The following is a 404,925-nucleotide window of genomic DNA, read 5'->3' on the forward strand; positions in this document are numbered from 1 at the left end:
CAATCACTGCTATCTGCTTTTTCTACTCTGAACCGCAGTTCTAAAACCCACAGAACTTTACACTCTCGCGCGCCTGTAGCGTTGTTACTGCCCGTTACTGATGCATGCCGAACAGAGCAGCTTTTCACCTCGCGTGTTCACGAGAAGACATAGAAATTAGAGTAATTCCGTCCATTTCCTCATTTCTTACGGTTTTTATTACCAGCCGTGAGCATTTAAACCAACGGATCAACAAACCGACGCATAACGTCTGACCAAAGAGCCGCAAGCTTTTGCCCCCTTCTCTTCACAAGATTTGGGGGGGGGGTGGCCCGGGGACCCTCCGGAATGGAGCCCCCGGACAGAGACCACCCGGCCCCGGCGGGGCCGAGACGCCTCCGGGCCCGGCCGCAGCACGGCGGGGCGGGGCGGGGCGCGCCGCGGGAACCGACGGGAGGTGTAGTTTCCCCCGCGCGGACTACATTTCCCGTGGAGCCGCGCGGCAGCGCGCCCGCCGCCGGTGCGCGTCAGCGGGCGCGGGCAGCCAATTGCGGGGCGGCCGGAGCGAGCGCCGTCAGCCGCCAATGTTGTTTTCGCTGAGTCGAGGCGCTGGTGTTGTTGGCGGCGGCGCCATATTGGAAGGGACGAGCCCCCCGTTAGCGAGAAGCCCCTTGGCGCTGGCCCGGCCGCCGCCATGCTGTATCTGGAGGACTATCTGGAGAGTGAGTGTGTGCGGGACGGGGGCGCCGGGCGGCCGGGCACTGCCGGCGGAGGGGAGCCGGGGAGGGGGGGGAGCCGCGGCGAAGAGGCGGCGCCCCCCTCCCCCACGGCAGTGACTGACTTCCTCCCCCCTTTCCCCCCCCCCCCCCCTCTCTCCCCGCTCCCCCGCCCCTCCCTGTGCCCGCAGTGATCGAGCAGCTTCCCATGGATCTGCGCGACAGGTTCACCGAGATGCGCGAGATGGACCTGCAGGTGCAGAGTACGTGAGTCCCCGCCCCTTGCGCCTCCGCCCGCCCCCTCCCTCCCTCCCTCCCCGCGCGCCGCCCCGCCCCGCCCCGCCAGCGGGGGGCGGCCGCGGCCACCCGCCCGCCCGCGCTGTGGGGAGGCGAAGGAGCGGGGCCGAGCGGCGCCGGGGCGCCCCGGCCTCTGTGGGCAGCTCCGCTCCCCGCCGCCCTCCACCGCGCTTTGGCCCCGCGGGCCTTCGCGCCCCTTCCCCACCCTGCGCTCCGGCTCTCCGGGGCGGGGGGAAGGGCATGGATGGATGGATGGAAGGACGGACGGACGCGTCTCGTCGGTACCGGGCGCCTGGCATCGTCTCCGGCGGGCGTGGGGAGGCGGCGCTGCGGAGGCCCGGCGCCGCGGCGGGAGGGGCGGGGCGCGCTGGCCTGGCGCTGTGGCGGCGAGCGGCGACGGGCAGCGGCCCCGCAGAGTCGCCCCCGCTCGCCCGCCGAGCCTCGGCGCAAGTAGGATCTTACAGGAGTTTCCCTCCTGGGCTTGTGCTGCTCCCAAAGGCATTTTTGGCGGCACGTCCCAAACTCTTTAGATTTTTGATCCCTAAGAGCAGTGATGGTGGTTTGGAACGTGAGTTATGTCCCGCTCCTTGAGCAGGTAGCGGCATGCTGTCTCTGAAACTTTCCAGCCAGCTCCCCTCATAATAGCATGTGTGAAGGTGCTTTTTGCTTAGCCTCTTGTGCCCTAGTTGACACTTAACCAAGCATACACGGTGCTTGAGTTTTCCTTGTGGATCACTTTGTGTATCTCTGCATATATCCTGATACAATACACTGTCTTACACTGTTGTCAGGATGTATTGCCTTTTCATCTTTTCTAAGGCAGTCTGATATGGGACTTAGGTGTCTTGTGATACCTGGTTAGGTGTTGCTGTCATTTAATGCACAATTAATATGTTCATCCCTAACTGTGATGCAAAGGTCTTTGTTGATGCAACTCTTCCTGTACAAAGGATGAAAGGTATCTTCAATACAGAAGGGTTGAACTACTGTAAAGAAGAGTGAGAGAAAGAGCAAGGGTTGGAATAACGGGTGAATGCCATACAGAAATACAAAATGTGGCAGTATGTGGGAACACAGTTCTTGAAGACAATAGTTTAACCTATAATACTGTGAAGTGTGATCTCAGGCTTTCCCCTGGATATTTACTTTAGTGGACCCAGCAGGCCTGTTTAGCAGACTTTATGGGCACATGCTGAACTGGTTGCAGGATTTTCTTGGATACTATGGCCTAAGTGTTGTCTGAGGTTCAGTGCTTAAAGTTGTGGGAACAGAGCAATGGCTCCTTATGGGAGATAACACCTCTGAAGTAACTATCGCTAGGGAAGAGCTCACTGACTCTGGTAGTTCTGAGTAAATTCACAGATTTTATTTCTGTTCACTAAGGAGGAGAAAAAGCAAGTAGGGTTTGGTTTGGTTGTTTTTTTTTTTTTGTTTTTGTTTTTTTTTTTTTTAAGTGTGTTTCAGAACTGAGCCAGCTAGCACTGCCAAGGTTGCAGTAATGTAATTTCCTCTACTTTAACTGGAAGTGGCAAATAACACTCTATATTATATACTGAGACCAACCTTAGGCTCAGAGAAAAAATTCTCTTGGACCTTGGTTCTTCTTGTAATTCTTGCACAACGAGTGACAAAACATCCAAAGACATTTACGAAACTTCTGGACTACCATCTCTTCAACATCAGTTGCCAAACTGTCAGCTGAATACTACAGGCCAACCTGGAGATTGTTCTCATGCTGCGACGTAGTGACCTGCTGTGAAGATTAAGTGTCTCTGAAGTACTTGAAAACAGTACTTTGAGTGATGCTGTCCCAGAAACCTCCCTGAGTTGTAATTCAGAGATAACTGTGATGCTGTGTTTTAGAGTCAGTGTTAACTTTATATTCTGTCCTGTTTGGACCAACATGGGCTATTAATGAAGCAGGTTCTGCTGTTGTCAGAAAAAATGATAAACCAGCTGTACCTACTGTATGTCCTGATAAGGCTACTGTGGGAAAGGTGAAGACCCTCTGAGTTGTGACTTGATTCTTGAGCTTTAACTGAGCTTCACGTGAAGTATAAAATATGTTTCTCTATTTAAATCACGGATTATCAGGTCTCCATGGTAAAACATCAAGCTCTGGAAAAAGACCTCTCGTAAAATAGAATTTCTGGCAACGCTAAGAAATTAGTATCTCAGAATATAGTATAGTAGTTGGATGAAAAAGGGGTAGTGGGGGGGAGTAAAGGTGAAGGAAATTCAGTGTACCAGAGAGAACTTTTCATATAATTTGATAGATCTGACTTGCATTCCCTTCTGCCATTTCTGCCCTTTCAGGAGAGACAAAGTCTCTGTGGAAGTTTTCTCTCATGCAATTTCACATAGACTGATACATGTCCTCCGTAAAGAGGGAAGATTTTACTTTTTTTTTCCTTCTCATGTCTATAGAGCCATTAGAATAATTATCACCTAGCTGTTTGCACTCTGAGAATAGGAGGTAGAAAATTTAGTCTGTTGGCTTTATGAACCAAATTACAGTAATTTGGTCAATGAAGAAAGCTTTTAGAAGCTTTCACGTAAAGTGTGTGTTTCTTGCTTGCTGCTCAGATTTCTTAATCTTCTCCCTGAATAACGCTGTGCAAGCAGAAAATGTTCATTGTACAGATTCTCTCATCTTTAAACTGTTTTGCACCAAGATTGTTTGACTATTTTCTTTGTCTGGGTCTAAATAAAGTTGATGTGAGTCTATGTCACAGCTCTTCTGGCTTGGGATTAATTGCTCTTTGTCCAGTCAGTTGTTAGGTTCGTGTTGGTTTTGATGCTGGACGTTCATAGCATAGGGAAAATTGATAAATGTTTTTGATCATTTAGTAATAAGTGATTTTTGGTTATTTATGTGAACAGTTAGTTCTAGTTGTGAATTTTCAGAGTGAGAAAACCTTTGGGCTCCATTGGATTGAAAAGTTAATCATACTTGGGGGATTCATGAGTTTCTTGAATTAGTTAACTTTTTTTTTTTTTTTTTAATAAGAGATGATGACCATCATGTGATCCAGTTTTAATGGTGGTTTCTGGAAAGTGCTGGAAGTGTTTTACATCCAGAGTTGGTGCATAGCCACATTTAATTTGAAACTGCTATCTGGACAGTATCGCTGAGAGTGCTGTGAAAAAATTTTCAGTATTATTATCTATCCTGAGACTAGCAAGGATGTCAAAGCTAGTTTGACTGAGGCAGCTGCATGGTTTTGTAAATATGCAAGCTGTTGCATGCACAAGTGTCCAGCTGTTGAAATAGTAAAATCTCTGCTTTTTTTTTTTTTTTTTTTTTTTTGAAGGAGGGTGAAGGGAAAGGGAAGGGAATCCCTGTTCCTATCTCAATAAACAACAAAGCAATTAACCTATAGCTGACATTCTCCTTTCTTACAATAGTTAATGGTTGAGAATTGGTAGCTTTATTTTTCCCTCACAATATATCTCAACTTCATGTAAGTGAGAATCCTATCCAAATAGTATTTCATCAGTGCATTTACCCTTTAGTGCTACCCTGTGGGGGTGGGGGAAGTAACTCTGTGAGGGCTTTCAATTTGCCCTCACCCTTCCTAGCATACAGTGGAGAGGGCCTTGACTTAAAGGCAGTGACTTGACTCTTCAGTTGCTCTACCTTTTTGAGGCACTAATTTTTTCAATTATTTGGTTTTGTATTTGACTGTTTCTCTTAGGAGAACATTTTGTTTCCTGCTCTGTTTGTAACTGGCTAGAATGTTCCAAAGTCAGCAGTCTAGAGCCCTGGGTGAGGAGTTTGGGTCGTGCTTTAAGTCACTACCACTGCTCTTAGGGACAAAAAACCTTTAGAACTTGGAGTCCTGCCTGTCCCATGCTGGAGAGCACAAGAACCTTGATGAGAATCCTACCAGAATTCAATTCTGCCTCTTGGAAATTAAGGTAAATATTTCCCTCCTCTGTCCACTGTCACTTGGTTGTTTTGGTTTTTTCAGTTTTTTCCTCTCTAATAGTTTGCACCTCAGTCCTGTCAACTTTGTTTAAGAAAAAAATTCCGCCTTATTTCATAATGTTTATGTACACGAGAAGATAACATTTATCTTACTCTTTTCCTGTGCTACAGATGCAATGGATCAACTTGAACAGAGGGTAAATGAATTTTTTATGAATGCAAAGAAAAACAAACCTGAATGGAGAGAAGAACAAATGACATCAATCAAAAAAGTAAGGATATCACAGGAGTGGGTCACATTTTTCTTTTGCAAATGAAGATAACATTAGGAAAAAACAGCTTATAATTGATGGAGACTTGAGCGTTCAGAACTGTGACTTCCCATGGGCTTTCACAGAGATGGATAAAACTACCCAGGAGGAGAAAAATGGCTGAAAGATTTCTTCAGTCAAGCATTTCTCTCAAGTTTTACTCAGTATTTGATAGCATTTTAAAAACTGTGATACTGAAATGGTGAGGAAACCAGGTACTAAATTTTCAGCTCAGACTTTTTGTTTCTGCTTGTGTGACATGAAATTGCGCAAGTTAATTGGCTTTCTTTGAGAGGATATTTTTCAAGCTTAGCTTCAGCATCTCCTGTGATTCTGCCTGTGCTCTTGTATGTTACACCTATGGTATATGTAGTTTTAGGGAGGGAGGAATAAGAAGATGGATGTGTTCCGTTTTATCCTTCAACACTCAGGCATTGGTAGTGGTATTGTTAGCAAGGTAGTCCATCATTTTGTCAGGAGAAACTCCTTTGTAGTCTCCTACACTTGCTACTTCAGCCCCTTATTTGGCCAAGGGTTTTTTTTTCCATGATACAAATAGATTTCTATATTTAAAAAAGAAAAAGTCAACGCTGACTTCACTAGAGTAAATGAAAAATTTGCTTTTGACTTCAGTTGAACCAAAACTTCAATTAGTTTTTGCCTAAGCAAGATACTGTTTAGTGAAAATAGAGAATAAAAAGGCATTTAAACCTGTTCAAGTCTGGAGTGAAAACATGTGTAAACATACTTTCTTTTTTTTCAAAAAAATTTGTCTGTGGATTTTCATTAGAGCAGATTTTAAAATTGGTTTGCTTTAGTCAAATTATTTTATAATACACTTACGGGTTACAGAAATCTATTTTAAAATAATTTAAACTATGAACTATAGACACCATGAACTGTATTTAACTGCAGTGCTGGAAAGGCCTCACCTCACAGCACTGTTTAGCATAATTTCGAAGGGTAGTAGTATCTGCAGTGGTTCTAAAGATCCATATGAAATAAAAGACATCATCTCATTTTGAGTCCGTAACCTCATGCAGTGTATAATAAAAATAAATCTCTTCTCTGGCAGCATTTCTTGCAGAAATCTAAATACCACTTTAGGAAGAAGTGTTCACATCTTGTAGTTTGACTTTTCCTAAGGCACAAACAGTAAATTAATATGTATTATACCTCTCATCTAAAATTTAGCGGATTTTTTTTTACAGTAGATTTTCACAGTCTTTCTGAAGACTGACTTTAATTTTTCCTTTTAACTTACATTTTGTACTGGATAACAGTAGCTTAAAATGACTGAAATTAATTAAGCTGCAGTCATAATTTTAAAAAAATTCTCTTTATAACAGGATTATTATAAGGCTTTGGAAGATGCAGATGAAAAAGTGCAACTTGCTAATCAGATATATGATTTGGTAAGTGGACAGAGGGCTTGTGGTGAGTTATCTAGATTTATGGCATAAGGAGTTCTAAACACTTTGGTAAGCACTACAATTGCGCTAACTGTACTGTTATGTCAGCTACATACAGTTATTTTTGCTGGCAAAACAAACATTTAATATTTTATTGACTTTTAAGAATTTTGTTGCTTTGGGTAGTGTCACATAAATACAGCATACAGAAATAATTTCAGAAGTATTAAGGTTCTCATGTATGTTGATTTTGGTTTATTTATTTTTTTTCTGAAAAGAGACCACAAGCAAGTTACTCTTCCTTATAGCTTATGAATTTTAAGGATATTTGTTTTAAATTTTCTCAGAACAGAAGCTGCAAGTCAGAGTGCACTAAAATATAGTAGACCTAAACCAAATATTTCTTGTCTGTTATAGTTTCACTTCATCTAACCAAAAGTTAGTTCCAAAAGTTGGAACTTAACCCCTCTCTCTTTGTTAGCTGGTAACTTCAAAAACCTGTTCAATTTTTAATAGTTTAGAGAAAGGTACATTCTGCTATATGACTACAGACGAAGAAAGCATTTGGAACAAAGTGTTTCTTTCAATGATACTAAGTTCAGGTGGGGTGTTTTGGTTAATTTTCAGCACCCAAGAGCATGTTATAGTTTACTCAAATGCACAGGAGTCTTTACAGTTTCAATTTAGAGACCCTTTTACTCAATACTTAAGTTTACTGATGTGTATAGTGACATACAAATTGCAATTCAGTAAACTTACAATTTCCCCAATGCAGCTCAACGTCTTCTAAAGTGCATGTCAGGTACTGTTCTTTCTCTTCCCCTTTCTATAGGCATACCCACAACACACCCCAAGTACTCTTAATCTTTTTTTCTCAAAAGAAACACTTAATGCTGTGTCTTGGAACATTGCCTGCAGTCAGAGGAGGGCTTCCAGCTGCTGAGCCATTACACAGCCTTACTGTATCCTGTGACTGACTGCACAGCTTAGGAGCAACAGCACTATTTTGGTGTGAGCTCTAGTATCTCTGCTGAGTTAGGGAAATGTAGGTGACCAAGAAGTTATGCTTCTGTGTGGTTTTATACGTCTTTAGTGCTGCATGGGAGAGAATTGCTGGAAGGGAAATATTTAGCAAGCCTAAGATTAAGGATGTAGATATTGATGTTCCAGAACTGGATGCTATTGTTGCTTTGCCTCAAAAACAGGTAGACCGTCATTTGAGAAAATTGGACCAGGAACTCGCTAAATTTAAAATGGAACTTGAGGCAGATAATGCTGGAATTACAGAAATATTAGAGAGACGTAAGTATGTGTGATTTTTTTTTTAATAACTTGGCAGATTTTGTCAATTTGCAAAATTAGAATATCATACACTTGTTAGTGGCTGGCAGTATTTGTGTTTTAAGCCGCATACTTTTCATCAGTCTGATTCTCAGATTTTAGTTCCAATCTCAATTTTTACCAGTGAAGTCAAAATATAGGTGAGTGATTAGAATATTTTTTTTCACACAACTCTTGCACTTGTGAATTGCTACGGTAAGGTCTGGAATTCTTTAAACCTGTTTTTAGTGACTGTGGATGTTCAGACATGTACTTCAGCCTAAGCTTGCCGCCTACCCAGTTGGAAGTGTACCATTTCTTACTCAGATTGATTGCCACCCAATTGAGGAGGGTCATTATTTTAGTTACAGATGTGGCATGTTGAGTAAAGTTAAGTACTTGGTGATTTTCTTTTTTTAAAGGGGGGAGAATGGATTGTTTTGTAATGGGCTAGCAAGGGAGAAGCATTTTGGGCAGGAAACCTGCATGCTTAATAAATCTAGCAATGCTGGTATTTAGAATGTGAACAAAAATGTGATGTGACAGCTTTTTGGTCAGTTTGGTATAGAAGAATCTGGTCTTTCTGTACAAATCAGCATTTAGACATCAGGTTCCGATGTGATTATGATAAATTTCCAAGTTGATTTAATTGCTGTGATTATGGAGCTAAGGAGCAGTGACTGTTCTCGTACCCAAGGATAGTGAAAAGTAACTGCAATCATTTGAGTAGATTAGGAGTAAATATTATTTCTTTGAACTTTGTGTAGCTGTCTCGTTAAAACTGGGAGGTTTTGGATATTTTGTTTGTAAGTGCTTTCAATGAACTAGCAAATATAGAAAATGACTTATTTTAGTTGGAATCCCAGCTGCAGTTTTAAGATGTGAAGCTACCGTCAGTTGAGCTCTGTGTTTGGTTAGGGAGGTAGGTAGAATGTCAAGAACTCAGAATCAGACTGCACGTTGCATCTCTAAGGTTGATGTTTTTGTTTTGTTTTGTTTTTTTTTTTTAATAAAGTGAAAAGTAGAAGCCTCTTAACACTTTTAGTTTTAAGAGTAGGTACATATTATTGAGGTTCCGCCAGAGGGCAGCCTTTGGACTCATTCATAACATGATTAATGTTCGCTCAGCCAAAATATCTCCTTATGCTTTGAACCATTTCTAGAATAATTTTCTTTAAACTTTTGTAATATACTCGTGTACTTTTTGAAAGCACTGACAAAGAGGTAAAGAAATTTTGAAGCTACGGATTTGGAAAAATGAATGTGAATTATTTTCTTGAATTGTCTTCTGTATAAATGTAAATTGGTAGGTATTGCAGCTAGTTCAAAATCTTTTTGCCAAAGATTGATACACAACCTGTTTTATTTTGTTCTAATAGAAATCTGGTCAAAGTCTCTCCTATACTGCGATCATTTAGCCTCATGGCTAATATTATAAGAAATGTTTTCTTAGATATAGATGATATAGATTTGCATTTGTGCCCACCCCCCACTTCTTTTCTTCTTTCTTTTTTTTTTTTTTTTTTTTTCTTCTTTGGATTGTTGCTCTGTATTTTGAATGTTAAGAAAATTTGGATACTGATTTGAAGCCCTTGCTGTGGAACGTTAGGTCATCTTGAAAGATGTTGCTAGTGGTTGTGCATTTTGACTCAGTGTGACAAGATGGACTCAGTAGGACAAGATGCCCTGTTAATACAGTTTAACTGTTACAATCTTCTTTTCAATTCATACTGGTGTAGATTGTCAGTACTTTTGGTGCAGCTTACTCCAACTGTCACAGTCTTGTGCGCAACTCATTTGAATAAGTGGCATGTTGGGAGTAATGTTGTTGTTTGTTCTCCTTACTGGCCTTGATTTTAACTTCTTGATTTCAGAAGTTGAACAGCAGTCACCAATTTTTATTTTAAAACTGTTCTTCTCACTGGCTCCTGGTTGTATGACAGGAAGGGTTTCAACTAGCAAAAATCCTTCTGATTAAAATAAATACAGCTGCATAGCAATGTGGTTAATATTATGAAGATTCATTTAGTACCTAAAAGTCAAAACCATGCCAGTGATATCTCTGAAATTTTCCTATCCTTTTTACTTCCCTCTTTAGGGTCTTTGGAGCTAGATACGCCATCACAGCCTGTGAATAACCATCATGCCCATTCTCACACTCCAGTAGAGAGTAAGTATCTGAGACTTAAAAACATGTCCACTTTTTATGTTTCTTTATTTTTTGTTGGGTATTATTAGGGAAAAAAATGTTAAGAACTTTTGATATGATAATAGGGTCTATTCAGAAGAAGTGCAAGAATGAAATAAATAAGGATTTGTTGATGGGAATTAGTTGAAAGTGCTGTTTTATTATGTCTAGTTATAGTTTGACATTCAAGCTGAGAAGGTTTTATGTTTAAGTTCCCTTTATTTGTTTCATTTAGAAAGGAAACACAATCCATCTTCTCACCATAGTACAACAGATCATGTTCCTGAAAAGAAGTTTAAATCTGAAGCTCTTCTATCTACCCTGACTTCAGATGCTTCTAAAGAAAATACACCAGGTAATCTTAATTGTCCTGCATTTTACTGCTTTTTTATTGGAAGAAGAGGAGCCCGGTTATATTTGTGAGTGTACTGTCTTTTGAAATCAGAGGCTCATATCCTTTCCTCTGGGATTTTCAGTCATTTGAAACATGAGAAATTGCAGGCATTGCTACTCATCTGTGTTGTCCATGAAGTGCATCAGCTTTGTTGTCATTTGACAGCTGCATGTGGGCTGTTTCTTTTTATTTACACTGCTTGGAAGAAGATAACCGTGCGGTTTCATTCAGCCAGTTGTAGAAATATGAGAGATCAATACATTGTTATTTTGGGAAAAAGAAACGCATGCAACAGTTTCCAAATTAAGGGAAAAGAATTTTCACTCTTTTTTTATTTAAAGGTTGGTCTGGCATGGCATTCGGCTACAATAAAATAAAATTCTTTCGCGTGTTGCCTGTTTCAAAAGAGGTGAGAAGTCTTTTTCAGTAGTGAATAAAAAACCCTCCACAACTTTCTGCCCATTTTGACAATCAGGGTGTTTCATAATTTCTTTTCTGAAAAGAAAAGGTTGTGAGAGGTTACAGTAAGTAAATGACCTTACATTTTGGAATTTATTGGTGTTCATGAGATTTAAGTAGTCTCCCTCGTATCCATTTTACTTCTCTTTTGAAGGAACTTCACATGAGATTGCAAATAAAATGTTTTGAGCAGCTGTCAATCTGTCGATGGCCGTAGAAATCTGTGTTGCATTAAAACTGTGATTCGTAGTTTTTAGAATTAAGATTGTTAAAAGTTTTACTTCAGAAACAGAATAGATGTACAGTCAAATTCTTACCCTCTTCTTGATGGTTACAATAGTCAGCACCATTTCAACAGAGATTGGTTTATATAGGCACAGCAGCTGCGTCTCTTCTTTGATAGCTGAATACGATAGTGTGGACTGTCTTTCTAAAAGGACTACTTGCACATGACGATAGGTGGGGAACAATTTTTTTTTTTTTTTTTGAAGCCAATACTGGCTGTGTCAAATGACGACTTAAACTTTTTTTCCAAATGGTCACAGTGGCCTGATGCATAAACAGAGTTCCTACTCTTTCACTGGTTGTCATATGTAACTCTTCTTAAAATGCAAAGGAATTTAGTTTCATTTTGAATTTCATAAATGTGTTCTGTTCATCAAGGGTGTCGAAACAGTAATTCATCATCCTCTTCAAACAATGCATACAATACAAACTCTTCTCAACCATTGGCATCATATAACCTGGGCTCATTATCTTCAGGATCTGGGGCCGGTGCAATTACCATGGCAGCAGCTCAAGCAGTGCAAGCCACGGCACAGGTAATGTCAAAACATTCTTGTCATTCTGCCATCTGCTATTAAGAAAGACTGGTGATATTTTTTTTTTTTTTAATCTGAATTCCCATGATCACTTTCAGCTGATGTGATTCAGTTCTCATATTACCATTTTTGTTTATATGCTACAGTTTTATCCTGTAAAACTTTCCTAAAGGGATAGCTTGTTTTTTAGGTTTTTCTGTACGATATTCTTACACCTTTCTACCACTTACTATACATCATTTTGTTAATAGGGTAACTAATGAACCTGTGCAAATCATTAGCAGTTAACAGTCTGGTGTATGTCTTCTGTAAGAGCTCTACTGTGTAATCTGATACAATATCAGTATTCCTTTCAGATGAAGGAAGGCAGGCGAACATCCAGTCTAAAAGCCAGCTACGAAGCATTTAAGAACAATGATTTTCAGCTTGGAAGAGAATTTTCATTATCCAGAGATTCAACCGGATATTCATCATCGGCTCTGGCATCTACATTAACACAGACATTAAATTCATCAACCACAGATTCACGAAGTGGCAGAAAAAGCAAGTAGGTTTTCTTACTTGTTGACTGCAATTATAGTTTTTAAGACATCTAAGCTTTCTTTTAAAGGGCATGGGCCATATTAGAAATAATTCATATTTAATATTGGGGAGGGAGGGATCAGCAGAAGGTAGGTATTGTCTCCTGGCCTTCTTTTGTTCAGGGCTTTCTTCTTTTGTTCTCTTCCTTTTCTTTAGGCAAACTTACTCCAAGATTTTAAATAAATGTCTTGATTTGCTTTTTCATCTGAGATATAGTCTGGTTTCTTCCCTCATTTTTCTTGTGTTCTGGAGAGAAGATTTGGCCTAATAGCAAATGTTGGGAATTGCTATGCAATGCTTTGTAGATGGTTTTGAAATATTCTGGAGATCTGCTTCATGCCACTTCTTCACAAATAATCACAATGCTTTCTGATGGCTGACTGTCTGTGACAGGAAACAGATTTAATCTTATTTCTGATTAAAAGGAAATTTAATAACATTTAAACACCACAATGTCACAACACAGTGACAAAAATCACAAGTTGTACTTGAAAGAGTTTGTCTCAAAATGCTCATCCCTTTAAACTGACTTATGTTTTTTTCTTCATACAAACTTCTGTGTGTTCACAGCTCAGTTATTAATTTTGTCTTGGAATCATTTTTCATCTATGGATATCTTGGGTGTCAGGTCTGACCTATAAGCAAAAGCATAGAATTTGTATTCTGGCACTGTTCCTGTGGAGTGATTGGTGATGCTTGAGTGGAGATTAACACTGAATCAGTCATCTTCAAACACAGTTATCTATTGTACATGACATATGATATTATTTATATGTAAATTCTTGTTTTATTGGTAACATAATTTTTATGGGGACTTTATGCCAAGACTGTTGATGGAAAATTTTGTGAAGAAAAACATTCATTAAAGCCGTTTGGCAGTTTAAAACTGTTAAGTTCCATTGATTAGAACAGCATGTCTTGCATTTGTAAGCTGGAGAGACTTGGTTCCTTTTCCAAAGAGCATTCAAGATGTCCATTTCAGTTCTTGCATTTGTTCAGTGAAACCTGTTAGGGAATGGTGCTTTGGGATGTACATACTGCAGTACTTGTTTTGTGATCCTTTCACTTGGCAGGAAATTAATTTAAAATATGATATACTGTTTTTTTCTCATTTTTTTTTCCTTTTCTTCTTTTCCTTTTTTTTTTTTTCTTCCCCAGAAGCAACAACAAATCCTCAAGTCAGCAGTCCTCATCATCTTCCTCTTCTTCATCTCTGTCATCATGTTCTTCTTCATCTGCACTGGCACAAGAACTGTCTCAGCAAACAGCAGTAATACCAGAGTCTGATTCTAATAGCCAGGTTGACTGGACCTATGATCCAAATGAACCACGATACTGCATTTGTAATCAGGTAAGGATGGCTTCCAACCTGAAATATAACTAGAGCTGCTCTTTCACTGTAGTTGAACTGCCTTCTCTGATTGCTAATTCAAAAATATTCTATTTGCATTCTTTTGAAATTTGGATCTGTTTTTATTTAATTACCGGTGATATGAATAATGAACTCAACTGTTGAAGATAGAAACAAGCAAGTTTTCCAGTGATGTGACACATCTGGAGAGTTTCAAATCTTTTAATGAAGACTTCAGGAATAATTAAATTAAAAATTGAACAGGTTCACAGTGAATTTAGTTAAAATTTTAAGTTAGTAAGGAATTAGACTGGTTTCTCTTACTTTCCTTTTGAAAAAAAAACAAAGCAAACAAAACAAAAGCCAAAAAACTCCACACCAAAAAAACAAAACAAAACAAAACCACCAAAAAAAACAGGAAAACAAAAACCTAGTTTTGTAAAAGCCACCTGGAAACCTGAGAGACTGGATGACAACATGAGAAACTTGGATTTAAAAACACCTGTTCTTACTTTAAACACTTTTAAGTGTGTTGACTTTTTTTAGAGTTTATAGAACTCTGTAATTCTCATGAAAGTATTTGATTGTTTCAAATATAATGCTTGAAATTGTCATGTATGCAAGGGAGATGCCAGACAACATAATTTTGAAAACTGGACTGATAATGCACTGAACACTTGTTTAGACCAAAATGTGCTTTCTTCAGATTTTGAATGCTGACCTTTTTTATCCAACCCGAAGTATGCAGAAATACCTTTTTTTTGCATAAAAGATTTTTGAAAATCATTTTGCTGTGAACATGTGCTTTGGGTTGCACAACAAAAGAAAAATCAAAATACTGTTGCTGCTGTTAATGGAAAAACTCAAAGGAAGAAACCTAACCTTTAGCCTTTTGAAAACATTGATTGCTTTTAATTAATAATATAATTAATAAGTGTTTTTTTTCCTTATTTACTAGGTATCCTATGGTGAAATGGTAGGCTGTGATAACCAAGATGTAAGTAAAAAAGTTCCAAAAGTTCATGAGAGGCTTGTGCATGTAACTGTGGCTTGCAGAAGTTACTTTTCTGTAGAGTTGAGGTTTTTTTAGAGTAATGTGCAGATGAGTTGAACCATTCTTCAGGAAACTTCTCGTCTGTCTCCACAGTTCAGGTTCTTTTAGAAGGCTTCACCCTTAACTGGGAAGTTTGACATCTTTAAAATACCATTTACTTCTAGGAACCTTTAGCTGTGTCACTACCAATATAAGTTGTCTCCTTCAAAGAAAAAGGTTTTAAAAGAACAGGTGAATGTAATCATGCATTTATTGAGATACTACATTTAAACAAAATTGAGTGATAAGATTACTGTTGTGTCACTTAGTGTTGTCAAACTAAGTATTTTGAAGCACAGCATACTACTTTTGCTCAGTTATGTGAGTCCATGTATGAATCCTAGAATTTTTACTGCTTTCCTTAATCTGTTGAGTGTATATTAGGGGCTGAGATCCTCCTCCCTTCTCATTTTGTCCCATGACTTTGTGTGAAGAGCAGAATCCATGCTTTTTATTCATGCTTCATTTGCATAGAATTGTTTTTGTGATAGACATTTCGAAAAGTGAAAAAAAAAAAAAAATCTCAAACCCTCTCTTTAACTCTGTTTTCATAGTGCCCTATTGAGTGGTTCCACTATGGATGTGTTGGACTGACAGAAGCACCAAAAGGGAAATGGTACTGTCCACAGTGTACGGCTGCAATGAAGAGAAGAGGCAGTAGACATAAATAAGTTTCTTCATCTGGAAAACACATTACATACTAAAGGTTTTTTAGAGAACTTGGGAGGGGGAGGAACCCCTGCTACCTTTCCTTGCAACCACTTAAGGGTTAACATAGCAGTCATAAGATCTTGAACAATTGATTTTGCTAGTTGTGTTTTAATATTGTAAGTAAATTATTTATGCACATTGATGTGCTACAGATACTATTCCAATGAGCCTTGGATTGTTCCAGTGGCCAACATATGCAGACATTTGTACTATAAAACCATTTTCTCTAAGCAGTGGGCATTCTACAATTACTCAATCTTCAAAAAATTCCAGTAAGTCAAGATTTTAAATGTATGTTTTATATTCAACAGATATATTCTGCTGCATGTACTGTACTCAAGAGCTGTTATGTAACACTATGTATATAAATGGTGCAAAAAGTCAGTGCTTCTGGAAAAAAAAATAATGAGACAATGGTTTTTAAAATGCCTTTATAGCTTTGGTTCTTTATGAAACTTATTTCAGCAGGCTGAAGAAAATGGTTCTTGTATACAGCGGGCTGTTGTCCTCTAGGGTACTTGAGTATGTAAAAACAAAAAAAAAAAGCTGTAGAATAAAACAAACTTGTGCCATTAGTCTTTATATGTTTCTGCTCCAGAGAAGGTGCAGGCCATAAGAGGAAAAAAAGGTGTTAAAGTGATGATAAATTTTTATACCAAATGTGTTTATTTTTTTGTGCAAGTAATCCTTTAAATTTGAATTGTATTAGGTGTTAAAATAAAACAACCTCAACTCCTCAAATTAATGTTTTCTGTACGTTTGTTAAAAAAAGGGTTGTCCCCGAACTGGTTTCAGAAGAATATAGCTAAGTTTGCATAAGAAATTGCTACACATGACCCATGTGAAGGATTGTTGTACAGGAGGACATTTTTCTGGGGGGTGGATAACTCATGCATATACAGGCAAATGTTGAAATATCATTTGCCTTGTTGTCTCTGTCTCCAGGTGATAAGTGGCACCTACCTAAATGGGCGTAAAAGTTCTGTTTTTCATGAGGTTGGGAAAAAAAAAAAAATCCTTGCCATGTCAAGAGATACTTACAGGCAGGATTGCCTTCCTGTTTCCATGGCATGGATGGAAATAGGAAGGGAAGAAGAAAACCATGGTGTGTTCTGCAGCTGCCATATTCTTTCCTGGACAGTGGTTTTCATGTAAAAACCAACTCATGGTCCAGGAAAGAGGAAAGGGAGAAATAGTCATCCTACTGTAGAAGCCCTAGGGTAACAGGAATGATCGTGTTGGGAAACCCAAATGCAGGCCCATAAATGGTTGGATCTGTTAGTTGTACATGTAGCACAGGATCAGAAAACCGATCTTTAGAACCTTGACCATGAATATAATGGAAAGATTTTCTATATTCGTTCCTCACATGCTAATTTTGGAAATTCTTTGTAGATTTCGTTTCACTGGCGATCTCCTTTTGTTGTTTTTTGTATGGCTTTTTCATGTAGAAGCACTGAACAGAAACAAGATCATTACTCCCTTTTTCTTCCTCCTTCCACTACTGAAAAAATACATTTTCCCTTTGGAATAAAGATTTTAGTTTAGCACTGGCTTGCTTTTTGGGCTGTCAGGCTGGAAGATCATGACCATGGTAGCTTTCTAAACCCATAGAGAGGGGGAGCAGAGGCAGAGAGAAGCAGGGTTTCAAAGCATGACTCTGCAGATAGTGTCAAGGAAATAAAAGGGGTTAGGCTCATTACTAATAGGAGTCCGTGCAGAAAATTCAGGCTTTACTTAAACTAAAATGAAACCAGACTTGTGTCACAATGTTTATTTAAAAGGGAAAAAAGTAGGCGTTTTAAAACCATGAACTGGGTAAAAGTAGACATGTAAGGAAAATGTGATTATGGATGATAAATAGACTTTGGTAAAAGAATAGGAAAGAAGTTGGTGAAAATAAACAGCAAAGAGCAGTGTAACTAAGGTTCCATTAAAACAGGCAACTCAACTCACTGTGTATTTCTGTGGAAATCTCAGTCTAAAAAAACACTCAAGGAGTAGAATATCTGGTTTTAAGTGAGGCTATTGAGACAATAGAGATAACAGAAACTATTTGTTCTGTTGGAAACTGGTGCCATGCTATGAACTGAAGTTAAATAAACAACAGGTAATCTAGACTCCCCTTGGATTGAATATTTGTCTCCAGGACTAAGAAGTAAATCCATTAAGAATTAAGACCATATAGAGCAAAATCCTTCACTGGTGGTAACCATACCTAAGACAGTGCAGAGTCTGCAAATCCAAATAAAAATTTAAGTTTTTAGTGTGAGCATTGATTTGCTGTTTCATTGGGCAACGTCAATTATTTTTTCATGGAGGAGCTAGTTAAAGAACTCACAAGACGAAAAAAACCTTTGTGCTCATTAGTATTTTGTGTCTAAATTAAGAAAAGAGAAATGGACAAATGCAAAGAATGTGGAAAAAATGCAATACATGTCAAAGGCAAAGAACAATAAAACCTGTACATGCTTTTGTTTTGTTCTAAACAAGAAGCCTGTTAGAGATCCTTAAGGGTCATCACATTATTATGGTGCAAAAGCCACTGAAAACTTAAAAAACAAGCAAAATTATTTCTTGACTATGCAAGAAGTTAGATTTGAATACCAGGGTGCCTTCTGGAGGTTTCTTGAGGATTGCTCTCAAAGTACGGCACCTGTAGAAATGTGTCTGCAACAAATTGGTGGGACCAAACCTGCCTGAGAGCAGCCCTGTGGAGAAGGACTTGGGGTATTAGTGGATGGAAAACTGACTGTGAGCCAGCAATGTGGGCTCACAGCCCAGAAAGCCAACTGTCTGGAGCTGCATCAAGAGAAGTGTGGCCAGCAGGCCGAGGGAGGGGATTGTCCCGCTCTGCTCCGCTCTTGTGAGACCTGACCTGGAGCGCTGTGTCCAGCTCTGGGGCCCCCAGCATAAGGAGGACATGGAGCTGTTGGAGCAGTTCCAGAGGCGGCCACGAAGATGGTCAGGGGGCTGGAGCACCTCCCTTATGAGGGCAGGCTGAGAGAGTTGGGGTTGTTCAGCCTAGAGAAGAGAAGGCTCCGGGGAGACCTTTTATAGTGGCCTTCTAGTACCTGAAGGGGACATATGGGAAAGATGGGGAGAGACTCTTTATCAGCAAGTGTAGCGATAGGATGAGGGGTAATGATTTTAAACTGACAGAAAGAAGATTTAGATTAGATATAAGGAAGAAATTGTTCACTGTGAGGGCGGTGAGGCACTGGCACAGGTTGCCCAGAGAAGCTGTGGCTGCCCCCTCCCTGGAAGGGTTCAAGGCCAGGTTGGATGGGGCTTTGAGCAACCTGGTCTGGTGGAAGGTGTCCCTACTCAAGACTGGGGGTTTGGAAAGATTCTATATATGATATATAAAATAATGCTTAATTCTCAATTTACCTACATCTGGGGACTCTGAAGTAGCATTTGCTGTGTAGTAATGTGATTTTGGAGTTATCTAGGTAATTCTATGGAAACATCAGCTCATTGCCCAGCAGCAGGTCAGACAAGTGCTAAGAATGACTCAGGAGATAAAGAATAAAACAGAAAACAGTTTTACATTGTGTAAATGTATGTGCACTTGGGTCTTAATGTAGTATAAAATTATGGTCCAGTCCTCTGCAAAAATGTAGCAAAACTAGGAAAGGCACAAATAGGAGGAGCAAAGTAGTCAAAGCCATGTAATGACAACACATTTGAGAAGGAGCTGAATTGTCTGGGACTCTTCTGAATGGGAAAGAGGCAGCTCAGTGAGGATGTAACAGGGATCTGTAAGTTAAAGAACTCTGTGAAAAAGGTGTGTCTTTTTACAGAAGTAGTAATAGGGAGGTAGCCAAAATGAAAAAAAAAGAGCGGCATTTTTTCACATATGGCATGAATCATTTGTAAAACTGTCCATATAGGTTACGTGGGTGTAGAAAGTCACTGAGACATCAGTGGAAGAAAAGCCCATGGAGGCATAAAATGCAAAAACTCGCTGATGACTTATCACTAGAAATTAAGAGTTCATAACCAGGGAAGTGTTCCTGGATGCCTGTGACAGTCCTACAGTCCTCTGGCATACACCACTGAGCGCTGAGTGCTACAAGACACTAGGTTAGGTGACCCTTTAGCATTATGCAGTGCAGCTGGTTTTAGTTTCATCTCAGTGCTCCAGCATTTGGGTGAATTTTTGAGAAGAGGATGTATTTGTAGTACCACAAGCTAAGAAGCAATGTGCTAAGCACTGTAACAGAACAAAAAGTTGTCTTTGCACTGTAAACTGTATTGCCAGTTTGCATTGTGAAGAAGTAACATTTTTTTCTCAGCTGTAGGTTTTATTTATTCTAGGTCTGAAATGAAAAAGGAAATACACTTGCGCTTTCTGCTTTGAAAATCCTGCTAGGTTGTTTCTCTGTATAGCACAGAATAATCTGCATTCTTGTCTTCTTTATTGAACTTTGCAAAATGTTGTTCAACCACACACACTAAAGATTAGAAATTCTGACATTTGTTCTCCCCCTTCTGTTCCACCTCACCAGGGAAGTACTTTCCACAGTGAGTTGGCTTTTCTTGGCAAGTTTTTTCATCTCCCACTTGATCCTGTTGGAATGTTTGGATCATGCACTTTTTGTGCTTAATAGATGTGACAGGTGACAGAAAGAGGACCCAGGTGGCCTTCACCTTCAGAGCAGTGTTTTGCACTTACACTAAAAATCTCTGAGAAGCAGAATTGCAAGAGGGATAAGAGTCTGGCTTTTTACACTCTCTTAAGGGTATATTCATATACATGAATAACTAAAGTTAGGCCACACTGTATGAACACTGTCTCTGCAGTTCTGTTACTCTTGCCAGGATTGCCTAAAATGTTCTGAGAATAATGTAACTAAACCAAGAAAAACGCCACACTTCAGTATATCTACACCAACTGACTGTAATATTCCTCTAGCAGTTTCAAATAGATATCTTGCTTTTACACTCGCGTGATACTCAGCAGCTTTTCTCTCTAGATACATCTTATATTTAGGAGATATTTGATCATGCAAAGGTTGTCAACAAGTTGCATGATTACTTACAGACTTGTCCTTGCATACATCATGTCTTATATTTTAGAAAAAACAACAGTTTCCTACATTAGTTCATAATAGATGTAAAGTCTTAGAAAAAGTCAAGAAAATGAAAAATAATATTAGGATGCACAGCTACTTTAACATTTTTAAAGCCCTAATAGTTATTTGTACCTTGTACCTTATATTATGAAAACTTCTGAGTGTTTTAACTGCTCTGTTCCTTTCTTAATACTTATTCAGCAGTGCCATATACGTTGAATCAAATCTGTATGTCCGTATTTATGAAACTAGCTACTTCCAGTTAAGAAAAGTTTTACTGAAGTTTAAGAGTACAGTGAGAGGATTCTTAAATTAAATTAAGTAGATTCAGTTGTTTGGCTACATTTTGTATATTTTTTCATAAAAGTAACAAATTTTTTGGTAATCCTATGTATAGTTTTGTTGCTGAACACAGATTTATTTATTAGGTTGACAGTTAACGTGATTTTGCTAATTAGGATTATACTAAACCTTTCTTTATAGAAGAATAAATAAAATACACTGGATTTGCACACATGAGAATTGGTGAAACAGAAATAGGAGAGCGATGGAAAGATAATTTCATATTGTTTCCACCTGCGAAATTGTGTCCCTATAACTTCAAAGCAAGTTTTACTATTTCTTTTCAGGAAAAGCTGTGTGGGATAGATGCTTGGATAAACTTTGCAAGCATGAATATAGTTAAGTGCTAAAAGGGGTCAGTCAGGGAAGTGCTATTGAATTAAGGAATCCTTTCTTGTCAGAAGTACAAGAATATTTTTCCCTGTCTTCATAGAGTAAATGCTTTTTCACAGCTCTGTTTTCTTTTATTTTGGTGAGACTAAAATTACATTGTTGCTGTGTGTGGGTAACAATAAGTGCTCATCATATTTAAAAATTGTTTTAATAAATGTTCAATTACACAGTTTGCTTGAGAAGGTGACAAGTTGGAGTGTTTCTGCTGTGATGAATTAATCTGGATATGGTATTAAATTATTTTAAAATGTGTTTAATTTCTCTGTTGTGTTATCTGGGGCTAAATTAATCTCAGGCTTTTAAAGAAAGCACATTCTATAGATAGATGGATTAATCAATAGTTGAATGAACTGACAATAAAAACATGTGTTCCTTAGTCAGATCTGGAAAATGAAATGGTTCAACAGTCAGTAGTATTGAACAATTCCTTATTTTAATTTAGGAAGGCATACCATACATTTCCCAGGGATCTTCCTGATAGCCTAATACACTTGGAAGGGCTAAGGAATTGAGTTAATCTAGGAATTATTTTTAAATTACCCCAAAAAAATAAAATTAGGTGTTAATCATTTTAATCCAGAGTAGAAATTTTCTTAGCCACTAATTTAAAGCATACTTTTGTGCACAGAAGTGCCGATTTCAGAAGTAATGATTATCTTTGAGAGTCACACCAGAATAGTTCTGCCTTCTTCTTCTTCTATAACATTGTTGGTTGCTTTTTTAAGACTAAATACCATCTAAAATATGCACTGGGAAAACATGTCAGTGAAGATTTAGCCCACGACAGAAAAACTAAAGATGATTTACCAAAAAAAAAAAGTCCAACTTTAAGGCGTTTTGGTTAGTATCTCCATTAATGTTCAAGATTTACCAACTCTAAAGTACTTTCCATTTTGAAAGTGCTTTCCAAACACTCACCTACAGCTATTTACTTAAACATGCCTGTTAAGAGGGTTAAAGGAATGCATGGGGAATGTCTCTCTATGGAGGCTGACCAGCCTTTTAATAGAAAATATTCTAAGTTTTCCTTTTCCCTATTGTTTAAATCTTAAGCAGTAATATTTAAAATCATGGAGGAAGGAATAATCTAAATATATTCTTCATAGTTACATCAGCACATTATAAAACTGTAACCTGATTTCATATTTGGCTAATGATGGCATGATTTTAAATCAACCCCAAATATTCTCTGTAACTCTCTTTCTAAAGTCTTTTTTTAAAACAAGCAAATTATCTATCAGACTTATATGTATTTTATTAATTTTCTGTGTTGGCACTACCTGGTTTTACATAATTTTCCAAAACAAATAGTCTCTTCAATATGCTTTGATTTTAAAAGTGCATCAAAACATAGTTCTATGGAAATAGTGATTGTTTTAAAATTTTTAATAAGAGCTTATTCAGCTACTTCATACTGTATTTCAGAGGGATTCTGATTTGGTTATATTTTTGTTATATTTTAATTTTTGCAAAATCAAACCCTAAGAACATCTACATCTGCCTCCAGTCATAGAACATACTTCCATAATTAAAAAATATAACAAAACAACCCACAGAAGAGACAACCCCCCCCAACAACCCAGTAATCAGACAATAACCAAAAATGCTTCTATTCATTTTTCAGCCCCTCTGGATAATTCAAACTGGGTGTGAAGTGTAGAAAATGGCAGCAAAACTTTTTAGAACTCTCAGACCTGAGGAATAGCTTCCTTAAACCTTGCCTTTTCAACAGAGCCTTGCCTGGAATGCCAGTTTTACCCATGACCTGTTTAATCAAACGGTTAAGCTCACCCACTGACAGGATGATGCTCAGCTTCCCCCCAGCCGCATCCCAGCGGTTCAGCATGACGTCCCTCCCTCAGTTTCGGCTTTCAAGCCAGTTCCTCCCAGCACCCCGCCGTTGCCATCAGGAGTGTTCTGAGCAAGCTGTGCAGGCCGGCAGACCGGAGCTGAGAGGCAGCGTCGTGACTCTGCGTGGGGCAGGACACAGAGCACTCACCAGACCTCACGCCAGCTCCGACAGCGACTTTCTGTGTGGCCTCCTCCACTGTGTTTATTTCGGCCACCTTGGGTTTGTTAGCTGTAAAAATGGTTCAACTTAATTTTCAGCTTTACTTTTAGAAATGCCATGTGGATTAGGTTGTCAAAAGTCGGTGCTTAAAGGATGCAATGTACCTGAGGGTATTTCTAAAGTAACTTCTGTGCCACAGTGGTTGCTGTCATCTTGTTCTGCAGCAATCATGCCACAGCAGCTGGACTCGTGAGAGAAGATGTATAGTTATAATCAGATCAGTAAATTCAGAAGTATACTGTTATCTTTTTCTGCTTGTCCACAAGAACAACAAAACAGCACATCTTGCATCTCCACATATTTGCTTGTACAATAATTTCTCATATATGTGCACAATATGTGACATGCCCCACGTGACACATTTCTGTACTGGCTTATTGTATATTCTGACAGCACCATGAGAATGCAACAAACTGGAATAAACTGTTATATATTCTACTATATTTAATAATGGGTGGTCTTGAAGGGGCTGGTTAAACGTATGGGTGCTTAGAGAGGCACAGGTAGCATTTAGTCTACCTTTCTGTGAGATGTTGTTGTCTTAAAACTCTCCTTGCTAACAAATGAGCTCTGTTAAACAAATAGGACCAGTACAAAGTACATCAGTATCAAATATCCATCAGTACATAGCTTTTTGATATGAAAAAATCAGGTTCTTGTTCCTTTGTCTCTAAAACACCCACACACATGAACTCATCCACTGAAGTCAGTGGAGTCCATGATGTGGTTTAAGCTGTACATTTGCATGAATATTTTCTGTACCAGGGCTAGCCAAAATTTAATGACCAAAATGTCTGAAATGATTGGCACCTGGAAAACTTGGTCCAAAATTACAGAGCTTTTTTGCCCGGTGTGGCAGGCACACCATCTGCAGCTGCTCAGACTAAATCATTTAAAGGAAAATGTCTAGAGACAGCTGTAGGTACCTGAGAGCACTGCACCCTTGTTTTATGTGCATACGATAGAGGTGACAATATTTTCTTGTTTTAGGAGACTTCCATTTGTTTCCTTGCTGCCAAAGAGCATCAGAGCACTGCTGAACCTAAGAGACCACTGGGATAGTCATTCAAAAGTCTGTGAGTGGTCTCAGCAAAGCAACTGCTCTACTGAAGAAAGAGAGGATGTTCCTGATCATATAAGCAGTGGAGAAGAAGAAAGGCAGACAAAGGTAATGGGGTAGAAGAAATGGAAGAATGGTGAATTGGAAGATGAGTGTTTATGGAAAGAAGAGTCTAGCTGTGTTTTTCCCTTTCAGCTTCTAAAAGTTGGTTTACTTGAAACGGATCTCGCTTCTGAACTTGAGGGAAACTACAGAAACCTGGTGCTTGAGGATGACTGTCATGAATTTTCCAGTTACCTTGACTTTTCTTTTTTTGGACTGTTTTGGGTCCACTTGTGGTGTAGAACAGGAGAAAATAATAAATGCTCTATTAGTCTTGGCTACCTACATACTGAAACCAGCCTAAAGTGAAAAGGGAACATGGCAATGAAATAATTTAGTTTACCCAAACAGATGACAGACATCATTACAAGGACTTGACTATCAATTCATTTAGAAATAACCTGTTTGAGTTAATTTTTCAGGTGAGCTCATTTATCACTGAAATGGTTTCTGGGGCTCTATGCTTTGTAACATGAAACTTGATCTAGAAAAGAGCACTTATGAACAGGTTTTTCATTGTGACAGGACCTGGAGCACTCTGACATTTCGATTCTGTATTTGGGATTTATTGGAAGAGAAATTAGAACAATTAACTTTAAAAACAAAAAACAATAACCAGAGAAAATGTAGAATGCTGAACGTTAGAAATAATAGATTTTGTAAATGCTTCTCTTCACCCTGCTAAGTGCCCTTACAGATTGGTCCTTTCCTTCACATTTGTTGCTCTCATTCCAGCAATTCTGCAACTGGCTTGCAAACTTCACACGTTCCCACTGTATAGGAGGCTTTTTAGGATACATCCTACTGTCACGCTGGAGGCCTGCCTGAAGGATCTCTGCAGTAGCCTCCAAACCAGTATTCTTACCACTCTCTGTCCCTCTCCAGCCCATCTCCTTCTTGTGGAAGCTTTCCTGAACTGGTGCTGGGGGTAGAGAGGAAGGGCCTGGTGTGGGGAGGGTGTCCCAGTACATGGAACAGTTGGTGAGCCACATGGATACCCTCCATTGCAAACATCATTTGAGTAGGCATGGAGTGGCCAGGATGGAGTCAGTGACGCTGGTATTCTCGTTTTTTTCCCACTCCCATCGGTCATTTTGATACACTTTCACCTGAATGTAAGCAGCTAGGAAGAACTGCAAGGAAAACACTACTACACAGCACATAAAGAGCATTCAGAGCCCTTCTGCAGGTACAAGGCAGCGAACAGCTCTGCCTGCAGCAGAAGTGCATGAGAAAATAGAAAAGCATTTGTGCAAATACCTTTCATATAATAAACCCAGAGAATGTAACTGAAAAAAAAAAAAAGACAATAAGAAGGATCTAGATCACCTAAAAGAAGAGATTATTCTGTAATAAAAGAAGAGAATGTTACAGTCAGAGCTGTCATTAGAAAAAGTTTGTAGGAAGAAAGAAGATCTGAGATTGGAAGTTCAAATGTTCTCATCTGAGATGTGAAGAAGAGGAGAACCAGAAAGATGCCAGAGAAAACATGTGGAGAATGACAAAATAAAATATTTACTTAAAATAAAAAGGAACAAAAATACTGTCAGAAGTCATGAGAGATTTCACTTTGTTCCTGTTCTGCATACCCGAAGATAAATGTTCATGTTCCTGCAGCCTATGTGGGCATTTTTTTTGATTATCACTGATCCTTATTCAGCTGTCAGCAGTAACCAATGAGTCTGAGCAATCAAAATGGCTACAAAGTCCATAAATCTCTGTGTAATCTCAGAATAACTGCTGCAGGGGGATTATGTAGAGTCAGAGAATAACTATAGACAGGAAGAAGCAAAGAATTTACTGATTTATTTCTTCCTCCTGACATGCAAATTTTCCTTTTAAGCAGGAACCAATGTCTTCATAAGACTTTGATCTTTTCCTTACCCTCACGCCAAGCAATTTTCTGTATTATTAACATATATAAATAAATAGATACCTGTGTTTCATTTTCAACCTTATGCCAAAAGATAATAGTGAAGAACATGGCTGAGATACAAATAGATGCCTCTGAACAAATAACTCAGTTGGCCCAGATCCTGCCTAAAACTTCAGGGAAGCTGGAGTAGGTTCAATAATCTGATGACCTCAGTATCAGTCTTTGCCACTGGCTAAAAGGTCCCGTTCCCTTCCTGTGTTTACATCCTCTCTCCCTTGTGTTCTCCTGCTGTTTAACTGGTACCAGCTCTAGGGTCCACTGATCCTCTTCAAGAGCCAATTCAACTCACTCACATGGCAGAAAACCAACGCAGCTGCATTTTTTTTTCTCATGAAGGGACCTAATGAGCACCACAGCAAGGTAGGAGGAGAGGAAGGGAAAGAGAAGGAGCAGAGGTAAAGAGGAAACGCTATAAGGCAGGGGAGAGGGGGGCAAGCAAGACCTTCCCTTTTCCATTACTAGAAATGGGAATTACTAGACCGGCTGATCTGCTCATGGAACTACAGGCCTAATGGCATCTTTCCTGGGGCAAAACATCAAGCAATCACAGCTCTTAACACACTGACAGAATTTATAGACTAAGGATCTAAAATGGACTATATATTGACTATAGATATATATATATGGACCGTAAATCATATGATAAGGGAAGTAATCACAGTTCTTGTGTAGTCCACATCATTTATTGCCTCTTATATAAAGAAAAAATATTAAATAAATCAAACAATAAGAAGAAGCAAAACCAAAAGGGGAGTCTCCCCTAAAACTCTTCTCCCATTAACATCAACTGTTTTGCTTTCCAAGAATTTACAGAATCTTCTCTGCTAGCCTGCCCTCACTGTGAGCCAAGATCAGAAAGCTGAGCCAAAGTGGGATTAAGTCGTGAATCTTTGTTCTCTGGAGTGCTCTGTGGAACAAAATCATAATATCATTAAGGCTTACAGTGTTCTATGAACAGGAAAAGGGGAGAAAGTCTGGGTTTTTACTGTGCTGGGATTAATTTAAACTTCAGTAGTATAAAATCTTCCAATGTGCAGCACAGTAATGACATATATTTCTCCTATTTTCTTCGCTCTGCGCCAGGCTTCCTCATTCACTGCTTATAATGGGACCACACGCAGGATTGAAGATACTGCAAATCTAATTGCAGTCTGGATTGAATTCAGGGTAGAGTAAAAAATTGTGGAGGGTGCAGCTGAGCAAGCTTTCTTCATCACAGTTTTAACTAGATGTTTTTCTTAAATATTTCCAATGCTATTGATGCCTATTGTTCATGAAGCTTTTATCCAGTATTTGAGGTTAGTGAGAATTTATGGCCCTTGGCACAGTTTTCAGTATTCTAGAAAATAAAAAAAGAAATTAAAGAGTTGACCATAAGCAATGAAAATTGCATATAGGTTTGCACTGTGAAGATGACAGACATTATTACAAGGACTTGACTGTCAGTTAATTTAGAAATGATCTGTTTGAGCTCATTTTTCATGTGAGCTCATTTAATCTCTGAAATGGTTGCTAGGATGCTATACTTTGTAATTTGAAACTTGCTCTAGAAAAGAGCAGTTGCGAAGAGGTTTTTAAACATATTTTCTTCTTGGCAGCCTCAATATGGTGAAATTTTTCATGCAAAATGGTTTTTATTATATCAAGTCCTGATCTTACAAGCACTTATATCTGGACTTAACTTTATTCAGAGTTGCAGTATGATTCATGTTAGATCTCTGAGTGAAGTTAAGCATGCATGAAATGGGTCTATTCAGCTGGCCTTAAATTCCTGCTAACTTTCTGTGCCTAATATTTTCTTCTTGGTTGGCTCCCAGCAAATGTCTGTCCAGGTCACTACTTAGACCATGGAAGGCATACTTCAGTGGTCACTAGCTTTCACCACTGAACAAACACAGAGACTTGTGTAAAATGGAAGATGTGTGAATATGAGTTGGATTGCTTAAAACCCCAGTGAGATGATGAATGGTGCACTTTACATGCCTGCATGGCGTATTGGCAAAGTCCTTTCAAATCCTACTCCCTGGCAGTTTTTAGTAAGTCTTGTGTCTTTCCTCTCACCTATTCTATGTCAGGGTGTCTTTAAACACTTACAGTCTATTCTAGAGGGTGCAAATGGAGCTGGGATTCCAGCTGCAAGCACTGGAGATCGCTCTTGACAGACATGGCTGGTTGGTTTTGGCAGAAGCAATCCCCGCAGGACCTTGCCTCATGCAGAGCAGGGTAGCAGCTGGCTGCTGCAGGAAGCACCCAGGAAAGCAGTCCTGAGTAAGGGGAAGGAGTAGGGAGAGGTAAGCAGGCTAGAGAGCCCTTAATCCATGCAGTGGAAGCAGCCACTGGAAGGAACTGGTCTGGGAATCCCAAATAGGGAATGAATACTAGATTTGGTTTGTATGTCAGAAAGAGGAGATTTGCAGCTTTCTGCTAAGATTTCTGAAATATGTACGTATACCTGCAAGTATAAATTCTTAGCTGGATATTTCTGATATGGCTAATAATTGTGTTCTGTGGTTATTTGAATATTATGCACTGAAGACTGACAAGTTTGCTACCCAAGAGGCCTGACTCTTTATCCACTTATATCTTTTTTGTAAGTGACTAGTTAATGCCAGGGGAATTAGTCCCCACTTGCAATAATCTTGGCTTAATTTCTGAAGTGTCAGAATGTGACCAGATAAGTAAGTAGACATGTAAGCTGAGAGACGTGGTGGAATCCTGATTCAAAAGATGACAGGAATTATGTTCATTGCACTCTAGCTGTGATTTAGAGAAGTATTTACAGCGTAAGAAATGTGTGTTACATGCTATTGTCATGAAAAGAAACCACAAAACACAGGGAAAAAAGTCAATTCCCTTTTTGGAACATCTGGGAAAGCAGATGAACAGAAGGCTGATCCTGAGGAGTACACAGGAGGCAGTGATCTGCCAGGCCTCTGCTGATATTCCTTCATCTCTGTTTTTGCAGTATCAGTCTTGGTACAGTAAATGAGTAACCGCTGTCAGCTTGTCCTGAAGACTTGGGGCCCATGAGTGATCTTGGGGCTGCAGGAACAATAAATTGCCTCTGAGAAACTGAGGAAAATGTGAGGATAAAGACACCACTTACGAGCTTGAAAGGGGAAAATGATGGGCTGGAGGGACAGCATGCTTACTGTCTGTTCTGAAGGTAACTGAGGGAGAAGGGGGTGAGGACAGAAAGGATTACTTTGTTCTAGTGTGGGACTCTAGAAAGGGATAATGATCTCCACATCCGGAAGCAACCATTAATCCAAATCTTTATAAACTGGTTTTAATCAATAAAATTCTTCTACCAATAGCACATAAAGCTCTGACTAAAATCCCCTCACTAGCAATCTGAGAGAAGTTGACAACCATGCAAATGCCACCCACACAGCTGGTGTTTGTGGGCCCAGAAATCAGGGCATGCCAAAAACCACAGGACAATCTCTTAAAACAATAAAGCAACTCTACTATTCCCTCCTCCTCTGCTGATGGGGTTATGGTGGCTCCCAGGCTGGCTGTAGTGTCTCTGCACTCCTCCTTTGAATGTTCCAGCTCCCTGGGTACCCCTCTCCTTTGTGTGGCATAGACCCACCCCGAAGCCAGCTGCAGGGAACCCAGGGTTTTTCGATGTCCTCTAGCCAGATCTGTTGGCTCTCCAGAGGCTTTGCAGCACAGACTGGCTGGAGCAGGGCCCGAGGATGTGAGCTGGTGCCCTGGGAAGAAGGGAACAAGAGCAACATGTCTCCAGGGAGCAGAGATGGAAGTTCCTGTGTGGTTGGCAAGTACCTATTACAGGAGGATAGAGGCAAGTTTTGTACTCCTTTCCTGCTCAGGATAACCCAGGAGTCTAATTTAGACAACTACAGCCTCAAACAGAAAACTAAAATGCGGTGCATGTGACGGCTGAGGTTCTGTGCGAGGTGTTGAATCACTTCCGTGTCATTCTTCTATATGTGCAAATTAATGGATTTAGTATGAAAAAAAAAAAAAAAAAAAATTTGAATGCTGAATAAATACCAGCACTTCAAATAAATATGTACTCTACTCTTCATTGCTCTATATAGGCCTCTAACTTGCTCACGATGCTGCCGCTGTTGTACTGTGTAGATTGGCTCAAAGTTATCATAACAATGCTCATTTCTTATATATAAGGCAGTGTAGGAAGAACTCTCTTTTAAAAAATACCTAAGGATGGAGGATAAAATAGACAACTTGTATACAGATATTTTTAGCTAAAATAACTTGATTATATGAGAAGGTTAGGTCTACAAAGATAACAGATTTCTTCAACTGTTCCCATCTGTCTTGTCCCTATCCTGTGTCAGCAGGGGGAAGTAGTAACTAAGATCTTCTATGGCTTAGATACTAAGTGCTTTCATTGGAGTATTTTTGTCCGCCCTCCTTTTTTTTTCCCTCTTTGACATCAGTAAGAAGTTTTATTTATACACTGCTATGAGATATTATATCTACTATGGAAAATTACTGACAACTGCTTTGTCAGTGGTGCTTATGTCCAAGTAAATCTGCTTCCTTTTACAACATTTTTGTTAATCTGGATTAAAATACTGCAGGTGCTACTCAGATTTCTACTGCCTGCAAGATAATATTGTTTCAATTAGGCTGATTGCTATAACAGCAGTTTTCTAAAAATTGCAGTGATGGTGGCTTCGAGGCATGCAGTGTGAGCAAGGACACCTCTTGTTCCCCATCCAGCTCCCAGACTGCGTCGTGCCTGCTCAGAGCGGAGCTGGTTTAGCCCCACCCTCTGAGCAGTCCAGCCTTTATTTATATGAAATCTGTGGTCCAACTGGCTTCAGATGGCGTGTGTATGTGCGTGTGCCTGCCTTCTGAGTGTGTGAGACGAGCTGGGATCATGAGCCAGGGTTGTTCCAAGTGGTTTTAATCAGCAGCCCATTAGAGGAGAACGGAAAACTTCTAACAGGATAAGAACTGAGTAAGTAAACCTAACTTTGAACTCGCAATCTGGACAAAACAAACACAAATGAAAATCTTCATAGTCTGTCAGTTTGCAGATAAATGATCACTTTTAGAGACAAAGCTGTGCATGCTGACAGGAAGGAGGCAATTTAAAAGGACTGGAATGAAGGAAACTGTAAAAACAAAGTGGGAATTGAAAATGCAAGAGAGAAAAAAACAGCAAACGATTGTTCACGAAGTTGGTACACTCTCTTACTCTTTTCAGCTGTGGACAGGATGTGTTAAGCTTTAACCTCTTGCTTTCTTGGATACTATGGTTGAGTAGTTCCTTCTGCAGAGGGGGTGAAGATTTCTGCTCCTCACCTGTCTGCCGGCAGCTCTGTTCTCCCAAGAGCTCAGCGTGGATGAGCTCGCTACGGCTCCTTGCGGAACGCCCCATGACACGCTGCTGTTTGCTGCGGCTCACTTGTTGTTTTTTCACAGGTTGTTCCCGTACCCCCATGGGAGGCTACTTCCCAAGCTTCTGCTCCTCTGGAACCCGTGACTTCTTGCCAGGCACCAGGAAAGAGCTCAGCAGCAGAAACGGGGGAGAGCTCTCCATAGTTTTGGGTAAAGCGTGCCTTTGACTTTCCTCACCCTGGCAAGACGTGGCTACTTGGACTGCATCTGCAATGTGGCAAAAGGCGAAGTGAGGACGGCAAAGAGGCCATGGTTTGTGGGCAAGTCCCCAGGTGCCGCAGGCTTTGTCGCCCTCGTCCCTTCCTTCTGGCCTTAGTGGTGGCCATCTGCTTGTTCTGCCAGACCCTGACTCCTCTCATGACCAGCAGCATCCTTTCGGCAGTTGTTAATGGGATTGCACCCAACAAACTGACTAAAACACAGCAAGGCAGATACAAGGAGGTCTCCCCAAGCAACACTCACTGCTTCCTCCCTGGCAGTAATTCACAGACAGTGAAAAAGGTAAGTCAGCTGGAGCAGAGTGCTGAGCAATAATTAGCAAAGCGAGGGATAGCGAATCTGGCAGGATCATCTGAGTCCAGCTAAAATTAGCCTAAGCTTGGAAGTCTGAGATCTGTATACAAACAAATGGGTGATCTAATGACAGCAGCATATGCGCAAGCACATCTCCATTACCAGCTCCTCAGTGTGGTGTTACTAACACAGGAATCCTGAAATCTTCAACTGAAACATGGCATAGCTCTGTGACTCCAGGGAGATTTCAGTTTGCTGCACAGACCGTATTTTATTTTGGCTTTAGGAATCGGGTCAGAGGCTTTACAATAGAGGCACATAAATGAGGAGCCGGGGGGGTTTCATGAGAGTGATTGAGGCTGTTAATTAGCACCGGGACTGCAGCTGCCCTGTGTTAAAGTTATCTGCTGGTCAGTTTTGAACTTTACTGGGATTCTGCTGAAAAGCTGAATTTAACTGCATTTGAGAAATAAAAAAAGGGCTTTTCACATTTTCAAATCATACTATTTACTTTGGAATCTTTGTCCCACAAATTTTACTTTGTCCTTAGGTTACCTAGCCTCATGTTTATTTTGTATAGGCTTCCTAGAATGGGTGTTAAACCTAACAAATGCAGACAGTGTTATTTTAGTTGGAAAATGTAGTTCGTTAAATGGTCCAGACTGAGGCAGTTATTTTTACTCTGGAATCTGTGATCAGCACTGGCACAAATGTTTCAGGTTTTCTTCAATCCTACAGAGAGCTGCTAATAGTGCAGCAGATATTGCACCGTGAAATTATCATTATGCTGGCATTTTATTTACAACTGTATCAGGACTATAAACATTAATCTGTGACTTCACAGATTATGGACAGCATCCACATAAAGCAGTTCAAATTAAAAAAAAAAAAATTAGAAGGCCGTTTCTTTGATTAGACAGGGTTCATGGTCTGAAAGGTCAGCAATATTGATTTCAGGAGAGCAGTTGTACAGTGCATCTTCTGCAACAATCAAAAACAGATATGTGAAATAACTTTGGCATGAACTCTTTAACCTTAAGTCTTAAAAAATGGATCCTTTTTCTTATGAAGGTCAGAGAGATTTATCTTATGAGTTGCAGAAATCTACTCCATGCTGCATTTGTCATAATTTTATATTTTAATGACCTTTTAGTACACTAGGTAACCAGATTTAGATTTGTTCAACATTGTGACATGAAGAATTAAAATTTAAAGGGAAATAAGCACAGCTGACAGATACGGGTCACATTGTGCTACATTTTTTGACACGTACAGTCCACTCCTTTTTACTCATTGCTATTACAATGGCAAAGAATATTCCATCTCTTATCTTGGACTACCTAAAGTCTCTAAGAACTGGTGAAATAATGGCAGAGTTTTGCTACTATGCTGTTTGGCTGAAAATATCTGTAATTTCTTCTTTCCCAATTTGCCTGAGAAAAATGCAGATTGACGTTGAACTTGGTGTTCTGGCTGTTTGAAATTAGAAGGAAGCTTGTGTTTTTACAACATGCTGTACTTACTGCCCTCCAGCATACATGGTCGGATGTGACTATCACACGCACATGCGGAACCTATAGTGCAGACGTAAATGCATATGTTAACCCTTATAGGTATGTTTTCCAGGGCTGTGCTACTCTAACACATTATTCTTCAAGTTCTGAAGACCACCCATAGCTGGCTCCCTATTTGTCTTGAAAGTTTCCTCTAGAGCATGATGAACAAAATGTCTTGCACATGTTGGGATGTTACTCTGAGTTGCTCTCTGTTCCCAGAGAATATTCTGCTGGTTGTGTGGGCCGAATAATAATCTTGGGGAACAGAAAAGACAAACAACTCCAAAAATCTCTACCACTTTGCTTTGAAAGTGTGTTCTTGAACTGCATGTTTTCACCCAGTGTTTATTCACATAGCTGAACTGTTATCTTACTTGATTTTATTGGGTACCCAGTAACATCTAAGACAGATGTCATGGTTGAAACTTTATGCTGTTTTATTTTACAGTCACGTGCTCACCCACAGTAGCTAGTTTGGAAACAAGTTTTCGTTAAAGCTCTGGTTTAAGTCTTCATGTATGAATCTGGAAAAACACTTTAAAATACAGTCCAATTTATTCACATTTTTAATTAAGTTACACATATATTATTAGTCTGTAAACAGTCCAACAAGCAAATTTATTAAAAAGAATCTATTGTACAGTTGAACACTGCACATGTTTTATGAAATCTAAGTTCATGAATAAATTTTAAGAAAAAGAAGACTCTGCTGGAGATAATATTCTTTAGATAACACCCAGTGTTTCTGGGGTTTGAGCCATAGCATCTGTCACACTGCAGAATCTCTTCTGACTGGGATGGGGCAGGTTTAATTCTTGCTTCCTTCAGAGAAATAATCAGTATTGTATTGAGCCTGCTGTGAGAATTTGTTTATGATTGTTATTGAATAAGCAAAATCCCCTTCCAAAGTCTGATAATTTCTCCATTCAGAGTATGCATAGCACTAAGTGCCTCAGAAAAGAAGAGCTGATACCTTTTATGAGATATTGGGGGAAGCAGAGGGGGAGATCTGAGGAAAAGTGCAGATTTGCCACTGCATCTCTGATCTCAAAATTCATCTAATCTTGGGAAGGAAAGTTCCAGACAAATGCAGAAAACGCATGGGGCTGGAAATTGCCAATTTGATCTGTAGATGTGCCTTACTACATACAAGATGCACTGGGATGGAGTCATTACTGCCAGGCACATAGTGCAATCTGTCTTTCTAAACTGCAAAAATGTAGATTTCATTAATTGTCTGTAAAATCTCACAGAGCTCATAGTATCTCTCTCCCAGGTATCACAGGTTACAGGAGTTCTAAAAGCTGCTGGAGAGCTGGCCCTGTAGCCTTATTTCCACATGAAGAGACAGCAACATTTCCTAGTATAAAATTAAATGTTAATATCTGTAGCATGAAAAATAGAAGGCTTATCTCTGAATCTTCAACAGTAAAGGCATTAGAGGGATATACCACACCCAGCAGCAGGCTGTCTTCAGGATCAGCCAGGCACATTTACCTCCTCCATGATGAAATATTTGCAAATATATATAGTAAGGAGAAGAGTTGGTGCTGTAGCATCAAAACTGAAATGGGTATCAGCAAAAAAAGCGACATACAAGCCCTCTGTGCAGGGTTCACTGGTATCGTATTGTGCCAGAAATACCTTTGGTACCAGCCAGATGTAAAACGATTACACTCATCTCAAGTAATTTAGTTCTGCTTCTCAGCCAGTTCTGAGAAGATCTAATTAGCTGGTTACGCTGAGTTTCCATTCTGAATTCATTCAGCCAAAGCTAATTTAGGTGTCTCTGCATAGCAGTGTTTTGCCCAGGTAGACATGGTACCTCTGCTATTGGAAGGACACAATGTTGTTCATTTGGTAGTCACTGTTTTGGCATACTAGCTCTCTAACCATGGCCAAGGTATAAAAAAATTAGATTTTTTAAATTTTAAGATGGCTCTTGAAGGAGATTATTTCATGGATACTCACAAGAGCCTTGCTTCACATCCCCTGGCCGTTTAAGGCCAGCTGAGAAAAAGAAAACAAATGAGATATGTAGCTGATTATATGATAATTTAATGAGTGGGTGAAGCTAGCATCTTAATAAATGAAATATAACAGATATGGTGAAAAAAAAGCTGTCCTTACTTTTAAGGCCCTCATATTGCTACCTATGTTTGGTGTAAAAGATATATCTCTAAGAGGGACTATAACGAGGTGAGCAAACAGGAAGAATAAGAAAAGTGTTTTTATGGCTTTATTCTGAACAAATAAACAAATAGGGTAGGATATCATTTACCGGGAGTGAACAGTGTGAAAGATAATGATAGCTTGATGTGACCATATTTCAGAGATACTGTGAAGAAAGAAAAAAAAAAAAAAAAAAAAAAAAAAAAAAAAAAAGAAAAAGGGAGAAAAATCTTGTTTCCATACTAATCAAGATCTAGAGGAAGATCCAGCTGAACACCTTGCACAGGTTACAGGCCCAGGTACATATATTTGAAAACTGGGAGTCAAATTACTGAAAAGCTGAGAAATTGTTCCTAGACCTTTAGGACTCTGGACATCCAGAGTGGATGTATCCTCTCTTTACTTGAGTGCTGTACTCTATCTTGTCAGAGCCAGAAAGCTGGGCTTCATAGTCAATGGAAATAACTGCCTCTAATGCAAAATTCATCATGACTTAATGCAGACATTTAAAACAGATTGGATGAACTTCACCCTCTGAATGCATGTGTCTGTTTTGTTGTTTGTTGTTTTTTGTTTGGTTGGTTGGTTGTTTTTTTTTTTTTTTTCCTATCAATTTTTTTGATGGAATATACGTGCTTCAGTCAGAATAAGTGGGAAACAAAGGGGTCAGGGGCGGACTGTCATGGAAGAAGGTGTGGGGAAAGGAGGCAGATGTGGGAGGCAGAGTAGGGAAATATGGCTACAAAGTAATAGTATCCTAATAGTACCCTCAGAAGGCACAGAAGAGATTGTGCACAGAGGGATCTAGATTTGTGCTGGAGAAGAGAAAGGGAGAAGGGAATGCAAATGGAAAGAAAAGAAGAAAAAGCTAATGGGAACTTTTGAAATGTAAATATGTGAAAAAAGAGAAATGAAGCTGGATGATAGAATGAGAAGGGGTGATTTTTGCTATTATGCAGAAATGGAGTGTGGTGAGAGCTCGGATAGAAAAGATTACATTATGCATAATAAGGCTTCATGCATTTTACAGTAAATTTAATCTTAAAAAGGCTACTTATTTTATAGAATACAGTAGGGGGATGAGAACTCTTTTCTCCTCACAAAAGAACAGAGGACTTCGCTAGTATGAAACCTCTGTTAATAGAAAGTAATCGCAGATGGTATGGTATCAGCAAGTAGTTTCCTTGGAATGATACCATATTCACATTGCACCCTATGAAATCTGGACATTTTTTTCCCTCTTTTCAATGCAAAATGCAAAAGGCACTGAGGAAACATCTATTTTTATTGTGCAGATAGCTAGAAATATTTTGGTGATAAAGGGCAAGGCTATTGTGGTAGCACTCAGGAAAGGGGGACAGGGTGGAGGCTCTTTGCAGGAAAAGAACTTTGAGAAGGATGCATCAGCAGCAAATGGGAAAAGCAGGCAGAATTTCACTCATGCACTTCATTGGAGCCCTTTCCTCAAAAGTAGCTGTTTTGATAAGATGGTAGGATTGGCTTATCGTCTGTTCTCAAGACATAGATAGCAGTTGGTACCATGAACTATGTACAATCATAAAGCAAAGGCATTTTGCTAAAATAGCTCTGTACCTCCAGCTCAGAGTGCTGGTGATGACTGTGCAAATAACTCCAGTTTTGCTCTTAGATTTATGAAGTCACCAGAAACCAGCCATCAAAGTAGTGCCAATAATCTAGTCGCTTGTTCTGTATTTATTCAGCAAACAATTGGAAGCAGAATTACATTCCAACCCTTTCATTCTACAACCCAGTCCTTTCTGATTAGGAAATCTAACAGAACATAAAGCCAACACGTCTAAATATCCTTCAGAAAGTGAAACAGGAAATTAACCTCTCTGTTAATTCTTGATACAGGATCTTTGTACACTTCAAATGTAACTGTAGTATGAACAACTTACTATTTCTATGAACTATTTCTATGCAAACATGAAAAAGAATTTAAAAGTCACACTTGGAATTAATAAAGGTCTGTGCAGTCCTGTAAATGAACCATTTGGGGCATTAGAACCACATGCTAAGTTTTTATTATCGCTCTTCTTATTAATGTGGTTTAATATTAGTTCAGTAATTTCTAGGAGTCCCACCCATGGATTTTTTTTTTTAATGTTGTTGTGCTAGGTGGTATTTAGCAGCAAAGGTAGATCTACAGTTCTTTTTCTGGCTAAGTGGGAGTTTAGTCAGTTTGCTGCCTGTGAATACTGCTAGTAGTGCCAGTGTTGTTTATATAAGGCTCGTTCTCTTTTGTGGTATTTCTGTTGCACTCCCCTTTCATACAGAGGCCTTTTGGTTTGCATAGTGACTCATATATCTCTTTTGCAGCAGCCCGGTACCTGCAGAAAGCAGTGGGTTAAAGTAAATTGCAGCCAAGTTGTTTGGGGCTGTTGGACAAGACTGAGAGTCTTGGCTAGCTTGGTGTAAAAGAGTGGCTGCCTGTAACCAACACAGGGACCAGCGCCACCAGAACTGGGTAGCTGAAAAGATGATTCACAGTTTTTGAGTTCTTTCCTGTGACAAGCTTAGGCAGACATGAGTTGGGCCATTATGTTAGGAAGAAGAATTTTGTTTCTGCAGTTGAAGTAATGGTCAATGAAATTCTATGGCAACAGTTCAAACTGTATATTTGCTTCCTTGCCAGGCAGAGACAATACATCAATATTTATGGAATTATGCAATCTTCTTGGAATCTGAAAAAACGCCAAAGAACTGTTTTTCTCTCCTCAACTTGAAATATCTTTGCTATTTTCTTCTTGGACAAAACAACAACAGTAATTATATTTTATAAGATTCAGTTACTGACCAAACTTCAGATTTTTGGAACAACCCAGAAATTCTGTACAATAAAGGAAAACTTCAGAGACTAATACAATCAATTATATCTTTATACATTCATCACCTATAACTGGATAAACTGGTTTCAAGTCAAATGTCAAAACATTTTCTCTTTAACAGAGAACTTCACAGCTATGTGGAACTTGCAGACAGACAGAACTAAGAATTGCAACTCAGATAATAGATGTCTATTTTCAGTTGGACAAGGATGGTTACGTAATTCTTGAGCTTTCGTATTATATAAACTGGTCTGTTTGTCTCATTTGTTAAGACCTCAGAGGAACATACATTTGATTTGATAATTTTTAAAAATCCATAATACATTTTATGGAGCTCACTTTGTTTTCTTATGTGTTTTTCATGTTATTCTATGAACTGAAAACAAAATTACAAAATTCATTTTTATGCATTTTTATTCCCTTTACACCCATTGTGGTTTGTTTAGACCAGTTGTTAAGGCTGTGGATCATCTGTGTGACAGCCTGTTGCACTAAAATGAGGTCAGTGACTCAGCTAAGTGCAATGGTTTGCGAGCTGTAAGAGCAGGTATGTCATGTCAAAGCTGACATAGGCCTCATCCTAAATCATGTGGGAAATCTAAGCTTTGCTGTAAAGCCTCATTAATTTCTGTGGAGACAGCCACACTATTCTCTAGGTAAGACATGGGCCACAGATGTTCTTTACCAATCCCTTTCACATAAGTTGTATTGAATCTGTATTAAACTGACCTGCTAACAAATAACCTGAGACTTCAAACTGAGGAAGAGCTAAAAAATGGTTGGAAATGAAAACAGCTGACCACTTAACAGTTATTCTCAAATATTCAAAATGTTATGGATCTTTTTCTTGGTCTAAGCCTGCAGCATATTAAACTTATAGGAATGCCAAAAAATCAACCATAAAACGTCAAGATATGTGAACAGCTTAATTTCATCTATTGCACTCTGTTGCTTTTATACCAGCTCTCTGCCCAGACTGCATTTTTATGATTGAGAAACATTTTATAAAAACCAGCAGACTCTATAAGTGTGTAAACATGTCTGCTATTGCTATAATACTGAAAATTTTGAAAAACATCCAATAGTAACTAGATCAGCGTGGCCAGTGATATAAGGCATTTTATATAGGGCTTTGGAAAAAATTATGGATTCACTTGCTACAAGCATGAAATTGGCCAATTTTTTTTTTTAAATTCTGTGTAGCTAACGGGTAGTTTAAAATAAAACAAAACAACAAAAAAAAAAAACACCGTACATTGCACTGGCTTGTCAAGAAAACAAGAGATTTCAACAGAGAAAACAAAACATTGCATCTTGTAACCTGGACTGCAAATAGCTCTGAAAGGAAAGGGCAGAGGAAATAAATTTGGCAACACTATGCATGGACCTCAAGCAAGCACCGTAAAAGGTGTTGAGCTGCTTCATATTATTTAATAGTACCAGATTAGAGATCAGGTCAAGCTGTTAAATTTAGGACCCTGAATTGTCTCAGAGTCCCAGAGATTTCGTCATGGCTTTTTGGGAAGCTAGTGGATGAAAGCACCTCGTGCCAAGCGCCTGGGCAGCGGGAGGGGAGGCTGGGTGTGCAGATGAGCATGTCCCCAGCCAGGCCTGCTCAGTCCCTCCCATCCCTGCAGCAGGAGGTTTTGGACACATTTTTACGTGTCTCTGGACTGGGTGCCCCAAGGAAAGCCCTCTGGAGCAGCTGGTGGTGTGTTCTGCGTGCGAGGGCCATCATGACCCTCTGAGCACCCATCAACGGCGCCTGATGGGAGCTGGCTGCTGCGTGGGCCCCGTGGAGCTGCTTGAAGCCGTTTGCCTTTGTGTTTTGTGGAAGTGACCTAGGTTAACACCAGTGCTTAAACTTCCTTTTTTTTTTTTTTTTTTTTTTTTTAATGCTATTATCAGCGTTCTCTTGAATATTTGCCATTGCCAAACCAGAGCGTTATAAACATTTCTGCTAATCCCCAGGGAAGTGGGGAAGAGGTTGTCTGCAGGCGGGAGGGAGAGCTCCCTTCCCTGATAGATCCTGCTGCAGGCAGGCTGCCATGGACCAAGGCCTCCGGCCCCCGGGCCCTCGGGACATCTCGGAGCCAGTTGGTTGCTGTCTCCCTGTGCCTCGCTGGCCAGGCAAAGGGAATGGCGGAGGGCACAGCTTGGCCCCCACGTCCAGCCAGCACTCGCAGCCACCAAGGTCTGTTGCACCAGGCGTGAGCTGCGAGGCAGCAGCCGGGCTGGGGTGAGCCTTGTGAGAGCTGTCCTTGAAGTGCTGCTCACAGGGGAAAATAAAGTCTTTGCTGGGTGCTTGAGGTAGAAGCTCTTAAAGTCTGTTTGAAGCAAAATGCTTAAGGAGTGACACTGCAGGAGGCTTTGCTTTTTTTGGAGAAAGGTGTCTTCTGTTTGCATGAAAAAAGCGCGATAACCATTAGCGAGCACACAAAGAGCTGCCAAGTCCAAGGCAGCACCCTGACACCATGCAGCAAACACCCTCAGCCGCACTGAGAGGGACGGGGAGTGGGACAAGCCATAATCGGCAGCTAAAGCTGAACAGGGATGTGTCCTGGGCTGCAGCCCCTCCGTACTCCTCACATGTCCTCAGTTCACCCCACAGTACTGGCCACTGCAGCACATGTGGGATGGAAAATGGGCTTTGCTTGCAAAATAAAGTGAGAGATGTCTCTCTCCTGATTTTCTTCCGCGATTCAAGTGAAATGGAAAGTGAGAAGTGTCTGGCTGGACTGCCCACAGGAGGAGGGAGAGGGAGCACAGGCGGGAGGCCAGGGCAAGGGCTGGATTTAGGAACAGGGAGGGAGGGAGGGAAATGGAGAGGAAGGGCTGCCAGCAGCTGCTGGCGCTGCAGGAGAGCAGGAAAGAGAGAAGATAAGAGGAGAGGAGGGAGGGGGAAAGTCATAATGGGAAAGAATAATAGGTGCTGTGGTGGGGAAGGGCAATCTGAGATGCTCTAACGCTCTCCTTGCCACCCGATTAATGTGTTTTAAAAATGCTGGGATGCCAGGGAGGACTTCTGACAGGTTACCTAACACCGTTCCTGTGACTTCACCCTGTGCTATTTGTTCTTCTTCCGGCCAGCATGTGATAACCTTAACTTGAATATCCTGGTGTATAACGTAGTTTTGGGTTGCACATTTAGCAAATGGACTTGGAAGACTCTGACAGCATTGTATCGAGATATTTTTCAGGATCCCCTCATTAACAATGCTAACCTTTTCCATGTGGCATGTCTGCTCTGGAACAAAAGCAGACATGGTGTTAGAGGCTCAGGGCTCTGAAATTGTTTGTGCCCCTCACTGCCACAGAGAAGCTTACATTTCAGCCAAGCATAATGTAAAACTGCATCCTGTAATTGGGGAACTGACTGCAGAGAAGAGTGACTTTATCGCTAGATCCCAGGCCTATAAACAACTGGACACATCTTGAATGACATTTGTTTACATCAAAGCATCTGTCTCTTTTCAGTGTGGTCCACTGTGCAAAAAATGGTGGTGCCTTGTTTGTGTAGCACTTCCTATCTCCAGAGATAAGCTTCCTAAAATTAGAAGTTATTGAATAACTTAGTTTTTAAAGGGCATACTGCTGACTGTTGCTAGGTTGAAATTCATGAACTTGACAAGAACTTATTTCATGTCCTGAGCTGAATCCCTTAAGTGCTGGTATGTTTCAATCCTAAAGACAAATATTTTTCACCAGAAGAAAATCTTATCTGTTAATGGTGTTTTTATTGCAAAGGAACAGCTAGACTATTTCAGATATTAGTGACCTGTTTGCCAGTTGGAGCATCCTATTTTTATGCCCTATGTAAGATATAAGATATCCCCCCTTTCCCAAAGAGCTGATGACAGTGGCCCTGTAATTCACTCTTTTCAGAACTTAATGTGCAGATCACACTATCTCTGTGCATTTGGGGAGGCTCTCTTCCATTATTCCTTGCAAGATGCTCATATTCCAGGCTATTATACAGAGGAAGGGTTTTCTCTAGATGCGATTGTCCTTAGGCACTACGTGGGAAGATTGTGAATGGTAGACAACCCCAGAGTTTCTTGGGATTCATTGGAGACATCATGCACCTTTCTACTTGCCCCTATATGCAAGTCTCTCTGCCAGACCTTCTGTGGGCTGGATCGTGTTGGACTAATAAGGCAATAAGGTACTGACAAGGTAACATTTAATTTTGTAGAGGCATAGCAATCGACGGTACTTTTTAGGATTCCTCTGAATGCTTTTACCTCAATACTCTTCTTACTTTTCTTAATCACACTGCACAGCAGAACTCAGACCCCTGCACTTATCTTCTGTGTAGGACCCACATTCCTTGGAACAGTTGACATGGGACTCATCAAGTCCTCCCTGCTAGGTGACCCACACATCAGCCTGAGGCCATGGTCAAAGTCATCCGGCAGTTACTGTAACCAGCTCAATTGAGCAGCCCAGATTTCAGCCAAAGGTGTTTCCATGAAGAGAAGACCACAGTTTGAAGATCCTCCATTGCTACTCTGAGCTTTCAAACCCTTGCAATATCAGTCCATAATGAGGGTAGAAAAAAATGGAAAGGCAGACAAAATGGAATTTGTGGTTAGAAGTCCATGATATAAAGACAATTCTTAATTATACCAGAAATATTTCCCAGATAGTCACAGTGACTTACTAGTTTCTTTTTGTGAAAAATAACTATATATTATACTGCTGTCCTATCTTATAACCATTGTCTTTGCATTGTGTTTGCTGTAGATCGATGACTCCATTCTCCAGAACTTTGGAAGCCGTACGAGAAGAGCAGTTCTGTACGTGCCTCCTGCCCACCGTGAAACAGACCGCCAGCTCTGTCAGCACATCCTGGCAAAACATGGATATACAGTCACAGTCCTTGAAAACAGGAGACTGATGGATGATCCCAGGCACGAGGGCCCTTATCACAGTAAGAATAATGAGACTTAGTTAATTCATTAGTTACTAAATGTTAGCTATTTATTCAGCATCCTTCCTCGGAGGTAAAGCTTATAAACCCTTCAATGTCAGTGAGGATAGAAGACAAATTCAAGCCCTTCTCAGTTGTGCAGCTAGTTTTCCACAACTAGATGATTCTTCTATTAGATAAATCATTTTGTAAAAAAATGCAGCAGAGTGATTCATCATAGTCTTGACAACCAAATCAGATCAGTTTGGTGCCTGATGACTTCTCCTACCAACTTCATCAATATAACTGAGTGATTTTCAGTAGAGCATTTCATAACAAACCAAATACCTGCTACATTTATTTCTTTCTCACTTTATCTCTTAAAGAAATGTTGTATGCATGAAGGTATGCTTTTTACTCCAGTAATGTTTGGATTGTTCTGTAAGCTTGTTAAAGAACACAATAGTTCCTGTTGAAATTTGTTCCACAGTCAAAGCAGGCTACTGAAGAAGCTTGATGTCTTGCACAAGGGACTGTAGTTTTGTTGTGTGGAGTTATACTGTGCTTGATAGGGGAGCTTTGGGCACCACCTATATATATATATATATATATATGCTGACCATGTTTAAGTGTTCTTAGATACCTAAGAGGTATGAACTGAAACTGTGATCTCAATTTGGTCTTCTGTTGGAAGTCAATTTCGGAACTGCAAGACTTTCAAACAATACACAGACCACCATTCTGTCTATAGAAAAATCATGTAGCTGGTTATTTCTCATGCTAAATGCAGTGCCGCTTGCATCATTCAGGCCTGCAATACATTCCTGGGGTTACCAGAGTGCTCAGTTTTGCTTTGTGCTTTAACAAATCAGAGTTGTTTCATAGGTGAAAAACATAATTACTTAGCATTCTTGAGGCTGCTCAGAATTCCACCACTGATTTCAAGTTTCTTTAAGAAACTTTAAAATGAAGTACATGCTGTTTTCTTGACAGGCTGTACCAAGAAATATTAAATTGCTTTCACCTCACTCTTTCATTTTAATCTGGTTCCATAGGCACCTTTCCAGCCTCTCCTTGCTTTGGGTACTTTCCATCTCTTCATCTTTCCATCCAGTGACAAGACACAGCATGTCTGCAGGCTTTTCTAATGTCACACGGGCCTTAGAGAAAAAGATGGCATCTCTGGGGAACATGTGCACCATCTCTGTGAAATACTTTTGTTTCAAATGGCCAAGGAAACGGATATGCCATATTCAGTTATGACCAAGGGGGAAAAAAAAAAAAAACAAAACAAAACAAAACAAATCTGTACTAGATTTTGCTACAATAATGAGCTCAGGTTTAAGTTCTCCAATACAGATTTTTACCCCCCAAACACTGCCTCTGCAGAAATCAACTTAAGTGTGGGTATTTATATTTTACAGGCTATCACCAGTATTTCCTGTAGCATTTTTCCAGTAATGAAAAAGATAATAAAAAGGTTTTAGGTATTTTCCAGGAACATCTTGCAGCTTCCAGCAAATGTTGGCGTATGAAAAAAAAGTCAAATGCTTGCCAATTTAAGGTAAAGAGTAAGACTCTGCTAATTCCATTTCATAACAACATAAGTCTGACTTTAACTATTCCCTGTGTTACATAAGTACCTATCTTTAAAGTTATGTTTTAAAAGCAAAAAGTACAAGAACATGTCTGCATACCAAACCAAAGATCTTTTCTTAGCACTTAACAAGTTATGCTCAAATTTACTTTTCTTTGCCAGTAGATGATGGAGTTTACTGTTCTGGATGGGATAGTACTCCTTATTTTGCAAAAGGGTATTTTGAGCTATGCTTTGTCATAATATTTTCCTAATAGGAGTGTTATAAATTATTTAAAAATATGTTCTTTGAAGCCTCTATTAAAAAGATATAGATAATGGAGTGAGAAACATAGATCATGAGTGTTGTGAAAAACCTGTAAAAAGAGTCATTCCTTCTTACTTGGTATTATTTAGCAGCTTTATCCGGTGCTTTTATTTTTGTGCAGTCTGTCTTTCTCATGTATCTTTCAAAGTTCACTCTAATTTTGAAAGGATTTTTTGTTTAGAATGGCTGAGAGCCAGGAGTCTAGCTGAAGTCATATATGGAAAAAAATTCACCACAAAACATTCCTCACTTTTATGTGCTGGCCCACTATTAATTTTGGGACTGGTTCTGCTCCTGTTTGAAACCCAAATGTGACAGCTCTGCACACTGATCTTCCAGAGAGATCCTCCACACCTGGGCTGCAGCACTGTGTTGAGTTCATTGCTGTCAGAGAGGAACACCAGAAGAATAGTTTTATTCAGTGGAAATTTTTCACTTGATACAGACCAACCAAAACATTTTGAGTTTTGGTAACTGGAAAATAGTTGGATAAAAAGGAGAAGCATACACTTTATTCTTACTTTCATGGCAAAGAGACTGTAGTTTATGGGTTTCCTATGAAAAATCCATACAGATGTGTTCTGCAGTAAAACATAAATTATTCAAGCCCCTAATTTTTCACTGAAAAATAGCTTTGTCAGTAAAAAGCAGCTTTGCTTGGACAAAAAGTAGCTGTGCTATCACCATTCCTTAGCAATTAAACCCATATGGAGGGAAAAGCCCATGGACTGATGATATCTGTGCCTGCTCTGAGCTCTTTGAGTTTTCCTTTTGCAGTAGCCCTGAACGAGCCGGTTTTGCTGTAGGGTTTAACATGTCTCTTAGTCTGCTGCTAGGATGGAGATAGAGAGAGGGTACTGTGTTAGTAGCAGATGATGGGATAATCAAGTTTTGTGGAGAGCTGGGATTGCGCCCTCGGGCATGCAGCTGCTGCTGGGGTAGATCCATTAAAGCATGGTCAGTATCCTCAGTGTCTGTAGTAAGTCCATCGTGAAGCAAGCAGTTCAAATGAAGTTGGATAACAGCTGATAGGAAAGATATCAGATTGTATTGGCCAGCACATCTATAAATGGTACGCTTGTTTTGTTTCCCAGCTAGGCAGAAGAAGGTGTGCTTGGTTTGTTGTTCCTTCTTTCCTCCTCCCTTTCTTAAAATGTGAGAATCTGTTCAGAGGCATAGCCTCTGGGACACGTCCTTCATTTCTTAATTCTTCACCTTTACTAATAGTTGGGCAAATCTCAGAAAACTGCAGCCTCCAAAAAACATGTGCAGTTTTATGCTACAAATCTGACCGGACAGTTTTAATTCATTCTGCAATAACCTGTAAAATTCTGTTGTTACCACTAGCTTTTGGAATGGAAAAGATTCTGCATAACCTTAATGATGGCCAGTCAGTTTGGCCATGGAAAAAAACACATCTGCTCAGGCTGTTGGCAAACTGAGCGTAGCATAACATTATACATTTTCTGCTGCCTTAGAATGTTAATTTTAATAATTTGGAGAAAGTTAGTGCAATTGCAATGGATGACTTTAGAAAAAAGAACCATAAACCATCTTCACAGTATTGATTTTACACAATCATTTCCTATTTTTAGAATACTACAGTTAAGTATTTAAACTTTACTATGGCTTCTGTTTGCAGTTTGAGTGACATCCACTGAAGATTAAATTTTAGCCATGCCATTAGAAAGATTGTTACAGTACATATATTGATTTTGGTTTTGTTTTCGTTTTTTTTTTTTGTGATTTATTGTTCCATAAGATAAGTATTGAACCCATTTTAGCTTTGGTCAATATTTACCTCTTGGGTCAATGAGTCTTGATATTTATTTCCGCTGAAATCAATACCAGCTTTATGTCCTATTCATTCACCTGAGATAGTTAAGTGGAGATCATATACTATATATATACCCTTAAATTTACATATACTGCAAAGAATATTAGATTTTAAGTTATTTCATCTTTTCCGACTTTATCAATATGCACTGAATTCTGTTCTGTTTTCTGCTATTTGAAGAGTGTGCTGTGTTCAAGTACTTGGCTGTGTAAATTAAGTCCTGGTTCCAGCAACTAACTGTGAGGAAGATCTGGCTTTTCGCAGATGTGGGAGTGGTGCTTGGGTGGAGCTGCTCCAAGAACAGGAAGGGATGAGTGAGACAACAGACCCGTGGGAGCAAATCCAAGCGAATCTTGGCCCTTGTCTTTATGTGCTGGGGTCAAGAGATCTGTCTGGCATTTAAGGTGGCATCTCATGGCATTACTTAGGGATTACAGCAAGGAGTGAATAACCCCTCATTGTTAAAGCATCCTAAATATATTCAGCCATAACTCATTTTGCTGTAAAACCATGATTTAAGCATTGTATTGTTACAGCAGGTGTGGCCTCTGCTGCCTCCCTCCTGGGCTCTCTATAGAGTGCCCTGTTGCTTCCTTGTGCCCAGTGGTCGCTCCCTGTAAAAGCTGCTGCGGAGGGAATGTCAGGACGCGTGAGCCTGCCGGAGCAAGCACAGGTGTTCAGCAGACGTGGAGCAATACTAGCTGCAGGTTTCTGTCTCTCTCTGGATGGTGCATGACTGAAGAAGTAGTTGGGGACAGATGAAAGAAAATCCTGCTTTGATTCTCTTAAAAAGCAATTTTCCAAGTCTTCGTTAATGTTTCATTTTGGTTTGTTGGGTGTCCTTTGGAAAACTGCTCTTTAAAGAAAATCTACATTTTCCATGGGAAGAAAATGTCTGCATCTGTTCACTTCTATTCACAGTAGAACTAGGAGGCAGAGAAATGTTGCCACGCCAGAGTCAGAGATGGAGAAACTTGGATAAAAACCATATGAGTCACTGGCAGAACTAGGATCAAATGCATGCTCCTTGCTGTATATCTTTATGTTATTCCTTTAGCATATTGTATTACCTCTAATACTCACTATTCATACTTTTGACCAGAGGCTAAATCAGCAAAAGAATCAGCTTAATTACTGACATCTGGTCAGCAGCAAGGTAGGAACTTGCAGAAGAGCTACTTCACAAGTGCAGCCAGTAATAATTTCCTCAGGGTTGCTAATTAGTCCAGAGAATAAACTACAGCCATGGGTTTTGGAGGCCCCAAGGGCCATGTCTGGTGACTATCAGACATTTGCCATACATGCCTACAGTAAATAGGACATGAAGTACTACAACAACAACCAAAAAGGTATGTTAGATATTGGGAAAGCTGTTTTGGGGTAAAGGCTAGTGAAGTAATCAAATGGATCCCCTGGAGCTGTGGAGCACTCAATCTTAGAGGTCTTGAAGTACTATGTAAAAAGATTTTATTGGGTGTATTGTGTCCGCTTGTGGGGTAACAAGATGGACTCACAGGCTTCTTGAAGTCTATGACCAGCCTTGAGAGAATGAGGCAGACAAGAAACTGAAGAGGGAAAACATAATGGTTTCTGAAGTAGATGGAGAGATTTCAGGCATGAAGCAGCTGTGGTGACTCAGAGCTCTAACTGAGCAACGAGGAATATGTAGTTTACAGCATCTTCTTAAAACGCAAAATATTCTCAAAAGCCCAAATCTATGAGAATATATTCCTGACAGGAGTGGGGAAAAGGGAAGGGAGCACAAAATCAGTCATGCTTGGAGTACAGCCAGCTAAAGTTTGAGAAGGTAGAAAGCAGATAATGTATTCTGAAATAGGGATAGTTTTCACTGGATAGCATGTAAAAATCAGTACTGAGAGAACCAAATGTCCTCACTTAGTGAGTGGCTTTCTATGGAGTTTGAAATACATTAACAGGAATAGGTAGCATTAGTTCTAACTTTACTTTTATTTCATTTTTTTTTTAATTATTTTAAATCATTCAGAGTACAGTTAGGAGGAGATTCTACTTACTATTTGTTACAGCCTCAGACAAGTTTCCATGAAATCCAACTAACTTTAGCAAACAATTATAAAGACTAAAGGCCTCAAGGAAAATTGCTGGTGTGTTCTGTAAACATCTGGTTGCCATTTTCAATTACAAGGACCAACCCACTGAAGGAAGCAGTTTAGTTTTTTTGGAACAGAAATGGGACACTGGGGTTTTTGTTCTTTTTCATAGTGGAGAGTAAAGGAAATGTCAGGAATAGAGAGGTCACTAGATGCTCAGCTTTTATAAATACAAAAGTCTCTGAGAAAATTAAAGTAAATTGAAATCAGGTTCTGAAAGTGTAAACAACCCTGTGGAGGTAGGGTTAAATAAGCAGGATTAGAGATCCTGGCATACCAGCAGAAGCACAAGATCATTCTATCATAAGTAAGTTATTTAAAGTATTGTGCAAAATAATAATGGCAAGGCTAGCCACAGAACTATTTTGTGGGTTACCATACAAATACATGTATATCTTCAAATCTAGCAGATGTAATTTCTCTTCCAAAAATCATTTTGGTTAACTGTTGGTACAAATACACAGCTGATAGTATACAAAACTGGTTGGTTTCCTAATGCAAAATATTTGTTATGTAAGTCCTGGGCAAAGTTTTGACAAGTAAAACCTACATTTCAGAAGCATTCTTTTTGTATTTTGTTAAGCAAAGAGCTTCCCCAACAAGTTAAATAGGTAGAAATGTGATCCTCAGAGCATACTGAGTTACAAGCATACTTAATGTTTGTTAAGTTTGTTCTACTTCCTTAAAATGAAAGTTCATATAGTTTTATGAAGAAAATGTAAACCAGAAACATAAACAGTCTTGATCACTTTTTAATTTTGCTTTTAGCAATTAAGGCTGGCTGTTTGCCAACTAGTTGACAGTGGATGCCTAATCTCATGGCACAGACATCATTGGTTTCCATACAAGACAGATCAGTTTCTGACATACCCAAATAAATTCTGCTCTCTAATGTGATGCTGTGGTTTCTTGTTATAAAATTCTAAATGCATCGTATATTTTCTGAACAATATGTAGTCTGCTTCCTAATTATTAGCAGAATATATCAATGTTTTCTAGCAAAAGAGCACACAAACTATTTCTTTGTATCACTAAAATCATTGTAGAATTGTACAAAGCCTACAGTTTCAAATGCACTCTTCTCCTTGAGAAAGGGAAATTCTTTATTTGTTCATAACAAAAGTATAAGGACATTGAACTTTGTCAAGTTAAAACGAAAATACAACATTTAGTCATAAAGTGTCCAAACATACCTTTCTTTGAATTTTCTTTTTAGTCATATAAACAGAACATACAGTCCAGTAAAAAGTGGTATTTGCTGGGCTTACTTAGAACTTACAATAATTAAAATATTACACACTGATTACACAGTGAGCTAAAATTAAAACTTTGCTGGAATAAATTATGTCATGTTAATAGAATCTGGAAAACACCAGTGTCCAGGCAGATACACGTCGGCCAAAGGGAAGAAACAATGTACGAGTCCACTGAAATAAAATAAATAAAAGAAATTAAGGTGTAAGTATACAAGCTTTGTAATGTGTTAGTAACATGCAAATCCTGTAGAAGAGTTCGAGGCAATGTTTTGTAAATGTAGCCTGTGGGATAAAAAGTAACATCAAATAATTGTTTATTCAAGTATTTTTAAAATGCTTCCCTTTAAGAAATGAATTCTGGGTCTGGTAGGGTTCAAGCAGAGACTCTGGTTTATAAATTCATATATGTCTGTTCTAAAATGTCAGATGATTGTCTACTAATATAGGTGCTGGGAGACTGACAGTTAGTCTAGCCAGAAGCCTGTAGCAGTCCTGCCAGAGCAGTCTCTAAGAGATCCTTGCGTTAGTGTTGCCCAGTGTTTTGGCTGCTGGAAGCTGTGCACCCTTTTTGATGCACTCACTGGCTCCGAGTGCTGGTCCGCTGTGAGAAGTGTGGTGTCTTTCATCATTGTGCTCCCATTTTAGACAGAGGCATTATATGCCACTGAAACCAAACCAATTTTCAATTTTTAATGTTTTTTTTTTTTTTTTTTTTTTTTTTCCCTACTTTAGCTACCATGATTTTTATTGGTTCAGATAGCAAAAAGCTTATACACTGTGTGGGCCTTCATTGTAATTTGCAGCCAGCCCACTCCATTCCTAGGTTCAGATTCCAAGTTTCTCCAGCTGCATCCACTTTCAGCTGACAGCTATTTTGAATGCTGCATCCCAAAAATGCCCCAGACATCAAAAGTGCAGTAGCCACCCACAGGTTAGAACATGTTTCTGAAAATTTCACACACCATATTGTTGTTATACTGGCTTATTTTACATAAAATGGGAACATTTCCTTCAGGAGAGGAGTGATTATTCTACCTTTCTGATGTTCATTATACTCCCTCAAAGTTGATTTTTCAGTGTAATACTGAATATTCTTTTATTTAGCCCCTGAGGTTGTCCATTTGGAGGTAATTATAGTTTGCACAGATGTTGAAGAGAAAGGAAGCTTCTCTGACGTACTCAGAAATCAGAGCTAACTATCCATCAGTTTCAAGCTGTTCATGAGAGCTTCCAGATTTCTGAAAAAAATTATTTCAAACAAAAAACTTTCACTAAAAGTGACACCTGCTTTTTGATCAGAAAGGGAAAAGCCCACATATAATTAATTTCTATATTTTTTGGCAGGCATGTTTCCTTACAGAATATTTTTCACAACAGAAGGGCAAAATATGGGAGGGATTTGGATGAAAAAGTAACAAAGGAATAGGATTTGAGGAACCTTAACTGGTAGCAAGATTAAAGAAATATAGTCTTAATGTATTTCTTCAATGGTGCCTCACATAAGTAAAATATATTCAGACTTCAATAGAGGGAAGGACAGAAGAGCTGAGTGGTATGCATTTTGGAAAGTTTGAAACAAATTATTCAAGGCATAAAGTGTTTCTATAACAAGCTCATTGTGGTAATGACTTTGTTTCTGACATTTGTGGTAATGCTTTCCAAAATAAATATTTAGCTATAAAAAGGAGTTTCATTTTTAATTTATAGCAACTACTAAAAGTGTGTATGTACACAGAATATACTGGGTTTTCTTCTGCATTGTGTAAATGCGAGCTGAATCTGGCAGAACCACAGTTATTTTAGATCTGACAGTTAGAATACAGCTCAAGTGATCAGTTTTTTGAAAAAGGACTTTTAGTGTAAAATGGAAAAAGAAGACAAAACCATTTTTTCTTTACTTGGAAGAAAACCACAGTTTGCAACAATTCATTATTTCTTTTTTTTTTTTTTTTTAGAAGAGATGACAGGACCTAGCTATACGTGAATTAAGCATCTAAATACTTTCCTCCTCCCCTTCCTCCCCCCCCCTCCCCCCCCCCCCCCCCCCCCCCCCCCCAATCTGGCTTCAGCAACTCTCTCTCAAAAAAAAAAAAAAAAAAACAACAAAAAAACAAAAGAACTTCACTTCAGTTTTCATAGCCACACTGAGGCAAAGTATCACCGGAGCCTGTCTAGGAGTCAGTCTTCAACAAAATATAATTGAGGTAATTTTCTGTGAAGAGTAGGCTGAAGAAGGACTTTAAATATACAGTCTGGCACACGTTAACCCCATTTTCACTTGGAATGAAGTGCTACGGCTTTAGAAAAAAAGGTTAGAGGACCTTTGGGGAAAGCTCTAAGAATAGAAAGAAAGAATTATTCAGGAAAGTACTAGCACAGAAGGTAACTATAGACTAGTTAGGTTGCCCTCTTTGACAGGATGATGTGTGAGGTAGGAGAAAGCAGAAGGGTTTTTTTCTTCTCTACCCAGTTCTATGACACATCTGATTTACATCCCACACATTACAGTACACATTTCACATTTTTTGCAAATCTAACAATGTGGGTGCATCTGTTGACCTTCAAAAGTGAGAGTCTGACCCTAAGTTTCTTTAAAATATTTAGAGATAATTGTAACCTCTACTTTAGAGTCCACGTTTCTTGGATGCTCTACATGGTAGTCATGATGATGTCTGTATCACTGACTCACTACCCCATGTCATGCGAGGTGAGTAGAATTGAAAAGCAGCATGGCTTACTACACAGAAAACAGTATCTGTAGGGTACAGCTGGAAATCTCCCTTACATTAGCTATGACAATTATTGCATCACTCTTTTTTCTGGTTTTGCCTAACTCATAAATAAAATGGGTCAATTCCCTAGTCCTGAGGACAAGTGGTACAGTATGGCTCATGTCCACGTATCTAAACTCTTTTCCCTTGACTGAGGGTGGCCTGTTTTTCACTGAGTTTTAAGAACTGTCAGTGGCTTGAGCTGTCTCATGGGGCATTGCATGGCCACCCAGGGAGAAGAAAACAAACACAGTGGATGACTGTAGGTCAGTAGTTGAGCCTGTGTCCTGACACTATTTAGTTTAGCCATTGCCTCTATTCTCAAGCTTGTATTTTTCAGTATTCTGATTATTTCCTGCCTCTTGGCCTTTAAGGAATCTGACACATTAATTAGGGTTGGCATAGGATGCCCAAGTGCTGTAAATGCAGTGATCAGGGGCTGCCATTTGGACTTTAAAATATGTCTCTTTCTGGCATAGGTGGTCAAATAACATACTTTTAATATTGTACTTGTTATTCTAATTCATTGTAATTAGAATGAGACAGGACATTAAGACAAATAAACACATCTATTTCTTAGCTGCTTATCCTGAGGCTCTTCCATATCCATCGAAGGGAAGAGGCTGTTTTCTCAGCTCTAGCAAAGTTTCTGCCCTTTAAAGTCAATGATGAGTTTTCATTAGTGCCATCATTCAGAGGGCTTCTTGGGTTCCTCGTGTCCTGTTGCAAAGAGTGGGAGTGGTAGAAAGGTTGGGGTGAAGGGCTGGATGGAAAGTATACCCAAGTTGGCAGTTTGGTTTCTTTGGTCAGAACTCCTCCTCCCCAGGTGCTACTTTACCATTGAATCTTCTTTCCAGCCTTCAGCTTGTTCCATTTGTTGCATGCACCTCTCTAAACACACAGACTCTTCCTTGTAAGAGTAGCAGAATCAGCAGGCTTGGTAATAGCCAAGTGAGGAGGATGCCTCAGTATCTCTTGTTTTTGCTGTAGCTCCTGTGAACACACTCATCCAAGTTAGAGATTGCCACAGCTGGCAGACCGACTGAGGTGAGGCTGATGCAGATCCATGCCCCCGTGTCCAGCCAGCAGTGTTCCCCGTTCCCAGCCGGCACATACACACGCCTATACACCACATACGTACACACACACGGCTGGCCATGCAGATCACACCGCTCCGCTCCTGCAAACACGAATATCACCCATGGCCTCATCCACTCGCCAGTGCTCACACGTGTGCACGTACCCCTGCTCCAGCTGCTGCCCCGTCATGGACACATGGGCCTCCGAGCCCTGGTCCCCTCCAGGGGCCACACTTAGAGCCCCAGACACACACACACACACACACGCAAGAATGCCCTGCTGCCAGGAAAGAGTTGTCAATGGAGTTTAATAAGAAGACAAGATAGACTGCCCTGAGCAGGTACAGAACATGGCCAGCCAAGAGTAGCAGTCAGCCCATTCCTTAGAGATGTGAAGCCCTTTTTATCCCTTTATTCCTCTTTTTCCCATGCTTGTTCCTCTTCAAACCACCTTGATACCTCCTTTTCCCCACTTTTGGTTCCTCCACTGAACAGCCCATGACAAGCAATTGGGAAATGCTCTTACTATGCATGTCATAATGGGTCTCAAACCCTTAGGCAATGCACCCATCTCCTTTCCCCAGGTCCACAAGGTGCTTTGGGGCTCCCATTCACTCATCATGATTGGCACTGAGGCTAAGTTTCCCCTGGGACAGGTCAGGGGGGACCAGGGCAGGAGCTTATGGCTCTCTGACAGCATTACTGGGGCTCCCCCACCCAGTGTCAAGCCTCTCTGCCCCTTCACGTGTGTGTGCATGTACATAAGGGAGAAGAGTGTTTTGTGGGCAGACCCCTCTCCTGCCATGTCCCTGGGAGCAGCTGGAGTAGGGTGCTATTTGGGTTCCACCACCTCCTGAGATTCCTCTGGGCTCCATGTGGCACATCTGTAGATGAACCTTTTATCGCAGAACCAATCATCACAGCACTCTTACTCTGCTTATTCAGTAATGAAGATGTGGGTCTGAAAACTGTAACCTGTGTTCCTCTGAGTTTCTCACAATAAAATACCAGAGATTTGGGCCTCTTTTTTTTTTTTTTTTTTTTTTTATTTTTTTCCCTGCAAAAAATAATTGGAATTTTGGTAAAAGTTTCTGTCATAGAGTTTTTGAATCCTAATGATTTTTCATCAGTTGACTCTGTTGAGTTTTGATCTTACATCTCTGCATCCAGCCAAGAGGAATATCTCCTGTCCTCAGTGTGTTCTTCATTGCTGCATGTGTTTGTTTCCCTTCTTCTGCCACTCTGAGTGACAGAGGTATCTACCTCACATATTTAAACTGCTACTTTTCTTTCTGTTATCTGAAGCTTAAATAAAGTAACTTTGTAATAAACAGTGGGAAATCTTGAAGAACCTTCTGAATATCAGACCAGAGCGGGAATATATACACACAGGGAGCACGCAGTTAGGAACTCAAAAGCTGTGACATGCATTCTTTTCAACTTTGATTTGACTCACTCACTCATCATACGTCCTTCCACTTCATGACTGTCTGCTGCTTTTTCACATGACTTTGTCTCAGGGTGCATAGAACAGAGATACAAAGTTCTTTCCTGGATATCATCCCAAGAGTTATCAGTTAGAATAACAGGGATCGTGTAGCAGTGGGGGTTGTCCAAAGGCAGTTGTGTCAGGCAGAGTCTTCTTCCTTGGCACAGAGCAATGTGGAGCTGTTCTTCCATCTCTGCTGAGGCCTGGAGAGCCAAGCGCCCTCTTCCTCGTTACATGAAGCAATGTGGTTTTCCTCCCTCAGCGGGATGCATGTGTGAAAATCTGGTAATATTTTGATTTATTTTCTTTGATCCACGCATGGTGCACTGCCACCTCTCATGCTCAGCCCCAAACCTTGCTACCAGGACAGGGGCATTATTGCAAAATTTCCAGTGCTTGTGACATGGGGCATTTGGACAATAACTTCGTTAACTATAGAGTTGCCTTCCCCATGAGCTTCTTCACCCCAATCTGACCCCTACATGTCTCAACTGCATGACCCTCCTCTTCCCTACATGCACATCTCTTTCCAGTTTGCACCTGGTTCTTCATCCCAGTTCACTGTCAGTAACCTGTGTCTGGTATCTCTATCTGTTAGTTTCATTCTCCACCTTCACAGCAGGTAAGGAAGCTTCTACACAGATGGATTAGCTGAGCTTTGGCAGATCTGTGACAGGTAAGTGCTTTAACTAGGTGCAAAGTACTTCCATCCAAGAGAAGGTTAGGTCTCAGTCCCACAATTCCTTCTTGTGCAACTGAGAAACTTATCTAGCAGCTTTGACTGGTAGCTTACCTGGTATATGAAGTATGTATAAAGCAAGAATTCCATAATTTGAGAGCAACTAGGGATGTAAACCTTTTTAGCTTGCATACAAGTAGAGTATACCATATTGGATTACTAGATGCTTTTGGTTTCACTGAGGCTTGCTATGCAGAAAGTACCCATGTGTGGAGAGCCCACCGGAGTAATCTGAATATTCATTCAAAGCACTATGTGTAAGTACAGAAGTGGAATAGCAGGCTTCGGTGTTTGAATTGCCCTGATGTGTTGGCCATAGGGTCACGACTACATATTTTCCTTTTGTATGTTATTGAACTCTACTGTAGCTCAGAAAGTATTTTGACAGCATATTTTCATAGTTTGAGTTGACAGACTATGCCATGATAAAAACTATAGGTTGTTAGAGTTACAATCTGTAATACAACTCAGTGGAGAATTATTCTTAGCCTGACACTGTCTCTCACCAATAAACTAGGAACCACCTAATGCACCTGTATCACATACTGCAGTACTCTTCTCCCCATGTCAGACTAATATAATTTTTGAATGTACTTTAGTTACTTTTATTTCCAGTATTTTACTCATTCTTTGGTTGCACAGAAAAATATATGGATATAGTTTAATATTATTGTAACATTTTGTACATTACCTTGTGTTGTCTTACAGACAGTTATCTGCAAATTGAAAAACATCGCTTTAAAGCATTTGTTGCAGATCTGCAAATTCTTTTGTGGTTTTCTCTTATAGTAGGGTGATTTGTTGATTGAAGAAAGGATTGTTAATCTACTGCATGACTGAATGTGATATAAGTGGAGAAAGGATGGTCCTGTCTCTTCTCCATTCTTGTATTTATGCCCACAGCAGATTTCTTTTGCTTCTTTTAGAGAAAGTCACCTTCCTTGTATTATCAATTAATCCAGTAAGGAAGATGGTAACTGGTTGACTTGGTAGGTAGGTCCAAGGCAGTTTTAGAGTCTGAGACCAGGTGGAAAAAGAAAAATATCTTGCCAAATTTGAGAAGAGTTCTAGGAGAAGCAGGTAGCTCTTGGCTTCTTGGCTTGTTACACAAATTTATGTTCGTACTTCTAAAATTCTGCTTTGGATTGAAAAGAAAAGCAGGCTTGCAGCCTGGCCCTTCCTGATATAAGGAAACAGTAATAAACTAAACAGTAATAAAACTCTCTCTCTTTTTTTTTTTTTTTTCTTTTTCAGACAAGAGTGAAAGCATTATGCTTCCCCCTTTGTAGTTACACCTAACATCTCTCCACAATATTTTCAGAAGATATACAGAATAGTCAAACATTACCCTGTTTTTATGGGTGAGGCACTGCAATAGGACTTTGAATGACTATTTCACTCCCCAAACACCGAACTTGGATGTGACTGTGCATTAATTCTTGAACACGGGGCAATGTTTTTTGCTAAGCTGTTCAGGGACGGATGAGCTGTCCTTGGAATTAGACTGGTTCCACTTGATTCACGCCAGCCTCTCCCACAAAGAATGTTTCCCTTGGCACTTCAGATCCTCTTAGTTAGGGGGTAGCTGAGCCAAAATAAAACCCTAATCATCCTCAAAGGGGGTAAATAGTGACTGTCCTCAGGATTCCTGCAGCCTTTCCCTGGCAGCCATACAGCAACTGTTGAAAGTGTTTTGTGAATGAATTGACTGCATCCAACAATCTCAGCCTTATACATAGGGTGGGATGGGGTTTTTTTAGACTTAGAATACTACACTGCAGTTAATGTGCCAAAAGATTTCAGCCTAATTTTCCTAGTTAAGCACATGGTTATTGGACTGGACTACGCATTATGGGAGAGTACAGTCAATCTCAACGGGTAGCATGCAGCGTGCTGTGTGAAACAGTAAAAGATTTACACATGGACAAGTGAACTGCTGCTTTCCAGAATAATTCAGAAAATATAAAAAACCTTGCCATATTTTCCTACAGTATTTTCACTCAGCAGAGTGATCATTTCTTCATTGTTGTCGCAGTGAGTTCAAATTGGTGATAGCTCATGACTACCAAAAGCCATGCTAAAAGAAAAATTAAAATATTTCCAATAACTGCTTCTTTAAGGGGAAAAGTCTTGCACACCTAGGTATGAGACATTCTTTTAGGGAAGGCCCTACAAATGAAACAGTGATAGCAAAAAATTTGTAAAAGGCTGTATCATTAACAAAGAGAGAGCCTTCAGTACAAGAAGCGGCATTCTGATCTTTGCACAAATGAGACAGCCAAGCTGCCATAACCAGAAATAGGCTTCAAAGGATATTATTCCCTGGAGTGTTATCAGTGAAGCTCTGAACTTCAGAGGTGTAGAATTCCCACGTTCCCAAACCCTGTCACGCAGCCTGCCTGATGCTTCTGCCCTCTGAGATGCTGAGGGGCATAAAACCCAGCCCAGAGTCCAGAGTGAGGCAGTAGTTCTCCTTCAGACATCTGGTAGTTCTTCCACTCTAAAATGTTGGCTAGCAAACTGTTGGCTCCTATAAATTGACTGCATTGCAGGGATGAAGCCTGTTTTGTAAAACATTTTCCTTTGTATTGTTTAAAGTTGTATTTGTGCACAAGCAGCTACTTCCATAAATATGTGCCTCCTCACCAAGCTCAGTTCAATCTGTGCTCACTCTATTACCCGGTAGGAGCAGAGGAATTTGACTTTTATTTTTCCCTGTAAGACTATGAGGACTCATGATTCATGAAGCTAAAACTTACATTCATCATATATTTTTTTTTACATATAGGATTACAACATGCCAAAAGTACATCTGAATACAGTTTAATGTGTCAGTACATAAACAATATCTTTTTCTGAGAAAATCTTCTCTTTACATCCATGCAGCTCATAGGTGCCTGGGAATGTGTTAAAAACCATCATGTACAAATCTCAGGATTTCCCTTGGCAATGATTCTGTAGCCTCCTTAAAGTAACATGTTCCAGTACTTCATACTTGTGGTTAGAAATTTTTCTTTATATAATCTTTGCTGCAAATTAAAAAGTTTGCTTTGTATCCTGCCTCCAGTGATTAAAGAGGACAATTGGTTTTGGATGGGTAAAAATTTATTCTATGGTGTTGTGGTTTAACCCCAGCTGGCAACTAAGCACCACCCATCTGAGCTGCTCACTCACTCCCCTCCCCAGTGGGATGGGAGAGAGAATCAGAAGGATAAAAGTGAGAAAACTCCTGGGTTGAGATATAGACAATTTAATAGGTAAAGCAAAAACTGCATGCGCAAGCAAAGCAAACCAAGGAATTCATTCCCCACTTCCCACCAGCAGGCAGGTTCAGCCATCTCCAGGTCAGCTGGGATCCATCACGCATAACGGTGACTTGGGAAGACAAACACCACCACTCTGAACATCCCCCCTTCCTTCTTATTCCCCCATCTTTATATGCTGTGCATGATATCATATGTTATGGGATATTCCGTTGGTCAGTTGGGGTCAGCTGTGCCCACTGTGCCCCCGCCCAGCCTCCTGCCCACCCCAGCCCACTCGCTGCTTGTTGGAGTGAGACACAGAGAAGATGCTGACACTGTGGAAGCACTGCTCAACCATAGATAAAACATTGGTACGCTATAAACACTGTTTTGGTAACAATTTGAAAAGTCAGCACTGTGTGGGTTGCTAGAAAGAGGATTAACTCCATCCCAGTCAGACCCAGTACAAGATCTTCCAAAACCTATCTCCTTCTTGTAGCCCTCTACTGAAACCCTGTTTCCCAAAACTGAGAAGCAGTCTTACTGGTGAGGTATGACCCAACAGCAACTGCAGCAGCAGGATTACCCCCTATTCCTTGTGGGTAACATTCATAAACAGGTTGGTTACAAATCTTAATGTCTGCAGGGTTATGATGATAATGAAATAGACCCTATTATTTAGAATTCTGTGGGGAATTGACATGGAATAAATTCAAACTGCAGTTCTAAAGTGGAGGGTTTAACTCTTTCAGCACCAATAAATCTTTGCCCACAACTCAAAGGTTATTTGTATTTGTGGGGGTGGGGAGTGTGTTGCAGCAGTATTATATTGTTAATTCATATGCAGTTTATGAATCTGGTCTTTTCTGCAGTAGTGCTCTCTGGTCAATTGTATCTGTCCATCTGATTTCTCCTTCTGAATTATGGCACTTTGTATTGGGTTTGCATGACAAGGTTTTGGTAGTGGAGGGGCAACAGGGGTGGCTTCTGTGAGAAGCTGCTGGAAGCTTCCCTCATGTCCAATAGAGCCAATGCCAGCTGGCTCCAAAATGGACCTGCCACTGGCCAAGGCCAAGCCCAAGCCCATCAGCGAGGGTCATAGCAACTCTAGGATAAGATATTTAAAAAGGGGGAAAATACCTGCTGCACAACAACAGCTGTGAGAGAGAAGTGAGAATATGTGGGAGAAATAGCTCTGCAGTCACCAAGGTCAGTGAAGAAGGAGGGGGAGGAGGTGCTCCAGGCACTGGAGCAAATTCCCCTGCAGCCCATGGTGAAGACGATGGTGAGGCAGGCTGTGCCCCTGCAGCCCATGGAGGTCCATGGTGGAGCAGATATCCACCTGCAGCCTGTGGAGGACCCCAGGCCAGAGCAGGTGGATGTGAATGAAGGAGACGGTGACCCCATGGAAAGCCCACACTGGAGCAGTTTTGCTGGAAGGAATTGTGACCCCATGGGGGGACTCATGCAGGAGCAGCCTGCTCCTGAGGGACTGCACCCCATGGGAGGGACCCACACTGGAGCAGTTCATAAAGAACTACAGCCCATGGAAAGGACTCACATTGGAGAAATTTGTGGAGAACAGTCTTCCGTGGGAGGGACCCTACACTGGAGCTAGGGAAGAATGTGAGGAGCACTTCCCCTGATGAGGATGGAGCAGCAGAGACAACAAGTGATAACCTGACTGCAACCTCCATTCCCTGCTCCCTGAGCCGCAGGTGGGGAGGAGGTAGAGAAATTGGGAGTGATGTTGAGTCCTAGAAGGGAGAGGTGGAGGAAAGGTGTTTTTAAGATTTAGTTTTCTCTCTCATTATCCTACTCCGATTTGACTGATAAGAAATTAATTTTTCCCCAAGTCAAGTTTGTTTTTTCTATGATGCCAACTGGTGAATGATCTCTCCCTGTCCTTATCTTGACCCACAAGCTTTTCATTATATTTTCTCTTTCCTGTCCAGCTGAGGAGGGGGGTGATAGAATGGCTTTGGTGGGCATCTACCATCCAGCTAAGGTAAACCCATTACACACTCCTAACTTGTTTTGACTTTCCTCAGGTTGAAGTTGGATCATTTATTAAAATTATTTTGAATTCTGATCATATCTTCCAAAGTGTTTATACTTCCCCTCAACTTGGCGTCATTTGCTATTTTTAAAAACACTTGCTATTCCATCATTCAATTTGTTATTGAAAAATTTGAACAGAACTGAATATATGGTGTGGTATCCTTTGATGTTCTGCTCCAAAAAAAATCTATTTTGATAGCATAGACTTAATTTTTTCAAATAGTTTTGCACTCACCTTATAGATATGTTATGTGGAAACAGTGTCTAAATACTTACTACAGTTAAACTGTTTCATTGCTACTATTCCCTTTGTTCACTAAATCAATTACTCTGTGAGAAGAAATTGAACTAGTTTTACATTATATGTTCTTGACAAAAAAAAAACTGGCTGTTTCTTGTCATCTTCTTATCCTCTAGTGCTTGTAAATTGATTAATTTTAGATTGATAGTGAGAGTGAGTGCAAAATTGCAAATTGACCAGAAATTAACATAAAAATAAAGCCAACCAGACTTTTCATTTCCCAGAATGAATGAAGTACAGGAAGATGAGCATAAAAGATGAAAACTGTATTTGATTTTCAAAGTTCTTTCATTTAAAATTCAGGATGGGGACCTTTACACTGAAGAATGAAATGTCAAGCTATGGTATTGAGATGAAACTTACTTATTTGGTTAAATCAAATGCTATTTTTCTGTGTATACACGAGAGATTAAAAACTTCATGGAGCTGCATGCATCTCAGAGTTTTCCTGCAAAATCCATCCTGCGATGCTGTAGCTCATGAAGAGAATGTGATAATTTCAAAGGCTGGAATAAGATCACTTCATTTTAGAAATCATCTTCAGAAATTCTTGAAGTTCATCTATAAAATGTATATGCTGTAAGCTTAAAACCCCACTAAATACTAAAGTTGTTGTTTTGCTTCTGTTCATTTTGATGCATGATATCAGAATAAAAAAAACTCTCTGCAGAGTATTTTTATAGAAAAAGTTCAATGTTTTTATTGGTCTTTGCATTGCTGTTTCCACTGCTGCTAAAAAACATGTTTGTTTTTCTCCCTAGATTATTATCTTCTAAATTATTTTTCCACATTCACCATTTTAATTTTTTTCAAGTGACAAGTCAGAGTGAAAGACAATGAAAACAGTAGTATTTTGTTGAAAACTATAATTTATACATTATATCAATTTTCAGTTGAAACCTATTGCTCATTGATTGAAATAGCATGTACTTTGACTCATTCAGAATAAGAGTAATTAAAGGTGGTCACAGGAGATTGGAATCAAAAAGTGTGCTGTAATACTGATTCTTGGATTAGTAACTCAGGTTGATATTCTCAGGTAAACATGAGATATACATCTCAGGTACACAAACGCTTTTTACACTGCAAGACGAGCTTACAAAGACCGGAGGAGAGGATCCACCTGACAAAAAAGATGGATAAATACATCCATGGATACATGGATTACATGGGTAAATAAAAATATCATGCTGTCAGCATAAGCCGTATGCACATTAAAGTCACTTTGCATAATAAAATGTAATTCCGCAGATGAACATTCCTTGTGTAGGCAAGGCCTTAGTTAACAGACTGAACTAAAAAATTTTGGCGTGAATAGCTGCTCAGAGAGGGGATTAACATACAATTGCATATTCTTATCTTAAGTTACCACTCTTCTGCTTATCCAAATGCAAAATAATACAAAGCAGTAGAGCCGATCTCCATGAGGTGGGATATCATACTGTTTAACTGGTCTATTGATCCTGCATGATGAGCTCCATTGGTTTGCTGAATAAAGCAAACAAGATTTCCATAACTATAGACAAAGCCCTTCACATGGCAAAAGCTTGATGCAAATTGATAGTAGCTGAATTGTTCAGATATGAAGTATCCATTTTAACCTTCCACTTCAAATGTCCTATCAAATCCTGCTTCAGGTGTGAAGCCCAGGAAACCAGTAAAACAGTGTGTACATTGAAGATGGAATTCTTAATGCTTCTTCATTAAACATCTCTAAAACTATTTTGAAACATGAGTTTTTCCATGAAGATGACTTGTGTTATTGTTGTCACTTTTGTTCTTCCTTTCTCTATTATTATAGAATGTTTTAGCTCACATGCTGTCTCTTGCCTTACTTTAGAAATAATTTCTGTGAAAGGGATCTTCTGTGTTAAAATACAGTGCCTGGCAGTTTGGGATCCTTTGCTTGGGCCATTTGGTATTACTGGAATATTAATAACACTAGCAATTTTTTGCTGAGATATAGTTTTATAATTATTACATTTGCAGGAGGGAGACAGACTCATGGTCTCATGATCATAGATGTTCATTTTCCACAAAAAGTTAAGCTGTTAGAGGAATGACATGGGCAATTTCTGGGCTATATCTATTCACAGAGGAGTCTGTTCCAAACCTAAATAGCCATTATAACACATGCCTCATTTTTGTTTTCTAAGAACATTTTTTCAGGTGTAGTTGATAGGGAATATATTGGTACATTTGAATAGAAATCATAGTGCTCTGTCAGCCTGATTCTGAGAGACAGTGCTAGGTGTATGCTGTTTTTCTAATAGGAAGTCTCCTGTTTTCTATAAATAGACATGTTTCAGTTCTGATTGTTCTGTACTGAAATAACTGGCTAGATGTCTAATTACTCTAAATAGAAAACACAAATAATGGCAGGCATTCAACCCCTCCTGAAAAATTGTTCCTAGCAGTTGACTGTTCTACTTCCTGGGCACTGGCTCAGAAACATGCTCGAAACATGCTAGGTCTGAGGACCCTTTTTCCTTTTCTTCTTTTCTCTTTTGTACATTCATATCAATCGTTCTGCTGTGTCCTAAAGGCAAATGATACACAGTGCAGCGTATCCTTTAGAGTCAGGGATCAAATTCATCCCTGGACAGGATATGTAACAATAAACAAGGGAAGGAAATGAACTGCTTCTGAGAAATTAAGTTCCCTCCAGCTCCCTTTCAATTTGCACACAGCTAGGCATTGTGCTTTATATGTAATTATAATGATTTATTCAAAGGTGTTTACTAGTCAAAGACATTAACATCTTGCTTGTCTGATAATTACGTAGCTGGTGAGGTCATTGAGTAGGTTGTTAACACTGTCAATCTTTTGCACTAAAATGAAGTATTTGCTTGTATGTTTCTTTAATGTTTCATTTATTTGCTATCTGTGCCATTTTTATCTATCTGCAGTTTTTTGTTTCTTTCACAAAGGAGCCCATAGTGAATCTGTCTTGCCTAAATTTCACATGCCTTAATTATTTTTATACCACAGTACGGGTTGTCGGAATGTGAAACTGAAGAATTCTTTACAGTAATGGATGCAGTGTACCTGAAAATTAATCTCTTCAGCTTTGTCACACTACTTATAAAAAAGGTGGTAGTTACTTTCATAGTCCTGGACCCGTTCTGCACAATCAGTTTATTATGGTACTTAACGTAAATTGAGTGTTAAATCTCCTTAAGTGAAATCTTCACCCTGCTTGGCATTTGTGATTGTGATTGTGATAAGAAAAAATTACATCTTGGAAAGGGAAATCAGCCAAAATAAATATCTCTGTGAGCCATTAGTGGAACCAAATTTAGGGGGTAATCTAATAAAATTAAGAAGGTGTCACAGATGGATAGCACAAAATAGAATAAAATGCATGTAATCTTCCCAACCTTGGGGAAAAGAACTAACCAACCAGCCACTGATATACCTGTCCCGCAGAGAGATTTGATCTAATGGTGTACTCTGCTTCGGATGCTGTACAGCTTCTCTGGATGCCCTTTCCATCTGGAAGTTCTTTATTTCTAATTGTCATCCTATCACTGAAACGGTTTACCTTTAATTGAACATATTCATGGTGTCCTCAACAGAATTAGTGATTCTGTTAATCTTTTGAAAGATGCCACTATCTCTCACTAGTCCAAATGACAAAGGCTGTATACAGAAGAAAACAAAAAACCACTTGAGGGAGCTGACCAAGCTCCTTTGAAGCTACACTGGCATTTCTATACCACACCACATGCTGTGATATGGACAAACTCCAAGACCTATTTGTATCTTCTAAACAAATTAAAGCAGCACCATATTATTGAAATTTTTAATTTTTGAATGCTAAACAGGTTAAACACCAGGGGACTGGACATCAGTAGGCACGTAAAACAGGAGGTGTCAACTGTGACATACCTAAATATAGTTCCAAAGGTTGAACTGTAGTAGTGAATATATCTTCTTCCCTTCTTCCACCTGTAACTGTTCATGTACTTAGCATTCCAACAGTTTGCTATGTTTCAGGATTTGGCTTTAAGTATTTTTTGTTCAAATAGGAATTACATGATATTTTCTTTCTTAATATACTTATTTTCTTTCCTGATAGGTGGTGTAAGCCCTTGGGATCTTTTGATCTGCTTGTCTTCCAGAAAAAATGATGGTACTCGCTGCATTGAAATGGGAGACTTGCATCATCTAGAGTTATTCCAGAAGGTACAAAGTTATTGTGTTAGCCTTTGTATGAATGAGAAGACAGGGCCAGCCCAAATTTTCAGCATTCACTCATAAAAAGAAAAGTATCTAATGCTTCTTTTATACTGCAGCAGCATGGTTTAACAGCAATAAAATAGTTTTTTCAAATTTCCTATCTACTAAGGAGTACTTATCAGATACCAACATTTCATTCTTCTTTATATCACACACAGTGTTCAAAAGCAATTTAGCAATTTCTCATTTGGACATATGTTATTTTAGATGTAAGTATTTTAGTGCAAATACTGAGAATTGTTACAACTGTGTCAGGTTTTCCTTTTCTCTTCTTTAGCCTGAACTTTTGTGTTCTTGGCCATCATCAACCAACATGTCAGGCAGCAAAATCATCTACAGAAATCAAGGGAAATTTAAGCATTTAATCCCATTGGAAAAGATAATTCAGAAATGTAGAGAAACAACTAGTAAAAGCATAGAGTATTTCAGAATAATAGTATAGGCAGAAGATAAAGCTGGACTAATTTAGGTGTCATATCTAATATCACTATTGAATTTCATCTAATTTAAGCACCTCTCCAAACAGTGGCAGTGCTCCTACAATTGATAATGTGCGAGCTGGAGCAGTGTCCTCCTTCAGGGCCTTCATGGGAATTCCTTGCTCTGGCATTGCAATCTGCTTACAGTCCAAAGCATCAGTGGTGTCAATATTTATTGGTATTTTCAGGATTTTTTTTTTTCACTTGAGTGTGTTGTGGGCACAATTTACCTTACTTAGCTATGCAAATGTCTAAATATGCACCTGGCCTGTTGGTAAAAATATGTAAGTCACTTAAGCTGAGATCTTTCTTTGAAAAAACATGTCCAAACTAATGTTTGGCTTGTATTTCAGGTAAAATGGCACAGATAATAATGGCAAGATGCAAAAGTATAGACTCTGACTTGAGGGACTGGGAGAAATAGAGCTGTTTTTAAAAGATATTTAGTTCAGGTATGAAGTTCAAGAAGATATAAAAAACCACTGCATGTCCACAGAAGTCAGAGCTAGGAGCATGTACCCTGGGGTTCCCTGGGACAGGATGCCTTATCTAAGTGTATCCAAAATTAAATTTTTATAACAGTTCCAATTTGCTGGAAATATACGTGCTTTGAGTTCAGGTCTCAGATCATCAAACACCCCTGGCTTCTGAAAACTGTTTTTTGCTCATTCTACCTGAATTAACAAATCTGAGCTTCTAATACTGTGCAGTATAACAATCCTTAAAACACTCTGCGATATCCAGAAGTTTCACACATGAATAACTGAGACACAAGGTGATCAAAGGAATTGTCCAAGTTCTCTGAGGAACGCTGCAGCACAGCAGGGACTTAAACCAGATGGCCCATATCTCCAAATAACTTTAAATATTGGGCTGACATTATTTGCTGCTGGCATGTCCATACCATGGTGCAACACAGTTCCTCGTTGCAGAACCTGGATGCAGCTTAGCTATGTTACCTTACCACTGTTCCCAAGCAGAGCAATTCAAGAGAGAAATAGGCTACTTCCACACAAAGAGAGACCGTGATTGATAACTGGCAGAGGACAGGGAAGCTGCAGAAGCTGAAAAGCGGGGCAAGGAAGGAGTGAAAACTCAGCAGCCAGGAGGAGAGCCGTAGGTCTAATATTTTGTTTTCTGATGGCCATGGAGGAAGAGCCCACACTTTAACTTCATTATCCCACATTGCAGAGATGGTAAAGTTGTCATTCCATTTGACACTGACAGGAGGTTTGCACATGAGGTGTCTCTGATAAATTAAACAGAAACCCATTGAAGGGTCCAGGAGAAAGAGAACTTTTCTGAATCAAATCATTAAAGCTTCTCTTTTTGCATACAGGTAAACATACTTCCAGAAATCCAGCATTTCCTTTGCAGAAAAGAAGGATTATGCCAGATAACAAAAGCCTTCTCAGGTAACGTAATTTCTTAAAATCTGCATATGTAATAGTGGTCTTTTAATAGTTGTCACAGGAAGTCTCTGAAATGAGACTGTCAGACTTATAACTCCTTTTGATTTTTAGTCATGAATGCAGAGGGGGAAAAAGATTAAACAAGAATGATAATTCCTTTCAGACACCACTTAAATACAGATTACAGTTATGCATTATCTTTACAGGTAAATTGCAAATATTGCATTGGTTAGCTATTGCATACTACAGAAATAATTTGGTTGCAAATGTCTTACTTTTGGACTGTTTTGTTTTAATATAGTGTATTAGTGTTTACACTTCAGAACCCTGGATTCAGTGTAATATGTTTGTTCAGCTTTACAATGTTGTGGCATGGAGAAGGAGTAGGAGTTGGAGATTGGTACCCATCCAGACATAGTTTACTGATAAAAGGTCTTTGTGTACTAAGATCATCAACCAGAAAAGTTTAAAGGTTATGGGAAATTTGCCAGAGAATTCTGGTTTATTATGGGTGAAATTTGGCTTTGAATATAAATTGGAAAAAACTGTTATGCACCGTATTAGGTCTATTTAAACTACAGAGGGACATATTATGATCTCAGTTACACTACTAAATATCCAGCAACAATGATATTTTGGATTTATTAGCTATCTTTACTATATAAACTCTGCTTATGAGAAATTTTGTCTTTTTTTTTTTTTTTTTTTAAATCCAGTAACAACCAACCCCACATTTATTCCATTAATATTTGGCCTTGTTTTCAGACAAATATACAAGATTGATCAGTCTGAATTTTTTTTCTCTTTTTTCCCTTCCCACCTTCCCCCTTCCCTCCCCTCCCCTCCTCTCCCTGATCCCTTCTCCTTTTTCTTCTCCTTCTCCTTCCCCCTTCCCCTTCAGTTTCCTCTTTTGCTTTTCCTTTATTTTCTCCACTCCTTTCCCTCTCCCTTTTCAGTTTTTATATATATGCTATATTTATTGCGTAAGGAAAGGATTCCTTACATCTCATTTAACCATTTAGAAGTTAGGTATCTTCTGCAGCAGTACTCTGGTCTTCCCCTTAAGTCAGTGGAGAGAGAGGGGCACCTACAAACACTATTTCATTTTGTCCTAAATTATGTGTTTAAAATAGGTGTGTTGAATTACCCTCTGCAGGTACTTAGTACCCAGCTGTCTCTCAACACTGACTGTAAATGAAGCCTAGACAAGTAGCTTAGATTAAATACCTGACATTTGGATGCTTGACTAAAGTTGAAGTTAGGTGATTCCTAACCTAAGCATACCATATTTTCCCGTCTATTTTTTGTACTGTTTCATTTAAACTGTTTGATCAATACTTAAAACCTATGCGAAACATTTCCCTTAAAGAACTGTATGTTGAGGGTCAGTTTAAATTGGACATTGTCAAACTGATCATAAGGAGCATGCAGTATAGTGAACGCCTATCCAGGTCCCACGAGAGTCCTTTATCATGAAGTCATACTATACCACATAAGTGATGTATTCTGTTTTGGCTGAATTTTAAGTACATCTCCAGTGATGCCTAGTGACTTGGTTCTCTTACACCAGAAAGTGAATTAGAAAGTATTCTGATAAAATACCAGTTTCAGAAAAAAACTGAGCAGATTTCTAAAAATTTCAAGAACTTCAGGAATTGGTAGGTCCTCTTCATGTCACAGACTTTCTTTAAAAAACACTGGTTTGCCCTGATACTTGGAGAAAGGCCAATTGCAGTGGTTTTATTATTTTGCTACCGCAAAACCACGAGCATAAGAGTCACTCACCACACACAGAGCTTTTGCCTTAAAATATGCATATTTCCACTGTTGTCCATAAACTGTGGTACAAACCACTTTGTGTATGTGGTCTGTTAAGATGTTTGGTGTTTTCTCCTGTATTGGGTTTGTGTGGCAAGGTTTTAGTAGAGGGGGGCCTACAAGGGAGGCTTCTGTGAGAAGCTGCTGGAAGCTTCCCCCATGTCCAATAGAGCCAATGCCAGCTGGCTCCAAGATGGACCTGCCACTGGCCAAGTCCGAGCCCATCAACGATGGTGGTAGCACCTCTGGGATAACATATTTAAGAAGGGGGAAAAATACTGTGCAACAGCAACTGTAGCTGAAAAGAGGAGTGAGAATATGTGAGAGAAACAACTCTGCAGACACCAAGGTCAGTGAAGGAGGGGGAGGAGGTGCTCCAGGTTCTGGAGCAGAGATTCCCCCACAGCCTGTGGGGAAGACCACGGTGAGGCAGGCTGTGCCCCTGCAGCCCATGGAGGCCCATGGTGGAACCGATATCCACCTGCAGCCCGTGGAGGACCTCATGCCGGAGCGAGTGGATGTGCCCAAAGGAGGCTGTGGCCCTGTGGGAAGCTCATGCTGCAGCAGGCTGCTGGCAGGACCTGTGGCCCTATGACAGTAGATGGCTGTGTGCAGATACGTGAATTTAACACTTGGTATCTAAGCTCCCAAGATTAACAAAAGTACAGTTTAGAGTGAGCAAGCCCAAAAGAGCATTTACTTTTAGAATAATTTATGGTTAGTTGAATTGCTCCACACTGACTATATAGACTACACTGACGTCCACTGACAGGAATGTGAATTTAGACCTTGGCACATAGGGAGTCATCTTTGTATAGACCAGATCTCAAAGCCTCTCAACCCAGAAATGAATCCCATTCAGTATGACTGGATATGTGACATCTAATTTACTACGAGTGGAATTTACCCATAGAAGGTGAAATTAGAATCAGAAGGGTAAATCATTTGGTTTTAGGTTAAGAGGACAAAAAGGCATAACTTAAAGCAAACTTCTAGACCCAAGATTTTAGATACTCTCCTCCCATTCATCTCATAAAGCCAGCTCTTCCCACTTCTTTCTTTTGCTTGCATCCTCTGACGGACCTTTCTTTCCAGTGGCAGCAAAGTTGTCAACTATTAGGATTTGTTTGATCCTCAAAATTATTCAGGGAAACCATGGTTTTCATCAGTATTTCCTCCACAGAAGAGTTTGTTCCCTTTCAAATCAGTCATGTACTTTCACTCTTGTGTGTTTGAATCAAAAGGGCTTCTCTGTAATTCCTGTTGAAGAGGATCAGTTGGTTTGTTATTACTGTGTTTGTCATTTAGTCAGCCTCCCAAGGAGCCAAGCAATTTCCTGTAAACGTGAAAACATAAAGTTGCTGCTCTGAGAATTATGTGATGTAATTAAAGGCCCACTAAGTCCTAGAAAGAAATATCAGGCAGCAAGGCTGAAAGGATAGGATTACTGGATTTACTGTAGGTATGACAGTGGTGATATTGGTAAGCAGTGGGTGCAAGGGTAAAGGTTATTTTTAAAAAAATGTTATTTGATTTGTTGTGCAACTCTTAAGCTGCTAGGTTTTGTATTTAAGAGAGCATACCTCTTCTCATACCCCTGTTGTATCTATACAGGAAATAAACTGTATTGTGGAAAATATCAGGTCAGTGATTGTTGCTTTGCTTTGTCTCTTTAATGGAAAAACTTTTTGTCAGTCTGAAAATTCAGATAGGTTCTATCTGTATGGGGGGGGAAAATTATGCATACACCAGTGATAACTGCTTTTTAGGAGACAGGAGAGAAGCTGTAAAGAGAAAAAAAAGGTTAGGAAAATCAGACTGGAAGAGTTTAGAGGAGCAAAAAGGTAAAAAATATGTGATGTATGTGAATAAGTTGGACTGAGTAAGAGGTGGAGTTTCTGGAGGATGGGCACATGCAGAAGTCGGTTTGTGATGAGGCATAAGAATGGTAATGGATCTTAAAATTCAGCATGAAAGACACTGATGAGTGATTGCTGCTCAGTCTGGGAAAATTTGTTTCACTCCTGCTTTGGTAGGTCATTTGGCCCAGTTTTTAATCAAGTGCCTGATACCTGCTCGCTATATGGGACTTGGGCCATGAAGAGGTTTTGGTGTGGCTATTGAGTGACCAAAGAAGGCTCCTGGAATTTAATGCTCAGGACTAAGATCCACAATGTGAGCAGAATTGCCCAGCCTCAGTTTAGGGCACAGGAAAGGCATCCTGGTGTATGCACAACAAATTCTTTGACAGGTGTTATCTGGGAAAATAGTGGAAATGCTTATAGCATTGCTTCTCTGATTTTCCAGTTCTGTAAGCAATCCAGACTAGTTTGTCTCCCCATATAAGCATTTGTCTTCCTTCATCACTTCCAGGGCCCAGCCTGTGCCATGCATATATGTTTTCTCTACCCATCCAGATCACCTATTCTTTTTACAGTAATACTTCTGCTGTGCTCCTTCCCTCTGTGTTTCTTTGTATTAGTGTCACCAGTTCAGAGTCTTTATGAGTGTCTACCAGCCTTGCATGCTCACTGGATCACCTGCGGGGCTGGCCAACAGCATTAATCACACAAAGGTCTTGGGATAGGCATGACCCTAATGGAATTGGGTGGGAGGGAGAGCCAAGATAGTCCAGCTGTGTGACTGTGCTCTCACTATGTGATGTGTTTACTGTCTGGTGCTAACCCCACACCAGCGTTCCTCTCCCCCTGCCTTGCAAATCTGCCCTGCCTGCCCCCAGCATCTCTGGGTTACTCTGAAGTCAGCAGGAAAGGTGATGAGGTGAGGAGAGGAAGCAAGGCTCAATGGGGCCACCTATGTAAGAGAGAAATTATAGATTAAATTTTATTTTCTTTTGGAATAATTCAACATCTCTGGTGCAGGAACATGCTTCTTTATAGAGCGATGCATTTCTTTTGCCAGCTGGCCCTTATAAATGTCTGCACTTCAGTTGTGATCAGTTCTGTATCTATTACCTTTCTGTTACTGAAATTGCTTAGAGCCTCAAGAATGACAAATAAAATCGTCATCTGATTTTTTTTTTAATTAATTTAATTATAAACAACACGGGGCAGGATTTTCTTTGTTTTACAATAGGCTCAGATCTCAACTAGAACAAAACCCATACTTTTGTAATGACAACGAATATGAGTACACTGAAAAAAAGTAAAGCAGCTAAATTAATTTAATTACTTGGCCTATACTAATCTATATTATACCCTGTTACTAGTATAGAATTGTAGATATGGCTCTAATAATGTAATAGTCATCCAGAATTTTCACTGAGTAGCTTCTTCCAGAGTTGTATAGTTTATCTGTAAATTTAAGTCCTAATATGAAGGGCACACATGGAAGAAGCAGCCCTTCCGGAAAATATGGGAAAAAAACCCCTCTATCTTTTAACTGTGAGGATGCTTTATGAATGAATAAGCAAACACTATATTTAATAGATACTGTTTTCTGTGCACCTGCCAAAATAGAGATGCAAAAAACATGGTAAATGATTAATCTAAACTGAAGCTGTATTTGAGTTTTTTGTTTGTTTGTTTTTGGGTTTTTTTTTGTTTTTTTTTTTTTTTTTTAGGGAAAATAAAAACCACATACATTTGTAAGGAACTGAAGAATTTAATGCCTCAAACATTCATCAACACAGAAAGCCTCAAGGACAAGTTGTGGCCTTTGTGATTAGCCCAAGGAAGTGCCGAGTGTATCAAAGGATGCACGGCTCTACTCCCTTGTGGAGTGTTGAGTATCAAGCAAGAATCTCCACAGGAGTGTTGAGTATCAAGCAAGAAATCATATTGAAATCAATGGAAGTTTTTCCAGAACTTCAGTAGGGGCCAGGATTGCCCCTAGTCTTCATAACTTCCTTCAAATACTCAGCATCTGCTTTGAGTTTCACAGCCACCCTTTTCTAAAGGCATAGGTTATAAAACTGATTGTTAAAGGTTGTCTCTCTTTCTTTAGCAACCTCAAGGCATAATGTATAAGCCATAGGAGAGTATTAATCTTTGTTTCAGAGTCCTTTCATCCAATAGGTCAAATGGATAACAGGAGGCAATTAAATGAAATAGGTCTGCTTTCTGTGACAAGCCTGAAATGACCTCAAGGCATGTATTGGCAGTAGTTCAACTGAAATCATCCATCCTCCAAAATCAACACTGAGAAATGAAAAAATGCACTTTTAATGCTCATAAATTTCATGGTTATGCAGTTTAGAGCAGGTCATTACACATGACTGAGCAAAAGGTACTGGATAGTAGGCTTTATTTTGATCAAAATCGCCTAGTCCTAGAGGTGCTCAGAAGTCTGACTAAAACTCTAGGAAAGGTTTTTAAGCATCTCCTGATGTGAAACAGTCTTTGCAGTGGTTTAACACTCCTTTCCAACCTACAAAGGCTGGAAAATTGCCCATCAGTAAATACTAGAAGAGGACCAGGTTGTAGCAATGCAGCTTGCCTGATCTGTATCAGAAATAAGCTCTTTGTGCTCCAGCAGCCCACACCGGTCAGGCAGATGGGCAATCCCAGCACAGGATGCAATCTGAAGTTCTTCTAACTCACTGAGATGCCCTGTCAGAGAGCAAACCTGCAAGGCTGAAAGAGAAGACCTGTTATCAGTCCTTCCTGTATATTATACTGCTGAGAAATGAAGTGAGGTGACTATCATTCTCCTTTTTTCTGTGTGAGAAAACTCAGGCTCCTGCTAGAGACAGACTACTGCTGTGAAAATCTAGAAAGAAGTTCAGAAGGCTTCTATGCAGATGGAAACTCTGCTATATACTTTCAGGATTAATGTACTTTCATGTTCTAAAGTCATGTTTTTCCTTCTAACAAGAAAAGCAATTGGATACTCTGCAAGTAGAAATGTGCTGTGCTTACAATGTACTTTATGAAATAAATGTACAATGTGCTGGGATCAGAACAATGCACAGCACCTTAGTTGAATTTCATCCCATCTCTAGCTTTGTGCTTCATTAAACAGCCGGGAGCTCCCAGGTTGACTTAATTGCTCTTGGAATGTTTTTAACAGATCTGACAGTTGATGGGTACTTTACAAACAAAATTACCTTTCTCTCACAGACAGTAGTCTTAATTGTTCCTTATTTCATGTTTAAAGTGTATAAAATATAGCCTATTTGATCTTGGACAAAGTTTTAAAAAATTAGCAAGCAAAACCATATTGTAACCCTACTTGTAACATTAAAGGATAGTATAAAAGGAAGCATAAAGAAGTGGACACATTCTCACTCATCTTCTGTTTTCTTTTCTTTTCTTTTCTTTCAGTTGAGTGTTACTCACTTAGTCAACCAGTAGGGTCTTCTCCCTCTGAATTCCTTACCTTTGCAGATCACCAGACGTTCATGTTAACCTAAATGTTCCATTTACCACCAGTCCACATGGCCACAGCCAGGTCAACACTGACCTGGCTCTGCTCCAGGAAGTCTTAATTTGTTCAAATGTACTTCTAGCTATTGGTAAACCTTTTGCTCAGCCACACGTCATAACTCTTAAATCAGCTTTTCTTTATTGTGTATACATTGAATCTCATGTTACACTTCAGAACTCTGAGCCAAAGACAAGTAAATAACTTGGGAGCCAGAGATGGGGGGAGAGGGAGCAAGAAGTCATAGCTGTATAAAGTACTTGAAAGGCCTCATTAGATGTCAGTGTAGCTGCTCCATTAGATATCAGTTGTCACTGTCAACTGATCTGTTTGACTCTGTGGTACTTTGAGAGATTGCAGTTGACAGAACAATTATCTACCACCAGTTCATGTGACAAAGAGGTGCTTAATTTTTTTGATCTAGAGGTGTTGACTTGCTTTGGTGGATCTTATACCTCCCTTTCACACGTGTGTCCCAGCTGTTCCTATGTCTCAGATCTATGCTTTACCCGTTGCTGTGGTTAGGGGGCTAATGTGTGAATTCAGCTGAGAACTTGTAGTGGCTTCCTTACCCACCAAATTGGCATAATGGAGAACACCCTAGGAAGAGGTAAAGTGCTGTTTGTCAGTGTTTTCAATGGTACCACTTCAGAGATATCAGCATAAGAAACCTTCAAGCCAGAATTCTGAGGAAGTGAAGCATTTTTTTTTTAAGTGAAAGCAGGTCTTCAGCCTTAGATCCTTTGCTTTACACTGGATCATCACAAGTGGCAGTGGCAAAAGGTACTTGTGGAAAAGCCTGCAGCTGCTCCTCAGTGAAAACAGCAGTTTGTCTAGCCTTTCAATTACTGCATAGTCACGTTAAAAGGGAAAATGTTCTTTTCTAGTTTACGTCCTTTTTTTAGTTTTGTTTCGTTTTTGTCTTTTGATCTTTAGAGTCTGCCACTAAAATTGCTGCTATTAAGATTTGGATTTTTGAAAGAGGATATGTAGTCTGGAAGTGATAGTAGGATGCTGGACCTCTTTCTAACTTGGTTTCCCAAGCTGCCTGACACATATCAACTGCTGAGCCTGCCTCACCTCTTCTATTATAAAATGTTGATGTTATTTACATACTTCAAAAGGACTGGTTAATTAACAACAGCTTTTAGAGTGATTGCAAGATGGAAAAACATGTCAATTACTGCAAACAGTAAAGGCACTGCAGGCTAATTTTCATTGATGATAATGTTGATTAACAAATTTACAGCTCTAATAAACACAGTTACTGCTTTTGAGTGCAGAAGCAGGTGAAGAGTTGCCATGAGAACTGATGCAGCTGAGTGTGCTGCAGTTCAGCACTACTGATGTCTCTTTATTATTATGATAATTGTATTCATTTATTACTGGGACTTGATTTACAAAAGTGAGGGAATTCCACTCCCTATTAACTCTGCCCCATGGTGTACATGCTGTGTGTCATCTCAAAGGAGCAAGCACCTTATGACAGTCTCATACCCCCTTCTCCTTCTTCCAGCCACCTTGTGATGGGCTCTCTCCCTGGTGGATGCTAACACAAAACCAACAGAGGTGTGTAAAGCACCATACAAACAGGATGCTGTACAGCATGAGGAATAATTTTTAAGTTCTCAGTGCTAGTCACCAACACCCTGAATTTGTTTAACCTTCTTTTCTTCAAGAGGTGTCAGGTTTCCATTTTTTCTATGTTGAGGCATTTTGCAATGACTTAGGGCAATACTAAGAATCTTCCACCCAGTAGTTTGAGAATTTCAGGACACTTCTGGTTTTCATATGTCCCTACCCATTTTATTTTTTTTTTTTTTAATATCCAGCTCCAGTAAATGGTCCACTGGGTAGTGACAAATGAATTAATGTCAAAGTAATCTTTTCTATTTCCGTAAAACAGCTAAAACTCTAATTTAAGAGGGGTAAATATAGGTACAAACCTCATCTCATTCTTTTCAAACTCTGTCTTGTGAGTTAATGCCATATTAGTTACTTGTTGCCTTAGCAACACAATTAATACCATATTTTAAAAAGGAAAATACTTTCTCTTGAGTGATGGGCTGAGCAGCCTTTCTGTGCTGCTCTGTTCTTATTTTCAGTGAAATATTGACTTTCTTTTAAATAAGAAAATTATGTTTTATGCATTTCCCTTTTGTCGACATTATGGTAATTTTAACCAAAGCAGTTGCTGAAAAATGTGCACTTTTGACATAATTTGGATTTCAGATGATCAGCTGAGAAGAGCTGTCATTCTTGTCCTTTGCATGTCACATAGCTATGGCTTAATGTAAAAGGTACATATGTTGTAGGGAGCTTGGTCTGGAAGAACAGTTCTGTCTCCTTTCAGCTGTGTGCTGTAGCCATCAAGGTAGGGCAAACTGCCTCTCTCTCTCCTGTCTGCCCACCTAGGGCAGCATTGGCAAGGGAGTAGCTTGGATTGCTGTCATGGGCTTCATTGGGGTTTGTGTGACTTTGGTCCCACTCATGGTCAACAGATCAGGATTTAGCTGTTTGAAGGTCTAGGCCATGAAATTTGAACTCCAGAGTCTGACAGTGCTGGGCTTTTCATAACAGATATGCTACAGTACCAAGACATGGGGGAACAAGGCTTGGCTCCAGAATCCCATAGGTAGTTGCAACAGCGGAGGGCTGTCTTGCCCTTTTACCAAGGATAAATCGGAAAAAGATCTCTAAAGTCATCTGTGCACTGTGGAGGGACATTATGTGTTTTAATAATTCTGGTTTTGCCTGAATACCAAAGCTGTATGATCAAACTTTATACCCTGGGAATTATTTGCAGCTGCAAATAAGTAGCTTAGTTTTCATGCGTAGTCAGTGAAAAAACAGACCCTTTCATAGAGCAGTTCAGAACCAGTACTTCCCTTAGTGCTCCAAGGACTGGTCTCTCCCTCTCTCCGTTGCCTAAAGACAAAGCCTACACATACTATTTTGCTAATAGAGGCACTTCAGTTATGTGACTAAAATGATGCATAGGAGTAGTTGCTGCAGGACCATTGCAAATTGTCATGGTGACATGCCATTGCCTCTTTACAAGGTGGAAATTGCCATAGTGAAATGACATTGTGTCTTTACAAGGCAGATATGGAAAGAACAGCACTTGATTTAGAAGATCTGCTCCCTGTGCATATTCAGAAACAAGTCTGCTAAATAAGTGACTTAATGGGAGTTTACTGTCTTATTCCTGTTATCACTGCACAACCAAGTAGGCAGACAGTAGCCTGGTTTGTCTCTACCATCAACAGGTAGTCAGTCACTTACAAAGTCCAAATCAGTTATAATACATAATGGCACAAAGATGCCAATGAGAGTATAATCTGAACACAAGGTGCTATATTAATAAGGGCCTGTTTTTGATTAGTAAAGCCTTTAATCCTGCGAAATGGTGCATCTAAGACGAAGGACCAGATTAATTTTAGACACCAGTTGAGCTTGGAAGGCTGAACTGAGCTGACCTGATGAACAGCTGATAAACATAGAAAATCACAATGTCATTTTAACAGGATTTGTATGAAAATGAATAGTTCTTTTCCTTGAATGGCTGCTCACAGCTCATTGGCAGAAATACAATTTCAGTTTTATTTTTCATTTCATGTACCAAAGTCAAGAGTGAGTGCTTTAAAAGAGAAGCTATACAAATGAATTCATAATATTAGCACAATGCAGTATGTCATTAACAAGATAAGTAATGAGGTTTGGGAATAATGTGAACAGCTTGACTTTTCCCTGACTATTACTTAAGAACTTGAAGTGTGAGGTGTGTTAGTTAATGAAAACCAACCTACATGAAATAATGACATAATGTAAGGCCTCTGTGCCTTTTTATCACCACAGTAAAAGCAGAAAATACATGCCACCCGTTGACTGATCTCACATCACAATATTTTGATTACTATTAATAGTCACATGCCTCAGTAATTTTGAGGAATCTGGTACATCAGTCCTTCTCCCACTGTGTTTGGTGGCAGAACTAAGCCTCCTATAGATTTCAGTAACTACAAAATGTAGCCTTAAACCATGAACCTAGAAACAAGAATATGTGCTTGACTGAGTTGTCTGTGTGTTATGATGGCAAAGTCCCTTGGTCCTTAGTCAAAAAAATTTCTTATTCCCATTAATTATAATTAGGGCTAGATGAGAAACAAAATTTTGGTATTCTATATTTTGAAATAAAGGATTTCTATTTAGAAGAAAGTGGAAGGGGATGCTTTTTGTATGCAGCACTCACCTAAAAAGTGGGAGTTGCAGCTAAGACGCTGAGCTTGCAGCTGGAAGCGTGTGCTTGGTGGGTGTAAATCTCTCTGCTAGCAGAGCCAGAAAGGATTATAGTCTCAGCATTTGTTATTTTACATTTTCAGCTGAAGCTGGTAGCTCCTCTCTACCTATTGTGTTTTACACATTTTATCCTTAACAGCAGGAGTCAACCACTGCTTTCAATACTCTGCTGACTTTCTTTCTCACCCCCTTGATACTTTTTCAGACCTACAGCTCCCAGTTGTCACCCCAGAGTGCTCTGGCCAGCCTGGGCTGTCAAGGGCCAACGCCACAAGGAATATGTCCCATGGCAGTGGAAGCACTGACAAGACCCATACTGCTCATCTGCGGTACCAGTGGAAGCAGAGCACGAGCACACGGCCGTAAGCTAATGCTACCCTACCCTCAGAAACCACAATTGCTTCATCGTGCAGTTAGTTGGGAGTCAGGGACGCAGAATGTAGAGACAGAGGAGACCACAGCAGACAGAGCCCTTGGATGTGTCGCATCTCTTATATTTGCGTGTTGGTTTTTTTCTGTGCTAGCCTGGCTTGCATGTGTTGTGTGTGAACAGCTAAGTCTTTACGTTAAGGGCACTGAAACACCTAGACAGATGAATACAGACCCAGAGACACCCCTAAATGTTTAGGTCTCATGGTGACTGAGCTATTTCCTGCTTCCATCCCTGCCTTGCCTCTACCACAGACACACATATGCAGTCCTTTGCACAGAGACACTCCCTCAGGTGAAGAACCAAGAAGTATTTGAGAACTGGCTGTTCAAGTGCTGTTTCCTGTATTACAGTATCTCACACATTTTATGTTCTGAGGACCTACCATTCCACAGAGGAGAGAAAAAGGTCTCTTTAAGATAGATATTATTAGGCTCCCTTAAGAAATAGCAAAATTGAGGTCTGGAAAGGCCACATATTGCCAAAGATTACACAGAAACGGGAGGAGAGCCCTGTGCCTTTTACCAGTAATCAGCCTTAGAGACCCATAATTTGTATAGTCATCTTCTCATTGCATTTGCTATGAGATAGATTGATACTCAGAGATTTTAACAGGCAGAATAATAATCACATTTGTGATTGTGCCCAAGTATAGCTCAGATTTCCCCAAGTAATGAGCTTTTAAATAACAGATTTTTCCCTTGAGTTTGTTTTTTTCTGTCCTGTTTCTATGGCTGATTCTTTTCATGTAGGCTATGGGAGCTGTAGGCCAGTATGTAGAGAGCCATGTCATTTCCTAGACTAAGTTAACTTGCATAGTTCTTTTATAATTCCTTTATGTTTAGCTGATGTATTGTAGGTTATTCCTAGGTGTCGTAGTCTTTCATAATATTTGGAATTATAGTTTATGGCTTTCATTAGGGAAAGCATGCCATACCACATGTATGTGTCCCTTTGTTACATTGAAGAAAGTGCTAACAGTAGTGCAGTCTTTCCATAGGGTTGTTTTGGGATTTTTTCTGAATTCACTACAAATCGGTGTTAAATCTGGGTATTCTGCCTATACTTCTGTTATTAAGGTGCTTGGAGTTTCTGAATTTTTTTACCTTCACTCTGAATGTCCTGGGTTTGCAACAATTACAGTATGCCCATAATGCTTTTGCCCATATGTAGTCTCAAACATAACTCCCTCCTAACATAGTTACTTTCTATGTATGGAAATCAAGATTTAAAAATTCTGAAAGCAATAAAGAATTGATGTAAATCTTTGTTCCAGCCTGCTTGGTTTCATCTACTGTGTTGCTTAGGCTGGGGGAAAAAAGGCTAATTTCCTATTTCTGCTAATTTCACTATTTCACTATTTTTCTTATAGCTCATTTTCCTCATTTGCAGAAGCATTTAATTAATGCTACGTATTTTTATTACTTTCCAGGAATCAAGTATCAGCCTCACTAGGCCACAAGGACATCCTAAAAGCTCAAGACCTTTCTGTCATCATCAAAGCATATGTGCTTGTGACATCCTTAACACCTCTGCGGGCATTCATTCATTCAACCACCACTGTCTGGCATCCACCCAAGAAGAAGCACTTTTCTGTAAAGGTAAAATGTTTAATTTCCTACTTTTTTCACCTTTCAGGCAAAGTTTGGAGACAGAAAACCAGATAATATCTTTCTTCTCTTTTGCCCCTTCTTTATTTGCTGTACACAGCTGACAGTGAATATTCTCCTAATGTACAACTTTCATTTCTCAGAATGAGTGAGGTTTGCTTCATGAAGCAGGGAAGAGTTGCCCTGTGCAGTGGGGATTATGAAGGGCCCTGGGAGCTGCTTTCCTCAGAGCCTATTTTTATTGGTAACATTTGACAGCAGTTGCAAGGTTGGAGTTTTCTCTAAAGCACAGCAGTGGGGGTGCTGTCATGCAGTAATGTCTTTTGCCATGATATTGACAGTGTTGTAAAAAAGAAAAGTAAATATTTAAAACAGTTTGTTTAGGTTTCTTTTTTAGGTGCAGTAAAACAGAATGGAGGAGGGTCAGGGCACTTCTAAATAAGGGGAAGGAAGTATACCATGGAGAGGGTGGGCCTCCCATGATCTCAGTATTATGAAGAAGGATGTTTCACAGTTGCCTTAATTGGACAAACTCTGGACATCTCCAAGTGTCTGGAGGGACCTCTCTTTCTCCACATCTAGTTTGCTCAGCAGTCCTATGGATTTCCAAACATGCCTTCCCATTCCTTTTTCTTTCAGCAAGGAACTGTGCTTGCAACATGGCAGCTCTTTGTGAGGCAACTACAATTCTGCTGCTGCTCCTTTCCTTTTGAAGGAATAAGGTCACACAGTAGCAGTTGTTTCTTGAGGTCACCTAGACCAGCTCCTGCAGCAGCCATCTGAGGATGAGTGTGCTTTTCACTCCTGGAGTAGGAGCAGGTCTTCGCTTTGGATCAGTCTGAGTGGTGTAGTGTCACTGTCAGGACTCTTGATGATGCCATCCATTTGGTATGTTCTACAATTTTAGCACTGCCAAATTTAAGTGCCTGATCTAAGCTCTGGTTATTGGAGAAACAGACATCTCTAGAGAAGAACTCATCCCACCCAATTTAGACACTAATTTTGGAATGAGTTGAGTTTCCTGATAAAAGTGTCTGCTTCCTTCCATGAGCTATGACATTCTTAGAGAAAATGCCAAAATCTAGATTGCCAAAATTAGGTGAGATGAACCCAATTTTCTTTCTCTTTTGTAATTCTCTTTCTTTCCTCCCTTGGAAGCTATGGAAGTCCATGGAGACATATTATTTTGCCATCTATTTTCCTCTATTTACATTTAGTAAGACTCATGGTCACTCGATTTCAAACCTTGGCATTCAATTTTGGTTTATGTTTATTAAAATAGCACAATGTCCAGCATCATCACTATCGCAGCTGAAGTAGGGACTACTTTAAAGGCTAGTAGTCATTAGTAATTGTGATATAGCTCTGTAAAATAATTCCCACTGAAGGAAGTCTTCTGAACAGGGTTCCAGCCACCATTTACAGAGCACTTTGGCAGCTGAAGAAGCAATAAAAATGATAGATAGAAGCAGCAGCACATATACAGTAGTTCAAATATGGTTATGGCCGCAGTGGTGTTATATCTTCCACAGCTTTAGGCAGACTTGTCAAAATGGCAAGAAATAAACAAAAAATAGACACCACAGAAAGCACATTTGTAGTGATGTATAGATTGAAATGCAAATTAACAAAACGATGGAAAGTGGGGTGTATAAGACAGTCTGTCAGCATAAACATTGTGCCCTATAAAGAAACTTGGAAGAGTCAGGGAGTCTCCAGGAGAAGTGAGACACTGGGAATTCATGGTGTGGCCAGAAAGCACTACTGGGAAAATCATAAAGAGCCTTCTGTTCTTGGTGTAGAGACATCAGGCAGAAGATCATCAGTCAGAAAACAATACTTAGGAGAAGGTTTGAATTCAACTGTTGATATCCTTTGGGATGAGATTACATAAAATTGCTCATAAACTTCATGGAGCCATCACTTGTTGCCAGTGGGACATACAATGCCAGCAGAGTGATCTCCACTCCCAAAGTAGGCAGGGGAGCTGCGCATGTTTGTATCAGGCAAGGAACTGAGTCCAGAAAGTTCCTAAACTTTCAGTTTCTGCCAATTCCATTGTGTAGGAAGGAAAATTGCTTGCTACCCTGTGAGGCTCCAATAAAGACAGAAAGGTTCTCTGAGACCTGTTCTTCTACTGATTGACAGAACTGATGTCACTGGGGACTGAGCAAGCCTATAGAGAAGAATTGGATCTGGAAAAATTTGCTAGTGTTTGATGTATTTTTCCCCAGGAGCAGCTGACTGAATTTTATTTTTTTTTAAATGAACAGATGAGAATAATTTTAATGTGCTGCATTGCTGTCATGGATGTGCATCTTTCAGTAATGTTGCACAATAATTTAGAGACATCATCAGTGTATAAAGGCCCCTGGTCAGCAAATTTTCTCATACCAGTATAATTAAACTATTATTGATGAGAAATTAATCCACAGGTGTGGTTAACTTGGTTACAACATTACTATCATAAACTCAGTATGTTAAGTTTAAAATTTTATCTCCTATGTACAACAACTCTTTATGGTTGCTGGAAGCAACCAGAATGTGGTATATATGAAGGAGAGACTTTTAAAAAGACTGGAGATGGAGTAGCAGGTGATATCAAATGATTAAGAGAAACTGTGGAAAGAAAAAGCAGGATTTTAATGAATTAAATAATACTGCATTACCCACTGCTTCTTTGTTAGTAAACTATTGTAAATGATTTTTACAACTCATATCTATTTAGCCTAATCACAGTGGCAAGACTTCAGAATGACTCCTTGAATAAGCATTGGCCAAATGGCAGTTCAGGAAGAGTTCAACTGTGTTTTACTCACCATCTGCCAGGTTTTCTCTAGATTATACATATTCTAGTATCTCAGTTCAGAAAGTAAAAGGGGGTAAATCCTGAGCTGGCATGAGAATTTTGTATGTTGTCAAGGGGTGACAGAAGTGCAACATTACATTTGGACCCTGGTTGGGAAGATGGGGGAGATGCAGGGGAGAGAATGGCGTTCTGCCACACAAATGTTTTAATACGATACTTGCGTGATAGCCTTATTTCCTTGAGGAAATTTGGAAACCCCTTATTTAGACCATCTGTGTGTTGAAAAATTAATAATAAAATAGAAGCATTCTATTTTGCATACGGTACCAATTAAGAGATGGGTCTCTGTCAATGTATGCAATAATTCCCTTTGTGGTAATTGACATTATGCGTGTGTATTGAGCAGAAGGCTGACCCTTGAATAATTTTCTGTTTTATGGAAGCTGGTGTGTGAAGCAGTCATTTATGTTTAATTATCTCAAGGTTTAACACACTGTGAAGTGCTTCATTTGCCCTGACATAAACCTTTCATAGCCTGGCCCCAGTTCTTAATGAAGGGATGCACTTTTGTAGACTGTAGCAGTGCCACATCCTGCATCACCTGGGAAGGCTCTTCTGTGCTGTCGGCAGCTTCCCACAGCCCCGGCTCTGGCCCTCTGGCCCTTCTCTCATCCAAAATAGACAGTCAGGTGCCTCCTGGATTTGAATTCCTTGACTGGTGCTCTTGCATAACCCTCGATACCCCCAGCTGAAACTATGCTCTTAAGTAATTTTCCAACTGTGCTGTGAAGTAAACATAATTTATTAAAGCAGTTTGCTGTTCAACTTGCTGTGGTGCAAGTCACTATAACTGTCGCTGAAATTCTCTCTCTGTGTATTGAGCATTTGGAAACTTGAGTAAAGAGTACTATTTTTTTATATTTAACATATATACAAATAAAACTGGACCCTCACGTCATCAGAAAATACATCTTTTAAGATGACGTGGAGGTCTGGCTTAGAGCCGAACACTGTGAGAATTAGGTTGCAGTATTGCCCTCAAGTGGCCTATTTTGATACTACTTCAAGTAATAGCCACAGATAACGTGAGGGAATGCAAACGCAGATAAAGAGAAAAATGCTTATAAAGAGCACAAAGGCTCAGGATTTTTTCTCTTTGTTTTATTTTTTAATTCCATATTATTTCCCTGCCACTTAGCAGGAGCAAATACAGAAGAAAATTATCATCAACTCTTAATCAATTAGATTGCAGGGTTATTTGGGAATAAAAATAAATTTTTAAAAATTGTTCATTAGTAAAAATTGTTCTTCTGTAAGAACTTAGCACACGAATTTCATTGTTCTTGCAAGTAGCCTCTGCAGAGAATCAAATGCTGTAATGCTCCTCTTCCTGGGCTACTGAGCATAACATAAATGCCATCTCTGTCTTCTGCCCTCATAGTGTCTAGAGCCCTATCATTTCTTTTTTTCACTGATATAAGAGCGAAAGTCTGTCTGAACTGGGGGAGATCAAAGACATGCTTAGTCTGACATTCTGTTTCTGTCAACAACCAGGCAAGAAAGCACCATGAAACTGTGTAACAGGACAGGCGTAAAGTGGTACTCGTCCCTAGGCGAACTATAGCTATTTCTGGTAACCTGAAAGGCTAGAAACACAAAACTGGAGGTGGAATATATCTCTTTATGTTTAATATGCTCCAGTGGACTTCCATGCCATGCAGTTCTCTACTAGAGTTTTTAATCTATTGATGCTTTTGGTCTTCCCAATGTCTTGTGACAATGAGACTCCACAGATTATTTATGTGTTGCTTAAGAAAGAATATTTGTTTGCTTTAAAACTTGAACCTGATTAATTAATTGCATATCCCTAATTCTTGTCCTAAGAGAAAGAATGAGTAATCTTTCCTTCTTTACCTACCATTGACATGCAGTGCACAAATAAAGTTTAAATTCTTCCTGGAGTTCTCTTCTGCTCTTCTCATTATGAACATCCTAGTGTAGCTAGTAAGAGGTCTAGACTGATTATTTTTTATAACATGTGGGTATGTCATAGTAAATCTTTACACCATTATCCAGGCCCTTACCTCTCTGCTTTTCTCCTGGCCCACAGATCCTCTTGCTCTGCCAGTTCAACCCAGGCAGCTCTGTAAGCATGTCCCTCTGTGGCTCCTAACTTTCACAGACCTACCTCCTGTTACCCTGATTCTTCTCACCTTTCCTTTTTTGCCTTCCAGCTTCTCTTAGTCAAGCTGATCCACTTTGCTTCTCACAGTGAACTGGGAAAAGCTGTTAGTAAATCACCTTTACTTTTCTGCTAAGAAGTCAATGCTAGTTTGGGAAACCATTCTTAGTTCAGTCTCAAAAGGCCTAATTTAGTGGCTGCTGAAGCTAGTGAGCAGTATTTTGTCTTTGGACTTGGTCTTAAGAGCAAGGATCTTTAGAGGAAGCATTCCTCAGATGGCCTTTTCTCCTCCATGTTAATAAGTTATAAAAGTGTTAAGAGACAAGAGGGTTTTTTGCCCTTAAGCATTAAATAACATCTCTTTTAAAAATCCTATGTAAAAAAAATAATATACATAAGTGGGAAATTTGCTGTAAAAAATAGCTGAATAATCATACGGTTTCCCCCTTCATCAAGTGCCATGTTAGACCTGCAGAGAAATGGCACATCATAACAATAAATCAGGATTGGAATAAACAGACCTACCTAAGGCTAGGACTATAAACTTATGATAAATTACTGCACTGTTTTCTCCATGATGTATTCCAGAACCACTGTTTTGATTATGGGTACATTTTTCTCCTGTCACATGTCTTACAAGTTTTTCTATCTACTTTGATCAGTGCAGAGGTCTGCCTGTGATAGCAGGCAATATAGGAAATAGTTTAATTGCAATATATGTTTTTTTCTGGCTTTCTATGTAGAATCAGTCTGTATTCTTGCAGATATCTTAGTTAAGTAGGTACCGCCATACATACAGTAAAAGACACTCTTGTTTGTGTGCAAAAGAGTGGTTTTGTATCCATGAATGACTACTCACACCCAGAACTATTTGGACTTGGTGAGGAAATGTTGCCAAATCTAGATCCAGTAAGAGGAATGAATATACAAAAATGAACTGAGAGTACGGAGCGTATACTGAAAGTTATCAGAGATTGACTGAATTGATTCAAGTGAAAACATCCTTAGCTGTTTTCAAGGAGAGGCAATTACCTTAAGTTTTATGAGACCCTGCAGATCCAACTGACCAGAAAGAGTGCAAGATCTCCAATGCATAGCAGAACAACCTGGAGAGAACACCCTTCATTACTTCAAAATGGGTGATTTCTTGAAACCAAAGGTCATGTTTTGGTTCCTCAGATGTAAACCTAGCTATCATATATGATCCTGATAACTTTGTCTGACATCTAGTTTTGGAGGCTGCAACTAAGAACAAGCAAGGTCCTTTCAAAATCTATTCATACAAATCCTGTAAAGTATGATGCACGAAATTCCAAAATGTAAACCTCAAAATTACACTCAATTACTCTGTAGCCCCAATGGCTTTTTATCTTCTATCTCCTTGCCTCTTGGGTAAGTTCAGAGCTCAGCTACACCTTCAAAGGTAAGATACTGTTGCAGGAAAAAATTTACAAGTTCACGTTGTTTAACTAAAACCAGGATAGAAGTGGCTAATTGATGATATGTAATTAACTGGCAACCAGTAATAATAATATTCACTATCAATTTAAATAACAGAACAGGTAAACCATGATACCAAACACTGCAAAAATGTTTCTCAACACTGCACATTTCTAAACATCCTTCTATAGATACCCTCTGAACTATAGTCACACCCACCCACCCACTCTTACCCAGACCCTATCTCACAGGCAGCATGGGTTACAAACACAGACCCATACTCCTGGGTGGCAGCTTCCCCTCCTGCACGCACCTCTGCTTGGAGAAGTGGGGGCTCCAGCTCTGCATGTGCCTGCTTCATGTGTACCCACATAGGACCCATACCCATACCCATCCTTACACCCTAATATTCCCTGCAGTCTAGGCAGAAGATGTGGTGCCAGCAGGCTGGCTTCTGGCAGTGCTTGACGAGGTTTTGACTGCTACTGTTTCCACGCCAAACTCTCTTCCCCTGCTGCAAATGTTCACACTGCTTTTATATTATTTCCCAAGCTGACTCCTTCCTTGTTTCAAAAGCCACTTTGTAATTACCTGGTTACTGTTTAACCTCGCTAATGGTTGTCTTCCTATTTATCATGATAAATCTGGGACAAATATCCTCCCAGACAGTTCTGTATATTCCTGGCACACAGGTTTTGTTGTCCAAGGGTGGGCTGTGTGAGAACTCCCATGGTATATTATAGAACCACAGAATGGTTTGGGTTAGAAGGGACCTGAAAGATCATCTGGCTCTAACCCCCCTGCCATGGGCAGGGGCACCTTCCACCAGACCAGGTTGCTCAAAGCCCCGTCCAACCTGGCCTTGAACCCTTCCAGGGAGGGGGCAGCCACAGCTTCTCTGGGCAACCTGTGCCAGTGTCTCACCTCCCTCACAGGAAAGAATTTCCTCCTTCTATCCAACCTAAGTCTACCCTCTGACAGTTTAAAACCATTATCCCCTTGTCCTATTGCTACATTCCCAGATGAAAAGTCCCTCCCCATCTTTCCTGTAGGCCCCCTTCAAGTACTGCAAGGCCTCTATAAAGTCTCCCCAGAGCCTTCTCTTCTTTAGGCTGAACAACCCCAACCCTCTCAACCTGTCCTCATAAAGGAGGTGCTCCAGACCCTTGATCATTTCATGGCCCTTCTCTGGACCTGCTCCAACAGGTCCTCCATGTCCTTCTTATGTTTGGGGCCCCAGAGCTGGACACAGCACTGCAGGTGGGGTCTCACAAGAGCAGAGTAGAGGGAGAGAATCTCCTCCCTCGACCTGTTAGCCACACTTCTCTTGATGCAGCCCAGGATACAGTTGGCTTTCTGGGCTGTGAGTGCATCTTGCTGGCTCATAATCAGTTTTTCATCCACTAATACCCCCAAGTCATTCTCTGCTGGGCTGCTCTTAATCCACTCCTCATCCAGCCTGTATTTGTGTTTAGGATTGCCTCAACCCATGTGCAGGAGCTTGCACTTGGCCTTGCTGAAAATCATGAGGTTTGCACAGGCCCACCTCTCAAGCCTGTCAAGATCCCTCTGGGTGGCATCCCTTCCCTCCAGCATGTTGACTGCACCACACAGCTTGGTGTCATTGGCAAACTTGCTGAGGGTGCACTCAATCCCACTGTCCAGAGTCACTGACAAAGATGTTAAACAGCGCTGGTCCCAATACCGACCCCTGAGGAACGCCACTCATCACTGCTCTCCAACTGGACATCGAGCCATTGACTGCAACTCTTTGAGTGTGACGATCCAGCCAATTCCTTATCCACTGAGCGGTCCATCCATCAAATCCATGTCTCTCCAATTTAGAGACAAGGGTGTCATGTGGGACAGCATCAAATGCTTTGCACATGTCCAGGTAGATGACATCAGTTTCTCTTCCCTTATCCACCAGTGCTATAACCCCATCATAGAAGGCAACCAAATTCATCAGTCACAATTTGCCCTTAGTGAAGCCATGCTGACTGTCACCAATCACCCTATTTTCTATGTGCCTTGGCATAGTTTCCAAGAGTATTTGCTCCATGATCTTGCTGGGCACAGAGTTGAGACTGACTAGCCTATAGTTCCCCACATCTTGCTTTTTTCCTTTTTTAAAAATGGGGGTTATTTTTCCCCTTTTCCAGTCAGTGGGAACTTCACCAGGCTGCCACAACTTCTCAAATATGATGGATAGTGGCTTAGTTAATTAATCTGCCATTTCCCTCAGGAGCTGCAGATGCATCTCATCATGGAATTGTGCACCTTTAGGTTCCTTAGATGTCTTGAACCTGATCTCCTACAGTGGGCAGTTCTTCATTCTCATAGTCCCTGCCTTTGCCTTCTGTGACTTGGGTGCTGTGGCTGGAGCACTTGCTGGTAAAGACTGAGGCAAAAAAGTTCTTGAGTACCTCAGTCTTCTCCATGTCCGATGTAACCAGGTCTCCTGTTTCCTTCCAGAGAGATCTCACGTTTTCCCTTACCTTCCTTTTATCACCAATGTACCTAGAGAAGCTTATTGCCATTGATGTCCCTGTCCAGGTTTAATTCTATAAGGGTTTTGGCTTTGGCTTTCCTAACCTGATCCGTGGCTCCTCAGAAAATTTATCTGAATTCCTCTCAGGCTATCTGTCTTTGCTTCCACCCTCTGTAGGCTTCCTTTTTGTGTCTGAGCTTGCCAAGGAGCTCCTTGTTCATCCATGAAGGTCTCCTGGTGTTTTTGCCTGACTTCTTCTTTGTCGGGATGCATCACTCCTGAGCTTGGAGGTGGTGATCCTGGAATATTAGCCAGCTTTCCTGGGCCCCTCTTCCCTATGTTATTCTATCAAGCAGATCCCTGAAGAGGCTGAAGTCTGCTCTCCTGAAGTCCAGGATAGTGAGCTTGCTCTGTGCCCTCCTCTAGTGCCCTAAGGATCTTGAATTCCACATTTTCATGGCCACTGCAACCAAGGCTGCCTTCGAGCTTCACATTCCCCACCAGCTCCTTCTTGTTGGTGAGAACAAGGTCCAGCATAGCACCTCTCTTTGTTGGCTCCTATATCACTTGGAGAGGGAAGTTATTGTCAATACATTCCAGGAAACTCCTGAATTACTTATGCCTTGCTGTGTTGTTTCTCCAAGAGATATCATGGTGGTTGAAGTCCCCCATGAGGACCAGGGCTTGTGAACATGAGGCTGCTCCTATCTGTCTATAGAGGGCTTCATCTACTAAGTCTTCCTGGTCAGGTGACCTGTGGCAGACCCCCACTATAACGTCACCTGTCCCTGCCCTCTCTTTAATCCTGACTCATAAGGTCTCAGTCAGGTCCTCATCCATCCCCAGGCACAACTCCAAGCACTCCATCTGGTCATTGACATAGAGGGTGACACCCACTCCTCTTCTCCCCTGCTTGCTTGTCTACCCTAAGGAGCCTGTATCCTTCCATTCCAACACTGCAGTCACTGGAGCCACCCCACCATGTCTCCATGATGCCAATGAGATCCCTGCAGACTCATGCACATCTCTAACTTCTCTTGTTTATTCCCTATACTATGTGCATTTTATAGCAGCATTTAAGTTGGGCCTGCATAAAGGTGACTTACTGGCTGGAGTGGCTGGAATTCCTCTGTGCTGCTCTTCAGGTGCTCTCCTGCTGACCTGTGATCCCTCTCCAGACTCTGTGCATCTATTGCTGGCCCTGGCATCAAACTGGTAGGAGTGGGATGGATTGAGGTTCCACTCTCCCGGCAACTTTGGTTTATCTCCTACCTGTCTTCAGTGTCTCAGAGATTCCCTGTACAATCACTGGAAGAACAGAGCAGTTTTAGATTGCAATTCATGTCTCTGTTTTCAGGCATCTACCTTAGGATGGCATAAATCATGCTCTTCAAGTGTCTGTGTTCTGCACTGATGTATAAAAGGAATCTAGACATTTAGCTTGTGCATAGACATAAGCCATGTAGTCTTGTAGGGTGGGATTCCTTTACAGATTTTGACAACTGAGTAAATTGTCTTCACATGACATGTGCCTCTGAATGCATATTACAATCAGTAGAAAGCTAATCAATGCAGTCATTGAAGGTAGGTGTTTTAATTTTGTATTTATTGCCATTCCTAAGGTTAGTTAAGGAAAATCTTTCTTGTTTGTCTCATCAGAAGGCAAGACTGTGCTAGGACTAAGCTAGAAGCAATTTCAGAAAGATCAGTACAGTTTGTTTTTATACTCTTTCTCAGGGCAATCCTCAGCTGATCATTCAGCTACCTGCCCTAGGCTGCCCCAGCACCTCTCCTAAGGAATTCATTTGCAGAAAAATTGCCAGAGGAAAATCCTCTCAAGGGAACTACTACAGTCAACATAACATCTAGCCCAGCGGGTGCCCCACTCTCCACTGTCCTTGAGTCTCCATGACTGTGCATGAAGCTTGCAAGTTGAAATTCCTTTGTCAACTAAATTGCATTTTTTCCGGTGTGTCAGGCCTTTAACTGATGGTTCAGTGTATTTTTGAGGAGCCAAATGGATCCATGTCATTGAGATCATAAACATTATTTTAATGACTGCAGATTTTAAAAAGTGGATGTCAAAGTGGGTAGGGAAAAACATTGTAAAATTAGTATTGATTTAGCCAAATTTATTTTTTCCCCCAGTGGCCTGTCCTAAAGCAAAAGGAGTTATCAGTGAGCAAAAGGTCAAAGAGTCAAAACTAATTTTAAGAATATTTCTAGTTCATTCTGCCTTGACAGAAAATGTGCGCTTGATCCATGTAATTTGACTGCATTTACACACTTCTGTAAGGCATTACATAAATATGTGGAACATACCTCCAACTGTATGCATCCAGCATGTGGATGAATATCCTCAGGCTCCTGAGAAGTCTTGCAATTCTGTATACAATAGTGTCATTGTACAAAATATAAGTCCATATCTGTGTTAAGTTTTACAACCTACTAAAATTTAATCCCTATTCCTCTACTTAAAAATTTGATAGCCAGAGATCAGCTTTCTCCCAGACTAAATTCCTGTGATTGCCACCAGTTTTTCCCATTCTGTCCTCTTTTTACTATTCAGTGCTGCTTTTAATCATGCTCAATCAATAACGAGAGTGAATCTTGCTGGGCAGGTAGTCTGTTTCCTCTGAAGGTGAGAGAACCAGCATCAGTGATGATCATCTGAAGAACCTTCAACTCAGGGACTTCAGTATTTTGCAGGTGAATACAGATATTTATATATCTTTGTTAAGCACACTCAGAAGAACCTGAGGTTGCTGCAGACTTTCACACCTTATCACCCCTAAATCCATACAGTTTACATTCTCCCTATCAGTTGCTGAGAAACCTGTTGAATCCACAGGAGTCAAACTTAACCTGAACTTTTTTAAATAGGATTTGTTTCCTTGATTGGAATTTAACGTGAAGTATTTGTCTCTTGTCTATGTTGGTCCTGAACTAGCCTGACTAAATACTTATTTTCAGTCACTGACCTAAAATAAACATTGTCCTAAAACCTGGTATCCCTAATGAGAACCTGTTGAGCAATGTTTCTTTTCTAGACTGGCTAAGGAGGTCTGTAACTAAAAAGCAGTTCCTTGGAGAGGCCAGTTTTATTTTAATGATTCTTGTGTTGTAAACAGTTGGCTGTTATAGCCAACAGCACACTCTGAGCACAAAGAGGGCAAATCATCCTGTCTTTCAGCAGTTTTTACTAGAAATATATGCACTGTGTATCCTTTGTGTTGAGATGCTTAGGAATTAATTTACAGTGAGGAGCAAATGAGCTAATGGGGCTTTTTCTGTCCCTCTTGCCCTTCCTTCCAGTAATCCCCATCTCTCCTTATAAAATTCTGCAACTCCTTTTCTTCCCTGTGCAGAAAAATAACACAGCTTCTCACTTAGCCCCCCAATACCCACAGAAGATTTAGGAAATAGAGACGTGCAAGCCAGAGTAGCAGGAATGTGAGTGATGTACAGGATCTGGCAGAGATGCTGGAAATAGTTGTCAAAGTCAGCTGAAGAACCACCACGTAGTCCTACCTTGGTGAGATGAGTCTTAATTTTAAATTTTTTATTTCACATGAACAGTTTAATTAACTGGTTTTGGACTGAATAAGAGACTGAAATGGGACACTATCACTCAGAGATGAATCTAAATCAGAACTGATTTGAAAAATATTCAGCTTCTTATTCTTAATCTTTGTACTACTCTGTGGAAGAAACACAGCTTTGGTGACCATAGACTTTAGGAAACACAGACTCCCTCTCAGCCTGTTGTGACAATGAAATGGAGTGTGATCTGAGAATCTGCATAATCTCTTTCTAAATAGCAGTTCCAGGGCTCTTTTTCCTTAGAGAGTCATGGAATTGCAGTACACATGGAAAACTTTCTACAGCATAAAAATACGGTGTGATGTAATTCAAGATTTCAACACGATGCGCATATCCAAAGGTCAGAGTTGAGGCTACATGTGCAACCTTTACTTTGCAATTTCCTGGCAGTCAGAGGTTTAATTTTTGTATCTTTAGTCATATATACTGTTGTCATTTTTTTCCTACTGGCATTTCAAATAGCTTTATCAGAAAGAGGAGAAAACATCCCAGGCACTGCAAACCTTCAGCCCAGATCTGTGCATGGGGGACATTTATTTTAGTCAGTAAAGCTTGGGAAGGCAACTACTTGTTAGAATAAAACCAGAGGTGATAAGAACAGGAAGACAGGCAGACCAAACAGCAAAAGAGGATTGATGTTATCTGTGTAGTCAAGTATTTCCCCTGGCTGGCTATAGGCAATGATACAGTATATTTTTGAAAAGAAAAGTGGAAAGTGCTTATTCCATTTAACTGCAATATGCTGCCTGAAGAAACTGAAAGCCATTCATCTGTGCCAATGCAGACCGGCGTGCTTGGCAGTATTCGTGCTCACAAGCGGAGGCTCTATCACTGTCTAGAAAATTCTGTGGCCTAGAGTACACAGAAGTATGTTGTAAGAACTGATGTCAGCACAGTGATTAATTCATAACACATCACCAGTAACTAGCAGTGTACCCCAGGGATCCCTACTAGGTCCATTCCTGTTCAACGTCTTTGTTAAATGTCTGGATGATGGGATAGAGTGTACCCACTAATGACACAGAACTAGGAGTGGTTGATACACCAGAGGGTTGTGCTGCCATCCAGAGGGACCTCAGCAGACTGGAGAAATGGGCTGACAGGAACATCATGAAGTTCAACAAGGGGAAGTGCAAAGTCCTGTACCTGGGAAGAAACAATCCCAGGCACCAGTACATGCTGGGGGGCAGCCAGCTGGAAAGCAGCTTTTCAGAAAAGGACCTAGGAGTCCTGGTGGACACCAAGTTGACCACCAGCCAGGAGTCTGCCCCTGTAGCACACCTGGAGTACTGTGTCCAGTTCTGGGCTCTCCAGTGCAAGAAGGATAAAGAGAGAGTCCAGTGAAGGGCCACTAAAATGACTAGGACTGAAGCATTTCTTATATGAGGAAAGGCTGAGAGGGCTGGGACTGTTTAGCCTGGAGAAGCTTCTCAGGGTCTCAGGGGGATCTCATCAATGTGTGTGAATACCTGAAGGGAGGCTGTAAAGAAGACAAAGCCAAGCTCTTTTCAGTGGTGTCCAGTGACAGGGCAAGAGGCAATAAGCACAAACAGAAACACAGCAGGCTCCTTCTGAACATCAGAAAATACAATTTTTCTTTTTTTTTTTTTTTTTTTTTTTTTACTTTGAGGTTTACTGAGCGCTGGCACAAGTTACTCAGGAAGGTTGTGGAGTCTTTATCCATGGAGGTATTCAAAAGCTATCTGGACACATTCCTGGACAAATGGCTGTAGATGACCCTGCTTGAGCAGGGGGGTTAAACAAGATCCTCCAGAGTTCCCTTCCAACCTCAACTGTTCTGTGATCATGCTTTAAAGCCAAAATAACACATTAAACCCCAGTGGGGTTGTCTACAGAAGCCTGCATGCTTCCATCATGTTACCCAATGGGACATGTATAAATGAGTGATAATGGAAAATATATAATGGCATTTCTAAGTCAATTTAGAAGAGAAATTACTGGAAATAATCAGATTTTTTTTCTTTTCTGCATATAAATACAATACATGGTCTATGTGTACTTTTTGTGCTTTATCTCTGAAGATAGTACTTTTTTACTATATGAATGTATCTGTTTGGTAATACAATATTACTAAATTATCTAATAGTTTTACCTACTTCAGACATTAATTGTGTTTGTGCCATTTGATAACTCTAATAGAAATGTGATTCAAAGGCAGCCCCTTTCTTAGCACAGAGGACTGATGCAACAAAACATGGCTGTGTCCCACTCTTCACTGGGGCTCTGCGCCCCTCCAGTTTTTTCCCTGAATCTCTATCTGAAGTGATGAGATGAGTGAATCTGCATGAGTGATGAGAGTGTTGTGCAGTGTGAATATGACACTGGGAGGATTCATGAGTCTAAAAACCTCAGAGTGTGCAAGAGTTCAGTCAAAACACAGGCTGCAGTGGCTGATCATTTTTTTCAACATCTTTCTTCTATATTCTATTTAAAGCTTGTTAACCTGGCATAAGGATTTGTAGTCAAATGGGATAGCCCTTGACACAGTATGTTAACAAGAGAAAAGGCTTTTACTTTGAGTTTGTTATTACGTATTGCTGAAAAAAATGTTTGTGGTTTTCATTGCCTAGAATCAGTTGACAGCAAAAAGTTTTATGAAAGTAAGCTTAGACTGTGAGCAATATTTTTAAAACCATTAATACAAAGTTTGTTTCTCATATACTTATTTGTAAACAGAAAGTCATTCTCTAGTAGCATGCTGCGTGGCGCTAGCTGTTCATGCCACTTTACCGTGCAAATGAATGAGGATTGAAGTTGACATTCTAAGGCAATTTTCACTCATACCAGCCTTTTAATTTATGATCTTAAGTACTGACTTACTGTAAGTGCTCAAAAATATATGTAATATCTTTCACAGCTGCAAAGGTTTTTTGAGATATTCTTCAAGAGCAGTTCTCCCCAACAAGCCTTCAACAACATGAAGGAAGCTATAAGCAAGCTTCTGCTTATAACTGAAGTCTTCAGTGAATCATCTGCCTCAGGACCAAATTCTTTCAATCAGTAAGTGTCTTGCAGTGGTCATTGCTATGCTTTTGTCAAGATAGCTCCCTAGAACAGAAAAAAAAAAAGGTAGAGGATACACACCTCCTAAAATTAAAAAATCCTCTCTATTTCATACTTCCCTATAAAGTGAGGACATGCTGCATTTAGGGAATAAAACTCTTCAATACTCACAGTGTTTCTAGTTTGTGAAAAGGTTATAATGAATACTTAGGACCAGATGCTATGTCCTGATGAAGTGTTTCAGGCAGAACAAATGAACAGAAATCGCTCAGAATTGGGCTAGTTCTAACATATATAAAGCTGTATTTCCCTTCAGTGAGCCTTCTGTCATATGTCAAATATTTAATGTTAGAGTAGCCCAGATGGTTCAGGGCTGGCTGAGGCAGGCAATCTGAAAAAGATACACTGCACAATACTTTATGACATGTACCTTATGAAATATACCTAGGCAGCAACAGTCACATTTCTGTGAGTGTTAAATCATTGTAATTGCTTCTATTAGAGTGTTGCAGTTCTTACACATAAATCAACCTTTATTATGTAATATTTGTATAAATAAAAATTAATATTTGTTCTATATATGTTATGTCACATCGCTGACATTTTTATGATAAATGCTAAATAAGTTACTATTTACTACGTTTGTATGTTTTATAAAGCTATTTGAGAACCCAGGTGTTTTAGTAACAGTAATATAAAGCTCATTATTTGACTTATACAAGTTGGGAATAAAGCTTACATTGTGAGTGGAGAGGGTACTGAAGAGGGGATGAGTGTAACAGGGTTGGAACTATTTTTGACAGTGGTCCAAACTCTAACATTTGTTACCAATGGGATGGCTATCTCTTGTTTATGTAACCCAAGACTTGCTTAGAGCTCTTGGCACATGCCTTCAAACATCCCAACTCTTAAGCCAACTCTTTGGCTTCAGTGAGCTCAGAGACTTTCACCATCTATTGCCCTCTAAATATCTTCAAAGCTTTTGCAGAACCTAATTCTCATCAAAAGACATTTCCTCCTCCAGTGTAGTTCACCTACCTCATTGCTTTAAAAGTCAACCATATTAACACACTTTACTATAGCACTGTTTTCATCATCTCACAATCAGACTCCATCTCTGTTTAGTGTTGCTGGGTCTTCTAAATTTTATTTAGTTTGTATGACATGCAGTCTCTTGACCTAGGCGTGTATGTCTTTGTGTGTGTTCTCTGGACCTGTTTGTGTATGTCATTGTAGCATATACAGGGACAGGATTTAGTGGTGGGCTTGGCAGTTTTAGGTTTATGATTGGATGCAATGATCTTAAAGATCTTTTTCAACCTAAATGACTCTATGATTCTATATTTCACAATAGTACCTAACCTCACTGAATCTGATTCCTGTTATATTGTATTTCAGATGCAGCCAATGTTTTCAAATGCTAACCTTTGACATTGGATTCGGCACCTCCACACACCCAGTAGTTCTTGAGGTGAGAAAATTACACAGATTATTTCTTGACCCAAAAAAACTAACACCAAAAAGAACGTAACAGGGAACCGTCTTTGGTAGGTACCCTCAAACCTCTGAGAAAAGTACAAATACATTAATATCAATTTTGCCTGATGGTGGAGAGTTGCCGTGGGAGAAACCAGTTTTTAATGGTCTGAGTTCCTGTGATGAAGTTCACCACACCATTGAAGTGTGTAAACTTCTTAGTTTTAGCATGAGAGGGCTATCACCCCAACCAAATATCAGTGAAACGAAATCCACAGGAAGCATCGCATGAAAGAAGAGTTAAGTAATAATTGTGCCAGAACAAAGATGAAGGGAGGAAGTTAAAATACCACAACTGGCTTTTAATACAAATTAAAGTTCTCCATGGACTGTACTGTATTTCTTCAGTTCATGACCTGCTTTGGCCTCCACTGTGCTGCCTTCTTCCTGGATGGTCCTTGAGGCTCTCAAAACCAGAGAAATGTGACCTGCAGCATAAACTCCCTGTGCCAGTTTTGTACCACTCCTGCCTCACAACAGCCTGGCCAGAAACAAAAATTTTGATACACAAAAAGAAAAAAAAAAAAAAGTAAATATAGTGTGGGAAATTACAGGTGAACACTTTCAAAATTCATCCTCAGTTAAAATCTGTTCAGATTTCTAGTAACCACAGACAATCTCTTCATCCTTCACAAAAGAAAATCCATTATACACAAAGGAAAAATGGACATATGAAAGAAAGTTTGCACAATTTTAAAAATCCATGAAGACAGTATCCTTAATTAATCTGACAAGACTTTTTAGCTAGCATAAGAAATGTGAAATAGCAATTAAATAATTGTATAAAAAGCTGTAAAAAAGTTCTACCAGGAGTTGTGTAAAAAACTAAACATAAAGCATAATGTTTACCTGCTTGTATAGTATTCTCAACCATCAGCCATACTCCATAAATGTACAGTAAATCAGTAGAGTTTAATAGTTTCTTATGAAAATACAAATTACTCTAAAAAAATAATGATTGATAATTATTATGACATGTGACTTTGAATAGTATCCCTTGGAAACCATAGTATGCACATACCCCGTGCAGCTTGAAGTTATATTTGTGTTTATGCTACAATATTAATTTATTTATGTTTTATAAATATGAGCTTATTCAATGTGTTTCTATATTGTAAAACTTATACTTTCATGTGTAGTAACTCCAAAATAACTGAGTTTTTCAAGAGTTATGTTAATATATAAGCTGACATTTTAAATCAAATTTCGAATCAAACACATGAAAAAAAGCTCTTACAAGAGAATGCAATATTGTAATTTATCCACTGGAGGTCAGCAAACATTGTGGTGTGTAGTTCTGACAGAAAAATGTGGTGCAGCATTTGTTGTATTATAATCCTATCTGGTTTATTAGTGTTATTATGACTTTTTATATATATAAATAGTTTCAGTTTTGTATATGTGGTTATGAGAAGACTGGACATGCTATTCAAACTATAAATTCTTGCACTATTTTCCAACAGGTGCATGAAAGCTTTGACTTTCAAGATGAGGATGAATCAAATATTCAGGACCAAACTTTCAAAGAATTTCTTTTTGAAGATACTTTTAAATTTCTTTTATCTAATGAATCCTCAACATCCAGTTTCTTAGAAGCTTTACAAAAAATATATGGATCAACTCTGAGCAAGGTAGTTCATTCCACCTTTTTCTTATTATTAACTATTAGAAAATATTTCATTCTAAACTGTATGCCTTCCTGAAACTGTTGGTGCCAATTTATAGAATGAAAACTATCAGAACTATCTGTTACAGAATACTGGGGAATAAAACTGTAATTACACTGAACAAGTGAATTTTCTTTTATAAAAAATTCCACTCCCAAATTATGCCCTTCCCCAAAGTACAGCTGTTTAAAGATATATTTAAAACTTTAACAAAGTAATTTCCCCATCATTTTTTTAAATGGTCTTTTCTAATATACAGGTTTGTGTGTTTTTGCAAACCTGGAATTGATTGACCCAGACAAGTAGATTCATGAGCATCAAAATTAAATTTTGTTTCCTACAACTTTGTGTCTTATTCTGAATGCCAGATCCAATTAAAATTTTTTGCATTTATAGGATCTGTATAGAGTTTGCATCACTAGTGAAAACTATTTCTGACAATCTGGGATCTCCTTTAGTAGTATTTCTCTCAGTCTGGGCACTTTTAAGGATGCATTTTTTAGGACCCCCCTGATTGTGAGACTTACAGGGACTAGATTATCCATGCTACTTCTGCCTCTCAGATAGGTGTGACTAAAACCAGGCCATGGGTTCTAAATTTATGACACGATAAAGTAGGAAGCTGCAGACATGCACATGTACGATATGATTACCTAAGTCTGTGTTCTGCAGGAGACCAGACCACATTTCAAACTATCCACTTCATTGTCTATACTTCATGTCATCTCTACCCATGGTAGTTTCTGTGGGCACATTTCTACACAAAGCTAATGCAGTCTACTTTATTCTAGACTGAGAAATGGAAAGATCTATAAAGAAGCTGGCTTGACTTTGGATGAGGTTACGACAAGTTGAGAGCTGCTGTAGCTTGTTCCTTTGATCACCAAAGGGATTGGGGTCTAATGAAAGCACTCTGCTTTCCATGTGATCTCACCAGAATATGCTGCCCTTTCCTTCATAGGATGGAATTTACCACAAAGAAGATGAGCAATGTTTGTCTTTAGAAGAGATAAATTCAATGATTACTTTCATAAAGGAGCTGAAGAGTCTTGGACAATTTGAGCTGGTAAAATACAGGGTTGTGGTGTATTGGATACATATTTTATGTAAATCTCTTAACATTTCTTCGTTACCATTCTTTGCTGCCTCTGGAACATGTATTAGGCTAGATGGACAGGGAAGCAGGGGGATAGAGGTTATACTGATTTTATTTTGGAGGATTTTTGGAATTTAAAAGAGATAAAGAAATAAAACAGATCTTTTGAGTAGGGGATTAATTGAAAAGGACATCTAAAGCAGAAACAGACCAGAAAATAGAATGAAAAGGAGGAAAATTATGTAAATGACTAATGAGTTGGTAAGAAAATAGAATGATAGTGAAGCAAAGCAGGTGTGAATGGAAGAACTGGAGACAGTACAATGCCAAGATCATGACCAGAGAATAAATATAGATGAAAAAGTGGCAAAAAAAAGCAGGTGGAATATGTAATACGTCTTCTTCACACTTCAAGTGAATTGATTTTAGGAGAAGAATAAAGATGGAGGAATAACAGTTAGTGTCTCTGAATAGGCATGGCAGTTAACGAGGGAAATGATGAGTATTGGCGAGGTAAAAGATCTGTAATTGGATCTGTTGTTCAGAAATTCTGTATGATATCAGGATTTCTTCTAGACTTTCTAGATGAGTATCAGTGTTGGAGACTGATGAGGCATTCTAAAGAGGGATTGAGTTGAATAGATGTGGAAGTTCAACCAGAGGCAAAGGATTTAGACTTCCACGTCAGTACTAGTAATCCTGATTTGTAAGACTGGACAAGACAGCCTTTTTCTACATGTGTGGGAAATAGCATTAATATACGTGCATCCATATGCTATATATACTGTCTTCTAATAATTTCTCACTTCTTTGCATTTTACAAATATTACAATGTGTAGTCTCTAATCAGTGTCTCTCTTCTCAGCTTTTCCCTTCTGCTGCACCCAAGACTCAAACTTTACTACGTGACCTTTATCACATGGTAGACCCAATGAGGAGGCTTGGTTCAGTCCTGACCGTGCATTGGTTGCTTTCCAGTTTACTTGAACAATTCCAGTTCATGACTAAAGAGGCACATACAAATCTTTCAGAATGGTAAGATAGCTATTATATGGCCTGGGAACAGAGGCACATTAGACAATGTGTGTGCTCCATTCCACTGAGTCTCAAGTTAAACATGTGAATGACATTATTCTGTGTATTTTGCTTGGAGAATGCTATAGTGACTATATAAGGCATCTGTAAGATTTCTAAAGTTTTAATTTTGTTCCTCATTGAGTTGGGTGTGGTTTTCATCAAGTCAATAGTTATCTCTATCTTTGTTTATCTATAAAGTGGAGCTTATTCTTTACCACCATGCTAGGTAACTGTTTATTAGTGTTTTGAAAATACATAGTTCCATGAATGTACTAAGCATTATTGTTATTAATGCTGGCCACTCCATGAAAAGTAACTCAAGGATGCAGCTGCCTGCATTCATGTATAAGCCCTTGCCCTTTTGCCAAAATATTTAGGTTTGCATATCAAAGCATACCAACCTTTAACAGCTTTCTATTCTAATCTAAGCTGTCCCACTCACTCACTTTGAGCAAGCCTCTTGGCCTCTTTTTTCTTCAAACTGAACATTATTGTATTTGTATAAATATGTAGAAGTACCATGACTTCTCTTCAGGGCATAGGCCAATATGATTCTTTGCACTGTATTTTTCTTCAATGGCTAAGCTAATAATACCATTCTCTTCATTCACTGCATGTGTTTTGACATTGCTAAGTCATAATCTTACCCTCCTATAGCTACATGCATGTGATGGTGATGCATGTGCCAGATATGCCTGTAATTATACTTAATTGCAAGGAAGAAAAAGTTTAGTAGAGCTTACTCCCCAAATAACTCAGGTATGCATTCTCTTTGAGCTCTGATTAATCTTCAAGATTCTCAGGTTTGATGAATTTGTATATTGAACACTTTTCCTGACTTTCTTCAGTTAAGGCCAGGTTGTTTATTTAACAGTTCTTATTTCTCTGACTATGCAAAACTGGTATTTCCATTTACAAAATCCAATGATTTGCATAGCTGATTGTCCAAATAGAGATATTTATGGGAAAAGTATTGACTTCTGATTTAGGTCCTGTGTAGTTATTCTATTCACTGATCATGAATCTATAGGATGGAGACAGGATTTAAATAAGTTTCCTGGTCTACTTTTCTTAACCCATTTCATCTACTTAATTCAGTGAACCAAATGCCCTCATGGAAATTGTGACTGAAGCCAAGCAAACACTCTACAAAACAGAGGGCTCACACTGCTGGTTAATCAAACAGAAAAAAATTGCTAGTGATCATGTATCACAAAATTACCTCCAGTGGCTCCTCATTTTCAAAAGAGACCTACAAAACATCATCTAAATAAATGAAATTCATAACTCTAATAAATACTGAAACATGGTCTCAATTTTTACTTTCTGACCTATTAAAAATTGCATCATCCATAACTAACACATCCACCAGAGGCCTCAGAAGTGACTGGAATTTTTCCTTTTTATATTTTAATCTTATGATAGATATTATCTATTTCTACACATCTTTCATTGCTTATGTCTCTGATTGCTGAGACCACCAGAGCTACAATGCTATTGCTGCTGTCAGTCCATTCACTTTATCATTTGCTGGATCAGAGATTTCTAAAGGACAGGTTGACTGTCAATATTTTGTGATGTACACAGCGGGGTTCTTCCAAAAAGTACATTCACAAGCATGCACTTACCTAAGGGTACCTGACCTGCTGACTGCAAGGAGCTTGGACAAAGGAAAACTTAATGGTGCTGATAATTCAAAAGTCCAGTCTGCTGCAGAGACAAATCATAGAAAGATAGAATCATAGAATGATTTAGGTTGGAAAAGACCTTTAAGATCATCAAGCTCAACCCTTAACCTAGCACTGCCAAGTCCACCACTAAACCAACCATGTCCCTAACCGCCACATCTTTTAAATACCTCTGGGGATGGTGACTTAATAACTACTTCCCTGGGCAGACTGTTCCAATGTTTGACAACCATTTTGCTGAAGACATTTTTCCTAATATCCAATTTAAACCTCACCTGGCACAACTTGAGGCTGTTTCCTCTTGTCCTATCTCTTGTTACTTTGGAGAAGAGATCAACACCCACCCCGCTACAACCTCCTTTCAGGTAGTTGTAGGGAGCGATAAGGTCTGTCCTCAACCTCCTTTTCTCCAGGATAAACAACCCCAGTTCCCTCAGCTGCTCCTCATAAGAGTCACTCTCTAGACCCTTCACCAGCATTGTTGCTCTTCTTCAGACATGCTCCAGCACCTCAATGTCTTTCTTGTAGTGAGGGGCCCAAAACCGAGCACAGTATTCGAGGTGTGGCCTCATCATTGTCGAGTACAGGGGGACAATCACTTTCCAAGTCCTGCTGGACACCCTGTAATTTGAGTATCTTTCTGTAATATAATTTCTAAATATTACATTTTGATACCCTGCTGTAACTAGATTTATTATGTCTCTTAATGTTGTCTGATGATAATTGCACTCTTTTTACAGAGTTGACACTCACAGGTCACACTGTTCCTTTGGGAGCTGGGGCCTTGCAGTGGTGGTGGTTGCCACATTCCCAAGGTGTCCTCTGGCTATAACAAAGTCTGGAATTTTGTAGAGTTAGGATATCTTGTTTTCACCTTACAATAGGGTTTGGTACTGGGCAGTCAAAATGGAACAGCAGAGAGAAAAAAATGTATTTGGCAGGTGTGTTAGCCGTTACCTCCTTGGCAAGCAAGAAGAGGGGTGCAGAACTACTTATAACTTGGAAAACAAACTCTCTAAGTGTTTGTTAAGTGCCTCCTTTGAAGGAGGTCATGAATATGCATGAAATTAAGGTGGTGTCTAGACACTGCAAGCTCAGAAATACATTTTCATGCACCCACAGAGGCACATGGATCTGCCAGCTGCTTCTTTCCTTATATCATTGAAATAATGCAGAAATCTCTGTTTTAGTATTGGACAGTTTACCTTTTACCATGATTGACCTCAATATTACTTCCAGCAGCTCCTGTTGAAACATTAGTGATGGCTGATTGCACAGAGCAATATTGCCACCTCCCTTCTTTGGCACAGTGATTTTGTGTCTTCCAAAATCCAAACTGAATGGGCAGCAGTGTCTGGGAAGAAGCTGCTTTATGAGAACTTCTGCAGAAAACACTGGGAGGAAAACATGTGAAAGCTTCAAGAAATGCTAATGAACCTCTGAAAAGGTCTTATCAGCCAGAGGTCTAGTACATGGATTAGAGAGAAACCTACTGCCTTTCTTCTACTATGCTCCCAAAATGGTAAATGAAAGAGAATATTTGCAGAGTTAGTAATATGGGCACCACTACAATGTCAATGAATTTTTGCAGTTGGCTTGTCTTTTTTCACCGAGGATTTATATATATACTCTGGATGTTGATCATGTGTTTTGTTTTGTATTAGCAAACAAATCAAAACACATAGATATTCCATTATATGAATTCATGCTAACGTCAGTACACATGTTCATCTTGACAGGGGCCTTCATTTAGATTTAATTCTTTTTGAACAAAGTCTAACTTTAACCTCAAATATATACAAACAAGCATCATACAAAGAGTTAAGAGATGAGGTTTGGGTTATTTTATCCACAGTTATAGTCACTCTTCCTTTTCCCAGCAATTCAACTATGTTTTGAAATTTATGTTTCTCTTTTCTTTTTTTTTTCATGTTATGTGCTACCATTTATTATGGAATGTGTGCTTTCTGTCACGTTCATTCAAGTAGTACTGCTAATGCTGGGAACCTGAATCCAGAAGGTTCATCTTTCCATGGAGAATATTAAAATGCCATGTGCACTAGTTTGTCATAGAGAAATTTTTGAAAAGCATTCTATAGTTTCTGTTTCATCCATTCATGTAGAAATATATCTGCTGTTGAATTGACAGGAATTCTTCTCAAGAAAATGAAAATCCTAAGCAGAATGTTCCTTCTGACTTCAGGAAGAATCACGAAGGTAAGGGATCACATAAGGTCTTTTATATATGGTATGTTTTTCCTATTTGTGCTACTTCTGATAACATGTATGATTCAGATTACATTGGTTTGCATCCAGATGGAAGGTCTTGGCTTACTACATATAAAAGACCAATTTCTTCCTTATCTGTGTAAATTGTTTTGCTGAGCCCATGAGCAGTGTTCATGAACCTAAAGCAAAGATCTTACACTGAAAAGTATAAAAGTACGCTATTAACACAGTGTGAGTTCCTTCTCCTATAGTATTGTGACTCAGGCTTAGAGCAGAAAATGGTTGATTGTTTCTGTTTATCTTTCAGGATTGCATTATTCCAGTAACACTAAAGAAAGACAATGCAGTTATGGTAAGTCAACGTCTTTCTAGACTACTGAGGGGAAAGAAGAGAGATTACTTGAACAAATTTATTGGGTTTTTCTTCATAACCTTTCAGTGAATGGAGTGCCTGTGGGCTGTCATGTTAAAAAAAAAAAAAAAAAAAAGGATTTTTACGTAGCAAGAATGTTTATGAATCACTCAATAATTGGGCTATTATGTGAAATAATCCTCAAGTTAAATGTTGCTATGCGTGCGTATTAATGTGAATATTCCAGCACTCAATGATCCTTTGCCACACTTCAATAGGCTTTTGCCCCTTATTTCCAAGAACTTTAGCATATATTTGTTCTTATGGAATAACCTTTAAACTTGTATGGTGTTTAATCAGCCTTGTTTAAAGCCAGTCTTCAGCTCCGTGGTGTAGTTTTAAAGAGCTTCTTAAAAGATTAAGAGTTATTCTAAAATATCTGCTTGTAGGAATATTTAATGTATATTTAAAGATATGTAAAGATTTAAAGTATATTTGTCTTTGGTGTGAGCAATGCTTTCTTCTGCCTTCCTCATTGGAACATTATCTGAGGAGTAGCTTTATAAACGTGAAACAATTGCTCTGTGGCAGAAAGGCTTTCCTACACATTGAGCCTCATTCCCCTCTGTTACTGATCTCATGGTGCCTCCAGGAATTCCTCTGTGTCAGTCAGAGGCCAGAAATACTCCTGTGCTGGCTGACTGGCACCATTCTAATTGCATGATATTTTGTTTTGAAAATACCTCAATTAATTTTATTTTGAAAAATCCTCCTCATTTTTAAGCTAGTAGTGAGATAACCTTTCCAGATAAGGCATACAGGACCTGGAGAAGTGTTTATACTCATCTGTAGATTTTTTAAAATACTTTCTCTGTGTCAATTGATAAGTCTCTATTCCCCTACAAATCTGGCCCACATTCTGCTCTTCCACTAGAATAACATCCTTTACATTTTAATCCATGCAAGATAGTGCTGAAATTGCCCTGTTTTGTTTCTCAAGTCAGATATTTTGAGATAAAAAAGGCTACATAGAACTGCTTGCATCTTTTACGACCCTGTTAAGCTATGCTTTAAGCCACAAGATTTTTCAGATATTATACTGGAAGAGTTTCCTGGCTGGAGTATTTTCTGAAGTACCCAGTGCTAAACACATACTAGAGAATATATATGGAAAGCAAGTTTTGAATGTGTAATTATACTGTAAATCTGAATCCAGTAGGTTGGATTAAAATATTTGTCATAAATGGGTTGCCAGCAAATAATTATTCTCATGAATCATTTGGCAAACACTACAAAAATAAAGGATACATTTGAGCAAATAGGATTTGACTGTGGAGTTTTCATACACAGAGAAGGAGCTGGAATTTGTTGATTTAGGAATTTTAATAAAACATTAATTCTTCCAGCTGTACTGCAAATGACCCCATGAGTCTAGATATCTGCATGTGACTTTTTCTTATGAACAATAAGAGTATGTCTAACTTATTTTGATTTTTATTGGCAATTACACATGTACATAAACCCTGTACACAGGCTGGTACCTAAGTAGGTTATGAATTTTGGCCTAACTTTTCTTTAAGTTTCAGTTAACCAGCTGGAGACAGGATCTCCTAGACCTAATCTGTGCATTTTCAAAGGCTTACTTGGACTTTGGGTTTTGTGACTCTGACTAAAGTAATTGGGCACTGAATGAGTAAAATCCCTCCAGGGTCTAAAAATTTCTCTCAAGTGCCAATACAAACTCCATTAAGACCTGGCAGCAGGATTATCAGTCTCAGAGTGATCAGGCATTAACAGTCTTGCCACTGTACATGTTATCAGTCTGCCAGAAGTTGCATGTTACTTAAAAATGTTCATACATTTCACAGTTTTTTCTTTGATGCCTTCTTGGAACAGATAAAGATACCCTATCTCATATCAGGCAGATCTTCACCAGTCCACAGCTGGATTTGAATCCTCAGTTTAACCCAAAGATCAAAGAATACTATGCAGAAGTCCCATTCGACATGGTGACAGTGAAGATAGGAGCAGAACCCTCTAACTGTCAATGCCAAGTACACCTTGATGAGAAGAAAGGGCCAAGGTATGAGTCACAAAATATAAGTGTAAAAACTAAAATGTCCTTAACTTTGGAAATACGTCAGAGTATTACAGAACTGTTTTGTGTTTCCAAAAGCACAGAATGTCTATAGATTAGTCACAGGGAAGTCAGAGGGAGTTCAACACCCAGAAATTTCTATTTATTTGTCAATGTCCTGAAGGCAATGGTAATATGTTCTCAAGCCATAATTAACACTAGCTTTACGGAGTGCCCAGTTGCTAGCATCTTCCACAGCTTCTTCAGTTACTGACAGCATCAAAGCTGGTTGGGAACAGACCATCATTACACTGCACACAGTAGACAGCAAAGAATTTGAGCTTTTGTAACCAGGCCTTGATTTTTCACTGTGGCTTAATCTGCTTCCCCTCTGGGCTTAGCCCCTCAGCCTGCAGTCTGTATATGTGGGTCAGAGTAGGGCAGCTGGGATGAAAAGTAGGAATAAATTCAAGTTTACTCATTTAGAATGGTCAAGTTTTGTTAAAAATATATTCTAGGGGATTGTCATAGAATCATAGAATGATTTAGGTTGGAAAAGACCTTTAAGATCATCAAGCTCAACCCTTAACCTAGCACTGCCAAGTCCACCACTAAACCAACCATGTCCCTAACCGCCACATCTTTTAAATACCTCTGGGGATGGTGACTTAATAACTACTTCCCTGGGCAGACTGTTCCAATGTTTGACAACCATTTTGCTGAAGACATTTTTCCTAATATCCAATTTAAACCTCACCTGGCACAACTTGAGGCTGTTTCCTCTTGTCCTATCTCTTGTTACTTTGGAGAAGAGATCAACACCCACCCCGCTACAACCTCCTTTCAGGTAGTTGTAGGGAGCGATAAGGTCTGTCCTCAACCTCCTTTTCTCCAGGATAAACAACCCCAGTTCCCTCAGCTGCTCCTCATAAGAGTCACTCTCTAGACCCTTCACCAGCATTGTTGCTCTTCTTCAGACATGCTCCAGCACCTCAATGTCTTTCTTGTAGTGAGGGGCCCAAAACCCAGCACAGTATTCGAGGTGTGGCCTCATCATTGTCGAGTACAGGGGGACAATCACTTCCCACGTCCTGCTGGCCACACTATTTCTGATACAAGCCAGGATGCTATTGGCCTTCTTGGCCACCTGGGCATACTGATGGCTCATATTCAGCTGGCTGTTGACCAACATCCCCAGCTCCTTTTCCACCAGGCAGCTTTCCAGCCACTCTTCCCCAAGCCTGTAGCATTGCATGGGGTTGTTGTGAGCCAAGTGCAGGACCTGGCACTGAGTCTTGTTGAACTTCATACAATTGGCCACAGCCCTTTGATCCAGCTTGTCCAGATCCCTCTGTGGATCCTTCTTTCCCTCAAGCCAATCAACACTCCTGCCCAACTTGGTGTCGTCTGCAAGCTTACTGAAGGTGCACTTAATCCCTTCATCCAGATCATGATCAAGATATTAAACAGATCTGGCCCCAATACTGAGCCCTGAGGAACACTACTTGTGACTGGCCACCAACTGGATTTAACTCCACTTACCACCACTCTTTGGGCCCAGCCATCCAGCCAGTTTTTGACCAAGCAAAGTGTTCACCTGGCCAAGTCATGAGGAGCCAGTTTCTCCAGGAGAGTGCTGTGGGAAACAGTGTCAAAGATTTTACTAAAGCCCGGGTAAATAATATCCACAGCCTTTCCTTCATCCACTAAGTGGGTCATCTTGTCATCAGCAAGAGTCCCAGCTTATCTGATCTTTTAGAGAAGTATAAAGCTGGAGAACAGGGGAGAGAACAAAGTCATCACTAAACATCAGGCTTTAGCACTGACCCACAATCATCTATGATGTTTAATTGCTGCTATAATCCCTGGCACAGTTTTGGCTTTCCCAGACAGGTCTCTCACAGACAGCAGCATGTGCCAGGGACAATCCCAGTAGGCATTTTTGGCATGACCTATTTTTGGATGTTGGGAAGGATAAAAAGTGTTTATTTATCCTGAGTCGGGTACCTCAGAACCAGAGAACTGGCCTATTTACATACTAGCCATTAGTGAGTGGATAGAAGGGAAAGTAGGGGCAATGATTCACTTGAGAGGAAGAATTCTTAACCATTACAGAGCTAGCTTTGCCTCATGGCGTCAAGTGCCTATGCAACACACCATCTTTTGACTGACTATGAAACAGATGCTTTGACCTAGAATGTCTGCTAATAATCAGTCTGTACAGTTGCTACTGATCCAGTGCCTGATATGCTTCACGTATTTTCAATAAGAAATTAGTCTTTATTTATCATTTCAAAAGAAGCTCCCATAAAATTCTTCCACCCAACATTTTAGTATTTTGACGTTAACTGCCTTGGAAGTCAACACAGATACGTGCGAAAAACTTAAGAGATTTCTTCCTTGTAAAAGGAAAACAGAATAACACTATGTCCTTTACATTGAAATGTAAAAGCCCTGGAAGTGTAGGTTCTGTGTCCTTCAGAATTTCTCATTTCCCTGACAAGGGAAGAAGAGCACAGTCCAGATCTGCTCTTATCTGTCACTCTGCATAGTTTGTCTGGGACTCCATCGCATTTGGCTAGTGAACAATTTCAATGGCTAGATGACACCTCTGATATTGTTTTCCTCCCTACTGACTTCACCATGAACTTGTACCTGCCAGGAATCATTGTCCCTAATGGCTTCACTCACAGATTTCATGTCAGAATTGTTGCCACTGCCACTGAAGCTGTTTTCACAAAGTTTCACTGTCAGCATTTTGTCTTCCTGAAAGAATTGTAAATTGCTAGAAATCTTGTTTTACACTGCTTTTTATTTAAAATCTTATGTATTTTATAAGGTAAAGAAAATATTAGAAATATGTCTCAAGGAGCAAGTAAAGTTTGGCTGCCGTAAATAAAGCAGTGTAAATCTTTGTTTCTTCAGTGTTTATTCCAGTTCTTTCCTGTTTTGCCTTACAGCATTGCTAACTACCCCCTTGGCCTTGGATTGAACAAAGTCATCATTATGGTGACAGATGATTCACAGCCCAGCCCTCAGGTTGTGAGCAGCTACAAAATCACAATTTATCGAGAGGACCGTCCTAGTCTGCCTTTGTTTGATGACTATATGTTGTGTGGGTTTGTGCAGGTATTCTATCTATATTCCTTTGCTATACAGCTTAATAGTGTATTTAACTGGTTTCTGTTCATCTAGTGGTATCAATTAAAGACCGTGGGGTACAGAGCTGGTGTAGAGTCAGTTTGGGTGAGGTTAGAATCTGAGTTCTAAATGCTATAATTTCATTAAATACAGCATTTACACAACATTTTGGGTATAAAAACTAAGTCTTGTGTAAGTACCTGTACAGTCACCACGTATGTGAGTGCTCCAGATTAATTAATCCTTACTTTGGTCATCCAAAAGCTTACCCATCAGAAAGCTATTGTTTGCTTGTGAGAAATCTGTCCCTCTGTGCCATGCAGTGGTCAAACTGCAATTTTTATATCTGTCTATGCCATTGGAGCTATGGAAATCCTTTTACCAGGAAAGATATTTATGATGATGGTGTGTTTATTATCAGTGTTCAAGACAAATGCTGCTAGATAGTTTATGAATGAAAAGTGTTTATTCTAGTGACCAGCAAACACAATGGAAACACTCACTGATGATTCTGAAGGAAGGGATGATTGTTGTTTACCATTTATCTGAATATAAGTTTGGGAATTCAAATAAATTACTCCTAACAAATAATAATCCTTAGGAAGCAGTGGTGCTCCTGAATAAAAAAAAAAAAAATGGTGAGACTCTGTCTGATAGGGCTAAAAAGGGGTTGGGGAAGGGGAGATCAGGCTGAATTAGACACAAAATTGAATAAAAAATCATGAGAGCAAAGAACAGTGAATCTTTCAGTTAGTGAAACTATGGTGATAAAGAAGTTCTTTATAAGATAGAAAACCTGGGACACAGGCTGGAGCAGAGTTGTTTGAATTCCAAAGTTTGAGGACCAAACGTTGGTACTTGATATGGTGGGGAAAAATAAGCCATTCAATTCAAAGAGGAAAGTGACATGAGAAATCACAATCAAGGGAAATGTTTTGTCTGTGGGATTTTAGGTAGATTGAAAGGTTTGGTGTGTTCATTCTAAATACTAGAGTGCCCAGGAGGAATATATTTCATCACAATTAATTCTACAACCATCAAGCAGGATTTTCAAAACCATAGTGTTGAAACTGTCATGTTCATGTCAAATGTTTACTCCTATCTTTATTTATCACCTTTATGAAGATCTTTATATATCAATATATCCTTTTCATAAAGCTTATTTCTCTTCTCCAGTTTCTTTCTATCTACTGCAGAAGAATTTGAGAGACCAAGATAGGAGAGGCAGAGCATTTTATGTGATGGGACAGATCAAGAGGGATTTTTTTTTTTTCTTGTAGAGAAATAAGCATTGGGGCTTAAAACAGGAGCCAAAGAGTTTATAAATGCTGATAACAAATTGTATGTTGACAATAATTATCTCAATCTGCAAATCAGAACTGTGAGAGAAAATGTATGTAGTAGTTGTAGCCTACCGACTGCTGATCTGAATACCTGATTATGGTGTTGTCTCACCCTCTACCTATTCTTTGTCTCTTCCCTTACACTTATCTTACAAGCTCAAAAGGTCAAAGACCACCTTCTTGCTCTTTATACTGGCTCAGCACTAGGTCTAGTAGTTGCTACAGTGAAACAAAAAACCCATATGTAATACCTAAGATTTCAGTTCAGGTGTGTATTCAAGTATGAAAAGGAGAGCAGCAATAGGTTGAGCTGGAGTTATATTATTAGGAGAACACACGGGCTGGAAGTATGTGAGGAAAGCTCCTCTCGTTGCCCAATTTCGGAACAAGAATTCAACCTCATACACATCCTCCCACATAGCGTTTACACTGTTGTTAATGTTTTATGATAGCATTTAGGAGACTGAGTATGAATCTTTGAAGAACTGTAAAGGCAAAGAGATCTAGAATGATAAAAATGAAAAGTGTTTTAGAAGTTTCTTTTGATTGGGCTCAGTTTTCTGCTCATCTATGAATAAATGCTCTTTAATTAATATAATTGTTCAGAGCTAGGGAGGACTTCAGGAATTTAGAGTAAAAATGAGATGAAAAGCATTCTTGTGGTATCTAATGAGGGCTGTGAAGATACAGTATGAGATTCTAAAACAACATTTTTTTTTAGATATGTTAAAGGCAAACTTATCAGAGAGTGCATTTAAAAAACAAATGAAGTCTGGAGCTGAAGATAAAAATGGCATTCTAAAACACTTAAAAGCCTGCATTTTTTCCCCTTTTCCCTATTTGATAGAACAGAATTTATTGTCTTTTGCTTAGAGGGATGTTTTTTATCAATACAAAACTCAGGTCTTAAATAGCATCATTACATTCTGCTTTTCATACCAGAGAAATTATGCACTCTTGCAGGGTGGGTTAATACACCCTGATCAACGGCATGAATGTTTGTTCTCTTAGTAACAAGACACCTGTTTTAGGAGCAAAAGGATAAATACAGTGTGAACTGATGGAGTCTCCATTGGACACTTGACTAGGCACAACTGGGATCACACTGGGAGAGAAAGGTCACTGACAGTGGTGTGGTCTTTCTCACAGAAGGCTTCAGTTAAAATTCTAATCCAGCAACTTTTTTCCTGATTTTCTTTTATGTTTAATCCCATTAGGATATTCAGGTTTCACTGCAAGATGATACTATAAGGAAGGTTACAATAAAAAGAAAGAGTGCAGGATGTTGTTTCCAGTCTTCTAACAATTTTCATGCAGTTGAATAATCCTGGATTAATTTCAAGGCTATTGAGTTAAGAAGTGTGTAGTTCCAAGCCTTGCAGCCCCTAAAAGGGGAAAAAATACTGTCCTCTTTACTTTTTGATAGCACCTATAATATCCTCATTAAAACCAAATTAGTAGGGGATAAACTGTGGCATCACCATAGCACCTTCATCAGATTTTGTTGCCTTTCATTGTGTGTTCTGCATTCTGATAGTATTGTTTGGACTGCAAATGGAGAGGTTATTGGTTTGTGCTTTAACTTAATTTTGTGCAATTGTTGACAGTATTCAAATTAAGTGTCCTTGAGAGAAGTGGTTTCATTTCATTATCATCTGTGAAGCTGTGATACCAAGATAGGCATAATACAAAGTAGGCAGCAAAAACAGTGAGCTCTTAAGACATGAGTATCAGCAACACCCTCAGTAAAAGATTCCAGACTATGTACATACTGTCATAAAGGACAAAATATTTTAGTCATTCTTGCAGTGCCCATTATCTTTAATATGCAAACAGGTTTATCTATGCCTCACTTGAAATGTGCGGATGCTACCTCTTTGATTGTTAAACTTTGCCAGGTTGCAATCATGGAAAGTAACTGGTGATGTGCTTAGGGAACCTTGTCTGACATTGTGAACTTTTGTACCTATAGTGTCCTGCTGCCACATGGGATTTTTCGTTTGTTTTGGTTGGTTGGTTGGTTTGGGTTTGTTTTTTTTTTTTTTATATTTTAGTAATACAGTTCTTTATTTGGTTTTGCATTTGCATGGTGAGTAATGGATAGCTAATGTTATATTTTATAGCCCTACTGTGTATCATTCTTTTTGTCTGTGCAGTTGCATAAGACGTGAAAAAGTACTTTCGAGAATCAGTGACAGCGCAGTGGGCTGATGCTCTGGGCGTCCTACAGCTTTTTCAGATTTGAGAGAACAGACTTATAGAACAGCCTTAAAAGCTTTCCTGAGTACTATTATCTCTTATATTTTGATGAAACCTCTTACCATATTAATTTCCTAGAGTCCAGACAGCATAAGAATTACAGCAAAGCTGATAATGAGTTACTGGTGTAGCATTGCTGACTGTGTAACAACAAATGGCTGCAGTGCAGCTGGTAGCAGGATGCCAGCAACAAGTTGTTGATTTCTCTTTCTGTCTACTAAACTTCCATTGATAAAAAGGCAATTAAGACCTAGGCCTTATATAATAGTTATATTTAACTTTATTACAGTCTTTGAGGTGTAGAGATGAGAAAACCCTTTAGAAAAGAAGGTGCCATTAAAAAAAAAAATCATTTTTTTGTTATGTAAGATATGAAAATAATTATATATTTTTCAGCTCAAGTTATAAATTTCCCAAGGAAAATAAAATGGTTTTACTTCATTTTAAACTGTGTGCTATTACAGTTGCAATGCCTTTCATACCATACTGCAAGTTAAAACTGTCAATTATAGAAACATGGATTAACTCTTTGCCTAGTTCTTTCATGCAGTGATATCAAAGAACCCTGCAAATATTAAGTAATGTCCATAAAATAAAAATAAAATCTTAGGAGAGAAACTAAGAACTTGTCCTGTAGTAAGACAGGCTTGAAGTACATTAGTCTCTTCTATATTTCCCATTAACAGCATTAAATTCACTGTGACCCCCATTACAAACCATCCAGCTCTTCTGTCCTTAGGACATTGCAGATGCCATGTTCAGACTTTTAGGTTTTACAGTGCTTGTTGTAGCAGTAGCTAAACTTCTTGGCAGTTCTTGCTTTGAGTGTCTTGCTTGAAAAAACACAGAAAGTGCATCTCCCGAACTGAATATGCAACCTAATTATATCAGCGACCAGACTGTATCTTATTTGCAAAGTTAGCTTACTTCCCTTTCAGAGAATAAAAGAATATTCATTATAGGAGCAATCATGCATTGCATTCTTTAGTATTCTCAGATCTAGAGCTGGTGAGAATTTTTTTCAGTGGTTTTGAATTTTTCAGAAAACAACAAAAATTGCACCAAACTTAAAAAATAAATAGTTTGAGTCCATTTTTTTCCCTGTTGTTTTAAAGCTTTCTGATTATTGAAAAAAAAAAAAAAAAAGAAAATGTTTTCTTCAAAAGAAGGTGTTTTGATTCAAAGAAGGTCATTTGATTAAAACAGAATAAAATTCAAAATTTATATTGGTATAGCTGTTAAGATGGAGATTTTAGCTATTGTGTAGTCTAGAATGATAACTCTGTTTTCAAGGAGGGAGTCGCTGGAACAAGCAAAAAGCCCACTCATTATTAGTTCTGAAATACTCAAGCCTATACTTTAAATTTTCTTCAGAAACACTGGTGAGAGCATAGTATGACAGTCATTTTTTCCAGGAGCAATGCCAACTTAAGCATCCCTTTCCTCGCCTGCAGCTACTCATGAACCAGATGGGAGAACTTTTTTGTTTTAAATGGACTAGTTTCTAGGATAAGGTTCCCAGTTTCTCTGTGTAGACACAAGGGAAGGGCTAGGTCCAGGGTAAGGCAGCTTTTGCTTTCTTCATGAAAGAAATTCACATTGAGATTGGGTTTAAAGCTCCTACAAGTAAATGGATAGAGCTGTGCAGAAAAAAATAGAGAAATGGTTTTAAATGAGTAGGAGCTTCATGTTCATAAATTGTGGAAGTGATTTATGGGTGAAAACACACAAAACACTAGAAGTACATTTGCATTGCTATTAATCTATTAAATGAAGCGTAAATTATTTTGGGGTTTGTATGCCTGCAACCCACTCACTAGGAAAGACAAAGCAGTGTTCACATAACCTTGAGGAGCAAATATGTAGCAAACTGAATACATAGTTAAATTGGAGGCATTTCAGATGAAAGCCGCAAAATGATTAGAGAGCTAGTACAGAGACTGCCATAAAAAAAAAAAAAAAAGGTGAGGGCTTATATCTTCAACTGCTGTATGTCAACATGGTTCAATTAATTTCAGGGGAGGAATTCCAAATCACACTGATGGAGTACCTGTCTCGACAGAAACATATGGCTAAATTCTCTTCTATTATATAGGCCAGACAATGTTACTGAATGAATTCACTTGCATAAAACTGCTGAAATTGTTAGTAATTTCCCTAATATTCATGGTCAAACAACAGTTCGGGAAAACCTAAAAACTATTTCAAGGGGTTTGAAAACATTTAAAGATCAAGGGACATATAATCACCATTCACTGTAAGTATAAAGTGAACAAGCACCTAAACCTAATAACACAGTTTAGTGCCTCTAAAAAGTATATTTACGAAGATATATAAGGTAGAACTGTAAATAATAAATACACTGAGCTAAGTTGCAAGTAGAGAGTTAATGTCTGTGTGTATCTCAGAACAAAGTGTTTTGTAGAGTCAGCATATTCTGGCTTTGTCAATGTCTGTACCATTGGGGAGAGAAGGCTTGCCATGTTTTCTTAATTACAATAAAGACTTCTGTGCTGATTTAAAGCATCATTTTATAGATGACTCAGAAGAACAGTTAACTGCTGAGATAGACCTTCTTTACATTTATGCTGTTCTGTGCTGAACTCCTTTTGGATCTCAGCATCAGAGTTGTAGCTGTTAGGCTGGTGTCTTGATCAGTGGCCAGTATCTGTTGCTTTAAGGAAAGGTCTCAAAAGCTCTATAGGGCATACATAGATCTCTCCTTGGGGGGGAATTAATGTAAAGCTCTGGGTTTTCTCTAGAAATCAAATACTCACTTTTTTCACCTACACCTTTGACTTCATATATAGTCAGAACTATCATCTGATAATCATGGGTTCCCATAATCACTGCTCACTGTCAGACATCTGCCAGGCTCTGAACAGGCCATAGAGAGAAAATGGGCACATCTAGAATATAAGATGGGAAGAACCAGAAAAAGAATGAGTTTGGATGTGCTTCTACTCATACATCTCTTTCTCTCAGCATGGAATTAAATTTGCTTTACACTTTTGTCCTGTATCTCCAGTAGGCTGTACCTGACTAGAACCATCATCATACTTTCCAACTTCTTGGGGATGTCACATTGCAGAGCCCTGACTTTGAGGCTCAAGTCCATGTTAGGTCCAGCTACTGGAAGAAAAACATAGAGTTCTGCAGTTTACTGCATTTTTCTTACACTCCTGATTTTATATTAGTTGTGCTTAGTCTCCCCTGTATAGCTAACTTTCTTATTTAACATGTGATGCAAGATTAATACCAGATACCCTCCAGGAAATGCCTTCAGAAGCATCAGGCAGAGATTGAAGAGAGCGGATGTTTCCATGCAGTAGCTACATTTGTCATTATTACAATGCATTGCACACGGGAAATGGTGAGTTACACAGATCACTGACAGATAACTTGCCACCAGTGCTTTGAGACAATCCATATGAATGCTGATTCAGTAATTCAATAGTTTTAAGCCAATGATGATTGAGATGACATCAAAAAACTAATTTTGTTTATGATCATTAGGTAGAGGAAGTACTAGGTTGCTGTAATAATTAGCCCTTGAAGAGATAGAATTTTTTAGGCAGCTTTCAGCCTTCATTTTTCCTGTGCTCCTTTTCCTTGGGCAGCACTCTTGTAGTTAAGAACTTCTTAAATCAGGAACGATACCGCTCTTCATCACCACTGAATTTATTGACACCAGCTAGTGTTTGTATCACCTCCTACCTCAGCAATGGAAAATTTTGTATCTCCTCCCCTTCCTTTCCCTCTTCTGTGTGTTTGCAGTTTAGCACAGTCTTACTAGGAACATCACACCATGCTAGACAGTCTGTTAGGTGACTCCTGACTTGAATGATTATTTTGCTATTATACTGCCATAAAAAAATGACATTAATCTATCATTATGTGAGGAGCAAAACTGTAAAAGATAAACCTCAACGACCAGACAGAGCAATTCCATTCCTTTGTATGTTCAGGCTGTTTTCCACCTTCATACAGTTACTGATGTCATCCCATGGGTGTGCATGACACATTAAAGATACAGATGATGAAGATCTGCCTGGGAACTAGCCAAGCAGAAATTCGAATGACTAAAAATGTTAGGGAGTCAAATTATGATCCATATGATTGCAACTAGTGAACAAAAACCCACTGGTACTGGTGGGGTGTATGATTGGACATTTCAGCCTGACAGATGCTTTGCAATACCTGGGGTGTTGCAGGCTGGGGAGATGCTGAGACAGATACGGTGCTGTGGATGCAGATTCCGTAGATACAGTGCTATCTCTGAACCCATCAAGGACAGCTAGTACAGACTGGACTAGACTCAAGTTTTTCTGATTCCTTGCCTTTAACCACAGGATTTAAATGTCTTTTTAAATAATAGCAGTGAACCATTGTGGGTGGCTGTGAAAGGAGACAGACAACAGTAAATGCTGGACAGGCAATTCAGCTCCTGGGAGAACACTGTTCTCTTCAAAAGTTTATCAGAAAAGCTGTTTTTATATAATTCATCTTAGCTATAGGGTTTTTGTTTGCACTAAGTTATCAGGCAATTATCCCACATATGAAGAATAGACTTTCACTTTTTTGCTCTTACTTTGGATGATTTCATTATAATACATGCCCAGTAACACCACTGGAATCAGTTACATTTTGCTAGAGAACTGCTAGCAGTAACTTCTGCAAAAGACTCCACGTAGCACAGACTTTTTGGGGCTTATTCTTGTTTCCTCTCCCTGCCATCTACAGTGGTTCCTCCATGCATTTTGGCATTGTGGCCCAGTTTGGGGAGGAGAGGTACAGCTTGATGGACTGAAGGTTGGAGACCTATTGGGAAAAAAGGGAGCCACCTACCTGAATCGCCTCAGCCTGAGACCAGCCTAGAAGCCGAGTGCCTGAGGGATCCTGACCCAGCCTGACTAACCACAGAAGGGTTGTTCCTTCTGACTGCTCCTGCTTACAGGAGGGCACCGCTGGCGCAGGACCCTGGTCAGGCAGAGGCAGCTCCTATCATCCAGTCCTGAGCCGAGTGCTGTTGAGATGTGCCCTGTGTACTGTACTAATGATATCACCTCGTGAAGGCACCTGAGATCTCTGGAGAGGAACAGATGATGTACTTGAGGTCTCTCAGTCACCTTCTAACAGCTGTTGATTTCAATTATTTCCACATGGAACCTAGTTCAGCCATCTCAATCACCGTGGTGGGCCAAGCTCTTGCTTTCAGGCTTTGCATTGCCTACGTGAACTGTACTAGATTAGGGAGTTAGAGTGTAGTCCATATTTTTTCCATGCTTCCATTTCTAACTGTTCAATATCAGGATATAAGCAATAACTCCCCAGTAAAGTCTGAAACCTTGCAAGTCTTTGGATGAGCCACATAAGAATGAGAACTGCAAAGAATGAGTTAATCAGTTCTTTATAAGCTTCAGGAAGTGCAATGACACATTTGAAAATACAATAATAGAAGAGGGTGGAGAAGAAGAAAAGGTCACACAGAGTTTCTGAAGCCTTGCTGGAATATTTAGTTTATGTTTCAGGTAAATAACTGGGTCAGTGTTTGTGTTCTGTCAATGTACCTTATTCATGGAGACAAAGTTCATTAATTAGAAATAACTTGCACTGTATGACAGTACACGAAGTGTTACAACCATGATCAGACTGCCAGTTTATAAGTTGCAGACAAATCAGTAGATGCATATGGGCAAAGTATTTGCAAAATGTATGTTGCGCATGCATCTGGTGTTTTTTATAAATGGTCATTGCAGTTTGTACTGGAGCAAAAGTTACTGTTACAAGATTAAACTTCAGTAGCTTGACTTTCTGTCATGGTCATAGACATATTGTGAAGGATGCATGATGAAACTGTCCAGAGCCAAGTTTAGGGGACGCAGAAGTTGCATGTTGCTTAGTGCACAGTTGTACAAGTAGACCTCAGTTTTTCCAGTTCAGAGACTCTCCAGGCAGACTGTAATCTGGATTTAGTAACAGATTCTATATCCATTTCTGTGATGTGTATAATAGTAAAAAAAGACAAAAGTATCCTTAATCTAAGATCTTTGAACAGGGAAAAAACTCCCATGGACTTCAATACACTTTGGGTCTGACCTAACTAGACTTATTTAGTTAGCATGAGTCTGCAGAGAAGAAAGTATGCCTACTATTGCATCTCCAGAAATAATAGCTGTGCTTTGATCATCTCAGCTTTTGATGCTAGTGGAAATTATTGGTGACATTTTGCCATTAGAAAGCTGTAATAAGAAGTAGAGGGTATAGTTGTTAAGATGATATAAGGGGAAGACTAATGAGTCGTAGTAATGATTCCATAACTCTTCATAGTAATTTGTCTAGTTTTTTAATGATAATCTTATAATTCTGATTTGGTAAAATAAAAGCAAAAAGAGTAGTTCTGCAAGTCATCCATATGGTACAATAGAACAATGGAGATTGAAGTGATTTATTGCTGCACTGTGTAAACCTCTTCCAGCTATATGGTCCTAGTGCATATTTGAAATTCAGATAATTTTCCCTGTGCATTATGTTGGTAAAAAGAGGATGTGACATGACTGAAATCCTGCTGTGGATTTCATGATCTGGCACAGAGGTTTGGCCATTTTTGTTCTCATTGAAAGATCCAAGGATACTGTGACACCAAGAGTGGGTAGTTTAGTCTGCTACATGAAATCTAGGAAATGGGATAATCCCATGTCCCACTGAATACTTGAAACAAAACTGTGACCTGAAGGTTTTATCACAATATGGGGCAGTCCTTGCATTCTGGGCCTGTCCCAGATAAAGTGGAATACTTGGTCCCCCTTGTTGAAGCTTGAGAAATGGCATGCTTCGTGGACTGCAAAATTATTCAAGTATTTAGCCTAATTCATGTCTCTAACATCAGTCAGAAGTAGTTGTACCTAGGTCACAGAGCCATAGACGTTTCATAGTTTCATCCATGAAAACATGTGGAAAGTTATAATCCAACTTCTTTTCTCAAAGTTCAAGAGGTAAATAAGGAAGTCAGTATTCTTGATTATTTTACTTTGTTTCCTCAGAAGTTTCTTCCTATAGAATGTTCTTAACTGAGATCCAAAATAGAAAGTTGTTTAACTTCTTAGTTGGTCAGTCAGATTCTTTTCTGTATAATTACCCAAAATGTTTTTACTGTTTTTAAACAGTGCTGGTATTGGTCTATGTTGTGCTTAAGTAAGACAGTGAAAGCTTACTGTGTGGCTAATCATAGTTTAATTGGTCTGCTTTTGTGTTTATTTAACAACTTGATAAAGAGCAGTAAAATGAATCACTCAGAAGTATTTACTATGCAATACAAGCCTAACACCTGAAGGACAAGCTTCTGCCAGAGTCAGGAAACCAGTCCTTCACTGCTTTTGCTCCTTTTAGAGTCAAGGTAAATACAAAACACAACCACCAATATAAGACAAAAAATAGACTCAGATTTGATACGTTTTGCTTTATAACTATGTTCACTGAGAAAATCAGGTTCACAGTACATATCCACTCCTATTTCTGTAGCTGCAAAATTGCCTGTATCCTACAGAGAACTGTTATTCTCTTTACCTAGCCTTCTAGAGTTTGTGTTTCAAAGCTGAAATCCAGGGCATTCACTATTGACAGTTCAATTACTGTATTCTTTTCAGTTCACCTCATACACTGCTCTCAAATTCATCAGAAAATGTGAAATAGCCTGTTGAATTTTCCCCTTGATGATACCACAATAGATGTGAAAGAAGAGCCTTCAGCATGAGGCTTCCTAAGTGTTAACAGATCATGAAAATTGGCAGCAACTGTTGTGCCGAGTATCATAATCTGCAAGAGGAGGGCCAGCAATTCCACAGTGATGAGAAGAGAGAGCTTGGTGTTTGAGCTGTGGTCACATTTGCCTTTCAAGTCATTTGGGCCTCCATAACACACTTTGTGGGAGAAGAAAGTTAATGCAGCTGCCTTTGCTAATCAGTCAGTATGGCCCAGCCCCTCGGGGAGGCAGGCAAAGGCAGATACGTACTGAGACACACAATCCTTGCTGATTAACAGTGAAAGCTGGTAAAGTTACTCTCTAAGCCTGTCTGGCCCATCAGCTCCAGAAATGTAATTTAGATGATTATCTACATGCCCATTAAACCTTGTGACCCATTGCTAGTCTGTTTGAAGTTTGCCTGCTTAAACTTGCTAATAGGAAGAATAGAAGAATTAACTCAGAGGTCATGAAATAAGAGAGCAGCAAAGAAGATGACAAAAGAGCAGAGGAAAACTTCCTACTGCATGCATTTGGCAAGGAGAAAGAACTAGAGTACCATGATCATCTCAGCAGATACTGTTACTTTATGGAGCAAGAGAGCCATTTAGAATTCAGGCCATTTAATAGGTTTTTTGTGTGTGCTTTCAACCTATTTTGTTTAGCTGGACAAATGAAATGTGCTACCTGTGTGATAAATGTTGTCAAGTTAGGTGTTTACAAAACATAATGCAACACATCGTAAAAGAGCATGGAATAAGTGATGTAGGATAAGTGTTTCTGATTTTGCTCAGGGTTACAGCATGTAGATATAAACAAGGAAGCACTTAATTTAAATCAGTCACATCAGAGTAGTCACAGTCAGATCAGAATGAAGGCCAGACTTGTTCCCTTTAGGGTAAGAACCTCTAGCCATTACAGGTGCTTGTGAATTTAAAGATTATCAATTAAAATCTTACCCAGTCAATCTGTTTTTTAATTAGTCAAACTGTAGTAAATATAAACATTTATAATGACAGGCATAAATTAGTCACAGTATGTTGCAATAAAAATGGTGACTGGTTAAAACTAAATTTGTAGAGAAAAGGTGGGATTAATTGCAGAAAATATAATGGAATACATAAGTACTTCAGTAAGGATGTCCTGGAGGTCTAACTAGTTACTAGAAGAAAATAAGCTTGAATTTTAAATGGAGTCTGAACGTCACTCACCTACTTCTGCATATACTACCACCTTTGGAATGAAACCTTGCCCTTTTGCTAAAGACACAGTCAACGTACTTGCTGAAAAACATTGGGGGCATATTTCACTGCATTTCAAAGAAGACAAAACTATTTCACTAATACTGAGTCTGGATCCCTAAGTTTTGCAGTTTGAGAGCTCTTTATAAAGAATTATTGTGGTCTGCTTTGCAATACTTTTGGTACATTTATTTTTGTGATTTTTTAAATATAGATATGATTAAATATAGTTATGTTTCTCATTTTATTGTGTTGATTCAAGCATATTTTCCAGATGGAGCCTCTGTACATCTCAGACTCCTTTCATTTACATTGACGAGTCTGTATGAGAGAGAGCAATATGCTAGCGGGGAAAAAATAAAACAGTATTCAGTGCTGGGGCAATTCATTCTAGAACTTGACACTTTTATTTTTCTCAGTGTTTTTAGTAATTTTTTTTTTTGTGGCTGATACTGGAAACTCAATTACTTGCTGCTCTGAAACTGATGCCTGTACTTTGTATTAAAGTACATCCATTTTCAGATTCCACTGCAAACATCACACTGAATCTGCCTTGCACCTTAATCTGGTTAAAAAAATCAACATAAGCATCAACCACAGTTGGGATCTTCAGTCTAAAACTGTTGGCCTTCATGTGTTGACCACACTGACAGTGGTTCTCACCTTGAAAAATATATTTTCCCAAAAGTTTTAGGAAGGAAACAAACTTCTGTTGCTGATCCCGAGCCTTCCATTGAGTGGCATGTGCTCAGCTGCTTGCAACCAGACTGCTTCAGAGGACAGAAGTTATTCATAAATCTCATTCCATTGGTGTCTGAAAAACATAGATGCCAATATCTGCTGGGAAGCCTTGTAGAAAACAGATCAAAGGCTTCGGGGGTTTATTTAAGAAGGACCAGTTGTGAGTGGCTTAATGTCTGAGCGTGGCATGAAAAATGAAACAGCCATGACAGTGAACCACCGTGCACAGAAGTCCTCTGGACTTCAGTAAAGTATTTGAGTAATATGTGGTACAGGTGAGCTGATGTCTCACCCTGTCATTCTGTTATTCCTTTGCCTCTAAATGAGCTTTGTCCCCTTTGTCTAGCACTCTGAAAAAGGAGAGAATTTATTCCCAAAGAGATTGAATAATAGAGCCTTCTTCACTTACACACAGTAAAGTGCCCACTGAAGATACGCTGTCTTCTCTAGGTCATTTAGATTAAAGAGCCTGTGAATCTGTGTAATTTACTTAATCTGTGGCCAGAGTTCTGGATAGCATTTTTACTTTGAGAATTTCTCAAAATTAATCACACCTTCTGGTGCATTCTTGTTCCATGTGTGAGAAATTGGCTTGTTTTTCATTAGAATTATCTGTTTGATTTATGACCACCCCTCCTATGTCCTGCAGGACGCCTTGATTTATAAAATACTTGGAGACAGCCGCAATATCCCTCCATTCTTACCGGTGATAGGTTGGAATACAAATAGTTCCCATGCTTTCTTATGGAACCATCACTCTTATGTTTTAGGGATTTATTTTCTGTTAATATTTGTCCCACTAGTTTCTTTTTCCTTCAGACATTCCCCATGTCACTGTTTTCATCATGGATGGCAAGTACAACAGAAAAAAAAAAAAAAAATCAATCTTAGAAGAACCCTGAAAGGGGTTAACATTTTAAAATCAGTGGCTATCCTGGTATCTCAATGTGAGCCCTACTCCTTAGTCAGCTCTCTGTTTATTGACCTCAACGGGAGACAAAGGCACAAGCCCTTCTCTGGCCATACCATGGTCTGCTGGGAGAAGGATTTAAGACTGCTTTCAGTCACTCAGACCTCTTAGCCTGAGTTCCTACAAGGAAAGGAGATGTTTCAGTGAGGAAGTTCCTGACCATTGCTTCTTTAGCAATTAAACCATTTTAAAAAAAGATCAGGGAACCTACTAAGAACTGCCATGTGAAAAGGCTCCATAGGGAAAGGAAACAGGGATCAGTTGCCTCAATATGTACTTCTTGTCACATCAGAAACTCAGTATCACATCTCACCCCAAACTGCTGATCTCAAAGAGACTGGGACTGTGCTTACTTGCCAGTTCTGTGTAAGTGCTTAGTATGCTGAATATGATTTTTACACCTTGATGAACCCAAGTGGCACTAGATACCTGTGTTTCAGTTCCTGTACCAAACCTTGAATGTTTTTGGCTGCTCACCTGATAGGTGAAGGTAATTCTCATGACCTGTTGTTGCTATATGAATTTCTTCTATGAAGTATGTTGTCACAACTCAAAAACCCTACTGATACTCCTTTTGATATCTGTCTCCACTGTGCTATGCCTTTCCTGGTCCAACTTCTTAGTGTTTTTCATGGTATTAAGCTACAGATGAAAATGAAAAAAGGGGACTGGAAAAAAATTGCTTGAGGTTTATCTTCGTTTAATTAAAATAAAAACATTCCTAAGTAAAATTACTATGTAGTTTGCCATAACAGTGTTATCAAGAGGTGCAATGCTTGACAGAAAGGTTGCACTATTTTTGTTTTCAGTGGTTGCTGCTGCTTTTTTTTTTTTTTTTTTTTTTTTTTTTTATTTTGGAGACAGACATTTGATGCTTCAGAATTTTATTGTGAGAAATGGTGGATGTGATGGATATTGGTTATGATGTTACCAAAAATCTCTAAGAGCTGCCAAGTAAATTCTAGGCAAAGGGAATGCTAATAGAATGCAGGAACTGAACAATACAGTGACAGCAAAAAGACACAGAAAATACTTGAGGAGACCTTTAATCCCCAAGGCTTGATGAGGTTTCAGAGGGAAAACATGAAGATTTAGTGCATTTTTCTGCAAAGAGGTATGCACGCTTAACTTCACACACTGTGGACATTTCCCCTGAAGTCAGTGGGATAACTTGTTCTGAGTAATACCATATGTCTCCATCTTTGCAGGCCCAAAGTCTTAAGCAGAATTTATGAAGTCTGGGATATATATAATTGTATCCATGTTCACATTTGTCCAGTGCTAAATCAGGACAGTTAGTATTTATTTATTCCTAAAACAGAAATGTATTTGTAGTGTTTATCAATGCTGATGACTTTTGTCTTTGTTTTGCTCTTTTTCAGAATGACATGCTTTGATATTTATAAGAAATGACCCTGTTCTTTGGATAGGAAAAAATAAATGCTCTGTTTCAATTTTATATTAATTATTACATTAGTAATTTAGAGAAGCAGATTCACTGATTACACAGAGCCATTGATAAATATCAAGGAGTTGCTTATGCATACATGGGGCCTGAATCCTCTCTTCTGGACTAGTTCTATACTGGGATTTCATGAAATCTTTACAAATTGATGGAACATAATAATCTGCTAGAACTAACAAAGAACTAACAAAGAAAGACTATACACTTTTATTGTCTCTTTCTTTCTGTCTTTATGTCTTTCTGTCTGTCTGTATGTCCATCAGTAACATTTGGTCACTTTGAGCAAATGTTTGTGGAAAACATCTGTTAGGTCCACCATTGATCTCCCTTTCACAATGAAAAAATGCTAGTCTCCATTGGCTGGTAAAGTAATAAAGTTTGAGCAAATATTTTGGGGGAAAACAGGTCAAAGACGTGTAATTTCAGAAAGTAACTCTAGTGGATTTACAGTGTGCATGTCCTTACTTCCCACCATACCAAAGTCTTGTTAGGTAGGACAAGTAATCAAAGGAGAGAGAGAAAATCGAATTTGTATGTTTTGTGCTGGAGTGACTGAGCTTTTATATTGTAAGCATAATACTTGGGTAACTCTTCAGACCTCAGGTTGTTAGTATCTTTTCCATTCATTTATGAACAGAGTAACAAAGTACTAAACTAGCTATAGTTACCTTGCATGTACCTTTAAAATTTCCCCCTTTACAATATTTTACCAGCAATATTAAGTGCTTTCAAGTATTCTGTAGCTGTTTTAGTCAAGACAAAAAAAGTATATTCAATGAAAGTTTTACCTGATCAAGTGATAATTGAAGCATTTTTTAATTTTAATAATAAAATGCCTTAAAACATTACACAGTGCACATTAGGTATTTTGGCAAATAAGAATTTATGTTCTTCCTTTCCTATGTTCATTGATCAACACAGAGCTTTAATTTGTCAGAAATCTGCAAGATACTAATTTTTGTTATCAAATCAAGCACTCCTCTTACTGTTCCTTTTTGTTTACAATTAAATACTTTGTTTTCCCTGTGCCAAACCTTTGTATTCTTTGCACCACATGAGTCGACAAAGCCTAATGTAGGAGTAAACACAACACTTGGAATCCTCTAGCTGATTGTGCAAGACCAGAGGCTAAACTGAGGTGTTCATGAGGATCTGGAAATCCCACAGTAGAATTTGAGAAAAAATATGCAGCAAGAATTCTGTATTTGTAGCTGATCTTAGGAAAACATAAAAAAAGTGCAGATACATGATGCAGGACTGTCTTTTAATCTTTGCATTAAATTTTAGGACATGAGTTTTCCATTCTTTAAAGGAAGGAGAACAATTTATAGGGTTTTTTTTTAAGCTAAAATTAAAATCTTGTGGCTGAAAACTTGAAATCTAAATGAAAGATATGTGCCAAGCTGGTCATGAGCAGAGTCCCTGCTTATGGATTTACAAGATAGGTCTCTGCAGTATGTATACTGTACACCGCTAAACAAATGGCAGGAACATATGACTGAAGAATTTATTTATGTTTCAGTAACCTTGAGATCAAAATACTCTACATGGGTTACACTGACAAAAGGAAAATACTACAGTTGTCTCTACAAGCAACAAACTCACTGAACAGAATAGCCGTGCAAGAACATCTACAGCAGTAGATCTCAGTCCCTGGCAGGTGCACTTACACTGGTATTTCAGTATTTTATTTCTGGTATTCAAAGCTCTTTGTCTGTGATAACCTCTGCCACTGCTGCTCCCTATTCATTTGTGTATTCACTCTTCCACTGTAATATTTTGACTGCTACAGAGGGTTGAAGAAACTGAAGCTCATGTGTAGAGCAAAACTAACAAAATAAAATTAATAACAGTACAAGATTATGTTACTTTGTTTCTCCTGTCTGAAGTTTTATAGGATGTAAATTTCCTTCTTTCTTTCTCCCATCTTTTTCCTTTCAACTTTCTCACTTTCCTTGTTTCCTTTGAGAATTCTACTGTATCTTGTTAGGAGGATGCATATAGGTTGAGGGAATGAGGTTGCAATTTGCTCTGAATGTGCTGATGCTCCCAGTCATCCACCTTCCCTTAGGGAGCAAGTACAACATTCATCAGCACAGTCACTGGCGAAGTTCACACACAGGTTTCACTCTCACAAACCATCCAGTTCCCCAGTTGTAAAAGGAAAGTAGGTGTCAGGAAAACTTTCAAACTTGCAGATAAATTGGGTAGGTCCTAAGCAGAACTGGAAGATGAGTACGAAAGACTGTAAGGTCACCTAGGTCAGATGGTGAAGCCCAGAACAGAGTGACTACCTGCGCTGATGTCCTTTCTCCCTGGTTTCAAACAGGGTTACTGCGCTCTTAAATATTGCACCAAATCACTGAGCACTATAGGGGCTGTTGGTGAACCTCATAGCAAGGACTTCGAGAGCCAGGATGCAAGGTCATGGTCTGTGAATCCCTGGCTGTTCAGATACATTAGTTGTCCAGTTCACTGGATGGTGCAGAAAGTACTGGGACAGAGGCAGCTGTTCTGCTCCCTTGCACTTGAGCTCAGGGAGGGCTTCTCCACGCTTTGTTTGGTGGGGTGCTAAGACTTGGCATTTTGTCCCAGGTCCACTCTCTCCTCACAAAGATAGCGAAAATGCACCATAAACATTTAGAAATAGACAATTCCCGGTATTGCTTACTTTCGCATACAGCCAGAGAGCAGCTGGTATCATAAGGCAATGCTACCTGCCAAAAAACCTTTAAGAGGAAAATGTAAAGATGTCCATATTGAAGACATCATCTAAACAGCAAGGAAAGGATTGTAGATCACAGTGGGAGAAACTTGTATTATATATAGTTATTAGCAGTTCTTAACTTGCAGTAGGCAGGATTAAATGCCCCATTTTTTTTTTGTTTGGAAAGAATTTGTACTGAGGGATGAGAGTGTGCTTGGCTCACAGAACCCCAACTCTCTTCAGTCCCTTTGAAAAATACACTTTTGCATGTACTGATTTAAATTCTGCACTCAGCTTTGTTCACACATTTCAGGGAGATTTGGGCACATGACCAGGATGCATTTTTAAAACCCATAATAAACATCCAGAAGTCTCTTGGAAATATGTGTGGTGACTAGCACATATTACAAATTACATGAACACAAATTCAGGCTGTGAGACATGGTGCCTTGAAACTTCCAGCAGAGAAGTTGACACTAAACTGCATTAAATTCTTGCATGTCAAAGAAGGGAAAGTGTTAAGAGGATGGCAACACAGGAGGGTCTTGTCACAGTTTATTGTCTGTATTTTACTTATATTCCTGCATTTCTTTTCACATATATTGCATACTTTATGTTGACATTATGAAGCAATTTACTGTAATCAGTAATAAACTTGACTTTTTTTTTTTTTCTTAAGCTGCTTTATATTTTTTATAGTTTTTTGTTGTAAATGAGGACTGAGCTTGCACTTAGCTGTTGCTATGCCAGTCTGGAGTAACGCCACGAAGTAACTGAAGCTATTGTAACAGAGTACAGACTGTAGGTTGTGCATTTTGCAAAGCATCTGGAAACTTTGGTGGATCAGAGCCAAAACCATAACTCATTGTTATTGCTCTGATTATGTGATGATTTTATGACATATAGTATCCCGTTTTCTTAACAGCAGTCTTTTATGCAAACCCCTGGGAACTGATATATTTCTGTCTCTAACTTTTGTTTGTTGCTGACTTGAGTAAAGGTGTTACAGTGAAGACCAGGTAAAATGTATTTGTTAGACGTTGAATCTAGTGCTTGAGTATGACCAACTTTTAACACATTACGTAAGCAGTTCAGGCATTCAAGTCAGCTTCCAAAACAGGACCGTGGGCATCATAACACACCTGACCTTAAATCAGAAAAAAACATGAAGAACTGATCCACTCATTCACTGTCTGGAAGACTGAGATACTCCCCTTGATAATATAATTTGCCTGGGAAACTCAGAATTCCCATTTGAAATGAGCACACCAGAAAAATTGAATGAAACAAATTGAATAACTTTTTTTATAACTCTGGCTGTCTTTGGGAGTATAAAACCCAGATATTTGCTGCTTTGAATGTTTGCAATGTTAACTCTAGGTCTGAGACAAGATAATCTATTTTTATTTGATATGTATTTTTTGGTATTTGTATTTTCAGAAATACACCACCAAATTTCACATTTGAATTACAGTATGTAACTAAATATTCTATTAAAATTAACATGGACTAAAGCAAAATAGGGATTCAATGGAAGGCATAAAATACTTTTATTATCACCTTGGCAAGTTCTACATAAAATGTGAATAATTCCTTTGGAAATTAGTTGATGCATGTGATAATTAAGTTCAGAAATACTGATTCACTGTCTGTTGAGGCTTTCAGATTTTCTACCCCTGCTTTGCCTATTAGATGTCCAAAGAGACTTTTTTTGAAGGCTGGTTCAGCAGATTGGTAGCTGAGGAAGTTGATGAGTTTTTTCATAAAATGAACCTTCAACCCAAAACTTCCCTCTACTTCCTTCAGTCTTACCCCAAAATAAAAATAATAGCAGCTCGCAGCTTCTTTGCTCACAGCACTGCTTCCAACCTAGTGGTTTCCCATCTTCCTCATTATGAATGACCTTTTCTAGTTGTTCCCAACCTGCTCCAGGTTATGCTCTCTATATATCAAAATAGAGATATGTTTCCCTAATAAAGCTCTTTTTTTTTCCTGATGGGAGAGAAGGATTGGCTCTCTGGCCTATAGTTTAGCTAATTTTTCATTAGTAAGGTGAGGTTCAGATGCCCTGAATGCATGATGAGTACTGCCACGTCCTCCTCCTGTCTCTTGCCCTTCATGAGAAGTGTGACACCACCTTAAACAATTCTAGTAACTCCTGCTGATGGCTTTAATGGTTCTTTTCAAATTATATTCTCTGTTACCTTAAATATCATGCAAACCTAAATTCCCAGTCAAGGAAAATTCCACTCATTTGGGATTTTATCCAGGACGAAATATTTGCAGTATCAAGTAGATGTTAGAATTTGTAATTATCTTTTGGACTAAACTGTCAGTGAAAGACTGTTCACCTTGCTCAGAGCTCAGCTTGGAGGGATTCCATGGGAAGCTTCCATGGAGGATAAAGGAGCTAGTGAGTGCTGGGAGTTTTTCAGGAATGCTCTTCTGGAAGCACCAGAGATAGTTCATGCCCTTTAAAGGCAAGAGAAGTAGGCAGAGCAAGAGACCCCCTTGGCTTAACTACAAGCTTCTGAGTTGGCTCAAAACCAAAAAAGAAGCATACCAGAGATGGAAAAGCAGATAAATATGCATTGAGAACTACAAGGGCATTTCCAGGGTATGCAGAGATGCAGTTAGAAAAGCAAAAGGTCAGCTCAAACTGAAATTGGTCAGAGATGTCAAAAACTACAAGAGTTCTTCAGGTATGTAAACAACAAGCAAAACCAAGGAAAATATTGTCCTGCTGTTAAACAGTCACCAACAATGCTGAAAAGGCAGAGGTTCTCAACACTTTATTCACCTCTGACTTTACCAACACTTTTGGGTCGCAAGGCTTAGGAAAAAAAAACCCATGGTTGATGCAGATACAGACTCACCATCAGTGAGGGAAGAATTGATATGTGAAATATTACAGGAGCTTGACACCTACAAGTCGATGGGTCTTGGCAGTATCCATCCTGCTCGGTTGATGTGGGGTGAACATTAGACATTGTCTATCTGGATTTCTACGAGGCTTCCTCGTCCGAGAGAAATTGATGTGTTACTGTCTAGACAAGTGGTCTGTGCGGTGGGTGGAGAACTGGCTGACAGGCCACACCCAGAGGGTGGTGGTAAATAGCTCCTTTTCAAACTGGCAACCTGTCACAAGTGGGGACCCCAGGGATTGATATTGGACCCAAGGCTGTTTAATATCTCCATAAGTGATCTGGATGATGGGATCAAGTGTACCCTGATGAAGTTTGACAATGATACCAGCTGAGTAAGGAAGCAGACACTTTGGAAGGGAGAGCCACCCTGCAGGGAGACCTGCATGGGCTGAAAGAGTGGGCTAACAAGAACCTTAAGAAGTTCAGCAAGGACAAGTGTAAGGTTTTTCACCTGGGAAAACATGATCCAGGAGTGCAGCACAGACTGGGATCTACCCGGCTGGGGAGCAGCTCTGTGGAAAGGGACCTGGGGGTCCTGGTGGACAACAGGCTCAATATGAGTGACCAGTGTGCTGCAGCTGCAAAGCAAGCCAATAGGATGCTGGATTACATCAACAAGGGCATCACTAGAAGAGATAAAGAAGTCATTATCCCACTCTACTCAGCACTTGTCAGGCCACCCCTGTAATACTGTGTTCAGTTTTGGTCACTGCTATACAAAAATTTGTGGAGAGCATCCAGAAAAGAGCCGCAAAGTTGATCAAGGGACTGGGAAGCCTGCCCTGTGAGGAAAGGCTGAGAGAACTGGGTTTGTTCAGCCTTGAGAAGGAAGGCTTAGGGGACCTTATCACCATGTTCCAGTATTTAAAGGATGGCTACAAAGAAAATGGAGACTCCCTTTTTACAAGGAGTCACAGGGAAAAGACAAGGGGTAATGAGTAGAAGTTATACCTCAGGAGATTCTGACTGAACACAGGAGGAAAATGTTTCACAATGACAACCTGGAATAACCTCCTCAGGAAAGTAGTGGATTCCCCAACATGGGACACTTTTAAGATTCAGCTGGACAGGGTGCTGGGCCATCTTTTCGAGACTGTGATTTTGCCAAGAAAGGTTGGAGCAGATGATCAGTAAGGTTCCTTCCAACCTGGGATTCTGTGATTCTGTGATTCTATGACCGGTCACAGATGGAGGCTCAAAGAAGGAATGTCAAACAAAACTGGTTTATTGAGAAGTTTCTGCAGTTTGTTCATTCCAGAAGAGGTTCAGGCGTTCCACTAGGACATCTTTGATTAGAGATGTATTAACCAAATGGCGGTATGCACCAGCTCTGAGCTATAATGGTTGCAGTTGCTGTGGTCAGCTGTTTGGTACTGGCTTCTCAGCAGAGGTGCAGTCACTTCTTGTATAAATGCTTGTAGACCATTTCAAAATAAAATTAGCCAGGTTTGCTAGATTGCAGTATCTGGAATTTAAGTTACTTAGGAGCCCTCCAAAAGTGAGTTATCACATCTCTGCCTGCTTTGAGACCTCCAAAGTCTGTTCCAACCTAGATTACTCTATTAGTCCTCAGGTCTAGAGTCCATGAAATTTAGTTGAGTGCAAAGCCTGTTGGGAATACCTCAGTTATATGGATCACTCCACAGTTCAGTGAAGGACACTGGACACTTTTCAAGGCAGAATCCATCCCATAATATAGTAGTTTTTCTGTTGTTCCCGTGAACACAGCTTCTCTCACCTCCTTTGTATGTGTGCCCTGCAGAACAGAGCAGGGAGTACTTCCACTGAATCTACCAGACTTTCACCTGTCTTTGAAGGTCTGTGTTGACCGTAGCAATTCCCCTTTGCTAAATACCACAAATATTACTTCGTGCCTGCCAGCTGGCAATCAGACATACAAGTGGATATAACCAATTAGGGGGGAGCCTAGTTCTAGTTGGGGATTGGACTCGCTATGTTGCTGTGTATGTAACCTACACATGACTGCAGCTAGGTTTCAAGCTCTGGACCTTTGGCACTGTAAAGCAGGAGCATCATCTGCTGAGCCAGGCTGCAACTCCTCACTCACCAAGCTAGAAGATGTGCCAAGTTTGCTTTAATGTGTAGCTAAATGTGAGACAAGATATATCCTGGTATTCTCACACAGGTTAGTTTAGCAGAGAGGAGGGAGCACATTCACTAATGTTATTTTTCTATTTTACATTTTATTTCTTTAATATTCTTTATTTTTTTAAGATCATATTTACAGTTTTGTAAACCACTGTTTATTTCCACCATTTTCAAATAAAAAACTCATTTTGTTTCTCTACCATTACTCTGATATTTTGAAGGAGAGATTTCATTAAGGTTCAAAGGATACCGTATACTCCTTCGTATCACATTTAATCAAAAACTCCACTCAGAAAAATTTGACTTTTAGTAATATTCATGTAAAAGTAACTGGGATTAGTAATCAGTATTTTATATTAATTCATATTTTTTAACATTTTTAATTGAAATGAGCATAAATTATCTGGAAGTTTTTGTTATCAGGTCTTTTAGTTAAATATCCTTTTTGGTTTAGAATTCTGGGTTCACTTTTTTTCTAAATCCTTCTTGTTCTTGAAGGAAAACTTATTCATGACAGTGTCTCCTCTCTATTGCACTGTTTTTAATTAACTTTATAGTTGCAGATCTGTAGAGAATTGCTTTTCGCCCTGTGAATTAGTTCCTTTCTAATAATGGTTAGTTATTGAACCATCTATGAAACAAAGGAAAGTCCTATAAAGAAGAAATAATAAATGGAAAACAGATATTTGGCAAAGAACATTATTGTTCGTTCCTTTCACCCATCTCTTAACATTTCATGATTTATAGATTATGTGGCTTCTCCCAGACTTTTTGAGCTATGTTGTGGAATGCCCTTCACTGGAAGACTTTAAGTGAGATTAGTAAAACTGCTGGTAAACTTAATCTTGCCTCAGTATGGGAGGATGAACTAGATGACCTCGTGGGTTTCTTTGCTTGTGGGTTTCTTCCCTGCTTTGCGTGTCTGTAATTCTCACAACTCATACTCTTTTCGTAAAAAGCTGTGCTGTGCTGCATTTAGTTTAACTAGAAATAAAACATAACTGCTAATGATTTGCTCTCTATATATTTCACATATCTGAGCTTAAGAACTTCTCTTTCCGTTCAATTTTAAAGCAGTGAAACAAGAGAGAAGTATAATTTAGAGACTTAATATTGCCAGAAATCATGCTCACAAATGCTTTGCTCTGCAAAGATAAAAGTCAAGAGTGTTTTAAACCAGGATGTTCCTTGCCATTTGAGCAATTTAGGAAGAAATTATTTGTAGCTAATATGGTTTGGGATGGATGTCACCACTAGAACAGTGAGACTTTTCCCTTGTTTTTGATCCAGTAAACATTTTGTTGTGGAGCTATGTAAGTGTACATATGGACATTAGGGAAACAAAGGCAGAATTTGAGAAAGGAAGTCACTGAATTGAAGACAAACTCACGATACTGATTTTAATTCAGAATGAAATTGGGCTCAAGAATAAAGGCTTCATTTATGGTTGCTGAAGAATTATTAGGTTGTTGGAGGTCAACAGAACTGTGGTGTTATCTATATAAAAGTATCAAAACAAAGCAATTACTTTAATCCATTGTTCAAAGCAAGCAGTTATGACTATCTAATTTAAATTAATTAATTGTGACCTAGTAGAAAACAAAGACATTTTCAGACAACATATTTTACTTGCTAGCAAAGTGATGTCAAGCTATATTTTGCTGCTCTAATGCTTTTCCAGAAATTCAGCTTAATCAATAAACAATAAATTTTCCAGAAAACTTTTTCTGTATGAGGTTCATAACACCAAATTGAGAAGATAGACAAAGCATTTTGGTTAAAATCCCCTTTTCTATATGAAGATAATTGTTGTGTACAAGTCTGAAAAGCTATATATTGTCACAAGAGGTAAAGTTCTAATATAAGTTAGTTTTTACAACACAGTCAAAAGAAGCATTTAACCCTTTTTCTGCATTTCTAGTTAGTTGTGCACAGTGAAAGCAAATTATTAATATTTTTCCAGTTCAGATAAAATCTTTCCTCTGATATTGGTGGTAATTCTAGCTGAAAGGAAGATACATACATTTACCGAACAAAATATCTTTTAGCCACACAGCTCCTATTGTATCTCAGTTAGAGTCCTATGTAATGGCCAGTGTCCAAGGACACAAAAAGAGGTAAAACACCTGTTCCAAAATAAATATGGAAAACTGCTTTACAGGACATTTATGTCTATTAACATCAGCTGTGTCACATATGTTAAACTTATACTAAGCTCTAGTGTGCCGAACAAAGCCAGAGTATGTAAAGCTCTGTTCTTTTGAAACAACAGAACAGAAATAGGACAGAAATGAAACAGTGAAAAAGCAGCTGCAAAAGAAGAGCCGTGATCACAAGCAAATACGGAGATGATGACTTTTTTTCAATTTTAATAATGCTACATGCCTCATCTCAGAAACATGTATTAACACATAGGTACCAGAAGAGCTGAACATATCTTGCCAAGATGTTTGTGAGTTTATTAGAAGCAAAATCTATCTGGTAGTTTCTGAAAATAAAATTTGGACTGTGGTTGCATACACAATTGTGCAGGAGTATGTTAGGCTGCCTTTTTTCTTCTAGTAACATGGTTATAGATTTTACCTACACACACTCCATACTGCATTACTGATGCTTTAATCCAGTGAAGAAAGGCTCAAGGCTTCCTTATTTGTAATAAGTACAAAGATAAAACAGTCTTAATTACTTAGACTATGTTTGGTCTAGACACCAAAAATGTTTATTTTAATGATAAAAAATATTGTGTATCATATTTTAAGCCTAGATGAGACTTCAAAAATAGCCATAGAAACCTAAAAATAACAACTCGGTCATTCTGTGTGGGAAGATCCTGCCTGCAAAAGATATGGAAGGCCAAATTAACAGTATACTTTATTATGCAACTTTGGTGTTTGGTCCAGATAGGTGAAATTACAATGTCCTTAGCCAAGGGACATTATCAGTGATGTCTTCCAGGCAGTGATGTCTTCCACCCAGAAAAGCAGAGTCAATACATCACCCACACCTTCTTTAATAATTCTTTCCACCAGGGCTTAGGTTGGGAAAGAAACTCTTTATTCCCTGTTCTGTATCGACAGAGTTTGAGTGCCTGACAGGCCAAATTAAGGTCAGGCATTGTAGAGCAGGCTCTGTCTGAAAGGTTCATTAATAAAGACAGAGAACTCTGCTAGAAAGAACAATGTTTCAGAAAAAGAAAATGGAGCATTGTGGTTGTTTTTTTCTACTTCAATAATTTTGTGTTTTGTGGCTGGTTTCAGCAAAGAGCAGATGAAAACTGTGTCATGGATTAAAGGTATACCACACTCAATAGGAATCTGATTATTTCTTTTCTGGTTTACAATAAGTTAAATGAATAATCATCAGCTTTAAACAGAAGCCCAGAAAAATATGTAAATTCACTGAAAAAGAAATATGAAAGAGTACCATCTTTTCAGAATGCATTTTGTTGTTCCCTTTGAAAGCGAGATATTGAAAATAATACAGTTTTCAGTTTAGCCTCAAAGCTCTGTTTTTCATTATTGTGGCTTATTGCACACTATTAACTGTTTCCAAATCCCATCCAAAGATCGTATGTTCTTTGATTGCTTCTGCTACAGACTGTGAAAGAAATTACTGTATATTATGGCCTGTTAATTTCTATATCTGATTTACTGTAGAAAAAATATTAACAGTACCTTCTGCTGCCTACTCTTGTGACAGTAGGAAAGATGAGGACAGCCGTGTGGATACCTTCTGTCCATTGTAGCAGGCTTAAAAGAAATTCATTTGACGATGAGTTGCCAGAGAGCTGACATGGTACCTGAGGAGCAACCGTGTGTGTTTCTAAAGCATGCTCTGGTAACTGACAGCTTATGCTGATCCTCTGCACCAAAGATTTTGCTCAGTCCCCACTCTCTGCAAAAAAGGAAAATATGGCAGTGGAATGGAAGAGAAAGTCATCTGTGTCCAGGGTAGTTTTCTCAGTCTGCACACTGTGGATGGGAACCATTTTACCTGACTTCTCTTTTCAGTAGTGTAGAGCTCTACAGGTGAGCTTGTTCCTTTGGATGCTTCATAATCAACTGGGAAAAATAATCAGTTTTAAGGCACAGTTCAGCTGATCCGTTTTGAATATCTGTTATAGTTGTCTGAATGGTTTAGCTATAAAGATGCTTTGCCTGTGTTTCTGCTGTTAATGTTTGATCAGATGAAACGTATCCTGTGTAACTGCTGTCCTGAGAAATCCTGATAAAATATGGCAACTCATGCATGCAAGGCTACATGACCCTCATTTTCAAATGAGATGGCGAATGTGGATGCAAACTCCTTTATCAGGATGTTGGTTGCACCTACTAGTACATGAGATACATGTAGTTCAAACCTGTCACTTCATGACTGCTGAGCATCTGAAGATGGGTATGATGTTCAGAAGTTAAAAGACTTGTGGGGTGCTGGATATTCTGTATACATATATTTTGGCAGAATGAAAGCATATGTTCCTAAATTATTTGACCTGTGTTGCATCTGACTCTTTACCCACTGAAAATACCTAAAAATCTTACCAATATAGGGTCAAGTCATTAGAAAGGTAATGTGATTTTTGCATAACTGTTTGTTTTGGAAAAGGAAGTGAAAGAAGAGAAAAGTAAAAAAAAAAAAAAAAAAAAAAAGAAGACTGGTGTTGAAAGAAATTGAACAGTGAACCCACTTTTCCCATAATAATTTTATTTGAAAATATAAATTTGTGGGTTTTTTTACTTTTTCTTTGTATGCCTTGAGGCTTTACCCTTCATCCAGGGTTTTATCATCTATTAGGAATGCAATTTATAATTTAAATAAACAATAGAGAAATAAACCCACTAGTGATAAGACTGAAGGCTCTGTCTTTAGTCTCTATGAAATAAAAATTCAGTGTTCACCCCTCACCTTTCGAAGTTATAAAGCCTTACTCCAGTCACAAACTTTTGGGACTGTTCCCTACCTTTAGGTGTGAAACACATTATAACTTGTTCAAAACCAGTTGAAATAGAAAAGCTGTACTGTAAATATTATTATTTGCTTTTATTATTTTGTAATAGAATAATATGAACAGTATAGCAGATTAACATACAGGATAGAGATTAAAAAATGATTTTTTTTTCATTTCATTTCATTCTTTTGAGTTCTCAAGTCCCAGCCTGCCAGTCTGAGCTCTTTCAAAAGTGTTCCTTAACCTATAAATGCCAAGCTTGAAAGGAGGTATGGAACATCTGGGAAAGTCAGCTTCCTGGAAAGAAGAAAGAAATTGATAAGTGTCTAGCTCTTAGGGATAGGTGTCTATCAAGATGGAAAGAGCACATCATAAACATAATTTTGGATGTGATTTTGACCCTCTCACTTGGTGAGCAAATGCTGGACTTTAGGAAGCTTGGAAACTTAATTTGTAATGATAAGAATCTGGATTAATTCCATTCCTCTTGATAGGAGCAGCATTGACTTTGCATTAACTCTTCATGGGAATGTCTGTGTTAGGGGGTACAGTAAGTTTCATCTGTGGCAAATGGGCACTATTCTGGTTCCTCCAGAAGGCTATTAACTTTGGCACAATCCAAATAATATTCTGGAGCTGCTACTCTCTATCCTTTCACTAAAGATAACTTCAGCTGCCACCTTATAACTTGCAGGACACTTTTAAACAGGAATATGAAATAAAATATCAATTTACATGCCAAGATATGAATGATACAATACTCTTGTGTCAATAACTATTCTCTGTCATGAAGTGCTACAGTTTAAAGATTTAGGACAACACTGGATTTCAGTCATCCAAAATACATCCATATTTATCTCACTTCCCTATGTCTGTAGTGTGTTTGAAGATTCCCTGAGCAAAATGGAGATAGATGTTCATCACTGTCCAAATCTGAGTATCTCTCTCAGATGCCTAATCTAGAGCATTAGTCCCTCAGAGTCCTCAGTAAAGTGAATGGAGAAAAGCAATCCTCCAGGGAGTGAGTTGGAGAACCTAACCCATGCCACCCAGACATTAAGGAAAACAGCTCTTCTTGAAGTCAATAGCAACCCTATTCTTCTTCTCAAGAATCAGAGATCAGGATCACTTTTAAAACCAGAAGTATAGTTTAGGTGATGATGAGAAAAAAAGACGTTTGCTGAGCTTCTTGTCTGTCTTTCCACAATTTCTGCAAACTGTCTTACAGCTTCAGAAAAGACCTGCAAGTTTCCAGGTTATTATCTATGAAAGGGGACTCTTACAATAAAGGTACTACAGAAAGAAGGCTCTGTGCCTCTAACACCAACAGTTGCAGGAACTGAAATGGTTGTTCCTGTGCAATGTTGAGTATTTTATTCTCAACCCAGCAAAGTACTGATATGAGTACTGATATGAAGTATTGGTATGAACCTAAAGCAGGAAGATGTGAATGGGAAGTATGCATGTACTTAGGGAGAACAGGCTGTCACTCTGCCTGCTGGCTCCACCTCCTGCCACAGAACTGGGAAATTTTACCACATCTCATTTCTCTGTCCTGCTAAGGGAATCACACTTGTTAAACCACAGAAATACTGTTATTTAGTCACTCCTTGTAAGAAAGAGATGATTGTCTGAAGCAAGCAGTTCTGGGGAGCAGAGACAGTCAAAGAGCCAACCCCTCTGTTATCTGCACAGCTTTTCTATCTAAGAGGAGGTTGTGAAGAAGAGGTAACCAAGCTCTTTATGAAAGAGGTGCACAACAGAACAAAAGGTGATGGTCATGAAGTGAAACAGGGCAGTTTCTGTCTGGGAACATGTAAGGGAACATTTCTCACTTTGAGAACAGTCAAGTGACGCAGATTGAGGAGGGGGGTTGTGCATCTTGGAGGTTTTCAAGACCAGAATAGGCAAAGCCTGGTCTGATTTCATAGCTGAGTCTGTGCAGAGCAAGAAGTTAGAGACCTCTTGAGGTTCTTTCCAACTGAAATGTTTAGTGACTCTGTGATTGTGTGGACTGTATGGAAGAAGATGCACATTTTTGAGAAGCATAAAACAAATCAGATGTGCTCTTTGTGGCAAATCATTACAATGTGAAAGATTCAAAGCTATATATGTTAGTTTATATTAATGATTAGAAGTTCCTTTTCATTTTGAAATTCTATCATTTGACATTTGAAGTAACTAATATAATTTACAAAATATGAAGAGCATTACAACTGTAACATATAAAACACAGATGAACATACCACAGTCTCAAGGTAACCCATTTCTTGCTTTATAAGCCAGAAATACTTGTGGGAGTATCATAATGTTCCAGAGCACTGTGCAAACAGATCTCTGCTCTTAGTTGACAGATGTGGAGCAAAACCATGTGGTCAGACAACCCCTTAAACGCTGCACATGTGGATGTTGCAAGCGTCAAGTTACTCCAGATAAAATCAGTATAAAGTTATGATCAACATACTTTCAGTCTATTTGTAATTTTTCTGACAGTAGATCATGATTAACATTGTACTTTTTGATACCATTACTGTCTGTGTGAGGAAAGCTTTGGGTAAGGAGCCTGTACTTCAGAAAAAAAAGGACGAGATCAGAAGAGTTGTTCTGTTGGAAAAAAAACTTATGTGAGCTGTATCTGGTAGGGTACAAAAATGAGTATTTGGCAACTTACACCTTGCACTACCTCCTGGCATTTGTGGTATTCACTACTAAGTATTGTGATAAGATAGAGATTGCTTTTGGAACTTGCTGTATTTGCTCTGAAGAAGTACTTGTTAGCCTTGTGGACCTTTGAGACAATTGCACTCAACAGCTGCCACTGAGATCAGTCAGAAGACAGGAAAAAAATATCTTGGGAAATGTCCAACTTCTTGTAAAAACTGGTTATGAACGGCACACTGCCAGTGAACCACCAGCATTCATAAATAATGACAGCACCTTTTTCATTTGGCTTTAACTCAGAACTAACTTCACAACTTCAGTCAGTTACTGAAGGATGAGAGAGGCAGAAGAGGACTGAGACAGCTTTTTTGCTTTACAAGAAATACCTTATAGCACATCTAAGTCTCATTTACATGAATCTTCACTTTTGCCCTCTGATACAGTGAAGGAGTTTATACGGTTTTACCAGGAGAAAGTGAAGTTATCTCCAAGCCATTGAACTTGGCAATGTGAAGGCCATTTAGAGCCTCTGTGTCTGGGTTTTCATAGCTGTGTTGAGGTCATTTGTTGGACCTGTGTGCCTTTTCATTCCCCAGTATGCTAGATGCTGAAGCTCATCAGCCTATAAGAAGGAGCTTATTTAATCACCATAATCTCTGTGTGGTGGTCTATTAAGATCAGTCTTTGAATGGACATTTTGCAGTGAAAAATGGTAAGCTAGAATCTCTCTACTGCATGTTTTCTTGAGTTGATTCTTCCTATGTTATTCTCTCAACACAATAGAAGGCAGGCTTAACATTCCAAAATAGAGGCATTTCAAAGTATTTACAAATATTTTATAGCAATTGCAAATGATTGTATAAGCAATTTTATTCAGTTGTCATAACATGGCACATCTAAATAACCATGAGACCTAAGAAAATAATTTACTGTTCATTTAACCCATATCTTTCTCTTTTCCCTTTCCCCTTTCTAACCTTCCCTCAAGCTTTCTTACTGTCTTTCTCATGTTGGTAATATGAAAAAAAAAATATAAAGAAATAAGAAGTTATCAAACATGAATACTTTTCTAGAAGTATCCTCCCCTGATTCAGTCATGCAGAACTGCCATTTTTAAGAGAAAAAGGGGCATTAGCAGCTGAAGAGTAAAGATCAATATGGTAGAATCAGCATAACAAGATTATTCCACGTCTGTGTATTTCTATAAAAAAAGAAACTAAAGTTTATACAATCTTTACTGTTGTCAAGTGATAAAAAGGCAGTTGAAAGGATATGGAAGGAGGGAATTAAAAAGAAGTAAAAGGAGGATGACAACATACTTGCACTAATAATTTAACCTTTGTTAAATTACTATTTTGTATCTAATATGGATTACAGTATATAAGGATATCAAATGTATGCTATATCATAATACAATATAATCTAATATTTTCTGGAATAGATCCTTTCCATTGTCTCAGTCCTTTTATCTATAGTACATCCTCTAAGTCTGATTTGAACTGGAAATGTTTTAGTTTTCTACAACAGTCTCTCAGTGTTCACAATGAGTTCTGGCAGCCCTTTGCCACATGGAAGAGAACTCATGATGGAAGGAATCTGGGCTGCGTGTTTAGTTCAAGATTAGTAGGGATTTTGCTGAGTTACTACTGGGAAAACAGTCCGAGTAAAATTTCTGTTGCAGGACGTCCAGTCTCTTACTGAGGAAGAGTAGGAAGATGAAAAATAGTTGGTTAACGACGAGGAGCATAGGCAGGTCAAGAGCAATCCATCAGCTAGACTGTTCATCTGTCTAGGTGAAATTATTGAAACAATGCAATAATATTCAAGAATATTCAATCCATGGCTCAAGGGGCATTGCCTGTAACCAAATAATCCTATCAGAAAAACAATGTGGGTTATAATGTGGAAGGGTTTGCTACAGGATGTAAATGTATCCATTCCTACTTTGCTGACGGAAAAACTTGTTCCACACCTCCAGAAACCTGAATTTACAGCAATTTATTTTATTAGTGGACACAAGAAAGTTAAACACAAAACACCTCATAGGCTGACTCAAAATACATATAAAAGGAAAAGGAGTCCTTAGCTCTATACAGAGTTATTTCTTTGAAGTACTGAATCTTGGCAAGTGTAGGTTGGGTCACCGCCTGGGCCTGGAACATTGCCCAGATCCAAATGCAGGCTCTGTCCTTGCAAGAAAAACAGTAGTTAACATGTTTCTGACATTTTGGGGGGTAACAACCTGCATTGCTTTGATTCAGTTGTGTTTGTAGTGCTGCGCTGCCTGCATTATCTGCCTCCTCATTGTTCCCCAGACTTGACGTGAATCACAGAAACCTTACAGACATCTGTCTATTAGGGCAAGTAAACTGCTGTACAAGATTATTTGTGTAGGTCAGGGTGGCTTACGTGATTAATAAACTGTATTTAACTGCCTTAATGCATTGTTGAGGGAGCCTATATTTCGATTTTTAAGTTTTTCTCTATTTCCACTGTGCTCCATCTCTGTGCTAATGTGATCTCAGTCTTGACCAAAACAAGGCTTCAACTCAGCATCACTCATCATGTCTTGTGTAATAGAATAATCATCACCACTAAGCATGTTATTCAGTTTTCAGAAGTAATTAGCTGTTTTTTGTGGGGGAGGCCTTATTCAACTAGTGGCTGCTTGATTACTTTAGCTGAATGAAAAGGACATGCAGTAGTAAATTACTGCAAGCAGGCTGTTGGAGATAGCAGGGCAAATTCTGACTTCAATCTGCTCATTTGGCACTAACTGCATGCAATCTGTTTCTGTCCATGTGTGAAAGCTACCTGCATGCAGTCTGCTGTTCAGTAAGGCATCAAGCTGTAAGGAGACTGCATTTTCAGTCTGCTATGCAGCAGAAGGCAAACCTTTAATCAGCATCTTTTGAAAAAGACCATGATTAATAAAATCCATGAAATTCACTTCTGTGATTATAGCAGCAAGTGTGCTGCAAATTCATTAGAGTCAATTTTGACCCCATTATAGTTTAGAAAATAAATTACTACATGGCCAGATTTGTAGGTGTTCTAGGAAAACAAATTTGCCTGTCTTACTCCTGTCTCCCAGCTGTGTATATTAAATGAGTATCTGGGGATATGTAAAAATTAGTGCTGGACATAGCTATTAGACAGCAAGGAAATATTCTAACTCACAAGTTCTTTTGAGTGAAATATGTATTGATTTTCAAAAGTAAATCAGTCCTTCACTACTTTATTCTTTTCATGGTAATCCACAAGGTGGTAAAAGGGAAGTATAAATGATAACCGGATACTGTATAAATACATTTATCTTTTCTCTTGCGATACAGTCTTCACTGTGTGCATTGTCCAAGAAACTTTAATTTCAAATGATGTTGACTGATTTCCTTTTAAATATTGTATTTTTACTGAAGCTTTTAACTGAAGAGGAAGAAAGGAGAAAAAAGCCTCACCACTTCTTAAATCTTCACATTCTCTCACTCTCTTTCATACATATAGAGTAAAAGTTAGTCTGCCCTTCTGCACTACTGTAGGCTCATATAGCACCTTCTGAATATATGTAGCTTCAATCTGAGTTATGGATAGTGTGGAATGACCTATCCATGCACAGTCCATCTGTCCTGGACATTTACGCAGAGACGTTCTCTAGTGTCATTTACACATTATTAGTTTTAGCCCTCACATTTCTTTGTATATGCAACAAGGATCTAAACTTTACATCAGTAATAGTTTTTTTCATAAAATATTTGCTGTTTACAGTTAAAAAGATTTGTGAAAATGCTCGCTTTCTAAAAATATGCTCTCTCACGACCTTTGAACCTGTCTCTGGACTCCCTTAAGCAGATTAATGTCTTAATAAGAGAAGGGTCTGATATTTGGCCAGAAAAGCCTGAGAGATGAACCCTTTATCAGAGATGAGCCCTTCCTCGAAAGCCATTTTAAAAATAGAGCCAAATACCAAAGAATCAGGTTGCTGCTTATGGGGCTGCCAGCCACTATGACCTGCCTTCTGCTAAGCTGCTGGGAACAGACAAGGTGTTGGGGATCATCCCTGCTCAGAATGGGGGCAGTGCAACTGGCACACATCTATTTTACATGGCTCTTTTCTTTTTTTGGCACCTTTCAGGAGAGGAGCAGCAGTGGCTGAGGTGGTTTTCCACAAAATGGACATCCTTAGGCTCAGGTCTAGCCCCATGGAACACCCCTGTGTCCCTCTGACCATCTATACCTGGGCAATATTTCAGTGCAGACTGGATATTGAGCAGACAAACCATTTGTACCACTCTGACTGGAGATCATGGCTAGGTCCTTTCACCAGGGGTATTGCTTTTTGAAGAGGAGGGTGTTTGTCTCTTGGGATTTGACTTGAATGGCTCAGGTGTTCAACACAACTGCTCTCAGGATCTGGCACTTTGTGCTCTCTGGGACACTATTAAAGACAGCCAACATCAAAGCGCATGGCTGCATGAAGCTGGCTGTGTGCTCAGGCTCTTCAAACATGTGCGTCAGTGCAGACCATAAATATGCAAATACCTCCTGTTGTCCACCACATACAAGCATGCTTTCCATTAGAGTGAAGCCTCCACACATATGTAGACTCTGTCTTTACATGAAAGGCAGGAACTCACTGGGGTTTTTGGAATTGCCTGGGAAAACAGTTTCAGAAGTCTTCCACTCAGTGTTTCTGAGCCTGTATTAGTAGCTTCCTCAATGTTCCCCAGACTGGGTTCTGGTGGATATTCCAAACCCAAGTATGCCACAGAGAGCAATTTCTGTATAAAACAGTGTGTGCACTAATTTCTTAAACAAAAAACATTTTACTTCAACCAACAGACAATATAAAATAAATAAAATAATAAAATTTTCTGAATTTTAAAATGAATATATTTAGTCCATGTGTTTATTATATCCTTAGCTTTGTTTTTGCCTACTTTCCCAAGGTAACAAAGCTCTTGAAATCTTGCTGTCACTCATGGCTCACTAATACCTTTTCAATGCTTTGGGCCAATTTAAACTCAATTTAGACTAAGAAAGGAAATCCCAACCTTCCAATGTTTGGGTTTTTTTAACGAGAAGAAGAAAAAAGAAGTGAAAATCATTGCTCCTATTGAAATGGACTTGCAGAACTTAGTTGTTTTACATCCTGTTTGGCAGTCACCAGCTTGTTAGTCATTATTAATGTTTTGCTGAAAAAAAAAAAATCAGTATTACATTCCTTGTCTCATGTTCAGGGGATGTGCAGGAGAATCCAGGGCAATCAGTTGGGAAGAGAGAGATTTAAGTATCCTGTGGCCTAGGAAAACACACCATATCCAAGCAGTGTAATTAGTAGGGAGGATTAGTGAGGTAAAGCTTGCAGAGAAAGGTTTAATAATTTTTTTAGTAGAACATCTGATACAACTGGGGGAAGAGACCACACACAAAAAAAAGTGTCTGGGTACAACCCATTTTAAAATTTTAAATAGAAGGGTTCAACTTGTAAAAATAAGATTCTACACGAGCTAGCACAGTGATTAGGGAGTCAGACGTATTGCCCTACACAAAATAATATGGAAAGGAATGTATCTTAAGTGTACCTTTCTCTGGGAGTTACACATCCAGAACTGGGTTACAGGGGAGCCCGTCCTCCACTTTGAATTGCCACGTGCTCTCTCGAGGAGTTAAGTACCTACTTCGGTCGGTCCTTTCTCACATAAGAGTTAACAGGGAGCCTGGTGGTGCTCCCTCCATCCAGTCTCACCCTCTGTTCTTTACACACATCTAGCCTTCGGGTGGAGCAGGTTCAAGGCTCTTTACAAGTCAGTATTTAACTGTATGTACAAAGCAAATACAAACAGCTTCCTTGGGAGAAACTGAGGCAGAACTGTCCAGAATAGCCTATAGCCCACTGATCAGAGGGAAAGCATTGGGAGTTTGAACTGAAATCTCTGCTGCAAATCAGTTAAAAGAAGGACTTTAAATTGTGTTAGCTATGTCACAGGGAAATGTTCTACCAGGGAAATACCAGTGAATGCTTTGTGCACTGCAAACTCCCAGTAGCATGTCTTGAGAACACCTACCAGATCAAGCACTGTTGGCAAAGGGATTTTTGAACTCTATTAGAGCTCAGGTGGCTAATAGCTCTGCTGAGCTCTGGATGAGTTTGCCTATGCCCACTAGAAGAAGCTTAGGCACTTAAAAGGATGGTTCCAACTGAGTGAGGGTTTTGAGATGATACATTACAAGTATGAGTAGTGTTGGATGGAGCTGCAAGTCATCTGCCCAAGTTGATACAGAAAATAAGAGGCAGAGTTCTGAATTGGACACAAACATCTTAAACCTCTCCATGGAATCTTAACCTTAGTATGTCCCAAGCCCTAAAAAATGTTAAGAGATATTCTTGCAAGGTCTACAGGATTTTGGGCTAAAAGTGAGGTATGGTACACCCTGAAACACTGAGTTCAAATCTGCAAGCCTTGCTTACTGTGAAAAGCAGCTTTAGCAATAGCTCTAGCAGATGTATAGCTCACTCAACCAAGTCCTTGGCTAATGTGTTTTTTCAATGCATTGCATTTATTGTCATAGTATTTCAATTTCAGAGTTCATGAATGAACAGTAATTATTTTCAGCTTGTTCTTTCTCTCATACCTTTTCATGCTTTCTGAATGTAGTAATAGCTGTTCAGTCTGAGAAGTTCTTCTGTGTTCATCATGGCTATGATATAAAGGAATTAGTCTAAAATCAAAGGGACAAGGCTAGAGCTCAAGCGCCTCTTGCACTTAGGAGGATATAGAGTATAGATCTCTCTGCAGTGTGAGCTGTGAATGCTATATACTCTGAGCATGGAAGGGTATAAAAGATTGCTCCTTAAAAATATCCACAAGGCTGTGGGATTTCCCAGCTAATATAGTACATTTTTTATCTAATTACCAAGGAAAACAGTCAGGGCCACATCAACACTTTATTGACAGAGAACCACAAATACCTGATAATTCTGGTTATCACATAAAATACTTCTTACACTGTCAAAGAACATGGCTGACTCAAGATAATTCTCATTTTTGGATAATGGACTTGGCAAAATTCAAGTCCATTCACATTCAGAGTTTGCACTGGGAAAAGATGGGATGAAAGGAGAGGACTAAGTGAGAATCCAAAACTGATGCAGCTCTTAAAGTCTCCAGGACAACTTTACCATCTCACTTTTTAAACTAAAAAAAAACAACCGAACCTAAAATACCAAAATGCCTCTTTATCTGCTATTCCTTGTTCCTGTTTTATCTTCTTTTTGAGGGAGGAAGAAACACTAAATTCTTTTAATTCCTTTTTTTCTTGCTTTGTGTTTTCAGTTTATAAAACATACAAGCTGGAAATCGTCACTGTTCTTTCTTGGGAAAAATATCATTAGTTACATTAGGAAAATGTATTTGCTAAGAAAGTAGTTGAAAAATCCATGCAGATGTTAGCTTAAAATAGTGAAAAAAAATATATAATTATCTTTAGGTACAGTTTGAAATATTTTCCAAAACTTATGTTTAGAATATTTTATTCTTAATGAAGTTGGATTTCACATTCAGCTGTCTTTCTTCAGCTAATTCTGCTACAACTCTGAGCTGTTCAGAATCAAAATTCACAAGTCTCTGCTAGATTAAGAGCCATGCTTTTTAGCCCTTGTGAATATTTTTGTTCTGTTGTTCACAAATGCAGAACTTTGAACTATTGACTATTTGGGAGCAGGAAGGCAGATAGAGAGTCCAGATGACATTGTGTGCAGTATTAAACATGATGTAAAATGGAATTAAATCAAAATCCTTCATATATTGAAAGGATTCTTTTATATTCTTCACACACATAAAAGATATCAAAATAGTGGCGTGAGAGTTGCAATATTTTCTCTGTGCTTATTTCTCAAAAGTGTTAGCTTTCTGTGAGGTTAGCATTCTCTGCGGTGGAAGCCACTTTGCATCTGCTCTACTGTCAGGATGAAATTTATTTGTCCATATTATCTGTATGTGCTTTGAGGCAATTATCTTTGTAGAGAGGCACCTACGGGGATTTTCAAAAGCTCTTTAACAGTTAGTAAAGATATTGTGTAGATACAACATTATTCTGACACTGGATAAACCGTGTGACATTATTCCCCAAAAAAACTTTTATGCAGAAGTTTGTGATTGAGAGAGAAAAATCCTGAAATTCATGGTATTCTTGTATTCTTAAAGCAAAATAAAAAGAATTATAACAACAACATTAATAGTACTAGTAAGAACTTGAAAGCAATTTAGACCGATGGCTGCACTTCGTCCATATTTCAAAATGTTCTCTGATGTCTCCACCATGCCTTGACAATATGGCCAGCATCTCAGCTTTTCATATCATTCCCAGTCTCCATACTGATGTCTGTGCACTGCATGTTCCAACCCAGTGTGTGCCCAGACTCCTTTTCTAAAGTGTTTTTATGACCCCTACCAAATCCCTGTGGAACTGAGCATCTCACAGTCTTTAATGTGTTTTTTGTGACAGTGCCTTTGGGGTCATTGGGGAAATATTATCCCATTTTTGCAGATGGAATTCATTATGTTCCTTGCAAAGCACAGTGGTGGCAGTTTCTTTCCTTTAAAACATAGCTGCAACACACGGACACATTACTCCATTAATCCTATACTCTCTGTTTAATGGATTTGTGTGTCTTTTGATGTAGGCGATGTCTTCATCTGTGTCTTAGACAGTGCTTGATGAATAATAATAGTCACTGTTTCCCAGCCAAAATCAGTAGTGAACTGAAATTTCTTGGGAGACTTCCTCACTCATTGTGAGAGTTTTCTAGAACTATTTTGTACACCCAGGAGTTTCGGTTCGATCCAGTTAATTTGGGTGTTGAACCTCTGAATCTTTAGAGATTCATCTATCACTGAATAATGCAGATGGACAGAAGGAGATGGTTGAATAGAAGTCAGTATGCCAACTGTTCCTTCATTTATTACTGCCATATTAATAAAGTTGATCGAGTGGAACTAATCCATCTGCTCACAATTTATTCCCTAGCAATAAGATACAATTTCACTATTTCATGAGCTCACTCTTTGACTAATTTTATTAGAATTCCTTCCATAGCATCATTTTTTATCACTTTTCATCCAGTTTTAGTTATGTGTAAAATAGTAGAAAAAGATGGACTAAGGAGACATAAAAGGATTTCATGAGAAACTTGGGTCAGCTTAAATAGAACCAGATCAAATAAAGTTAAGTCGGTGAGCCTACAAAAGCCAACAGAAAAGCATTCAAAATTACCTCTTTCACAGGAAGCTTTGTTCTGTCATGTCTAAAAGGTAAACAGTCAAGAGAAATAATGCAGCGCTGGCAGCATCCTAAGACGAGGCAGGGCTGTGGTGCCTTAGGGGAGGTGGCTGGGTGACATGCCAAGCTGATGGGCAGCGCTGGACAAAGGACTGCAGGATCAGAGCTTGATGTATGGAGTGGTGTCCTCCCTTCTTGACCAAGATTTAGTGAATGAGAATTATCTCATCCTCTAGTTCCCAGACACGTGTGGGCTCTGGATGTTAAAAAGATGCAGGATTTTGGCTACATGTTAGTTGCATGCAATGCGAAAATGAATTCCTGTGAGCTAAATTATATTTCTCATGTTTAGTTTAAGACATTCTGATATGCTGATCCTTTATTAATCTAGTAGAGGTAGTCTTCAGTGATTTGGGCTGGGTGCAATTTCAAACATGAGTACCTACGGAGAAATTACCTGGTTTTCAATGTGTTGAGCCCACCATGCCCATTGATCACTAGGTGTTTTAATACAAATGCAAGAAGGACTTTTACTGAGAAAGCTGAGTGCAGAGCCTAGATACAGGCATCCCAGGTGGGAGTTTCCAAAATCTAATTTCACTGAAAATGATAGTTTTAGCAACAGCTTTGAATGGACAGAGTTGGATTATTCCAGAAAAATTCTGAAAATCGTACCTTCCTATTTTAAAATGCCTTTTTGAGCTAAAAGGTAGCAGCAGCTGTAGATGCTAAAAGTAACTTTATTTTTGTTATGTGGTGCTCTGTCGCTGCTGGAGCACTGACCATTCAAATAAACACAGATGGACAATTTATCCCTATTAGATATGACTTTTCCCAAACAAGTCATGGGCTTCTTACCTTCTCTCCTTTTAACAGCTTCCAGTTTGGTGGAAGCTTATGGGGTTAAGCTGTAGTCAATTACTGAAGTGTCAGAATAATCATTCTTTCATTAGGGAGAAGGTGGTAAAAAGGTACAGCAGCAATTAAAAATCCATTCATAGTTAAGTTAGATCTCTTAATCTAAAACATAACAGCAACTACAATGGTATTATCTACATGACATTCATTCCATTATATTCGCTGTGTCTGGATCATCTTCATAATGTTTTGGTTATCTCTCTCACACACAATTATATGATTTAAAAACTGGCATTTTTTTTTTTAATAGTACACCTGAGTGAAACTATGTATGTATATATCTATAATTGAGAGGAAATACAGTGCAGTTATTGGAAGCTGAGCTAAACAAACAAAATACTTATTAATCAGGCACCTAGACTATAAATAAATTAAATCATATATGCATTAATAGCTCCACATTAATAATTTGAGAAAACTATAAAGTAGCATTCACAAAAACCTGAATGATCTCTTAAAGGCTAAAACTTTATGAAGCAACAAGTTCACTATAGTGTGGGATGAACGGAAACAGTTCTCATTTCACACAGCAGATGGACTCCAGAAATGTTCACTCTCTAAGTATCAATTGGTGTTGACTGAAAGCTATCTAGATGTACAGAGGAAAGCTTTATTCCTCTTTTATTTGCTAGTGTCCAGAAAATCTTCCATGAAGATAAAAGAATGTTTACTAGTAAAATGCCAAACCAGTCTTATAAAGAGTCGATTCTAACTGTGCACTGAAGTACGTAATGCAGGGGAATTTTTCTTTGATTCTAGTCCAGACATTTCAAGGGCCTATTTATGTCTGCCTTCTAAAAATGAAGGTTTGCAGGGAGAACAGACACAGAGGAAGAGCTATCATTTAAGTTTACATGTCTGGCTCTCATCTTTGCCATGAGTGATCTTTTGTAAACCCACTTAAGATCACAAGATACTTCATCTTTGGGCAAGGCAAGAAGGATGTCATGTCACTTCAGCACCTGAAGAAAACTTTAAAAAAATCTGCAAACAGTTAGAAAATCCCTTAATATGCCATACATTTGTGGACCTGTTGGAAATCTATAGCTGCCACAGATTAATTTTGCACATTATATTAAATATATCAATAATGATAAAGCATTGGTCTCCCACAAAAAGTAAAGATGAAATAAATAAGGTTTGTTCAGTGATTCACAATCTCTCATGAGTCTGTAGTTTTAGATGGGAATTACATATGAAAAATAAGCAATGTCCTTTAAAATTCATGGCTTGCATACTTTGAAAACACAACGAAGTCAAAGGGAATCAGTGACATGGTTTGACCTGCATATTGATTGTGATAGACTAGCCACATGAAACTGTTGTTAATGATATTGTCCAAGGAATGCAATTAAAATCAATTTTGTTTGTTTAAACACATACCCTGGGCAGAGGTATGAACAAGAAAATCCCTGTTAAGTTATTTTATGACACTATGTTGAGGGCAATAGCAGCACATTCAGGAATTTAGGGCTTTCATGTAAAGTCCTGTGCAAATTGTTTTACTGCAAAGTAGGAGCTTTCTGATGTTAATGTTAGTTGAAGTAATACTGTCAAATAGCTGTACGGTGTGTCCAGACCCAGAGGCTCCAAGACATCACAGTTTAATGCTAGACGATACCATGCCATTCATTTTGTCATAACAGCGTTCCCTAGTTATAGAGCATTAAACAGAGAACAGGACAACTGTACAAAAGAACCCACACATACCTACCATTTCTCTGACTTTTTGTGCACAAAAATTAACTTAGCCCTTTGAAGTCCGTGGGAAGCTTTTTTTTTACTTTTTTTTTTTTTTTTCCCCACCATGAAATTTAATGAGAGCAGAATAATAATGAAACAACTATTTCACTTTGATTTTTGATCCCATAATCAAGACCCACTAGTATTTACTAAATTCCAGGATGGATTAATTTCTCCATCTGTATCAGTGGTACATATCCTACTGTCAAATTTCACCTTGACAATATTAGGACATAATTGTCATTTACTCATTGGTCCGATTCAAGCATAACATCCTAGATGTAGCATAATTTAATGAACAATAAAATAATGAATGATATTACATGACAGTTACCAAAATAATTTTAGTATCATTTTAGAAAATAAAAATATAAATCAGCATATTTCAGTGAAGACCAAGTGAAATTATTTTTGGAGGGGAGAAATTACATTTTATTTTTCTTTTTGGTTTCAGAAATACTCCTTGAAAAGAACACACTCCAGTAAAAGTGTGTTTCCATTTCTGTAGTTTGTTTATAACTAATTAGTAGTACTAATCATATGCAATTCTTTCAAAAGGCAAATTTTTAATTACTGGACATTGCCATGACCAATAATCTGCTTAGCCAGAAAGAGACACAACTGCATTTTTCATACAGTATTTAAAAAGGAAAGCACATTAAGTAATGATTGCCATGGTTAATTTTTCATAATATTTTCTCCTTTGTCATAAAATGATCTTTTTCACTATTTTAAGTCCCAGTTTTATAGCTTTTTGATTTTGGTGAAAAAATAAAGTCCATTGTATTCTGGTGAGCTTACCACAATACAGAAATGAGGGTGAGAAAATGAAATATGGGATAGTAGACACTATTTCTTAAGATAACACCGACCCCAGAATGCTCTTATCTTCTGATGAAACAACTGGCAATAGCACCAGTTTGGGCAATGCAGTATGTAGGATGAGTATTTTTACAAAGTAATTTGAAGATAAATTCATCTGAACTAATGTAGATATATGCCTCTGAATTGTTCTAAACTCCTGTTATAATTCAGGAAGAAAGGCATTTTTAGGATATGATTCATTTTATTCTGAAATGCACATCTAAAGCAGATTAAAAATGTATCCTAAGAATGCTATTTCTCTGCTAGTAGCTCAATCATTTTCCCCTTGAAATTTTTCTTTTTTCTTTCGCTTTTCCTTTATGTGCCTGTATCTCCTGAAGCTAACTTGGGGCATTTCATCACAAAAATACATTCCATATGACTGCAGATATGCATACAATATTGCTAAGGGCAAATAGGTAGAGCTTATATGATACCTAGAGACAACATGACATTACATGACTGTCATATGTTTACTTTAATAATTTTTCTTATATCTTTAGCAAATACACTATCTTGTACATTTACTATGGATTGGGATAATTTATTACAAAACCATTGTATGAATGGAAAAAGGTTTCTAAATTTCTTATTAAAAATACATATTGAAGAGCAAAGGATTGATGAATTGCAGAACCAACCCCAAATAACTTCCTCTTTAAATGTCCTTGAAGAGGATTTCAGTCATATGAATGGGTGCAGTGCTGTCATGTTCACAGATTTCATTTTAATTCAGGACTGTGGTTGTCGAATTCATCCAGAGGAGTCCTGTGGCTTGCAGCCTCTGTCTCATGAATACCTCTCAGCAATTTCACAGACAGTGTTTAAGACCTGTGAAGCTGGAGACACAAAAGGTTTGTACTTAATCCTCTTTCTTCTGAAAATTAACTCATACATCCCATCAAAATAAAACTAGAAACAGTCTTTTCTACTAGCCTACACATAGTAAATTTGACCAATCACTTGTAATAGTTACAGATTTTTAAAATCAGGTTAATTAGTTTATATGACAATTTTTTGTTTAATACGTTTCTAATCAGTGATCCACCACTGCTTTTGTTATTGTCATGTAGCCTTTAAAAAGCATTGAAATATTTCCATCAAAACCTTAAGATAAAAACACTTTATTCTAAATGACAGGGATTATCTACTCAAAATAAAAATCAGCTTTAGAAAAGGAACAAGACATTTTGATCCATTTGAATTTTGCATTTCCAATTCTATATTGGAAACAGAAACACAAACACAAATCACAATTTCAAACAGTAAAGTAGATGGTTTTACATATATTGATATCTAAAAAACAAGATGGACAAATCAAACGTTATACAATAACCAATACAATCAAGGCATCTCTTCAGTTTAGTGAGAATCCAGATTACAACAGATTGTCAGACAGGTATTCGTGTTTAGGTCACAGCTATATGAAGATTTGTGCAAGCCTAATTTAACAAATTAGGTACTACTCAGGTATGCAGTTTTATTCATAGTTTAAATTGTTGCTGTATTAGACAATGAGTAATTTTGTTCAATTTTTTATTAGACAAATGTAAAACAACACAGTGCTCCTATATGGTCCACTAAGACAACTGTATTTCTTATCTTGCCTTAGATAGGAGCAGCTTCTCACAGCAGTAAATTTGTACATACTCATGGAATAATCAATACAAAGTAAAAGGAATGTGGGAACTGCCTGAATGCATCATTTTTTGTGAAAGAGGTATATATTAATTTTGCATTTTATGAAGGGGACACACAAAGGAGACACTGTTGTACCTCACAACATATTTTAATCACACAGCAAGTTGTGAAGCATAAAGAAGCACAACCTGTCCTATGCTACTATATCAGAACTTGAAGTTCCTGACTAGTGAGCCCAAACCAAATCCACAGAAGAGTCCTTCTGGGACAGACAGTCTGTTTCTCCTGATATATATAACATGCTTCTTTTGAATACTGCATCTAACTAAGTGAAGATGAATATAAAATACCTTTTACAGCCTTATTGAAAATAATATACACAATTAAAATGGAAACAAACTTGAGGAGATGTAGTCTGCTTGTAAAGTGAAGATTGCCAAGAGGTGTCTAATGAGCCTAGAACTGGGGTTTGCAGTATCTGGCAACAAGTGGCTCTATGGTTTTGATATACGTCACAACTTCCAACTGGAACTGGAAAGCATGGCTTTTTGTGGAAAATCATTCCAAATTTGTAACAACTGAACAATATCCCAATCCTGGCAGTGAACTATTTCCTAACACATATGGGAGCAATTGCAAATTCCCAACTAAAGCAGCACCATCTCTTTTACTTAAATAAGTTACATTTTTAGAGAAGCCAAACAATGTTATTTCCTCTCAGAAGAAAACTCAAAAGTTCTGCAGAAGTAACGCAGAATCATACACTGTTCTTACACTAGGGAACAGCTTAGTTGTGCAGGAGTACTGAGGTACCATCACAGCAAAATGTATCTATGTTGGCAAAAGCTTGTGTATGTGCACGGGCAGAGGCTGAGGCAGAGCAGCAAAGGTAGAGACGAAACCTTAGTTCCTCTGACATTAATGGTAAAACTTAAAAGTCTGATTTGCAGTTCAGTACATCCAGGATTTCATGCCTCATTTCTAGTACTTTGATGCAGTGTAGAGATAGTAGTTCAGGGACTAACCAAAGGCAGAACTGGCTTCCTCCCGTCCTAGTCACCACGGCACTATTCTTTGGAGGAAGATCAGCACCTTAGCAAATATGCACATAATTTACACCATTTATTTCTCTCTCTCTCTTTTTTTTTTTTTTTTTTTTTTTTTTTTTAATCAATAAATACAGATTGAAATATTCAACAAGGGAAGTTTCTCTCTTTCCATCTTGTTTAGATCTTGGAATAAAATTAATATTTTTATAGCAACAAAGGTCCTTTTTCCGTCAGAAACCCCTCTTTGATTCCATAGGATTTGGAGTGGATTATTATATGAAAATTAGCTCGTTGTCCAGTATTGCTGTTTTATCAATAATACTAAGTCAGCAACCACTAACTGTGTGTTTGACTCCTCAGAGAGAGAGACACTTGATAGAGACCATGAAAACCCCAACTTGAGCTAAATTCCCACAGGTGAATCAGGCTACTGCAGTCTGTGGAAATTTGATTTACAATTACAAAATCTGGTGGGTAAGAGATCACAGCTTCACTTCTAATGTTCTGTCTCACTGCTGTGACATCCACGTTTTAGTTGTGTCCTGCTTTCCACACATTCTACAACTATACTCAGTTTATTACAGTATGAGAGTTCTCTTTGCATTCAAGATCTATCTGGGTTTGAGTCCAACAGAAACATAAACTGATGTTCAACCAAATGAGTGTCTCCTTTGGTTACAAGGAGTAAATTTCAGTTTAGTCATAAGTCTGAAGGACTAAGGCCATTTATTCTGTAGCATCAAAATTGTGTCCTTTAAAAAAAGAATTTTAGTTTTGCTTTTCATAAATGCAGCTAAAAAAAAAAAAAAAAAATAAAAAATATTTCTATAGCCTATAGACTTATAGACTAAGTCTGTAGACTTATGGTGACAAATAGACACCAAATATAAAAGTAAACTAGTCATAAACGATCAAGCTATCTTTAGCATCAGCTCAGGTTAAATATTTAAATTTTGAGTTGCCAGTTTAGAACATTTTCTTCTTTTAATATGGATAATTGTTTGGCACTATAGAAAAATTTTTATTTTGATCTTGAAAGCAAAATATGTATATTTAGGCCTATGACAATGACAAAGGTCAAATAAAAATAAAAGGCTGAAAGAAGAAACTAAACTATCAAATTAAGTGTACAGCTTTTATTGGTTAAAACTTTTAACTTTAGTCTAGCATTTTTTAAACATGAGATAAACAGTCCTAATGATGTATTTTAAAAGTGTATTTCTTTTCATGCCATTTTAGGAAAGCAGTTTTGAGGCGAATTGGCAATGTTTAATCTCCTATTTTAAGCAGATTTATGTATGCAACTGATAAGCTTCTCTAATAAGCCAAAAATCCGGTTTACTTTTAGTCTTCCTATGTAAACCTCCTACTTACAGGAGGTTTTACCAAAATTTGATTTTGCCAGTTTTTAATTTGTGAATAAACAGCTGCTCTCTCTTTCCTGCTGTCTTTCATTGTATTGTAGGTAAACTTTCCCTTGTCTGGTAGAGCTGATGCTAACTTTTTTAGATGAAGCACCACAAAATGCAGGCTGATTGAAATGGTGCTGAAAGCTGCATTGTGTGCTGATACCTTATATAAATGGGGAAAAAGCAATTTATAATTGCAATAGCAAATAAGTTTGACTTCCAAACTAATATCGATTGTGACTTTTGACTGCTAACTGTTGTCTTCTTTTATATATGAGATTCATTTTATCTTTTAAAACACAATCATATTTTTGAAGGTTAAGAATGCATTGACTGTAATGCATTGTGGCATTACAGTAGGAAACTTTCATAATAATTGGATTAAAAATGCATAAATTTACACACGTAATTTTAAAAATCTATGTAAATATAAAACCTGCAATTATTCTGTTGGCACTAAATGTCAGTGCTTCCTATAAACATGGGTTTACCTCCATATACTCTTGTTCTCTAATTTTTTTATGTTTGCCACTAACCTTTAGCATATGCCTAGAAGTAATCTATTTTTTCTTAATATACCTAGAGAGCTATTGAATATAAAGCAACCAAACTATTTGAAATAAGCTTTTCAAAAAGTACTTATCACCTTCAGTTGCCAAAGTTTAAACTTTTATTGTTCAGATGTTTCAGATCCTCAATATTAATTTTATATAGTTCTACTTTTCTGGTTTATTACCTAAAACCAGATCAGCTCATAAATGTATGGGATGTTAAGAAGAAAATTCCATAAAATGAGGGATCTCAGATGTTGTAGACGTTGCCAGAACTTTTATGTATTTGGTTTGAAAGAAAAATTACAATGTCAGGGAAAAAACTGCCCAGTTTTCATATAATTTTTAAATATAAACCACTGCCCAAACCAGCTTTCAGAACATTTATGAAGAACTCTACAGTAGTGGTAGTCTGAGTCCAGACCTCAAACCAACCAACCATTCTATCCCTCCTCTGTTACATAAAAGGCACAAAGCGATAAAAGGTGTTTGCATGTCACCTATTTCTGTGTTATCCGAGACCTTGCACTTTTCAGTCTCCTCATGTGGCTGCTGTGAAGCTGGAAATGATCCTTTAGCCATGAATTGCAAAGGGGCGCAGAGGAAGATAAGGGCAAAATCCACAAGTGACGATAGAAAACTTGGAGGGTCAAAGCATGCCCGGCCCCAGTGGTGACCAGGAGGCCACAACCTGGAGCAAGGGACCTCAAAGCCAAGGAAGGACCGGTGTGTAGAAGGGATTCACAATGGCCAGCACTGAAGTCTGCAAAGATTTGGAATTCAGGCTTTGGTTTCTCAGCTGAGTAGGATATTCAACTAGAAAAGCGCTCCCTGCTCCAGAACCTGGTTATCCACTTTGTACCTTTAGATGAAGACTCATTTTAACTCAATAATAAGATCCTACATAGGATCTTGCCCAGGAACCAAAGTTCATGTCTCTTGTGTCCCCAAAATATTACCAGTTTACAACCATACTATTTTCCTGTCCTAATGAATTTTGAACTTTAAAGTGGTCCTCAGGTGATGAGATGAGTAGGGAATGTTGTCCTTAAGGATAAACAGCTAGGTGATTAGCACACAGACAATGCAAGTTTGAAACTCCTCTGAGCATGGTGTGCTGGGCAGCACTGTCTCCCTGCTTGCACCCCACCACCGTGGTCCTAAGTGTCCCTTCTTCCCCTCCTTCCTTCATTTTGAACTGGGCTGAGCTGGGCCGGGCCCAGCGCAGCCTTCGGGAGGCACTGGCATCCATGGGAGCCAGGGCAACTGGGTTATGCTCACTGACCAGCAGCCCAGTAAAGTCAGTGACAAGGCTTTTGTTTCAGTTCAGTCTGCCGTGATTTGCTCCACGTCATCTACAAGTGTAGCTGAGGGCGGGGCGAGCATCTTCTGCACTGGGCAGAAGTAGAGGCAGCTGTGCAGGCTGCACAGCAGCTGGAGCTGCACGGTCATAGCACTGCGGGATGTATTCTTCCCTTAGATGTACCAGTGCAGGCTCACATATGAACAATTCTTGATGCTTTTGTTTAGAAGGACTTCTTTATCTGCTAATACAACCCACTCTGCTACTTACCAAAACATATTCGCTTGAGACTTTTTCTCAGAGCAAGCGCTGGCTGACTCCCTGGAATTTCCCTTGCTCCTGAGATAGCAGCTGACTCTCCCAGGGCCGCTGGAATCCAGCAGCTTTGCTTCACTCAGTCTCCCAATCAGTCCCTGTCCTGCTAAATGTCGATAAGCAGCAGCCTTGGCTTTTTGCTGCGGCTTCCTGTGCAGCAGCAATCTATCACACCGAGCGAAGCACACCCAGCTGGCTGCTGAGCTGCTGTCCGGTAGTGGTGACGGTCACAAACTCTAAGGCCAGGTCTCTGCAAACATTTGCTTTTGGAGCCATTTGCTGGGCTGTGGTGAGAAACCTGGATGTGCTAGCAAGGCCTGACAGCACTAACATAAGGACCTGGGGGCCTCTGTGCTGTTCCTTGTGTAATGCCTTTAACCAGAGCAAAAGCAGGTTTTGCTGGCAGGGCTACGTAGACACTGGGAGATGTTATCAGGACAGTGCACTTGTATAGTCTAGAAAAAGTGTTTCTTGTGTTGATCTGAGTATAAAGGCAACTCAAAAGTTTTCTGTCTTCCTTCAGAAGTTAATCCCTCAGATTTCTAGTAGGATTTGGGAAATTAATAGCTTCAGAAAACCAAAATAACAAACCCATTCAACCTTAGGTAAGGGATGCCCTAAAACCCACTGATTTTTGGTAATCCCACTTTATGCTCCTAATCTGCAAAATCATTTTTGAAAGTAGGGATCAGGCTCTAATAAATCACATAGGTTATTCATCTCATCTTACTTTCACCTACTGAAATGTATATGTGTGGTCTGGGACAGTCTTCTGAATTTTCATAAATTAAAGAAATTAGTATTTTCTAAGGAAAGTCATCCTCTCCCTTGCTTTGTTTTTCTATCAAGGGGCTCTCAAAGTCTAGCTTCAACCAGACACCCAACTTTTAAATGCTTCTTTTCAGATGAGAATGAATTGTCTTTAGACAATTCTGAATGTGAATATTTTCTTTTTGCATACAGCCTCCTCACCCTCTTTCCCTTTTTTGTATCCCTTCTGTGGAGAAAGAAAAACTGCTATAAGAAAGGCAACGTGAACTGAGAAATGAACCCACAAACAACTGTCAAATTTGAGCCTTCACAGCTCTTTCAGGGAAAGGAAAAACTCCCACCCTAACTAAATGAAAAGGGCATAACACAGAGGAAGGAAATAGTCTCTTCAAAGGTTTGGGGGGGCATTTAATTTAGGGAAAACTCCTATGACAAAATTCTCAAAAATATTTTGCTTGCTGTATAATAAAGCTATTCATAAAAATACAGAAGAGGTGCTGACAACCTGTTGCTGTTTTCCAGGGCAGTGGATTGTCCCTTGCCTCAGTTGCTCGGACAACAGGACCTGCGACTGGAGAGAAATAACGTGGCAGCCCCATGGCTGCCAATACTCTGTGCTAGCCAAGCCTGAGCTCCAGCGCTGTGTGGAGGGAAGAAGGGTATGTAACAGATTTTACACCTTAATTCATTCTTACTTACCTGGATATTTAGTGTCCTGAAGCTTTACAAACAATTTTATGATTGATGTATAAGAAAAATCTCTTTTTATTATAACTGGAAAAAGATTCAGATGGAGCCACAGGGATGAAAACCAACCATTATCCATAATTTAGTCTCATATGCAGACACAGTTATCTGCTGCCATTTCACATAGGAATTTAGGTCACACCAGTGGAGTTTCAAGACCTACAGTGTACGTAGTTACCAGTTAGACCTGCAGTGAGTATATAAGGACTGTAAATGGAGGATGGATTTGCACTATTGTCACAGTTTGTCCCACACTTGACATGCAAGTTGGGTTTCTTCTGCTGCATACCTAATGCATGGCATTGCTTGTGCACACTAATCTTACCAAGTCTTCTCGCACATTCTTTTCTTGTAGTGAAGCTTCTAAGGTGATTGCTTGGAAATACAAGGTCTCCTTAATAAGCATGCTATGACTGTAAAACTGTTGAAAGAGAGCTCTGATCTGAGGCTCAGGTACCTTACTGAGGATACAAGTATCCAGAAAGTAAGTAATTAATTGTTATAAAGATTTTTATAGTGTATTGTCTAGGTAAGAAAATAGCAACTGAAAGTGGCACTTTAATAAAATCTGAGAGCATTTCTATTTAGACAAATACAAAAATAATAGTCTTTCTGTTAACATTTCCTCTTTCTTTTCTGATCATTTCTTGTCCTGCACAAAGTCCTTCATTGCAATTTGGCTTTATTTCTGCCTGTGGTTTCTCCATTACTATAGAGCTGTGGGTTTCTCCTAACATATTTTTCTAAAAAAAACATAGGTTTATAGGACAGAGGAGAAGCTTGATTTGCTCCTCATGTACAAAACAAGAACTTCTGTATTGACCACAGCAAAAAATATAGAAGAATTTGATAGCTTTGTTTTGGTCTTTAATTTCCATAGACATCAGACTGCTTCAATAAGCAAACATCCTTTGGTCAGACAATTGAAGGATAGCAGAGGAACAATATGCCACTATGGATGTGGATTGCCAGAGTATTGCTGGGAGGATTATTCTGACATTCCCATCTCCTGAATCTGACCACTCATGTTCAATGTCAAAAACAGGACAGCATTTGTTAAGGGTCCATTAAAACCAAGTATATGAAATGAATGTTTGTGAGCTTCATTTCTTACTTCAAATTTCACTATGTTCTGACTCTCTGAGGTCACTGATTCTAGTGTCAGATGAGAGCCAGATCCTGTGTGATCTACATTAACACCACATGAGAAAAATGTCTGTAAAACTAATTGTACTTGTTTCTCATTCTGCATCTTTTGCAAAAGTCTTCCCTCATTGTCTGATAACCTTCACTGCTCTGCAGAAATCTGCTGAATCATTCTTATTACCTTTACACAGATGTCCATTTAACTGGTTTATTCTTTTAAAGTCCTCATTCTAATGCATGTTCCCCTTCTGGTATATTTCTCCTATATCTTTCCCTCTGATGTTATTTTTGTCATCACTTTGTACTGTTTTTAACTTCGTGTGGCATTTTGCAATAACATTTCTTTTTCTTTCACCAAATAAATAAATTTAGAGCCTGGACCAACTCTCTCATGTCAGTAGGATTTACGGACTAAGAGAGACCTTCTTCATACCTAAGTCAGATGAGTAAAAATGGTCCTCTGCTTGGGTGGTAAGGTCCTGATTCTGCCTGTGGTTAAGGAAAACTTTAGAATTACTTTACATAGCCTAAGCAATGTAGCAGAAAAAGTATTTTTTTTCAGGTCCTCACTGAAAGAGGCTTTTGCCAGTCAGTTGTATTCTATACTATTATATATGTATAAGCAACCTGGATCTTTTATAAGGGAGCTATTGAGTAGCCAGAAAGATATAATTCTTGTGAACAAATACTTTTTTTATTACAGAAGACATTTTCATAACCATCTATAAATATTTGTATTTCCTAATTTCTGATACTATCTTCAAACCATTATATACCTTGTCTTTAAGTACTACAGAGATCACTGATTTCTCAAACTAACGACATCATAGTTTCCATAATAAAATAAGCAGAAGGTTCCAACGCTGGAAATGTAAGCAGACTGCGAAAAAAACATGAGTGCAAAACATAAGGAAAAAATCATCAACCCAAATGAGGACACAGATAATCTAGAATACTGTTTGATTTATATTGTAATTTTCTGAAGTTAGCTGAGAACAACAGAACTCACTCACGTGTCCACTTCTCAAAATTGGCTCAACTAACCTGTGTGCTTCTGTATTCTGGGGTTTTCTAGTATGCCACCACACTTTGAATATTCAGCTTGTGTAACTGGCCTCTGGAGTTCAAAATCCTTACAAAGGACTCATGTATCATGACCTTCATCTGAATTCTTACTCAAAGTTTATTCTGAACTAAGGCAATAAGACCTCCATACACCCCACATAACTGCCAATCCTTCCTCAGAAAAGCAGACACATGTATGTCTGTAGCATCTCTGGGACAAATGACATCATACCTTCCATCAAAACACTAACAGCCCTCTACGACTGAATTTCATTTCTGAATACCTTCATAAAAAATTCAGAGTCATGCAAGATTTCACCAGGAATGACAGGTAAAGCAAGTAGCAACATTTGTAATGTCTGAAGTCTCTGATTTTTGTCCTGGAAAAAATGTAATTTGATTTCAGGATTCTGATCCACTGCCTTCACTTCTTACAATTAAAACATCATGGTAAGACGTTATAAACAACATATGTGCCTGTGATTATGTCTTTTCTCTTAGATAGGAGGTGTTAACTTCTATGTCACTGTCAAATTACAACTATGATAACCGCAGACTGTTTTTTTTATGATCCCCTATTAGTTTTATAGGCAAAAAAAAAGGTCTATTTGTCTTTCTACTTTTAATGAATGTGAAAGGATGCATGCAATGAGTTAACCACTGCTGTGCTGTGTCCCTCATCTGGGTGCGCTTCAGCAACTGATGAAATAAGATGTAAAGTAAATGATCTTTTTGGCTGAAATGCAGCAAATGTGAAGTCAATTGTACATTTAGGTGCAATCATTCAGTTTTTCTCATGTTTCATATAACAACAGTAAAATGCAGCAGTCAGATATGTCTCTCGCTCATTAATTTCTTTTATGCATTTGTCTATGTTTCTGAAATATGTTTATGGTCACCCAAGCAGACCACTGCTTTCCTATCTGCATCATAAATAAGCCTTCAAAAATGCTTTCTAATTTGTTTTCTAACTCCAGGACGCTTTCGTGTCTTATATGAAAATTGATTTGTTTTTCAGAGCTCATCTCCAATATTATCATCTCCTTTCTCTATAATAGAAATTCATTTTCCCTGGCTATGAATTCCAATTGATTTCACGTCATCATTAACTGTTATTTTAGTTTTTGTGCATATAGAACTGTGTTGGAGCTAAGTTATTTCTGTTTCATAAAAATGTAAGACCACCTGTAGTGAAACTATAACACTCAGATTGGCCGAGACATGAGAAAGGATACACATCCACAAAAATAGTTCATGAGGCCTTATTTTGCTTTATGATGTATTAGCAAGACTAGTCAGTCATATGTTTGTGTTTCAGACACAGTAAACAGGAAAATTTTGAAGTGTTAAGGCTAAGGTTTTCTGGATGAGTAGATTTTCATTCAGTCTACTTTTAATATCTGCAGTCTTTTTTCTTCTCCATTTTAAACTCCAGCTAAGGGTAAGAAGATGCAGGCTATGTTGTTCTTGGGGAACTCCACATCTATGTCCTAATTGAATCAAAGAAATAAGCAATCATGATAAAAATATTTTATCTGCATTATATTGCCTCAACAAAATCCTCTGTAACTGTGCTTAATGAGCTTTTGCTGTAAGATTTATACAGTTCTATTAAGACATGATGCTTTGATTTTTGTACAAGAACTTTAAAAAATGGGTGAAGGAAAAGGGGTTCTAACAGGTAATTATTTATTCAATTAGCAGTGTATAGAAAGCTGGCCTCAATAGTAGGGGGAATATGTATTTTGTTTATCATTGAGAAAAACTACTGAGCTTAGTCTTATAATAAAGTACCATTGAGTCATGTGTAATTAAGAACAGGAAATATGAAAAGGCAATATTTGCTGAAGTACTTAAAATTCAGCTGTTAAAACAGGAATTTTAACTTATAATTTCTTAATAATATTTTAGAGCTAAGTAGTGTTTTGGACTTACAGGTGTTTAAATTTCCTAAGTGTGGTTAATTTATAATGATAGGTCTGGTTAAGAAGTGAATTCCACTATGCTTACACAATCCTTGAAAGCCTTTAAGCTATAATGGAATTTTTCACACAAAACGTTTGCAACAGAAGACACTGAAAACATCTGTCTGAGTGAAAGTGTTGTTCTTTGTCTGGTAAAATTATAACCTTATGTATGTCTGATCCTTTAGTCATCCTGCAGACAAATGCCCCTTTGACCTGAACAGTACATGACTAAGACTTGTGCCAGACTATAAGGAAAATGAGATATGGTATATTCTAAACACCTGAGGCATCATTTTGCTCATTATTGTCATAGAGCTAGATACAGAATCATCTCTAGATCACTTGGTCCAAATCATATTAAATACCACATGGGACATACAACTACAGTAAGTTCATGTAACTGTATAGAAATAAATGTGGCCACAGCTACCACATATTCAATTACACTGAATGATTATTCTAGTTCATTGAAGCTCTTGGTTTCATTGAAGGACATAAGTTTTCTTCCTCGATCTAAACACCACTTATTTTAGTCTTTGAGTCTTCCAAGCACTTGCTGAAAATGAAGCTGACTTGCAAAAGTTGGACTTTGAAAGATTCTTTCTGATGGCCTGCATGCCACAACAAAATGTGCTTGGCCAGCTCTGCACAAGGGCATTTTGAGAAGCAGGTGGGATTATCTACAAATGTCCTCTTCTTCCACTTTGATATTTTTTTAGGGAGAAGAAAAAGAAGAATTTGTTTATTTTTCCAGGATTTACACATCTTACAGCATGGTTGAACTAATAATTAGAAGCAGATTGTTGGATACAGACAAGGTCTTAATGAATGGATGCTCTGTGTGTGCAGATTTGCTGGTGATGTGCTATGCACTCACTAGCCTGGGATGCATTGGATTATAAGGAATACACACCTGTCTTTCTGTCTGAGATATTCTCTGGACTTACGGAAGAGCATTCCCTTCAAAATCCCAACACACACAGTCTACAGAGCAAGACTGCTGATACCCTTCCGTGATGACTGCAAACAGCCTTCAGAGCTCTCCATTAGGGCTAGAGGGCATGGACTATAAGTTTCACATGCTGAAGTCCTAGTTGTAATGACATATCTTTCAACAATGCTGTGATTTCACTGCAAAAGACGTAGCCAAAGCTAAACAGATTTGCTTGATTCCAGTTATACAGTCCTGATATAACTTATACCTATTTGAACTGTCAAAGACTTCTTGACTGAAAGCTAATATGGTTGCTATAATTGGATGACATCTTTGAAGGTGGCCTACACTTCTGATCTGGCTCTCTGTATAACCACAATTCCACTTTGGCTCATTCTCTCTTCCCCACTTACATCAAGTCTTGACTATTCTCTTAGCAGACCTGTTTCTGAGTGTTCAGGTTAATTTCTCTAGTGAAACAACCTGTATTCCTCAACAATGTGATGTTGCCATCTCTGTCATTCCTGACTCATCCTGCTCAGCCACACCTTCTCGTAGGAATAAGTATACATTCCCAGATGGACACTCAGATGCTCAATAGCATTAGCTGTCTGATCTAATTTCTTGACCTTCTGCTTTACCTCCTCATAACAAGCTCAAGGTGAGAATGGAGATGTTTTGAGACTCAGAACTTACTCCTTCAGAGATGGGCTATGTGCAATCTCATCAGTTTTGTAATAATATTTGAAAAAGTATGTCTAGGCCCTAGCAGTTATCTGCTTCATCCAGTTATACTGACTGCTCTAAAAGAGTCAGCTCTGACCCCAGTCACCCCCTTCACATTCTCAGAACATCAGGACAATAATACTGTTCTAAGGCCTACCTCATATTTTCATATGGTGCCCAGCATCATGGAATTTATGGATGAGAACTGCCACTTTAAGAAGTGATCATACCTAACTGTCTCTCCTGGTACTGGTTTTCTAAACAACTGCACAAAGTCCCCTCCCACCTGCAGCTGTGGCCAGCTAGGCACCCCAGGAAAGACTTGAAAACTCATTCATGGATCCACTGCTTATGTGTGTGTTCATATGTAGGTGTAGAAATTGTAAATCCCTACAATGTTAAAGTATTTAATACTGCAAACTGGGGAGGTGGGGTGGATGTTTTCCTCTAATTTTGACATAACAAAAAAAAATGGGAGACTGATGAGTCGATCTCAGTCTTTGGTTCTCTGCAATGTTTGAGACTTTGGAAATATCTAGAGTGACATTTCACACTTAAATTTCTAGAGAATGCACAATGTTGGCAAAACAAGACATCTGCACATCATGTTCATTGGCCTTGGTCATGGATCTTCTCTCTTTTTTTTTCCATGAAGTGTGTTGTTCTCTATTTGAAATCAGTGGTAGATGAGATTAGACCAAATACAGTTAGAAGGAGAAAATATCTATCAGAATCTTGGTCACAGTAGAATGAAGAGTGAGATAAAAATGCCACATCTCCCAAATGAGTATAATTAATATCTGAATATGCTCCGCTGCAATTAGAAATCCCCACGTGCAGTGATAACAAAATGGTATCATATGCTATTAGAAGAGAAACAATCTAGCATGTTCTACCAACAGCTCTATGTGTGCAACCTGGTAGAGCCTGTTTGTTATTCTGTTAATAATGTGTTGTATTTTTACAGAAATGTTCTCACCCACATTGCAAGTTAATAATATCCTTGCCTTTTAATATCTGAGAACTGCTTTTTAAATAGATATGCATCTAGATACTACAATGATGGATTTACGAAATAGAGATTAAAGAGACATGGATATAGACAGACTGGAGAGATTAAGAGATTTTGCAAGTTAAAAGAATTGTTGCTTAAAACCTCAAATTAACCTACTTTAGAATTAGGACATATTGTAAGCATGGACTGTCTTCCTAATTGTAAATAATTATGTGCATGTTTGAGTCTGTCAGAGAGGGAAAAAGAGAATATCCAACCAGTCCTTCCAAAGATCCAAGGATCCTTGATTTATGTGAGTCATGTTATGCTTAGTTTAAAGAGCTTTATTCTGACATGATGTAAAAAGTTGGAAATCCCCTTGCATGTAAGAGAAGTGCTTGTGCAGTACAAACATGAACAGCAGCTGTTTAAAAATTTACTCTATGAAGCAGCTTTGAGAGGTCCAGGACAGGAGGTGAAAGAGCCTCTGTGTGCTCAGTGCTCATTTTAATTTGTTTGCTACCAGACGTAATCTATCAAGAGCTTCTCTGCAGCCCATGATGGGCAAAGCAGGGGAAGTTCAAGTCATTGTCATGCCCATTGTTGCCCCTGCCACCAGATCAGGGTATGTTAATCTGAAATTGCTTCTGTTCTGTGGGAACCATCATTGGTGCACTGTTGTGTCTTACTTTTAATGACAATAGGTTCATAGCGGGAACTGAATCAGTTCCTAAAACTGTGACATTCCTGAAGGAAATAGAGATATATTAGATGAGAGAAGTCCAAGATGCTTTCACCACATAAAATCTCTAAGAGAAGCTTTGGAAATGTATTCTTAAACATATAAATTTGTACAGTCTGAATTTTTTTTTTGCATAACCAAACATTCAAGGTGGTAAAACATCAAATCTGAAATCAAATTAAAAACAAAAACAAAAACAACAAACAAACAAACAACAGAAACACAACTTACAGGGTGCCAACTACCCTGAGTGCCAGAGAAGGTAGAAGAAGTTGCATACTGCTGCACAGAGAACAGGGCTGTTATTGTGTTATGGCTCTATGAGGTTTCTGACTCCCAATTTTACATTTGTGCTCCTCTATGTGGATTCCTGGCTGAGGTGACTGTGGTAATAATTGATTACACACACAGTTTCATTGGCAAGCCACAGTGAATCTGGGTTCTCTTCCCTGCTAAACTCTTGTCGTCTACATGTTCCCTTCAGCAGGAGGAAATGCTAGACCTATCCACTAAAAATAGGGCAATTACATTTAAAAAACCCACACGTTAAGTTCTGGTCTCCACATACAGAGATGTTTTGTCAGGGGAGTCTAGAGAATGAGTAGGAGCAAGCCCAAATTTGACTTCTTCATTCATTTGCAAGTTCAGAGCATTCAGATTATCTTCCACCAAAATAACCCCCTTTTTTTTTCACCCTGTGAAACTGCAGAAAGACCGTCTCTCTACAAATAAGGCAGCAGCTGCATCCATTGATGTGTGTATATGTGTTACTTTGGTGTAAATTCTAATTAATCACATTTATGGAAGACAGACGTTAACCAGGATGTGCTGTGTAGGAACAAACCACATGAAAAACTGAAGGAACGAAAGCAGGAAGCTGCAAGCAATCACGAGAGACTCTGTACTAGCAATTGGAAGTAAATATAAACTTAAGCAAAAGAAATTATCAACAAAGATTAAAAATGGAGAGCTAATTGTGCAGCTATAGGCATCTATAACCTGTACTTTTCATCTTTGAAAAACATAATGTAGCTTTTGTTAATCCGACCACACAGATTTTGCTAAAGGAGAACTTTAGTGTTGAGATGCAAAGACTGGAGAACTAGCAGCTCACAGAGATATTTCTTGAACATTATGAGAAGGGTTCAAAAACTCCAGACCAGTTGTATTCTTTTCTTAGCTTTGGGGTTTTGGAGTGTACAACTTCTAAGTCAGTCACATCTTTTTTTCCATTCAAAGATTCTTTTTATAGGTGACTCAACTAACAGAGGGATGATGTACTACCTAATAGAAAGAGTGAATAAGACACTTCAGGAATGGCAAAAGACTCATGATGTTAAATGTTATCATAATATCAATGAGGGGAAAACATTTATCAGTTACTCCTACTACCCCCAGTTTTGGATGAAAACAAACCAGAGACCGACTTTTGAAAAAGCACTAGAACAACTGCTGCAGAGGTACCGTACAAACTCTATTGTGGCTTGTTTGTGTTCTCGTTCTATTTACAAATGTGTTGAACATATTTTACAATTAAAGTCAGTAAACAATTAAACATAATGTGTGCAGACTGTATTGTGCGGTTGGAAAATAGTAGAAAATGACATCAGGTCTCTGATCAAGATGACAGATACAGTTCACTGAAATGCAATGCAATGCAGTTCAAATGTTTGCCATCTGTTTTAAGGAAACATATGTTGTTTTTCTTTTCTGGGTTTCAGATCACGTCCCCTGGAAAACACAGACCAGACTGTATTAATTGTAGGTGGCGTTCAGTGGCTTAATTCCAATCACCTGCAAATTATCCATAAGGTGCTGAACAGGTAATATTATGTACTTGGTGTTATTCCAAGTCTTGATATGATAAATTATGAGGAACAACTTAACAAAAAAATTTTAATTGCAAACATTTCCTTTGTTTTCTCATGGGTGTGCACTTAAGTGACTGAAAAAATAAAAATACCGTGCCTTTTGATGTGTCTGTTAAGTAAGTTGTGTATCCTTTTTTTTTTATTTATTTATCAAACAGGGAAAATCTATCAAATATTCTGGTAATTATCAAGTCCATAGGTATGGGCTTTCACCTCCCAGTGGATGGAATACATTCACTATCACAGGTAAGCTACAGTACATTTAGAGTGCATTTTCATGGAAGACTTGTCATTTCAGCAACAATTTCGCTGTCTGGTCAAATATGTTGCAACCTCTGCTGAGCAAGCTTTAAGTGGATCAGAGAAAGATTAACGTTTGTATTTGCCCATGTTGCTTGCTAATACAGATTCAAACCAATTTGACTTATTTCATGGATTCTGCCACAATCAGAGCATCATGCGAGACATTGTGCTCAGTCAGCCTTCCCAAGAACCAGAAGAATCTCCAATATTAAGCCTGCTGCCAAAGTTGAGAAATTGAGCTGGGGATAGGCAGATTGCTCCTCATACCATGTAAGGCACGGGTCCTCCCCAGGCTTCCTCCATGGTTACTTCTAGATCAGATTCACTGATCTGGCTGCATTGCACAGCTCTCTATAAATCTATCTTAACCAACCTACGAAGCCAGAACATTACAGAGCAGCTGGAATGTACCAGTGAATCTAGCCTGTTATTTGTACGTTAATCAATGTTACAATCAGTTTAAATCATATCCAAGACTCTCAGAGTTAAAGATGGGCTCATTTCAATGTGCTGTGTAACTCATTCAATTCAATATTTTTATTTACAATTTGGACAGTGGTTCTCTTTTGGATGCATAAAATTTGTGAATGAGATGGTACTGAGAAGTGCTGGAGGGCAGAACGGAGTAAATGATGCCTACCAGCACTGTGTGTAACACTCCAGCTGTTTACAGGTGTTGAAAAGTAAAAATTATTAGCTTTCATAGTTTATGTACAGCACTCCTATCACACTGGGGACTGGTGCCCACATCTCCTTGAAAACATAACAGACTGCTGTATTCAGTTTGTAACTTACTTCTACTCTCACCCTTCATTTTGCTGCGGAGACTGCCCTGTCAGATTTTGCCTGTTCTTACTGTTTAAGTTAGTACTATCTGCCTTGTCTCTGCTCAATGTCTTTTTACTAATTTCAACCATTTCCTTAATTTATTTGGATGACCACATTAGGATATGGTAGCGAAATTGTTGGCATCGACTTGAAAAAAATGTTGTCATAGCTCCTGCCATAGCTTTCAGCAGAATTCGGTCCTAGGAGAAAGAAACAGAACTTTGGTCAAAGGTCAGTGAGGCAAGGATAGAAAGAAAGGCTTCACAGGACAACCCTTTTCTGTTTCTCATCCAGTAAATTTATAAAACTCCAGAAATCAACTACAGTGTGTAACCAACGTTCTTTTCCCATTCTATATTGGAATCATATGCTAAATTACTCATGTGGTTTGGGTGCTCTGGACTTCTGGATTAGCCCAGCTACTCTCAAAGCCCTTCTGTCTGCAGTGTCAAATCCACTGCCTTGCCAAATTTATGGCTAACCTTTTTTTTTCTATTCCTGGCCTTACTGCAGTATGTTGAGAAATAATAATCTGTTCTTCAGTATAAGCATTTCTAAAATACCCATGATCCTATACTCTTTTTTTTTTTAAGCAAAAGCCTCAATGACTTTGATGTGAAGCTGAATTATTCTTTACAGGACCAATTTCACCATTTGTTACAGGCAACTTTATAATAGGATTTTTTTCTGAATTACACCTCATATTAGCTAAATATATATTAAAAACAGTTACCCAGTAATTATATTTTAAACAACATTGAGGTCTTCCAATGAAGGAAGCTGCACAACTACTGAAAAGTAATAATTTCTGCAAAAATCTACAACAGTCCTGAAGTAATAGTTATTTTCAGGAGTGAACTTACAGTAATTCATGTCTGGAGTATAATTTCTTTATTGAAAATGCAGTTTTGCTATTAATTTCCATGGCAAAATACAATAACTTTTAAACAGTCCTTCTGACAAGACATTGCAATATTTTATCTGGAATGCAGGCAGAAGTGCAAAACTTGTGGAATGAAAACTTGATTATTCTGGATACAGCAAAAAATTTCGGCTATGAAGTTGTTGACACCTTTGTCATCACCATGGGACGTTACAAAGAATTCCTGCAAGGGAAGTGCGGCTGCCATTTCCATGAGGTAATTGTTTATGCTTATATTCTCAGGTATTTAAGAGAGATTTTAACTGTCAGGTGATTAGAAACAAAAAGGTATGCAACGAGGTTCACATCCATGACTCAAGGTTAGGCCTGAATAAAAACCACTCAGAGCTCCGTGCCGCCCAGGGATGGGCTGAACTGCTGCCATGGCGATTACCTGAAATAAAAACAAGCATGCTTTTCTGCAAAGGTAACCCATATAAAAGGATGTTGCATGGTTTCCATGTTCTTATTTTATTTGTGATGCGTTATATATCCCTACTGCTTCTGCATGGACTCAGTTTAACTTTGTGCCATACCTCGGTCTCACAGGTTTTTGTCTGAAGCCCTCCTAACCGAGCAGCTCAGCAGACTCCCATCAAACCATAGGTACATTTAAAAAGGAGCTTAAATTTGAAAGACCGTTCTTACTTCTATATATCTGTTTTCATATGTCTGAGAAAGAGTTATCTGGCACAGTTTAGTGACTGACTATACAAACAGAAGTATTAAGTCACTTGTTCTCACTCACACCCATAGTTCTGCTTTTTTTTTTTTTGACTGACTGAAATCTATAGAAATTCTGTCTTCTGTTTTATAACTCCTGGTCTGGTGAAACAGGGACATGGTAAAATATATGAGTAGGGCAATAGAGAACATACTCTTCTGTTCATTCAAATCTTGGCAAGGAATCTTCAAAATGTATTACAAACAACAGGAGTCCATGGATTAAATAAAAAATGAATAAGCAAACACATTATTATATCTAGGCACAAACTCAGCCCAGAGGCTGCCAAACCAGTGAAAGTAAAGTTTGAAAAACAAGATATTTAAAGTTTTTCTGGTTTCCTTTAAGATGTATTTTGAGTATGTGGCATGACTTTTTATAGTGAGTGCTCTTCCCCAACAGCAAAGGAGGGATCCGTTTTAGTTTTGGATTTCTTGTACCTTTTGTACAGCAAATGAAGAAGTGCACCCCTGGTTTAATTCAGACAAGCCTGAATGAAAACAGAAAATATAATTTTTGAGTAGTCAAATGAGCAGATACCCTCTGCCATAAGGCTGATGACAATAATTTTCCATATGATAGTTAAAGAACTGTCACCAAGGCCACCAGACTATTCCTGTAGCTTCCAAACAAGTCCTTCCTCATACCCATGACACCAACTTGTTGGTATAAAAGGCCAATTCCCAGGTTTCTGTTATGAGTGGTGAGACTGTTGAGAGTCCAAACACCTCATTCATTGCCCTAAATAAGACCCATAAATATTATATTATTCCCTTTGGGAACCAGAAAAAGCTTTGAGGAATAAAGGAGGCACATACATTTCCAGGTGTTTAGCTCCTGATTCCCAGTAAAAAATATTTCTTCAGTGAAAACTGGAATAGTGCACTCAGACATCATCAGTAAACCTATGCCTCAATTTGTTGCTGGATATAAGGAGAGAGAAACCTCTGGTACCTCTATAGATAAGGTTATGTATAGCACAGTAAGAAATTGCCTGTGATGCTACAAGGTTTTTCATTCTTACAAATGGAATCTGGGTTGTCTGTTTAACAAAATACTAGGAAACTACCACAATTAATTCCACTGAAATCTATTTAGGACCATAAAACTTGAACTGTTATATCTTTCAGGAAGATTGCATTTCCTCTAAGTGATCAAAAGATAGATGACAGGTACAAGTTCTTTCACAGAATGAAATACAGAATGAGAATAAATTGTTACTGAAAAGTTAAAACTGGAGGAAAAAAATAATGCCATGAAAGATGTCCCTTTGAAACCAAGAGTTAATGAATTTATGGTGTTTCACAGTCAGCTGGGGGCTTTGAGCCACTAAGAATCTACTAGTTGGAAGAAATCTCAGGCGTTTGGTTACTGACTAGAATAATGACATGAGTAATTTGATGTGTCATTTAGAAGACAGAACTCCACAAGTTAATTCTTACTGAGAAAATCCTAGACCTTTTTTTATTAGAGTTATCGAAAGTGCATAAATATTAAAAAGGACAATCACCTACACAAGTGAAATCCTAACATTTTTCCAACATGAATTGAAGAATTTGTCTTCTGTCAAAACAAATTACTTCAAATAAGAGAGACCACCAAATTTTTTCTGAATCTCTCAAGAGAAGGATAAACCATGTTTGCTTATTTTGCCAAGTCATGCTTATTTTTCTGTAAGCCTCGCTCTTGTCCGATCTTGTTCCCAGGACCTGGATGTATGTAGGGTTAGCACAGAAGCTCTGTAGAGCTTCACAGGTATAAAGGTGGGCTGTGACACCAGGAACGAGGTGGAAGCACTAGTTTTTGCTATGAAGAAATGTCAGGACACCTATGATATATTTTCCTTAAAGATCTAAAAAAAGCAAATATCTAAAAATAAGGTTTCCTTCATCAGACACACACGGTATACACTGGAAAACAAAATATACCATGGCTAATTAATCTTAGGAGTAGTTTAAACTAAACAAACTGAAATTCAGTGGTGATGATAGTAAAATTCAAGCACAGGCTCTGGAGTGTCCTTGTGGTGTCTGCTGTCCAAGGACTAGCATAGCAAGCCTAACTATTTTCTTATAACCAGTGGATTATATTTAATTCTCTCAGCCACAGCAGTCTCCTCTACATAAAGCAGAATAAAAATATTAATAACTACAGGGCTTTGATTTTTCTCCTTAAATATCACAGACAGAGATATAATATCAGAGACAGTCTACCAGACAACAAGTGCATTCCCAAAAGAGAGTGAGGAGACAATCAACTGCTACTGGTTGTGACTCTGCTCCAGTATAAGGCTCACTGGGACTGAGCACAGGTTTGGAAGCATTATCAGACCTCTCTGACCTCACATGCTGACTGTCAACCTCCCAGCTAGTTTCTACCTCAGGCTTCTCAACAGTTTACATGTTTCCAGCCCATTACTGTGGCCTCTGTCCTTCTTTGGGACCAAACACAGAAGGCGTGGTTAGTTAACCAATCCTTTAATCTACTCTGTTCAGCACATGAGAGAGGCACAAACACAGCTCAGTCCAGATGGAGCTGGAAAAGAGGGAGTAAGTCACAGAGCAGATATTTATGTGATGGATAAATAGTCCCATGGACTAAAGGGCTCCCTCCATTTCACCCAGACAGCTATATTGACCCTTTTTTGTCTAGAACACAGATGCTGGTGTCTTTGTGGGTCATTGCTGATGCTTGCCATTTCCACAGAGCTTTTGGGTGAAATGAAGAGCTTCAAAGTGAATTATTTAATGGAACTGGGTGGAAGGCAGCAGGGCGTGGTTGGTCATCAGCATTCTTCATGCACTCCTCCATCATTTTGTATGAGCTCATGTGCAGATTTGGCCTTGCCTCTTTGCCAGAGGAATCTCAACAGAGAGTATGTGTTTCTGGGGAGGATCAGGGGAGATTTTGGTTTGCAGAGCTGTTGTTTATGAGTCTTGAGAGGTTGCTGTGCCTGAAAGAAGCATAGATGTGCCCAGGAGAATCCAACAGCCACCAAAAACCAGACTTGATCCTTGAGGAAAGCAAAAAGAAAGTCCTTGAATGCTTTTGATACCTCATTAGTTTTAACAGTTTTGTCATCAGCTTATTTCTGCGTCCTGGCAAGTGGATTTTCATCAGGTGCTGAAGCAGTTTGTGCTAGGAAAATGGCATTTTGCCTCCAAGGTTGGAGCCAAGAACACTGTATAAAACCCCAGCACTTTTCATGTTTTATGAAACCAGATGAGATGGATTAAATCCACTGCTTTGTACTTTCACTTTCTTTCTCTTAAAAAATGACCTCCTAAACTCACAGAAGACAGCACTCCTCTGTAAATGCCATCTGAGCTAAAGGACAGCCATACGGGAACAGAGGGCTGGCCCTTCTGTGCAGTCAGAAACGAACTAAAATGCATTCAGCAGTTCTCATTTAGTTCTCACTAGCTGGCCAAAGAGAAATCCATTTCCCTTGATTGTCCTGATAAATTATTTGAGTTCCCACCAACCCACTTCAGAGGGCCTCAGGTCACTGATAGCACAGAAGTCCACAGTTCCGTAGACCCTACAATCTTTGCTCAGATTGCCAAGGGATCTGGACTCACAAAGGGATTATATCACTCTGGGACAAAAAATCTTGCATAACTCTGGGACTTTCTGCCCAAACATACTTCTAGTTCTATTCGCACATGTAAACCTGATTTTTTAATTATCTTATTGGTCACAACTGTTTGGGGAGAAGTAGATTGACCAGAAGTTATAAAGACCTTTAGGGAACCTATTTTTTTTATTCAGATTTATTTCCTAATTTAGTGGAAATGAAATCATGATCACAACATAAAAAGTAGAAACCTAGGGAGTTTGGGATCTTAATCAGTGGCTGACTGCTGGATGAACATTAGATTGCATTCCTGGGAGATTATACCTAACAGGATTGTGGTTTGGGTGACTGGTTCAAGGTGGCGTCGTTTTGAAATAGTCGTAAGATCTAAGGTACTAATTTAGAAAAATGAACCTGTAGTAATTGCATGAAAACAAATAGCAGCCCTTGTCTTAGCTGTATCAAATTGATCAGAGGATATATTAATTTTCTACATGGATAATTCCTGGTCTTTTTTTAGTTCAGCCAGCTCCCTCATAGCCTCTCTGCCCAGTCTTTCAAGCCTTTGCACATGTTATTGCTTCACTCACGTTTAATTTAGTATGAGTTGTTTAATTTATTACGAGCTTCACTACATCTGAACATCGTTTCTGATTGTTTAGTGACAGCAAAAATACATTACATTTTTAAAAAGCTATTTATTTATGCTTCTGCATAAATATATGCATTAATAAATGAAGTCTACTTTTTCAAGTGTCTGCTGCGATTGATAAAGCAGGAAAATTGATGTGCATTGGGGCTATCGAGTCATCATATATTTACTCCTTTAAAAATAAGCTAACCACTTGGCCCATTTTCTTTCTCTGGATTTGCCAAATCCTAGGTCAGGGTCCTCCGTCCTGCACCTGTGCAAGGTTCTGAAGTTTCATCCCTCTTGAAGTTGCTTCATTATTCATCAGTGACTGTGTGTTCACTAAGACAAGACCTTCAGCATCTCACAGGAGACCGCTGCCCCGCCTCCCAATTTATTTGGTTCCTGACAATCACTCCTCTCTCATTAGTCCCATGGGTATTTGCTTATTTCAGACAAATTGAGCAAAATAACCCCAGAGCTCTATACATATTTGGGGGGCCAAGGTGGAGCATTCTCCTGCACTAAGTTACTGAACCATTTTGTGGTTATGTTAGTGTCGTGCCCTGGGGAAAGAGATGTTAAATTACACCGTAACTCCCTTCTTGGAGAAACATGACACATGAGTGTTTTCATCTCAACATGGAGCTGGGCCAGGTTTGCATCAAGACCTGAGAGTGAGACATTCTCACAGGGCTCACAGCTGAGACACAGCATATGTTCCTCAAGTGCTTGGGATCAGAGCAGGATTTAACCTTCCTGCAAGTCAGGGCTGTCCTGAGTTTAGCTTTTCCCATGGTAAATATACTGACAAGCTGTTAATGAATTTTGTTGTTCAGATAAATTGTTCCTGATGAAGAGAACAGAGTCTAATATACAAAGGCATTACAGAATCAACCAACTGAATATAATGGGCCTATACATTTAGATTTCAAGGCTTAAGTGAATAAGATCTTGCACTTTAATTAGGATGAGCATAACAAATTGGCCCACTAAAATACTGCTTGTGAGCAACTTGCAGCTGAAGGCAAGAGTATCAGGACCTGCTTTGTGGAGAACTGTCTCAGCATTTCTGTACACACAGCTGTGTATTCTTCTAGGTGCAGGCAGAAAGCACTCACATATGTCACTTATTTTGCAGGTGGTGAAATCCAATCCCTCTGAAGAAAATCCACACATAACAATGACGTTATCAAGGCACTATACACTGGGGAAGTATTTTGGCAGTCAAAGAAAGCCATCACAACTGCAGGACTATGCAACAAATTCTCAGTCTCCGTATCATGTCCGAGGTCCAATAAATCAAGTTTATTCTGAAATCCTTCTCAGCAGGCTCTGTGCAAGTAAGAGGGAGCTTGTCAGCACATAGCCTCTCTTGGATATAGCGCTGGGACTACAGATGTGCCACTACCTGAGTGACAATTGAAGGACCATGGTGTATTCATGACATGCTTCCTTGATTGGCTGCACACACACCAACAGAGTTTGGGACATGTGACATTTTTCCTAAAACTTGATGAAATCAAGATATGCCCTGGCAACTCTGCAGTGGCAAAATGGAAGACGGAGAACTGTAAAGGACAGAAGAGGGGAAGTTACTTGAACTGTTGCCAAAGGCTAGAACAGCTGTAGCTCAAGCAACTGTGTATTAATGATAGTAAAGAGAGAGAAATATATACACTTGAATGGTTTGGAAAGGACTGCTTTAGCTCTTCAGCACTATCTAGTTTTCTATTTATAGAGACACTGTATTATTTGAATGTATTTAGAAACTGGCTACATTCCATTTGAAAGAGTTATTTTATGTGGATGAGTTCCCCTTCAATATTAAACCTTTTCTATTTAAACATTTGGTTTATACAATTTGAAAAAGTCTATTAGCATTTTACTGATGATGCCAAGTTTTGAACTTTAGTGTTTTTAGTAAAAACACATCCCTTCTTTCTATCTTAGATGGAACAGATGTCTACTCTATTTTTTTGCATGTTCTAGAGCTAATATAGAGATAGATTACTTAGACTTTAGACTAATTGTAACTCTCTCAATGTAGCATGTAAATATAGTAAATATGTTAACATAACCTTATTTATGGTCCCAGTTTAGGAGCGTGGCCATATGCAGGAAGACTGCTTACATATGTGCTTCAGTGTCTACCTTGCCCTGTAAGCCAAGCAAGTATTCTCCCTGCATGGAAGTGCCATTTCTTTTATGTTTTTGAATAAAATATTTGCCAATGTGTGAAGCCAGTACCACAAGCAGAAGGAAAAATCCCATTTCCTAGAACACATAAGAACTTTGGGATCTGCTTTTTAATCTGTCAGAAGAAGTGTGTGACGTGGTGGGAGGAGAATATCCTGCCCGCATCTAAAGCCTGGCAGGTACCAGACCTTCTCTGAACGCTAGCTTCCTGCTGTAGCCCGACTACATGGCTGATGTTTGCAGAGCTGCTCTGGGTGAAACCCCAGGCAGAGGCTTTACCACCACAGGGTGGAACAGCCTTCTGAGCCCCTGCCACAGCATTAGCAGCACACTCATTGACAGTTGTGGTGCCCTGATGGGACACCAAGCATGGTCCAGGCTTAGCAGCTGGGTGAGGGGATTAATGGCACCCCATAAAACTGTTCTCCCTACAAATTATCCAGTTATGGATTTTTCTGAATCCAGTCATGGAGCAGGCAATCAAGACACCACTCTTTTCCACCATGCACTAGCGAAGGGAGTCAGAACCAGGTAAGTACAAGTCTAACAAAGGATCTGCTGAGCTCCATGGCGTACTTCCCTCTTCACAATGTTATATATAATCTTCCACTAGTTTCTACTACCTTTGGGAAGGGAAGTCACAAGCAATATCAGGGTATAAACAAATAAGCACACAGAGAGGCTGTCCTATATAAAAGTAGAGCTAGAAATTTATGACACCACATTTAGGATTTGCCAGAGATCCTTAAACTCAACACAGTCTGTATACCCAGCTAAAGTTTTGTGAATTCTTGCTCCTTCCGATAAGATGTGTAGATATATGATGGGAAATTGTCATGCAATATGGAGTTTGGCTTCCCTATATGATAAGACAATCCTCAAAAAGAGGATCTGGCATATCTAATTTAGAGGACCTTCCACTATATTGACAAAGCTCCTAATTTAGACAATGATGTTACATTTAGTGAGACAGTGTGATTATCTCTATTTCTGTATAATATGCTGCTTCTGTGCTCACAGTAAATGTCCCTGTATTTCTATGCAAGGTTTTCCCCAGCATGGAGCTTTACATGAAAGGCGGGTCAGGAGCTGTGCATAAATACTGAAAATGTCAGAGTTTGGTTTTAAGCAATATGATTATCTAAGGAATATAGTTGTATGCAAATGATATAATATATACTCTTGGGTCTGGAACTCCAGGGCTGCACAACCTTAAAGCTTAAGGATATAATATCATGTCATTAGTATTAGTAGAATCAAAATGCAGCCAGCTGTCTTTGGTATTAAGATGATCCATGATAGGTGTGTTACAGTTCTGCTTCTGTTAAGATATTTTTTGTAGCTCATTTAAATCCACATGCTGTTAATGTTATCGTTCTGTACACAAATGTTTTTAAGGCATGAACTGGGTTTTTATGTTTGTTTTTTCTTTTTTTTTAATCAAAGCCTATTGCTCAAGCATCAGCTATAATGATGAAAAGGAAAGAGCTGACTGTTATACTCTAGCTGATATCAGTGAATGTGCAATTCATCACTTCTTGTTTCACCACAAAATGGTTTACATGTGCTGTGCACCCAGATGTCTTAATGTTTTCAAAATCTAAATATTTTTTCAAATGTATCAATTGAAATTTTCGTCTGCGTTTTCTATTTTTTACATGTCTCTGTACATATGTATGTCTGTACAAAGTCATTGGTACAATTCGCAAATTGATCTTTATTTGAGTCCTTTGATAATTTTTTTCCAACACTACATATGATCCATGTAATCTTAGGAATAAACAAAGGGAATGCAGACTGAAAAAGGTACCAAGGTACATTTTTCATTATTTAACTTTAAAATGTATCTAGCATCTCTAGGTATGTGAAAGAAGATTGACATGGAAACATCGCTTACTCATACACATTAAAATTTATGGATTAAGACAATAAAAGAATTGCCATGTTTGATTTTCAGTGAAAACACATGTGTTGCTATCAATGGTTTACTCTAGAATTATCGCATCTGCTGTAATATTTTGCCTGAATAATCATTAAAGTTTTCCTACTGTATTAAGAATGATTCATAATGTAGGAATTTTTCCCTCATATATTCACCTTAGTTCCATTACTTACCATTTAAATAGCAAAGGACCTAATTGTCAAGGTGAGTTCCACAGACATGAATGGCCCTGGAATTGGTGGTAGGAACAAGTACACTGGAAAGTGTTTTTTTCCTGCTCACCATCTGCCTAGCAGAACATGGAGTTTAGGGTGGAATGAGGGTATACTCTAAGCTACAGCTAGAGATAATGGAACTGTGCTGCAAAAAAATAAATACTCTGACATACAGAGCAGTAATCTCAACTAGTATTGCTTCCCTTTAAACTTTAGCTGGAGCTGCAGTATGATGTACCAGTGTCCAATGAATTGTAACTCCTTGTTTCTATAACTCCATAGATGTTGTTTGAGTTTAATCACTGTAGCATAGATGGCCACCATGATCAAGTCCATCTCAGTAGGTATCTTTGGAATAACTGGCTACAATAAAAAAGATATCATTATTTGTACGGAAATGCCTTTACAGGTCGGCTCTGTCATCAGAGATGTTATATTTCAAATATAGCAAGGCACTGAAAGAATGGACTGCAAATACCTGGTATTCGTTTGAAAATGTTAATCTTTAGAATAATCTCTTTCACACCGCTAAATATAAGGCCTTTATTTTTCTCTTCTGTGACATATTAAAGGGACATCAAAGTCAATTTATTTGCTTAGTGGGTGGGGTAGCGGGGCATCCAATTACCTCAAGGTTGAAATAACCACTAATAATTATGCTTATGTTGCTATGCTGAGCCAAAGAGAATGCTTTGAAGATGCAGATATGTGTGATATTAAGTTGACTGCAGTCCAGGGATCTTTCAGATTACTTTTTTAGAGTAAAGCAATTTTTTAGAGGTGCAGTGAGCTATTTGGCATAGAGTCAAACTGCTAAACAAACCTCTGTAGGCTCACATGAAAAATACAGTTTTACCTTTTTGTTTGCCTGCTAGCCTTGCAGCTGGCTTGTTTTACCTCACTGTTATGACTATCTGTACCTGCTCTATTCCACATCAGCCTTTCTTTCAAATGACCTGAGAAATTTCTGTTTCATTGTAGAAACAACTTTTGAAAATCTGAAATATGATTGTTGCAAATTCAGGCTGAATCTTCAAAATGTCAAGGTTATTATCTTAATGTTTTTGTTGATTCCAACAGCAAAAGATCTACTGAGTGCAGCAGGGTTAGAGCAAGCCTCTTCTCTAGGGCAGTGATTTTCTCTGATGAATTAAAACACATGTATTGTGGTAAGTATTTAGTGTGCACTAGCTCTTGACAGAGCTTGGCTTTGCCAAGCCAAATTCTATCTTTCAAACTCCACTGGCATCTTTACCTGTGTAAATCTTCAAAACACCAGAACAATCAGTGTATAATGTAGGCATACCTATGCATTGGTGCAGTATTTGCTGGTACCTTCACACTATCCATTGAATGGAAAAGCCCTGACTACACAGTAAAACGTTATGCATTTTAGTTTTACTCACCTGTGGTTTGGTGGTACTAAAAGTCATGTTAAATGTGTCAGCCTAGGCCAGTATCTAGAGCCAAGTGTCTTAGAAAACTACTCTGATCATTCACTTGAATGGGCAAGATGGGCTCGTAGGGTCACGACAGGGGCTCCTGCAGCACCACTTTCTATTGCAATGAATTTCTCCCTTTTCAAGGTTCATTCATCTGGCTGCTTGGCCAGCTCCTCTGCAGCCCTTCTTGCAATCCCTCAAACACTTTCAACAGCTGTGTCAAGGTACACCATGTTAAGTAGCCCTGAACTGAAGATAAAGCGTATGTTTAAATGAAATTTGAACTGAGGTCTTTGTGAAACACAGCACCTACTCAGCATTTCCTTGATTTCTTCTAGAACTGAACTACTCTAATGAGGAGCAGAATTCAGTCCCTTTCTACTGAATCTCAGATAGCGGGGTCTTTTCTCAAATTTTGACAATTTTTTTTCCCACTGCTTGCTTGCATGAGACAAAGGGAGGGATCTTCTCTGCATGATCTCATCTAACGTAGTGAGATGAGCTGTGTTTGCCCATAGTTACTGTGGTAGGCGTTTCCCTCATATACCTCATTATGGGGACAAAATTCACATGGCAAATGGTGTTTCCAATATTGTGATTTTTTTTTAATCTGTCTTGAGCAGTGATGGATAATGTGGTTAAAACAGCCAGTGCCTGTCTCAGTGTCTACCAGTGCCTCCTGCCTCGGTGCTCTCAGGATGTTAGGCAGATTCTGGATGAAGGCAAGACTCCAGTACTAAAATCCTTGAGTGAGGAATCAAAATGTCTCAGACATCTTTTGATTAAGTCAGGGCAGTTATGCAGAGCTCACTACAAATCAAGCAGGTGAAATTAAAGTTGTCAGGAGCCCTTTAAAGTCAGTAAATTCTGTGGGTTGTTGCCAGGGTTTGAAGACCAGATCTGTATTTGGCAGAGTTTTTCACTTGCTGTGTTCTGAGAATGACTTTTATCTTTTCTTTTGCACTTGTCATTATCAACTTCCATATTTCCGTTATGATTCTCTGGAATTAAGGAGCTTAAAGTAATATTTCTGCTCTGCCTGATCACTGTACAGCCTCCCCAGATGGCAGTCAAATTGCCTTATAGATCAGAGAAGTTTTATTATTTCTTCAGGGTTTTTTCCTTTACTTCCACATGACATCTCCAACGATTCTGTATATTAACTGTTAATCATCAATGGTTTTAGTCACAATAACTGTAATGCCTCCAATGTATTCAGAGAAACCTGCTGATCCCTATTTATCCTAATAGGATAGAAAACACTAGAAACCTTGAAAACCTGACCTCGCAAGTCATTAGGCAATGCAGCACTCAGCATGATCTGAAGCCACAACTGGCTTCCTTTAAAACAGAGAATCAGTCACATCTTCATATATAATAATGTGATGTTGTCTCCTACTAAAGTTTTTATTGGAGTGGCTGTAATTTTAACATGAATTGTGTGGACTGATAGGTGGGATTCTTTTCATCTCAGGGCCTTTGTTGAGCTCTCTTTATAGCAAATGTTATCTATTAGCTACTGTAAAAACCTCTTTCAACATCCTTTGTGCACTGTCTCCTGTCCAGATTTTGTAAAATACAAGGAGATTTACTGCTGATGGTAAAAGGTTAAAATATAACAGGTCTTATTGCTCCACCCATTACTGATCCTTAAATTCCACATTGCGTCATTTCTGTGCAATAACAAGGAGTCAGGGTCTAATAACCCCATAATGCTGGCTGTCTGCATGGCTCCTCAGTCTCTAGAACAGTTCAGCGCTGAAGCCCTGATGGAACTATCAAAACAGCACACCTTCAGCTATGAAATACATACAGCAGAGCCTGCAGACATACTTAAAACATGCCTGTTGGGTCAAGTTCAGCCTGGAAGTCAAGGATGATAGCTTCTGGACTATCTATTTTCAGGCACCAGGACCTGGATTCCGCCTTAACACTACGTATTTAACTGAGGCTTTTCATGATGACTGTTGTTGCACTAGGCTTCTTTGTACTCAACACGGAAAGGCCAAGTTTTGAAATATACTGTAGAGGTGCCTTATTCTGCAGTATCGCTTACTGTATAGGGAACCTATTTCTCTCAGTAGTCAGTAAGTAACTCTCAGAATCATCTGATTAGTGCCTAAAGTTCTGAGAGATGAATGTCACCTCAACAGAGGAGTGGCTATGGGATTCATTGTGCAGGTAGAAGTTGTTTGCACATCCTCACTCTGCTCATTTAGACCAGGAACTTGACCACAAGCCCACCACCACCACCAGGACAAGCTCCCCAGCATGGCCTAGGGTGTTACATTCTCAACATCTGTCCCTGGAGCTGCTTGATTCTTTAACAGTGCATTGGATCAGAGGGAAACCACACCTACAGGTAACCTGGTGAGCAGAACATTTGATGGTAGTATGGGATATGCCGGTTCAACATCCTTCATTTGGAAAAATGAAGAACAAATCTCTGTCTACTGACTTACAAGGGGGCTAGGTGAATGTCTCTCTTTCCGTAAGAACAGCCAAGATGACAGACACTTAACTCCAGAAAATAATAGAGATACTTTTTCAGGTTTAGAAGCCAGATCAGAGATAGGTGTCTGGTTGGTATTTGATAGGTCAAGCTTCTAGCACTTATGCTTGTACTAGAAGAGCATGGTGAGCCTAAAAAGTTTAGGGGCTGCTGACTTTGCTGTGCAGTAACAGCATCTAGTAGGTGTTTCAAAAACTGAGCCAAACACCTTGGTCACATAGACCATTTTGGGTCTTTGAAGAATTTACTGCTCTGAGCATCTCTCCACTTCTCACATGCACAAACACACCCCTGACGTTACTGCCCTGTTACTTAGTGGTTTATAGCTGTTCATGTAATTGGTCTCTAACTTGCTCCATTTAAAACAATACAGGCTAAAAGAGATCTCTGTGAATTAAAGTGTGTAAACTAACCTGGGCAATTTCAGATGATTTAGGTTGGGCAGCTGTTAGATGGCAGCTGTGCCAGTGAGTGAATGGTAGCAACCCTGAAGACATAGAGGGGAAAGGCAAATAGTAAACTGGAGGCAGAATGGAGCTGAAAATCTCTCCACAAGTTATCTGTGAACAGAAACAACATCCTTCCCCAATGAAGTCCTGAGGATGGACTTGTCTTGCCACTCCTGGTGTTTGAACACCTGTCTTTGGGGGAATATCTTTAAATTAGTATGAATAAATACCTGCTACAAATGCAAGTCTGTCAATGAGACAAAAAGGGTCAAAATCTGGAACTTCTAAATGTTTGATAACTATATCTAACTGTGCCTAGGGAATCCCGAGGGACTATAATGAGTCTATAAAACAAATTAACACCTGCTCCTCACACTTTTGTTAATTAAAATTCAGTAGAGATGTAAGTCATTTTAATGAGTGATCTATCACTCCCCAGGAGCCATTATGGAGTGGAGGCTGTCTTGACAACACCGCAATTACCACACTTTGTATCGGGCTTACTGTCATCAGTGCTGCTCCAGTCTGGGCAGTTGAGTTTTTTTCCTAGTGTCTGGGGGATGGAATATCAACTATTTAGTGATTATTTGTCCCTCCAGTTCACAGTTGTTTCTAGTTCATACTGACATCCTCCAGAAGATCTGTGTTTTTTTTCTGTGGGAAGGTCAATTCAGGTGCACTGACCAGACTGTAAGGTATCAACACTCAAATAACAGAACAATCATTGCAACACTATGGAGTATGGTTCTGCAGCTACTGGGAGAAAATCAGCACAGTACCCAAGCCAATCTTTCGTAAAGTGACTGAGGACTGTATGCCAGCTGAGTACAGCACTTGCACATCTAGCAAGACTTTTCTTGTCCTGAAGAGGTACTCCCTGCCATGGGCTTGCTTCAGTTTCTTTCATTTGGGAACATAAGACCTAGTTTTGCGCTATCCACCATAACCAGGGCTCTGCTTCCCTTCGGGGCTTGGGAAGTTGGGATAATCCTGCCCCTTTCCATCAATCTGGCCACACATTTTCTAGGATGCTTGTAAGTGAAAACACCACACTGAGTATTTGTTGCTTGGTTCAAGGTTGTCATTGCCTCTGGTGTGAAAAGGCTTTCTATATATAGTGTAGAAGATCTGGGTAAGAAAATCTGATGAGAGAAAAGTCCTTCCACACATTTAATGTTTTGACAGTAATTCAGCCACAGACAAGTTGCTGAAGTGAAAAGTATGGCTAATGTCCAAGTGGCAGCACACTTCAATATAAAATGAAAGAAAAATCAAGACTTGATTTACAAGGGCTCTGGTAAAAATGGTATGGTGCAACACTGGTAGATTTTTCCCTATTTGTGTCTTAAAATCTTTCTATGAGTAATATTGAGGGACCTAGCCTTATTTTTTTTTTTTAATTTTGCAGGTTTTCTCTCACTACACAACAATATCGATGGCAGTGCAAGCTATGTTTAATTAACAGAAATCTAAGGTCCAATCCTGGTTTGTTCATGCATGTTATCTTACTACTTATGAAAGAAAAGATACGCAACAGAAGTGCTCGATATCTTTCCAGGTTAGTATTCACAGATTTAGAAACAATTACTATGAAAACATCTCAGTAAATGTCCTGTCACTGCCACATATTCAACTGCTATTAAAGGACCTGCTTCCCGGATCCTTAAATATTTTATGGTCATCTAATCAAGAATGTACATAATGCTCTTTGGTATTAATGTCTTGCACATAGTTCTAGTATGTGGACCAGCTACCTGGGTCTGTTTTCCTCATGTCTATACTCCTTCCTCCAACTGCTCACATCTTTATTTTAAAAGATCCCCAAAAGGGCTTCCAGATGGCCAGAAAATTACAAACCTCTGAAGCCCAAAGTTCTTCAGATTTGCTCATACTTTACTTTGATCCACACACTATTCTATGAATATGACTGCATGCAAGCAATTCATGGGATCTCCTGGCTCATCTTGATGAGTCCTGCAAACAACTAATCTCCTTTCTATTACAAAAACATTCCCAGCCTTTTCCTTTTCCTGCTTTTTATTGAATATTCCTTTGTAGAATCTCTCAGCATTTCTTTTCCACTTCCATTGTTTTGCCTTACTTCTCATGGGGTTCCATGCATCCCATCATCCCCTCCTCCTGTCCATGAACTGTTGATCAAGCTCATTTTTCCAGTCTTCACACACCACCTTAGCCTTCTGTCTGACGTTCAGTTCTCAACTAGTGAAGCTGTGGTCTCCATCAGCTTTGTTTTGGTGGACAAGTGTTAAAGGCTTTGTGAGCAAGCTGGTGTGCCCCCATGCTGTAGCCACTTTCATAGGGATTAGAGACTACCTTGCTGTCAAACAGAAGGGGCAAGTTGCACAGTTTGTTTCCACAGAAGGTCAGAGGGAGCTGTGCAGCTGACTTACGATGACCTTGTCCTGGGTTGAGTGAGTGGTGGGGTTTTTTTGGTGGCAGGGGAGGAACCTCCACATCTCAACAAGCCTCTGGACTCAGCTTGTCTCTCCTGAGATAAGACTCCTTGTGTTTATAACTGGGGTTCACTGCATGACTAAAATGTGTTAGAAGCAGAAGTTATGAGAAGATAGAAATCAAAGTAAGGTGGGAATGTATTTCAGTTTTCCATGTTCTCTTACAAGAACCATCTCTTCCTTTGTCTGCCTTGTTTTGTTCTCCAGCAAACAAATTCCATCAAATCTCTGTTTTCACAGAAATGTGTCCTATCTACCCTTTTATCTTCCAAATCCCATGTTTTTACAGGTGAAATTAAATGGTGCATTTACACTGCTATGTCCTCCTTTTTAGTTAGTCCTAGTATAGTGACAGTGTGCTTTCAGGAAGGAAAGTTTTGTGTTGTTGAGGTGAAGACCTCTGATTTAAATAGGTGAAATTGTATCCCTGTAACATAGCAGATTCAGGATTTTAGTGAGTAAATTGCACCAACTCTCACACTCACACATGTGTAAGTGGTCTCAGGAGTCTTATTGTAAAGCAGTCTACCTTGTAACACATCACCTCAGCATATAGCTTTAAGTGTCTTTACACTTACTTCTATAAAAAAGTCGTTTCCATAGCTCCTGGCCACTTTCTGAAACTCACAGATTCTGCAGCTAGGGAGTCGTTTTACATCTGATTTAAAAAAAAAAAAAAAAAAAAAAAAAAAAAACAACAAAAAAAAACCACAAACAAACAAACAAAAAAAAAAAACACCAAAAACAAAAACAAACCAGTTTGCTTGTTTTTGTAAGGCAGATAAATTTAAAGTTAATATACAGCCCCTCTATAGCCACAAATAATATGATGAAACTTTGTCCTCCCAATATTGCTGCAGGGATATGATCCAGTAGATACTTACTGTTAAGTTTATAAGACATAAATATAGTCTGATATAGTTTGATTCAACAGACATTTATTTTTCTGCTTTATTTATACTACACAGATAGTGTCATTTATTCTTTTAAAGTAGTCACAGATATAAAATAGAGACCATATGGAATATTTGCAAGCTCTGGGGTTTTCATAACCAGATCTGGGAATATGTTCCTCTGTTTTGAAAACATAAGATTCACTTAACATTTTGTATTTAGTCTTCCCTTATAATTATGCTGAGGCTTTGTCATTGCAAAATGCTCAGAGAGGGACTTTTTACAAGGGCATATAGTGACAGGACAAGGGATAATGGCTTTAAACTGAAAGAGGGTAGGTTTAGATCAGATATTAGGAAGAAATTCTTTCCTGTGAGGTTGGTGAAACACTGGCACAGATTGACCAGAGAAGCTGTGGCTGCCCCCTCCCTGGAAGGGTTCAAGGCCAGGCTGGACGGGGCTTTGAGCAACCTGGTCTGGTGGGAGGTGTCCCTGCCCATGGCAGGGGGTTGGAACTAGTTTATCTTTAAGGTCGCTTCCAACACAATCCATTCTATGAATCTATGATTTCCAGTTTCCGTAACAGTACAAGTCATCTTTATTGGTAAAGATAAGTGAAAATTATTTACTCTCTGTCCTTCAAATTCAGTTTATATTTTTGTTTTGTCTTTGTCAGTATATTTTTACATCTCAATTTCTACATTTACCAGAAGGAGAACATTAATAGAGACATTATTGTTGGCATTGCTAATGATATCATTTTCAATCTCAAATGTAAAAATAAAACTAATACATCAGTGCTTCAAAACCATGATAATAGAAAATGTGATAGCTGCAATAAACCAAAATATATCTTTCATATATTTTTACACTTGAATCACACACTCAAGCTTCCTCTACATTCAGGAAAGTTTTTAATCACGTATCCATTAAGTTGCACTTCAAAACACAAGCCAATTATCACCAAGCCAGTCTGCAAATCTTTCCTATTGAATCACCTATATATTGGTCAGCATGCTATAATATCCTGAGGGTTAGACAGATAAGAAGTGAACAGAGATACTGGATTTGCATGCTAACCACGTCAACTTTCTGATAATAAAAATAGAAAGCCCTTATCGCTTTCCTTGCCTTCGCTCCAACAGGTATGAAAGAAGTGTAACAAGCCTTGGAAAAAACAAGATGAGGTGAAGATAGCAATAGTAATTTCCAGAAAACAGGCTCATTTTCCCTTCTTTTTTTGGTGTTGGACCAAGCCTGTTGTATATCATTGTGATGTTTGCCCATGAATGAATGGGCTCTCTTGGGACTCTTGCAGATTACACACCCCAGGGTGCGTCTGAAGAGGGTGTATGTTCCATTAAAACACAGATAATGGGGTGGCTGACACTGGAAAGTAGTTATGAGTAATCATATATAGTTTGCACTCAAATTTCATTCTCCAAACATTATTTCCTAACCACTTCTGTAGAAATAATAATCATACACATTAAAAAAATCAGCAACAGTAATGAAGGACCTGTTAGGCTCTCATACATGGAAGTACCAAGCACAGCTGGGGCAGAGTGATGAGACTGAGTAAATTCTACTGCAACTGCTGAGGATGCTTAGGAAATAAAATAGATTAATAGTTACAAAAATAAGACATTAAAGGATTTGATGGTCTTGCCTGTTGTCCTTCACTATCTAAAGGGCAGGAAAATTCCTAATCACAAAATAATTGAATTTTCTGAGCAATAACGAGGGTCGAAAGCATTTGCCATGGGCTTATTGAAACTATATAAGTATGCCTAATTTCTAGACAGAAGAAGTCATTAACTTGGTGTTGAGGCTGTAAACAAATTGTTCATTCAAGAGGGAAACTTAATACTGCATGCACTATTCAAAACAGATATCTATGGCACCACAGCACGTAATTTTACATCTGTGTTTGTGACCTCCTTTATGCTTCATCTGGGGAATCTTTCACATGCTGCAGGAACTGCAACTGGCAAGAGATCCCAGCCCTCTGGGCAGCAGCCCTGTCTCTGCAGGACAGGGGGAGGAAAGGCAGAAGGAGTGACAAATTGCTTGGACAGAATCCTCCTGTAAGGGTCGGGATTGGCCACCGCACTTTGAAGGGGCTGAGACTCTTCCTTCAGAGCTGCTGGTGTTTATGGAGTCCTGGCATCGCCCAGACCCTCCAGGGCAACATCGGACCATGTACGGCCCGCTTGCCTCTCCCGGCAAAGACTGACTGGCTGTACTAGCTCCTGAACGGGGCTGGGGTGGAGGGTGCCTTGCCCTACTCTCTGGGACGATCCCCAAGGCATGTTTACTACTGCCCATGCTGTGCTAAGGGGTGCTCCACTCCGCTCGCGTGAGTAAGGGAAGCTTTAGATGATCAAGCTCCACACTGACCCCATTTTTACTGGTGATCACTGGAGATTTTGAGAGCTGTTGAACCGCTCAAACATCTTGAAAGACAAGTGTCAGAGTAAGTTTTCAAGTAAGTAACTATTAGAACAATAAGAAACTACCTGTGAGAAGGGCATAAAGGCACAAAAAAACACCCCTAAACAACCTAAACTCTACCCTTTCATCCCCACCAGCCTTAACTGTTGCGTGATTTCAATCTATGCCATTACAAGGTTGTTGAGGTGTCAAACCCCATCTACTTTGATGACTGGCCAGTTTAGCAGGGAGTTCAATTAGTTGGGGACAGCCTAAACCCTGTAGACTTTGGCATCTTGCCTGCGTCTACACACATTTTAAACCTCAACCACCCTGCCTTATGCAACAGTGGATAAATATCACAGCTGCAGGGCTGTAACAAGGGTAAGATTTCCAAAGCTGAATGACTCTCTGTGACAACAGTGCTAAAAGGTTTAAGTGGGTTCAAATACTCCAGTGCCAGGCCCAGCCAAAAAAAAAAAAAAAAAAACCAACATGTTAGAAAGAGAGAAAGAGGGGATCACTAAGGACAGGAAATGAGTGAGAAGGTGGCCCAGGAAACAGGTAACATGTAATACTGATTTAGCAAGGTTTTGTAAGATTCAGGGAAGGATTTGATGTTTATCAGCTAACCCAATCAAAAATTTTGGAAATTATATGAAACCTGATAGTTCAAGGCAACCTGTAACCATTTGGCATTAAAATTAACCTTTATGAAGGGACAGATTACCTTCTTACTAGCAAGTTTCTTGCACCTTGATTTTTAAGATCTGCTGTGTTGTGCTGTGAAGAAATATTATTTTACTTGGGCCTTAGATTACCCAAAATCTAACTGTACGATTTTAAAAAAAATTTATTTTATTTTATTTTTATTGATCAAAAAGTGCTAAGTGGCAATGGGGCAAGACATGAAACAAGGACTTTTGAGGGTCTAAAGGAAAAATGCCAGGGCAGAAAATATGAAATTAATGCACTGAAATGGGTAAGATCATTGAAACTGAGAAAAAAGGTGGGTAATGAATGGTTTGAATCCCATGGTTGGGACTTTTTAAATGTTGTTATATAACTCGAAAGACTGCTAACTTGAAAAATTAGGCTGTTCATTCTTTCCTGTCACCACCACATTTTGGGTAGCAAGTGACAGCAAGCATCCTGTGGTTGTCAACACAATACCATTCCCTCCCATTTCTTACTAGGCTTCCTCCTTTTGAAACTGGCCTTATAGGTAAATTCACATGTATGATGTAAACAGTCTGATGACTGGGCCAGATGTTTTATGGGTTGTGCACACATCCGTACCTCGATGAATTAAAATATAATAAATTGAGTGCTGGCTTTGTCTTATGACAGCTACAGAGTAGATTCCTCCATTTCTATCATTATCCTCACTCAAAGGATAAGTAACTCATTAGAAATTGAATTAGCAATGAAAAACTGAGGTCCTAATCATGGTTTTGATGGTGATGTATCATCTGACACAAGCAAATTAAATCTCTCTCTGAATCTCAGTTTTCTCATCACAGGATGACAATAGTTCTGTACATGTGAATCATGTCACTATCATGAGATATAACAAAATTATTGCTATAAAAGGGTTGTGTCGAATGTGTTAATGCAAATGAGCCTTTGGGGCAGGAATATGAACAGAGTTGCAGACAGCACTGCTCCTAGGGGAGCAGCTACCCCTCCTTCCTCTGCCTGTTGTGTAGGTAAAATACAGCGAGCTCCCTGTGAGCATGCTGCTTCTGTGTACATCACGAATGTGTGTGCATGCATGCACACACGTGTGCACACACACACATGTGCATACACACACATGCATGCACAAACAGAGAGTATCTTATCCTGCTTATCTCAGGAATTCTGTATAAAGCATCCACATACAGCAACAAAGCAGTGGTGTTACACCCTCAAGGGAGTTTGATTTAAAAACTAAGTAAGGATTCCTTCCAGACTTCCCCTCTCCACCAAAGTCACTTAGGTTCTTCTATACACTTGAGCTACTGTTTTCATCAATCTCCATAATTACTTCCTAGAAGTTCTGTGACACCAGCCAGCAGCACCAACCCTCCTCTAATCTCATATACTTTATCTACAAAATAAATTAAAAAAAAAAAAAAGTTTAAATAATACTGCTTTAAGTATAAAGAAAAACATCAAGCAAATTTTATGTCAGTGAAACATTTCATTTTTCATAATACCATGTCTTCTAGAGCATTTCCTGTCCTCCTCAAAACAACCAGGGAAATTCATTGATGGCATAAAGGTGCAATGTTATCAAATATAATTTTACTACTGATTTTAATTTTTAGTAGTAAGTAGGATATGGGTGAAATCAGAATTAAAAAGGGGATTTTTCTTCCACACCTTTCACACCCCTCTTAGTTATGCTTTGAAGCCTTATCAGCATTCCCTTGACACATTTTACTTAGCATTGGTATGCCAAAAACATGTGTCTGGAGTAACTCTAGAAAGTACCTACATTTAGACCATCCATGTCAGTGAACAGAATTTGCCAGCAGCGCTTTGGAAGAAACCCATATCTACTTCCAGCATCCCTCCAAAATTTGAGCAGATCTCAAGAGCTCATGTAAATATTGGTAAATCCAGGACACTGTTTCCAGATTTACAACCACAGGGAACAGCAGACTCCAAAGTCAGACTGAGCCCCACCTTCCTAACTCCTGGCTTTCTGGCAGCACATCACCCCTAGACATAGATTGCCAGGAAATCTGCTCAGCAATTGCTTCAGCAACTCTCTGGAGTTCTGGGCTCCGGAGAACTTACTTGGAAGCTACACGAGCTTTCTTCTGGATTTTTGGGTAAGGACACATGGGACTGTGACAATCCTGCTCTTTCCTTGCCTTCCAGGTCCTTCCTCTCCGTTTTTCATATATCCATGCACATAGAAAATGTAGTTCTCTATACTGTGTTGTGCAGCTATTATAAAGATAATATTAAGGAGTACCTCTGGAATCATTACATATTCGTGAGATCTGTTTGTGAGGTCTCCATCTGCCACCCTGTCATTACTGGATGCACTTTAATTGTCATCCTAGTCATTTGTGAGCTCAGCGTGCCAGATCTAAATTAGCAAAGGATGTGTACACTTTCAGGCTGTACATACTAAAATGAATAATAACACTGATAAAAACAGTAGTGTTAAAGCTCTGGACAGAGGGATCTCAGGGGGGTATATATGGGAGAAGGGACATCTCCTTCTAACTTTCCTTCTACTACCAGCTTGACCTTATCAAGTGCCTGAGATGTGTCTGCTGAGACATCAGCTCATAGAGAGATGCTGCAGAACAAGGGGGCACTGTACCAAGAGACCCATGGTCTGAAGTCTGGGCTCTCACTGCACATCTATTCTCATGCCCTTTCTCACCGAGGGTACAGGACTCCAACAGCCCCCTACAACAGCCAGCAACAGCTCTGCTCGGGTACCACTATTTTGCTGGGGAGCGGGACGCAAGCATAGGTTGCCTCCAGCCCGTCCCTGCTGCCAGAGCAAGGTGTCTCAGGTAATCAGCACTGCCTGCGGGCCAAGGAGGAAGGGAATGGGGGTTGCTGGGGTGGGTCTGGCCTCCCAAGGCACAGGCCTGGTTTGCAGACTCTGCAATATCATGCTATCAATTCCCAGTAACCCCGGCAGCGTGCAGACCTGTGCATGGAGACCTGCAGCACTGCCGTGCTACCAGGGTATTTTCCCGCACTGCGTGGCTGAGCACATAGCCTTGCACAGCTACTGACTGAGTAGAAGTGACCTTTACACTTACCTCAGGGCTCTGCTGGCACATGATCTCTGGAAACAGCCCGGGCACTTTCCTCAGAAGAGCTTGTCACAGCCAACGCGTACAAACCTTGATGACAACACCTAACCCTGACACGGTTCCAGTCTCTTCAACGCAAAGGCTCAGCACATCCGCGGTTCCCAGGGCTGATGGGTGCCGCCGTGCAGCCAAGCACTGAGGTGGATTGAAAGCTCTTTTGTTGCATTAGAAGTATAGAATTTGTGCTAGGTCACTAAACATGATACATTTCATAGCTGAAGAGATAACCCGATTTAGAGAATATGGGAGATTTTTCTTTTTGGATGGCAGGTTTATGTCTGCTCAGTTTTTTAAGATAAGAGGGATAATGCTGGTCTGTCTGACCCATATATATGGGTGGGAAGATTCAGGCTGCTGTGTTCTATTCATGTCTCTGTTGGGCATTGGAAATTCCAGGAGAAGGAAAACAATTTGAATGAAGGTTTCAGCAGTGGTGACTTCTTTAGGAGAAGTTAACTTTGTGTGTACTTGTATCTAGCAGATAAGATGGCAGACTTTGTTTACAGTGAGAGCACTAGCCGCTAACTTTTTAAAAAGATAGTTGGTCTATCTGTGAAGCATATTATCTGCCAAGTGATCCACTTATTCACACAGATTCTGCACAACAGATTGCTTTTCATTATCTAACAATGAATCAAGATCACATTAATCATCATTAAATAGTAAATTAATAAATGTCCCATCAGGAAATACCAGGAAATACCACTCAGCTTAGACACATTTTTTTTTTTCTTTTAACAAGAGTTTATTGTCTTCTTTTTAAAATAGAAAAATTGTGGGCATTTTGTATGAATAGCTACAGACAGCCCCACCTTGGTTAAAGAAAGTACGATAAGCGGTAAGTCTAGTTTATCTTCCCCGACTTACTGTAAATGTTGATCACTGAGGCTTGGCACTTGACCTTGGCTTGGATTCTGATTCACTGTCTCTGCATCCCACTCATGTTGCCATCTTTCATAGAGTGAATGGTCTTCCAGCATAGAGGGTTCTGAAGCACCAGTGAATTAGAACCAGTGAACAGACTTCAGAAACATTTGGCAAATGTCAATACATTTTGGTAGATCAGCAAGGTATTTCCAAATTATGCCCCTTTGCAGGTTTGCAAAGCACATAGCTTGAAAAGTAGTTTGTTTGACCTTCCTTTCCTAGTAGCCAACACCCTATATGCAGACACATAGTTTTAAACTACTAGAAATACTCCTGTAGTATGTAATACTGCAGTAAATGCTGCTTTTGCCCAGAGAGGAGAGTATTGCTGGAGGGATTTATAAAGGGAGATGGTGCAAACGGCAGGTGGGAAGCTGAGAGGAGGGAGGAGGGCAGAGGCTGGGGGAGCTGGTGGGGAATCAGGCTGCAGCGGGCGGAGAGGGGGAGCAGGGGCTGTGGGCGATGACGGAGTGCTTGTAAGGGAAACAGATGGGAAGAGAGGTGGATGGGGGCTTAGGACACAGATATACGGTAATCCAAAATTCTTTAAATCAGATGCTCATAGAAAAACGTGCTTTGCTTTCAGACACTGCTAGAGATTGAACGGGATGATCTCAAGAAGTCACTTACAATTTATATTACTTTTTTTTCCTAGCATCAGCCCTCCAAATTGCAACTGTTTCACTTTACACACGTGTATAGGATCAAAATGTTTTACTAACTACTTAGTGGTTACTGTAGAAAAAAAAATGTAGACAGCACATGGGAACTCAACAGAGAGGTTATCTATTTATGGTATTATATATAAAATATGCTACAAATAGCATTGGAATTTTTTAAATCAATTGTTTTCTAATTTAAATCTTACATTACTGTTAGTATATAAGGTTCTGCAGCTTCTAGAGGAAAATTCACATATAAGTTTTTCGGACTAAAAACTCCATACTAATTTAAACCAAAACCAACCACAGAGAAGAGCCCTGTTGAAAGAACTGTGAGGAAGAAGTCATTTTGGAGTGGATGATAAATGCATATAGCAGATCAGGAAGCACGTAGGAAATACACTGCTGCTAGACCAGGGCTTTGAATTATCTTTAGTAGGTGGAGCCAGGAAGCAGCAATGGGGATAAAATGAACCATCTGTCCTGGAATAATTAGATAATTCTCTGACACAGCCCACACAGTTTTGGCTGGTTTGGGCCTGTTTCATGGCCAGTTTCCTCTGTTTCGACGTGGTCCTCCATCCATTTCCCTCACTCCGGACTCAGTTCCTCTGCAACCACAAGCAGATGTTCTCCAGACTACAATTCTGAACAGAGAAAACAAGCCATATAGGAAAGTTTAAACAGCTCGTGGGGTCATATGGCATCTGTCCAGAACTGGTGATGCTTTGGTGATCCTTTAAGAGCAGAAAAATGAGCATGAAGTAGGAAGGAGATATAATTCCACAGATCTAAATGTACCACGGCCTATGCTCTTAAAGTATCTCAGCACATCCATGGGGAAAAAGACAGAGGGAACATTGCATTTATGCGATTATTTCTCAACAGGTTGTACATCTGCCATTTGTGATGATTTATTGTGCTCTTCACTTGGAGCTGTTGTCAGTCAACAAGAGCTATTTCGCTAATTTACAACTGTGTCAAATCAAAGTCTTTACAGAGCTGCCATTTTATCCAGATTGTTTTTAGTGCAGGTGTTCCGCTTACCCAGAAGGAAGCAGCAATATATTGTGATCAAAGAGGACTTGCAAGTCCAGAGTGCCAACACCAGCTCTTCATCTGGTGCTAGCTGACTCATTGGCTTTTAACGTGTAATGAGTAACTAACAATTATTAAGGTAGTAGTTGATAAGAGTGTTGCACTGAAGTTAACAGAGGTGGACAAATGCTGTCCTAATGAATACTGATGCTGGCTCTGGAGACAGTTACTTAATGCTGATAAAGCATTAGAAAATTTGAATAAAAAGCGGAGGGTATGTTATGATTTATTAGCCTCAGTATTTTGTGCTGCCTCTCCGCTCCGTGGGTGAAATCACTGCAGACCTGCAGGTTCCTCTGCCTGCAGCCCCTCTCCGCCGCTCCGGACCCCCCTCGCTGCACCCCTCCCAGCGCCTCACATCCCGCAGAGGGGCTGGCGAGCAGCTGCACCGCTCCCGGCCGCGGCACGGCGGAGCGGAGCGGCGCGGAGGGGGCGCGGAGGGGGCGCGGAGGGGGCGCGGATCCCCGCGCGGATCCCCCCGCGCTCCCGGCCCGCCCCGACCCGCCCCGGCCCCCGGGTGGCCAATGCGCGGCCGCGGGAGGCAGAGCCGGGGAAAACATCAAACCCAACTTCTTTCTCACCTTGAAGGGAATCAAGCGCTCTCAATGCTTCTCCTCCCGCCGCCTTCCCCGCCAGCCCACCCTCCCCGGGAGGACCCGCCGACGGCCCGGGCGTCCCCCGCCAGCTGCCCCTCGCCCCCCGAGGAGGAGAGCGCCGAGTAGGGGGGGCCGCCACTGGCGACCGTCCCCCTCGGTCCCCGCTGCCCGGGGGGCCGGGCGGCGGTCAGCGGCGGCGCGGCGGGGCTCGATGCGGCGGCCATGGGGCGCGGGGCCCCCCTCGGACCGTGGCTGCTGCGGGCGGCGCTGCTGCTCGGGCTCTGCCCCGCCGCTGCCGTCGCCGGCGGCGGCACCTGGATGTGAGTAGCCGGGCGCGGGTGGGAGGGCTGCGCGGCGCCCGTCCGTCCCCTCGTGTCCGCCGGGTCCCGGCGCTGACGGAGGCGGGGGGGTACGGGGTGGGGGGGGGCCGCTGACTTCTGCAGGTGGCTGGGCATCGCCGCCGCCGGCGGGCCGGAGAAGCCGGGCTGCGCCAGCCCGCCGCTGAGCCGCCGGCAGCAGGACCTGTGCGAGCAGAAGCCGGAGCTGGTGCCCGCCATCCGGGAGGGAGCGCGCCTGGGCCTCCGGGAGTGCCGCAGCCAGTTCCGACACGAGCGCTGGGACTGCCGCCCGCCGCCCGCCGCCCGCCGCGGACCCGCCGCCGTCCCCCCCCTCCCCGCCGCCGCCGCCGCCGCCGCCGCCTTCGGGCACCAGCTCAGCAGCGGTGAGTGTCCGCCGGGGCCGCAGGTGCGCCCGCCGCCGCCCCGCCGGGCCGGGGAGGGGCGCGGGGGACCCCCGGTGGGGCGAGGCGGGCGGCGGGGAGCGGGGCTCCGGCGGGGCGGGTGCGGGGACCGAGCCGGGCAGGGCAGCGCCGTCGTGGCGGGCGGTCACCGCACCCGCCCCGGGAGGCCACCGCAAGGGACACGAAATAGAGCCGGGCAGGCAAAACCTGCCATTGTCTTTCCCAAATGATTGCTGCTTACTGTGATTTTTGCTTAATGCGTCCGCGGGTGACGGTGCCTCTGACTAGCTCCACTTAACTGTGTTGAAATGGTGTTATTCTTAGGCTGGTGTCGGGTTTATCCCCTTATGTCATAATTACCGAATGAGTGGGGTAATGACACATGGTATTTCGAAAAGGTCGTTTGATTGCAGGTAGAAATCTGCTCACGGCACCAGTGTGAATTGCTTTATAATGTACCTTACATGCTCAGTTAGGTGGTATTGCGCAGCACAGTGGGACCAAAGCTGCTTGCATCGCATGAATGGAATCGCTGAAATTTGCACTGAAATAGGGATATTTTGCTTGTGTCAAATGGCAGTATCAAAGGTCTTGATCCTGCAAGTTTCTTTTGAGCACTCTGCTCAATGATTTCAACGCAGCCATTGATGTGAACTTAAGTATTGTAGTAGTTCATCTTGCGTTTGTGCAATATTCGCTTTATACTACAATACAGCAGTGGGGAAAAAACCAAACAGACAAACAAACAAAAACCAATGAACCAAACATTAACCATGAAGATGTAAAATGAGCAATAAAAAGTGATGCATATTCCAAAGAAGAAAAGAGAAAACAAAATGAAACAAAAACAGGGAGCAGTTTACCCTACCATACGTATTGTATGTTAGTTCTTCTGTCCATTGGGAAGGACTATCCCTGCAGACCTGTGACACTGCTAAACCCACAAGCATCACTAGTATGTCCTGTGGAAGCATTTTATGATGGTGCCAGCACCACAGACTGATACCAATAGGAGAAACAAACAGGAACTTTCCTGCCTGTGAGCAGAAACTCAGGAGACTGGAAATAACAAATTGGTTTTATGGTAGTGAAAATTAGTACAGGGAAATTTTAGCTGCAGTTAGTGGCCAGCCATTGTTTTTCAGTTTGCTTAGAGAGTATACCTTGCTTAAAATGTTTTAAAAGTCTGTGCCACCTTATGCCAGATGTCTCAGAGAACCGGACTGGTTTAAGAGGCCCAGGCAGGTCCCTCCATGATTCTTCTGAAAATATGCTTCGATATCGTGTAACAGTTAAAGACTTTTTAAACTGCTGTCTTTCCCATGGCCAGCTTATGACAGAAGAGCACATGGCCTGAGTAACCTTGTGCCGTCCTGATTTCTGCCTGGCTTAAGATTCTTGGGGCTGTTTGCAACCTTTGTGAATTAGAACAACCTCAATGTTTGCTAAACTTAGCATGAGGTAAGTTCTGGCCCTATACCAAAGTAACCGGGAATTGTGAGACCTTCAGGTTCCTCCTCTGAGATCTGAACTAACCTTTTCTTCTTCTTCAAATCAATATGAATAGTGAAAAACAGAGCGGAGAGTAACGGGTTCAGGTATGGTTTGGTTTGGATTTGATTTTTTTATTATTAAAACCTAATTGGCTTGAAAGTCTCTGTGGCAAATAAAGCTCCCAACCAGATTTAGAAAGGGGTTACCAAAAGTCGCATGGCACAAGCAGCCAGAAACAGCACCGTTAATAACAAGGTCGTATGAAGAGCCCCTGAAGTCTTTGCTGGACGTGAATATCCACTGCTTTAAACAAGTTAACCCTACAGACCAAGCTGTGAGGACTTTAAACTTGTAACTGTTCCCTTTTAATATTAGCCTGGCTTGTAAAACCGCTTTCCACAGCTCCGCCAGGAAGGCGAGCAGAGGGAATTACGAAGTAACGTATTCATGCCTTCCTTTGTAGGCACGAAGGAGACCGCGTTCATATCCGCAGTGACGTCAGCAGGCCTCGTGCACTCGGTGACGCGATCGTGCAGCGCAGGGAACGTGACGGAGTGCTCCTGTGACATGAGCCTGCGGCATGGCGGCTCGGCCAGCGAGGGCTGGCACTGGGGCGGCTGCTCGGACGATATCCACTACGGAATGTCGTTCAGCAGAACGTTCCTGGATGCGCCCGTTAAGAACGTAACAGGCAAGAGTGGGAGCGGACTGGTGGCGATGAACCTGCACAACAACGAGGCTGGAAGGCAGGTAGGTGCCACCGTTCAGAAATGGCAACGATTGCTTGCTTGCCTTCCTTGACAACATGGCATCGGCCCACCGAGGCCTGTCCGTGACTGCAGGTACAGATGGGGCCAGTGGCAAGAACAGCGTTAATGTCACCAGAGCAAGCGTGGGCAAATTCAGAATCAGGGCTGCTTTTAACTAAACTCCACAGGTTAAAATAAAATCCACAAAATAAGAATTAGATCTGGAGTGCTAACCAGAGTTCTCTTAAATAGATATTTGATATTCTGTAGCAAACTTGAAATAGTCTTGTTATCGGCATCCTACATCAGGAGTTTTTTCACTGATTATTCCGTTATTATCATGATCTGCATTTTTAACTCTCTCTCACACTGAATGAGCTGGCAGACTGGACGTGCAACATCGTTACCCACCCACAGTCTGGGGTCCGCAGCTGAGAGCAGAAGTCTAAAATCATTCAGAGAGGAAATCGAGAATTAACCTTTTCTTTTCAAAGACAGGACGGAAATGACACCCCTATTTTAAAGTAGCCTGCCGGTTAGGGCACTCATCAGAGAAGTGAGAGGAATCTGGCCTCAGGTAGCTCTTCTTCAGCCTAAAGGACTTCAAACTCACAGTTGCAAAGGAAATGTGTGTGGGGGTGCATGACATTGGGTCGTCCTGTCCTGTTCTGCACAGGGTGATAAATGGGGGCAGAAACAGCAGTTCGGAGAGATGTGAGTCTATAATCCAGTGCTTGGGGCTGACATCTGGAATGGCAGAGACTTGGATTCTGGTTCTTGCTTTAAAATTACTTTCTCTGCTTTACCTTGGAGTTTTTCACTTCGTCAGTGTTTAATGGCTCTCTCTGGCCCCATAATATTTTAAATTTGTTCTGCTGAGTGACACAGCTATAACTGAAGAAAAGAAATGGAGACCCTCTGGTTTTGACTACACATATTGATGGACTCCATTGTAACTCAGTAATTTCCTGTAGCCAGAAGCAGCATCAGTGGGTTTTACTGAAGAAAACCTTCCTGTCTGCCATAGATGAGGAATTGCCATAGTAAGACATCATAAGGGCCATGGTGGTATCATGGCAAACTATTTTAATTTAAACTAATTTTTACAGTTTACAAGGTAATATATGTTATTTAATTTAATTAAGTTATATAGTTGGAAAAACAGAAAGTATTTTAGGGACATAGGTCCTTTTCAGGACTGAGGTGGAAGAAGCAAACTTGAAACCTAAGTAGATGCTGAGAACAGTTACTGTGAGTTTAATTAGATGCCAGTCAGCTAAATCATCTCCAAGGAAAGGTGGTTGGTATTATGTAGTAGGGAATGTTAATAAGACGAACAGAAGATTAAGTGATTATTTCCTTAGGGAAAGAGCAGAGGGTCATTTATCACATTTGTAGAGAGAGGGAGTTAAGAGAGGAGATAATCATCTCCATAAAATTATCTCTCTTAATTTCATTATTTTTAATATACGATATGAATTAATTATTTTTAATATATGATATTCAGATATGAGTTTTTATTTTAATACTCATGTTTGTCATTAGACGGTGTAATTTTCTCAGATTAGGGTGACAATGTAAGTGTAGGGAAGAAGACTGCAAGGCTCCAGAGGAACTTCAAAGAGAGGGAGAGAAAGGTGATTTCTGTGCTTAGGTGGCAGTGACACAGGTTTTCTCTTTGATGCCCTCTCCTCTTGTCTGCCTGTATGTTAGAAGCAGCAGTAGTTTGCTGTCCTTTTGTCTTCAGTGACAATGTTCACTTATGCTCTTCCTGTACCATCCTTGTGCAAACATACCCCCACACAGCCCCACCCACCCACCCCCCACCCATGAAGAGAAGTTTTTCTTTTGCTGTTGCTTCCTTCAAAGTTGGATCAGTTCCTGATCTCATCTGTAGCAGTCACACAGACAGCTGGGTCACCTATGTCATGGGGACAGGACCGCCTGGCAAAGGGGAAGAGTGCACTCAGCCGAAGATAGCATATTTTCAAACAGTGAGCTAAAGCTACAAGGTGTTGGAGGATGTGGTTAGGTGAGTCTTCATCTTCCATTAATAGTATTTTTGACAGGATCCAATTTATCTCAGATACTGGTTATATGCATGAAAATATAATCAATTTTGTGTCCACATCTTTAATGTCATACAACTGCAGTATCTTCTATTACTCTTCATGTTAAGTGGTACCTCTTACTGTACATAACTTCATGAAACCAGAGTTTTAGACCAGGCTGTCAGACTCTGGGAGTGTGGTAGAATCTGGCCCAACAGGATCCATTAGGTCCTGAGGAGCTCTCAGGGTTCCAGGCTTTTCACAATACTGAGCTCTCCAATGAGGCTCTCAAAGCACAGTCACACAGGCTTATTTGGTGCACAGGATACATATGCTCATTCCTTTTCCAAGACACTTATGTTTTGAAAAACAAACAAACCAAAAAACCAAACCAAAACAAACAAACAAACAAACAAACAAACAAACAAACAAAACCCCAATCTGCTGCAAGCCTGAAAGGCCAGAAGACCTTTATTTCACTGATTTTGTATCAATGGAGTATTTGTTGTTTGTTATCTTGGAAGAAAATGCACAGAGTATTTAGTCAGCTTCCATGCATAAATATTTTGTAACTTAATGGCAAACTGTAGGATAAAGCAAATATTTTGACCACTGTCCAGAATGAAAAAGAATGTTTATTGGTGCTTGGGACTTCTAGCAGCAATATTGGCTGAAGTAAAGTTTAGCAGAAGTCTTCATTTTTGTAGTTCCAAACTCCTTTACTAGGAGATGTTGGAAAATGTTGACCTTCATGTTTTGGGGCTTACAAGAAGGATGTTTTGCAATATATTCTGGTATCTTATGACCTATCATGCATCTGTGTCTTGCAAGAGCAATCTTCCAGGGACAATACTTCTGTGATTGTTTGGATCTACTAATGGAACTGGTATGTGCAGAATTCTCTTGTTCATTTCTGTACAAAATGCTATTTTATAATTCTACATCGATTAGTTAAATCCAAGATGTCTTAGTTTGGGCTGAAGTAGAGTTAATATTCCTTTTCAGGGACTAGATGAGTGCTGTGTTTTGGATTTAGCTTTGGGTTTGGTATGAGAAGAATGCTGATAGCACACTGATGTTTTCAGCTGCTGCCGAGACTTCAAGGACTCTCCGACTCCCCATGTCCTGCCCGTGCGCAAGGGCACAGGGAGCAGGGAGGGAGCACGGCCACAGCACCTGACCCTAACTGGCCAGTGAAATATTCCATATCATGGAACATCATGCTCACTATATAAAGGAGGGGTGGTTGGGAAGGAGCTCTCTTGCTTCCGGGATTGCGATTGTGGGATCTTGGTGTCTCGGGGTCGCTGGCCGGGAACGGGCTGGGGATTGGTTAGTGGGTGGTGAGCAATTACGCTGTACATCGCCTGTTTATATATCTCTTTTTGTTTTCCCCCATCATCGTTATTGTTCTCATTTTATTGCCATTATTAAACTGTTCTTATCTCAGCCTGCGAGTCTCCCTTCACCCCTCTAATCCCTCCCCCATTCCCAGGTGGGGAGGGGGAAGGGAGGGTGATTAGCTGCGGTGGTTGGTTGCCAATCAGGCCCAAACCACAACACAAGATATTTCAATTTTAAAACAGTAAGGATCCTTTGACTGAGTTGTCCACTCTTTAGGAGACTAACTTGAACCTCAGAAGATCCAGATTTCATTCCTTATTCTGCCACAAGATAAATATTCATTGTCTTTTAGCATTCTGATGTTCAGTGTACTTAGATGTGCATGCATTGGTGAGTTGGGCACCTCTGCTCCTTATATAAAAGGATGAGGGGAGTCAGGCACTATGGGTTGACTATTATTATATTAGTATTTTTTTACTGAAGGAAGAATTCTGCTCAGTTTTCCACTTGTGGAAATGTATTTGATCTACAGGACTTGTGTTCTCATATTGAAATAGCTTGGCTCATCAGAGTTTATTTTTACTGATACTTGTGGGTTGGTAACAGACCCACCAACAGTCTGCAACTGTTCTTAAGTGCTGTACCGCTGGTAGGACATGTGCTTGTCTTCATGAATAGTCCTATTAGTTCTACCAGTGGCTTAAATTAGGCTGTTTAATTACAGGCATCAGTTCCCATTGCAGAACAAGTACTGGCAGCCCATCTCACAGCCTAGAACAGTGCCTGCAAACAGGGAGCTCAGCTTGGAGATATTAAGCATTAATGGGCATTAAGGGGTATACAAACTGTGACTCCACCAATACTCTCCTTTGCTGCAGACCAACCTCTGCTTTCTGCCCATCTGCATGTTCTAGCCACACATTCCCACCCCACGCTGCTCCCTCTGTTAATTGCATTAGGTCAGTGAAAAGAAGTCAGTTTAAAAATGATCTTTTTTTCAGGTTAATGTTCAGCACTGTATCCCGTTCATCCCTTAACCCTGAACTCTTGTTGGGCTCGTGCCACCAGAGATGAGGGCAACAAGTGGCAAGAGGGGCAAGAGGAACTGCTCGGGTGGGCTTGTGGCTGAACACAACACTTGTGGATCCAGCTCAGTTCCACACTGATCATTTCTCACAAGCAGTCAGCCAGTTTCATGACCACCTCTGAAGTTCACTGTGAAATTTTGTTCCTTAGGGAGAATCCTCTCGCAGTTTCACAAATTGAAAAGATTCACCCTGTGACTCTAAAGGTGTGAAACTGAGCACTGGTTGCGCAGTCAGTCTGGAAGTCATGCCCTCAGTGACTGTGCATCTCATTAACTCTGTGTGCTGCTGAGACAGCTGCGGGATGCAGCCGCGTCCCTCCAGAAGGCTGCTTGAGGTCTATAGGCACCATCTTAGGTTTGCTTGCAAGAAAACAGCAAGAGAATATTCTTAGTCCTTAAATTTTGCCAGATGTTCAACTATGGGAGTTTGTTCATTCAAGTTCACATGGTGGCCTGAGATCTAGCGGCATGTTTTGTGATCAACCAAAGCAAGATGTCAGCTCCTTGTGCTGGGAGTAGAGGCAACCCAAAATACGTTGGAATCCAACCAGAAAACTTGCCCATCCTAGCAGCTGGGAAGCCACATCCTGGGGTCATGCACAGTTGTGATGACACCATAAATCATTCTAAAACATCATGCATCAAAGCTTCATATCACAGAATCCTGTGCAACACAGAATAAAAACACAAATGTTGGCAACTGCTATGTATGTTCTCAGTGCTTCCACACCCAGTTACATTTGTATTTCTTGCATTCATCTGATTGGCCATACACTGCTAATATATGCCACATTTTTATATTTTTATATTAATCTGAGACTCCAGCATCAGTTTCTGCTCCTCTTTAGAAACTCTGTCTACCTTTAGTTCATATTAATTCATTCTCAGAGAAAGACTGAGTGTCATCTGCCGGGCTACTTGCCCACATGGAAGTAACTCATCCTCAGTACCTAGCAGATATGTCCAGTGCTTCCCCTGACAGTTTCTGGATCCTTCTGCCTCATACAGATTTTACTATGCCTGATTCTAGCAGACTTGGAAGTATACTTCTTTCCCTAAGCCAAACTGTGTATTTTTCCTTAGCTAATACTCTGTCATACTGCAGAGAAAGCAAGTATTATATCTGTAACCTTATAAATCTTATAGCACAATGTGATTTCAAACTAAGATTCTAGTTACTTGGCTTGATACAAGTAACTAGAAATTGGAATCCCTTCTGTTTGTAAATTGTGTGCAAAATTTATCTTTTGATAGTGTGTTTCTCTTTTCCTTGACATTTTATTAGGTTATCTGTATTCTTACAAAGACTTTCTGTCCTTGGATCTCAAATCCTTATCTGCCTCAATCACTGTTACATCTTAATGATGCATATTCTGACTACTCAGTGATTTCCTTACTGATATATTCTTAAGATACAAGCACAAGTTCAAGTCTGTCTATTAAACAGAAACTAGCCTGTGAAGGAGAGAAGATAAGTATCTACAGGAATTATTGGCAGTTGATTTAAAAGAGCCTGCGTGTGCTCTGGGTTGAGGGTCTGCTTGTTGCAGTGTTCTTATTTCTTTCAGGATATGTAAAAATCTCCAATCCCAAATGCAATCTACAGAATTTGGGAATATCTCTTGTAGTGGTGCATCACTTCACCAGGTTTAGTTTGCAAAGGCTGATGGCTGTTCTAGGTCAGGGCATACACCTGCTCTTTCTTGTTAATGGTTCTTTGAATGCCTTGCTTGTTTGGCTTCCATAATAACTTCTACCAACAAATAGGTCCTGTTCATTCACCAAAGACGTGACTCCAAGCAAAGACTTTGGTCCTGTGTATTTTTAATAATGTTTGTAGAGTGATACGCAAATACCAACTCAGGCTTGTGTCAATATATTTGGGGCAGAATGTGCCAGGACACCTCAACTCCCACTGAAATCAATGGATTTAACCATGTGGGACTCATCCCAAACTTCAGTGACCCCATTCACCATGACAAAAAGTCGCAGTTTAACACACAGGGTAGAAGCAGATCATTTTACCTACTCCATGCCTTGATTAGTTCTGAAACTTTGAAGATGTCCTTTGTGCTGCCTGAGCTACAAATAAGCAGACTGGGACTTGAGTTTATTTCTGGTCCTGTGTAGGGTCAGTAGGGCTCAGTAGGATTTCAGGGCTCATTGCAGAATCAAGACTTAGGAACTGGCACAAATGAAACTACTTTCTCAGGGGAAACCCAGAGGAGGGTGTTAGATAGATCTGTCTTCTGTTTTTTTTTTTTCTTCCTTGAGGTAGTTTGAGACATAGTTTGACAGTGATTAATGTTTGTGAAAGTTATGAGCTAAGTGAAGGTTTAGGATGAAATTTAATAAACACCATGATGCTGGCATGGGGGGTTGTCTTCTCCATTTTGTGGGAAATAGCGGTTCCTCCACAGAGGAATAATTTAAATATGTATTGGCCTTGCTTCATGAGAAGTTTCAGAGAAACTTACTCTGTGTTAATTTAAAATTCTTGTTTTCTGTTAAATTTCCCTATTGCCTTAATTGTGGAAATAAAATATGGGGGGAAAGGTTAGTAAAATGGAAGATGGTAACATGGGCTTTCCACATCATTAACCAATGGCCTGTATGAGTCTACAGGATGGCTCCAGAGAGTATGTTAATGGAAAGGTAAAACAAAACAGAACAAAACAAAAATTATGATACTTTGTCCGTTTGCTGTATCTGTGCATGCATGAGTTTTTCCGTGCACTTTTCCAAACTCTAATGTGAGATATGTCACAAGTCTAATTGTATAATTTTATGCTATATCTATTAGATATTCCAGAAGGAAGTATTATATTGACTGTCTGCTGACTATTTGAGTTGTAGTCCCAGATAGAGAAAGTTACTGCTTGTTTACAGATTCCAGTTCTTTGAGGCTTGGTCTCTTATAAACTGAGCCAAAATTCTTGTGTGTTGCAAAAGCTTAATGCAGGCTGCAGATTCCCATTGTTGGTCAGGCATTTACTGTTCAGCCCAGTGCCTGCTTCTTCATGGGTGTGGAAAAGTAACCCATCTAAGGGTATTTTAATGTTGGTAATAACGGGAAATTTTGCTGAAACATTGAAAGTTATAAAATGCAACTATCATATTGTGTTAAATAGAGCCGTTATGCAACTGGAAACACTAGAAACCCATGATAGTACTAGTATGCCTAAATTACAAGAACAGGGCTTGATCCTGTGAATGAGGAGCATCTGAGATTTACTTCAGAATTCCCAAGTTGAAGGTACCTCTGCTGAGCTAGAGTGGCTCCTTTGATCAACTTTCCGTGGAGCTCAGAGACGTGGGCATCCTCCTGCTCTTCCGACACAGGTCTGCCCCGAAGTGCCTCCAGGCTGTAGCTGTGCTGCTTCGGATGCTGAGCCACGCTGGTGGCACAGACACTGTTGTGCAATCTCAAGCCATTGCCATGACCACAGTTACATACAGTGTTGTGAATGCGTAGTGATCTTGATGGTAGCTGCAAGGCATCCTTAAAAAATGGCATAGACCTGCCCAGTAAATGTCTTCCACTGTAGGAATGGTGCCAGTACCTGCCCTATCCCTGCTTCCCCTCCTGTTATTCCCTGAGAGGGCCATTTGCATTCCAGCGGTGGGAGGAGTGACACAGGACATGTTGTTTCAGGTATTTAGGATCCTCCAGAATGAAAAGCCAGCCAGAAATGTAAGCTTTCATTACTGTGATCCAGTATTGCTACGTTAGTGCCATTACAAAGGACAAATGCAGGGCACTGAAGATCAGGCTTTTCATAGTGGGGCTCCGGAGTTGGAAATCTGACTCCTAACATGTATCCTTCTGTGCTCTGGCTTCCCCATCACTGAGATGGCAATGGCAGCTGTAATATTAAATGCTTTGAAACCTCTGTGTCACTGATGTCAGGCAGTATTCCTAATGAATGAAAGACTGCATCCAAATGTCATTCTCCCTTTGCTTTCAGGCTGTAGCAAAGCTGATGTCAGTGGATTGCCGTTGTCACGGTGTTTCTGGGTCCTGTGCTGTGAAAACTTGCTGGAAAACAATGTCCTCCTTTGAAAAGATTGGCCGGTTTTTAAAGGATAAGTATGAAAACAGCATACAAATATCAGACAGACTGAAAAAAAAGCTACGCAGGAAAGAGAAGAGCCAACGAAAAATACCAATTGGGAAAGAAGACCTGCTGTATGTGAACAAATCACCCAACTACTGTGTCGAAGACCAAAAATTGGGGATCCCTGGGACTCAGGGAAGGGAATGTAACCGCACCTCAGAGGGACCCGACGGCTGCAACCTCCTCTGCTGTGGGCGCGGGTACAACACCCACGTCGTCAGGCACGTGGAAAGGTGTGAATGCAAGTTTGTCTGGTGCTGCTATGTGCGCTGCCGGAGGTGCGAGACCATGACCGACGTACACACCTGCAAATAAGATGAAGTACAGAAAACACGGCCAAACCTTCCTGCACTGTTTGGTACACATGCCGGCCGCACAGGCAGCAATGGCTCTTACCGTGTGGGATTGCAGGGGGATCAGCCTCAGGGGGAATGGGCACTGCCAACCAACGGGTAGTACAAGCATTTGGCATATGAAAGAGCAACCAAGTGAACAGCAGCCTGCATGTTGGGACAGCTAAAACAACAGTAAAGGACTCCTGATGACACATTTGAAAATGTAACTCCATGAGCAGGGACAGACATTAAACTTTCCAAGTCTTTAATAGCCACGATATCCTGAAGATCCATGTGGTCAGTAGGTACAGTGGAGAAAACTCAAGCTCTCATTAGCCAGAGACTAAAGAGTTAAGAGGTCGTGTAAGACACGCTAGATATAATCCTTATGTCTGTATATTTAGAACTAGGGCTAGGTGGATCCACTAGATGGTTTATTTCTGCAGACTTTAGGATAAAAAAAAAAAAAGATAGGGGAAATGTTCTGCTGTTGACCATGGAGCATTTGCTTTGCAGCCGTTTGGAAAGCTGCCTTCTGCATAATACACAGAAAACATCTGGTATTGAGGAAAATGTGTGATTGCAGAGAGCTGGGCACTTCCTGGGTGGACGAGGAGGGTCCACTGGTGTGGAGCAAGCTATGTCCAGAGCAGAGGGGCTAGAGCACAGCCTGAACGGGAACAGCATACCAAATAGCAGTCTCGGGATTTTTTTATAGGTTGTCTTTCAAACACACAAAGGACAGGTCTGAGGAGGGACAGAAATACAGTTTGGTATTTGAAGGAAATGAAATCCTTTGCAGGCATTTCTTCAGTATCTGAACACACACTTTGTGAGTCAGCCGGTTGTCACCCCAGTGTTGGACTGTATGCAATAACCTGCCACGTTCAACCATCTCACTGGTGGTTCACCATTATTTTCACAATTAACCATACAAGATTCAGCCCAAAGACATCTGCCATAGAGCAAAAGATCTTTTTAAATACTGCTTTCTCTTATAGAAGCAGCAGCTAGAACTTTTCATTAGGTTTCATCCTAAGTAAGTTCAATGCACAATGTAATTTATGGATTGGCTCACACCACTAAAATGCTTAAAATGTTATTGATAACATTTCCTCCTCCTCCATATGTTGGCTCAATTTTATTCTACATCTGTGAAAGGTTGTTTATTTTTATGCAATGATTTAATGCCTGGCTTAAAAAGCATTTCTCTTATTTAAATGTGCAAAGACCTATTTTTGATAAGACAAGAAAGTTTATATTTTGTAAATATTTAAATTATGCAAGTTATGTAAAAGGTTTCCAAAACTAATGTGATAAGATTACAGCCTTTGACATTTGTTGGTTAGAAATTTGTTACTATTGTAGTAGTTTTTAACTAATTTTTATTTGCATATGCAGGGGGAAATTAGTCAGAGAATTACATAAATGTTCTTTTTTTAACCATCAGGGTGGCTATAATTATTACAGTTAATACACACTGATGAGAAACAGTTACTATGATTTTCTAAATGACCAGTTAATTAATAGTCTGTATACTTTTTTTTTATTCTTTTAAATCCACTTCACAGGCAGTGAAATCCTGGATCCAATGGTAAGTGCAGAACTCCCACTAACATGAAGGGGACTTGCAAAGGTTTGCAATCCCTTAACTTGTTGCACACTAACAATCATTTTTTAGAAAGAAATCATCTTATGCAGTTTGGTTGAGGATTTCAAAGTTACTTTGAGGAATTAATTTCCTAGTTGTCAATAACTTTCCCATAAAAGATGGTGACCAGATTTCCTGTCACTATTGGATGTGTAGGTCAGGAAGAAGCAAGCAAAAACTTCTGTGTTGTGGTACTTCACTACCTTATGTGCAGTATCTTCAGCAACCAAGAAGTCCTTTATCCGCTGGTTCGTTTTTGGACCTTCCCTCCACATTTGGCCAATCTGTCTCCACTGACCTAGCCAGATAATTATCCTGAGGCAACAACATCTGCTGTCTATGGGAAGGGTGCTCAGCGTGTCAGTGGCTGTCACAGGAGGATTCAACACCATCCCTGTGAAAACTTGGATGGGGACGACACATCCTGGTGCAAGACCCTGTAGAGAGAGTAGTGAGCCCCAGGTTGTTCCCATCTTCCAGCAATAAAAGTAAACCCATACGCTCCACAGGCTGTGCCACAGCATTTATTGGCAGCATGGATGGGACATGCTACTGGTCACTGTTGATATGAAGGTGTTGTAGAGACCACCTCTCTCTCTTTTGGAATCTGCCCCACGTCAGGCTGCTGGCAGAGGCAAGTTCCTTGGTGCCCTACGTGACTGATGCCAGCAGTACCTCCACAGAGTTCAGTGTTGAGGTCACCACCGTTTTGTTGTATGGGGCTCCAGCAGGAGCCAGCTGCTGGAAGTTCAGCGTGGAGACCTAGATTTTCTCTTCGAGCAGTCCCAATCTGTGTCTCAAAACTACCTTACCTTTTACCGGACCTGAAGGTTCTTCCATGCCTGATTTGTAAAGTAAGGAATATGGCCAATGTGCTTCTCAGTACACCTTAACTTTGTCAGGGTAGGAAATGGGGAGAAAATGGTCCTGGACTCATGGGCCTAAGGTCAGCTTCAGGGATTTGCTCAGCAGAAAAATCTCAGTAGGCTGTTTCTGAGGGTTTGAAGGGTCAAAACATATCAGCCCTGCATGGATATGGGGGGTGACTGTGATGCAGCCAATGCATTCAGGGTGTCTCTTGCCTATTTAGCTAGTCAGTATTTGACACTTCATTATTTTTGAGATGTCATCTAGTTCCAAAAATATCTTTTTATTCTTTAATGTTGTCAATAAAATATTTTTTTCTGGTTTTAGAGGGGGGGAGGTATTTATTTTTTCAAAGAATGGCAAAAGACAATTGAGAGAAGTGGCAACACATGGCTTATGAAAGCTACAGTGGCTGAGCAAACAAGGTAACAGGGATTTGAAGCTTCACTGGCAGCAGAAGGACCCATCTTGCCTCTGAGAAGCTGAAGGGAGCTATTTCATGTGAGGTGGCATTGCTCTTTCTGCACGGAGGGAAGGGCCCCGGTGAGAACAAGCGCGTGCGGTCGGGGGGGCGGCTGCTCGCTCTCCTGCTGCTCTAACATTGAGGGCTGGGCCGGGGGGAGCAAAAGCAAAGCTGAGTGCATTGGGGAGACTGGAGCACGAGCCCCTCTTTACATATCATAGTTGAAATTGCTGTTTAAGTTAAGCTCCATTGCAACTTAGCAAAATTACATCCATAAAACTAGTTCTGGGTGGGTAGCGTCTGTAAAAAAGCAATTCTGGACGGAATCGGAATATGAACATTGTTTTGTAGTAGCATCAGGGCTCATGAAATTAGATGACATCTATTGCAGTATTTATTCCACAAAACTGCCTTTACTCCTTTCACACTCCGGAAAAGCTTTCCTTGGGTGAGAGCAAGAGGGAGAACCATCTGTAAGACAGCATGCCTCTGCTTTCAAAGAGGACCCTACATATGACATGTGGTTCCACTTCTTTTGTGGGCATATGGCACTGAGATGAATTTCATTCACTCAGTTTAATAGCGTGGGTTTTTTTTTTTTTTTTTTCCCAGTGCTGGGACTGAAGGTTCAAGGTTGTTAACTTTGAAAACACAGCCTTATAATACTCTTGTATAGCTTTGCAATAATACATCCTTTCTGTTCAAAAGTAGCTACATGTGTGTTTATCTGAGCAAGCGAGATTAGAAAAAAAACAATTGGAAAGAAATGCACAGTCTGAGTGGAGGAAAGGTCTTATCTCTGTCCAGTTCCCTCACACTGCCCTTTTATGCATGAAGCAGCAGTTTGCGAAAAGTAGCAAACCTATGAAAAAATGCCACAAATTCACTTTTGAAGAAAGGTTAATTGTAACCTCTTCTGAAAGTGAAAATGAGATATGCTATTTTGAAAACAGAAATGCATGTCCATTTAAAATACTGGCTGCCTATTTTAAGAGCAAACCTGTGTTGTTGACTGAAGTGCTGACATACTCAGAGGAGTTACTGTAGGAGTGCAGGTGGTCAGTCCGTCGACATGCCAGCCTGTGTGCATATCGGTGACTGAAGAACATGGTCTTGTCCTTGCCTGTTGGAGATCCCTTGTCAAAGGATGTGTAATAAATGGAGCTCATCTCCATTGCTATCAAAATGCCTCTGTGCTGGGCAGCACTTTTCAGTGAATGACAAGTATGTGAAACGTATGTGTAAAGCTAACAGCAACAATTAGCATTGTTCGTTTAGAGGAAATGATGCTAAAAGTACATCCACTTTGGCTGAGGTTTCTGATGGAGCTGAGATGCTTGATTTCGTCGAAGGATGAGGTTCCACAAGATAGCAAACTTGACTTTAGGGCAATTCCTCATAGATCAAAACTGTCATGTAAAGTACTGAACCCATACCAACTCACTCTGCTGGCTAAAATTTATTAAAAACATGTAAAAGGATCATCCCACTGTGGCAGACTTCATGCCAGGTGAGGCACTGTTTGTCTGAGCCCTCTAACTTATGATAGATATCACACAGGATGGAATATCAGGAGGTATCAGAGTGAAATAAATGTAATTATTTGTTCTAGATAACCTGCCAAAATTGCTAATTGTGAATCCTCTCCTGACTATATCCTGTCTGCCTAGTGATGTGGAGTGCCCAGACCAGGTAGCAGTATACAGTGTCATGACTTTATTGTTCATTTCATGCAAGGATTTGCAATAGCAATTTTTAGGATTGTACATACTTTTACAATTTTTACTGTTAATGAATTGTCACAGGCAGGCAAGAGCTAACAATACTTGACTGAGAAACAGGGCTTCACACCCATATGTCCAATGAGCATCACTAAGGACGGTAGTAGTAGTAGTATTCTGACTATAAAGTGGAAACTGGGGAGAAATTACTTGCAAAAGCAGTGGCAGACCTACGTTTGAAAAAAAACCTCATAAGAATAGGCAGATCGCCTGTTCATCAACCTAATGCTTTGACTACCCGGTCTCTGAATTTGTTTCTTAGCCCACATAGTTTGAAAACTGTGGTTTGCCAGTTAGGACTGTACAGTAACCATCCAAGTTGTGACTACTGAGCAAGTCCTGCTGCAGAGCCCAGTACAGTTTTTAAAGGACAGGTGAAGACTAAAATAATCGGTTGGCTAAAATTGCATTTCCTAATCATGGCCTTCTGTGGTTGTACCTCTGGAAGTCGAATATCCTTTTTCCCTCCACAAAAATAACAAATCCATCCTGAAGCGAATGATGCCTGTAAACTCCAAGTTAATGCTGCAGATAATTAGTGCTAAAATCCTGGTGCCTCTTCCAGAGTCTGCTGCTACACTGAATCGACAACTGTGGAATTCCACAGGTAATTCTGTTAAATAACTAATGGTTTACTCAGTGGAGAATGAAATGGGAATTAATCCTCTCTAGCCACTTGTGTCAGCTCTGCAGGGCTGGATGTATGGTGGCAGATAGGAACACGAGAGTGCAACTCATTTCACAGCTGGCAGACACCACTGACCGGTCATCCCTCTGGCCGAGGCTGGCATTTGGATGTCGGGGCTGACTGTAAACGGATGGATGGCCTTCGGTGGAGGGGGGCTATCACTTCGTCTGCACAGCAAAGAGGTGTAACAAATAAAGTGTCTGAGAGAGTGAAGGCAGACGCACACATGGGGTTTAGATGCACTGATTGAACTGGAGAAAGAGAGATTCATTACAGGGTAGTGCCACATACCTTGTGAAACCGAGCCTGCAAGCACAGGAAGTACAGCTTGTCACAGGCTAAAAGACCAGAGCCTCTCTCAGGATTTGTCCATTTAATTTTCCTCTCAGCTGTGCTGTTTATAACTATACAATGTAATCTTAAATGAGCTGCACATTTTCCTTGTTAATACTTCAAGAATCATCAGCTTGCCATACTTTTTTTTTGTATTTTTCTTTTTTTTTTTTTTTTTTTTAATCAAGTTATGTGTGTATCAAGATGCCTTAATTAAAATGCTGAAACTTCTGATTCGGTAAGACTTCTATAATCATTTTCCCCAAAGCCCTGAAAATTTGTATTTGATTGTGGAGCAGAGTGAAACACATTTCATAAGCATTTATGTTTTCTAGAGAAAAATCTTGACACTGTACTAGGGGTTAAAAACAGACTGCAGTATTATTTATGTGGATGATGATTTACCCTCTGTGCTGAAAGGTACATTGTGTCTCCTGTCAGTGGCACAAAAACAGCTGACAACTGAAACAATGTGCCATTCTTTTTCATGGACCAATCTGCCCCATAATCTAAGAAATTAATTTGACACTATTGTGTCTCAGTATGTGCTAAATAATATTTTGACATTAAACATACTGAGTTTTTAGAGGACCTATATATCATTAAGAGAATCAACGTGCAGAGGAACACAACAGCAAGATACTATTCAATGCCAGTTTATGATGTGCTCTTTGGGTTTTTAAAAAACAATTCTGGCTAGTCGCTGCTGATTATGCCAAAAGCAGCCAAACCAGAAGCTGCCTGAAACTTAGAGAACTAAGTTGTTAAGTTTTATACTTGCTGATGTGGGAGGTTTAGGCTGCAGTCTCATGTCAGGCTGGCTGTGCCTGCCAGCTTGGCTGAGCGGGTGCTCAGGCTCCCTACCCCCTGCCCTGACCCCAGCCCCTTGATCAGTTTAATGATATGGTTCACAAAAACACTCCAGACAATAGATTTGTCTCAGTTTGAAGCAGCAAACTGCAGCAAGGACATGGTAGTAAGAAGTCAGGGAGGTGACCAGGAATAACCACTCCTTGAGCTGACTGTGCTGCCAACAGCAGAATATTGTCCAACTATGGTTTTGCACTTTGTGTGCCTTGAAAACTCTGGGGTTTTAACATAGAACAAACCCAGCAAAGCCAAAACCTGCACAGCACGAATGGAGAATATTTGGCAGAAGTTCTGCAAACAAAGCTGCTGACGATATAAACCCATTTTAGTGATTTCTATGCAAGAGATTTAGGCAGAACCAAACTTCTGGGTTTATTCAATGCTACAACCACCTCCTGTAGAAGTTTTATGGTCCCTCACAATGTGCTAACATAGGAGCCCTCTCAGGAAAACAAGCAAGCCATGTACAGTAAGAAGGGTTGATGCTTCAGGGCAGGCACACTTTTCCATTCATCAGTGGTTTTATGGCGTAACCTCTTTAAAAAGCCCTCCTTGCTTTTGATCACTCAGGACTAAACAACACTAAGGCAAGACAGGCAGTATCATACTCTCTTCTGAGACCATATTTGGAATAATAAAATTTTGACCACTTAAATTACATTGAAATGTTAGTTGGGCTCAGTGTTTTGTTTTGTTTTGTTTCCATTTGCTGATTCTTCCATAATTGCAACGCTAAGAAATTACTCTAAACCTCTTGCATTGTAGTGCAAGATTAGCACGAGGAAAAGAATTAGCCAGCTGTTTTGGGCTGCTTTCAGGTATCAGAAATTTCACGTGGAGGATGGAGCAATTTCTGTGTGCTTTACACAGTAGACAACATAGCTGGACTATTACAGTGGTCTATACTGATCCCTACCTCGCCATACACAAGGTGCAGTTATAGTGCTTTTAATGCACCTGTGAGGGCTAAGATATAAAAGCCATAAATTGAGACGTCATCCACCAAGTTTTCCAATGGGAAGGATGATTCAACTGCCAAAATCTGGGAACATGAGTCTGTACTGATAAAGACAATGATGAAATATTCGAGGCCAAGGAAGATAATTAGTCAGAGAGGACTGCTGCAGCATTTGGTAGGGAAAAACATTTGCAGACTATGTTCCACAGAAGATAGCACTCCCTTCCACCACCATCCATCAAGCTCAAAGAGGAGACACGATTCCTCCTCAGCTGGGAGTGCCTCTTTTCATGTCAGTGATGTTGTAGCTATATCCTGCTACGGACAATACCCTAAGAAAGGAACAGACCTTTTTTGAGTGAATGGGTGATTACAGATTTACAGATTATACAGATTAAAAAAGGATAAATGCAAGATTAAAGGAATAGGAATGCATGTTCTAGAAAGGAAAAGATAGGGCCAGGAAGAACGTAAAAGGCATCAAGAGGAGGGTCATCAATTTTTAACTTGCAAAGAAGTAATCATTAATTTTAAGCAAAGAAGATTTGGATGGTACATGAGACAACCTATCCAGATAGATAATTAAGCACAGGAAGAGACATTGGAGGAACCTGTTAAACCTGAGTCTGTGAATTACGCATTGGATGTTGGTTGTAAGGCTGAAAGGGCTGACTACAGTAGCAGAAAGAACTAAAAGTGGACTTAAACTAACATCAAGATGATCAGATATGTAATGAAACATCTCAAGTAGAGCACCTTCTCTTGCCATTCTTCAGTTTTTCACCTCCAGGGAGGCAGCAGCAGGAGGTGACTGAGCTCATGTGTTTCTGCCCTTTTGGCACATTGCTCGGAGGGCAAGAAGCAGGGCCCTCGTAGTTCTAATGCAGCATCAGGAGCCACTGACACCTTGTGGTATCACCAAACAGGCCAAGGGCTGTTCTTACATCTTTCTGCTTTGGCTTCAAAGCTCCCACCCAGTCTCCCAGGTTTCTTTTTCAATTTTCTTAGCCAGGCCCCTTGTACTAAGGCTGGGTTACACCCTTAACTTGGCTTTACAGACATAAAACTGTAGAGGATTTCATCAGTAAGAAGTCCCTTGCTTGGTATCCACTTTAGCCATGACCCAAGTCAGTTTAGGGGAGGACTACAGCCCTTCCCACCCTTACACAGGTAAATCAGTCAACACTTAAGGCAGTAGTATTATTACTTTATTTACCCTCATGAAGTTACCCACCTGGACTCCATTTTATTAAATACACTCATTCTTGAAAATCACTCAGATTGCAGAAAGTCCAAACAGTTTAAGAGACATTACACATACATCAACAGTTTAGTAGTCACATCAATGTTTGAAGGAACTAGACATCCAGAAAGCAAAACACGCTGAGCAAAGGGAAGCTTTTTCCAAATTATCACTTGGAAAACTAAAGCTGTAAAAAGCTCTTTTGTTTCCAGAGGGAAAGGAAAAAAAAAAAAAAGTTTGATCATGAAAGACTCCAGGAAAGACACAGAGGGCACGTCAAGGCAGAGACCCCCTTCAGCTTCTTTCTTGACTCCTGGTATCCATATAAAGCAACACTAGTACAGCAGTTGAGAGCTGTGGTTCACAATGAAGCTGTCTTTAGGTGGCTTGAATCCCACCTGGGTGCTCCTTGCTGAAAATGAAGCTACAACCTTCTTGTGTCCTCCCCCCCACTCTTCTCACAGCTGTACTTTTTAAGGTAGACATCCCCCGCCATCTTTCTCTTTCCTTCCCTCACAACTCTCTTCTCAACAAGTCTGCAAGACACTGCAAATGTTCCCAGCACGTTGTGTAGGAAAACATGCAGCCGGGAGCTTTGGCACACACGGGTACTCCTGTGGGAAGCCACCTGTAGAAAATGCCTTCATCATTGCAACTACTTCCTAGCACCAGCTGACTGAGACCAGGAAGGCTAGAAAAGTAACCTCTGTGCTTGGTAACTCAAATGCAAAACAGACAATCAAAGTCTCACTTCTTAAGAGTAGGCATCAGAAAATTTACCTCAACAGGGGGATGCTGTAACTGGCCCACTCAAGGCAGAAGTGAGAAACGGCATGACTAGATCTTGGGGCAAGTCAACAGACTATGATGATGATGAACAAAAGCAAGGAGACCCCACTTGCATGGCTACTCCAATATGAGTTTTATATATTTTAAGAGTCTTTATTTAATATGATACATTACAGCTGTGAGGACGGGGGTTAGAGAATAAGAGGAAGATTTCCATCAAAATCACAAGAACCAAACTATTTGAGAAGTTACAAAAATAATCCTAACATTTTATTGCTTTAAAATCTGTTGTTTAAAAGCTTTGTGACAGGTTCAACTTTAAATACATTATGACTTTTAACCCCTTAATTTAGACTGCTAGGAAAAAAAGGGGACAAATTTAAAAGATACAAGGGCTAAAAGAGGTCTGCCCTTAACATTTAACTTTGTAGACGAAATATGAACTTTTTAATTTGCTGAAAGATGAAATATTCATTGGCATTCAAACCCATAATAAAGAGTAGTCCAGGGAAACTATTAATGCAGACAAATGGTTTTTTCTCTTAAGCCCCTGCCAAGTAACTGCCAAGTTATTTTTATATTATTCAGGATGGCAGTATAACCAATACTGGCATATACACCAACAAAACTTTATTTCTGTGAAAATTCCAGGACATACATAATTAGTTTTCCACAATAACCCAATGTTATAAAATAGAAGTTCTTTTCCAATTGCTAGAAACAGGGAAGTTTGATTAAAAAATATACATGATTTTGACATGTCCTCCTACACAAGAAAATCTGAAAGATATAACAAAGGCAGTTTCACTGTATAAGGTGCATTTATTGCTGTTCTACATTAAACTTGAGGGAAAACCACATTATTTAACAAGCTTGTTAAACATACAGAACTCAGAATCCAGCCTTACTCTGGTATCACAGGTTATTTGACTTACAAGGCAATTCCCAATATTGCTTGAAATTTTTAGTGCACAGAATTAAATTTGTCTCAGAAGACATCAACAATAATAGTATTTTTAGTGCCACTGTGTTCAACTCACACTATGGGTTCCTGAAAAATCCTCTGTGGCTTTTGCCCCACTGTACTAGCGAGAAATTTTTTAAGATTATAACAGAACTCATGACATAAAACTCCAAGAGATTATACTCAATTCTGTGTCAGCCCCTAATACTATCAGTTATACTGTACTAACCTAGTTTTACCAAAAGATCAAGCTGGGCCTACTTAAAAGAAACAGAGGTTTCCAAAGAAAGCAACATTTTCTCACAGCTCTGATACAAGCTAAAGAATAAGGCCACTTAAAGTTGGTCCATTTTTTTCCATTTACAAAAAAAAAAAAAAAAAAAAAAGAGATGAAGGAAACATCGTCAGCTAAGTTTAAAAGTCACACACTGCATAACCCCAGATACAATGCTCTAACATCTCGCTGTAAGAACAAATTGCCTCAGTTCACATTAGATGTAACATAGGTGGTAAAGCTGCACAATTGTGTACCCTGAAACAACTCTCACCAGAAGTCGGACTGCTTTCTAACTGGCTCTTTGTGATGGGAAACTTATTCCTGACATTAGAACAAAGAGAAAGCTATTCCGTTATGCATATTTACTACGTGACTGGAGACTAAAGCTGTACAGCCACAGGTAGAATTGATGGTTAAGCAGCAGTACGATAATTGCAATAAAAGCTGAACAAGTTAGCCACCGTACTGCTGCTTAACATGCCAAGTCTCTTCTACAAAGTAAACATTATTTTCAAGTCAGTACAAATCCTTCCAAGCTGCTTTTAAATATCACATACACTATATATTTACTTTTGTTCTTCCCCTCATAAAAATAATTTCTATTGTGCTTCTCATGACATATCTGTGTTACACTACCACGTATTCTTCCTTTGCTGATTATTCAGTTTTGATGAGGGACTACAAAATAAATTTCTGGAGCACCCGGTATTAGAATAACCAAATAGCTTTAATAAAAAGTGATGCTGCCATTAAAAAGGCAGAGGATAAAAAAAATTAAAGCTCTTTATTAACTTATTACTAAAATCTACAGTATTCCACAAAGGTTACATACTCACAGCAACATTACACCGTTAAGAGGACAGTACAACATTTGTCAGAATCTGTTTATTATCCGCATATGCCATTTATTAGCCAGTTGATCTACAAGATATTATTTACCACAGGCAAACTAATTACTGTGCTTTTAAGAAATCTGCATAGAAATGATTTGATGTTTATTTTGTTTTGGACATATTTACAAAAAGGATTTCTATGTGTGTTAGCAATAAATAATCCCAATATTCAAAATGTCAGTGCTCATGCACACACCGACAAGATGGTTGCATGCTTTAAAAATATTATTTATGGTACAGACTCCTTCATAGCCCTCTCCCTAATAATAGCAGAAAGTGCATTTTCTTCCATATTCTTTATCCTTTCCTTTTGTTTTCATTTAGTCTTGTTTCTGAGGGATACAGCCTTCCATCTCAACAACTTCTGGCCAGCCTTCATACTTGTTTGTGTCCTTGTTGTTCTTTATATGCTATAAATAGAAAACATCAATCTACCATTAATGTGAAGTCATTTATCCTTTTTCTTTAATTCTCATTTTTAGTTATTTATTAAATAATAACAATAACAACACTAATAAAAACAATAATAACAATAATAGTTTTTAACTCACATATTTACTTATTTTCAGGCCATGGACAAAGAGAAAAAAAATCACTATTAGCCTCTTGTGCTTTGTATCAAATAGAACAATCTCACAGTATTCAACACAATGCAACTTGCTCAGACAAGTGTATGCTAAAAACAGTTAAGCCATACTGGGAAAATATTTTTTTTAAATTTATTATAGATGTTTATTTAGGAAGGGAGGCAAGCAAGGAAAAGGCCAACTGCATTAAAATGTGAACCACTAGGAAAAAATAAATAAGGGTGCTACATTTACAAAGCACTGAAAATGAATAGTCAGATTTTAAAGAACATTATTTAATGTTGGATGGTTGCCTTTTTTGAAAATTAGGAGTTTATTTTTCCACCAAGCAGCCACCTGCAGTCAGGTAAGACATTACTGCATCCAAGAGTTTACCATTGCTCCTACACCAGTTCCCACTCCCTCACAATACTGGGAAAATAGAACACGCCTGCCTTACTCTCCTAGTGAAAAGTGATCTTTACTGGTAATTAAAGGCAAACTGACACAAGTTGAACTGTAACAGCTATCTATTTCACAGATTTTGCTATAGCAGCAATAATTTTTGACAGAAGAGCAAAGTGAACAGCTGGAAGTACTAACACCTTAACTACCACTTATCTGCTGGAGGTCTACCACTGTTAGTGCATCTAAAATATAAGCGTTAGGCAGCAAATTTTTAATTCTTCAGTTTAATTGTATTCCTTAAAAAGATAAATGATCTAGTTACTGGGATACTAAGACACATGCCACATAAGATTTTTTTCTTAGTTGTGTATCGCCAAAGAATCTTTTTTATACATTTAAAAAGAGAAGGCTAGTCAAGGAATAAATTTGAAAATATCACTGTGTGCCACTACTGTAATACACACCCATTGTATATTGAGCAAGCGCATGGTATTTATAAAACATGCTACGACTTTACTAATGTAAGCTGTTAAATTCTAGTAAGTTACAGAACCACAGACCTGTTCAAACGGACTTTTAGTCTTAATTCCTTTTCCACCACAGAAGACCCAGTTGTCTCTAAAGCCAAGGTTAGTAATAGATGTGCTTCCTAATTCAGCAATCAGTTTCCGTGCTTCCTCATTAAGCCTTGAACAAAACAGAAGTTCAATATGTGAATAAAATACATACCCTTAGAGCTTTCATTGTTCAATGGACCATTCAGCTTTAATCTGATTAAATATAGTTTAAGTCAGTCAATATTGGGCAAGATCTATCTTTCAAAATCAGATAAGGCTAGTTCTGAAATCACCTGATCTAACGATCACTGCTCTTTAATATTAACCTCAAGGAACCAGCATACAAACCTATCAGTACACCAACAAAAGCCAAGAACCCTCTCCTGTGAGAATTTATACATACATCTCAAGTCATGCTAGTAATTCTCCAAGCAACTAAAAAAGTCATCCTTTAAAGTAAACATTGTTTGCAGGCTCAAGCTCAGGTCTAGATAAAGGAAAAGCTATTTTAGATTAGAAGAACGACTTAAATATACGAAAGAAGTTCTTGTCTGCTTGGGTCTATTAATTCAAAATTCAGAATGCTGCCCCATAGCACAGTTCAGTGCCTGTAGGTCTAGGTAGGATACTTTTACTCTGGAAGGGAACACAATTCTGCAGCATGGTAAGTTAGCATTCAAAAATCTCAAAATAGCAGCTCTTTATTTCTTCCTTTTGGTTACTGTATTTGCCCAATTACTGAACAACACACACAACTTCTGATTATTACCACTTACTGAGATAGAGCTCTATGACTCACTTTAGCTAAAATTACAAAATGATTAAATACTTTGAAGGTTATTTGTACAACCCACACTCCAAGTTGCTAGAGCATTGGGGCAGCTTATATTAAAACAAAACAAAATGTTTTATCTTTTAACATGTAGGTTCTTTACAATTTTAATCGTTTTCAAGAACTGGCATTTATGATTACCATCAGCCACTAGCGGTAAGGTTTTAGCTAACTAATATCAGTAATAGGCAGTAGTTTCTGGCTATCAACATGAATGGGCCAAATTCACCTTCTTGTTTAGCTGATATTGTAACATACAAGCTTTCAAGAACATCAGCTTGACATGATTACTGAAACAAAGTAACTGTACTTATTATCTAAAATATAAAAGGGAGGAAAAAGACCAAAAGGAAAAATAATCTAACAGGTGAACAGAACAACAGACAGCAATCCAGCCTTGTTATAAAGAAACATTAAATTGTTTTCTTCTCCTAAGAGCAGTGAATGTACAGACACTTAACTATTTACTGCAAATATTGTGCACTGCAAAGTCAGGACTTTGTCACAGGAAACATGCTCTTCTATCAAGAATACAGACAAGTTGTGGATAACAGTTTGAACCAAAAAAGAAGAAAAATGTACAGAACACATTAGCAAAAAATGTAATATTATTAAAACAATGGAGGAAAAGGAAGAAAAAAAAAAAACCTCCTCTTAATTTTCACTACGAAAAGCAATCCTTTGGACAGGATGACTTAAGTGAGGAGTAGATTACAACAGAAATTCTACAGTAATTTTTAGTATCTATTAAAGCTGACCAAAGTTGGGAAAGTTGGAAGATAATGCTTAAAGAAAACTAAAACCTCTTAGGCTATGTTTACATTAATAAATTGAACAGCTTTACGGTGGAACAGTCCAAACACGGAGGCCAAAAAGTACGAGGTGCACACTAGTAACCTCTCAGACTTCAAAAGGAAGGACAGAGGCAAGGCCTATTGGGAACGGCCTCTGCACCCCTGTAACCACCAAACTCTGTCTTGGAGTTGAACTCAGAAATGTGCTGGACAGAACAGACCAATTTCCACCTGGGTATGTTCTCACAGTCACACTCTTGTGTCCGGATATAACTGAATTTACTAGTGTAAGACAGAATGAGCTATCAACAATAGGAAAACCAGCACATCTCCAAAAAGACAGATATCCTTGGCAGCAGCATACATTCAATAAAAGAGGTGCGGAAGAATTCTTGGGAGCAGCTAGGAACCTACATGGTCTTCAGGAACCAGGGAGGATAAGGGTATGGTTTTAAAATAGTACACTGCAAATATAACATGCAAATATATTCTTCATAGCTATGAGTAAGCAGTTTGTGGGACTGACCATATGCCCTACATTGTCTTCTTGCTGCATAACATCTTTTCTCAGAACATCAAAAAACCCAAATATGTGTATTGATATAGCAATTGGCAATTAGTCGGCTACTAGTCTCAAGATTTTTCAGATTTTGAAACACTTGTGATATTTCTGCTAAAGAGTCTAATATCTAATATATTGTTCCTGTTGTTAGGATCACAAAAGTATACACCTAACAGTCCTCTATGTAAATACACAGATGACCTATTACATCTGGTCAGTTTTAATTTGATCCTTGTTGTCCCCAGATCACATGAGCATTATAAAACTGACAGTGTAGTTTCAAATCTGTCATCTTGGAAGAAAAAAATTGTCAAAACTGATTTTTTTTTTTTTTAATAAAGAAGGCATTTTTTTTTTTCAGTATAAAACAGCATTTAAAAGTTTAAGCTATATTTACAATATAAATCAATGACATACTTGGTTGCACCATCATCATATGTTCCCATTAACACTATCGTTCCATCCTGGATGGACTTCAGAAATTCAATAAATGGTGCCACATCTGAAAAGAGAGAACACAAAACTCTCTAATAACAAGCAACCATTCCATATTTAAACACCTGCAATGCCCTCCTGCAAAGACATTCCTTTTAAGAGTATTCGTAAATGTACTTCTAAATTTATAAAAAAGACACTAGGTGGGAGAAAGATAAAATGCATCAGAGAACTCATTTTACAGAGTTTCATCCATATTGTGTAAAGACAACCACTAGTGGGAACTACTTAGGAGAACAAGTGTGTTTGATTAACCACACCATTCCCTCCCACCCCAACTATTTGTGTTTCTTTAAAGTTGCACCCTCTGCACAATTACAAAGGTAGAGCTGAAGCACTCCCTTCACTATCACCTTAAACCACCACAGCAAATGGAGCTTGTAGAAAGTGAAGGGGGAGAGGAAGAGGCATTTAAGTTGTTTCTCTCTAACCAGCTAACGTAACTGCACCTACCTCCTCCCCACATGTCAAAGAATTTAGTGTCTACTGGTTCTCCTGTTTTACCTGGAGAAAAAGAAATATTTGGTATCAACAAATACAACCAAAATTACTTTACAGACAATATGCCCAACTCCTCTTAATGACTCTTTCAGAGAAAGTGCTGCAGAAGACACCACGTAAATCAATTACTATGGTAACTCTTGCCTTTTATGAAGATTGCTCCTTAAACAGCATAGTAGCTTGTGAAAGGTGCAGGAAAAGGTAAAACGAAAAAAATAGAAGATGCAAACTTCTGATTTTGCTTCAAGTGGCATATAAAATAACACAAAAAGCCCACTGCCTCTAAAACCAATTAAGAGAATTCACTTCGTATATTTGCCTTTTTTTTTTTTTTTTTTTTAAGTTGTCTTTCAAAAAATAGGTAGTACAGCTACAGGTTACCATTAGTGCAACATGGAATGTAAAAAATACAAAAATTACACTGCGTGTTTTGCTACAGAGTGGAAAATTTTAGTCGATTTAAACATCTAGAACAAATAGAAGGAAGTGGACAATACAGTGATCTCGTTAGGTTGTGGGTTTGGTTTTTTTTTTTTTTTTCCACTATGCTGTCTTAAGGCAGTATTTGATGGAAGGTAGAGTTTTCTTTTTAATACATACATTCATTTAAAGTTTGCAAGACAGGGAGAAAGACTGGCAGCTATACAATACAAAGGTAGGTATTATGGGTTTGAACATATTTGAGACTATTTAGGAGGGCCAAATAGGATTAGGCAAGTACTGTTCAAATCATGCTTTAGATGACGTAAACCTGAGCGCGATCCAAAAATAACATGAATTTATACTGCAGTGAAATGACAAAGCGCTATCCCAGAGTTACAAGGAATTGCTTCCTACACATTAAGGACAAATCTGCCAGTAGTGATGTTAAATCCAGACACACAGGTAAATTTGTTTGGTTTTAATGAAAGTTAGGAATCCTGAACACAATTACATAACATGATGTATTTAAGGAGAAAAATCTATACATACAGACTAATCAAATATACTGATTTCAAGCTAGGAAATAATGAGCTGGTCTTTCCATGTAGTAACAGAATGGTTCGGTAAGTTTCATCGAAGAGAGAGCAACAGAAGAATTGAGTCTACAAAGGTTTATTAGTGGTGGCAACACACAAAGTCAAAAGAAGTAGCATGCATCTCATGTCTTTTTCCATTTTATATGTGCATTAAGAATTTATCTGATGTATCACCGACAGTCACCACAGCACTCCACATTACTATTTTTACTGCACATTTTTAGAAACAAAAATGCACTGAGTTTTTCTACTTTCTAACAAAAAGGTCTAAGTGCCAAGATCTGACATTATCTCAGTATAACTATGCTGAATACTTCCTTTTCTCTTCCCACTTGCCTTTCACCATCCTGTAGTATTTCACCTTAGATTTCAGAAATAACTTGAAAATTAAGACAATCTGCTCACTTAAAGTGTCACTTACCATTGACCAAGGCCACATTTATTCCTCTGCCAACATTATTTTTAACTCCACTCATTAAACTGAAATAAAATAAACAATTTTGTTTTTAATAGGACAATCTTCTGATGTGAAATAGTTCTGATTTTTAAATAGGATCAATCAAATTGTAACAGATACATAGTTGAAAGACCACATGTTCACGAGTACTTAAATGAAGCAAAATCTCCTTGAACTATCTGTGTGCTCTTACGGCACCGCTGAGTTGAGAACAATAGACCAAATATCCCCAGTTGTATCCATTTCATTGGATCGCTTAATTATCTTGGTTTCAGAGTATGCGTGTGTATTAAAAGGGTCACAAAAAATAAAGTGCTATTAACATATTTAAGAAAATTCCTTGCAGTTAAAGAACCTGAAACAATAATTTGAAGAGCTTAGCACAGTCATGTAACCAATATTGTAGGCTTTTCTGTAAGCACATAATGAACAAAAACATGTTAAGTTTAAAAGCTAACTAAACAGAAGCATTTAAAATCAATATTGCAGCATCACACTAAGAAACAAGAAAGCCAGAGCCGTTAGTTACCCGTACCTGTATTAGGAAACCTAAAATCAGGAAAAACAGTTAGCACACTGATGGAACTTTAAGTAAAAGTTGAATATAATCTTAGGAGTACAGTTACACATGCCAACAAAACCATCGCAATCTATGACAGCAATTACTTGATCAAACTCAGAGCAGCAAAGGAGCTGGAAAAGAAAAGCTGCATGTGATACAAAAGCCCTTCAGAGCTGTAAAGAAGAGCTAATGGCAACGTCAAGACTATTAGCCAAGATGCTGTGTTGCCTTGAGCCATGGTGGATGCACCGCTCCAGTGAGAGGAAGCTTCCAGACCTCCTCATCCCTTTTCACTGACACTGAATAAAGATCTCCCTTCTGTCTCCAGGTCCCAAATATCCCAGCATTAGTATTTTGAAGCTAGGAGTAGAAGAATTAACATACACAAGGAGAAACAGGAGTAAAACTAGTACATAAATTAAGATAATGAAGAAGCCTTCATCTGTGATTCAAGAAAGCACCTCAGTGGAAGCACACAGGCGCACATATCTCATTAATAGCAAAACCAGATGTTTTAATTCCATCCTTATCAGGACTTCTTTAACCTCCCTAGCTTGCTCTAGGAAGGGGCTGCAGATGTGTACAATCCTATTACATTCAAAACATTTTTCCACATTTCTTCTGCCGATCATATGATTTTCAGGTCATGTCTGAACATTCATGCTAAGCAATGTTTCGGAAGGACCCTGTCCTTACACACACAACTGCAACATCAGCTCTCTTATGCCAATTTACTAGTGAAAGGCTAGAAACAAGAAATGGTCAGTCAAATAAGTACGACAAAAATCTTCCTCTCTGATGCCGTCTTTTGCACTCAGGATGAAGGCATAAGACAAAATTTAGAGGAATGTCAAATTTAATACACAACAATCAGGAACAGACTCAGTTCAGAGAGGCTGTGAAAGACTACTGGTTAACTGTAACTCTTGGCACAGTGACTTAGGTTTTAAAGAACTAATAATCAGAGATGAAAGAATCCATATTCTTCTATTAGTTCTCTAAATGATACCATCTGATAAAAATTCTGATTAAAATTAAAACTCTAATTAAATAACTTCTGAAACAGAAGACTTAAAGTCTTCTGCTGAAATTAAGAATTCAGTTCTGGCTAGTAGGGAACTCCAGAAGTATTTTAACTACTGGAGGATCATTTCTTCTACAATCACATGATTTTCATGTCATGTCTGAGCATCCATTCTAAACAATAAAAACATATGGCAAATAAAGACTGAAAACATAAATGAAAAATAAATAGCCAGTGAAGTTCTGAACACATTCCTTTACTTATGTAAAATTTAGTGGACATTTGCTTTACCAAAAAGCTTAATACCTTCCTTTTATTTTAACTACAAGATTCTCTATAAATAAACAGCAGTCAAAAAATATCCAACACTGGGATGACTAGATGCTGAAAATCCACACATACATAACAAAAGTTGTAATGGATTTCAGACAACAAGCAAATTCTGCAAATACAAATACAAGAATTACTAGTTATTGAAGGAATGCAGTGCGATGTTCTGCTATAAGGTTACTGTGGCACAATTGTGCAACTGGCTTCTTAATAGAAGTAAAACCACATGGAGAAGTTGCTGGTAAAGCAGGACAGCAATATCACCCCTTCTTCTAAAAAGCCCTTGAAGTAGCAACTACAATATTTAATATTTTGATGATGACTACAGTACATTTTTTTCTAATTTGTATTACGTTCTTCCAATATAGGAGAACAAGGCTCTAACTGAACTTCTATATAGCAGAATTCCTACTTCACACCAAAAACCTATATTATTAAAGAGAAAAACTGAGAAATTAAATGCATTCTGAATTATATAACCACCTTTAGTACTCTCATAAACCGACATCTTTATGTTTCATACACAGCAAAACACCTACGGTGGAAAAACCATTGACAAATTATGAAAACTTGTCCCTGGTTCCTTGTCTTGGAAGTATGAAGAATACAAATTAATCAGAAAAACACATTGCTCAGGAGTTCATGAAATATCACTAAAAAAAGAGCTACTGAAAAGGAAGCAAGTTCTTTCAGATCTCTGAGATAATACTTTACGCACCTGAGATAGCTTGTGCACTGTCACAAACACTACAGGCTGTAATGTGACAGTTTTCTCACAGGAGGGCAGCCATTCGCCAGTTTTAGAATTCTTTCAACAACTTACAATCAACAAGTTATGGGAACTTTTGAAGAGAAATCAAACATCTTATGACCAAAGCAGGAGATAATATAAAATTAATCAAATTTTCTGACAGATATTTAAATAGACAAGTCCTCCTCAGGAGGACATTAGAAAGATTTTTGCAAAAGGAAATTGGACTTTACAACTCCAACAGCTGTGCACTAAGGTACACTTTAGTATTAAAAGAATTCAGGATTTCTTGCCTGCAACCACCTTCTTTTTATTATTTTCTTCAGTGAAATATCCAGTAGAGGATGTTGGGTTTTTTTTTTTTGGACACGAACAACAATCTCTTCTTAGTTAACCAATGAGACATTTTAAAAAAATAAAACCAAACAACAACAAACAAGCCCTACAATCCTGAAGTTAAAACATTACTTGCACTGCCACAGCTTCCTAGCAACCAAAGTAAGAAGGTCGAAAGTTTTGCAACACCAACAAAAATACCATGCAGAGATTAGATAAGACTGTACAAAGTCACGAAGTGAATCAATGATAATAATGGAAAGCAGAACCCAGCAGCTTTTGGTTAGAACGTGCAAACGGTGAGCTCATGCTCACTTTGCATGTGCTCCCCAACTACTCCATGGTGCTCCGCTGCAAACGCACTCCTACACAAGCGAGCAATTCTGTGCTAAGTCAGCCGCACAGAGGAACGGCTTGAAATTTGAATGGTGCTTTGTGTTTCTACTAATAACACAAAGCGAAAAAGCTGCACGTGTTTAGTTGCCAGGGAAAAATGCCCCCATTTCAACTTCGCTATATCTTAATTGCTGGTAGTGCTAAAAATAGAGCCTTCTCTAAGATAGTAAAACTAATCTTAGAAATACTGTTGAGAGTGGAAGTGATAGAAAATGTAAACCAATACTTTTTATTCTCTTACAGCTTAATCATCCTATTTACTATATTACATGGGGTTACATTGTTCACAGTGAAGTTGTCATTTGCTCTAGAATTCATTAGCACTAACTGCTGTATGTGCTATCTGAACCACTTTGTATTAACATAGCCTTGGCTGAGAAACAGCTAAACTGGAGTAGTTTAAATGCAAATAGAAGGCAAAAGCTTCTAAGTGTGACTGATACTTAAAAAAATCTGACAACACTATCATCATGTCCTTTCTAACATATGACATGCAAAATTGAGTGGATAGATTACGTTATACAAAGCTGCACACTGGGTGGCAATGAGCAGGAACAAGCTAAAAGCAAAGAAACAAAGATTCTAAATACAAATATTAATATTCCCATTATGGGGATTACTAAAAGGTATTCAGTTAAATACTCAATGCACAGCATTACTGATAATATTGTGTTAAAAATACTGTTATTAGAAATACAGGACTTAAACCCAAACTGTGTTTCAAACGCTTCCTTTCCCCGTTTCACAATTTTAAATTTATTTACTTTAGTTACTATCAGCACAATTAAATAACTACTGATCATTTAAACACTACTTTTCCCTTTTGAACTTGTCCTTTAAAGAAGTGAAAAATATGTTCTAGAATCGGTACTATGAAAATAGTTTAAAAGATGACTTGAAAAAGACAATTTCACAGCACAGTTTTAGCTAATGACATTCAGTTATAGGTATCAAGAGTTATTTAAAATACAGTCGTTCACTGAATCACTATTAGAACAAGTTACTTGGAGGCAAACTTGCCTCCAACTTGACAAAGTCTAACTAATCTTTAAGTCTGTAAACCTGAAATAAAGTGTAAGATATCTTGCATGTATTAAAATAGAGTGCATTTCTGCATTTACTGCAGAGTATTAACTGTGCTTCATCAGCGATTAAGTTATAATGCAATATAATTTTTTCATGTGGTCAAACCATTGGCAAAACACAACCTACAAAGAATAATTTAAACTACTGATTTTGTGTGCAGTGATCCAAGACAACATTTGAAAGAGATACTTAGAGACAACAGGTAAAAATACTTACACATTATCTTCTACACAGATTTTAGGTCCAACTACGTTTGCTGCTCCACTTGCCATTTTGAATGCAAAATGCTTTTCAGGACAAGCTTTAGAGATCCCACATTTGTATCTTGGAGGTTTTGTAGCTTTCAAAAGGAAATAAAACAGGATTTAAGAGACCACCACAGGTAGGCTAATAGAGAAATATCAGTTACTTTTCTGAAGGAATTCAAAGAAAAAAGTAAAAACAAACAGTATCTCATCTGCAGTTTCATAGCAGCTTAAAATACTCTAAGTTCCTGCAGCACCACATTATACTACTTCTTGTTCTTACCCTGCTGCTTCCTCTAGCACTCTCATCAAAAGCCATGAGACAAAACTACAAGTAAAATGCTGGCAAAAACAGACTTTACCAGAAATTTAGGAAAATCGGGAAAAGGGGAAAATTAGTTTCTGATTGCATTTAAAGTGTAATTAAAGCTTTCTTAACTATGGAAATTCAACAGTCTGTTATTAGCAAAAGCAAGTCACAGCAGTAACACATGCATATGAATACTCACAGCGTGCAGCTGCATCCAGTGCTGATCTAGCTAAAATGCAAAAAGAAAGTCTTACAAGATGCTACTACTACAGTGTCATCTGCTATAAGGTATCCTATAAATTTAAAACCTTTCTGTACCCCTATATAAACAATTTGGTTAAAATGAAGTATCAAATACATCTGAACATTATGTTCCAATAAAAGCATTAACCTTTACACGGAAGAAGAATTAAAGTGACCAAGAACTGCATTTAGAAGCACTGCCTTAATTTGTAACTCTCCAGTTAACACAAAGGACCACAGACAGACAAAACCACCAGTGATTTGTGGAGGTGCAGGCACTAAAGTCAAATGAATTCCCTACCTACAGCTTCACCAGGATGGGGCTCCTTCCAACTAACACTGGAAACCTGCAACTCAGGTCTATTTGAACCCAACCATTCATAACTCCCTTTCTTGTGACAGGCAGACACACAGGTGACCTCATCTTGCATATATCTACAATACATCTGTAATACTTAACACCCGCGTCTCTTCAACAATTATTAAAGATGCCTCTGGTGACTGGTTCAGATGTCAGCTCACACTGTAGCAATATGGAGTTAAATAACATGAACCCTACCCACGTACCTAAAATTGGGGGGTTTTGTAATGAAAATCCCCTTTAAAGAAAAGTTGGTTCAAAACAGACTGAATTTTAAGTCATCTCAGCTGCTAATCCTTTTCTGTGCAGAACCTGGACACATCTGAAATGTTTTGATTACTGCACATTCAATTGTACACGGTAATGTACCTGTGCAAGCAAAAAAGCGCACCTAAAACATACATTTTGAATTGCTTAAGCAGCAGAAATGCAGAGTGCAGATTTCCAAAAACATCATTCAAGTCACCTAATTTACAACTCCAGACTAGGACTGTAAATACCAGTAAACAAAAAACACAAAGTTATGCATACTTGGCAGGCAAAAAAAAAAAAAAAAAATAAATAAATCAAACTGATTAAGAGAGTAGGTTAAATATTTCATACAGAAAATAACTTAATACACACAGTATATATTATAGACATATAATATGTATCAAAAAATAACGAGTACACATATTAAAAATAAACACAGAATTCTTAAGTGTAAGAACCTAAGTCAAGCTTAAAGCAAAATGAATACACTATTCTTGATTATGCCTCAAGTAAATATTAATAGATGTCCAGAGAAAACACAGTCATCACTTACCAAATATGTGTCCTAAGTTTGCATCCATTTTTATTTCAAATACTTGAGATATGACATAAAATGTCAATAAAAATATTGCTATGACTACTACCAACTTCGCAGCACCTATTCAGAAGCAGAGAAAAGTTTCAAAAAATTATCTGCAAATGATAACATTAAGTTTACCAAAATTAAAGACGTGAGAAACCTGCATCAGATTACATTAAGGGGAACTCAGAAACAGGATGATCATTTGTGGACTCGCTTAAACAGAAGTAATCTGCAAGAAATGGACATTATAACATAAGCTGCAACTGAGCCAGGCTCCCAGGTTACTATACCAAATACATACGCCGCTCTCAGCTTTCTCCGGCTTCTTACTTGTCTGACAGCACAGTACACCAACTGAGCTCAGCAGCTGGGAGAAACCACAGACTTTTTCATTTAAATCCAGTTTAGCAAAACGAACTAGGCTGACCTAATTGGCTGCTGTCCAAAGGGGAAATTCCCACCTCCCCCTGTTCCACTTCCCTATTGTTAGCCACCTGCATCTGTTTCCTTACCGTTCACAAATACTCATCTTTTTCCCCCCACCCCCCAAATTGAACTACCTGTTTTAATGTATGGCCAAAACAGTGATTAGAGATCTTTTCAAATACTGTAGCTTGGTTTCTTTGGTCAGTCAGGTCTGAGCATTACATAAAAAAAAAAAACAAAAAACAAAAAACAAAACAAAACAAAATAAAACAAACCAAAACACCAACAAACTCAAAACCATTCTCACCTCCTTTTCAACAAATTTATGTTACTGACCTTCAGAAAGAGAGTTTGAAGACTCAAAAGAGCTAATTTAAAAAGTAATAAAAAGCAGTGTCCATCCCCTCCCATTTTTAAAGCTACCTGAGGCTTCAGCATATTAAGTTTTACAAGCCAAACTTTCTCCAGTGCGGAGCGGTCAAACTACATCCTAGGAAAAGAGCTGGAAGCACACAACTACATCTATTTACATCTGAAATGGAAACTCAAGTGTATGTGGTACTGCTATGAAACCCACCATTTTTTAGCATAATTTTCAATAGATTTTTACAGAATACTCCACTCCTAGCTTATTGTAAAATACCGACTGAGAGTAGAAGTTAGGTGAGGAGGCACCTGATCAACATCCTGCCCTTCTGTTTCACCCCAATATGTCAAACTGTTAGAAGCAGCAACCTTACAGCACGCTTCTGTTTCTCAGAATGCCAGCCAAGTAAATCCTTCAGAAAAAAACCAAACTTATGTACTCCTGCAGATCGTCAGAGTGCTGCTGTGACGGGCTGTTCAGAAAACCTTAAAATAGTCAGATTACTCAGCCTTCAGAAGGATAAGAGATGTTAATCAATCCTTCCAAAAGGCTAAAAAAAGACAGGGGGATAGAAAAAGAAAGGAAAGAAGAAGAAAGAGATACAACTTTTTTGTTTGCTTATGCTTTGGTCTTCCTCTCCTATTTTCCCTTTTCGTGTGTGTGAGTACATACATACTAGGTAAGAAAACACAGATACAAGCTTAATTTTAAAATATTATGCTGGAACTCCAAAGATTATTGCACTGAAGGGAAGTGAACCACATGTAAGCACTGGAGAAAACAGACGATCTGAACATATGTTAAGTAGTGGAGAAAAGGTTTTCAAAGCAACACTGCTTAAAAAGACAAGATGGTACCAGATTTTGGAATGTGTCATCTAGCAAGTGGCACTGGGAGAGAGCATGTTGTTTCAAGTAGACAGTAGGTGAGATGAACAAGAACTCAGTCTGAGCACTAACCATCCTCTCCACTCTATATACTGAGACTTTCAACTGAACGGTGAGCACTCCCTCTGAGGGAAAGGTAAGAAATCTCCTAGAAAACTCCTTTAGACTTGAACCAAAAGCAGCCTGCTTGCAACAGGTTAAACATTTCACAGAAACTGCCTTATCTTCTTTGTCTGTGGGTTTTAGCAACATAAGTAGTTTGATAGAAGAAAAACGGAGGTTTGGAAAAGTAATTTTCCAGATGATATAGCCATCTTCTAAAAATTGCATCATTTTCCAGTTCTTTAGCAGATTTACTTTTTTGCAGGTTGCTTCCAGCTATATATTGAGGTTAATAAGGCAACTTTAGAAATAGTGACAAAAATCAGGACTGATTTCATGCATTAAGAAGTTTAATGTGCAACTCTCTTGGAAAAGAAGGTATCATTCTCTCCTAGAAGAGCCAACAGTTGCTTCTTTGCAACATAACACTACAACTATTGATAAAAGCGCAATGCACCAGAAACTCAGAACTCTTCAACTGCCACACAGGCTATTCTGCTGCAAGGAAACATCTACAATAATATTTTCTTGTAGTGTTACATTGGCAAAGATCTTATTTTTACAACCTCGACACCTTCTGTGCAGTTATGGCACCTTAACCAGTCACTGCAGATCAGCGGAAGCGTTTTAACCAGCTGCTTGCTCTCAGACCATCCCAAATTCCAAAATGAGTTTCATTAAACACCGATTAAATGGAACAGCAAAGCCTGCTACACCAGTTAAGTTTATTTTACAACCTTACTGTTACAACTTGTTAATGCTGTCTATAGCACTTGTTTCACAAGTGACAAAAGTCTGATTTTACTGACCGTACTTACCTGCTATTCTCATGTTTAGTCTTCAGCCAGCTGATGACACTACTGCATTAAAAACAGCCACCTAGGGAAAAAAAAAAGTTTATCATTGTAATTAGTAAGGACTTTTGTGATGAGTTAATAGTAAAAAAAACCCATGGATTTTCTAGCCAATAACATCAATGATGATTGTCCTCAATACCTAATATTCTTAATGTTCACAGTAAATGGAAGATTTAAGATGGATTTCTGATGTATTGCTTTCATTTGTTACTCCATGAAACAAGCGTTCTGAAAAAACATTAATTTAATTTCATCAAATCCACTACAAATTCTGTTCAACTTTAAACCCTTCAATCTATGACACAAGTATTTATCAGTGCTGTATCTAAGTAGTCTTTGATTTCCTAAAGCTCTGTGGTAAAAGTCAACAACTCCATCTGCATTGCTTCAAAGTCCTAGCAACTTTCAGACGCAAGTTGTTATTTGGCAACATAACATGGCAAGCTATGCTTTGGAGAGAAAAGATGTAAGCATTTTGGCCTTTAGGATACTGTATAAACTGCATTCAATGGAACAGAAAGAAGGTTATTCTAATACTTTCACCTATGCATTACAGAAATGTAATAAACACATTTGTCACTCATAGCAGCATCCAGAAGATTCATGTGATGGTCAATGCTGAGAGAAGCACCAACCCTAGAACTGAGACTATTTCAGAATAAACTGAAAACCACAGCAAACACCATGTAAGCACACAAGTTTCTTCTTGAGAACAGCTTGCCACCACATAAAGTCAAAACAGGACACAACCTACACAGGCTCTGCTCAAAGGTTACCACCTCCCCCTCAAGAACCCCTTGTCCGTGGGCTGTACCACACCTCTTGTCACAGCTGCAGCTGGCTCATGGTGATGCTCAGCCACGGTGGGCCCACGCCACGCTCAGCCCAGACTTCTATCTCGACTTTCCCCCTACTCCCGATTCAAGAAGCACAGAGCAAAAATGACCACGTACAGCCACTTGGCACTGCCGGCACTGACATGGTATCTATGCAAATTAGGTTTGGCAAACATTGTAATCTTTACTCATGAAGTACTACACATGTATTGGAAACACAGTAATTTGTTTTATAACATTTAAATAGATTAAGCATGTAAAAAAATTTTTTTAAAATTAACTGAAAATAGATTTTGTTCAAAAACAGTATACTACCTGAAGTACTCTACCTCACTTCTGTTCTTATCATCATAAGTAAAAAAGAGCTTTCAGTCACTTTCAAAAATATATGAGGCATTCAGACAAATAACAATCTGTAATCAGTACTTCCCTTCTGGATTTAAAAAAAAAAACAAAAAACAAAAAACAAAAAACAAACACACAAAACAAATAGAAAACAAAACAAAACAAAAAAAACAAAACAAAAAAAATCTCTTTCTGAATTTGTATTTTTCTGCAAAACTACTTATATTTAATATGACAAAAGAAAAACTATTGGCATTCAGGAATCTTGATGGAACATCTTCACTAAGGCTGAATTTGAAAACGTGTAATAAGCTATCATTCTAACCCAAGTAGCCACCCCGCACTCCTATCACAAAAGCTACAATATCTCTAACACACTGCAGTCCTATGCCATGATTTTGAAAGCCAACAAAAATGTTATCTTTAGAAATTATTTGAAAAAACAGTGTTATTAGAAGTCAGAAAATGCAAATCATTTGGAGAAGATCACCAAAATCTCCACATAGCTTTCATGGGCTATGCTAGGGAGGAAAAATTGATATCACACAACCAACCTTTTGCCTTCACTTAACTCAGTATCTGTAAGTTCAGTGATTTGTGTCCAGATTGTCTTTGCCAAAGACACAGTCGTTGTGCTCTACTGCTTAAAGTTTCCAAGAAAACAGTCAGCAGAGGAATAAACAGGAAAAACCAAACACAAGTATAGACATAGTTCTATTATTTTTCTATATTATGTTGAATGCTAAGATTGTACTACAAGGGAAATTTCATAGCATATTATGGACATAATATATCCATTATATTTGTAGCCACATATATTATATCCACATCTCCTTTCAGTGAAAAGCTAGTGTTTAACTGTCTTACAAAAAGGCAAAAAGCATCTGACAGGACAGATAAACTAATTTTATTTCAATGTCTGTAAACAGAATTATTTGATGCTCTTCCCTCCCCATCCCCAGAAACGTATCAACTTTAAAATAAACACTGTCTGTAGTTTGAACAACCCCAAGCTTGTTTTAAGTCAGCACTGAAAAAAAACACAAACTTTCCTCTTTTTGTTTTACTGTAACAAAAGCACATAATGAATTCAAAGCATGAAAGCAAGAATATGGACAAAAACGAAAAGCAGAAACTAAGTGAAACGATCACAATCCAGCCTTGACTGCAGAATGCCTTTATCCCAACACCCCCCATCCACCCATCTCAGTGATCATTATTTGACTGCAACAAATAAACAACAGATGCTTTTTTTTAAGTATGAAACATTTTCAATTTACAAAACAAAAATGACTATGTTATGCCTCAACTGGAAAGGAATTTAAAAAGTGATTTAGAGATTCTTTTCCTAAATTACAGCATACAAAAAAATTGTAGGTTTTCATCTAGAGAATAAATACAGGAATGTTATAGTACAGATAAATGTTGCACAGCATTTTCCAGCTGCAAGAGAATAATTTATGAACACAAATTCTTTTCCCTATACAGTATTATCTTAGAGGGTTTTTTTTCATTCAAGACAAAACAGGAATAGGACATCCCATGAGACCTTATGAATGCCTCTAAACCATTACTCCACATCTTTAGTATCAGACCTCAGAATTGGAATTACAGAAGCAATATAAAAATGGATTTGGAATTTCTAACAGTGCTATCTTTAGGACCATTTAAAAACAAGGATCACAGGACCACAACTGAGTTTGCTCAGTCTCAGATGCACAAAACTAGTAGCAACAACATCCCTTTGCTTTAGAAATGGCCTAGATAAACAAAAAAATCAAGTACTATTTTTATCCTCTTTGACAGAAGATTCCATCAAGCAGGAGCAGTAGAATTACAACCTAAGTATCATTTTGACTTATGAACGTCCAGTAATACAAATAACCATCCCATTACTACATTAATGTAATTTATCTCTATATCACTTAGTCAGAGACTGAAGCAGGAGATGCAGCCTATAGCAGGGTCTATAGGCAGCCCCCTGGTGAGCATAGCAGAATTCTATACAGACACAAAGGCCAAGGAGAGCACCACAAAACAGGCAACAGAAGCGATCAACATCTACAAGTGACAAAGTAAAATGGCAGGTTTTGGGAAGCATTATAATTGTATCAATGTGAAACATGGATTTTCTTATTCTTCAGATTGTTTTCTTGGTGCAGAACTTCAGGGGTTTATCAGTCAAGGTCTAAAACCTGGGCAGTGGAAAGAAACCAAAAAAATCCCACATATGCAGCATCAAGTGCCTTGAAACAAGAAGCTATCCACAGAAGAACCTAAAACCAGAGCCTTCAGGCTGGTATTCCTCTATGTCAAGAGAAAAGAAGTTGTTATTCCCCAGGGTAGCCTAATGGAAGGAGAGGTGTGACAAATTGCAGGTTTACATCTACGATGGATAGCAATAAAAATGTTTTAAATCAAAACAAATTCTAGTCACTATCAGCACAGTCAAATACCCGCACATAACACGTGCACTCATTCACAAGATGAATACCACTGTGAACTTCAGATAATCTAGCAAACCTCCAATATTTCTGTTTATCAAAGGAATCTTGTGCAACTCTTCACGAGGCTGAAGGAGCATGGTCTCCTTTAACTATGATCTCTCAGTGCTAAAGGTGCAGACACATCTTCTCTTGGCAACAACCGCATCTGACAAAGAGCTTTCTGAACCCTGCGGCCTGCCAGCGCCAATGCACGGGAGCCAGCATGCAGGAGAACATTCAGTGGCAAGATGATCAGACTAGTGATCTCTCCACTACAGCAAGCCATATCCACATCTCAAGTAAAGAGCACAAAACTACAAAGAGGTTGTGGTCTACAGGCTGGTAGATTCAGGCCTCTTGTCAATAGCTGGTAGATAGTTCCTTAAAAAGGCTTCGATGATGCTAACCTTCAGCCGAGCTCAGCCAGCCATGCTGGTCCAGTGTGATGGTCAAATTCCAGTATGTAAAAGCTGTGGAATACTGAATAGTAGAAAACAAAGAAGGGAATGCTTTGTTAAACTGATGTAGAAAGTTCTCTCCAAACTGGCAGAACACAATCAACTTAACAACAAAAGTAAGAGAAAACCGGCAGAGAGCCAGAAAGATGGTGCCATATTAGCAAGTTCAGAAATTGCTCTTTCAGCACAGCCCAGTGCATGGATTGCTCAATCCCTCAAGAGGAAGGAAAAGGTAGACAGCTCACTGAAGCAGACAAGACAAGAAGTTACAGGTTATAAATCCTTTTTGAATGCTGGCAGGTCATTGTCCAGTTCCCTGCATGGAGTTCACATCTATCCATTCAGAAAAGTTATTTACTCTAGATTCAAACTGCTAGGGAGTGGATATGCAGAAAGACAGCTGGGACCTGAGGTTACTGGTTGCTTTTATCTATCCCATCCATCCTTGTGCATTGTATTTTGTCCCAAGGCAGAGGCAATTTCCAGATATTGCAATTTCCAGTGCCAAAGCCATGTCAAGCAACGCCCCATGACAGCCCAAAATGCTATTTATACATAGGACAACATAAAAAAAGTAGAAGAAACAACAGCTTACAATAAAAAAAAAAAAAAAAAAAAAAAAAAAAAGGAAGAGAGAAATGGGGTTTCCCCCACTGCTCCTCTTGTTGATTAACTTCTGTGGGGATAACAGACTGAACACAAATTTGATACATTTAGTACATACATTGACATAGCTACTGCACATACGTTGATAGATACTAAAACTAGCTTCATTCAGTAGAGCACCAGATGCTTGTTTTTAAAAGTGACTTGTATCTCTTGAGGGAACCCTGTCAAGTACTTCACACCCGGGCCCTTATATTATAACTTACTTCAGGATAACTACAAGCCTATAATCCTGCCAAACAATCATTATGTTTTATTAGATGATATAAAGTTTCTAACACACTGAAATTGAGTTTTTTCTGCATTCACGTATTAGATATTACACTCCTCAAGCAAGTTTTCTTCCTAGAATCAAGGTGCAAGAGGAAATTGTACTGAGGTTAGTAAAGGAATAGAAAAAATACATACAAACAGTTATTAATATTGCCACACTGACACAACCTTGAATAAAGTCCAGATTTCAGTCCCAAGCTGAACGCAATTCAATCCAATCAATTCTTTATCAGACTTTCTCAACACTCTTGCCCAGAGACGGTGCCATGGGACGCACCACGCAGAGCATACGTCACTCGGACACAGCCTCTACGCTGCTTACTGTGCATGAAAACTTTGGCCACTTGCAATGTACTGCTGTTAATAAGGGTTTTTCAAATACGATTGTAATCAATATTTTTATGGATAATAATGAAACATGCAGATTAGTCTATTTCATTCCCAAGATAATAGTATTTCCATTAGCAATTTGATAGTCTGCATAGATTATACATAAGAAATGGGCACACAAAACCAAGTAAAGATAAGGCATGAATTTAGAAGGTCAAGATAATTTTAAATTCTGACATTATTTGATTAGAAAAAAGTACCCCAATCAACAATATTTAATAAAAGAGAAAGCAATACACTTCAAAACGGACATTACGTGCAGCAAAACAGGCAGCAGAAATGAAGAAAAGGATCCAAGAGATTATAGCAGCTCTCATATTGGGGTCAACAATGTGGTGCTGCTGCAAAAGTGTAACTGGCTCACTGTGAACTGTACCAACAGGATTGCTGTGTATGAAACAGAAGTCAATTATTCTGCTCTGCCTAAACAAACAAAAAATACTCTGCCCTATGTGCCATCTAGACTTTTAACTGAGACCCGTATGTAGTTTTTTCTGTCTTAAAGCATAATCCCCAAATGGAAGAATCCAGATACCGATTATATGACGTAAATAAAACAACTACGGGCTAAAAGAATCCAGTTTGCTTTGCAAGGAACTGTGAAAGCAAAGAGACCTTTGTCTCTTACCTCCAAGGTGCAATATAAAAATTGTTTTAAAAGATGCTGAGATGAACTGTTCTCAATACCCACCAGTTGCTGCTTATCTACTTGTAGCTATAACGTTGAAGAAAAACAACTTTCCAGCTACAAGAATAACCAAGAAATACATTAAAAGGCTGTAAATTATCATAAAAATCTGGCAAAATACAAATCAGGTTTTCTTAATCTAGGTAGTCTACACGGTGCAAGTTGGTTTCACCTTCAGGATTAACTCCGTATTTCTACAGAATTATGTGCAAATCTGTACTCAGATATGTAATACTAAATCTGTATCAGCCTAAAATTATTTGAATTAAATTCAGAGGGAAATTCCCCCCCCCAATAGAATTTAAGAGTTTGTATAATTTCAAAAATGGTCAAATAATGTTATACCTGTTTTCATCTGTATTTACCATCTGTTAACATGAATAGCATACCAAGTACACTGTATTAGAATGAGATAAGCATTCAAAATTACTTAGTACCAAAAGAAAAAATAAAAAAAGGCCTGATCTTTTATTTTTATTTCTGAGTCATAACTAGATTAGGACAGTGTTTATTTTTGCAGCACAAACTACACCTTCCTCAATGATTAGCAAATGCATTTTTTTCCTGTCAGGTAACAGCTAAAACAAAAAGCCATTTTACCTTTTCGTACCTGGTAAAATGCAGTAAGTGAAACAACATTTTGTTTAATCCAGACTTGGTTAATAGACTCTTCACTCTGTTGTCTTCAAGCAGTTCAGTTCAGAGCAGTGGTGGTTTTCTACTCAAAATTACAGAGTGAATTAGCAATGTCAGGGACAGCATTAGCTATTCCATATGTGAGCTCTGGTTTTAAACCAGTGGTTGTGCCAACCTGAATTACATGCTGCAGACCAAACAGCTGAGACTGTAGAAATCATTTCAAGTCTAAATATGAGCAGGAATCTAGGCTTCTAGTATGATCACTTTATTCAAATACAAGAATCACCCAGATGGTTGCTTACCCTTCTACTAGACTACACATAGTCTTTCCACGTTTACAGAATTCATTTAATTTGAAACTGATGAAAGGCACACATAGAGAAGAACTACATCTTTAAGAGAGTAATTACTGTAGTTCAACTTTATTGTATAATCATGCACCATTTGTGTCTTCTGATGACACAGGCTGTGACCCAAGTAGTTGTTCTCTACAGGAACTCCTACAACCATATGAATTCCTTGTGGTTATGGCAGAAATCCACACAGGCAAAATGTCTGTCCACACTGAACAACTTACAGACTCCCAGGTATATATTTTTTTTCCCCTTTGAAACAAACACTCAAACACTACCATAAAGTATAATCATTAGCATCTTATAAAAAATGATACCACCTGAATTGTATTCTTCCATATGCACGTAAAATTCATCTTGGTATTCTGACAACACTGAATTATACCCAAAGTGTTTGCGTGTTAAAATGAGATTTTATTTTACTTCTATCAACTGTAAATGAAACCCAGATAAATTTCAGAAGTGAAACCCAAACTTACTCCAAAATTAAATATACGTAAGTCATCTACCACTGCATGCTCTCTGTTGCAAATACTGCCATGTGGTTTCATTTCTAAGAAAGGAAATACGCATGAGAAGAAGCATTATGCCAAAGTGTTTTGATACCTGATGTGCAAAACAAGTGTTTCCCAAATGACGTGTCAAATCACTGACACGTCAAGCAAGATTTTGCTAGTGGCATCAATCCAGTACTTTCACCTTAGGCAACACACAAACTAGTCAGTCTCAAACATAGAAAAATTCTCCTGAATCCTGTGAAGACTGAGGTAGAAGTACTAAGGCATTCTTCCCACTGAGAATGAAACTCAATCAATATTCCTTTTGCAATGAACAAAACAAAAAACCCCAAATTTTATAAGCACCTAATCCACACTTTGAAGACTATTCCCAAATATTAGACAAAATTTGCTGGTCCATATATTTAAACAGGATTTAATTTACTATTTGTATGCGATAAAGTACACTGTACCATTGCTGCTGGATTACCTATTAAAGAAGATCTTTAGCCCTGTATTTCATAGGGTTGGATAAGATCAAATAAGAGAAATTCAGGTAAAGTCCTCAAGGACAAACTGCTGAACCTCATTCACCCACTTGCTTTTCAACCTCATCACAGAGAAGCACATAAATCTCACAAAAGAGATTTAAGAGAGAGAGGATTAACATTTTCTTCTGTCAGATGACAAACAAATTATTTCATAACTGAAGTACTGTTGCAATTGCCACCTGTTCAAAGGTTCAATCCCACTGGTTTGGTTTCTGTTTGGTTGGTTGTTTTTTTTTTTTTGGGTTTTTTTTTTTTGTTTGTTTGTTTTTTTGTTTTTTTTTTTAAGAAACAAATTACCACAGTGATTTCGTAAGACAGCAAAGTCTGTTCAGTCTTTCCACAACAGGGAGGAGTAAATAAAGCTTTGCAATGCATTTATCTGCAAGATCACCAGGTCTCACTCAAAACAAGGTGTTGTCAGAATCCAGAAGTTTCAAATCTACAACAGCTTTCACATCTTTGTATCAATAAAAAAAATATCAAGACTGTTATCAGAATAATGTGTTACTACCATGCATCTTACTCTGCCCCATACAGCAGTTCTCAACAGAACTACCATACAAAAAGGTTACAGGTCTGACAAATAATTAACATATATATAATTACTATGACTTGATACAACCACACATGACCACCACAGAAATTTAGTTGAGGCTATGGTTACAGCATGTCACTTCACACTGGGGCACATTTTAAATGAAGTTATCAAGCAAGCAAGCAAAACAGGAATGGAGCATTACAAATACTTCCTTTATAGGTCCAAGTTTACTGCAGGAAGACCAATCCGCTCCTCTGCACTACTATTCTCCCCAAGCACAGCCTGACTCCAGATAGTAGTTTTAAGATGTCAGAATGAGATCACCATCTTATGAGTGAGATTCATTTACTGCAAAGACCACCACAGTGACCTCGTCAGGGCTGCACACCGAGACCACAGACACAGCGAGGCATGGAGCTCCGATATATTTTGCATGGCAGAGAGGACCAAGGGTACTGATAGTAGCAAGGGACATCACCACACACTGCTGCAAAAAAAAAAAAAAAAGAATATGATACTGCCAAGGATTTAAGCTTCTTTAACAAAAGCTTAGCATGATCTGAGGCTGCATACTGGAGAGGACTTTTAACCTATGCTCAGTAGCAAGCTGATCTCACCAGGAAGCTGGGATGTGCTTCTGGGATAAGCACTCCCCGGTGAAAGTCACTGCTCAGAGCACTGCTGGCATCTCCCTCCTCTTGCTCCAAGGGACACAAAAACCCCTATTCTACCACAGAGCCCCTTCTCATCCACTTATCTCCCATGCGGGGATGCACTTCGGCCCTTTTCAGGACAGAAAGAACATGCTGCTGGCTGAGTGGAGCACCCAGATGAGAAAGCATCGCGTGTCAGCTCTGGGGAAAAGGGGCAGCAGCACAGCAAGCCCAGTGTGCAAAGGGGTCATGCTATGCCTACAAGACACTGAAGAGTGGGATCATAACTGCAGATATGAGACTGCTGTTGGTGACTAATAACCTCCATGCTGCATGATGCACTCAGTAAATTTGCAGATGACACCAAGTTGGGCAGGAGTGTTGATCTGCTTGAGGGAAGGAAGGCTCGGCAGAGGGATCTGGACAGACTGGACTGATGGGCTGCGACCAGTTGTATGAGGTTCAACAAGGCTCAGTGCCGGGTCCTGCACTGGGGTCACAACAACCCCATGCAATGCTACAGGCTTGGGGAAGAGTGGCTGGAAAGCTGCCTGGTGGAAAAGGACGTGGGGATACCGGTCAATAGCTGGCTGGCTGAATGCGAGCCAACAGTGTGCCCAGGTGGCCAAGAAGGGCAACAGCATCCTGGCTTGTACCAGAAATAGTGTGGCCAGCAGGACATGGGAAGTGATTGTCCCCCTGTACTCGGCACCGGTGCGGCAGCACATCAAATACTGTGTTCAGTTTTGGGCCCCTTCCTACAGGAAAGACAATGAGGTGCTGGAGTGTATCCAAAGAAGGCCAATGAAACTGGTGAAGGATCTGGAGCACAAGTCATACAAGGAGCAGCTGAGGGAACTGGGGTTGTTTAGCCTGGAGAAAAGGAGGCTGAGGGGAGACTTTATCGCGCTCTAAAACTATGAGGTTATAGCGAGGTGGGTGTCAAGTCTCTTCTCCTGAGTAACAAGCAATAGGACAAGAGGAAATAGCCTCAAATTGCAGTGGCGGGTGGGGGTGTGTGGGGGCAGTGTTAGATTGGTTATTAGGAAAAATTTCTTCACCTAAAGCATTGTCAAGCATTGGCACAGGCTGCCCAGGGAAGTGGTTGAGTCACCATCTCTGGAGGTATTTAAAAGACGTGCAGATGCGATGCTTAGGGACATGGTTCAGTGATGGATATGGCAGTGTTAGGTTAACAGTCAGACTCAATGATCTTAAAGGTCCTTTCCAACCAAAACGATTCTATAATGAAGTAAATCGCATGATCCTTAACAGCTCTAGAGTGACTCACTTCTTCCTACTGAAGACACAAAGAGAGAGCAACAGAAACTGCACTCTAGACTGGTTTTTGAGCATGAAGGGATTAGAACAAAGATCCCTAACCTGTCTCCTGGCTGGGTACAATCTTTCAGCAACCAGTACTAAACAGATAAGACATATCGGAGAAGAATTAATTTCACAGCAAAAAAAAAAAATCTAGGGGCAATGTATTCTTGTACTTTTATGTATATATATACTTTGTATACTTTATTGTTTAGTTAACAATTGGTACACACCCTACTAGCTAAAATCCAACACAGCCACCTTCTATCCTTTGAGATTTTAAAATCTAAGAATCATTATAGGTGGGAAAAATTAAAGTTATGTGGGATAGTAAGTTACTGCAGGTCATCACCTACGAAATTTGCCAAATTAAGTATGCATACACTAATCTGAGGAACAGCATCCCTCAGTGATAGAAGGGTGCTTACCACTGACACTATACAAAGCTAACACAAAGATGCTGGTATACAATCACTGTATACTGTAAGAACTCCTGATGTCATGCCTCTCTGAATCATGCTGTTGTAAGAGAAATTCACTAATTATTATAGAAATTCCTGTAATGAACTCCTGCCTGAATCGACTCAAATGCAGTTCTGAAACCATTCAGGTGTCACTGAAGTTCAGCTGACCATCAAACAAACAGCCATGGCAGCTCCCTCAAACACCTCACTTGGTACTTGCAAGAATGTCTGGGCTCATCCAGAAGCAGAAATAAGTGTCTGGGAGCAGGCCAGCAGCTTTCTAGCAGCTTCTACCAGTTTAAATGTTTTTGAAATGATGACTCAACTAACTGGTGATACCAAAACAGATCGAGAAAAAATCTTTGCTACTAGGAAATGGTTACTTTCTCCTCAGATAAAAAGAAAACTGGAGAGAGGGTGGGAAAAAGAAAGTCAGCTAGTCACAAGAAGCAAGCAAGGCTTACGAATAGAGAAGAGACTATAAGTGTTATCTATTTTGATGTTAATTAAGATTTTAACCAGACTCTCATGAGAACTACCATGCTTTTGTACACATAAACACATTGTGCAACTTTCTGCCATTAAAACTGACTCAACAGCAGTGCCCATTAAATGCAGGGCAGAGTTTACTCCAGCAGCTCCCTCTGTCCTGACAGTCTTGCAAAGCTTCTCCCTTCTCCCACAAAGTCTCTTCCATACCCTCTTGGCATTGACCTCCAACAAGAGCTGGAAAAAGCTAAGTTGCAACTCTGTTTGCAAAGGAAGATACAAACTATTTTTTTTTATCACAGAAATATGGTACTGTATATGGGGAGCAAAAACAGTTGAACAATTCCAAAAGAGTAACTATTGATAACTCCCTGTGAAAAATTAAGTGACTGGATTTCAGGCAGCCTGGGTAAAATAATATTTAATATTGTCACCAATGACTTAGACTACTGAATAGGGATAAGCTTTTTAAATTTGTGGGTAACATCAAGATGCAGGCGGATGCAAACAAATTACAGGGTAGAATGAGAACTACAAATTATCCAGAAAAAATATTTCTTTCTTTTAAGAAAAAAAAAAAAGAAAAAAACAAAATAAAAGTCCTCTCAGGACACATATACCATTAAGAAAAGCATGAGGAGGCTATGCTTGTATTCATGGTTAGACACAGGCGTTTTAGACGATGAAGCAGGAAGAAAGGAAGACCTATTTATAGGTTACAGATGCTTTAACATACATCCGAGTTGAAAATTCTGCTGCTAAGAAATGAGATTTCAAGCAGCAATACCAGTTTAAAGTTATTTCCTCATCACTGCTCTTTCCTGTTCTCACATCGCAGGGCCTTAGGCCTGGATAGTACTAGGAAACATAAAAATTTATGATAGGTGAGCTCACCCACCAGGTTGCTCCAGCCCACTCACCATTTCTCCAGTTCAGAACACATGATTTTGCTCATTAAGGAAAGCTAACTCAGTAAAAGATTTAATGTAAGTTCTGACAGATCAGCAGACAATTTTTAGGAGGGTCAGGAGGCAAAGCACAGCAGCATCAGGCTGTTAGATTCGCTCAGCCATCTCATGAAGTCTTACTGCAAGACTTCAAGACTTCTGACAATACTGCAGATTACATTTTTCCGAAAGTAATCCAGAGAATTTATGGACAGCCTTGGTTTCAGATCAGTGTGAGACTTCTCGGAGGGATCTTTCTAAACTCTGAAACAATTACAGTAATTCCAACACTATTGACAGCAAAACAATTGTCACAGGATTGTACAGCTGGCCACCAGCAGAGAAAACACCCAGGTTTACAATTATTATGCCTTAAATCCTACACTTTCTCACTATATTTTACTGAAAAACTCAAAACTGAACATATATATATATATCACTTACATTAGGGCTCACGGAGGTATTGATTGCCAATACAAGCGGTAAAACTCGCAGTCCTTACACTCCCATGTCAACCCTCTGACTTCACTGGCAGGTTTTAAAAGCAGATCCTAAATTCTATTCAAGCAACAACTTCTCTTTGAACAATTTAAATCTTACAGAACAAGTTATCTGTGCCTCCTGCTGATTAATCTTATGGAGACCTAATCTTTAAGCTACAAAATAATCTGTAGGCAAACTTATTTTTACAGCTTACATGGTACCAATCCATTTCATGATCTTACAGAAGAAAAATCCCAATCACGTATAATATGCTAATATTCTGAACAAAACTGAAAACTAAACATTCACGAGTTCACTTTTTAAATATCAGCTTGCCAAGGTTCTACTAAATTCTCAAACTAGTTCCACTAAATTCTCAAACTCGTCTACATTATCACTCTTTTCTTAAGGCACTGAGAATTCTCATTAAGCGTAGAGCACATAAGCCCTGAAGCACTCTGGCAACACCTAGAGAGGCTAGGCACTAACTTGTGGGTACCCCAAGGTGACTTTAGTAACTATCTACTCTGCACTTTTACTGGGTGAAATAGCTGGGACTGCTGGAAAGGGATGGAAGCAATGGCCTGCAACAAACCGGGTGCCTCCTCCATCCCAAAGTGATTAGATGTTATTACATAACAATACCAAGCTATTAGCTTGTGAAGAGCCTACCTGCAGGCCTAAAGCAAGTTACAAAACTTGTTTTGCCACACAGACAAGTATGTAAACCAAGAGATGAAAAAGACTTCTTCATACTTAAAAGAATCCCTGGGAGGGGCATATGTGCTAATGAATACATTCGTACTTTGATTAGTTTCACAGGCTTTAAAAAAAGACTGTTGTACACAGCCATTTCTGGTTTCATTTTCCCTAAATAATTCTCTTACTAGTATTAAATAAATACTTTGCTAAAAGAAGAGGACCAGTCAGCTACGTTCACCAGCAAAGAACCACCGCGGGCTGAAAGCGTGCGTGGCATCACAGGGCACACACAGTATCACAAAGAATACCTGGCATACTCAGAGACCTTTACAAAAGTTTGGAGTTACTACATTATCATTTAACCTCTTTCAAATGCGAGCAAATCGAATGATAACGAAATCAAGTGAGTTCCACAGCCCCTCAGCAGCTCAGGTAAAAACGTAACTTAAGATATGGCAGCATTTGCCTACCACAAAAAAAAAAAAAAAAAAAAAAAAAAAAAGGCAAAACAGTATAGAATTACTGTATTTTCTCCTACTTCAGCAACTCGGAGGCTAGAAACCAAAGGAACACTGACTGCTTCGACAAGTACCTCTCTGCCCGTCTGGATGCACAGCACATTCTCCTATCAGTTCCGGACCGTTCTCCGTAACGGTATTACTTAGTGTTTTAGTTAAGAAGAGTTGAGCCTCGTAACCCACCTAACAACCAACTCCGCGATCCAGAGGTCCACAAAGAGAAGAGCAAAACCACGGAAAAGCAGCGCCCTTTCACTTTCGCCGCGCCGAGCCTGTTTCAGCACACACTTACTTCACTGGACCGAGGCGGCCAGCGTCGCCCAGAGCCGCCGCCACCCGCTGCCTCCGCCCGCCGCTCCGGCAGCGCCGAGCGCTCGCAGAGGGCCGGGCCGGGGAGCGGCTCCCGGCCCCACGCCGGGCCGGCCCACGGGGGAAAGGAAGGGAACGAGGAGGAGAAAAGGGGGGACCCCCGTCCCGCCGCTGACCCGCGCCCGGGGCCCCAGCCCGCCTCACCGCTCCCCGTGGCGGGAGGGGACGGGGAAGTCGGCGCGGGGAAGTTGCCCCGCCGGGGGGGGGGAGGCCGGCAGCGGAGGCGAGGGCAGGCGGCCAGCGCCAGCCTGGCGCGGCTGCCCCCGCGCAGGGGAGAGCGATGCGCGCCCGAGCGGCAAAGCCCGGCGGCGGGAGGGGCGGGGGCCGCCCGCCGCCTCAGGGAGGGGGACGCGGGCGCCAGCCCCCCCCCCCCCCCCGCTGGGAACGCCAGCCCTTACCTGGGCTGCAGGGAGCCGGGCGGGTGGCGCAGCGTCCCCTCAGCGGCCGCAGCGCGCAGGCTGCCCCGGCCCGCCCGCCGGCGACGGAGCAGGAAGCCGAGCGGAGCCGCCGCCGCCGCAGAGGCTGAGGGAGGCGCGAGGGAGCGGCGCGCCCGCCCCCTACCGGTGGCGGACCGGGGCCGCGGCGGCACCGCCCCACAGCCGCGCGCGCCCGCCCGCGGCCCTCGCCGCGCCTCGACCTCCCGCCCCCCCGCCGCCACCGCGGGGCGGACACGGGTGGGGTGCGCGCGAGGTTCGGCGCGCCTCGCCCGCCTCGCGGCCGGGCCCCTTCCCGCTGCCCACGGGAGCTTTCTGCACGCCACGCCGAAGGCGCCCCGGCGTGGGCCGGCTGGGCTGGGCTGGGCTGGGCTGGGTGGCCACCGGCGGGCTCCCGCGACGACCCCACGGGCCGGGCTCTCGGCCGCAAGTGGACGCCCGAGGGGGCGAGGTGTGCCCACTCGCCTGGGGCCCCGGGACGCCCGGGACTGCGAGGCTGAAACGCTTATGCTTGTTTCCTTTTCTATTTTAAACACACTTTTTTTTTTTTTTTTTTTTTTTTTCCCCAAACACACCAGAAGTTGTCTTCTGTTACCAGACAGAAACTGCATTTTCTGCTTTTTTTAAAAAAAGCTTTTTCTGATCTGTGTTGCCATGTAAGAATAAAAAGTAGTCCCCTTTCTCTGCTTTATCCTTGGCTGTGCTCTGTAGCTGCTGTATCTTTTTCCCCCTTTTTTTTTTTGTTGGTTTTTTTTTTTTTTTTTTTTTTTTTTTTTTTTTGTGTGTGTGTGTGTTTTGGTTTGGTTTGGTTTGTGGTTTTTTTTTTTTGTTTGTTTGTTCGGTTTTTTTGGTTTTTTTTTTTTTTGTGTTTTTTTTTCTTTTGTCTCTGATAAACTTCTAACTCCACCATGAGTTGGCATAGGTAGGGAGATAAACTGGAAGGACACCCATTTTATTCTGTGGAAGATTTCTGCCGGTCTGACTCCCTCAGCTGGACTATTGATGGGGTGGATATAGAAAGTGCTGGGGCAGCAGCCAGCCAGATTCAGTCAATTCCACTATTGTCAAACCACAAAGAGCAGTTTTAAAAAATCAGCGTGACACTTCTCTTAGCAGAGAACAAAACCACAGCTAAAATATAGGGCATATTGCACATCATCAAAGTCAGGTAGACAAAAGGAAATTTCTATTTCTTATGTTAAGCACATCTGGTCAACAGATTTTTCTTTTAATGGGTTTAAAATAACATACTTTGATACCAACTGCTCCTTGATACAGGGTGGTTTTTCGAATATCAAGTAATTTCTTTAGTAAATTCTCACAACACATTGAAGTTTCAGTCATGCTGCAATCTCAGAATGAACATAGAAATACCCAGTGGAAGAACTGCTCAAGAAAAGAAAGTCTTCGTGCCTTTTAATCCTAAATTATTATATAGTTTTATCTTAGTTTGACAGTTATTTAAGTGCTTAATATATGAAATTTCACCATGTTCCCTTGATTAATTATTAGGGGACACTGCCTACATAACAGGGTAATAAGGTCAGTATGCTAAAGGAGGCTGGCTCCTTTGATAAGCAAAAGATTGCAATAGAAACAAACATTTTAAAAAGATAAGTAGCACTATCAAATTATTAAGAGAAGAAATAATATTATCTGCACAATAACCAACACTTCAGAATACATCTCTATCAAAGTCAAAGAAATAAGTAAGACTTGAAAATGGCTGTGATTAAATCCAGTTGATTATTTACCTGGCTAAAAATGTGCCACAACGCACACAGGGTGGAGAGTCACACATCTCTGGAAATGTTGCAGCTGGGAGGAGCCCAAAAAAGAGGGGGTATGCCAGCCCCCACAGTGCCTCAAGAAGGTTACGACATCCTCTTTTTCCTTTTTTCCTAATTTGCCTTATAATTTTCCCTTTTTCATAATTTCTTTTTTTTTTTCTTTGTAATTTGCCTTATAATGAAATGGCTGTGGCCATTAAGTAGAGGTCCTACATAAGAAATATAAAGAATATCTGTACCTATGGGAGTTTATTTTGCTTTTTATTATTGTCTGTGATGAACTGACCATTTTTGCTTCTGTAGATTAAGAAATTCAGTATGAAACAATGTGTTTTATAGCCACATATGTTCTAAATATTTCATCACAACATAACGTGTTCTAAATTTACAACTTTTAAATCCAGAATGCTTCTATTTACTTAAAACAATAAATAAAATAGCTTGTTTTTATTGCTACACTATTAAACTCTAAGAAAAACAGATACCATAACAGTTTATTTTGGAAACATCAGAAACCAAAATGTCTTAAGAATTCAGGTACATTGGGCCTGAACAAAGATGAGCTTGTTGGCCTTACATCTTTGGCAAGTTTCTTTGCCAGTATCTGTAGCATTTGACCTGAATTTACTTTCTTGTCTCATAAGTACTAGTTTTTACTAAGTGAAACTATAGCAGTGCACTATGTTTTTGATTTTTTGTTGTTGTTGGTTTTGGTTTTTATTGAAAATGAAAGCATTTCTTTCATATAATTACAGGAAAGCTAAATGTGGTGCATGCTTTATTTAACATCCTAGGGCTAATGAGGATAAATGAAAACAAAATAAAATACAGAAGCAAACCTGTTCAAGTGCTTTATCTCTAGGCTGTCGATTATTGTCTCTGGTAATAGATGTTCTGCTAATCAGCCATCAGTCTTGATTTTCAGTTCTGGTATCAAAGCAATTCCTGGCGGCTTTAAAAAGTACTTTTTCCCTGTAAGCTTAACCTTCACGTTTGCATGCTATAAACTAATACTTCTGCCCTAGCAGATCTTTCCATGCCATTTTGAATGAGCCAGCCTCAGACTGCTGGCAGAGACCCAGCTCTTCAAGGCTTGGTATATCTCTGGCATAAAAGTTACTTTTATTAACACAGCAGCACAATCATAGGAAACCCTTTTTTTTTGCATTTGGCAGGGTAGTATTACAGTGCTTTGTTAAATAAGACTCAAACCCTAGGCCATTTTTTAAATATACAGGGAAGGAAAAAAAAAAAAAAAAAAAAAAAAAAAGAGACTAGAAGAAACTTACTTAGAGAATGCTGCAGGCAGCTTACCTTGAAGCAATTGGAAAATTCCCAAGTTGTTCAACAGCAAGTTGTGAGTTGCTTAACTATAAATAGAAGCTAGAATGCATAAGCACAACATGAAGCCCACACCTCTCTTCTCTTCTGCTTCTTCCAAACACAAGAGTACACGTATGAAAAAACTTCCTTAAAACAACATTTTGTTAGCTTTATGGCTGGTGTAATCAAGTTTTATATAAACAGTATGAATTTGTATCTGAAAGAGAATTTATTATTTGGTGTTTGCCCTGTGAAGTGATAAGTATTTAAAATAGATACCTTCTCATTTTTGTGACTTCTCCCCCTGTTGCTATCAGTTTATTTGCAAGTAGCCAAAATATCAGGTCTCTGATATGAGAAGTCTGAGTAACAATGGATAGAAGCGATGGATATGTAAGTAATCCAAACATCTGAGTCCAGAGGATGGATTTGAACACCTCCAATCCTTTCTTGTCACTGAGGCACTGATCCTGATCAATATTTCACAGATATCTCTTCCTGTAATGTAAAAATAAACGCCAGGTCCAAGCATTCCCAAACTTTCAGATTTGTTTGAGTTTGTGGTTGTTTTTTTTTTTCTTTCTTTCTTTACTTAGGTTTATTTTTAGTTCAAGTTAAGTGCATATGATTATAAAAAGAAATCTGGATGTAAGTGAGCAAAATTACACTGCAGTCAGTATAATCGTAGTTGCTAAAATAATGTCACATTTCGACCACAGGGTTTCCTATTTAACTTTCCTCCCTGTGAGTATTGTTTAACTCTTACAGGCTGGTGGTAGTAGAGACCAAAGTCTTCTGTAAATTATATATGCAGGATAGGTTAGAGGAAGCTTTATCTTGTTTGTTAAAGTATCTTAAATGTTACAAGGACTATTCCTAGTGTATAATACCCTATTAATTCCTTATGAAATGTTTTTTGTGAAATCAGGAAATTTGGTGCCAATGAGGACAGGGTATTCTGTCATTTAGACAATATAAGTGGAAGGTGGTAATTTTCTTTTGCCATACGGGATTCATAAATATTTGTCTTAACATCTGGTACATAGGTATTAGTGCATATGCAGTGAAATATTTCTGGCTTGAGGTCTTATGAGCAATGTGTCGTGAACTGGAGACCCACATGAAACCTGTGCACAGTGATAGAGAGCAAAATGGCAAGCTTTCACAAAACCTCTAATCTGTGGATGTGGAGACCTTACTGTTCTCATATATGACATTACTGAATCCAAGCAGTCTCCCAAAGAGCTTTAGAAGTCCTAAAAATGAGTGCTTCAGTTTTAGTTGAGGAGCATCTGAGGAACACTTCCAACTGAGATTGTACCCATTCAGATCAAGAACAAGCATCACCAGCTGGAAACTGTAGACGCCCTGAGACAGACACACTGTGGATGGTGTTGTTCATGATCTGAGCTGTGAAGGGTCAAGAGCGCTGCTCTGGACATCTTGGGTTAGCTGGAGAGCTCTTTTTTGCACAGTGAAGCTCCTCCCACTACAACTCTTCCTCACAAGAAACATATAAAGCTGGCTTCTGAGTTTATTAATGCTTCATTTCAGCAAGATATTGTTCCTGATTCATAAGTTCTCAACCAGCTTATACGTTTCCCAATGCAGAACTTCATGCATCCCTGCTGCTTCCTCAGAAAAAGGGCAATTCCTCCCCTCCTTCCCAGCCTGTCTTTGCTAAATCGCTTGTCTCCATCCATTGCACCACCCCAGTTGTGTGAGTTATCCCACGACATCACTGTGATCCCAATGAGACATGGTATCCCTGCAACTTCATTCAGACCTCTAATTCCTCCTGTTGGTTCTTCATACCGCGTGCATTAATGTACAGGCACTTCAGATGGGCACCCAGTTATGCTGATTTCCCAAAACAGGTAAGAGAGCTTTCCCCACAGTGACATATCGTTGCCACTTCCTTCCTGATGTGCATTTTCTTAAATTGACTTCTTTCACACTGTCCTGTTGATTACACACTGCCCTGCACCTTTTCCTTGCCAAACCGGTCCACCACTTCCTTCCTTGATTGTAGGTTGTCATCTCCATCACTTGTCATTCCCAGTTTAAAGCTCTCCCCACTATTCTGGCCAACTCTTTGGCAGAGTTGCTTTTGCCCCACTTTGTCAGGTGGGTCCTGTTTCTTCCTAGCAGTTGTTGACCCTCAGATAAGGTCTTACAATCATAAAAACAAAATCCCTGTTACTGATGCCAGCTGCCTGATGCTGGCTGGTGATCTGCAATATCTGTCACTCCTCCTCAATCCCTTCCTTTCCCTTCTCTGGTGTTTTTTGAGGAGAAGACCTGTGAGGTCAGGGACAGCTGGTGCCACTGCTTTGCTGGACCAAGCTCCTGGTCCCTCAGCTGCTACCAGGGCACTCAGTCTGTTGTGAAGGTGCAGATCTGCAGAGAGGAGCAGGAGCCTTCCTCCTGTTGCTAGAAGCCACAAGCTTCTAGCCTTCATCTTCATTTCTTTCCTCCCACCCTTGTAACTGCATGAGCAATTTTTCACAACACAACTCAAATGATGAGAGATGAATTGATGGACAGTCTCTCCATGTCCACCCACACCTTGGTGCTTAATCAAGTTAACAACCTCCTGTCTTAACCAACAAATAAACCATTGTGAATAGCTGTCATGTCTATGCTTTTCTAGTGGAAAGAATCCCATCTTCTGAAGAAACTCTCAGGGTGATGAAGCAAAAAGGGCAGGCAGCAGGTATCTGGAGGGTAGAGCCCATACTCAGTTGGGCCCTTAGGTGCTACTATAATAAAAAACATTAAATCCTATGTAACCAGAAATAGAAGGCAGTCTGTATAATTATGGATTGTGCCAGCTCACACAGTTGTCACCAGCATGGAATGACCAAACCCCATCCTTCTAAACCTCAAGTGATGAGTAAGATAAAAAGTGCAGAGACATTGGTGATCACCCCATCCTTACTGTCTTGCTTGGCTAGACCACAGAAAAGAAATTGCATCCTTTGCTGCAGATTGATAGACACATCCCTGAAGACAGGATTCTAGGCCTAACCACAGTGTTACAGAACTGGTAACAGAGGCATCTGACTGGCTTTGAAAGTGAAAAAGAGAACTTGGACAGCAAACACACTCTGTGTAAAGCAGATCCAAGTGCAGCTGGTTTTAGGCCAAAGGTATTTATCTAGAGACAAGACTAGCCTGCATCGTTGCCCAGCTAGTACAAGCAGCTCAGCTCCAGTGAAGGGATCCCTGGCATCTGTGGAAACTCCAGGAGCAGACAGCTGGTGATGCAGCAGAGCTTGTGGCTCACCAACCATAACATCACACTGTAAAAGCCATCTCTTGAAAGACCGGTACTTTGAAACTAAGATACTGAAGCTGTGGCAGTTTGGCCACTGAGGTTAGATGGCATTACTTTGCAGCTGTGGGGCAAAGAACCAGAACTGTGATAACTTCTGGAATGTCTGGGAGGGTGTTGGCTCCTCAATTAATCTGCATGTCCTCTGATACTGTTCACTTGCCATCTTTCCACCGGTATTATGCCCCTATGGATCTCCTGGCTATTGCTGAGAGTTTCAAAGTAGCACAGTAACATTCATAATGAAATGCAAGCAGGCTCCTGCTCTGCCTGCAGCTAAACAACTCCTGTCTCAAAAGCTTTTCACAGTCCGGCTGAGGCAGAGGTTTAGCCTTGCTGAGTGATAAAACAAATGCAGCAGGGAGTTTCTGTTCATCTGGTCACAAGCACGGTGGTTTTCTGAGCTTAGTAGTTTAGGAGGAAAAAAAAAAATATTTCTCATTGATTTTGTCCTCCTACCACAGAGTTGACACAGCCACTGAAACTCAGATGTCTTTGAAGGAGACTTACCTCACTCAATAGCCAAAGAAGTATGGTATGAGAAGCAGCCAGTTTTAACAACAGTCTCATTAAGCAAGATACCTTGTCAGAACTGACACCTGCTGTTTGCAGCGGGGCTCTCACTCATGTCAGCACTTGCAACTGTTTCTCATGCCGCTGGGTTCGATACTATACAAGCCTGATACCATAGGTTTTCTGACAAAAGAACAATATGGCTTTCAGTGATTTCTTAAAACATATATTCCCATATAATACCACTACAGATAACTTACAATTTTAGTTCAGATAATGACACTGGGAGAATTCTTGCTCTCTTTCATAGTAATGTGCTGTACAAACAGCATAGGAAAGAAACAGCTCCTGAGGTAAAGGAAGGTGCAGCTTGTAAGTAATTCAAGGCAGGCACCCTTTGGTGCTGAGGTGTTTCCTACTCTGCTTTTGCTGGGTCTTTTCACCCAGTTTGCTAGGTTTATGTTCAAGTCTCAGCTTAAATACTAGTTTACAGATTGTCCAGGCAGCATAATCTCCCAGATCTCCCCCCCGAAAATGCAGAGGGGCCCACATTCCTGAGGAAAGCCAGCTTCTTCAAGCAAGCATGTACTTCTTCCTCCATCAGGTCTGCACAGCAGGCCATGCCCTGTCTTTCAAGCCTGGGACTCTAGGAAATTTCACTAGTTTTAAAGGATGTCAGATTGTACATGTGCCTGTCTGTGTAAATGCACAAAATGACCTGTGCTTCTTAAAGTACTAACAGCCCTTTCTAGCAACTATCCCAAAACATAAGACAGCAATTTTGTTATTTACCATTTGTATTTGCCTGAATATGTTTTTGTCTTTTTTTTTTTTTTTTTTTTTTTTTCCTTTTAAAATGTTAACAATATAGCTCGTCAAAAGGAAAATCTATTTAGTACTTATTTTTTAAAATAGTCTAGGCAAGATTGAATTCTAAACTTTTCTTACTTGTAATCAGTCTTTTATCCTGCAAATGGAAATAGCATGAAATGAAAGAAAAGGAAAATACTGGAGGAGTGAGAGTCTGTTATGCTGTTGCACAGTTAGTTTCTAGACAGGACATATTGAAGCTGAAGTCACTTGATTTACACTAGACAGAAGTGTTACTGTAACAGATTTGTGTTACAAAGCATCCTTTTGGTGTACTTTCCTTCTTAAAGTACTGTATTTCTGTTAAAAATTCACTGAAGATGTTTCTCCCAGTATGCTGGTTTAAATTATCCTTAAATACTTTCCCTAAATCCTAAAGGATTTATCCCTTAATCCTTTAGAATATGCCAAAACTGTTACTGGTTGATCAGATAGTCACACCTAGTTCTCATAGAATATTAGGAAGAAGCTGAAAAGGACATTTAGTGGTCACCTAATTCATCTTTGTACTTCTGATCAGAATCATGAACCTTTCCTTAGAACTGTTACTTTATGTTATCTCCATCTGGTGATGGAGAATCTAGTTAACAGAAGTGATCCATACCATTACCTACCTATGCTTATGATCCTAATGTCTAACCTAAACCTTCCTTGCCAGCTCATTTCTTCCTCTCATCTACAATGATGACAGAGAACCATGTATTTGCTTTGCTTTCACTATTAGCCTTTTATGTGTTTGAAGACTTTTTGTTCTGTTTTCTCTCAGCCTTTCCTAAACAAAACAGTCACACTTCCTACAATCCTCACTCACAGATCATGTTTTCCAGACTTTCAGTCTTCTTTTCTGGATAACAATTTATTCGAAACATATTGGCCAAACCTCATTACAACTCTCCTATTTAGGTATTTCCAACATAAAATTATCTATGGCACCCAGTACTTTTACATGATGTTTTCTTCCATTTTTGCCACCACAATCTTGTTGACTGATGTTCGGCTGTGGCTGTGTATAACCCCTACATCCTTTTCTGTGGAACTGCCACCCTGCTGAGATTTTCCAGTCCTATATTTATACAGCTGATTTTTTGAACTCTGAATTATAGCCTGTCTTCTTTATACCATTTCTCCTAAGTGTCAGGATCTTCTTGAGGCTAATCTTGTTCTCTAAAGTTCTCACAGGCTTCTGCAGATTGCTTGTGTCTGCTTATTTAACAATTAGATACTCCATCACTGGAGTGTTAATGGCAGTAGTGTTCTGTACTAGAACCAGGACAGATCACTGGGGATAGCACAGCACAAAGGGATGTTGGCAATATGCATCCCAGTGCAGTTTTCTTCCATCAGTGTGGCACCCATGTCATAACAATTTTCTCTAAATCTCGTACGCCAAGATTGTTCCCAAAAATCTCATGAGAGGCAGAGTCCACAACCCCACTACCATCAAGGTACATGACATCCACTGCATTTCTCCTATCTACATGTCCTGTCACCTTGGTTATGTCACACACTTAAATAATTTTATTCTTCTTTAACATGATAGGGCCTCTGATGATTACCCGAAGAAAGACATTTGGTCTTCATGATATTTGAAGTAACATTTTTTCTTTATTCAGAGAATTTTCATTTATTTCACAGCAATTAGGTGATACCTGCCCACCTAACCACAAAGACATTTATAGTCACAGAATAGCTGTTATTTACATACTACCATTTTAAATTGAAATAACCAGAAGATCTTACACTTTCTGACTTTGCTTTTGGGAGATCAGATTTTATCTCTTGTAGCACTATTACAAATTGTCTAAGTGAACAAAAACTGCTTGCAGAAACATATACCAGGATTTCCATAGAAAATCTTCCCTTCCTATATTTAAGACTAATCTAGTATTAATGTGTATCTTTAATCAGAGGCAGGCCTCTAGTTCAATTAATTGAGCAAGGACTGTTCTGAGCTTAAGGGCACTTATGGCCATGTAAGAAATGCAGCAGTAGAGAGCAATTCATTATCTTTTGGTAGCAGTGTGCTTCACTTGATACAATTTCTCTGAGGCCTGAGTGATGGAGCTGGAAGTTAGATTTCAGCCAGAGGGAGAGGTTCGTGGAGTAAAACCTCAGAACTAAATGCCACTGAATGTTCAGAGTGATTTGTTCATTAATCTGATCCTACCAAACCATGTGGGAGTGCAAAAATCCAAAAATAATCCATAAAATAGCTTTATCTACTTCCAGCAGAGAACAATCTGGCTAGAAATTTTCTGATGAAATATTTTCTCATCAGGATATGCCATTCATTGAAATCAAAATGTTCCAGAAGAGAATTTCCATTTTTGACCAATTTCCAAAGGAATCCAGGCAGGTTTCCAAGACAACTGAGCCTGCTAGTTTGCCTGTCTGTCTTCTCAACAGACCTTCTGGATGGTTCTAAGGGATCTTTAGCTTACAGTCTCCTTCGCTTTGTGACTGAGAGAGTTTTGAGAGCTGGGAAAGAAGGACCTTCCCGTTTGTGGCTTCTTGGCAATCCCAATTTCCCAGACATGCAGGGGGCAAGGCTGACAGGCTGTCCCAGAGCTGAGGCTTCACACCATGAAAAGACTCAACACTCCTTGGTTTCATTCCAAATTTTGAAATATTTAAATCTTCTACTGGAAAAAAAAAATCTGTATTTCTTCATGCTGCTCTAATGAGTCTGTATTCCTGATCAGAGCATAATATTGCAAGAGAATGCATATCTAGTTTTATAAGCTGTTGTATAAAATTACCCAGATATTAATGGGGCTCTGCAGGCTGACTACACATAGTCATATAAATGATAAAGGTCACACCTGAACATAAGACAAGGCAATAATGCCCACAGTGATGTGGTTACATACCACTGCTATTACTAATGCTTTTCTTCAAAGAACTTAACGACTGATTAGTTCTTCCAATATATCCTTGAAGTACTAATAAGCAGTATTCCACTTTAAAGGCAAAAAACTGACATGGAAATGTTACTGGTTTGCTCAGAACCACAAAATGTATCAATGTCATCAGATTTACTATTGCACGGTCCAGAAAATTCTGTTAGGAGTCTTAGTTAACATAAAATATTTTATTTTGTGCCCTAGATGATCATCCAGTTCTGTCTTCAGCCAATGAAAACAATACCTTCCCTGCCTGTTCTTTTAATTTTTAACTTTTTACATGCTAGTCTTACAATCAAGGGATTTACTGCTCTTACAGCTCAGCTCACAAATGGACTATGTGACCATTTCTTGTCCACTTATGTGTGATGGCATTGCCTCTGTCTCAAACTTAGCCTAACATGGCAACATGACTTATGTTCTGATTCTGCTGTAGGCTCAGGCATCTACAGGAAAAGGACAGTAGAATACGGCTATGGAGATGGTAGTGACTTAAAAGCCACACCAGATTTTTCCAAAAAGGCAACTTGCTATTCACGTTATTCATGGTTGATTGGCATTCCCACACTAAAATGTTTTGAGAAAAGCTCCAATATCTCTTTCATGATGCACAATGTCAAATATAGAAAAATATACAATTAGAATTACTAAATGTAATGAAAACTTCTAACAATCAATTAAACTGGGGCAATGCCTGTCCTGACAAATAGTAGAGCTTCAGTCCAGAAAGACCTTTAGAAACTTGATGATTGGGCCAGCAGAAACATCAAAGTTGTAAGAGGGGAGGCACAAAGTTCTGCACCTGGAGCAGAATAACCCCATGCACTGAGAATTATCTGGCTGAGTAGCAGCACTGATGAAAAGGGTTGGTGGTGAGGTCACAGTGGATGCTAAGTTGAATATCAGCCACTAACATGGTGAGGGGGTAGGAGCATATGATGTACAAAGCCTGAGGGAGTTTGTTCAGCTCCTGAAGAGAAAACCAGGAGATTAATCCAATTGCTGTTTTAAACTGTCTATTGAGGAAGGGAGGGTTTAAAGTCAAGACAGAGCTAGTCTGATCAGGATTGTACAGTGAGTAGACAGTCCACATTCAAAACCTGCAGCAAGGAAGATTTCAACCAGATAGGCAGACATGAAGCACACAGTAGAAGAGATTGCCAACAGAGGCTGAGGAATCTTCATCCTTGGAAATACTCAAAGCCTAGTTGAAGAAGGTCCTGAGCACCTTAATCTAATTTGGAAGCCAGCCCTGCCTGGTGCACTAGGTTGGGCCAGGTGATCTAGAGCAGGCCTTTCTAATCTAATTTATTCTGTGCTTCTGCAACTGTGCTCTCATGATGAATAAGACAAACTGCATACTGGGCTCTATCAGGACATGGGTCAGTAGGTCAGTGGGAGTTCTTATTCCCCTTATTCAGCACTGGTGAAGCTGTCTCTGGGATGCTATGTGCAGGTTAAAGATCACCAGCTGAAGAAAGATAAGAACTGGATAGGACCCACAATACAGTCAAAGTCTTGAGACACCTGACTGATAAGCCATAGTTTATCAGCTGGCTTGTTAGGCTTATTTTATCCAGTAAACCAGAGTTTATGGGATTTAAAGTTGTTCATTCTGGAGAAAAGGAATCTCAGGGTTGATCTGATAGCCTATAACTGCTTGAAGGACAGTTAAAAAGACAACAGGTCCAAACTCATCTCAGTAGTGACAGTTAGTTTGACAAGGAGTGACAGTGACAAAGTGCCAATTGTGAGGTTCGGTTTGGACATTAGTAATAACTTTATCTCCAGGAGAATGGCTCAGCAGACAAACTGGTCACCCAGGGAGACTCTGGAATCTCTGTCCTTGCGGATATGCCAGTCCTGACTAGACAAAGTCTAGCTGACCTGATTTAATGTTGGCTATAGTCCTGCTGTGAGTGGGAGGATGAACCAATCAACCTCCATAAGTCTCTTCTAACCAACATTTCTATGGTTTAATTAAAATTATATTTTCCAAAATTCTATTTGATTAACATTAAACACAATTGTTTAGCTGAAACCAAGACCTCTGGAAGTTTCTTTATTGCAAATAAACAGGATATCGGGATAGGACATACTGTGAAAAAACCCTGTTATGTTTTACTCACGATTTTTCCTAACCTTTTTTCCCCCCAAGTATATAGTACTAGCCACTGTCAAATACAGAGCTAAAGGGACCACTAGACTCACTTATCTATTAAGGAAAATACCAATTCTGGATTCCTAAAGAAAAGTAAAATGGCTCTTTTCACATTTGTAGAATGTAAACATTTACTGAAGGTAGTAAAAAAATCTGTCTTCCAGACAGCAATCACAGCTGGTAGACACCATATGTTCAGGTACTGCCTCTGATAGAGCATGAAATCCTTGTGCTATGCAACATCCATGAAAGTTTTCCTATTGATTTCAGTGGGGGGCAGGATTTCAAGTAGATAGTCTTAATCTGTCCACTTATGAGACTGTAAGACAGTGGTAATTTACCTCTCACTTGACTAAAATTGAGAAGTATGTGTATGAGCTGTTTTAGTCCGAAGGAAGATTAGAGGGGTGGCATGTGCAGGGTTGAAAAGATGATGGTCTTTCTCTGACTTCACTGGACTCACTATCAGAATGGAATGTTGTCCAACACATGCCAGTAACATCACTGGTTTCAGACAACACAGTTTCTTTCCTCAAGGCTGCAAGATAGTTTGAAATCAGAGGGCCAGTGTGCTCATAGGTAAGGAAGAAAACAAGATGTATTCTCATCTCAGCCTCATACTTTGGTAAAGCTTATGTAAAACTTCACAATTATGGATTCAGAATTAATAGCTATGCTTGAATTGTTACTTCATTAAAGCCTGTGGTAGGTAGTACAGCACGACCTCCCCCTCAATGTGGCTGGCCGAGATGGACATCTGCCAGGTGATCAGAATGGAAGATACGGAGTGTGAGGAGACACCGCTGTAGCTATCTGCATTGCATACTTAATGTCAAGTGTGTAGGAAACTTTCTCAAAAGTAGAACTGTGCTTCCTATAAGGACATGTGCTATCCTTTTATCCCAGTGCTTTGAGAGCTCTCTCATGCAGCACAAAGCAAGGAACAAAATATAAATCTGTAAATCAGATATCAACTCGATAAGCCAAACCAAAAAATTAGGCTTCATTGCTGAAATAAGACAGACAGACAGCTAGTGCTTCAGTAGCTGCTAAAATCTAAAAGTAATCTTGTTTTCTTCATATACAAGAAAACCACCAAACTTGCCCACAGAGCTTTCTGTGTCTGAGCAGGCTGCACACAACGTATGTATGGTGCAGTATATTTCCACTGTAGTCACTTCCATTGTGTAGCAGGGCTAGTTTTGAATAAGCTGAGCAATAGTAGAGGGTCTTATCACAAACTAATATACATACTGCTTCTTCTCCCTTTTTACTGCCACAGACGTGTGAGTTCAATAGGGAGACTCACAACTACACTTATACTCCTAAGGCAGAGTATATGGAGTATATATAGGTAGAGTATACGTGTCTGTTGCAAGACACAGCTGTTGCAGCATCAGTAAACACCACATTATTTTTCCTGTTAGCTCATAAAGCAAACTGTGAAGCATTATCCATTCAACCCTAACTGCAGTGGCTTGAGGTATGAAAGTTTGCACAGGTACAGGTTTTTCCACATTGTTTTGCCAAAATACTTCAGCCATGATGTAGAGCTTGTAAGCTGTTCTGATCCCAAGTCTGGGCTGAACTGAAACTGTCAGCTCTGATGATTTTTGTGGTGTAAACACAGACCTTGTATGAGATAACTGCCTCAATTTTCACTTTAAACTACAGATTAAAAAATAAATTAGTTCAAATGCTACTGTAGCTTTAAGAGCTTCAAGCTAAATCCTTGAGAAAAGAAAGATATCTAATTGATTTTTTGAAATAATTTCTTGAATAAAGGAATATTAATATGGTGGTAACAGGTTACAGCATTTAACACTGTAGCCTTGACATTTCTTATTAAATATTTAACTGCTGGTGACTGTGTACTTCACAAGCACCTGTGAAAGTGAAACCTGTTTTTGAGAACACAAGGTTGATACTCATAAAATAAAGATAAGTACACGGATAAAAAGAAATATTATAAAGTTGTCACATGATTTGTTAGCTCCAGGACAAGACTTGAGACTTTTTTGGTATTTACTTGAATGCATAATATTTTTCCTGTGGGGACAAAGGCTTGTAGACTTGCTGGAATAAGTTCATTTAATTTGCAAACTAATTTTTTTCAGGACTGTATGTAAAACACTCCTTGTATTTTTAAAGCAGACTATTTTTGAAACATGGTGATTAAAACAAAGCAAACAGGTAAAAAGGTGGAGAGCTTTAGAAAGACAGTAACACTGTGCACCTTTGTACCCAACCTCAGTATAATTTCTTTTGCAATGATATTTTTATGGTAGAAAACATCTGAGTCATTTTGCTTTTGAGAGCTAAAAGTTGATGCTGATCTAAGTCTCTGTAGGAATTTTACCCTGACAAGTAGATGAAACATAGCAAACTAAGAATTACTTCTCTAATTCTTGTGTTAAAGTGCTGTTCTTTTTCCATAGGAATAATAAGAAATATGATAAATCTAGTAAATTGCCTAAGCACCTACAGAGCTTTTTTATTACGTATTTGTTATACACTGCAATTCTCTATCCATATTTCACTGTATCATATGGGAGTATTTAAATTTTGATTTTAAGTAAGGCCTAGTAACACCTAGTTTGAACAAGGAATGCTCTAAGCTGCTGAGGAATAACCTTGGCAAATACTGCTTCTCAGAAACAGCCTACACAAGTCCATCTCTAGTTATTTCAGAGGACAGCAGTTTATTATTTTCTTTACAGTATATTTGATTACCTGAATTAGTGATCACTTAAATTTTCCTAGTAAGGGCAGAAATACAACTTTAATGTCTGATCAGACTGGCTGTAGTTATCTTGAATGAAATCTCAAAAGAATAAAAAGTAGATGAGCAAAACAGTGGTCACATATAATGACAGTATTACAAACTTGGTATTGTCTACATACCTAGGATATACTTAGCAATTTATATTCTGTCTTATTCTTTCGTTAAAAATAATACATGCAAAATATCAAACCTATAAAATATATCAAATCAACAGGCCTGGAAGTTGAAGACCTCTGCTCACCCCCGGTGTAATTCAAGCGTTCCTGAAACAAGCCTCAAGAAGCTGCCTTTGTGCTTAGTGACTGTGCTGGGAGTGAGAATAACTTTTTCATATGCACTGGTAAGCCATTTAGCATGTTCACCTCAGTTCTTTATCCATTTGAAAGAAAAGCAGAAGGAACACTTTAGTGCTTCACAAAACATGAGACAAACACACACTGCTCAAGTAATTGAGTGATGACAGCCGTGGAAGGATAGACAAGTGGCCATAAGTTGGATTTAGGGGGAGCTGCAGGCTCTCGGGCAGTACATGCAAACGCTCACTGCTCTCTGCTCCTGTGAGTGTGTTTCATGCTGGTCCCAAATGACAGTCCCTAAGGAGCAGTAAAGATTTCATTCTCTGTCCTCTGGCAGTGCTTTCAGCTCTTCTGTTGAATTTACCAGCACAGATGCTGGTTAGTGGCAGGAGCAGTGATGATTTTGTGATGAAGATGTGTCTCTCTTGGGAGCTGGATGAAATCCACCTAACTTATTTCGCAGGACTTATTTCAGCAGACTGTATTACAACCTCTTTCAGTCACCATGAGCCTTACTCAATTCAGATGAGCAACAGATTCAGAAAATGAAGAGGAGTTTAACTGCACTTTTGAAATGTCATTACCATATCTATTCCTGTTTCTAGATGTAGTCATATTTTCTTGGCACTGTTTCTGAGCCATGGTGATTTTCGACAGCTTGTTGCCTAATTTGATTCCCCAAGAAGAGACACAAAACTGAGTAGCAGATGAGATGCTTTTATTAGACACACTCATATCCATCAAAGTGCTGTGAAGGACCAGGCAATGAATTCTGCCTTGCCCTTGCCCTTCCAGCATGTTCATTGATAATGGCCACAGCCACAGAGCAGCCTGTGTGAGTCACTGGTTAATTTGTCCATCTCCTCATTGCTCTTTGGATGAACCTGTGTGTTGTCTTGATGTTTGTCATGGTTTAAACTAAGCACCCTGCAGCTGCCTGCTCACTCCTCCCCTCTCCCAGTGGGATAGGGAGGAGAATTGAAAAAAAAAAAAAAAAAAAGTAAACCTCATGTATTGAGATAAGAACAGTTTAATAACTAAAATAAAAAAAAACAACAACAATAATAAAATATAATAATTGTTATAGTAATGAAAATAAATATAACAAAAAGAGAGAGGAACGAAAGAGAAGAAAAGATAAGTGATGCACAATGCAATTGCTCACCACCCACTGACCAATGCCCAAGCAATGATCAGCCCCTCGTGGCCAGTTCCCCCAGTTTATTTACTGCGCATGACGTCCTATGGTATGGAATATCCCTTTGGCTAGTTCAGGTCAGCTGTCCTGGCCATGCTCACTCACAGCTTCTTGTGCATCTCCTTGCTGGCAGAGAATGGGAAACTGAAAAATGCTTAACTTAGGGTAAGCTCTACTTAGCAATGACTAAAACATCAGTGTGTTATCAACGTTATTTTCTCACTAAATCCACAGCACTGTACCAGCTACTAGGAAGAAAATGAACTCTATCCAAGCTGAAACCAGGACAATGTTCCTCTGCATACAGACACCAAAATTTAACTTGAGGCCTGCTCTTCTTGTTTCACAACAAGGTTGATGGGATGTTCTACTGTAACTACAGTGTTGTCTACTATTTCTTTTTATTTGCTTGGTTACTACAGTGGTTAAGGCTTTAGGTTTGCCAAGAGAGCCATAGTGTACAACAAGCAAATCTCCAAGTAGGCAAAAGGCTTCCGTGTCACACAATCCACACATCAGAGAAAGTTCAGAATAAAGACAACCCCATTTGCACAGTAAGTACCTCGGCACTTCCATTTGTCCCTTGACACCATTTTGCCTTCTTGGATATCTACAGAAAAAAAAAAATCCTGATCTCGCTCTTTATTACTACTCATTAATTGATTTCAAAAGCAAACAGCACTTCAGGCAGTGCATATCTAAAGTCTAATTCCATGTCTCTAGCAGTCACTTAGCATGCAGCATCATGGCTTACAACATTCACTACCTGAAGTGTGATAATAATTGCTCAGAAGTAGATCTGTTTATTTGCCTGAGAGGAAGGCATTATTGTTGAAGTTGTCTTGACAGGAATGTCAACAAAAGCCACAGGCTTCCAAGGGTGGACGAAATTTTATTTTTTTTTTTTATATCACCATAAACATGTTCTACATAATTCAATTTCTAATTGAATTCCTCACCTCAGTCAGAGCTGCTTGGCTAGTTACTCTGGAAAATTAATTTTATTTACTTGACTGGCTTTAAAAATGATTACTTCAGCGATACTGCAACGTAAGGGTAATTAGTTATTTGGGAGCTGAGGTGTCTGTGATCTAATGATTATGAGAAAAGTGAAATCTCCATGCTAGCAAAGTTTATTTTTAGTGCCATGATTTCTACATTTACTATAAGATAAATGCTTCTTGGCAGATCAGATTCTGAAACTTTTTAGATAGCTTATGCTAATTTATGTGATGTGCCAGATTCATCTCTGTCAACTCTCAGTCAGAATCAGGATGTCTGTCATTGATTTTAGTTATTGGAATGCAAGAATTTGACTGCATAAAGCAGAAGGGCTTCATCTGGGTGCTATTAATAGAAGACAGATTGGTGGAGCTGAGGTCATGCAAGTGGAGGAGGAATATGGTGGAACAACAAAGTTGAGAGAGGCCAAAGGTTGACCCTAGCTCTAGGGAACAACCTCAGCTTGAGACAAGTGAATGGGCTTTCAGGGATGTGTGCAGTCTGAAGGAAAACACAAAATGAATTAATAATCTATTTTTATTTCCTTCCTCAGTGTAAAGATATGGAGCTTGGTACATGTTTGAAAATAAAGAGAACATTAACAAAGAAACACACTGCCAACCACTTTTGCTTCTAGATAGAGTAGCCAACAACTCCACCATTTTTGGCAAGCTGCTCAAGATGAAGGGAATAGCAGTATTATATAAAAATGCTGCTTTGTCAAGAATATTTTGAGTCCCATTATGTTAGAACAACATTATGGTTTCATGAGTTACCAGTCTCAAAGGAAGTCCAAAGCAGAGGTTGCTTGTGTAAAATTTCACTACCTGTCTCCTACAGAGTGAAGCCTTTCAGGTGCTTCTAGCGCAACACAACAGGTGGTAAGATAAGTGCAAGCATATCAGCAGATCTATAATTGTGCAGGGGCAGGTAGGGATTCTCCCCTGCATCATGTCATGGGGACAGAAGCTTAGCAGGACCCTGCATCCTTTACCACTATGGCTCCTAGCAGGAAGAGCTCTTCCAGCCTCTTGTGACATGCCTTGTGACTGTATGCATGGCTGCTAGTATTAGCTATTAAGACTATACAGTGTTTTCAATGATCATACTTGGTTTTCAGTATCTTATTTTTAAAATTTTAGATGCTCAGAGTCCATTATCATTGAATTTGTTGAGAAACATGGCTAAATGAGAGAAGAATCTGACACATAGTTCATTAGTGTTGGGAAAGCACCATTTGCTATGCTTGCCAAAGCTTGACTGCATTTTAAATCTCCAAATATTCTGAGCTCTGGAAGTGAAGCATGACTTTTTCTGTAATGAAGCAAACCAGAATACTGCTGTGTGTAAATTCATTGAGGGCCTTTGGAAGCTAGGAAGGAATGAGGGAGGTAGAAGATTAATAATCTGAATGGCAGAAGAGCAGCAGACAAGAAATTGGAAGGAAAGAGACTGTAATAACTAAAATATATATATTGGTTGTGGAAAACGACTTCCAAACTTGTGACTCTTCTCTTCCTAGCATAGCATCTTATTACTACTATCTGCTTCTCCAGAAGTTCAAGTAAATAAGTGGGCACTGGGAATGAAAGTTAAATGTTAAAAATGAAGTTCAAAATTGGTGCAACAGAGATTTTAAATTCATGTTTAGAACCTAAAGGATGACAGAATTGAGGCTCTATGCAATTCTAATTTGCTCTTTTGATGCACAGACATTGTGATTGTCTTTAATAATATGAAACTGTACTGCCATTTTTCAGTAGTTTCCCAACTCATCTAGTGATTTGGATTCAAAAGAAATCCCATTTTTCTTTGTGAGGTTTCAGGATTGCTGTTAATAGAATAAACTAAGTAATTCAAAACCATTATTATAGTTATCTCCACAAGGAGATATTACCACTGTTATATTATGTGTTATCATTATTCTCATTCTCACAGAAATGAAAAATTCTCAAAGAAATGAAAGCCAAAATTATCAATAAAAAATATATGCCAATTTCTACTGTTCAAAAAAAAAAAAAAAAAATCAGGGCCCTAAATTGTCAAAGAATAAGGCTCACTTATTGGCCAAGACAGCAGGTTAAATGTAGAAAAATTGTCTAGAGTCACAGAAGCAGTCCATAGCTGAGGGAAGGTTAGAATTCAGTCCCCCAGAAAAGTACTCAACTATCTAGTCTTAAGGTCATCACTTGCCATCCTGCTTTTCCCTGGCTTACCCACTGCATGTCTACTTATGTCTTTTAAGGAAGCAACCTACAGTCTGTACCCCTACACGCTCCAGATTTGTCCCAGTGCATAACCCTTCCCCTTTGTGAATTTGGAATATCTTGTAATTAACTTACAATTAAATGTGATAACATTTACACACAAGGAAGAGCAGACTGAGATTGCATGAAGAGCCCTAACTGGGACATCTTTCAGGCTTGTGAATGTTTGGCTTTGCTACCTTATTTTTTTCAATGTTTGTCTTAGGAGGGAGGAAGCTAATTTCAAATGCACTTCCAGACAGGGCATGATGATTAGAATGCTGGAGTTGTACTGATCTTCAGTGTTAGTAATAAAGCAATCAGACATCCAAATAATCTTACAGTAACATTTGTGTACTCAGCTGCTCAAATTAGTAAAAAGAGAAGGAATAATTACAAATCTCAAAGCATTATGCATTTTTTTTTTTAATGGAACAGGACAGTAGACTGCAAATATATTCTTTTGCACTGTATGTTAATTACCTGTCATCTTTGAGATGGCTGAGTCTGATCCAGCTCATACTGAAATGTGAGAATCTTTCCATTGACATCAGCAAGCATGACAGCATCTCTGGATGGCTCTAAGGTTTGTTGGCATTTGACCTGAACTATGCAGATTTAGCACCTGCAATTTAGTATTACTGTTGTTAGCTCTTTTCTCCTAAACACCATAGTTTCACAGATCTTAAACACTCTTTCATTTGTCTATTTGGAATGATGCTTTGTGGTGGTTGTATTGTCATGTATTTTTAAACATACATCCTGTAGTAGCAACTCTGCAGAATCACGAAGACAATGTCACTACCTAACTGCAGTTTTTCAAGGAGCCTGTTAATGTTCCAATTACAGCTGTACAAACAGAAAGCTAGGAAGAGAGGGAAATGGCAAAGACTTATAACTAACAAGCCCCGCCATACCCACAACTACAAGGAATGTAAAACTACAACAACAATCCCTTCTGCTGGAAAAAATTCCGAGTGTGACTTGGACCAAGTCCAAGATTTCTGCAAACTACACAAAAATAAAGCTATCACTTGAATAAACAACTCTGTACGGTCCAAAGACCACCTCTGTCTCAAACGTTCCTACTCTGTGCTACGAGGGCCACATGGGCTGTGTCTGGTACACTCTCCTCTGAACACGTGCAGAGGGAGGCTTGCATTAACGTGCAGTGACATGGGTATCCTGCATCCCAGGGCTCCCAGGGGTAACCAGCGCACCCAGACCCCTAGAAACTTTGCCAGCCTGTTCTTGGTTCTCCACAGGGAACCCTGTCCAGCCCTGCCACAGGGTGGGTGCCCCAGGAGACAAGGCTGACTGCAGCTGTGAACATAAAGAGGGAGAAGAGAGAGGCAATACACAGTGCTGGTGGTTCCCATGTCCATGACTGGGAGATGACACTTTACATCACTTTCTCTTGTAAATCAACTCATATGTTTTCTTGTTTATTATTTTGTACAGATTGGCCAACTCTTACCATTTATTGTAATAATTTGCTGGGGCGTTCTGTACTTTTTACACCATCACCACATTTTTGCAAGATTTTTAACAATGTGACTGGATGCTACTGCTTTGACTGAGGTTCCCAGACATTAGGCAGCCCTGAGAAGTGAGCACTTTGTATTTCTACTTCACATGTGCAGTGAGTCGGTTGAAGTTAAGGTATTCAATGTGTTAAAGAATATGATGGTTGATCTTGGCTGGCTGCCAGACACCCACTGAGCTGCTCTCTCATTCCCCCTCCTCAAAATGACAGGAGGCAAAATTAAGGTGAAAATGCTTATGGGTAGAGATAAAGACAAGGAGATCACTTGCCGGTCTCTGTCACAAGCAAAATCGACTTGACTTGGAGAAGAGTAATTTAATTTATTGCCAATTTAATAATAAAAAAAAAAAAAAGTATAGGATAGTGAGAAACAAAGACAAAACTAAAACACCTTTCCTCCACCCCAGACCTTCTTCCCAGGTTCAAGTTCAGTCCTTTGTTCTCAACTCTTTGACCTCTTCTACCTCTGCCTCCCCCAAGTAGCACAGGGAGATGGCTGTGGTCAGTCCGTAACATCTCCTCTCTGCCACTTGTTCCTCCTCATGCTTTCCTGCTGCTTCAGCAAAGGTCCTTCTCACAGGGAACAGTCCTTCAGGAACAGGCTGTTCCATTGTGGATCCCCTAGGGGCCACAACTCATTCCAGGAAACCTGCTCCTGCATGGGCTCTCCATGGGCTGCAGGTTCCTTCAGTGCACATCCACCTCCTGTGGCACGGGGTTGTCCATGGGCTGCAATGTGGATATCTGCTCCACCATGACCTTCCATGGGCTGCAGGGAGACAGCCTGCATCACGAGTTTTCTCCATGGGCTGCAGAGGAATCTCTGCTCTGGCACCTGGAGCAATCTCCTTCATCTCCTTCTTCTCTAATTGCTGTATCGAGGGCTGTTTCTCTCACATTTTCTCACTCCTCTCTCACTGCTGCTGTGCAGTGTCTTTAACCCTTTCTTAAATACATTTTTGCAGAGATGCCACTGGCTTGGCTGACAAGCTCATCTGTGTCCTGTGGTGGGTCCATTTTGGAGCCAGCTGGAACTGTCACTGTCCAGTGCAGGACAGATCCTGGTCTCTTCTCATGGAGGCCACCCTTGCAGACCCCCGCTGCCAACACCAGGGCATGGACACCCAATACAGCTGCTGTGCAAGTGTGTAGTAAGTCCAACTCGTCCAGTATGCGCCAAGTTGCAGCACACATTCAGCTCAACTCTGCAACTGATCTGCAGCTGCATCTGTCCCACGTGTAGTGGGTCAGTGTGCAGGCTGGGTGTAGTCTGACCATCCTCATGGCTCATTGCTCCTCAGAAGACTGCTCCTGCCCTTCCTTCCCATTCTTGCAGCCACATAACTCTCTTGCTCTAACATGTCTCATACCACATGATATGCCAATTCAGTTTGTTAATCCAGTGAAAAACTGCTCCCTTTTCATTTACACAGTTAGTTTTCTGACAAGTTTGATTCCTGACAGATGGTGAGCCTCTAACTAACTACCTAAGTTAGTTAGTTCAGCTGTAAGGTTTGTGTGTGAGCAGCCATGATGGGCATTCTGCATAGTGTACATGCACAGTTTTATTCCCAGAAATTCCAGGTAAAAATATGGGATGCTTTTTGAATGTGGAGTGGGGACAGGTATGCATGATTTAAAAGAGTTGTAAATCCCCATGCCAGAGTCTGCTAACAACTTGGAGCTCTGGGGAAGAAAATAAACAAGATTGAAGGATGTCCTATTTTGCACATCATGCTCCAGACAAAAAATATCCCAAATTGCACAAAACAATTATAACTAGGCAAAGGACTTGATAATAAGTAAGGAAACCAAAAATTTACAGTTGAAGGTTCAGAGGAGGATAAGGGTGATCGATCACATGTATGGAACAGAAAGAAAAGGATTTACTTAATAGATAAGACTATTCAGCCAGGAGCATTCCCCAAAGATATAATATAATAGATGCCTGTAAAATCATTAATGTCATAATGAAGATGAATATGGAATAACTGTTCACTGTTCTGCTGAACCATAAATTGTTAGCAACTGGGGGAGTATGCCTTGGTGCTATGCTTGTCTATAGTGTCAGGATGCTAGGCTGGATGGACATTTAATCTGAAGCAGCACAAACACATTCTTAATGATAGCCTGTAGTTTAAGTTGAGCAAGACATATAGATAAATAGTATTATTTCTTGAACATTTGAAAAATGATCATTAATTACTGTGCTATGATCTTTTTCATTATGTATGTCCTCATCAAGCACTGCAGGTAAAAATGCATGTTAACTTTGACCCCAGCCAATGTGTTAATACTGATGTTTTCCACAACTTAAGCATTTACAGGGGAGAAGAGAAGAAAGCAGCCCAGAAGGTGCTACATGTTTCTTACTCTTAGAGGTCAAGACCCTTATCCAGACAAGCAGGAAGCCTGGGTAAAAAATGGTGGGACTGCCTGAGGAGTGGAAATAAGGAACAACTGGGGACAAAAGAGACACAGCAGCAAAACTCCAGAGGTTCTTTGCTTCAGTTTTGAGAGGACTCTCATAACCAATACATACTTTATAAGAGAGAGCAGATGAAATAGATTGGTTTGAAGTAGGCATACCAAAAGTATTAGGCTAAACAGAAGATTTAAATGTTAATAAGTCATCAGGATCAGATGGCATTCACCCAAGAGTTCAAAAGGAAACAAGACATAAAATTGCAGAGCTGTTGGCCGTCTACAGCAAGTATTGAAGGGGGGAACCTGGGAGCTACTAAGCAGTGAGTCTGACTCATGGAAAAATGGTAGAAAAGCTCTATAATACAGCAAGGGATCTCTGAATACATGAATAAACAGTTTATTGAAAAAGTGTCATCATGGCTAGTGTGAAAGGGTGTTCTGCCTCCCTGGCCTACTGGAGTTCTCTAGGATGGACAAAGAGGATAGAACATTTGAATTTCCAAAAAGCTTTTGACCAAAGTTTAAAAAAAAAAAAAGAAACAAACCAAAACACAATTTACACTGTCACAGGATTGCAGGAAATTACCTTTTATTGACCAGAAGATAGATAAAAGATAGGAAATAAAGACTAGTGCTTTTCAGGGTGGAGAAACAACAGCAGTGGAGTCCTGCAAGGGCTGGTGCTAGGACCAGGTTTGTTCAGCATCTTCACCAATGATCTGGAAAGGGAAATGCAGCAAAATCCTCAAGTTTGAAAATGATACCAAGGTCTTCTAGTAGGCAGTGAGGAATGCCATAATAAGTTTACAAAACTGAGTGGACAGAAAGGCATCAAATTAGCTTCGCTCTGTCTAAATGGAAAGCAATGCGTTTAGAGAAGAAGAATCTGAAGTGCACCTACATGCAGAATTCAGAATTAACAGCTGCAGCTCTTGAAAATGATCTTGGAAACATTATGGTGAGTTTACCAAAATCGTTTGCCTGGTGTTCAGTATCAGCCCCAAAAAAGTCAGCAAAATGTAGATCATCATCAGTAAAGGTGTGGAGAATAAGACAAAGACCATCATTTTGTCACTATGTAAAAACCTCATCTTGTGAACTTAAAATTTCTGGGTCCTCAGGAAGAGCACAGTGGAGTTAGACAATGTACAGAGAAAGGCAAATAAAATGATTGAGGGGATGTCATGGAAGCCTGATTAGGAAAGATTAAAAAGGCTGAAGCTGTTCAATATGAAAATTAGAAGGTTGAAAGGAAAAAGGAGTAATATTTACAAAATTACGAAGGTGGTGTAAAAAGTCAATGTAGAAGTGAAATTCACTACAATGCTAGGACTAGAGAGCACTTGGTGAAGCTAGTTCAAAATAGACAAAAGGGAGATACTATCACAGGTTTGAAAGGGAGTAGACAAATTCCTTAAAGAGAACAGGCAGTCATGTATGCTTACCTTCTGACATCTTTTAACCAAGACTTGTAGATGCTGGGGATCCGTAAGGGGAATGGACTCCAGATAGTGGCCTTGTCTGCTTTCTCCCAATAGCACCTTATATTGACACTGTAAGAGATTACGGGCACTGATGGTTTGACTCACTGGTCCTATAATAGGATGTTTCATGTATTTTTACCCAAAGACTGAATGGTCTGGACTAAATGAGACATAGAGAGAAAATTCTCTCCTCATAGTGAACACATAGAAAAGTCACCGCTTTAATTTCTTCAAACCCCTTTCTGAAAAAGAAAGAAAAAAAAATAAGAGAAAAAAGAGGATTTTCCTTTCACTAGTGTCTTCCTCCTCCTCATAAAAACATCCTATTTGCATTCCTTCCTTTAAAATCAGCTTATTAAACATTAACTGTAAGTTGTGTAATACAGTCCTATTGAATACAAATACAAAAATAGAGTAAGGACAATAAACCCAAGGACATAACAACATTAATAAACACTACATTTCTTTCTGAAAGCCTCTTGGCCAATGAAATGGAAGATTTTAATTTCATTCTGTGCCCTGCAAGTTAATGATCCAATGAAGTGAGGCTAGGTTTAGAATTCTCCCAGTTCTTTTCATCTCTGAAACCTACGAAAGGATTTACTGTACTCCCACTCTGCTCACTGCTCCTCCAACTGACATGCAAATAAAATCTTGCTCTCCTCCTTCACCACCTCCCTCCCTCCCACCAGAACTGATTAAGAACAAAACAAGAGTTGCTTTCCCAACTTCTCACTCTGTTGATGAGCATTTATGAAACTTTTCTTCTCACTTCCCTCTCCCATTCACAGCCACAGAGAAAAGAAAGGAATATTGCATTATTTCCTTCTGGTACCTGTAAAACAAAGCAAGCCAAAGCTTTTCTTTCTCCTACACTCTCTCACCTACCCTGCTTTACTTGCTGTCTTCCTATTAACCCCAACAAGATGGCGCAGTTATCTTCAGTTGTTTCATTATCTTTAGGTGTCTTTATGGTTTATTCTCTTTAATCCTCATCTATTCAGGGCTCATTCTTCCCGCTACCTTAGTTGAATGGTTAGTTATGTCCTCCCACATGTATCTTGTACCTGCACCTAAAGTTCTGGTTATTCTGCTTGCTTTGAGTTGCCCTTGAAGCTGTGATACTGCCTAGTGTTCACATTGAGTTGAACTGAGTAAGGGCAAGTGACTGGAAAACCATAGTCCCTCAGTCCGTGGGCTCAGAAAGTTTAGAGCACTCTTCTGGATGATATTTGTTCAATTGTGCCAAAGCAGAACTGCACTTTGAACTCAGGACATCCCCAGCCCCAGGGAACAGCCTAGCCAAAGGTATCTGTCAAGTGAAAGTGAAGCTACAGCCATACTTGATTTCCTTGGCCCCTGAAGGACCTCAGAATGCATCTTCTAATAGTAGGCATTTCATTTGCTCTAAAACTAATCATTCATCCATTTGAATTAATTAAAAAAAAAAAAAAAAAAAAAAAAGGCAGTATTCTAGGTTAACTAAATTGCACTTTTTTGAAAGGTTTACAATCTGCTGCTGAACTGGACAAGCAGTTACTCATAGACCTTTCACCTAATAGACTTAAACAGCAATAAATGTCTCATAAGGAGGGACCATATTTTTATATAAAGAAAGTACAATTATGCAACATTTTCTTAAAGTAATGTTAAAATCAGCTTTTTGTAACAATTAGAGATTTTTGTTCCTATTTATTATCATTTATTATCCTTTTTATTTATTAAAAAGCTTAAATGGTTGTGTGGTATGTGGGCAGATGTTAACTTTTTTTTTTTTTTTAAGACTGTAATACATTCCAAGCGTTAAGATAAAAAAGTAAGTCAGCTTAAAAAGGGGTGATTTACAGAAAAAAATCTTTATTTTAAGGAGACCTACTAGGGTATTGCTCATTCCCTTTTTCTCATAAAGATTCAGAGCACATATGGCTCTGAGAGACATAAATGACAAAACTTTCAAGGACCAAGAACTTCACTGTGAATTCTTAACACTTCAGTGTAGGCACCCACAGACATTCCTGTGTTTTGTGTTGCACATTTTCCAGTCGGCATTCTCAGTATTTGCATCAGTTTACGATAGGTACAAACTTTTGTAGCAGAACAACTACAGAGAATCAGTTTTGATAACAGTCATAGCATGACAACTGTGGGGAACATGTTCTTTTAATTTATCGCTCCTGGTGAGCAAAATATAACCCTCCCTTTACTATTGAGCAATGCATTGTGTATTTCAAAAAGAATCAATGCTCAGTATGTCATGACAATATGGTCACCCTCCTCAAAGAAATAATCTTTTTGTTGCTGAGGCAAAAGCATGAACAAATTCTAGCACATCAGGCATAAAGCTAGTGACTCTAGAATCATTCTGTAACACTTACTTCTGAATAATACTGTACACAATACAAATAAATCTTGACCAGTGGAATCCAGAAAAACAATCTACTGTGTATCTATGAACAAAATATTAATTGCAGCAAGTGAAATGGCTACAGCAAATTTCAGCTCGTTCCTGGTAATACATTTTGATGCACAACACTGATACAAACAGAAAATTGTAATAGAATTAAATAATGGATTGTACTCTCTAGCTCCTAATTTTTGAAAGGATGCTTCAAAACCCTGATTTCTCCTTTTTCTGAACAGAAAATCCATACCTTCTGGTTTCTTCAAGTACCATACAATGATTAAAATAAGCAGAATGTTACTTCAAAAAACTTTACTGTTGAAATAGCTGTGAAAATTAGGTCTTCCTTTGTAATAATGCAAGAGCTAGCCCAGGTGTCCTAGATCCTATTGTGAGAACTCCAACCTTAAGTGATGTACCTAAAGAATACAATGGTTTATGTATGCAATTAGGTAATTGAATTACTTTAAGAGCAGAAATGCAGATGATGTGTAGTGGCATCCTTAAGAAATTGAAACGCTACAGCAGAAGGTTCTTGGTCAGAGAGACTAAACTGTAGTATTTTAAAGAGGCTTAGAATAACACCGCCACAGTTAAAAACTTTGCTGAAGTTTTGATTTTCTGGGCATACAACCTTTTGACAAGTATTTATCATGTATCTCAGACACAAAATGTGTGCCGTGCATTTGTCAGAAAGACAAGAAATGACATGAGATAGGGCAATAACATCTAAAAAACAGGTGACTGAATCCTGAATGCTGTTATTACAGTCATGAAATTGTATCTCAGATAATTCTTGCCTGTTCTTGGTTATCCCGTGCATCAGGGTGTGGGACAGCAACTGCAAATACAGGAGCACAGAGAACTACTGTTCAAAAGAAAAATAAACCCTACTTCCAGTTTTAGCCAAGTCATAAAAGAGTTGAGCTAGATAAAGAATTTGCAGTGTGAGATTTTGTTCCAATACTTGTCTATATGGCATGCAGTTACTATACACATACTTATTATTACACTACATTACATTACATTACATTAGTACTTTTATATATTAATTTTAAAATAAGAAATAGGAGGATGATTACGAACTCAGCTGTCATCCCTAGGAGTCTGACAACACTCACAGTTCTCTGTTAAGTCTGGATAGCCAAGAGTGAAACACAAAGATTGGACAGATAAATATAAAAGGATTTCTCACTCAGAGGCAGAATATATAATGGATGTGTGAGAAACAAGCCCACGTATATATAAAAAAAAAGGTTTTATTGGGGACAAATTCAGTGAAGCAAAGAATACAGCGCTGGGCACAATGGCACGCCCTGCCCCAGCAGGGGCCTCTGTTTATAGTTCCAGTCCTCCTTTTTGTACCTGCTCAGTTACTTCTTGGTTTCTTCAGGGCTGTCTCTCCCTGCACTTTTCCACTGCTTCACTACTTCTTATCACAAAACAGACAGCTGCTGAGCCGGGGAGGCAACCGCAATGTTGTATGTAACCTTCAGTTTAAACATGAAATCAAACAAAGAACAATGCAACACAGAGAAGCCAAGCAACAAGTCCACTCACTCTCCTTCCCACCCCCTTCCTCTTCTCTGGAATTTACAGCTGGTCTGGTGGTCCTCTTGGGGAGGGGGTTGGTGGGGGATCGAAGTCCAAGTTCCTCTTCACCAGGAGTTCTTCGCTTAACCCTTTTTCTGCTGGCTTCCATTCCTCTTTACATGATACCTAACCACAGACCACTGCCCCATCCTTTTGCTTGCCCAACTCCACACAATGCCCAACCATATGCCTAACTTGTGATCAAAAAAGGTTTGCTTAACTGTTATAATTTAAACAACACTAATTTTTAATAACAGCTTTAGCTTAACTCAATAAAAGTAATTATTTAATTACTTTTAGGGAAAGCAAAATTCTTCTGTTATTTATCACAGATGCATCAAACTCTGGTAAGCAGCTGAAGAAGCCTCAGGGTTATAACAGGGGCCCCCAGTTCTCACAGGAGCTTGGCACCTTGAAGTGGTGCTTACCACCTCCAGGTGTTAGGGAAGCTGTTCAGCACCTTGAAGAATGAGGTTTTACTCAGAGTTGCACGTAAAGCTCCAATTAGTGTGCATTCAATTCACAGGCATGATAAAGAAACAGGGTAATTATCATCTGCCTGCTTAGATATTGCTGACTTCTTATAGTGCTGAAGAGCTCCTAGCTTTTGAAAGCAGAAATTTCTTGTTTAAAGTAAAATAGTTGTAATGTATGGTTTATAATTCATAAAATCTGGAGGGAATACAGAATTTGCCTATGAATTATGTTTTAACTAAAAACTGAAGCAGCAGTACAAAACAATTATTCATTTAATATGAATGATCTCCATAAAGGAAAAGATGTTTCTCCAAGAGTGCAAGGAATTAAGCAGATTATGGAGAGACACTGCCAAAGCTAAGGACAAAGTATAATCAGTTTACAAAATCCATTCTGTTTTCTTTATCTATTCCCCAAAGCCATGTATTAAGATTTATTTTTATTCAGATTTGTCCCAGGTCTATTTTTTCAGACTATCTCTTTTTAGATTAATTGTTGCAGCAGTTTTCCAAATCTGGGAGATCCCTACCCAGTGAAAAAGGGAGAGATGCTTTATCCATGAGAGTCCATTTCTGGGAACCATCTCTAGTCATTTTTACTGTAAAGGAGGGTCATATTCAGAACTGTTAGTAACTGATGCAAAACATAGGAGACAGTCAAGAATAAAGTCTGTTTCTTAGCACTATTCATTTTAAGTGAAACTGATCCTGTAAAGGACCTGTGACTCCTGAAATATAGGTTGCACTCTCTCAGGTTCTGGTAAATTTTCTATTTGCGTCTTGTGTCTAAATTAAGAACCAAACTGTAATCTTCCTGAGATATATTCTGTGATATACATATCTGACTGAGAAAGAAAATGAAGTTTAAGTAGAGTCTATTTCATTTAACTTGTTAACAGAAGTATCAGTCACATTACAGGTTTTCTCTTTTGGGTTGGATTCATCACCACTGTGCACTACTCACTGATTATTTTTCTCATGTCTGAAATGAATGTAAGTTAGCTAGAAGTTAACTGCGTTGGTATAAATGTCTGCCTAAAATGCAGAAAAAGGATGATTCAAATATGCTGTATGCACCTGGGGCTGACATGACAGAGCTGCCTTCCTCTTGGTCTCGTCAGAGGGATCCCTTGGGCAATCCATCACACTGCGCTGCACAAAGCTGTTTCATCTGTTCCAGCCCCAGTGAGCGAGTTAGGCTCAGTGACCTCAGTAAAGCAGGCAAATGTGTTTTTCTGCTCCACAGTTGAAGAAGATTAAATATATTCCTTTGTCCTCATACTGGGTCATAAAAAAATCAATTTCATGGCAGCAGCAAAGCTGCTCACAAAAGTGTCATCTTCCATGAGCAGCTTGGAGCCCTGAGGCTGAGCAAATCCCCTTCTCAGCAGGAGTAATCATGGATCTGTTACATCCATGCCCAGATCCAGTAAGTGCCAGCTCCTCTTTTCCCTCCCATCTCCTGTGCCCAGCCCTATTCAAGTGGCACAATGACACTGACCAGGGAAAAGGTGAGACAAGGCAGTGCTGCCCACCAGACGGATTCATCTTTACTTTCACCCCGGTGCTTGGGAAGCCTCCTGCCAGTGTGGCTGCCCTCCCCATGGGGTGCAGAGGCAGACACAGAGCAAGGGCAGGGGTGCAGGCAGCAGCAGATAGCTGTGTGCTATGGGGGCTGTGGAGCTTGCTTGGTCTCTACCCTCTGAACCAGTCAGAGCAAACGGGGCCATGTAAGAGCCACTTTGCCACTGTGGCTGAGCCAGCATAGATTTCTCTGCAATTATCTACTTCACCTCTTCTCAAAGCCAGGCCTACTTATGAAAGACCTGGTGTTTATTTAGGTCCTTGTTGTCAAAACATAAGTTATGGGGATTGACCATCCTCCTGGGACATCAGTGAAATTTTTTTAGTCTGTCTTCAGTGAGAGTATATGAAGGTTCCAGATATAGGAGTGAAAAATAAGTGGGCTACTGAAACAAAAAGTAGTATTTGGAAAATTTATGGAGCTCTAATTTTCTTTTCTCCTTCCTACATTTTTGTGCAAAGTAGGCTGTGTAGAAACATTCTTCATTAGACCATGTTTATCACTGATAGCTAGAGTAGGAACTGACAGTGGATGGAGGCACTTGATGTCAGTAATGAAAGTGCCTTGAGAAATGTAAATATTGGTAAAGTTACTTAGACTCTACATTATCTTTTCATAATCTTATAGAAAGTTGATCTGTTAATATTCAGTGGAGAGGCGTTATTGCAAGCAATGGACATCCCATTTCAGGTCAGCACTAACTCCACGAGGAGCTGCAGATGTGTCACGTACCTACAAGGCTAAGTGGCAGACAGGTTACAGTGTCTTGTATATAACTGGTGTCAAGCCAACCCTTGAGAATTTAGCCTTAGTGTATTAATAAAAATAGAGGGCACTTTTGTGTAGTAACTGCTTTTCCTATGTCTAAAGTGCTCCGTAAGTCAATTTTGTAAGCTAATGGGACGGTAACGGATCAATAGCAATAGCGTGAGAAAATGTTGCTCTAGCACACAAACCATCAGATAAGCTGATTAATGCTCCATCAGTCATCTGGTACAATAGAAATAGTCATTATGAAAGAACACCAGTACGTGATGTCTTCAGAAAATAAACACTTGAACGTGACATTTTTTTTCACAAATGCTGGAATGTTCCCTAAAAGCATTTATGAAGCAGCCAGATGTAGTGAACACACATAAATGCTAGAAAAAACAGCTCTCCAAGCTCTCCAGCCATAATTGTTCTTCAGCCATAATCCTGAGGAACACAGAAAGTGAGTCTTTCATGTTTCCCATGTTCCTTTGGTGTCAATAAGTCAAATGAAACACCCTTAGAGGAATTACCTCGAGAGGGATAGGTTTACTTATTGCTTGTGAGCACATTAACTGGGCCATTCTGTATCTCACTTTATGACCCACAGACTAATCTGCTAAACTAAAGCAGGAGTGTTGAGAAGAACTCAAGGGCTTAAGGCTATGCGTAACTTTTCTTGCTAGTAAATGTTGTTATCTCATGCTATTCTGAAGCAGCCTTAGACTTTGAAACCCATAAATGAGGACAGGATTCAAAGTCTCAGTAAACTTGTAAACCAAAACTGAGCCAAGCTTCACCTTGAAACCTGAGAAAGTCAAAGACCTCCCTAACAAGTTTTAATGGAAAGCACATTCTCACTGACAAGCACTGAATGCTTTGCTAAGGGGACAGGAAAACCCCCATCGCCTGTGGAAAATTTAGGAAGAGTTGAACAGTTAGCCTGTGTGAATAGTGAATTACACAGTCCTACCAATAAGAGTTCCTTCCACCCTTGGGTTTTTCTTCCTTTTGCCTTCAGATGGCTGTCAGTGGTTAGTGAAGTGTCTGGGCCCAGGGCTGTTTTCAGGCAGACCCATTTCCAGCTGTCTGCTTTCTGTAAAGAAGCCTTGGATATGCTCCTGGCTCAGTTCAGTCCCTGTAGCTGCACTATTCCTGGCAGCGTCATGCTGTTTCTGCCTTATTGTTTACCCATTGGTGTCATACTGCCTCTGTGCTTGGCCCTCACAGTACAAGGACTCTTTTATCTACCCCAGTAGCTTCAGCTCTAGGGGTGGTGCCTTTCCTGTTTCTGTTGTCCGTTTCTCCAGGCAAAGCCTGACTGAGGCAGGACGGTGCTCCACAGCCCAGGGTGGTTCCTGGTCAGTGGGGTCCAGACAAAGGAGAGAGCAAGTCCTCAGGCCAAAGTCTGGGTTTCAGCTCTGCGAGGACACGTGAGAAATATCCGAGCACCAGGGATAGCTTTTCATTTGAGAAGACATCTCATACCTTGCCCTGGCCCAAGTCCCTGAACTGAGAGTTTGGATAAGGCGTTTTAAAAACTCATCATTTTTTGGCATCCTTCTCTTCTTTTTTCACTGGCCACTCTCACCTCCTGGAAGCTGTTGCGACCTCAACTTCTTGCCACCAAGAGCAGTATCAGGTGTTGCTGTAGGCAGAGAGGGGGAAGTGGGAGAAGGCAGCAATGGCTGGAAGGTCCGTCTCCTGCCCCGCCTGCCAGAGGCAACGGCAGTGCTGTGGCAGCTCAGTCATAGCCTCTGGAGGAGGCATCTGCGTGTTGTTCATACTTGAATACCTATCCCATCGCCTCCAGGGAGGAGACCAGATGGAAGCGGCCTGTATGCCAGATTTGACTACAGGTTGCCAGTCGGAGCACACCAGGTCAGACAAGAGAGCTCACCAGTTTTACATCCGAAATTCAAAGGATTTTTGACCAGACCCCACACTGCTTGGCCTGGCCTGAAATCATAAGGAAGCTGCCTGCCCATTTCATTCCCTCCTGTGTGTCCTCTGTAGATGGCATCAGAGAGCTCTCTCCATCTGTGAGTTTTAGCCTTCAGGGCTAATGATGCTTTTGTAATTTTCAATCTTGGGTAATTCTCGTGTGTGAGACTTTTACGATTATCATAAACCTGCCCTTTTCTGCAGTGGAACCAGTTGATTCACATAGCAATAAACAGAGCATGTCACTGGTCATCGGGATGCTACAGAGTCTAGATGGTGCAGTAGAGACCTATGGCATGAGGCACATTATCTCCCATGGAACACCAGACTTAATCACACAGTTAATTGCTACAAAAATATGAAGTGTAGGAAGATGCTGTGAACTAATTTAGGCTTAAGCATGATGCAAAATTACGCTCACAGAATAAAAAATTACCAATCGATGTCAGTGTGCCTTTGGGTGTTCTCACTGCTGAAGAGCATGAGGAATTAGTATCTTACTAATTCATTCTTGGTTTTATAAAAGTTATTTCCAGTTAAAAAAATCCCTCAAGGGCATGACCTACTAAACCACATTCTCTCATGCAGCCTGAAGTATTATCTGTACAACAAAAATCCTGTTATTGGAATGCAAGACACCACAATATTTTTAGCAGTTTATTATCCAAAATCATTCGACCACAAACAAAGGGTCCCTTCTGATAAAAACCATGAGCTTGATCATCCATTTATTACCTGCTAAAATGTTCTCATTTGCCTTTCTTTTGTAAAATTTGGCTCTCAGTACTCAAAAGAGATTCAATTTCAGAAAAGATATTTTCACAGTAATAAATCTCCGCGTTGAATTAAAGGGTGAGTTGGAGGGGAATATGGGACTGTATCCAAACAAAACTGCTTCTAGGACACATAGACAATCTCGATTGCCTATTTGATCATGGGGGAGTTGTGACAAAAGTCAGAGCAAAATGAACCCACTTATAATGTGTTGCAAACTAATTTAACCAGCTAATACAGACTGGATGCCTCAGTCAGTCTTTCCTGGGCAGAGAGCAAAGGGAGCCGTATGGAGTGCCCAGTTGGAAACACCTTCTGAAGGTCTGAGCAATCGCCCTCAGTGCAGTTATGTGAGTGGGTGTGTAAAGGCAAGGAGACATCTTTCTAAATACATACTTCTGAGACAGAAATAAATAATAGTCTCTGCCAGCTGCCATGTGACTAGTGATAGCAGAACTGTGAGCTAATCTATCTGGCTTTTTATGGTGACACTTCCCAGACAAAGCATCTCTGTGTCTTGTAGGCAGAGACCTGGGAGTGTGGCTGCCTTGCAGGGAGGAAGATCTGAGTGTGGCATCACTTTTTTTGTCTCTTCCCAGGGAAGAATGCTGGCTCATGCATTTTCCACAAGGAACTGACTGGCTGCTCCAAACATTGCTTAGGGCAAAGCCATGCTCTAATGCTGCAAATCAGGCCAGATTTGTTTTGGAAACCTGCTTTTCCAGAGTGGTCTGGCTGACATACCAATTATTCCCTATTCTTGGCAATTGCTTGCTCTGACTGAATGTCCTTTTGAAAACTGTTGACAAGATCTACACACCACCCAGAAGAACCTGGCCTGCACACAGCCTGATCTACACACACAAAGTATTCTTTGCTGAAGTTCACAGTGTGCAAGTGGGTGCTGGACAAAAAACTAGCTGCAAATATGGACAAATAATAATTGTGGTTGGTCAGCTACCAAGGTAAAATTCATATCACAGATCATCCACAGAGATGCAACCCCCCAAAAAACCTCAGATATTTTATTTGCAAGGAATACCCTGACATTTAAGCAGTATGACCTTATTGAAGACTTGATTACTGTCAAGAGAGGTTGATCTCTGGATATAAGTCAAATGCTGGTCTGCCCGTGTCATTAGGAAACATTCTTAGGCTGCCACTGTTTTTGTTGCCCCCAGTCTGAATTAAAAATAACTCCTTTTGCAAGGAAAAGAAAGCACAGCTGTACTGCCATTATATTTGGTGGCAGTGCAGGAACTCCTGGGACGAATAGAGGTTTTGAAATGGAAGGCAATTGCCTTCACAGAACTGCTCTTTCCTTGTTTCTGTGGCTGGTTTTCTGCTTATTTCCACACATGAGATATTTCTTTGCACTATTTTCCTTTTAGTGAATTGTACACACAATATTAGCCATAAATAGAGATGTTTTTAGAAGTGTCCTTTTAAATTTAGAGTGGATTTCAGTGTTTCATGTGCTTCTTCATGCTTCTCGTTCAAGGATGCTTCTGAAATCCATTACAGGATGTTCACCTTCTTGCATTTTGCTTGTGAGTGCTAATGATACACCTTCTCAATAATACATTAGTCAACAGGGAAGAGGAAAAGGATGAATGGAGCAAGGCAGTGGCTAATTATGTTAATTTTTGCCTCAAGATAATGGATTTCCAACAACTGCTGGCTTTAGACTGTTTCTGGGATTTTAAATTACGCAGTTTATCAGTTAGAGCCCAAGCACTGAATGAAGCAGATATCTGTCAGAAACTTTTGGATGAATGATTGTTGAACTTTGTAGTAACACTCTACTTTAAAAAAATCACTACTACAGAGCAAAACATCACCTCCAGCGGTAGCAAATCCCCCAAAAGGAGAAAAAGTGTAGGCTGAACAGGAGGGTTTGCAAAGCACTTGTGATGGATTTCTTGGCCCCCTGCCTGCTTCTGGCTGTATAATTCCCAGAGGATCACCCTAGGATGCATCATGCTTGCACTTCTCTCTCTAGCACCCGTCCTGCTATTATGGAAAGCACAAGGGTGGTGCTATGCAGCATAAAACTTCTTCAGGATTGGCTTTCTGTTGTAAGGCTGCAATTTCTCAACATGTTCTGCTTCCCCAAAGCTGTATGATCCCCTCCTGCTTACATAGGACAATTCCTGTAGATTTATATGAGAGAAAGAACATGAAATGGAGCCATTATTTCTCCTTCACTGTAGTGTTTGCCTTTGCCCTCTGGTTTATTAGGTACTTTTTTATAGCATGCTCAAAAATAAAGTTTCTTTCACTTTCTAGAAATCAAAGCTAAATGCAGGAGAGACTGAAGCCCTCCTTAATCCTGATGACTAGTTCAGTGTGGGAATGTTTGTGAATGTGAATAACATGGTCACAGCAGCTGAGAAGAAAGATCGGTGCATGGAGAACCATGCACATTCAACTTCGGCTCCTCCACAGTGCAAGAAAGCTGAATTTTGCCACTCCAGAGTTAATGGGCCATTTCTTTCACAAACAAGGTGCAGAAAGTGGGAGGACAGGATGGATAGCTGAGGAAAGAGCTCAGAGAAGCTGGGCTTGCAGGGCATGCAACATCTGGGGAGTATGGAGGGACAGAGGGCTGATTACAGCGTGTGTCAGAGCCACTTGTCCTGCAACAACCACCAGCTCATGACCCCCTGCTCTCCCACTGACAGCACCGAGAGCAGGAGGTGGCTTCGCTTCCCATAGCTCTTGCCCAGGCAAGGTGGCTCCCAGACTGTGACAATTCTGCTTTCTTCCCTTTCTCCCCAGAAGTTCTGCGCCCCATCCAGCTGCCTGTTCATCTCTGCCTCAAAGAAGTCCCAAAACAGAGTGGAACAGAGGGGACCCACTTGCTGCCAACTAATGACAGTGCTTATTTTCTGGAAAAAGAAAAAAAAACCAACACAGTTGCAAAATAAACATGATGTAAATTCTTGTAGTAGGTAGAGCATAATGCAGAAACAAGACATAAAAAATCCTCACTAAAAATAAAACCTTTTGGTACATAACAAGCTTTTATTCAGCACCAGCAGTATAATCTCCTGTTCTACACAGAAGGCTTTGCACATGTTTCTCTGTTTCCAAGAGCTCCATCATTAATATTATTCCTTCATCTACAAAGTGAACTCATGACTCTGCATAATCACTCTCCCTCCTGTATGAAACAGAATCGAGCCAGCATTGCACATACCATTACTCCTGAAAGGCAGCTTCCAGAGCTGCATTTTAATTAGGGTGGTATGTTGTTTTGTCTCTAATGGTTCAGGCACTGCAGTGGGTTTCCAAACCTTAATAAGTTACTGCACGTCAGCCAAGGCAGGTGACTGCCAAGGTGCTTGCTCCTTCTCTGGCAAATGCTAGGGAAAACATTTTTTCTTTTATTAATCTAGCCTGAAGTCTGAGCTGACACATTTTACATCACATTTGCAGTGAGAACATCCAGTCATTTACCAGTAGCTTGTTAAATTGCAGGTGAAATAATCTTGTCTATTAGTGCAGAATGCTTAGGCACAGCTGTGACACTGTCCATCGTATCTTCCTTGGGACGGCTTGGTTATTAGGAAAGAGGAAAGTTCATCTTCTCTGCCTTCTGTTTCTTAAAAATACATGCTAAATGAACCTTTGGTTAATTACATAGGTTTACTGTCTGTAGGAGGAAAGATAGTTCTGTATGTTAATGATGAATCCACAGACAGGTCATTTCATACATTATGACTATAAAATAGCATTAGTATTTTCTGATATGAGCCTTTTCTTCCAGTGGAATGGATACTGCAGTAATTTAGGATTGAAGCTTTCCTGTGTTACCTGGTATCATTTAGCCTTGCTTAATCTTGTTTATTTATACAGAAAGTGGGGAAAGTAGTGCTTGTCTTACTCACAAGGCTGTGAGGAAACATTTATTGAATAATGGCTGCAAAAAGCCCAGGGAACCTTGGCTAGAAGAAATAATATAAACTGTTAGTGTGCTCACATTAGTTGGGGATCTTTTTTTTAATGTCAATCTACTGGAATAGAACTTCTAGGATCATTTAGTCTTTCCAAGGAGACACTCAGATATTTCTGTTTTGGTGACAGAAATATTGATTTGCTATCCAAAATAAAACTTATTTTCTTCACATGCTTATTAAAAAAAAAAAACCAAACCACATCTGTAAATTAACCAGATATGAAAAGACTATTCTTATATTTTTTTTTTTCTAAGGAATTGATACAATTTAGAGTGGGCTATTGCATGAGATTGCAAAACTAAAGAAGAGGTGGGAGCCTTACAGTTGGAAGTGTTGAATGTATTTCTCTTGTAGTTACATAAACCAAAAAATATTTCAAGTTTCTTACACTGAGATTCTAGAAACACAGGTGACGTCCCTGTTCAGGTGGTGACTCACAGCATGAATCACTGTCTGAAGCTGTGGTTGTCTCTTGGAACAGATGCTTTTATCTGGTCTCTTTGTCTGTTTAGGGACATGTCTGCACATGTGCTGGATGGGGCTGTGAAAGCTCACAGGCCTGGCAGCTCGGAGTAGGGCATTTCTGCATATGCTTGGGAGCCTATATTTAGACTCCCAAATATAAGGTCCAGACAGCCCATCAGGATTACAAGGTAGACCCACAATAATTGTAGATGCCAGGTAGACTTTATGGGTACAGAAGGGTAGGATGTCTCAGTCACCTTGTTCCAAATTTCCATTGTAGGTAGACACCCAAAATACAGCTCTTTAAAAATTGCAATCTAATGTTCAAGATGCTTTAAGCCCACAGGTATACATGTTTTCAATGTAATGTATTGCCCAGGTATTTGAAAATTTTTCCTTGTAAATTTTGGCATCTACAAAATCTTAGCAACTATTTCACATTAAGATGCATAATGATTTGTAAAGTGGTGTTTCCCTGACGGGGACTCAGCCCAGCAGGCATTTATATTGTAATGACTAGATATATCTCTCCCAAATACATGGCTGGAGAGTGTGCTGGCAGTGTTACTTTTATTCTTTTTGGGCAGATGTTCAAGGGTTAGCATTCAAGTGGAAAGAATTTGGGTTCTGCTTCTTCTTCTGATGAAGGGAGTTGGAAGCTGCAAGCCTAAACTCTCAGAAGAGCATCCAGACTTGGTGTGTATACGGCAATGCATGTTGTGCTGGAGGTTGTGGGTTCATCAAAGCAGTGGGTGCAACAGATGGGGTCTGTGAGAATGAGTCAGTGATCTGATGATTCAGGCACCTGGAAAGATATCTGGCCTCTGGTTTGTGCTCTAAACCATACACAGAGCATTAATGAGGGCAGAGACTGTCCTACTTTACCTGTAAAGATCTGATGGCACCCCAGGATTTAAACCTAGGCTCTCTGTTGTTAGGTGGATGTTTTATCTGGCATCACCACGCTGCCCAATGACCCAGGTTTCTCTTGGGTGACAGCAACAGTTACCTAAGAGCTAGTTCATTGACTGATACTCACTTTAGCCTAGTGAGTAATGATTTCTGTGCAAAGTAGGACTTTCAGGTTGTGTGATTTAAGTCTAATCTCCATGAAAATGAAAGTGTAGGGGAGAAATGTAAAGCAAAGGAACCCAGTAACCTAATCAGTGCCATCCAAGCACATCTCCTCTCTGGGCTACGGAGGGGGGGAGCAACCAGCCCTGCTGACTGGGAGGGTCTCCCTGGATCATCTTACAGACTGAGGGGGGCAGTTCCTGCCTCCAAGGGTGTGTGATCTGTTACGATATGCTGGGAAGACCATTTTGGTCATGTAAGAGACTTATCGTGGGATGCTTAGAGAGGGAACCAAAGGTGGGTCAAAGGAAGGCATCAAGGTTGGTTGAGGAGGAACAAGTGTGGAAAAATAGAGGGGAAAGGGAACAAAATGTGTAAACAGGTTGTTGTGTCTGGCAGTGCCCTGCGCCTGATCCCCATAGTGTGTGTGTGTATGGGGGGTGTGTGTGTGCATGTGTGTGTGTGTGTGTGCACGTGTGTGCAGGCCAAGTACCAGCAAGCGGATTGGAGCAGTGGCCCGGGGGTGCCTATATCCCAGTACCAGCATCAGGGAGACTGAGATCCAGGGGCAGCTTCTGATCATAAGTATACATATATATTTGCATATTTTCCACTAGCAGGCTTTCATTCTGATCAGCCAGAGAGGGCAACAAGATCAGGCCTTTTGTGCTGTGCTTGCTTATGTGCTGTATTTTCTGTCTGTGTGTCCAGCCATGTACACGTGTAGATATATCTATGGATATATGCATAAACATGTATATGTATTGTGTGCCTGTGTGGGTGCATATTGGGCGTACATGCTCAGCCTCGCTACGGGCTGGACCTGGGGCAATGGAGTTGTGGCAGCCTTGCCTCCAGTGATCTACTGGATCTGGCAGCTTCTAACAGGTACAGTCCAAACCATGATCTGTGAGTCTGAGGACCCAGGAGGGAGTATGAAACCCTCCACAGAGAAGCATGAAGACACCAGCATCTCCTTTACAGTCATGACTCTAGAAGAAGGCTATGAAGCTAGGACAGGCTGAAACTCTTTAGTGGTGCCCTGATTAAGGCATCTAAGTTTCAGAAGGAAGGGAGGTTTTTTAAGGGTTAGCCTAGATGGCTCTCTGTTCACTGAGCTCATTTCTCCAGACTGTCAACTGCTCCCTTGCATTGAGGCAATTGATTCAACCTGAATGAGGCTCTTACTGCTTGACTCAATACACAATGTTATGATATTCTTTCTAAATACTTCTCTTTATTATGAAAAGTTCAGACTTGTTCAGCTGTGTAAAAACAGGAGAGGAAGAGAAGGACACATATGCTGCTTATTTTTTGAGTGGGAGAACTGGATGATACAGAAGTATGGGACTGTAAATAACATTCCAACTGATACAAATATCCAAATACAAAGATATGAGTAGATAAAAAGAAAAGAAGAAAACTCAGCATCAACAAAGAAAAGAAACAGATGCCTGTGTTTATTGGCTGCTGTAATCTATGAAAGTCTGGGCCTGGGGAAAAAGCCTACTATATGCAAAATTAACAAACGTGTACTAATGTCCCGTCTCCAAAGAAGTCACATGAAATTTTATCACTTCAGTGAAACAACAAATTAACCAAAGATTTTCTTAAAATATGCAGGGAAAAAAAAAATATACTGGGTTGTAACTTGATCTGGCTGAAAGTAGTAGGAAAATTTCCACCAAACCGTACCAGAGAATAATTTCTTAATGAACAGAACAAACCTTTGTTACAGAGACGTACAAATAAAATACTATTGTGAGTAGTGGCTAGTCCAGAATAACCATGGTGTTAATGGTATTGTATTTGGTTAAGTAACAAAATGAAGTAGAGTTATAAATAGGGATTGGCTGAATTGCGTATGGAGACTGGGAGTAGGGAATCAGTGGAGAAGGAAAAGTTTTCTAAAGTTTCACTAGCTGACCTCTGACTGGACGACTACAGTCCTCTGAAATACACTGGGCAGACTTTGCCTGTGTGTGCAGTATTTGTGGCTTGTAATAAAAATGGTAAGATTCAATTAAGCATTTGCTAATCTTTGGCAGGAGCCTCCAACTTTGAGGGTAAGAGTGGAGTCTCAACTTTCTAGCAAAAGATATGAGAAGGATTTAAGAATATTACATGGAGAAGAGAAACAGAAACAGTAGCTCATAGTATCTAGGAAGACCTTTTTGTTTCGTGTCTAGTTTGTATCAGTGATGCTTTTTGGTTATTAATATAAGCTCACTAACAGAAGTAGCTTTGAATGGTTACACAAAGGTTTAATTATGGGAGAGAAAGGCTGACGGGGAAAAGCTTTCCCGAAAGAAACCTTAAGATTCAAGATTTTCATATGATTGCACATATAATTTTCTTTTAATTCAAACAGTTTTTATGGCTTCAGTAATGTAATTTATGTAAAAGTTGGTGCTGCAATTCTGGTTCAAGAATTGCACAATGCACATTCCAAGCTGATTACATCCACTTGCATCTTTTCAAATTACACACACTTTAGGTGATAAGATCTAGATACAATGGAAGGCAATATTTCCCTTCAGGAACTGCAACCACTGGTGATTTTGTCTATTCATATGGAGTATCAGGCTCAGCAAGGTGCTGTCCTGAAACATGCTGAACACCGCAGAATGCCAAATTGACTCAGCTCCTGCAGGAACCAGCATTGTGGAGCTGGCAGGTGTTTGGCATGTTAGAGGGCAAGCAGTGAAATTACATTTTAGGGCTTTTCCTTGTAATTACTTTGCCTTGTGGGAACTCTTCTTTTTCATCTTGCAGGTGTTACAGTCATGTGAGAATTACCTGTAAACAGGCCGTTCTCATTTTATGAATGTTTTGCTCGTCACCAATAATGTGATACTTGCAGTTGTTCATATGCAGTATATGTTGTAGCTCTACTTATCATGAACTGAATTGAAACTTAAACGACTTCTCTGTAATTCCCTCTGCAGGAAAGACACAACAGAAAGAGCTGATTTATTCATCCTCTATGGCTAGAGGGCAGTAAGTGTCATTTATCCGAAGTGCTGAGAATTACCTCCTTTGCATTCCACACTCCGAAATGTACCCTTCATGATTCAGAGAGACTAAAAGCTTAATAGACACCGTCAAATACACAGTTTAGTGTGAGATTTGCTGTAGTAGGTGTATAATATTCAGCAGCACCTTGCAGTGCAAAGTCACTTTCTCACTTCAGTAATGCTAATTACTTTCATATAATAAACATGAATAATTTGATATAGTTTCTACTGGCAGGAGGTTTGGATTAAGTTAACTTTTCCACCAAAAACTCTACTTTGGAATCTGGTGGTTCTCCATAGATAGTAGTTTTCTTGAAGGGTGTCTGCTGAAATTCTTATTGATGCATCTTGTCCTCCTCCTTCTGCTCACAAACCCTTCTGTCCCCTCAGGAGCCTACAGTTGAGGTTTCTGAGGCTGCTTGTCAGCTGTGAACCCATGAGTCTGGTTCTACCTGTGGGGAAGGGAACCCTGAGCTCGGTTACACCACTGCAGCATCATGATGTGCTTGTTCACATTTACACCCGTTGGGAGTAAAGCCAAGATTTAAAAAATAATGATAAAGATGCTGCTTTTTAAATAAAATCACTTATTTTCAAAGTAAGAAATCTCACGTTATGAATTTTATATCCCTCCCTTCATCACAGTCAAGATGTTCTGGTGATCTCTGAATCATACTTTAGTCATCCCAGTTTGGGGAATGTGGGCATAGTGAGTTTTAGCAAAAGAGTTTTGTGTCATTTTTGAAGAAGAAATTATTATTATCAACAACAGATCCTAGTGTTGCAGTATAATAATTTTATATTATTATCTATAGTGAGTGAAAGTAGGAGCAGAGGCTTAAAAGGAATCTTCAAAGCTTGTACCTTGAAATTTCAAGTGATCATTCAATGACAGCAATCATAGAGGTCCTCAAACTATCACAGTATATTTGGAAAGGTGTCGTGGTTTGGGCCTGGTTGGCAGCCAACCACAATGCAGCAGCTCTCTCTCCCTTCCCCTCCGGCAATGAGAAGGGACAGAGAGCCAGGCTTGGGGTCCAAGATAGGGCTGGGATGGGGAAAAATTCCCCTTTATGGTCACGAGCAAAAGGCAGACTCATTAGGGGAAGAAAAAAAAGAACATACATTTATTACAGACACTAACAACACATAACAGAGTAGGACAGTGATAAGCATTGCCACATCTTGAGAACACCTTCCCCCCACCCCTCCCTTCTTCCCGGGCTCAGCTCTGCTCCCGATATCTCTACCTCCTCCCCCAGTGGCGCAGGGGCAGGGAATGGGGGGTGCAGTCAGTGCTGCCACTTTCCCTCATCTTCGGTGAGGGGAGTGTCCGGAACTTGTTCCTCCTGCTCCATCATGGTCCCCCTCTCACAGGAGACAGTCCTCCACAAACTTTCTCTGACATGAGTTCCTCCCATGGGCCGCAGCGTTCCCCACACTGCTCCGTCATGGGTCACCAACTTTTTCCGACTGGATTCCCTCCCACGGCTGCAGCCCTTCCCGAGCTGCTCTGGCGTGGGACACCCCCGCATGCTGCAATCCTCCCAGCGCTGAATTACAGCAGCAGGGCTAACTTTTCCCATGAGACCCCGGCCTTCTTCAGTCACAGAACCTTGATAAGGCAAGCAGAAGCCACAGGCCGTAAATCAATGTCTGCTCCACCGTAGATCTTCATGGGTGGCAGGGGGGGGCCGCCCTGCCATCTCACCACAGGATACAGGGGGGTCTCTGCTCCGGCACACCTCCCCCCTCCTTTCTTCTTCTGTTCCTCCACTGACCTTGGTGTTCATGCAGCTGCAGCAACTCCTCCTCACCAGTCCGACTGCCCGTCACCACGTCCCGTCTTAAATACGTTATCGCAGAGGCGCAGCTGATTGGCTCAATTTCCCAAACAGAAGTGGAGCTGACTTGGAGCTGGGGGAGCTTCGAGAAGCTTCTCACAGGGGGCCGCCCTATAGCCCCCTCCCCTGACACCAAAAAACCCCACCACTCACTCAACCCAGGACAAAAGGCCAGAAAAACCTGGCCAACATACCTGCAGTGTGCCAGAAAGTGCACAACACTTCCTACAACAAACAAATTTCAAATATTTGCATATAATAAGGCAGAAGCATAAAAAATACACAGAAGCAGACCGGGAGAGATCAAAGCCATAACAGCATCAGGGAGTTAGGATCTTAGGAAGTGCTTCATGTTTCCATCATGTAGAGGAATAAACAGTCTTCACCACAATCTAATGAAAGGGAATTTTTTTTTCCTGGTCTGAAGTCCCATGATTGTTTAAACTGTAAGAATATTTCCCTGACACACTGATTAGTTACTCACAAGTTTCTCTGCACACTAGTTGATCTTTCAAAAAACAATTTGAAACTAAGTATTGACAAATGTCTACCATCATCCTTTATTTACACTAGCCCCTAGCTCTTTTGTGAAACTTTCCACAAATCGTTGGTGTTTGTTACTATTTAAAGGACCAAAAGTCAGCATGAATTGCGTAGATCAAGTCAACAAAATTCTGGGGAGTAAATTGCTAGAGATGAGCAGAAAATGAGTGACCTTCTGGCTTGGGAAAATCAAAAGATGACAAAAAGGAGCCTGTACCTTAATTTCAGCTTCTCTGAACTCTGCAGCTCTGGGAAGATTCAGAAAAAAGTTTCCAAGGTCACATCATCTCCTTTGGTGACTGCATGTGGATGGATCAGAGATAAAATACTGGACCTGGATGCTGATCAGAGCCCCCTCACTGGCCCCTTGGCAGCTGGCACACTGAGAACAGGGATAGATTTGAAAGATGCCATTTATATGTGTGCTCAGCATTTTCTTTGCTCCTATCTACATTTGATCCCATCTCTGCTAAACTATTTTATTAATCAAACTACCATGTTGATTATAAAACAAGCTTATAATCAAAGAATCTGAGGGATGCACTTGAAAATGAGAGCCAGCAAGGGTGATCTGTATCCTTTCAACATATGAATTATTTATTTACTATACTGATGTTTGAGAAAATTAGAAATCAGTATCCATCAGAAGTAGACATGTGACATGGTATGATAAACGAGTGTTCAAAACTGATTTGCTTTTGTTAAAAAATTATAAATCTCAATGAAACATTGACACGATGAAGACTAAAACATTTGGTTTAGTAGCTGCTGCCCGGACCAAGAATTGCTGGGGCTCTTAGTGCCATCTAGTGATGTTTGAGTGGAATTGAAATGTAGCTATTTTCATAGTATTACATACACGTTATGAATATATCCTATAGTAAAAATCTCTCCTAGATTTATAGTATTTATTTTTTTCATATACATAGCTCTTTAAATTCTGTTATTCATGGATAATATCAGAACCCACAGATATATATTGGTCAGATTTGCTTCTAGACAGGAGCATATGGAACTCTGAAATGCAGCACTTCTGATGGGAAAACAAGGCAATTATTAGAGCAGTAAAAAAAGACAGAAAAAAAATGGTGAATCTAATTTAAAGTAGATGTAAAAATCAAAGTTCTTGAACCTGCTAGATTTGAATTATCTAAAATGTAAGCTAGTGATATATATGCTTGCTGACCTGATAAAGCAGGAGGCAGCAGTCACCCATTAACTTTGCATCCCACAGTTCTGGCCCTGCATCTTTTATGGGTTCTTGATTTTCCCCCCCACCTCCTCTTCTACCCTGTAGCATCTATGTTTTGCTTTGTCTTCACAGACATCTTGGAAAAGATTGGCTTGTTAAAAAAAATAACTGAAGAAAAAGTCATTAGAGAAACTTTTAAGGTCCAAAGCATAGGTAAGGGATTTACCTCCCACATTCAGCGCCAGAATAGCCCTGAAGTTACAGCCTTTATTGGTGGCATTCACATGTTGTGTTCAAGGTCTATCTTTAAAACATACAATGTCTGGTTTTGCTGTATACTTTTCATTTTCTCTGGATTTTTCTTGTGAATTGCTGAAAATCTTTAATTTTAGTATGGGAAAAATAAAATAATTTCAACTTTTTTTTTTTTTTTCCTTCAGAATATGAAAGCTCTTTATTGACCAGACTGTAATGATCTAGTATCTGAAATTAAACCAGATCATTTCTGAAATATGAATAGTATCACAGTATTACCTTCAGGTCATAGTTAGATGTAAATAATCCTTTACTGACTGAGAATAAAGCACATATGAAGCATAAATTCCTGTCTCAACAGTTCACAGAGTGAACATCTATAGTGCAACTGAACTCAGGTGGATGTACTAAGCAAATGGAAAAGCTATTTTTTGGAAGACTGATAAAAAAATGCTAAAAGTGGGTTTGTCTGGATGGTGGGTGCAGGTTTGCTCTGTCCCTGCTCAGAACTGATGGAGCTCTTGCCTGAATGCCTGTGAGCTGAACTAACCTGCCTCAGCACCATGCTGTAGCTGCTTGAATATTTGACTTCTGGTTTCTGAACCCCTTTGTGTAGAGACACCCTCTATAAAGTCTTTTCAAACTATACAGCTCTGGGTTTGGGACAAGAAAAAAAATATAAAAGCAAGAGCTTACTCCTGCTATTACATTTAAACTATATTTCAGCCCAGTCTGCTTAAATGTGGCAGTGAAGAGGAACTCATTTAATAATTACTGCATGGGAGAGAGGAATGCTTAATATAGAAAACTTCCTGAAAATATCACCAATTTCCCCCTGGGTCATCTAAACCTCACTGATGGGCCGGGGTCACAGCACTGAAGAAGGCAAACTCTAAGAGCAAGTGGAATTTGCCAGATGATTGTGCATCTTTCATCTGCCAGATGAACTCATGAGAGAAGCAGAGCCACAGCCTGAGTAAATGCTCAAGATTAACAGAAAGCAAGTTGCACTGAGTTTTTTTTTGCAAAAATTTGCAAAACATCATCACTCCCATTTTGCCTTTGGAGCACTGTGTTTTGAGTAATGAGCCTTTGACAGGGATATGTTCTATGATTTAGAATGATTATTCATGTTGTAGACCTAAATTTCAAGCACAGCATTGCATGCCGAGACTAGCAGAGTATTAGATAAATTGGGGCTCAGAGTCCCAAAGTATATAGGCACATTAAAAATCATTTAGTAAATCTCCCCTATGACAATAGGACAAAAAAACCCCACCCTCATGACTTTCTATTTCTAGCTTCCAAGACAGCAACTGTGATTAAAAGAGCTTCTTTTATCTCTGATGTGAAGGGATTGTATTCCTTCCTCTCAGATGTGGTCCTTCTCATTCCAGCGTGTGCTAAATTATTATAATTCCCAGCTGATCTTGAAAACCAAGTAGAAATTGAAATAAAATTTAGTGCCTGAATTGCACAGCCTCAAGGCAGTGCAGTCCAGCAACAGTATGGACATCAGATAGCTCCAGTCCTGTATCAGCGTCAAAGGGTCTGTCTTGACCTTTAAAGCTATCAAAAATCTAGGTCAAGCTTTCAGAAAGGCTGACTCTTCTATCACGACCTTTGAAGCAAGTGCAATATCTCTGACTTGGGAGAGGGTGAAGGGGTGGGAGAGGAGACTGTTTCAGCTTCTTCCCTAAAACATGATCAGTGACAAAATGTACCTGGAGTTGTGACAGCCAGTATCATCAGGCTCTGTCACAGCACATGATACCAAAGAGGATCATGCTTACTGACAAGTACAACAGAGCTGTTAATGTTTTTGGAAAAAGGACCCAGTGGGATTTTGAGGACTGTGGATGGGGACATCTACTAACCTCCCTGCTGCTGCAAGCTCTCTCTCGGGAACCTCATGTCCTGAAGCAGAGGAAAGTGTTGGGACTCTTCCTCCAGCATTCTGTGGCAAAGGAGGCTCTCCTCCCTCCTTACCTCTCTGCAACCCAAGGTGCTCTGACTGGACATCATTCCTGGCAACTCTGCACTTCCTTTCTGGACAGAGAAAGCTGCTGAAAAGAGGAGGACTGTGGCACAAGGCTAGTTATGGGAACCACAACACCAAGGTAGCTTCAGTACCCAGGTTCCCTGGTGTTGTCTGATGGTGGTTTAGCATTGTGATAGTACAGCAGCATCTCTGCGTTGCCTTTCTGTGACTTCAGGGTGTGCTCTGTGCAGTGTGACACAGGTATCACCTTTATACAAGTATGTTACACTAGTCAGGAATGCAAATGTGGCTCATGATAGCCTCTGAGGAGGATGGGAACAAGCACTGAGGGCCACTGTTTAATCTGCAGTGCTCCTGAACACGCATGAGCACCTGAGACAATGCCTGAAATGAGATTGTTAACTAGAAGAGGTTGCTGAGAACGTGCGTGCAGTGGCAGGGTGTAATTGTCCTTTAATATGTGTGACTTGGTACTAGACTGGGTTTACACATCAATATTTCATCAGGATTAACATCTGGTGAAACTCAGAAATTTATCAAATCCTATTAAGCTTTCTAATTAACTTTCAACCTGTCACAGACAATCACAGCTACCAAGATAATCCTCATATCACTTGCTTTTTTTTTCAATAGTTCATGAAGAAGTAAGCATTTCAGAAGGCAACTCATTAAACTCAACCACAGTGAGTTCGATTACTTTCTGAAATGACTGGCATGTCAGTTAAGCAAACCTTTTGTGAGTCGATTGTTTGAGATTAATTAAATTTCATTAGTATGCTTCTTGCTTTTTTTCTGTAATCCATGTTAAACAAACATGGTCTTCATATTCAGAAGATAACAATGGATCTGTTGGACCAGAGTAAAGGATCCTATAAATACTGGCCAAAAGTGGATGCCCAGGGAAGACTGTGAGAGAAGGAGGAGCTATGCAGCATGTTCCCCGAGCACTCTCTGATCTCTAACCAGACTCAGATACTTTCTAAAATACATTATCTATATTCTTTTTAACACAGATTTATTCTCCAGAAACCTGTCAAATCTTGCCTTGAATCAATACAAACTTTTAATATCCACATCCTTAAGCAAAGAGCTTTACAGCTTAACTACACCACAGGAGAAAAATAATCTCTTTTTTGTTTGTTTTGAGCTTGCCTATTCAGTTTCCTTGGTATCTTCTAGCTGCTATATTGGAAGAGAGAGTGAACAATCAATCCCTAGTCCTCCTCTCATGCCATTCATCACTGAAAAGACCTCTGCCTAACCATGATCAAAACATGTATTCTCTCTATTCCCATCACCTCTGAGTCTCGTCTGCATTCACTCTCTGCTCTTCACAGCAGTCTTCCCATTCCTACTGGATATAGAGGGTTTCATAGCCTGGCTGCATGTGTCTCAGTCTCAGAAACCCCTCTGGTGCCTTTTGGCTCCCTTTCCTAACATGGATTTCTGAATGATGGACTTTCTTTGACTTCAAGGGATAGAAAGAGTTCCTCCTACTGCTGTCACGATGCATCTGTCAGTCTACTGTTGACCACGTCATGGTTTCCTTCTTAACAGTTAGCATCTGTTATACGTGATACATGCCAGCAATACTAAATTACTGGTTTTCAGTAGTCACAAGACCCACTAGTAAAACATAAGGCATGTTCCAGCCTGCCATGTCTATAGTCAAGAAGGACAGATACAGTGTAAGTACAGAAATGATTGTTCTGATTAGAGAAAATTGTTTCAGTGATGTCAAGTTCTGGATAACGTAATCAAATTTTCCTGAGAAAGAAAACCACTCCATGCCATTTTTCTTTTGCAGCAAGAAATCTAGCAGGCAGAGTGCCTAATGGAACCCTCATCTAAAATTGCTAGTAGTTAAATAGTAAGAAACTCCAAATTATAATCATACATTGAGTCAGACATGGAATATTTAGTTGATTATTTTTGACAACACTGAAGGTGGCTGCCATTTCTGTATGTAAAAATTTAATGCAGCACAAGACTCTTGCTGGTGGTCCCACTCCTAAAAAGGAAAAAAAAAAAAAAAAGGTGTGGGGGGGAAGTCAGATGTCTTTCAAAAGCAGATGTCTTTATAAGTCCTACTGAGCAGCTGAGAGCATTTTGGGCTATAAGTCACAGGAGAAGGTAAGGCAGGTGTTCTGACAAACCTTGCTACTAATCAGAGCAGAAATGAGGCAACCACTAATACTGTGTTTCAGCCAAACCTATGTCTCCTACATTTGATTTAATAACTTTTTGCCTGGCAAGGTGCCTGCTGTGCAGTGATTCACTTTATATTTTAATAAAGAATAACTCAAGATAGAAAATTGAATATTGGATGATAATGCAATGTAGGGAGTTTTGATGACCTCCTAATACAGTGAATTCAACTTAAGTGGTTTGAGAATGACAACAAACCCCTCATATTAAATTACAGTAGAGCATATGTTTTCAATCATGCACGCTTTACTGTAATTTATAGCAAGAAAAGAAAATCCAAAACACAAATAATACAGTAAGGCGTGGATTCCTCTGCACAAGGGAAAACCAGGTAGTTTGAGATGGTAATAACAGAGAAACCTACCTCTGGTTCATTAAAATGAAAATAAACATTTTAGCACCTTCATCTGTTTTGCTTGGAGCTGCTCCAACTGATAGATATGCAACATGGGCTACAGAATTAACCTGTGCCACAGCTGAAGGGAGATTTCTTCCTGTTAGACACGGAGCGGGTGGGGGAAGGAAGCTGTGCCCTAGCAGCAGCAGCAGCAGCAGCAGCAGCAGCTGTGTTTGATACCTGATGCAGTCGTAGGATTATATTTGATAGAGTGAATGACGGATTACAGTGCATCTGACAGTGGAGGGGGCTTGCAGGAAAATTGTTTGCCATGGATTATGGGGACATAATCTTTTAATGTCCCCAGTAAATGTTGATTTTGGAGGGAAGATAGATAAAGTGCATATTAATCTTTAGGGAGAGAGGGATTGTGTATGTAAGTTTCCATAACAACCTAATATGATTTTGATTTGCTTATTATTGAGGACAGTTCCATTTCACAATATTTGTTATACATGGGGTGAGGTACGTGGATAAATATCACAGCTGTAAATAACAGACATGGAAACAATCAAGAATGCTACTTCTCTTTATCTACTACATTGTTGATGTAGACTTCTTACCAGGAAGCCATATTCTGAAATCATTCTGTAATGCCTGTCAAGAAAAAAGAAGATCATGCTGAGCCTTTTTCCCTTTGTTTTTAAGTTTAAGTCTTGCAATCTTTAGATAAGTAAAGAACTTGATGAACATGTGAATAATCTGGTAGTGTTTCATATTTCCTAGTCTTTAAAGAAAAATTGAGCAGAGTACATTTAAATAACAGGTATTGTTGCTCTCTTTTACTTCTGGGAACTCATTTATCCTCTAAAGCTTGTGTGAACAAGTTTTTATTGTGGGCATATAAAGTATTAGATATCAAATCCAGCATAAGAAGGTGAAAATCCCATAGAGAATCCTGCAAATTATTTCTTGCCTCCACTTTCTCAAGTTTTCTTCCATAAGCATCCACTGACAAGGAGCTCTGGCAGCCCTGATGTGCAGGTCTGAGTACATACTGGCTTGCTGGGTGTCCTTTGGGTCTCACTGGAATTACCTTCAGTTATTGCTTGATGCTGGTGAACATGGAAAGTAGTATACATATTGAGATGTTAAAAGCATATCTAAAGACATGCCAGAAGATCAAGGCTCAGCCTGTTTTAACTTGCCTTTCTGACAGTGAAGGCAATTGACCTAATTTTTGCAAGTGAAATCTGTGGGACCAGGATTTTGCACTAGAATTATCTACTAGTATGTAATTATACACAAGAGGATTGTAGAAAAAGTGTTTGAGGCTTAACTAGAAACTTTAGAACAAATAAATAAATAAATAGAGAACAAAGCACTCGGTAAAACCATGGCACCTACCACAGGAATTTAATGAATGCCTCCAAGGCACAACCTATTTATGTGTATTTTGCTATTCAGAAAATGTGGGAATCACATCTGTTACCTGATAGCCTGGCTTCCTTCTTTTCCTTTTTAGCAGAAAAATCCTTCTCATGAGGATTGGAGCAACTAACAAGGAGCAGTGACAGAGGGTCATGATGCCCTGTGCAAGGTCCCACTCAAGGCTGTCCACGTCTGATCTGCAATATTTCAACTGTTCAAGCACAACATTTTTAATGTTGAGCAAAAAATAGCCTTTGTGGAATTGGGCAGGACCATCAAAATCCTTAGAGACCAGACTGGATGAGGGGTTGGGTAGTTCCTTCAAGACAGATGCACTGTTTTGTTATACCACGTCCAGGCATTTAATTTACTGACAAAAGTTGAGGACAAGTCTTAGACATCAGACGTTACTTCTGTGGCCAAAGCTTCAAGCAAATGCTGCTCTACCCAGGTTCTTGCTTATTGCTGCTGAAACCAACAGCAAACCTCACTCTGTCTTTTAAAAGAAATGGGTTAGGATTGCCTCATTCTGCAGACTATGAGTGTATTTTATGTTAGTTTTGAGTAGTGAATGTGATTAAGAAAAGTAGCTGAAATGCATATGTGGCTGATTACCAATGGTAGTATTTAAGTTTTCCTCTGAAATATTTCACTTGTCATCTTCCAACATATTTCTTCACCTAATTAATCTTCAAAACCTAAAAAATCTTCAAGTATATACATATTCTGCTCAAGTAATCTTCTATGGGTATCCAAAGTTTGTAAGAAAAACTTATGCTGATTACATATGGACAAGGCAGCTATTCACTTTTCAGGGAATTTTTACTACAGCAGCTAGATCATGACTCAAAACCACTGGCAGGGTTAAGTGGATTCCACTTAAACAATCACAACACAAGTGATGTTGATTGTCACAGTGTTTTATATGGCAGCATGAGTATGACTAAAATTAGTATGTGAAACAGAGCACTGATTCATTTTTCCTCTGGCAAAAAATATCTTTATGCTATTGCATAAGAGGTCAGGGTGATCTTCATCTTGAGTAAATGTGATCTTCAGAACTGAAAAAATCCTGTTTAATATAATAAAATATGTAGACTCAGAAACCTCTCTCTGTTTTCACAAGCGACATTGCATTTCTGGCTGGTGAGGAACAACCTGCATACTCAATAGGAACTAGCTGTTCCTGTGGACCTGGAATAGTTATGGCCCTTAGTATAGAATGAATGAAAATATTTTTTAAGTAGAAACTGATATGAAATTATAATTTATTAATGTAGCATAAAATTCTAGGAGTAGATCAGTCTAGTATGGCGATATCAAGCCACTAATACAGCAAAACACTCAAAGATTTATAATATCTAAACTATATTATAATTTTAAAACTAACTGAATCATGTATAATGTGCTTTCTTTAGAAACTAAGTGAAGGTGTGAAGACTGGAATTAACTGAAAGATTAGTGGTTAAACTTAGACAACAGACTCAATGGAGATTGTTTGCTGTATGTCTCCCAAAGCACATCTGATCACACAGGCATCTTCCATAGCAATGCAGTGATAGCTTAATTTAAAATTTGAAAAAACAGGTATATTATATACAGTACTATATGCAGTACTACAATTACCATTAACAGTCCAAAGACTGAGAATATTTCCAACAACTAAAAGATATTTACAGCTTGTTTTGTGAAATGCATCAAGTAGCAAGTAAAATACATAATTAAAATGTAGAAAAATACAAAAAGCATGTGTTTCTATGTAAGCACACACATGGAATTTCTCTTGGCTCATGAAAGAACTGAGCAGTAATGCTCTTAGGAATGGATTTTTCTGCTTTAGTCTAATCTTCTAGAAGTTAGGTGTTTAAGGTTGATCAAGATGCCTAAGGTTCCTTTTGCAGCCAATGGAGAGAAACAGGCACCTTCGTAAAGTAACTTTTCTCTTACTGCAATGGGCAGATGAATCTTATTCTCCATGCTAGAAGCTTCCTGGTTTTTGGAAAAATGTAATGGATTGAGGATCATACAGACACAAGGATCTTACTGACAATATAGAGAATTCCTGAGCTGAAATTTCTCCAATCCTAGTTTTGCACAATATGTCACAGAATTACCACCAAATTAAAAAATTAATGTTCTTATTTCACAAAGTAAATATAAAATAAGAACAAATGCAATTTCCTGCAAGTGTTGTTGAGTGCTGTGAGGTGCTATGAGAATACTAGATTATTTTTCCACAGGAGATAAAAACTAGATCCAGAAATCACAGTATTACTAAAAGAAACTGTACACTTTCCTTACTATATGTTTAAACATTACATTGGGCCATGAATTAATTCTTATAGGGAACAAAAGACCTGACATACTATTACAGAAGTAAAAGAAAGAGTTATATACACAAGGCCAGATTACAGAGTTTAGCATCTTTGGTACAAATACTCCTCCAAGAGAAAAAAGAGGAAAAAAAGCAGAAATGTCTTAAATACATATAGCTAAAGTGTCTGCATGGTATAGTTACATCTCACAGCTTCAAATTAGTCTTCAATGAAGTTTTTAGTGAAATTTATTTTCTCAAAGAAGGAAGCACATCTGGTAGTTCTGTTGAGCTATGAAATTCACTTTTATGTTCACTCTAGAAGCAATTGATTGCAAACCACATTATCTTCATTTGTGAACCTGTCATGGTCATATCGAAACCATACAAACACCTGCCATCAGCGAGGTCCTGATGTTTCATCAAGGCATATTCACTTCATCTGAGCTGCTGCCCTACAGACTTCCCTAAGATGTGATCCAAAAAAAATTACAGTCAGTCCACCAGATGATTTAACTGTAGCTTGATGTTAAGGGATATATACAGTGAGGAATTTCAATAGAGTGTGGGGTTTTTTAACTTCTCTAATTGCCTTTGTGTATGGATTTTAGTTCATAATGTTATATGATAAGAAATTGTGCTGTTCTTGATAAGGCCTCAGGAATAATTTGTATTTTTTCTGTTCTTACAGATAGCAGGCTAAGTAAGAGAAACCCTAGGAGTGTGCAGGGCAGTGCCGTGAATGTCATGACGTCGGTCAGGATCCTGAAGCTATGGGAACGTTTGGATTTGCCTTCCTTGTCAGGGCAGGAGAAATCCTGGCTGCCACAGTGTCACCTTGCAATAGTGGCTTCAGAAGCGTTTCGTCACAAATGTGACCATGGTTCGGCAGGAACACCCAAATGCCCACCACCTCTGTTAGCAACAGAAAAGCAAAAATGTGGGATTTGATCTCCGCGGGGTTTAGCGCATCCCTTCGGACGCACTGTAGCCTGTCCCCAGGTCAGGGCACAAGGGGACAGCTCGGGCCCTTGGCCACCCCAGTGTCAGCGCGAGGGCAGGAGCCAGCGGAGTGGCTGGTGGGAGGGGGCACTGATGGAGGGCAGTGGTGGCAGCACTTCAATGCAACAGGCTCTCCTGTGAGAGAAGTTCAGCCACGAGGCTATTTCCGTGACTCTCACAGATTTTTCACTTCACACCGCATTTATGGTTGAGCACAGGCTCCCAAGAAGCCAGCTAAATCAAAACGCTCACAGAAAATGACACCAGACGGTATGCCTAAAATGGTGGGGACTGAAATGAGAGGTATGTTAAATCATAAAGGATGTAAAGAGAAACAAACCAAGCCATATAAAGGTAGAAAAATTATAGATCAAGTGAAATGAACCTGCTGGATTATAATTGTGTGTTGAACTCTACCAAAAGCATGATTAACTTTATTGAGGTCAATAAATAAACCTCCCCTTCAGAAACAAATTACTTAATTTAGCTGTGTGGTGAGACAGAGCCATCTGCAATGCCTACCCATCACCAGAGAGGTTCTATAAATAACTACCACCATTGCACTAAAGCAGAGGAGGATTAAAGCTCTCATTTATCTCCCTTGCAGAGACAAAATACAAGGTTTTTAGTGCATGTGAGCAGAGTAATGTTGCTTAATGCTTGTTGGATGATGGCCATCACAGAAACCTTTCTGGGGCACAGTGTGATGCACTGATCTTTCCATTTAGAGCTAATATTTCCAGATCAGAAATTAAAGGGAAAACCTTCCCAGAAAAACAGAAAACAAACAAACAAACAAAAAAGTTATAGGAGTTTAAGTGGAATTGAAAACCAAATCATTGGATAGGTTGAAATCTGGGTTGACAAAACATTTTGGGACACATAACTGTTTTAAAGACTCTTTTTATGTCCCTTTATTTTTTCTTCAATACATATTTTGATTATATAGGTGCCCTATCAAATGTCAATGAAGAACACACTGCAAGTAAGTTGTTTCAAATATACTAACCAATTCAGTGACAGCCTTACTTTTTAAATCAATTTAATGTTAGTAACTTCAATGCATTCAGTACCAGAACAGCTGCTGCTTCTTTCCTAATGATTCTCTCTGTCTTTAATTGAAATCTTACTATGAATGGCAAAGGGAAATAGCCAGAATGCAGTATTTAGTACTGAGTTGAGATCCATGAGGATTAGAAACAGCAAGAGAAAAATGGAGGAAAGAATATCAATGACCAGATGAAGCAGTGTGTTACACATACACTGGTATTTGTCCCTGTCCACACAGGTCTCTCATAGGGATTATGAGCTGCTGAAGAGAAGACATTTTCAACTCAATTTTTGGGGAAGATGTTTAAGAAAATTTTGGAGCAATTATTTTTTGGAAGAAAATTAGCCATGAACTTTGGTAGTGGTGAGTAAAAGGAAATGAATAAGGTGCCTCCCCATTTCCATTATTCTTGGGGGTGTCTCTCTAGTTATTCTTTTTACCCATACATGTTTCCTTGTTTGCTGCCTGAAATGCTGCAAGTTATTGACAGTATCAGATGAACCTACCCTGGAAGGGATTTCCTAGAGATCTACAACAGCAAATCTTCAAAGGCCACAATCAGACATGATTGTAAGGGTTTTGCTGACAGAAACTCTTGAATCCCTTCTCTTCAGAAGTTACTTACTATGATCCATTAACTGAAATATAATACTCTTTGGGGGTAGTAGAGTAAATGCCGAGAAAGAGCATTTTTAACTTGGCATCATATTTCCCTACCTCATACTCTTTGGGGGTAGTAAAGTAAATGCTGAGAAAGAGCATTTTTAACTTGGCATCATAATTCCCTACTGCTAAATAGACCTGAATTTTTATTTATGAACATGCCATTTTTATTGTGAGTAAAATCCATGAATCTCAAGGTACCTTATACATACTTGGGGAAAGTCCCTAGGCTCACTGAAGGTTTAAAGCTGAGATCACTGGTTTTATGCTGATGCAGATGAAGCACCAGCATTTCTCTGCCTCTACTGGGTAACTTGTGGTAAGAAAAGCAATCTCCATGGGGAAAAGGATTATGTAAACAAGCAGGTGTGTTTGAGGGACTAAGTGGTAATAATAGCCATTTCCTAAAGTAATATGTGTTCATTTTAGACATTTAGACAAAGGCATGACACCTCTGACACCTGGTGACATACGAGTTTCCCAGCAGCATGGATGTCCATCCTGTTTTCTTTTCTTTCCTGTGAGTTCAGAGGAAAATCCTTCTTAACTAACTTTATAATAAAATAAATGTAAGTGCAGAGGATATGAGACAGGGAAGACAGTGACTTCTCTAAACACTCATGTGTTTTTTAATCTAGTGCTTTGCTTGAGAAATCAGACAAAATAGAGAAGCTTTCTAAGGGAAGGAGGAAATGCAGGTGTCAACATAGTGCTAAGCAAATGGTGCCCACAGTCTAAGAGTAGAAATTTTGGAGTTTCTTCCACCTATGTCTAAATCTGTAAATAAAAGGGGCATGGGCTCCTGCCTGTCCCCAGTGAAGGCAAACAGTGAGGAACAGAGCACTTCCAAGGCTTAGGCTTTTTCCTTGAAAACAGGGTGGCCTTACCTCTCCTGCTTGCCCGCGGCACCCTCATGGCCCGTGCTGTCCTCTGGGAAAAGTGGCCAACACAGCCCAAAGCTGCTCCTGGGAGCATTGCTAGTGGCTGCATGGCCGGGCACCAGACATCCCTGCCGGTGCTTCCGACCTTACCCTCTTCACTTTACTAGTATACATGCAGACCCGAAGACCAAAAAGGGCCAGAGACCGTGATCTTTTTAATCTACCAATTGGCTGGCACTTTCTTGTTAAGTGGGAAAATCACTCTAATCTTTTCATACCAAAATGTGTATAGGAATTTTCTTTCTTTTTTCTTTACAGCAGGATTTAAGGACCTGCAAGTAGGAATTTGCAGCAGCTTGCAGTAGGAAATATGCATGAAAGACAAAGAAAAGGAGATGCAATAAGAGCAGAGAAGACCTTAGGCCTTCATCTTCCTTAAATATTTACATATTATTCTCCACACCCACCTCTGACAATACATTCTCCCTTTTTTAAATTCTCTTCCATATCTTTATCTCTTTTTTTCTCACTCTTTCTCCCATTCACATCATTAAAATATACTTTCTTTTTTTTTTTTAATCCCCTTACTACAATGATTCTTCCTGCTTATTGCTCTCCAGCTCTTCAAGCTATGGTTTTCTCCCTTTGTTAAAGAAAATTTCTGACAGTTACATATCATGAGTAATTGACAGAAAACATTTCTATCCAAGAATAGCAATTTGGCAAAATAGAGGACCAAGAAATTTTATTTTTCCAAAATGATTGCCATGAAACACTGAGATATGCTATCAGACAGGCTAATGGCAGTACATTTAAACAGCTTAAAAAAACCCCAACAACCTGATGAAAGCATAAAAGGCACAAGAAAATACCATAGAATACTTATGTACATTATGATTTAAAGAGTTTCAGCTCAGTCCTTCTCAATTTCTACCATTCAATTATCTGACTAAAATAAGGTTTCCAACAAGCTCCTTGTCCCCAAGTCCTGTTGAAACTATGTATTGGTTTGCTGTTAACTCCGTCTTCCTTCCAAAGGCTGTCACTGACGAACTGGTTTCATCTCAGGTATTTTCTGTTGCAGGTATTAAAAACTGAAATACAAACTTCAGCTGGCTCACACAAGTTGTGCCCAAAGTGACTACTTCAGTACTCATTTACAGTTTTCGTGATTTATTTGGATTTGGGCAAGGAATTTCTGTCCCCGCCAAATAAATCCCAGACTCATGGTACAACAGAGCTTCTAGAAGGTGTTGGAAGGTGTATTTGAAGATTACTATTTTACACATCTTTATGTAAGTAGTAAACAAGATCCCACTGGAAGTAGCATGATTGATACTGTGAAAATTCTAAAAAATAATTGTGGGAGGCTGGAGGAGTTAACCCAAATTACTTTAATAACTTGATTTTTACCATGTCTCTGTGAATGTTTGATTTGGCACAAGCAGAAGGAACAGAGAGCCAAGGGAGGTAGAAAAGGGAAGAATAGTTTCAGGGGAAGAGGTAAATCAAACCTCATCTTGTTAACATCTTTGATTCATTTACCTAGACTTCAGTTGATGGGCACAAGGCAGTATAGCCCCAAAATACCCACTTGTAACTGATATCAAGTTGTGCCCAGCTGTACCCCACTTAACAATGAATTTTCACCCTTTTCAGGTACTCATGTCTTAACATCACAGCAAACTGTCAAAACAAAACTATATTCAAACAGGCCAGCAATCTCCTCCTAGGACTTCATTTAGGTTTTGGAAAATCTGCTACCAGAGTGTACAGAACCTAGGAATAAAAGATAATATGGTTTTGAGACTGTTATATTATAAATCTGTGTTCATTACTGGTATTTTTTCTAGAAATGCTAAAAAGGTAGATACTGAAGACTAGATAACTATATTGACTTGCAAAAGGTTAAGGGGTCAAGATAGACTCTAGCAAGGAGTCTATTCCAGAGACAGATTATTGTGAGAAAATATATAAAATATTAAAAGTGGAGAACCAGCTGAAATTCAGGGTGCTGTAAAGAGGTGATGGAGAACAGAGCACAGAAATGAGTGAGAAAGAGCCTCTGACCATAATACATTGGAAAATCAGAATGAGTGGAGTGTTTTTATCATTCAATTTTGAAAGATAGGAAGTCAACTCTGTACAATACTGACAGACCAGAAAAAGCCTGCATAAGTTTATACTACTCCCACAAATTTTATCAAATACAATTTTGGTGGCCTCATTGGGTTTAAATCTGATTACCTCTGGCTGAATTTGGCCCATGTAATTTAGACAAAGGCTACACAGGTAGTTTGTTTGATTTCCAATGTAACTGATTTAATTAGTATAGGTAGATTGCTAGCATATACATTTCAGAGTTTACATCACCCATGGACACAGAGTTGAGTGAACAGGTGCTATTATGCACTTCATATGGACTACCACAGTTCATAACATCACAGAATCATAAAACAATTTATTTGGAAGGGATCTCTGAATGTCATCTCACCTAACCTCCTGTTGTGGTTTAACCCCAGCCAGCAACTAAACACCACTCAGCTGCTCACTCACTCCTCCCCTCCACCCCTTGCTGGTGGAATGGAGAAGAGAATTGAAAACGAGTGAAACTTGTGGGTTTAGATAAGAAGAATTTAATAATTGAAATAAAAATAAAGCATAATAATAAAAGTCGTGAAAAGGAAATTAACAAGAAGAGAGTGAAATAAAGCCCAAGACAGACAAGTGATGCACAATGCAATTGTTTACCACCTGCTGACAGCTCAGCCAGTCACCAAGCAGTGCTCCACCCCTCCTGGCCAACTGCTCTCAGTTTATATACTGGGAATGATATCATATGGTGCGCAATATTCCTTTGGCCAGTTTGGGTCAGCTGTCCTGGCTGTGTCCCCTCACAACTTCTTGTGCCCCTCCAGCCTTCCTGCTGGCAGGGTATGAGAAACTGAAAAGTCCTTGAGTTTGTATAAACACTACTTAGCAACAACTAAAAACATCAGTGTGTATCAGCATTATTCTCATACTAAATCCAAAACTAAGCCCTAGTTTTAAAGACTGGAATAGCTTGTAGCAAGTAAGAAGGCCCTCAGGGAAGATGCAGATCATTGGGATGTTTTGTGCTCAAAATTATTGTAGCTAAAAATAAATATTATAAATTGGATGATGTGGGAATTCTTTCATTTTTTGTGTTTAAAATTGTCAGTGTTGGATAAAAAAGTTCCTAGCTAATGGACAATAAAAGAACTACAAATAAGATACACAGTAATATTCATAAAGTTGTTGGGACTTTAGAAAAAATGGTAGGCTTGAATTTGGCAGAAATATTTAACAACATTGCAAGAATACTATGTGATAACTGATCTGGTGAATTTATATCACACAAACTGTTTGTCTAAAATGCACTTTGATCACAACCTACATGAGAATTTAATATAATAATAATAATACCTGCTAATATTTTACACTGAGGGCAAGTGTCCCCTTAATTCAGGGATACACCAGATAATACATTTTTCTTCTTTTTCATTAATAGTTATTTGTGTTTTGTTTAGGACTGTTAGGTGCTAACCAGTTTCTGATCAGTGTGTTTATGGTGATAACCAGTAAACCTTTTTTACTGCTGTTTTAAGTGTTTTTCATCCTCCTTTTACCCTGCAGCTTGTTCCTGTCCCATCAGCTAGAACAGGGCCGTTTGATTTGGCACAGCGGAGAGGGTAGAGATTTCTGGAAATGAAACAGCACAGAACAACGGAGGGGAAATCCTATCAGTGACTCTCAGGTCCCTGAGACGTGCAGCAGAATGTCAAATCAGCTGTCTGCCTGGCTGCCTTTTAATCTCTGGTGTGGGAGCGGTCAATAGGAAAAAGCGGTTTTTAATCTTTTTTTTTTTTTACTCCATATCACTTTGCAGCTGAGCTTTGCAGGAAAAATTAATAGTCACATTTCAACTCACAGATGGAATTGTTGCTGAAGATTTGGCTTATGTAGAGACCAGTTTTGACACCATGTTGGTTAAACTCTTGCTGGGAGAAAGATTGGGGTTGGCGTCATGCCTGGATCACGCTATCGTCAGCAGAAAGGTTTCCATTCACACCAGCTGCACTAAAGCTCACCACAAAATCCTTAAAATTTCATGGTCTGAAAGTGTTTCTATGCCTCTTTTTTTGAATAACTTATCTGTACTTAGAGTTTACTCAGCCTTCAGGGCAGAAGAGTATATAGGAGCTAAGTGGGACACTAAGGCTCCAGGGCTATGATTTTGTATCAATAAAACACCAATAAAAATGTTATTCTTGAGTAAAAGTGGCAAAGTAATATTGCTTCTCAGGAAATTGGGACAGACAAGAGTGTTACATTAATTGAGGGTAAAGGTTAGAATTTCTTCACTGCACAATTTTGATACAGCAGATGCATCTCAGTTTCTGATAGTATTTGAATGTCAGCAGCAGTATTGTGCTAAAGCAGTTCAGAGATTGATGATTTCACTTTCCACACAGCAGCTGACCTCTAATACATTTTCTCCATGTACCAACAGTACATTTATGAGGGTCTTAAGGAGCAGTTCATGTAAAAGGTGTAGTTCACAGTGACAACATATTCCTGTTCTCATGCATGTGATGCTGCAGAAGTTTTTAAGTCATTCTTCTCTCAGTTTAGAGAAGTAAGTCCCAAAGAGGCTGGTGGCCTTTTCTCGCCCAGAATGGTGCTCCATTGCTGCCTGTCACTTATGGGGTTCTACATTACCTCTTGTACTGGGTGTCCATCATGTGGACAGGAGTTGCTAAAAGCAGGGAGAAACATGTGCACTTCAGGAAAAGGCCCATGGCTGAGGAGCCTTGATGTGCATGAACACAGCTCTGAGCAAGATTGACTTAGCTGGAGAGGGAGAATTTGGTTGCTCTCCATTTTATGATCTCCAAGGATACATCTAAAGACACAGGATTTGTCATATTTGCATTGACCTGAGCCTACTTTTTCTAAAGGATCTCCAGCACACTGTTTCATACTGCAACTGTGTTAAGGCTATTAACAGTGTCACTATCCAAAGCAGCAACATGCCTGCATCCAGAGGCAGTCCATCCCAGAGGAGCCAACAAGTGGCAGCTGACAGAGGCAATCTGTACCCATCAGCAAACAATTGTACTAGATCATGCTATCAGCCCCTCTTTTAGTCCACCTCACTGTTCCATCTCACAGCTGACACTTACTAGAGACTAAAACTACTGCTACGTCTAGAAGTGGGTGGGCATGTCCTTCTGGTCACAACAAACTCCTACAGACCTGAGATACGGAGGTTTAGTGCAGTCAAGGCTATGTTAATAACAGTTTGCCAGTTGCCATGGTAACTAGGGGCTGTACCATGCCCACAAATGGCCAAGGTAAACGTTGCCATTCCCTGCTCCTCAAAGCAATGCTCTTATTGTAACCATAAAAGGGACTATCCAGCACATCCCAGGACCACACAGATTACCATAGATAACAAATGTGGAGTGGGATTAGTTTATGCCCATGCTGTACACCAAGACAGGTGCCCTCAGCCTATCCACCAGGAGCTTGTGCTGCCTCTGGTGAGACCTTCCTAGCATTTGCACCACTGCTGACTTGCCTGCAGCTTCTACACCCCATGACTTTACTGTGCAGTTGCACTTAAGAGGTTGTACCCAACACTGCAGTTTACTGCCTACCACAGTCTCTCTGTGGCAGTGTCCTGGTTTTGGCTGTGATAGAGTTAATTTTCTTCCTAGAAGCTGGTACAGTGCCGTGTTGTGGATTTAGTGCAAGAATAATGTTGATAACACACTGATGTTTTAGTCGTTGCTAAGTAGCACTTACACTAAGTTAAAGATTTTTCACTTTCCCATGCTCTGCCAGCGAGGAGATACACAAGAATCTGAGAGGGACCATGGCCAGGACAGCTGATCCAAACTAGCCAAAGGGATATTACATATCATAGGATGCCCAGTATATAAACTAGTGGGAGTTGGCTGGGAGTGGTGGATCCCTGCCTGGGAACTGTCTGGGCATCGATCAGTGGGCAGTGAGCAATTACATTGTGCATCACTTGTATTTTTTTGGCTTTTATTTATCTCTCTTTTTGTTATTTTCCTTTTAATTACTATCCATATATTTTATTATTACTATTGTTATTATTATGTTTTATTTTAGATTAGTTATTAAATGATTCTTATCTCAACCTGTGGGTATTCATTTTTTTTTCAGTTCTCCTCCCCATCCCACTGGGAGAGGAGATGAGAGAATGAGCAGCTGCATGGTTCTTAGTTACTGGCTGGGGTTAAACCATGACACTGTGTCATTGTAGCATGTTCTAACTTCTGACACTGAGGCCATTATGAGAAAAAAAATGCATTTTATCTTGAGATGAAAAATATTCTATTACCAGAAAAAGTATTTTTTTGGTTTGTTGTATAATTGTTATTACAAGATGATGGAAGGGAGGTAGCCAAAAATCAATTTCAACTTTTTCTATTCAACTATATCATGAAACAAAAAACTTTTCAGATCCATTGAGTGTAAGACAGCCCCTGTTTACACATTGCTATTTACACTTATTTCTAAAAATCCTCATGGGTTCTAAAATTCTGTAATAGAATGAAATAAAATGGCTGAAGGAGGGGAAAGAAAAGGTCTCCAATCTATACAAATCAAATGAAGATGTGTAATGGTCTTTGCAGGATAATGAGAAGCATGAAGCATGAGAAAATTATCCATTTTTCTGAAAGGCACATTTGAAATAAAAATGTCAGGCTTATTATGTTATGAATAAATCCTGGGAGGTGTTGAGTAATAGCTGGCCATCACACATCAGAATTTGGTCAGGATAAAGACCTCAGTAATGATGTCAATTTAGATGAACCTTATTTAGTGTGCTGTTTAAATAAACACTGCCAAATAAAAGTATTACACTATCTGGAACAACTAAGAAAACATATCCTGGTGCAAGTGAAGGACTGAAGTGAGTATCTGGTGAAACATATTTGGGTTAACTGCTGAATGTTGGTCAGTCTACAAGCGTAAGAAGTTTGGATGTCATGAGCAATAATTTATTCTTTTTTAGCTTTTTCTGAACCAGAATCTGGGTTAATTTACCAGAGATACAGAAAGATTTTTTACAATGCAGATTCATTTTAGTTTGCAGTGAAATTTAGTATCTGTTGAAATATCAGTGACTGGATGTTGGCACAAAGAAAGCTGAAATAAATAATTCATAACAATTAGCATAGAAGCGCAAAATTTTGCAGGAGGGATTAAACATGAGTGACTCATTCAATCTATCTTGCTGTTTATAAAGGTTTCAATAATCTAGTGAGTGTGGACAAATTGCCATGTGACAATGTGAGGCCAGGTAAAGAGACATTTTACATAAGTTAATTTTAACAGTAGTGTTTGAGTAATGTGTTGAAAAATACTAACAGCTTCCATGAAATATGTCTTTTGCTTAATACAGAATAGCAGGCCAATTTACTGATAGTGAATATGTTAGGTCAATGGAACAAGCAATCAAGTCTGTCCACAGAGAGTAATTCAAAACACCACTCAGGTTGAGAGTCATGAAAAGACCTGATCAGAAGCTAGGACACAACATTGATGGATATCCATATGCATTTGAGGCAGAAGACAATGGTACAATCCATCAGAAAATAAAAGGGTTTCAAGAAGCAGAAAAAATTTAGAGCTTCTCTGGCCCAGAACTGACAGAAGGTTCAAATATGGCACTTGAAAGAAAAGAAATTACAACACCTTTGTGTACATCCCTTGTAAACAAGCAGAATTGCAGCAAAAGAAATCCAACTCTCATCATTTGTCTCTCTGTCACAATTAACCTTGCAAGTGTCTGATTATGAACTAGCAACTCAGATTAATGGAGCAAAAATATATTCAGAAACAAAAGACTTAGATTATAAGAAAAATAATATGTTTTATAGTTCTGTAAGGGCCTTAAACTTCTGTCTGTATTTGCCCATGATAATTTGAGGACCTTTCTGGGATCATGTAATGTATTTCTCTGATATCACATAGGTTTTTAGAGGAAATTGAAAGGATAGCAAGATTTTGACTGGAAGACAGTTATGAAGAAACATTCTAGGACATATGTCAAACTGAAGAGCAAAGTTAGAGGAGAATTCATATGATTAGAAGGCTATAGAAAGATGAAACTGCTAATAAGTATTTGTAATTTGTCATGCAGCTTGAAGAGAATTCTCCCTGGAGCTGTGAAATTGCTCATAGCTGAAGTGCAATCTAAGTAAGAGGTGACAAGAAAAATTCAATTTCTCCAAGATTTGATTCTTGGCTGTGATCAATGCTCTGTAAACATATGCCCATTTTTTTAATTGACGTAGTTAGAAAGATATTTTGTGCAAGAAACATGTTTTGGCCCAATCTTTTTAAATCTAGTAGGTAATTTAAAATTGGTTGAATGTCTCTGTTGCATTCTCAGCATTCATGGATTATTTCTGCTGGTTGCAATGATGTCAAACCATCAGCTTACTAAATATCAGCAGAGTATCCATCTCTACATAAGCAAGTCCACTTGGCAGTGGCACAGTATTTTTAGATCCTGAAGTACAGTGGGATTCAGGTGCAAATCTTCCAAGGCGTAATTTTGTTATGAAGAGGAACAATCAGAGGATAAATTTGATTGGAGAATGAATTATAGGAAGTGATTCACAAGATAGGGACAAATTCAGCACTGATCCTGAAAGGTCAGCAGTATGCTGGGACTTTTTTCCAGAATGTTAATATAAATAATTGTCATTTATGGTTATCAGACTATCTCAAGAACTCCTAAGTTTTTCCTGTATTTCCAATAACAAGAAAAATTACAAGGAGACTTGATTAGTCATGTATTCACCAAGCTCATTTCTGCTCCACCTGCAGTCTGCAAAATTACAGAAAATATTTCTGGAAAAACTATTCATGATTTAATAAGTGCTATGCTTTGTAAGATTTGTTTCCTTAGTATCTGTTGGGCTGGGACAACGGATGGGTCTAACTAAATATTGCTGTTTTGTACAGAAGCATTATAGGATCTTTTATGAATTTCTGTATATCTTTGTGCAAAAAATGAGACTCAGATATGGATACAAATTTGTTTTTCCAAAGAAGCTTGATTTCTGTGACATGGAAGAAGGATTATTAATTTCTTTTTTTTTTTTTTTTACTTTAAATCTTATCTTTCTTTAAATTGTTTCAATGGCTACTGTCTTTCTCATTTTGATAGTTCAAGTTCTGGCCCCATGAATCAATCTTTTGCTGTTACTTCATGAGTAAGACAGTACTGTTTTATGCGTACACAATTTAATCGTAACCATATTTGTATTTGTGCTTCCACACTATTTAAAAATAAAAAAGCAAAAACATGCTTAAAATACAGTACAAGCACTTCAATCATATAAATAAAGGAGAACAAGAAAAGAAGTACAAAAACCGGGAGACCAGGATAGAAGTAAAAGATGCTTAACTTCTGATTTCAGTAAGAATCATGATGTTAAAAAAATAATTACATTTGAAATGGACTTCTGGAGGTCATCAATTCCACCATCCACTGTCCACCCCCTGCCCCACCAACTCAAAGCAGATCTAATCAAAGCGGATGACAGCTCAGGGCCATGTCACATTGATTTTTGAGCATCTGCAAGGATGAATATTCCACAGCATCTCTGTGCAACCAGCTTTGGACCAACCTCATTTTTAAAAAATAATAAAATTGTTGTAATGAACCACAGTTTACCCTGTTCCAAATTCTTTTCCTCTTTTCCTAGGAACAAAGACAATCTAGTCACTGGAGATGAGGATATGAACATGGAAACAATCATAATCAAGAAGGAAACAAAACTCGAAGAGGTTAATGACCTTAAGATGATTATTTAATTAAGGTGGGTAGGAACTGATCTAGTGGGTAGAACACTGTGAGTTATACTGAAGAAGGAATTGTTGAGTTGTAGAGAGGTTAGTAACAGAGGCTTTTAAAGATCAGAATTGGCTGTGAGTTGTCAACAATTTCATTAATAACATGGGCACAAAAAAATAACACTTTTTTAATGCAATTTGTTGATATCATAAGCTTGGAAGATAAGAACAGTAGAGAGAGAAAGCAGAACTGTGTAAACACATAAGTAGATAACCTTAACAACTGGCCAAAAAATAAACCCATGAGATTTAATAATATAAAATACATAGAATACATAGAAGTAAACTCACATACCCCTCCATTGCCCAAATTCACACTTTTTAAACTGGCTGTGGGTGTTGGGCTAAGGGCTCATCCCACTGCCCTGGTTAGGGTTAGGAGAGAGACAAATTTAAGAAAGCTGACAAACTGTGGTTACCAAAACAAGGTCTAGGCCATAGATAACTGGGGCTAAGGCTCAGACCAAGACTAGGGCTTGTGTTTGGCTTAGGGTTGAGGTTAGAGTTCAGAGAGACAAAGGTTTGACCTTCACTCACAATCTGGTTTTGTTATGAAGTACCACTAAGCAATTGCTTCTGTTGTATTTGCAGTTTCTAAGGTGAGGAAATAAACCTTAGCACCCAGATCAGTGGGCTCATCCATCCATGAAAGTACCAGCGCTAACATAATTAAAATCTGTCACAGCAAATATAATCTAAAAAGGAACAATGTAGATTCTATATTTCCCCATACACAGTAGATCTACTGGCCTTAGCAACTGAAATGAGTTCAGGTTTTTCAGCTCGAGTCTTTATGAATTAAAGGAATTTCACCAGAATATGGAATTTTTTCCTAGTTTCTAATTTCAAACATTTGTCGTGGTTTAAACCAAGCTGGCAGACAAACACCATGCAGCCACTTTCTCCCCTCCCTCTCTCCCAGAGAATGGGGGAGAGATTTGGAAGGGTAAAGGTAAGTAGACTTGTAGGTTGAGATAAAAGCAATTTAATAATTAAAATAAAATAAAAGTAAAATAATAATCATCATAATAATAGTAATAATAGAATATAAAAATGAGTAATGCACAACACGATTGCTCACCACCCACTGACTGATGCCCAGCCCATTCCCAGCTAGTGTTCCCAGGGGAGAGAGAATAAAGAAACCACCATCCCAAAAACCCAAGTGGAGCTTTATGATCAACCCTTATCTATATACTGATCATGATGTTAGATGACATGGAATATTCCATTTGTCAATTTGGGTATGTTGCTCTGGCTATGTTCCCTCCCAGCTTCTTGTGTACCTGTGCACTAGCAGGACATGAGAAGTTGAAAAGCCCTGGATTTCTTAGCAGCAACTAAAAACACCAGTACATTATCAACATGCTTCTCATACCAAATCCCATACTGAATCCAAAATAGAACTGTTCTAACTACTAAGAAGGAAAATTAGCTCTATCCCAGCTGAAATCAGGACATGTGTGAACATAAGGACTGATTTTAGCATGTATTAATAGTTTGAAGGCTTATTTAAATCTCTTAGAACTGATGAATCAGACTCATTTTGTATTAAAGAGTTTCTTTTTGCTGCACATGCAGGTTCTCCTGACATCCTTAAAATGTTTTATTACAAAGTGTTCAAGCAACACATAACCTAACACTGCATACACTGGGAGAGTAAAAAATGTTTCATTTGTTTGAAGAGCTGAAATATTGAAAGTAGGAACAGCGTAGTGTCAGAAAGCCCATGTGACTGTGAAGTCACTTGCCTGAAAAAAACTACAGCAGAAGCAGGATGGATAGAAAAGGCTTCTAATAACATCCAAGTTAAACGGACTATTGAGTGCACACCGGGGAAATGAAACTAATTAGGAGATTGTATAGTATGGTCCTAACATTTATAATCTTACAAGAAACTGTCTCTTATTTTCTTTCTGTACTGCAAACAGAGAAAATCAGGGAAGAGGGTTGGTTTGGGAACAGAAAGATTTTTGAAGAGCCTGTTACTATTATGCATAAGGGATAATTTCAGTGGTGCCTGTGGAGTGTCCTGCTCACTTGTAATGCTTCTGGCATCTGGGGGTCAAGGGAAGGGAAGTCCTGAACACACTGTTCAGCTTTGCCTTCCCTTGGCTCCCACCTACACTGTCTTACAGTAGAAATACACCCACACAAGAGATAATAACCTGTACTTAATCAACTGTCTTGTTAGTATTGTTCTAAATAGTGGAAAGCAGTTTAGGCTTCATAGACAGAAGGAGGTACAGAATAATATTATTATTCTACTTAGTAAGGGCCAGAGTCTTCTTACTGTTACAAATCCAGATCAATACAAATTAAATAAATCTCATCACTTGAGTCATGAGATTGGAGAGGAATAGAATTTGTCCCACTGCTGAAGGACCCACTTAATCAGTTAGAGTTAGATTGTTGTCGTGGTTTAGGCCTGGTTGGCAGCCAACCACAATGCAGCAGCTCTCTCTCCCTTCCCCTCCGGCAATGAGAAGGGACAGAGAGCCAGGCTTGGGGTCCAAGATAGGACTGGGATGGGGAAAAATTCCCCTTTATGGTCACGAGCAAAAGGCAGACTCATTAGGGGAAGAAAAAAAAGAACATACATTTATTACAGACACTAACAACACATAACAGAGTAGGACAGTGATAAGCATTGCCACATCTTGAGAACACCTTCCCCCCACCCCTCCCTTCTTCCCGGGCTCAGCTCTGCTCCCGATATCTCTACCTCCTCCCCCAGTGGCGCAGGGGCAGGGAATGGGGGGTGCAGTCAGCACTGCCACGTTCCTTCATCTTCGGTGAGGGGAGTGCCTGGAACTTGTTCCTCCTGCTCCATCATGGTCCCCCTCTCACAGCAGACAGTCCTCCACAAACTTTCTCCGACATGAATTCCTCCTATGGGCCACAGCATTCCCCACACTGCTCCGTCATGGGTCACTAACTTCCTCTGACTGGATTCTCTCCCACGGCTGCAGCCCTTCCCGAGCTGCTCCAGCGTGGGACTCCCCCGCATGCTGCAATCCTCCCAGCGCTGAATTACAGCAGTGGGGCTACCTTTTCCCATGAGACCCCGGCCTTCTTCGGGCACAGAACCTTGATCATCTGAGCAGGAACAACAGGCCATAAATCAATCTCTGCTCCACCGTAGATCTTCATGGGTGGCAAGGGGGGCCGCCCTGCCGTCTCACCACAGGATACAGGGGGGTCTGTGCTCCGACACACCTCCCCCCTCCTTTCTTCCTCCGTTCCTCCACTGACCTTGGTGTTCATGTAGCTGCAGCAACTCCTCCTCACAAGTCCGACTGCCCGTCACCACGTCCCTTCTTAAATACGTTATCGCAGAGGCACAGCCGATTGGCTCAATTTTCCAAACAGAAGTGGAGCTGGCTTGGAGCTGGGGGAGCTTCGAGAAGCTTCTCACAGGGGGCCGCCCTATAGCCCCCTCCCCTGCCACCAAAAAAACCTCCACCATTCACTCAACCCAGGACAGTTGTACTACCTAAACCTGTTAGCAGAGACTCTTCCTGACTCAGGTATTCCCTGCAGGAGTGGATATAGCTGAGAAAGAAAGGGTGCGACAGTACTTTAGCACTGCTCAGTGTTACATGATGAGAAGATGGCTCTTTGATATTGCTTACCTGCCTCTTCCTCCCAGTCAAAAATTCAACTGTATCTCTACCTATACTGTTACCACATTGTGTAGGCAATAAACCTGGCCATGAACTTTTATTTGTATGAAAAATTAACCCACAATAATTATGTATATGTTGGGAAACTCGACACTGCTTGCCAGGTCTCAAGGTTATGTGTACCTGTAGGCAGATTTTCACTGGGACTTCACGGGCACATTCCCAAGAATGAGTGAACCTCCAACTTTAACTACTCGTCCCAAAACATTGGGATGCAGAAGATCTTCAGGGTCATTACAATTTTCTGAACTCACTTTTGGACCCCTCAAACTGAAATAGAAAATAATCGCTTTAGGTAGCCATCAGGACTGGACATATGTTTAAAGACTTCAGATCTGGCAATTGAAGAAAGGAGCATATAATCAAAAGCAGTAGTGTGATTTACAGGCGTCATTAAGAGTACTGCCTATAGTGAAATTGGACCATTCATTAAACTATAGTTCTTAGCCAATTAGAGCTTTAAACATGGTATATTATAAAAATTACAGCATTCACCATGATAATTAAGTGAATCATCTATGATTACATATGAGCTTAATGTCATGCTTAAGGCAAGAGGTGTACTTTATGCTTTAAAATGTTAATTGGCCTATAGGAAAAAAATAATTAGATGGACTTAATATGAAGGAATAGTTGGTACCTTGGACTGTGTTCCTAAGTAGTAGAGTATAGAATAATAGTAACCTTCCCTATGTGTCTCCACGAACTCCTTGGACTTCTGTAAAGAAATTTTACCTGTAGGCCTAAAAATTCATCAATTTTAAGACTTTTTGTATTAAGCAAGACAACTGCTCCTTATTTTTCTGTTCAAATTTTCAAGAATTTAAACATTTTAATAACAGTGGTAACTTTGTTGGTGGACGCTCCTATTAAACATTAACCATTACGGACTGGTATATGAGCCTGTGGTATTTAATGTTTTATGTTAACAGTAAAACCAAGTGAAGAAAGCATGGAGCTTTCAGGGAACATCTGATATTAACTAGTGGTTGGGAGTAACATTGCACTCCTGTGTTGTACAGGATGTACAGGATCAGGCTGCGTATATTTACGATGCCTGAACAGCCTGAACAAGACCTGCAACGCAGTTGTCAGATTAACATTGCACCCATCTGCCAATCAAAAGATAAATGAGATGTTTCCTTTAATTTCTCCTCCTTCTGATGGTCCATGACTGCTGTGAAAGTGTCACCTCAGTGTTCTGTCCTCACCATCTGTGACATGACCATATGCTCCCTCCAGCTCCTTATTTCTTTTCATCTCTAGCTACTCATGCATGGAAGAGCTAATGCTGGGATGTCTATGTGGCTAAAATAATTGTGTCACAAAAATAGGTGCTTTTACCTTGGAACCTTTCATTCATTTTTTCTTTTTATATATTCTTTTACTGTTTGTTACCTCACCTTAAAAATGTCATTGAAAATATCTTTGGTCTCAGCTCTGAGTGTAGCTGTAATACCTAAAAATGTCCTAATTTTTGTCAGAGATCTCTGTAACTCAAGCAAATAATTGGATACATACTCTTATTTGCCTTGCCTTCAGAGTCCAGTATGAAGGCCACTAAGCTTTCTTTCAGGAAGAAGTGATGAGCACAAAGCACTCATTGCTGCACTTCTTAAATGCATGGTCTAAGTAGGCCTTATATGACATAAAAGAAGCAAATGAAACTAGCTTACATGAGGGACCCTGCCATCCTCTCTGTCCTGGAACTAGAAAGACAACAAACTCCATGGGTTTGGTTCAGATGTCCACACCAATCAAAATCAAAAGCTGTTTGAGATGCTGTATGGTATGACACATATGCCATTAGATGGTGATCCAGAAAGGCATGGATCTTTCACAGGATTTCAGTAGCTGTGTTTTACTGAGTCTATTAAGCATCTCTTATCTGTTCAAGAGACAGATATGTTACTGGTAATTTCAGGGTAAAAATCTGTGTTAGCTTTTTCCTCATGCACTTGTTCTTTTCTCTGACGGCAAAGGAAAGTTGCTTTTCTGTGAAGAGAACAGAATTTCCCTAAGAACTCCCTTAAGACAGGACCTTCTGCCATACCCTTCAGTGGCTCCTGAATGAGTCTCCTCCTAAATGCAGTCTTCTTCCTACAGAGAGTGAGGGGAGGTCAAGACAGTGTTAGTGTTTGTAGGATTAGGAAATCTTCAGAAATGTGAATAAGCTTCCCTACCTCTGGAAATGACTACCTAAATCAGTATCATCTAAGGACCTGAATGATGGCATTCATACTCAAAGACCCTGGACCAACTTGAAATCTGGATGAAAACCCTCTGCCAAGAAGACCTGAAGATTGCTCCCACATCCCTCTATTTTACTTGAGGAATTCTGGTAGACAGGATGCCTAAACAGTTGGCACATCTAAATGTCTCACAAAGGAATCACCTTTTTAGAACCTTTCCCCCCCCTACAATTTTGTTGCTTTGTAGTTTAAGCAGCTCTTCAGAAAAGATTTCAGACTCAAAGGGTCAGGTCACTCAAATGGGTGTCCTTTGGGTTTACTCCCCAGTTCAGTCTGAGCCAAATTCATGTTTTACTGTCATTATACTATGTATGTCCCTGGACTCAAAAACCCTAGAAAGCTTACTTGGAGGCAGAACATTTATAAGGGAGAAACAGCTGACAAAATCACTTTGGCAGACACTATGCTCTTATCCACAGAACTGTGCTGAATAAGGAAGTGATAGACAGCAGCATTCACATTAGGTGCTTTCAGGATCAGGAATGTTAGAGAAGTGGTAAACAACACAGATATGGATAATTTAGCAAGCACAGCATGAGGAGGAACCTCTGGGGAATAATAGAGTGAAACCTGAATTTGCTCTCCCCTTCTAATACGTGCTATGGGCTCTGGCCTCCATTCTTCCGAGGAAATTGAACATTACAAGTAGGCATGTACAGAATTATGACTATTTTTGCCCGCAGTCTTAAAACCCTCTAAGTCCTAGCTCTCTTAGGATCCCCCATCCTGTTTAATCAATGATGTTCTGAAACTCTGACTATGTAGGAGCCAAGAAAACTGTATGAAACGCACAAAGTCCAAATATCCTCTTCAGTACCCAGATACGAGACTGTAACAAGATACAAATGTCAGTTATCACTGAGGCTGTTTGGAAGTTGCTCACATTTTCTATTATTCCTTGCTTAGCCTTCTCTTTGTTTTCATATTACAACCTCTTGACAGAATATGACAGTCCAGTTAATAGATCAGCTGCATCCGTTTCTGCCTGTTTCTTTCTTTTCTCCAGTGGATTTCTGATCTCTCAAACCCAACATGCTGTGAGGTACAAGCTACAGACATGTTGCAAGCCCCACATCTGATTCTGCTGCCTTGACAGCCACAGAAGTGTTGTTACATCTCACAAGGCTGGACTAGTGCCAGCTAAATATAGCTTTAATGGGATCACTTTCTCTGGTGACCAAGGAGGCTCAGCTGCCATATGGTCTCTCTAGGCTTCTTTTCCGCTAGTGCTGTGGAAGGGAATTGCCCTGCCACAAGCTGTAGAAGGAGAGATCAAGAACTGATGTTAAGAAAGGGGAGATGAAAGTACAAGATGTCAGGGAGATATATAGGTTAGTGGAGGAGTCATTCATCATGAAGATTAAGTCCTAGTGAAAGATGGCAGCAAATGAAAGGGCAGAAGACATGAAGTTCACTGTCCTGTAGCACATTTTCTTTCTAATGTGGAATCTATCAGCAGGTTATTTACCTGTGCTTTTTCAGTATTTTCCAAACTCCTAAGAACTCAGTGTTTCATATAACACAGATGAGCCTGTAGAAAGTATCCAGCAGTGTTCAGAGAGCAGGATTTGGCAATTCCCACAGGAATGATGGGGAAAACAGTCCTAGCAAGTACCATGGGTGTCCTGATGAATGTAGCTATTGACTTTTCAGCACATCCTTGAACTGATAATTAAACCTAGTGTGATGAAGGACAAAGTAAGTGATATTAAAATGTAATCAGAGAGTGATAAATGCAAATGTCAATAATTTAATTAGTGCTATTCTTCCTTGAGAGGCAGCAATTACAGTCTAGGACCAAGTCTACACTTCAAGACTGCCTGCTATATAGCAGAAACTTTATTGCAAAAACAGTTATACTTTCATAGATGTCCTTCTACCACCATGGTTATTCCTTCATGGGAGACATAGTTTTACTCTACCGATCTAAAGCATACAGAGTGCTGAGGTTGCTGGAAAAACTGACTGGTAAATACCTTCATGACTTAATGCTGATGGTACAGACTTACCCTGAGACTTCACTGGCACAGCCTGAGAAATTAAGGCCCTCAGTTTTAGTTTGTTGTTGTTCAGAGTCAATATCCATACATCATAGCTTTTTCTGACTGATCCGTCTGAAGGAAGCAGAGGCAGTGCCCAGAGAAAGACATTTTTCCTTGTTGAGACAGACACACAGTCGTACTTAGTGATGTTAACCTTGCCAACGAAAGCACTCCTCCATCAGCCTGTTTCCACCTACGTAAGCAGTTTTGCTGGCATAAGCATGTGAAACGGAGGATATGATTTGTTCACGCTCCCTATGATGGCAATATTTAGTACAACTATCAGTGTAATTTGAGGATCTTAAGCCAAATGTATAGAAGCTTTTGCCAGGATAGCAAGTTTTGACTAAGACAGCATCCTCCCCAAGCAATTTGATTACACCACCAAATGCCACTGTAGACCTGGCAAATGAAGAGTGGGGATTTTTTTCACTTTGTTTAGGTCTTTGAGGAAAACTATACAAGCTGCATGGTTAGGGAAAAAACCTGCTGCTGCTGCTCCACATTCCGTCTCCACGAGAGGGCTCTGCTGGTGTACCTACATGGCCCCAGCCCGAGCAGAGCAGGAGCCACCTCCCACAGGTTCCTCTGATCCCTCTGAACTGCCTGATCTCTCTAGCACAGTCCCTCACAAACCTTCAGACTAGCTGGGAAAAACAAACAAACAAACAAACAAACAAACAAACAAACAAACAAACAAACAAACAAACAAACAAACAAAACTAAGAACAAAACCAAAAAATGCAACTACACCAAAATCAAATGTCCACCATTTTTCAGCCAGTGATGACAGTTACAAAGGTCTTGACCCAATAAGAAGGTGTGTCATGGAATCTTTACAAGGTAAGGGCCAAAGTTTGCAGTGAGAAGTTGAACCCTGCCATAGAGCAAAAGACATACCCTATATGTCACAAACTTTGCTCTCCAGTGCCTTTGTTTTTTCATACATCTTAGAACATCATTAGGCTTGATATTCTATTCCATGGCTGCTGTGTTACCCTCAGCAGTGTAAATCCAGGTGAACAGAACTCATCTCTCTAATCTGGATGGTGCAGTGTTTGCACACTTCATATGAGGACCAAAACAGTGAGATCACTTTATTTCTTGTTTGCCACTGACACAGCTGACCTCATACTCCCTTGTAAGTGAAGAAGTTCAGACTGTAACTGAGCACAGGTGAAATGAAAATGGAGGCTAGGGCTTTCACCAGAGTACTCAGCTTAAAATCTTCCTGCATTGAATGATGAGATTTCTGAAACAGAAGTTGACTCTGATGTGCACAGCATCAGGGAAGCAGAACTAGATCACTCTTAAGTCTAGAAATAAGTTGTGTTTCGCCATAGCAAATGTTTGGCTTTATAGATTGTAAAATGGTTGAATATTATTAGTTTTCTAATAATATAGCTAATTTCTAGTTTTCTATCTATTGATTACAGAGGTTTTGCATGCCTAAAGCTGACTACATGTGGGGTTTTTTCTGGTTTTTGTATATATATGAAGTACTGCTGTACTCTGCGAACTGTGTTTTCAAGACATTCTTGTAAAAATAGCTTCAGCAGTGTGAAATAGCTGCAAGCCTAAAATCACCTTTTGTAAACGTAGCTTATGAATTTGAAACCTCTACAATTTTATTCAAATCTCATGGACATCATCTCACGGACATTTCTGCAGGGATCAGGAACAATAATGAATGTAAGTCAACTCTGGTAGAGCTAACCACTGTCATCTTTAGTTCATGGCCTGATCTCTCACATGAGCATAGAGCCCACACACCAGTTCTTACTCTGACTCACATCTGGAATGAGACAACTGGCTTTCCAGGCAAGAAAACTCATGTCCAGGCTAGATCTGCCTCACACACTGGCTTTTCCCTTCTAGGCAGAACGGGTACATCCAGCTCAAGCTCTAGCCCAGCGGCAACAGAGACAGCACGAAAGGAGCCACTGAAAGTCTCTTATGCTTTAAATACACAGGGGAGCAAAGCCATTTGTACCTGTCTGTGTTTTCCTGGCTCAATGACTGCATTGTGCTATGATCTGCATTTGATGACTATTCACAAATTTCAGCTGGTTCAAAATGCAGAAGGCAGCTGCCTGCTCTTTCCTCAGCATATCTCCAAAAACATGCAGTGCACTGTATTGTGAAGAGCGCCCTGGCTCCCAGGTCATTTGTAACCCATGGTCAGCTGTAGCCTGTTGAGTGACACATGCCTTTGTCTTTGGTGGTTTTAGAATTCATTGCTATTTGCTCTGAGGTTAGTGATGAAGCTCATTTTGGTGTTGGTGGTAGAATGTTAGCTCTGAATGAAAGACTGTTAGATGAACTCAAATAATGGTACAGAAATCTCACATAAAATTGGATCAAAAGTCTAGAATTCCTTCCCTCTACCTTCCCACATGCCTTTTGGGTCTCCATCATAACTACTGAGTTCATCTGAGAGGCCTAATCGAACCCAGTTGAAACTTCTGAATCTTGGTGGCATGGTGGTATCAAGGAAGAGCATTTGACTAATATTTGCTTTAACCCTTGGTAAGTGGCCTGCAGCTCTTAATTTTCAGACCATGCTGAAACCCCTTCCACTTCATTTGGCTTCTGAAGGAGGTTGATGATGAAGAGTAGAATTTTAGACAAAGATGTTAAAATCTGATGCTTGTTTTTTTCAATTTTATATTGTGTCAGTCTCGATTTGATTGACTTTTAATGTGTTTTTTCCCAAATGCTGAGAGGCATAATTAAATGAAGTAGAAAATTAAATTAATTATCAGCATGACTGTTTAAAGATTGGACTGCTTAGTCACTCTTAAATCTGTGACATTTTACAAAGTTGCATGGGATTTTAGTTGAATGAGTTCTGCTAAAGTCCTATTAAATCAGACACCTTTACCTCTCCACTCTCAACTACTGTTGAGGAGAACAGTGATTAGAATTAAAAGACAACACATGAATTTGAAAAGGTAGTTCATAAATGTTTTTTAGAAAACCTAGAGTGGATTCAAATCTTGGTAGTCAGTCTGAAACTGTGAAGTAGTGCTTACAGAGAAGCATTTTTCACTTTGCAGGCATCATTCCAGCACATAGAGACTTGCAGCTACAAGTGAGTCCAGCCGAGTTATCTATCAGTCTAGGTGTGTGTACTGCTTACTTCTGGTGTAAGGGGAATAACTAGAATTGTGTAAACCCTGTCTTGGTATTCATATTATTATTTTTAATATAAAAGAGACAAGCAGAATGAAGAAATCTGTCAGCAGCCATGTCTGTCAGGCATACTACACCCTCTTCTGAGTCTGTAACATTTTCAGGGGCAGACCCAATGCTGATCCAAATGGAAGCTCTTTGTAGCTACAGACTTGCAAAACACCAAGCTGTGGTTTATATGTCCTGTATTTCTTTCCTTGAAATACTAGGCAGGAATTGGGAGAGTTGTCCCAAACCCACAAGATATACTTATTCCATTTTTGTTTCAGACTGCAGTCTGAAGTCCATTTTTTAAGAACTTCAAATTTCAAACAGCTTTCTACAACCAGGTAGCGAGACATTGGAAAGTCCCATTTATTCACTAGAGCCGTGTGCTTAGCTTTGAAAATATGATCTCTGTAACACCACATGTGGGGTTTTGCGTACTCTCTGAAATTCCTAGGATAATTCTACTATGGGTGCTGCTATAAAATTCGGTGTTGAGAATTGTATTCTATTGTCTTAATGATTTGCTTTTCACATTCTTCTGCACCTAATTAGATTCAGATCAAATAAAGTCATAAGTGCCTAGGGATAAAGAGAAACTCTTAAAGGGCAATTGGCTCCAACAATGCAAGCCTCTAAGGGGAGTTTGAAGCAGATGCAGTGATTAATTGGTTATTTGAACTTCGTGTGCTGAACTGTTCTGACAGGACAGGTATTTTCATGCCAACTGGCTGACTCCATTGCAAAAAGCAGTTTGGTTGTGTAAGAGAAGTGCAGCAATGAAATGAAGAGATGGCCATTTTATGTGCACATGAGGAGGGTATAATCAAAAGTAGCATATGGCAGCTGAGTTCAATATTTAATAAAGAGCTGTAATAATTAGTATGGGGAGGCTAAGAGCATATTTCTAAGGTCTAGAGTATGCTGAATATTTTCCTAAAAAGGAGTGTTGTTAGGAATGGTATATCAAGTAATAAGTATTTAGCTGAAAAAACTGACATCAGTAATTTAAAGTAAGTGATGGAAAATGAAAATTCTTCTGTATTATGATGAGGAAGTCTTAGAGAATACACACTGAACTAGCAGAACAATAATTCTGGGAGCAAATGCAAGGTCCATCAGGACTTATGCTATTATTGAGAAACCATGCCTTAGCACTGGCATTTGCTGCCTCCAGTTCTTTATAGGGTTGACAGTGTTAGGATAATCTTCTGAAACGTCAGTCTGGTCCTATTCTGCTCTGATTATCCAGTGCTGAAAAGACACTGTACTCTACAGCTTCCATTCAGCTTTGCAATGCAAGCTTTCAACTTCTGTTTCATTTACTACCTTGGGAGAAAAACACCCTCAGCAAGAGAAGGGGTTTCACAACTTGGTCCCTTCCAGGCAGTGACCTTCCATAATTTCTGTGGTATTACTTTGACCTTCCACCTATGCTATATTGGTTGTGTTGTCAGAGTACAGTTTGTTCTGAGTTTAGCCACTAATAATCACCTATGGGATCTCTTTGGGCTTCAGCATTGGAAGTACTTCACATAACAGACTTTCCTGTAACTGATCTCTTCCCTTCATTCCCTTACTGACATATCTTTTGTACAGTCAAACAACCTGGCATCAGTTCCTTAGTCTTTCCTTGTTTTATTCATTGCTTTCTCTTCTCATTTTGCTTTCCCTTTCCTTTTCCCTACTGCTGTACCCTGTGCAGACACATGCCCTCTTGCTCTAATTTTTTTTTTTCTATTTTTATCTCTTTTTAAAAAAAACAAAACAAAACAAAAAATAACCAAAAACCAAAATATGAACACAGGTATACACAACGCCTGAACTAGTAAGACTCCTGAAGGAAAAGAAAAAGAAACATATCAACATATTATATTTTGGGCTTGTTTCCCTTTGTTCTTCCCATTCTTTTGATTTTTGGCTTGATCTGTCATGAATAATCAAACTATATAAATACTTTGGTGTAGGAACTGTATCCTTTATCAGTATAGCACCTAACACACTTTTGGATGCTATATAAAACTACAATATGTGGTTGAAAATATTTGCCTTAAGAACTCAGTGATATAGGAAATTAGCATTCAGATTTGGTTATCTTTCTTACGTTAGGCAATTGGCTCTGAAGTAAGAACAGTGATAGCAACATATAGAATGAATCAGCTTGTATCAGTCAAAGGACTGCTCTTTGTACATGTATAGCTTGTTTACATGGAAAATAATATCAAGGCACTTTTACTGTTTCTCTACAATTTCTGCCTGGCAGTAGAATACTTCTGCACTCAAGATTATACACTTAATTTATAGAGGATGAAGAAGAGCAGAACAAAATCTTGAAATGTGCAAATACATCTCAAATTATATACTATATCTCTCTGTAAACACAATTCAGTGATATGAATTTTCCTTTTCAGATAAGACTTTGCTACCGTGCATGCCCAGTGATAAGGTACAGGAGCACCCCTGTCACCAGATAACTTCCCCAATCAAACCTACTACGCTCACAGGGCTTGTGCTCCCTTTTACCATATCCCATGCTCAGCATGGGAGACACCAGCCTTGCCCACAACTTGGTGGTTAGCAAACTTGCCCAAGATGTTTGCTCTGTGGGTCTGAGTCTCTTCAGATGCCTGTGCCAGGCCTGAAAGACAAGTCTTTTCCCATGCTTGCAGGGATGCTGTGACCACTAGAATATTTGCAAGGCATGGAGAGCAGTCATGAAGGAGGCACTTAACTGGTCTGAGAGAAACAACAGAGAGATCATACGACAACTGCAGTCTCTAACAGATAGTGAAGAGGGGCAGAATTTCAAACAAGTTTCCCTTTGGGTTTTCCTATGGTATCCACGTACTTGGCATTGAATAAATCTTGATTTCTATACCACTAGTCCTCCATTCATTGCATATGAAATTCAGTCAGGACTATTAAACAGTGTCCAGAGAACCAGATATCTAACTTTTTTTAGATACCTAACTGTGTTTGAAGCTGGTCTATAACTTTGTAACTGGAGCAATTAGACCGTGTATTAGACAATGCACAGAGTGAGGTCTTTTCAATCTGATTCATTGCCAGCTACTAATGGCTTATTACAATTATTATTTAATTAAAAACATTGAGGTGTTGGAAGAAAGCAACAAGCCTGAATTTTATTTTGTATCATACTCTTAAAGCATATGTTTAAGGAACACTTAATACAAAATTAGCATTAATGCATAACCTTTACAGCGTCATGAATAACACTACATTATTAAAAGTGAATCAGTCTGAAAAATACAGTTTTGCACTCTTGCTGCTGGCAAAGTTTTTGCATTTTATTCATCTGTTGTGATGAGCATGGACCTTCAGGTTATCATTTTATTTCAATCTAGTCTTACATTTCACTTTTCAGACAGGATCAAGTTTTAGCAAGCACTGAAGAGAAGGTGGTTAAACTCCTTTTCACTTTTTTTTTATACAATAAAAACATGTGAATGAACTTCCAGTTTTGTAATTTTTCCATTTCTAGACAACACAGCTAAGCTAGGAAAAATAATCATCCCCTCCTCAGATATGAGGGCTTTGAATCCAACATTACATCATTAAACATTTCAACTAGGCTGATATTCTAAGAGCACTTCAGGGGAGCACAGGTCAGCCATGATAACAAATATAACCACCTGTCTTATATCACCCCTCGTCTTGTGTGGCTGTGGAGTAAGTACATGGGATCAGGGAATCGATCCGATGAGAACTAAAGTAGAAACAAACAATCCAAAGAATCAAAAAAACCCGCACTCTTTTATGTTGTGTGTTGTGTGTGACACATCCCTGCCCCCCTTTTCCCTCCCCCTCAGAAAACAGCCTATGCAAAACCCTGGTTAGTTGTAATCCAGGTCAGTCCCCTGACCTCACAGCAACATAGGATAGGTTTCAGTTCAGACTCCTAAATGTACTTGTCTCCAGTGTTGAAGTTCAAAGGTGAGCCCGTTACAGGGTGTCTGAACCTCCATTACAGTCAGGAGAGACCTAGGCAAGATTTCAGTGGGTACCAGCTGATGTCTCAGATGCCCTAGGATATCTAAGGTACCTCCACAGAGCTTATATATCTGTTGCAAGGTCGAAGGGAGACCCATGCTGTTCCAGATGGGTAGCTGGAGGGCAAGTAGATTAGTCTAGGGTCATAAATGACACTAGATATTTATGGTTATCCAACTGAATATGAATGTAGACATTTTAAAAATTTACCTGTCTTAATCTCAAACTGAATCCCAACCCTAAACTGTCTTAACCTACAGCAGAAAGCCACTCACAAACACGCCAGCAAGCACCAGGGGAAAAGGTAGCGCAAACTGTAGTTATTGCTCAAAGGCACTGGGAGTGAAAGCCTTCTTTCTTACACCAAGAATACTTCTGAGAGTTAAAAGTGTTAAAGGAACTAGTGCCAGAGAGTTAAAAGAGGCCACATAAATGGTTAAAGAAGAAAGAGTAAACTCCTATCAGTTGCTGATGGGCATTAAACCAGAATGTTATTTAGACAATAGCACTCCTTTACCCCTTCAAATCCTTCAGATACCCAAGGTAGCTCAGCTTTAGCTACAAACCCAACAGTTTTAGTTTTACACTAAACACAAAGATACAGAGAGACCTCTACAGCCACACTAACATTCACCATCTTCAAGAAAACTTCACTGAATAAAAATCTCCTTGTGTACTAGAACATGCTTTTATAATTATCGTGCTATTAGTAAAAGCAACAACAATAACCTTTTACTTTTAGAATAGAAGAAGATATTAGTTCCCCTTTAGTCCTGCAAAGCCCTCTGGGGAAAGAGTTCTAGCCCAAGATGCATCTTCTCTTGGCCTGTAGTATCTATCTCAATATATATTAAATTATTCTGGAACATTTTCTGTAATTAATTTGAGTTCCTTTCTCCACAGGTTAGAGCCCCTGACTGAAATTATTTCTGGACTCAGCCTGTGATGAGAGCATCCCTGAAGGTTTAGCTGCCACAGGGAGCATGCTGTCTGGTAGCGGCAGTGAACTCTGAGGAATGGGACAGTAAGAAAGTTGAGGTGAAGACCCCTCCACTTCTAAAGCACTAAAATGATATAAGTTCAGATATGTGTGATTAAAAAGGTGAAAACTGTATTTCAAGAATGCAAACTGCTGCTGATTGTAAGACTCCACAACAGAATACATGGATAACCTTAACTGAGCAAGGATGAGAAGTCTAATTCTCCTCGAATTCATGAGTTTCACACCAATTAATTCCTCTTCTGATTTGATCTGAATTCCTCACCATACTCTTCCATAAAACTTGTGGGACATAACGTGGATTTGAATACTTCACCTCTAAAGAAAACAAGCATTCACATATCTTTGTGCTTAGGTGGAATTTCTATGAATATCTTCCTACTGTAGGGAAAGGAGAAAAAACCTGTTCATTCCCTACTGCTAACTGGACCTTTCCTTCTCAGAGGTTATTGCCTTTCCCTCATATCATTCCTCTGAATAGACACTAAAAAAACAAGCTGAATTTGATCAAAGAACATTCAGGAAGCACAAACACCTCCTTCGATATAAAGTTTACTGATGTTTTTTCCAGTAAACATCATTGCACAATTTTTACATACATGAACACAGAAGGCTTCAAACAGCAGCACATGGTAGAAGAGAAATGGCAGAAAACTTGTGCAGAGAGGCTGATTTAATTGCTGGGAGCAGCCAGTCAGTCTCAGAAGGCATGGGAGGAGCTTTCTGGGAAGAGCTGTTGCAACTCAGAAAGTCCCTGAGTTGGCTAAAACCAAACCTGGAAGCAAGGGCTTGCCGACAGGGACACCACGGGTAGGAGGAGAATTGGATATAACTCCCATTTTTTTCTCTTGTTCTTCCTGACTTATTTATTTTTCTTTGTGTAGTAAAATACATCAGCTTGTATAGATACCGCCATTTATATTTAAAAGTCCATTTGGTCTTCTTTAGGACATTCATTATGAAAGGAAAATTCAAGCCAGGAGCCTCAAAAACTCATTCACTTAAACTCTCCATAAAATTTTCAGGTATTAAAGTTCAAAATGTAAATTCTGAACAAGTGAAGTTAACCATTGCTGGTAGTGAAATAACAGGATCAAAAACTGCTGGGCAATGTTATGATAGCTGTAGAATCATAGAATACCAAGGTGGAAGGGACCTCAAGGATCATCTGGTCCAAACTTTCTTGGCAAAAGCATGGTCTAGATAAGACGGCCCAGCACCCTGTCCAGTTGAATCTTAAAAGTGTCATATAGGAGGTGTCTCACCAGTCATGGCAACAAGACTGCAAATCAAGAAACACATTTGAAATTATAAGATATTTTTAAAACCCACATAAGTATAATAAAACATGAAAATCAGAAACTATACCACATGAAATATGGAGTTATATCTTCTCTGGAAATCATCCATGATTCTGTTCAAAAAGATGGACCCTCTGCAGGTACATTGACTTTACCTTCTAACAAATACCTTCAACTGCCTACAAGCGGATAGGCATGTGAAGGTGCAATGAGAGAGCTTCTGAAAGGGACCTCACAAGGACTTAAAAAAAGAATACGCTATCTATTTAGTTCTTAATCAGGTTGAGCACCATTATGGATGATAGATACTTCTGCTAAAAACTCTATAATAGTTAAATATTTTACATGGAAAGGACCGTTCCTTTCAGGCAAAGATCCTTAATTATCTTCAGACCATACAAACATACCAAGGGTACAGCTTTTTTTTCTGTAATAGAAGTGTTTTAATGCTACAGGTACAGCTACAATGTATTGATTTTCTACGCAGAAGAGTTTCCAAGACAATTCAGACAAGGATGCTTGAACCTGCTTAATCAAACTTAGAAAAGATTTTTAAAATGATTGATTTCACAAGAGTTGACCTTCAAGCATTGCATGAACAGAAAGTTTCCAAAGTTATTAGGGCTGTTAAAAATCTCATGACAAAGGTACCAGAAAATACAAAGGTCACAGAAATGCCCATTCAAGATATCCTTCAGGTATGGTTTTAATTTCAGTCATTGATAAATTGTTGCTCAGTCTCATTTATTGTCATCCAAATGTCGGTTCACAGAATAATCACTAAGATCAATTTAGCGTATCTGTTTGCTAAACTCACCTAAATAACAGCTGCCTTCAGAAGCAGAGAAGCTAATGGAAATGAAAGGCTGCTAACAGTGAGCATAGTCATGGTCCTGTGCCTGACACTAAAACAGCTTTGACTTACAACAGGAGAATCACAGCTGAACTAGTCTAAGTTTTCTTATATAGAGAAACTAAGAGAAAGTAGATGCTTCAGAAAAGTACTATAAATAAATGTAAAACAAAGACCTTGTTTGAAACTTGTCTGAAATACTTAATATAAAAATTTCTTTGGGTTTTTTATGGAAAAAAAAAATATCCGCCAAACAAAGTTTTTGCAAGTAATTTCAAGCCTTCTGTTTCTTTGGGACAAGAAGTTGTGTCCAAAATTTCATTAGAAGCAGGTCAGTATTTCTGCCAGATTTTTTCTTTACTAGTGCAGTCTCCTAGATGCCTACACGCAGGCTTTTCTCCACATAATGTTACATTATCCATGAAACCAAAATCCAAAGATCAAGTAGTCATAGTAGTCATCCTCAAAGTTTTTCCACTTGTGTTATGCTGTATCTACAGAAATGTGTTGAACCCGGAAAGCCTTAAGATCACAAGATGAAGAAAAAGCTCTAGTTTATTTGAAGAGAAAAGGAAAAAGTATAAAGGATGCGCCTTAATGCTATGGAAGAGTTTGCAAGCCTAAACCTTGATACTCTGACAAGAGATTGCAGAACTAAAACATGTTTTTAAGTCAATGCTCAATTTATTACCTTGGAGCCCTTTATTTTCATGTCTAGCAGTGGACTCAGTTAATGATCCCTAACGTTAGCTTGACAGCATTGGTTATCCAGTGATTAAGTTAAATTTGGCATCAAAAGGGCTACTTTTAAAATAATTCACATACTTAATGCATATGTGAAGCCAGAATAGGCTTTAAGGAAAATAATTAACACTTGAATACTATCTATCAGTGAAACAGAAGTCTCTTAAAGGCCCTGATTCTTCAGACATTTTCAACATGCAGTACTTTACATAGTTTGATTAGTCATGTTGGAAATAACAGGGCATTTTGTGTGCACTGATGTTTGAAAGACATGATACTAAATTGCCAGGAGCTACTATATATCTATTCTTAGTTAAATAGGCTGAAAATCCCCAATCCTTCTTTGAATCCTTGACAGTTTTAAATTTTTTTCTTTACAGGTAGTGTTTTGGATGTCAGCTCAGTTCTGTGCTAACTCAGTTGTTTTGGTTGGTTGTCTCTGTTAAGCTGAAAACAGCAATTTTGTTTAATCTGCAACTTTAAAAATGTATTTCCCGTAATTACCTGCTGTATGGTATTCCAGTCTGCAGTATCTGCTCTGTAATTTGCAATGGATTTCTAGCTGCTTTAGAGTGATCTGCAATACCAATCCATTAAAATATTTTGGATGAATCTTCATTAATATTTGATTTGGTAGCAAGGCTGTAGATTTTTACAAGAAAATTTATTTGACCTTAATCAATTCCAGAGTTGTTCTTTATTATATTAGTTTAATTCTATCCCTTATTGGATAACTAATACCTGCAGAAGCTACATGTCATTCTTCAGGGACACTTTGTGAAAAAAACATACATTTAAGTATCTCAAAGAGGAAAATGCATTAAAACATGCTGGTTTTCTAACTTATAAAAATTCATGTAGTTTGTAAAGCCACTAAGATAAACTGGTTCAACTCCATGTTAGGAATAAAAGGTAAATGTGTTAGGGAATCTAACAAAACTCCTGGGAGAAAGGGGTTCATCCTGGATAAATCCAGCTACTTCCCACCATCACTTACCTACCTATAGAGGAGCCTAACTTCATTGTGCACCACTTCATTTAGCATGAAAGCTCTTAGATACCTGTAATACCTGTTCCTGGAAGAGGATTGCTTATTTCCTACCTGAGGCTTTACTGCCCTGTAGTTCATTCAGATAGGCAGCATTTAAGTCCTGGCAGCAGCCTGGAAAGTTAGCTGTGCTCAAAGCTAACAGCTAACTTCTCCTGACCTACTGGTGTTCTTTTATCTTTCCATACACATCTTTATAAGGATGTTTGGGGCATCATAGAAAAGGTCTGAGTGATGGTCTCTCTTCCTTTGAGAAATATAGGAAAAGTCACAAGCCCATGGGCAATGAGAAGCCATCTCCTTGACTAGTGGGGAGAGGAGTCTCCTGCCTCCTACCACTGGGGTTCTGCATTTTTCGAGAAGACTCTAAACTTTACAGAGGACTGTTGTTGGGTGAAAACAAAACCAAAGCTGAAAATAAGTTTGTTTCCCATAGACAAGTGCCATAATCATGAATCCAGAGCCAGGGTTTTGCTTGACTGATTTTCTCTGGCTTTTGCTCCCAGCAGCATGGGTCTCAGCTTTGACAGAGGGACAGAGGATGTCCTAACTTTCAGCCCATGGAATGCCATGAATTTAGGTGTTCTGAAGGGCTCAATCTTCTTTAGACTGGGTGACCCATCACCTAAGTCATCCTGATTTCTGAGAGGTTTTGTTAATCATTAGGCTATTACATTAAAGATAAATATCACTGCTATCACACAGCTCCATTAAAGTTACCAGCCTCAGAATAGCAGGAGTAGATTGCAAAGTGAGTGACACATAGCTAACATCAGCAGTCTGAATCATCCTTTAATGTTGCCTAAATTCTCCACAGAGTCAGAGGCAATCGCTTAAATTAAGCATACAGGGTTCAACCAGCATGGATTTTACATAACATTTTTAATGGCATGGATTCAGAATGTGGGGCAAGCAAGTTCCCATCTGGCCATGGAACAACAGAATTGGCTAAGAAAGAACTGAAAAGCCTATTTTGAAATACACATTATCATCAAACTATTCTGTGGTTGTGAGAAGTCAAGTCAGGTGAATTATACTGGTGAAAATATAGCCACATTTTGCTGGGGAGATAGTTTTTTACATTATTTTATGTGTAAGATGCTCCTGCAAAAAAAATGACACAGTGAAGAATCCTTTCTGGATATCTATTTTTCTTCAGTCATCCCTTCATCTTCCGCATTCTCTTACCTTCCTTTCCACTAAGACAGGGAAGATGGAAATCTCACAACTGTCATGGTCTGGTTATATTCCATGGTTAGTTGCAATCTAGAAGAGCTCTCTGCTGTTTCCCATGCAGATGGTGGGTATCACTCTGATTAACATGCCATTAATCTCAGAGATATGTAGCTGAATAGAATGTGAAAAGCTCAGGCAACTGTTTGGACAACACAAGCTATAAATGGATTTCATTAGTACTGCACTAATAACTCAGTGCATTAGCAGAAAGAAAAGCATATAGGAGACAGAATTGAAGCCATTATCAGGGTACTTGTTTGTTTTCACTCTGGGGTGATAGAATACAGGAACTGATGCCTCAGTTACTGAAGTTGGTGTGCAAGAGTAATACAGCAAATAACTGATAACTCCAGACCATTTTTTTCCCCAGTTGATTATGAAATTACATTAATCTATTTCTGAATTCTGCAAAGCTATGCGACTTCCATTCACTCAGTTTGGGATCAGTGAACAAAATGGATCCTGATTTGTGCATTATTTGCCAAATTCCATTTTCATATTGAAGTTGGAATGCCATAAAATGAGGGATTAGTGATGAGGGTCAAGATAAATAAAATAATTCCCTATGATATACATTTCTCTTAAAAGGCAGAGAGAAGGAAGGAAAGAAATTGTTATACAAGAGGAATTTTTCAAACAGCCACAGGACTAATTGTTGCATGCTCTCGCTCTGGGTAGCCCCTTTACTTTAACAGAAAAATTATGAGAAAACACACAGAGAAACTGACTTACTGGTGGATTCCTCTTGTGCTTTTCTTTTTTCCCATTTTTAAAGCTCTTTGCTTATGCAAGGCTAATGGGGAAAAGCAGTGCAGCTGTGGCTGGATTGTCACTGTGACTGATAATTCAGTGAAGGATGTACTTTACAGTGTGGAGACAGATGCAAGAAGTTTACTTGGGGAGAGACAAGTACTTGAAGAGAGGTTCATTATAGACTGCAAAATCTACTCAGGAAGCCTACTGTACTGAAGACGGTCAGAGTTTAAGGGTGCTGGGAGAAAGGTACTGCAAATGCCTGTCCTTTTCTTACTCTTCCCTAGGTAACTGCTGACAGCCACCACTGGAAACAGAATACTGGCTTAGAAGAAGAATTTGGGCTATTCCTAGTGGATTGAGATTTTAAAGAAAAAAAATATTTCTATCTCTTAATTATGCAGAAGACTAGAAAAAATTCTGGGCTTCTCTAGGAAACATCTGAAGTCAGTTCATTTAGATAAAGATGTCAGTTAAACAAATTCTAAGTCTGAAAAACTTACTAGGGAAGTCTTCCTCATCTCTGAGTTTACCATTATAATATATGCCTACAGGTCTATAAGTCAGATCCTTCCTTACATATTTTTCCCTAGAAAGTTTCTTCACAGGGATTTTAGAAGCTTAGATAAGAACTTACACTGTAAAACAGTTAAGCAGTGTACAGTTACATGAGCATCAACAACTAAAACTACAGCATTCATTTTATATACAACCTTGTCTATAGTGTGTGAACAGTCCAAATTGTAACGCCGTGCAAATGAATATGAATAGTCAGCAGTGAGACTGGGATGTTACATCACACCCAGGGAACTATTATTTAGCATGTACATAATATTTTCATCCTCAAAGAGTTTCATGAGCAGCCACTCATTCATCTCTGAAAGATGCCTCAGAGTCAAGCAGGTAAATATTACCATATCTCTTTATAAACATGAAAGACAGAAAGGGTAGGGAAGTTAAGTAAGTAACTCACCCAAAGGCAATCAATAAAAGAAAGTCAGTATCAGAGACATAATTACAAGCCGAGCACACCTAATTATATCTAGACTGCGTTTAGAGAAGAAGCCTGAGGCCATGCAAGTCTAAATATTTTTGTCAGCACTGCAAACATGAGGTTGTCGTGACCTTTGGAGAAAGCCAGTGAAAGAAATTTTGGATCATATTATCCCTTAGTGCAGCATGCCTGATCCAAAAAGTGCAGCATGCCTGATCCAAAAACCTCTGTAACTCCTTTCAGCAATGTTTCCACCATTCCTTGCAGTATGGTGAATGCTCACAGAATTATTCTGAGATCCCTGAGCACCTCTGTCCTATGAGTGAGTGGGATTTGTTGACAAAATAAAAAATCCTGCTGTCAGCAGTATAGATTCATTAGATCATTTAATGATGGAGAGCAAGCTGGGCTGGACCTGGTAATTTCCTATCCTAAAAGCATAAGGTGGGTGTGGATGCCACCTTTAGCTGTCATGATTTGGCCATCAGACTCCTTTTATCTCTGTCACTTCCATCATACGGGATCTTTCTTGAAAGTTCTGTTTTTTCTTTGAAGATTACTCTTCCCTGTCTACCCCACATTAAAAAAAAAAAAAAAAAAAAAAAGAACCTTTGTTCATGCCCGTATGAAATGTCACTTTGACTCTTGCCTATTGTCTGTTCCCTCATGATGACATCATCGTCTCCTATCTCTAGTCCTTATTATCTTCATCTCACAAACTCTTCATGAGTCTTACATTCTCCATAGCCCTTCTGCACAGCAACACAGTCCTACCTCATCTCTGACAGACTTTATTAACAAATTTTTTGAAATTTTTGTAAGCTTTATATCCCCAATCACATCTGTGCAGTTCACATTGCCTCTCTCTCCCTTCTACACCTGCTCTTCTACAGAGCAGCTAAAAAAATACCTTGCTTTCTCCTCTCCGTCTCTCATTCCTTTCACCCAAGTTCTCTGCACTCCAGCAAAAATCCCATCTCAGCACTCTTTCCCTGCTGACTAAAAGCTAAATACACCAAGGATATTAACATAATTGAGCAACTCAGATGACTGCAACCAGAAGGTTTGGGGTTTTGAAAAAACTCTACCTTGTTCTCTTTCACCTTAACCTCAGCCCACCTTCCTCCACCCACACACAATCAATTTCTTGATGATTTATATCCTTGGTTTTTACATCTATCAAACAACATAAATTATACTGTAGATGCTATAGGGTAGAGTGCTTGCCTTATTTCTACTCATTTCTCTAGTGAAGTGATTACACAAATAAGAGTTGAACTGTTCTTTATAGTTCTGTTCCTTCTAATTTACCATTCAAAGGTGATAAAGCCTAGAGGATTCAGTGAACTGAGTGAAAGGAGGATCTCCTTGCCTTTGTGGTCAAACATCCAGAGCTCAGACACCTCTTCTATAGGCAAGAAAGACAAGAAATTCCAATCTATGTCGGCTCACATATTCACACAAAAACATAAGCTTTCAGGTGCTATTTCTTCTGGTTTTCTGTCCTTGTGGCCAGTACACGGCCAACATTGCATGGCCAGCACATGTCGAAGAGTGCACAGATATACAGTAAACCTCTTTAACCATTAGCGAGCTCATTTCAATTGATTCATACTGGGGACTGGAAAAAAAATGATAAGGAAGAAGCAAGCTCAAAGGATTGAATTCCCTAGCCTTCAGAAGCATTCTTTGGTTTTGTTTGGTCTTCCTTTATTGTATTTCTTTTTCTTTCTTAGTTAATGAAGAATAGTGCAGACTGGAAAGCTGAGCTTATCTCTGCTTTCAGTGAAGAAACCTTGTCAGCAGAATTTGTTGATGAGTGAAAAAAGTGAGCCCAGAGAGACCCACTGGTGGGATCCTTTTCTGAGATGAATCTTTTCTGTTTTCAGATATTTCCAACAGTTAAAGCAATTCACTACTGAGAGCCAGTCTGAATGGTTGTAAAACACTTTGCAACCCTGCAGAAATACACAGGAGACAGTATCTCCAGTACTGTAAATGAACATATCATTCTCAACTTCAAAGGAACTAAAATGTTTCATTCCAGATGAAGACCCAATCCCATAGGAATTTCCTGTTGTGCTTCAGCTGATCTGGATCAAAAAGGTTCCTAGTCCCAGCTGCTTCTCACCATCTTCTCTGAAGGTTATCCTCGCTGTTCCTCACACTCCCCTTCTGATATGTGTACATAATTGTTCCCTAACCCAGTTCAATCAAAATGAAACAGGTTAGGAAAAAAACCCTACTATTTAAAGTATGTGAGCTAACCTGGATCATTTTGACTGAACTGGGTCAGGGAGTGATTATATGTGCAGTTATACCAGCTGAGTGAAAAGGAAGAGGGACAATCTATTTGCTTGGTTTTGTAACAGTCAAAACAAGCCATAGGACTGCGGCTTTATGTGAACAGCATCCACTGACCAGCTTTGGATGGTAGAAATTGGCATGTGGTCTAAGAGATGTCTCACTGTGCACAGCCACCTTCCTTTTGATGTGGTTTCTGCATACCTGAAATGCCCCAGCAAATCCTCCTGAAACCATAATGGAGGGGGAAGTGGGCATTTGAAACCTCCCAACATGTACATGCTAAGTACTGACAAAACCATGTAACCAAAATGGTTTAGAACAGCGCTGGGGGAGATTCAGGGCAAAAGTTAGGATGTATGTCTTTTGAAATCAGCCTGGCAGTTTTTTTTCTGGCAAATAGAGGCAGCCTTCCTTTATCTACTCTGAAGAGGAGAAAGGATTTGTTATCATCAGCATGCAAATGTTACTGTGTCCTATCTAACAGATTGAACTGTTATTCAAATGGGGACAGTTAATGTAGACATTTGGGTTTAACAGAAAGCACAGTCTTTGTCAACAGTTCATTTTTTGTAACAAGCTTTTACTCTGCCTGACCATTTATTGAGCGGAATGGAAAACCATGTCAGACTCTGCGTGGCCTTGGATGTGTACCTTTTGGACACACAGAAAGCTAGGCCTTTCCAGAGCTGCGGCTAATATTATTGCTCTGAAGATTATTTCCTTCTTGGAAGTTAAAAAAAAAAAAAAAAAAAGAAACCTCTAATGTTTTGTTTGTTCAGCCTGCTACATAGAAACATTCTTCACTGTAACTGTTCTTTCTCATTTCTCTGTTATCTAGGTACTGACAAGTGTACAGGAAACATTTTCCCAAATAAATTGATATTCTGGGAACCATGAAGGTAACAACAAAATGGGAGCCCAGAGGACTAATAGTCTTGCTTTGCCTAATTCACTCCGGTGTCTGTTTCTTTGTTATCAGACTCAGAGCCCGAAACCATCTTGTCTTGAAGAAAACATCACCTGGATTCAACACTACCATGCACTTTGAAAAGACCCAGTGTCCCCAGCTCAGTGGCTTCCTGGGCATACAATATTAGTTTAGTCATTTAACTTGTCTGTATCTCTTTTGTAAAATATTCTGAAACATATCATAGAATCACGGAATCATAGAATGGTTTGTGCTGGAAGGCACCTTTAAAGGTCATCTAGTTCAACCCCCCTGCAATGATCAGGGACATCTTCAACTAGCTCAGGTTGCTCAGAGACCCGTCCAACCTGACCTTGAATGTTTCCAGGGATGGGGCATCTACCACCTCTCTGGGCAACCTGTTCTAGTGTTTCATCACCATCATCGTAAAAAATTTCTTCCTTATATCTAGTCTAAAACTACCCTCTTTTAGTTTAAAACCATTACCCCTTGTCCTATTGCGACAGGTCCTACTAAAATGTTTGCCCTCGTCTTTCCTGTAGGCCTGCTTTAAGTACTGAAAGGCTGCAATAAGGTGTCCCCAGAACCTGCTCTTCCCCAGGTTGAACAGCCCCGACTCTCCTCGGCCCATCTTCATGGGAAAGGTGCTCCAGCCATTTAATCATTTTCATGGCTCTCCGAACCCACTCCAACAGGTCCATGTCTTTCCTACACAGAGGGCCCCAGAGCTGGACACAGTACTCCAGGTGAGGTCTCATGAGAGTGGAGTAGAGGGGGAGAATCACCTCCCTCAACCTGTTGGTCACATGTTTTTTGATGCAGCCCAGGATACGGTTGGTCTTCTGGGCTGCGAGCGCACATTCTGGCTTATGTCCAGATTTTCATCCACCAGTACACCCAAGTCCTTCTCAGCAGGACTGTCCTCAATCTCTTCATCCCCCAGCCTGTATTGATACCAAAGGTTGTCCTGACCCATGTGAAGGACCTTGCACTTGGTCTTGTTGAAACTCATGAGGTTCACATGGGCCAATTTCTCATGGTCTCAGGTGAATCAAGGGGCTGAACCTGAGGCAACCCTAAGCATTTAGTACAGATGTCCAGAAAATATTAATAAACATTAGGGGCAGCTGCCAGTTAGTGCTATTTGGAAATCCCGCCTGAGAGCTTTGATTTACAATCCCTCTCAAATTCAGCACTTCTTCAGACGTGAAGCTTAACCCCAGCTGATGGCAGTTTACATCAGTATGCTTGGCCAGGAGCTGTGGAGTGTGAGGAGCAGACATGCTGCGTGCTGTACGGACTCTGCAGTGGGCTGTTAATCTTTCCCGCAGGAAAAGGGTGGACAGCTGGAGGCAGTAACCTCTTTTCCCAATGTAGTTAAATCCATCAGAGACTTTGAATCAGAGCCCTTATTATTTTCCACATGAGTGTTCCCCATTTATGCTCTGATGAAATGACACATTCAACAGAAAACAAAATGAAGTGCTGAAACCATTAAAGTCTTTAATGACAGAAGACACTGCAAGTTTTTGTCATTAATCTGACATAATTAGGAGCTGCTGTTAATGTCTTTCAAAATACAGAATATCGAAATGTTATTACTGGAAATGTTATCATGGAATGATATGGTGGGACGCAGAATTTCATCTACTCTCCATCCTGCACTCCTGCCTTTGTTGTGAATTAATTTAGGAATAACACAAACATAAATTTAAAACAATACACCTTGAAATTAAAGTTTTACTTCCAGAATTCTGGTGGGTTTCATCCTGGAAATAGACTTTTCAAAATACATTTACATGGAAAGAGGAAATGGTTTTCAGGTTACCTGATTTTAGACCACATAAGTTGAACAGACTTGGCTATCGATATCATTACATACAAGTTTTGTTGAATTTATACTGGCTGAAGCAACATTACATGTATATGCATGTGTCTTTGTGTATACATGTATTTTTTATATGTGTTATATATATTTACATAGGCATATGTATTTAGACAGGCAAGAACAGTGCTATAATAAAGAAGTATTAACTCTTAAATATACATATTTATATAGTGCCTGCAAGAAAGACAGCAAAAGATAAGATCTATCCTTTGCAGAGCTGAGCCTGTTAGATTTAACAAGCAAATGCAAAAACAATCTAGGTTTGCACAGAAACAAAAAAAAATAGACAAAGATTTTTTAAAAATCCAGTCTGAAGAAAATGCCAACTTCCCTCCCCATCATTTTCCATGATTTCCAGAAAAAAAAAAAAAAAAAAAAACAAACAAAAACAAGCCATAAAACAAAACAAAACCAAACCAAACCAAAAACCACTTATAAACAGAACTAAAAGTTTCAGCTTCCACACAGGGTGTGGAACTGAAAAGCCCAGAAAGCTGATATTCCCTTCTTTTCCTTTCCCTCACCAACATCAGGCATGCTGCTGGTTCCTTTTGGAGCCAGAATATTCAAACTCCCTGCCATACCCACAAGAAACAGAGAGACAAGGGAGAGGTAGGGAGGGTACTGAGGCTTCCCTGCTTCCTGATAAGTCTGCTTATGGGTTCCCAAGTGGAAGAATCCTTAGCTCTCTTTTATTGCTGGGTAAAAGCAAAAGTGGTGAGAGCCTTTTGGGATGAGAGCTGTGATTTTCGTTTTGTGAGATGGAAATATTGCTGACTATGCAAAATTTCTGTCAACCCTATGTACAACCTGCTTTTCAGATGTGTCACAAGAAATGGGATTAGTAAAGAGTGTGAGGAGAGGAAACAAAGTGCATACAACCTCATGGTTATTCTAAAGTGTGCACACCTCATGGCTACCCTAAAGTGTACACATCTTGATGGCTCCCTTCAAGATGATTTTTTAATGGCAAATCTGATTTTCTTCTTGCAGACAGAGTGGAAGAAGCATTAGGCATATGTTATCTTGTATTTTCTTGCACGATCTGTTTCCTTCTGCAAGAAAATAAGACCACTCACAACTAATTATTCTGTGTAATCACATTCAAGCACAGAATGTGGCAGCCACAGTGAAAGTTTGGGAGGTTGTTATTTATCATTTTTATTTATGGAAGCCTTTGGTATTCTTGGCAGTGTACAAAACAGAAAAATATATAAACAGTCTCTTCCCTATAGAGCCTACAATACTTGGCTTATGCTGTGCAATTTAAGATGAGCCTGAGCCTAGAGCGGTGGAGAACTGCATCTTTTCCTGGAGTAGGAGCATGCCAGCTGCTGCCCTCCCTGCAAAGATAAATCTTGCACATCTGGCATGCTAAGCCAGCTTTGCTCTTTCCTTTGGGTCAGTATCATCCCCAGGGATGCAGTAAAAATGTAGGATACAACAGACTTTTGAGAGAGAAGCACAAGCCACCTTGAGGCACAAGCTGTGCAGGAGGTTGTCTGGAGCAGCAGACTGCTAGGCTTGCAAAATACCCAAGATTTTGTCTACTGTGTGCAGGGCAGTCTAGGTTTGCTGCTGTTGGTACTGTTGCTGAGAAAGGGGTCAAGGTGGGTGAAGCAATAGTTACTACAATATGGAAGCAACTCCAGTGCAACACCTTTTTCCAAATCTCCCATTCCTGCAGTAGGGGTGCCCTGTCTCTGGCCTTCCACCTTCTGAACAACAAAACTTAGTTTTTCCTAAGCTGGATGTGAAAAGGAGACTACTCTGTATACCTGTATAATTTATTCAGTGCTGTGTAGACGGTCCCGTGCTAGGGCTGGATAAATTAATATATTTAAACAGTACAGTGCACTGTCTTGCAGAGATATTAGCTTGGCTCTCAAAAGTATAAATTAATAGTTTTCTACTGGGGCAACTTTGGAAGGATGCATCATTCTGACATGGCTATAACCCTTGCAGTTTTTGAGCCAGTTCATTTACAGACAGTTGGGATATGCTACATGCTGCTACATTGCCTGATGTGGATTTATCCTTTGTGATCTCCCTGCCCTCGCAGCCTCTGTAGCTGAGTAATGACCCACCCCAGGCAGGTCCTAAATTTGCTAGAGCAGCTCAGGCACTGAATTTACTGAGTAAGCAGATGGTGTACCCAACTCAGAGTGGTTTAGATGTCATTTTATGATTAAAAACTGTGTAGTGAGCATAATTCTTGCAACAGGCTACTCCTGGTAGGCAATTATAAAACTGTATCTAAGGGGAAGAGATAATACATGTGAGTGATCAGTAGGCAAGAGTCAACTATAGGTGGCCTTGGAGAATGTGGGAAGACAAGAGTGGGAGACCCTGTGGCACTTAGTAGTGGCATCAGACAGGGGAAGAGGAAGCAGGGAGAAAGGATTTGCACACAGAGCAAGGAGTCTGCTGAGCATTCAGAACATGTCTGAATGTGAATAGAAAGGACCAAGTAAGTTAGTGTTGGAATTTGGATCTTTCAAAGAAGGAGAAGATCTGCCCCTGATGGGGATGATGCTATAACTTGTCCACTCTACTCAGCCAGAGATCGTCAGTGAGAGATTGCCCAGGTTTGTTTGCTGGAGAGGCAAACAGCAGAAAAGAAGCCAAATTAATCTTGTCAATATTACTTTTCCCTAAAAGTTAGAATTTTATATAATTTCTAATGGATTTTTAGTAATAATTTCATGGAGGGAAAATAAATAGCCTTGCTCTGCATATTTAGTACAGTTACTTTGTTTCTATTCTTCTGACTGGAGATAGAGAGAAGTAAAGATAGGAAAACATGTTTCTTCCACACTCCTCTCATCCTTACTGGCACCACTCATGTTCTCAGTCATACAATGGGGAAGTGCAGCAGTAGCATGAGTGTGCTCACTGCCTTTTCTGCTCAACTGTCTGGAGCAAACATTTGGCCTTGTGCATGACTCCCTCTCTCCTGTGGCACTGGGGAAAATGTCAACAAAGAAGGAGAAGTCACCAGTTAATCAATCTGAAGGGAAGATATAATCTGTTACTAGTGTTTTAACTGTTCTGTACTGTCTGCACAGGTAACAGGTTATTTCTTCCCTGTAGCAACAGAGTGCATGGGAAGACACATGCTTTTGTCATACTCTTTCAGTCCCACAAATGCAGCTATACATCCCATAACAGAAAAAGCTGTTCAATAGTTATCTAGCTCTTGTTTTATACAGAATAGCTCTTGTTTTATTCAATTATCTTTATCAAACTCAAAACCCCACTTTTCTTTCAAGAACTGTGTAAGAGGAAACTGAATAAACAGCAATGGTTTGCACTGCACATATGTATATGCACTGATATATACTTTGGTTCTCTTGATGCATCTTAATGAAATTTTACTTTCTTTATAGGGAGTCATGGTCGATACAAACAATAAAGTCCCATGTTTCACACCCTATGAGGGCATGCCAACTTACTAAATGTAAAAAGGTCCCTATGGCAGAGAGATATTTTGTCTCAGTTCCTAGATTCTCCAAATATGAACAATGACAGAGTATCAGGAGGCCTCCAGGAGCTCAGCTTTTTCTGGAAGTTGGGGCTCATGTAGTTGTCCCTAAAATTGACATAGCCTGAATCTCTAAGTACTTTTAAAAATATTCCTGGTCTTTCTTTTCTCTGTTTTCAGAATATTTTGCAGGAACATCCTCTCATATAGGTGTCCTTCAGGATCCTCCCTGCAATACACACACCTAAAGTAGACAGTATTCAAACAAATGCATTAGCTAATATCAGTGAAGATGCCTGGGGCTGCCTTATATAGAATATCCCATTGGTCAGGCACTCATCCATAGATGTTCTATATTTCTCTTGTCTTGAAAGCATTCAGACCTACAGAGCCCAGCTCCCAAGAAAATAGTTGTCAGACTATTACCGCCCTCCATCCCTTTTAGTTGATGCTGGAGTCAAAATGAAGAAAAAAAATGTAAATTTCAGGATGACAGAGAAGGGTAGTCAGATTCTGCGGCAGTTTGCTTCACATAATTAATTCAATAAATCAGACAGACAAACAAGACTATTCAAGGAATTTTGATGAATTAGTATGTATAAAAAACATGCTACCAATAATTCTATAACTGTCTCAGAGATGCTGCTTTAGAGCAGTAGAGATGCTGATCACTTTCATGCATTTTTTTCTCTTTCATAATATACATACTACAGAAATTCACTACTGAAAATATTATTAAGTCATATGCTGATGAATGAGCACAAAACTATTAATGGCACATAATTTGCAGTGCACATGTCCACTAGAGTATCTAGCAATCCATGCAAATCTTATAGTATGCCCTATGTGCTTTGATTTTCTCTGTTAGATGATTGAAAAATATTCATTAAGAGATTTCTCTAATGAGCTGTGTTCAAGCATAAAATAGGCCACTCCTTTTATAATTTAAGTGTGGGGTTTGGAATATAAATATCCTCCAATTCCCTATAGGAGCTGACTTCAAATAGGGATTTTGTCTTAACACAGATTTCAGGATCTTTGAAGGGTCTTTGAAGTTTATAATTGGGTCCAGGCTGAAATGTGATGTCATTCGCTTAAATTCTGGAGTTCACACTGAATATGGTTAGTGGAAAAGATACACTTTTTTTTTTTTTTTGAGTTATATCCCCAAAATTCTTCGGAGACACACTTAGGCAGAAAATTGGGAGTATATTCACATTACAAAATCAGTACAGCACCCCCTGAGCCTCTGGCCAGTTAATCCTGAATCCCAACATGCAGTTACATCAGCCTTACTCTCTTTGTTTTCCACTAAGTTATTAAAGAGAAGGGGTTTTGTGCTTTTATTTATTCTGTTTTCATTTGTAAGGTACTGAGAATGCTTAAGCAGAGCAATAGGCCATTTTTAAGAATATACATAAAGGCCAAATCTTATGAAAGACAAAATATTCTTCTCTTATCTACACAGGTGAAAAGCACAGAGTGAAACAGCCCTCTGAAATACCAAGCTGCATTGCTGTTGTGTCTTTCTGGAGTCTGCTAAAAGTAAGAGCCTATGCAACACATCCTGAGAGCGTAACAGATTTGAACTTCTGGCTTCCTCGGGAAGGTAAGCCTAGATGAGGACATCACTTGTCAGAAGTGGCATTTCCAAGCTGGATGAGATTTGCTGTCCCTTTCAGAGTTGAACAGAGTGATAGACCAGGAGCGTTCTCTTTCAATGAAGTTAAATAGCTAGTTATGTGATGAAGTGAGGGCACTGAAGCTCATTTCATTTACCATTTCCTCTTTACTCATAAGTGTAAATGACACCCACGAGTGTCTTTACTCATTTACTTCACTCCATAAGTGATGATAAATTTAAATCTCACTTTAGCTTCAAATTCCACCACAGTTGTCCAGCTAGGCTTCAAGCAGAGTTGCCACACTCATCACTGCTTTGGCTTTCTCAAGTAGAGACAAAGAAGATTTTATGTGTTGGCAAATCAAAAAAAAAAAGAAAGACAGACAGAGAATAGACCTTGGCACAGAGGTTTGGCATATGTGACACTGGATAATCGTGCATTATAAGCAAAAAAAATCAACCCTACTTTGTAACCTTCTGTGTCTTGTAATGACTCCAAGGATGAGAACAGAACAAAGATCCTATTAGAAACAGACTGTAACTTTGGAATGAGTGGAAGGTAGATCCATTGTCCAGTGCAGCTACTGAGCCACCTAACATAGCCAAAGAGAGTCTGGTTTCTGACTAATGACTGCTCTGGACGGTCAAGCATGTAAGGCCTCTGCTCCCACAGGAGTGTTCTAATCATTAGATTATAATTACATCTCCTCATGCATCATCTTCTTCTGGCTCTGTGATCACTGGCCTCCTGGTGCACATTCGCATCCTCCTGAAATATGGGATGTATGAATTCAAACCACTCAAAAGTCAGAGTGAGATTTCTTCCTTCCTAGGCAAGCATTTGAGATAGTAGGCTTTATGGTAAAGGATAAAACTGTCACCAAACCCAAGTCAGCCATGATCATAGGTAGCCACTCAGATGGCACATGAGAAAGAAAAAACCCACATTTTTGCAATATATGTAAGTCATCAAGATGATTGAAGTCTAATATCAAGCTCAGCAACTTACTTTTTTCTTTTTCTCAGCCAAAAGTCTATGGGGACACTCCTGAGACTGAGTGTGAGCTTACTGTCACATCATGATTTAATCACTTCTTCCTTCTCCCTTCCTGGAAAGTCATCTTGGATGGTGTCTTCTGTGCTGAATGGTACACAATCAAAATCCCATTAGTTACACTCTCAAAAGAAAATTCATTAAACTTCCCATCTGAATTTAGGCAACTGTTCTTCAATGTCATTGTTACAGTCAGAATAGTTTTTCAATTAGTTTTCAGTAAGGAAAAGTTCCAGGGTTGGGAGTGAGCAACAATTTCTGCTCCTGTAAGTCACACTTGCTTTTCCATTGACTCAGTGTTATTGTAAAGGTTCAAAGACATAATTTTCAATTCCTGTAAACTGGCAGTCTATTCACTGAGATACATGAACAAGCCAGGTAATTAGACTAATCTTGACAGCCATAAATCACCTGTGCCTTCAAACCTGAAATCAGTATGAAAGCTTGTTTCTCTGACCAGAATTCAGAGACAAAACAGCCATTTTCAACACAATAGCCAGCTCATTTCCTTTTGAAGACACTTTTGATGACTGTCTTCTATTTTTCTCACATCACTGAAAACAAGCATGAATTCAGTGCCCATGCCTTAATAAAACTGACAGCTTTACAGCCTGACTAATCCAGAGCCATTTCCAAGATAACCAGCAATTTTTAAGATGTAGCTTGCTGCAATAAATACCACAATGACTGAACTTCTGTTTATTCTTTAATTCTCATTACTCAGCCAGGGATTTCCACTTGCTGCTTACAGTCCTGTCTGGGTTACCAACATCCACCATTAATTTTGAGAAATTCACTGTACTTCTTTAACCAACGTTCATTCTGGCACAGCTTTATGCTTTGAGAATACTCCATGAATAATCCACTCAGATCCAAGCCTCCCTATAGAAGGAGCTGCAAAACGCTTGTGAAATGGATGCTTCTAATTGCAGAGACCTAAATATTTTGTGAGCTTTTCCAGTGCTTGAGAAAGCATGTTGCAAATAATTTTCTACAAATGCCCGTGTGATAAAGAAACAATGGTATTATGCAGCATTATTGCATAAACCTCATATTTAAAGTGATAGATGGAGGGATAAAACTGTGCAAACATGAAAAAAACCCACAGTGGCCTGCCTTTTCTCCCTATGCAGAAAATCCTCTTCTCTGCAGAAAATCTGTGTTTTAGGGACCCTCTTAGTTGTTACACCTATGATCAAGAGAGATGTGAACTCAAGTCACTACTAATCATCCAATGTCAGTTTACATGCTCAATAGAAAGCAGCACATGTAATGACAAGGTTAGAAGGACTTCAGTCTCTAGTTGTACAGATTTTAGGTGTGTGCCATTGAACCAATAGCTTGGGGCTAATACATGAAGAGCAGGGAAACAAATTTCTCCCAGTCCTCTCTATTTGTGATATCATACGGAATTACTAAAATGACATGAGTCCATATTCTGTTTCTGCACAAAGTATGAGAGTATAATCCATTCTGTGAGGATTTCAAATCTGGATAATCTCAGTTTGGGCAATGCTTCAGGGTCTATGGCACTTGTACACATTTGTTTACTTTCCTCAGCACTCAAAGGCAGTTCACAAGAGAAGTGGTATGAGGTTGCACTTCCTAATGAATTGGCAGAATTTATTGCTTACTACAGGAAGTATACTCAGTTGTGCCTAAAAGCTCTCCAAGTTCTTTTGCTCAAGCCTACCACTTGTCTGACCAGACCTTCACTGTGTTTCTACATGTTCTCTTTTGGAGATGACTACTTATCTGCAGCTGAGGATCACAGTCACATTCACAAATGTAAGCCATCTCTTACACATCTAAATCAGGGGCAAGAGAGAGTTTCTAAAGGCATGTGAAGGCCAGTGTTGAATCAGGACATGGGAACTTCTCCTTAGTTTCATGTAGGCATGAAGATCTGTTAAATGTGGCCTGGTTGGCAAAGATCTGCCCGTGATCAAGAGCAAGAGCAGGACTTCATAGAGAGAGTCTGAATAGGGAATAAGGAGATTTGAGGTAAGATAAGGGATATTCTGACCTAGGCATGGGAGGGGTGTAAAGTTTTGCATCTGTGTAAGGCAATCCTAGGAGCAGAAGCATAGCCCTTGGGAAAATACACAAAATTTCATTTGGGCATGATGCAACTTCAACTCCCGAAGGCACTTTGCTTCTCACCAGCTATGGGGCAGTTACCACAGCGATGGGCAGACTGCATAGGGGCTGTAGAAAGGCTCCAGCTGCAGTCAGGAACACACTCTGTCCATTGGACCTCACCAACCAGCTCCCCTGTCTGGTTCTCCATGGAGACTGGTCAGGATTCATTATGTCCCTCCTGCTGTTAGGAAATAAAGCCTTCTATTGAGCTGGCAGTGTAAAGGTAGTATATGTACTGCGGATGTGTGTTGTGTGGATGTTCTGTGATCTGAAATGACCTGGAAAATGCATTTTGCTTTTCAGATACGTTCTGGCATGCTCCAAAGCACACACAAACAGTCTCTTGCAAACCGAAAGGCTTTTTGGCATACAACTTCAAACAGGCTTATCAAAGAAATACCTGTGGTAGATATGTCTCTGGGCAAAAATCCCACAGAACAGAGAACTAAAGTAATGACCATCCTCTGCATTCCCATGTATTTTACCACCTTGGAAGTCACAGTGTTTTAGGAACTCTAAGTCATAACACTTCAGCAAGCCAGAGAAGTATTATTCTCTGCTTTGATAGATGAAGAAGATGAAGCTCAAATTGTCTAGATGACTCACCAGTGTAGCTAAAAGTATAAAACATCCCTGAAGTAGCTGGGATGAGAGTTACAAAGCAAGCCTAACAAAGAGCTTCCTATATATATATAACATATCTCCTGTCAGTCACTTTCATCTGAAGAACATTTCTCCTTTTGCCCTTTTTATTCTTTTCATTTATCCTGTATCTAAATCCACATAAACTGTACTAATTGTTCAGTCCAATCATTTGCCATTTTTGTCACGCACAATATTTTGTACCTGAGGAATCTCAGTTGAATTCACAACTGAATCTCATTGTAGGTGGTCTTGCAGAGGGCATCAGCTGACTTTCTTAAGTAATAGCTCATAAATTGTTCTACTCTTCTACTGTGTAAAATCCAAGTACACTGGAAAAATGTTTTTAGTTAGCTTTCTGGTTCTTTCACATTCTTTGTAGATTCTCTCTGAATAGTTTACCAGTCCAACTGTTTTCAAAGAAATGATATGCTATAAATCTATTTCATTTGCAGCTTTCTGAACACCTTTGTGGCAAAGCAGAATATAAAATCTGTACCTTGATTCATTAAAATTTCCCATGGCAGTCCAGCTCTGAAAAACCTTTCTTTAAAGGCTAGCACAATATGTTAAACGTCCAAAGAGTTCAATGCTGTTGCCTTTGGATACCACATAACATAGTACCAAAATACAAGATATAGAACCAGAAATGCTGCACAGAAATGCACTAATTAGATCATTGCTTATTCAAGGGAAGAGATCTTTCATCTCCAGGAACTCAGGCAATTAGGTGAGGTCCCTCACAGTACACCACAGGGGCAGTCAGCTGATACTAATGAGTTTTGTGCTGTAGTTGAGTAAACAACCGGTCATCACGGTCTCATTAAGGCTCTTCCATTTCCATGTTTTCTTCCCAGATGCTGGGCTCTGTGGTCTGGTAACGTGTAAAGGCCTTGTCATTACTTTGTGCCTGCACATACTGCTTCTGCTTGTTCCTTCTACTCTGTGCCCACACTGTTTTGTCTGCAGTGTGGGACTGGTGCTGACCCTGCCCATTCAGCCCTCACCCCGTCCACATCATTCTTTTCACGTCCTAGCACAGCTTCCACTGAATGCACAAACCTGCTTGTAGACATGCCTCATTCCTGAGCTCGTTTTACCAGTGATGAAACTTCCAGTTACAGAGAATAACTCTTTCAGTTCTGGTCAGCCATGGTGCTAGTCAGTTGTCACCACTGGATGAATTTTAGGCTATTTTATAATGATCATTTATAACAAAGTAGCAAATATTTAAGTCACACTGACAGCACTTCTATTTCAAGCTGTCCAAATACTTCAACAGAGCTAATTTTTCACTATGCCCCTTGAGCCTGTTGATTTTTTTCATGTATCAGTTAATATTTTGTGGGTTTTTTTTTCCAAAATAAAAGTATCTGAACACAAGAAATAACTAAAGTCTGAATGTAAATCAGCTTCACCATTTGAATTCATACAGACAGTAAAGACTGGCTTTAAAAGCAGATACACAAAGTAATCTGTGGACTCTGGGCCAGACTGTGCTTTCCATTGTATGTCAACTGTAACTTTATACTAGAGTAAATTACAACAGACATGTGATATGAGAAGCTATAAGAGGCTAGACCCTGCACAGCAGAGATGGTCAGAGAAATTTGGGTAGCACTAGAGACTGATGGAATCAGCCATTCTGCTGAAATCTAAGACCTCACCAAATTGGATCAATATCACTTGTATTTAATTTCCAAAGCAAACTAGACTACAACATACATTGCTTTGCCTACTTTAATTGCTTATTTAGAATATTTCAATGTAGCTTCCTTTTTTGTAAAAAGAAATAAAAATATTTGCAATGAAACCGAAGATGGAATTCAGTCACTAAGACAGAGGTTCCTATTGCCATTTGAGATGCACTGGCTGCCAGCTGCTGCTCTAGGAAGGAGAAGGTTTCCCATAGATTCTGTGCACAATTAATATAACACAGGTAGATAGATATAAATATAGTTACAAATATATACATTAGGTATTTGTATTTAGGCAACTAAATCCCAGCATCAGTTACTGTCAATAACTGGGTTTAATGTTTAAATACATTTCAGCATTCAAGGTTAACATCTTTAGATTTCTCTCTATATATGTTTGCTTGTTTTACAGTCCTTGAACTTATCCCATGACATATTCCTTAAAATACATTTGCTCCACCTTTTGTATATACTGCTCACTGTGACGAGTTCACACTGCTTGAGCTATAGTGCACAATATTCCACTGTTTCTAACCAAAAACAAATTCTTTTCACAAACAGGGCTATTTATTATGGGACTGCTTACCTTAAAAAAAAAAAAATTAAGACACTTATTCCAGTAGGAGAGTGTTTTGGAAGTAGATAATTCCAGGTAAATATGCTCTCATTCTGAATGAGATCTGTACTTAGAATTATACTGAATTCAGTAGTACTGAATATATATATATATATATATATATATATATATATATGTATATGTATGTGTACCCCATCTTAATCCAGGATAATTTTCAGATGCATGCAAAGCCTCACTTATTTGCACATAGTTATATGAAACAAGCTTTTTCTTGTCATATGCTTTCTTTCCCAACCTTTTATTTCTTGAAGTAACCTAACCCTTTTCAAACAGAAACCTGCCAGACCACAGACTTTTTTGTCACTGGGAGAACCCTGAGGTATCACTGAACAGGCACAAAGAATATAACAATGCCCAAGAAGTAAAGTATGCTTTATATAAGCATATTTAAGCAGCAGAACCTGCTTCATCTCTCAGCTTGAACATATGTCACAATAAGCACTGGAAAACTTGAAAGGGTGGGGAAAGAAAATACTGCCTGTTTCAATGCCCTCTGAAATGGTAATTTGCTACAGAATTAACATTAAGGTGAAGAGAACCACTCACAAAGTACATTTAAAACTAGTGAGCCACCAAAGTTTTTAAAAAGAGGAGGTTTTGGCTTATATGTATTTTTTTATGAAACACAGGTCCCACGAAGTGGAACAAAATGCAGAACTTTGTGTGCAGATTCAGCTCTTTGTTTAAGTTTCTGCTTTACCAGAAGCTTTTTAAATAATTGGAGAAGCCACCCAGAGATTAGACCCATAAAGGGAGCCTTTGAATTGACCCTTAGGCTTCTGTAACCCATGGGTATGTGCTGAACGTGCTGCATTCTGGCTGCAGATGTGCAGAGGAGATTCCCAGCTGTTTCACCCTCAAGAGACAGATTCTCAAGGATCAGTTAAAGCATGCCTGCACCCGATTGACAAGTGAAGCCCAATATAAAGAGCTGAACCAGCTGATTTATGGGCATGGGAACTCCTAGCAGGCAGACAGCCTGAACACAGTGTCTTCCCCAGTCAAAAAACCTCTACGGTTGCAGAGGGTGTGTAACTGAGTGTAGAGAAAGGGACTGATGACTGAAAAACATGTCGACCTCACTTCCCTTGGCTCATTTATATAGGCTGCTCATCTCTGTAGCAGAATTACTGAGTTTTACACTTGTGAAGTAGTTGTCTACTCTGATTTTACTGGAGTATACTTTGCAATGCCCAGTCTTGTTATGTGGCTACTTTATTTCCAGAGACTGAGACCACCAATTAATTTTGCCTAGATAGCCAAAAGGTTGTTGTGGTAAGGATTTGGTTTTCCCTACTGAGCTGGGCTACTGCAAAAATCATTGACCTGAAGTGAGATAGCCACAGAGCTTTATCCATCCCTGGATAAATGATCTGGTTTTTAAGATATCTTTTCCTAAAGAGTGACCAGGAATGATTGATACTCAGTGTTTTAAAATTGTTAAAGGTCAAATTCTGTTCTCATTTACACCAGTATGAATAATACCATTGAAGAATCTGATCCACAAATTAATGGCAAATATTTTCTCTGACGTGAACACAACTCATTATTCTGTTATGTAACATGAACAGATTTTTAGCTTTGTTTTCCTTTGTGTTTTTTTTTTTTTTTTTTTCCCCTACAGCTTTAACATGAAAACAGATGGGAATTATGTTCAATATAGACATTCACGAGAGAGAGAGAAATTCAATGTAGTGAGTTTAGCTAGTACATAAATGGGTGACTGTCCCTCTGTTCTTTGTCTTAGGGTTATTTTTCTTTTTGTCTATGGTTTATAAATGAACTCTTATTTCTTTAGTAGAAAAGATCATTGTGTTCCTGTAATTTTCATGTTACCTTTATGAGGCACATCCTTTTTCTTATATCCAGTCACCCCTAACCCAAGAACCAAAAATTAAAAATACAGCACTGCTTTGTGCTTATCTGGAACAAAATGAGGAATGATCCAATTAGACATTGAGAATATTAGATAGTGTTACAGTGGCAAGAAATTTATCTATCAATTAGAATAAATGTATTCCAGAAGGAAATTTAGATTTTTTAGTTGATATAAAGAAAAATACAGATACTTAGCCAATTACAGCTAAGATACTATTACAATCACATGGTTTCCTTAAGTGCCTTGTTCTTGTGTGGCATGTCTAAATAGACATTATAACACAATATTGAATAGCTCTCTATAATGCATTATGGAATAAAATAAAACCCCATCATGTTTATCATAGAAAAATATTTACAAAGAAAAAAGGCTTACATTTTACAGTGAATATTCCATATATAAATATTCTTTAAAATGCCATTATTGTTTTAGCTATAGTTAAGTTTCCAAAGTGATTTCCATGTTAACCTTGTTCCTAATTGTTTACAATGTTCTGAAAGATTCTGCTTTCAGATTCAGCATCTCTGTGTTTTGCCTCAAATAAATAATAAAAAGTTTGTCTCCTTTACAATTTGTTTTCCTTATAATACGTATGTCTCTTTGTTCATTCTTTCTCTTTTCTGACCTCAGTTGAAACGAGAGTAAGCACTGTGACCTAAAATTTCATTCAACAGCAAATCTTTGTGCAGCAAAACTGTAAATATGTGCACTGACCTTCAAAGTTTATGCACAAAGAATTCTAAACACACCTGTGATGTTCTGTAAGCCACAAATGAAGAGTGGCTCTTATGAATATTTGTGTGCAGTGATGGGTGTGCTGCTTCTACAAAGATAAAACCTCTAACTCCAAATACTTTTAAAATTCTCAAGCTGAAAAATAATGTTTTTATATATACAGAAGGGAGTACATTCTATATTCCAGTGTTAACACTCTACCTCTCATTCTAGTATCTGCAACTGCATCTTACTGGTAAATAAAATGGAGATGGAGCAGGTCCCATTCTTAGGCCCTGAGAGTAAGCTGCACCAAACAGATCATACCGGTAAAGATAAATTATATCTCTGTCTCCCACCTCTGAAAGACAATGGCCTTCCCTATACTCCTTAATGGAAACAGCTGCTGGCCTGACCTATCCCATAGGCTGGGAGTGTTTGCTGTTTTAAACCAAATCCACGTCAATGTAAGTGATAGCAACCTGGAGTGCTCAATGCTGTGCTTTGGCCTTGTTCAGTGTCATATTATAGCCAGATCACATGATTTCTGGCACTCATTCAACTGGTATTTGATATTCAGTTGGTCATTCAGCCTTTCCACCTTGCAATCGTAGTTTGTCACTGTCCAATTTTACATCATGGATAACTTTTCCAAGATGTTCGGTATACTTCCTTAGGCCGTAAGAGTTCCAGGGGAATGCAAATCCTTCTAGAGAGAGTGCAGACCTTCAGGGATGGATCTGATGCTTCTTCCCCTAGTGTCTTGGATACAAGATACAGACGTTGTATAAGAGTTCACAGCAGTTCCGTCGTCCTGTTTGACTTAGCCTGCATATTGTCTGGGTCAAGGAGTAAGGGCCTGAATCTGCTTTTAACCCCCTCACTGGACCTGAGTAAGTCCAGTGTTATACCAAAAGAAAAGCACTGAAGAACATTTGAAATATTTCCCTTTCCTTTTCATCTTTTTGTTAACTGTCTAAACCAATTTTTCACATTGTTAAAATTAGCTAATCATCAGTATGCAGTAAGCAATGCAGTGGTGTTTAAATGGGATGCTGAAGTGCCATGAGGCAAATGACTCTTGATTGTTAGCATGATATAGTTATCTCCTCATGCAATGTGATTTTTATAACAGGTAATGAAAAGCATTTTCCATAAAATATAAAAATTGCTGACACTAGAACTATTGGACATACATAGAAATACTTCCAGGAGGAGGGGGAAAAGAATACCTTTTTTTCCCCCATAGTTTCTATATGGAGGCCTGATTCTGAAGTTTTTACATCAACATCAATGACCTGACACAACGCATTTTTCCAGTTTGTATTCTTCCCTGATTACCATTCTGGGTAAGTGCTATTGGTTTGTTGTTGATGTCATTGGGCTAGAATTTATACCTTTCTAGGTAGAGTACTTAGTAGTCCTCAAGTATCAAAAGTCTATCGATATATTTTCACCACTCAGTGTGGTATTCTGTCATCACACAGAATTACAAACATGGAAATGATTCCTCTCATTAGATAACATATCAGTGTTCAGCGTAAGTCATATGTGCTCTTAAGCTTTCTTGGTATGAGGAGAATGAAGCATTTTATGTTTCCTTATCCAAGACTCCCACTCAGGGTTTATTCTTGAACACACCACAGTAACTGATATAAGACTTTACAGGGTTTCCAAAACATAATTATATTCTGTTTATCATAAACATACACAGATCTAGAAAAAATAATAACACACCTGTCAGAATTTCCTCACCTCAGTTGCCTTCTCTTCAATATTAATTGGAAACACATCAGAGCCTTCTGAGAAATCCAGGATCCTCCACACTGAATGTGAAAGCTTTCACCACACTCATGTCCTCTCTCTTGCTCTCAGGCAAGCAATTTTATTTCTTCTTTGGCTTGTCTCACCTGCTACAACTAACTATGTGGGACTGGAGTGATGTGATGTAAACTTTGGGCATAGAAAATTTGCTAGAGGCAAACCCCCCTCAAATATATCTGACTAGTATTGGGGGGGTATAAAAGCATGTTATGAATCACTTCAGTGAGAGCTGCAAAAACAGAAATAGAGAAAGAAGTAAGACTCAGGTAGTTCAGACTGCTTGGGGATGTTTCTGAATATAACTGTAGACATAAACTTGTATGAAGTCATGTCCTTACCTCCTTACCCTGCTGTCCAGCATTCCTCTGGCAGTGTTAGTTCTCCTTTCATTCACCACTTTTCAGCTATGTTCTGCCCTTGGTGAAATCCAGCAGCCTTGGGTGCTGGTTTGCTGCAGAATAATTGGAGAAAGCTGTTTTTCTCTTGGGTTCATCCATTTCAGGCCAAAGAGGTTTTTTTGAGCTGTATCACTGACCCTTTGGATTTTGTTCTGATAGACAAGCAGAAAAGAACCCCGTATTCAAGCCAAGGTTGCAATCTGGACATGTCACACATGGGAAGTCCCAAATTCACATCGGTGTTATAATCTGCATTTAGACATATTCCACAGATTCTGATGTGTAGATTAGCAATTAAGGCATATGTGTACAGTTTCTAAATCCCTTAACCCAGTAGTTTCTTCTGAATAATTAAGACATGCTTTCATGACAATAATCATAGGCAGTGATTGCTTGCTTATTTATCATATTTACCACATGATCTTTTGGTAGCCACATTTCATTTGTTGCTTTAAAGAAGAGTTAAGAATGGTAGCTGTGTTACATGCTTTTCCAAAGGTTTTCATAATAAACCAAGAACATCCACATTAACACCTTTTCTATCAACTACCACTATATGTTTTTTTCATACATATTAGCATTTTCTGCCTGTTTCTGCTAAGGACAACCCAAATGAGACTTTCTTTTAAGAAATTAATAAATAATGGGTGACCTTGCACTGGGTTTAGAATATATGTTATGGGAAAATCATTTGCTTTTGCAGATGATAGTGGTCATTTCTTTCTTTCACCTGGGACAGGTGAATACTTCCAATATTTCAAATGCTCGTAATGGAGCTAGGCTGTAATCTTTGTCCTGATTAAATCAATGAACTAAATCTTTTTGTCTTATACTTTAATATTTTCATAGAATAAGAGAATAGTTGAGGTTGGGAGGGGTATCTGGAGGTCATCTGGTCCAAGCTCCTTGGTCAAGTAGGGTCACCTAGAGCAGGTTACCCAGGACTACATCCATATGGCTTTTGAATATTTAAAAGCAGGGAGACTCCACAACCTCTCTGAGCAACCTCTATCAGTGATCAGTCACAGAATCACTGGACACCCAGGTCCTTTTCTGCAAAATTATTTTCCAGACAGGAAGGCCCCAAGATGTACTGGTGCCTGAGGTTATTTCTCCCCAGGTACAGGACTTTGCATTTTCCCTTGTTGAACTTCACAAGGTCCCTGTCAGACCATTTTTCCAGCCAGTCAAGATCACTCTGAATGGAAGCACAAACTTCTGGTGGATTAGCCACTTCTCCCAGCATTGTATCATCATCAAACCTGTTGAGGGTACACTCTGTCCCATCATCTGGATCATTAATGAAGATGTTGAAGAATATTGCACCCAGTATTGACCCCTGGAGCACATCACTAGTTATAGGCCTCCAATTAGACTTTATATCCCTGATCACTACCCGCTGAGCTCAGCCATTCATGCAGTATTCAGTCATGTTACTGTCAGCTCATCCAGTCCATATTTCATCAGTTTTTCTATGAGGAACTTATGGAAGACAGTGTCAAAAGCATATTGAAGTCAAGGTAGACAGTGTCCACTGCTCTTCACTCATCTACAAAGCCAGTCATTTCACCATAGATAGTTATGGGGTTGGTTTGGGTATTTTGATTGACTCAGCAACAGGCAATTGCCCTGCAAGGGCTGACAGATCAGTGTTTCATGCTGCAGCTATTTTGGGGCTTCTGAAATCACTGAAGGTTTAAAAAAGATCAAAGACAGAGTCCCAGAGATAGCTAGGCTTGAGCATTTACAAAGGAGTGCAAGTTAGTTTCTGTCCAAAGGCCTCTATAAACATGAATGCAGTGGTGAAGGAAGGGACAAATCTATCTTTTTTTACCGACCAAAATAAGGTCTGAGAAAAGAATGCAGTTTTCTTCATCTTCTGTTATAACAATTAGAAGCATTGAAAGAGGACATCTAATTCTGTCCTAGCTGACAGTAGGGTTAATGCTAGATAGAAGCTATCCTGAATCAACACAGTAAATAATAGTGTGGGGTTCTTGAACTGTATCGTGGTTTGAGCCTGGTTGGAAGCTAAACGCCACACAGTCACTCACCCTCCCTCCCCCCACTTGGGAATGGGGAGGGAATCGGAGGGGCAAAGGGAGACTCACAGGTTGAGATAAAAACAGTTTAATAACAGTAACAGAATAATACACTGACAGCAGTATCAGCGGGTAATGTACAATACAGCTGCTCACCAGCCCACCAACCAACACCCACCTGCTCCCAGCTGGCAATCCCAAACACAAAGGCCCCACAGCCACACTCCCAGAAGTGAGAGCCACTCCTGGTCCACTCCAGCCTTTATATGGTGAGCATACTGTCACATGACATGGACTATCGGCCAATCGGGGCCCAGCCCTCCAGCTGTGCTCCCCCTGCCCCCACACACAGGTGAGGGCACTCGGACCTCGAGAGCCCCTGGAACCTCAGTGAGCTGCAGCACTCCTCCAGCTACCAAAACGAACATGAACTCTATTCCAGTCCGAACCAGGACAAACTGGCAAGAGATATCTGCCTGAACTAACACTCCCTCTGCTAAAAAATGTAAAGAAAAGATCAACTGGATCCTAGAAAATATCTATCTTCAAAGAGATCTGAGGGAACTGAGACTATACTACCCATGTGTCTACATTAGGTCACGGGTAGGTATGTAGAGGTGGTTGTGTGTTTCTAACTCATCATACATTCATTTTCCAAATCTGGAGACCTTTTTTCTATTTCTTCATTTCAGTTTACCACAGTTTAAAAATTATTTGCTACCAGAAAATGAATTCTAATGGTGACCTTTGCCACCATTTTGTATCAAACTGCTTACTGAATTATCATTAATTCATATATTAGACAGCAAATTCTTTGCAGGTAGTATAGCATTATCTATGTTGAATTGATCGGGGAGTCATCTGGGAGCAATATGAAAAAATCATAAAAATAACAGGGTTTTTTATATTTCAGTTGATATGTCAAAGATGGCAAGCTTCCCTTTCAGAAAATACATGTTGACTTCTTAATGGCTTCTATTGATGCTATTTGTAAAAAAAAGTCAGAAATCTAGTGAGAAATTTTGAAGTTCTTTTTCAAAGTTCTAGCTTAATCTTTCACATCATTATATTCTACTTCAAAACCAGTTAAGAACAGAAGACATGACTGTACTAGGGGAATGCAATCTTTTTGGCATGAAGGACTTCTGTGGTAGTTTTATAGTAGAAGGTAGTTATAGACAGGTTGAAAACTATCATTTAACATATATTTTTTTTTAATAAACATGCTTGTCCTCCATGATGAAAGGCAGTTCAGCTATTAGAGACACAACACAAAAATAGGTCAGTGGTGGATTACTGTGATGCTGTGGGAAGCACAGGTTTGCAAATGTCAATCTTTAAGGGTCATTTGAGAAGCTAGCCTAAGAGTGATTTTACTGAGCCAAACTGGATACACAGACTTTCTCCGTTCAGTGTTTCACAGTAAACATACTCAAGAAACATAGCAGCAATTAATTAATCAGAGGGACTAAAGTCCACGTGAGTGTAATGTAATGACAGTTCTTGTCTTTCACTGGTTTTAGCTAAAGTCACGTACAAGTACTGAACAAAGATGCACATACACTACCATGCATATTCATTAAAAATGGCAAATTGAAACTGCTTTGCCTAGCTGTTAATTTATTTCCCACGGATATGGTTACAAACAGGAATGATCAGTTAAACAATACATTTCTAATGAAGCATTAGCAAATAAATGTATATTTTTTCTCCTTGTGAAGAAAGCTATTTCCAAGTTTTACTCATCCATCTTGGGGAAGAAAGGAACATCATGTGATCAGCATGTTCTAGCACGGTTCAGATTTTGCATATTCCTTCCAGCAGAGTCTACATATAAAAATTATTTACAACAAATATCTGGTGAATAAATTTGAATTGCAAAAATGTTTTATTTTTAAATTGAAAAAAAAAAACCTTAAATAATTTTCAGGTGATTTGACTATGAGAAAAAGCAATAATAACCAGATTATTAACTGAGGATTAGCTACATATCTTTATCTGAGATATTTTTATAAGTAATTCTAAATAGGATTGCAGTTCACTTTTTGTAAATATCACAGATTATCACTGGAAAATTCAGTTGTTTCAGTCAGATGATGGCATTGATTACTTTCCTAACAAAGCACATGTATGTAAATAAAAACTGAAGTCTTGTTGATCTTATTTAGTTGTTTATCACTTGACTATGAGGATGATCGCTTTTTAAAAAGTTAATGTTTGTATTAAAAGGTAAATAATTTAAATAATTACTTATCAGATCCTTTTCTGCAAGACAATTGCCTTGTATCTGTAATCCCAGGCAGGCTATACTGATAAACAGCACACCCATAATCTACCCAAGCAACTTTCTTATTTTGTTTTTAAATGATGATCAGCAGGTTTTGCTGGGTTGGGCTGTTTTTGTTTCCACTTGTCTTGTATAAAGAGTTGACTTCTGTCTTATGTAATGTGCTTGATTGGTTCTTTTTCTCCAACATGCAAATCTTGCAATACCACATTATAAACATACTATTTTCCAGCTGATCAAAATCAGTATTTAATTTCATAACTTTTATAGCATGACATGTTACACTTGTGGCATTTTTATAAATTATTTCAAGCTCTTTACTGGCCACTGTGAGAAAAAATACACTACTTCTTTGAAAATCTCACCTTCCTTACTTCTGTGAAATTTATAGCTACTTATTCCAACAAGCAACAATTTATCTTTTCCTTTGCAGAAATGGTCCTCAAATCTTTCCATAATTCAGTGCAGTAACTGTCTTGTGGACTGGCTTCCTCTCACTCAGTAGCAGTCTTGTAAAATTCCAGCAATGTCTGGAACTAAATATAGGTAATGTTAAGAAAGCATTTTAGTAGTACAAGCTGCCTTTCAAATTTTTCAGTGAAGGAAAAAAAATCACTAACTTGAGTAAGCACTAACACAGAAATGTAAATTAATTTTCAGTATTCAGAAACATTTCCAATAATATACTTAACTCTACACCTGTACACTTTGGAACTTTTCCACAGTCAGGAAAGGAGTGACACCAATGTAACACCCCTGGCCCAAGCTCTCAATATGTCTCTTAACAGGTGTAAATCCCTGAAGCTGTAGAGTAGTGCTGGTCACACTAGCTGAGGACTTATTTTTTCACAATGTCTTTCATCATTCGTTTAGGAGATATTGGCCTGGGTGATTTGAAAACATCCAAGAAATAGAGTGAGATTTATCTCTACTAACTTCAGATATTTAAATTTTGCAAGTGAGATTTGTTCTGCCTAGGGTGTATAGCACACATGTAGACATGTAATCTGAATTGCTCTTTAGAGACCACTGAATGCATCTAAATAGGACTCCAGCTGTTGAATATTTGGGCAGGTGAAATCTTAGAACAATTTGTAGTCAATACAGAAACACATTATCTGTCTTAATGGAGGCTATTCCTCTCCATTCCTCTTTAAAAAGTGACAAATTGCTTCTGAAGATGAGGTTTTGTCTCCATTAACTGGAAATACAGTCTCTGTTAGCTCTAATTGTCAGGATCTTAGAGGTCAAATCATTTGCTCAGTCTTCAGTGACCAGGGCCATTTGAGCCTCTCTGAGGTATATGAGGGTATATGTATTTAGCTCAGCAGATGTGGCACATAACCTGTGGGAAACTTTCTGAAGTGGCAGCTAGGAGCTAGGCAGGGAATCTTTGGGCAGTTCAGATAGCACTGGATCCCCATGTCAAGACAACAAAATCAAGATCCTGACTTTTTTACACACACACACACACACACACACACACATACATTTTTTTTTATATATATATATATATATATATATATATGAGGTGAACCTCATCCTAACTGTGATTGCTGATTTAAGTCCATCATTTAATTATTCATTATTTCATGCCATGAAACTCTTACACTGGGTAAAACTGTTGGCTTAGCAAACCAAGTTGACTGACTTGGGTTGTAGGGAATTTCTAGGGCCTTGGTGAAACCTGTAGCAGACTCGATATCATCATGCTCTAATGCTGTGAGTTGCCTGCATCCTTATCAGAAAACAAGGTCTTTGAAAATGCTGATTTATTGGTCATAAGCTGCTGGTGGAAGTGCCATTAAATCCATTAAAGCCATTAAAACTTGTATTGGATAAATTTAGTTTGTATCACCTACATTTCAAGATTGCTACCATATGGAAAAGATTTAGACATTTGACTTTCTTTCCTCTTCTTCTTTTTTTTTTTTTTTTTTTTTTTTAAAAAAAAAAAAAAAAAGCTTGTTTCACTTTTCAATTTTTAGAGTCTCAGACTGGATTGTAAAACGGAACAGAGAAATAGAAAATGATGTGGACATCCTGGGCCTGCCACAGCCAGCTTTTGTTACAGTCACGCAGCATACGTGTGTGACATGCAAGAAGACTGGGAGGCATGTCTGTGAGTATATTTGTGCATGTTTTCTTTGAATTGTAATGCACAAGAAGAATTGCCATAAAGAAAATGTTCAGATGAGGATTGCATTGGTCCTCTTGCTTTTTCAGGAATAAAACCTGAATGGTTTCTACAGCCTCTAAATAAAATCCATGCTCACAGGTCCTCACAATTACCACTATACTTCACTTAGTTCTTGTTATCTTCTCCCTTCTCTCTTTTGCACACCTTCTCAACTCACAGAGGTGAGACATAACCACATTAGCAGAACCAGAAATTATTCTCAAGTCACATAAGGAAAAAAAGTATTTTCTTTGTGTCGGTGCATATGTAATTATTCTCACATGCAGAGAAAAGCAAGGAGAGCTAACGTGTTGGAGACTGTTTCACCTGGAAAGTGCTTTGTTAGCTTTCAAGTAGGTTACACCTCATGTGACTTGATGGAATTACTTTCCCTTTTTTCCTTTTCATCCTGAGTAAGAGTAAAGATTTAAAAATAATAAAGCATGCATGCTACAGAAAGTAGGTTAGAGGAATTCTGTGATTATAGAAGTTCACCCAACTTTTTTTCCCCAATTAATTTTCAAAGCTTTTCAACAACCGTTGCTGGCTTGTAAATTCTTGTTCTCTCATTACTTACTCTGCCCTGCTTGCATAACCTGCAATATATGTAAACACGCTGATATACTAGGCTTACTTCCCATCTCAGCTGAATAAGTCTCATGCCAGTGATTTTGGTGGAGTCATCTTTGTTTCAGGCCAGTGATGAATAGAAATCAAGCCTTTGTATACAGAATATTTGAACAAAATGCATAATTGTGAAAAAGAGGCCAATGTATTAACAGCTGATTGCTTTCTAGTACTTTTGCCTTCCCACTGGTGGCAGTGACAGCAAAGCTGATGAACATCTTGTTCAGTTATACTTGCAACAGGGGTGGAAAGCTCTGAGGTGGGCAGAAATGGAGTTCTGATGTAAGACCTGGCCCATCTATCTCCTCCTGCAAACCTGAATCAGAGTCCTCATGCACAGAGGTTAAAAACAAAATGTTTTTATTTTGGTGCTTTATCATAATTACTAAGGTTTGAAAACATTAGCCTAATTTTCTTACTCATATTGACAGATGATTTTCCTAACTCCTAGGTCTTTTTCTAATTACAAATCCTTTTCTGCCCCTCTGTCTCCATGCACCATTTTTTTTTTTTAATATAAAATAACATTAAAACATTCATTTTGTGGAAAAGCATCTCTAGGATGTATACTAGTTCTCTTTTTATAGTCACATTTCTTTACTGATACTAAAATTTATTAAAAATAATACAAATATTTATCTTTTTGGCATCTTTCCACACAAAGCCCACTAAAGAAGAAAGGACCTTAATTTTCAAAAAAAAGACTATTTTAGAATGTCATTGCTTTGCACTTATGCTTACTAGTCTCTTAGAAGAAGCCTCTGTTTAACTTCAAGTCACGAAACACACGTGTTTGCAAATTGCTTTGGAAAATTGTAATCCCTTCAATGACATTTTATCTGTATGGAACACCTGAAATAGAACATTTGAATGACTTTTTAAAGGTTTGTTTCCAAAGAACATGCTTTTTGTACCAGTACCTAAAAAACCATCTATTTCTAAAACCAAAGCAATAAGATTTTTTCAATATATTACTTATGAAATTCTGGCTTCCATGCAAATTCACGTTGTTCGTATGGGCTCCTTCACTTTGTACCTGACATAGTGCAAGAAATTCTGATCATTTGCAAAGTGATGTTGATGCTGTTGACACTTTGGACACACAGGGAAATGTGATTCTTGTCTTAAGGCTCAGTTCAGCCACAGAAAATGGTTCAGACACGTCTAAATGTATGAAAGTAAGAAGATATTTATTTGTATATAATAAGTGTTCTTGAAGGAATGGTTTGGTTGCACATAGGGATCAATTCCATGCACAAAGAGATGTTTCCACTTCTCTGAGAAAGGATGGAAAAAGCTACCTGCTACGAAGCTGAAGTCCTAGGCTCTTAAAAAACCTCACAATGATTTCTAATAAACACTTTTAGGATGTCAAATTTGGTGAAGGACAGTTTTTTCCCACCAGGACAGTTTCTCAACCCAGCCAAATTCTAATCTGGGAGGTAGCAGTTTTCCCTGAAATCACTCACCAAGATGAGCAGTGAGCCACCAGGCTCATTTAATTAAATTTTGGTGCATATCCATGAAAGAACTTAATAGTTCTTCCAGCACAGAAAGGGAAATACCACCAGCAGTTGCGGACAGCCAGAGGCTATGTGGCTTTTGGAGTAGCAGGGAGAAGTTAAATAGACTGTGAGCTGGCTGCAGAAAGAGGGCTCAGTGGCTTGGATATTGGGATGAAAGGCCCAGAGCTGGCACAAGAAACAATATGTTTCTGGCAAAGGGGGCTATAATAGCCATGAAAGAGCCTTGTGGGTGGCCCATTAAAAAGGGGGGTTACAGCTGGGTCTGAAGGAGGCTGGCAGAAGAGAGTTCCTGGCTGTTGAATTTGCCAGCCTGAGTATGCTTGTAGCAAGGCAATGACCTACAGGGAGCTGGCTGGACAAACTCCATCTCTACACCCAGCAGGCATTGGGCTGTCTTTAGTGCTGAATGAAGTATGGTGATTTTACATTGGTTGGTAATCATTTGCATACATATAATATGAAAGAATATTCTGACAGAAACACAGGTTGAGAAAGGGTACTTCCGTTACAATATGACCAAGTGAACGTGGAGCATTCCTGAGAAAGGCTTATTTAAACACATCTGTAATCCTCTAGGTACTAAGATTGCCCAGCCTCCTTAGACTATGTTTTTTAATTCTTTACTCATGTTAAAATTATAAATGATTTTATAAATTTACAAAATTATAAAGTATTTCCAAATTAAAAAAAAAATATATATATATAGCAAATTAAGGTATCTACTTGTTGCCCTAACCTCTGTAGACTTGGAGTACAAAAAAAGAATAAATCTGGTAAAAAAAAAAAAAAAAAAAAAAAAAAGAAAGAAAGAAAAAAAAAGAAAAAAATAACTTTTACAGGATTGGAAGGTTTTCCATGTCTTTCCTCCCTTGTTTAGTTTGTTTATATGTATGCTAAATATAACCATAGATTTCCAAATTTTTTAATAGTTCCTGTTTTCCAAAACTCTTTTTTTGTCGGCTTTCTCTAGATTTTCTTTAACTACATATTTCTTAAAATATGATGGCCCAAGTAAATATAATATTCCAGCTAAGTCCTCACCAGTGTCAGATACATGACATATGCCTTTTTACAATATGACATAGTTGATTCAGAGTTAGTCTGTGAAGATTTCTAAATTCTAGGCCCTTTCTGTGTTATTGATGCCAACCAGTTAATGCTCTCTTCTGTATTAAATCCCCACATGCAGTATACTGAATTTCACCTTTATTGAAATTCATCTTTTTTATATCAAATGATTCTTCACACTGTCAAGATCATCTTCAGTGAACCTTGCCTGCCATCTTCACTTGTTCAGTTTATAATGAAAGTTCTTTCATCTAAGCTGTTAAAAAATAAAGAATACTGATCACAGGACAGAGGCCTAGAGAACCTGATGTAATAAGAAATGGTTGACAAATAGCTCTGGAGCAGATGTGTGCTTTTAGCTGTGAACCTGCCAAAAACATCATCTATACAAAACTACCTTGAGAGAGTGCCATGTGCAAAGATCTCAAAAGCCAAAAGACCATATACGTCCTCCTGTTGCCTCCTCTCTGTACATGACATGATTTTCTCTTGAGAAGAAAGGAATTGCAGTTGATGAATATGTTCAATTTTTGACAAATCAATTGTCTTTTTTCTTATTACATAAATATCCTTTAGATATATACAAACAGCTTTTAATATTTTGCTTTTGATTCTTCCTGGTCATCAAAATGTCATATTTTTATAATTCAATTCTACCTTTTTCAAAATTCAAAATATCTTTGCCATCAAGTTCCCTTGGCTTCCATGGTATCTTGAAGAAAATTGCTGCAGAGTTGGGAGTTGCTATAATACAATCCATCAGGACCTCTCAAATTTGACAATATCTAAAATATTCAAAGGTTTTTGAGCCTGGGTTGTCACTTCTATTTTTCATTCTTATATTAAATATATAGGTAAACAAATTTTTCATGATACCTGAAATAAAAAGACTTTGAATTTCTCAGCCTTTTTTCACCCATTACTTTCTCCACTTTTCCGGTTAAGTACTGGGCTCATTCTTGTCTTTTCCTTTCATTTACTCATAAGGAGAATTAGAAGGTTTTATTCTTGTTTATTTTCTGTTAGTCACCTAAACTGAAACATTTCATTGTATGCTCTCAATCAGTTGATTTTTTAACAATAATTTTAACATGAATAATGCGTCTCAACTGGCTCAGCCTCTCAGCTCAATTACACCATTACAGCTCGCTTCTATTTCTATCCTTCCGCAGTGTCTTTCAACAGATAGGCCTCTGGTTTCTCAGAAGCCATCACATTAAGTATATTTATTTTTGATATATTATATTGTTATATATGTTGTGTTTTCAGCCTTTTTACTATTTAATCTACTGCTCATGTACTTACATGAAGAGAGCTTAAGGAACAGGAGATTCTTTTATCATAAGAAGGTGGTTTAAAAGATTGTGGTGATTAATCATCATAAAATCATAAGCATATTAAAAATGTAAATCACGAAATGTGTACTTCTTTGCAACTCGTTTCTTAAATTAAAAGACAACACCAGCTATGTTGAACATCTCTCCTTGCACACTGGAGAATTACTTTCACTGTAAGCTAAAGTAGCTTCCTGCACAGTGAACCAGTCCTCTTTCTCTTCTGTTGAGATTCCCATTCCCATGAGGAAGGAGAGCTGAGTGTCTTTTGTATTTCCCTGTGCCCTGTGCTGAACAGAAAGCCTAAGGTCTTGCCTGGCATAAAGGAACTGAAATAAGTAGACAGTGTATGCAACAGCGCCTTCTGGGAACGGTTTCAGGACTTTGTATTTCCTAGTTATTTTGTGCTTTTTAGTCAAAGGGTAAACATTTCAAGCTAAATTATTCAGAAGGGATTTAGGAGGTGTTTTCTTTAAGTTCTTCTGAATACAAATGTGTGGAGAGAAAGAAAAATCAAGCATTCTGCTTTGGTTTTGTGTTTTTGTTCACTGGTTACACTGAGATCTTTGAGGAGAATGATTGTATAGATGTGTGGGGTAATCCAGTTCCTCTTCTTCCTGAGTAGGGTTTTCATAAGAAGCCACTCCAAACTGCTACTTGAAGAGGGCTATCTCAAGCCTACTAAAGCAGAAAAAAGAAAAATCCTGGCAAATGAAGAGCCATGATAAAATCTGAGGTGACTTTTCTACCAAGACCAGTATGCTAGAGAGATTTCTTCAGCAAATAGAAGACACTGAGTACTTTCCAGGAGATGGTATTATGGAAAGGAGTGGCATGTTTAGCAGTGCAATCCTTGCACAAGGCTTCATAATACAGCATGAATTGACCTTCTTGAAAAAATATCTTCCTTACATGTGAGTGGAGGGATATAGCTCCTTAAAGTATAAGGTAGAAATTTAAGTAGGAGCCATGTGCTTCTGGATTATCACACTGACAGTATAATGTGACACACACATAGATGCTTGTAATTAAAACAAAACAAAACAAAACAAAACAAAACAAAACAAAACAAAACAAAACAAAACAAAACAGAATCAGCAATTAATAGAACCATGGCATGCCCCTGCACACATATTCTGCATGAAGCCAGAAAAAAAGCCATTTGACTCCAATATAGTGAGGCCTCCCCCAGGGGCTGCTGGAAATGCCATCTTCCATACTAGTGCTTCCTGTAGTACATGGGAGCAGATGGCCTGCCAGCACCCTGGGATATGACCGACAGTAAAACAGGGCCTTGACTATGTTTCATTACTGTAAAGACTCAAAATTTTAAATGTATGTGTTTTGGTGAAGCTGTGAGGCTGCTTATATGGGAGGTGAGTAAGAGGGGAACAAAAGTTGTTTCTTGACATCTCAGAAAGGAGAAAAGATTATGAGATACTGTGCTCACTAGAGATACTGAGGACTTAAGGTGTGGTTATGCTAAGTAACCTGCTGAGCCTACGTCTCTTGGTTAGGTTGAATAACAGCAAATGCTCTTAGTAAATGCTCTTAGTAGGGTCACTGTCTTCCTTCAATGTGCCCACAGTGTAATTTGGGTAGTGGAAGAAATAGTATCCCCAAAAAAGCTATGCTTCCCATGGCACACTGTCCCCAGGAGAATGGTGGGTTGCCTCATTTTGAGACTGGGCTTTTTGGTACTCTGACATTCATCCTTGCTGAGTATTCTTCCTCTCATCTGTTATTACAGGTTTGGCCTAATTCCATGTGATACACAAACATGTGTTTACTTTTAAGCATGTGAACCATTATGCTGACTGCAGTACGATTACTCTTTAGCAACTGACCCCAGTACAACAATTCTGTTCCAAAGCAACACACTGTTCCAGATATTTTTATAATTATATTCTTTCATAGTTCACAAAGTCGTAGGTGGCAAGGTGCAGGCATGCACAAGAAGTTGTGTACATACTGACTTTCGACATGAGGTCCAGGTTTACACCCCTGTCCTTTGTTTCAGCATGATCTGTAATGTTTTAGGGCAGAGTTTTCAAGCTAGGACAGCTATTTCTGGGTAGGTTTCAGGTATGCAACTGTGAGAGAGCTGTCTGAAACCTTCTTGACATTCACACTATTAAAATAAATTTCAGTACTGCAAGAGAGCACTATTCCTGTACTTAAAATTAAGTGCATGCTTAAGAACCTCACTTACCTGGAGCTTGTGAAGGAGAATACCCCAAACTAACAATAAATGGGAGTGAACTGCTTATGTAAGATCTCCAATACAAAATTTAACATTGAAAGATAAGGATGTGCTTGGTGTACAAGAATGCAAATACAATTAATTCTCTTTATGATATATCCTTTGTGGATTTTTATCATAGGCTTAAAATGTTGCAGCATACTTGGAAGAATTTTAGGGATGTCCCCAAGGAAACAATGAATTCTTAATTTGCATAGAAAGGGACAGATGTAAGGAGAGAGGAAGACCCTGCTGCTATGCATGACTTTCGATTCTTGAAATTCCTCTCTAGAAGTCAATAGGGAGAGATATGAGATAAGAAAGCTTTGTTGGCGGGGAGTTAGAATTACATTTTGCTCGTTTGTTTTTCCCTTTGACGCTTTGTTTCCAGCCCTGATATTAAGAATTTAAGATTTTCCTTTCCTTGAATAAGCTTGCATTGATTTTCCCCATCATCTTTCCGGTGCTAGAGTTGAGGCCAAAGGAAGCTGACAAATTCAGCTCACATTCTGTCGCTGGAGGTAAAGTATGCAAGCATCAGTTTAATGCTCCCCCCCATGAGGTGCACCCTGACACAGGACTGAATGCTCTCAGCCAGGCTGGAAGGGTCAGCCGGGGCCTGGGAGTGCCGAGTGCTGTATTGAGAAAGTTGTTCCTGGCAGGCACAGAGAACACCCCTTCTTCCAGGAACAGGTAACAAAGAGAGACCCCTCACAGCAGACCCCCAGGGAACCTTTCAAACCAGTCCATGGCTTCAAGGGAAAATGCAGCAGCTTTCAGCACAGGAGAGAATGTTGATACTAAACTAACCAACAGAAAATATCAGACCATACTGATTGTGAGATTGCGTTTGAAAAAAATATTTACAAACCCTTTCTGCAAAACTGCTACTACTGTAAAATATTCAGTAGAAGGTGTTTTCATCAGAATTAAGAAAAGACGCAGCTTCTTTAGCCTAATTATTTCCAGGGTATTAGTTCTCTAGTCAAACCTTTGACCTGAGACCCCTGTGGTAAAATATTAGTCTGCTCTACCTATTCTGAAAGGTATCTAGTAGTTTTCTCACTGCAGTAGGCATTATAACTGTGCTGTTGTTTTTATCACTTCAGTCTGTAAGGCTTCTCTCTGCGCTGCCACACTCATGCCTTGGGAAGATCACCAGAGAAACTACTTGAAAGTCTTCTTATAAGCCAGACCTGGTCTTTGGAGAAGGTCATTAATGCTAAGGAGCAGGCTACCAGGGTATAATGTTTCCATAGAGATTTTCCATAAAAGAGAAAAATACAGACCATAAAAATATATATTACAAATGCTAAAGTAAGGTCTCTGTTACTTGACACTCGTACCTAGACTCAGCTTACTTTCTCCTGACATGTCTAAGCTAGACAATAGACCCACCTGTACTCAGTTCATCAAATTATGATTGGATTTGTTATTTGACTTATATCTCTTTCCCTTTCCCCACATAATACTCTCCCAGATGTGAGCCATTCAGCAAGGTTTTGTATATTTTTCTAAAGATACAAAATGACCCATATAATTCCTTTGCCTAGAAAGCATAGGACAGTGTGTTTGTGAATTGTCATGTCTTCTCTGTTCCACATGGAGAAAAATAAAAAGCTCAAACCCAATATACAAGTCTGTGTAATAAGATGCAATATGTAAAAATCATGACAGCTGAGAAATAAAAGCAAGAAACCAAGTAATGCTAAATGTAGAGAGCCATTTGTTTGAAACATTTGGAACAACCAATTTGTACTTGTATTCCACTGTGAAGTGCAAGCAGCTCTTGGAATAAATTATGAACGTGAAAGCCTGTGAAGAAGTGTTTACTGCAACCTAAAACATTACATTCTTCTCAGGTTTAAACGGTAAACAAGGTGTTGGAAGAGTTGATATTTCTTCCTACAAAATGGGTGACACTGACATTGTTTTATAGCTATTGTTAGATTCTTTTTTAGGTTGATAGCAAAAAAACAAATGCAAAAGATAAGAAAATATTGGAAGACACTAGTACAGGAGTGCATAGCTCCTCAGGTTCCCATGTCCTTTAAAATGTTTATACTCCACTCTAATGGGAAACAAAAAGTACAGGAGGAGAGCACATTTCATTACAAGGAACTCAAGGGGACTGTCTGGATATTCAGCCCAATGTTAACACAGTGTTAAATTAGAAACATGAACACTGTATTTTCTAAATCCAGTGGTGTTAAATGTTTTCAATTGGAATGGTCTCAGACCAGATATCACCATTACTATCAAAAGGAGAATCGCCTAAAGAGTTCATCTGATATTTTGTGTTTGTGCTCTTTTCAATCCTTTTGCCCAATTTAGGCAAAGAATTTAAAATAGAAAGTGGCATATGAAAAAGTGCACCTCTTGCAGTAAAATAAACACTATCACCATTCTAAATCGTGGAGACAAAGGTGGAAACTAGGCTGCAGAAAACTAGAGTGCTTTGAAAGTAAAGTAAAGCCTTTCAGAAATACTAAGAACTGTCAAAACAAGCAAACCAACTTTGGGAGAAATTGAAAGCAACTGTGCAGAAAGGAACCTATGCTCTTCTGTAGAAGAGAGTCACATGCAGAACATAGGACCGAAGTGATGGTAATTCTAGCTTGAAATGGGAAACATAACAAGTGAAAAGGCTTGGCTTAAATAGTAATGTCCAAGATACAGGTCTTCCAAAAGCTCCTAATTAATCAAAAAAGACTGCCCACGAATATTAGCATCAGGAAACATTTCCAGTAACCCGAGTACCCTGACAATGTCATTGATAAAATATTAAACTGGTATTTTAAATCCAACAATAGTCCGGGTTAAACCATGAACTTGTGAGTTAACCCTGTGTTACTGAAGCATCAGAACCTAAATTGTACTCATAAAATATATACTCACAGAGAGGTTATCGTACACAGAGCAAGCACACACCTACTGAAAGTAGGCAGCCGTGCATGCAAAATTGCCTCCTGTCTGTGCAGTGCAAAGGAGCTACTTAGATCCCTTCTGTGTTTAATAATGGGGCTCAAAGGAGAGACAGCTTGGATACTGTGTATTGCTAATAATTGAAAAAGGTGCACTGGAGCCTGCATAACTAACTGTAACAGAAAGGGTTATAGCAATGCCTGTGAGCGACTACAGCAAAAAAAAAAAAAAAAAAGAACACTGATCTGTTGAAAAATAGTTCATACTCCTCTTTAAGGCTTTTTCTTACAATCCTAATTAGATATGTGCAAATAATTGATTTTTCAGTTTGGTGACTGAACCTAAAAAATACTTTCTAATTTGTTGCAGGTCAACCCTGAACTGATTTCTTTTCTTTATTGTCAATATAAAAACAGCAGCAGCAATATTTGGTTTTCAAGCACTTTTTACAATTATGAAAATAATTTGGTAGCTTTTTTTTTCCTAAATGAAATAAGATTTGACTTCTGCAAGGAATAGTCATTAAAACTTACTGAAAAAAAAAAAAAAAATGGAAGTTGATCCCAAAGTCCACAAATTATTTTGGAAGACCTAAAATCTCTCTTCTCATGTGAGTTTTTGCCCATTCTAATTTGAATGCAGGTACAATCTACATTGTGAAAAACCTTTACATTTTTTTCCCTAATTTCCCATTATTAGACTTAATTCTGCCCTCATGTAAATGGAGCAATATAGCTTTCACAACCACAGGGTCCTGAATCAGCAAAGCACTCGTGTATGTCCTTAATGATAAGGAACTTAATAGAAGACATTTGTATTTCTTTCTTGAAAACTAGAACAATTAAAAAAAAAAAAAAATAGCCAAACAACATTTCAGCAGCTTACTCCTGCCTTTTTATCCCACCCCAATTTGTGTCTGTGATAAGTATAGTAACTCTTCTGGATTTTCAAAAATCTTCTCCACAGTCCTGTCGACAGTCCCCACAACACACACTGAGGGAGAAGTGATGGAGGGCAGTCTGTAAGCTCCCAATCCACACTGCTGATTCCCGAACGGAGGAGCCCTTGAGGTGCTTCTGAACTCCAAGGACTAGATCCATGCTTTTGCCTCAAGGTGGTTTTACCTTGAGGTGATCCCTGCCAGTGTACAGCTCTCCCCACACTGATTATTTTGTGGAGGAGATCCAGGCATATGGCTAGATGAGACCCAAGGAAGACTTAGGTCAAGCTCTCAGCCCTTGTAACTGGGTGAACTAGGATCCCTGAGTTTTCCCACAGTGAAGTTTTAGCAGCTGAAGAGTTGTGGACCATTCCATCCCTCCATCGCCTCAGTAGCTAACTTCTTACTGAAAAAACAGGAGATGCACAGTAAGACAGTAATTGATTGTATCAGCAAATGAGGACAATTGACTTTGTCACTTGGGCAAAATCAATAAACTGAAGAATAGGGAAAAAAAATTAAAAAAAAAAAAATCAAATTTCTTTAGTAATCTTGGCTGCCACTTGTATCAACAATTCCCAGGACTTTTTTAGAGGGATAGTAATTGCCATACTTCTTCAACAAGTTGCCTAAACAACTTAATATTCTTTCAGTTTCTTTACACTTTTATTTTCCTTACTTCAGTTATGCATGAATTGTAGCTAAAGACAAGAGTAAAAGCATTTCCTCCTATTTAGGGTGTGCTAGAGGAAGCTCAATTCAGGACATTAAAATCACAGCCAGATCCAGAGCCCTTTGTTAAAACCTGCTTTCGGAGAATCCTGACCCCTGCTGCTGCCTCTTTTCTGAGAGCTGTGCTACTGCTCTTGGCAAACTGGGCCTCTTCTCCTCTTCAGAGGATGCTCATCGGATTCAGACTAGAAAATCCTTGTTCCTGAGTGGGGAGTGAGGCAGTCCTTGCCATCTGCTCTGCCAGCTCTGCGGGTAACTCCTCTTTCTCCTTTCTGTCTGTTCAGGCTCAGGCCTAGAAGTCCCTGATCCTAAGTGGTGAGGGTCCCCACAGCTCATTCTGTGCTTAGGTCCAGCTCTGGTTCCTGGTCCCAGACCCAGCTGTTATTCAAATGACAATATGTGCCTTCCCACTCTCAGTCCCAGCTGAAGTATAGATTTTGCCCCTTCCTTCCAACTATTTACTAATTTCCCTCCCAGACATTTAAAATTTGGGGATCCCACTGATGCACAAATGTTAAAATCCCAGCAAAATGGTCAGTCCATCAAGTGGAGGTTTCACCGTTGTGGTTTCTCACACTTCTCTTTATTACAATCAAGAGGGAGTGGAACAAACAGTGCTGCAGTCTCTGTGCATACCTAAATGTTCCCAAAGTTTGAAGGTCATACTGCAGGAACTGGTCTGGTTGCAAAAAAGAGACTAATCCAGCTGAGTCATGCTGACATATTGTGAAGCTATGGCTTTCCATCAGTTCTGTCACATCCCTTGACTTAGACAGTAAGAAGTGTAGTTCTGTACTACATGACAAAAACCTTCACAGCACCAAGATAAATACTGAACTTTGCTTCCCACAGTGAGTCTGCATGCATTTACAGCTGATGTTTATTACATATTTGGTAAGGACCTCTGCATCTTCTATCAAAATAGTTTTTCGAAGTATGCACTTACAACATGATTAAACAGCTTGGTTACAACCTAACCTGGGCTGACCACTGTCTACACGAGCTGTTGCAGTGGACACCATGTGGAAAACTCAGAGGAACAGAAAGTAAATAGTAGGTAGAGGTAGCCTGACTCTGGTGAAGTCATAGCAGTATTTAAGAGGGAAAGAGTTCTGGAAATTAGTCTCTATTCCTAACATTGCTTACACATTTTATCCAATAAATGTTAAGTGCACGTAGCACCGGCAGTAGTAGCATGAGGCACAACAACAAGGGCACAGAACCTGCCTTCCCTCTCCTACAAGCCTCTGTACCATAGGACCACACAGTCAGGTCATGTCACAATTTCACACAGACTCCTCTAAGTGGTAAATGTCCACGTGTACATGTCTACTTGTGAACTAATGTCTGAGCTCCCACTATTGTCTGTTCATTAGCTATTCATTCTATTCATTAGCCTAAAGCTGGGCACCTACTGCTATTTGAGAGATCCTTGTATCTCTGAGATGCCTGCACAGGGCTAGCAGATACGCATCAGGACTTACAGAAGTTTAGCACTGAGCACTCCACAACAACCCAAATTAACACTCAAATGTGTTTAGACAACTGAATTCCATTATAGAGATCTAGATGACACCAACAGTGGAAAATAGAAAGCATCTCAACTGACTAAATATAGGTCAGATTAAAATCACTCTAGTTTCTGTGAGCTGTTGACTGAATCTACACTGACTCTTTTGCGAGCATCAACGCCTAGTTAAGATTTAAGTGGACACCTAGGTTTAAGTGTCTTAATCTGAGAGCTGTGACTTGACCCCATGAACTGATGGTCTTTTTTTTTCACTACAGCTTTACACTGGCAGGTAGGAGAGACCAAGCACTTAAATTCTATGACTGAAACTACATTGGCAATTGAATTTAGAGCCATACAGGTTTAGATCTGAATTACTAGCTAATTTAGGCAAGATAGACTGTCATAATCTAGCCATTATGTCTGAATGTTGAAAAATCCAAAATTGTTTATTAGATTTATAGTAAATATGATCAGATGATTTTAAAGCAAATGGAAAGAGCTGTCTTTGAGACTTCTGACTGAGCAGAGGGCTGGGTGCCACAATTTAACTGAAGTTCCTTGCAGAGGTAAAAAGACTTCTATTTATATCAAAGCCACTCATTCAAAACTATCATATTATATCCAGCTGCTGTTACTGTCTTAAGGCCACTCAGTAGTGCCCATATATAATGATCCTAGCCTAGTTGCTGCACAAGGAGTTTCTATCATTGCAAAGGGTCCATTCAGCTCTCTCACACATAGTTTTTGAAAGAAGGCCAAGGAGAGACCTGTCACTAATGCTTTTACTCACCTTTACAAGTAAGGTCTGAGACATGTTCACTGGACATTGTGTAAGGACAACAATTTGTCTCTTCCCAAGGTGTTTAATATATTTCTTCAACTTTTAGATTGTCAGTCTGATAGCCTTCATTGGAAAATCAATGCACATAAAATGAATACATAAATGAATGGCAACAGCATTAAAAGAAGTGGTGTCAAGAGACTCTGAGAGAAATTGTAGATTATTTCTGACAAAAATATCCGTGAGTTCTAAAGTGACAGTTGAAAAGACATCAGAGGGGCAGGGAAAATGAGATCTTTTCTACCGGTTCTGACTACAACTGAGGTGAGAAAGTTTTCCTGGACACATAATAATCTTGGTGAAAAATCAGCTCTACATATCTAAGCAGTTGTACCTTGAACACTTTTAATATGATGGCAAGCAGGTAAAGATGCCAGGTAGAAAGGTAAAGGTTTTAGCATTAAAAATCTTTGGCTTCCTACAAACAGACTGATATTGTTGTAGGAGAAAAGTATAATTATTTTGCAGGATTCTTTTCCAAACTTGAAAGACTTTATTCTATAAATGAAATTGTCATAAACTAGGTAGTTCATCTTGTTAGCTGTAAATTCAGCTATCTGTAAATTCAACTCCCACTCCCTCTCCCTCCTCAGAAAGCTTAAATCTGAAAAATGTAGAACTGAAACTAACACACAAAAACTGTGGTAGGAAAAAGAGTGACAAGATTAAAGGGGTGAAACCATGCAAATCATCAATGAAATACAGTGTTTTAAGCTCAGATGACCCAGACAATTATGTGGGATTTGGGGAGTTCACTGTATGGCAGGTTCAGTCTAGTGCTGTCCCTCAAAATGGGGAGGTATCTGATGATGTTCCAGTCCTGCTTAGAGCACAGGTGGCACCTACAGGTAATCTTGGACCCCAGGTTTACAGACTGATGGGCGCTTGTGATGGCCCAGGTTAATGGCTGCCAGACTCCCCCCAGCCTTAGTCTGTGTCTCCTGGAAATTACTCCCCTGGAAGGGGAGAGGCCCTTTTCACTGAAGGAGGGAGAGACCTGCTTCCCTGAAGCAGTCAGAAGTTATGAGGTCCAGGGAAGCAGGGTAAGGGTGACAACGGAAGTTAAAAGTGCTAGTGAAAAAATATCTGTGAGCCAGCCAAATTGGAGAGGAAAAAGGAGTTGGGAGAAGAGATGGACAGTGAATTATAAATAAGAGACAGGCATCTTAACTACATAAGACTCAAAGACAAGCATCAGCTTTAGAGGAAAAAGTTGTTTTGAGGACAGGAGCTCTCCTGTAAGTCATGGGTCAGTGCTGGATGTGACAACAAAGAGTGATTCTTGTTCTAAAACATTGTTCTTGCCTCTGTCTAACTTCTTTCCGTGGCATAACAGTAGGAAAGAGTTGTTAAGTGTATGAAACAGCTGCTGCTGAGAGTCCTTTGATCACTAAAAAAATATAAGCAGAGGCCCAGGTTCATTGCTAAGCAACAGACTGCTTAAACACATACCTAAATTCAAGTGTGGGACAAAGTTCTCTTCATGTTAGTAAGACATAAGCTTGTAACTCAGTTTAAATCCATGTGAGTGTTTTGGTGGAGTGGTTGGGTAGAGAGGTGGTAGTGTGAACCCTCTGCCCAACACAATCAATGTCAGAGGAGAGGTCACATGAGGCTACAGAGGCATCAGACTTTGGCTGCTTTCTCAATGCTGCTTTTGGACTCATTAATCTGAAAGGTCTTTTCCAACATATATGATTCCATGATTCAGTCTCAGTCATTGCCAGTTTGTGCCTGTTCATTCATTTTCTGCAGCAGTTCTTGAGTTTCCCCTTCTCATGAATTAGGGCAAAGTGGAACATGAGTGAAACATGAGAACGTAACACCTGAAGGGATCACTGGATCATCTAATCCCATTACCCTCATCGTGGGACACCATGCACTAGTCTTTCAGCATCATGAAGGCTCTACAGAACATCTTCTCCCATGCCATAATCCTGGTTTATAGAGCAGAATATAACATCTTCCCCTTGCCCAATCTAGGACAGATTAATTTCTTTGTCTCTGCTGCAATTCAGCTCAAGTCTTCAGTTGGTGGGCTGGTTTAGGCTGATGAAGTTTCCTCAAGGAACACTTGGGAACTTCTATTGGCATTCTGATCTGAAATGACAGCCCATAAAATAAGAGGGGGAAACAGACAGTGTTGTTCCCTGGCTGACTGACCCATGGGAAGATTGACACAGAGAACAGTGTTAAAATGTTTCTCCTACTAATATAAAGAGCAGATCAGACAGAACATACTTGGAACCTTCTTGCAGTCTTACCACAGAAGAATAAAAGCAGTGTGAAAACCACAGTCTGACAGGCTGAGGATTCATTTACGGGCAAGTACATGATACTTTCTTTTTCATCCTCCTCTGAACACTGCCTTGACTATCAGTTTCTTTCCAACATCAGTTTTAGTCACTAAAAACATTTTTTTTTTCTGCATTTAGATTCCTTCTTCAGGTCCTCTTCTTCTGCAAGAAGGGCGAGTGACACAATTTTTATATATATCTGTATATATTGTGTGTGCATGCATATATATAAACAATGTATACACAAATACATGCATTTACACAGTTGCTTTCAAACCAGACACCTGAGAAAAAGAACTATGGGATCTTGCTGATGTAGGACTTATTCACCCTTGCCCAGTATTATTCCTACTATTTGTTACATTCACTTCTCACAGAACTGTGAGAATGAGTTTATATGCATTTGGGACCTAAGAAGTGCAGTTCTGTTCAATCTCTCAAATCAATAGTTTTAGTTGCTGCTTAAAATCTATAAATGAATTAGTTGCTATAACAGCCACTAAAATTGTGTTAGAAACTTTGGGAAAAACTCACTGTCCCGTTATATAAAGGGATGACACATGTTCACAGTTATTCTATTCATTTTTACTGAAATCTACTAGGAAAAGTAGTAAGAAGCATCAAGGTGATGGCACTGACAGCTAGATGGGTTCTAGGCAAGCACCTTCATGGCTGGGAATGGCACTAAGGCTTTGCTGGCTCTTCTTCAAGAGACAGGAAGAAGAGCAAGAAATGCAAAATCTCCCACAGATGGGATTCCTCACACCTCACTTCAGATGTCTATAATGTATATGCCTATGTTTGAGGTAGTTATCCCCAGGTAATTTTACCTAGAGGTAAAACACCTCTCTATTGCCAGATCCAGGGATCAGCCTGAGTCATCAGATGCAAGCAATGTGTAATTATATAGGCTAATTGTTGTTTCAATTTTCTCCAGTTGTAACTTTGTTGTTTTAGAGTTCAGAGATCTGTTCAGTTTATTTGAACCACACCTGCTCAGAGAGCAATTCTAAAATTTTGCCCCATGCTTTTTTTACTGACATAATGATTATAATTATCACCCCACTTCAGTTAGCAATGTTTCTGATGTGGCTTCTGAGGGCTCGAAGTTGACTGTACAGGGAACAATATTCCTACCAAAAAATGCTGATTTTGACTTATGTAAAATATTTCACACAACTGTGAATGTCATTCTGGAACCATCACTCTCTTCTTGCATGTAGAATATACATCCAAGCAATCTCAATGAAAAGAACACAGTAGCTCTGGTCGAAGCTAACCACAATGCAGAAGAAACAGTTAATTTTTCCTTCTACTTTCAACATAATATCCATATGATCTAATACTCACTTCCACAGGTCCTAAATATATTTTATTCTTGATCAAAGGCAAAAAAATATTTTCGTGTCATCATTTCAATTATAATCTTATACTAAATAGTAATGTGTATTCTATCATGAAGTTAAAACCAATCATTATGTTCTATTGAAAGTAGACATAGCATTGGAGGTAAGCAGTTGAGACCGACCACTTTGTATGTATGATGATGAAATGTCTTAAGAAGACTGATCCAAATTTTTCATTTTTCTAGAATTTTGAAATGTTTGGCTTCTTGTCCCAGTTAATATCTCAGAGTTCCTTGAGAAATGGAAATTCAAATGAAACCTGGTGAAGTTTCATGGGGTAAAGAAATATTCAAGTACTCTGAAGTCTACTCAAGTTCAGTTACAACCATTCGTATGAATTGTGAAGAATTATACTTTCTAAAAACTGGATGAATGTGACTGTGCCACTCCATTAAAAAAATCCATATAATACAAACCAAACAGACTCCTTGAATTATTATTATGAGAAATAAAAAAATCCTGTGCATTTTGCACAGAAATAAATGAAGATATAGGGCTTCATTCAGGTCTTCTCTCTGAGGCTTTCAATAAGACTTGGAAAGATTATAAATTTAAGCCCTGGAAAGATCAACCCATTATTAATATTTTCAGTAATTTTAGAAAATGATAATGAAAAATCAATTAAATGGAAGCACTCAAAACACAGTACTTAGATGTTACCTCAGACTCCAATTATAAAGACCAACGAGCAAAACCTTCCAGCAATCATTAGCATCACAGGAGATCTTTTTACTAAGCTAATTTAAAACCTAGATGTGTTCCTAAATCCCTTCTCATGAAAAACATCTTCGTTCTGTCTAAAATTTCCCAGAAGTATAAATGTTGAGGCACTGGTGTGCAAATGGAGCAATTAATAGGAAGATTAAAAGAAATCTATACGTTTCTTTCATAACTGCTCTTATAACTGCTCTGAAGTTCCTCTGAGTCTCATTTAACTTCCTCAAAGGGTTTTTAGTCTTATTCTAGTATCAATATCAGTCACAATCTCTCCCTGCAGAGTAGCACATCTATTCTCAGGGAAAATAAGTGCAGACAGATACAGGGCCTCTTCTAAATCAAGCCAGAAATCTTGTGAACTAGTCATGCATTTTGTTTTCTTTCTTGCATTCCCAGAGCCATAGGGAGGACACAGTAGGTAAAGAGGTATTCACTGTGGAGAGAAAAATATGACAAATATTATAAACTACAGTTAAGTCACATTGTTCTCATGAAAGCCAGGTGTATTTAAATAAACAGAACTCACATTTGCTGGAAAAAATAGGTTTTGGTTTTGATATTTTTCTCCTCTTTTTACTGAATGTAACATAATAAACAATTGTTTTTAAGATTGATGTGATCACAAGTAGTTTATAGAGACAGGCAATTTTGCTGAAACAAATTTTTTATGAGGAAAAATAGCTATAATTTCCCAAAAGAATGGTCTTATTTATTTGAAAATGAAATGGCCTAAATTTTTGAGGGGTTACCTGAGCTCTTACCTTCCTAGATTACAAGCTGTATGCAAGGAACACAGGATTGACCCATCCTGAGTTTAAAAACTATAGCTCTTATAATTTGGATGACTCTGTTGGTGCTGAAACAGTTTGATCAATATGATCTCTACAGTTGTCTCATTTACAAGTTGCAGGTAATGAAAATAGAAAAGACCCAGCACAGTTAGGATTTTATTGTCAAAACAGTCTCCCAGCTTGATTAGACAATAATGAAAAGTGGCAAAACAGCTTCTACCACCTTTGCTGGGCCAAAATCTTACCTCTCACCCTCTAGGAAAGGACCCATTCACAGTTATACATGCTTGATTTCTCCTACTTGGGTGTGGATGTTGAGGCAAGGCAAAACCTTCACCTCGCATAGGGTTCAGCAGCTCATCTCTGATGGGCATCAATTTTGAGAACACCTGAGTTTCAACACTCAGCACCTGCAGTTGTCTCCCTTTCACTTCAGAGTCACACTGACACTGTGAGCTGTCAAATATTTGATTTGTATTCAGCAGTCTTATTTAATTGCCTTCAACTGCTTCAATATTAACAACTGCATAGTGACTCTTCTCTTAGACAATTAAACCAGTGGTGTCTCGGGAGTGCAGATGAAAAGAGACTTCTCCAGCTGTGAGCCAGCATAAGAGAAACAGAGAGAAATATAGTGGAAAACTAGACTATGCTTGGAATAAACTATAAAATGTCTGTAAAAGGCTTAACAGGATTTAAGAACCAAGGAAAAAAATGGAAAAGATAAACTTCAAAATAGTGTACAAAAACCTGTCAAACCACAAAGAAGCAAAGATCGGTTCTGTTATGCTGATTACTACTGACAGTGCTATGCAATATACAGCTGGCATACTGAAAGTCTTAGTGCCTACAAAGAAAGTCAATATGGAGGGATACCACCTTATCCCTTTGTGACATCTAGAATTTCTGAAGACTGGACTGAATCACATTTCATGCTCTCTGTATCTTCTAGATAATTTATTTAAAACTTTCAAGCGTTCATACATTTGTTCTAGGATCTTCCATTTTCAAATTGTAACTGAATGAATGGACTTGGAATGCATCTCTCTACTGAGCTGCACTTCTGCTCCTTTGCCAGCTGTAGATGGTGCATGATGCAGTTTCTCCTCAGGTGCTTCTATGCACTCAGGATGAGAAAACAGAAATATCACATTCATGATAACCCAGTAGAGAGGAGTAGTAGCTTGTGAAGTGAAACATGACATGCTAAAAGACCTCCAACTCGTTTGTGGGTTTGTTCGTACTGTTTAGCACCAGACCTGACAGTTTCAGTCTTTGAGCAGTCTTTTTGGATGAGTCTATTCTTTCAACCCTTGAAGGAAGCACAGAAGTTAGGAGGGTTGATGTCTTGGACAAGGGCTTCCAGTAAATGGGAGATGAAGGTGATATGGTTAACATTTACAGAGTTTTAATAAGGGCATGCTGTAAGAGTCATTAAGAGACATTAAAATAATCCTTCCTTTTTTTCCTGTCAGCAGCATGGCTCTCAATATTTCAGCTTTCACCAGTGTCCCATCTTTTTTCTAACGGGCATTGTTGTCCTTGTTCTCAGTGTATACAAGGGGCAGTCAGTTCCACCATTGTTTCCCTGAAACAAAAAATTCTCACTTCTTTGTCAGATCAAAATTCTGGGTAAAGTTGGAATTCAGGGTACACAATTAATGAAACAACACATAACCTCATGATCACCACTACTTGCAGTGTTCTTCAGGACAGCTTCTTATTTGGCAATCAAATGAGCTCATGTTTGCTTTGAACTTTTTGCTTCCTTGCAAGAACAACTCTGACTCAGTATATGACTCTGTGATGCCATGTATACTGATCACATAGTTTGATTTGGAAAAAACCCAGAGCAGTCAGCAGCAATCAGCTAAGCACTGAATGCACTCCCGTAGATGGCGTCAGTAAAACAACTGTTCTGCACATGTTGAGCTCTGATATGTTTTAAAGAACTACTGAATAAATTGCTCTACTGAAAATCACTTATTTATTCTAACCTTTGTAACTTAAGTTCCATGCTTTTCACCTCACAGTAAAATAACCATTAAAACAATGAATTGACTGTGGTGTAATGTAATAGAAACTACTATGCATTTATATATGCTGAAGCTAATTACATTTACAATTAACAACCAACCACTGCAAGGTGTAAGTTTGTATCCCATCAAGAAGTTCCAGTCGCATCAAAAGCCACAAGTTATATACAGAGTTTAAGTTACACAGCCATTGGAAACTGCAGAATTGTATCTCCAATAATTTAAAACCGGTTTATTTTTAGTATTTTATACTAACACAGACCTGAGCCAGGACCCATGGCCTGTCTTCCAATCTCAAAAGAGTTTTTTACAATGCTTCTCTTCAACCTGGGACATATCTTCCATCCCTTCCTAACTAATTAGGACTTTTCCATTGCCTTCAGAGAGTATTTCTTCCTCCCTGTACTCCACCGCGGCATTTTCTCTCAAAGCTCCCAGTATTTCCACCATACGTTTCCAAGACACACACCACCACCTCCAGATGCTCTGCTTTCTGTCTGGCTTTTGGCATTCCCACTGGAATGGCAAGTCCTCTGCTCTAAAGGATCTAACAATTCTTCAGCATAAGGAACTTCATACTTTCTAAACAAATTCAGAAGAAGTCATATTGCCACAAGGTTGCAACTAGCTGGGTGCTGAGTTTCATGAATTATTAAAGTAAACGAACATTTCTTGAGTATTTTATTCAAGACTGCCGTGAGCCTTATCCTACTGCTAGAACCATACGGATGTGTCCATGTGATTGTGCTTCTGCTGATATTATAAAGTGTGTTGAATTTATGACTCATCTCCATTTTAAAGATAGTGAATATGCACACACATACACAAAGATCAAAAGGTTTGTCATCACTTAACCTTTTCAAATCCTGTTTACTTTCTATTTGATGTCAAACATAGAAGCCTTATCTGATCGTAAATGTTGAATGCTACGGACCATGACTCATTTTTGGAGTCTCATCACAGCAGGAATCTTGAATCAGAAATTGCTTGCTCTTTTATTGAAGATCTTAATGTGTAACAGGTATTGCTTATTAAGTGATATGAGGTATAAGAGAATGAAAAATATATTCTACTCATTCATATATCAGATTCTGTGTCAGCAAGATAACTGCATCCCAACATGACAACCAGATTTCAGAGGTGTATGTCACTGTTAACTTTTAGTTAAGTTGATAACAACCACATGTGCAAACTGTTTCAAAGATCAGATGCTGTGACACATTTCTAAATCCACTGAAGTCAACGAGAGACCTCCATTTTCAGTGGAACAACTTCAAGTCCTATGACAATGACTTTTAAAGTTGTACATTCTTGAATGTCAAATTGTTCAAGATTGAACACATTCTGATATTTCATTACTAATTTTTGCCATAAATTAGAATTGAAAAATACCAAATGTCAGAACTTTCCAGTGAGCACATATGCTTCTGAAAAGTTCAATGCATTATGTTTTGCATTTGTGTTTTTTTTTATTTACTTGTCTGTTTACATTCTCATCCTAGAAAAGGTTTTACAGATGACTTGCATCCTAAAAATACCTACTTCACTTTATTGACATAAGCGGAGCCACAGACAGATAGCTCAGGCATAGACACAATGCAGATGTCTGAAGTTAGATGGGATGAATCCCAACTTTTTAAATTCAAAAGTCAGGAGACCTAAGGAGACATGTAAGTCAGAATGACTTGTTGCCCAGCACAGACTACAGAACATTTTCCAGTGATCCTTCCCCCAAGTTGAGAACTTCTAATAGATAACTGATATTCTACCTGTTGAATGAGGTAAGTGAGAAAGTTAGGGATAAGCAAAGCAATATATAATGTATAATATAATAGATGATATATAATATATTATTTTAGAGCCAAAAGAGGCAGAAGATCACTGTCACCACTATATTGTATAAATTTCTCAAACATACCAGCAAGGCTTGAAGTTTGAGTTAGATATCATTTCCCTAGTAGTTTTGTTCCAACTAACCCAAATGTTAAAAATATATACCTTCTACCTAATTATCTGGTTTAAATTCCAGACACTGCCTTTGCCTGCTAAATTAAAGACTGTAATTGTATATACTGATCTCTCCTTGTTGTGTACATATATGTGTATACATATATTTATATAAGTAAATATGTCATGCCTTGATTTTCTTTTTGATCAGCTAAATAAATTAACGATGAGTCCCTCACTGTAACATATGAACACTTAATAAATTCTGTTACCTTTCTGATAAATGGTGGCAAATGTGATCTGCTTTAGTGTAATGTCTTCACTGCAAAAAAATAAAAATAGAAGTATCATACCCTATTCATTGCAATTAAAGTTTTAGTGTCTGTATCTAGCGTTACTGATAGTAATTAAAACTCTAAAAACCAGCCCTTAACAGGATCAAAAAGGTCTTTTTAGTTTTAATTCTCCAAATGCACATCAAAGCCTCCCACTCCCTCCATAGTGCTGTCAAGCTGCTGTATAAATATGTGCTCTGTTGTCTGACAGTAAGGAAGAAGGAATTTTTGGCAAAATAACCATTCAGCATCAATGTGACCACTGCAAAACATAGTACTGTGGGTAGGGGAAAGAGAAAGTTTTACTGTGAAGGCTCGATTAAACGTAATTGAGCCAAAACTGGCTGAAAAATCACCATACTGGTTTTAAAAAATCAGGTGTCCAAAGGCACCTGTTTTTTTGATTCAAGGAATATGAGCATGAAAATTTACCCCACAACCAAGGCAGCCCAGAGAAGCCTTCCACAATGCCATTCAAAAGCAGAATTGGATCATATTTCTGCTCATAACTGTTGGAGACAGTCAGCTCTGTTAAGCAACAAAGAACTTACTGCTATTCTAGTTTACTGAGATTCTGTGAGAGCCGTTTTTCAAACCTAGCTACATCCCCTGAAAGACTGGACTTTCAGTCAAGTGTAGACCTGAGAGGAAGAATTTTTGCTGGTTCTTCTACTTGGGAAGGAAGTGTTAGTTCCATGTTGTTTGACCTTTAGATGTGATCTCTTCATGACTTCAGACATACTGGCTTCCTTAAATCCATCAGATTTATGCAAGCCGCTAGTACAGAAAAAGATAGATGCTATTATTTTCTAAAAGAAGAGAAAATAGGAGTATGCATTGCACTGGTCAGGCAATTTGAACTGGTGCTTGAAGGGCAACAGATGATTCTCTGTTCTACATACTTTCCCAAAGAGCACAGAATATCTGGTGTATAATAATGGTAAATTATGCTGTACTACATTACACACCAGATATAAACAGATTGTTTCATATATTAAAACAAAGAATAAAGAACTGTTTGTGTAAATTAAGATGTCATTTGGAGACATTACCTTCATTCCTTTTGATTTCCAAGCATCACCACGATACATCAATCTCTATTACCTAAGAGATAACAGATAGTTAAAGACTATGGTAACAGATTGTTTCAGACCTCAACAGAAGCCTAATCACACATCCAGCTTGGAGGTGCCTCTCCCTCTATTGGTAAGTCAGATCTTGGCTTTCTACATTCTTACAGTAGCTTTATGGAAGTTTTCTTATGACCAGTAATTTCAAAGTTTGCATTTATTTGAACATAATTTATGATTTGCATACCAATATCTAGATATCTAGAATGTATTTTTGTCTCTATCAGGGTAAGACAACAACTGGCTACAGGTATGACCCTTTTGTTGCATATTGAAAAACATCTGTGATCAGGTGGAAAAGAGAAAACTGGACCAATTTCTGGGCTCCAAACAGAAACATTGGATTAGAAATATCAGATGTCCTGATTCTTGTGCCTGTTTTCCTGACTAGCTATTCCCATGGAATTTAACATATCATGCAAGGGCTCCCCAAGAAATTAAGCCTTCCTCCTATTTGAAGAATTCTGGCTCCATTCCCAGATGTTATATTGCAACAAAGGATAGGGATTATTATCATGAGGTCTTCACAGTGTATAGATCCAATAGCAAAATGCATCCTTCGGCAAAATGTAAAAGCCCAGGATAGATTAATTCCTGTAAAGCTGGAAGGTGTTATTATCATGGTTTAAGTTAAAATCTTCAAAAGTGCCTAAACTACTTAAGCTGTTGAAGTCCCATTTTCAAAAATGACATAAGCACTTAGAAACATAAATCCCATTGAAGCCACAGACTCATGATTACTATAGCATAATAAGATATTTCATGTTAGCTGAGCAGCAGTAATGGCTACTTTTACCCTGTTAAACTCTGCAAAGGAGGCTTAGGTGGCTCTTCCTTTTCCAGTTAAGTCAGATTTTTCTCCCTTCTTGCGTAGTGTGCATGCAGCCTATTATGAAGGCTTACCTGACATATAGCAGATGATTAAGCTGTAGTAACTCCACCATTAGCAAATTAAATCAATGGGACCTCGGAAGTTATGAATATGTAAATTCAGCTCATAAGAGATTTTTGACTCATATCCTAGACAGAATTTCATGCAGAAATTCCTCCAACAATCCTATAGTGACTTGCTAAATATCTGCCTGAATACATTTGCTAGCCAAATACATGCAGAAGCTTGCTTCCTTATCCTTAGAAATATCTACAGATTTTCTGTTCTCTGAAATATTATCCTGAATATTCTTACACAGAGGCATGTATTTTAATATTCTTCCAAAAATAATTTTTTATTGAGAGCCTGTTGATACTTTCTGTTATTTTATTTCTTCTACCTGTGTCAGGTTAGACAAGTTTTTGAGTAGGTATGTGCTGCCTTTTTGTGTGTGTGCATGTGTGTGCACACACATGCATGCATATGTGTTAAAACTACAAATCGTGCACAACACTCTAAGACATACTAACACGTTAATCATCCATATAAAACTGTGCGTGGGTGGCTAAATAATTAATTTGAAATATAGCTCACTTCTCCACTCACAAAGGTGTTATTGAAGGTATGAATTTTCTTTCATATTTGGGAACAAAACAAGGCTTATTTTTTGTTTTTATAAGAAATGTTAAAAGCAGTGTGAGAATTCATCTTCTCAAATACACACAGAGTTCTCACAAGCATTGATGCAACATCTGCTACCGTGGGCTGGGACTAGTAAACATAATGTTAATACAAGCTAATAATATAGTATTACTAATAATACAAAGTAATAATACATTTCTAATGCTTAGGGCATCTACAAGTGTGTATCCTAAAGCAAATACTGGATTTCATCTGGAGAGGCATGAAGAAGACAGTCACCTGTTTACAGCAGTAAATGTTATCCTTTGTAGTATTTCAGCTTCTCTGCTGCAATATGATGTATTCATTTGTTCTAAACATATTGCTCTGTATCTAAGAATGGATGTTGTGATCCAAAAGGCATGTACTGAATAATTGCTGGTTTGATTGCACGATCACATTGGTTAGGTCAGAATATGCTGGATGTAAAGATTTTGTTTTCATGAACATGATGTGTTTTCCTGTGGCACTAGCTGCAACTGGATACCCTGCTTTAATGAAAAGTACACAGTATTCTCTATTTACAGAATGTAATTGTTTCCAAACTGCTGGTGTTGGATAACAAAAGCTTATGAATCTTTTATATTCCCATGTATTAAAGTTCTCAGTCAAATAGGCTTGAAAGGGATCATCTTGTGCTGTTTTTAATCATCAGGTAAATATATCTCACATATCCTATGAAGCATGACTACCATTCTGTTTTCTTCCACCCTCTTTTTTGCTTTTTAGGCAATTTTAGTTTAAAAAGAGCCATGATATTCAGAAATTACAGAGAATTATGTTTTAATGTAAGAGATGGCATATTCTGGGAGATTATGTTTTCAGAAAACAAATTCTAAATCAGACATTTTGGAATTGTATTGATAAATTAAGGAGGATGCTTCTGACACAGGGAAGGTATGCTTAACCTTCAAATTTAGGTAAGTGATAATTTAACTACATGGTGCAGCAATTCTGAGACTCTGTCCTTCCACAAGGCATCAGCTTTCTTTCAGTCACTACACAGTAAAAACAAGCTTGCTTTTTGTGCTAGGGTTGACAAAATGCAATTTCCCACTATACCTTACTACGTGGTATATTGCTCACCTGTTCATAAGGTGGACAGTGTGAATAATGGGAATACTGTCTTGCAGGAAAGCATTTTCTGGTTGACTTTTTCTCTACTTAAACACCCACTTCTCCCCTACCTATGCTAATACACAAGGAAACCCATTGAACTGAACTCTGCACATAAATGCTGCTCAGCCCCTTCATTTATATAAGTCCATCTAACCAGAGATCCAATTCAAACCCAACTGGATTGAAAGGGGGTCTTTCTACTGTGTTTTAGGTCAGGTTATGTATCCTGCCTAGGACAGCCTGACAGACAAATAGATGAGCTGGATTTGCCCTATGTTACACTGTAGTACTCTATTGAATTAAATGAATAATGTGCCTTTTTTTTTTCTTTTTTTTTTTTTTTTTTTTTTTTTTTTTACATAAAAGCCCTTCTAATTTCATTCAACTTCCCTTCTAAAAACATATTCCTCTTCTACCAGGAGAAATTCCGAAATATTGTCATTCTCCTCTTTCTGTGAAATTACAGTACGTGGTCTTTATGAGCAGTGTATGATGCAACTGGCAAGTGTTAAATAGTTGGCCACCCACTGTGGAATAATAGTGGATGGTCACGAAAGCACAGTAAAAGTCCAACAAATAAAGGGCTAGAATTCCTTAAACAACAGTTAAAACCCCAGGGATAAAGCAGTCGAGCATCACTTCCTGCTTAAGATAGATGACATTAGTATCCAATGAAAACAGAC

The 404,925-nt window shown here is 39.3% G+C and overlaps 4 protein-coding genes across 8 annotated transcripts; 3 read left to right on the top strand and 1 right to left on the bottom strand.

The window, feature by feature from the left end:
• The first annotated feature begins 228 nt into the window (after nt 1-228).
• On the top strand, nt 229-16,306 carry ING3 (inhibitor of growth family member 3). Of its 4 annotated transcripts, XM_042792808.1 has the most exons (13): nt 669-701; nt 887-958; nt 4,691-4,913; nt 5,095-5,195; nt 6,584-6,649; nt 7,852-7,948; nt 10,065-10,136; nt 10,390-10,509; nt 11,671-11,828; nt 12,185-12,375; nt 13,569-13,761; nt 14,720-14,758; nt 15,409-16,306. In XM_042792808.1, the coding sequence occupies exons 4-13, from the start codon at nt 5,100-5,102 to the stop codon at nt 15,523-15,525; spliced, it is 1,149 nt and encodes a 382-aa protein (XP_042648742.1). In that variant the 5' UTR covers nt 669-701; nt 887-958; nt 4,691-4,913; nt 5,095-5,099; the 3' UTR covers nt 15,526-16,306. The 4 variants fall into 4 exon arrangements, with proteins under 4 accessions (XP_042648741.1, XP_042648740.1, XP_042648742.1 ...); XM_042792807.1 differs by lacking the exon at nt 4,691-4,913 and having other exon boundaries at nt 229-701; nt 11,770-11,828; XM_042792806.1 differs by lacking the exon at nt 4,691-4,913 and having other exon boundaries at nt 231-701.
• A 15,085-nt stretch (nt 16,307-31,391) lies between these two features.
• CPED1 (cadherin like and PC-esterase domain containing 1) lies at nt 31,392-185,237 on the top strand. Its single transcript, XM_033011526.2, has 23 exons — nt 31,392-31,507; nt 31,975-32,451; nt 43,787-43,973; nt 66,845-66,951; nt 68,824-68,899; nt 80,604-80,760; nt 82,261-82,429; nt 97,842-97,984; nt 99,386-99,458; nt 100,987-101,154; nt 102,152-102,256; nt 103,152-103,321; nt 107,201-107,268; nt 107,588-107,632; nt 109,529-109,715; nt 112,670-112,838; nt 157,503-157,620; nt 164,328-164,464; nt 173,366-173,586; nt 173,848-173,949; nt 174,156-174,243; nt 176,121-176,267; nt 182,124-185,237. The coding sequence occupies exons 2-23, from the start codon at nt 32,200-32,202 to the stop codon at nt 182,349-182,351; spliced, it is 3,117 nt and encodes a 1,038-aa protein (XP_032867417.2). The 5' UTR covers nt 31,392-31,507; nt 31,975-32,199; the 3' UTR covers nt 182,352-185,237.
• A 17,417-nt stretch (nt 185,238-202,654) lies between these two features.
• On the top strand, nt 202,655-216,072 carry WNT16 (Wnt family member 16). Its single transcript, XM_042793287.1, has 4 exons — nt 202,655-202,978; nt 203,102-203,379; nt 205,355-205,641; nt 214,091-216,072. Exons 1-4 carry the CDS (start codon nt 202,881-202,883, stop codon nt 214,553-214,555), a joined length of 1,128 nt encoding a protein of 375 aa, XP_042649221.1. The 5' UTR covers nt 202,655-202,880; the 3' UTR covers nt 214,556-216,072.
• Nucleotides 216,073-223,372: 7,300 nt separating this feature from the next.
• On the bottom strand, nt 223,373-256,867 carry FAM3C (FAM3 metabolism regulating signaling molecule C). Of its 2 annotated transcripts, none has more exons than XM_042792661.1 (10): nt 256,728-256,867; nt 241,623-241,683; nt 238,993-239,097; nt 237,783-237,812; nt 237,245-237,368; nt 232,508-232,566; nt 231,020-231,070; nt 230,489-230,573; nt 227,887-228,013; nt 223,373-226,762 (listed from the first exon to the last, which is right to left on the bottom strand). In XM_042792661.1, exons 2-10 carry the CDS (start codon nt 241,633-241,635, stop codon nt 226,673-226,675), a joined length of 684 nt encoding a protein of 227 aa, XP_042648595.1. In that variant the 5' UTR covers nt 241,636-241,683; nt 256,728-256,867; the 3' UTR covers nt 223,373-226,672. The 2 variants fall into 2 exon arrangements, with proteins under 2 accessions (XP_042648595.1, XP_032867335.1); XM_033011444.2 differs by lacking the exon at nt 256,728-256,867 and adding an exon at nt 256,144-256,217.
• Nucleotides 256,868-404,925: the final 148,058 nt, after the last annotated feature.

The sequence above is a fragment of the Tyto alba genome, unplaced genomic scaffold, assembly GCF_018691265.1.
Source record: "Tyto alba isolate M040663 unplaced genomic scaffold, T.alba_DEE_v4.0 Super-Scaffold_2, whole genome shotgun sequence".
NCBI classification, from domain to species: Eukaryota; Metazoa; Chordata; class Aves; order Strigiformes; family Tytonidae; genus Tyto; species Tyto alba.

Bases quoted from the DNA above. Each gene is read 5' to 3' on its own strand.
- ING3 (XM_042792806.1), top strand. From the start codon at position 674: ATGCTGTATCTGGAGGACTATCTGGAGA. The intron at 702-886 runs GTGAGTGTGTGC...CTGTGCCCGCAG, and splicing joins TCTGGAGGACTATCTGGAGA to TGATCGAGCAGCTTCCCATG. The intron at 7,949-10,064 runs GTAAGTATGTGT...TTCCCTCTTTAG, and splicing joins TACAGAAATATTAGAGAGAC to GGTCTTTGGAGCTAGATACG.
- CPED1 (XM_033011526.2), top strand. From the start codon at position 32,200: ATGGTTTGTGGGCAAGTCCCCAGGTGCCGCAGGCTTTGTCGCCCTCGT. The intron at 43,974-66,844 runs GTAAGAATAATG...CTTTCCTGATAG, and splicing joins GCACGAGGGCCCTTATCACA to GTGGTGTAAGCCCTTGGGAT. The intron at 112,839-157,502 runs GTATTCTATCTA...ATTTTAATTCAG, and splicing joins TGTTGTGTGGGTTTGTGCAG to GACTGTGGTTGTCGAATTCA.
- WNT16 (XM_042793287.1), top strand. From the start codon at position 202,881: ATGGGGCGCGGGGCCCCCCTCGGACCGTGGCTGCTGCGGGCGGCGCTG. The intron at 203,380-205,354 runs GTGAGTGTCCGC...CTTCCTTTGTAG, and splicing joins CGGGCACCAGCTCAGCAGCG to GCACGAAGGAGACCGCGTTC. The intron at 205,642-214,090 runs GTAGGTGCCACC...CTTTGCTTTCAG, and splicing joins ACAACGAGGCTGGAAGGCAG to GCTGTAGCAAAGCTGATGTC.
- FAM3C (XM_042792661.1), bottom strand. The intron at 237,813-238,992 runs GTAAGTGATGAC...TTTGCATTTTAG, and splicing joins AAACTTAGGACACATATTTG to CTAGATCAGCACTGGATGCA. The intron at 226,763-227,886 runs GTCTGTGGTTCT...TTCTATTTATAG, and splicing joins CTAAAAGTCCGTTTGAACAG to CATATAAAGAACAACAAGGA.